This window comes from Lissotriton helveticus, chromosome 8 (assembly GCF_964261635.1).
Source record: "Lissotriton helveticus chromosome 8, aLisHel1.1, whole genome shotgun sequence".
NCBI classification, from domain to species: Eukaryota; Metazoa; Chordata; class Amphibia; order Caudata; family Salamandridae; genus Lissotriton; species Lissotriton helveticus.
The window spans coordinates 424,637,203-425,213,918 of NC_136069.1; the positions used below are offsets into that span (position 1 = coordinate 424,637,203).

The window sequence follows — 576,716 nt, forward strand, 5'->3', positions numbered from 1 at the left end:
ATGTGACACAGAGGGTATGCTTGTCTTTGGGTGTTATATAGGTACCACTGGGCAAGACACAGAGGATAGGCTTGTCTCTGGGTGTGATATGGGGACTGCTAGGACTGCTGGACGAAACACAGAGCTTATGCTTGTATCTGGGTGTGACACATGGGCCCTTGAACCACTGGGCATGACAGAGAGGGTACGCATAGGCTCTGTGTGTAATATAGAGCCAGCATCTTGATCTTAATTTTTTAGTCTAAAGGAGTTTCCTTAGTTCTATCAGTTTAACACTGGTAGTATCTGAAAGAAGTGAGAGGTGTTCATTGCTTGTACTACTGGGCGGGACACTGTTGGTACATATAACTCAGGAGTTTGACATAGGGTGTAATTCGGATGTTAGGGAAAGATTTGGACCTCGGAGAGTAAGGTGCGCTTGTGCTTAGCCAAGCAGTGCCTGTAGTTGTTGAGTCGCTCCCTCTTCTCTGCCTAAATTGTTGCTATCTTTGTCTCCTGAACCGATACTGACAGATTATTGGGCTCACTTAGTTCTGTGTACCGCGCAGAGCCTCCCCTCGTCTTTGAGCGGCATGCGCTAGGAGCTGGCTAAGGTTTCTGGACAAAGTCATAATTTTTTCCTTTGTCATTTTTCTCTTCTATTTTTATTGTGGTTTTCAATTGATGCATTTTTTCTTGATATTGTGGTGCAGATAATACTTATTGCAGACTGTGTTTATGTTAAATGTTATGTCCAGTTAACGATTCTATGTGCATATAAAAAAGCCATCTTTTTGAGTTAACCATTACATTACAGGTTATTTTCCACATGTGTTGTTTTATGTATTGTGAAAGTTTGTTTGATGCATCCTTGTTCTAAACTGAGCTCATAGTAAAAGTAGTTATTGCTGGTATAATCCCTTGTACATATTTTCCCCACGATCAGAGTAGTATTTAAGAGAGTTTTAAAGACTTGTTACGTTAGAAGTGTACTAGTCCTTTAAAAGTTCCCAACCCATCATGGAGTCTGCATTAAACCAAATGCAAAATAGGTCCCCCATGCAAGATAAGAAGCTAAATAAATTCTGCCATGAATGCCACACAAACACTAAGACGCATGCTTTCCCCTGGCCACAGGGGGGAAGCTTTGACAACAATATAATAGAGAACACAAGGACACACATTCGGACCAAGTACGTAGGGCAGAAGAAGGCTTGAAGAGAGGCACTGTTAGAACTTTAGGCCGTCTTCCAGGTGGCCCCGACCTACAACTCTGTCCCACAAGCAAGGCATCTGCACCTCCCCAACCTTACACAGGGACAGAGTGCTCTCTCTAATTCCGGCATTCCTGCACTGGGTTACACCAATGCGCCAGTCGAGCGGGCCAAATGCCCCCCACCCCCACCGGACAGAGAGCCACTAGATCTAGGCCAGGGAGGTTACTAGATCGGCAAACCCAGACAATTCCTGCCTAATCCCAGTTCAGTTCTAGACTTCCCCGAAACTCAACCCCCCCCCCATCCGCTGCATTTAGCCCACAAAACATTAACTCCACGACCGGCCGGAAACTTCATTGCAGGTATAAAGAGTGATACAACTAGCGATAGGGAGGAAAGGGACACCACTCATTCGGTCATATCTCCCGTGCAGGCCGATTGTTGTTTTCCCTGTGTTAGCATGAGTACATTGCATACTGCTCTCCGCTCTGCACTCGTTAATATATAATCGTAGTTTGCTTTGTGACACACTGTACATTCACACAGAACCTGCCGTTGTTTTTGCATTCTGTTCTTTCTTCGGATTTAGTCTGTACACAACAGACAAGGTCAAAGAACAATGCCCCTTGTTATTTTGTTCTGGTCAGGCCTCAGCACCTAGACAAAACACACAGATACAGCTGTTGTTTGGGAACACATACTTTCTCTTCTATGTACAGAATAGATAACAACACACTTGGAGAGGGATCTTTCCAGGGAAGAGATTGTGACAGCACCTGAGATGTAGAACTTTCATATGTGCATGCTAAGGTATGGGGTCTGCAGCAAACACCAACAGATGTTCTGATATATTATCACTTTGCTTCTGTAGAAGGGAAGGGGGTTAGGCTACCGCATCTTATATAATGACCGCTCCTTTTATGATTTATGGACTACTTACTGCTGACCGTATTTATGTTAAACATTTTCTTACTCATTGTGGCACATATGCTGCATACTAGAGCATGATAGTAAAAATAAACATTTTAAACTTTTCTCATCTCTGTCAGATCTTATTGTGGGCTAGTATGAGAGCAAAAGGGTGTGTCCTGCAACCACGATTCCTGAGAGGGTCGGGAGTGTTGTGTTCTGGGGTGTCTAATCACGTGTTCCTCTGTGAGTGAGTAGGAGGGCAAATGAGACACTATAAATAGTCCGTCCCAGGCTCGTGAGTACTCAGGTGGTAGGATGACTCAGTCCCTGTCTACTAAGGTTCTTTGGTCCCAAGCATATTCTGTGACTCCGTAGAATCCCTGCAACACTCCAGGGTCTGACAGCGAGGGTGGGGATGCAGGAATAGTCACGCCAGAAACGGAAAGGACACCCAAAGACACACAACCACTACTATCCGCACGAGGCTGCACTGAGGAGGACCCCATAGTCACGATGCTGATAAACAGGACACCTCACCCCTTTCTACTAGACACAGGGGCTACGAAGTTGTGCCTACATGAGGGGCAGTACCCTGTCAAAGACTACTGCAACCATAGAAGGGGTCTCTAGAATGGTGACAGGGATCCCCTTCACAGAACCCCTCGAGCTGGAGATAGATGGAAAGAGTGAGGGAACAATTGTTAAACTGTTAGAACTGGGGGCGTCTTTATTTGGCAATGGTTTGCACCTTTATCAAAGTAGGTATTCTTGCTTCTAGTCAGGGTAAGGAAGTTATGCCCTAAGGCAACCCCTGCTCAACCCCTTGGTAGCTTGGCATGAGCAGACAGGCATATCTCAGAGGCAATCTGTAAAGCATTTGTGCACATATACAGTAACACAATGAGAACACTACAAATGGACACACATCGGTTTAGAAAAATAGGAAATATTTATCTAAACAAAACAAGACCAAGGCGACAAAAATCCACTATACATATATCAAGATATCACCAAAAATAGGTTATTTATAAAAAAAATAAAGCTTGTAGCAACAAACAGCTCCACCTAGGGCTATTACGACGGCGTGACAAATGAAAATCCTAAAGTACCGCGCCAAACGTGAGGTGCGCGGCTTCTAGCCCAGAGTCACATGGACTCCAAAGAACAGTACCTTGGCAAATGATGAAAACAAAGGCGCTACATGGCATCGGGGAGGTGATGCTTTTTTGGTGCCGGGCGGCGTCGGTTCCTTACGACCACAGGGGAGGTGAGGCATTGGTTCCTTACTGTGATGCAGGCGAGGTGAGGCGTTGGTTTCTTACTGTTGCTGGGGAGGTGACAGTGGCTGCGGTTCCTTATGACGATGCTGGGGTCGATGGACTTGGGAGGTCGCCCATGTCAGGTATCGGCTCTGTGATGTTGACGCACTGGTGTCGGTGAGGTCATGTCTGCGGTGCAAATCGTGGTGGAGCATCATGAGCATCACGAGTGGTGCCCCTAGCTCTGGTGCAGATAGCAGCCTCAGTGATGGCGTCCGAGTTGGTACGGTGTGGCATCGGCAGGTGTCGGGCTGTGGTGCACGTCGGGGCGGTACATTGTGCACTTCACGAGTGGTGCCCACGGCTTTGTTGCAGTTAGTGGCATCACTCACCGGCATCAGTGTTGCTATTTCCCTCTGTGGCCGATGAAACAGCAGTTCCAGGTGCAGGAGGACTGAGTAAACAAAGTATTGGTGTCCCTAAGACTTCAGAACAGGAGACAAGCTCTACACCAAGCTCTTGGAGATCTTCAAGCAGGATACACAGCACAGTTCAGTCTCTGTCCTCTCCTTGGCAGAAACAGCCACTGCACGTGGGAGACTCAACCAAGGGGGAGCAGGGTCCCCAGCAAAATAGTGCGGGGACAAGGGTAAACAGAAGGAGTTCCAGAACGGGCCTCAATCTTGTTCCCAAGGGAAAGGTTCCCAGCCCTCCGGTGGTAAGAAACCATGGTTCTCTCCAGGGAAGCCTGCAGAAAAGGGTCCCCGCAAGTGTTTTGCTTGTGATCAGGTGGGTCACTTCATTGGGGATCCTAAGTTTCCCAAGTGTACATCATATAACAACAATGGGCCTGACTCTAATCAGTAAGGCAGAGTCAACTAAACCAAAAAACAACCGAAATGACAATACTGATGGAAATTTAAACAATTAAATAAATGGTGCAAGGATGTCAAAACCAAACAACCATAAGCTCATTGGTAGCCTTTTATTTTCAAATATTCAAAATTTTCTTCATTGGCCCAAAAAGGACTTTGTGTTGTGTGTGGTGAGTGTTGAATGTTTGATTGTAGATATAATGGGTGTGACAGTGTGTGTGTACTAGTGCGGATGGTGATTGAAAATTGAGGTTTGTAGAAAGTATTTAATATATGGTGTTTGTATTTTTTGTACAGATTTTTCCTGTATGTGTGTCTCTTTATTGAAGAAAATGTTGAATATTTGAAAATAAAAGGCTACTAATGAGCTTATGGTTGTTTGGTTTTGACATCCTTGCACCATTTATTTAATTGTTTAAATTTCCATCAGTATTGCCTAGTGTACACCTGCACTCACTGGTGCACTGCCCTGTGGGTTGACTAGTGTAGCACTGAAGGAGGAGTTTGCCCCACAGGATGGGTGGGAACCAGCAGAGTTGTCCCTTATCTCACTAAGGGACAGTGAGATGGTCCCAAGGCCCCACCTGCCCACAAACACTAAGAAATACGAGCAGTGTGTGACCATTAATGGCCATAGGGTGGAGACTCTGAGAGACACTCAGAGTGCCTCTGTAAAGTGGCACTGGTTCCCTTTGAGCGGGGGGGGGGGCCCTGGGTGCCTTAACAATGTAGTTGTGGGACTATCCATGCATAGAAATGTTGGGCCTGCCTGAGAGGGCATGTGTGACAACTCAGACAATGGCAGCCGGTAAGGGTGATCAAGAAGACCTGGGGCCTGAAAGAGTGGTCCAGGTGCCTGATAGAAAGTGAAGAGGCAGGGGCACAGGAAACCGGCCCCCTGAAGTTTCCACTGTACAGGAGGAGGCAGACCTTGAGGGAGATGTCCTGGAGCCTACAGGGAGCAAGAGGCTGAACTGGGAGACCTGCCAGAGCTGACCTATTGGCAGCAGGAAGCGGGTCCCACCAGGGAGGAATTCTGCTAGGAGCAGCAGGAATGCCCTTCTCTTGTTGGTTTACGGCGGCAGGCTGCAAACCAGGCAGCTGGTGATCAGTCTGGATCACATTGGATTTACTGGGAGAATGGTCTCCTCGATAGGGAGCCTAAGGTTGCTAAGCATCACCTATTTGGTCAACAATAAAACAGTTGACACGTTTTGAACCCACTTAAATTACTTGCCGGGTTCTCCTCAGGATACAGAACAAACAGAGAGCTCAGTCTCTTTAAACCAGGCTTTTTAATCTCCTTGTTTCTATCAACTTGTTCACCATTCGGTGACACTTGCCACCGAGGGCACCATTGTATAATTGACAATGCGACCTCGGGTTTGCCTCTTCTTGTTCTGATTTTCCACTTTCTCTTTCTTTCCATTGTATTCACATGAAGCAGTATTACTCCGAGGAAGTCCAGGTCGCGAAACGTGTTGACTGTTTTATTGTTGACCAAATAGTTGCGCTCGTGGATGAAATACCACTCATGATCACCAAATACCTGTGCTTTGTAATTGTTATATACACAAAGTGAACATAGTAGGGTCACCATTTGGCCTTGGCCTCTGAAACAAACTGAAAAACGATCAATATACATAATTGTCAGAGACAATGTGGGTTTATGAAACTATAGATAAAAAAGTATACGAACCAGAGCGAAAAATGTGTTCTATATGTTTGTAATGGGAAACATCCTTTACAACGCAACTTTTACCACGCAGTGCTTTTACATCGCAACTTTTACAACGCAAACCATTACAACGCATTGCGCTGGGGGGCGCTCTAGGATAGGGAATAGATTTAATTTACTATCCAACACCTTCCCTACTATCCACGGGGATTGGAGTTGGAATAGTAAATTAAACTATTCACTATCCAGCACCCCAAAGCGCTATGCGTTGTAATGGCAGGCGTTGTAAAAACTGCGTTGTAAAGGCATGCGTGGTAAAAGCATGCGTTGTAATGCCATACATCCGTTTAGGATGTATGACGTTACAACGCATACTTTTACTCCGCATACCATTACAACGCGGTATTTACAACGAATACCGTTACAACGCATAGCGCTTAGAGGTGCTGGATAGTGGTAAGTATAATTTTCTATTCCAACTCCAGTCCCCGTGGACACTAGGGAAGGTGTTGGATAGAAAATTAAACTTATTCCCTATCCTAGAGCGCCCCCCAGCGCAATGCGTTGTAATAGTATGCGGAGTAATGGTCGCGTTGTAGTGGTAGTGCGGAGTAAAAAATGCGTTGTAACAGGTGTATACCATCCGTTTGTAATGCAATGTGATTTGTTTGTATCTTGACAATATTTTGTGTTATTTAACAATTTATTTTGTTGTGTTCTCAGTGTATGTTGAATATGTTTAAAGGTCTATGGGGTAGATGTATCAACAACATTTTTTGTCGCAAACGCTGCGATGCGTAAAAAAGCAGTGTTTGCGACTAAAAATTCACAAAACGGTATATAGTAGTGCAATCGCATCCTAAAATTAAGGAATTTGGCAGAGGTTCCAATTGAGTCCAGAAGTAATCTAAAGTTCTGGGGTCTGGGCCCCAATATTTATACCAAATTTTCATTTGTTCTCTTGTGGCAGAGAGTCTTTTAGCTCAGTCCAAACCAGTGATGTCCTCTCTGGTCCAGCTTCCTGGCAGGAGGTGGAGACCGCAATGTGCACAGGTCCATTCAGGTGCAAGGAAATCTCCTCCGACTACTCTAAATGCATCCCAGGTCTATTAATCTCAGCTCTGAGTCATCCAGGGAAGGCAGCACCCACCTCAACACCCCCCCCCAGTGGCTCTCGGCAGTGACTGCACATCCCCAGCCTATGTCACTCCAAAATCAGACAGTCAATCCACAACTCAGCAGAGGCACTTAGGATGGCTTAGCAAGAAAATGCCTACTTTCTAAAAGTGATATTTTTGAAACCCACACTTCAAAAACCATCTTTACTGGAAGATGTGTTATTAAATTCTGAGTTCAGTGAACCTAAACTCCATCTTCCTATCTTGTCCCCATGGGAAGTTTTACTTGTAAGATGTTACAAAGGATCTCCCATGTTATCCTATAGGACAGATAGCCATGCAATAGTGAAAACCGAAATGCTCAGTATTTCACTATCAGGACATGTCAGACACATGAGTACATGTCCCACCTTTCACATATACTGTACCATGCCCATGGGGGTACCTTGGGCCTACCTGAAGGGTGTCTTACATGTAAGAAAAGGGAAGGTTAGGGCGTGGCAAGTGGGTGCACTTGTCATGTCAGCATTGCAGTTGAAAACTGCGCGCAGACACTGCAGTGGCAGGTCTGAGAACCCTTTGAAAGGTTGCTTGTGTAGGTGGCACAATCAGTGCTGCAGGCCCACTAGCAGCATTTGATTTGCAGCCGTGGACACACACTAGGGACTTACTAGTAAATCAAATAAGCCAATCATGGAAAAAACTATCTATAAACATAATCTACCTACGGAGCACCTGCAGTTTGGCACTGACTAGTAGTGGCAAAGTGTCCAAAGCATCTAGACCAGCAAAAACTTAATCCAGGGCACAGCAAAGATACAGGAGGCAGAGGCAACAAGACAGGGGAAACCACGCCAAGGATGCCAAGTCTAACATATACTTTCCCTCTTCTCCGAGTAAGATCTTGGGTCGGGACCTAATGACCAAACTCAAAATGTCAATCCTGTTTGCTGAGAACAAGGCTATTGTCTGCTACTACTCTGGAGCCCCCCTCCCCCCCTCACCAAGCACTAACCAGCAATACACTCCCATGCCACATGGTCACCGGCCAGGGTGCCCCAGTCAGGCGGACCCCTTTTGCAGGGGCGGATCTGGAGTATACAGCAAATCTCCTTGAGCTATTTGAAATAACTCAGCGGTGTGCATGCCTAGCACAGCACCTCTTAGTGAAAGCCACAAGAAGGACAAAAACGTTGTTAGCCAGTAAGGTACAAAAAGAGCAAGAGATCTGGGACCTCGACTTTTTAATGCCTGCTAAGTCCCCTGGGGATAGTGGCGAGCTGGCCGAAAGCGCATAGGAGCAATTGCAGTGACTAATAGACAGTGCATGCACCCGAGATTACTGAGCTCAGCCTCTGTTGCCATCTGGCACCTCCCCGAGTGAGGAAGTGGGGCAGACAAGGTTGCCCGGCATTATGCGGTGCGTCCCCCGCGCCCGTCACCTCTATCTGCTTCTAAATGTGGTGCCAAAGCGAATGACCATTTGAGTGGACTCTGCACACCCAGCAGATGATACACTACCCACAAGCAGGCCACACTGGCCGCAAGTGTGCAAATGGCTCCAAGCTTGAAAGGGAGCTCCACCGCCGAAATCCCGGGGGTTTCCACCCAGTCCAAACGGCAGAGGTCAGGAGGGGTGGCAGCAGCCAGACCTCCGAGAGTGCTACTACTGTCACCAATGGGGCCACATTTCCAGCATGTGCCACCTGAAGGTGAAGCATGAGCAAATATCGATAGGCCTGGGCCAGTCCCCACAAAATCCCTATCCAAAAAACCAAGTCAAGATCAACCCAAGCGCAAAGCACATTTAGCCACGAAGAAATCAGTCAGCAAACACACTATCTCATATAGGACTAGATGTTTGGCCAAACACATGGTAACCGCAACAGGCAGGGAACCTAGCCCAGCAAGCACTGAGGTCATAGCCATGGCAGGAGGGGTGACTGTCTGGGTAACAATGCCTTCACTCGGTCGCACAATCTAAATACGCAGTAAACCCAAAACCCCAATATGACCCATCCACTTCACACCGAAACCAGCATACTCAGCACAGAAATAAAGACTAGTGACACACCATTAAGAGAAAACTCAAGACTTTACTTGCACTCAGAAAAACTCAGGACTGCTGTATGTTCGGTCGATCTGGAATCCACTCTAAAATCCGCCACTTGGGTGCCCACAGGGGCCTAGGCTCCACTTTGCTGATAGTACCCTAGGGCAGGGTTGGTTGTCCACAGCCCGCTGCAGGGCAGCCCCCTACCAGAGCAAAAATACAAGCCCCCAGTTCCCCACATCTAAGACCAATTGGAACAGGTACCTATCACGAGATCAAAAGAACCCCACTCAGGCCTCCAGCTAGTGGAGGCCCCCTTTCAGTTCCAAAACGAGGCGACACTCCAGTGCCAGAAGCCAGGATTTCTGTGCACATGGGATGATGGTGTCCTCCACAGAACTTCGTAGCTCATGCACAAGTAAGCAACAATTTGACAACAAGTGATTAGCGAGATTCACCAGGGCAATTGGCCATCTCAGTTCATTACTCGACAAGTCCCAGCCACGCACATGACTCCTGATTAAAGCAAGATATTTTGCCTCCTCCTCTCCCCTAATGCTTCCAACATTCAAAGCCTGCTGATTGGATCACATCCCTCCAAAACACAGAGAGTAGTGTGAAAGAAGTACCTGATCTCCTCCGAGGGCAGCAGAGCCAAAGTATCCTGGATCCTAGGGAGTGAGGGGCGCCACAAGAGAAAGGGGGTTCTGGAGATGACCATCGAAGCCCCCACACCAGGTGCACAAATACGTTCATCACGGCACCCAGCTTGTCAAAACAAATAACACAGGGACTCTCCAACATCTTCCAAGGGAGCAATAAGCCCAACCCAGTCATTGCCACATTCGAACCACAAGGAAACCGCTGAGCAGCTATTCAACCCCCACTGGTATGCCATAATACAACCAACACCACATGGGACCTTGGGAAGTAGCCCAATGACCTGCAGGAAGCAGCACAAAAGCAGCTCATAATCAAAGCTTCCAGAAACAGGGCGTGGTCAAGTCACCCAACACCATTAGGGACAACCATGTTGCACGCCACGTGTAGGGACAAGAGGGGCATACACATGTCCTCAGGACACATGGCAATTATCCACAATCCCCAAAAACTCGACCCCCCACCTTCGTTTCATGGTACATTGGGCATGTCCAAGTCAAAAGGTACCATCCACATTGATAAAGCTATACGCACACACACACACACACAAACACACACACTTCAGAGAAAGTAGGTTATTAGAGGGCCAACAACACCTATAAAATAATAGGTAAAAAGAGGCATCCACACAACCACGAAAACCATCCCGCTAAAACACTCACCTCCGTCATGGCGAGGGGGAGGGCCAAATGACCCACAAAATAAAATTCAGTAAACCCATGTCCAAATCTTACTGATTCCTAAAAATTACGTCCAAACTGGGGTCCTCCTTTCAGTACCCTGCCAAAGATTGCGCAAAATGGGCACACAAAAAGCCCATAAAAGAACAAACACAGGAATTGCTGGAACCAAGTCATGATGCATGTCTCTCTAACACAAGCTAACCTACAACCCACAGCTCTTATCTAACAGGTCTGCAATCAAGCCACGAGTGCACCACCTTTACCTGGGCCTGCAACCTATTCAGTAGCAACCTCCGAAGTCCCAACGAGACCCGAGTGTTCAAGCCAACAAAGATCATGGACTATTTTTATGGACAATTTTTAAAAATAGATCCTTTACACTGTGCCAAGCAAAGACACCCCTTCAAACGCCATCCCAGGAGCTGCAATGTTCCAAAAGTTATGTAATATTGCATCTTTGTACAGCATGTGCTTAGCATGGGTGTGGCCGCATCCATCTGTAGTAAGAAATCTGCCCAGTCACATGGAGCCTACCTTGATATTTCTACAGCGCTTCCTTATGGACATCTCTCACCTCAGTTACACTGAACCAAAAACTAGTACTCAACATGCACTACACAGCGCACTCATACACAACACATGGTACCAACACATGACTGCTGTGGGTGCCCAGATGTTGGCTAAGTCATGCTTTGTCTGCTCGCTGATACGCCATGCTGTGGCCGCAGAAAGACTTTACTTATCTCAAGAAATAGCCCATGAGAGAGCAAAATGTCTCCTCTACCCGTCATTATGTAGGATTAGGGACAAGTTATAACCCAGTAGAGTAGAACCCCATAGAGTAGTGGTAAACTTCACCCGGTATGAAACCAACCCCACAACGTTACACCTTTTCACTGAGTCTAGAAACATTCAAGCTGAGCTTTACAGGATACACAGGTGGGGCACCATAAGGCAGGACACTGTTTGGCCCAGAGATTTCCCAGAAAAGAGGTTCTTGGAAGTAGCAAGATCACCACATCAATGCACAATCATATTTGCGCCTGACTCTGTCTGTGGTCCCAGGGCCAGTATTCTTTAATAACAAATGGATCCCTGACATGGAGTTCCAGTGCAGGGCCATTCAACTCGATGATACCAAGGGAAATGAGTTTAAAAGGGAAGGGTTGAATGCCAGCATTGATACCCAATGTCAGAAATACTGAGACACTGAGATAGATAGGTACACGTGGGTAGAAGGGAAGGGGGCAACCCTGAATTGTACGGAAACTTACTCTGTATTAATTCCTTGAGGCAAAGGAACAATACCGCTTGGCATCAATGAACATTGTGAAGAAATACTGCACGTACCAGATATGCAAAGGGGCAACTGTGTGTAGATGGACATATAATGGCAATGTGGGGAGTTTGCCTACACTCAGCTCATCCCCGGATGGCGGGGCCTCTGACCCTCGTAACCATACACACCCTGACCCTGGTCATCCATGAAGACAATCTGTCCGAGTTGTACCAACATCCGCTACAAAAGAAAATAACTCTATTGCATCAGGCTCAAGAAAAAATAACTGCTGATTACTTTGTCTGCCCTCAGGACAAGGACATTCCGGAAGAATTCAGACTGTTTTCTGACACTCAAGTAAACGCAGGAGGGTCCATACCCTTCTTTACCTTGCAAATGAAGGCGAACGCCTGTTAGTTACGAATAAGTCGATGGGAGCTACTTAAAATGATCAACAATAATATGCTCGGCCTAAATACTATCAAGGAAGAACTAAAAGCCATTTGCCTCATCGTGATGCAACATCGGTATGTGTTAAACTTGATGACCACAATGGAGGGTGGGGTGTGTGTCCAAATCGGTGCTTCCTGTTACTTTCATCCCCAGAAACAACATAGAAAATGGGACCCTGACACTTGCCATCCACCAACGGTATCGTCTACAAGTTTACACGAAGGAGGGAGGTGCCCCTGAGCAGGACTGGTTTATACACTTATATTCCTAGATCCCCCAAAGGGTGACCAGATTGTGCCTGCCATTGGTTCCCATTGTTCTTTTTGTGTGGTTTCCTACAAGTGGGGATTTCCTGCTGTAAAGGCGCAGTCCTCAAGTTAGGTAGAATGCAAGTAACTAGGGAATTAGTAATAGACACCACATAAACACAACAAACTTTGAATAATGTGACTGTCATGAAGTATGAGGTAAAGGATGTAGTTGAAAATTCAAATAGTGTAGGGAATGTTAATATTGATAAATGCGATGTCGATATACACCATGATATAAGTAAGAAAACTAACAATCTTGCATCGACGTTGTTGAATTCACCAAATATGACCTCCCCCTCAACCTTGAGTCAGAAATACGTGGTCAGGCAGAACCTGCATCCTAGGCCTAGAGCACGCCTGAAGCAACTGATTGACAGATCACAGGTGGGGGGACACGTAACCCTTAGGTAAAACTGCAGACAGGAAAACCCAGATTGATCCCACAGAGAGGCAGCGACACCACAATGGTCTCAGAAGATTGGCTCCCAAAAAAACAAGTTTACGCGGAGAGGCGTGTGTTCCCAAAACACCATTAAGTCAGATGCCACACTAAGGGGCCTATTAGGATGGCGGACGGAAATGTGTTCCGTCCGCCATGGTTGCGGCAAAATTACTCCCGACCGCACCGCGGAGAATCCGCGGTTGCGATTAGGATATTTATGTCAAGAAACTCCGACCGCGGCGGACGGATCATAACACACACCGTCCGCGGCGGACGGAGCACACCAAAGACCGTGGTAAGCGGACGGTACCAAACACACTAAACAGGACACCCAACCACCTGAAACACCCACCCCCAGCAACTACACGCCCCAATGACACCCCCCCCAAGCACCGAAAAATGCACCAAAATCACCACACCCACAGAACACCTGATTGCCAACAACCATTGGGACACCACCACCACACAGAGTATAAAATGAATCCCTCCCACTACCACAGTCCTTTGCATCACAGCATAGCTGCAAGCAAGAGCCACAAAACCAGTAACAGCAGACACACACAAACACACATACAACCTGCACACAAACACACCCACCACACAAACCCCCACAACACCATCCCTACACACCACACACCTGCACACCCCACCCCACCCCACCAACACCTTGCACATCACACACCATGGCACCAAAGAAAAATCCCAAGTTCACAGACAGTGAGTTGAAGGTCATGGTGGATGAAATCATCCGTGTCGAACCACATCTTTTCGGCACCCTAGTCCAGCAGACCACCTTGGCAACCAAAAATAACATGTGGGACAGGATAGTGACCAGAGTGAATGCGTCAGGGACCGTGCCACGCACCAAACACGAGATCCAGAGGCGGTGGCACGACCTCAAGGCAAGGGTGAAAGGCATCAGGGTGAAGAACCACCTGCGGGCACACCACACTGGCGGCGGCACTCCCCCGGAACCCATACCATTTGCAGAATGGGAGGAGAAGGTGCTGGGCATACTGCACCCTGAGAGCCTGGAAGGAATCGAGGAGGGACTAGAGGCTGGTAAGTACAAACCAATGACCACTATCACACTGCCATGGTCTGCCTTGCACAACTGCCAACACACATCTCCCTGGCTCCCATCCATGCATGTGTTCCACATAGTCACCCAAATGTGAAGTCCTGGGCTCAAATGCACCCACCACAAATGTTGCCTCCTACATTCCCAGCCTTGCATGTTGTCAAAGCAGCCAGCACCACAACTCCCAAGAGGCCCCCATGTCTACAGGGAGGGCGGTGGTGGGTGGGGGGTGTTAGAGACCAGCACTACAACTCCCAACAGGCCCCCATGTCTACAGGGAGGGTGGTGGTGGGTGGTGTGTGTTAGAGACCAGCACTACAACTCCCAACAGGCCCTCATGTCTACAGGGAGGGTGGTGGTGGGTGGGGGGTGTTAGAGAGGTGGGTGGGGTGTGTGAGAGTGGTGTGTGGGGTGTGTGAGAGACCAGCACTGCAACTCCCAACAGGCCCCCATGTCTACAGGGAGGGTGGTGGTTAGTGGGGTGTGTGAGAGACCAGCACTACAACTCCCAACAGGCCCTCATGTCTACAGGGAGGGTGGTGGTGGGTGGGGGTGTTAGAGAGTTGGGTGGGGTGTGTGAGAGAGGTGGGTGGGGTGTGTGAGAGACCAGCACTGCAACTCCCAACAGGCCCCCATATCTACAGGGAGGGTGGTGGGGGGTGGGGTGTATGAGAGACCAGCACTACAACTCCCAACAGGCCCCCATGTCTACAGGCAGGGTGGTGGTGGGTGGTGGGTGTTAGAGAGGTGGGTGGGGTGTGTGAGAGACCAGCACTGCAACTCCCAACAGGCCCCCATGTCTACAGGGAGGGTGGTGGTGGGTGGGGGGTGTTAGAGAGGTGGGGTGTGTGAGAGAGGTGGGTGGGGTGTGTGAGAGACCAGCACTGCAACTCCCAACAGGCCCCCATGTCTACAGGGAGGGTGGTGGTAGGTGGGGTGTGTGAGAGAGGTGGTGGGGTGTGTGAGAGACCAGCACTGCAACTCCCAACAGGCCCCCATGTCTACAGGGAGGGTGGTGGTGGCTGGGGGGTGTTAGAGAGGTAGGTGGGGTGTGTGAGAGAGGTGGGTGGGGTGTGTGAGAGACCAGCACTGCAACTCCCAACAGGCCCCCATGTCTACAGGGAGGGTGGTGGTGGGTGGGGTGTGTGAGAGACCAGTACTACAACTCCCAACAGGCCCCCATGTCTACAGGGAGGGTGGTGGTGGGAGGGGGGTGTTAGAGACCAGCACTACAACTCCCAACAGGCCCCCATGTCTACAGGGAGGGTGTTGGTGGTGGGTGGGGGGTGTTAGAGAGGTGGGTGGGGTGTGTGAGAGAGGTGTGTGGGGTGTGTGAGAGACCAGCACTGCAACTCCCAACAGGCTCCCATGTCTACAGGGAGGGTGGTGGTGGGTGGGGGGTGTTAGAGAGGTGGGTGGGGTGTGTGAGAGAGGTGTGTGGGGTGTGTGAGAGACCAGCACTGCAACTCCCAACAGGCTCCCATGTCTACAGGGAGGGTGGTGGTGAGTGGGGTGTGTGAGAGACCAGCACTACAACTCCCAACAGGCCCTCATGTCTACAGGGAGGGTGGTGGTCGGTGGGGGGTGTTAGAGAGCAGCACCCATGTCTCACCCCAGAGCAAGATTGAGTCCGCCCACCATTTGGTGACCAGTGCATCTCCTCCTGCAAACTGACAGGTAGATAGACATCTTCTCGGGGGGAACATCCAATAGCAGGACAGGACCACACATATCCAAGTATTGCCGTCCCAACTCCACGCCACCATATTGCCCTGTACTGTCAACCACAACAACATGATGACAACAACAACCATGTCCTGATTCCATAGTGATTTGTAATGTTGCTACCAAAAACATGTAATGTCCACAGCATTAATTTTGAAAATCTTGTCCCTCAGGTGATCGCAACTTAACCGGCGAAAGCAGCAACCGCCAGCACCAGTCGCCCCCCTCACAGCCAGGACTCTCCGGGGACGATCCCATTGACAGCTCGGGTGCAGAGGACGATGCTGGCCCAAGCAGACTCCCAGGGCCATCAGGCTCCCAGGACATCCCGGCCTCCACCACCTTGGCCTGTGTCACTACACCAACATCTGCCATTGTGAGCTGTGCAGCTACCACCACCACCACTCCTGCCTGTGCCACCCTGCCTGACCCATCGCCCGATGATGGGCCATCGACATCCCAGGCTAGCAGGGAGAGTGGGCGGGAGAGGACACAGGTGAGGCCACAGCTCACAACCAGGAATGTAGTTGCTAGGCGAGGTCGGGAAGGAGACCCACCCATCCTGGGGCCGAGACCCTGGAAGCCATCGCCAGAGTCAATGCCTCCTATGAGCGGTCGCAGGCACAGTCCGATCGGGCCCACCAAGACTCGCAAGAGAGCAGCCAGCTGTTAAGGTCCATCGACACTCGCATTGGCCAAATTGTGGACCTCATGGCCAGCAAACTGCTCTGTGGAGGGAGTGGTTGTCCCGCGCCACACCACCACCCCCTCACCCCAGTGCTCAGCGGGACAGGTCACCAACACCACCACCACCATCACCTGAGGCCACGGACAGGGAGGTGGACCCTGACCAACCTGCCCCCACAGCTGTCTCCGCTCCGGTTCCAAGATGGAGGGGCCGTCCGAGGCTGGATGCAGCTGAGAGCAGAGGAAGTGCACCATCTACCCGCTCGAAGAGGGGCCGCCACTGACTTCACCCTTCCTTGAGCCTGCCATTCACCCTGTCAACTATCCTGCCCCACAATGCCAAGCATTGGCACACGTCTGTTGGACTAGGTGGACATCACACAATGTGGTGTCCCCAAGGTGTTTTCATCTGCCATGACCTTCAACTCTCACTTCCCCCCAACACCTACTTGTAAATATGCACCAACATCAATCCACAACCTGTAAATACACCACGTTACCACTCTATGCTGTGTAATCTCCATGTTTTAATCACGTGTGTCTAATAAATTGTCATTACCAGGTGCAGGGATCAATGTTCTTGAGAATCATGCCTCTGTGGGAGTGACCTAGGGATAATGAGAGAACAACAAGCACAGGTCAGGAAAGTGATTCACACCCATCACAACACACTGTACTGCAACATCCCACAAACCACACTCATCACCAATTAAGTGGATCACAGGACACACATCAGGGAGCATTGCATGTACAACATCTCTCACACACACACACCTGCAAACAGAACATACCAGAACAGGCAGCATAGACACACCACACCCACACATCACCAGCAAACATCCATCGCGCATAGTCTAGCTGCACAAGAGGTAGCTACTCACATCCAAGGAAAATATCGATCAATGAGCTGACGCCTCTGGTGCACACCTTCTTCCTCCCCACTATCCTCATCAGTGGACATAGGTGGGATGGGAGGCGGAGCAACCTGTTGGTCTTCAGGGTCCATGATCAGTTCAATGTTATTGCGCAAGGCCAGGTTGTGGAGCATGCAGCAGGCAATCACGATTTGGCATACTTTGCTTGGTGAGTATAGCAGGGCCCCTCAGGTTTTATCAAGGCAGCAAAACCTAGACTTCAGCAGTCTAAAAGTACGTTCTATCACTCGACGTGTCCTCCCATGGGCATCATTATAACGCATTTCACCAGGGGTAGTAGGATTCCGTATGGGGCTCAGCAGCCACGGCCGGTTTGGGTACGCAGAGTCGCCTAGGTGGGGGGATGACAGACACAAATATCATTACCAGGATTGGTGGGAACACCATGCCACACATACAACAAAATTGTCCTCACAGCACACTGACAACACAATTGTCCTCACAGCACACTCACAACACAATTGTTCTCACAGCACACTCACCTACAAGCCACGCACGTTCTGGACGGAGATTAGACATCAGTTGGGGGACAATGCTGCTCCGCAGGATGTGTGAGTCATGGGCGGGGCCGGGAAATCTGGCACACACATGTGAGATGATGTTGTCAGCCAGGCACACCACTTGCACGTTGATCGAATGGTAGTGCTTTCGATTCCTATATACAGGTTCACGTGCCTGGGGTGGAATGAGACCGATATGTGTGCCATCAATGGAACCCACTACGTGTGGTATCTGGGCCAGGGCATAGAAGTCCCCCTTGACTGCTGCCAACTCTGCCGGACGTGGGAAATGGATGTAATCATCCTTGCAATGCATCATGGCATTCAGAACATCCCGCAGTACCATGCTGAACATGGATTGCGACATCCCCCCGGCATGACCAATTGTGTACTGGAAAGTGCCAGTTGCAAAGAAGTGAAGTGCCGCCATCACCTTTGCTGTGGGTGTAATAGCTCCTGGATATGTCCTGCATGGCTGCAGATGAGGTGACAATTGTGCTACAAGCTCCTGCAATCTACGTCGATCAAGCCGGAATTTGCCGATCACCTCCTCGTTAACCATGTCCTCCAGCACAGTGTATGGTCGATGCACATTTGGAGCCCTCCTGTGTGGGAGTAGATGGTAGCAGATGTCAATTGACCAACAAAGCATAGCTGTGCCATACTATCACATCTTGACCAACACAATGCAAATAATACATGTTGCAGACAGTGATTATATGTGTGACGTGACCAATATATAAGGCAATACAGCTAACTACACACACAATGTTCAACCACAAACAACATCCTGTGTGCAAACATGTCCAATGTAACGTGCAAACATGTTGAAATATCTGGCAACAACACATGACTGAGGGCCCAAATGTGGACACAGACACACATGTACGTGCACACACAACACGAACATGGAACACACCCTCCTTGTCTTCATGCACCCATGACCCCACCTACAATACTGGGCATCCTCACATGACATGCATCGGCACACAACAACAGACACGCATACACAGAATGCAAGTACACCCCCATCATTGTTACTTGCACACACAAACCACACACTCACAACAGCTTCTAAATGTGGGTACACACCCTTGATGTACTGTGTAGATGTGTACAAATTGAAACGTGTGTCCGCAAAACCAAGACGTCAACACCTCGCCATGCACATCTGACGCAACTTGGGTGCACATCACTAGCCTTTGTTAACCACTGGCAAGGTCAACAGTATGAGCTCACATGCAACAAATGGACATGAATGTCACACGTGGACACGGGCTATTGACTCGACATCATTATTCTTGCAGCATTCCGGACATGTCCTGACACACATGTACAACTATGAACATTACATGTGTGCGGAGACATGCAGTGTGTGTACATACGCCATCTGGGGACGCCTTCCACCAACACAGAAGATGATCGTTGACACAGCAATTAAGCATGACATATGCTGTATGGTCAAGGACCATCCCGGTCACACCCCGCAAAACGCATGTGCGCACTACCGCGACGGTGCATCATTTGAAACTAATCACTCACTGGCATCGCTATGGCGGTGCACGCATTCCGCGGGGGCGGTGCAGGTGAACACATACATTTAAAAATGCAATTCGAAATGACAGTTGATACCCCCCCTTACAGTCACATTGCAGCACCCACCGCAGCCCGCCAGTCCTGGCCAGTCACCCACCGCCAGTCCTGCCCGCTCACCCACCGCCAGTCCTGGCCGGTCACCCACCGCCAGTCCTGGCCGGTCACCCACCGCCAGTCCTGGCCAGTCACCCACCGCCAGTCCTGCCCGCTCACCCACCGCCGGTCGTGGCCGGTCACCCACCGCCAGTCCTGGCCGGTCACCCACTGCCAGTCCTGCCCGCTCACCCACCGCCAGTCCTGCCTGCTCACCCACCGCCAGTCCTGGCCGGTCACCCATCGCCAGTCCTGCCCGCTCACCCACCGCCGGTCCTGGCCAGTCACCCACCGCCAGTCCTGGCCGGTCACCCACCGCTGGGTGCTGGCAGTGGGTGAGCGGCCTGTGCATTGAGGTCACCATGGCATGGGTGGCCCTGGCCGGTCACCCACCGCCAGCACCCGGCGGTGGGTGACCGGCCAGGACTGGCGGTGGGTGAGTGGCCTGGACCAGCGGTGGGTGAGCGGGCAGGACTGGCAGTGGGTGACCGGCCAGGACTGGCGGTGGGTGAGCGGGCAGGACTGGCAGTGGGTGACCGGCCAGGACTGGCGGTGGGTGACCGGCCACGACCGGCGGTGGTTGAGCGAGCAGGACTGGCGGTGGATGACCGGCCAGGACTGGCAGTGGCTGAGCGGGCAGGACTGGCGGTGGGTGACCAGCCAGGACTGGCGGTGGGTGACCGGCCAGGACCGGCGGTGGGTGACGCAATGTGACTGTAAGGGGGGGTTTCAACTGCCATTTCAAATTGCATATTCAAATGTATGTGTTAGCCTGCACCGCCCCCGCGGAATGCGTGCACCGCCATAGCGACGCCAGTAACTGATTATTTTCAAATGATGCACCGTCGCGGTAGCGTGCACATGCGGTTGCCGGTGTGTGACCGTGACGGTCCCTGCACATGTAGCCAATGGAAACAGGTTACGCGGGGCGCGTAAGCGCATTCAAAAATAGCGGAAGCCGTGCACCGCCACACCAGGGCGAGTCATTGGCTCATTTTGAATGATGCATCCAGGGAAACCAATTGCTGCAGACGTGTGCCACAGATTTGAGCTCAGGGCCCTATATATGTGTGAAATTCTTCTGCACACATTCACTGCTTCCAGCCACTGCTGCCTGCGACCGTCACCTCGACCTGCTGCTCCTGAGCTATCCAACAACTGCTGCCTGCAACCGTCACCTCGACCTGCTGCTCCTGAGCTATCCAACAACTGCTGCCTGCGACCGTCACCTCGATCTGCTGCTGCTGAGCTATCCAACAACTGCTGCTGTTGTGCCACAGTCCTGGACCTTGCCATGCAGAGAGTGCGAGAGATCCGGTCTCGTCCCTTCACCGCAGCGCAGCTGGATGTCCTTGTGGACGGTGTGCTCAGCCACTATGAACGGCTCTACGGTGCCCCCGGACAGGTGGTAAGTGCAGTGGGTAACATGTTGGTGGGCATGAGGTGGTCACTGACTCCAGGATTCTGCAAGCTTGGCGGTGTGCTGTGGGACCTTCACATGTGTTGTACTGAGCATGGCTGCATGAAGATACGTGTTTCTACGATGTTTGTGAATGTCAAACTGTCCACTGACGTTCCCCTCTTGTCTCCCATCATGGTAGGTCAAGCTGCACCTTCGCAAGGCCGTGTGGAGGACCATAGCACGTGATGTACGGGCAGTGGGGGTGTGCAATAGACGACACACACACTGCCACAAGCGCTGGGACGACATATCCAGGCTCAGCAAGAATGTTGCGAAGATGACACTGGGTATTATTCCAAGATCAAGCTGCCTTGCCCGACGCACCATGACCCCTCTAATGCACTGTATAATTGCTGTGACGCATCCTGACCTGTCCGCCCGGCCGAGAGGGGATCAACAGCAAACTAGCGGTAAGCAGACTATATGTGTCTGTAACTTGGGAGTGCATACATGTATTGGTGCTCAGACACAGTAGTGACATCCGTGGTGCGTATGTTTTGCAGCAATTGCATGTTGGTGCCTTTAGCGGAGTGAGCGTTAGCACCCATGTCCGCCAGGTGGACATACCAGTTGATTTGTAGTTGAGGGTTCCAGGACATGCTGTTGAAGTCTGTGGTCCCATGGCATGACATGTGTGGTGGTCTGCATGCACTTGCCCTGTTTGTATGATGTACATGTTTCACAGGCACCCCTGGTTCTTTGATATGAGGATGTCTGGTAGGGGTGGTTTGTGTGCAGGATGGGTGCTACATGTCAATCGACTGTAAGTAAAGGTGTGAATTTGTAACCTTCAGTACGTGAGTCTGGCACTTAGGTTAACATCTCTTCCCTCTCTTCCAGCTTTGGCCGAGGGCACTGACACACAGGCGACAGAGATGAGTGGTGGCAATGCATCCGGATCCGGGATGACACACACGCAGACTGACACTGAAGGGGGCAGCCCCGGAGAGGGGGACAGAACCGTCCCTGAGGACTCACATGTGGAGACACGATCGTCCTCATCTTCAGACAGTGGTGGTGAGTCAGCACTGTTGTCACAGACAGGGAGTGGGCAATCAACACCTTCAGTCGGTACACAGCACACAGGGCCCACAATGTCACCAACTGCAACAAGTACTGCTCGTGCTCGCCAGAGTAGGGGGAGCAGAGTTGCCTTCGGCGCAGGCACCGCTGCCCCTGCCCCTGTGCCACAAAGTGCACTTTGTGCTGAGGCTGTTGATCTGCTGCGACAGCTGTGTGTAGGGCAGACCAACATGATCAATGCATTCCAAGACCACGATAGGAAGTTGGGGCAGGTGGTAGCATTCATGGAGGGGATGCATGGCGATGTTGCTGGTCTCCAAAGAACAGTTCAGTCATTAGCAAACACTGTCTTCAGCCATTCTTCAGTCGCATGGACAGGGTGCTGCTTCTGTTCCCCCATCCACACCACTAGATGTCTCAGGGGAGAGTGAAATTTCAGACCAGGCGTCATTTTCGGGGTATTGCACTAGAAGCAGCCACAGGCAGCAAGGCAGGGTGCGGAGGGCACAAACACCATCCCCTAGGACAGGGAAATCTTTCACCCATCACGACATGAGCTACACTGGAGTTGACACACAGGATCCTCAAGAGGTGTTGGGGGAAAGTGGTTCACATGTAACAGACACATCCCCCTCAAAAGGTACTCCCAAGGCAAGGGCACCTCCCAAGTCCAGGGACACTCCCAAGCACAAGGACACTACAAAGGAAAGGGCACCTCCCAAGGCCAGGGACACTCCCAAGGACAATGACTCTACACAGGAAAGGGCACCTCCCAAGAGCAGGGACACTCCCAAGGACAAGGACACTACACAGGAAAGGGCACATCCCAGGAGCAGGGACACTCCCAAGGACAAGGACGCTTCAAAGGAAAGGGCACCTCCCAAGAGCAGGGACACTCCCAAGGAAAAGGACGCTTCAAAGGAAAGGGCACCTCCCAGGAGCAGGGACACTCCCAAGGACAAGGACGCTTCAAAGGAAAGAGCAACTCCCAAGAGCAGGGACACTCCCAAGGACAAGGACACTACAAAGGAAAGGGCACCTCCCAAGAGCAGGGACACTCCCAAGGACAAGGCCGCTTTAAAGGAAAGGGCACCTGCCAAGAGCAGGGACACTCACAAGGACACTTCAAAGGACAGGTACACTACAATGGACAAGTCTGCTCTCACCCAGGGACAGGGCACCGCCCAGGGATCAGGGACATTCCAGAGACAGGACACCTCCTACGTCCAAGGCACATCCCTGGGCCAAGGGTTCTCCCATGGACACGAGCTCCATCAAGGACAGGCATACATCACCCCTGGCTGCCCTGAGGCTGATGTTGTTGAAGGAACGTAAAACACATGTGTCAGCGGTGGAGCCCCCACATACCTCAACTCCCATCCACACCCCGCAGAAGCAGAATAAGGAGTACACTGTTGTTGCATCCCCCATTACACATGATGCAGAGGGCAGAAGGCAGGGCCACAGCAAACGTCAAGCAGGGTCCAGCACGTCCCCAGAGAGCAGACCACCACAAGCACATGATCCTTCTTTGATGTCTGATGAGGCCACAACACTTACCAGTCCAGTCATGTCCAGGGTGCCCCTACATTTCACAAAGAAATGGAGACACACACCAGTGAGACCTGACCACCCCAAGGTCGCTCCAGTACAGCTGTCCCCAGCTCCCAGAGCCACCCTGCCTCCTGGCCCATACAGCCCTGTGGCTCATCATTTCAGTGGTCCTAGTGGGTCAGCTGCCGTTCACTCTCATGTGTCAGATAGTGGCACTGTGTCTGTTGTTCGCTGTCATGCATCATGTAGTAGCACTGTGTCAGTTGTGCCCTCTCCTCTTTCAGGTACTGGCACTGTGTGTGTCAGCCACTCTCATATGTCAGATGCTGGCATGGTATTTGTTGGTCAGTGTACAGGGACATGTCCTGGCAGTGTGTCTGGGTCTATGGCTCATGTGTCAGTCACTAGAGCTGTGGCTGTGTCTCACACTCCTGTTTCTGGTGCTGGCAATGTGTCTGGGTCTATGGCTCATGTGTCAGTCACTAGAGCTGTGGCTGTGTCTCACACTCCTGTTTCTGGTGCTGGCAATGTGTCTGGGTCTATGGCTCATGTGTCAGTCACTAGAGCTGTGGCTGTGTGTCACACTCCTGTTTCTGGTGCTGGCAGTGTGTCTGGGTCTATGGCTCATGTGTCAGTCACTAGAGCTGTGGCTGTGTCTCACAATCCTGTTTCTGGTGCTGGCAGTATGTCTGGGTCTATGGCTCATGTGTCAGTCACTACATCTGTGGCTGTGTCTCACACTCCTGTTTCTGGTGCTGGCCGTGTGTCTGGGTCTATGGCTCATGTGTCAGTCACTAGAGCTGTGGCTGTGTCTCACACTCCTGTATCTGGTGCTGGCAGTGTGTCCGAGGCGACTAGTCCAAGCATGCCACCAGATTCTGTGCTGTGAGGTGTAGCTCCCATCACTCACATGTAATTTGACTTTGTGTCTCGATTGTCCATTGTAACCACCCTTGCATTGTTACTGGCCTTGGGCCGGGGCGCTTGACTCACATACTTGTGTTGCCTCTGATGTACCTGTGCCTTGCCATGGACTGTTGATGCACTTAGCCCCTCTCACGTGCTGCCTCTGATGTACCTGTGCCTTGCCATGGACTGTTGATGCACTTAGCCCCTCTCACGTGCTGCCTCTGATGTACCTGCTCTGTTGTAAACACTGCCCTGTTTCTGTTCTGATACTGCATTGTACCCTCTGATGTGCTGCCTCTGGTGTACCTGTGCATTGCCATGGACTGTTGATGCACCTAGCCCCTCTCATGTGCTGCCTCTGATGCACCAGTGCCTTGCCATGGACTGTTGATGCACTTAGCCCCTCTCATGTGCTGCCTCTGATGTACCTGCTATGTTCTCTGCTATGGACTGTTGATGCACTTAGCCCCTCTCATGTGCTTCCTCTGATGTACCAGTGCCTTGCCATGGACTGTTGATGCACTTAGCCCCTCTCATGTGCTGCCTCTGGTGTACCTGCTCAGTTGTAAACACTGCCCTGTTGCTGTTCTGATACTGCATTGTGCCCTCATGTGCTGCCTCTGATGTACCTGCTCAGTTGTAAACACTGCCCTGTTGCTGTTCTGATACTGCATTGTGCCCTCTCATGTGCTGCCTCTGATGTACCTGCTATGTTCTCTGCCATGGACTGTTGATGCACTTATCCCCTCTCATGTGCTGCCTCTGATGTACCTGCTCAGTTGTAAACACTGCCCTGTTGCTGTTCTGATACTGCATTGTGCCCTCTCATGTGCTGCCTCTGATGTACCTGCTATGTTCTCTGCCATGGACTGTTGATGCACTTAGCCCCTCTCATGTGCTGCCTCTGATGTACCTGTGCCTTGCCATGGCCTGTTGATGCACTTAGCCCCTCTCATGTGCTACCTCTGATGTACCAGTGCCTTGCCATGGACTGTTGATGCACTTAGCCCCTCTCATGTGCTGCCTCTGATGTACCTGCTCTGTTCTCTGCCATGGACTGTTGATGCACTTGGCCTCTCTCATGTGCTGCCTCTGATGTACCTGCTATGTTCTCTGCCATGGACTGTTGATGCACTTAGCCCCTCTCACGTGCTGCCTCTGATGTACCAGTGCCTTGCCATGGACTGTTGATGCACTTAGCCCCTCTCATGTGCTGCCTCTGATGTACCAGTGCCTTGCCATGGACTGTTGATGCACGTAGCCCCTCTCAAGTGCTGCCTCTGATGTACCTGCTCTGTTCTCTGCAATGGACTGTTGATGCACTCGGCCCCTCTCATGTGCTGCCTCTGATGTACCAGTGCCTTGCCATGGACTGTTGATGCACTTAGCCCCTCTCATGTGCTGCCTCTGATGTACCAGTGCCTTGCCATGGACTGTTGATGCACTTAGCCCCTCTCATGTGCTGCCTCTGATGTACCTGCTCTGTTCTCTGCCATGGACTGTTGATGCACTTGGCCCCTCTCATGTGCTGCCTCTGATGTACCTGCTATGTTCTCTGCCATGGACTGTTGATGCACTTAGCCCCTCTCAAGTGCTGCCTCTGATGTACCAGTGCCTTGCCATGGACTGTTGATGCACTTAGCCCCTCTCATGTGCTGCCTCTGATGTACCAGTGCCTTGCCATGGACTGTTGATGCACTTAGCCCCTCTCATGTGCTGCCTCTGATGTACCTGTGCCTTGCCATGGACTGTTGATGCACTTAGCCCCTCTCATGTGCTGCCTCTGATGTACCTGTTCTGTGCCATGGACTGTTGATCCTCGTTGCCCTACTCATGTGCTGCTTCAGATGTACCTGCTCTGTTATGGACACTGCCCTGTTGCTGTTCTGATCCTGCATTGTGCCCTCTCATGTGCTGCCTCTGATGTACCTGCTCTGTGCCATGGACTGTTGATGCACTTAGCCCCTCTCATTTGCTGCCTCTGATGTACCAGTGCCTTGCCATGGACTGTTGATGCACTTAGCCCCTCTCATGTGCTGCCTCTGATGTACCTGCTCAGTTGTAAACACTGCCCTGTTGCTGTTCTGATACTGCATTGTGCCCTCTCATGTGCTGCCTCTGATGTACCTGCTCTGTTGTAAACACTGCCCTGTTGCTGTTATGATACTGCATTGTGCCCTCTCACGTGCTGCCTCTGATGTACCTGCTCTGTTGTAAACAGTGCCCTGTTGCTGTTATGATACTGCATTGTGCCCTCTCACGTGCTGCCTCTGATGTACTTGCTATGTTGTAAACACTGCCCTGTTGCTGTTATGATACTGCTATGTGCCCTCATGTGCTGCTTCAGATGTACCTGCCCTGTTCTACCCAGTGCCCATGCTCTTGGGTAGTGTACGATTATACCCCTATTATGTTTAATAAAGCAAGTCAATCATGTGTCGTGGTTTGTCGTTGTCATTCCTGGTTGTGTACTTGAATTGTTGATATATTGGTGCGATCGTAACTGCACTTTCTCAAACATGACACTCCCCCTCCCTACGTCACAGCCCTGGCAGGTATTCCCGTTCCGACAGCAATTGGTGTATTGGCGTACCTGTGTCGTCGTCGGCGATGGGCCATGACTTGCTGGTGGTGGAGCACGAAGAGTATCGGAAATGCGTGTAGCGCTGGGTCCATGACGGCGATCTGTTTGTGGTGGGTATCTCTGCAATGTGTTGTATCTCCGCTGTGGTGATTCTGTAGTTTTCAGGCAGGTTGTTTTTCCGCAGCGATTTTATGTGTGTTTTCCGCCATCGTGATTTGGAGGACGGTCGAAGACGTCATTCTGTACGGCGGTGTCTCTGGATTGGTTCCGTCCGCCGCGGGGTCGGGTGTACTTCCGCGGCGGTGCGTGCTTTTCCGCCGCGTACGGACATTTGACAGTGTTTCCCATCCTAATATGGCGGACGGAGTGCCCGCGGCAGGCGGACGGAAAAAAGGCATTTTCCGCCTACTCCAGGCCGGCGGTCGTCCTTTCGTCTGCCATCGTAATCGACCCCTAAGTTAGGAACACTCAGCCAGTCAGAACACAGCAAGCCACTACACACAGTGATTACGCGCTACCTATATGGGACATCTGGACATGTACCCACTAGCTCCGCATTGTGTCCATGCTGTTGAGACCCATCTGCGTTGACCACATTTATGACTCCGTGGCTAGGCACAGATTCCTATTCTAAAAAGAATGCACACATTGCTTTATTACACTTCGAGAAATGTAAAAATAACAGCTAAATCCAATGTGCTTTAAGACATCTTCAGACCCTAACTCTGTTGCCTTCTGTCCTAGCCACTGCGTTTAATTAAAACAACTGTTTCTGTTTTGCCAAATGCCTCTTGTCTTTCATTTTTTCAAAGTAAATTCATATTCGAGCAACAAACAAATTATGTGATCCATTGCCTATAGGTTTATTTCACAATGCATAATTTTCCTTAATGATCCTGTTGAAAAGCCCATTAAAGTAACACAGTACTGGATCTACGGCTATGCTATACAAAAAATGCATATACAGTTAATATAAAATAACCTTGCTTCATATTTAATAACACTGTATGCGATATAAATAGAAAACATGACATTTTGGATAACTTGCGGCTACATCGTCAGGGCATGGGAGCATTCTTGATCTACCACCCGCCTGGTAATTGCTCTTCCTTCATGGAGGAATTCATCGACTTCATTAGTGACCATTATTCACAAAGCGACAAGCAGATCTTCCTAGGTGATTTTAATCTCCACTGGGGCTCCGTGGAAGACTCGGCTGCCAACAAGCTTACAACCTTTCTCTCAGCTAACGATCTTGCCCAACACTGCTCGGAAATTACACACGCCACGGGATCAATTCTGGACCTTGTGATATCCAAATCAGACCAGATTACCACTGCTTCACCCATCCGTGTTGACTGGTCTGACCATTTCCTCATTCCCTTCTGTTTTCACCTCTCTCACATTTTAACTCTCGGCCACCCTAAAAGAGCCTCTACGTGGTTCCGCAACACAAAAAACATTGATTTTGAGACTCTATGTGATTCTGCTATGCGTGCACTTCCTAGTCTAGACCCCAATACGGATGTCAACGATCTCACTCCCCTTTGCCTCTCAATCCTTGCAGTCGAAGTCGACAAGGTTGCTCCACTCCAAAGCAAAAGGAAAAGACCCACCCCATCAGCTCCTTGGTTCAACATAGCTCTCTATGATGAATGGAAAAACCTTAGAATCTAGGAGAAGCACTGGAGACAATCTCCATCCACCCCCAACCTCTCTCTTTTACATTCAGCAAGATCCAAATACCACAAGCACATCTTCTAGGAAAAAACATCACATTTCAGATCCCTCCTCAATTCAGCTAAAAACAGACCCAAAAAACTTTTCGACCTCATCAAAAACCCAAATTGTTCTCCTCAAACCATCAAGCCTGAGGATGTTTCAAAGAAAGCAACTGAATTCGCTATATTCTTCGATTAAAAGGTAATATCTCTGGTGGAACAGGTCACTCACCCCACCCCCATCGAGGAGTGAAAATCCTTAGTCACTTGGCAGAACTTTGCCGCCATCTCGGAGGATGATCTCCTCAAATGCATCCGCGAAACAAAACCCTCCAACCATTCTTCTGACCCCATACCCAGTGGCATCGCCATTGATTTCTATACTAACACTCTCTCCTACTGGACCAGGCTAGTCAATCTCTTCCTCAGTCAAGGATCCCTCCCAGTTGTCCTCAAAACAGGACAGGTTACCCCCCTTCTAAAAAAAAACCTCTGCAGATGCAAATGACCTCAATAACTTCTGCCCCACCACCAATCTCACTTTTCTTTCAAAGATCACAGAAAAATGTGTTGCAAAATAACTTTCCCAACACATTATGGACAATAATCTCCTCGACATGTTCCAGTCAGGCTTTATTCAAAATTGCAGCACTGAAACAGCCCTGCTGCAAGTGATCGATGATGCGCTGCATATTCTCGATTCGGGGGAATCGTGCCTTCTGATTCTTCTCGACCTCTCTGTAGCTTTTGACACTGTTAATCACAACACCCTCCTTAACATTCTTCAACGGAGAATGGGCGTGGAAGGCACAGTACTCAAATGGTTTTCCTCTTTCCTCTCGGACAGATCCCAAATGATTAAGATTGCTAACAGTCTCTCGTCTCCACTGGTGGTGGTCAAGGCGTCCCTCAAGGTTCTATCCTTGCTCCCACTCTGTTTAATCTCTATCTGGAACCATTAGGGAACCTCTTAAGCAAATCTGGAATCCTCTACCATCTCTATGCGGATGACACCCAAATCTACCTCAAGGTGTCTTCCCCTCATGATCTCTCACTACTCAGCTCTACTCTCAACGCTATTCACTACTGGATGTTAGTGCACCAACTCATTCTTAATCCCTCCAAAACGGAATTCCTCCTCTTATGTAGCTCTCTCTCCCCGCCTCCTGTTCAATCCTGGATGGATCAGTTGAATCTACTCAACAGTAAACCCATCATTATGGACTGCGCTAAATCATTAGGTGTCATACTTGACAAAAGACTCAACCTAATCTCACACATCAATTCCATGGCCAAGAGCGCACGTTATCGGCTGCGCCTTTTAAGGGGGATTCGTCGGTTCTTCCCGGAGAATGACCTAAAAACCTTGGTCCAATCGCTAGTTCTCTCTAGACTGGATTATTGTAATTCTCTTCTGACTGGCCTTCCCAAATCTCACCTCTCCCCCATCAAATCCGTCCTCCATTTAGCAGCTCGCTTCATTTCAGGGTCCAAACGAAGTGACCACATCACTCCTATCTTGTCTTCTCTCGAAGGCTTCCCATCGAGGCAAGAACTATCTACAAAACGGCGTGCATCACCCACAAAGCTTTGCACTCTTCCTCCCCTCGCTATCTGGCGAATAAACTGAAATTGTATGGAGGCTCAAGACCTTCTTGGAATGCGGAAAAGTCCCTTCTTGAGCCCCCCTCCTTCAAAAGGGAAAAATTGATGGCACAATCGTTCTCAGGTAATGCGGTGAGAATCTGGAACTCGCTTCCTCCTTCGCTCTGTGCCATCACCTCCATCCAGATCTTCAAAGCGGACCTCAAATCTCTTTCATTCCAAAGACACTTTCAGAACTAATTCCCTCCTTCTCAGACCCCGCCAAGAAGGTCTTTAGTCATTGTAAATTTGTCACATATATTTATATTTTTGTTTGTACATCCTGTGCTTGCTGCGTTTGATATTGTGTTCCTTTTGCCTGCGTTGTTTTGATTCTATGACCTGCTATTTTATTTCGCCTGGAAGTTCTTTAGTCATTGTAAAATTTGTCATATATATTCATATTTTTGCTTGTACAGTCTGTGCTTGCTGTGCTTGAGATTGTGTGCCTTATGCCTGCGTCGCTTTGATTCTATGGCATGCTATTTTTGTTTGTTCCATTCTGTTAGACCTGGCACTACCAGTCCACATAGGGTAGCCTGGCACAGAGTGGCAAGACCTATCTCCAAGGCAAATGTGTTAAGCTTGCATCACACTTCTTACAGTAACTCCGCGCCCATCCACTAAAAATGACGCCACACCTTGTTGTACAAAATATAGAATGCTTTATATTCTCTTAAGGTTCGGTTCAAGTTGCATTTACTTCAACATCTCTTCATTTTGCATGTAAATTACATATCTCCATAAATATACATCATGACACAATTTTTGTAGCATTAGAAATTCCCTCTTAACTTTAGTTTACATATAGTCCAATGACTTCATTTAGCATTCCTTTCAAATTGGTCTGGCTTCTGTGACATCGGCTAGAGAAGAAAATTACTCTCAAACTATTTGTATTTCATCATAGCCCTCCTTCAGTAAATGTGAAATATTGACATGCTTCATGGAAGAAAAGGACCCAGCTAGTTTTAATTGTATAACTCAAATGCTGTTTCACATTTAGATCTCCTCTCTCTCTTATCTGCTCAACAACACCAGTGAGGAATTACAGCTTTATCATCCCCCCAGTCATGCTACCTTTTACATTGGTGGAATAATCATGTCTTCGATTGTAACGCTCTCTCTGTGTTCAGTACAGTCTCCAATCTTTCCTCTAATCACTGGCTCAATGTGCAGTAAATAAAGTTCCCCCCTTAGAGGTTTCTGAATCATTTGCCTCCCCACCCCCGGCCCTGCTTACTTCTCCGGAGATGTTCCAGCTGGTAATAGGGGGGGGTTAAGAACCACGTCTGTCACTTGAGGGAAATTATGAAAAGAGACGGGGAAGGCAGGCTTAACACTCCCGGTAAAACGCCCTGACACTCGAGCATTCAATTCTTCCCAGGGGCGGTCCTGTATGGGCAGAGGACTGAAAGGCTAAGCTATTTTCTTTGGGGAAAATTACTAATTGGATCGGACCGGCATATAGAGGGCAACTCCACTTCGCAGGAGAGGCTCTCCGATGCTCTAGCGCCTCTGCTCCTGCGCTGTTCCCTCACCTCACGCCTTCTGCAGCCCGACTCCTCCCTCCTGACCTTGCCTGCCCCCGCATTCCTTCTTCCGGAACCCTGCTCCTCACTTTCTCCCGTCACAAGACTTCCGAGGACCGGCTCTGCGATGGCCCCTGCTGAGACTGGGCTCTTCACGCTTCGCCTCCGGGCATTCACCACCGCGCGGCACCTCCTCAACCACTGAGCCTCCCAAATATCGCCACTTCAGTCCACACAGCTGCGGACAATCTCTCTGAAGCAGCGGAGCTCCGGTAGGTCGTTAGTCATGGAAAAAGGGAGCCCAGTTAAAGTTAACACTTGCAGCAGAATGTTTATCCCCACAGCCTACCGACTCCTATGGGTCCTGGAGGCCAATGGTGACAGGATTGCGGGACTGCGCTAGCGTGGCCAAGTTATGAACGGGCACCCTCCCAGAGGCAGGGAATCGCCACTGTAGCGCGCTGGATGAAATCAGATGGGAGGGGTGACGATGTCGGCCTTCTGCCTCACTCACCCCTGCCCGACTGGTCAGTTCACTGTAGTTTCCGCTACTGTCCTCCCTCAAGGGGTCTGCTTAATAGTTCCCAAACTCCTCCGCAGTAGAGACTGGCAGGGTCAGGTCAATGGCTTGAGGGGCCTTGTCACCAGGGGAGTAGCAGCCTCGGAATGTAGCCAGCTCCACACGGTGCACCAGCCTCCTAACTCCACAGCCTTGACTCCAACTGCCTCACTCCACAGTTGACTCCAGCTTCTACAAAATGGACGCTCAACATTCCAATATTTATAGCTTAGGTCCAGAGGGTCTAGAGTGGACCAGAATGTTCTGGAACCTCTCATGATATCCAATGGCCCCCAAGCCCTGAGGTGGAAATTGGCAGTTGGCAGGCCACCATTTTGTGTCTCCCTACTCTCCATTTTGAAAGGGCACCTGTGCCTCAGGATTGTGGAGCTGGTGAGGCACCCAAAGCCCTAAAGATAAAAAATTATAGTGGACACCAGAAATAAAAAATGAGAAGGCAAAAAGGGGAGAAAAATTAGGAAGGACCACCCAAAGGGCTGACAGGTCTAACACATTCCTATAACAGTTCTCTCATGTGACGTAACTAGTTCTATTGTACAGTGCTCTGACACCTTCGGGCAAAGTCTGCGCTTTATAAAAATGCATATATAAAATTAAATAAATAAATAAACAATATTCATTTCAATAAATGTCACTCAATTTAGTGATATAATGGTATGTATTCAAACACTGACAAACGTTGAAAAACTTTTTGAAGAATAAAAAGAGGAGCTCGAGCCACTGGAACCTCAAGCACAAAATGAGCCAAGCTTTTATAGGGCTTCTGCCCTCCTCTACCCTCTTCCACAGTTACATGTTATCTGTAGGAAGTGAAACCAGCGAACACATCCTCCGCTTTCCCCCTTAAATTGTGTGATCGTATGCAAATATTTCATTTCCCCGCAGGAAGGCGCCAACAAAGACGTCCAAAAACCTTTTTGGGTTTAATTTAATAGACTAAAATGATCGTTTCTCTATCAATAATATTTTGGGTCACATATAGGGTGCAGACCAATTGACCACCTGTCCGTAATTTCCCTTGACTAACACTGACACAACGTGCCCAAAATTACTGCCTAACGGAAACCAGCAGCCTGCCTTCCTGGCCTGCGCTCGGAACCAATCGGGTGGCAGGAAACATTCTATTCTTATATTTTTATTATGGTGCAGCATCTAGCTGCTGCACTCTTCTTCCGTCAGTGGGCGGGCTCCAGTGACGTCAGTAAGATGCTGCATTCTCACTGGGCGACTGGCTCTGCATGTCCGTGTCAGCAGCCGGGTGTCTGGCTCACGGCAACCGGATGACACTGGTGATCCGTGCGAAAGGGGTGAGGGTGGTGAGTAGACCAACAAATTGACGTATTCCTGCTGCGCCAAACATGGTTTTGGGTGCTAACCACTGCAGTAAGCCACCCGGCCTGTACTTACATCTGGAACGCGTCACCTCCTACGCCCCTCCCCACCGCTGGTCCTCATCTCGGGAATAGACCCTGTGTCACTGTCGCTGCAGGGTCCCCCCCCCCCCTATTCCCGTATGCTTCCGTGGCCCACACGAGTATTTGCGGCCCTTACCTGAATGGAGGCTCGCCTGGAACGCACGCATGCGCCGCTGCTAGCAATGGTGTGAATAGTAATCTGCAGAGGGTCTCTGTGGCTCCGCAGGTACGGGCTGCCAGGGGTACGTGGTCGAAACTTCGCGGAGGCTTGGCTGCGGATGGGTAAGTGCCCACTGTTCAGGGCTGGCCTCCTTTCCGGGCTCCGCGGGGGCGGGGCTGCGTTGTCCCACTTGGTCTCCATAAACCAGTGCCCTCTTAAGATGGGCACTGGCATTATTACCTGTTTGGACTCTGCACCCACCCCTTGCAGTGCAGAGCTCCGCCCTCGTTGTTCAGTTAGGTTGGGATTTGGCTGCTACAGTTACTTGCTGCTCCTGGGGTTGCCACTTTCCTCTCTGTCCCGCCCCCATCCTCAGGTTTGTAATGATTGAGTTTGACCTACGTTTCAGGTACTTTTAACAACCCATAAAATGTATTAGTATTTGAAGTGATTTTTGGGGGGGAATTACCTCTTTAAAATGCATGTCGTGCTTTGTTCCACTCAAATGTCTTCCTGGAAAAAAAAGAATTAGTAAGAGTTGTTTACGCTGTTTAACTGTTGTGAAAATGCCCCTTGTCATTTTGTAGGAATTAGATTTTCCAAGTTTGCATAATTTGTTTTTGTGTAATTTCATGAACTTTCGCAAAAAATTCTGTAAAATGCTAAAGCACCCCATAGCGTTAATCTTTTATTGTGAAATGTGTTGTGTAGTGTCCTGCTAGGACACAGTCTAGTCGTTATAGATGTAACCCTACACTAAACACCCACCCACCACAGACGTCACTGGGTCAGGTGACGCTGTTAATAAAAGAGCCTGAGCGCACGTGCTCGGGGCCAGATCTGCTATCCCTAACTGGTGTCCGGGTGTCATGTTTCCTTACACCATGTGGGCCTAGGGCCCAACACTACATTGGCGACGAGGCCGGTAGTGAAGCCACGCGTGCCACTGCCATTCATCCCGGGAAAAGGGGGAGAGGGCTGCCCGCCTGCAGGGCACCCCCCCGTAGCAGGGCGCAGCAGCGCCGAGAAGCCGGTGGGCACGTCGGAGCCCCGCAGCCCGCAGCGACCGTGAGGCCCACCGCACCAGCCCTCAAGGACGAGCCGACCGGAGCCCACCCGCGTCGGCCGCCACCAACAAGCACCTCCAGGAAACTGCGAACCGCCCAGAGCCCACCTGCGACGGCCGCGAGCCTGAAGACCCCACCGGAGAGGTGCACCGGACGGACGGAGCCCACCCGCCACGACCGCAGCCCAGGACCTGGCCCGTCGGCCGAAGGTGAGCCGGGAGCGGGAGGTGACTCCCCCCGGAAGACTGTGCACCAAAGCGGAGCCCACCCGCATGGCCTGCGTGCAACGCGGCCGAAAATAAACTCAAAACACGGCAAGACTCGCGGAGCCCACCCGCGGCCTGCCTGCAGCGCCCCTTCCCCCGCCGCGTGTGTGAAGTGCGGCGGAGGGGTGAAAGACTGTGCCGGAAAGCGCCCGCAGTGTGAGGGGAACTGCCAGGCGTTTAACAACCGAAGCGGAGCCCACCCGCATGTCCAGCGCGCCTCGCCGGGTGTGAGTGTGCCCTCCAATGAACTTCATATAAAGCAGTACCAGCGGAGCCCACCCGCGGCCTGCGACAAGCATGGCAGGTCTCCGCCGCGCAGCGTGTGCAAGGTGAAGCTGCTGCGGCGGGAGACCGGGGAAAGTGAAGCGCAGCCAGAAGCGGAGCCCACCCGCGAAGTAATGCCGCCTTGACTCCGCGGACTGAACAGTAACTGCTGCTGCCTGTGTCCCGAGTCGAGCACCACACGCACCTGATAAGAAATTGCTGAAGCGGAGCCCACCCGCTCAGCACACGACCTGCCCTCCGTAAAACCGGAACCGTGAAGAGCCGGCGGGTGCCAACCCCACACGACCACACATCGCCCAGCACGCCCCCCCCCTGCCAGCGCGAGGACTGCCGACGGCTGCCGCGAGCAGGGAGAACAGAGAGCAGCGATGGCAATAGGGCCGCCGGCCACGAGAGTATGCCCGTACCTCCTGGGCTCCCCAAGAGCAGGACGATGTGCCGGTAAGCAGCTATCCCCACCCACATAGAACTTCCAAGGGTGCGCGATAGCGCTGGTTGTGAGGGTGTACACAGAGACAGACAAGTACAGATACCGGTAAGCCCGGTAGGGCACCGAACACTCCATCAAGCACCCCCCCCTCCCTGCGCAAACAAGAAGGAACATAGGCATTTTGCACTCACCGAGAGGAGAGGTGGTGCCTTCCTTGATCCCTGCAGTCGGCAGCAGCTCCAGCCCCCTGTGCACCGAGAGGGGAGACAATAGAGTGCCCAACAAGAGAAGACAGTCGTGAGCAAGGAGGAAGCAGGCATCACTGCCACCCAGTGGCCAGAATGAAAAGTGCACCTGCATTAACAAGGAACTGCAACAAGCATTGCACAAACCCACGATGGGTCAATGGCAGCAAGGGGCAACGGACGGAGTAACGCCCCAAGGAACCAAGCAGCAAGTGACCCCCCTGCGCAGCTCATGATGACTGAGGCCAGCTTCCCTGAACGCGCCCAGCAGGCATACAAAACTGGGGGCAGGTTCTGAATGTGACCGGCGTCTATCTCCGTCCTCTCCACGACACAGACACAAAAGGGCTCCACCTGCAATCGGCACAGCTCCCAAGTCGTGCCCACGACCCCCAAGTTAAGAGAAGAGAAATGGACAATCACAAGAGTAGAGGCTCTACACCTCGGTGTTCAGCAGCGCCGAGCCTGCACCGGCGACAACCAGGAAAGCCTGCAAGCAGAGAAAGACTACCGGAGCCTGCTCCAAAGTCAGCACTGCCATCTAGTGGCCTTTCGGCGCCACGACCGTGAACGAAGGAAAACACAACTTCCAGTTAAGCCATCAACAAGGCGAGTGACCACTGCAGGTTTACACTAGCAGCTCCAAGTGTACCTCAGAACAACAGACTCCCTGTAGAAGGCACCCAGCGGCGAACCGCCCATACAGCCAAGCAAGTCAGCACCAGCACAAGCAAATCTATCCAAGCACAAGGACACAGCCACGCCCAAATGACGCCACGTCAACATGCAACCTCCTGAACACATCAGGAGACCGCGCAAGAACAAACAAGCCCCAGTAAGCACAAGGGACAGCCTACAGAGGTAAAGCAAGCAGCTGCACCAAGGGGCCTCAGACTGTGCAACGCCCCAAGGAAAGCATCCAACCTCACGCAGCAAGTAAATGCGCAACCCCGCAGAAGACACCCACACGCAAAGGGTCTGCAGATGCCACTTCCAGCGCGACGTGGGAAAGAGGCACAAACGCCTCCCCAAGCATCCAAGCACTGACAGAACGTCTGGAGGGAAACGCCTGCCAAGCACTGGAAGAACGTCCAAGGAAAACAACTGCCGAGGTCAAACGACGGAGAGAGCAGCGACGCCTTGTGGCCACAGGTGTTCACCGCAGCATCAACCACTCCCGCCAACGGTCCAAAGCAGCAAGTCCCTGACAACAGCCAAAGCAGCAAGTACCCAACGACTCGCAACAAGCGTCCAAGAATTCCACACCCGCACGACAGGACTGCGCAGCACTGCGCCGGAACGTGCCAGGAATCAAGAGCGCCAAAGTGACGCTACACAGCGACACGCCAATGCCACGGGACAGCACACAAAGGTCCCCAACAGAGACAGCAATGTCTCGCAGCAACCGGAGTGCCATCGTCAGCACGCATGGCAGCATGCACCAGAGTTGCACCAGGAGCGGTGACGCAACCCTCCTCCGCGCAGACAAAGCGCGCCAACGCCAAAACACCGTGACGGTGAATAGCGACCCCAAAGAAAACAGCACAGCATGACAACTCATGCCCAAGATGGGAACCGACCACCCAGTCTGGTCACCATGGAAAGAAAAGCAACAACAGAGAAGATCGCGACAACTTGGTCCAGTCAGAGAAGAGAAGAACACCATGCCGGAGAGCTATGCCCAGACCAGAAAGAAACAGGCGGAGTGCACGCCACCTGGGGAAGACTGGTCGGGAAGGCCAACGACAGCAAGAAGACCAAATAACGTCGCAAGAAGGAGCATGGAAAGCAAGGGCGCGACGCCATAAAAGAGATTGAAGATACGACGACAGGTCTAGTCACCAAGCCAAGTGAAGACAGTGTCCTACCACATGGACAAGACCACGGGGACGACATGTAGAGGGCCCGCTACATGGAGAATCCTGGTTAGCGTGAGAAAGCAAGAAAGAAGACCGGACCGCGTCGAGGAAGTGAACGAAGAGGAAGAATGGAGAATCACATCACTCCACAGAGGAGGAGAGAGAATTACAGCACACAGGAACATCGGTGCTGTCCAAGGAGCATCGTAACAATCAGCACACAGGAACATCGGTGCTGTCCAAGGAACATCGCAACATCCGCGTGGATCCCAGTAATCCCTACAACCTGCATTCGAGGAGACCAACCACTGATTAACTGCATGGGTGCCCCGTGAACCTGAAGCTTACCGAAGCAGAGCATACCCGAGCACTAGACAATCCACCCTTGTGGACTACACAAGACTCGACTGTGGCCATGTCCGAAGTTCGGCAGCGACCCGTACAGCCCACGCGATCAAGTGGCGGTCCAGGGGACAAGGGCCTCGGCCACATATCCTGTGAGAGAGGAATCCGGATGGGAGAGGTGCAGCAGCGGCAGCTCCACGACAGGCAACAGGAAGCATGAAGGCCCCAGGTAATCACCTGGCACCGAGACACGGTCGGTTGAAGACACTGAACCCATGTCCTAACGGCAAGACCATCCTGGCGGATGACATCAACACCCCCGAGGACATCATGAGAGACTTGGCGGTGAGTCCGTTGGCAGTTCGGCAGCGACGCCTTTGCGCGGCTCATGCGAAGCCCGCACGGCCCACCCGGTCCCGTTGTGTCCGACAAGAGGGTCCTCCCAGCGTCTCTAGTGAGAGAAGAGTCCAAGCAGGAGAGGCCAGTCTTCAAGGCTCCCGTGAGAGAGGAGTCTGGCAAGGAAGGCAAGTCGGAAGTTTACTTGGCCGGACGGAGATGTGAAGGCATCAAGATCAGCAAATCCAAAGAAAGACCACTCGTGACATAGTCGTCTCCTACAACCAACAAGCGTTGTCATCCACTGGACTTGGAACACCTGCGAGACCCCTCGAGGGTCACACCCATCCTGCTCCCAATGCTCCAAGTGATGAACACTGTATATAAGCGTCAACACAGCAAGACACGGATGATCTGAAGTACACCGCCGAGGTGAAGCTCATCTGACTGACTTTGTAGTTTTGGAACTTTCAACATTCTCCCAGCTGATCGCCTGAAGAAGATCTGTTGGGGCTATCAACTGTTATTGTTCTGTTTTCTTACAGGTTGGACATTCGCTTTTCCTTTCATTAAAGTTGGGGAGGAATGTAGTGTCCTGCTAGGACACAGTCTAGTCGTTATAGATGTAACCCTACACTAAACACCCACCCACCACAGACGTCACTGGGTCAGGTGACGCTGTTAATAAAAGAGCCTGAGCGCACGTGCTCGGGGCCAGATCTGCTATCCCTAACTGGTGTCCGGGTGTCATGTTTCCTTACACCATGTGGGCCTAGGGCCCAACACTACATGTTGCTGCTTCCATTTTAGGCGCAAGGATGCATTTCTCACAGAAAGAATAGCGAAAAGAACACAGTGCTGCCAACAACCATTTGCTTTCTGGCAATTTGCATCGTTCATGTGTTAAAATTCACTTGGCGTAATGGCATCATGGTAGGAATTTCGCGTAACGCGTAATAAGAAATGTTCACACTTATGCAAGATTACTTCAGCATAGCAGAAATGTGCCCAATTCTTAATAGGAACTTGCAGCTTCCTTACATGCAGCTGCAGTGCACCATGTTTTTTTTCAATTGTAGCAACCGTGTTCCGCTTTTGCTTGATTATGCCACCATAGGCTTTTGCTTGTGATTTAGTGAGTGTATAACCTTTCAATCGAAAGTGTGTACTGGGTATGCCCTTGGGCAGCTGACTGGCATGCACAGCAGCCAGGTTGCTATATCCCCCTTCTCTCAGAGGAAATTGATACATGTAGGACGTATTTCCCCCTTGGGAGCAGTATGGGGTATTAGAGTGGTTCGCAGATGCACTTGTTTGTGGTTTGTTTCAAAACTTCTCATTGTTGTCGTGCTCTTTTAAAGTTCAAGGAAAGAGCAGAAGAACCCTGTGGCGAACATGGCCACCTTGTGAAGGTTGAAAGTCCCTGTTGGATTAGCACTGTTTATCCTGCTGCTGTTGTCTTTCTGTACTCGAGTATGTGTCCTGCTCAAATGATTTGAATGCTGAGTCCCTTGGTTTTGTAAGTACGTTTTTGTCTGCACTAGACTCTGCTGGAATTTGCCAATGTAATAGTCGTTTTAACATGGATGTCTGCCTTTCCCAGGCCATGACTAACTGTTGGTGACAGCTGATTATATTTGGTGCAGACCTTTTTACATGCTCTTGAAGTTGAGGTTGCTTACTTGGCCCCCTCCGGTGTACACCGGTCTTCACTAGAATACCTCACTTTCTCAGTGCTTGTGTGTGTATATGTAGGGCATGATTTAGGTGTACAGGACTGACTGATTTACCCAATGCTGTGAGTGTCACAGTTTACATGTAACCGTTAGAAGATGGATTGTAGTTCTACATACCATAAGCTTGAGACCGCTGTCTCTCCTGATCCCCTGCCTGTCTTTGCTATGCTTGTCCTTTCCCCATCTATTTTTACTAGGTTGCAGTCTGCCTGTTTCCTATTCATGAAACTGAGAGATATAGATGTTTTGTTCTTTCTCTAGCACAGTGGTCTTGACCCATGGTCCAGGGACCTCTAGGGGACAGCAAAGCCTACTCAGGCCGTCAGCAACTGCTTAGAAAATGAAATAATATTAGCAGATTAATAAAGCGTATATAAATAAAAAAGCAAAATTGATTTTTTTTTAAATGTTAAGTAACGTGAAGAAATTTGCAATTGGAGGCAAAAAATTAAGTTAGTATCCTCAGATTAATTTGTGGGAACAATGCAAGTGAATATCGTATGGACAATGAGTGTCCTCAATGGAGTTCAGAAAAGCTCAAACCTTCGCATTACATTTTGTATTATTTTATTATTCATATTTGTGAATTAAATACAACTTTTTATAATTTGTGTATTTGTGTACTTTTTGTGTATTGTTTTGCGATTCAAATCATCAAAAATGTTTAGGCTGTAGTCCACGTCTTCCAGTAATGACTTAATGGGGATCCCCGGATTCCATTAATGATTAAGTGGGGGCCCACAGAGGTCAAAAGGTTAAGAACTACTGGCATAGTGGTTAGGACCAATTTGAACTGGTCAGCATGTGGCAGCACAACTTTTTAAGGTTTATAGCCTAGCATATGTTTTTTTTTGTTTTTTTTTTGTGTGTCCTCATTAGCCGCTTTATCGTTCCAAGAATTAACCAACCGCCAGGACAAATGTCCCTGCGAAGGTAGGAAACTAGAAAATAGCTCCATGTCTCCCAGGAGGGCAGACCAGATGTCTTAGCGAGAGGAAACCTCTGCACGATCTTACTCCATCTAAGCCTAAAGCCAGCTGTCGGTCCACTGTCTTTGTGGCAAGGGGAGCCTCCCGTTGGACCTGGAGTACTGGGCCTAATCATCGGACCCGGGGAAGAAAAAAAAAAAAACGGGTTCTCTGACCGCTTTATCTCCACTCAAGTAAATACCTCCAGAAATTCAGACTGCGGGGACTGCAAGCCCTTGCCATATCGACTTTAGATGTTTCATAAAGTGATGTCAACCACTCCGCGTGGGTCGGTGGATTGATATTGACCCAGTACTTACAAATTTGTCTTCTTGCTAACAATATGGCATAGTATAAGAATGCGCGAAAGTATAGCAGTTGCACACCATTGTTTGTCCATTTTTCCTTATTCCTATTGAGGAATAAGGAAAAATGGACAAACAATGGTGTGCAACTGCTATACTTTCGCGCATTGATAATGAATCACTTGCCTCAACAGCAGTGTTGCACCCGACATTGACAAATGAGATTAATATGAACTTATCAAGTCACATCTTCACGAATAATGCTGCCTCAGTTCATGGAAAAGGAGATACAAAAGGACTTAGGGACTGTTTTCTAAGATTTTAACACCGAGTTTAACGTACATAATGCATGAACATTTGCAGGATTTTTTCAATCGAAGACTCACAAACATTTATTTGTTGGGATAAGTGACTGCACTTTAAGTCTTGGTAGACAATATGCATCGATATATTATCACATAAAAAGAGGGGTGTTAGTCTGTACGATTCAGGTCTTACCATTTAGTTTTCAAGACATAGTTTCAATGATAATGTTGTTTTCGTTGCAAAGACTTGTGGGATATGTAGTTTCCGAGGTTATGAGGGAGGAACTTGTTTTTTAACCTAAGGGCGAATCTGACCAGGTAGTGTTTAATTGGATGAAGTAAAATTTGATTAAAGCTGTTGTGATTGGACGAATTGGCATTGAGGAACAGTTTAAATTACGAGCTTAGGTGAAATCTGGTTCAAAGGGCAGTTGTTAAGAGAGGAGAGCACAGAGTGGTTAGGAATAACTTTGTGAACACAAGCAGGTAATCTTTTTAATAAACGGAATTGAGGGAGTTTATAATGTTAATTTGATGCAAATTTCGGTTTCACAATTGGGGTTAAAGTTAAGTTTAGTACGAGGCTAATGCACAGAATTTTGGGCAAGTTGAGCGTTTATTTAGCAATGCAGGCAGAATGGCAGGTTTAGCATCGAGGTTGGAGTGGGGGAGGTCTCCGCATGCAGTAAACTCTCGAGACAGTTAGAGCACCATGAAAGTACTGGGGGATTGTTGTACTATTTAGTTTAATTGGGTAATGTCATGTTGAACATAATAATTCTGTTACTGTTGAATGTATTTATGCACAATCATCATAGCGCTGAAGCATGGAAAACTAACATGGGTTTTTATGTTATTTTCTTATTTAAACAGCCTCCCCTGACGAAGGGTATAAAAAAGACCCGAAATGCATTGGGAGTAATACATTTTAAGCTGCATAACGTGAATGTATGTCCCTAAGTGATGTGGCGAGAGGCCTGGATTGGCACAACTGCCTCATGTGAAGAAAATGGGACTTTGGGCAGTGTTATTGTGAATTAGAAAAGTCGAATTGGGTGAACTTGGATAAATATTGAATATGGAAAAGTTGTAAGTCATCTCTTTGAAGCTGTGCGATTGGTCTTGCAGCACAGTGTTGCTGCAATTGTTGCTATAGTATAAGAATGACCTCTCTAGCCCCTTGATGTTATCGCTTAGCCCAAAAATGACTAAGGACCAGGAAAAAGAGATCGAGGTTTTAAGAATTGATTCAAGAGATGTCTTGACTTCTTGCCAGAAACTGTTAATATTGGGACACTCCCAAAACATGTGGAGATCTGAGGCTGCTCGGAGGAGGCATTTGTTGCAGCACTTCCCTGGTTGGAACTTAGACAGTCTTTGGGGGGAGTAGTATGCGCGATGTAGTGTAAATAGTTGATTGCGCCTCAACCAGGCAGGTTTGATGATTTTGTACAGGAGACTAAAAGATCTCGTCCATAATTCTTCTGCCTGAACTTCTCTAATCCCTCCCCACAGATCTACCGGGAGGCTAAAGTCTCCCTCTGCTTCCTCCATGATGTTCCAATAGAAAAAGGCGACCTCCTTACCTCCACTGACTTTCTCTACTAGATTTTTCTCTAAAGAACTGTACCCTCCAAGTTTAACCTTTTTCTTTGTCTGATCTCGAACCCAACTTGACAGTTGTATGTATATAAACCAGGCTAATGGAGAGCTTATCTTATCTGAGAATACCTCCCATTCTAGTAAAGACCCTCCTGCCACCAGCTTTCCCCATCTTAATATCCCTGCCTCTAATAGCACAGTGGTATCACTGTCGACATAATGCGGAGAGAGCCCTGGAAGATCCCAGATCGGTGCAAAATTAGGAAAGTATGGCAGCCCAACCTTAGATTTAATTTGAATCCATTGTTTTAGGAGCAGGTGTAGAGTCTTTAGCCTCACTCTCTTAAAAATCTCTGGTGTCCAAATTTGAACAAAAAGCCGTCAAGTGGGAGATTAGAGCCCAATAACATTGCCTTGAACATGCAACCGTTTGAATTATCATGGGGGGTCTTTAATAACATCCTAGAGTGGGACAAATGGAAGGCCCAAGCATAGTATTCTAAGTCTGGCAGTGCAAGTCCCCCCTTCTCTCTCCTCCTTCTCAGCTTCTTCCATGCCAACCTAGTTGATTTAAAACTCCAGATAAAAGAATTAATGTTTTGTTGGCATTTAAAGAGTTGTTTAGAATCAAATGTCAGCGGAATGGTGTTAAATATAAATTTGTATTTGGGAAGAATAGTCATTTTCACTAGGCTCGTTCTCCCGTAGATAGTAAGAGGGAGAAAGGACCATGCTTTCATCAATGCCTTAGATTCGCGGAAAATCCGATCTAGGTTAAACTGGGCCAAGATGTTTGTCATTTGTAATTCTAATGTCCAGATAGCGGATTGAAGGTGTCACCGGGAGTTGGAGGTTTGCGATATTCCAAGCCATAAGATCAGTTTTCCCAGCATTTATTTCGTAACCTGAGAACTTTCCAAATTCTTCAGCCCTTTTTATGACCATAGGAAATGCCTGGTCAGGGTCCGTTGTGTATATATAAGAATATCGTCCGCATACAACCCGACTTTTTTCACCCAGCCCGAGAAAGAAAAAGGCGGAATATTGATGTCATCTCTTAGGGTCTGGACAAAGGGTTCAACATAAATGTTGAACAGGAGGGGGGAGAGAGGGCACCCCTGTCTTGTCCCCCTACGGATTTCAAAAGGTTCCGTGCGGGTGCCATTAATCAAGAGACTAGCTCTCGGGTCTTTGTACAGCAAGCTGATAGCTCTACAAAAATTGGGACCAAATTGGAATTTTCCCATAACTGCAGCTAGATAGGGCCAATCGACCCTATCGAATGCCTTCGTTGCGTCAAGTGTCATGATCGCAAGAGGCAAGGCAAAGGTTGAGGCGATATCTATCGCCCCGACCAGATCATAGGTTAGGTCGGCCAACTGGCGACCTCTAATAAAGCCCTTTTGGTCCTGATGGACGATTGTACCGATCTCGCTTCCCAGTCGTGCAGCCAACATTGCTGCAAAGATCTTATAATCATTGTTTAGAAGCGAGATCGGACGATAAGATCCGCAATCCACTGGATCCTTCCCTAATTTTGGTACTAGGGCAATATTTGCCTCGCCCCAGGAACTAGGCGGTGTCTCGCCCCTGATTAAGATGTTATTAAACAGGTTCGTTAAGACTGGAATAATGGTTGAGTCTAGTACTCGATCTAGTTCGCCGGGGATGCCGTCCGGCCCTGCAGCCTTCCCTTGCTTCAGTTGTTTAATAGCTCTTGCGACTTCTGCCTCTGTTATCTCTTTATCCAGATGTTCACTCTGTTGCCTAGTCAACTTTGGGAGGATCACCTTCTCCAACCATGTGTCTCTCTCCTCAGTATTTACTCTGATTTCTTCTGTGTATATATTCTGAAAAAAGGCCCGAAAGGCTTCCCCTATTTCCAAATCTGTATTTCTATTATTGGTTTCGCCCTCTACCCTCACTTCTTTAATATAGTTTCTAGCCTGGTCTGCTTTAATTTTCCAAGCAAGCAACTTGCCCGCAGCCTCACCATATTCGAAGTGGGAAAGCTTACTAGCCTGCCACCTTTTGTTCACTCTCTCCTGCAATATTGCATCTAATTTGTTTTTTAACTCACTTCTTCTTTCCGAATTCTCCGGGGACATAGGGTCATCCGATTCTGTGAGGGCCAGATCTCGCTCTATTTTTGATACTTCCTCTCTATATTTCTTTTTTATAAAGGAGGCACGGTTGGTAATACATCCCCTCAAATATGCCTTCCACGTCTCCCACACACAGACCAAAGGGGCAGAATTTAGATTGCACTCCATAAAAGCAGCAGATTCAGATATAAGATGTTCTCTCTCCTCTTCTTCAAGAAGAATGGTGCGATCAAAGGACCATGAAGTATGAGTAACATTCTGACCTAATCTTATAGAAAAGAGAATAGCAGAGTGATCTGACAAATGCGGGGGAAGGTAGGCCAAGCTCTTTATAGCGTCTTTAAGGGTGAAGCTGAATAAGGCATAGTCGATGCGAGACTTATGTTTATGTTAATAGTTGTGAAACGAAACCCCCAAAATATTCCCAGCTCTCTCCCTCCAGAAGTCCACCAACCCCAAGTTCGACATACAGTCAGCAGAGTAGCCCTCGCTTTACTATGTGTTGCTGCGGTTCAAATCATCAAAAATGTTTAGGCTGTAGTCCACGTCTTCCAGTAATGACTTAATGGGGATCCCCGGATTCCATTAATGATTAAGTGGGGGTCCACAGAGGTCAAAAGGTTAAGAACTACTGGCATAGTGGTTAGGACCAATTTGAACTGGTCAGGATGTGGCAGCATCACTTTTTAAGGTTTATAGCCTAGCATATGGTTACTGCAATACCTGAACAAAGGAGATTTACTGAGTGCCCAGTACTCTCCCCTGCTGCCATCTGTAGCGGAAGAAACACTCGAGGGTTCACGGGGGGGGGGGGGGGGGGAGGCGGCGGCGACGTGGGGGTGTGGGGAAAAAAACATACCTTGCCGGGTCCCGCGCCGCCTCAGCTCCTGGCAGGCTCCCGCGTCAGGAAGCAGGCATCCTCCCTCCCCTCCCCATAGCCAATCACAATGCGGCAATGGCAGACCAAACAGTCAGAGCCCACAACAGTGGGCAAGCCACTCCTCCCGGAGCCACCCTCCCGCCCACCCCAAACCAGGCCTACCCTGCCTTCTGCTTTCTCGCAGTGCAAGAAGCAGAACCATGAAATGGTACTTAAAATACCATTTTATGTTTCTGCTTCTCGCACTGCGAGGAAGCAGTGGGGCGACGCTCCTCCGCCCTAATGGAAGATCCCCCCTGTTATCACTAACAAATTGGAACTTTATTGGCTGTTAGTTTTAAATCTAACCTAAACCTTGAATGAGATACTCTTAAACCCACCAAAAACAAAATATTGCACCAATTCACAGTAGCTGTGTTGGTCTTTTCATCTGCCTTTAGAACTACAACTTGGTACTTTAAGCCAAGGCATCTTGTCGACATTAGTTCTGGTGAACTTCTTTGGCCCACGAAGCAAAGGATGGATAAGGAGATTCTGTCATTAGACTGGAACGGCTGCAGAGAAGGCTTCTGTTGATTCAACTTTGTGATTGGCTGTCCCGCATTTTATAAACCTTTGTTTCCATTTGAAAGTATAAAGGTGTGCTGCTTAGTGCTGAAGTGGGGAACACAGCCCATATGGAATGTTGTCAAGACTTGAAACAAATGCTGCTATTGAGTCTGACCCTAAACAAAAGTTGCCAGTAAACAATAGTAGTAACCCTCCCCTCACCCATCATGCTCTTAGACTTTGAGCACAGGAAAGTATTCCCAGAGGTGAGACAAGGTGTCACAGAAAATAGTTTAACCTTTCAAAGTTATAGCAAAAATACTCTCTAAACAAATTACAACAAGTTATCAAAGTTAAACAGGTCAAGTTCGGCTATTATCAGAATGTCACAGATCCCCTTTTACAACTTTGTTAAAAAGGGATCTACAATAGTTCTGCTCATTTGCTCCTTTGAACTTCACTATTCTGTATGATGTCATCACAAGGTATCCTAGTTTGAGTACATATGTATAAACCAAAAATAACACTGATCTACATCATCTAGAATCCTGTGCTGCATTCGGGCCTTGGACAAACTAGCCCCCAATATTTTAATGCAACCAATAACACTTCTATCTGGTTTTCCCAACAGGTGTTGGCTATTAGTTCCACGATATAGTATGAGCACTTTGTATCTTTGTGCCAGGCAACCCCGCCCAAGAGACTAAGATTACCATCACCAGCTGACGCCAGTAATACATTTCTGTACCTTCGCCAGCTGCCAGCAACACATTCTCCACCTCTGCATCTACTTGTATTATCTGGACCCTGTCCCACCTGCAGCAGCGTTTTTCGGTGGGTATAACAGTAGTTCAGCTGAGGTTGGACTGTGTGGGTGAAAGCAGGCATGTTGAATAACTGGTAAAGAGCATTAGAGCTCTACAGTACCATACAAATGTTTTCACTGTTTCCAGTGGCTATAAATGTTGACACCTTGTCTCACAAATAGTAGTGCCCACAGCAATGCTGTTCGACCAGAGGGCACTTCAGGTGTGCGATTGGAGGCCTACTCTGCAATTTGGCAGCAAAAGTGGAGACTATTAGCGCAAGCCTGAACCCCATTTATATACCCGTTCCTTCCAAACATTTGTTTAAATAGAAACTAGTGTTGTCTCATAAATTTGCTCTGTAGGTCGAGCATATGCTTAAAAGGTCTGTGTCACTTAACCAGTTTAATTCTCTGTGATGCATCTCCGCAGTCTGCCAATCCACCTGTGTTAGCATGATTCACAGTAAGTTCTAACAAATATGAAGAGCTACATTTTACGCTGTACCTGTGTTCAAATGAGATCAATGTTTGCTTTAGTTTTTTTCCCCACTTTTTCAGTCTTTTATTGTCAGATATATAGATACCTTATCTTTTGGACATTTTAGTAATTAGATGCACCTTCGTTGATTCAGCACAGAATAGGACTAAAGTTGAAAAGAGAGAACAGTCATTAAATTATTCATGAAGTTGCAGAAAAGGCTGGGGCGGATCTGTTCCTTATGTGCCAAGCTTCAAAAGTGGAATCTCGTTTAAACATGTAGATCGTCAATTTATGTGGCTACTTTCCTAAATCTACCCCTGACTCGCTTACACCAGACTACAAGTAGAGGGTATTTACATTAAACTAACCAACTACTGTAATATGTTTTGCCTAGGCTTTCATCAAAAAAGCCATATTGGAATCTGCCTGACAGGCAACAGCACACACAACAGGGAATGCGGACTTCGTCTTAAGGTAAGTCCTTCCACTGTTTGTTGTCCCTGGTTAGTGCGCTCTGCCTTGCTGCAGACACCTCATGTTGAAAACTAAGGCAGTTCAATAGACTTTCTAGATACACCCTGAAGCTTCCACATTTCCTTCACTTCGCAGTGGGAATGGGTCATCATGCTGTTAGCAGGTTTGCCAATCACACCCCATTGAAGACTTCCAAGCAAGGGGGCATCTAGGCGTACAGCAGAAATTCAAATTTGTTATGCTTTGTTCGTTGACTGGATTTGTTTTCTTTTCATATCACAGTGGTAATTCTAGTTGCTACTCTGTGTTAAGATAAAGTATGAATGGTTATTTAATGAGACTTAACGTATTGCGCACAATTTGAGGATTGAGTAGTGGGTGACAGCACACTAATAAAGCCTGGCTCAATGCGGCCCCCATCCACCATTAAGGGAGAAGGTCAGTCTGGTGGTATGACAAAAAAAACAGAATGCTCAAAAGAAACTGTTCACCAGATGTAGATAGCTTGCCCAAAACCTGGCTAGATGTAGATAGCTTGCCCAAAACCTGGCTGGAGAGAAGTCTCCATCAGCCCACCCATTTGGCGGAACTTCGTCATTTAGAAGACTATGAGAGGAGGGTCGAATGTAGCCAAATGTTGCTCCACGGCTAACATAAATAGATACCTGACCTCATACTCTCAGTAATCTCAGCCACAGTAGTTGTTCAAGATATGAGACAATTGATGGAGTGCAGTGCGAGGGATAAATGGGTGCAGTTTAAAAATGACTATAAGGGCACAAAAATTAGGTTTATTAGATATTGTCCAAATACCATGGGATAAAATAGATCGCCTGATAGTATGGAACAAATTCACTATCTCCTGGCGAATAGTGAGGTCGACATGTTTCAGCCGTGTGGCTAGCTAGCCCGGCTTTCTTCAGGACCTAGTAGTTGTTAAGTGCTACTGCAAAGAAAGCAATCAATAAGATGTATTGTACATAATAATTTACACGTGAAAGAATTAAATAGATCAGTGGTTTATTACCACCCTACCCGACATGATTCCCATGTGTGTGTAGGAAAGAACTATATCTTCATTCCCAGCTTTCTGTGGGAGTAAGCCCCACCTCAACCGGCAACTGCTCGGTGGTAGAGGCCCCGCTCTGTCTGTCGGTACCTCGTTGCGATCTGCAAGCAGTGTGGGAGGTGCGGCCCCCAGACTACTTACCGGACCGGCACAAGGAAATTTGATCACATTTCTCCACACCTGAAAGCACTGAACTGGCTTCCTCTCGAGGCCAGAATTCAGCTTAAGCTGGCATGCATCACACACAAGGCTTTATACTCAAACTCCCCTGCAACTTGTAGTATCCGGAGGAATCAGAAACTCAAGGTCTTCCAGAGACCTCCTACTCTAGCCTGCAAGCTTTCGGAAAAAAAAACTTACAATCGGGCTTTCGCTGGGGCCGCGCCAAGAATATGGAACTCTCTCCCACCCGCCATCTGAAGAATCCCCTCTTACACTCTTCAAAAAGGAGGCCAATTCCTTCCTTCTAGGTAAATTCTTGTTTTAAACTTTTACCTCCAACCGCCCCAGAGACCCTGATTAATTCCCGGCTATTGCCTCCCTCTGATGACCTAGTCACCCCACCAAGAAACCTGGGGCCTTGTCTTGAGTAACTGTAATGTAAACTGTTCATTTGTATCCCTCCATCCTTTATGTATCCAGCACCCCGCCTCCTCCCAATCGATTGTATACTCTTATGTTTTCCTGCCTTTTGTTCACCTCTATGATTCTGTAAAGTGCTTTGATACCCTAACGGATCTAGTTCGCACTCTATAAAAGACAAAAATAAATAAATAAAATAATCCTAATCTGTAGTTTTCATTTTTCTAGTTCATTTGTTCGATTAATTAAAATCATTAGAAACAAATCACGAATAATTAATTGGAAAACACATCAACATAAAAAAGAAAAGATGAAAAGCACATACAATGATAGTAAATATATATTGACCCTAAACCCCATACATCATGATTTCATAACGAAATGACGGATTGATCTAATTATCAGGTACCCTTATGTATGATTACTGCCCAGGTACAAATTTAGTGCAAGTTCAATAAATATTGATTACATAATAGTGTTTGCGTCTAAAAAATAAAGTGCACATATAATAAGTATGAAGACCAAAATACTCCTACTTCATGAATTCATTACCAAAGAATTGATTGATCTGATTAACTATAAAATCTCTTCATGTGTGATTAAAGCCCAGCTAAAAAATAAAGTGCAAATGCAATTAATATTAGTTATAGGGTCTAAATAAAGTGGGTTTCCAACGGATTAGATTTCATAATGATCAATAACTGTGTATAACTATCTATAGCTTTAACCAGTATTGCCCGAACCCTTCTAAGATTACTGCTTCTCATGCTCAGTTCTAAATTATTGCTTATGTCATAATTCCTAAAACTGGTATATTATCAAAACCATACAATGGCAGCCCATGTTCACAGGAACTTGCATTGTGCAACCATGCCTACACCTTTTTTTTGATTATCTCTTCGGGCAATTCACAAAGTGCAAACAGCTTTCACTTTTATTCAGCTTTCCAAATGCCATATTTATAAATTTAGCTAGTCTACAGATTAGTTAACACCCTGTATCTTGCAGGCATTCAAAGACTGCACTTTTGACTATACAAAGTCCTAATCGGAGAAAAGGACGTGAGAGGGCTCGGGGAGCAAGTATGAAAATGCAAAGATTAGGTGTTCTGGAGGCCCGTACGGATAACCACGACCTCTACAGCAATCACAGTTCCAATTCCTCTGTAGTATCCATTTCCTACCATATCCTTTTTTTCATCTAGAAAGATAGTGAGCTGAATATGAAATAAAAGGAAATTGTGATAGTGGAGAATCAGGAAGCCAAGTAAGCAGCTTTCCATTATCCTTCATAGTTTTTTTACTAATCAGAAATATTTTAAGAAGAGCAAATCCCACTAATTGACCTGGGAGCTGCTAAACCAGGAGACCAGATACAAAATTACTTAAACAAATGCAGATATCCTGACATACCTGTGGATCAAAATGCAGTAATCTGTGTCAGACATTGTGTATCTGTTTTAGGATGTCCACGCTAGGAATTTCTGGGATTAAACCTTTGTTTATTTTATTGGTCTTTATTGAATATTAGAGGTATACATTGAGAAACAGTTGATAACACATTTAGTGGTCTGATACAGCACTCGGTCATGCAATTGTTCAACATTAAGCAGAGAATGGTTGGTTGTTAGGATCTCGGGTGTCCGTGTTAATTTTTGTAAGCAGTGGATGGGTTAGCTAAACTGTGGGTTGCTCGGGTTCCCTCATGTCTCACTAATGGCTTCTCTGAGCGCTGCATGTGTCAAGAACTGTCCCACTTGGCTAGTGTATATATCTGTTGGAGCTCTTCAAACAAGATGACAGACCCTCCGTGAACAGCTGACCCAGGTTGTCTATGGAGGCGCACTGCCAATGGAATCGATGCGCTCTACGCTCTATCCTAATGAAGGCAGGCAGGCACCCATTCAGCGACTCCGACTAGCATGCCCGCCATATCGAGCTACTCTTATCAAAATTGGTGTGCGCTTAACCCCAAGGCCACTCGCAGTACATTATTTGCCATGTCTTTACTCGTTTTGTGAGGCCAGATGCTGGCCATCTCAGGAGATGAATCTGGGGTTACCCACATCATAAGCCCTTGCAGTTGGCATGCCAGGTTGTACAATTCATAGGTAGGCGCTCCAAAACTGCCCGCAGCCATTGTAAAACACATTTTCTCCAAAGCCTCATGGCAGTGCCCCGCGGTTTACATTAGCTCAGACAGCCAACAAGCAGTGAACACTTGGCAGGGTATTATTAGTGGCACTTTGGTGAACACGTAGATTAGTGACGGCAGAGCAACCATTTTTGCCAGCTCCTCTCTCCCTATAGGTGATAGCGGTAGTGTCCACTCAACCACTCTGCCCAAGTTGCCCTGTGGATGTCATCTGGGTCCTGATACACCTGGACCGCTGGTTATCGAAAGGTGTGCATAGTCAGGAGGACTGCAGGGGGCCCCAGTGTCCGCCATTATGGCTTTGCACCAGTCTGACATGGGAAAGAGGCATGATTTACACTTGTTCATCTGCAGCTCGGACAGCGTTGCAAATGTGTTCTATAAATGCAGCGTGGGCGCCAGTCTAGTGTTGACATCGTGTAGATATATTATGTTGTCTGCGTAAAGAGAGACCGCATGTGGTCTGCCATTGACCGGTAGCCCATAACTCTCGCTCTGCAACTGCAAGCTGTTACATAACAAGTGCCAATAGCATTGACGACAGCGGGCAACCCTCATGGCTGCCTCTTTGTATCCACCATTGGTCTGAGCATTTGCTTCCCACCCTGACTCGTGTTTCAGGGGCTGCATATAGTACTCCAATCCAGGTCAGTTTTCAGCTCCAAACCCCATGTGACGGAGCACTGCAAAAAGATAGGCCCAGGAGAGGCTGTCCAAGGCCTTCTCCATGTTTACCAAGACCGCCACCAGTTTGCAAGGCTCCTCCAGCAGGCCATTTGTTAGGTGGAGTAGCCACTGTATATTCGAGTAGGTGCTCCTTCCAGGGACAAATGCGCTCTGGTCTGGATGGACCAAGGATAAGGGCGCTGGATACGGTTTCAATGATTTTCCAGGATCTTGCAATCCAGGTTTAATAGTGACACCGGTCTATACTCGCTTTTGTCCAGTGGGCTTCCACCCTGTTTCCGGACCATTACGATTAAGGCTTCTGTCTCACAAGCGGGCGGCTGGATCGATAAGTAAAGAACATCGCCTCTCATACAGCAGGATTATTGCCGCAGCCCTCGTTGTGTACAAGGCCAAGGCAGTCAGTTTGGCCCTCTATGGTGCTGAACTATGGTGTTTTAATAATCTTGATGACCTTGGTAGCTCGGAAAACAAGTTCTTTAGAGATCTCCTTAGGTTGCCCCAGGGGACACCTCTAACTCCCTTGTTATATGACTTGGGTAGGCGACACATTAAAGACCTGGCCTAACTTCGCCCTTTATTGTACTGGGCACGCCTCAGGCGCACTGAAGAACTTTCAAATTTTGCTAAAGAATTCACTGAGGTAATGACACTGGACACTAGCAAAAACATAAAATGGATTTCTAATGTTAAGGATTCGCTGGGAGCCCTGGGGTTTAAAGAGTCATGGGCCTCCCAAAACCCCCCGACAAAAGCTGATCTCAAACGTGCTTGTTGGGTTTGGGTAGATGCTAGAGATCACAGTAATCCAAACCTAGTTAGGCTCACAGAAGAGTTTTTTCATCATAAACCATCTAGAGCATTTGAACTCTACCTAGATGTGATCCAGACCCCCAGAGACAGGACTTTATACATTCAATTTAGATTAGGCACTATTCCAGTTGCCGAATTCACTATGAAGTGACGCTCCGGCAACCAGACCACTAAAGAATGCCCGTCCTGTGGGAATACCAGTGAGAGTATTGCACACCTCATGTTTGCCTGCACTGCTTACTCCCGTATTAGATCGAGTTGGTTAGTGCCGATTTGCAAGCAGCTAGGCACTTCTAATTATTGTGACGCTCTCCGTATACTGAGAACAAATCCTAGAACCTTGTATGTTTGTGCTGTTGCTAGGTTTCTGGGACGAGCCTGGTCAATTAGGCACAGGGCTACACGAAGGGTTCCCAAAAACTGACTTGGCTCTAAAATGCACGCGCATTGTAAGATTGAAGTTGACATACTGCCTTTTGATCTAGATAATGAATTTCTCCATTTTTTATATTGACCCCCCTGTTTTAAATTGTCTCTTTTAACCATACTGCTTATTTATATAGCCGTCACAAGCTTTAAATTTTATTGATTCAGTTAGAATTGTGTCGCATGTTTTTATCTATTTGACATTTTTGTTTTAACATGCTCCAAATTTAACTGAAGAAGAGAGATTCTTGTTATACCCTTTTATCTATTTGTTTCTTGGGTCTACATTGAATTTGTTATTGCTTTTATGATATTTATATAGAAATAAAGCTTGTTTGATTGATTAAGCTTTCTGCGAGGAGTCCGGCAGTCATCCTGCCTCCCATGCCGCTGTATACATTTCTGTCGAGGGTTTTATGCATTTTGCAAGACCACATTTATAAAATTCTAGGGGTGGCCTGTCACTGCCAGGTGTCTTGCCCGTTGCCAATTGTTTATTGCCCGTGCTATTTCGCCCTCCGTGATGGGGCTTTCCATCTATTGGCTTTTCTCTGTAGTGAGACTAAACCGAATGGCGGTCGCCACTAAGTAGTTATAGTTTGGACAGCTTTTACATAGGAAAAGCGTTTTTTGTGTTGCTAATAACGTTGACACTATATGATGAATCTCCATGAAACGTTGAAAAAAAGTTGCTACATTTTGACTAGTTTGTGCATGGAAAGTTTCAGGGTGATCCGTCAATTGGGGCCAAGAAAAAAGGGGCGTCCCAAAACACAAAATCCCCATGCATTTTAGATAGACTTCTTTAAGACGGGGTACAACAAAACCTGATGAACGGATTTTCATCAGATTCGCTAGGAATCTAGATCTTGGTCAACAAATAGGGTTTTCGGTAATCTAATGTAAATCCATTCTGTAGTTTTCGAGAAATTAAGGTTAGAAAATAATTGTATATATGGAGTGTTGGGTCCACAAGAGTGCAAATTTAAAAATGGAGCCCTGTGATTGGTCAAGAGGTTCGTTTTTCCTGTGAGCCTTAATGCTCCTGCAGGAGCGAAAAACTCCAGCGAGTCCTGTGGGAGCAGGTGCGCTGATTGACTGACTGGCTGTTGGAGATTTAGAAATGAAATGGCTGCCATTACTGTTTAATGTGAAAAATTGAAGGTGCTGTGGACATGAAGCGAAAAAACTGTTAGGGGGCAGGAGAAAGGCATCATGTCCCCCTAGATTTTGACAGGAGGTCTCTAAGGTATAAGTACGGTGTTAAAAGTGAATGTATATTGTTCCCAAAAATAATTAACGATCTAGCACGATCATGAAAAGTAGAAAAAAGTAGGTGAGTTGTCAATATGCTCTACTAGGAGAAATGCATATTGTGTCTCATGTTATTGAGAAGACTTAAGTACTGTGATGAATAGAATGTTAATTCTTTATTTAAAAAAGTTGCCATTTCGCGAGAGTCTCATGAGAACGTGAAAAATAGAACGGATTGGTAATCTTTGAATAAACTCTGGAATGCACACGAAGGATTCTTACTGTGGAGATGGTGTTTATTAGAGTCTGCTTTTTACGGCCATCGGCTTGGAAGAGTTCTGAGCAGAGAGGTAAGACTCTCACCACACCCTACTATGCACAGCTGTCATGCAATAGAGGGTCTCAGTGGAGAGGCCTTCCCCCCTCACACCCTACTACAGATACCTGTCATCTGGGAGAAAGGTCTCAGTGGAGAGGCGAGTCCCTCCAGATACCCTACTAATCAAACCTGTTATCAAGGAGAGAGGACTGCAAGAAGAGACCAGTCCCTCCCCACGCCCCACTTGGTACAACTGCTATCCAAGAGAGGGGGCTCAGTGAAGAGGCCAGTGCTTCCACATACACTACTACGGACACTCGTCATGCAAGAAAGGGGGTTACAGGGGTGAGGCTAGTCCCTCCCCACCTACTACTAAGCATGCTTATCATACTATGGAGGGGTGTTAGTAAAGAGGTTAGCCCCTCCTATACCTTACTGTGTCCAACCAATGCTCTAAGGAAAGCTGTCACAGAGAGGCCAGTCCCTCTACACGCCCTACTATGCGCTCCCATCATCCTAGAGAAAGGTCTTAGGGAAGAGGTTAGTACCATCTCCACACCCTACTGTGCACACTCGTAATTGCCAGAGAGAAGTCTCAGCGGAGTGACCAGTCCCTCCACGCACTCTACTATGCACACCTGTCATACGAGAGAGTGGTCTCAGCAATTCAAAGCCACTCCTTTTGTTCACAGGATACTTCCTATAGTCATTCTACCATATATAGATTGCAAATTGAAATTTACTGAGAAAAAAAAAAGTTGAGATTTGCTGGAAAAAAAGGTTAAAGTAACATTAAGTGTAGTAAAAAAGATCTTTTTTCATTTAATAAAAAAAACTATATATTCACAAAAAAATGTACAGTAACACTATAGGTAGGTGAATATGTCAGTGATAGCATTAACGTTTTGAGCTAGAAAAACTACAGAAATTCACCAGTTATAGTTAGCAGGGTTAACTAGAACTCGCACCCTCACCATGCACTGCTTATGACTTCACATAGTACATCACTCATGACATGTTTATGACATCATTTGATGACATCCTTGATGACTTCATCTAATGACTGTGTTACTTTGTTTTATGGTTTACATTGTGGCTGGTAACTACCATATTACGTTTCTACCTAATTTTATACAGTCTGTGTCCAGCTAATGGGCGTAAGTGTTTGCAAAACGTATGTGCTCCTAATGTACCATAGGTGTGTAGAGGTAACGAATAGGTAATTAATGTTTGTATTGAAAAGTAACTGTGTGCAGGCGACAGTTGACAACTTGTGTTCATTATGTTCCACACAAGTTGTTTGGTAGTGCAGAACATTTTTCCAGCCGGGCAAAGATTCTACGTTGTACATACTAAGTATATTATCAGCAGCCTGAGTTATTACACAGAAAATATGATCAGCAGCCTTGAGTTATTACACAGAAACGTCTCACTATGAAAATTTCTGCTTAACATAGACTGCTGTACGCACCAGGTAGTAACCTATGTACATGTGCTTGTTTTCAATTAGGAAATGGGCTGTATGTAAAGTTTGCACCACAGTATGAAGGCTGCAGCTAGTATGATATTTAGGACCTTCAGCCCTTGGTTATTTTAAGTAAATAGTTGCTCTTTGGACCGGTTTTGCAATGAGTGTACAATGTTCTTAGTAGATACTTTTAAATACTCTTTGGTGTATCTCTCATGAGAGTTTCGTTGTCTGCAAACAGTGTGGTATAGACCAAACTTTTTCCATAACATGAACACTGTTTACAGTACCCACGTTTCTACTCATCCACTAGTTTTCTCAATGTAGGTTCAGTGACTGTCAGGGATTTGATACAGGGAAAGAACCCCTAGTCCATAGTAGCGCTTTAGTTCTGTAACAAGGCTTCCGTATCTGGAGGAACTTGGTTTTCCCTGCACAGTTGTACACAGATTGAACACCGTGTTTAGGTTAGGTTACCCCTTCATCTGTGGTTCTTAGTCAACATGAACTCGGTTACCCTTGAAGTGTATGGTATAGGGTCAGTGTTGCACATAACACAAGCTTGATTTACCTATGGAGGTTTTATGTATGATAGCACTAATGATGCTTCATATTATTCTGAGCTATTTTACACTCCATTTCATAGCTTTAACGTCAGGCATCTGATAGAGACTGCTAGCCGCAGATTCCTTAACGTAGAATTATCCCCAGGCATGAGACTGGATCCGTAAAACTTTTCTGCCACAGCATCCCTGCACGCCGGGGGGACGGCACCACGTGAAACTGCCCTGACGTCGTCCGCGTTCGTGACGTCAGCGAGGATACATAAGTCCCACCCCGGCGCGCCTACATCGGTTTTTTTCTCTTTTCCGCATGCAACTTGGATCCAGATTGTGACCCAGGCCTGTTTTCAGGCCTTCTATCCCTTTTCACGCTTGGCGTTCAGTTGAACAGTGTGCGAATGCCTTCGGGCTTCAAGACGTGTACCTCTTGTGGACGTCCTATGTCGACCACGGACACTCACCTGATTTGCATGTGGTGCCTGGGTGAGCACCACGACTCGGAGAGTTGCGACGCCTGGCAGCACCTTAAGCCTAAATCACGGTGGGAGCACCGGATGGAGTTGCTGTTGGCGCGCTTGTCCAGGTCGGTGTCGTCCCCTACCTCGGAGGCAGGGAGTCGCCGGTTTGATCTGCAACATCGTCTTTTGCTGCGGCACCGTGGGCGTGGCTCACCGGCAGGTAGGTCCTTCACTTTGTCTCCGAGGCCTTGTCCTCTTTCCTTCCCCCGGGACGGCGCCCCTGCCCGTCGCCTCCCTACCCGCCGTTTCCCGGCGCAAAGGCGACTAGGGCCCAAATGACAGCCTACGCTGCGGCTCTGCAGGCTTCTTTGGCCCTTCCTCCACCTCCTGAGACGTCCGCGGATCCCTTGCCTCGCGCGGGGACTTCCGCTAAGTCGACGGAGGCTCCGCCGCCGAAGGTTTCGGCTCCAGGTCGTAGGAAAGTGGCGTCGTCGGGATGTGGTCCTTCGGGGCTCGCCTTCGGCGCCTATCGTCCCTGACTCGCTGCAAATCCCTACGGGGCTCCCTGTGGCATCGCAGGTGATTGCCGGGACTCCGGGCTTACCCCCAAGCTCCCCTCGGTCCTCTGAGCAGGCGGCTGCCTCACCAAAGGTCGAGGCGGCGCCGTTTTGACACCGGGAGCCTTCCTCTCCGGTGGAGTCGTGGGTGGAGGCTGGGGTCTGGGGCACCTTCCCGAGTCTCTCTCGGTCCTCGGCGCGGGTGGCTACCCCATCCGAGACCGAGCCGGTGCCTTTTCCGGCGCAGCGACTTCACCGGTCCAGCGTCGGCATCGCCCCATTCTCCTGAAGAGCACGTTGTGGCAGGAGTCAATCCGGCGCCACGGAGGCCCATTCCAGCACCGGTCGACGCTGATCAGGTGCCGATGGCGGACTCCACGGAGGTGCGCTGGCGCCGGGTTCTGGATTAGTCTCCTGAGGTCCCTTCGTCTCCTGAGGTCCGTCATCTGTTGGTGTGTTCCTCCCCGGAGACACGGCACCTTGTAGTTGCCTTCTCACCGGCATCTTCCAAGGAAGGCTCTTCGCCGTCCCCACGGCTAAAATCCTCGAACCCTTCTTTCCGTGGCTCGCGGCTGGCTTCTCCCCCATCCTCTCCACCTTCCCGTGAGGCCCCTCCGGTCTCTCATTCCTCTGTGGATCCTCCTCTATGCTGGGGCTGGCCGCTTCCCCCTGGACTTGGGGATGGGCGGCTCAGTCTGCAACTGTCACCCACGGAGGAATTGCTTTCACCTCCGCAGTGCCCTACTGAGGCCAGTGTTGCCTTTGTTCAGGCTATTTCCACGGCTGCTGGTATTCTGAGGATGTGTGAACCTGTCACTCCATATCCTACAGACAACCTCTTGGAGATTCTCCACCAGGTCTCTGGTGGATGGGAGTAGTTCCTTCCTTTTGAAGCGTCACTCCATAATTCTCTTATGATGGCTTGGGGGCGCCCTGCCACAGGCGACCCGGAACCTCAGGCACTACTGCACCGCCATCGTCCTGCTCCGCACAACCTGGTCTGTCTTTCTTTCCACCATTCTACTCAAGGCGCTCTACTGTGAAATGCCTTTCCGTGTTTGCCTGTGGTGTTGTTCACTCCATCTCGGGAGGCCCGGTGGTTAGACTCATGGGGACGTAATGTCTTCGCTTCTTCCAGTTCTGCCTTGAGGGTGCTTAACACTTTGTGTGTGCTGACCAGGGCTACTTCTAGCCTGTGGGATTCTGTGGAGTCCCTTCTTTCTCATGTCTCTCATAAAGGTGCCCGTGCTGATCTGCGGGGCCATGTGTTGGATGGTGGAGACTTGGCTGCGTTTATTCTTCGTGCGACTTTGAATGCTGCCGATGCTATTGGCCGTGCTATGGCCACTTATGTGGCTCTCTGTCGCCATGCTTGGCTAAGCGATGCTGTTTTTCCTGAAAATATTAGAGAGCGTCCCTTTTGACAGGGTCTTGCTGTTTAATGCTCATGCTGACTCCGCCATTCAGCATCTTCTTACGGGGCTCCGTCCTCCTCCTCCTCAGTAAGTTGGTTTGCTGATCCTCCGGGTCTTGATTGGAGGTGTTATCCCACTTGCTCCTGGTATTTGGTTTTTGGAGTAGCTGTTACACTTTCTATGAGGGTTACTGTGACCTCGGGGTCCTTGGTTGGCCCCGCTCTTCAGTTGGCTTCTGGTCCAGCTCCCTTTATTGGTACGCCTGTGCTTTCTGGCTGATTACTAAGCCTTCTGTGGTTTCTGCCGCAGGTCTATGATTTTGTCCTCTGATGCGGGATTGTTTTTTCCCTAAGAGTGGTTCCCATGCCTTCTTGGGATGTGTCCTACCCTATGTAGGGTACATGTAGCTATTGTATAGCCCTGTCTTACGCGGGGAGGGTGTGGACTCCTCCTTGCGGGTTCGTCGCCCTTCCTGATGTGGCAGTAGCACGATAGTGCTGTCTTTGGCCCTTACTGGGGCATGGCTTGGCCGTCTACGGTGTTGTGCCGTGGTGTTTTGCCCGCCATTTTCTGTGTTGACTGCCTGGTCCGTCCTAGTTGTTTCTCCTCTTCTCTTCTAGCTGATCACACTGCTTCGTGGATTGGTTCTGTCCGAGGCCGTCCCCTTTTGGGTCGTTCGGGATGGTTTACTGGCTTTGCCCTTATGTTGAGCCCGACGTGGTCCGGGCGTTTGGTTTCGTAGCGTTGTCAGCGGCTGACTGCCCCCGTCTGCTCTTCCGTTCTGTAGCCTGAAGCCTTGGTGTGGGCTCTGGCGCTCCTGCTTCTGTCCTACGGGTCAGAAAAGGGGGTGGTGATGGACAGAGCATCTGAGTTAAACAGAACTCTCATACCCAGTCAAAAGATCAGGGCTTGATCCATCACCGTTTTTTAGCTCACTGCACCATCCCAGCTCAGAACCTGGCTATATGCAAATTAGTCTGACCCTGGCCCAGTGCATCATGGGAACAGGGCAGACCAAACTACCAAGTCAATTCTTTACATGAAAGGAAACAAGCTTCCGGGGACCGGTTTCTGGCATTACAGCCGTCTTCGGCCCGGCTTGCTTGAATCCTGATGGTGCAGTGAGCAAGGGACTCACATCTGAGCATACCCTGCCACTCCTATAGTGGCCAAAACGATTCAGAAAATGGGGTGGTGATGGACAGAGCATCTGAGTTAAACAGAACACTCAGGAGTGGAAGGGTATGCTCAGACATGAATCCCTTGCTCACTGCACCATCAGGATTCAAGCAAGCCGGGCCGAAGACGGCTGCAATGCCAGAAACCGGTCCCCGGAAGCTTGTTTCCTTTCCAGTAAAGAATTGGCTTGGTAGTTTGGTCTGCCCTGTTCCCATGATGCACTGGGCCAGGGACAGACTAATTTGCATGTAGCCAGGTTCTGAACTGGGATGGTGCAGTGAGCTAAAAAACGGTGATGGATCAAGCCCTGATCTTTTGACTGGGTATGAGTGTTCTGCTTAATTCAGATGCTCTGTCCATCACCACCCCCTTTTCTGAATCTGTCCTACGGGGCCATTGTGAGATTACGTTCTTATTCTTCCGCCTGCCTTATTGCCGATGCGCCGTTCTGTCTTGTCTTCAGGCTGCGATGGGCTTGGCTGCCCTCGTCACTGGATATGTTTCCAGGTGGACGGCTTTGCCGTGCTTCTGCCTCTTCTCCTTGGAGTCTGTAGGTGGCTCTTCTTCCTCTGTGTTGTCGGGACTTTGGGGCTTCCGGAGGAGGTCCTTGGTACGTTGACTGGGCTTGAGGTGTTTTAGCCTCCTTCGTCAGGGCTCGAAAAATCATTAAAAATGCACTAGACCTGCTGGTCTAGTAACCTACAAAATCTCCTCGACCTAACTGAAAAGCACTTGACATCTGACTCTGAAAGCTGAGCAAATGTGACAAGTTAGCAAGATTTAAAGCATTTTTATTGCTCATTTACTTTGTGAGCAATAAAGATGCCTTTAAATCGTGCTACCTTGTCACATTTCCTCTGCTTTCAGAGGCAGAGGTCAAGTGTCAGCTTGTATTCCTACTCGCCAAAAAGGGCGAGTAGGACCTAAAAATAGCTGGTCCTGAATTAATCTGACTCGCAAATGCGAGCGGTCGAGTGAATTTTTCGAGCCCTGTTCGTATTACCCTTGCTTCTCCTGTTGGTGAAGGCTGGGTTGCCTTTTTTTTGTCGTTCTAATACATCACCTGTGGGGCAGGTGTTCCTCCACGATGCTGAGGTTCTCTTCAGCTTAGGGCCTGTGACTCATCCCCTGTTACGGTGGACAGTGCTTTTTTTCCTATCCCCGTGACTGGTCCCCTGCTGGGGGACTTGTGCTCATCTGAGCTGGAGGGGTCTTCTCGCAGACCCTCCTCCTCCTTTGTGTATGGCTAGGGTATCTATTCTACATTAAGGAATCTGCGGCTAGTAGTCTCTATCAGATGTACGAGTTACTTACCTTCGGTAACGATGTATCTGGTAGAGACTATTCTAGCCGCAGATTCCTTCACGACCCACCCTGCCTCCCCGTTTCTGCGAGGACCCTTCTCGGTCTTTTGCACTCGCCTGCTTCAGGATGGCGTTCCTCTGCGAGTGCCTTTTTCTTACTCCCTCCCTAGGAGGATGCTTGCCTAGTTGTTGTTGTTGCTCCATTTTCTTCTTTCTGGTGACGAATGCCTGGGTGCTTCGGTGCCCATGCATTTGGTCTCCAATGTAGGGTTAGTTTGTGCCCTGCTTCCTTGTGTTGCTTGCACTTCTGACTCTTACAGCCCTTGGGGTTGAGGTCCCCTGGCTGGGTCTAGTCCCTTGGTTCTTGTAGGGGATCCCCCCTGCTGGTGTTGGGGGATGACTTGTCATTGCTCTTCCATTCTGGCCTTGGACCCCTTTTTGGCTCCGGGCGGTGGTTGCTGACTTTTTCGTCTGCTGTGCCCTTTTTCACATCAGTGTTGTGGAGCGGAAAAGTTTTCCGAAGAAAACTGACGTAGGCGCACCGGGGTGGGACTTATGTATCCTCGCTGATGTCACGAACGCAGACGACGTCACGGCGGAGTCACGTGGTGTCGTCCCCCGGGCGCGCAGGGATGCTGTGGCAGAAAAGTTTTCCGGATCCAGTCTCATGCCTGGGGATAATTCTACGTTAAGGAATCTGCGGCTAGAATCATCTCTACCAGATACATCGATACATCGTTACCGAAGGTAAGTGACTCGTACTTTCACAACCCTACTTACTTAGCGTTGTGCCACTGATGATGCTTTCTAAGGTGCAGTACACAAACCCAGCAAGACAGGTTCTTCAAAAATTGGTCTACTTGGAGATGTTGCATCTTTAAAAATTAATGCACTTTGAGTTTATAGGCTCCCCCCAAAATGTTATGGCTAAATTTGAATTTGACTGGTTAGCTGGATTAAGCTAACTGCCCAAGGATTACTTGTAAGCTGATCCCTTCATCAGATGAAAAGTTCACCTTTCTCTGTTGGAGCTACACACACACCTGTGTAGAGACTGGAATCACGTTGTTTTCCTTTTAATTGTAAGGTCATATCCTAAAGATTTGACAAAAATGCACTAAATGCATAGTGAACACAAAATTGAACATGCGTATGTGTATACTGTGGATTGTCTACTTATGATCTATGATATTTAGATGACCCAATTTTGCCTACTATTTTTCTCCTTGTTTGTGTTCCCCTAGTGTGTTAGCATCGGCTGGTGTCCCACGTTTATCATACTTTGTGTTCTATTCCTTTTGCATTATTTTTATCAAGACATTAAAGTGTCCGGCTGGGCATTTCTTAAAATATAGTTCTATTTAGTCTATATTCATTTTTTGTACATTCCCCTTCCTTACTAAGGACCGCTGTTATTGATAATAAGTACCTACCCAAGGTCCTTAGCTGATTGCGCCCTGGGTTCCCTTGTATTTTTCAAATAACCCTTGAAACAGTAGCAATATAACTGCCCTTCATTGACAGCCCAAGTGCACCATTCATCATCTTGGTGTGAGGCATTCAGAGAGTGGATCTTGTTTTCATACAATAATTGATATTGTAGTGTGGTAGCTCAGTTGATTATTTAGGATCCTGTTTTTTAGGAAGGAGTGAAGAGAATCTCAAATTTGGGGCCAGCGGATAAAATTCAGATTATTGGGGGCAAGAAGGTGGGAACAGAGAGATAGGTGGTGATTAGTTGTGGGAAATCAAGGACCAACTGGAGGAGGATATTATGACTAAAGAGCTACCCAGCATCGAACGGCAGTGGGACTTCCAAAACATGTGACTGAAGGTGAGATGAAAATATAGGTAAGGAGGAAAACATTTGTGTGTCATCTACATTCATGTGAGATGAGAACCCAAATAAGGAGATAATATCTTCAAGGGAGATGGAAAAAAGAAAAATAAAGAGCTGCCATAGCCCAGGACCGCCATATGAGAACAAGGCTTGCCTCAGCAAGTAGAATGTGGATCAGCTTCATGTAAAGCACTAATTCCAGCCACTTCATCAATTTTTTTTTCTCCTCCACAAACCTTTGTGCACCACTTAGCATTGTTTTCCTGAAGTCTTCTTGAGGACCTATCATCAGGAGAAGGGAAGGCCCTATGTGAGTCCATGGCTCAGGGTACTTGCACATTTACCACACAACATAAACCGCTTTAGGCACAACATGTCTTCATATATATTTTATACTCCACCCCAATGTGTCATATCCATGTTACATGTACACATAAACACACACATCCACACATGTACCCCCTCACTACAGTACACACACAACACCTCATGTTTTTTTTTAAAATATCTTTTTATTGGTATTTATACATGTCGAAAAAAAGGAATCCGTACAATAAGCGAAGCACCGTAAGAGGGCAGTCATTACATCATATCAAGAACATCATAGGTATAATGTTATCAGAGCTTCCTTCAAAATTATATACATTCTTAAATTCAATATCGTTTATCAATACAGTACTACGCAACTACGTAATTTCCAGTGAATACCGGCACTTTTGTAATAATCGCATTGTTCAGTAGCTCAGTTTCCATGGGGAGTTAATGGGCATCCATATTTTCTATTGTTTTTTCCATCTGGTTGCCCATTAACATGTCGTTGCTGTCTACATTACCCTCCTCTGTAACAAATATTCAAGCAGTACTAACAAAAAATAAATTATACCATTTCAAAAAAGAAATCCCATTAAACAAGCATACAACAACACCTCATGTTAATAAACATTCTGCAATCCAGTAAATGCTGGGCATCTCTGACCTCAAATTTATAATCCTGATTCAAATCCCATTAGCGAATCCATTACAAAAATCTGTTTCTATTGAGCAACCAGCCATATCCTCAATATCCTTGTCCCTCATGACTACATCAGTGAACACAACCACATTCAAAATGAAGCAGTAGGAGGCTTTGGTTTGATCCACGTATTAATACAGGCCTGCACACTGTTTTCAAACATCCAGCAGCTCTTCTTGGTCCTCTGCTGCCACTCCTGCCCTATCCACTGACTGTCTGGTGCTAAGCCTAACTTCATCCTTCAGACATGCAACTTTGTTATAAAATCCTCCACCATCTACTCAAGCACCTTCCTCTTGTGTGATTTCAACATCACAGAAGATGTCTCAACCAAGGCCATAAAAAGACTCCTTCAAAAGTGTAGTGTAGGCTTCCAACATAGCTCTTCTAACATGGACCAAAGGAAGAACCCTGTCCTTCACCTGCTTGGAGGTGACAAATTTGATCTGGCACCTGACCATGTTGCTTGTGATCTTCTCTCAGTTTCAGACCTCCTCAGATAACACCTTTCCAGGTGAATCAATAGTTTCCCTCCTAGCACTCACCCCTCAAAAACTTTCAATGATCGCTGCTGCTACCAATCTCAACACCATCATTGGCACTCTATAGCTTAAACCAGAGCGTGCAGATTACAGAAGATTCTACACACCTACTCAGACCTTCTTTAACCCCACTCCCCCCCAGTAAAACCAAAAACCTAACAAAGGTAAGTGAGGCTTCTGTCAATAAGAGGAGAAAATGACGCTGCGCTAAACAACACGATTACCTGCTAACACTGCTTCCCTGCCCCAACCACTGACAACTAATTATATCAGCCATGACCACATATTGCACTACGTTCATCCACCAAACCGGGAGTATGGCACTTTTCAAAACAATTGGTGTGAACCCCGCACGTATACCTGCACTTGCCCGTACGAAGGAAAAAATACATTGCGTTAAATGAATTCTTAACCAACAATATTATCAAAATTAAACTGCCCTTTAATGACACAGCATTGCCCGACATCAACAGTACAATCACGTCTCACAAAGCACCTCAGTAAATCTCAACAATCTGTCCTTTGACGAGTTAAAGAAATTCACTGGAAGCCACTTCCTCTGAAGGCAATATCATGTCTAAGTACAATTTAGAAATGATACAAAAAGAAAGACCTCCCCAGCAATACGCTCACACCAGTGCTTCCTCAGCCATGGCATATTTCCAGATTACTTTAACGTTGGTCAGATTCTGCTTCTCTTGATCAAATCCAACCTGAATTTTGATGATCTTTCAAACTACTTGTCAAAATCCCACCTGCCATTCCTGGGGAAGATAATTCAAAAGGTCAATGGCACCCAGATGTGCAGGAAAAAAATGAGAACAATAGGCTGCTGATGTTGATTTTAGGCCATACTGTAGCACACACGAAACCACATCTAAATCACAGACTGTGGCAGCTCATGCCTACCCACCCTACATGGTCTCTTAGCTGCCTTTTCACAATGTCTACCATTAAGCCCTGCTCAAGACCCTCTCCTCCAGGATGGGCTTCAGAGCTCCCGTACTGTAGTGATCGTCCTCAACCTGCCTAACAGAGCCCAGATTGTCTATATGAGTTCTTTCTGCTCCAAACCCACCCTTCTGAGCTGAGGAGTATCTCAAAGTTCAATCATTTCACTTCTAAACTTCAAAATATACATCTGGCCCGAGCCCTACTAATGAATATCAGCTAACAAAAGTTCATACAGGTCCCACAGTTTTACTTTGAAGAACTCGGCCTTATGTGGAACAGATCACCCGTGGGACTACCTCACTAACATTCAGGCCTAAATGTCAAGACCCTTCCTAATACGAACCCGATAAAATATAGAATTACAGATGAGTAGCTATCTTTAATGTGATGTTTTTCATTGAGGCGTTCCAAGTGAACCCAGGTAGACCGTGAGTGTCACATGGAACCTTGCGGTAGAAAGCTATAGGTTATTGACATTTGCCCATCTACAGTTCTGTTTTAGTGTGACCCTTAATCACCTTACCCTGCCCACAAGAGCACAGAACGGTAGAATAGCCATGAACACATGACCTCAACACCCTCACCTCCTTTAACTGCATGGTGGCCTGACATCTTCACTAAATGCCTTAGGTGAGCCCTCTGATCAACGACTTATTATAAAAAAAGAAAATCTGGTGTCCTGCCACCTTCCCCATTCACGTTTGGCTACCCCCTCCATATCCCGAATACAAACCATAATCTGTTGTCTTGGCACCCTCCTGAGCCACAATTCATAATACCTTCCTCTCACTCTTCTCCCATACCCAAAATAAGTACCTAGTGTCCTGCCATCCTCCCTCATCACCTCTGCATCTCCTCCTCCCTACTTGAAGTTGTGCACCATGTTCTCACCTTGAATACAGGGAGGCAACACTGTGGCTCTGTTGTAGTCACTTTTCACAATGGCCTCCATTGCCCCGTCTGTGCAGGTCTGTGCAGATCTGTGTAGACCTGCAGATAATGGGGAGGTAGCACAAGAACACCATCTGCATTCTACTCTCCCCCTCACCCCCCCAGGTCTCCTGAAACAGCCAGGGTGGTTGTTTGGTGTCTGCCAGTGAGAGCCTGTGATTCAAATCCCAGTGCTTCCGTGTTGTGACATCAGAGCACTTTAAAATGGTGTTCTTTCACTGCTCTGCTATGAATAACTGGGACAGGAAACCTATGGAAGCCATACCCAACAATGTAATTCACCCTCAATGCAGCAAGATGGAAGAACAGCAAAGGCAATGTTCTCTATTAACATTGAGTTTGATTGTTTCTCATTTCATCCTGACAGCAGTAGCAAGCCTGTAGGCTTTCGCATTAATACTACCCTTTGCGTCAATAAAATCATCGCCCACTAGAGGAATGCTGCCTTTCACGATCTATCCTTATTGTTCACAAAGGCCTTTTTTACCAGATTCATATTTTAGAACAGCTGTCCAAACTCTGGTTCTGTCCCATCTTGATGATGATTGAAAGTATGCTACTGATAGACGTTCCAGAATCCCACCTCATCCCACTGAAAGCATACTCTATGCTTAAGACTGAGTAGTGAAAGGACTCTGCCGGTTAAAAACTACACATTGATCCCAGACAACCTAGTTAACTCCCTTTGTGAGCCTGCATCCAGTTCAACCCCTTCTGCATTGGATACAAAGCAGTCCATATCAAAAGGCCTTCATACCTGGTTGCCAGGATTGTGTTCAGCATTTGCCCCAAGATCTACAGGAACACCACCAGGTTTGAGACTAGGACGTGCATTAAAAGGATTTAATTCGATTTAGTTTACAATAATAACAAAAGCTTCAAATGCTGAAAAATAGACAATAAAACACATTCTTTGTGTGGAGAATCATGGGTGATTCTGTTTCGAATGGTAAGAAGATTGTGAAGTTGTGGGTGTGCTGACCTTTCCTGAAATGCATGAGTGAAGGAGGGCATTATATATTTGTGGACCATACACCAAAAAAACATGATGATGTATGTGTTCTTTGTCAGTCTATTGAATTTTCTGTCTGGCCACGGTGTGTCCTTTTGGTGCCTTTGCCATGCATGACATGTCTTGAGTTTATAGGTTATTTGGTTTTCTCAAGTGCAGTGCATTCTAAATTACATGGCCAGAGTAAGATTAGATTGTGGCTAGGCGAGGGAGAGATTTACGTGTTTACAAGGTTTCTAAGAGATTCATCGATTTCTTTTTCGTTAGTGATGAGTCATACCACAGCACAAAGCGCAACTTTGATGAGGACTCTGAGAGACCTGTGAGAAAAGCGTTGCCTTTGTCAATACATTACCAGATGTGGACTGGAAAGTTGAATTGAAAAGGGGCTTCATTGTACGCAGTAATGTGATTTGGAACCCAGCTGTTTGTGACTTTTTTTTAAATGAAGTATTCCTAATTAGTATTACACATAGAGATTACACCTCCAAAAGGTCAGAAATATTGGGACACGCAGTAAGTAGTAACCCATAAGTTATGGAGTCAGATGAAAAAACATTAGTGGGAAGAAACACTACGAGGTTGGGTGAAGGAGTATTTTATCATCAGCCTATTATATCATTGATGGAGCATGGAACAAAACACACCCCTTTAGGAAGTCTGAGGGTAGGGAGCCGGTGAGTGATAGAACAGTGCTTCTCTTGATAATGGTGACACTATAAGTGGGGGCAGGGTGAGGTACTGTTCTTCTCAGCTTGAGATAGTCACTCGAATCGGCTTCATAGGAGCTTCAGAAACTCTGCCGTCCCCATTTTGACAAATATTGAGATCTTCCTACCAGCCACCACTCGAATCTGCACTGGGAAATGCAAACTTGCCTGGTCCCATATGTTGTTGAAGTATTTTTGCAGATCTTGCATCCAATTCCATCTCAATTATCATTTGGCTTACACCCAGGACAAGCAATGCTTTGTTTTATGAATATTGTACCTTCTTCTTTTGTAACGCTTGACTTAATCCTTTTCTTGAGAGCTTCTTCAAGTAGGACTGCCAAGACTGTACCTGCACATTTGTATGCGCCCCCCCCCCCACTCCCTCTCCCCCGGTTAAGCTGTATACATTTCAAGCCCTATAAGTCTATTTAGGTATGGGTCACATCTTTTGTGAGAAAGTGCTCGCCTGCACTTTGTAAGTCATCAAATTCCCCTGTGCTGAGCCCACCGATTATTCTCAAATTCGAAATTCTTTGTTTTCTCTAATCTCACTAATCGAACTCCAGTCTGTAGGACTAATAATACAGTAACATTTTGGAATTTACATCTCTCCTTGTTGAAAAGTCCTCCCTTGCCACCACCATCCTGGACTCTTCTCTGTGGCTTGCCTATTTAACTCCGTATAACCCACCAACGTAGCCTACGGCTTTGAGTCTACAGCCTTCCGTTTGGACTCCATCCGGCCCATGTTTGCCGGTGTTGCTGGTTGTTCAAGGATGCCACTGATGATTCTTATCTCACATAAGACCCTCTGTTGATGCATGCCCTTTAGTTTACCCTTAGCCCCTGCACTCACTTCATTTTACATCAGGGCCTGGGTCTGGAAGAAGTTCGCTGGTTCTCGGCCCTGTCTCTCTTACTCAGGGTGTCTTTAGAGGACATCTTTTGTTTCTTCTAGACTTCCCCGTGCCGCACACTGTACTACGTTTACTTATATGATATATCACTTGCCCACCTTCTAAAGATTGCATTCCAATCAGGTCGACCTGCATGCTTTGCAGAATAGAACACGCCCTCGTAGTGGTTCGTGGGGGGTGGTGTGAAGCTTCCCCAGCGGCCCCCCACATCCAAACCTTACCCCCGGGCCCGCTATCCTTTTACTTCAGGTACTTTCTTGACCCCGAGCCCCCTCCCAAAAAAATGTTTTCCTGCAAATTGCGTTTAGGCATGGACATGTATAGGCATGAATATTTGTGTATTCGTTTTGTGAGGTTCTCAATGTTTTGCTTAACTCGCGTTGTATCCCCCCGTGTGCGAATCTAGATATCTGAATTCCGAGTTTAAAAAAATCTCAAAAGGCGACATCTAATACAAAAGATTCAAGGTAACAAGACTGAAATACTGTCAGGTCGTGTGTTAACTGAGGTTTCATGAAGTCAGGTTGCAAATGAACATAATGATCAAATAGCTACTAGTAGCCTTCATCTGTGGGGGTTGTTCGTGGTGTAGAGCGTGTGTATGTCTGTGACGGTTCGAAATTACGTTCTCTCGATGTACCTTTACAAACCGGTCTCTCTAGGGGTTATGACCGTATTCTAGCTTCTCTCAAACACGAATCTTTTATTTGATAACGGCTTTGTTATATATCCGCTCTGAAAAATAGCAACCGACTCTCTCTGGACAGTGATTGACGCAATGTATGACACACAGAACAACCGCGTACGAAACGGAGGGGTACCAAAAATAGCGTTAATTCCACGGCGGCATCTTAATTGTCTAGCGAGGGACTACATGCTAATTATACTCCAACTTGGATGGCATTTAGCATTGTCATTTCTGGTGAGCGTGCGCAGCCTCTGGCATGTTTCGGCAGCAGCTGCACTTTTCTTTTTAAGAGGTTGAAAGCAGTAATAATGTGGTGACGGAAGTCATGTGGCTTTATCTTGAGTCACACGAAAAACAAACCCGCAGCACACAGTATTGTACGTAAATATGGGCGTCTTTCTTTCCGAGTACACATCTTCTGGTGTACTGCTTGAAAAAAGAAATATTGCGCTATATTGTCTCACTATGAGCAGAACACGCTTTGATGTTGATATTCAAATGTTCTTTTGAAGTTTCTTTGATCGAGCAGCCTCAGTGGTTTTTTATAATTCATCAGTATGATTTGTGACTAAAAACTAAAAGCTTTGAAGTTCCTTAATACCCTGCAGCCTGGCAGCAGAGGGGTTGTTCGGTTATTGGAATGTAATGCTAATTGGGTTCATCACCCACAATTTGCCGACTGGGCCTTTCCTACAGAATCACCTACCCGCCAGAATGTCGTACATCTCTGTGACGTTGCAGGCTTGATGAAGGCTGTTGTGCATCTAGTATCCCTGTGGTCAGCAATCCACTTCAAACTAAGATGTTGCAGGAAAGTCTTCCTTCGCTCGCCCATCTTGTAAAGTGGATCAAATAGTGTATCCCAGTCTTTTTTTTTTTTTTTTTTTGTGTAAAATTTTTATTGAAAGTTAACGACAACCACAACAAATTACACAAGGCAAAAATGGATCAGGAATACAGTCATGGGTCCAAGTACTTGGCGCTTCAGCATTGTAGCGTACATAACACAGCACAGTGTTTCGGGGGGAGGGGGCAGCGAGGAGACCAGTGGTAATACAATTTAACTAATATTAGGAATGTCAATCAGGGGGACAAGGTGGCATCGGAAACAACTCTTGTGGGGGGTGCATATATTGCCACGGTATGCGTTCCATTGAGACCAGATTCTGCCTCACTTCTTGGGCCTTCCACGCGACAAATACACAGTCTTCTCACGAAACATGCACCAGTCCACATTCTCTGCCCACAATGTTACGGTCTGAGGCCTATGGGAACTCCAGAGCTGTGCAATGTCTCTTTTGGTGATCATATTACCAAGGGTCGCCCAGGTGATCTGCGCCGCATTGTAGTCATTGGGCTCCCAGACATTCAGGAGGCAGCGCCTGGCCTCTGGCAGCAGTGCCACCCCGGTGACCCTCTCCATTACGACATGCACACGGGACCAAAACTCAACCACCTCCGGGCATTCCCACAGAATATGAAGAAAGGTACCAGTCATACTGCAGCCACGCTTACACAAGTCATCAGAAGAGTAACCCATGCGTACCAGACTCGGGCCAGTGAGATACACACGGTGGAGGATCTTAAGTTGAACAAATCTTAGACGTGCAGGTATGGCAACTTCTTTTGGCGAGGACAGAGTGGACTGCCAGTCCTCATCATCTAATTCTAGACCGTCGGCAATCCACGAGGTCCTCAGGCGCACAAGCAGGTCAGCCCTGTTATAGATCAGCTTCTTATAAATTAATGAAATAGTGCTGTCGGGCACATGTCCATCCAGAATACGATCCTCAAGGGGTGAGGATTCAGGGATTTCTGTACCCACAGCAAAGACTGACAGTAGGGCATGTCGGACCTGAGCGTACCTGAAGAATTCTCTGTCCCCAAGTTCATACTCGGTCTTAAGCGCCTCAAAGGTCTTAACATCGCCTTTAGACCAAAGATCCCCCACCTTAGTGATTCCAATCATATCCCATTTGTCAAATCCTTTTGTTCGCCATAAATTACCCAGACACTCAGTCATACAAGGGGGTCGCGTGAGTGAGTCTATCCTTCCATCCCAAGGCCGCATTCGCATCATACCACACACGTACCGCGACTTTAGTTGGGCCAGTCAGTGTTGTACAGAGCCTCTTGGAATACAGCACCCTATTGAAGTTCCCCCCCGGCAGAAGGTGTTTATCCATTGCGAAGGCAGTGGCGGGACCGGGGACATACGTTGCGTGGTTGACCGCACTTAATTGGGAGGCCCAATAATAGCGCCTGATGTCAGGAAGGGCGATGCCTCCGTCATACCACGGAAGCGTGAGTTTAGACAGAGCAACGCGCTCACGGCCATCCCAGATCAGTTGCCGTTGTAGACTCTCCACCTCTCGAAAGTAACGAGAGGGAACGGGGTCAAACGAGTTCTGGAGCGCGTACAAAAATCTAGGTAGCGACATCATCTTAAAGAGAGCCGCACGACCTAGCGGTGACAGCGGCAACTTACGCCAGCGTGTAACATCTAGCTTCAGCCGTTGAAGAGGGGGCAGCAAGTTGCGCTCATATCGAACGGTGGGGTTCAAGGAAACATATATCCCCAGGTACTTAAAACCGGACTCAGTGACTTGAAGTGGAAATCTACGAGGCAAAGGGGGGAGACCACCAGCCAAAACGTAGACACAGGATTTAGCCCAATTCATAACGAGTTCAGAGTTCTTCCCGAAGGAGGTAAGAACATCGAAGAGCACGTTTAAGGATTTCTGAGGGGAAGTTAGATATAGGAGAATGTCATCTGCGTATAGCGAGACACGATCCTCAAAATCGGGAGACCACCAAATGCCCTTTATAGAAGGCTCCCAACGGAGCCACTCCGCCAATGGTTCCAATGCAAGGGCGAAGAGCAAAGGAGACAGCGGGCAGCCCTGCCGAGTACCGCGTCCGAGTGTGAAAACACCGGACGCCTTCCCGTTAACCACCACCTGGGCAAGGGGCACCTCATAAAGAAGTTTCACCCAAGCGATGAACACGGGGCCGAATCCAAATTTCGAGAGGGCCGCCCAAAGATAAGGCCATTCGATAGTGTCGAAAGCCATGGTAGCATCAAGGGAAGCTAAAATGGCCGACTCAGTGAGAGTCCCAGCCCTCGCGAGAACTCCATGGAGTCTCCGAAGATTAAGGGCGGTGTTCCGATGAGGAATGAAACCGGACTGATCCGGATAGATCAAGTCCCCGATCACCTTAATCAAACGGTTAGCTAACAATTTAGCTAGAATTTTGGATTCGGCATTAAGCAAAGATATAGGCCTATACGAGGCACAACGATCCCGTGGCTTTCCCTCCTTGTGAATTACCACAATAGTGGCGAGTCGCTGATCAACGGGAAGGGAACCCAAGTCCAAAGCCTCAAGGAACATATCCTTCAAGTGGGGCGCCATTTTGTCGGGTCGCAGTTTATAAAGTTCAATGAGTAATCCATTGGGGCCCATTGCTTTGCCTGAGCGGAGGGAACATATAGCCTCCGCTACTTCGTCCGCCGTGAGGGGTGCATCCATGAGGTCCCCGTCATCTTCGGAAAGGCAGGGCAACGCAATGTCACAAAGCAACAACCGGGAGTCTTCCTCGTCCCTATCGCAGGCAGAGGCATACACCGTTTGAAAGTGGTCAACAAAACACTCAACAATCCCAACAGGGTCAGTGACACACTCACCATCCAGCCTCACAATCACGGGGACAACACGATTCACTCTTTCCTTCTTGTCAAGCCAAGCAATCAATTTACCGGCCTTGTCACCCACATCATACATTCTGCCCTGTTGCTCCCTGTTCATCACCTTAGCCGCGTCAGTGACGACGGACCTATAATCGGCCCGTTTCAGACTGAGGGAATGCATTTTTAAACGTGTCACTCCTGTATCAAGGTCACTCTCTAGTGCAGTTATCTCAGTTTCTAGGCGCACAAGCTCCTCATTTCTTGCCTTTTTTGCAGCGGCAATCAGTGAAAGAGAATGCCCACGAATGACAGTCTTAAAAGCTTCCCACAAAGATACAGAAGAAGAAACAGACCCCACATTGTCATTGAAGTAGTAATCCACGGCTTTAACAAGTTCAGAACGGATTTTTGGGTCACGAAAGTACCAGGGGTTAATAGGAGCCACTCTGCCCGCACCCACCGCAAGCCGAAGCCACAAGGGGGAGTGATCAGAAATACCCCTGGGAAAATGGCGAACCTCACTGATGGAGGAGGATTGAGCCGATGGCATTAAAAAATAGTCTAACCTGGAGAGACTACCATGAGCCCCAGAATGGAAGATGTACTGAAGCTGTGTAGGGTGCATCAACCGCCAGCTATCTACGAGCCCAAAGGTATCAAGGAAATCGCTCAACCACATATGGGATCTAGCCAAATCCCTGGGGGGAAAACGATCAGCAGTACCAGAGACAACAGAGTTAAAATCCCCTCCGAGGAAGAGAAGACCCTCAGGCAGCCCCAGTAGGACCCTACCCAAGTCTGCATATGTGGAGGCCTGAAGGCCCGGGGGGATTTATATCGTGAGTATGTATAGTGTCTTCCCCTCCCATCTACCCGTGAGCGCAGCATAGCGCCCTCTATCATCAAGTATAACTTCATCAATATCGAGGGGGAGAGAAGACCGAATAAGAATGCCGACCCCCCTGGAGCTAGAGGTGAAACCGGAGTGAGCAACTAGGCGGTATCCACGTCTGTTCATGGCTCGACACGTATTCCCTATAAGATGTGTCTCCTGTAGAAGAACTACATCGGGTGAATGGCGCCTAAGTAACTGCAACACCACCCCTCGCTTTATCCTGTCTCCCAACCCATTAACATTCCATGATAGTAGTCTCAACTCACCACCCCCCATCCCCAAGAAGAACCAGAGCGCCCCAGACACGGAACCCGAAGACCGAGCAAGTCAGAGAAAACAGTTGGATGCCTTGTGAACGAAAACAAACCCCCCCCACCCCCCCCCCCCCAACTTAAACCCATTACAACACCCCCCACCCTGCACCCCTGCGTTAGACTCGAAATCCACCCCAACTTGCAGTGTGCCTGTCGCCCCATCAAGAAACTAATCTACACAAAGAACCCCAGAGGAGGAAGAGTCCCCTTCACCCCCGCCACCCTCAGGCCAATATGAAGGAAGAACTAAGAATCATTGTCCAAACTCAGCTGAAGAAGTTGGAAAAGTCAGACATCGGGATCCACAAGTCACTCCTGCTCCGGCAAGCCACCGTCGGCGCCGCCGGGGTGCTCAGCACTATCATCCCTTTTTGGCAAAGAATCAAGCCAGTCACGGACACTGTCCGGGCGATCGAAGAAAAACGTTTGTTCCCCGTGTTCAATACGAAGTCTGGTCGGGAACAGCATAGCGTACTTGAGGCCCAAGTCCCGTAGCCGTCTCTTGACTCCCTGGAATCCCATTCTCTGCTTCTGAACGAACGGGGTAAAGTCCGGGTAAAAGTTCACGGTGGCATTCTCGAACTTCACAGGGCCCTTGTCCCGAGAGGCTTGCAGGATGGCATCTCTATCCCTGAAGTGGAATAGTCTAGCTACAATAGGTCTCGGGGGGGGCACCCGGCTGGGCCTTACCGCCAGGGATTCGATGTGCACGCTCGACCGCAAAGAATTTAGTGAGTCCGGCGGGAGCAAGATAATTGGAGACCAGATCTTCCACCAGGAGGTCGGTTGCAGAAGCCTCGGGATTTTCAGGGACCCCAATAATGCGCACGTTGTTGCGACCGGCCCTGTTTTCATAGTCCTCCAGACGACGGGACATCACATCCCGGGAAGGACGCAGATTCCCGATCTCGGTCTGAATGTCCGTTACATCAGTGGTCAGGCTGGAGGTCTTCAGGTCTAACGCCTTGACCCTCTCGTTAGTCTTTGCCAGGTCCGCTCTAATCAGCGTAACATCCACGGCCACCGTGTCGATCTTGGAGGCAAGAGCCTCATACTGCTGCCCCATGGAGGCCTCCATACTGGTGATAGCACTCATAACATCTTGCAGCGACACTCCTGGTGTCGTACCGGGGGCAGCCTTAGGGTCCTCGGGCGTACGGCCAGCACTACTGGGGGATCCCTTCAATTGGGAGTAGTGATCCATGATGTTCGTCTGGGTCTGTCCCCCTCGGTGAGGCGTCTTGATCTTGCGTCTCTCCATCTCGGGTCTGGTGGCCATATTGGAGAAATGACCCCGTAGGGGCCCGCGCAACCTGGTGAAAATGGCCGGCCGGGATGTGGTCAAAAACAGTGAAACCGGCCAAGATCAACGTAAATGCCAATAGTGCAGAGTAAAAGGCGGAACGTCCGGAGACCACACCACGGTGTGGGAGCATCAGGCAGGGCCAAGGGTAGATCCAAGCAGCGTTTCAGCCGATCCTCGCCGGGAATAGGAAAACTAAACTGAAAGTCAGGCAGGGGACCGCTGGAGGAGAGACCCCTCCGGCCGTTGTTATTCAACTACTCCCCGGCTGGCAAAGTGGCCGAACCCCCGGTCTGGCCCCGGGGCGGGCCGCAAAGTTCGAGACGGCGTAAAGGTGGATCCCAACGTCCGATCTCAATTCCTCAAAGAATGTTGGGATCAGCAAGAGTCCGTCTTCAAAAGCCCATCTTCAAAATCAGGATGTAGTAAGGATATGTGCGAAGGGCGGCGCGGGTCTCGGGAGCCCTCTGCTCACACGACCATCTTGGATGCCCGCGAAGCTCCTCCTCCGTGTATCCCAGTCTTAAGGAAAGTACACATCTGCCTAACTTCCCAGAAGGATCAACATATTTTAAGTATCTGTTTCATAAGTGTGAAAACGCATCTCTAGATCATGGAGGCCAAATATGGAATACTAATTATTTCATGAGGGATGTCGATGTTGGATGGTTTGGAGAAACAGTACTGCACCTCCTGCATCATTAAAATGTTTACAACCTGCTGTGTTTGTTTTAACTAGATACTTAGTTTATCTGTAAAATGATCAAAATCAACTGTGAAGGCTAAACGTGATCTTGGAGTAGGATGCTTTTGACCCAGATGCTGTTTTCACCAAAAAGGCAGGTGTAAACTACCTCATGCCCCTGACAACCTTACTGTGGAAACCCAATCTGGTCATGTCATGGTGATTTTTTTTGGGGGGGGGGGGGGGGGGGGCGAGATTTATATAGCGCGAACTCGACCCGAAGGTATCGGAGCGCTTTACATGAGCAGCAGTTTCTTTACAGATTGACACATTGATTTTGTTAGGCATGTGATTTGGTCAGAATAACAGGATGACGAGCGTCCTTGCCGAGTCTCAAACCCAGTTCCCCAGCTTCGAGGTCGACTGCTGTGGAAAATCACAATTCCTAATGGGAGCATTCATATTTTGCTATCCCACTTTTGCGAATGAAGCTAACATCCTACAAATCTGCATTATTAAGGAAAAATTAACTAATCATACAGCGTACGTTATTGGCCCCAGCTATGTTGACGCACGATTTTCCAAGGGAGCCTTCTCTGTAGGCATTTTTGTTGATCTCTAGACATTGCTATACATTACCATACACATTTGTAAATTTATTTTCAGTCAAGTGGGGCTCAATAACTGGTCCGGATTTAAGAAAGGCATATTATTAACCTGCCGCCTCCTTTTAAAAAAAAAAAACATATATATATATATATTTTATATATTCAGGGAAGTGTTACCTGTGATGAGCCCAGGGAAATAGGGAGGTCTAATGTCTTCAGTATTCGTAAGGTGCTGTGGCAGCTTCTCCGTCTGAAATGGAGGAGATTCTGAACAATTCCATGAGTTTAACTAAAACGCACTGCAGCATTGAGGGGGAACAAGGGCATGACCCGATATTCCATTTATATTTCCACTCTGATTTAAAAGTAACATGCATAGTTAAGAATTAAATAAAACTAAACTCGGAATAAGGGTATGCAATGAAAGAAATTGGGAAAGCAAATCTGTCACTGGTTGTGGTAGCCCATATTGAGACTGTTCTGTGGATGTAAAATCAAGATATCCTTAGTTTGTTAGTTGTTTTCGTTGCAGTGAGAGCCTGTTGGTACTTGAACCCTTCATATGAAATGCACAGCATTGTTTTGTGTTCGAGGCATGTGGGCTGCTAAATTCATATCTTTTGCATTAGATCGCCGCCTAGTGTTGGGTCCGGATGATCGCACATTGTTGTCCTGGAAGAGTCTTCGAAGTATCCTGAGATAGGTGGCTCCTCCCCTGGACTACAGTGCGCATGGGCATCGGCTCCATCCCCAGATTGTTTTTTTCCGCCATTGGGTTCGGATGCGGTCTCGATGTCTCTCTGTCGGAACCGAGAAAAACTCGCTTTTTTACGGCCAAAAGGCCTTATATTCTTTGCGTCGGTATTGTTTGCGCACGGTCTCGAGTTCTTCCGTCTCTTTGAGTCGGAATCAGCGGAGTCGTTTCACTCTTCGGACATCGAGGCCTTCTCATCGCAACACGACCGCAACTTTTCAGCATGGAGCGGAGCCCGTTTAAAAACTGTCCACTCTGTGGGTCCAAATACCCACATATCGACGTACACCCGGTCTGTAACAAATGCCTTTCACCAGACCATAACGAGGACAACTGCATGGCCTGCGCCAGATTCAGGTCAAAGAAGACACTCTAGCTTCGGCGCGCGGTGCGCCTTGAGGCCAGACAAGCGGCCCCAGATCCAGAAAACATCTTCGGCGACCAAGAAGAGGAGGAACAGAGCCATCATCTTCAAATATCCCCGCCCGAGACGGAGGTCGAGGCGGATCCGGAAGACGACAATGGAGTCGTGGGTCAAGGCCTTGAATACGTCGACGAGGTAGGGGACGTCGAAGAGGTTTATGGGGCCGCGGAAGATAGCTCAGGGGATGAGCTATGCCCCGAAGGTTACGAAGATCAGGATCGGGTCACGGGATCGCCTGTCGGCCTTACCCAAGACCCCGTACCGCAAGCCACGGCCCCGCCTTCAGGCCCGGCCACGGACATACTTGCTACGCAGCCCGTATCGAAACCGAAACTGAAACTAACGGTATCGACTACACCTAAAATGGCCGACCCGAAATCGAAACCGAAACTTACGGGTTCGAGCGACTCTAAGATGGCGGCCGTTACTCCAAAAACACCTAAACCGGCTGCCTCATCGACTCCGTCGGCCACCGGTCCACAGAAGTCGAAGAAAACTGTCGATTCCACAGTGTCGAAATCGTCGCCAGAGGAGGTTTCCTCTAAGAAGGGAGTTCGGCACGGGTCAAGCGCTGCGACGCCGTCGAAGCCCGCCAAGGCCGGCGACAAGGCTCCGGTTCCGACTGGGACTTCGTTAGTCGGACACATGGTGGAGACGGACCCGGCTAAATCACACGGATCGAAAGCTGGAACGTCCACGCATCGGTCTAAGGACTCTGGGTCGGCGGCTGCGGCATCATCGTCCAAGACTCAGAAGGGCCATCAGGACGTCGGATCCGAGGGCAAGGTCAAGACCTCCTCGTCGACGCCAAAAGCCGCTGTAAGTGAAGCGTCCCCCATCGCCTCTTCACTACAGAGAATCAGGGAGAAAGCCTCTGCTACGTCGGCTCCGATGCCGTCGCCGCAGAAGCCGATGGACATTCCGGCAAAGCCTGCTAGTAAACTTCTCTTCCTTCTGCCGCCGAAGGAAGCGCCGAAGGCCTTCTCAACCAAATCGACGCCAAAGAAGTCGGATTCTTCAACGTCTGGAGCACTTTCAGGTCAACTACTCAACTCAGAAGAGGAATCTGAGCGTTTTATCGACGCTGACACGGGCAAATTGACCCTTTACAAGAGGAGAATCACTTCACAGCCAGTGGACTCCTATGTTATCCCCCTAAAGAAGAAAAGGCTTGCTCAGGACGCTTCAGCCCTGATGGAACCTATCCAGCCTCCACCTAGAAAGAGCCCAACACCTTCCCCAGAACACTCTGAGGGTGAGGGATATGGTGAAGATGACCAATACACTTTCCCCATCAATGAACCCGATGCACAGCAAGATTCATATGATGACAGGGGTGACCAAGGCACACAAGATGTGGGGCAGGACCCACAGCCTTTCAGTGCACGTGCATCCCCAACAGAAGACTCTGCAGGTTTCCATGCACTTATTGAAAGGGCAGCAGCTAATCATGATGTGGACATGCCTGCTGACCCAGTAGAAGAGGACTTTCTATTTGACACTTTTTCAGTCTCTGAGAGGACTGTAAAAACACTGCCTATGCTCAAGGGGGTCATTAAACATGCTGCAGACATCTTTAAAGAACCTACCAGGGCAAGAGTGGTCAATCCACGTATCAAAAAAAAGTACAGACCAGCACCTGCAGACCCTGCATACATTCGGGGACAGTTGCCGCTTGACTCCCTTGTGGTCGCAAATGCCCGCAAAAGGGCGAACTCCCAAACATCGGGTGAGGCTCCTCCCCCGGATAAGGAGTCAAAAGTGCTAGAGGCAGGGGGCAAAAGAGTAGCTGCACAGGCTGCCAATTTTTGGCGTATTGCAAATACACAGGCACTCTTGGCACGTTATGATAGGGCGCATTACGACACCCTAGAGCAAGTTTTACAACACCTGCCTCCGCAGTTTCAAGAGGGCACCAAACTGCTTATAGAAGAGGGAAAACTGATCTCCAACGCAGCCATAAAGTGTGCACTTGATGCCGCAGACACAGCAGCTAGGGCTATTAACACTAGCGTCATGCTGAGACGACAGGCGTGGCTCCGCATATCGGGGTTTAAACCAGACTTTCAAACAACCATACTTAATCAGCCCATTAATCCTGATAAACTGTTTGGTCCAGATGTTGACACCACCCTAGAAAAGATTCAGAAAGACAACGAAACTGCTAAGTCTATGGGGGCCCTACAATCACAGCAATTCCGTGGCAACAATTTTCGTCGCTCAGGTGCACGTGGAGTCACCAGAGGACAGATGGGTCAACAGTCACAATTCTCTAGAGGTGGAGCACAATCCTCGTACCCCAAGCAGAACAAAGGGGGTTACCGAGGAAACAGCACCAGAGGACGTGGCAGAGGAAACAACAACTCCCGCTCCTCTGCCCCAAGCAAACAGTGACTCTCTGTCACTGCCCCCCGACCACTTAACACCTGTCGGGGGGAGACTACAGCAGTTCCTGCCCGTCTGGAGAAACATCACCACAGACAGGTGGGTGCGACAACTTGTCCAGTACGGTTATTGTCTAGAGTTAAAGTCCACTCCACCCAACATTCCACCAAGGCAACGGCCTATGTCCGCAGAGCATTTGCACTTATTGCAGCAGGAAGTAGTGGTAATGCTGCAAAAAGGCGCAATCGAGCTCGTGCCGGTGGAGGAGGAGGGCACAGGGGTATATTCCCTGTACTTCCTTATTCCAAAGAAGGACGGATCTCTCAGACCCATTCTGGATCTGCGTCCCCTCAACCTGTATATACTTTCAGAACATTTCCATATGCTTACACTGCAACAGATTCTTCCCTTGTTAAACCAAGGGGACTTCTTAGCAACCTTAGACCTCAAGGATGCTTATTTCCACATTCCACTACACCCGTCCCACAGAAAATACCTCAGATTCACTATCCAAGGCAAACATTATCAGTTCAAGGTCCTTCCCTTCGGAGTGACCACAGCCCCGAGAGTATTTACCAAGTGTCTGGCGACAGTAGCGGCGCACCTCAGGAGGCGGAACATCCATGTCTACCCCTACCTGGACGACTGGCTCGTTCAAGCCAAGTCGGAACAACAGTGCGCCGCGGACATGTCGACTACCATTCACCTCCTTCACAATCTGGGCTTCTCGTTGAACTACCCAAAGTCGCATCTTCAGCCGGCGCATGTCCGGCAGTTCCTAGGTGCGACAATCAATACCCTGACGGCCATGGCCCAGCCAAACCAAGTCAGGATAGACAGCATGCAGTCGCTAATTCAAAAGTTCAGACCGCAACACTCGCTTCCAGCGAGAGTGTTCATGCAGTTAATTGGCATGATGGCCTCCTGCATCTTCATAGTCCCTCACGCACGTCTACATATGCGTCCGCTCCAGGAGTGCTTAGCAAATCAGTGGACACAGGCTCAGGGACAATTGACAGAACTAGTGTTGGTTACCAGTCGGGCATACGACTCTCTGCATTGGTGGACTCCACACAACCTTTGCAAGGGCCGACTGTTCCAGGAGCCAGTGCCACAGATTATCCTGACAACGGACGCATCTCTCCAGGGATGGGGAGCTCATCTGCTCACTTACACGGTGCAGGGACTATGGACGACGCAGCAACAGAAGATGCACATCAACTATCTGGAACTGATGGCAATCTTCATGGCGCTCAAGTCCTTCCTTGTACATCTGTGCAACAAGGTAGTGTTAGTCCGGACGGACAACATGACCGCGATGTACTACATTCAAAAGCAGGGGGGCACCCACTCGCCACAGCTGTCTCATCTGGCTCAGGGCATGTGGAAGTGGGCCATTCAGAGGAACATTTTCCTCAGGGCAGAACACCTCCCGGGCAAGGACAATCAGATGGCGGATCTGCTCAGCAGATACAGCCATCAAATGCACGAGTGGGAGTTACACCCATCTGTACTCCACCCGTACTTCCAGCAGTGGGGTCATCCGGAGATAGACCTGTTTGCCACAAGCGAAAACGCAAAATGCCAACACTTTGCCGCCAGGTTCCCTCACCCACAGTCGCAGGGGAATGCGATATGGATGAACTGGTCAGGCAGATTTGCGTACGCTTTTCCGCCAGCCCCTCTGATACCGCTGGTGGCAAGAAAGCTAAGGCAGCACTCCATGACTCTCATCCTGGTTGCTCCAACGTGGGCGCGCCAAGCATGGTACACCACGTTCCTCGAACTCTCAGTGGTGCCGCATCAAAGGCTGCGCCTCACGCCCAGACTTTTGACGCAGAACCATGGAGACATTCAGCATCCAGATCCGCAACAGCTCAACCTGGCGATCTGGCTCCTGAAGTCCTAGAGTTTGGATACCTTCACCTACCTCCAGAATGCATGGACATCATCAAGGAGGCAAGAAAGCCAACTACCAGAGCATGGTATGCTGCAAAATGGAAGCGTTTTGTCATTTACTGTTCAGCCAATAACATCAACCCGCTAGATGCATCTATCCCTAACATCATTTGCTATCTGTTACATCTTTACAAGTGCAATCTAGCGTACACTTCTATTCGGATACATCTATCCGCCATAGCAGCTTATCTTCAGAACAGGCAACATCTCTCTGTCTTCAGAGTGCCTGCCATTAAGGCCTTCCTGGAAGGTCTGAAGCGAGTCATTCCCCCAAAAACACCGCCAGCTCCGGTGTGGAACCTCAATGTGGTCCTCACCAGGCTGATGGGACCACCTTTTGAGCCACTACACTCGTGTGAACTCCAGTTCCTAATGTGGAAAGTAGCTTTCCTTATTGCTATTACGTCACTGAGACGTGTCAGTGAGCTGCAAGCGCTCACAATCCAAGAGCCATTCATACAGATTCATCCAAATAGGGTGGTACTACGTACTAACCCCAAATTCCTTCAGAAGGTGGTGTCACAGTTTCATCTCAACCAAACTATTGACTTGCCGGCATTCTTCCAAAACCCACAAACGGTGGCGGTAAGAATGCTTCATACTTTAGATGTCAGGAGGGCGTTGATGTACTACATTGACAGGACACAACCCTTTAGGAAGACAAAACAGCTTTTTGTTGCCTTCTCGCCACAGCACAAGGGCAACCCTATTTCCAAAGCAGGAATAGCCAGGTGGATTGTTAAGTGCATCCAAATATGTTATCAAAAGGCAAAACGTACCTTGACAATACCCCCAAGGGCGCATTCCACACGCAAATTGGGGGCATCAATGGCTTTCCTGGGGAACATTCCTTTAGAAGACATTTGCAGAGCAGCCACGTGGGTTACTCCACATACCTTTACAAAACACTACTGTGTTGATGTACATTCCAAGCAGCAAGCGGCTGTAGGACAGGCTGTTCTCAAAACACTTTTTCAGGTTTCTGCAGCTGGCACGGGCAACCGCCGCTAATGGAGGGACTGCTATATATTCTATGCAAAAGATATGAATTTAGCAGCCCACATGCCTCGAACTGAATATGCTACTTACCAGTATGCATCTGTTCTTGGCATGTAGGGCTGCTAACATTCATAATGCTAAGTAAATTGAGAATAAAGCAAAGTAGGCTACCCTTCCCTTTACCCCTATCCCTCCCAACATCCCCAAAGGCCCAACTACCCCACTACCCACCCCTTATCCCACCCTAACCCCATGCACGTGTAGAATGAAAACACAGTTGTTAACGGTCGTGAGGTATGACACAGTAATGAGGCCCTCTCAGAACCTCTGCCTAGAACTCCTCCTCATTCGCCGCACGGGGATCAAGCGGCAACCCCCTATATTCCGCCCACCTCTTCCAGATCTTAAAATGTTTACGGGGGCAGCCTCTCGCTTCAAAAATCGGCCGCTCCAGTCCCATATAGTAATCCAGGGCAGCCTTCCATGCACACAGGGGGGGGGCTCGGACTCCTTTCCTTGCTCTGGCCAGGTCTCTCTTGGCCACCACCAGTCCTAGTAGCAACAGGTGGCGCTTGTATATGTTCCCACCAACTCCTTCGAGTACGTGGAGTAAGCCCAGACGGTGAGTGCGTGGGAGGTCCCAACCCAAAACCTCAGACAAGCAATTCCATACGCCCCTCCAGAATCCAATCAGTCGAGGGCATGACCACACAGTATGTATCAGCGTACCCACAGCCGCTCCGCACCGCAGACATTCCGGGGAGCTAATCAGTCCCGCCCTCCAGAGTCGTTCTCGGGTATAATAAGATCTATGGAGATATTTGAATTGAATCAGGCGAAGCCGCATCGCTATTGCAGTTCCGCGCGGGGACTCTAGGGCTTCCCTCCAGTCATCCTCATCTAGAGGACCAACGTCAACCTCCCAGGCCGCTTTCAGAGGGAGCAGGGTGGATGAGCAGTGGGTCACCATCGACTGGTAGATGCGAGAGATCTTCTTAGTACCAAGGTCTCCCATGAACACCTTCGCTTCAATGGGGCTAAACTCAGGGAGTGAGTCCAGGTCCGCAATGCTTGGTGTAAGTGCATGCCGAAATTGTAAGTAACGAAAGAACTGAGTTTGGGGCATATTGAACTCCGTGCTGAGTTCCTGAAAGGACTTAAGAGTAGTACCGGACATGACATGTCCCAACATTGAGATACCTATGGCTTCCCAGCCATCAAACCCGGAGAGCGTCATCAGTTCGGGTAGGCGTCCATTGTGCCATAGCGGTGTCTCAGCTGTTAGCCTACCCCACCAACCCATACGACGTAATGCCTGTCGCCACACCGCAAAGACCACTTTCGTAACGCACGGCAACCCCCGCCGCATCCGGGCCGAGTAGAGGATCGTGTGTAATGTATGATCACCCATCAAGGAGCGCTCCAGGGCGTATGTTGGGTCCCCTCTGTCGCCATACCACCACTCATTAAGTACGAGCAGCTGCGAGGCCTGATAATAAGATAATAGATCCGGGGTGGCCAAGCCACCACAATACGTGGAAAGGAAACATGTCTTTAGTGCCACTCGAGCCGCGCCTCCAACCCACAGAAAGCGACTCAAGGCAGAATTAGCCTGCCGAAACCACTGGGGAGGAATAGGATGAGGGTAATTCTGTAGTTGGTACAAAAGACGCGGAAGAGCTACCATCTTAAATATCGCTGACCTACCAAAGATGGTGAGGGGCATTCGGGACCAGGTCTTGACATCCTCTTGAACTTTGTCCCACACGGGTACAATATTGCGCTCCCACGTAACATGGGTGGATTCGGAAAGGAACACCCCTAAATATTTCAGACCTTCAGTGGCATGCTGCAAGTCCATCGCCCAGGGGTCTATTTCCGCCGCGCCTCCCAGTACCCAAAGGGTGGACTTGCCTAAATTCAAGCAGAGACCCGAGACCTCTCCAAATATGCGCATGATTTCTAACACTCGGGGCCCCGAGCGGCGCAAATCCGTGAGAAAGAAGAGGACGTCGTCCGCGTATAAGGCAATCCTGTCGAAAAGGGTCTCGGACCAGACAAAACCCCGAAGCTGGGCATCTATGCGCACCCAGGAAGCCAGAGGCTCCATGGCCAGAGCAAACAGGTACGGGGACAAGGTTCCCCTGATATATAGTATAGTGTCTAATACAATATAACTTTCCCACCGGTGCGCTCAGTAAGTTGTTAGTGTCCCACCCCACCACAGAGAGTTGTATGTGTTGTCACTGGAGACATAGATATTTAGCAAAGAGACTCATGGGACTCCTCCATTAATTGATTAGCTTCATCTTCTAATGTGGTCTTTCATATTTGGGGCTGGTAGGGGAGCCTTCCAGAAAAGAAGCTGAGACTGGTGAGCGAGCATCAAGCCTCATAGTTAATAAAGATTACCATTGGGGGCTCATATTTCTTTAGGTCTGGACTTAGGCGGCTGCAGATCAGCATTCGTTACCGATTGTTCATTACACTTCAAGACTGCTAAGCACATTTTTTGTGTCGGAGTACTGCCTCAGCGTTTAGATACCAATCTTTTGGCTAACACGGGTGCCATTGCTGTCCTCTTCTTGTCTGTTTTCTTGATTTCAGACACCCATATGATTATGAGAGAGCATTAGCAACACTGCTCCAATATTCATATGTGCGAGGGCAACTACATGGTAAGTGTATAAAATCTGCATCAACTATTCTGCATCTCATACAACATAAGTGAGCAGTCAGGCTAATTTCATACATGCCTTCTGATGTGTGATATAAAGCATGTAGGTATCTAGAACGTATCATTCAAAGCATCCTACTCGGTGCGAGCAATGACATTTAAGTTCAGTAGTATTACAGGTCTCTGTTGATAAAGCAGCTTCTAACGTTTTTTTCAGTTTATTTGAGATATTGCTTCATGTATAGGGCATCTTCTTGCATTGCAGTGTATAAATAGAACGAACATGGTTCTTGTGGGAAGCAAGCTATGATTGATCAGGACTTTGTCCTCCGCCGTTGGTATAAAAATATGTCCAGCCGTGTACTGTCTTGGGATGCAGTAAATGTATTTATTGCTGTGAACATAGCTACTTGGTATGGATTGCCCCAGGTAGTGATGATCAGTTTAAGCTGTGCCATCGCTTTGGGTTTGCTAGCTAGGGCATTCCAGGCTTATCCTGTAATGGTATAGAAGGCACATTTTATAGGTTCTATATCCTTTCTGAGCTACAAGGCATGTCAATCAACTATAGTACAATGCAGAGTCTGTACTTCTGCAATACATCTATTTGGAAATTGACATACTGTCATGTTCAAATATGTCGGGAAGTGTTATCCTTTTCTACTGCATGGTATGCCATGTATGGTTCTGAGTGGTACCAGTAAAATGCATAGTGCGCTTGTAAATAGTGATGGTATAGCTCTGTGTTCGGTGCTATGAACCCTCCTTGCTCATACAGTAAAATCAGTATTTCCCACCTTATCCTTAATTGTTTTTTCACCCAGAAGAATCTCACCAGCAAGCAGACCCCTGGTGAGAGGGATTGTGAAGTTAATACAATAATACAGCATTTGAGGAAGGATTATCATTTTACACCGTTCTTTGTGACCAGCCAAAGATGGTAGAGGTTTCGTCCAGCTGACAATTGCTGTCCCATAGTTCTCCTTTTAAGTATAGTTTTCTTATCCCTATTGATCTATATGTTTAAGTATTTACCTGAGGACTCTCTCCATTCCAGGGGAATTCTGAAACACATTTTGGAGTGCTACCAGTAAAAGGGAAAAATCACAGACTTAGACCAATTTTGGCTATCCCGGATAGACCCCCAAATTGTATGATTTCTCTCAGGATAATGGATATATAAAGTCTTATTGTCTGGTTACAGGGATATCAGGACTGATCATGATGTATGTCTTATGGCACAATGTGAGTAATGCTGTTGCACTTTGGACGCTAGAGGTACCAGCATAAGAACAAAGAAGAGTGGGGACAGCGGTCAGCCTTGTCATGTTCCCCATCTTATCTGTATGGGATCTGAGACTGCGCTGTTTAATTTAATAGGCACTATAGGTTTGGAGTAATGATTTGGACCCAGTAGAAGAAAAACCGGGGGAATGACATGCATAAAAGGATGTGAATCCGCTAAGACCTCTCTGCAGAGTCGAACACCTTGGTGGCTTACAATGGTACTGCTGCAGCGTGAATCTCTGCTTCAGTCTTTGCAGTAATCCAAATAATGTACGTAGATTATGTTGCATGGATTGTCCAGACTCAAAGCCTGCGTGCTCTGGCTGAGCCAGTTCAGATAACACTGAGAGAAGACGGCATGACAGTCACTTGACAAGTATCTTGGTATTGCAATTAATGAACGACTGAGGTCGATATTACTCATGATTTTTTGGCGGTTTGGCTGGCCTGAGCAGCACAATCAGCATGGGCTCCTGCATAGCTGGAGGAAGCCAACACTTTGTATATGGCTCTTTTTATGCCCTTAACCGCATGCGTGCGGGCGGAATTCCGCCCGTACGCTGGGTTTTGCGGATTCGCATGTTACGTGACGAGCTGGGCTCGTCATGAGCGTGCGAGGAGGCTACGCCATGACGAGCCCAGCTCGTCATGAGCGTCGAAGGGGTTAATAAATGAGGGACCAGGAGTTCTGCATACTCCATGTAAAATTTAGATGGCAAGCCATGCCTGGGAGCTTTACCCGATGGGAGGCTTTTGATCGCCATAATTATTTCCTCCACTGTGATGGGCCGGCACAGGTGTTCATGTTCAGAGTCATCCATCCAGGCCAGCGCAATATCATCTAAATTCTCTTCTACACTATCTGTGCCTCAACAGTTTTTGGAGACATAGGACTTGGTGAAGTAAGATGAAAAATCCTCATAATCTCCTTGGCTTCTAATTTAATGCTGCTTCACCATCTTGTATACATGTAATATTGTTAGAAGCCCAGGGTTTCTACAGCATTTGCACCAGAGTTTTTCCTGTGCACTCACCCTCAACGTATCTGTGCACTGTATATTTGCACAGGAACCGTAGCTCACGTCACCACTTTATTGTATTCTGAGTTCTTCCCCCTTCTAGTAAAGTTGAGTCTGAAATAGATCACCAAACCTGTTCATGGCCTTTAATACGACACAAGGCTGGACATATGGGTTCTTTAGTGTGCACTGCACACACTTGGTTGCAGATACATGCCACACAAATCAGTTTTAAATGCTTCCCACATAGGGCTCATTTCTGGCACCAGATCTTTATTTACTTTAAAGTATTCCTGGATTTCTAGGCTGATCTGGTCCTGAAACATGGTGTCTCTTAACTCCTCAGGGGGCAGCCTACACATCCTAGAGGTCACAGCTGTGTCTGGGACATGAAGCGTGAGTAATAAGTTGGTAGGATCTGAGTAATCACTGGGTAGGATCTGACAGTGTTCTGACTAGATGATGAACATCTATCATGTTTCTTAATTTTTTAGATGATATACAATAGTCCAACATAGACACTGTGTTATGGACATCGGATATGTATGTACCCTCTGGTTGTGATTGATTGCGGAACTGCCATATATCCAGCAAATCATGATTAGCTATTATGTTTTGGACATCAGCAGCTGCTGAGTCTTTCCGTTTGATGTGGGCCAGCGATCTGTATAGTGCCGAGGCTCAATACTGTAGTCGGATAACCACCCCACAGTTACATCTTAGGGAAGAGTGCAGTCACCGCAGACTATACAGAATGGAAAAAGTAGAAGTCTACATTTGGCCTGCATGTTTTGACCACAGTGCCTTGCGTGCCCACAAGTATCACCTGCACAATCACATATCTACCATGCGTATCTGTCATTGTGCGCAGGAGGCAAAACTGAATCCCTTGTTTTATCAGAATCATAACCCACGTAGTTGGCATATGTGGATTAAGAAGATGTATAGATATGTGCTGCCAGTTTTTTCAAGTTTGTCTCTTTGGCTGTGGTAAACTGGGTTTCCTGCCGGATTGCCACTGAGATATCCTGTCTGGGGAGGTAAGCATGCATTTGCTGAGGTTTTCAGGGTTATATAATCCATTAATATTCCATGTTAGGAAATGTAGTTTACGTGTCATTCAAAGAATTTTATACCATGTCTATATGGTGTGGTGGTAACATGCTAACTTCTAATGCATCTTTCGCAGTGTTATGATGTGTGCAAACCCAGAGCAATATACCGACTAGGTAATATGTGTGACTGAGTGAATTTTCCTCCCCCTTGACCCATTTCCTACCCCGCTCCCACACCGACAATCCCAACTTGCCAGCAAATAAGTATTCCCTCCATTAGAACTACTATTTCCTGTATCATATGCAACCAACTCGAGGCCAAGGAAAGAAAACGTTAGTAATTATGATAAAGGGGTTTTCCCCATTGGAGGCAACCAGAGAGCCAGTAAAATCCCTCTGCGAATGTGGAGGTGGCCAGGGCACAATATTGATTATTGTATAACACCCCCGCAACTGAATGTTACAATAGGTAAGTTCCTGACTAGAAAATGAGCTCAAAAGTGTACAATATCAGCTTTTTATTAGCATTCAGCATCAATGCAATGATTCATAGAAAACATGAAATTTAGACTAATATCATTAAGTGTACATATTTCATACTTCAAATGCATATGAGGGTGCAATATCATCTTACAACATTAACTCCTCCATTCATACTCCTCACCCTTGCGGTGATCTGCAACAATATTGCATGGTACCTAGCAAACACAGTATAATACATTTGTAGTTTATGTATCATCAGTTTGGTGAAATGTTTCATCAATTTCTTTTAATGGGTAAGGTTAATATCCTGGCTGATTGTCCTTCAAGCGTGAAGTTGGGGGTAAAAATGAGAAGCTGTATTCTTGGTAGTTCAAAACAAGCTTCTTGCGTGCCAGGCGCACTACGAATCCCTGTCTCGATAATTTAATTGTTCAGCAAGGATAGCGGCATGCCAGTGCCCCAGGAGGAGGCCTTAGAGACTGGGCCCAGTGCGCAGGCTCTACAACTGGGAGATACAACAAATTGCCTGGGCTGATTAGACTTGTGAGCATGGTCTCCATATGGAGTTCTATTGTCAATGTTTGCTGATCCAGGGATGACAATTAAGTGTCGGTTGTTACGACGAGATCTTGCTTCAAGATATTCATGTTACGCCTTCACCATTGCTTGCACCTCGTTTATATTAAAGAGTTTGGGCCTGCTTAGACCCCGGCGGACGGGTTACTCCGTCACAGTGGTGACGGATATTCCGTCTGTCGAAATATAAATCTATTTTATCCTATGGGATTTATATTTAGACGGGTGGGATATCCACCATTGTGATGGTGTAAACCGTCCGCCGAGATCTAAATCAGGCCCTTAGTCTGGGTTGTCTGTTTTTTGTTACAGATAATCTTCTACATCTGAAATTCGCTATTATGCCATATTTAGCCTCCCTGAGTGTTTGTCTAGCTTGCTCGCAAAGGGATCAATGCAGTAGTTTAAAGCATCTGTCATCCCATATAATGACAAGAGGCTTTGCCTTATTGTTAACAGAGGTGCCGTCATGTCTGTCTGGTGGGGTGTAGTGAGCGGAAGCTGCTGCTTCAGCCCCAATCTCCAACTCCTGCATTTTAGTGGCTGTGTGAGCTTTAAAGGGGAGTTCGAATTGTTTATTTGATTTTCCTATCACTAATATGGATCTTTGATGTCGCCATTCTTCTACAGCGAGTCTATCACCTACGGCAGATAGCAAAAAAAATACTGGGTGCAAGGAAACCGAAGTTCAATTCTCATAATTTTTAGGTCTCGGTTAGTAACGCGCTGAAAGCGCTTTCTCGCCAGAGAACTATAGTCGGCGTCTCGGGACTTTGAGAACCACGAAGTGAGACAAGACCTGGCCGCGTGCAGCGTTTCCACATAGGATAACGTTGTGCGCGCGGCCAGGTCTTGTCTCCACGGCATTGCATGGCAGTCCGGATCGCGTCGCGTGCCTCTCTGGAATGCAGGGGGAGTCTGCAGAGAGGCGCGCGGCGCTGATAAAAGCTTCGCTTCTATGGTGGGCATCTGCTGCGCACGTGTGCGTCAGAGGCTCTTCTCCCGTGTACAGAGACGTGTTAAGGCATTTTTTTATTTTTATTGTAGTTCATCGTGTCTTACAAACAAACCGGTGATGCTCACTAAGAGACCGATGCTTCATTCGTTTTCATATCAGAGCTGGGATTGGATGTGGCCTCATATGAGACGTTTTTACTCACAGCGCGAACTCGACCCGAAAGCATTGGGGCGCTTTACATGAACAACAGTTGCATTACATATTCAGTTTTAGGCACGGGGACATTAGGGATTTAACAAAAACCACATGATGCGGAGCGGATGCTGAGACTCGAACCCCTTTCCCCAATTCCAAAGCCGTCAGCCCTTGCAGTAAGTAACACCACGTCCTGTCCTGCGGCTCCGCCCTGATAAGCATTTTTTTTTCTTTTCCTGACATTCAACAGAACAAAGACAAATCTTCGCACAGCCCCGACTAGAGAGGGCATCCACAACCCTGTCCTGTCCGTGGATACCCGGCTAACAGGCGTGCCAAATAACTAACAACATTTGTCCAGCCGCCGTCTTTATTGCTTTTGTATTTTACACTTTGTTCCGACACCTGGAAAAGTGGCAAGGGCCGGCGGGTGGAAAACCAATGAACCTCGTTCAAGGTGTTCATTTTATAGTAGTAACCGGAGCATTTACACAGGAGGTGTAGAAATCAGACACTTCTGTGAGGCCCTTAGGGCAATTGAAAGGGGGCGACAGTCAAAGGGAGGGTACTAGCTAGTGCCTACACGTTTATTTTCTCATTGGCAATTCAAAGCACCTGTCAGTCAAATAATTTAATCAGAATCTCACATCTGATGAAATGAGAGTGCCATCAGCAGCTGCTAGCTCTCACCTTCCTAAAGCCAGCGGCTCACTTGAGTTGCCTGTAGTAACACTTGAAACTAAATACAACAAACACAAAATCAACACAGAGAGAGGGAGGGGGAAGGGCAGTCTCAGCAAAATTCCCACAATGTACAGTGATCCCAGGTGTGATGGGATTTGTATTCTTGCCATATTATGTGCACATGAACTGTTTCTCTTTCGCACTAGTACATTTATTTTCTCACTTCATTTGCTATCTGCATTTACTGTGTGCAGAGACAACCCTCTCCTGGGAGGCTTGGGCTAAAGTGACAGAGGAAAACAAGCATGTAAAAATGCAATAGGTCTTGCCTTTCATTAAGTCAAAGCCATTTTCTTTGCTATACAATACCATTAGCGAAGCAAATGGCTTTAACTTAATCAAAGGCCAGACCTATTGCATTTTCAATGTGTGTGTGTGTGTGTCTGTGTGTGTGTGGCTCTCTGTTGTGTGTGTGTGTGTGTGTGGCTGTGTGTGTGTGTGTGGGGGGGATGGCTCTGTGTGTGTGGGTCTGTGTCTTTGTGTGTGGCATTTGCGAGAGATTAAGGTATTGGCATTGTAAATGACAATGCCATTTATTTATCTGTTTTCAAAATCAACACATAAATAAAAATGTTGTCATTTACAATGCTAATAGCTCTAAGTTTTGCAATGCCGAGACTGTTGCATTGTAAATGCTTGTTGACCATGGGGCCAGGTTAGCAGGACGAGCTGCAATCTGCACTGCATAGGGCCATGGAGTGACAAGTAGATTATTATTATCTGTTGCAGCGGACCAGATCTGTTTTAGGCCTGCACTATATTCAGCCATGATGTGACCTCTTGATCTAGGCCCCCAATGATCAGTGCTCTGGCTGGTAAATCTGTTGTGTAAATGCAAGCAGGTTTTATACTATAGCAAGTTTTGTAGTGAGTGTGTAAATGCACCAAGACCAGAACATGGAGGGGGGATGCCGGGGTGCTAGTCCAGTGTTGAAAAAGTGCAGGGTGCTCTTCTTGTCTTTGATTGCCATCGCTTGTTCCCCTTCCAATAAAAGAGAGCGAGCAGTGCTCGGAAGCTCAGTGTTCTGTGCAGACACTCTCTCGGCCTGACTGCGGGATAATATTTCCTCACTTCCATGGAGTCTGTAGTACGAGGAAAGCAATTCCGCAACCCATTCCGGTAGCCGGATTGATTACGGATGATTAAACCGCGGCCTGCAGAGCTGCACTAAGGTGTGGCCATTTTGCAGCAGGCTTTCTAGTGCCCCACCCTCTGCTAGCTCAGTGATTTAAAACTCTTATCTTTAACCTTTTTTTTTTTAAAACATGTTTTATTAGTTTCATGTCTAATACAAAACATTCCAGTAGAATTAAATCCTGATGAAGCCACATAATTATTAACACTGCAGTAGGTAATACATGGTACAGAAGTATAGTGTCTAGGCGTCCCTGTAGGCACAAGAATAGTGAAATCTGTTACAAACCGACATGAACGTCCATATCGGGTAGGGCAATTGTGCAGTTCCGCACCATGCTTCCATGCTTAGTGTATCTGCAATATTACTATAATGAAAGGAAAAGGAAATTTTAACCTTAATTAAATAACAAACAAACAAAATGAGACAAAACGATCCCCCTGAATAAATCCCCCCCCCGCCACCCTCCTCCCCAAGGTCACGGTCGGCGATGTCGTTGTACATATACTGTCGAAACTACTAGAAGGGCGGGCAGCGCCACAAGTTAACAGGGTGAGAATACGTTCAGTGGCATACCGCAGTGTGGATGTGTATTGCATCTCATAGCCATGACACCAACTCCCAGTACTGTACCAACCCGGATGAACCTATGTCCCTTCTGCTTGTGCTCTTAAACCTTCCAACATTACTTCCCATTCAAGAGAGATCGGTGTCTTTCTAAATCCCTTCGCCTCTTCCCTACGGAGTGCGGCGCCCTCTGCCGCAGCGCAGGACCTCCTCTCTCCAGATGTGTACCTCAGGAGGGAGACGGGATTTCCATTTTCTAGTTATGTTACGCAGTGCTATTATGCATGCCAAATTTATAAAGCGGTATTGCACTTTGTTAGTGGTGATCTGGGCATGTAGCCCTAGAATGCATTCTGCCGCTGTGTTTGTGATAGTAATGTGTGTGGAGGTTTCCAGTAGATGTCGCACCGATTCCCAATAATGTCTTAGTTTAGGACAATCCCATACCATGTGTTGGAATCCCGCCCCGCTTAGTAGACCACGCGGGCAGTGGTGCTGCGTCTGGGGAAACATCTTGTCTAGTCTACGAGGAGTGAGGTATGCGCGGTGTGAAACCATCGTCTGTATAAACTTAAATCTAGCATTTCGTTGGGATTTTTTTGGGGTGTTCCAGCACTATCGCCCATTCCTTATCTGAGAGGTCCTTCCCCAACTCCTCCTCCCATTGGGTCTTCAATATGTGGAGGGTGATCCTCGTGTGCGTACTAATGCCATTATACAACCATTTTACCAAGTGTCTCCCTCTTCCCATGTAGTACATCATCTTTATCAAATCATTGTCAGGGGGGGATATACCCCGCGGGGCCCAGGTTTTCTTTACAAATCTGGCCAGCGCCATGTGTGTGAGAAACATAGAAGTCGGAGCACCAGTGCATTGTACAAATGTATCATGGGGCATAAGCGTCCCGTCGTCAAATCAGCAAGTGTACTCACACCTACCTCCAGCCAAGGGGATAGGATACGCCTCGTCAGTCTGCCAGTAGGCAGTGGAATCCCCAACAGTGGAATATTTCCGGAATATCCACCACCCGAACGAGTGTATCTCAGTGCCGCTCTCCAGCACCGTAGGGCCGTCTGTAGTAGAGGGGGGAGGATTGCAGGGGCACTACTCCCCGGAAGCAGAAGAGCTTTCAATCTGCCTCTTTCTATGTCATCTAATGTGTTATCTATTTCATGCAGGTTACGTCCTGCAGTCCAGTATGATAACCACTGCAGTTGACAAGCATAATAATATGCACAGAAATCCGGCACTCCCAAACCGCCAGCAGTAGAGCAGATCTGAAGTTTTTTAAGGCTAATGCGCCTTCTACCCGTACCCCAGATAAGATCGTTCAATAGCGTGTTAAGCAATGCAAAAGTGCTCTGTGGTACCAGTTTAGGAAGGTTTGTAAAATAGTAGAGCAAGCGAGGTAGCATAACCATTTTCGCTATTGCAGCCCTGCCGGGGACGGAGAGCGGCAACGTCGTCCAGAACGCGATGCTAGACCTCAACGCCCTGATAGCCTTATTCAGATTCCCGTCTAGCATATCCGCTGATGTCCGATAAATTTGGATGCCTAAATAGCGGAACGACGTGGGTGCAACCTGTATTGTAGAGCCCCCAATGTCCAGTTCCTCAACATGCGCCTCCTCCATCAAGAAAAAGGCATGCGTCTTGGACGTGTTTAAAGCCAGCCCAGATACGTCCTCAAATCCGCGAAACGCTTCAAACAGTGGAGCCAGCGGGGCGTAGAGGTCTGATAAATACAATAAAATATCGTCAGCGTAGGCCGAGAATAGGTGTGTTGTGTTACCCAAACGGATCCCCAAATCTGTAAAATCACGGCGCAGCCGTATAGCCAAGGGTTCAAGCGCCAATATAAAGAGGAGGGGGGACAACGGCAGCCTTGACGAGTGCCTTTGTGTATAGTATACGCCGCCGAGATGTGGCCCCCGGTCCTAGTCCGCGCCTTTGGCGCCTCATACAGTATACTCACCCATTCAATATATTCCATCGGAATGCCAAATTTCTCCAGTGCACGGAGCATGTACCCCCACTGAATGGAGTCAAAGGCCTGGCGTAAGTCTAGGGACACACATCCGGCAAGCGGGTAGCTCCTCGGGGCTTCGGTCAATAAATAGTGTAATTTCCGGATATTAAGGGATGTACTTCGAGCTGGTAAGAATCCAGTTTGGTCATCGTGAATCAATTTTGGCAAGTGCGGGACTAGTCTGTTAGCGAGTATCTTACTCAGAATCTTGTATTCTGTGGTCAATAATGACAACGGATGATAGTTAGCCATATTAGTGTGGTCTCTGCCCGGTTTTGGGAGTGCAATGACCAGTGCCTGTGCAGATGTTTGGGGCAGTGAGCGCCTGTTCCATATTTCTTTATATAATCTCACCAGTTGTGGCACCAACAACTCCGCATACGTGTCATAGAACTCTACGGGCAGGCCGTCAATACCAGGCGTTTTGTTGCGAGGCAAGTCCCTCATAGCCTGTTTAATCTCGTGCATTGTAATGTGACCGGTCATACCCTTGCGGAGTGTTTCCGGTATCGTCGGGTATGTCAAATCCGATAAGTACTCATCTATCTGTGAGTTCGTCTGGCCCACTGGAGGGCCATACAAGGTGGCGTAATAATCACGGAACGCAGAGTTAATTTCCCCCTGGTAGTAAGCATGCCGCCTGTGCTAGACAGAATACGGGGTATTGCCACAGGCGGGGGGGGGGGGCGCATCTCGCAATATTCTAGCCAGCCAGGCTCCTGCTCTATCTGACTCACCATGTACACGTTGTATGAATGCCGTATGATCAATCACTCTCATTGACTCCAGCAGTTCTGCATTTTGTATACGCGTTTCCTGCAATGGCTCTTTCTTCGTCCCATCCACAATTGCAGCCTTCTCTAGATCGCCCATACGATTTTCCACCTCCACTAGCGACTTGTGAAGTTCTTGGCGTGCCTCTACCGTTGTACCTATGGCCCTACCCCGTACTACCACCTTGAATGCGTCCCATTCGATTAATGCATTAGACGCCGTATGGCTGTTTTCTGCAAAGTAGTGAGCTATGGTGTCAGAAAGGGTATGCCGGAAGACCTGGTCTTCTAATAGTTGCGGCCATAGCCTCCATGTGGGAATTGGAGTAGGAATCCTGCCCCATGTGATGGTAGTTTCCAAGGGGTTATGGTCTGAAAGTGTCTTTGGTAAATAAGTGGAGTCTAACACCTGTTTGACTATACTACCCGTGTAAAGAAATCTGTCAATTCTTGTATGAAGGCCGTGCACACCAGAGTAATATGAGTATTCCCTGTCAAAAGGATGTCCTAAGCGCCACACGTCCCTTAGGTCCCAGCCTAACAGCCAATTAGTGAAAGCGTCTGCTTGTTTCAATACAGCGGTGCCCTGCAGTGGGGGGTGTGATCTCTCTAGCGCCACATCCATGACTACATTACAGTCTCCTCCCAGGAGCCAGGGGCACCCCTCCCAGTCAGCAAGGGCCCCACTTAGTATGGGCCAGAATTGATCCTGTTCGTAGTTGGGGGCATAAAAAGTACCTAACACCACCAAGTGGCCATCCAAAGACCCTTTTATAAACACATATCTACCCTGCTTGTCAATTCTTTGATCTTGGGCTATGAAGGGTACACTGTGTCTGATCCAAACCGTGGCACCCCGGGCGTAGTTAGAATAGCCAGTGGAGAACACTTGGCCTCTCCATTTTTTCTTAAGCTTCGCTATCTCACTATCTATCAGGTGTGATTCTTGAAAATAGGCTATGTGTGCTTTGCGGCGTTGTAATTGAGCATGAATCCTGTGCCTCTTGTGGACCGTGTCCATACCCCTTACGTTCCAAGTGATAAGTTTATACTTTCCCGGTGTTTGCATTTGGCAATGTAAAAGAGCAAGTAACAGCAGTACAACATATATCTACAGGTGTCCACTCTCAAGGTAATAAACAAATCCAGACCGTGACCAGACCCACCCCCCTTAATACCAGGTCCAAACAAAAACCAGCATCGGACCATAACTCCTGCTAACATATCCAACAGTGTTAGAAAACTTTGCATTGTAGGAATAACCAGCATAATCACATCAAACAGGATATGCAAAGAAAGTACATTACGCCTTCGCCATATGGGGGGTTGCGGCGCCGCCTTGCTTATGGTAGCACTTAAAGGGCAGTTGTCGAAACAAGCTGCTACCGCCCCTGAGCATAGTATGATCGCCGATATATAGTATAAAAGGAACAAGGAGCATGGTGCGCGGGGGAGGGGAGCAGTGCGTCCTGTACTACACATCACATAAAGGAGTAAGAAACAAGAGTTACAATACTTGTGTGAGTCCGTCAGCCAAACAGGTTAGTTATCAGCTGTGGCGTTGCCGAAGGAAACAGAGCCACGCTACCCTCAGAGTCTGAGCCTTGAGTGTCGTCAGTGGCCGATGCCGAATGAAGTGGTGGTATTGTCGCATTCGTGAAAGTTGCTGTGGCCAGCACCGCTTGCTGCTTGTTTTGTTGGGCCTGTTTCGGAGGAATCCTTACAGTGTCTCTGGTACTCTGCTGTTTCCGGCCTCGACGCCTGGACGAAGAGACCACCGACGAGCTCTTCCGCTCCACCGCAAGCAGGGTCCGCTCTTCCGCGTTGGTAAGTTCCATTACTTCCAGCCAGTCCTCGACATCGCCCGGGCTCTCAAAAAAATAAGACTTCTGGTCGTGTTTGACTTTGAGACGAGCAGGAAACAGGAGCGCATATTGGAGTTGTAAATCCCGGAGACGTCGTTTCACTGCCAGGAAGGAAGCTCTCTGTTTTTGTACCATCACAGTGTAATCCGGGAATAGCGAGATCCGGGCGTTTTCAAAGTTGATCGGTGCGGCCGTTCTAGCTTTCTGCAGCAAGATGTCACGATCGCGAAAGTTAAAAAATTTAACGATCAGGGGCCTCGGGGGGACTCCGGGCCTCGGGCGACCTGTTGGGATTCTGTGCGCCCTTTCTATGCAATATTGCGGAGACAAGTCCTCAGTCGTGATGTTGTCCTTGAACCATTGTTCCATAAACGCAACCGCGTCCGGTTCCTCGCTCTATTCCGGAAGGCCAATGACGCGGATATTATTTCTGCGCGCCCTGCCTTCCGCGTCCTCCACCCTGTCGATCAAGGTGGCCACCTGCGTCTGGAGCCTTTTAACGTCCGAATCAGTCTGCTTCTGTTTGGGCACCAAATCAGCCAGAGTCACCCCCTGTTCCTTAACAGTAGCCGCTGTTTTGGCATGGTCAGCACGAAGCAAATTTGCGTCTCAAGTGCCTTGCGAGTGTCCTGCAGCTCATATAAGATGGTATCGAGCTTATCTTCCTGGGCGGGCGCCGCAGTCGGGGGCACATAGCCAGAGCCTGTTGCCTCACCCGAACTCACCAGATCTCCCTGGGAGTGGTGCGCATTGTTGTAATCAGGCATCTTCAGTTTAGGGCGCCCCACCTTGCCCATAGTCTCACCACCCAGCGACACCAAAGGGAGGCAGAAAATAAAGGAGTGGTTCGCCTTGCGAGGGCAAACCAGCAAAGCGGGCACCTGTATGTCAATGTGTACCTGTATGGGGGGAAGGGCGGGCAGCTCCACTCCGCAGGGAAGATACAGACAAGCAGATGTATCCCCTCAGAGCCCCGATGATATGGTGGGCCCTCTGGTTGGACCGGGCCCAGTCACCGATGGCGCCGATGGCAGCAAGAGAGGGGATGAGCAGTGTGGGAAGCCCAATAGAGGAAATGAAAAGTCCAAACAGGACGCTCACAGTGAGCTCTCACCGCCCCTCACCGCGTGGAGGTATGTAGCAGGGCAGACAACGTCACCGGTCACCTCAGGGAAGCCACAGCGGGAGGTTACAGCCTCATGGAGTCCGTCAACATCCTTCGTTCACACCATCAGGAAGGCCCCAGGGGATCCCCGGGCTCGCGTAGTCGTGCCATCCGGGCGACAGGCAGGCAGCATGTCCGGACACCGATCGCGTTCACCGTTCCGGTCAATCCCAGCTTCACACCTGACCGCCAGTCCACGCGCCCACCTCCGACTCCTGTATCAGCTGCCCGTGGTCCCACAGTATCAGCGCCGTCTCGGAAGATCCACACAGCAGCGGACGCGGCCTGACTCACAGCTGCAGTATACTCAGACGTGAGTCCCTTGTTCACTTGGCCACTGGATTCAAGATAGCCTGGCTGATGAGGATTATGAATCCGAAACCGGTCCCAGGATGCTTGTTTCCGGTCCAGGGAAGACATGGCTTGGCAGTTCGGGCTGGACTGTTCCCATAAGGCACAGGGTCAGACTGATTTGCATATAGCCATGTCTGAACTGAGGTGGCTGAGTGAACTAAAGAATGGTGATGGATTAAACCCAGATCAGTTGACTGGGGGTGAGTGTTTGATTTGTTCAAACGCTCCGTCATCATCCCCTTTTGTATCGCTTTGTTCGCCCTAAGTGTGGCAGGGTATACTCAGACGTGAGTCCCTTGTTCACTTGGCCACTGGATTCAAGATAGCCTGGCTGATGAGGATTATGAATCCGAAACCGGTCCCAGGATGCTTGTTTCCGGTCCAGGGAAGACATGGCTTGGCAGTTCGGGCTGGACTGTTCCCATAAGGCACAGGGTCAGACTGATTTGCATATAGCCATGTCTGAACTGGGGTGGCTGAGTGAACTAAAGAATGGTGATGGATTAAACCCAGATCAGTTGACTGGGGGTGAGTGTTTGATTTGTTCAAACGCTCCGTCCATCATCCCCTTTTGTATCGCTTTGTTCGCCCTAAGTGTGGCAGGGTATACTCAGACGTGAGTCCCTTGTTCACTTGGCCACTGGATTCAAGATAGCCTGGCTGATGAGGAATATGAATCCGAAACCGGTCCCAGGATGCTTGTTTCCGGTCCAGGGAAGACATGGCTTGGCAGTTCGGGCTGGACTGTTCCCATAAGGCACAGGGTCAGACTGATTTGCATATAGCCATGTCTGAACTGGGGTGGCTGAGTGAACTAAAGAATGGTGATGGATTAAACCCAGATCAGTTGACTGGGGGTGAGTGTTTGATTTGTTCAACCGCTTCGTCCATCATCCCCTTTTGTATCGCTTTGTTCGCCCTAAGTGTGGCAGGGTATACTCAGACGTGAGTCCCTTGTTCACTTGGCCACTGGATTCAAGATAGCCTGGCTGATGAGGATTATGAATCCGAAACCGGTCCCAGGAGGCTTGTTTCCGGTCCAGGGAAGACATGGCTTGGCAGTTCGGGCTGGACTGTTCCCATAAGGCACAGGGTCAGACTGATTTGCATATAGCCATGTCTGAACTGGGGTGGCTGAGTGAACTAAAGAATGGTGATGGATTAAACCCAGATCCGTTGACTGGGGGTGAGTGTTTGATTTGGTCAAACGCTCCGTCCATCATCCCCTTTTGTATCAGCTGCCCGTGGTCCCACAGTATCAGCGCCGTCTCGGAAGCTCCACGCAGCAGCGGACGCGGCCTGACTCACGGCTGCAGCGTCCACCCGATCACGAGCCGCAATTCACCACCATCGGGCCGCAAGGTATAACCCGGTTCCATGAAAATTGGTTTGTGCACCTTGCTCCGCTCCACCCCGGCAACACGGCACAGGCAATTATGGGCGCATTAGATCAGGATTCCGAGCGCTCTAGGCCGGAGCTCGCTTACTTAGCGTCCGCCATGCTCGGCATTTGGCCACGCTCCCCAACTCTTATCTTTAACCTTATGACAATTTGACAACGATCTGTTACCTGTAGGATTCACGTTTAAGGTTTTGCTTTGGCTCTAGATGTTCTTATGTATCCATTTGTATCCCAGCAAAAAGCTCCAGTTGCATCAACCTCCGTGACTTCCCCATTCTGCGAACAGAGGGTATGGCCATTGACCACTTTTTGTTGTTCCTGCATATATTCCTTGGCCCCTAAAAGATCTGTTCTTGCTGTGCTTCACCTAAGGAAGTTGCTAAAGCTGAATCCTTTCTCTCTTTCAGAAAGATACCCAGTCTCTCCATAACTAAACTTAGTAAACTGGCTATTGCCAGTTTATGGCTTTTGTAGTTTTAATTAAAGCATTTGAATCTATGAGAAGAGCTAAGTTGCCTACTTGTAACTACATTGAAACACCAGTGGCATGTTTCATAGATTCACATTTAGCCCTCCCTCCTCCCCAGTTGTGAGGATCTGTTCTTAACTTTTGTTCCCACTAAAATCTCAGCTATGGAAACCTCGGTGGGAGAGGGACCAGTAGTCAAAGTATCTCCTGCTGGTGGCAGTTTGGGCCACATAATGAGGTGAATAGGTTGGAAGCTGAGGTGATTTTAAATTAATGTATTTATTCAGGCACGTGAACCTACAAAAGAAATAAATACTGGAGAACTCGTACAGTTAAGCAACTTATTTCATAACTAGTGTTTGTGGGTATAATTTCTCTTGGTATTATCTTTTGAATCGTAAAATGTTATTGCAGTCTCGCCACAGGCAGCTTTCCCTGTACATTGAAGGCAGCATTATGCTCCATACAATGCCAACCCCTTTCTCCTTTTCTGTTGGGTGGCTGTATTGTCAATTTGCAATCCTATACTTGTGATGTGTTGCTTCTTGATCCCTACTGTCGTTCTACCTCCCCTAGAGCATTCCTCTTTCAACATGTTTGCATTTGGCTACTGCTTTGTAGCCTTCTACGTTTGGCGTAATTCTGCAGGATTGTGTATCTTGTTTTTAGAGCGCGCGCACACACGCTAGAGACTAATCTGCCTATCTGTCTCCTAACCTTTCCTCCTTGCTTCTCTGTGACCCTCGCCAGGGTGTCAGATGGTTGCTTTCATTATCTCTCTGCATCCTCCCATTCTCCCGATTCTCTGAGTCTGCGAGCAGCTATATTTAAAGAATTGAAAACATTGCTTTCTATACTTCCTGTGTTGCCTTTCCTTTGCATAACACAACATGCGTTTCATCATAATGCTGTGATGATGCAACATGCGTTTTGTCATACAATACAGCAGCCACTTTACAAGTATAGAAAGCAATGTTTTTATTGCGTCCTAGACTTTTACAATAGCGGCTCAAGCATTGGCAAAACTCAGTCGTGTTGCTTGCTGAACAGTGGTAAGTGAGATCAAATGACATTGCTAGGAGACTGCTCACGCTTACCTGCTGACGCCGCCACTGACCGGAGCATTTCTTTTGGCTGCGGGGGCACCTGGAGACAAGCCGCCACCGCCGAGAGTCATCTGCTTAACAGCCTGCACGCGCCGCCGCTCCGGGACTTCAATTCCCGGCAGCCTACGCGGCGGCGCGCTTCCCAGCGACGCGAGGGCGCCAGGAGGCGCACAAAAGCGACGCTGACACCCGCTTCGCGGGACGCGAGCGGGACGCCCGGACGAAGGGCGGGCCGTCTGAGGCCGTCCGAGGTTGGCCACGGTTGGGTTGGGCCAGGGACTTTGCCTCTAATTTCTCCATCTCCAACGCATAAGGCAGACCAGGCTTACTAAGCTCCAGGTAATCATTAACCGCACTATTTGTAAGTACTTATTTTTTGTCTCAAGTGCATTTCTGTTGCCAAATGCCTGTAAAAAAGCAACCCACAGTCTCTAATACAATGGAGAACTATCTTGTACAAGTCGTGGCAAAAATTAACACTGACAGAAGGACCTCACTGGGACTGGAATCACCTTTACAATCACCACTGGTAGATATCGAGAACGAGGACTCATTCGCCTTGTTAAATAATAGTCTCCTTGGTGGGGCACATGCCTCCCTCCAGGATTCAAATTGCATTCAGCCTAGTGGCATTGTTGCTAACATAGAAGACAATAGTGACATAGATGCACAAACTGTGCTTTCCGTAAATAGCGAGTCTACTATTTCTACCGCTCCCCCCATCCCCGCACCTAGGGTTTCTGGGGGCAAAAGGAAAGCCATACAAAAGAGAGGAGGCCTAAGGTCATCTAAAAACAAAGTCGCCTCGCCACCAAGGAAATCTACCGATGACGACGAAGAGGATTTGACTGGGGAAACTTATGTGACTCTTTCCGACGATCTATTACAAAAACTTTGTTGTCTGATGGATACAAAAATCAAAGGGATGGTAAAACCCCTGATCAGTAAAATCGATAAACTAACTGCTGAGGTAAGCAAACTGGAAGGTCTATTGGGAAAAACTCTGGGGGAGGTGAGAAAACTACCAGAAGTCATTTCAACATGTGTCCAGCCTTTGATGAGTGAAATTCAATCTAACCACTCTAATGGACCGACGCCTGCTGTTGCACAAAATCCCCCGTTGCCCGTATTGGCAAACTCATCTGATAGGCCCCCCGGAGATGTATCATCTGCTTTACCCCATGGGGAACCAAATACCACGAAAGGAGCATCAGAGCTCGTCGTTGAAGCCTCACCATTAGTTCTTGTTCTTGCCAATGTACCCAAATTAGCCCCCGGTGATGCTGAGTCAACTGCGTCATTATTGAACAAATCGTTATCATGGCTAACCAATAACATGGCCATAACTCCCTGGGGCAAGGAGCAACTTGCGGAAGAACTGGTGAATGCACGAAGGGTCGAGTGGATTGGGAACAGGGCAAAAAAATTTAAGGGGGATTGTGTTGTGCTTAACTTCTCTGACCCCGAGGTCCTGCCAAATATTTTACCAACTCTCCACCCGCCTCAGAAAAGATTCACCCCTATTGTCCCTTTGACTTTAGACTTCTTTTATCCCAGGAAAGGTAGAGGTCCTAATTGCAGCACTCTCAGAACAAAATGGAACGTTGTAACCAAGAGGGGCAGCAAGAACTCTGATCTTGCTGAGTGGGGTCTAGGAGTGGAAAATAGATTTGCTGCACTTTCCAACCTAGACGCTTGTGATTGACTACCAAGCACTTCTACCACGTTGTTGCAAGTTCCTATGGCTGCAAACTACATAGAGGTTTCGAGTTGTCCTATATTTTTACAAGATGTGACAGATATTATTGTACCTAGAGCTGGTGTAGCTATTGCAAATACTAATGAAACTGGTAATGTTGATCTACTGTTAACAGGGACGGCTCATTGCACTGGTTCTACAGCAGCAATCACAACTGGGAATTTATTGTCTTGGAACATTGCGGGGCTTTGTTCCAAAATGGATTGCGGTATATGGTCTGGTTTTGTCAGCCAATACGATGTCTGCATTTTCCAAGAAACCTGGGCTGTAGATCCTGTATTTGCGCTTGGTTATTTGAATTTTTACCTCCCAGCCACCAAGGGTCCTAAAGGGCGACCTATGGGGGGACTTACGATATGGGTGCGCCAGGCTCTCATGGTTGATGTGAGAAATATTGAGCTTCATCAAAAAGATATCCAGCTCATTCGATTAAAGGGTAACTCATCTACCTCCATGGACATTTATAATATATATGCCAGAGGGGGAAATGTAAGAAAATCTGAGGTCCTTTTGTCTTTGTACAACTTATTAGAAACTCACTCATCAGGGAATAATATATTAATAGCTGGCGATCTGAATCGCACTTTTGAGCCCTTAGACATTGGTGATGTACAACTGGGTATGGAAGAAGACACCTTATGGGATATTCCCGCTCTCACTACAGTTCCAATAACTCGCTGGACTGAGGATATCCTTGGCCTAAACGCTATGTGTCTTGAACATGAGTTAAGGGCCTTGAATGGTCGGACAAAGTCTGACAGAGTACCAGCTATGACTTTCAACAATGGAAGAAACAAGAGCCGTATTGACTACGTAATATGTAGTATGTCCCTATGGCCAAAGGTCATTGATATGGTTGTTTTGGAAAGGTTAGAGAGCGATCATGACCCTTTATGTGTCCTTCATAACTGGTGGAAGTCTGATGCCGCCTTAAATACCTGTGCTGAACCTCTCCCGCCACTGACTATACCCACAAATGATATGCGCAGGCTGAGGTGGACCAGTGTTAAAACTGACCCGCTGGCTTTAGAAAAAATAAATATGGCAACTGATAAGGCCATTGTGGCCCTTGAGGGTGTGGTCGGGTTACCCCCTACCCAAAACATGGTTACTCAGGTCCACAACGACCTTTTCAAAGAAATACAATGCCATTTTTTAAAACCGAATATTAATAAAAAGCCAGGGAATCATAGGCCAGCCAAATGGTATAACCAAGACTGCAAGGGGGCCAGGGCCCGCTTATGGGTCGCGATTAAAAATAAAAACAAGGAGGCCATCAGGACAGCTAGGACACAATATAAATCTTCCATAGTTAAGGCAAAAAAAGATTGGGACGAAGCCCATTGGAATATGTTACAGAGTGCCAGTGACCAAAACCACTCTAGGTTATTTTGGCACATAGTTAAATGGGGCCATGACAGGATTGAAGACGCCACCACAAATAACGTCCCCCAGGATGCCTGGGTTAAATTTTTTAGTGAACAATATGCTTCGAGCGACCTGTCTACGGATAGCGCATGTGAACCCTTTGCCACGTCGGAAGCTGACACCTTTACGCAGCACGAAATATTGATGGCACTTAAAACTGTCCATCATGGTCGTGCTCCTGGCATTGACGGTGTACCCGCAGACGTTTTTTTAAACGATACTGCAAGGTGGTCTAAATATATACATCTGTTAATCAATCACATTGCCAGAGGTGCAGACATTCCTGTAACATGGAGGGGTGCTGTTATCATCCCGATATACAAGAAAGGGGATCGCGCTCTGCCTAGTAATTACCGCCCGATTAGTTTGATCGATACTGTTCAAAAAATAGTTGGTCGTGTAATTGTCAACAGGCTGCTTGATTGGGTTGAGGATAATAACATCTTATCCCCCTTTCAGGCTGGCTTTCGCAGGGCAACCAGCACTGTGGACCAAGTCTTCCGTCTTCAGCTGATCCAGTGGAGGACCGTGGTGCTAGGTGGAGGCAGCCTGTACGCAGCATTTGTTGATCTGCGGGCTGCCTTCGACCTGGTCCCGAGGTCAAAACTGTGGGAAGTTCTTGTGACACTTGGGGTCCCCGGGGAATTGTTGTCCTTAATCATGCGGTTGCATGAGGGCAATTATGCCAAAATTCGCTGGGGCGGGTATGTTAATGACACCGTTGAATTCCCAGTTGAGCGTGGGGTTAGGCAGGGTTGTTCAATGGCGCCTACTCTGTTCACTCTTTTTATTAATGGTGTGGTTTCTTCTATGCAGTCCCAGGCAGTGGACGCTCCCTTCCTTGCAGGTGAAAAAGTTCCAATTTTAATGTTCGCCGATGATACCTTAATTTTATCAAAAACACCAGCTGGGTTGCAAAAAGCATTGGCAATATTTGATGATTTCTGTGTAGCTCATGGACTGGAGGTAAATGGGTCCAAGACAAAACTCATGGCCTTCAATCCACACAGAAATGTTAAACCTAATATTTCGTTGAGCGGTCGTACCCTGGAGGTTGTAAAATCCTTTACCTACCTAGGGATCCACATTTCCAACGATAACAGGTGGCGGTCACACCTTAATATTGCTACATTAAGGCACAAGCAAATAGCTGGCACAATCATCAAAGAGCAAAGGAAATCGCTCACTAAGCCCATCAAACCACCTTTGATAATCTACGAGGCAAAAGCAATAGGGTCTGCCCTGTATGGTGCGGAACTATGGGGGTATGAAAACCTTCAGGAGCTCCAAACCTCTGAAAATAAATTTTATAGGAATCTGATAGGCGTCCCTCAGAGCAGCCCGCAATTGCCTCTACGATATGAATTAGGTAGGAGAGCAATCTCTGATAAAGCTAAATTACGCCCGATTTTATACTGGCGTAGGCTTTGGACCACGCCAGAGCTCTCTCACTATGCGAATGGGTTTAAAGATGTTGTCACAAGTGACTGCTACAACAAAATTAAATGGTTTAAATCATTGAAGATTGCCTTGTTCTATATAGGACTTAATGCTCTCTGGGTTGACCCAGCTGGGGCTCTATTCCCTTCCAAGTCCACTATAAAAAGTATCTATTGGGAACATGTTGTTAATAAAAGTATGCTTAGTCTACATAGTGGGTCTATGACTACCTGCTACCTAGAGACCAAGTTGTACCCAATTTATGAAATGTATTGGGATTATATATTAAAGCCCATGGACAGGAAACTGCTTTTACAACTGAGGGTAGGTTCTCTGCCTTTATCTAACTTAACATCTAAATGGAAAGCAGGAGGTGCGTCAACTTGTCCTGTCTGTGGGGTAGGTAATGAGACTCTTGGTCACTTTCTGTTCTCCTGTCCAAGGTACTCCATTCCTAGGCGAGTTTGGTTGGCTCCAATGTGTAGGAACCTAGGTACAAAAAATAGCATGGTAGCATTGCGGATTTTAAGAACTACATCTGCTAACTGGATTATAATTGCCATTGCAAAGTACCTGGGGTGGGCTTGCGTTATAAGTCAGAGAACGATTAGAGGATAATAATTTATTCTGTCGTTCACATGAATTGTTAGTTACACGTCTATTCTCTGTAATAATTTATGATATATTCAGAGACTGCTAGGCTACAGTCTATTCTCTGAAAAAAAATTGATTATTTGGTCAGAGACTGCTAGACTTGTATCTATCTTTTATTTATTATAATATATTTAATTTTAACGTATCATCGGTTAGAAACTCTATGATATATTTTTTTAAAAAATTTGTTCATTTGTGATTACTATTTTGGCACTTTTTCATATTAATCCTGCTTTTGATAATTCTCTTTTCACGTACTGTGTTTTTAAATACTAACTGTGTGCTTAAGTCTAATATGACGTTGCAATTTAATTGTTTTTTATTATATGTATGTTTGTCTGCTTTTATGAGTAATACTCGAAATAAAGCACTTTTGAAAACTGAAAGCTTGTTTCTCCGTAAAGGCCTCCATTTTAGATGAAGTGATTGTCCACTGAAAGTTTGGGCAGCTTTGTTTGCTTTTTACCTGTATGCACCCATAGAGCTTAAACAGGCTACCCCTCAAAATTGTTGGTACTTAAGTGTTACATTGTTTGTTCTTGGTGTTGCCGCAGTCCTTTTTTAAGTCTCACCTGAGACTGAATAAGAGCTGTCTCTTGCAAGACATTTTGTTTACTTGCAGGGGGCTTCCAACCCGCCCATTACTTACCATTGTTTATCTTCATTGTCACTCATTTCCTTGCTTCTATATGGTCAGCGTTTGCCTGCTTCATTTCCTATCATTTCCTTGCTTCTCTTTGAACAGCGTGTATCTGCTACACTTCCCACTTTTATAGTGCTACTTTTTTTTTTTGGAGCACTCTGTGAGAGTGCATGTGGTTTGCAGGCAATCTCCCACCCCCCTCTTGCCCTGCTCTTTGTTGTTTCTTGTCCCCTCCCTCCCCGCATTGTTTGCCCGCTTTGTGGCTTCCTCTTCCCCCCGGCCTGCATTATTGCTTCTCTCTCCCCTCCTTCCTGACCTGCATTGTTGCTTCCCCTTTCCTTGTTCCCGTTCCACGTTGCTGTTTACCTCTTCTGCCCTGCATTGTTGCATTCCCGCATTGTTGTTCTTGTACCTTCCTGTTCAATGTGGCTGAAAGAAAAAACAAGCATTTACAATGCAACGGTTTCGCCTTTGACACCTCGTCAGGGTAAGAGCTATATAAATGCAATTACAAAACAATACAATACAATGAAAATCCAGGTCCGGCTAGTAAACTACTAGGTAGGTGGGCACCCTAAACATTCCATGTAAGTACGAAAACAACATGACAGCTCCCCCAATGTATGTATCTTCCTTTATACATTTGTATCCTGCATATTTTCCCAACATTAAATGGATTTTTAAACAACCGTGAAAATGCAGTTCCGATAATCGTTAACACAAACGTAAACACTGAAAATGCATGGGAAAGTACGCAGCTTGGTCGATAAGCCTAATACGTAGATCGGCTGCTTCTGTCTGTTTCGCCAGGGAACTTTACTTCATTTACAATGCACTGGATGCGAAACGCTGCAAGGGACGGGGAGGGGCGAGACCCCCAACAGACGCTATCATAGAGGAAAATTACATAGATGAGGAGCACAGCCTCTGATCGAGCCGAGAAGCAAAAAGTGAAGCCGAGGGAGAAAGAGCGAAGTGCAGCAGAAAAGTACATAAATTACTACTCACGATGACAGTAAAAGATCGAATGGTTCTCGGGCAACTGGTGCTGCTTGGATGAATCAAAGTACAGTTAGCCTGAGCCTACCTTTGTATCGTATACACACCAGAATACAGTTCCTTCACGTGCTTTCCTACCACCCCAATGCTCTCACGCTGTCTCTTTCTGACTGAAGGGCTTGACTCGGGTCTAATCGCAGGTTTCTCGCTAGACTGTCAGCCAGTATGTAGCGTTAATATCCCATTCCCAAGCACATGTTTTGTTGATGGCCGCCTACTGGCGGAAGGAAGGCGTGGAGTGCACACAGCCAATGAACATCTGACAACAACTGAAGCAGCCAATACCACACACCCTTACTTGCCGCCTTCTCGCAATGTTTGCACCCACTACAGCACACCTATAATCACTCCAGTACGAGATCTCACTTCCCGGGCAGACGGTGTTCTCAATGTGTTTGATCGGAACATGAAGAGGAAACAGAACCAGAAAGAACAAGCACCTACGAGGACACAGGGGGCGGGAGAGGACACGGACGGCGGGAGGGGGCGGGAGGGGGCGGGAGTGGACACGGACGGCGGGAGGGGGCGGGAGTGGACACGGACGGCGGGAGGGGGCGGGAGAGGACACGGACGGCGGGAGGGGGCGGGAGAGGACACGGACGGCGGGAGGGGGCGGGAGAGGACACGGACGGCGGGAGGGGGCGGGAGAGGACACGGACGGCGGGAAACGTGCACAGGACAGCGAGGGGGGGGCGGAAAGGCACACGGAGGGGGCGGAATGGACAGACTTTCAGTGAAAGGGGAGGGAACGGGCAAAAACGTAACTCCGCCCTGGGAAAAAATCTCGGGAACGCCCCCGAATCTGGTCCGGCCTTGACGGACAGATCTCTGTTCCAATGGCTAGCCTCCATTTATGGAGCTAGCCAATGGGACAGGGGGGCGTATTCCATTCTCCTTACTGGAAATCAAGAGATTTCTCTGGAGGCGGAGCTAAGAGCTCCGCCCTCCAGCGAAACCTAAAAAGTGCTGTGAATCATGCTGCGCTGGTTGCATCTTTGCATTTTTTATGTCTCTGGCAGGAGGAATTTACGCCCTCCGTTCCCATTCTTCAGACAGTAATTAAAAAAAAGAAAAAGCTCTGTAGTTATTTTCTTTCTTTTTTTCTTCTCTTTTTACTTCATCTATCAGGCGAGACCTATTGGCTTTGCCAATGCTTGTTTTGAGTGCCTTTTTTGACGCCTTCTAAAATGTTTTCCATGTACCCTTATTGCGAAAGATACGGCTGTGGTGTTGTGCCAACTTCCCTTCATTTAGGGTGGCCCACTAATCCTATGACCTGATTCAGCTAGGTTATCTTGTGTTATGTGCAATTTCTGTGTGTGCACGTTGGGACAGCTCTGTGTGGACGCTCTGGTCTAAAATGCTGTTAAATATACTATCGCTTAGCAGGGCATGATTTACAAATACTGTAATAGATAAATCCATTCACACACTTTTGACCTTGGAAGGATACGAACCTGCTAGTTTTTGATTACGCAGCTCAGTTGTGCACGCACAGGATGCACCGATGTCCGGGCTGGATATTTAAGACACAATTAACCTGTTTTTTGTCTCCTGGTTATATTGCCTCATGGTAATTCTACAAGTCATAAATAGAGGCTTAATATAGAAGCCTCGAAGAAGGCTAGTGACTTTTTGTTTTCTTTTTAAGCCTCCTGAACGTTTGAATCATGGACTTTGGCAGCCAGACCCAACATAGCAAATCAAAGCCCAGAATTTCGTGGAAAAAAGAAGTAGGTTGCAATTTTACAAAAGGCGTTGTTAATTGTTAATTGTATTTGTCATTTTGCATGCAAGTGAAAATGTATTCACGTAATATATGTTCCAGAGGGTGAAATCCGCTATGCTGATATTTGCACCCTCCTCTGCAGGCATCAAACTAATGTCTGGCATGGCCTTTTTCCATCTTTAACGTTCCTGCAAGATGTTGTCTAGTCTCTTTGTTGCATATACTTGTTGCTGTGGCCATTACGGTTCGTGCAGGAACGATAACTGACTCTAACTAAAATTTAAAGTTGTTTGGTTTACATGTTAACTGGTGGGGAAATAACCCAGTCTTTTTCAATATTGTTGTGTGGAAAATAATTCAGTAGAATAGATCAGGTGAACATAATTTGTAAATGCCTTCATCCTTAATTTGTTTCAATTATTGCGTCTAGGGTTTCAACGAAGGTGTTCTTCGGTCTGTCAAGTCGCTATTGAAGAGCAGGAAAGAGCTGTGCAGTGTCACGGGAGGTGAACACTTGAAGTCCAGCGATCAAGAGCAACTTATTGAGGTCTGTCCACAGACATTTAGAGCTATTTCAGATATCTTCATTAAGTTCCACGTTTGATTTTCAGACATTTGAGTTATTCTAGGTTTCATGCACCAGACTCTTCTCTCCCCAAGCCTCCACCTCTAATGCGACCTTCTCCTCGTTAGAATCAAAATGAAATAATTACTTGCCAAACATGAGCAGAGCTTTTCAGTCTTCAGAATTTGTGCATGGACCCACAACATCCGTCCTGAGTATCAGAAGGGCCTGGTAGCATACCAGCATTCGAATCTTACATCCGATGCTATACTGTTTTCATGAACCGCTTTGTTAAGCGTGCAGTTTTTGGAATCTTACTTACTATGTAGCTTAAGTGGCTCCTACATTTTTGACAGCATTGTTCGTTCCGCAGGTAACTCTGAATTGCAGAGAAAGCCTGAGGAAAAAAATATATTTTTTAATTGTTATTGAATTCTCATTATGTTTTTATTTCTTGGTACTTTGGCTGTTTAGAACTGGTCTTATCTGTGGGCACTTTCGAGCTAACTATTGTTACCTGACTGAAGTGGAAGTGAAACAGAGCTGCTGATAGTTGTTCATGAAAATAGAGGAAGCCTATTTTTCCAGCGGTTCAAAAATGTCTTCTAAAAAATAGATCGTCAGCCCTGTCATGGAGAAAATGCTAAATTGATACTAAAAGCTAAATTGATACTAAAATCTGTGAGCAGAATATTTTAACAATATTCGTTACCAAAAGTTATTTTACTAAAATAAAAAGCAAATTTTACAGAGAGTGCTTTTGTGCAAATAGAATGCATTGCCCTGAGACACTGTGGTCTAGTGTATGATCTGTAAGCTGACCTGATCCGTAACTGTCTCCTATGGGCAAGAGGGATTTTACTTCATCACACTTTATCACTTCCAGGGCCTTCACTTTCAGCTGCCAAAATGCCATATTCTTTTTTTATCTGTATGCAGTGGAAGCTGCACTCAGCCCCACCACTGATTAGTCTGCCAGATTTGTTCCAGTTTTCTTCTCCATTCATTTTGCATGGAGTTCTTTCAGGACGCTGTATCTTATAGTAGGGAATCAGTGTATTTCCTGTTATTTGCTGCCTGCTGTTTATTCAAGCAGATGTTTTTTCCTATGTTAGTTTAATGTCATGGCTGTTCTCTCATATCAATTTAAGTACCATGCAGCTTAATGAATAGTCCAAAATATACTTTATAGCTCTTCTTTTAAAGCGTTCTCTCTCTCTTGCTCTCTCTCTCGCTCGCTCTCTCTCTCTCTCTCTCTCTCTCTCTCTCTCTCTCTCTCTCTCTCTCACTTCCGCACACACACACACACACACCCTTCTCTCCCCCTCTATCTCTTCTCTCTCCTCCCTCTCTCCTCTCTCTTCTCTCCTTCTTCCTCTCTTCTCTTCTTCTCTCTTCTCTTTTCTCTCCTTTTCTCTCTTCTCTTTTCTCTTTCTCTTCTCTCTCTCCACTCCCCCCCATTGTTAATGCAAGTTCTTGCAAGTTCCCTTCTTCGTTCCCTTCTTTTGAATGTTGTAGATCCCATCCATTATTATTTGAAAAGCTGGGGCTTTGGATTATTTTCTGGCCTTTTTAGGTCGAAGCCTGGCGTTCACTGCGCAAGCAGTGTCGCGCAGGCGAGATTTTTTGATATCCAGTATGGGGCTTTAACCCGCCTCTCTCTTCCATTGGCTAGCTCCAGAAATGGAGGCTAGCCATTGGAAGAGAGATGTGGCAATCATTCTCGGAGCAGATTCGTGGGCGTTCCTGTCTTTTTTGTAAGCCCTGCCCCTTTTTTCCGTCATGAAGTTGTGGGCGTTTACTTTTTTTTTTTTTTACACCGATATTTTTCTTCATTGTTAACCTCGTCCCTGTCCCGCGTGGTTGTATCCTGACCACCTTCCTGCTGTCCGTCCCCCCTCCCGCTGTCCTTGTTCCAGCCCCCCCCTCACTGATCACTACAGTCGCCGCTTGGGCAAGAGGTGCTTTAAACATAACCGTGCAGGGATAGCGGGGGGGGGGGCTTGTTCTCATTACTGCTTCCGGATTCCAGGCACCATCTGCAGCGTCGCCCGGATACTGAACCCAGGCGAAGGGGCTTCGTCTGGTACCGGCGCTCTGCTGCCTACACGTGTTACCGTGCACAAGTCAGTGCCCGGATTGCTTTGAACATGTTTGTTTGTATAGAGAAAACCTGGCTAGGGAGCAAGGAGGCACTGGAATAGTCCTAATGTTTAGTGTCTTTGGGCCTGTACAGCGCTCCGCTGCCTCTCGGCGCTATAAAAGGCGCATGCATCAGAGAGCGGGTGTCCTGTGAAGAGAAGGGTCTTCCGATCCGTTCTGGGCGGCGGGCGAGTGAAGGGGCCCTGGTGCTGGTTCGGATTAGGTTTCAGAACTTGTTTTTAATGACAGATTCTAGTTTGCAGTCCAGCGACGCTGTGCTTTCGTGTGTGGCGACGACAGCCACAGGCCGTGTTACTGGTGTGTACACACAACACACCACCAGGGCTCACTGCTCCACACAGACACACCTTTAGTGTTTCACTCTTTTCAGGAATACGATACCCATCAAATCAGTGCTCGGCTGCTCCTGAGTCCTGCAGGGGTTTGAACAGGCAAGCACACACAGACACGCACACACACGCCCACGCCCACGCACACACACGCCCACGCACACACATGCCCACGCACACAGACACGCGCACACACAGACACGCACACGCACACACACACACGCACACACACACACACGCACATCCACCGCCTTGTAGCTGCCGCTCTGCTACACACATTCTGTACGTGAAACTACAAGTTACAATGTTGCGTATTCACATTCGAAGTGTTGACTTTCTTGATTACTACAAATAACTGCTTCGAAGCGCTAACAACGTGCGTGCAGCTTTAAATACAAACAGTAGGTTTAAACGACATAAAACGTCCCACATTGCGTGAAACAGTGCCCCCCCCTTCATTTCTCTAGTCGGTGCCCCCCCCGCTGACACTCCCAACCCACCCCTCTCCCTTGAGATCTCGGGCCCGGGGTGCGACAGGTTCACCACTGTCTCCCCTCTCCAGCCTCCCTGCCACCCACACGTCACTGCTCACCTTTGACCTCTCCTTCAATACCTACAAAGCCCTCACTCGTCATACCTTCTGTCACTCACACTGAACCCCTCCTTCTCGCCCATAACTACCTTAACCCTGCCCTCTCCCCACACCCGGCAGCTCCCCCTCCATCACCGGCACACATGGACACTTCTTGAATTGAAAGACCCCCCCCCTCCAGTCTGGAGCCGGGGGCGAACCCCCTACCACTCTCTCCTCTCACACTCCCTTGTCCCACCCGCATAAGTTAACACTTCATGGAAGTCCCTGTAGACTCTCCCTCCTGAACCTCCCACCCCTCCAGCCTGGAGCCAGGGGTGAACCCTCCCCCCCCCCCCCCCCCCCCTAGCTCCCCCCTCTCAGACTCCCTTGCCCCATCGGCATAAGTTGACACTTCATGGAAGACCCATCCCTCCAGCCTGGAGCCAGGGGCCGAGGTGCAGCCCCCCACACACTTCCTCACCTCACCGGCATAAGTTGACACTTCATGGAAGTGCCTGTGCCCTTCTCTGTGTGGATAGCTTTTTTTGTAGGTGGCTCTATGTGTGGGTGGCTCTGTCTGTGTGAGGGTGGCTTTATTTATTTATTTATTTATTTTGAGAGTTTTATATAGCGCTACTGGACCCGAGGGTATCGGAGCGCTTTACACGGTCAATATACATACATTAACAAGTTCACAGTGAGTATTAATCATGAGAATTCCCCCAAAAAATGTACATTCAACATAGAAAGGAGGTAACTAAAAAAGATGTCATAGCTGAGTGCAGAAAATGGTGGAGGATACGAGAGGGGAGGAGAGGTAAGGAATGAGAGGAGTAGGGAGGGTAAAGAGAATGAGGGAAATAGGGGGTTAGGGACAGGAGGAGAGGATGTTAGAGAGGTGGGAAAAGGGGTGGGGTGAGGTGAAATCAGAGGGGCAGGAGTCGGGCATCATTAGAGTCAGAGACCTTACGTGCCCCAGTATTTGTCGAGAAGAAGTGATTTGAGCCTTTTTTTGAAGAGAGGGTAGTAGGGGTTGCAGCGGAGGTCTTTGGGGAGAGCGTTCCAAATCGTAGGGGCATTACCAGAGAATGCACGGGATTGGGTTTTTTTGTGTTTGAGTTTCGGAGGGATTAGGACAAGGGAGTTTGTGCTCCTCAGGGACCTAGAGCACCCAGCTTTTTGTAGTTTGTCAGCCAGATAAGAAGGGGTGTTAAGGTGGAGGGCTTTGTATGTGATACATGCAGTCTTATATGTGGATCTTCCTTCGATTGGGAGCCAGTTAAGGTTTTTAAGGACAGGAGAGATGTGGTCGAATTTTTTTACAGTCGTAGATAAGTCTGGCGGCGAGGTTGAGAACACATTTAATAGGTGCCAGGTGGATTTTCGGGGTGCCAGCGAGTGTTGCGTTACCTTAATCAATTTTGGACAGGACAAGTGATTGGACAATGATTCTGAAGTCATCGGCGGGAATAAAGGGTTTACGTTTTTTGAGGTGAAAAGGGCACTTTTGCTAGCATTTTTAATGTGTGGGATGAGATTAAGGTTAAGATCAATACTGATGCTTAGGGATTTGACAGAGTTCGAGGTGGAGAGGGGGCAGTTAAGAGCTGTGATGTCATTGATCCAGAGTTAAATAGGAAGAGAGTTGTTCTTGGGACTGAATAGGATGATTTCAGTTTTTTTTAGGGTTCAGTTTAAGATGATTGAGGTGGAACCAGGCTTGAACTTTATTCAGTGTGTCGTTGAGGTGGAGGATGTTATTGTGGGATTTGATCTTGTAGTAAAGTTGGGTGTCATCGGCGTAGAGGTGATAGGATACTTTGGCTTGTTTGAGAATGAGGGTTAATGGTTCCATGAATAGGTTGGATAGTGTTGGGGAGAGGATAGAGCCTTGAGGGACTCCAAGTGAGACCGGTTGGGGTTTGGAGAGGAATTGACTGAGCTTAATTTGTTGGGATCTGTTTTGAAGGAACGAGGAGAACCATTCGAGTACGGTGCTCTCAAAACCAAATTGAATTTTCAGGGTGTTGAGGAGGGTAGAGTGGTGTACAGTATCGAAAGCTGCCGAAAGGTCCAGGAGGATTAGCAGAGAGGATTCACCTCTGTCAAGAGATAGGTGAATATCGTCAGTAATGTTGAGCATGGCTGTTTCAGTGCTACATCCTTTTCTGAAGCCTGATTGGAACATGTCAAGGAGATTGAAAGAGATAATATGGTTGTCAAGTTGGGAGAGGACACATTTTTCCAGGACTTTAGAGAGGAAGGGAAGGTTAGAGATGGGGCGTAGGTTGTTGAGGTCATTGGGGTCGGCGGAGGAGTTTTTGAGGATGGGGGAGATTTGACCTAATTGAAGAGAGGCCGGAACACAGCCAGTGGAGAGAGAGTAGTTGATGATGGTGGTCCAGAGCGGGGCAATGATGTGTTTGAATTCTTGTACCAGGTGAGAGGGGAGAGGGTCTTTAGGGTGAGAGGACGGTTTGAGTTTAGAGATGCAATTGACGATAGTTGTTTTGGATTCAGGGGAGAATTTGCTCCAGGAGGCATTGTTTTTAGTTTGGTGGTGTATGAGAGCGGGGCCTGGGAGGAGGGGTATAGAGTGTGGTTGGAGGATGTCTTGAGACGGGGGAGAAGAGAGCGAGCTAGTGCTATGCGAGTTAGGGAGGAGGTGGAGTTTGAGGGGAGGTTGAGGTGAAAGGGGGGGCGGCAAAGGAAAGTTCAATTGCGTTGACTTTGTTGGAGAAGAAGCTTGCTATTTCTTCACATCTTTCAATAGTGGCTAGTAGTTTCGGTGGGCCAGAGGAGGTTTGTTTTTTAACAATGTTAAAGAGTTCTCTGGGGCGGTTTCTGGCATGGTCTAGCTGCGTGCGAAGATAGGAAGCTTTTTCATTGAAGATGTGTTTTTTGTATTGTGCTCTAGCATTTCTCAGAAGCACCAAATTGTCAGTGGTGGGATGATTCCTCCAGGCACGTTCTGAGTGCCTGAGAGCTCGTCTTTCCATGTTAAGGTCCGAGTTGGATTTTGGTGGGATGTTTTTTTCTTGTTTGTATTTTATAGGGGCAATTTGATCAAGGGCATCACGAATCGAATTGTTGTAGTGTTCAGTAAGGTCGTCGGTGCTATGTGAGAGAGGGGGAGAAGTAAGCGAGATTTAATGGTTGATTCCAATTCGCCTGGGGGAATGAGGTGAAGTTTACGGGTAGGTTTCAAAGGTAAAATGCCTGTAGGGGTCGGGTGTATAATGGAGCCATTTAAGTTGAAGAGGATAAGGTGATGGTCAGACCAGTCTACTGGAAGGATCTTAGAGAGGGAGGCGAGATCCTTGTTAGTCAGGATAGCATCAAGGGTGGCACCTTTGTTGTGAGTTGGGGATTGGCAAAGTTGGATCAGTTCGGTAACGTCCATGATATCGTTAAACCGGGAGACCGCAGGGTCGTCATTTTTATTCCAGTGGATGTTGAAGTCTCCTAGAAAGACATTTTTACAGTGGGATAGTGATGCTAGCGTAATAAGGTCGGACATCTCTTCAGTAAAGGAGATAGAGTTTCCAGGAGAGTGATAGATAGTATGAAGCCTAATGGTATGGAAGCCTGGGGTATGGATATCTGTGCAGAGGTATTCAAAAGTGGATGGGTCTTGCAGTTGTACAAGCAAGATATTAAGGTTATCTCTGAAGATAATGGCAAGGCCCCATCCCATTTGTTCAATTCTATCTTTTCTAATGATGAGATAACCAGGGGGAATCAGTAGATCTAGAATAGGAGTGGAATGTGGGTTTAACCAGATTTCAGTAAGGGATGCTATATCTATGTTTTCACTGAGAATAGTTTCCGCAATCTCAGTTGCGTGGCAGGAGGCCGATCGGCAGTTAATCAGCATGCATGACAAGGGCGTGGGGTCGGGTAATTGAGATGAGTGACAGGGGGGTACAAGTATTAGTTGTTGTGGGAGTCTGGGTGATGTAGGAATAAGGGGTAGTCTGCTGGTACCCTGGAGAACAGGGATAGTGGACTGAAGGCTAGGGGGAGTAAAAGGGTGGGATTCTTGGGGAGATGTCAAAGAGCTATTAAGGGTGTCAAATTGAATGGATGGAGGGCAAGTGTCAAGAGGTAGAGGGTGGGAAGTGTTAGCACTGAAGGCACGGTCGATATTTTGCTGAGTTTAGTGGGTGTGGAAGGTGTTTTGGGGTTAAGAGGGTGGGTAGGGGGAGGTGGAGTGCTGGTGTAGGGGTTATCGCAAGGGGACGAGTTGGAGTAGGTAACCGTATCAGTGCAAGGAGGGCAATTCTTGGGGGGGATTAGGAGTAGAGGAGTCGGTGTGTGATGAGAGGGGGATAGAGATTAGCGCAGGGACAGATGTGAGATCATGGGTAGAGGGGTGGGCTTTAATGAGGAGTGAGACATCAGTTCTGAGAGAGGTGAGATCAATGACAAGAGAAGTCAGGAGAAGTTCAACATTAAGGAGTGATTGAGTGAGAAGAGTGGAGTGAAGAGGATCAATAATATTTGGGAGGATAGGGGAGTTAGCATAATTTGGGGGAAAGAGATTAATGAGCGGAAGGGGGGATAGCCTGGAGGGGGGAGGGAGTTAGAGGTAAGGAGAGTGGCGTGATCAGTGTTGGAGGGAAGTGGGGCAATGGTGGTTGATGTGGGAGGGGAATTCGTGATGGATGGGGGAAGTGGCGAGGAGACAGTAGGGGCTGGAGTACCCGGGAAATTAAGGGATATGTGGGATAATTGAGAGGTCGGTGGAGGGAGAGAGGGGAGGTCAGAGTGGGAGGTGTGCGAGAAAACAAGGGGGAGGCGTGGGTCATTTGGCGAGGTGGGAGGGGAGAGAGTGCATCAGAGAGTGAGGAGCAATGGGAGATTGTGGGCGATAAGGCAATAGAGGCGAGTGGGCTAATGGAGTGAGGAGAGATCGGGGCAGGGACAATAAGTTGTTTAGGATAATCGAGATGGGGGTGGACAAGTCGATGTGCGCAGGGGATATGGGGGATGAATTAACGTTAAAGGCTAGGGAGACGATTAACACGGGAGTTAGAGATGGTGGAGTAGTTGGAGGTTGTGGTAGGCAGTAGAGGTTGGTGATCCGGCGATATTGTGAAGGTAGAAGGGGGTGTAGCGGTGGAGTTGAGGGTTGGGGAAATCGGTGGCGGCGGGATATATAGGTCGGAGATGGGGGGTAGAGGGTGGGTTGTGGAGAGGCAGTTGGAGGGAGAGAGGAACCGTGGTTCGTGAGTGCTCCCGTAGTTGGGGTGTGTCAGAGAGAAGAGACGTGAGAGTGGGGGAAGAGAGGATAGGTGAAGAGACCGGAGGATGAGAGGGTGAGAGGGGGGGATTAGAGTGCTGTGAGAGGAGTTGGGATAGAGTATTAAAGTGATGTTCAAAAATGAGGAGGTGATTTTCAGATGCTTGAATGAGGATGTTTCCAGAGTTGAAGATGGAGATGTCCACTTCGCCCAAGAAGGAGGCAGATGGGGTGGTAGATAGTATGAGACCATAAGGAATTTTGCGGGTGACAGTGATGGGGAGGTGTCGTAGGAAAAGACTTTTCCACTTCGATGGGCGTTTGGAGAAGAAGATGAGATTGGTGACAACGGAGGAGTTGAGTCTATTTTGGTGATCCGCAAAGAGGATTTCATGGTGTAGACATAGGAGCTTATGTTTAAAGTTTTTTTTCCGTGTTTGGAGAGATGAGGAGGGTATATGATGGACCAGAAATTGGGGCCTAGTTTCGATATGGGAGAGGATGAGTTAGAAGGGGGAAATGTGAGAGGAGGCATGTTGGGGAGAGTAGGGAGAGAGAGTGGATAGAGTGCGGGGGGAGGGGTGAAGCAAAGACTGTTTGGACGACTTTTAGTGGGAGGGAAATATTAGGTTCAGGTCCAAACTGTAAAAAGCGGAAATGATACAGAGATGAGGTGTAACCAGTGGACAAAATAGGGAAATTCAAACTCAGAGATATGGATGAGTGTGGGGAGAGGCTGAAGGTAATCAATTAGGTGATAGCATGTTTAAAGCAAAATCAATAGCAAGCGAACGTATAAATGGCGAAATAATCATAAATGGGATAGATATAGCACAACAAAACATCAGGTGCGGGCAAAACAAAATAAGCAAACAATAAAAAATGGATTACACAAGGCAGATGGTGTACCTCAAAGTGCATGGAGTCAGCATATATATAAGGTATAAATGGAAGAAATAGCATATATGGTTAAGATAGGGCTTAACATAAAAGGGGGATGTCAAGTCGAAGGTAGCAAGCTGGAACAAGATAGGTAAGTGGAGGTCTAAATGGCGATACAGCATATGCATACATAAGGAAGATGGAGCATATCGATACACCTAGTGCGAACTAAACATGAAAAACAGACAATGTAAAGGAGACATACTACAAATGGAGCACTTTACAATGTACAGCATCAACAGTAAAAAATGTCAAATGAGACAGAGTATGGCAAATGGTTCAGAGAGAGTAGATAAAGAGTGGAGTATAGAAAGCAGTATGACGATAGTGCGATAACTAACGAAGGGGGAGAGAGAGAAGAAGTGGGTAGATACCATCAAAGCAGAAAAATAGAGAGGAGGAATAAGGAACAGGGGAGTAGAGTTGCATTTAGTCAAGGCAGAAAAGAAAGTAAAATAAATAAAAATAACCTGTCAAGATGGCTCAGTGTAGGTGGCTCTGTGTGCATGAGGGTGGCTCTGTGTAGGTGGCCCTGTGTGTGTGGGTGGCTCTATGTGAATGACTCTGTGTGGGTGGCTCTGTGTGTGTGTGTGTGTCTCTGTCTGTGTGGCTCTGTGTGTGTGGCTGTGTGTGTGTGTGCAAATGCAATAGGTCTCGCATTTGTGAGAGATTAAGCTATTGGCATTGTAAATGACAATTCCATTTATTTATCTGTTTTCAAAACTAACACATAAATACAAAATTTGTCATTTACAATGCCAATAGCTCTAACTTTTACAAAGGCGAGACCGTTGCACTGTAAATGCTTGTTTATCTTTTTAGGTGTATGATTTCTTCTCCATCCTTAAGCTCAGGTAGCATTCTCTGCAGTTCTCCGGCTTTAGCCCAGTCCTATCATGTTATATTTGCAGTAGCGGATTGTAGTATCTTCATGTTGTGTTATACTGTTCCCTGGTTCCTAGCTGCTCAGCCAGTGTGAGTGTTCTGTGTTGAATGTTGGTGTGAGGGCCATGAGTGGAATGCTTGGGTGACTGGTGTGAGTGGTGACAGTTGGTGGATGGGCTGAGCAGCTAGCAGGCTGCTCCTGGTGGGGCTGCTGTACTGGATTCACTCTACATGTTATCTTCTTCAATAAACCTACTTAATACACATCTTACCAGCGTGGACTACTTTACTACATGTTTTTGGCAACGAGGATGGAAAGAACATCGAAACCACCCCAGACACTGTAACATTACCACATTTACAGTCGTGGTGCAGCCGCCAATTTTCCTTCTGGAGACACTTGGTGCAAGAGTCTTGTTCTGTTCATTACGGTGCTGCACATTTGAAGCTCTAGTGCACGGTGAGGACCCCATTGCTTGTTGCTACACAGAGTGTTTGGGGCATCCGGTTACTGTGGGTAGCTCCCAAGACTTATGGTTCATAGACTGTACAGTTAAAAAATTGGTAATGTTACAGTATCTGGGGTGGTTTTAATGTTCATTCCACGAAGGTCTTGAAAGTGTATACGTTTGTGGCAATTGTTAGTCTTTTTGCCACAAATGTTTTTAATAAAAAGTCTATCTTTCAGGTGCACGTTTATATAGTGTGCTTAGTATGCTCTATTTAAGAGTAATATTTATTTGTTTAAACTGACATGTTTTAAGTGTATGCCAGCTTGTTGTTTCTCACTTTAATCTGGCTTTGGCTCTGGCTTTGTATCTTTCATAAGCCCATTTTTCCATATGTTGGGTGGGAGCATCGTCCTTTACAGGAGGGTAGTCTGATTCTTGTTTTGTTGCAAAGCCTATATCCCTTTCTTAAGGGATGGAAGGGGTTTCAGTACCACTTCCACGTTTTTTCCCCTTTCTTTAGGGGTTTGTTTCCCTTTCATGCAAGGAATGGGTTTTAGTCCAATCTCCACACTGTAAGCCACTTCTCTTACATGAGGGTTGAAAGCTGTAAATGAAAAAGAACAAATAAATAGTTTATAGAGAGAGCCCTTACTCACTAGTGTCTGTCGTGGAGTAAGATTTTAAGGAATACTTCTTCCCGCAGATTTTACACATTATTTATCACCCCGGGTTGCCCACTGGATCTGCAGGCGTAGCAATAGTGCCTCCAAGAGGTGCTGAGCACCTCCTGTACAACGTCTGTCTCCCCTCCAGGTGTGGGACATAGAGCAATATAGGGCGCTGCCTCACGTGTTCCTGTTGGATCCATTTTTCTGTGCCCTATGAGACAAATCTTTTCTCTTCAGTTTTTATTGATTGATATATATATCGACGAGGTCGACCAACCAAAAAAGAAAAAGTTCCACTCAAAGAAACGCTGGAACAAGTCAAAGTAATTGAGATGGAGGATCAAGGTACGGTGGAGGGACCAGCAGTTATCAATCTAACTCCCACTGTGCTCAGCCCATCTGACATTGAAATTCTGTCATTAGGTTTGACATATTGTCCAGCGAATAATTTCAGTTACTCAAGAACTAGAATCGAGCTTTTTAAATACATCCGCAAACTCAAGCTCAAAAAACACTTTTTGACACATCAGCAATTGGTAAAATCTCGTGTGACTTGCGGAGGTCCATCCACTTCGGGCCCCATCGCCAAAGATGCAAAATTACTTCAAGATCTGACCTCACTAGGTGAAGAAGGGGCGTTGTCTGGGACACAAGATGTGGCTGTAGTCTATAATGCGCCATGTCCGACCAAATTCAAACCTAAGTCCACGTTTTCTCCATCAACCCTTCATGATAATTTAGACATTTTTCATGACCTTGCTATAGATGGGATCAAACGCTTACACGTTTCCACTCTTCGGTCCAAGTATCAAGAAAGAACTCACAACACTAAATATTACAACTTGGTCAATAAAATCCAGACTAACAATTCCGTCATTGTGCGCCAGGCCGACAAAGGCGGCAATGTTGTTCTCTGGCCACGAACGTTGTACTTAGAGGAAGCATATGTACAACTGAATGATGTTTCCTGCTAAAAGCGTTGTGATCTTTCCGAGATTAAACCTGCACACAACACTCTCAATAGCCTGTTGCTGGGGTGGAAGAGTACCGGCCTCTTAAGCTTGGATGAATTCAAGTTTTTGAAAAAAGATTTTCCAGTGATGCCAGTGCTATATTTAATCCCAAAAGTGCACAAAGATGCTAACAAACCCCCGGGAAGACCCATCATTTCCGCCAGGGATGGTCTCATGGAGAATGTCACTAAGTACATTGACTTTTTTTTACAAGACTTTGTTTCCGCCTTACCTTCGTTTGTGCAGGATTCAAGTGACTTGTTGAGAAAACATGAGACTGTGGAATGGAAGCCTGATTACTGGTTAATCACGCTTGATGTATCATCTTTATACACCAGCATAAGACACCTTGATGTACTAAGAGCTGTACAATGTTTTTTGGGCAATAGATCTGTGCAATTTGTGGAACACAACAAAATGTTGATTGCTAGGATTTCATTCTGTTTGAATAACAACTATTTTTCATTTAACAATCAATTCTTTCAGCAGATTAGGGGTGTTGCCATGGGGGCCTGCTTTTCTCCCAGTTATGCCTGTTTGCATATGGGCTACTGGGAGAGGCAGGTCCTCATGGGCATACACGCTCTGATCATGGCTGAATCTGTGGCCCATTGGTATCGTTACATTGATGATATTTTTCTGATATGGCGGGGCACCAAACAGGGCGCAATCGACTTCATTGCACAGCTCAATAACAATGTATATAACTTGGAGTTCACCCACAATATGAGCCAAACTTGTATTGATTTTTTGGATGTCAAAATTGTAATTTCTGACAACAAATTACACACCACTTTGTTTCGAAAGCCTACTTCGGGCAACACGTTGCTACATGCCAAGAGTAACCACCCGGCACATTTAATCCGCAGCATTCCCTATGGGGAAATGCTGCGCATCCGACGCATTTGTAGCATGGAAGATCAGTGCACACTGGTGCAACGAGAAAGCAAGGCCCGTTTCTTAGCCAGGGGTTATTCTCCGGGTCTAATAGATTCAGCTATCCCCAAAGTTAATGCCATGTCCAGAGAGAAAGCTTTGCAACCCAGGAAACCACTAACATAGAAACTGACAGCGCCAACCAACCGGTGAGATTGGTATTAACTTTTAATCGCCAGTTTCAGGCTCTTAGGAAAATTGTCACCAAAAACTGGAATCTGATTAGTTCCGATCCAGTGATTGGTCACCTCATGCCAGGAAGACCTGACATTTCCTATAGAAAGTCTTATTCACTTGGTGAAGCGTTAGTCAAATCCAGTCCTGAGGTTGTTACATCTATACCCTGGTACAAAGCAATCGATGGTTTCAAAAGATGCTCGGTTTGCAAAGCCTGCAAACATGGTGTTAATGTGACTAAGTATTTAACACCTTTTTCGGATGTTCCACGCTTGATTACCAAGCAATTGACATGCAAAACCGAGTATACAGTGTATGTGCTGGAGTGTCCCTGTGCCCTGCGATATTTCGGTAGCACGAAGTTGCAGGTGCACAAGAGGATACTCCAGCACATCAGGGCCATCAACACTGAGGACCCCACCTATCCGGTGGCTCGGCATTTCAAGGAGCATCACGATAAACAAAGTCACTTACTCAAATACTTTGCGATTGACTCAGTCTCACCACTTCGCAGAGGTGGAAATCGTGAAGCTATTTTGAGAGCTCTAGAAACACAGTATATTCTGGATCTTGACACTAAGACACCTCTTGGCTTAAACACCAGTGTTGATTTTCACACTCACCTGTGATTTCCAGTTAGTTCCATCTAGTATGTTCTTTATCAGTTAAAAACAATACTCTGACATTGGGTTCACAAGTATTATCAGAACTTTGAGATTGCTTGCTTTAAAACAACCTGAAACAGAACTGCTTCGTTAGCTTTCCCCTACTAGAAAATGATTTATGATTATCAATCCAACCCACTCCCATTATCCATCTAGGGAGGGATCTTCTTAACTTTCAGCAATTATTTTTTGTCATCACTGCTCACGACACCTTTTATTATATGTTTTTTCTGCATTTGACACATCTACATTTGTGTAACTGTGATTACTATCATTAAATGTATGTCACAAGTGATCTGGACGACATAATTACTCAAGATATGTGATATTAACCCACTTGGGTAATATTAATGTTATATTCATCATGAATACGGGTGTGTAGATATTGTATGGTGTAAAACTGGGATAATTGAACAATGTGTCTACCCTAAAAATTACGCCAGATTGTGATATCATGGAGAGGGGAAAGAGACCCCAAGTGTTTTTTTTTTTTTTCTCCCTGTTTTTATACACCCCCATTTGTATTCATATGATGTGATAATGTCTATATATGTTGATTGGAATTTTTCTTTTTTTTTGACAATCCATGTCTACTTGTTGTACATATGTAATAATTAGTTTTTACTAACAAAATGTTTCAACTTTGTAAAACAATACTGACATATCCATCGTATAATTTGAACATGTCTTCCATTTCCATTACCAGGCACTTGTGCTGAACCAATCATGTGTCTATGCAAGCATGCACTAGCACTTTAAATCAGCCTGTCCCATCCCTAGCGTCATGTGACCAAGGCCTCTGAGTAGGCCGAAACGTTATGCGGGTGGCGATGCATCGAATTTTTAATAAAAACTTTTTTTCCCACCTTATGGCTGGGTCAGCTTTCGTTTATGCAGGATCGGTGGTGCCCTGAGACATTGGGGAGTGCTGGTTCGTTTTGGACGAGTGCAGTTATATATATATATATATATATATATATATATCTTCCAAACACCAGCCAGATGCACGCGGGTGCACACAAAACGGGGGTGTGCCCGTTGTAATGTCCAAGCTCCTAAGTATCCAAGGGATTTACTCCATAAAGATAGTAGCACTCACAGGGGGTAGTTCCATCAATGATTTATTTCGGGAACTGCACAGCAACGACTCGTTTCGCCATAGGGCTTCATCAAATTGTGCAAAGAGCCGCGGCGCCTGTCTGCCTATAAAGATGTCATACATTACATCAAAAGCAAGATAATTGTAACATAAGATTGATATTTGTACACATGAAATTTCGATCTTTTAAGATATTATTTTTTCTTTAAACATGTGTTTTGATTCAGCCCATACAGGGCGAGATAAATGGTTTTGATATAATGATTCTGCCTAAGACCAACTCATAATGGGCGTATTTGTATCATATGCGAAGATAAGGACTATCTCAGCCCATCAGGGGCCTTATGCACATTAGATTTATTTAAATCGTTTATGTATATATGTATATATGTACAATCTCTATATGGATGTGCCAATTATCTGGGTATTGAACACCCGAATTGTCGTCACTTCATGTTAAGATGGCAGCCTTCTGTAGATGTGTAAGATAGTCCTTTCTTGCTTTTGATGTAATGTATGACGTCTTTATAGGCAGACAGGCGCCGCGGCTCTTAGCACAATTTGATGAAGCCCTATGGCGAAACGCGTCGTTGCTGTGCAGTTCCCGAAATAAATCATTGATGGAACTACCCCCTGTGAGTGCTACTATCTTTATGGAGTAAATCCCTTGGATACTTAGGAGCTTGGATATATATATATATATATATATATATATATATATATATATATATATATATATATATATATATATATATATATATATATATATATATATTCAAAATTAGAATTTTGCCTCTGTGCAGCTTTATGCAGGGGCATTTATCTCCCTCATAGTGTCAGGCTTCTAGTGATGTCATACGTATCTCAATCAGATATCAGTCCCGAAGATGTCTGCCTGCTTCTGCACCCTGCTTTGAAATGGGGAACAGGATGTGCTTGACTGACCTGTTCCTCCATGGCCCAAATATGGCTATGGGCCAAGGAGGAGCCGGTCACCTTCAGCACGCCCTTGTGCCTAGTTCCAGTTGGGAACAGGGCCCAGGGATGGGTGTCATCTCAAATGCTCTGCTTTTCATTTTTTCAGGCCCACTCCAAATTGTGTCTAGTAGGAAAGGTAAATTGATATTCAGTAATGGTGTAAGAGCTGTTTCGGTGATGGTTTTAAGGTTGTGAGGTGTGATGACATGGTCTTCATAGGAGGTAGCTTTCACAAATTATTTTGTTTTGTATAGGGCGGCAGGTGGAGGATTGCAGAGAGAAGATTGCCCTTTTTTTAAAAAATGCACTGACAAGCTACTGTTGGTACATATTAAATATGTTTTACCTTAAGAAATCCTCTCAGAAATAGCCAGCAAGAAATTGAAACTTAGAACACTTTCAATAAATTGAAATATTTCTTCCATTTCAAATCTTCAGTTCTCCCAAACAGAAAAAGTGCCTGTATATTTCTGAATGTACAGTCTAATAAAGGTGTAGAAGCCCAGTAATTTCAGTGGCAGACAATAATAAGTTTCAAGCAGCAAAATAAACTGTGCAGTTCAGAAAAAAATAAAAATAAACTTTCCGAAAAGCTCCCAATGGTAACCGGGTGCAGAGGCTAACATATCTGCCCCCATCTCTTTAGTGCAGTAGACAAAAAGGTTCTCAAGTAGCTACCCCAATCCATCCATTTTTTATTAAAGATCTGTAGGAAGCAGGCTCTTTATACTGCCCACCAAAAGGAGGTATATTGTGCAAAGAATCCAGGCAAAGCCCAAAGAAATTACAGAGGAACAAATAACACCCCAAATGCTCTCTTTTGTGGTAGTGTGGACAAGCAGTTAGGTATATTAGAGGGTGGCGCTAAGCACTTATAACACCCACAAAGGCAATAAGTGAGACACACACCCAATAATAATCTGACACCAATTTATATAACTAACACATACTTTTATATAAATTTAGATACCAAGATCGTTGGAATCGGTTAAGTACTTTTTGAGTTATTAATTTTCACAGTTTTCAGAAGTGGACACTGCATTTTTGGGATCGGTAATTTTATCCTATGGCAAAAGAACATCTATTGCATTGGGGCACTTGTCAGTGACCTATGGGACTGTGGGACTTAAGGTGAGTATGGGGCAAGGTCCACGGCACTCCAACAGGTCCCATCCGGTAGCTCTGGGTCGTCCGGGTGTAGAGGTGTGTCACGGCGTCCGGTGTCCCATTCACTTCAATGGGAGAAGGGTCCGGTTACAAAGAGGCTGCAAGCGTGGACGGAGGGACCAGTCTGGGGCAACTCACAGGGAGACTCCACCCTTAAGATCCTCTGGCACACTAGCACACCTTTGGTCCACAGCAAACACAAGGAGATGATGGACGGAGTGCCGAAACTTTTCCGACACTCACCCTCAGTCACAGATCTGGATTGAATCCATCATCGTTCTTTAGCTCACTTCGCCACCTCAGTTCAGACCCAGCTATATGCAAATCAGTCTTGACCCTGTGCCTCATGGGACCAGTCCAGCCCGAACTGCCAACAACCATTCTGGGACCGGTTTCGGGGTAACACCCCTCATCAGCCAGGGTAGCTTGAATCCAGTGGCAAAGTGAGCAAGGGACCCACGTCTGGGCATACCCTGCCAACTTAGGATGAACAAAGCAAACACAAGCAAATGATGGACGGATCGCTGAAACTTTTCAGACACTCACCCCCAGTCACAGATCTGGGTTGAATCCATCATCGTTCTTTGGTCCACTTCTTCTTGGGCTGTTAAGCTTGGTTGCAGTGGTGTCTTTTGGGGTGGATTCCGGTTCAGGGGTCTCTCGAACTTGGAAGGGGGCTGCAGATGGCGACTGGAAGTCCAGTTTGGGCAAACCCAAGCATGGGCTTAGCTCATGTGGGTCCGGGGACCCCGTTGGCACTGTCACCTCCCTTGGACTCAGGCTCAGGAGTGCAGAAGCATAGGTGCGTTGAAGCATTGAGTGGCGGCGGTCTCAGACTCACTTCTTTGTCTTTTTTTCTGAAGGAGGGGCAAACAGGACAGAAAGGCCATTCACAATGTGCTCTGTTTGCTTTGTCTCCTGTACGCCTCAGGGGCCTGGTGCCCTGTGCATCAGTGAAACACAGACGCGAGTTCTGGTTCCCAATCGCTGATTGGTTCGTGGCTGGCGCGTGCTGCAGAGTGGTGTAAGATCCCAGAAGCAAGCGATAATTGAACAGCAAGTTTACTACCAAGGCCATAAATCACGTCCCCTGCTCTTATGACAGGCTCGAGGGGTGTGTGACGCTGCCCTTATTAGGCGGCCTCCTTTCCAGATGGCGAGCCAGCTTAGCGCCTCCGGTAACACCTGATGACAGGCTCGTCCTCAAGCGGACGTGCCTTTCTCTGTAAACACGTCTAAATGTCGTTAAACCCAGCACTCAGTTGTGCTTCTGTGCCTTTTGAAGAAGGCATCTTACTCGACTACAAAATAACAGCCGTTCCTGACTGGTCATTCTGGCGCCATGAAAGTGCCTCGCGGCTTTAGTTAGAACGTCACGTGCAGCACTAAAATGACCCTTTGGGAAACCTGCAAGTTTACCGCACCTGAATCTGCACTGTTTTTTTTAATGGTTTCTGTATCGCACTGGAGCAAGTATAATCACAAATGCACAGCTTTTAGAGTCAGCAATCGATTGGGAGGGGGTGGGGGGGTCCTTATTGTTCGTGCTGTGGTTGGCATCAGTACCTATGTGCTTTCCGGTGTCTGGACAGCTAAAGAAAACGTAAAGCCCACACAAGGTGGTTTTACTAGCCCAGAAAGAGAACCTCTGAGGTAAATATGAGCATCCGAGCAGACCAGCTGGTACCATGGAAAAAGTATTAGAGGAACTTTTAGAAGTGCATTTTGTCCTCAGCAGTAACATAAAATCATCAGAAATCATGTTTTAGATAGCCCTTGTTGACACTGGTGTTGCTGTGTCATGGTGCTGGAAACAGCAGACGTTCCCATTATCATTTTGTTGACCTCGCAATGATATGAGGTTAAGTTGGCACTACTAGGATGCTGATATGTTACCAGTGGGCTGCCGACCACACATCTCAGCAGCACTCTCTTAATCCACCAAGCCATCTTACTGGCCAAGACAGTTATTATGGTGGTTGAGCGCACTTGTTTTGGCTATCACTTCAGCAAGTAAAGCCGACTGGACGATTCACCTTTGATTGATCATAGACGTCCCTGAACCGTGCGGATGGTTAAAACATACTTCACTCTCTCTACACAACTCTCTCTACACCACTCTTTCTACACCACTCTCTCTCTACACCCCTCTCTCTCTAAACCCCTCTCTCTCAACACCCCTCTCTCTCTCTACACCCCTCTCTCTCTACACCCCTCTCTCTCTACACCCCTCTCTCTCTACACCCCTCTCTCTCTACACCCCTCTCTCTCTACACCCCTCTCTCTACACCCCTCTCTCTCTACACCACTCTCTCTCTACACCCCCCTCTCTACACCCCGTCTCTACACCCCTCTCTCTACACCCCTCTCTCTACACCCCTCTCTCTCTACACCCCTCTCTCTCTACACCCCTCTCTCTACACCCCTCTCTCTCTACACCCCTCTCTCTCTACACCCCTCTATCTCTCTACACCCCTCTCTCTCTACACCCCTCTCTCTCTACACCCCTCTCTCTCTACACCCCCCTCTCTCTACACCCCCTCTCTACACCCCCTATCTATCGCACCACCACAGCATCACTCGGCACCACCACAGCATCACTCGGCACCACCACAGCATCACTCTGCACCATCACAGCATCACTCTGCACCACCACAGCATCACTCGGCACCACCACAGCATCACTCGGCACCACCACAGCATCACTCGGCACCGCCACAGCATCACTCGGCACCGCCACAGCATCACTCGGCACCGCCACAGCATCACTCGGCACCGCCACAGCATCACTCGGCACCGCCACAGCATCACTCGGCACCGCCACAGCATCACTCGGCACCGCCACAGCATCACTCGGCACCGCCACAGCATCACTCGGCACCGCCACAGCATCACTCGGCACCGCCACAGCATCACTCGGCAGCACCACAGCATCACTCCGGGGCAACACAGCATCACTCCGGGGCAACACAACATCACTGAACGCCAAAGCATCACTCGTCACTCAGCACCACCACAGCATCAATCTGTGCAACCATTCAACAACAATTGGTTCAAATATGTTCTCTCAATGTTTCAAGCTTTATTACAAATGTCACAAAAAGATGTTAATATTTCACTTCTGTTCTTGGATTTTCGTCACAATAAAATACTCTGAACGTAATCTTCACAAAAGTTATTTACAAAAGTTTAAGCTATTGCCATTATAAATTACAATCACTTTTATTTAAGTATTAATCATTAAAAAAATAAGCCATTGTTATTTGTAATATCAATACATCGAAGTCACGTAAATACAACACATATTGCATTACAAATGCTATAGGTGTCACATTTGCGAAAGTTACAACTATTGGCATAGTAAATGACAAAGCTATTAATTTAGCTATTTTCAAAACCAACACATAAATACAAAATTTGTCATTTACAATACCAATAGCTCAAACTTTCCTAATGCAAGACCTATTGCATTGCAAATGCTTGTTTCTTTTAGAGTATGAGGTTGATTGTGGATGTGATAAATGGGAGAAACAGACAGCTACAAGTCTAGAGTTCCGCCTAAGGGTAGGCGTCGTTTGTGAAGGTTTTGAATAGAAGTCTCACAGATTGGACCATTTCAAGATGGATCCGGTACCTCAGGCAATATCAGATAGAAGGGAGTGGTTGCAATGTAGCATGGAAAAGCTTATAAGATGTGGGTTGCTTGCGCACAAATTTAGATCAAGGAAAATGTAGAAAACAGGATCGGGATAGTAGTATGGAGTCCGGGCTTCCAAATGCATAATGAGGGATTAAATTCAAGGATGGCTTCTGCCTTTTGAGATCAGGCATTCCTAAAGGCCATTTAAAGATGGCCGCCCCATTCTGAGATCCATGTTCTTGAGGCAGGACTATAGGCCTTCTTTAATTTCAGTTGAATCCACATGGAAGCAGAGCCATAGTCCTTTAATTTTAGATGAATCCACTTAAGTCCTCTGTTTATTTCCAATTCTGGGAGGGGGGGCATCTTAGGAAGGTGCATAGAGTGGTGAGGTAACAGGTAAGGGAAAGGGGGAGAGAGAAACCTAAAAAATGGCGGAAAGGCCTCTCTGAGCCCCGAAAAACCAGACTCTGGGCCCTCTGAAGGCCACAGGGAGAGCCATGGGCTGTAGCTCCTCCGGAAACTGCCCGCAATGTCTGGAGAGTTGGGGAGGAGCTATGATGCCTCTCACAGGGCTTCCTGCGCTCTCCGCAAGGCTGGGATGACAAACCAAGGTAGTAGGTTTGGGGGCGCTCTCAAACCGCCCCCGGGGGAAACAATGTTGTAGAAACCCCAAGAGTCACTTTTGCGCTCGCCAACTAGCGTGCTATGCTGAAACAGATGAATAGGGGCTAACAAGTTGGCTGGGGTGGTGGAGGGCTGCCCACCCTGGGCAGATCCGCACAGGATGCAGCCTGTCACTGCTGGTATAATACCATGCAAGAGATTGCCACTATATGTAAGAGGTAGGCAACAAACCTTTATGCCCATCAGAAACCTTGACCCTGCCCACTGTGTGTCGGAGGTATCACAGTAGCTAGGAATACAATGCCAAAAAAAAAACATAGGATAAACAGGGCATACAAGTAGTGGCGTGCAAGTGTTAGGTTCCAGAGAGTGAAAAATTCCATGGGAAATTACCCACACACACACACACACATGCATACATACACACAAACCTGTGCACACGCACAGCCACAGAGACACATCTCCTTTATGCCTTTTTATTTCCCTACAGACAATCCCTGCGCACAAAATAACTTAACTGATCATGCCACTCCATTCAAATGTAATTAATGATGCATCGTCTTCTTTCGTACCACAAGTTTCTGTGGTCCTGGTTTAGCAGAGCTTCCAGAAATGGCAGCACACTGACTCCAACAGAAGGCTAAGGGAGCATAAAGGGGTTGGGCACTTTGGGTAGATTAGTTGGGTCAGGTAGATGCCAAGAGTAGCCAGCCCCCTACTCCATTCATCAACTTGACATTCAATTTGAAATTCCTAGTGTATAATAGTGCTTTCTTACCCTCCTCTATTGCCCCTTGTGAGCAGATTTGGGTTAAACAGTCCTCTCTAACTACCCCAGAAGGCATAAAGGTCCGTAATGCTGTGGGTTGTAACTGCTTTCAGTCCACTACCCCATTCATCAATTTTTGTTTTGCTCTTTTTATCCTTGGTGTCTAGTGGTGCTTTCCAGCAATACCTCTCCTGTCCCCCCTGTCAAAGTATCTCAGACTTGACTGTAGTGAGTTATCCTCTGCGCAGTGTCTTCTGTTCCAGCATGCAATTCATTCATTTGCATCAAAGGAATCATTATGGCCTTCAGTCACAATGGGCACCTCACCATTATGAACAACAGTAGAATCACTGTTTTACTGGAACTCAGAAGATGAGGGATGCTGTGATTCACTTGTCTTTTCTATGCTTTCTTGTAATACCACTACTTTTCCCAAGGGGCGCCAACTTGCCATTATGCTAAAACGCAAAACGTTTAAAAACTGAGGAATTTGGTGGCAATCTTTATGACAACCAGTTAACTAATATTATCACATAGCAAATACATGTAAGTATTAACATGCTAATCAACAAATGTCAGTGATACATTTTTAACATTCTTTGTACAACCTAGTCAACTACAAAATGACGCATACTATTTGAAACCCTCTTAAATAATATAGGAGTAATGTAAGTCTTCAAAGGAGATGTTAAGAAATGTGAATCATTCTTTAGTGTTGAGTAGATGCTGGTTATCAGCTGAACGTATGTTATTCCCTTTGTGCAATCAGAACACTTACCTCTTGTATCTATTGTGATTGATAATTCTCTGTAATCTTTTCCTACGATGCATAGGATATTATAAAAAAGTTGCTATATTTTAACATGAGTCTCTGGTGTTGACACAAAATTGCAATAGAATGATATTATATGCATTTACATTACATATCAACATGTCTTCTAATGTACACTTTTTGTTTTACAGATAACCTTTCTAAGCTTGGCTCAAGACTCAAATGCTGCACATATTCAGGTAAAACGCTTGATGGTGTGTGCTTAACCAAACCAAGTGGAATTCTCTCTTAATGATTTTGAATAGGACATGTAACTGCAGCATAAAGAAAATTTGTTTTCAAAGCAGTATTTTATATAGGTGTTGTTTTATTTCAGTATTGGGATGAGGGGTTGTAACCACAATTCCTGTGACTACTGTATGTGTTTCTTTGTGACTGATTAAAAGACAGATTATCTGGACCACTTTTAAAGTTAATGTCATTAAACAAATGTCAACTCCTCAACTTTGGTGAAAGAATACCACTAAACCAACAATACCCAATTAACTTTTTTCCCAAATTCAGTCTGTAAAGCTGAGAGCTTTACAATTTATCAAAGAAGAAAGAAATATGTTTTTTTCAAATGATAATTAGTGATATGCAATGAGCTCCACAACTTTCAGCAGCCTACACGTTTACTATGGAAATCATTGCTGGTCTTAACTCTGTTGTAAGGTCAGTTTGTGCAGATGATCTTGTGTCCATCTGATTTTTCGCAGGATTTGGGTGCTGTATTTTTGGAACTCCCGGATCTTCTAAAGTCACTCCACTTGTACAATCTGAATGATCAAGAAGTTATTTTCTTAAAGGATACAAAGAAGCCCTTACAACAAACTGATGAACACACACAGCAGGTGAAGCAATATGTTCTGTTTCCTTTTGAATAATGTTATTTGTGCAATCTTTTAAAAATAAGTGCTAAAAAGCAAGTAATTTTAAAGTATGTTTTAAAGTGCAACCCTGGTCCTTGCACAATATCAATAAACGGTAAATGGAACCTATACAGTAATGTCTCAACCTATTTTGGGATTGGAGTTACTCCTGATCAATGAAAACCACTCAATATATATCATCCTTGTTATACTAATGATCCCACCAGACAAGATAACAAGTACTGACTACCACAGTGCATTAGGAATGGTTAACAAAAATGCCAAAAAAAGCTTTAACAATAGGAAATGCCTCCATGTATCAGTAATGAAATATCAGTGACAAGCTGCAAGTGCCAGATGGCACTAAGGAAACATGGCTCAGCATTAATCTCCCCAACTTGGCAAAAAACATAGCTGTGTATTTGTGTTTAAACATATATTTTGGAAATAAATATTTGTCTTCAGACGTCAGCTTGTCAGTCAAATACAAGCTTTTTGTTTTGGTAGTAACTAATTTTCCCCAAATAAATGTGTATTTGCTGTAGAAAAAAAAACAGATTCTCTTAAAATACTAGCTTTTCATTTGTCAAAGGTCAAAATCTTTATTCAGTTAATATTTCATTACCATAAAAGATAGCATAAAATACAATAAAACATTAAGAATATAAAACCAAATGTGAACAGAATGTGTATTTGAAAAACATTTCCTAATTCTCCCAGCACTATTTACAAATCTGAGCACAGCTTGACAAACGGGTAAGGACTACAGACATTGTAAATATAAGAGTTGTTTAAAATGCAGTACAAATTGTTTTAAAAAATTAACTCTTGTGCATTTACAAAACTTGCAAAAAACCCAGCATGTAAAATGCTTTGTGCAGATGGTCTGTCACATGGGCACACTGTGAGATCCTTAAACCAGATCCCTGGTGTGGGATTACCCATCATAAAATTGATCGTACCAATACAAAATTGAGTTAAAGTAAAACATTGATGACTACTAAAAGCATACAAAAGATATAACTGTTAGCCATAAAATAAAGGGATTAAGGCGTGGGATTTCACAGAGCTCTTGACGTTATCACGTTTGTCTAACCAGAGTCATCTTGACTATCAAATTCTCTTTAAGCTTGGTGTTTATATATATATATATTTCATAACCGTGGAGAGAATGCTTTCTTTCGAATTACCCTGCATACAGCCTAAATGTTTATAGGTCGATCTAATACATTCTAATCATGGTATTTTGTAAGAACACTCAAGTGATAGACAATTTACAATTAAACCCCTGTTCAAGGTGGGTTCAGCTTTCACCCAAATTGAGCGCCATAACGGCAACTGGTGTAATTTTACAGTGTCCTCAATGTATGGAAGACCCAGTTCCTTGTAACAAATAAATGCCGGGGCAGCCTGGGCAACTACTAAGAGTCTTCTAATGATTTCATTTTCAGCCCGTTGTAATGCATCGGAGTCAGCATAGCCCCAGATACAACATTTATAAGTGGAAGATGAGATTCTTTTCCCATTACAGATGATGAGCATCTCTTTAATGGACCTGGTCCCTAATTTAGTAGCAAATCCGAATACAGAGGTAGCCGTCTTCTGTAATTGTAGGGTCTTCACTCGTATTTGAGGGGACCATTCCCCCTGTCTATCAAATAGTACCCCAAAGTATGAAAACAAAGGAACTATTGAGAATCTAGCATCCTTAGCAACAAATTGCTTCATTTTATTAGTTCGCGTCCCCCAAATCATTACATAGGTCTTTTTAAAATAACTTTGAGGTTCAATTCCACCATATACAGTGCATATGAATCTAGCAGCAACTGAAGCCCAATTGCAGTACGAGCCAGAAGCAGCACATTGTCTGCATATAGCAAGGCAGGTATCAATCGAGACACAATCTTAGGTAGGCCAACAGTGAATTGCAAGAGAGCTTATTCCAAGCAATTTATATGCAGAGTAAATAAAAATGGGGCCAAGACACATCCCTCTCCGATTCCCTTCTTTACCCTAAAAGGTCTAGTACATTCCCCCTGGGTCAAAGCTGACCCTAGCGGTGGCATTTCAGTAAAGGTGACTAAGTAAAAAATGTATGAGCCACAATTTAGTATGATTAACACTGTCAAACGCAATAGTAAGGCCCATAAAGGCCAAAAATAGGAAGCCTTTCTTAGCCTTAGTGTGCTTGCTCACCAGTAGTTCCAGATTCTAACATTGTCCTAAATCCACATTGCTGATCAGAAATAATAGAATGTTCTTCTGCCCAATTTTATAACCTCTCCAGTAACCGCTTACCCAAAATTTAAATTGACATCAGCTGGTATTGTTAAAGCGGCCGGCTCTTCTCCCCCGGACTTTCATAGTGATAGGACTTTTAGGGACTCAAACAAATCCTGACGTTTTTTCAGAGAGAAAGAAAGAAAGATTTTCTGGAAATAGAGAAAGAAGGCATAATAACATGTTATAACCTAATTGGTGTTAAGAGGGATGCTGCAGACCTGGCAACTGCTAGAGTTGCCTTTGACCGAAATCCCTGTGGTTTCAAAACCGACCGACCTTGGGTCGGTGGTCCGAAACCGCAATTACTATGTGACTGCACATGGTAAGGTCGCAGACTTACATTTAACGATGGGTGCTAGTGCGGCAGTCGGAAACCGGCAGCAGTACAAGCTCCCTAGAGAAATGAGAGCCACTGTAAATCGCGTGGCACGGCGGTAGCAGGGGAGCCCCCAAAGTCTCTTTCCGACAGGGTTTCCATGTCAGAAAGCCCAAAATTTAAAGCCTGTCAGAACCTGACATCATAATCCCGACGGCAGAACTGCCGTTTGTAAGGAATTATGTTGCGGTTCCGACTGAAAGCCAGATGGATTGACTGGCCTGTTTGAATTCAGACTGCCGTAATCGTAATACGACGGTCGGAATTGAAACCAGGGATGTGGGTCTGAGGCTTTCCGACCAGAATCCAAATTAGGGCCAGAGTCTTATTAAGATGGCCTTTGCTGGTCAGGGCATCCATATTCGCCCTTCATGTGCATCAAAAGATGCTTGAATTACCTTTCAAAGTCTCATCCCTTTTTTGGACTGTAGGCAAAAGAAATCCCAAAAATAAAAACTTGTTAGTGATCTTGAAATCTGTGGGTGTACAACTGAGGATAGAGCTCAATGCACATGTGCAAATCTTTGGACCAGGTAAGCAGTACGCTTGCTAATCAAAAAGAATGGTTCCATGCTAGGTTTTCTAACCATTATGGTTATGAGGAAGGCAAACAAGTGGGTGAAAAGAAATAAAATCAGAATGCTGATGCATAATTGTAGGAAAGTGGGTTACTGGTTAAGGTGGTTAAACCCTGCTCTAGCAGCATCCACAATTCTTGTCCAGGTGAAACACAAGAAAACCCCACATTAACCTGTGCTTAACCCTCTGGTAGCTTGGCACAAAAGCATTGAGGCTTAACTTAAAGGCTATGTGTAAAGTATTTATACTGCACTCGAAGAACAGAAATAAAGTGAAAACACAACACCAGAAAAATCCCACTTCAATTTAGAAAAATAGAGGAGATTTTAATAAATTATTTGACATTAAGACAACAAAAATCTAGCCAGTAGAATTGGAAATATGCAATTTTAAAGATTTAGGTAAATATAGTGCTTCAAAGCACCATATGTGATTATCTCATTATGCCGGACTGGGATAAAGTCACAAGTTCAGGATGACCGCGATGGAGTGCGGGCGTGAGACAGGAATCAAGTTAGGCCCGTTGGAAAGAGAACCTTAAATCCTTGTTGCGGAGAGATGTGAGGTCCCGCGTTGAGGATGTGCTCTGAGGAGCTGCGTGGGCCTGTGATGCAAGGTACTGCATCAAGGATGCATGGGCTGCTATGCAAGGTCCTGCATTAGGGGTATGTTGCACAGTGGCAGTTTTGAGGAGCTGTGAGGTCCTGCGTTGCACAGCAGCAGTCCTGATGTTAGGCTGCGTGGCAATGTGTTGTGCTGTGTCGGTTCTGCTAGGACCACAGCTGGGATTAGCAGGGCATCTTCAGGCCCACTTCAAATGGGGGACTTGGGTTGGGTAGGACTCACAGTATGTAGAGTCCAGGTGCAGGCTCAGTGGTTGGAGCATTTTCTGTCCCGAGGCTCTGACCAGGAGGCTAGCCCACTAACCTTTGGAGTCACTTTGGTGGTCCTGGATTCAAGATGCAGGTTCATTCCTTCACATTCAGGTAGCAGAGCAGCAGTCCTTCTTGCTTCTGAGTTTTCCACAAGTTCAGATGTGTACTGAAGAGTTATGTCTGGGAGCCCACGTAGCTCCTCAGACAGGCATACCTTGTTGTAAAGTCTGCGAGTGGGTGTTAGGTTAAGAATAACTGCACAAACTGTCAACAAGAGATATTATGTATTTGGTACACTGGCCTGTAGTAGAGTAGGACCAGGTTGTGTGTAAAAAAAAAAAGTCCAATATTAATGCCTGGTGTCCATTTTGAAATAGGAGAAGCTTCTAGAGTCTTCCCACTACAGAGGGGTCTTCAGTTTCCTGTCCCCTGGCCCCAACTTGTCTGGGGGCACGCTACTTGTATGAAACGCGTTGTGAGTGTGATGAAGCAGAGTCTTTGTGATTTGCAAGTGTGGTAGGTGACGGCTATGCCCCCAAGTCAGAGTTGGCCTATCCTGCCAACTCCTAGTCCCTATTTGTCCCACTGTCTGTGGAGTAATACAGAAAGACCAACTGCCAGCTGCACCTAGTCATATAACCCACGGTACAGGCAGCATGTACCAAATAGTTGGGACAAGAAAATGCCAACTTTCTAAAAGTGACATTTTCAGAATTGTGACTTAAAATCCAACAATACAATTAAATTACAATTCTTTAACAACTGAACTTGAATTTCCTATCTGCTCCCAATTGAAGATAATCACTTAAGGTAACCCAATGTTATCCTATGGGAGAGGCAGGCCTTGCAGTGGTGAAAATCAAATTTAAGAGCTTCCCACCACCAAGACATGTAAATGTTAAAAATACATGTCCAACTTTTAAAATACACTACACCCTGCTCTATGGGCTGTTTAGGGCCTACCCTAAAAAGAAAGGTGTGGGCCTGGCAAAAGGTTTATATTGCCAGTCAGAATTGCAGTTTAAACTGCACACCCTGGCTGCAATGGCAGGCCCGAGACGTGTTTAAAGGGCTACCTGAGTGTACAATCAGTGCTGTTGGCCCACTATTAGCATTTACTTTACAGACTATGGGTACCTGTAATACCACTTTACTTGAGACTTACAAGTAAATTAAATGTTCCATTTGGAAGTAAGCCAATTTTACCATGTCTAAAGAAGCAGGCACAAGCACTTTAGCACTGATTAGCAGTGACAAAGTGCACAGCATAAAAGGCAACAAAACTGGTTCAGAAAACAGGATGTATGAAGGCAAAAAGTTTGGTTGTGATCCTGCAGAGAGAGCTAAGTCGAACAATAATAATGTTTTTATCTGCATCAAAACTGGATATGTGTGCTATATCTTCAGGATATCTATTTTCATGCAACGTTTTGAAATGATCACACTTTTCTAAGGTTAACAGCTGACAAAAATCCATGTAACACAAGGCACCTCCACTTTGACATAAAAGGTTTCTTTCCATAAGTCCAAAAATTCAATTTTTCCACGAGTCAAGACCCTTCTGTTTGGCAAGTGTTTTCTCTTTTGTGAAATATAGCTTTGTGCCTCTCTGGAGACATATGGGGGTTAAATATAAGCACGCCGCAGGAATGTTTGGAGGTCAGCGGTGCCAGAAGTCAGGAAATTGGGACAACAAAGTTCATCTGTCTAGGCATGGAATACTACTGTGAATATCTGTAAGGATCTTTCACCCAGTCTTCCATTGCTGAGCTTGACTTCCTGGCTCCAGATGTCTTGCGGTTAGGCACTCAAAGATCTCTGCCTTTCTCTGAATGACCATGCAGTCGGCAAAGTATGCTTCCATGAGCTCTTCATGTGCATTTAAGTTAGAGATTCTGCTTCTGGTGTATCAGCAAGCAGCTGAAACCTTGGACATGCCAGCAAAAAATGGTACTTACATAACTTCCTCTGGTAACGTTTGGTTTACAGTTCTCTTCTATTAGTTTCTGATGAATACTTATAGCCGCAGATTCCTAATCTTTCAGAATATTCACATGGCTCCAGAATGGATATGGAAGTCTTCACATCAGTACCTCCACACGCCTCTAGATGGCACTATACGGCTCCTTGTTGACTTTATTCCACACCGGAAGTGATGGAGTGAAGCTGCATGTAAGCACTACCCCTGCGCTCCAACATCCATCCATCTATCCATTCCTTTCTTTCTGCACCTATGCATGCATACCCGGAGTTCCACTTCCCTTTACATTGTTTGATGAATCCTTTCAAAATTCTCTTTTACTAATTTACATAGGAACAATGCCCCCACTGAAGACTACAGGTTTCAAACCATGCCATGACTGCCTGAAACTACTGATGTCTGTGACTGACCCACACAAGTTCTGCCTCCACTGTTTGGGCTTGAGGCATGAATCCTAGATGTACAAATATTGTAACCTCATGCACCTGAAGGCGATACGAGACCATGAATACAGCTGTATTCCTCTGAACACTGAAAGAAGGTGTAGACCTAATGCAAATCCCGCTCCAAGTCAAAGACGTAGTCCCATTCCCGCTCTGGAGGCCCATCTTGGAACAGGTCTTCTTTGTGGTCAAAGACGTCTGTTAAGTCAAAGTCAAAATCGAAGAAGATTCCTAAGAATTTGAAGCAGAATTCAACCTCATTCGGCAACTTTCTGCCAAGAAGAGTTTGGGATGGCGTTAAGGTGCCAATCGATCTTACTTCTGATCGCTGTTCGAGGAGCTGATTCCACAACTGATCCTGTTGATTCCTAAATTTTCAAGCCTTCATAGGCACTGCAGCAGGTCGAGGCCTAAAAGAAGACCATTCTACATATTTTTGGCATTCTTATGACTTTCTGCCGTGCCTTCAGGCCCAAGGATACAAGGGGGGCTCCTGTTGGGTTTCTGCCTGCATGTCCACCCTCTGTGCTGTCTGAGGCCCTCAAACCAGCCTCCGGTTCTGCACTGAATCTGGTACTGCTACAGCGCGACTCCAAGAATACATTTTAACTCGGCCTCACAATTTCCCTGAAACCTCCGAACACACATTTATTCTCCAGTGGGGCCCATAACACTGCACTCTTTCTCCGATTCATTTAATTCGACTTCAAGGATTGGTGAAATACAAAGGAGTAATGCTGTAAGATGTCTAAACCTATTTAACTAGTCATTATTTATATTTAAAAAATTGACCATGGTTTTAACAAACAATGAATTTTATTCAGACACACCACCATAGTGGCAATGGATCTGCTAGAAAGAAAATTAGGCGTAGGAAAAATGACAAGACCAGCTTTAATATTCCATTTTCCCAATTTTATTAAAAGCAAACTTTTAGTATGTCTGACATTTATGCATTAATTATTTCTTTATTCAGTAAAGATCTTAAACTTTTTTTTCAGAATGATCATTTTATTTAAAGCTCGGAAAAATAGACAGTTATTTTATAGATCAGTTGAAAAGTTTAGCAAAGAACAGATAGTTCCAAATTCATTCTCTCCTAACATCCCTAACTAAAGCCCTCATCTTATCCTTCAGTCCTGCAAAGCAAACAAGAAAATAAATCAAAGTATCTTACATCCAGGAATCGATCTGCAATCCGACAGCACTTCGAGATGAAATTGAAAGAACGACACTCTCTAAGCAAAATAAGGGTTTTTTATACACTAATTTCCTATCTTAATCTATCTAAAAAGTATCTAACATCACCAATTCGGGTTTTGATTGGACAAATTTGGGATGGGTGAGCATCTCCTCACCATTACAACATCATATTCACGGTGAATCAGCATTTTAATAAAGGGGTATTGTTTAGGACAGTCTTTGGCCTGATCACTTCCTTGACTTGTAACTTTTCATTACTTTCCCACGTTCAGAACACTCAACTGTCCATGTTTTGGCACCCATCCTGACTTCCAGGGCACAGTAGCCTTGAACTTCGCATCCGAGCACAGGCAGTTCACTCTCGCTTTCAGGCTTTGGGCGCGCATTCGCCGTCCAGCACTTGCTCGCAGTTTATCAGAGCAGCCATGTTTTCACTAGGCCTCAGAGGCCACTTTCGGAACTATCATAGAAACAAACTCAAATTCATGTTAAATATGGAACTAAAGCCCTTCTGTTTACCTCCCACCGTACTCATATTTCCCTATTAGTTATTACCTAGCAAATAAGCCACATAAATGCGTTTCATACTTACATATCCAACGACTTTCTAGCACAATAACGTGTACATTAAGCACATTCATGCTGCATTTATTTATATTTAAGCTGTGCATTCGTTCACATCATAATAACAATACAAATTAGTTAATTATATTGATTCATGCAAGCAAGATTAGTATTCCCACGTGTGCATGTGTGTGCATCTTATATTATTGTTGATTAATTCACCACAATACACCATTAGAAATGTTAACGTTATGGAACATTGATTTCACAAGTGGTACACAAAATTTTGTTTTGCCACCTTGCTCCATCAGTACAAGCTTCCTGTCTGGCTTCAAGGTCTGTACTGATTCCCTCTTCATTGACGCTGGGCCAGAAGTCTCTGGAGGATGAGCCCCTGCCAACTCTTGTGTCTGACACTTAACTGAATCCTTCTTCACCCTGACCAAGGTCCCTCTATGACTCCACTCCAGTGCACCTGGTTCCCATGTGTTCCTACTCAGACAAAGTACTTCCTCTACCACAGAGCCTTCCCCAGAGGCTCCATTACCTTTTTGCTCCGATTCTGATCATAGTTTGTCTCCACCGGACAATGATGATGGTAACGATTTACTCCTACACTACCATAACAACTGTGTGTATATGGATTTACAGGATTCCAGTGTACGTCCCTTGATACAGGGTTGATTTTGCCCATCGCACCGCCAATGGAGGAAAGAGCTTCATTGTTTAGAGGGGCAGCTGAAGTTCAGGACCTTTTGCTGCATTCTGTTGAAGTCAAGACAAATGTCCTTACTGTGGTTTTTCACCCTGAGCAGTCTCATCTGAGCCCTTCCATTTAATAAAGCCCTGACAGCAACCCTTATTGGCACTTGAGCTAAGCCTTGCTCATGCCCACCAGTTAACAGGGAAGTATAGATGGCATGAGGCCTCACCAACCTGCAACAGCCACCGTAGTCTTTCATGGCCAGGGACGGTATCAAGCAGACATCACATGAGACAACACTTGTCTCAGTCTCTTGCTCGTGTGGCACAAGCCTTTGAAACCACTTTAGTTTGCCCTTTGCGGCACTCAACCACCACTTTGGAGGCACAATAAGACATTTTCTACAAGGGTGGCAGTTCATCGCATCTGACAGATGGGTCCCTCCATATCGCCTAGCAGGGTTATGCACTTCTGGCGCAGGGCTTACTGGCCGTAGAGGCAATTGAGATGGTGCCTTCCCTAGTAGTGGGGACCGGTTGTTATAACCTCTGTGGCTAAAATTGGCATGGTTCGGCTGGCGGTGCAAAGCAAGTGTTCCAAGGAGGATGGCACAATGTGAACCGGATTCGTCCTACTTCTTGGGAAATGCCAAGGGGTGGCAGTGTCTTCTGTATGTGATTCAGAGAAACTTCACAACTATATCTGGTCCAGTGACCGGTGGATAGCACTAGAACGATATTCTGATCCTTGGGATTCCGGACCTCTCTTTAAGAGGATGTTGAATGACTGGAACCTATACCCACGTGTGGTGGGAGTCCTTGAGGGAAATTAGTAATAACTAAGCTGAATCGTTGATATTGAAATAGATTGGAAACTTAAAATTATGTTGGAGCTATGAGGAGACCAAGGATTGCTTAATTATAAACTTTTGTTCTGTTAAGTGTAATTTGCTGTTGCCAAGCAAAATATAGAGCGACTGTGGGTGGGAAAACAGCTCTGAAGGTGAATGATATGGATTGGAGCAGCAGAGCAGCAAGACATTTATATACGAGTACTATGTAAGAGTAAGTGAATGCCTAAATAAGTATCAGAAGATGTGGGCAAAATGCTGAAACATATAATCTGGATTGGTGAATGGGAACACAATGTATAACATACTATGTGCCATCATACAGAATTCGTTTAGGAAGGAGGTTACATACTGGATAGAAATATACTATGAATGCCGACAATGGGGAACGTTTTTTACCAGTTGATGTCCCAATAGATTACCAGTGAAGCTCGATCATGTTTTTTAAATTTGACAATGTCAAATGTCAAATGTCAAATATCAAATGTCAAATGCTTTTATATAGCGCACTTATCACCAAAAGAGGTCTCAAGGCGATTTGCAGAAGAAAGGCATTGACCTACCAGAGTTGAGACACATCACAGAGAAACTTTATTTGGGAAAGAGCCACGCCTTTAGACCCCTTCGAAACTCCAAATGATTGGAGAGGGTCAAGAGATGAATAGGTAACTTATTCCATAGTTGGGGGGCCACATATGAAAAGGATCGACATCCATTCCGGACTCTAGGCTGAGACAGCAAGAACTTTGAGCTAGAGCGAAGGGCTCTGGACGGAGTGTACCACACTAATTTTTTTGCTAAGTAAGAAGGGCCTATGCCGTGAAGGAGTTTATGGGTTAGACTCAAGATTTTAAAATGGCATCTTTGGCGCACAGGTAACCAGTGCAGTTTTTTAAGAATGGGTTTAGAAGCAGACCTAGGAGGCAAACCCAGCACTAGCCTCGCTGCCGCGTTCTGGATGGTTTGTAGCTTAGTCAGCAGATTCTCGTTTATGGAGGAAAACATGGCATTTCCATAATCAAGCCTGCTGACGATCAATCCCTGGACCAGAGGCTTTCTGGCTTCAGGTGGGAGCCATTTGAAGATTTTACGCAATTGGCGAAGTATTCCAAAACAAGTCCCGACAACCTGGTTGACATGGACTTTCATAGAAAGAGCCCCGTCAAGCATGATCCCTAAGTCTCTCACGGCTTCTTTAGGCTCAGGGCAGGGCCCTAGATCATGAGGCCACCAGTCCTGAGACCAGAAGGTCTTGGCCTTGCCGAATAGCAAAATTTCGGTCTTACTGCAGTTGAGTTGAAGTTTGTTTTCACTCATCCAACTATTAATGTGAATCATACATTGTTTAAAACTAGTACAGGTTTCCTGGGAGTTGGATCTTCAGGTGATAAGTACCTGAGTATCGTCTGCGTAAGACACCGTAGTGAAGCCATAGGATTTTATAATGTGGGCCAGAGGGCAAAGATAAAGATTAAATAATAAAGGACTAAGGATCGAACCCTGCGGGACCCCCACAGAAAGAGGGATAGTGGCGGATGCATGAGAATTCATCCTGATATAGGAGTAACGGTCCCTGAGATAGTTCGCGAACCAAGCCAAAGCATTTCCTCTGACACCAACCTCCCACAACCGATGTTTCAGAATAGAATGCTGTGGGAGATGGTGTCAAAGGCAACGGAAAGATCCAATAGTACCAAAATGGCTGATTCACCCCTATCCAAGGAGAGTCTGATGTTATCCACTATTTCAATTACTGCGGTTTCAGTGCCATGAGTGGCACGGAAACCTGACTGCGACGAGTCAAGAAGTGCATGTGTTTCAATATAGGAAGACACACGTTTGTTGACCAAATATTCAAGAACCTTACCAAAGTAAAGTAGTAGAGATATTGGTCTGTATTTGGACAAGATGGAGGGATCACTGTTGGGCTTTTTAAGAATAGGCCTGACTTGCACCAGTTTCCAACTACTGGGGAAGGAGGCACTCTCAAAGGAGGCGTTAAAAATACTGGTCAGACCATCAGCAAGCAGCGGCAATAGCTCACTGCACTTACGAGGGAGCAGGGGGTCAGTAGGAGATCCTGATTAAATTTTTTTGAGTGCCAATAGCACTCCTGCTGAGGAAGTGGGCTCAAATTCTATCATAGATGGAAAATCAGTGGTTTCAAAGGAGGGCTCGGAGCTGGAAAAAGCCACCCCACTTAGAGCCACTTTTTGAGGAGAGGAAGGAAATGAGGAATATATTAGTTGGATTTTACTATGGAAATAGGAGGACAGTGAGTTCACCCACTCCAGGGAGGGGTCAAATTCTGATTGCTCCACCTGAGGAGTGGTAAACTCCCTGAGTATTTTGTACAATTCTTTGCTGGATTGGGAGGCCTTGTTTATTCTTTGCGTGATATAAAGAGATTTGGCTGCCTTTATATGTTTTATATAATCAAAATGAATTAATTTATACTTCTTGCGGTTTTCAGGCATTCTGAACTTCCGCCATAATCTCTCCGCCGATCTACAGTCCGTTTTCTCTCGTTTCAGAGTCTCGGTGAGGCGATTCTTTTCAGATTAACTTTTGTTTCCGGGATAATTGCGTCAAGCGTATTTCTAATGGACGTTTCTAATTGAATGGCCATTGTTCCAGTATCATTAGGACTATTGTCCGGAGGCTTAAAATGCATCTGAAACGCCTCAGGAGTCAGTTTATGCCAAGGGCGGATAAGTACGGATTCTTTTTGGGTAGCGGTCCATGACCTGGAAGGTATAGGGAAATTAAAATTTATTAAGAAGTGATCCGTCCAGATCATCTGCAAAGGGGGATGACAGTTTAGATCAGTCATATTGGAGAATACTAGATCCAGTAAATTACCCGCTTGGTGAGTGGAGCCTTGTACCTGCTGAGTTAGTCCCAGGATTTCCAGGGTAGAGATTAAATGGCAAGAATCTATGTCATCTAATAGCTCTGCATGATGATTAAAGTCACCTAATAAGATAAAATTATCTGTAGCCAGCACATGGGAGGCTAAAATATCTAACAAATTGTTGGCGAATTCGGATTTACCTCCCAGGGGTCTATATACCAGGGCTGCTCTGCCGACCGCTACCATGTTGTATTTTATGTTAATTATCAAAATTTCGAGTGTGTCGTTGGAGAGCGAATCAAGCCGGGTAATCTCTAAGGGGGCCTTTGCGGCTACTGCAATGCCTCCCCCTCGTTTTCCAACTCTATCTTGCCTAATCAGATGGTATTCACTGGGAAATGCCGTAGCAATATCAGAGGAAGCCTGATTATGGAGCCACGTTTCCGTAAAACAGATGTCAGGTTTCTGATTGTCCAGTGGGCACCAAAGCTCTAAGGCATGTTTAGGGATAGATCTAGTATTAAGATAGAGAGCGGTGAGTAAATTAAGGTCCGTATTCGTACTTGTATTGCTTAGTTCCCGCGAACTTTCGGACATGAATTACTCCGAGCCCCTACGCAATAGAGAGGAGACAGCCATCCTGGCCGAATCATTCCTAAAAGGGGTGGCAGTGGGACAGACTACCAGGGATTCTACTAGATTATGCTGGTTTAATTAGAGCAGTTCCTGCCGGTTATAACAGATCATGGTTAATATACACGGACCACTTAGGCGCCACACAAATTTAAAAAATCAACCAGGGGTTTGGGCGACGGGCGGCGTCCTGGCGTGGACAGGCGCAGACGGGCTTGCCTTTGGCGCGCCGCTGCGCGCGTCCGCGCTGTGTGGTGGTTTAAGTAGGGAAGGGGGCGGGCAGCTCTGATGACGCTGCTGGTGCACCAGGTGCTTCCTGTCCCTCCACACAACCGGCACAAGCCGTGGCGGAACGGGGACCAGCACGAAGAAGGTCAGCAGGTGAGAATTAGGCGGTCTTAATCACCGCAACACAATTTAAAAGCACACAAATTAAAGTATAAACACGGTCGTAGTCACCGCATACAATGTTTAAAACACTACAAAGTATTAGAAATATAATATGGATAATATATGTGCCATTATTTTATGTGGTAATGAGATCTTTCCCTTCTTGATGAAGGCTGTAACTGACATTTGATACTGTGCCTGATTTAAAGCAATATCACAAAACAATCCATTTGGTAAACCTACTCTTATTCAGTTAATATCTGTCTGCATTTTATCTCTTTGTAGACCCACCGTACTCGAATACTTTGTCTAATGAGGACTTCACCTACATTTCCAAGGGTCAAAGTTGATTCCATATTCAACCTTCTGAGCAAGTATACTACTAGTGTGAGATACACTCTTGATCTCCACTCTCTACAGAAGCTGCACCCTGAATCTTCACACACAGAAGATGATGACACCAATCAATCTGTGTCTTCTATTGAGGATGATTTTGTCACTGCTTTTGAACATTTAGAGGAAGAGGAACCTCTAATCGCACGTGAAGTCCTTGGTAAGTTCCTAACTATCTGGAGTGCTTCTTGTTGTGTGTGTCTCGGAAAAGGGGTCTCCACAATAACATTACAGTGGAGACCCAGAAGCTCTTTATGAAGATGAAGAGGGCTGGACAAAAGTAGTCTTCCACGTCCTTTTATTCTACCAACAGCACAGCTCAAGTACAACCTCCTTGCTCCCCTCCCAGTTGTGCTAAAATCGCCCAACTTTCCACTTTGTAATGTGGCACCCCTTCAAGAGTCACCGTATAGAATGCACAGGTCAGTGACCACTTAAAGAGCAAGTTACAACACTCATCCTTAGAACCGCACAGCTTGATCACCTATTGTTCCACATACAAAACAGATCTGTGCCAAATATGAGTTCATGTTTGTACACTTATGCTAGACCTGCAATAAGCTACTTATGTTTAATGAAGATCCTCCTGAGCTACCAATATTATTGGAGATGTAATAGTAACCACATAGGACAAGGTTACATTAGTGGCCACCAAATGTAAGATAACCAGCCGTGATCACTTCAGTGCATCAGGCATGGTTGCCAGCAGTGATGTAAAAAAAAGCAGTCAATGTTGAACGCCGCTACATGGGTAATACATATCAGCCATAGCTGCAATGTCACTAGTACCAAATTAATAGTAGTTGTAATAAGTGCTCCCCAATTCCGTTTGATTTTTATCACTCAAATATCAGTTTTAAATATATATTGGAAATTTAATAATTTTTCTAAAACGTCAACTTATGAGTTCTGAAAATGTAAACTTTTTCATTTTGGATACACACTTTTCAGTTGTAGTATACATATAATAATTCAGTCAAGCAAAAACTTTATATTTAGTTCATTGGTGTGGCCCCGCGGCTAGGGCGACTGACTCCGGAATCTGGGGATCACGGTTTGATTCCTGGCACCGGCGGCAGATTAGCCCAGCACCATGTGACTCTGGGCAATAGCTTGCTTAATCTTCCCGACGGCCCCCAGCGGCTAGAGACCCTTACGGGTGAGTGTGCACTTTACAAATGTGGATTATTATTATTATTGGAATGCACAAAGGAGGACTACTTACAGGTAGCTGGAGAGCTACCAGTAGCTCACGAGCTACTGGTTGGAGAAGCCTCTGCCAGGCTCTTTTACTGATTAAAAGTAGGCTTTGGAAGTTTTCATTGATACTTGTTTACTTTAGATTGTTTTTAGTATGTTTTCTGTTGTCAGTACCCTTTGCATTGTGGCATCTAATAATGCCTTCACCCGTTGTAGTCATTTAGTAATTTAAGGAAGGTGTCTTCAGAGATGGAGGAAACTGGGCTTTTGTTGCAGTTGTCCCCCCATTTTATTCCCACTTTGTAGCTACTAGATGCTGATTTTCGACTCTGACAGTGCACTGAGACCTGAAAACCAGACCTCAGTGTCAGTACTCCTTACCTAAAACTAATTGTTCTAGTAATGGCGAAGGACTTTAGCACCCTGTTAGTCTCTAGTAAAGGAAACTTCAGGTACCTAGTGCTCAGGTGTTAAAGAGGGTCTCAAAGGACTGCAGCATATCCTATGCCGACCGGAGCGACCCACATACAAATTTCACTCAGATTGCCTATATAGGCTGCGTGACATAATGCAAATCATGAGTGAAAACATGACACACTCCGGTATTTCATGCCAAAGGCATTTCATCTAATATCTGTAAGTCACCTACAGCAGGCCTTTGAGGCCTAAAGCAGATGCATTATATTTTTTGTGAGACATATCTGCATGAACAGTAATGCCCCTGTGATGTGTGGTTCTATTGCAAGATATTGCAAGTGAGCAGGGTAGCTATCTTCAGGCATGTACTGGGCACTCATGAAACCGAGGTACCCAGCTACATGATGGCTTTATTGAAAACTATGGTGTTTAGGATTAAACGCCTTGTATTAATCAACCCACACTGATTCCAATGATGGAGTTATTATTAAGTGCACCTTAGAGGTACCTCCTGAAATCTACTAGCCCTGTAGTTTGCTGGCAGGCTGGTCCAGTGCAGCCTGCCACCACTGACGAGTTTCTGGCCCCCTAGAAGGTGAGAGCCCCACTCTCAGAGGACAGAAGCAATGTCTGCTCTGGAGAGAGGTGCTATCACCTCCTCCTCCAGGAAGGCTGGTCCCTCAGTCCCAGCTTGCAGCACATTCTGACCAGACCGTTCCCCTTTGAAGAGAATGGGACGCCCAACGCAGTAACACCTCTGCACCCGGACGCCTTGGAGCCTTCCGAGGTGACCTGTTGTTGTGGGCTTGGACCTTGCCCCATACTCACCTTAAATTCCAGAGAGCAGTCCTATAAGTCGCTGTTAAGTACCCAAATGCAGTACATGTTTTACCCCCATAGGATAAGATTACCGCACCAAAGAATTGCACTGTCAACTCTTGAAAACTGTAAAAAAATTTATCTCAAAGTACCTACCTGATTCCGATGATCTTGGTATCTAAAATCATATAAAAGTATGTCTTATTTTTATAAATTGGTGTCATATTTCTTTGAGTGTGTAACTCACTTACTGCCTTTGTGTATGCAATAAATGCTTAGCACTACCCACTCTATTATATCCTTACTGCTTGCCCACACTACCACAAAACAGAGCTCTTGGGGTGTCATTTGTGCCTCTGTAAACTGATTGGGGTTTGCCTGGTCTCTTTACTCAGTGTACCTCTTTTTAGTCCTCTATATAAGGAGCCAGGTTCCTAAAAGGAACCCAGAGTAACACAAAATTTAAGATCAAAAAGAAAACAAGTGAGTTGTTAGAAAGTAACGGACGTTATCATGTTGCTAACTTCAGACCGTTCACTGTAAAGCTGCATAGATAGTTTGTGTCCTTTTGCATTGATTTATCACTTTAAAAATGTGTACCCCGAATGCTAAGAAATATATGCTTGACCATGTATTGCAGGACTAATTGAATCATAGTACACTATTTCATAATAAAGAAACAATTTGCTATACATTTTTTCAAACTTTAATTACAAAACATGCATGTGAGTTTAATAACCTCTAGATTTTATATTTGAAGATTTTTTCTATTTTTTCAGGACGTGGCTGTGGCACAACAAGAATCCAGCGAGATGTTGCTTCACAGACTGTGCCTACTCATTGTTTGAATTCTAGTGGGTCAAACATCATTGTGAGCTCTTCCCGCCGTAAATCATCATCTGCTGCTTTTATCAACGTATCAGGACTTAAGGAATTGTCTCATTCTCCGCAAAAAAATTCAGTCACTACCTCAGTTTCTGATTTGTGGAACCAGAGAAGTTTCTGTAGGCCCAGCAATGCCTCTAGTCAAGTACCCCCGTTGTTACACAAAGGCCCGTTGCCTTCTTCTCCTGCTGAATCATCCGAATCTGACTGCTCTAGCCCAAGCCCCATAATTTTCTTGGATGAGGAAGGCTATCAAAAAAGCTTGCGGGCTACTCTTGATTTACCAAAAATCCCAGTTGCAAAGGATGACATTGAAGACTCCGACTCTGAGGTCAGCGAGTTTTTTGATAGTTTTGATCAGTTTGACGATTCAGACCGCTCCCTTGAAAACTCCTATCATCTTAAAGGGGAAGCTCTGCTTGAAAAGTCGCCACAAAAAAGAAAATGTGTAAAAGAGAAGTCTTGCTCAGCTGGCATGAATCCTCACAGATTTAAGTTTGATCGCCCCACTCTGCCAGCAAATGTAAGAAAGCCAACTCCACGTAAACCAGAATCTCCTTTTGGCACTCGCTCTGACACCCCTGATTCTCCTCTTCCTGTTAAAACATCTGGAGAAGATGCAGGGTCTTTGTTTAGTCCAATTAGTTCTGCTTTCAGCCCACTTGGAAGCTGTGTCACCTCAGAAAGTTGTTACAGACAGTGTGGTCATGGGAATACTATTGGTCATGAGTTGTCTTATCATACATACTCAGATTTTGCCGACAGTGTTTCATTCGACATACTGGGTTCTGCACTTCATTCACACTCTAAAATGGTACAGAAACGCAGAAGAAGCCTTCCCTATTTGGGCTTGGTTGTAGCGAAGGAGGAACAGGAAGAAACTGTGAAATGCAAAGGCAAAACTCTTGAGAAGGAGGTTGACCGCAAAACTCAGCGGAAGCACAGGACACTCCTAGTAAAAGGAAGCATACCGAAATTTGCTGCAGAACTGGTTGAGAAAAGTTTTGGAAGTGCATTTAAAGATTTGCAGAGAGGAGTTTCAACGTGCACCAATGCGTTGTGCCATTTGGCTTCCAAATTGACTTCGTCTGTATTTCAAATGGCTTTCTATGAGATTGGATGCCGCCGCGCCTTTTCCTTGAAGGAACGTGCCATAAGTGGCCTAGCAAGCTTTATGGTAAGTGAAGCTGTGTCAAGTGCTCTAAGTGAGCTCCAGTGTGTAAAGAAACAGATGTTTACCAACACAGTAGCAAGATTTGCAGCAGATCTTGCGGAGGAACTTGTTTTTGAAGGAATTATGGAAGTATGCCAGTTTTCTCAACCATCTACTCCCACAACTGCTCATCAGTGGCCCTTTGATTATGAAAACAAGGTTGTGAAATCATATGCTAAAGATTTGTCTGAATCTGTAATTCAAGAAGCATTTATAGAACTATCCCAGGCTGACGTGACCTTCACCACACAAGCAGCAATAAGTGTTTCTTTAGACAGCATAAAATATGGAAATGCAGAAAGTATGATGCAGTCCACACAGACTTGCACTGTTTCTCCAAATTTTCAAGATCGAGATTTGACTGCTTTGAGTTTCTCTCTTGAACCTGAAAGAGCATATAATATACAGCAGGCTTTGTTCTTTACTTCTGGTGTGGTAAGTTCAATATCAGTGCCCCTGGCTGGAAGTGCGCTTTGCCAGTCGCCAACCAGTTTTATTGGCAACACAAACGAAAAGATTTGCCCTGTAGAAAGAAAGTGCAGTGATCTTATTGATGCATCATATCTTGCAGAAGAAGACGGAGAGCACATTTGTTCTGTTCGAAATGCTGGTCTCTCCTCAGAACTCCGTCATACTACTACCGACCAAATTGATTTGAAACATAGAATAGTTGATGTAAGTAGCAGCAGTGATCAAGAGATCAAGCCAGACACCCTCACCGGATTCTCTGGAAACATGGTGGATATGATTGTGAATGAGGCTTATGAGGTGATAACATCCACCAATGCAACAAAGACAGTGGACGAGTATGCAGATTATCTCACAAGAAAAATAGTTGTGAAACCACCTTCTTATTCGCCATGCCTGCCTATAGATATGTCTAAAACTGTGTTTGCAGATCAGCTAGCAAAGTATATTGTAAAGCAGTCAGTAGATGAATCCATATTGATGCAAGCCAGTGAATTAAGAATTGCAGCTTCTGATGTCAACAGTCATATTGGAGTAAATAAAATAGAGCATGGAAAACAAAGGCATGTGCCAAGAAGCACAGAGCATCAACAGATTCTCCTAAAATGTGGTTCATCACGGCCCTGTGGCCAGGGCTCCAGCCAACATACTGTGCTGAAATACTGCCCAGAGGAACATAAAGGACATCTAGCAGATGTCCTTTCATCACTTGCACCATATGTTGCAGACAAGAAATGTGTGAATGAAGGGGTCACAGGTCCTGAAATTAGAATAAGTGGCACACATGACACGTTTGCAAGTTGTGAAATGCAGAAGTCAGTGACAGGTTCTTCAGTGAGCTCAAATCTGCAAACAAATTATTTTTCCTCTTTGATGTTTGGTAGTGGAGAAACATTGCAACTGGAGGGCAAACCCAGAGGTCAAGATATAAATTTCAGCACATTACCAGATCCCCCTCCACCTACTCCTCTGACACCAACTCAGGTTAGAGCTGACCGAAATCTAAGGAAGGTAACAAAGAAACTCAAGGGTGAATTGGCCAAGGAACATGCTCCCGCCACACCACCTTCCACACCTCGAAATCCACCTGTAAATGGACAGGAATCTGAACAGAAAGAAGAGTTTATGTTGAAGCTTGTGACATCACTTTCTGAAGAAGTTGAAAGTAGTGAAGATGACGAACAATCAGACTCTTTTGTGGAGAAGTCTGAGAAAACGTCAGCATATGCAAGTAACTTGGCAAACCATATTGTTTCAATTGGAACTGAAATGGCATCTTCTTATTTGGATGATAAAGCTGGGCCAGTTGAAATTGACAAAAAACAGTCTCTTTTAGGTCTGCTAAATGAAAGATGGAGCTACACCACATGCATGAAAAACATCACAGAAGACACTCTCACTTCCCTGTGGAATTATGCAGGTGACATGGCTGCAGCAGTCCTCAATGATGCTAAGAGAACAGCAGTCACAAAGCACCATAAGCTGCTACAGCTCAAAAAAGTAAACTGTCATGTTGCTGGTCTTGGCCGAAGGAGGAACAGTAGCGACTGTAGATCAAGCGAAAGGATTTGTGGTATAGCAGGCCAGTGGTCCAGAGAGACAAGCGGATCAGTTCTTTCTTTACCTTTGAGTTCAGGTTCTCCTGGACTGACTTCCAAATATCCGAGCTGCGAAAGTGTGACAGATGAGTACGCAGGTCACATTCTACAGGTTCTGAAACGGGAAGGGGCTAGTAGTGAGGTAATCATGGACCAGTATGCCAGCAGACTGGCATATCGAGCTATAAAATCAGGCCTACAGCAAGCTTCACAGGGAATGAAACTGAAATACAACAAGAGAATATTTCCAGTGAAGGGCTCACAGGTGACCACTGCACAAGATGGGCATAGGTTTCTGAGCAAAGATTATCCTCAAACAACAGACTTTGACAGACCGCCAAGAAATGGCATGAAGCACCATTGTGGAGACAATGCATGGGGAAGTGGTGATGACATACCAAGGAATGAATGTACAGACTTGTTGCATTTTGCAGAATCTCTTGCTCATTCTATAACTTGTGATGTTAGGAGAAAGTTAAAAATGTCAACAGTCTGTCTTCCGAAATCTCTGACAGATTCCTGTCTTTATAAACGATCAGCAGTTGATGAGGTAGCGGGCGATATTCTCATAAACTCCTTTTCCAAAACACTTCTTCCTTTTTCTGAAAAACATAGGCTATACCACAGTACCGGTAGCTTGAACGAATATGGTTATAGTGAAGGCTTTATTCAAGCCATAGAACAGTATGCCAGAAAAGTGGTGGATGACACTTTAGAACTGAGCCTGAATACTGTTGGTGTTCGTGCAGTAGAAACCGGAAAGAAGGTTGACAAGTTTCAAAGCTCTGAAAAAGTGGCTTCTTTGTCTGCTTCAGACTGTAGATATTGCAAATTGAAGGACTATTGTTACTCTACCCGGGGAGCGTGTCACTATATGCCTGGTCAAGCGCCCCCCTACAGAATTAAGCAACTCTCCAAGCCTAAATATAACAATGCTGGTCAAAAGTCAAGAGCTGCTCACATTGATATACCAAAAATTCACATTGACCCAGAGCAGAGGGCCGTGCTTGCGGAAAAAATTGTGACAGCAGCTATCGAGAAAGCTGAGAGGGAACTAAGCAACACAAGTCTTGCAGCTGATAGCGGGATTGGACATGATGCTGTCAGCTTTGCTGAAAGCCTTACTACGGAAATTATGACTTCGGCTATGACCAATATTGGCCATACCTTTAACATAAGGTACGTCTGTTATTCTTGCTTTTTCAAATGATTTGTGCAATGTAATATAAGCCCCAAATAGAATTTCCAGATATGTTATGATATCATGTATTTTGTTACTCTCTGCCTCTTGGATTGTTATCATCGTGTGTTTTGAATTGCATCAACTGAACGGTACTAATTGGAGGCCATCACATTCTTGTAAACTCTATAGGGTTTTGAAAAAAAATAAGTTTTTATATCCTATGGTAGCAGGTTCATCCAAATTTTGCTTAGATAAAAATATTTGTGACCTCATACTGTACCACGTTTACTCCTTACTTAAAAAAGAACTGAACAAATCTAGTTTGACTTAATACACGTTTTGTGTGATCTTCGAACTAAAACAAGTATTGAGCTTGGCAGCAAGCAAGTTGATGGTTCTTTGGAATGCAACATCTTATTAAAGTACCAGGTACCCCATTAATTAAAATTTGTTTAATTTTCTTTTCACTGTTGGCTGTTTTTCCTTAAAACCTGTGAAATCCAAAATTGAAGTATGCACTATTCATGTTGGTAATTGCTTGGAAGAATTATATTTCACGCCTTTGTCCTTTGTTGTTTATTCCTTCTTCTCATGTGGTACAGAGCTTGCGGGCACGATTATCTTCTACTGCATTTGAAACTCTGCATCAAATTGAGTCATTGTTTTTGATTAATGAGTGAGGCATTCTGGATCGGTGCACCATAGGAAAGCATCAAGTGTGCAAGACCTTGTGCAAGTCAGCTTGTTAAAGCCATGAGAGTACAGCAGCTACAAAAGAGCCACAGGCATGGTACTCTAAGCAAGGAACCTTTGTTATCTACACATTGCTATCAACTTGTCCTATTTCTTAAAAGTGAGCTTCAGCGGGGGCGTGGCTTGCGCGCCGCTTCAGTGTGGCGGGTCGCGCTTGAGCTCCGAGGCGAGCTCGGCCCGTTCAGCGAATTTCTCCGTTTCTAGCTGCCCCTATCGGCGGAAAATACACCCTTCAGCGCCGGAACATGCTGCGGGATGTATGACGGTGTTTCCATGTCGTTCTGGTCACCGGCTGAATGACTTCTGCTTCACGCTTCAAAGACGCTCGTTTACCTCACGAGCGGCCGCCATTTTCCCACTACTGACGCTGATTTATCTTCTCCTCAGAAGCGCCGCCTGGATACATAATTGCAGTTTGTCGTCGCTGTCCATTTCATCTTGTCTGCGATGCCTGCAATTGGTAACGTTTATTGGGTTTTTTTTTCTGGTATTTCTTTGCTGCTTGGCTGGTGATTAAGCTGTCCACGCGCTGTTTCTTTCAGTGCAGCTCTCTCAAGTAGGTGTAAATCTTTGTCCTACGAACTCATTACTGTGCTCCCAAGCGTTATTGTAGCTATATTATTTTTTGCTACCTGTCTGCCTTGCATATAAGTCCGCCGCTGTTACTATCTTAGCGCCCATTGAGATCCGTGTGCTATATATTTTTTGGTATAGTCTGCGCAGTTTTTCCTCTCCTTTTTTCCTCAAGTGGTTGTATTTTTTCTTTTTCCTGGAGGCTGCTCCTTCATGGTTGCCAATATGGGTCGCTCTTCGACCAACAAAGACTCAAAGGATGTTGGCACGTCGTTGAAAAGGCTTAAGTCAGTGTCTCCTACGCCTGAACCTCCTCAGTCAGACACCACTTCAACGCTGGACATAATATTAGCGCGCCTCAATGAAGTACATGATATGGCGCAGTCCACGAAAACTAACACAGATTTATTACAAGTGGAGGTGTCTGCTATCAGGAATGACTTTAAAGCCCTCTCTCTTCGTGTCTCTGCTGCGGAATCACGAATCAGTTGTGCAGAGGATGGTATGCATAAGCAATCCAGATCCCTCAACCACTTGGAGCGCTCAATGGCGGCATTGCGCAGAGACCTAACTGAGCAGGAGGACCGTAATCGTAGATCTAACCTACGCATTTTTGGGCTGCCGGAGGACTCAGAGAAAGCATCTTCATCTATGATAGAGTTCTTATCCCAATGGATTCCGGATACCTTACAAATCTCTTTCCACAGAGACTTTGAGATAGAAAGAGCACACCGTGTTCCAACGTTTCGGTCTAAGACAGCTACCCAGCCAAGAGCAATCATTTTTAAACCATTGCGACATCAGCATACTGAACTGATTCTCTCTCATATGCGGAAAACTAAACAAGTCATCTGGGACGGTCATCGGATCTCCATTTCTCAGGACTTTGCCAGAGATACGGTTATACGGAGAAAAGGCTTCCTGAATCTTCGAAAACGTCTTTCTGAGATGGGTATTCCCTTCTCGTGTTCTGGTCCATCGAAATTCCGCATTACTTATAAAGGTCGTTCTAGAATTTTCGAGGAGCCGGCTGACCTAAATACCTTCCTGGACAACCAGCTGGAGATAGAGATGGAGATTCAAAAAGCGACTTCACTGACTCCTGGTGCCTCGGGCACTTGAACTGTCTCCTTTTTTTGTCTGGATATATTTTTTCTGTATGACTGGTTCTCTTTTCTCTCCTGTTGAGCTTATAGGCCGACCTTCACTTCCATAGATGTTAATGATATTTTTCTGTTCTTCTTGTGTTCACACTCATTTCTGTTCTATCCTTTTTTCTGGCATCCACACTTGTTCGTTCCTTTTATAGCTCTTTTTCTAATAGTACCTCTTAGTTTTTCTTTAATGTTTTCTTCTTCTACTATTTTACTCCGCTTCATCAACTTTTCGTTCTTTATTCTTACTCTTTTACTCATTTCTTTTACTCTGTTTATTTCACTTGTCTTCAACTATTCTTGTCTCTCCTCTCTGTCATCTTTTCTTTTGACTTACTTCTCTATTTTTTTGATGGTTATCTCTTAATAGTTACATTGCTTTTTCTGATGTGGGACATTTTCTATCCTTCTTTTTTCTTTTTTCTCCTCCTATTCTGATATTTTCCTACCTTTCTTCTCTCACATATATAATGTTATTATATACAGTTATAGTGTATTCATTGAATATGTAGTTATTTTTTTTTGGGGGATATACATATTGATTGTCATGCATTAATCTACTGTTCATGGTTTTCCTCATGCTTTTCTTTTTCTTATCAGTTTTTCTAATAATATTTAGTAATATAGATATGTTTTCTCGCCATTGACTGCTTTAAATGTGATTATACAAATATCTTAGTTAGCGTATGATTATTTACGTTATTAAGCTGCTTTGCGGTACTGTTTTTGATTGTTACCAGTTTCTTTTTTCCTGCTATCCGGCTCTTATAGTTTTTGGGGCTGTTGCTATCAACTATTATTTCGACTAGTACGGGCCCCTTACTTGCCTTTCCACGTTCTCCCTAGTATGCTGTTGGTCTTCTGTTTGGTCTCTATAACCTGACTCTACCTTTTTTTATTTCTGTCTCTTGCCATTTTTTCCTTCGTATCACTTTTCTTCTCTCTTGCCCTTTATATCTTAAGTGTTATATGACTTTTTCTGCTGTACATCATTTTCTTTCTTTCTTTTTTTCTTCCTTCTGGATGTTATATTACCTTTTCTTTTCTCACTTTTCTGTATATTCCTCTTTTTTCCGCGTCGAAGTCATAGTGTTAATATATACAGTTATAAATTGTTTATTAACTATACAGTTATTTTTTCAAGGATTTACATTTTGTTTGGTATGCTGTAATCTAGTGCTCATGATTTACCTCATGCTGATTGTTTCTTTAGAATTTGTTCTATTATATCTGGCACTATAACTATGTTTCTCTTCATTAGACTGTTAGCTAAATGTGTTTATGTATTTTCTTAGCTATAGTTTAATTAATTACATTATTAAGTTGTTGTGCGCTGATACTTTTGTTTCTTACCAGTTCCCCTATGTCTGCTCTCTGGTTACCATATTTCTTTGGGGCTATTGCTATTAATTATTTCTTCGCCTAGTACGGGTCCCTTACTCGCCTTTCCACGTTCTCCCTAGTATGATGTTGGTCTCTTTTAGGCCTTCCCTCCTGCTTCTTCTCTCCCTCCTTTCTTTTCTCTTTTCTTCTCTTCTCCCTTTCTCTTTTTCTTGGATTCCCCAAATGAACCCTCCTACAGTGTTTCTTTTGTTTGATGATTGGCTCCTTGCAGTTCTGTCGTTGGTCTTGTTTCTGTCACCCATGTTGTCGTCTTTCGATTTTTATGTTTTTCCATGCCGGGTTTAAATGTATTATCCCTTAATGTTAAGGGGTTAAATCATCCGGCGAAGAGGTCAAAAATTTTAGATTATTGTAAATCCCTGTCGTCTGATTTGGTTCTTTTTCAAGAGACCAAGGTCACTAACAAAGAAGCGTTGTTTTTAAGGAAGGAATGGGTTTCGGATGTTTGCTGCTCTGATGCTCTGGGTAAACGAAATGGAGTTATTACATTAGTCTCAAAGAATTCTGGTTTATCGCTACTTTCTTCTGACCATGACTCTGAGGGTCGTTGGTTGTTATCTAAATTGTCGGATGGTCAGCATGATCTGTATGTGATGAATATTTATGCACCTAATATTGATGATCCGTCCTTTTGGAAATCGGTTACCAAAAAATTAAATGACACCCCGCACTCTGGAAATCTTATTGTTGGTGGTGATTTTAATTTACCAATGGACCCTCTTTTAGACAGGAATTCTGCCTTCCAGTTTCGTCCTCCTAAATCCCACAAACAAATGCTTAACATGTGCTCCATTACTCATCTTCAAGACATTTGGCGTCTTCATAACCCCACTGGTAGTGATTTCTCTTTCTTCTCTTCGCCTCACTCTTCCTTCTCTCGTATTGACTATCTCTTAGTTCATTCTTCTCTTGTTTCATCTTCTTCTTCTCCGCTTATACATCCTATTTTAATCTCTGATCATGCTGCGGTCACTTTTACTTTGTCATCGTTTGCCCCTAAATCACGCGCTCGCTCGTGGAGATTGAATACCGAAGTTTTACATGATTCTACTCGGGTTGCTGAATTCTCTAAAGCTATAGATACCTTTTTTCATGAGAACGAAGGCTCTGTCTCTTCCCCAATTGTTCTATGGGATTCCTTTAAATGTACTTTCCGTGGTCAGGTCATTCAATGTATGTCCAAACGTAACTCGGCTATTAAAAAAGAACTTACGGATTTGTCATCTGAAATAAAGTCTTTGGAAGCTTCCTTCAGGCATTCTAAGGATCCAACTTGCTTACAACAAATAAAGTTACTTAAATGCAAACATAATACCATTGTTACTAGAAGAGCCTATATTGGGGTACAAGCTCAAAAATCGAAGAAATTGCTGTTAAAAAATCGAGCTGGCAAAATCTTGGCTGCTACATTAAAATTTCAGGACTTTTCTTTTAAATCCTCGCAGATCTCTTCTATTACTGACCGCGCCGGTTCTAAAAAATTCCAAACGCATGAAATACTTGAAGTTTTTCGTGACTTTTATAATAAGTTGTATACTCCTTCTAATCAGGCCTCTTTTGACCAGTGTCAAGCTTTTTTAAAATCGGTTCCGATTCAGTCGGTCTCTGATGTTGATCGCTCTTTTTTAAATAAACCTATTTCCCCCGACGAAATTGAGTCTGCGATTAAAGCTACTCGATCTGGTAAAGCTCCAGGCCCTGATGGGTATCCGATCTTATTTTATAAAACTTTTCTCCCTACACTTGTCCCCAAATTAAAATCTGTCTTTGACTCTTTTATTAAAGGTGGGTCTGTATCTGGTACGGCTGCTGAAGCTACTATTGTAGTGATCCCGAAAGAGGGGAAAGATCATTCGGATCCTAAAAACTTCCGACCTATCTCTCTCCTTAACATGGAAGCAAAGATTTTTGCTAAAATCCTGGCCAAACGGCTAGAATCCTTTGTCCCTCTTCTTGTTCATCCTTCCCAAACTGGTTTTGTGAAAGGCCGTCTTGCGCGAGACATATACGCACTTTCTGTCATGTTCTCGGTGTTGCCAAACGCTCTCCACTTCCTGCCGCGGCCTTGGCCCTTGATGCGGAAAAGGCTTTCGACAAGGTCTCTTGGCCGTTTCTTCGTGCTGTTTTATGCGCGCACAATCTTGGCGACTCTTTCATTAATATGATTATGTCCTTATATTCTCAACCCAAAGCTAACATTAGAGTTAATGGTGCTACGTCCTCTTTTTTCAATCTTAGTCAGGGCACTCGACAGGGTTGTCCCCTATCCCCGCTCTTATTTTTATTATCCATTGATCCTCTTCTTCGTTTGATTGATCTACATCCTGATATCAAGGGTTTCTCTTTTGGCCCTCACTGTATTAAAACTGCTGCTTACGCAGATGATGTTCTTATTTTTTCAGATGACATCGCTCTGGCAATCCCGGCTATTTCTAACATCATTTCCCTATTCTCTTCGGTTTCAGGATATACCCTAAATACAGACAAGACGGAAATGTTCCCTTTGAATGCCTATTGTTTCCCCTCGCATATGGGATCAGCGGGTTTTAAGTGGCAGTCTACACACTTGAAATACTTGGGAATTTATTTTTGTTCTACTTTATCTGCCACTATTGCCTATAATGAATCTCAAACTATACTTAAAGTGCGTCGTCTTTTGGATACATGGTCTCCGAAACATATTTCTTGGTGGGGTCGCCTCCAAACTCTCAAAATGATGATAACGCCGATTATTAATTTTGTTTCATCCATGCTGCCGATTAAATTGTCGGATTCCTTTTTTCGCGAAATCGATATTCTGACTTCTAAATTTTTGTGGAATGACAAACGGGCTCGACTTGCATACAAATTTTTGCGTCGTCCTTGTGATATGGGAGGTTGTAATTTTCCTGATTGGGAGAAATATCAGACTGCTTTTTTGGCGTCTCAAGGTGCTTTATGGTTTTCTCCGCCATCTCTGTATGTTCCTTCTTGGCTGCTCATAGAACAGCATTTAGCATCTCCTTTGCCTACTGCCTCTTTTTGCACTGCATCCACTTTGCATATCCTATTTTCCCGATCTATCATTCTTGATACAATTGCGGAGGTCAGGAAAATAGACAAGAAGGTGGCAATTCCGTTGCATAAAACCAGGTGGACATCTATTTGGCGGAATTCCAAATTTAAACTTATCATTTCTCCCACCCTCATCTCCTATTGGGCAGACAAGGGAATCTCTCTTGTTAAACATCTCTATGGTGCTTCTGACGAACCATTACCCTTCTCTACCTTGGCTCAGAAGCATTCCTTAACAAATCTTGATTTTTATACTTTTCTTAAAATTAAGGTGGCCATTGCCAAAGTTCGTCTTCATCCTACTTCTTCTACCATCTCACTTTTTCATATTTGGTTCAAATCTGGTCATGTTGCCTCCAAAATTTATAAATTTTTGTCCTCTGCTTCACTCCCTGAACAGACGGTTGCTCATCAAAAATGGTTACATCATTTTGATCATGCCATTACAGACCATATTTCCTCTGAAACTTGGCAATCAATTGGTAAATTCTCTCTTCGTAATAAAATCGCACCTTCTTTAATGCAGTCTAAGTTTTTTTCTATTAATCTCCTCCATTGGACGCCTGTACGTCTTCACTCACTTACCCTTAACCCCTTCAGCGCTAATGACAAGGGTAACTCGTCATGGACTTTCCATTGATTTCAATGGAAAGTCAATGGGAAGAAGAGGGAGTACCTTAGCAGCCAAGTGGTTAAAGAGGACAACTTATGCTGGAGCTGTGGCCTGATGGCAGGCGACTTTCCTCATATGTTTTTTCATTGTTCCTTGCTTCAACCTTTTTGGACCCCCATTCAGAAACATCTCTCTCTTATTTTTGGTATTGATCTCCAACTTTCCTTCCCGGTAATTTTATTAGGCCCAATGGCTGCCCCTACTCCTCTCCCTTTAGATCCATTGGAGTTACAGTTGTTGGATCTTCTACTGACTGTAGCGGTGAAAATTATTCTTATGGAGTGGAAATCCTTTTCATCGGTTTCCTATCATACGTGGTGGGCGTGGGTCTCCTTCTTACGCAGTGCACACACTTCGGTTGATCAAGCTCACCTCTCTCCATCTATCTCTAGTGGGGTTTGGAAAGCTTTGGATGATTATATGGAATTGTCTTCCAAAGGGTTGGTTCCTCAGTTTCCTTTTGATGTGTTTGTCTAATTGTTGTCTGCTATTTGGTCTCTAGGCTGGGTTTGTCCTGTGGGAATCCTTCTTTTTCTCTTTTATCTGTTCTCTCTTTCCTGTCTTCTTTTCCTACTCATCCTCTCTTTACTCTTAACCTTTTCTCCTCTCCTTCTTTTCTGTTTCCTCCCCTATCCCCTTCTCCACATTTGATAGTGATACGTTTGTTTTATTGCCTTGATAGAGGCTTCTACTTGAATGAAATCTATATCTCTCACAGGCTAATGTTCATTTTCTATATATATTCTCTTGGTTTACCTATCAATTTTAGCCCTTTTTGCATACCTCTATTGCATCGATTGTATCACTTGTATTGTATTTTATATTCATTATTCTTACCATTATTCTCATCAATAAAATTTTCTTGAACAGAAAAAAGTGAGCTTCAGCTAATTCTCATTGTTAAGTCAACAGCACTAGTCATTCTTAGACTTTGTAGTTTCACTTTTCCTGTTTTTAGTTCGAGCCTAGCGCAGCACACATTCGCTACTCTATGGGAGGCTTCTTGTGAGCGCTCTAAACTTCTCCATGTGGGTCTGACTCCTCCCACACATTGGATTGGTCTTTGCGTGTGTCTTTCTATAATGAAAGCACGCAAATGGCCAAAGGCGGGTGCATGTCCCACCTCTTCTCCAAAGGTTCACTCCCACAGTGTTTTGCTCTCGGGAGCGAGCAGCGGCGCGCATGGTGGCAGCTGCATTCCTCGTTGCGTCGTGGATCAGGTTACTAATTAAACACAGCGCATTCGCTTTCACTTTAGCGGCCGCGCTAGTTGTTTTGTGTGGGGTTGTTATTTGCTTGCTGTTGTGTTTTAGGCGCACAGAACCTCTCACCCGTGATGTTTTCTTTTCGAGGGCACAGAAATGTCCTTGTTTAAACATCTTTGCTTATTTGTCTAAATGAATTGGTACCTCTGAAACATTCATCATTTGTCTAAAAGTTAGGGCAGGTTCTGCACTTCTAACGCAGGTTAGAAATAACGCTGGTTCCTTGTTTAAGGAGACAAAATGACTCCTGTTTGAACGTGTATCTCAATGTGCTTCTTCAACACTTTACTGCACTAAATTAGACTACTCCCTGTCATATATAGGAAAAACAGCTACATCATTATATTCCAATATATGTCCTAATAGACTGCTAAAAACCACCCCCACCTCCCGCCCTCTACCTTTCCTCCCCCTTCCCACTCTCCCTCCTGCACCGCAGAAGCTGCTGGACCTGCCTTACTCTCCTGTTGCTACATCCTCGAGGCTATTGTTAAACAAATCGCTTCTGCATCGCCTATTGTAACTGAAGAAACTATATAGCGCACATTGTACTGGTAATATTTTCCTAAAAGATTTCCAATCACATAGATTTCACTGGTGCCCATGCACATCTGCACCAACATTTGGATTGATATGCATAATCTCATTCTTGCACTGGATTCTTGTTTCTTTGTAGCACAATGCCATTTCGGGTTCTTCGAAATATTCACGGCGTACTCTCATTCTTTCAAATTGTTTTAATTTGGTGGTAGGTGTATGAATAGAAAGCTAGGGTAAAAATGTAAAAGCCTGTGTGTGTGTGGGGGGTGGATAGGGCTACAGGTTGGTGACTGCCTCAGGTGGCATATTTTCCCTTAAGATTACGGAGCACCATGAGCTCCATGACTGCCAGGATCTCTGTAAGTGCTGTAGGGTGGGACAGGCATCCCAGACCATTCCTCTCCATTTGCGTAGTTGGAGGAGTTAGCTTTCTTTCCCGATGCTTAGAGAAGAGAGCTTTTTCATTTCCATTGATGAAAGAGTTGGAGTCCATAACAAGCGGCGAGTCATTACTGTGCTGTGGGGTGCTCAATACCCACTCAAACGAAGATGAGAACTGGAAATTAAAACTTGGGTAGATGCTGTTTTAGGTCTCTGCTGTAAAGGTAGTTATCGATGCAATCCCCAATTACATTTTACATGTTTCACTTTATCTTTCTTGTTTTTATTGTTTTTCTGTAGTTTGCTACTGTGATAAATTATCACGTGTAACTGTAAATGTAAACTTGCTTTAAATAGGGTAGTTCAGTTGCACATAATGTCTTCTTGGTTATATATAAGGTAGCAAAAATGCTTTTAACACTTTATTATAACTTTTCAACATGCTGCACTGCAGCGTAATGCTCTACAACATAGCTTAAAGACACTGCCAAAGCCAGTAGCTCTGGCTAAACACATATAAGGTCAAAAAGGCTAGAACTATTGGCTATGCCAATGCTTGTTATGCATTTGGATACCCACAGGTTCTTAGCTCTTTACAAAAAAAGGATGATTTTTATTTTGCTCGACTAACAAATACCATGATCTGATAGAGACATCTAGCTGCACATTCCTTACCTTGAATTTCCCAGGCGTCAGACTAGATTTTTCTTCGTGCTATACCCCGCGCAACAGTAGGTGGCATATGGTGACTATACGTGACGTCTGCGTTGTCTGCACCGTAGTGACATCCGCGTAACCTATATAGGCACCACCTCAGTGTGCTGATGTCCGTTCTTTTCTTTCCACGCCAGTAAAGTGCTGATCCATGAAGAAATCTATCCTGTCACTTTTTGAGCGAATTTTCTACTTTTTGTCGGCCTCTTTTTGGTGTGTAGGTTGTTTCCTCATGTCTAGAAAGACTTCTGGGTTCAAGCTGTGCGGCACCTGTCACCGCGCAATGTCTGTGACAGACCCACATCTGGTTTGCCTGTGATGCCTCGAGCACTGCCACAACTTCAAGTCGTGCAGCGACTACAAGGCCATGGCTCCAAAGGCTTTGAGGGAGGAGTCCCTAAAGCTACTTGTGGCCCGTCAGTCAGCACCCCTTAGTACGACTCTTTGGAGAGCTCATTCATGGTCCTGGTCCGGAGGTGTCCGAAGTCCTTTTCGTCCCACTCCAAATAATCAGGACACTCATGTAAGAGGCACAAGAAGTCGACCCGTGCTGAGACTTCTCCCCATCCAGCGGCCAGTACAATGGAGGACCCTCTGCACTCTAGGCCTCCTTCTTAGGAACCTGTACCTGGGTCATCTCGGTGCCTCGCTGATTGTACGGGAGCTGGAGCGACCAGCTCCCAACTTTGAGAATTTTATAAGGCCATGCACCTCATTTGTGGGTCAAAGTTCGACTCCAGGTGATGCACCCGCCCCACCCCCAACCATGGATTCAGCATTCGATCGGAACAGACGCCGGTCATGCCATTGTGACCTTACCTAGCGCCTGCCCAAATGTAGTCTCCCGATGCTGTGGGCACCATGGGGCAGCCCCAGCCCAATTCTGATTCCCAACCACTTGAACCCGGATTGGCGCCTACCGACGCCGGCGCCAACAGAACCTACAGGTCATTTCCGGGGCCTTATTCTGAAGGGCTAGGAATGGAAGAACATTGGGAGAGGTCGCTGGACCCTTTAGAAGACCAGCCTTATCAGGAAATGGACTCGTATGAGGAATTGGGTGAGGCCAGCTTACTGGATACGTCTCAAGATTCTGGCCTGCTTTCTCCCCCTACTGTGGCTGGAGGAGGGATCGCCTTATCCTCTAGTGGTGCGAAGGGTGGATGAGGTCCTAGACAGTGGTGGTCAAGACTAATATCTTGACAGAGGTCCTACAGCCAGATGTCTCCTCTTCGAAACCCTTGCTGCACTTTAACGAGCCCTTACAGATGTCCTACTGGGAACCTGGTCCAAGTGCAGCTCAGAGGCACCTGTGAATAGGACAATTGCCCTCTGCCATCGCCCTGCTCCTGACGACCTAAACTTCCTCACTAGCCAACCTTCCCTGGAGAGCTTGGTAGTCCACGTCTCTACCTCCCATGGCGCATATCCTTCCGCTTCCCTGGACAGGGAATCCAAGAGGCTGAACAGTTGGGGCAAGAAAAAACTTTTTCGCCAGCCTTGCATTGGGGTCGGGGAACACTGCATGCTTATTGGGATGTTATTTTCACTCCTTATGGGAAATGGTTGCGCAATTGCTGCCACAGATCCCAGAGGAGACAAGGGCCACCCTCTCACAAGCAGTATCAGACAGGAGAGATGCAGTAAAGTTCACAATTTGTTGTGGTCTCGACACGACAGACTTGCTGGGCAGAGTGATTTAGTCAACGGTAGCTGTTTGTCGCCACGCCTGTTTGAGAACAACTGGGTTTTCAGGGAATGTCCAGGCCTCTCGAATGGACACGCCCTTTAATGGTACCAGTCTCTTAGAAGACAAAGCAGGTATGGAGCTGTAGCGCTTTAAGGACTCACGGGCTATGGCCAGTCTATCCCCAGTCTTCCTTTTGCCCCTTTCGTGGCTACTGAAGGGGCTTTCAGCCGTGCCCCCCTATCCCAGCCACAAGGCTGTGTAAGTTCCACAACTACCACGTGGCCGAGAGCGCAGGTCGTTCCAACCGTGTGGGTCTGGTGACTAGAGGTCCGGTCAGACCACCACATCCCTGCAGCTTCCAAACCCTCCTAGTCTTGCCCTTCCAGATTATGGGCAGCCAGTTGGTGGCAGGATCACCCATCACCCCCCACCACTGGCAAAACATCACAATGGACAGGTGGGTTCTCCACACAGTGATTCCCTCCCCTTCGAGACTACACCTCCCTCCATGTCTCCATCTTACGAACGGCTGGTGAAGGACCATTTAATTTTAGTTCAGTACGAAATCATAACTGTGTTGGCCAAGTGAGCCATAGAGCGGATTCCAACGCTAGAAGTAGTCTGTAGTTGCTATTCACACTACTTTCTAGTCTAGAAAAAGAACAAGTGACTGCATCCTATCGGAGACCTCCAAGCACTCAACTACATCTGCCCTGGACCTGTGCGCTCAGGTCCTGTTTGCCCTGGACCTGGGCGCTCAGGTCCTGTCTGTCTTGGACTTGGGTTACTGGTTGGTAGCGTTGGACTTGCAGGACGCCTATTTCCACATTCTTGTCCTGCCTGCCCATCGGACCTACCTGCGGTTTACAGAAAACAACGAGCATTTTCATTTCACCGTGCTCTCCTTTGGTCTTACCAGCACCCCCTCGGGTGTTCACCAAGGTGATGGGGGTGGTTGCAGCTCATCTGTGTGGATCAGGGGTGTCAGCCTTCCCCCTAATCTCGATGACTGGCAGCTGAAGTCGGGCTTGCTCCAGGCTGTCTCCCACCTCCAAACTATGATGGACCTGCATTTGCTGGGTCACTATCAATGTGCTGAAGTCACACCTGACTCCCTCTGAGATGCTCCCTTTCATCAGTTATTCTGGACACAATGCAGTTTTAAACCAACCTTTCCGAGCACGAGTCCAGGATACCCAGGCTATGATTCCAATGTTTCCGCCGCTCTCCTAGATTTCGGTGAGAATGACTCTGAGACGGCTGGGGTTCATGGCCTCTTGCATCCTCCTAGTAACACATGCCAAGTTGCATATGCAGGCTCTGCTGTGGGACCTGAAGTTCCAGAATCTCTCCTACATGCTTCAGATCTCGGAGGGAACTGCACGGGAACTGCAACTGTGACTGACAAACCGCGATTGGGTCATAGGCAGACCCTTCTCAAATCAGATCTCTCACTAGTGACCGATGCGTCACTTCTGGGATGGGGCAGCCATCTGGGAGATGTGGAGATCAGAGGCTTCTGGTCTCCAGCAGAATCTGGACTCCACATACACTTGTTGGAGCTCCGAGTTATCTGTTTGGCATTAAAAGCCTTTCTACCGTCCATCAAGGGAAGGCTAGTGTTCGAGGCATGTGGGCTGCTAAATTCATATCTATAGCATAGATCGCCGCCTAGTGTTGGGTCCGGATGATTGCACATTGTTGTCCTGGAAGAGTCTTCGAAGTATCACGAGATAGGTGGCTCCTCAACTGGACTACAGTGCGCATGGGCATCGACAGATTGTTTTTTTCCGCCATTGGGTTCGGATGTGATTTCGACGTCTCCTAGTCGGAATCGAATAAAACTATTTCTAAGGCCAAAAGGCCTTTGTTACCTCGTCGGTATTGTTCGGTGTCGTGCTCTTCTGCGGAGTCGAGTAACTCTTCGGACGACATCTTCGACGACCCCGAGGCACAAGGCCCAAGCCATCGTCTGCAGATTTCACCACCATCGACGGAGGTCGAGGCCGATTCCGGAGAACCCGTTGAGGGCCAGGACCTGGAATACGTCGAGGAGGTAGGGGACGACGAAGAAGTTTATGGGGCCGCGGAAGATAGCTCGGAGGAAGAGCTATGCCCCGAAGGTTACATGACTCAGGCTCAGGTCACGGGATCGCCACTTGGCCTTACCCACGACCCTGCACCGCAATCCCCGGCCCCGCCTTCTGGTCCGGCCACGGACACATCAGCGGAGCCGCCATTGCGCATATCGGAACCGAAACCTTCGGATTCGACCACAACAAAGATGGCCGACGTACCATCGAAACAGAAGAAGCCTGCTACGTCATCGGCTCCGTCGCCTTCAGTGGCTCCGAAACCAAAGAAGGCTCTCGAGCCGGCACCGCTACATACGGTGGCCAAGGAGCCGGCCTCAAAGAAGGTCGTCGAACACGTGTCGAGCACGGTTGCTCCACCAAAGTCCACAAAGACTGTCGAACGACCATCGGACGCGACTGCGCCGCCGACAGGCAAACTCCCGGTCGAAGCACAGTCGACAAAGGGCCCCGACACGAAGTCCGGAGGCCCTACGCAACGGCACAAAGAAGCCGGTCCAAAAACACCGGCATCGGCGCATAAGCCTAGGAAGGAGGCCCGAACCATTGGGGTCGAAGAGGCGTCGGGGGCTCCAGTACGCACGGACACCTAGTCGACGCTGGGGTCCTCCGATGGTGACGGGCATGGGTCATCGGTAACTAAACCCTCCGCTTCCTTCACAAAGCAAGTCACCGACTCCCTCAAACGGATACGGGAGAAGACTTTGCCGTCGACGACTCACACGCCGTCAGCCACAAAGTTGGTGGACGCACAGAAGAAGACTCCCACGCAGATCCTCTACACTCTGCCGCCGAGGGTGGCACCGAAGGCCTTTGCACCACGGTCGGTGTCAAAGGACACAGAAGCCTCACAACACTCGATGCTAAGTGGCCATTTGAGTCGACCTCAAGATTCAGAAGAACAATCTGAACATTATATCGACGCCGATACGGGAAAATTGACAATCTTTAAGCGAAAGATTACTTCCCAGCCATTGGAATCATATGTCATACCTCTGAAGAAGAAAAGGCCAGCACAGGACCTTCCTGCCCTTGTTGAACCTATTCATCCTCAGCCAAGGAGGAGCCCATCACCCTCTCCCAATGCTTCAGGGGGAGATGACGATGATCAGGATGACCAGTACAATTTCCCAGATAACAATGACCCTGATGAGCAACAGGACTCATGGGTGGACACTGGTGACCAGGGAGGCCAACAAGTGGTACAGGACCCCCAGGTTTATGGTGTACGGACATCCCCAACTGAGGATTCCGCGGAATTCAATGCCTTGATTGAACGGGCGGCTGCAAATCATAATGTGGACATGCATGCCGACCCGGTGGAAGAAGATTTTTTGTTTGACACTTTCTCTGCCGCAGAAAAAACTGTTAAAACGCTTCCAATGCTAAAAGGTGTCCTCAAACATGCACCGGAAATCTTTAAGGAACCAACCAGGGCAAGAGTGGTGAACGCACGTATTGAAAAGAAATACAGACCGGCACCTGGAGACCCAGCATATATTCGGGGACAGTTGCCTCTGGACTCTTTGGTGGTCGCCAATGCCCGCAAACAGGCGAACTCCCAGACGACGGGTGAAGCTCCTCCCCCAGACAAAGAGTCGAAAGTGCTAGAGGCGTCTGGTAAAAGGGTGGCTGCACAGGCAGCCAATATCTGGCGCATATCGAACACACAAGCACTGTTGGCACGATATGATAGGGCGCATTACGACACCCTAGAGCAGCTCCTTCAACACCTTCCAGATGAGTTTAAAGAGGCAGCTGAGATGCTGATACAGGAGGGCAAGCTCATTTCAAACGCTGCAATTAAGTGTGCGCTTGATGTTGCAGATACAGCGGCTAGAGCAATTAACACTAGCGTGATGTTGAGGCGTCAAGCATGGCTTCGCATATCAGGGTTTAAACCTGACATTCAAACAACAATACTCAACCAGCCCGTTAATCCCGACAGACTGTTTGGCCCGGACGTTGACACCACCCTCGAGAAGATTAAAAAAGACAATGAGACAGCTAAATCCATGGGGGCGCTTCAGTCTCAGCAATTCAGGGGGAGCACTTTTCGTCGCTCAAGTACCCATGGTGTTACCAGAGGACACTTGGCGCAGCAGACGCATTTCACCAAAGGTGGCGCGCAGTCCTCGTACCCCAAGCAGGGTAGAGGGGGTTACAGAGGAAACAGTGCCAAGGGCAGGGGCAGAGGCAACAACACTTCCCGTTCCTCTGCCGCCAACAAACAGTGACTCTCTGTCACTGCCCCCCGACCATCCAACACCTGTCGGGGGGGAGACTCCAGCAGTTCCTGCCAGTCTGGACGTCCATCACCACAGACAGGTGGGTGAGAAAACTTATCCAATACGGTTACTGTTTGGAGTTGACATCCACTCCACCCAACATTCCCCCAAGACAACGTCCTATGTCGGAAGAGCACTTGCACTTATTGCAGCAGGAAGTTCTTGTGATGCTACAAAAAGGCACAATAGAGCTCGTACCAGTGGAGGAGGAAGGAACAGGGGTCTATTCCCTGTACTTCCTCATCCCGAAAAAGGACGGATCCCTCAGACCCATTCTGGATCTACGCCCCCTCAACCTGTATATCCTATCAGAACATTTTCATATGCTAACACTGCAGCAAATTCTTCCCCTGCTAAACCAAGGGGACTTCCTAGCAACCTTGGACCTCAAGGATACTTATTTCCACATACCACTCCACCCCTCCCACAGAAAATACCTCAGGTTCACCATCAAAAACAGGCATTATCAGTTCAAAGTCCTTCCCTTCGGAGTGACCACTGCCCCAGAGTGTTCACCAAGTGTCTGGCGACAGTAGCGGCGCACCTCAGGAGACAAAATATACATGTCTACCCTTACCTAGACGACTGGCTGGTTCAAGCAAAGTGGGAACAACAGTGCGCCGCACACATGTCCCAAACTATTCACCTCCTTCACAGTCTGGGGTTCTCACTGAACTACCCAAAGTCGCACCTTCAGCCTTCTCACGTGCGGCAGTATCTGGGTGCGACAATCAATACTCTGACTGCTACAGCTCAGCCAAACCAAGCGAGGATCGACAGCATTCTGTCGCTCATCCAAAGGTTCAGACCGCAACACTCCCTACCAGCGAGAGTGTTCATGCAGTTGATAGGCATGATGGCCTCCTGCATCTTCATAGTCCCGCACGCAAGGCTGCATATGCGTCCGCTCCAAGAATGCTTGGCACATCAGTGGACTCAGGCTCAAGGACAGTTGAAAGACCTAGTGTTGGTGACCGGTCGGGCATACAACTCTCTGCATTGGTGGACTCCACACAACCTTTGCAAGAGCCTGTGCCACAGATTATCCTAACGACGGACGCATCTCTCCAGGGGTGGGGAGCTCATGTGCTCCACTACACGGTGCAGGGACTGTGGTCAACGCAGCAGCAAAAGATGCACATCAACTACCTGGAGTTGATGGCGATCTTCATGGCGCTCAAGTCCTGCAGAGTACATCTGTGCAACAAGGTCGTGTTGATCCGGACGGACAACATGACAGCCATGTACTACATCCAGAAGCAGGGAGGGACACACTCTCCACAGCTGTCTCATCTGGCTCAGAGCATGTGGAAGTGGGCCATTCAAAGGGACATCTTCCTCATGGCGGAACACCTCCCAGGCAAGGACAATCAGATGGCGGATCTGCTCAGCAGGTACAGCCATCAAATGCACGAGTGGGAGATACATCCATCAGTACTCCACCCGTACTTCCAGCAGTGGGGTCATCCAGAGATAGACCTGTTTGCCACAAGGGAAAACGCAAAATGCCAAAGCTTTGCCGCCAGGTTCCCTCACCCACAATCGCAGGGCAATGCGATATGGATGAACTGGTCAGGCAGATTTGCGTACGCTTTTCCCCCAGCGCCTCTCATTCCACTGGTGGCAAAAAAAGCTAAAGCAACACTCGATGACGCTCATCCTGGTTGCTCCAACGTGGGCACGCCAACCATGGTACACCACGTTTCTGGACCTTTCCGTGGTACCGCATCAAAGACTGCATCTCACTCCCAGGCTATTGACGCAGAACCATGGCGACATTCAGCATCCAGATCCACAACAGCTCAATCTGGCGATCTGGCTCCTGAGGTCTTAGAGTTTGGCTACCTTAATTTGCCTCCTGAATGCATGGACATCATCCGGGAGGCAAGAAAGCCCACTACCAGAGCTTGCTATGCAGCAAAGTGGAAGCGGTTTGTCATTTACTGTACAGAACACAATATCAACCCGCTAGATGCATCCATTCCTAACATCATCTGCTACTTGTTACATCTTTACAAATGCAATCTAGCATACACTTCCATTCGGATACACTTATCCGCCATAGCAGCTTATCTTCAAAACAGGCAGCATCTCTGTTTTTAGGGTGCCTGCCATTAAAGCCTTCCTGGAAGGGCTGAAACGGGTCATCCCTCCCAGGACCCCACCAGCTCCTGCGTGGAATCTCAACGTGGTCCTCACCAGGTTGATGGGTCCACCCTTTGAGCCTCAATTCCTCACATGGAAAGTCGCTTTTCTCATTGCCATCACATCTTTAAGACGCGTTAGTGAGCTACAAGCGCTCACAATTCAAGAGCCATTTATACAAATTCATTCCAACAGGGTGGTGCTCCGCACTAACCCCAAGTTTCTTCCTAAGGTGGTGTCGCAGTTCCATGTCAATCAAACCATTGAACTGCCCGCATTCTTTCCAAACCCAGAAACTGTAGCGGAAAGAATGCTCCATACACTGGACGTCAAAAGGGCATTAATGTACTATATTGACAGAACACAACCTTTTAGAACGACACAGCAACTCTTTGTTGCCTTCTCTGCACAGCACAAAGGCAACCCCATTTCCAAAGCAGGAATAGCCAGGTGGATCGTTAAGTGTATTCAGATTTGCTATCAGAAAGCTAAGCGCACCTTAACGGTCCCCCCCAGAGCCCATTCCACCCGCAAGTTGGGGGCCTCCATGGCATTCCTAGGTAACATCCCTTTGGAAGACATCTGTAGAGCAGCCACATGGTCTACACCACATACGTTTACCAAACATTACTGTGTAAATGTTAGCAGCCCTACATGCCAAGAACAGATGCATACTGGTAAGTAGCATATTCAACAAGTGTTCACGGCTAACACTACCGCCATGTGGTACTGCAACAAACTGGGCGGAGTGGGGTCATGAACCCTTTATCACGTGGCCCTGCTTCTCTGAACTTTGGTGGAACAGCAGGGCATATCTCTGGTGGTTCAACACCTAGCAGGTTCTCTGAATGCCAGGGCTGACTAACTCAGCCATCAATGCCTGTTGGAGCACAAATGGCATCTCCATCTGGAGGTGGCACAAGTTGTCTTTCAACAGTGGGGAGAGCCTTGGTTAGATCTGTTCGCCTCCGCCGGAACGCGCAGTGTCAGCAGTTTTGGGCACTGAAGTTTTCAAGGCGGCACTCACTCAGACACTTCCCGCCTTGAATTGAGCTTAGGCCTCCTGTACAACTTTCCTTTCATTCCACTCCTGTCCAGAGTTCCCTAAAAGATCAGAAGCAACAGGGATCAAGTCATTCTTGTGGCTCCGGACTGGGCACGGATAGTCTGGTGTCCTGATCTTCTCCAACTGTGCATCGATCATCCGATCAGGATGCCCCTTGGGTGGATCTTCTGTCGCAGCAGCCAGGGAGGGTCCTTCACCCGAACCTGTCTACTCTCTGCCTTCTTGTGTGGAGAGGTAGCGGTGGTAGTTGATAGCTTTTAACATTCCTGCCAAAGTTTGTAATGTTATTCTGGTTACTAGGTGTCCCTCCACCAAGTTGGTACACAACTGCTTATGGAACATATTGTAATATATTGTACAGAAAAGTCTGTTGATCCTCTGTCTGCTTCCCTTTCTGATATTTTGCTTTTTATTTTAACTCTTGCCAACGAGGGCTCTGCTCTGGGCACTCTGAAAGAGTACCTTTCGGCCCTGTCTGCATTTCTGCGCCTGCCAGACCGACCCACATTACTTAAATCTCCCATTGTAAATAGATTCCTCAAAGGACTGGTACATATGTTCCCACATTCCCCTTTCATTATGCCTCAGTGGGACCTTAATTTGGTTCTCCCCTTCCTGATGTGCGCTCCATTTGAAACTCTGTACAATTGCACTCTCTGGCTGCCTACCATCAAAACAGCCTTTTAAGTTCCACTTTCATCTACCAGGAGGGTGAGCGAACTGCAGGCTTTGTCATCCAAGCCTTCTTATCTAACAAAATGACAAGTTGGTGCTTTTCACTGGAGCCTCTTTACTTCCGAAAGTGGTAACACCATTCCATGTGGGGCAATTTGTCACCTTGCCCTCTTTCTACACTCCGCATGCCTCTAATGAAGAGGAGTGACTCCACCATCTGGACCCAAAAAGAGCATTGTCGTTCTACCTTGACCACAAGAAAGAGTTCCGGGTAGACGACCAACTCTTCTCGGGCTATGTGGGAGTGAAGAAAGGTTGTGCAATGCAGAAAAGTACTATCTTATGATGGGTTGTCCTCAGGATCAAGATGGTTTATGCTCTGGCAAAAAAAGCAGCCTCCTGAAGGCTTAAGAGCTCATCCTACCATAGCTAAGGCTGCAACCACAGTGTTACAATGTGGTGTTCCAGTCCTGGACATTTGTCAGGCAGCAATGTGGTCATCTCTGCACACGTTTACCAAACATTACTGCGTCAACAGTCAAGTCCGCAGGGACTGCCTCTTTGGTTGCTCTGTCTTGCAGGATTTTCTGGTCTAAACTTGTCTGCAGTCCCTCCTCCAGGGATGGTATTGCTTGGGTATCCATTCAGAGGTAAGGAATCTGCAACTAGATGTCTCTATTAGGTGAACAAGTTACTTAAACTTTGGTAACGCCTGATCTGGTAGATGCATGAACTAGCCGCAGATTCATTACCGGCCCACCCATCTTCCCGGCACTGTGGACAGGTTTCTAAATTAACAACTAGTGCCCTGGTAAGGATCAGCCCTGCAAACAAACAATGTCATTGCACGTTATGGCTCTGCCCCTGGAGTCTCACGCCTGAGAAATTCAAGGGTAAGGAATCTGCGGCTAGATCATGTCTCTACCAGATAAGGCGTTACCGAAGGTAAGTAACTTGTTAATTGTTAACCCTAAAATACAAAAATTAGAAGCGCTTCAATTTGTCCCAGTGGGCTATAGGCTTTCCTCTATCTTTATAGGTGGAGGATGATGAGGAGGTGGTGATAGAAAAATGGGAGGGGAAGTTTTTTGGGGGGAAATAATCCATGCACAGTTATTTTGATTCACTGACAGCAGTAATAGACTTCTAATGTCCCGTTACTTGACTTACATTTTAAAGTAATTTTCCTATGAGCTGATGACGAAATGGACAGTGTTTGCCAATTGTGACCTTGACTTTAAGGTGAACAGATGGAGTCACCCAGAGAATTTTTGTTTGCTGGAATTTTTCTTCTGGGTCTCATCAGCGGCATTTTGAGAACAGAAGATGAGTTTACTTTAACTGACAAACATTGGGCATGAATGTTCTATATGCCCAAAGATCATAAGTCCAACTTTTTTTTACACATTCTCCTTATATAAGCCTAAAACATCTATCTATCTATCTATCTATCTATCTATCTATCTATCTATCTATCTATCTATCTATCTATCTATCTATCTATCTATCTATCTATCTATCTATCTTGTATGTATGTCCATTGAAATAAAATCAAAGGTTAAAGTCACGTTCTAATTAGGAAAACAACGTAACGTTTTAAACTCTAGACACCCACAGAAACTCATTGGTTACAGTTATATCAAATAACTACAGGTCGTGCCTTAAGGTAACTATAACTTGCGCCCCCGTCATGCACAGTTTTCTTAGCAATAATGTATTTGCAAATGTTGCAATGGTATTATCGATGATGTCATAGAAGATGTCCTGAGTGATATAATATGTGGAGTAATTAGCAGTGCATTGCGAGGGCACAAGTTATCGTTACTTAAGATAAATATAGTGAATTGCTGTGGTTTTTAGAGTTTAAAATGTTAGGTTGTTGGTGAACATTTCCCCTAACTATAACATTACTTTAGCCTTTGTTTTTTTCAGTGAATGTCTAGCGGTTTTTTTAATTGTAAAGTAATATTTTTAATACCATACGTAAAGTCAACCCACAGCACACACGACCAATTGCCGTGGCTAACCCCCCGCCGAAATCTCCTGTGCCGAATTCTAAGGGAGGGGGGAATGTGGCCCCACTCTATAAGCCTTATCAGACTCTGTGAACCCCATCCCTCCCTGGGCCAAATTGTAAGGGGAGAGGGGCATTTGGCCTCTCTCCCACCTGCAGGGAGTAGACGTACATATTGGCTCCCGTTTGGTGGGAGATTTACAAATACTCCAATCAGACGGGAGCAAGCATATGTTTCTCCTCCCGCGCATGTTGCGGGCAGGTAAACGACTGTTCGCTGGGACACAGTAACTGAGGTGGCCTTGGGAGATGGGTTCCCCGGGACCTTCTTAAGGCTGGGGGAGGGGGACCGCGAGGCCACCTCCCCTGTTATTTACATTTCAACCCGGGGACCTAATTAGCCTTGGGTGGAGGGGGGCTGTACACCTCTCCCTTTATTTAATTACTTGGCCTTGGGAGATTGGGTCCCTGGAGCCTTTCTGGGCTCGGGGAGGGGGACTAAGCGGCCGCTCTTTATTTTATGGCAGCCTTAGGGGATGGGCTCCCCAGGGCCTCTCAAAGGCTTGAGAAGAGGGGGCCACGCCCCCCCCCCTTCTAAAATTATTAAGTTAATGTTTTTCCCCAGCACCTGGCGTACTGGGAATTATCTTTACAAAGACGCACAGTAGCTTGTGCTTACTTTCCTTTTTTAGGTCGAGCCCTGAGTCAGCGCACATACACTGCTCAGCGACGCATGCAGTAATCCCTCTAGAGAGTTTGAACACACCCACCACACGCCCACCACTTTTCATTGGTTGCTTGGTCCGCCTTTATAAATCCTATAGTTTTCATTTGTTAATAGAGTACATTTGTCCCACCTTTTGTCTGTTTTGTTCCCGCCCTGCGGACTGCCCCTGCTGCATTGATCCTTTTGATACGGGCCATATGTTCTGGTACGCGCACCACTTTTTCCTTTGCCTCTTGTTTTGCAATGTTCCTGTTTCTGTTGCCTTTCTTCCCGCCCCCTCCTTTTGTCCATGTTGCCTTTCTTACCGCCCCCTGCTGTTGTCCATATTGTGTTTGCTCATGCCCCTTCCTGTTGTCCTTGTTGTCTTTCTTCCTGCCCCCTCCCACCGTACTTCTTTTGCCTTTCTTCCCACCCCCCTCTCGTGATCACCCGTGAACCACTCGGTCGTAACTGACTTCTGCTTCTGTGTAATAAACAGACTCCAGTCTACACAGCGAACAGGGCGGGGTGGTCAGGATGGTTCTCGTGTATCATGCCTAGCCTTCTGCTGTAATTAAGGAGCATTGGCGTAGCCAATAGGTCTCGCCTTTGGGACCTTATAAGTGTTTAGCAATGCAATTATTGATGTTGTTGCACCAAAGATATCGTGCTGCATAACTAAATACTTATAAGGTCCCAAAGTCGAGACCTATTGGCTATGCCACTACCAGATACGTAAATGGTTAACTGTGTTCAATCAAAAATCCTAAGAATTATTGAAACCTGAGACATAGCACAGCCTTTTGTACTCTTTGGGTTAACCAAGTTATATGGCGTGAGTTACTCGGATACAAGCAAGTATAGGCTGGGTGAGACAGTCACACATGACCATGGGTAGGTAGAAAAAAACCTCTGAATATGTAGTGTGAGACACCCATGTCTGACCGGAGACATATATATATATGAACAGACTGAATGAGACACTTGCAATGGACTAGAGACATCCAAAGAGCCCCGGTGAGACACTCGCACTGTACATGGGACAGTCTAAATCTCTGATTCGATTATGGTAGACACACCGACAGGAGGAGTGGCAGAGCCCAGCATAATTTCAATGAAACACACACAAGTGGCACGAGACAGCCTGGGACCCCCTGCATAGACAATGGGGGACACACCAACCAGAGGACAGCTACAGATCCCTGCATAAAGTTGATGAGACACACACCCCTGACACGGATCAGCTTGAGGTCTCTAACAGACTGGAGTGTGCGCCTATCAGAGCACAGTCATGAACAGGCCTCACAAAGAGACGGACTCCTCGCTGCGGCCTCTCTCTCGACTCAGCAAGGTTCAGCCAGTGAGTCACTGTGTCAGACCCGGGTTCCGCCAACCTACCTGAACTTCTGGCACAGTGAAGACTTCGGCGTCCGTGGCGCAGGCCACCAGGGTGCGGGCGTCGAGGTCCATGGTGCGGGCGGGCACCCTCCTGCCCTCTGCAGGGGTCGAAGTGAGGGTAGCCGCGGGCGAGACCTGGCCAGTCACAGCCACTCTGGGGGTGCGGAAGTCGGAACGTGCGGTAACCTCATACGCAGGCCACTCACTCTCAGTCCTGGCCGGCTGCACAGCCCACTCTGGTACCCGAAGGTCTGTGTGAGGTAACTGCAGACGGGTGCCTGGAGAGTGATGCTGTAATTACAGACCTCAGCGTGGGGGTCAGTGTGCGAGAACTTCAGATGCAGCCAAATGCACACAGCCCAGGCAGGGTGCACAACTCCCCTCGGAGAATGGGGATTGGTGTGCGGTAACTTCAGGCCAGTGTGCTGCAATCTCAGCCTGCGCGCACACAGCGCCGGCCGGCTGCACAGTACCCTTCCCTTGCATGGTGCGGCAACTTCGGACTGGTGTGGGGAGGTTTGTGTGCGTAGGTAGAGCAGCTTGCAGTAACTTCAAACGCACCTCGCACACAGCCCCGGCCAGCTGCAGAGCCCCCTCCGGCTGCAGATTTCCCCCTCCCGCTGGCAGCCTCGCCTGGTAACGGTACCGTCCCTCTCCCGGCCAATGACAAAAGCGCGGGCCGGCGGATGCCAAATCCATTCTCCCCACGCCCTTTTATCTCCGGGCGCTACGGTGGAACATGATTATGAGTTAAATTTGAACTGGGAGCGGATCGATGCACCCACGCGCTGGGCCTGACACACGCATCTGCTTTTGGACTACAGGCACCTGCTACACACGGGTCTCGCTGGCACCAAGGGCGCTTGTAGTAAAGGATGCAAATTGTGAGCCCGTTCAACGAAGTATATCTGAAGCCTGCACTTTATTTTTTTATTGATATAGAGTGACTAAGGCTGTGCGTTCAGTCTGTTTACAACTTCTACGAGAGCTGATCCATGGGCAACAATCGCTGAAAGATTAACGCGGCTCCGCAGCTGCAAAAGTTAGCTGAGAGCAGGTTTGGCAGGAGAGGAGGAGGCAGCAGGGGAGGGGAGAGATGAGGGAGCCTGCGCCTGTTTCCCTTGCGGGAGCAAGCAGGAACCATATGTTAATTACAAAAACATGGGAATTGCCAAATGTGTGCACGTTTTTGCCTGAAAAACGGAATCGATTGCTAAAGGTCTTTTTCTGTGCAGTGCATGCGAGATCTAACAAGCATTTACAATGCAACGTTTTCGCCTTTGGAAAAGTTAGAGCTATTGGCATTGTAAATGACACATTTTTTATTTATGTGTTGGTTTTGAAAACAGATAAATAAATGGCATTGTCATTTACATTGCCAATAGCTTAAACTCTCGCAAATGTGAGACCTATTGTACCCTACGGACAAGGTCAGCAGACAGCAATTACTACCACACACACACACACACACACACACACACACACACCCCCAGAGCCAGACACACACACACACACCCCCAGAGCCAGCCACACACACACACACACACAGAGCCCCCCCCCCACACACACACACACACACACCCAGAGCCCCACACACACACACACACACACACACCCAGAGCCCCACACACACACACACACACCCAGAGCCACACACACACACACACACACACCCAGAGCCACACACGCACACACACCCACTCTCCCCGTGCCTAACAAAACAAGCCCCCACCGCTTCGTGGCACTCTACACTCTCTCTCTTGTATCAACCGGTGGTGCACTTTGGCCATAGAGCCTACTGTTCAGTGAACCAAATAACTACCTTCTGTGGGCACAGGCCCAGTAACACATTGTCCACTGAGGCAAACACGTCTCTAATCCCTGTATGGTGGTGGTGGCACGTTCGTCACTGTCCTGTACCGATGACCATCCCTCACCCCATGAGACAGTGTCCACTGTCCTGGTTCGTCAGTGCCCGCTGCCACTGTGTATACTCTCCGGGTATATGTTGCTCCCTGTAGCGCTGTAAACACACTTGCCTCCCTCTTCCTAATACTCCAGTTTAACCCTGTCCCGGTACGTCACTTTAGTGAACTCTCTGCACGACCTCATCTGACAGCGGCTCCTTACTGTAGTGAGGGTGGGGTCGACCGTGTGGCTGTGCCCCCTGCTACTTCCCTTCGCAGCCGCGGTAAAGTAAATACGGCTAGCCACATGTAAACAAAGGCGCACAGTCTGCACTCACTACTCTGCACTCTGCACACTCACTCTGCACACTCACTCTGCACACTCACTCTGCACACTCACTCTGCACTCACTCCTCTGCACTCACTCCTCTGCACTCACTCCTCTGCACTCACTCCTCTGCACTCACTCCTCTGCACTCACTCCTCTGCACTCACTCCTCTGCACTCACTCCTCTGCACTCACTCCTCTGCACTCACACTCTGCACCCACACTCTGCACCCTCACTCACTCTGCACCCTCACTCACTCTGCACCCTCACTCACTCTGCACACACTACTTCACTATCTGTACTCTGCGCACTCTGCACTCACACTATAATAATCCTTATGTCCTGCAAAAAATAAGCATTGCAGTGGCATGCATGATGAAAAGCACTGAACTGTACTGATACTGATGCAGAGTTTAGTGGTTTAGGCACCTGCTGCCAACATTTCTATGCAGCCTGCAAGACTTGTTGGCCAACTCAAACTCTTCTTGTTCTGAGATTAATAAAGTCAGTGCCTTTGAGTTGGATAACCAACACGTTAGCATCTATACAAACCTCACCCACATTCTTTCTACTAATCTTTCCACCCCCTCCCCCAAGCACATTACTTTTGCTAATGACTTGATGGTCGTACTTAGGAAATTTCATGCATAGTTATCAAGTGTACCCTTTAACCCCTTGACCAGTTAGCTATAAATACTCCAATGGGCGCTTGTCTTAAATGCTAGTGTTTTCACACATTTGATCAATATTTGTCACATCCTTTGCATACGCTCGAATTAAATGAGCACCATGAAGTGACTATTTGGTGACCTAAATGTACGGTACAATTTAAATATGTACCAATCATCAATTCAGTTTTGGCTTTAAAGTAGTGTAATGGCACACTTCTGTGTTTGTGTGATGCTTCATATATGTATGCACAATAGATCTGATACCGATTCTGAAGACCGATGCCACCTCTTGAGACCCCACACATTTTTTTCACATTCTCACAGTATCCATAATTTTCACATTTACTACATATACTATGTTTTTATAGATTGTTTATGAACGTTCAACCTTTTAATACCTCATGTGAAGTAACCAGGCACAGTGCATCGTTGATTTCGCCAATGCCCTGGTGAATATGGGGACCAGGTGTGATGGTGTTCAGCTTTGCTGCCTTAAACTTCTGACACATACTTGGAGAACAGTCTGACGAATGGCAATTCAAAGTACTCTGCAAGTACAGCGGGCCCTATGGGAGGTCATCCCTTGCCCTACTTTTCAGTAATTGGGTAACTTTTTACAACACAGCTGATGGAGTGCATTTAGTAATATTAACATGGTAAAATCTGGTTGGGTGATAACTCTCCCGAAAGGCAATCTGGCAAATGGTTGCTGATTTTTCTGTTCCCAGAATGCCCAACTGAAAATTGCAACAATTTGCAGAAGGTTTCAGCCATTGACTCTTGACATTTATTATTTGACTACCCGTTTGCGGATGTTCATCTTCAGAGGTTGCAGAACGCTGACCAATTCTGCCAGACTACTCGCCACTGCTTGCAACATCATTTACTTTTAATTCACCTTTTCATAACCCTTTTGGTGGACATAAACTATCTAGTCCCAAGGGTAGTACTCTGCATTTTGGGAAAATCTCGTACCATTAGACTAGATTTCCTTCTCTCCTCTTCCTTTTAATTGCAAATGCATAGTGTTTTGTGTTAAAAAATGTATTTCTCCAGTATTCAATCTTTCATAGATTCACATGCTTGTATCTTCCCCGTCGTCATGGTGGGAGTCTCCCGGTATATAATAACCATAGCAGTAGAAGAAAAAACTGCCTGGAAGCCATAGAGTAGTGAAACCACTAGGTAACCTCTCCTCCTCATTATGTGGCCCAAACTACAGCCAATCAGCAGCCAGCACCAGCCTACACCATTCCCAGCAGAGCCACCATACCTCAGATTTCCAACCGCCTTCGTGTGAGGAGTCTCCCTGAGCTCTGCTCAGCTTATTCTCTCTTCACTGAACTTTTGACCTTTCACAGTTGGAAGTCAGGTACTGTTCTTCATTATCAAACTTGATTTCTTTCAATATGGCTGAAAACCCCAAGAAGAGCCTTTTCAGAGCTTGCAGGTCCTGTGGCAAGGCCAGACTGTATTCTGAAGATCCTCACAAGGAATGCTTGTACTGTTTGTACCCTAAGCATATTCCTAAGGACTGCAAATATTGCCGCACCTTCTCTGCTAAAACACTGAAGGATAGAGAAGCGCGCCTCTTGTTATGGCTTCAGAAAAGGAAAACTCATGACTCGGAGTCTGAGGGAGAAGCCAAGGGACACACCTCTAAGAAATTGAAAAGAGGGTCCTCTGAGGAAAAGGGTGAGGTGAAGAAACAAAAATCAGGAAGATCTAAGGAAGGTGAACCTTCTACTTCACTCCCTCCAACTCCTCTCAAGCCTTCCTCAGAAAAGAAGGCTCCGTCGTCGCTTCCGTCGACGAAATCTACTGAAATTTCAGTCAGACCGTCGACGAGGCCGTCGACGACCTCGACGACGACCGTCTCGTCAACGACGACGACGACGACAATCTCGACGACGACAGCTTCGTCGACGACGATGACGACGACGACTCCGTCGACGGTGAGTGCCAGACCTTCGTCGACGGCAAGATCTTCGTCGACGAGTATCCCGCCGACGATGCGAATGATTGTCCCGTCGACGGCCCCGTCGACGGCCCCGTCGACGGCCCCGTCGACGGCCCCGTCGACGATGAAAAAATCGTTGGCGATGCCATCTCCAACAAGAATAACATCAACATATATTTCTATAAAGAGCATTGCTCCGTCGACGGGAGCGTTGACGAGCAAAAAAGGTGAATTTTTCTACGCCCAAAATTTCACCCTTGCTGCCCTCTACCATTCTGGACTGTCAGGAATCAGAGGAGGAAGGTTCTTGTGGTGTTGCTTACAGTCCTTCGCAACTCCATATTAAACATCAGGATTCCGAGGAGGAAGACCACCAGGAGGCACAGGAACACTTCTCTTTTACGGAGCGGCCGGTCAAAGGCCAGATGAGATACGAGTCATTTCACCAGGCCTACCACTATGATGAGGAAGAAGAGGTGGATACGCCTGTGCGGGAAGAGGCCATGTCGGTGCCTATTTCTTTAATATCGGACCTTAGAAGCATGATTGATAGTTATTATCGTCGCTTTCCTGAAGATAATGCTCCTGCGGCCACTGGAAAAATCTCTCAACCTGCAAAGGAAATACCACTGGCTCAGCCGCCGCCTCCTCCTCTTCAGAAGGAGATCCAAAACGTTATTACAATTCGTGATGACTTAAATGATTCCGATCAGGATGATCAAGAGGAGGAAGGGGAACTTCCTCAGGATGAGGAAGTTGGAGATGAGTGGGATCAATATATTGCTCCAACGTCCCCGGCTTCACCTTTGCCTCAGTCAAGTTCTCCTCCAGAGGACATAGCAAGCTTTCATGATTTGATGGGAAAAGCGGCAAAGAGATTTAAGCTGGATATGCCAATCAAGGAAAGCGAATGCTTCCTTTATGATTTCAAGGAGTCCTCCAGGAAGTCGGTAAGAGCCATTCCTATTATTGAACATATATGGGATGAAGGGCTCAAACTAATGAAGAATCCTGCATCAGTCCCAGCATCCATACCCAAGCTGGACAAAAAGTATCGTGTTGTAGAGAAGGCTCCAGCATGTCTTATTGGTCATCCTCGGCCGGACTCAGTTGTAACTCAAGCAGCGCAAAAACACTCCAAGAACCCTATGGCAACATGTCTGGTGCCCCCCGATAAGGAGGGCAAGAAGATGGACGGCATAGGTAAACGTTTTGCAGTCATGGCAGCAGCTTCTATCAAGGCTACCAACGCGATGGCCCTTCTGAGCCGATTCAATAGACAGATGTGGTCTGACATCGCTCCGTTACTGTCGCACCTTCCGGAGGACAAGAAAGAGGAGGCGACTACCATCCTGCAGGATGGGGCTAGAGCGGCGTCGGAGTCCATAGACGTGGCAATGGACATAGTGTCTATAGCTTTCCGCCAGATGGCAGGGGCGGTAACCCTACGGAGACAAGGATGGCTCAAGGCTACGTCTTTTCGGCCGGAAGTCCAGGCTAAAATATTGGACATGCCATTCGATGGCGAAAGCCTCTTTGGTAAACAGATTGATGAAACGTTACAAGGGATAAAAGCAGATACTGATACTGCTAGATCCTTGGGATCTTTACAGCAAGGTCGTTATCAGTCCTTTCGTGGACGAGGATCCAGAGGACGCTTTCAACAGCAACGTTCCTCTTACCAATCAAATCGGTACCAACCTTACAACCAACAGGGATACCGCCAATACTCCTCCAACCAGCAATACCGGTCCTCGAACTCTTCTTTCCAACAACAAGGAAGAAGAAGGTCCGCCGCCAGAGGGAAACAAGACTCTGGTCGCAGACAGTGATATTTATCAGGCGCCTCCAATTCCTCTTCAGATCGACCAGTTCCACTACCTCTCTCAGTTTCTTCCGCATTGGCAGTCCATAACATCGGACAGATGGGTATTAGACATCATTACACAGGGTCACACCCTGGAATTTTCGCAAAGGCCTCCAGATCGTCCTCCTCTCTGCAGAGTTCATCAACATATGGCAGCTCTCAAAGCAGAGATCTCATCACTCATTCTGAAAGGAGCGATAGAGGAAGTCCCATCAGACCAGCGAGGAACAGGGTTTTATTCACACTTCTTCTTTATAAGGAAAAAGCAATCATCAAAATGGAGGCAGGTACTGGATCTCAGAGATCTGAACACATACATAAAGAAAATTTCTTTCCGTATGCTGTCCTTGCAGGAAATTCTTCTACTGCTCCGCAAGGGAGACTACATGGTCTCTCTAGACCTGTTGGACGCATACTTCCACATTCCGATACACAAAAAACACAAGAAGTATCTGCGATTCATGGTGGCGGGGCGCCATTACCAGTTCAGAGTTTTGCCTTTCGGCCTGAAGTCTGCCCCCAGAATATTCACAAAATGCATGGCTCCAATAGCGGCGCATTTAAGACAACAAAGTCTCCAGGTGTTTCCATATCTGGACGACTGGTTAATAAAAGGACCATCGTTTCAGGCAACACAGAGATCCCTTCGGAGGTGCACAGATCTCTTCCACAAATTAGGCCTTCGGATAAACAAAGAAAAATCATGTTTTCTTCCGACTTGTACTCTGCAATTCCTAGGAGCAATCTTGAAAACTCAGGAAATGAAAGCTTACCCATCAGAAGAACGGGTAACAAAAATCTTGAATCTGACTGCATCTCTAGCAACAAAAAAGTTCACTTCCATCAGAATATTCAAGTCATTACTGGGAATGATGTCCTCTTGTATCCCATTGATTCCCAATTGCCGTTTACAGATGAGACCGTTGCAAGAAGCCCTGGACAAACAATGGGTCCAAGCCCTGGGTTCCTTCGAAGACAAGCTGGTCATAACCCATCAGATCAAATGTGCAATGTCATGGTGGGGTATCAGGAGCAACCTAACAAAGGGCCTGGTATTCGAAACTCAATCTCCAAGCTACGTCATGACATCAGATGCTTCATTACGAGGTTGGGGGGCACATCTACAAGACCTAGAGGTTCAAGGCCTTTGGTCTCCTCAGGAGACAACACTTCACATCAATCTCTTGGAATTGAAAGCTGTCTTCCTGGGTCTTCAGGCATTCCTTCCCAGGATCCAAGGTTCATCGGTCTTAGTGCGAACGGACAGCACGACAACAATGTTTTACCTGCGCAAGCAAGGTGGAACGAGATCAAAACCTCTGTCGATTCAGGCACAAAGAATCTGGAAATGGCTGCTGTGTCAAAACATATCGCTGCAAGTGGAACATGTTCCAGGAGTAGACAACTCAAAAGCGGATCTGTTAAGCAGGTCATCCGACATTTGCCACGAATGGGAACTATGTCGAATCCAGCTGAATCGGATTTTCAATGTGTGGGGCAAGCCAAGTCTGGACCTGTTTGCAACTCGAGACAACAAGAAGTGCAGACATTATGCCAGCAGGTTCCCCCAACAGGGCTCGAGAGGGAATGCTCTTCACCTCCGATGGACAGGGATATTTGCTTATGCCTTCCCTCCCTTTCCCCTAATTCCCTTATTATTGAGGAAAATGAGATCAGAACCTTGCCAAATAATACTGATAGCCCCAGCCTGGCCGAGGCAGTTTTGGTATACAGAGCTTCTCCAGTTGTCGGTGGAGCCAAGAATTCAGCTACCACCAACCAGGGATTTGATTTCCATGAACAAAGGCCAAGTACTTCATCCGCAATTGACATCTCTAAAATTGTCGGCTTGGAACCTTTTGAGCACGAGTTCCAGTCATTAAATATCACCCCGGAATGTCGTGAAATCTTGCAAAGTTCCGCAGCGCTGTCTACCAACAAAACATATTCCGCTAAATGGAAGCGATTCTGTATTTGGGGCCTTGCTCATGCAGTACATCCTTTGACGTCTTCTCCAGAGCAAATTCTTCCTTATTTATTGCATTTAGCCAGATCAGGGCTTGCGCACTCGTCTATTAAAGTCCATTTGGCAGCAATATCTAGATACAGAAGATCTCCAGGATGTCCATCTTTGTGGTCTAACAGACTGATCAAGGAGTTTTTAAAAGGACTATTCAGAAGGTTCCCTCCAATTAAGCGTCCTCCACCCACATGGCAACTTAACACAGTCTTGTCACAACTTATGAAAGCTCCGTTCGAGCCTATCCACAAATCTGAACTGCAATTTCTGTCATGGAAAGTTGCATTACTGCTGGCGCTCACATCAGCCAGAAGGGTTAGCGAGATCCAAGCTTTTTCTATACAGGATCCCTTCATACAATTCAGGCCAGATAAGGTGATGCTAAGAACTAATCCGAAGTTTGTACCTAAAATACCTTCGTCTTTTCATCTAAACGAACCAGTGATCCTACCTACATATTTTAAAAATCCTTCTACAGCGGCTGAGAAAGCTCTCCATACTTTGGACATTGGCAGATGCCTAAAGTTCTACATTGAAAAGACTAAAAGCTTTCGCAAATCAAACCAACTGTTTGTCTCCTACTCGGGGCCCAGAAAAGGTCTGGCCCTGTCACGTTCCTCCATCTCCAGATGGATTGCATCCGCCATTGTTTTTTGTCAGGAGAAAGCAGGAAGGCCTCTCGACATGAAAGTCCGTGCCCACGATACAAGGAAGATGGCGACGTCTTCTGCATTGCTAGCAGGAGTATCACTTCCAGACATATGCAGAGCAGCGACTTGGTCGAATGTGCATACATTCACGAAACATTACTGTCTGGACACGGAATGGAAAACAGATGCGGCAGTGGGACAGGCAGTTCTACGACATCTTTTTAATTAAGGTACATGTTTATGAATGTTATTCAAATGTTTTTTCTATATAATGTGGTTTTTCCATATGTGCTAATATCTGAAATAGCAAAGTTTTATTGTTAGTATTTTCTTTTTCTGAAAGGAATTTATGGCACGCAGCCCCGAGAAAAGAAAGGGGTCTAGCCTAGAAACGCTCTAACTACAAATACTGCTATCTACTCTGATACAAGCATGTGAATCTATGAAAGATTGAATACTGGAGAAAGAACTAGTTACTTACCTGTACACTATGGTTCTCCAGTATTATCTTTCATAGATTCACATGCGCCCTCCCGCCTCCCCGTTTCCTTTAGGCAGACCACCTTTTTATCTCTGGTTTCCTGCATAGCTCACTCTTGGGCGGTAGGAAATCTGAGGTATGGTGGCTCTGCTGGGAATGGTGTAGGCTGGTGCTGGCTGCTGATTGGCTGTAGTTTGGGCCACATAATGAGGAGGAGAGGTTACCTAGTGGTTTCACTACTCTATGGCTTCCAGGCAGTTTTTTCTTCTACTGCTATGGTTATTATATACCGGGAGACTCCCACCATGACGACGGGGAAGATACAAGCATGTGAATCTATGAAAGATAATACTGGAGAACCATAGTGTACAGGTAAGTAACTAGTTCTTTCCTCAATTACGCGTCCATGCTTCTGGTTCGAATCCAGCTTGCTGCGATTAGATTTGCTGAATTCCGTGTATTCAGTAATTTGCTCAGCACTTGTATCGCTGGGAAGCCCTTGCCCTAGAGGCCCCAGCATAATTCTGGATTTGCTTGAGGTACTGGGCTCAGATCCGCTGTGCAGTTTGGTTTAGTCATACTAAAAAAAGCCATTCGCAAGAGTTTTATTACAGTTCAAGAATTTAAATATGCAAGCCAAATTGGAGACTTACTCAAAGATTTACTTCTCGAAGTTCTGGAAGAGGCACACCTCAAACTTTGTGTAGACCTACACAAAAACTCCATTTTGATGTGTCGTAATAAGGCGTCCCCAAAAGTTAAACACATTTTGTGGAGATGCGCGTGAACGTGGAAGTTTGCCTGTTGAGTAAATTGTGGCCAGATCACATATTGCTTACTTTTGACTTTTAGTGCGTCGGTTGCTTGGCAAAAGCATACATCCTAGGCAGCTTGTGGTACTAACTGATGTTAAGTGCAATAAAGATTACATTAGTTGCACATTTTGGTGTTGTAGGGGGTATGGTAACTGCTTTCTTAATCGGTGTGCCTTGGTGCACAAAGCAATTGTAATAGTAGAGCTCCTCCGCTGTATGGCATATTATTTAGCTGCCCGCTTTTTAAAAAAAAAATAAGAAATTGATTCGGTTTAATTAAAATAGTGTAGGAATGCTTCAGAAGATTGCATGAACGACTATGTGCGCTGTGACAGTGTTGTATGGTGTCCTTTGATCTCATTTAGTACGACGAACACGATCTTGGTACTTGCTGCTTTCTCCCATCGAAATCGGGTCCTGCAGTTCTCCTGTGAAATCCGCTTCTCCTTTGCCCTGGTTCAGAACGGTTGGGGGATGGGGGTAGCTATGCAAGCGTTGAAGACAAAGAGCAGACAAGAACATGCGCATTGCTGTGTTTAGTGAAGCTAGGATCGGTATGCTTTTATGTGCACACAGCTAGCAGGACGACTCTCGCATTGGTTTTAAGCCCCAAGCGGTCCCACCGTGTTTGTGAGGCTAAATAAAGACCCCAGCGGCCCGAAATTAAATGTCGAGATCCGTGATCAAGGCTCCAACAGAGCCAGACTGAAAGCTTATAGTTTTAAGACAACCTGGTAATCTGTTGTCCACCTCGATTGGCACAGAGCCAGGAGTCAATTTGCTTAAAAAAAAATATATAGCACCGGCCTTTACTTTAAAAGTGTTAGAGAGACGTCGTTTGAATCAGCTACATCAGTTTTAAGCTCGCGCTACAAGTCTCTTTCCTGGCTTACTTGACAGGAAGAAAGCATCGAGTACTAAATCCCAGGAAAAAGAAACCAGTGGACACCATGAAAACAAGCACCTACGGGCACACGGGGACGGGTACGGACAGCGGGAGGGGGGGCGGGGGGCGGGAAAGGAACGCACTCACCTGGACTTCTTCCAGCGGCCGTGGTCGGCATAATGACGGACACAGACACCCCAAAAAACACCGAAACTCCGCCCACCGCCCGATGACGATGCAAAAAGGGTGGAGAGCAAAAAAAATGCAGGTATGCCCACGAATCTGGTCCATGAATGACGGACAGATCTCTGTTCCAATGGCTAGCCTCCATTTATGGAGCTAGCCAATGGAACAGAGGGCGGATTCAAGTGTCCCTTACTGAAGACTACAGATTTCTCCTGGGGGCGGAGCTAAAGCTCCGTGCCCCAGTCGAAACCTAAAAACGGGTAAGGAAATGTCTACAGATGCAATGTTTACTGTATGCCGTTTCTGTTCCACCAAACTTGAATGCCCTTTTTGTTCCACCAAACTTGAATGCCCTTGATCTTAAAATGTGTAGATGCCAACAAAACTTACGGGTCTTTAATTATGTAATTGACTCTGTGGTGTACTGCAATGCTCGAGTAGTGTTATCTGTAAACGAATAGTGTCTGTCAGTTGTCTTTCGTTGAAACCAGTTTACTCCAGCGTCAAAAGGTGTAGTATCATGTGCTCGTTCAAATAAAATGTTTGCAGTATGATGCTATGGAAAAACACGTGTTAACAAATTTAGGGAAACCCTTCAGCTTTACAGAATCAATTGAACTTCATTAAAACTCAAAATGGTTAAGTGTACAATTTTTCTTTTAACATTTGATTACAAACATTAAGTACAGTCTGCTGTGCCATGTGAGGAGCGCTAGCCATTCAACTACTTTTACCTTTTCACATGTCTTGAATCGATGTATTCGAATTTAAAGCAACCTGGTCATGGTGAAAGTGATTATTTGCTGAGACGTGAACTATATTGCTTACACTGGGGATTAACTAGTAAGGCACGAATATGTAAATTAATCGCGTCAGTTCCGAGTTTCAGACATCGCTTTTAATGATTCATGATGGGTCTCAACCCACATTCTACACCAGCAAGCAAAGGGGCATTCCACAGTGCCTGTTAATTATTGTTGCAGATACATGATTTTGTGAAGATTTATTTATTTCTTATTGGAATGCTCTTTAAAATGAGTCGTATTACCTGAATAACTTGATAACCATGATCTTTTTAATCACAAATCTGTTCTGGACTTACTTGGGTTGCCTTATTCTGCCATCTAGTGGTCATTGGCAAAATCGCAAGTTTAAAAAAGCCCACTGCTATAATAAAAGGTAGACGAGATTTGAGAAAATTGCTCCACTGGAGCATGGATTGGATTACGGAGTTTTCTTCTTGGGCAACACCATGGATCTCGACATTGTCGCGCGGTGCCTGGTGTACTTCCTTCTTCTGCATGCTGTCTGCATGCTCTTTAATAACCCCGAGGAAGCCATGACACAATCAGTAGCGGCGGCCTATTAAAAAACTCATAAATACAATCATCTCATAGTACATACAATAAATACTCTTGAGAGAATAAAAAGCTAGAAAACACTCATAGGAAAATCCACCTAACAATACAATTTTCTTTCTACTCAGCATCAGTGTCTATCTCATTGAACCACAAAATCTTTAAAAACACCCTTAACTGCAATTAAAAATCTCCCGATTGCACAGGTAAACGTCCCGGAATCTCATATCCATCAATAGAATAAAGGCATGTTTCTGGTTGACAATTACTTACATTAAAAGGCTTCGTTTTAAAAACATTTTACACACATTTAAAAACGAATGACAGTCTAATAAAATATGTGCCCCATTACATTTTGTGTTCATACCACAAGTACTCATGCCTATGATAGTTTTACCCTGTTATCTTCATAAAGGGGATTTGCCCCAGCTCTAAATTTCAATATAGCATGTTTTAGTTTGTGGTTTGGTAATGCCTCAATGTGTAGATTACTGTCATCGTCAATCCAAGCCTTTAAAATCTGCTAGAAATAGGGAGAATAATAAAGGAACCAGAACACAGCACTGGTGCAGACCGTTTTTAATTTGTATCTTCCTAGTTAACCCCTTCGACGCTCATGACGAGCTCAGGTCGTCATGAGGTACACCTCTCGTACACTCATGACGAGCTGAGCTCGTCATGAACCGCGGGTTTTCGAAATCTTCAGCGCACCAAGGCGTTAACACACCTTGTGTACACTTTAACTCACCAGCAAGTTCCTCGCTCTACTTTCTCATGTCCTCCTTCCATGTTCCTCTTACATTTATTTTTCCTTTTCTCTGCTCTTTACATCTTTCCTGATATCTTTGTATGTTCCCCTCTCTTCTTTCTTTTTCTTTCCTCTCCACTTGCTTTGTATATTTTATCTCTCCTTTTAAAGCTCCCTACTCTCTTCACACATACTCTTTATCTCATCCTTCTCCAAATCTTCTTAAGTCCTCTCTCTCTCCTACTTTATCTCTTCCCTCTTCACTCATTTCCTCAATCTCTTTTCTAGCTTTCTACCCTTTTATCTCTACCCCTTCCGTTTTTTAGGGCTCGGCCTACGTCACCACTTCGTCAGAAGTGGGGCGGAGCTCAGAGCCGTATTGTTACGGGGCTCAGAATAGTGAAGTAAAAATTCCTCACTGCGCGAGATTTTTCCGTAGTTTATTTTGGCATCTGCATGCTAATTGGTCCTCGCAGTGCTGTGTTTCTAGTAGCCTTCACGCAATAGGCCATATGGATTTTAGTTTGTGCACTTTCTGCTTATTCTGTGCGGTTACGCGCAGGGGAGTGCAATAAATTGTCAATTACGAGCAGACAGGGTGCCGAGGTAATTGAACCCAGATGTTCGGGGCGCGTTCACCAGTCTGCAGTGAGTTTGGTGGGCGCGCGTTCGTCTGCATCCTTTCATGTGTAAGTGTTGGCCTTTGAAGAGCTGGCTTGGTCGTGCGCCGACAATGAGACACACAGTCTTCATTAACCCACAAAGTATGTAAGTGCGTTTGTATTGGAGACAGTAACGTCCAGGTACGAAACGGAAATCTTTTCACTGGCTTACGAACAGTCCCACATTCTGCCGCATTCTCCTCATCTCATCAAAGGGGCTCATGTCTTGTTCAGCAAAAAAACAAAAACCTCCGAGAGCAGGAATGTGTTTCTGCATGGAGGGTCCGAGCAGCCATGTTGCAACAGTTGTGCTTGTGTGTCTAACCTTGGGCCTCATGACAAGTAGGTTGATTTTAGGTGCAGGGATACACAGGCACTGCTCACACACACAAACACTGTTGACACACACAGACACTGCTCACACACACAGGCACTTCTCACAGACACCGGCACTGTGCGCACACATAGGCACTGTTCACACACACAGGCAGTACATACACACACAGGCTGCTCACACACACCGGCACTGCGCGCACACATAGGCACTGTTGACACACACAGGCACTACATACACACACCGGCACTGCGCACACACACCGGCACTGCGCACACACACAGGCGCTGATCACACACAGGCACTGATCACACACAGGCACTGATCACACACAGGCACTGTCCACACACAGGCACTATTCACACACAGGCACTGTTTACGCACACAGACACTGCTCACAAACACATACACTGCTCACACACACAGGCACTGTTCACACACACAGGCACTACATACACACACAGGCTGCTCACACACACCGGCACTGCGCGCACACATAGGCACTGGTCACAGTGACTGCAGTGTGTGAGTGTGTAGGGTAAACCGTGTGAGTGTGCAGGGTGAGCAGTGTGTAGTGAGTGCGAGAGTTACTGTGAGTGCAGAGTGAGTGCGAGAGTGACAGTGAGTGCAGAGTGAGTGCGAGAGTGACAGTGAGTGCAAAGTGAGTGCGAGAGTGACAGTGAGTGCAGAGTGACAGTGAGTGCAGACTGACTGCAGAGTGAGTGACTGCAGAGTAACAGTGACTGCAGAGTGACAGTGACTGCAGTGTGTGTGTGTGCAGGGTAAACAGTGTAAATGTGCAGGGTGAACAGTGTATAGTGCGTGCAGAGTGAGTGCGAGAGTGACAGTGAGTGCAGAGGGAGTGCGAGAGTGACAGTGAAAGTGCAGAGTGACAGTGAGTGCAGAGTGAGTGCAGACTGACTGCAGAGTGAGTGTGACTGCAGAGTAACAGTGACTGCAGAGTGACAGTGACTGCAGTGTGTGAGTGTGCAGGGTAAACAGTGTGAGTGTGCAGGGTAAACAGTGTGAGTGTGCAGGGTGAACAGTGTGTAAGTGTGCAGGGCGACAGTGTGTGAGTGTGCAGGATGAACAGTGTGTGACTGTGCAGGGTGAACAGTGTGAGTGTGCAGGGTGAGCAGTGTGTGAATGTGTAGGGGCAGTGTGTGAGTGTGCAGGAAACAAACACTCAAACTAAGTCCACCACACACATACATAACACCACACACATAAGTCCACACACACCATACACACACCACACACACATACACCACACACACACCACACACACACCACACACACACACCATACACACACCACACACACATACACCACACACACATACACCACACACACATAACACACACACAAACCACACACCTCACTCTCTCAACACCACACACTCGTCACCACTCACCACAACACACTCACCACCACACACTCACCCCCCCAGGCTCACCCCCACAGACTCACCACCACCACACTCCCCACTACACACAACACAACACACACAACAACACCCCCCCAGCCGTCAATGAATGCTTTCACCAGGCACAAACACCAACACCATCAATGTACGCTTTCACCAAAAACAAACTCGACCATGCATCAGTGCCGCTAAACACCCACGCACACAACAAACAATGTCAGTGCAACTTTCACCAAACACACACACCAACAGGTGACCGTGCACCAGCCACTCTTTCAATTGGCACAATCATCAACAGCTGTCAGTGCACCCTTTCACCAACCACACGCATTACCATCCAGCTCTGTACGCTTGACAGCCACACTCAGTAACAGCTCTTACTGCACGCTACCACCAGTCATACACACCTCAAGCCACCACTACACGCTTCCACCAAACACACACACCAACAGCCATCACTGCACAATTCCTACAGGCACACACATCCACCACCCATCAATGCACACACCAACTGATAACGCATCCACCAATTAATATTGTACCTATCGCACTATGCTGCACTTTACCTTTTAAAGATAATGCGTTAAAGTGCAGCATGCCACCATTGATAACATTCCAATCCAACACACATATCTCCAACACACACCACATGCTTCCACTCCAAAACACATGCCTAAAACACATTGCCATTTACAATGCCATTATCTCTAACTCAAACAAACCCGAGCCTCTAATGCATTCCTATGCTTGTTTAACTCTTCCCTCTGCGTTCTTCACATCTGCGTTCCCTTTTTATTTGCCCGTTCTCTCTCTCCCCTTCTCTTTCTTTGCACTCTTCCCTCTCTTCACATCACCTCACCTTCTTGGCATACTCAGATTTCGCCATCTATATGCCCCTGCCTCTGCTTTATTTTTATGTCCTCCCCTTCTCCATTATTATACCTTCGAGCCCTCTTTCTTTGGTGCCTCTCCTTGCCCTCTCGCATTGTATTCATTTCACTCTAGGGATCCCTTAGATCCTGCAAAGGCCTTTCCTTTCTGGTTCTCAGCCCAGAATATCCTCCCAGGGCAGGGATTAGGGCAAAGACCTGGCCTCTCGTCTACACACAGACGGCGCACTGCAGCGCACCATCCTCGTCGCCCACACACCCTCTCTCGGATCACGGCTCCGCCTTCAAGCTGACACCGCTTGGAGCAGGTTTATCATAAATTAGCATTTTCCTCGACATTTCGCACAGCCGCAGAGGCAGGTGGTGGTTTCACAGGCAACCACTGAAGAGCGCGCTCTGGGAGCAGACACGAGACCTCAAGAATGAATTACCCCAGGTACTGCCTTGCTTCACACCGGGTATGTAACAGAGTCCTCTATGGAGCACTGAGGCCTCTCGGAGACGCCGTAACGTGCACACGTGTGGACACAGCTGCTGTTAACAAGGGACAATGGTGCCATGGGCCCTGGTGCAAGGATGGAATATGGCCCAACTATTCTGTAGTTTTAAAGTAAATAACACCTAAACTTTGTTTCTGAATCACAGTTGAGGAAGAGCACATTTTCAATGTAATCAATGCATAATAAAGTCAACAAAGCCAGTTTCGATATTCCTCCTTTATGCTTGGTTAAAGATACAACAAAAACAGTCAAAGCATGTTGTTCCTTCTGACTGTGGAACTTCTTCAGCGAGAGTGAACCTTTTTATCCATCACATTGAACTGCTGGTACACTAATTCCTGTAGGTCTGTATTTTCGCATGCAGTCACCTGGCAATCAAGCTGCATGTGCTCCACATATAGGATGATGTTGGTCGCGAACATCTAATAGCGGTTTTCATGTATAATTTGGTTGCAATGGGCACTTTTAACCTGGCGCCACTCCATCTGCTGCACCACTGAGCTATGTCCCCTTTCCTCTCACAAAGACAAACCTTGCCCGGAGCGCTCTCGCGAAAACCCTTTTCTGCACACAATATGTATACAGTGACCCTGCTTTCAGACCCCCATAAATGGGGGCCTCCGTCCAGCACTTATAACCACTGTACTCTGCACACACACAACTATGCACAATTCCTGCTGTCACAGAGACAGTTTTCTGGATGCATTCTTCTGCTGTTTCCATGCCCAATCTCGAGAGTCTCTCACTTCCGCTATTTTTTTCACATGATACATGTGCACACAACTGTATCATATCTTCATTAAATAGCACGGCAGCCCATCCTTGGGTGTGTGTGGCGGTTCACCAGTGCACGTAAAGTAGCAGTAGATGTTGTAGCACCCAGGATAATGTGCTGCATTGCTAAATACTGATAATGTCCAAATGGCGAGACAAATGGCTATGCCAATGCTTGTTTTAATTTTGCTGCGGATTCTCCTCAAATTTACGGCACAATTGGAGAAAAAAAATGTTTTTGGCCCAGGTGGCAGCAGAGCTAAGGGGTCAGGGTACCCCTTAGCACTACTGCTCCCTACTTCTTTTATTTGCCTTTTTCTTAAGACGCAGGAGTTAGTACCAAGTCCTAATATTTCAGCTGTTTAAAGCAACAAACTTACTGTTGCATTCCTTTATTCTGCTCTATTTTAATAGCTTACAATGACAAGCAGAGGGGATGCTTATTTTTGCACTCCTTAGATAGAGAAAAGTTAGAATCTTTTTGCATGTTAAAGTAAAGGTAAAGTAGACAAACTCCTCAAAAGACTCCAGGCTTCCTATTGAAGGCAGCTGACAGTGTTCCCTCTGTAAAAAAAAAAAAAAGAAATGGCTTGGCACTGACCAGTTGATCTATGGATATAATGATAGAAGCAATAGTTTTTGCCGTATAGATTAGGCTCTACAATCTCCAATGAAGTATATGAATTGAGATCATTTAGAAGTTGTTTCACTGCGTTGATTTCACATGAATTTACCTAAGAATGTTGATTTATTATGTCATCCAATGACATGCATATATTATGTGGTATTTGAATTATTTCTGTAGGACCCAAAATTTGATATGACACTCTTTCACAAAGAACATCATCAGGCAATATCCAGGTGTTTACTGCTTGGTTATCGCTTTTAACTATAGGACTGATTTCGATGTCGGTAGGACCGCCATCAAAAGGCCGTCTGTGGCACTCCCACCGACAGACGGCCCTTCGCTCCGACCTCTGGATTAAAATACCGGATGTCAGACCACAAGCTGTCGGAGGGAAGACCTCCTCCTCCGCCAGGATCTCAGATCCCGATTGGGTGGGGGTCGGAATCGTAGTCCCGACAAGAGGCAGTGGGATTACGATGTCCCTTCCAGACAGTCTTTTCATACCTATCTGACCGCCATGAAAAGTCTGTCAAAAGAGGACTTTAAGGGCCCCAAACAGGGCCCCCGTACCTCGAGACCATTACAAAGTGGCCCTGGGGGCACATTTAGTACCCCATGCACCTCCATGCATCTTGTGCCGAACAGCACATGGTGCAAAGTTGTGCACAAAGTGACTTTTTACACTGTGGCTTGTGTTGTAGCCCTTTTCCTGGACTGCAGCACCATGATAGCGGGCAGCAGTCTGACCACCCACATTCAAAATAAGACCCTATGTGATGAAAAATGTGGTTACTCCTGTATCACAGAAGATGACAGACATTTTTTAGGCGCTAGTGCCCATGCACCATTTTCCAAGCAATAATTAGTATGTACGTTCACTAAAGGAATGATGAAAATGAATCCGAAACCCAAATGTATGACCTTAGGGACGCACATGTGTAACACGGCCCCAGCAACAGGTAAGACTCAATTTTTAGCATCTACTTATTTCAGACGTTGAAGATTCCTGGCGATCAAAGGAAAACAACCCTTATTTCTTCAGGGTTTGGGTGTTCGTCTCCGGACCATGCACTTTGCTGCGAAGCTTGTGTCTTGAAATATATGTATAAATGATGATGGATACACATCCGTGCATAAATGAAATGCAGTGGGGGTTGAAAAAGCAGGAAAAGGGCAAAGCACAACATAAGGAGGCCCCTAAATTTGAGCATGGGCTGTAAGGGCTATAGACTAATTCTCCATCAAAAGAGTGAGTGAGAATGAACTTCAGACTAAAGTGTTTCAGCAAAATCAAATGCTTCTGTTGCAGTGATAGTGAGTTGCAGAGATCCCCCCTGCCCCCCTACGTTATGCCTATTATTTGACGCAACTTTGACTGAAATGTACTGCTAATTAGCCTCCTTGGGCCGGCAAGCTTTAATGAAGCTGCTTCCTTGGGAATGCGAATCTGTCTCCCTTCACAGGAGATGAAGCCAATCCACCTGTCCAGAGCCCCCTTGCACCTGGACAGGTGGGAAAATGAGCCAGTAAGGTAAGCGTGACACCTCCAGCGCTAGTACCACCTCTAAGATGGACTACTGTGAGGGGGACATGATTTTTCAGAAGTGCCCATCTTTGTGATGGCATACTTAGGAATTCTGGGACAGGGTTATGCCCACTTCCCACAGAAAGTGGTTATATAGGGGGAGTAGTGTCCCCAGTGGCAGTAGCCTACTGGCTACTACCCTACACTCCCCTAATGCCCCCAAATTCAGTATTTAGGGGAGTCCCTGGCATCAGAAAAGCAGACCGCGGCGACCTAAAAAAAAGATAGGGCAATGAAGAGCCACAAAAGCCGTAAAGAGAGAAGATGCATCTAACCTGGTACCAACCCTGCTGGCCCATCTGCACCCCTCGTCCCTGTGACTCCAGAAACCTGGGAGGACTGCTTGCCTCCGAAAAAGACGCAACGCCTCCTGTGAACAGCAGACCTGTTCTAAAGAATCTACAAAAAGGGAAGAGTTTGAGGCCTCCATAACTGCCAAAACCTGACACCCGAAGCCACCAATGCATCTGTCCCCTCAGGCTCGAGTTGAAGTGTGCCACAGGTTCCAACAAGGTACCCCAGCCCTTCAGAGCTTGAGTTCATCGTGGTTTCAGCCCTCCTGGGCTTCCAGACGTCGTCTGCAGCCTCTACACGCAAACCCCCTCCACTGCAACTGCTCCGGTAAGGAAAAACTAGACACCTAAGGACGCCTCTGCACCTGCCGCTCCTGACCCTGGAAGAAGAGGACCAGAGGTGTCCCCTGCCGTCCCTGAGCATCCCATGACCTGAGCCCACTTGCTGGTTCAGCCCTGCTGGCTACCTAGTCAGCGTCTGCAGCCTTTTTTTACAGTGACCGATCCCCACTGAAACGCATTGGGCTCCCGATGCCGATTTGCACCCAGCTGACCTTGTGCCACTGGTAGTGTACTGTTGCTGCTGCCATGGACCTTGCCCTCCAATCACCTTAATTCCTGGAGATTGGTCCTCTAAGTCGATGTACTGTACCTGTTTGCAGAACTTATTCTTCCTTCCGTAGGATAACATTGCAGAGCTCAGAAATTGATGCCTAAACATATATACAGATACTTGCTCTTCGGTCCTTCTTCTTCTTGTCTGAGGAGGCAAGGTTCACGGTTGCCCCTAAATACTAAATTTAGGGGCATTACAGGTTGCTACCGGTCAGGACCAATGGGTCCCTTCCTTGGGGTGGATACACCCAATATTATGCCACCCTCCTGTGGGAGGGGACCTAAGCCTCACTCTAGTTGGCTGGGTCCCTCATCTGCAAGATGGCGGGGACTGAGAGTTGTGCTTCACCTCGCCTCTCCCACCTGAGGGATGGGGTTGGCAAAGGTGGGCATACCTCTCCTTTTAACTTGGTTTTCCTGCCGATTCTCCCACCCAGAGTGGGGGTCAGAACCGGTGGGGGCCAGTTGCTGGGAGCAGCAAATGGCTGGGGTAGCTCACAAAGGCTTTCCCTTCATGGACACTGCCCATCTTGGGGGAGGATGATTGGCACCTCTTCCCATGGATGTGCTTTGTTTCAGGCCCCAGAGAGCAGAAAGCCCAGAAACTTGTCTGGTGGAGGCAGCTAGTGAGCAGCCACTCAATCAGCACACTAGAGTTAGGTGATTTTTCAGGGGGCATCTCTAAGATGCCCTCTGAGTGCAGTTTTCATTAAACCCACACTGGCATCAGTGTGGGTTTAATGTGCTGAGAAGTTTGATACCAAACTTACCAGTTTTCAGTAAAGCCATTATGGTGCTGATCCAGCGGCGTACCAGCAACAACAGACACTCCACTACCGTATACTCACCTGGGCCCATAAACACACTCACTGTTTGAGTAAACCACTGGAGTCAAAGTTTATAATTCTCCACAGTTTTCAAGATTAGTTATTTAATACCCCTAACTAACCTTTCACTGATCAAAAAGTTCTCACGTCTGGTCGATGAACCATTAGTTGAACTAGTTGATGGTTAAAAATTAACATAAAAACTAACTTATTCTTTTATTAAATGTAAATAACCACAGACTCAAGAAAGTTTTAAATCTTTATCTTAATTTCAAATGCAGGTGAACCATCTCAAATACACAGTGCAGTCACCATTATTCTTAGGAGAGAAAATTAAATTAATTAATCATCTAAACACATACTATGGACTCATGCAATGATCAATGCTCAGAAAGGGAGAAGACCGAGAGAAAAGAACATCTGCAAATAGCGTGAAAATATATTTACCAAGAATGGTGTGAAGACCAACCCCCTGGCCAAAGGGTTGGTAAGGGTCCCCCGGGATAGATCAGGCAACAAAGACTTCAGGACACACTCTTCCTCCTCGAGATTCTTCTGCGATCTTCACATCTAACCCAATTAAATTAGGAAAGCAGGTTCTGCATTCGGCTCTTTATCAGCATCTCACAGCATCTCTCCCAGCAACAGCATCTCCTGCACCAAGCTTTCAGCAGCCTCTGTTCTGACTAACTAACTAAAACTATCTCAATTATACCTTTCGTTCTGCGTGTTCCACCCATTAATGTTTCAAACCCATCCCCTTCATTTTTATTCATATTTTTATTTCTCACACACATTCATGTTTTATTTGCAACAATTTTGTTAATAGTCTGAATGCGAGTCCACATCGGTTAACTTTTCACTATCCGTTCCCAGGATATGGCACTTCCCGACCTTGGCTTTCATTCAACATCCAAGTCATCATTCCAGGTTAACTTTCAGTAGTCATTCGTATTCGTCACATGACTCGGCTTACTTCGGTTACACAAGAGGGGCCCAAATACGCACTAGTGATAAAGTCAGAAAGACAGATGTTACTTTCATAAATAAATGGTTTCACTGTATACCACCCACCTCTGCCATATCCCAGTTTATTTATTAGACTTATTCCTGCATTCGCATTAGTAAAAACCACTCGATTTAGTTCAAACAAGCAGATGCCATGCACGGAAGTCTTCAAGAATTTCCCTTCAAGCGATCGCTCGTAATACTGCGTAGATGCAGTTGACGCATGCGCAGTAAAGATTTCCCCGTTTAGAGCGGGATTAGTCCATTCATTTTATTTTCGTTAGTAAACACATAAGCAAGCTTCACTAACCCGCGTATTCATGTAGTGCGCATTAGTTGTCCACAAAACAATTTTAATAACTTGTTAGTTAAAGCAGTGGATTGCTTCTGAGCAAGTCTCTTTTCTACGAGGCCTTGCTCCATCAGTGCTGTGGAGTATGTAATGACAAACTCCAATACCATATACTCTTTATAGCTTTTACTGCACTTACAGTGTCTAAGAATTGGCTTAGACACTTTTGGGGTACAGGGCTCATGCAACTGTACCCTCACCTCTGGTATAGTGCACCCAATTAGAGGGGTGACTTTCCTATGCCAGAGCATTGGGTTGTAGGCATGGGACACAGAATGGTGCCATGTCGCCTCTTCACTTTGTTCTGCACCAAAACGCGCAGCCTGTAATGGCAGTGTATGTGTGTAAAGGTACAGGGCCTCTAGGGGTGTTACAATAATTGCTGCAGCCCTTAGGGGCCTCTGTGGTCACAGTGCCCTTGGTATCTGCGGTACCTTTTACAAGGGACTTACATGTGGCCAGAGAGTTGCCAATTGGTTTTTGCAACAGTACAGTTTAGGGAAAAAACATAGTCCCGGGTACCTGGTTAGCAGGAACCCAGAGCACACTTAGTCAAAGTACATCAATATTAGGCAAAAAGTGGGGGGCAACCATGCAAAAAGGGGCACATTCCTACACATATGCCATCTTTGTTTCCTTTTGTGGAGAATGAAAAGGCAGCGCACTGCAGGTAAGTCAAGCAGATTTATTGGTGCAGTCTTAAGATGCAGCTGCCAGGCTGAGAGTACTGCTGTAGCTGCCTGTCTTTTGAACTCCATGCAGGGAAAACACTGCTTGGAATGCAAAACCAACATAAACAAAATAACGCAACAATCCAGCATGTCATCGATACCTCCGCTTCATCTGCACCATCGATTTCTTCCTGTATCTGGACGACTGAAAAATAAATAGCTGATTGTGAGCTAGGCATAGCTGAATGCTACAAAGAGTAGTGTCACTTCTTCACAGGTCAAGTTGGGTTTCACAGTACATGCCACAAGTATTATCTCTACCCTCAACAGATACCTCACTTTTTGGTAGCAGTGTCGGACAAAGTGATAGGCAAACCCTATCCCAACCAAGAGAAGTTGATTGCATTTCAGAGGGTGCTCCCTCTTTACCAGATGCCCTGCTCTATAACAGTGACAACAAACTGCTGGTGATGTTGGTGTCGTGCATTGCAGTATTTCAGAACTCCTGACTGCACATCTGCCCATTAAAATTGTATGTCCATGCAATAGTTACAGTGGGAAGATCCAGTGTTGATTGAGTCCATCACAGTCTTAAATTGGGCAATGGCAATAACTTGCTACTGGGCGGTTGGTGTCTACACCTCAAGTGGCCATTTCCACAGATGCTTCAATCGTGAAGTAGGGAGTGCATCTGCACAACCAGACTGCTCAGGGAACCTAGACATAGCAACTACAAAAATGCATGAAAACTGTTGGAAGTCAAAGCTTTTTACATGCTAATTCACAATTAGACAGTTCTTGTGTGACATACAACATGACCGCAATTTACATCCAGAAGCATGGTGGAACTCACTTGCCTCACTTATCATTTTGGCACAGTTGACATGGCAAAGGATCTAGCAAAGCATCTGACGGTGGTGGACAGCGCCTTTTCTGACCTGTTAAGCTGAATGCATCAACATTTAAATGAATGGGAGATGAATCCCAAAGTACTTCAACAGTACTTTCCGAAAAGGGGATGCCTACAGCCGCAGCTGTTTGCAACAACAGAAAACACAAAATGCCCAAGCTTCACCTTCAGGTTCCCATTCCCACAGTCCTTGGCCATTTCTCTGTAGATGTATGGATGAACTGGTCCCGGATAATTGCCTATGCTTTTCTTCAACTATATCTAATTTCTTATTTAATGATGAAGATGAGACAAGCGTCCATGACAGTCATTCTCATAGTTTGAAGACAGACATGAAACCCAGTACTACTGGACATGTTCATCCACCCACACAAGAAGTTACTCCTGAAAGCTGACTTTTTAACTTGGTATTGGGGGCAACTAAAACATCAAATCTTAAAGAAGTTAATCCTGCAGTTTGACACCTAACCTCTTGGAGTTTGTTTATTTGCTACTTCTAGAGAAGTGTATGCTTGTCTTATGAGAAATTAGCAGGCCAGCACACAAGACTACTAAGCAGTAAAATGGAAACTATTTCTTGAGTGATGGAGCACAACCTCTTCAAGCAAAGAAACTAGATATCTGTTTCTTTTACGGAATTCTATGCTGGCATAAATGTATACTAGTCTCCATTTTCCAGCTTTAGCTGCTTTCATGCAGAACACATAGCATAGACCTTTGTTTACCATCCCAGTAGTTAATGCAGTTATGGAAGGCCTCAATAGAGTTATACCTCCGGTGACCCCATTGGGTCCTGTGTGAGGCCTTAATGTAGTCTTCATGGACTCATGGGACCACCTTTTGCGCCATTACATTCTTGCCAGATCCAATACATTTCATGAAATTCTCATGGAAAAAAGTATTTCCAGTGTCAGTCACTTCATTGTGCAGATTTTAATAAATAGCCAACGTTCGCGTTCAAGAAGCCTTTTGTCCAGGGTTATTGATATCAATTCATCCTGATAACAGACATCTAAAACCTGCTCCGTGGTTTACACCTCACACTTTCACAAGGCATTATTGTGTGGACATGCCACATCTGCTCGCAAGCTCCCTTTTTTGTGGGAGACCTCTGCTTTTTAGGTTTCGCCTGGCGTCCGCTGCGCAGCAGCGTTCGCGCAGGCGAAATCTGTTGATCTACACTATGTGGCTATGTCCCGCCTCAGTCTACCATTGGCTAGCTCCATAAATGGAGGCTAGCCATTGGAAGACATTGTTGTCCGTCACTCTTTCCCCCGTCAGGACGCGAATCGGGGGCGTTCCCGTGCCTTTTTTTAAGTCCCGCCCCCTTTTCCCGTCACCCGCCCCTTTTTTCGTCACGGCATTTGGTTTTGGTGTTCATTACGAGTCTTAGAGGTAAGACGTGTTTATTATTTATTTTTAGTAACTTTTTGTTTAGAGTTAAGCCATGTTGGCTCTGCTTTTAATGTTTTTAAGGCTTTCTGTGTCCCGTCGTTTGTGATAGTATCTTCATTAATGCCCGCTCTGCTGTTATCTGCATCTGGTGGATCCTGTTAATGTTTGGAACACAACGTGGCGATAATGCCCGCTGTGAGTATGATGACATCGGTGTCAGCTGATGCGCGGAGTTCTTGATGATCGTGAGTCTGTCTACCGACAATGCTCGCTGTAGCTGTAATGAAGGTGTTTGTAGTTGGTGAAATGGAGTTTGAAGCTCGCTGTGCCCGTGCTTACTGACTGTGCCCACCATGTTGTGGTATAGACAACAGCTGTGGAGTGTGGTACGTGTGTGTGTGTGTGTGTGTGTGTGTGTGTGTGTGTATGTGTGTGCGGTGGGCTCTTCTATTATCACCCAATGCCTGCTCGGTTTGGGATATCACCCCCTCCCCCTTCAAGGATACCCACGTTGAGGGCAATGGAGGTGCTGTTTACCAGTTCTCCCCTCCAACCGCCACCCCTGCCCAGCAGTTGTAATGCCCACTTTAGCTGGGGATAGGTCCTGGCATAGAGTGCGGCTTGTCTCTGCCCAGTTGTCTCTAAAGAACGGCCAGTGTTTTGAGTTTGGTGTAGGGCAGTGCGTGGGCTCTCCCTGCGCCCCCCCTCCCCCTTTGCTGTTGTCCTGTGCACACGAGGCTCACCTTTGCCCTCTCCAGTAATGCCTGATTTGTCTGTGGTTGGCGGGCAGTGTTTTTTTTTCCGGGTATAGAGAGTTTAGAGAGACTTTTTGCTCGGTGTGGCACGGGGCGCTTTAGCTGGTCGACTTTGTAAGAGAGGCACTCAGTATCAGATTTCACACTTAGGTTTATCTGCCCTGGTGTCTTATGCTGGTGGAATGTAACTGGCCCTCTGTGGCTATTTTGGGGGCGGGCGACTACGCGCCACCCTCTCCTTAACGCAGCCTCATTCTCATGAATCGTTTGTTGTGGTCGGCAGTTTTCTACAGTTTATTTATTACCCGCAATGTCCGCCTCCCGGGTTAAAATATGTGTGCCCGCTGGGCACTGTGTCTGCGGGTCCCCTGCGCTCCCAAATAAAAATACAATTTCTGAGCACCGCTGAGCCGTGAGTGGTCGCCAACATGCGAGTGTCGCACTTTCGTTTCTGGTCTAGAAGTGTTTGTGTGCTGCGGGCATTTGCATAGCGTCTTTAAGTAATCCTATACCGCCATAGCGCTTTTCAGCGCTTGATCTCACTGTCATTCTAGTTGTGCGTATCAGCGTACGCTCGAGCAGTGCGCCCTACGGCCCATGCTGAGTGTGGATCTGTTTTGTGTACTGTTTGATTATGTTATTGTATGCGCCGGACGTTCATTGTACCTGTCACTGTTTCCGCGGGTGGTTTTCCAGATCCTTGCACGGCACTTGCTGACAAGCAGTAACCTGTCTCTTTAACTCCATTATTTATATGTGTGTGTATGTTTGATGTTTTTCTTTCATTATCCCGTTGGTAGCGTAATTATGCATAGGCTGTGGTGTCGAGTTGGTTAATTTCTTGTGCCAAATCTGTCTCCACCTCACCCCCCCCTTTCCCCAACCCCCACACACGTCAGCAGCCCCAGCGGCGACGTCGGTATTTATTATAGGTGTTTGCTGGTTTTCTCGCCTGTAGCGCCCCCGGTAGCTGCGATTAAGCTTTCAAGAAGTGCTGGGTAGTTTTTGCTGGTCGTCTGTGCGTTGAACGCCTGCTCTGTGTGAGAGATGATACTGCCTGTGAGTGAGTGTGGCGGTGGCGTGTGTGGCTCTGACTGTGATGTTACCGTCTGTGGGTGTTGGGGTGGTGATCGTGATTTGTTGTGCGGCTATCACCCGATCTGGCAGTGTCGATGGGGATCTGTGGGTGCTAGGGTGATTTAATAATTCTCTATTTCAATAGGACTACTCTTGGCGTCACAATATTTTTCTGGGAATTAAGATGGCTTGTGCCCAATCCTGGAATGGCATTAAGCAAAAATTGCAACTTGAGAAGTAGCCCTTCGAAGCTGACATTTTGTACTTTGACGATTCTGATTACAGTGAATCAACCAACACATACATAAAAAATTTGTCATTTACAATGCCAATAGCTCTAACTTTTACAAAGGCTAAACCGTTGCATTGTAAATGCTTGTTAATCTATGCAAAGCATGTCGGCTACAAATTATACAAATGGAAGATTGTTGCTTCCCTTAATTTTCGCTATTTTTAGCTTGTAGTGCTGTAGATTCACATGTCTCCTACCTTCCTGGATGCAAGTTTAAGTATCAGATTAAATACATAATAAATTCTTTCACATTGCACCTGTGGACATATACTATCATGCGTTACTTCTCTCCACTTGATTTCCCTCACTCTTTGGGGGGAACCTCCAATCTGAAATGTGGTCTGTTGTTATGAAATGTGCGTTTATGAGGAGGGATCTATAAGCCACTTTGAAAATTAAATAAAACAACTTGCAGCATCCACCTCCAACATTAGACAGCAGGAGTATGCACAACATGCGAAACTACAGCACTGCAGGCTACAAACAGATTGTTGCAGGGTAGGTAATATTTTCCTTTTACTAGATACACCTAGTCTCTATATCTGACCTCTCATACTCCTTAGAGCTATACGTAGTAATCATCAGTGTAACTCACCCCCCCCCCCACACTGTTTTCAAATTTCTTTCCAACATTCGATAAGGTCATTCTTTCATTCCTTCTCTGTCTTTTTTCCTCAACTACCCATGGTCATAGTATATTCTTCTTTGTTACAAGCGTGTATTGTAAGGACTTAGGTGAGAAAGACTGAAAAGAGGGGGGTACAGCTTACGGGTAATCTTCATTGCCTCAAGTCTTAGTCTTCTCTTCACATTCCTAGTTTATTACCCATCTCAGCCCTGTTGTCTTTGACCAAAGAAGCAGCAATCATACTTGGGTGTTTTGCAGACGTTGCTCCCACCTACAGATCAACTAGGTGGAAGGGCCACAGTAAATGGACTAGGTGTATTTACTAAAAGTAGACTAGGTAATTCTGGCCTGATATACTATGCAAACCTTTTGTTTTATGAACCCTGGCGAGGAAGAGGACTTAGGGTAATGACGAGTATTGGTGAGTAATTGGAACATTACAGGTAAGTAATATTTGTCAGATCTCTGTTACCTGTAGCTCAACCAATTCCTAGCCCCCTTCATCGCCCTTTAAAATACAAGTTTACTTTGGATTCAGCTTCTGTAATTACTTCAGACATCTTCTTTCATGTGAACAGAAACATGCTGATGCTTTTGATCTGCAATTTCCAATAAATAAATAAATATGTAAATAACTAAATGCTGCAAGAACAGACTGGCTTTTCAATTGACAACAAATTGTTCAAACTAACTCACAGTTTACTCTGGTCTTGTTTAGCTCCTTTGGTAAAGAGGTATTCCAGTTGGGTGATTCTGCTCCAAACCAGCAGTTGAGTTTGAGTGTTGGTGATGACAGCACTGGCAGCTGGTCTAATCTTAGTTTTGAAGATGAGCATCCAGATGAAAGCAGTAGTTTTCTTCATCTTAGCGACAGGTGAGTAAGTGTGCTCTCTGCAAACAAAAAAAATATATATATCTTAAATGCTGATTAGGAATTGTCCTGTCCTTTTTGAGACCTTCTCGGCAATTGCTTCATGTTCCAAAGTATTCTGATATGAAAGCGACTAAACAATCAATCTCAGCAAAGCAAATATCACGTTAATGTTTGTTCACCTTAGTTTTGTAGATATTTTATACGGATATGGAGTACCTAAAATGACTTTATAAAAAGGGTTATGTAAACCCAAAACCCATTGATTTTCTGATGAGTGAATTTCATTGTGTATTTCTTTGTAGTTTTAGTAATGCAATTTTCATTTGTTTCTACGTTGATTATGAAACATCTGCTTGATTAAACGACTGTAGCTTAATATAATAAAAGCACATCAGCACACAAATGCTGAAGCACCGTATGTCACAATTAGTGTGCTATTGAACTGTTGAATCAGTATGTTAATAACAATTAAAGATCCATCAAAATATGGTTACATTTTCTCTGAATTCTGCTTCATAGTTATTACTGGTTGGTTTCAGTTATAAGATTGTATTTTGTGGCATGTGTAGAAGGTGTACATCCTCTACATAAAATCCACAAAACTATCTGTACATCTCATGCACTGCATCTTAGGTAAGTTCTAATACTATTTACATCAGAGGTCAAAAGTCAAAGAATCTTATATTGCGCACAAATCACTGTTAGGGCTCATGGCGCTTGTGGAAGATTCCACTACCTGGGGTCATATCTGATTTCATTTAGAACAGCCCTGTCTTCAATTCTCTGCGAAAGCTCTGGTTATCTGAAATGGACGAGAGATGGACCGGTAGCTTATTCCAGAAATAAAGGGCAAAATGTGAGAAAGATCGACCCCCATTTCGGACAGTGCGAACTCGTAGTGGGGTAAGAAGGAGTTTAGAGCTGGACCTCAAGATTCTGACGGGCTAATATCTTTTGAGTTTTTTTCTAAATAGCCAGGACCGATGCCATAGATACTTCTATGTGTCAGGCACAAGATTTTAAAATGCCCTCTTTTCCTAATTGGAAGCCAGTGAAGGCGTTTTAAATTGGGGCATGAAGGCGATCTTGGAGGTAGATCTAAAATCAATCTGGCCACAGTATTCTGCAGGATCTGCAGTTTAGAAAAAAGATCTTTGTTTATGGAGGCCAGTAAAGCATTTCCATAGTCCATGCAGCTTACAATTAGGCCCTGCACCAGTGGCTTCCTGATTTCAATTGGTAGCCACTTGAAGATTTTACGTAGCTTCCGCAAGATGCCATAACAGGTGCCCAGTACACGGTTGACATGGGCTTTCATGGAAAGCTTGTTGTCGATTGTAATACCAAGGTTGCAGACTGTTTGTTTTGGAGACAGGCATGAACCCAATGCCCGAGGCCACCAACTGCCAGACCAATACTCTTCGGCTCTGCCGAACAGATTGATCTCGGTTTTACTGCTATTTAGCTGTAGTTTGTTTTGGCCCATCCTGCTGTCAATGTGGGTCATAAGGCTTTTAAACCGGATCATTGTATCTGTGGGGTTAGGACCAAAGGTAATCAGCAGTAGGGTATCGTCTGCATAGGTCACTGTATCGCAGCATAGGTTACATTTCAATAAGTGTGTGCGTTTGTGTGTATACATATATATATATCTCTGTGTTGTGTGCGTGTGTTTGTGTGTGTGTATATATATATATATATATATATATATATATATGTCTCTGTGTATATATATATATATACATGTTCGAGGCATATGAGCTGCAGATCTCACACTTAGCAATAGATCACCAACTGGTGTTGGGCTCGGATGCTTGCAGGTTGTTGTTGTCTTGGAAGAAGTCTTTGTAGTCACAAGATAGGTGCCTCCTCCCTTGGACGATAGTGCGCATGGGCATCGACTCCATCCTTCGATTGTTTTTTTCCGCTATTGGGTTCGACGTGAAAAACTTCCATTACTCTTCGGATTGACTTCGAACATCTTAACCTTCGACGCAACTTTCATCAGCTCGATTCTGGTCGTCGGCGTGAGCCGTTGGGCCTATCCACGCGTGAAGCCTACGGCTCATGGAAAGGACACCATTCAAGAAATGCCCCCAGTGTGGAGCAAAATTCCCACACAGTGACCATCACAAGGTCTGCAACCTGTGCCTATCACCTGAACACGACGAGTCCAGCTGTCCAGCCTGCGCATCCTTTCGATTGAAGAAGACCTTCGAGATCAAAGGTCTCATCGACACATCATGCAGAGGTCCGCTCCGGAACCAGTGGACATCTTCGACGAAGGCCCATATGTCCCAGAAGAAGATTCTGAAGATCTCCAAATCATATCCGAGGCAGAAGACTCGGACGACCCCATCACTCCTGGTCAATGAGTGAGTACTACTGCCCCTACCCAAACCCCACCACCAAAATCGAAGGCAATGGTCAAGACTCCGCCTGCTGGGCCCAGTCGCGACCAAAAACACACTTCAGAAGCCCCTCCTTCTAGTCCGGCTCCGAGGAAAAAAGAAAGGCTTTCCGGTAGCTTGGGACCGAGCGAACCGCACGTACCAATCCCACCTGCACCTTCGGCACCAAAACCAAAAGAAGGCTCCGAAATCGGTTCAGACGCCTTCCACCTCTAAGGACAAATCGTGCCCCAAAAACTCCAGGTCCATGGATAAACCGGCTTTGAATGTTTCCAAGCCTAAAGATCTCGCTTCGGCTCCGAAACCAAATGTCTCGGAACCAAAAGCTAAGACGAAGAACTCTGTCAAAGGCCAAAGACAAAAGTCAACACCCACCCCGTTCGGAACCGAAAAAATCAGCGTCAAAAGCATTTCCTGAGGAAGAGGAGCTTTTTCATTCGAATCATGTTGATCCTAAACAGAAAGATTTATATTGATCCAGAAACAGGACATGTCACCACTGTGCCATATGGGAAGAGGAAGTTAGACAAGGCATCTGTTCCTCCAGTGCCTGTAAAGAAGGACTCTGCCACATCGCCTATGCATCATTCTTCTCCTATACTCCTCCTAACCCACTTCCTCTCCCTAAATCTATTACACCTCCAATTGAAACTTCTCCACCTCATACTTCTCCACCTCATACACCTCCAGATGATGATGGTGACATGGGGTTAGGGGGTGACCCAGATGACCCTTTTATGTATCCTACTGACCCACCTGATTGGGAGTACCCTATCCCATCAGACATACCAGACGTCCCAAGTCCACACTCATACCCCTCAAAACCATCTCCCCCAGACAACAATATTGGTTTTGGACAGTTGATTAATAGGACTGCCATCTATCATGGTGTCACAATGCACTCAGATGAGGCAGAAGAGGACTTTCGGTTAGATACATTTGAACAGTCCCAAAAGACAGTGCAAATATTGCCAATAATTAAGGGAGTCATTAAACATGCCCCCGAAGTGTTTAAAGGTCCCGTATGTGCCAGGATTCTTAACCCTAGAATAGAAAAAAAGTATGGACCTGCCCCTGCAGATCCTGCTTACATTAAGGGACAGTTGCCCTTGGATTCTCTAGTAGTTTCCAACGCTAGGAAGCGCGATAACTCCCAAACCTCAGGGGAAGCACCACCCCCTGATAAAGAATCCAAATTGCTAGACGCTTGTAGCACAAGAATAGCTGCGCAGGCAGCCAATCATTGGCGCATAGCTCACACACAGGCACTGCTTGCAAGATATGATAGGGCTCACTGTGACCCGTTAGAAACCCTACTACAACATTTGCCTGACCAATATAAAACACAAGCAAATGATCTCATCCAAGAGGGTAACCTAATTTCAGATGCGTCAATAACATGTGCACTTGATGCAGCAGACACTGCCTCTAGATCCATAAATACCAGTGTGCCCCTTAGGCGGCATGCCTGGCTCCACATCCCAGGCTTTAAGCAGGAAGTCCAGACTACTATCCTCAACAAGCCGTTCAACCAGCAACAACTTTTTGGCCCGGCTGTGGACACTGCACTAGAACAAATGAAGAAAGACACTGAGACAGCAAAGTCCATGGGCGCTTTACAGTCTTCACAAACACGGGGCTCCTTTCGTCGCTCCTTCTATAGAGGAGCCTCCAAACAGATGGGAGCAGACAACTCATCTTCCTTTAAAGCCACTACACAAACATCCCCCAATGGAGGATATTTTAGAGGCGGATACAGAGGAAACCGCAATAAAGGAAGAGGTTGAGGTAATAACACCAATCGTACCTCCCTCACCACAAAACAGTGACTTCCTTCCGCTCCCCCCACAACATCCCACTCCAGTCAGGGGGAGATTATCACAGTTCCTACCTGTCTGGAACTCCATCACAACAGACAGGTGGGTGAGACAAATTATCCAGTATTGTTACTGCCTAGAACTTACAGCTACCCCTCCATATATACCACCCAGGCAGCGTCCCATGTCCACAGAACATCTTACACTATTAAAACTAGAGGTTCTCTCATTGCTTCAAAAGAACGGAATAGAGATTGTTCCCTTACAACATCAAGGAACAGGGGTTTACTCGCTGTACTTCCTAATACCCAAAAAAAGACGGTACTCTAAGACCAATACTCGATATCAGGCCCCTCAACCTATATATACACTCAGATCATTTTCACATGATCACTCTACAACAAGCGCTCCTGCTGCTGCAACAAGGCGACTTCCTTGCCACACTAGATCTCAAGGACGCCTACTTCCACATTCCCATACATCCTTCTCACAGAAGGTATCTAAGGTTTGTAGTGGACGGACAACACTCAATTCAAAGTCCTTCCATTCGGAGTCACAACTGCACCCAGAGTGTTCACAAAGTGCCTTTCAGTAGTAGCAGCACATCTCAGAAGACTACAGATCCATGTCTTCCCATATCTAGACAACTGGCTAATAAAAGCCAAGTCATTCAATCAGTGTGTTCAACACACTCATCAAACCATTCATGCATTACACAACTTTGGATTCACGATCAACTACACCAAGTCGCATCTCCAGCCCACTCATATGCACCAATATCTGGGGGCCACAGTAAACACCTCCACAGCTCTGGCAAATCCCAGTCCAGCAAGGATAGCCAGCATACAAGCCTTAGTCACAAAATTTCAAGACCAACACTCTGTCCCAGCCAGAGTGTTCATGCAACTCATAGGCATGAAGGCATATTGCATTTCTATTGTACCATATGCAAGACGTCAAATGCGTCCATTAGAGGAGTGTCTAGCACATCAGCGGAATCAGGCTCAAGGACAACTTACAGATCTAGTATTGGAAGACAGTCGCACACATCACTCTTTGGAGTGGTGGAACACAAAAAACATGTCCAAAGGGCGGCCGTTCCTCGAACCAGTTCCACAGATAGTACTTACAACAGACGCATCATTCACAGGATGGGGACCCATCTCCTCGGACATGCAACTCAGGGCAGATGGACCACTCAACAAAAGGTGCTCCACATCAATCACCTAGAGCTACTAGCACTAAAATCTTTCTAAGTACATGTACATAACAAAGCTGTCTTGATCTGGACGGACAACATAACAGCCATGTACTATATACAAAAACAAGGAGGCACACATTCTCTGCAACTGTCCCAGCTTGCACAGAACATTTGGAGATGGGCCATCCCACAAAATATATATCTCCTGGACGAACCAGACATAGATCTGTTCACCACACACGACAACGAAAAATTCCCAACCTTCGCCGCCAGTTCTCCACACCCGTTGTCCAAGGGCAATGCGATATGGATGAACTAGTCAGGCAGATTTGCATATGCTTTTCCGCCACTCCCCCTGATTCCACTAGTGGTACGCAAGCTCCGACAACAGTCTCTCAAACTAATCTTAGCTCCCACATGGGCACGCCAACCATGGTTCACAACGCTGCTAGAACTCTCACTAGTTCTGCATCAAAAGCGGTGTCTGTCCGCATCCCTGCTAACGCAGAACCATGGAGAGATCAGACATCCAGATCCAAGTCAGCTGAATCTGGCGTTCTGGCTCCTGGAGTTTCGTTACCTTAACCTACCACCAGACTGTATGAACATAATTAAAGCAGCCAGGCGACCTACTACTAGAGCTTGCTATGCTGTAAAATGGAAAAGATTTGCCATTTACTGCACCAATATTCATATTGATCCACTGGATGCTTCCATCCAGAATATCATTTGCTATCTAGTGCATTTACAAAGATGTAATCTAGTATATTCATCTATATGTTTACATCTAGCAGCACTCGCTGCTTACTTACAAAACAGGCAACACTTGTCCCTATATAGAGTCCTTTCAATTAAAGCCTTTTTGGAAGAACTAAAAAGAATCATTCCTCCTAGTTTACCAACTCCACAGTGTGGAACCTAAATATTGTTCTTACCAGGCTCATGGGACCCCCATTTGAACCTTTACACAAATGCGAACTACAGTTCCTCACATGGAAAACAGTTTTCCTAGTTGCCATTACCTCTCTTAGAAGAGTAAGTGAGATTCAAATTTTCACTATACAGGAAACATTCTTACAATTACATCGTAACAAAGTGGTCCTCAGAAAACCCCCAAAATTTCTTCCTAAAGTCATCACTCCATTTCATCTTAATCAATCAGTGGAGTTGCCTGTGTTTTTTCAAAAACCAGACTCTGTAGCAGAAAAAGCTCTACACACCCTAGATGTTAAAAGAGCCCTTCTTTATTACATTGACAGAACCAAATCCTTTCGCAAAACTATTGTTTGTAGCTTTCTCCCCACCGCATAAAGGGAATCCCATCTCTAAAGCTGGGATTGCAAGGTGGATCGTTAAATGTATCCAAATATGCTACCAAAAAGCAAAACGCACATTAACAATTCCTCCTAGAGGGCACTCCACACACAAGCTAGGAGCCTCTATGGTTTTCTTAGGGAACATTCCCCTAGAAGACATCTGTAGAGCAGCAACATGGTCTACAACACACACCTTCACTAAACACTATTGTGTTGACATGCAAGCCAAGCAGCAAGCTGCCGTAGGCCAAGCTGTTCTTAAGACGCTCTTTCAAACTACTGCAACCGATACAGGTGACCACCGCTAGGGGAGATACTGCTGTATAGTCTATGCTAAGTGTGAAATCTGCAGCTTATATGCCTCGAACGGAAAATGCTACTTACCAGTATGCATCTGTTCTTGGCATGTAGAGCTGCAGATTCTCACACGCCCACCCACCTCCCCGGTACCTGTATCTGTTCCAGTTCTATCTTAATTAGATATACACACATGTACATCTTTTTTCTTTCTACTAACTCCATCATTCCCCATCATGGCGAAAAACAATCTAAGGATGGAGTTGATGCCCATGCGCACTATCGTCCAAGGGAGGAACCACCTATCTTGTGACTACAAATACTTCTTCCAAGACAAAAACAACTTGCAAGCATCCAAGCCCAACACCAGATGGCTGTCTAATACTAAGTGTGAGAATCTGCAGCTCTACATGCCAAGAACAGATGCATACTGGTAAGTAGCATTTTCCTTCCATCAGCTTCTCTCCCTTCCGAAAAGTCCGCCAGCACTCCAGTAGGTTTCTTGAGATGTTGTTTGTTACTCCACACAGTGACGTGTTTCAGCAAAAACTGCTTTTGTCAAAGTAAGGTGCTTGAAGCAATTCTGCAAGCAAAGTGCCAATTGTAAGGAAAACAAGACATGTTCATCCCAAAACTGAGTTTGTCTTCTAAATGCATGTAACTCTTGTGACATTTCACAAAATCAACCCAAACTTAACACATGGTGGTTATTACACAGCAATACATTACTTATGAATCATAGACAAAAATGTAAAGAAGCCCCGTATTCATTTTGAACCAACCATCGCCTTATCATTTTAACAGACCTAGTCACAGATAAGTGTCGTCATTGAGAGACTACTCCCTTTTTTTCATTTAAGAAAATTGATTATAGTCTGCGTAGAGTATGTAATTGTAACTATTGGTAACCATATATATAATTTCATTCTCATTAGGGATACTTCACTTATTGAATTACATACATACGAGAATTGGTTCAGAATTAATATGGAGATTCTCTACATTTGTGTATAAGATTGATTTGAGACGAACATTCAGTCTTTGGCACTTTGCTTCTATAATTGTTTTGAGGTAAAATGGGCATCTCTGTTTGGCACAGCAGCAGGGGTGCACAGCAGCTCCAGAAAGATACTGACAAAATGGAATGTAAATTGAGCAGGCACAAACAGAAAGCATAAACCCTCTTTGAGGAAACGGAGGGCTCTATGTACATAACAAGTAATAAGGAAAGCAATGATGGGTACACAGCCTCCAAATTAAATGGAAGAAGTATGAGAAACTGGCAAAAACTAATTTGTAAGTGATGGTAATTAAGATCTCTCAAGAAATACTTTGAGTTCAACAGGGTCCCCCATGGACTGCGTATCTTTGTGGTACCTACTTATTAAAACCTGGATCCAGGATTATTGGAGGAGTGTTTGCCCCTAATGAGGAGAACGTCTGTGAGGATGATAGAACAGCTTATCAAATATGGCAATCTAAATGGGACACAAATTTAACTTTAAAAAAAACCTAAAACGAGATTGTAGGTCTTTTAGAGACTGAACAGTTTGGTATTCCCAAGAAAGACCTAGTTGGTTTCCTGGATGAATATGAACAGGACATAAAATTAAGGGAAAAGAGGAAATTTGTAAGGGACAAATGACTACCTCCAAGTTCATGTACTAATATTTTGAAAGACATGATGGTCTGAGAAATGCAACCAACACTATCGGCATCAGCACAGCAGCAACAAGAACAACTGCTGATAGAAACAAGCTTGGATGTAAGATCGGATTCAGAAATGTAGGAAGGTGGCAGAGGATAAGTAACACAAACACAGAGCACTACTTTTTTAGTCAAACTTCATCAGCTTCACCAGTGCATGTACCCCGAGATTGCAGGTCTTTTAGAGACTGAACAGTTTGGTATTCCCAAGAAAGACCTAGTTGGTTTCCTGGATGAATATGAACAGGACATAAAATTAAGGGAAAAGAGGAAATTTGTAAGGGACAAATGACTACCTCCAAGTTCATGTACTAATATTTTGAAAGACATGATGGTCTGAGAAATGCAACACTATCGGCATCAGCACAGCAGCAACAAGAACAACTGCTGATAGAAACAAGCTTGGATGTAAGATCGGATTCAGAAATGTAGGAAGGTGGCAGAGGATAAGTAACACAAACATAGAGCACTACTTTTTTAGTCAAACTTAATCAGCTTCACCAGTGCATGTACCCCCAGATGGGCAAAAAAGGCCAAAACAGAGAAAGAATTGCAGGAAATGGAAGCAAATGATAGGGGACAGGTGCAACAATGCTAAACATCACGTAGGAACAGAAGGATGGAAACAAGAGCAAGCAAGAAGTTGCCATTGTGAGTGAGAACAAAAAGACTGTTCCTAATTTTAATTCCAATTTCTTGACTGAGCTAGACAGATTATTGTTGGAATTTAGCCTGTTCAGTGGGCAGTTTTGATTTTTTTTTTCTTTTTTTTTACAACCAGGCTAGATTTCTTCCTAATCATTAGAAAAATGAAAATACTTTAGAAGTTTAGACTCACGCGTAACAATACACCACATAATGTGATTGGTACATTTAACAATGATCTGTGTATCATTGATGTGGAAGGTTTTATATCCTAAATATTTTTGAAAGTACTGATTTTGAAGCTTTCAGTGAACAGGAGACCTTAGTAAAAATGGGCGTATAAGTAGATGCCAGCGATAGCAAGTAGTCCGGTACATCTTTGTCCAGTGGAGCACTCCTCATGTGGACTTGTTCACCTCCTCAGAGAATACTCAGTGGAAGCAGTTCTGTATCCTCCATAATCTGTTGAGTGGAGCTTTGGGGAATGCTTTTCAGTTGAGGTGGAACTTTGTCTCATTACGCGTCACCTGCCCCCATACTCTTGATTCCTTGAGTTCTAAGGAAGATGCGCCAAGACCGCTCCAGAGTTATTCTCATCGCCCCAAATTGAACGAGGCGGGTGTGGTATACAGACCTTCTCTAACTTTCCAATTATCCCTTGCTCCTCCTGCCATTCAAGCCGGAATCTCCGCTCCCAATCGGAGAGGATGGTTTTTGTTGGTCTTGGCCCTCCTGCAGGGTCACCCCCAAACATTTTTGCCTTCTCTCGTCCTATCTTGCTGAATTTGTTTTTGTTTCTTTTAGGACTTTGCACATGGTCAAATTTGCTTTCACCTAATTGGCTTATTTAATTTGCTTTTTAGTCCTTAGAAAAGTGATACTACAGGTTCCCAGGGCCTGTAAATTAAATTCAACTAGTGGGCGTGCAGCACTTATTGTGCAAACCCACTTAAGTAGATCTTTAATACATATTCAGGCCTGCCAGTGCAGCTTGTGTGTGCAGTGGTAAACTGCCATTTACTTCAACCTGGTAAAATAAACCTTTTGCCAGGCCTAAACCTTCCTTTTTAATTCATATATGTCACCCCTAGGGTAGGCCCTAAACACCCCAGAGGGCACGGTGCATTGTATTGAAGAAGGTGGACATGTACTTTTAACCCCTTCGACGCTCATGACGAGCTCAGCTCGTCATGAGGTACACCTCTCGTACGCTATGAACTGCGGGTTTTTAAAAACTTCAGCGCACAGCGGGAAAATGCGCCGTGCTGATAGGGTTAAGGTAGTGAAAACACTTAAAGTAGCTTTTCACTATTGCAAGGCCTACCTCGCCCATAGGATACCATTGTGTCACCTCATTACATTTAATAAGTGATAACTTTTGTTTAGGAGCAGGAAGGAATGTCATGCTTTGTGTCTGAGGAATTATAATTTAAAACCCTTTTTAATGGTACAGTCAGATTTTGTCAGAATTCTGAAAATGTCTCATGACTAGGTATAGTTGGCCTCTGTTTATCCCTCCCAGGCAGTAGCACCATACAGGGCCTGGGTGTTGGCAGGATGGGCCAGCCTGACTTGATGAGAAGGGCGGAGATGTCTCCTGTCACACTTGCACTTTAAAGATACTGACTCAAATCTCACACACAGACCTTCACACCAGCCTATTGTGACTGTAGACAGAAAGGGACCAGGGCAGAGAGCCAGACCATTCAAGTCACTTCTGTGAGAGTAAACTCCAGGAGCTTCTCCCACTTCAAAACTGTCATCCGGTATAAAAATGGGATCTTCACATCCACTCTGCAGATCACTTCTGGACTTCTGCAAGACTCGGAAGAAGGACTGCTCTGCTGCCTTGCTGCTGAAAGAACTGCCCTAATGCAAGGACTGCTCTGTAGCCGGGCTTCTGAGGAAGAAAGACTGGGACTGCTCCTTGAACCCAGAACCACCAGAGTGACCCCAACGGCTAGCTGACTGGCCTCCTGTTCTGAGCCACAGGACATAGCAAGTTCCAGAGTCCTGTCCTGCATCTGCCCAGCTGCCCAGACTTTAACTGGACCTACAGGTGCCTTTCTGCTGGAGTGAGTCCTGGACCCCAAGAGGTGCCTTTAGGTCCAGACCCTTCGCTGGCATTGAAGTGTACTCCTCCTGGCCCAGCTGTGGGTAGCCTCAGAACCAACGCAGCATGCCACAACTCGAGGCAGTGAGACACAGGACACTATATCACAGCACTTTGCAATTCCTCATCGGTCTAACTTGATCCATGTATCCGGCCAGCTCTCCATCACGGTTAGCCTGACCTTGTGACTTTGTCCTGGCCCATCGTGAACAGAAGACCACATTTGGCACTATGTGCTTTTAGGCGTTATCTGTACCTTAAAAGATCGAAATTGCATGTCTCCAGTTCTACGAATTTAATTTTTGTCATGTTGATGTCAAATGATTTATAAAATGTTATCTAATTTCTGTAAATTGGTGTTGGTTTTTCTTGTGTTTTCACTTTTTTACTGTTTAAGTGCTGAATAAATACTTGCCTCTAAGTTAAGTCTGACCTCTTTTGTGTCAAGCTACCAGAGGGTTATGCACAGGATAATTTAGTGACTTTTTGTTGTTCACCCTGACAAGGATTGTAGTTGTTGCTTGAGTAATTCCCCCCCCCCCGGCTGCCGCCCCTCCACCAACAACCCCGTTTCTCACAGTCGTGCACCCCAGTCTCTTCAGCCACCACCTACAGCTCCTTCACCAACACGCCTGCCTCCCTGTTTGATTAGCATTTTATGATACTGCACTACTCAGACGAAGTTGGTCGCTCCCCTTGCCTCAAAGACTTCGAAAGAATGGACGAGAACGGACGTTATGTTATGTTATAATAATTTGTTGGGTGCAAACAAATATTTGAAGGTGTCTAGGCGCTAGCACAGTGGGAGCAAGACAACAAGTACAGTGAAATTATTTAGGGACAAGACAGGTTTTTGGGTTCTTCCTGAACAGAAGCAGATTCGGAATTGGCCTGATAGAAAGGGGGAAGTGCGTTCCATTCCTTCGCAGTAATCTACAAAACTTCCTCTGTCCCAATTTGTTTCTTTGAACCTATTGACAGTTAATTGTCGGGTGCACGTGGACCTTAAGCATCTTCCTGGAATATACCCCTGAAATGCATGTTTAGGGAACTTGGGGACAGCTCCTTTGTGGGCAAGGCAGAGAGCTGTAAATTTGATGCACTTCCTGACATGCAGCCAGTGGAGATGTTTAATAGTTTGGGACCAATTGATGTTTGGGGATTCCAGTAAGCAACATTGCCGCTGCATTTTGCAGAACCTGAAGCTTGTTGGGGTGCTGCTGCTGCATGTTAAGATAGCAAGCATTACAGTAGACAATTTTGGCAAGAATGAGAGTCGTGATCACCGTTTTTTGGGAGTTATTTGGAATAAAACGAAAGACCTTTCTAAGCAGCCTCAAAACATGAAACATTGAGGATTTGACTACATTGATGATTTGACTGCATTGACTTGCAATTCAAAAGATAGCTTGTTATCCATGATCACTCCAAGATTTATGGCCTTGCACATCGGTGTTGGAAGGGGACCCAATTCGTTTGGCCAACAGGACGAAGTCCATAAGGAAGGGAAGGTTCCAAACATGATGACTTCGTTTTTTTCTGAATTTAGTTTTAAACAGTTCAAGGTCATTCAATTTCCTACAGCAGTCCTGAAAGATGGAACCTGCTTGACAATTTGAAGCAGACAGTGTCTCCACGATTTGGGTCTCATTTGCATAAGATGTGAGATCCAACCCGAATAATCTAATCAGTGAGGCCAGGGCTTTAACATAAAAGTTAAATTACGTAGAGCTAAATGTTGAACCCTGAAACCCTGCATGGTGGTGAAAAGGGCTTGGACACAAATGGGTCCAGGCTACCACTTGAGATCTCTCCGACGAGAAGGACCCTAGGAATTTAAGTGCCAGCCCCTCGATCATGACAGTCCGGAGATGATCGACCAAGACCTTATCAAAGGCTGTCGATAAATTGAGGAGTATTAGCTCCGCGTTGCTGCCTCAGTCAACCTGATCTAATCTGTGGCTTTGATTAAGGCAGTTTTGGTACTACGACCACTTCTAATATCCAAACTGGGTGGTGTCAAGTAGCTGGTGGTCAGACAGGGAGGGAGTTATCTGAAGATTAAATGCTCTTTTCTGTTACCTTGGTGAAGCATTCCTGTAACATAAAGGCTGGACACAGGAAGGCTTTTTCTTCGTAAGTTTATTCCATAAAGGATCCCATCCATCAACAGGCAGGCATCATCACCAACTGCTCAAGTTTACATCTGAATCTTGGTATAGAACCAAGTGAAATGGATACATGACATAAGTAAGATTCTGTTGGTGACCTATTACAATTCTACTACTAATACAAGGCAAGTAAGAAAGAAGACAGTATACCACACTTGGTTTGAAAAGGCTAGCGAGAGGTCGGCCAATAGTTATTTTGATCATTGGGATTAAAATTAGACTTTTTCAGCAAGGGCAGTATGGAAGCGTGGGGAATCCTTCTAGTTCCAGCATGGAGTTGAACATTTTAATTAGGCACGCCGACACTGTTTCTGCAGCTTGAATTGTAATCGACGGAGACCCCGAGTTGGTAGATCTGATGAGGGAAGTAACCTGTAGTAAGAGTAGTGATGAGAACTTTGAGAGCTTATGGAAGTCCTCTGCCAAGGATGATTGAATTTAAGTTACTGTACCTGGAGAATGATGTTGACTGAACTTGTTATAAATCTGAACCACTTTGTCCAGGAAGAAACTATCCAGGGTTTCACAGAAGGTTTGGCTATTATTTCTGCTAATATTCCTGGGAGGCAAGATCAGGTTGGATACCACCCTGAAGAGCTCTTTAGACAAGTTCTCAGCAGCCTCAATTTTTTTCATTAAATAATATTTTGTCTTTAAGCAAAAGCGTTTTATAGGTACCCAAGCAGATTTTATATTTTCTCTTTCTGCAAGGTCATAGTCTCTCCTGTCTTCTACATTCCTGTTTCTGTAGCCTAAGGTTCTCAGTGAACCAGAGAGCAGAAGGTAGGTTCTTACTAGAATTATACGTTTTCAGAGGTATAGTGACTGCTATGGCCGACTGAATCAATTTAGTGCAGTTGGATGAGGAGTGGTCTAGATTTTTAGAGGGAGGAGGCATAGTATCTAATAGGATTTTGTTCAGGGTCTCACCTTAAACTTTATTCCAGGCATGGGTGTTAATCTTTTGGTTAAAGATTTTTCCTGAACTGGATTTCTGTTTGACCTTTATGTCAAACAGAACTGCGTGGTGGTCGGACCACGTTAAAGGAATCTGGTCTTTCATAACCACAAAGAGTTATTTTAGAGCACTCCATCTAATGTATGGCCAGCTATGTGAGTGGGATTCTTCACTTGTTGAGACAATCCTATCCCTTCTAGTGTTTCATTTAAAATTCCCCTATTGCTGGCCTCAAGGTTTTCTAAGTGGGAGTTAAAATCTCCCAGCAGAGTGAACTCATTGTTGGTCAATTCTTCCTCAGGAGGGCGCCTGTTTGATAAATGTTCTCCTTTGTCCCGAGGAGGCAATAGACTAGTGCGCCCTGAAAATATTGATTGTTAGAAAGTTGGACCATGGATTGGAAATATTCACATTCAGGTGTAGGTAATTGTTTGATGACCGCAGACAGCTTATCTCTGAATAACATATAAGGCCTCCCTCCTCGTTTGAAAGGTCTATCAACATGATGGAGTACAAAATTAGCGGTGGGTGGCTGCCACTAAATCAGGTCTTGACCATTGATCAGCCTAGGTTTCAGTGGCGATATCTTAGATGGTGATTTTCCATGATTTCCTGAAATTCAAATTTTATAAGGGATCTGGCATTTATAAGAGGGCATTTGACAGAATTGGTGAGGGAAGGCGTGCAACCAATAGTCATCATAGACCTGATGTATTCTTTACATCTAGTGTTTATCCAGGCGATAGTCTCTACAGTTTAAGCAAATAATTATTTTGTCCTTGGCCTCTATAAGGGGCTCAAGACACAAACAGCTTTGGGTCTTACCTTTGCCACTCAGACCCAGAAACACATCTCTGGAGTAGGTTACGGTCAGTGTGGGATGAGGGCTGAAACGGGCAGGGGGGCTGGCGCTGAGTGCGGTCCTAGCGCAGACGCGCTACAAGACTCATTAAATCCCCTTGAGGATTGCTGGGCGTGTCCCAGAATGGTCGTGCTGTACAGAGCACGAAAGGAAACGGGTAAGGGAGAAAATTAAAGTAAGACAAGGGTCCAGCAACCTCGGTTAGCCCTCACTAGGCTCCCCAGGGAGTGTTTGCTACTGGTAAATAAAAGCAGAATTTAAATAAAAAGGATAACGAGTAAAACATAAAATTATTCAAAACGGGTACTTCACCCTTTTAGGATGGCACCCAGTGTCAAGGAGCCAGGCACCTCCTTTCAAAGTACATCAGAGTGCTGAATACAAGGAGGGTGAAATTGGGGTTGAGTCCGTGCTCTCGCAAAGAGCTGCATGGACGCGCTACCAAACTCATTAAATCCCCTCGAGGATTGGTGGATGTGGCCCAGAATGCCCACTTTACAGAGTGAGAAAGGAAAAATAGGTACGGGAGAATATGAAAATAAAACCAGAGTCCAGCAACCGCAGTTATCCCTCACCAGGCTTCCCTGGGAGGGATACCTACTGGTAAATAAAAGCAGAATTAATATAAAAAGGATAGTGAATAAAAGATAAAATGATTAAAACGGGTACTTCACCCTTTTAAGATGATGCACAATGTCAAAGAGCCAGGCACATCCTTTCAAAGTGCATCAGAGTGCGGAATACAAGGAGAATACAATTCTCTCCCAAAGAGCTTCGCAGATAGGCTACGAGATTCATTAAATTCCCCCCTTCCCCCCAGGATCAGTGGGCTTGACCCGGAATGCCCACGCTTTACCGAGCCTGAAAGGAAAACGGGTAAGGGAGAAAATGAAAGTAAACCCAGGGTCCAGCAGGGTGCCGGGATGCGTGCCATATGGCCTCGGGAATGATACCTGAGGTCATTCCCACGTCGGCCGAGTCCAGCGCCCATGCCGGCAGTTCGAGAGCTTTGAAGTTTTTGGGATCCAGTCTGACTCCTTCACATTGTGCTATAGGTGTGTAATCTGCAGGTAGATCGATTTTCCACCAGAAAGATTGTTACCGCAGGTAAATATTTTTTTGTTCTTCTGTTGACAGACTTTATAATGCTTTGCATCGCCACATATACCTGTGGGGAAAATTATTGTTTGACTTAGTCTGTGCTGTAGTGCACTTTGAGTTTCCGGGAAAGAAAAATAGCATATAACAGTCTGAGACCAACACTAAATGACAAGCGTGTGCTCAGTATGGTTATCTACAGCGCTACAAGCCCCAAAGTGATTGTTACTGGTTAGTAACCTTTTCCTTATTAAACTTTGAATGAAATGTGTCTGAGGTAGAGGTCATAAATATGCACCCATAATAATTAAACGGAGGTACATCAATCAAGTCACAGGTTTATATACAAAATGTAAACTTGCATCATTGGAAGGAGGTTGCTCTGTCTTCCTTGGAAGAATAACAGACTTGAGGCACAAATGAGAACATTTACTGAAACAGATTGCCTAGCAGCATGTTAATGGCTCAGCGGGTCGTGGCATTTGAGAAGTACTGAAGTCTTCTGCCCTCTGTTACTGTGATGAAAAGGACCAGATGGTAGGTGTTCGAACAGGTGTGCTCTAGGGAAAAGAAGCAGCCCCTCATCACCTATCCTCTTAGTTCCTTTTTTCTTTTCAAGTAATGAAAGGTCCATTCAGAAATAGAACCTGACAAACAGATGCATGTAGTGCCTACTGTGTTAATAAAAGGGGAAACTGAAACAATAAAATCAATTTCTTGATTTTAGGAGGGAAAAGCGAAAAACTGAAAAGTGCAGACCAAAAAAAGCTAGTGCAAAACCAGATCTTACGTCATTAAAAGGCCATAAACCTTTTGCATTCTATATAGTTAGATTGTGGCTGCCTCTACAAAGTAGGGCTGACTCTTCATCTATAAATAGCAGTAAAGGTATATTATAGAAGTGGTAGGAGTAGGTAGGTTAGGATCATGGCTGACAGCCCTATCATTTCTGAATATTTTATAGCCAAAACGTAAAAATGATCTTCTGGTAGAATAGAAGAATTGAGCAATTTATTTTTGATCAGTTGGGTACATTTTATAATAATAGCGGGTTATGCAAGGAAGAATGATAAGCTAAGCTTTGCATCTTTTTTGTTGCATTATAAAACATTATTTTAATCATACATCAGGTTTCCCCCATTAGAGACGTTTAGAAACTGCTATAGCTTTGTGGTGGAACTGGAGACTGTTTAGAAATGAAACATTGTACAGCTGTTATGTTATTGGCTCATCACTCTGTTTGTCTTGCCTCACGCTCTCCTCAGGGTATTATTTTATAGTCTTCCTCATTTTGCTATAGCTTTATCTGCTAACCTTTTTTGAGTGCTGAACATAGGTTCCACACCTACAGGTCTACTTTTTCATCCTTTGCAGGTTGCGCTTCTCCTCATCTTGCATAAGTGGCCTCTATTTCTTACTTTCTCTTTTGCAACGGCCTTAATTCAACACTTTAGCTGAAATTAAGCTGAGGTTCTGGAGTTAGCCTCATATTGCCTGCGCTGCCTTCTTGTACCACATTCAGTAGATGTGTTACAAGAACAGGATGTTTTTCATATAGTAGGGTAGTCCGGGACTGGGGGAGGTGGCTGTGGGACAAAGTACCTGCCACAGTAGATTGAAGAATCCAGATACTGGTAAGAACGAATTCACCGGTAAATAAAGGGCATTTCTCCTTTCTAGCAACAGTTATCCCTTCGATGTTCAAATTGTAATAAAATGAGTTTTTAAATCGTATAGATCAGATGCATACACCAGGCCCAGTTTGCACAAACATCTGCTAGGAGTTAACAGTGACATATTTTGAATCTCAGCCTGGCTGTTACAAGCTTCATCTGACCTCAGCCAAAAGTGGATAATGATTGCTAACGCCTTTGCCAAGTTTCTTCCTCAGGGTCATCAAACTTGCAAATTCTGCTTATGACAAAGCTTGAAAAGAAATCTAAAACCAATAACAATACAGATAGTTCATTGCGCATCATGATCTTCTAATATGTACCTGGTACCTAGCGCTCTTTGACTTTATTAAGCATATCTCCATCTGTTTTCTTCACAAATGTAACATTAAAAAGGAAAAATATCATAATAAAAGAGTCATAAGGTTTCTTGGTCTTGCTCAGTTATGAGTTATTTGATTCGTTGCTGCCCAGTTGATAATATTAGTCAAACTCTATTTTTCTATACGTGTGAACATCAGTTTGTCTAGACCCTGTAGAATCCAAACATTACATGTTCCTGTTAAAATGTGTCCTCCACCTCTGGGTCTATTCTGATCTAACTGCTCACTACCTGGGAGCTAATTAACTATGCAAGTTTAGACATGCTGAGGAAGGCCTTTAACCTGATTTCCAGACCCTCTGACTCTATCCTTGCCTAGGATAAGAGCCTTGGAATCGCTTTTGGCGATGACCTCCATTTGATAGCCCAGGTTAAAAAAATATGGTCATCTCGCTTTGTACCTTGTGCAAAAAATATTATACCTTTTGGAACATACACTGTGGTCTCTGTGCATGGATTATGCAAGTGGCATATATGTACGTCCTGATTTATTAAATGCTAAACTACAGAAAAAAAAATACGTTTTTAGACCTCTATTGAAGCTGCGGAAGCATAACTATATCTTGGCAGCTTGATGGGTTCCTCTATTAGCTTTCAGTAAAGCAAATTGTGCACTGTTCTTCCTGCCGTAAGACTGGTTCCACCAGACCTACTCAAAACCACCTGTGAGAGGGGGTGTTTTTCATGTTTTGGGGTCCAAAATATGTACTAATCTTCCATTCAGGATCCGTGTAACTGAAGAACACATCCAAATTGCAGAATTTAAGCCTTTTTTCTGCTGTTCATCTTAGGGTTTTTCTGCTTAGATTTCCAAACGCCATGATACCTTTGGGTGATGGTAGTTTTCTTTAAAGAACTATAAATACATGTGCTATATAGTCCACCCAGTGTTGCTACTTGTCGCCACCTATTTTTCAAAAGTTGACTCGGGGCATTCTGGGGACAGAGAACTATAAATACCATAAAGGTAAATTGATTACTGTACTTGGGTTGCAAATCAAACGACATTCTCCGTGATTCAAAAAAAAAATCAAACACGCATGTATGGTAGGTTATTGTTCTCTTTAAGTAGCACCTCTGTCCTTATTGTTTTTAACTCAACATGGAAATGTGTGATCTGCGGACCTCTTGACGGGTTGTTCTAATTTGTGAGCTATTGTTCAGCTCTGTTCTTTTCTTCCCCTGGCAGTAATGGTAACAGCAGTAGCTGGAGCAGTCTTGGTTTAGAAGGGGATATGTATGAGGAGAATATATCCTTTCCGCCATCAGACAGGTTGGTTTAGTCCAGGAACGCAAGCTATTGAGCTTCTCCTAATTATTGCATGATATCCACGGTTTAGCAGAAGGGTGTGTTACATCAATAGAAATGCCTCCAATGCTCTGTTATGCAATTTGGAATACATTTGTTCTTGACTACACATTTCCATGAATCCATTTTACATTGTTCAAATGTCTTTATTATTTAATGGTTATTTGAATTTTTGTGCATGCTGTACTTTTTGTGCCAGAATGTTCCAGATGCCTAGCTTGAAGATTATCAAAGCTTGCTTCCTACAAGATTTCATTTATCAAAAAAACCCTTCAACATGACCTTAGCTACCACCCAGGCCTAGACGGTTCATGCGCTCAAAGCACAATAGCTAACAAATGGAACTTAGTTTGCAGAGGCAAAATATCGTAGACAAGGGTCTCCCAAGGCATAAGTATTTTTGCCTCTTCATTTTCATTTAACGTTTGTTTTTATAAAGGTAACACTTGAACAATTTCTGAGTATATTGGGGAAAGACATCATCCCTCATCTCCGATCACAGCTAATGACCTTTTGACGTGACAGCAAGTCAGGATACTACACTTTTGTCTGCTTACTTTCAGTTAGTAAGAAAATGTCCTCACCAAGGTTGCACGCCCTGACATTAGCTGTGAGAAAGAACTATGACTCATTGACCATTTCCCATTCCCAACAATGTACATCCATCACCTTTAACAAGTCAGTTGTTTGAACAGAATTTTGATGTCTATCAAAATATTTTTTTTTAAGTCGGACATTTTAGTTCATGTAGTTCCAGAAACCCCTCTAGTTGTCATTTGTGAGTTTGGAAACAGTTGAAACAAGTAAAAACCAAGTTCACGTAGCTTATTTTAAAATGCCACCCCTGCTCCTGTGTAGCACATTTTTTAAATATGAATAGTAAATCAACTATGAGACAGGAGTTAATTAACTTAGGGATAATATTATATTGTGGAAATTGCCATAACCTAAACTAAAGTTGTTGTTTTCAAGTAGAAGGGAAATTGCAAGAGAAAAACGGTTGGACTTTTTAGGGATTTAGTAATTGCAAAGGAGAGATTGTTGCAGACGAGAGGGCAAGAAGGATGCAAAGTAAACAAAGATGCTGTTTACCCCTCATATTAACTCCCATCCTAACAGTCTTAAGTACAATATACAAATAAAGTGACTGCCAGAAATATACGCTTCTCTGTGTTGAACACTTGTCTGCATAACTTTGGGAGGAGGTAATCGTTAATTATATTTGTCTCAAGTAGATTGACAGTTTGTAATGGTTCCTCACCCAGATATTAGTTCACAATAAATTGCCATTCACAAACGATCTGACAATATTTCTTGCATCTAAAATGTCGCCCTAATTCGTACCCATATTTCCGTACCCCAGGTGGAGTTACACATCTATCTGCTCTTTCTGTCACTTAACAGTTTTTCTTGTGAGATGACAATGTGGTTCTTAATGCAGCTGCCATTATATTACTGTATTCTGTAGTGCCTGATCAGTCATTACTCAGTAAAGCTAGTTTTTTCTGCTTACCAGATGCCACCATCTGCCTGGCTGCCTTGCCGCCTTGCCTTTCACACTCAGGCTGTACAGATAATATGGATTCCAAAGAACCTACCATTGCAACAGCGTAATATCTGCCATAGTCTTGCCCTCTTTTGTAATAATCAGAGGTCGGTGCAGCAACCTATATTTAATGCCCCTTTGTCATAATTGAGGTCTTAAGCCCAGGATTCTCTTGATTTTCATATGTATTTCAGTGAAAAAGTCTTCTAGCATGTATATTTTGTTACCCTCAAAGGTACAGAACCCATTCTTCTTTCCTGCCATGATAACTTATGCTTTGCTTATGCAATATGAGGCTAGTGATAATGGGTCCGAGTCTACTGGCTTTCTCCATTTGTTGGGCTCTCACGTGATGGGCTATCCGGAACTCCAAATCTGGGGAGAATTCTATGCGTTGGAGGCAGTAGGGAAACTGAGTCAAGAATTCTTCAATTGCACCTTTCTCAGTCCCTTCTACGATTCCACAGAAGTGACCATTGGTGTGTCTTGCTCTGTCGTCCAATTTGGATAACGTTTGACTTAGATGCCAGATATCTTGCCCTGTCTGGAACGTTACCATATGAAGTTTCTTAGGTTTCTATTCTTTTATCTGTCTAGTCAACATATGATGTGGAGGCCCTCAGGTTCCGGGACGGTTTACGGGCAGTGGCCAAGTGGATGACCTCCAACTGTCTTCAGTTGAACACCAAGAAGACAGAGGTCATGGTGGTAGGCAAGCAAGTGGGGCTTGTGGGGTGACGACTGGTGGCCTTCTGAACTGGGTGTGACCCCCTCTCCGGTATCGGAGATAAAAAATCTTGGGGTCTGGCTTGATCCAACACTTAGCTTTATTTGCCACACCAAGAGGGTGGCGGCCTCTTGCTATGGCGTTATTAGAGGACTTAAGCCTATATTGAGATTTTTTGATGCCCCCACCAGACAGCTGGTGGTTCAGGCATCAGTACTGTCTCTTCTGGACTACGCCAGTTCGCTCTTGGCCGGGATAAATCAGTCTGAACTCATCCGGCTGCAGCGAGTTCAAAACGCTGCAGCCAGAATAGTGGTAGGTTTGCCTAGACGGTGCTCGGTCTCCAAGACGATGCACTCGCTTCATTGGCTCCCTGTAACTCAGAGGATTAAATTCAAGGTTCTCTGCCTGGCATTTAAAATCCTCAAAGGTGTGTCTCCCCAAATTCTGGCGAATCTTTTAATCCCCTATGTCCCTTTGCGAACTTTGAGATCTCTGGGCCAGAACTTGGCAGTGGTTCCACGCTTCAAGCTAAGTAGAACTGGCGGCCGCTCCTTTCGAGTATTAGCAGCAAAGTGGTGGAACCTTCTTCCTTCTGAGATTCGGGCAATTGATGACCTTCTCCAGTTTAGACGCGCCATCAAAACCTTTTTGTTTGTCTAAATCTAGGTTGTTCTCTGCGCCCTACCGATGTTGTGTTGTGTCTGCCTTCTCATAGCGCCAGGACGCCCCTTTGCTGGGGCAGCTGTTGCGCTGCATAAATAAAAATAACATAACATAACATAACATATATACTGTACAATGATGATTCATCTGCCAGGCTGAATGAAAGCACTCTAATGTGAGGTGCTCTGCAAATATCAATTTTCTAAACCCTTCCTATTCCCCAAATCCTTTTTCTATGGTTAGTCATTATTGTGATGACACAGCCTCATTAGGTTCTTGATTACTTTCACGTGGTGAGTGAGAATATGGTGCTCCCTGATTAATGTTATCCTAAAGGGGACCTTCCACTACCCTTAACACTGAAATACTCTTGGCACACAAGTGAATCTGTGTTAGGCTATTGTGATTTGGTGGCTAACTGGAATTTATAACCTTTACATCCAGGTCAGCTGTGTAGTTTGTCCTGTTTCCTCTTTCTACTTTTCTGCTTAGACACACATTGCTCTTGCTTTTTCACTTAAGTCACTGTATGATCACTTTGTTTAGCCCTGTATCATTGATTTTAGTATAATTGTTATATAATAAATGTTTCATACATGCCAGGATTATGAGATTCTGGAGTTATTCTTTTTCATGGTACCTTGTATGCTAATAAGTGCCTATTGTAGGCGTGTTTGCAGGTTGCTATGTGAGCTCACTGCTGTTATTTCTTTCAGTATTGTCTCCATTGTGATTTCAGAGTTTTTTCTTGTTTCCTGAGTGTGAGTCTGTTTGACCGGAATCACTGATTCAGTGAATAGAAGCTTTTTGCAAGGTGTGTGAAGTAGAGTATTCCCCTTGTAGGCTAAATGGGTCATTTGCCTAGTTGAATAAAGCGCAGGCACATTTGTGATACATGTTCTGAGGAGTAGGGTAGTGGTTTGTGCCTCCAATTCAAGTATTTTCTGTCCAACAGAAGTATTGTTACCTTCAACGTATTTCATGTCTCCATTCTTCCCTCTGAGCTTATGTAATGTGACGTAATCACAGGCACTTCTCAATGTGGAGGTCGTTAATATCCCCCTTTTTTATGGGTTGGTTTTAATAAATGAGGTTTATATAGTGTTGTCACTCCAGGTTGCACTGGGTAATTTTTCTTTATTGGGGGGTTTAGACTTGCAGTGCAGTTTCTTCAGTGATTATTTGCTTTATTCTTTGTCTGGAGCTAACTCCATTTGTTTACTTACTATTTTAGTCCACACATTGCATATACCCATAGGTGCATAATGCTTAAGTTATTCGTAGAAGGCTCACCAGGAGTTAATTGCCAGTCATCTCAGGTCAGACCTAAGCTTATGTCTCTTATTGATCAGGCCAGTCCTTATTCCTGAATATTCCAGGGATGAGGAACCTCATCATCTTACCAGTATTCCAGTTAGTTATAGAGTCGATTGGGCGGTCTCCTTTACTCAGAATGTGGAGTAATCAAGAGCTCAGCTGCCCTTACTTCACGATCTCACCTCTTTCAGTCGAGCTCCAAAGTCTTCTGTTATTCCCCTGCAGGCTCTCCACACCGGTCGGAAGAAGTCGTCCTGTGCTGCTTCCCAGTTTCTTCGCCTTTCTGTTGTCTCAAGCGTATCTTGTGCAGCGCCTATCCAACAGCTCAGTGTATTTCTGTTCCCTTTCTTCAGTGTTCTACGTAGTGGTGGACTTCAGACACGTAGGTACAGGACCTCACAGAGGGCGTGTTCTTCACTGATGTCAGCATTTGAGTGGTCTCAAATTAATCCTCTCCACTTCTAGAATTTAATAGAGCTGTTTCCAGTGACCAATGGTGATGCCATGCATCATAAAAGCCTAATTGAGTCTGTAGGCTTCATGGAGAATTGCAGACCAAATTACCCACTTCTCCCTCCCAACCATAAAACATGAACTCTTTTAATCCTCCTGGACCTAGGGCACTCACACCCTACTACTCAGCATCCCTAAAGTTAGCTTCAAACCCATGTGGTGTGCACTGTTCTTAAAATAAACTTCAGTGAGTTCATAATCCAAGCTCCTATGTCACCAAATATAGCTGTGTAGAGGCATTTTTCCATGTCCCCGTACTGAGCTAATTCGGCTGTTCGCGTGTACCGGTCTCACCTGCAATGAGGTAATACTTCTATGTTTTGTCACTTTTCATCCTATTCAGATGCCTGTATCTAAATTGTGATTGTGTGTCTCCTTTCAGTGCTGCTTCTCTTGGCACGATGTCTGGGACTTTCATTCATTTAGCCATGCTTAGCTGCTTCCTACCTCTCTTAGTTCAACACATCAAATGGGCCAAAGACTGACGTGCCTTCGATGCCTTGCTGGCCTCCTATCGTATTGTTTTCTTTTCCTACAATTTCATGACATGCCTTTATCACCATACCTCTCTAAAGTCTCCAGTCATCTGCCCATATTCTATGCTTGTTGGAGCAAGGAGTAGTTTTGTAAAGAAACTGTCCACCTCATCAAGTCAATACAAGATTTGCTGGGTATATAAGTATTTTTAATATTCAACATTTAAAAATTGCATTACTTTTCGTATCAGATCATTTTTTTGATTTCAGGGCTTGGCATTTCAAGGACACTTCTGTCTTTGTATTGTGTTGAGTTTTTCTGACTATCTGCCTCTTGGAGCAGTTCTGGCTGGAAGGAAGGTCAGCATTCACAGGGCTCTCAGAAATATTTTAATAGAAAAGTCGTTTGATAGCTCCTTGGACACCACATGTTTTTTTGAACTGCCATGAGTAATTCCTTTCTGGGGTCGTTTATGGTTTCGGCTTGACCCACAACCCAAACATTATTCCTGTCAGACGCATCTTCAACATCTTTGATCCTGTATTGCAAAACTTCAACTTGGACCATTTACCCTTGTATGTAAAATTGCAATCAGCAGTTTTTCTTTTCTCCAGGATACCAAACTTGCGCTTCATTTTTGTCATTCTCCGTGTAAATTTGCCCATTGGATCAAAGGTTACTTCTTCCCTCAATTTACAATAGTGATTATTGAGCATATGTGCTGATTTATTCCTCTCCACCTCCGTTCCTTCATCCTGTTACAAATCCTGCTTCAGAATGGAGTTAAGTAAATTCCCGGATTGATCATGAAAAAAAAATAGCCTGTAGTATGAACTTTCTCCACTTGGAAAATCCCATTCATAGTGATGATTACATCTGTCAGGAGTATCAGTAAGTCCAGGCCTTTAGACTCCTCGGGTATATGCTATTTTTCAAACAGTAAAGCATGTTATTGCCCTAATTTCTAGTTTGTATCCAAAGCTCTTTCAATTGTTCTTTTACATTGTTTTCCTGACCATTAAAGAATCAAATGTCCAATTAAGTAAGATTATCTTTTATTAGAAATCTGGTATTATTTTCGACATTTGCCACTTTTTAATAAACCAACACCTGGTTGACAGTGCCTTTAAATTAGACCATACATTTTTTTGGCTGGTATACATTTATATAAACTAAAATGGAATTGCAGGAGGCCAATGTGAGGAAGATGGTTCTCTGAGTTTGTTGAGGCTCATTCACAACCGTACGTTAATAGTAACCTTCATATAATCATGGTTTTCAAATTGCAGATTGTCCTAACAATTTTTGTGTTGACTATTTCCATGAATTGATAATGGAGTGCAATTAAGCATGAAAAATCACGCGAGGCACCATAAAGAAAATGTTTTCTTTTTCAGGTAGATGAGGAGTTCCAATTGTTGCTTTTTCTGTACCACTGATATGAGGGTATTTTCTTAAACATTTGCATTAAACTTTTGTGTGGGTAGCATAGCTTTTGTTTTCTTTGCTAAATAGTCACATTTGGCCATATTCCTACGGTCAAATGTCATCAGTCTTAATAAAATTACTTCTGCCTTATCCTTTGTAGATCATTATTGTAGGAAGAGTAAAATTTATGTTCCTGTGAGCTGTTTATTAGATGCCTTCAAGGTGATCATCTGGCCTATCCCAAGCTGTGGATCAGAATGCAAATTCTTAATATCTTGCAAACCAAAGCAGCCATAAGTTTATTTTTCATAAATTTCTCTATGCATTAGAGTAGCCCATTAAACCTTAGTCTACACATGATATAGGACTTACACAATAACTTATACACCTAGAGCAATCCTTCAGGATACTTCTGACACATTTGTTCACCAGGAAACACCTTTCAGAATCTTACTCCTTCCATCTTTTTGGAGTTACCTGTATAATGTGAGGCCTCTTCAATTGTCACTACATTATAGTGGCTTTACAAAATTTTAAAATTAGGAAATGTTGTATGAAGCAAAGCTTTGTCAACCTCACCCACCCCTGTTGATTTGGAAGCTTTTGTATGATTTCTCTTCATTGTCCATTTCGTGCTGTGAAGGCTGTTCATTGATTGACACAGTTTTGTTATATATTTTAAATAGACGTGCTCTTTTGTTTTTAACATTCAGTGATGGAGCTGAAGAAAGAGATGAAGAGATGAAAGGTGCTGCAGAAGGTACTGCTGCTTTTCATTACTTTTATGTGCATATGATTTGCTCTGCTTTTTTCTTTATGCACATACTTTAGGTACTAGACAATGGCATTACCTCTTAAAGCCACAATTGAGATCCCAGATTTGTAACCTGTAACTGTACCACTGAGTTATATGTTAGACCCTCAGGTTACGCTGAGCAATTAGGAATCCGAAGTTCAACATCCATTTCACTGGTAATTCCTAATTTTCCCCATGGAATTTCAACCAACACTTTTGGCGGCTTGCTGCAGTGGAAATCGTGCCTGTTTGCAGCAGGTAGTGTCTGGCTAAAATTTAACAGGCCTACATCTTTGCTGCAGTCTTTGTAATTCCAATGGGGCCAGTAACTTCAGCTACCAGCACAATCTAAATTAAAAGGATGCTCATAACCGAGGTCTTAGTTTGCATCTACAACTCTAAGAATACACTTCATACAATATATGACATGCATTTTAAGTTTTCACATGGCCTCTATGTCAAAATAACTTTGTAAAACACTGAAAGGGAAAGTATTTATTTATTTTCTGTTATGATTGGAATGTGAAGATAGGGATTAAGTATTAATTGTAGTTTCCCTTTCCCTTCTGCAGTGCGCCTTTTTTTTATCTTGTTTTTCCTTTGTTGCTGGTTCATTGCTAAAACTGTTCACCATACATGCCAGCTTTATTTATTTGTTGTTCATCAAAGACTGTTTACCACCTTCATTCCCATTCCACCATGCCTCTCTTTGATTTCTGGCATTTTGTAGCAAATTGCAGTGCTTTTGTCTAATTTACAGTTGTGTTATGATATTGAATAGAATTATACTTAGATTAAATTATGGATGGACTAGGAGCGAACCACTTTCTTGAGTCATGCCTAGCAAATGCCCTCTCTTTTGAGACTAGGAGGTCTGAGCTGTATAAATGTCAGATTTTAGTACACGTTTAATGAACTAGAAAATATAAAGAAATGTTTTTTAGCTTGGAATAAGGAAGATATGGTTACTATATATTGTCCATTAATTCATTTCAATATGCTCTTATATTCAGTGTTTTATTTATATTATTTATTGATTTTAAATTAATGCGTGGTGTACTTTTATGGTTTACATACTGAATAAAGTGGATTGATTGATATTGAATGAATGCCAGTGGTGGTAGTCCATACCAGGAAACTGTAGCTAGGAAAACGATTATTCAAAGGTTGGCTGCCTAGCTACATTGCTTCTGATAATCTCTAAAGTTGTCATATTATGTTAATTTGCATTTTAGTAAAGGGCAGACAATCACACCATGGATTTCAGAACTATTTGTTTGGAGGAACTTGGAAAATATAAATTCACAAGTCCGGCATAATTATGTCTCACTTGTGAAGAAGAAATATTATCACTCACAAGAAAAGAAACTATAATTATCCACCAACATCTCTGTGACTTTTCCTGTAGTAGAGCAGTGTTGGACTAGATAGTCTTTAAAGGGTGTTTTTTTTCCATCCTGGTTTACCTTGGTAATTCAAATTTACATACAGTTGAGAGAACTACGAGGTGTAATAGCTCCTATGTTGGTTTTGCACTGTTCTCTATTGGCACTCGTGCACGTTTGGCATTTCCCTTATGGGAACGAGCAGCAGCGCCATCTGTTTTCAATTATCTTGCTTGTGTTTTCGCAACAGATGGCGCCGCTGCTTGCTCCTGCAAGGGAGACGCCAAACGTGCACGAGTGCCAATAGTCCATGGCTGTCCTGTGTGCTGTGTATTCACCTAGGCCATTCCTGTGCTTGGTGTCTAATTTATCCCACTACAAAACAAGCTCCACAAAGCAAAGTAAAAACCTGAACTGGAGCAGATTGTCTCGCATGGACGTGGGAATCTTGGCAGCTGTAGTCACAAGTGCAATATGAAGCTCTATATTAACAGAATTTAGTATTATTTAAATGTGCCCTGTACTGGCTCAAAAAAAGCGCTCGGATAAATAAATAAAATTACCTTTCTAGACCGTGGGCGTCTAGTTAGACTTTGTTGACGGGCGCCTCCTTTTCTAATTCAGATATGCGTGATTGAATAGTCCCCGGTTCCCTTTCTTGGACACTCTTTGTCAGCCCCAGGAGTGGGGTGGGAGGGCAAGGGGTGACCTTTATTTCACATCGCTATCTGTTAATGTAAGGGATGTCCTCTGAGGACCATGGTTCAACGGCTGACAAGAAAGGACCCCTCAGTGCCCACATGGCTGCCTCAGTTTGCTTTCACCTCCTGATGATTGCAGATCATAGAAGGTGCTGAAGGGGGGTGAAAGGAAAGGTCAGAGGAAACATCTGATTCCAATTAGTACACCGTTCCATCACGACGGAAGGATGCGTGTACTCGAAAGTTAAAGCGCAAGTGAAAAGCCATGTGGCCTAGAAGTCGTTGTAGGTTATTTAGGACATCAGTTAAAACAATTAAATACCTTGAACAGCCTGGTGTTCGGTGACTAATATAAAGAGTCGGTTTCCCTCTTTTGCAGTTGTCATCAGCCTGCATAGGGCTGTAGGCCGGTTGTTGGTGAGAGCTCTAAACTCCTCTGAGAGGTGAGAATGACTAGCAATTTCAACAGAAGTGTTTGACTCAGTGAGCTATCTCATTGGATACCCGAGGAAGTATCATTTTAGCGAGTTATGTTCTATTCGAAGTGGGCACAGTTAACCGCCCCCATTTCATGAGGGTGAATTTCAATCGGTTCTGGATTTTCAACTAAGTCACTTCACTTTTACCATTATATGTACTGGCCTACAAGGCTCTTTGTGACTATGAAGGTGTGCATGGAAAAGAAGAGCAGGCAACTTTAAACAAGCATTGGCATAGCCAAAAGGTCTCGCTTATGGGACCTTATAAGTGTTTAGTTATCCCGCACAATATCCTTGGTGCAACAACATGAACTGTTGCATAGCTAAACACTTATAAGGTCGCAAAGGCGAGACCTATTGGCTATGCCAATGCTTGTTTGGACTCCTATTATTCTTGCTGGATTCGTAATGTGATGCCTTGAGGGCTCAGTTGCCATACCAATGGGCCTATTTATTTAGTGGGTAGGAGTTGTCTCTACGGCGATTGTTAATGATCTATCCTGCCTGTGGATGCTCTTGGATGTTCCTTGCTTGACTCACTTTTATGTCCTGCCGGCCCAGCCATAGTCATCGGAGGGCTTCTTGGGTGTTATACCCACTCATCTATACCCCCCCACCCTCACCCACATGCCTCCACCTTAATGTGCCAGGCTTGACAGCCCCTTGTACGTTGGGCCCCCTGGACTTTGCAAGTAGGTGTTGTGGTCCTATTGGCTGGATCAATTACTCTTGCCACCTAGATGTTTGGGGTCTGGCTGGTCGAGCAGTCCTCAGTCCGTGGGGACGCTAAGTTGTTTTCCATATTTAGAGACCTTAGGATCATAAAGTTTCGTGCTCACCTCTGCCATGGTAAACAATAAGCCCATCCCCGTAAGGGGAAGATGGATATACTTGCTAAGATCCTCGCAAACACAGCCGAACCTATGCCGAAAGACCCGGCAATGGTCCCCCCGCCCCCCCCCCCCACCCCCTCCCCACCCCCTCCCCACCCCCCCCTTGGGGTGAGGGCTGCCCTAAGCTCAGATGTTATCCTGCATGCTTCACTCCACAGAAGTGGTGCTGGAGACAAAAATAGGTGAGGTATTGCAGCTGTGATGCTTATACTCCAGGATCTTCGCTACACAACCAGTCGTGTTACAGAGGCTGAAACCTATATTGCACAACTTGAGGACACGGTTAAAACTCTGCAGCAGGTGGTCCAGAAGTTGCGGGAGTCATCCGGGGGAAATGTTGGCCAGATTAAAAGATGCGCAAGGCCACTTGAGGCGCAATAAACTCTGCATTCTTGGTGTTCTCAAGGGTGTGCAGGGGCCTCACCCTGAAAGTTTCTTGGAGACTCGATTCCACACCTTACTACTCGAAAACCAAGTCTTGACATGTTTTCTGATCAAACATGCTCAACGCTACCTAGTCCAGAAGCCGCCACCCAGGGCCCCCCTCGACCCATGATTTTATGCTTCCTTAACTACTGGAACAGAGACTTAATACTTTGTACTGTGCGAGAGATGGGGGAGCTGAAAACGAATTCACGCAAAATCCTAATCTTCCCCAGCAGCACAAACCAGATCCAAACCCAGAGGAAATCCTTTGAGAAAGTCAAGCGAAAACTGCATGCTTTGAACCTTAAATGCATGCTTCTATACCAAGCCTAGCTGAAGGTAATATTTCAGGGAAGGCTTTGTTTTTGATCAGCTTGACTGGGTCTAGGCGGGGGTAGAGGAGCGCCCTCGTCCACACCCTGGAGCAGGCCATTCGAAGAGGGAGTCCAAAGGGGGCTTGGCTGAAGAGTGGACCCAGGCGAGAAAGGCACTGGCGTACCCATTATGTACGTAGCTGGGAAGACTGGTTGGTGCGGATGGGTCAGGTGGCAGATTGGGACCATGAGACAACAGACACTGATGACAACGAACTAGCAGCATTGCCAGATGTGGCCACAGCAGACTGACAAGCCTCAGATTTGAAACCAACCTGATGGTGAGCCTTTCCATGAGTCGCTACTCCCTCAGACTTTAGTTAGTTCTTTCTAGTATAATGGGTTTGTCTGGGTGTGTATGATGTTGGGGTGACAGGTGCTTCAGGGTTGGAAGTATAGGTTGGAGGGTTATTTAGGGGGTGTTATGTGATGTTTCTTATATGTTTTTCTCAGTTGGAGCAATTCCAAATATATTACTTTTCTATATGATCTGATAAATAGTCATGCTGAGGGGAGTGTCCCGAGACAATTTAAAGTGCTGACCTGGAGCTTTAATGGCTTACTCACAAAATTAACAGATGGGCTGTGTTGACTTATGCTAAACGTCATGAGCCTGATGTCCCTATATCCGGAAAAGACGGAACTAACTGTGCCTTCCGTGAGCAACACGATTACACACAGGTTTATCATTCCAGGTTCACTTGGGGTTTCTGGGGGGCTACAGTACTCTTTCATAAATCCTTACCTTTTGTGACATCCCATGTTGGGTTGTTTCGTGGTTATTGAGGGTACGCTGGAAGGATTGCCATGGATCTTTTGTAAAATATATTCCCCCTTAATTGTCGGCAGGCTGCAGAGCTAGCGGATATCTTCTTATGCTATACAAAGGATGTACTAGAGTTTGGGGGGGGGGGGTGACTTTAACTTGTTGCTTGACAGATTTTTGGACACTAACTCCCTCCCCTACTTAGAGGTCCGAGGCACTAGAGCAGTGGATAGTTTCCTTGGAACAGACCTACATATGTCATACTAGGCATCTGAATGAAAGCAATTTCACTCATTATTGTGCCTCATATGGCAATGCCTCTTCTAGGAGGCTGGCTTCGAATATAGTGCACACTTATTTATGGGATAAGCACCCTGCGCTAAGCCAGACAACCCTTATGGTGATTATAGTGCTCTTGGACAAACATATAACGCTCTCTAAGTGGTAACTGTGGAGAGCAGCCTTCAGGCTTAGTCCTCAAGGAGTATTAAGCAGCTTGTTTTACCAGTACTAATCATGTAGTGTAGTTTAAGCGAAAAAGAACCACACAGTGTAGCTACAAAAATAGAAATTTTTATTATATACACTCACTAACCCATTGGTATATCTCCTACCCGGAAATATAAACACAATATACACAATATTTCAAAGGGAGAACAGGTAAGTTGCACATATACACAGTGGTCTCCAGGGGGAGACCAAACCATATACTAATAAATTGGAATGCGACCTGCTACCAAAGTCGAGACTTGATCCAGAAGACTAAGAAGAGCTGGGGATCCTATGAACCACCCAAGGTAAGTACACAGGAACCCCAATGCGGCTGTGTGTAGAGTGGAAACCCAGCCGTGTTCTCCGTGCAAGTCAATGGGCAAGTCGCGGTTACAGTTCTGAAGAAGAACCCTTACCAGAGGACCCTGAAGAAACCCAGTGGAAGAGGTTGGACAGTCACCCCACCCGTGGATACCCCAGGATCTAGGATACCTGCACTATAGAAGCCGGGTGAATAGCTGCGTAGTGACGTCAGAAACCGCCGTGGACCACACTGGAGGACTTTAGTGAATATGCTGCTGGCCAAGATGGTGAAAGAGTCCGGTGGAATCAAAGGAGGGATTTATGGAGAGAGGTACCTGCAAGCAGAGGGGACAGAATCTGTCACTCGGGAGTGACCAGGAGGCACAGAAGCCCAATGATCACCGATAACAGAAGATGCAGGCGAGTAGACGGTGACCTTGTCGATGCAGCTGTGAGTATCAGGCGACGCTGTGTAGACCAGGAGCTGCTCACGAGCTGTCCGACGTCGGAAGTTGGGAACCTAGGGTTCGGAGCACTAACAATCCTTGGCAGCAGCCACGGATGTGGAAAATGAAGGAGGTGCAGTGTCGGGACCAGCAAGGTCCAAGGGACTTACCAGGTGCAGCAGTGTCAGAGCAGGCCCTGAGCAAGCCGGGGAGCCCACTGGAGCCAAAGAAGACCCCCAAGAGGACCCACAGGCCAAAGGCACAGGAGTCCAAGAGGACAGGTAGCAGCTCACCAAAGATGCAGGCCCATGGTGCAGAGGATGCGGTGAGGACGAAGATCTTAGCAGGAGGTGATGCTGGAGCTTCTTGGAGCCTGAAGATCTCTAAAGAGATTCCACAAGCCTTGGCAACGTCAAGTCGACGTGGTGCACTGGGTGCCGTTCCAGCGGTTCTGAAGTGGGATACTGGCCTCAAACTTGTTGGGAAGACAGTGCAGGTCTTGAGGGAGTTTTAGAACCACCACCTGTGTTGGTGGACCTTGCGAAGTCCGGAGGATATCAGGAGCAGCAGACCGGTCAACTTAGTTGTGCTGCCCGCAGATACAGGGAAGTGACTCCTTCACTCCAAGGGCAATTCCTTCGAACGAAGAGCAGGCACAGACGACATAGAAGATTGGCAGGACGACGAGACCAGATGCAGTCTCGGTTCCCAAAGCGAAGTCCAACAAAGTCCAAACTGCCCAGATGGTAGAAGTGGTTTCGGATCTGAATCTTGTCCCACGACAAATCTGAAGAGCCACCCACAGGTAAGCCCTTAAGTACCCAAAGGAAAGTGTTGGAATGATTCAGGGGTCCCTCCCAGAGGAGGGTCTGGACAGAGGGGAGGATACTCCTATGTCCTTTGTCCAGTTTTGTGCCAGAGGGGGAATCCACGGCTCCCTGAACTATTTTCAACTAGAGTATTCAAGGAGACACCAAATGTGCCCTTCAAAGCAGTCTGGTGGCGCTGGCGAGCGCCCCCATCCCATCCCAATATTTAAGTGCTGTCTGGGAGGTGGTCACACCTCCCTGCGGTGGGAAACCTATTGTTCTACCTTCCCCTGCTTGAGCCTGGCTCAGCAGAAGGAGGGCAGAATCATGTATGTGGTCAGCAGCAGCACTAGCTTGCTGTTTGACCCTGAATGTCTGGTACTGGGAATACAGGGGGGTTCCCTAGGGGAGCCTCCCAGTACATGGGATCTTACATCCAACACTGGAATTGGTGTTGGGATAGAATTCCAACATGTTTTATTCCAAACATGACCGGTTTCGGGCAGCCAGTATATAGTTAGACATCTTGTATTTGACTTGATGTCTTCTATATGTATAAAATGGCTGACCGCACTTACAAAGCCTGGCGAGTCGACTCCTGCGTTTGTAGGGGGTTTCCTGCTCATGCTAACCAAGCACCCTGCATTCAGGATTGAAAGGCCTATCTTAGGGATGACTTCTAGTTTTTTATTTTTATTTTTTTTTTATTTTTATTGAAATAAAACAGACATACAGAAAAACAAACCAAACTTCACGAGGCAGAAACATAGTGATACAGTATCAGGGGTCCATGCGGGCAGAGCTCAAAGGCTGAATGAATACAATACAATAGGATAGAACAGGGACTGGGGCGGACAAGGAAACAAGCGGTATCATTGACAACAAAAGAAAGGTGAATGCCAATTAGGGGGACGAGGAAACCTCAATGGGTACATCCTGTGGGGGAGTACATATATTGCCACGATAATTCCATTGGGACCAGACTCTACCCCATTTCTTGGGCCGTCCCCGGGAGAGGTACACAGTCTTCTCCCGGAACATGCACCAGTCCATGTTTTCTTTCCATTTGGATAAGGTAGGCGGTCTATGTGAACCCCAAAGCTTGGCAATGCCCCTCTTCGCGACCATATTGCCAAGGGTCGTCCATATAATCTGTGCTGAGCTGTAGTCATTAGGCTCCCAAACGTTCAACAAACAACGCCTGGCTTCGGGCAGCAGGGACACACCCGTAACACTTTCCATGACAGCATGCACTCGGGACCAGAACCTGACCATATCCTCCGGGCATTCCCACAATATGTGGAGAAAGGAACCAGACATCCCACAGCCACGCTTTCATAACCCATCCAGGGAAAAACCCATTCGAACCAGACAAGGCCCAGTAACATACACTCGGTGAAGTATCTTAAGCTGGACGAACCTCAAACAAGCAGGAATGGCGACTTCCTTGGGCGAGGACAAAGCAGATTGCCAGTCCTCATCGTCCAATTCCAGTCCGTCCGCACACCACGCGGCCCAGAGGCGGACCAGCAAGTCAGCTCTGTTGTTGATGAGTTTCTTATAAATCAGGGAGATCGTGCTGTCGGGCACATGACCATCCAAAATGCGGTCCTCCAGAGGGGAAGACTCAGGAATATCAGTACCCGCTGCAAACACAGACAACAGAGCATGACGAATCTGGGCGTACCTTAAGTATTCATTGGCACCAAGATCATACTCCACACGCAGCACATCAAAGGACTTGACAGTACCCTTCGACCACAAATCTCCCACTCTGCTGATACCAATCATATCCCATTTATCAAAGCCTTTCGTCCTCCATAGATGGCCCAAGCATTCTGAATCATACAAGGGGGTGGCCCGAGTAAACCTGCCACACCAGCCCAAAGCCGCATTCGCATCACGCCACACTCTCACTGCAATCTTAGTGGGACCGGTCAGCGTTCCACGAAGACCACCAGAGTACAACGCTCTATTAAAGGTCCCCCCTGGCAAAATAAATGTATCCATGGAAAACGCCGGGGCAGGTCCCGGTGCGTAGGTCGCATGATTAATCGCACTTAACTGGGAAGCCCAATAGTAACGTCTGATGTCCGGGAGGGCTATACCGCCGTCATACCACGGAAGCGTGAGTTTAGAAAGAGCAATACGGGCACGCCCATCCCAGACCAGTTGTCTCTGTAGGCTCTCCACTTCCCGAAAATAGCTCGAGGCAATCGGGTCAAAGGAATTCTGTAGTGCGTACAAGAATCGAGGCAGAGACATCATTTTGAATAGCGCCGCTCTACCGAGGGGCGACAGCGGCAACCTACGCCAGCGAGCCACATCAAGCGTGAGCCGCTGAAGGGGGGCAGTAAATTAAGCTCATATCGCCTGGAAGGGTCCAAGGAAACATAAATCCCCAAGTACTTGAAACCGGTCTCTGTCACTTGAATCGGAAATCTACGCGGCAGCGGAGGGAGGTCTCCAGCCAAGACGTAGACGCAGGAATTAGCCCAATTAATAACAAGACCGGAGTTCTTTCCGAAAGAAGTCAGAACATCGAAAAGTACATTGAGGGACTTTTTGGGGGAAGTGAGATATAAGAGGATGTCTTCCGCGTATAGCGAGACTCGATCCTCGAAATCAGGAGACCACCGGATGCCCCGCTTAGACGGTTCCCAACGGAGCCATTCCGCCAAAGGTTCGAGAGCGAGAGCAAAAAACAAAGGGGACAGCGGACAGCCCTGTCGGGTACCCCGTCCGAGCGTAAAAACGCAAGACACTCTACGATTAACAACTACCTGGGCCAGGGGACTCTCATAAAGAAGTTTCACCCAGGCTATGAAGCCCGGCCCAAACCCGAATTTCGAGAGGGCCGCCCAAAGGTAGGGCCATTCGATAGTGTCGAAGGCCATGGTAGCATCAAGAGAAGCCTAAATGGCCCGTTCGGTAAGCGTCTCGGCTCTCGCGAGAACCCCGTGGAGTCTGCGCAGATTCAAAGCAGTATTGCGGTGAGGGATGAAACCGGATTGATCTGGATGGATCAAGTCCCCGATCACAGTTACTAAGCGATTAGCCAATATTTTGGGTTCGGCATTGAGTAAAGAAATGGGTCTGTACGAAGTACAACGATCCCGTGGCTTGCCCTCCTTAGGAATGACAACGATAGTAGCGAGCCGCTGGTCCAAAGGGAGGGAGCCAGACTCCAAGGCCTCGAGGAACATATCCCGTAAATAGGGCGCCATTTTGTCGGGTCGCAGCTTGTACAATTCAATGGGAAAACCATTGGGGCCCATCGCCTTACCCGAGCGGAGGGAACGAATAGCCACCGCGATTTCATCTACTGTAAGCGGAGCATCCATGAGGTCTCTGTCCGAGTCAGAGAGGCGAGGCAAACCAATGTCCCGCAACAGCAATCGGGAGTCTTCCTCATCTCTATCACAAACGGAGGTGTACACAGTCTAAAAATGGTCCGCAAAACACTGAACGATCCCAGCTGGATCAGTGACACTCTCACCATCAGGCCGCTCAATCACGGGGACCACACGATTCACTCTCTCCTTCTTGTCCAACCACGCCAGCAATTTACCCGCTTTATCACCCACATCATACATCGTCCCTGCTGCTCCCTATACATCACTTTCGCAGCATCGGTTACAAGAGCCTTGTAGTCAGCTTGTTTCAAAGCAAGGGAGTGCAACTTGGCTCCAGAGACTCCCATCAGAAGATCGTCCTCCAGAGCGGCTATCTTAGACTCCAAACGCACAACCTCCACATTCGCAGCCTTCTTAGCGGCGGCAATCAAGGATAAAGACTGACCACGTACAACAGTTTTAAATGCTTTCCATAAAGAAACAGCAGAAGAAACAGACCCCATATTGTCGTCAAAATAGTGCTCAATTGCTTTAACAAGGTCCGAGCGGGTCTTGGGGTTGCGAAAATACCACGGGTTAATAGGGGCAACTCTACCCTCATCGCCTGCCCCTACTTCATAACGGAGCCACAAGGGGGAGTGATCGGAAATACCCCTAGGGAGCTGACGAATTTCTCTAATGGAGGAGGAATGGACCGCTGGCATTAAGAAATAGTCCAGTCGAGAAAGGCTGCCGTGTGCCCCAGAGTGGAAAGTGTACTGCAACTGTGTAGGGTGTAGTAGCCTCCAGGCGTCTACCAGCCCGAAGGTCTCCAACAAGTCACACAACCACCTTTGCGACCTGGGTAGATCCCTGGGAGGATGACGATCAGAGGTGCCAGAAACCACCGAATTCAAATCCCCACCCAAAATCAGAAGCCCCTCGGGAAGGTCCAAAAGGACTCTACACAGATCAGCATAGGTTAAAGCCTGCAGACCCGGGGGGACATAGACAGAAAGGATGAACAGTGTCTTCCCCTCCCACCTGCCAGTGAGCACCGCATAGCGCCCCCTGTCGTCAAGTTTAACCTCGTCAACTGCAAAAGGGAGAGAGGACCGAATGAGAATGCCAGCTCCCCTAGACCCAGAAGTAAACTCCGCGTGTGCCACCAACCGATAACCGGGCCGATTCATTGCCTGACAAGCATTGCCTATTAAGTGTGTCTCCTGTAGAAGGACAATATCGGGGGAATGACGTCTAAGGAATCGCAAAACAATACTTCGCTTAATTCTGTCCCCTAATCCATTGACATTCCAGGATAACAGTCTCAACTCGCCACCCCCCATCCCCGAAAAGTATAAAGAGCAGGACCCACATAGAACCCCACGATAAGTACAGACAAAAGAAACAATACGGTGCCTCGCGAATAAACAAAAACACACACACACACCCCCACCACCCCCCAACTTGAACGTGTTACTCCCCCCACCCTGCACCCCTGCGTAAGACTAATAAGCCACCCCAACTTGCAGTGTGCCTGTCGCCCCATTACTAAACTAAGCTACGCAAAGAACCCAGGAGGAGGAAGAGTCCCCATTCATCCCCCGCCACCCCCAAGCTGATCCAGGCCTAACAGAAAACACAAGTCCAAACTCAGCTGAAACAGCAGAAAAGTTCAGACACCGGGATCCACCGATGAAGTCCTCATTCCGCCGCACCCCCTTCGGCGCCTCCGGGGTGCCTAGTATGTTCATCTCTTATAGGCAGAGAGTCGAGCCAGTCACTGACATTTTCAGGGCGATCAAACAAGAATACACGTTCCCTATATTCAATCCGGAGCCTGGTAGGGAACAACAAGGAGTACTTAAGACCCAAGTCACGCAATCGCTTCTTAACTCCCTGAAATCCAAGTCTTTGTTTTTGGACAAGTGGCGAAAAGTCAGGATAGAAAGAAACGGAGGCATTTTCAAAGTTCACTGGGCCCTTGTCCCGTGAAGCCTGTAAGACAGCGTCCCGGTCCCGAAAGTGAAACAACCTGGCGATGATGGGCCTCGGAGGGGCACCTGGCTTAGCCTTCCCGCCGGGGACACGATGAGCACGCTCAACCGCAAAGAACTTGCTAAGTCCGGCGGGAGAAAGATAGTTGGCAATCAAGTCCTCCACCAAGAGGTCGACCCCCACAATGTCGGGATTTTCCGGGACACCAATAAGGCGCACGTTCTTGCGACGGGCCCTATTTTCGTAGTCCTCGAGTCGACGAGCCATTAGATCATGCGAGGAACGCAAGTTGCCGATCTCGGTCCGGGCCTCTGTGACGTCCGCAGTAAGACTAGAGGTCTTCAAGAACAGCGACTCGACCCTTTCATTAGTCTTCGAAAGATCCGCTCTAATCAGCGTAATGTCCACGGCCACCGTGTCGATCTTAGAGGCTAGGGCCTCATACTGCGGGCCCATAGAGGCCTGCATGTTGGCTATGGCTCCCATGACGTCCTGCAAGGATGGGTCCGAAGACGCTGGAAAGAGGTTCTTAGGGTTATCCGAAGCGCGGCCAGCAGCGCCAGGCGACCCCTTGACCTGCGAGTAGTGATCCATAATGTTGGTCTGATTTTGGCCACCACGGAGAGGTGCCTTGGTCTTGCGCTTCTCAGGAGGCTGTCCGGAGGCCATCTTGGAAGAGGGACCCCGAAGGGTTCCTCGCGACCTGGTAAAAATGGCCGGGCGCGGAGTGTCCAGACAGCCAACAAGACTAGATCAGATGATCGTAGGCACTAAAGGGCCGAGTTGTAGACAGTCAGGCGGGCCAGCACCAGACAACAAGGAGACAACAGGCAGCCGAAGGTGGAGAAAGGCTTCACTTCTGCCAAGCAGGGCCGGGAGTAGAAAACAAAAGCGAAAGTCAGGAGGGGCCGTCCAGAGGGGACCCCTGCAGCCGTTGTTGATCAACTAGTCCACGGCCTGCCCAGCAATCGAGCCCCCGGTCCGCCTTGGGGTGGGCCTCAAAAAGAAAAGACGATGGAAAAGTGGACCCCAGCGTCCAAATTCGATTTTTCAAAGGGTACGAAGATCAGCAAGGATGTGCGAACAAAAGCCCGTCCTCGAAATCAGGATAGTGCCAGGATATTCGTGAGGGGCGGCGCGGGTCCGGGGAGCTCTGTGCTCACGCGACCATCTTGAATGCCCGCGAAGCTCCTCCTCTCGACTTCTAGGTTTTAAATGCAGTGACATCAGATATAAGGAAACTTATATCTGTTGGGAGTGGTGTTTGCACCAGCTCACAAAGGCTGCAATGACAGGCCTGTGGTCACAGTTTGAGTGGTCTCCCATTGGTGGCATAATACATGCTCCATCCCATGGGAGACCCCTGGTGTACCTATGCCCATGGTACCATAGTACCATATACTAGGGACTTAGAAGGGTACATCAGTTGCCAATTAGGAAGGTACATAAGTACTTACCGTAGTCCAATTTAGGTAGAGCACACAGTGACTGGGGTCCTGATTAGTAGGATCCCAGTCAGGCTAGTCAGAAAACAGAATGACACCAGCAAAAAGTGGGTGATAACCATGAAAGCAGATCCTACTTTCCTCCACTTTTTGTATTCATTACTTGTTCTTCCCAGAACTTTACATTTCGTACAAGTCAGGTGCCCGCATCTTACCTTGTGGCCCCTCTGACCAAATGCCAGTTGAACTATGCTTCTTGGACCAGGCCCGAGGGATAAATGGCGCTTAAACGTCTGGTGGCTTCGGGATGATTCCTTCACTGATTATCTTCTTGAGGTGATTAACGACTACTTTTACCTTAATACCTCTATGGTGCCCTCCCCGATCTGTTTGTGGGAAGCATTCTGGACGATCATCCATGGTAGGGAATTTATCATAGTTGGAGGTAGAGAACACGATGTAGAACAGGAAATCACTGATGTAGAAACTCAGACTCTCTGCCTTGAACAGAGTTGTGACTGTCATAAGGAAGTGTGGTCACTCATAACAAGAAAGCCTCCATGGGTCCCTAAGAAAAACAAGCATTCATTTGCAATGCAATAGGTCTCGCATTTGCCAGAGTTTGTGCTATTGGCATTGTAAAAGGTAATGTATTTTATTTATGTGTTTTGAAAACCTGCAAGCTGTGCGTAAACACGAACTTTGTACTTATAGCCATTGCTTACCAGAAGCAAGGCTGGCAGCAAAAGAGGTGCAGTTACTGCCAGGCTTGCTTCTAGTAAGCAATGACTATGCAACGCTTGCAGGTTTTTCAGAACATATACCTAAAATGCATTGTCATTTACAATGCCAAAAAAACTCTTGCAAATGCGAGAACTAGTGCATTGGTCCAACAACAAAACAGCAGGCCCTCTGAAGTACCAAGGGGAAACCTATTGTAATATTGCGAAGAATGTAGTTAGGTGAAACATAACGCCACAGTCGTCATTCTGTAGCTTTAAAAAAAAATTGGCAAAGCGGATAGGTCTTGCCTCTAAAATGTACATCAACTGGCTTTGCCAATATCTTTTCCCCAATCCTATGCTAAGTTATGATTCGTGATCCTGCCAGCCATTTTTAATATACTAATGCAACATGGCAGACGGCCATTTTCGAGCAGGAAATTGTATAAAAATAAAACTAAAACAAGTCATGCAGAGCGCAAATAAGTACATATATTTTTGTTGAACTCCGGATAGGGAGTGGGGCAGGCAGGATTGAGGAGAGCAGGTGGCGGGAATGGGATGAAAGAGCAGGTGACTGGCAGCACTTTGCAGCTGCTGGGCCATCATAAAAAATACACTAAATATAACAAATTGGCTGTATGTTGTTTTTATCGACTGTTCATAGTTACAATTACATTTAAAAAAATGTTTTGTTAAGTTGGATAATGAAAATGAACTACATTTTTTGTCAATAATCATTGTTATCCTTCAGCAACTCGGTAATTTAAAATTGGATTTGCGAAAGAAAAACAGTTTTGCAAGTATTTCTATTACCCAAATGATGTTAATCTGTTTATCGGCATCAGAAGAATGGAAGGCTAGGTCTGCCTTACCGAGATAGGAACTTATGACCTTCAGACACCCCATTTGTCAAGATGTGGAACCCTTGTTTGTGGCTCACTATTGTGCGCAGCAGTGCCATCTGGAGTGCATCACCCCAATACAGCGCCTAACAAGCTAAGCATGACCCAAGGAACACAGACCTTCCCCCACCTACAGCATTCGCCATCTTCAGCTGCCAAAAACTGAGCTCTGGGAGGTCCATGAAGACACTGGAAGCCGAACTGCAAAATACAGTAAGGACGCCAAGGTACTGTGAGGGTAAGAACAAATGATTCTTTACTGTACTGAGCTCATGACAGACCAAAACCTTACTGGCCGGAGGCACAATCTCTGCTTCCAATTTTAAAAAAATGCTCTTTCATTTATTTACCTTTAATTCAATTATATTGGGATGGTCCAAATGTAGCCCACATTTGGGAAAGAATATCTCCAATCCTGTCAGAAGACTCAGACAGGCTGGCATTAGCCAATCAGAATCAGTGCTGCATCAGTGATGGAAATAGGTTATGGGCCAGGGCATCATTGGTGCACTGATACCTGGATATAGCGCCGCGATTCAACAATGCCTTTGCTGCCATGTTAGCGATGACGAGGCAGGTGACGCGGCATGCACGCCAATACCAGGAAAGAGACCGTTAATGTGATTCTGCACTGAAAACAGTTGCCTGTGTGGGTGGAAATGAAAATATTTTCACTGAGTGCCATGCAGCCTTCGCGTTGGTGCTCCCTGGCATTTCTTTTATCCCCTAATTAAACCCCACAGTGCCGTGGCAGATGGAGGAGCCGCCTGCACTGGGAGGCTGCAGAGTGCTTCCCATAAGGCAGCCCTGGGACTGGCGGTAGGGGGTCTGCCGGGGGGGGGGGGGAGTGGGGGCGAGGCTGCCCCTGCTAGGAGCAGGCACGGTCAGACCACCCATTGGTGCCAGAGAGGGGGGTCGAGAGAGAACCATCTGTGAGGGGGATCAAAAGAGGATCCTGAATTGCAGACCACCATGATGCCGGCAGCCCACCCTACCCAACTTGGTGCTCAACTGAGCCGGCTAGCGCTAGGAGAGCTTAGTATTAAAAATATGTATTTGGGCAGCCACGCAGAGGAAACAGAAAGAGCGTGGCTGTCATTATTAAAAATAAATCTTGCGACACGCCGCCCTTCGTGTGGCCCCGTTGTAAAAGTGAAAGCGTGCATCACGCGCTGAAAATACAAAAATATGAAATTAGAAGACGGCTACACAGTATACAAAAGCACATTCACAAACACCCATTACACGAATGGTACAAAAAAAAGTGCTTACCCAGTAATGAAAAGACTCTGTGTACTTCTGCAAGTAAAAGATCCGTCCGGGTGGGCGGGGCCAAAAGGAGACAGGACTAAAAAGCCTCACTCCCAATGGAAAGCCAGGGGCTTACCTTGCGCGATGATGGAAGCCAATGGAAAGAAGGGGCGGAGCCTAGACTCCACTTCTGAAATTGGCTTGATTACAAGAAGCCTCGCAGAGCGACCAGCACATGCGTGCTGCAACGCTAAGCGAGACCTAAACATTTGCTTGACAGTGCCAGACTGGCCTGGACTCTCTCCCGTTGCTAAATATTCAAATATAGTAATAAAATTGGTAAGCTGTTCTACTGCTTGGCTCAAAAAGAAGTTGGCGTTCAGATTGTCCCCTCCTTGCTGGTGGCAGATGACTGTATAGTTGCAGGCCTCCTTAAAATTGTGGCAAGTTTTAAAAAGTCGATCCAGCCATGACCCCTCCAAAACCTTAGCAGATGCACCCTCATTCTCTGGGCTTGATGATATCGCCCTTTCAGTGTTGGAGCGTGCTGACCTGGAACTGCCAATTACCATGGAGGAAAAGTAAAGGGTTATATCTGCCTCTCTGTCCGGGAAAATACCAGGCCCCAATGACTTCCCCATAGAATTTTACAAAAGGTTTCTTCCCTCCTGACAACCCATCTACTGTACCTATTAGTCGAAGCGGAACAAACTAGTACACTGCCACATGACCTTCAACATGAAACTACAATCCTTAAGGCCCATACATCCCAGAGGAATGTGGCATTTACTGGCATAGCATTAATGTGGAGGTTAAAATCCTGGCTACGGTTCTGGCCACTAGACTGTTGCTGTTGGGTTTATGTCAGGTAGGTACATGGGGCGCTTCCTTCGTGGAGTCCAGGTGACTCTGACCCACCTAAATGTCTTGCATGATCCGATTGCGTTGCTTTTGACAGTACACTGGCTATATCTATTGCAGTTGTTGAGCCGAATTAATATTGGTCCTCGATTTACAGCACTGGTCTCTGCTCCTTACTCACCTCCATGAGCACAGGTCTGAGTGAATGGGGGCCTCTCTTCCTCCTTCCTTCTAAAGCATGGACCCATCATGGTTCTTTGCTTAGGCGATTGAGCCTTTGGAGGAGTGGTTCGAAAAGATGCACCAATATCAGGCTTCCGGTGCCTGAATGGCTATGAGGAAAGAGTGTAGCTCTGCCAGTGCTTCACAAACTTTTTAGAACCACAATGCAATTTTTAGAACAACAAATGTTTGCAACCCACCTAGCAAAATGGGCATGCTGCTGGAAATTCTTTTAAGGTCACTAAAGCACTGTGTATGGTCATTTTCTGACAGCACATTTTCCATTAAAACGGGCAGTAATTTGCACAGACATACACTTTTACTGATAAAACTATATTGCACACAAATGATGTGTGGAAATAGGGTTTCAGTGAATATTTATTATTTGTGGGTCACCAAATAAAATGTCTTGATTTGTTTTGATCCTACTAACATCTTTGTTTCCATCACACTTTAGAGTTGCAGAAAAAGTGCTGTTTTTTGCTTTAACTGCTGAATGTGTGCAGTTAATTTACAGGTATTTTCATTTTGTTGTGCGTTGCAAAAAATGACGCCCTACAGCCTTTCTTTCAAACTTCCTATTACCCCAGCAAGATATCATAATTCACTTTACTTTTCTTTCTCTGACATCAAAGTGAAACAAGTATGTAAACACCGCTCCTCATGTTAAAAAATAAGCAACAATTTGTCAGAAGTCATAGCCTGACATTTGACCTCTGTCTTTGAAGCACAGCAAATCAGACAAGATAAACACATAATTTTAAAGGCATTTTATTTATTGCTTGGACCTTCGCTGCTCACCAAAAATCGGTTTCCAGTCCACCCGTGGTCTCGACTCACATTTTGGGACACAATCTCTATACGTACAATATGGTTCTATTTCTTCAGCCCCCGCAGAGCTACTTTCTGTGTATGACTCAGATTCTTCAATTATAGGCCACACTTCCAGACAGTCCGTCAGCTGAACAAATCCACATCTGTGCACTTTACTGGTCCTAAGCCACCTAGCTTCTCAGCCACAAGATTTCCCATACAGGAGGGAGGACTTCCACTCCCTTGTCATCCACATAACAGGAGACCAGAAGGCATCATGGGGGCTTAAATATTCAGTCTCTTCCACTATGTACACGTGCAGACCTTGACTCCTGGATGCACTTACTGCTTACTGTGTTGGGTAGAGTAGCTTTGTATAAAGTGGTTGTCCTTCCCTGTTTCCTTTATACTCTATAGAAGTATCAGTTTCTTTTTCCACTCTCCTTTTTTCCGGAAGTGCAATCTCTGGCCACTAGATTCCTTTGGGTTGGGAAAATTCTAAGAATATCCCATGTTAAGCATTCTCCCCAAATGTACGATAGTGGATTGGGGGTTTCTGACCTTGAATGATACCATTGGGACTTTCAGGTGGTCCCGATTGGGGACTAGTTATTTGAGGATAGACATGACCCTGCCTGGTTCCTGGAGCTAGAAACTCATGAAAAGCCTGGGCCACTGGGTCAGCTATATGAGGGCCGCTAGCCCTATTACAGGATACTCGACTACCGCTGCTGTCCTGGCATGCAGAACTATCTAATTTCATCACTTTGTTCTGTATTTTGATTCTCGTAAATCTCAAGCTTTCTGTTATCGCCAGCTCCGCCATTCCCTTCATATTTACTTTGAGGTCGTGGGTGCTGTCCGTGGGTACAACTCATTGGAAACTAATTTGATGGTGGAGCCACTAGGTTGCTTGGGTATATCTTTTATGTACAGATCCCTCCTGCTTAATACCATCTACCTCCTGTTGAAACTTAGGTCAACCTGGAGGGTGGCCAATATGGCCACCCGAGTACTGACCATCCCTTCTAATCTGCATGAACAGTTCTTGGGGAACTTTTAATCACATAGTTTGGGAGTGTTCACAGATCATACCATCGTAGCAGAAAGGTCATGGAGCATTAGCATCAATCCTGGATGTTCCCACTTAGATCCAAGAGTGGCCCTCCTGGGGATCGTGGACAGATGGTCAAACTGTGAGGTGGGATTTATTTATTGAATTTATTAAGCGCGACAGCTACACAAAAAGGGTTTCCCGGCGCTGGACAGGCATGGTGCTAGAAAAACACCAGACTCAGAAATTTACAGGAGCACTGGAAGGTGGAACTTTATTGGTCGAAAAGCCATGTCTTGATGGCCTTGTGAAAACAGGCATAGTTGTTTTCAGTCCGTATATTCGCCGGCAGAGAGTTCCAAAGTTTGGGGCCTATGTAGGCCAATGACCGGCCGCCCATTCTAGCAAATCTAGTTCTGGGTACAGAAAAATATGCCAGAGAAGAAGAACAGAGGGTTCGTGGGGGATTGTATGTATTGACTAGGGAATGAAGGTAGTGAGGAGCTGTACCAGCTTTGATCTTGAACATGTAGCTCAGGGTTTTAAATTTAATGCAGCTTTCAACCCTGAGCCAATGTAGCTCTTGTAGGGGACCAGAGATATGACTGGTTCTTGGGATTTTGCACAGCAGTCTGGCGGCGGCATTTTGTACTAGCTGCAGATGTCTGGGATTCCAAGTGTCAAAAAAAGATATTGCCCAATATTGGCAGAGGGTGTTTTCTCCACCCTTCTCGGGTTGCGAGGAATGGATGTACTGCTCTGCAGCTAAAAAAATTATTTGTTAGTGTAGGGGATGCTCTGCGAATCACCTGAACATTTGGGGTGCCAGGTTCTTAAACCCCTGGCTATATGTGACACTAAATAGTTGTCATGGTAACATGCTCGAATCTCCCTTCTGGCATCGCTGTTATCTATTAACTTTTTTTTTTATTTGTGCATGTCTGGATTTTTCCGCTTCCATGCTATTAAGGTTATGTCCAACCATTTTTAACTTTTGCGCAGGCATGGAAGCTTGACCATAATCAGTTACATTTGTACTATGCTGTTAATATTCTTCACATCCAATTACACTATATTATAATATGATGTTGCCTCTACATGCCAGTATAATTGTTTTTAAACACTAATTCTATTGGTTTGTTTACTCGCAAATTGTTAATATGGTAGTGGTGTCGTATAATATGCTTTTTACATATTGTATATGCTGTTAATATTCTTCACATCTAATTTCACCTTATTATAATATAATGCTGCTTCTACATGCCAATCCAATTGTTTTTAAACATTAATTTTATTGGTCTGTTCACTTGCAAATTGCTACTATGGTAGTGCTGTCGTATGTTATGCTTTTTTACATATTGTATACAGTTGTACTTTTTCTTATCAAATTTGTTTTTCTAGCTAGCCTTAGGCACCGCGGATTTAAATAATATTTTAAATATGAATCTATATGAGAATTTTTAATAGGAGTTGTATTTCTGTTGGTGGTGATTGAACTGTGCTTTTATGGATCTTTGTATCCGAATAAAGATTATTGAACTTGAATTAAGGTTATGTGTAGTTGCTTTCATGTACTGTGTGATACAAAAATACCAATAAACGGATTTATAAAGGGGGAAAAATAAATGGTTATATAACAATGTATCTAATCTTGTGTGGTGTCTGTACAAATTGCCACGGTAATCTATGTTTTTTGGCAGTGTTTTACTGGCGTAAGGATGTGGTGCTTCCCAACACATGTTTTGCAGCACCTTCAGCCTTTTCTTAAGAATAATAATCTCTTTACATAATTTATTTCTTCCTAAATACCTTTGTCCCTTTATTTTTTAATGTTTTTGAGTTTGTCAATCTAGTTGTTTTTGGATTGGAACTTGTTTCCAGGTTCAGGATCACTCTTAATTCTACAAAACAACAGCAAACCTTTTCTGCACTAGGTTACATGTAAAAAAACATTTTCTTCCTTGATTTGATAGTCTGTTTGTTGTGTGCATAGCAATGACCTCGTTTGACTCATGTGGGGACTTGGTATAGGCCCAGTTTTGGTCTTTGGTCTGACCGTTATACACGGAAACAGTGGCAGAGGTAAGGGTGAACAGTAAGACATCACGCACGTTCAAACTGAGAAGGGGGACTAGGAGCGGCTGCCACCTTTCGTATTTGCCTTCACTGGCCTGTTGTATCAGGAGTAGTCAGAGGTGAAATGATTTAGATATTAAACGGGAAGGAAAGATAAGGCATCCTCTTATATGTGACTGCCAAATAAATCCATTTCCACACTTGTGTAAGCATTTGCCAAGTTCTGAAATAACTTTGGATACAAATTAACAGGCAGATGCAAATAGTGATCCTGATTAAATCTTTGTAACAAGAAAGGATGAGCTTGTCTAGATTGAAAGTTAGAGACAATGGCTTCCAATGCCTGGGAATTTAGCTCGCTACACAAAGTTGTTCCTAGTCCAAAGCTTAAACCAGACAGAAAGTAATGCAAAAAGGCTGAGGTAGGTCCCTGGACGGCATTGGTGTTCGAAAGAACTGCACTCCCCAACTTTTCACAGCTGCGCTTCGTTTATGTGCTTCAAAACGCACCATTTATTAAGCAGATATCTTTAAGGAAATAGATGGGGGCTGAGTCTAGCACCCTCGTATCCACAACAAAAATGTGGACTCCAAGGGTCAGTTGACAGACCTCCAGGGACACAGCAAGCTGCAAGAGACCTTGTTTTCCTAAGTGACCAAATGACAGTGCCAACTGGACATTGCTAGTGGCCTCTGCTGAGGGACTCCTGGCCACTAAATGCTGCCTCGGTGGTCCTGAGAGCCTTAAAGGTGACCCAGAGGAACTGCTCCAGTAACTTTGAAAAGCTGAGACTTTGAAAATGTTTGGACCTCCAAGACCTTCGGAGCCCACAGAGGACCACGCAACAAAGATGTCCACTTTTAATGCAACCATATCATGTACAGCTTCAGGCTTGCCCTGCTGGAGGATTTTGAGCGCCATAACAAGACTAAGGGCATTTTTATGAGTTTGGTGATGAGGGAGTGGACCACCAGCACCACCATACCTGTGTAGGAATCACCTGCATGATTAGGAGCTTTCTCCTGTCTGGCAGGCATCTCTTAGGCGTTCCCAGGGCTCTGCCTATAAAATCGGCACCGCAATGGGACTGTCCAAGGCAGTACCTGCACATCATGCACTACTGCAGTCCATGCTGTGCAGGTACTGGTGTTAACTGCACATGGGGGAGACATGTTGTGTCTTCCCTGTGTGCATCCTTGTGGGTCCTCCTTTGTTTTCTCACCACCCCTCCAAGCATATTGCGGATTCAAGACGGGATTCAATACCGCCGTGCCACCACCAGGGCTCTCTGACAAAATATCGACACACATAGTATCCCCATACAAAAATATTGTGACCAAACTTACATTTCCCACTCCAGTGAGTACAACAGTAGGGAAAATGTTGCATAGGAGGGGTACAAATAACTATTCCCATTCCAGTCACTGCATCAATAGGGAAAGTGTTGGATTGTGGAGGGGTAAAATTTACTATTCTCACTCCAGTCAGTTCAAAATTAAAAACAAGCAAAATATCATCAACAAAATAAAAATATATTTTTTTAAGTAAATTAAAAAATATATAAATATGTAAAAAATAAATATATATATATATATATATATATATATATATATATCAACTATGCGGACGACACGCAACTGGTCTTTGCGTTTGAGGGCAAGGAGGCAGTGTCGCGAGAAACTTTCCACCAGTGCATGGCTTCTACGGCGGCCTGGCTGAGCCGGAATTCTTTGCAGTTTAACGGTTCTAAAACCGAGGTGCTGCACTGCTCTTCGGACCCCTCCCCTAGGCCTTTGCCGTCGAATTTCTGGCCGTCGACTTTTCAGGAAGCAGGCACGTCGGCTCAAGCAGTCAGAAATTTGGGGGTGATGTTCGACTCCAGTATGCAGTTGGATGGGTCGGTAAATAAAACAGTTGCCACCTGTATGGGTCTTTTGCGAATGCTGCGGAAAATACTACCGATGCTCCCGGCACAGTCCAGGCCAGAAGTAGTGAGAAGTATCATACTAAGTAGGTTGGACTACTGTAACTCACTACTTCTCGGGGCTCCAAAAACCCTGGTGGCAAAACTGCAACGCGTGCAAAACCTGGCGGCCAAGCTTGCTCTTTCTAGGAGCAGGCTTGCCTCTTCCTCACAAGCACTTAGGGAGCTCCATTGGCTCAGAGGATTGAGTTCAAGGCCCTTTGCTTGGTACACAAAGCCCTTCATGGGCATGGTGCCTCCTCTTTGCAGAAGCTTTTTGCTTGGTATGTACCTACTAGACCCCTCCGCTCGGCTTCAGCATACATGGTGTTAGTTCCTAAGATCCTTAGGTCCCGCCTAGGTGGCCGCTCTTTTAGATTTACTGCGGCAAAACTATGGAACTCGATACCATTTGACTTGAGCCGCACAGAAGATTTTATACTCTTTAAGAAAGCTTTAAAAACGTTCTTGTTTCCTAGAAATGATTAGAACCTTTGTTTAGTTCCGCAACTGTCTGCACATTGTGATTCGTCATCTCAAGTCCAAGCGCCAGGATACCCGTTGGGTGACAGCCATTGCGCTATATAAGAACACCAATACATACATACATATATATAATTCACTGAAAAAACCATAGGTTATACACCATATATAGTTAGGAATTAGCATTTAAAAAAACCTTATTTTACTCACACAAAACCATTGAAATTCCATATATAGTTAGTTGTACTAACTATATATCGCGCACCCGCAATCCACTGCTGATCATGTCACATATTACATCATTCATGACATGGTCAGTGACATCACTGATGACATCACTGATGACATCTCAAATGACATCACTGATGACATCACTGATGACATCACTGATGACAATTCAAATGACATCACTGATGACATCTCAAATGACATCACTGATGACATCACTGATGACATCTCAAATGACATCATTGATGACATCACTAATGACATCACTGATGACATCACTGATAACATCTCAAATGACATCTCAAATGACATCACTGATGACATCTCATTTGACATTACTGATCACATCACTGATGACATCATTCATGTGATAATACGATGAACCTCTTCAGACTCTAATATAACCTTAGATACACTCAGTGTAAACACAGACTCGCAGATTGTCACTCATCCATGAAGTTACACACACACCTAGTCAGTCATGCAAACAATCAATCACACCTCCATTTCCTTAACTATACAGTTAAACACACCTTACTTATTCAAACATATACTAAAACATATTTACTCACTTATACAATCCTGGATACAAGTTCACAATGATCCATACAGCCACTCACACATTCACTGGCTCTTATGCACAGTTATTTATATATGTCAACTCTCACATGTACTGTATTTTACATATGTACTTACTTTGACATGTAGCACTGAGATATCTATTCACTCACCAATACAGTCATGCACACAGTCAACCACCCATACAGCTGTTTCCACATGCACTTTTGAACCCATACATCTATGCAGAGAGTCATACACCTCCCAGCCACCCATACACACTCTCAGTCTCCCATACAAATACTTGGGCAACCAATCAATAACCCATATAGTTAATCATATAGCTACTGATCAACACATGCAGCAGTTTACAGAACAACAGACATAATGATGCACAAATTAAGACAGTTTAGTCACTAACCCATGCACTCAGTGAGACACATTTAATCCCTCACTCATACAGTCAGTCATGCACCTACTAAATCCTTTGTTCAGACACTTCTACATCCACTCATTCTTCAATATGTAAGACATATTTTAACTTTACAGAAACATACAGTCACTGGATGTTGTCATCAGTGATGTCATCAGTGATGTCATTTGAGATGTCATCAGTGATGTCATCAGTGATGTCACTGACCATGTCATGAATGATGTAATATGTGACATGATCAGCAGTGGATTGCGGGTGCGCGATATATAGTTAGTACAACTAACTATATATGGAATTTCAATGGTTTTGTGTGAGTAAAATAAGGTTTTTTAAATGCTAATTCCTAACTATGGGGCTCATTAGGATGGCGGACGGAAGAGCCACCGCGGCCCTGGAGTAGGCGGAAAAAGCCTTTTCCGTGTCCGCCTGCCGCGGATACTCCGTCCGCCATATCAGGATAGGAAAACGTGTCAAATTTCCGTCCGCGACGGAAAAGCACGCACCGCCGCCGAACTACACACGAGACCGTGGCGGACGGAACACATCCGGAGGCCCCGCCGTACGTACTGACGTCGAAGACCGTCCCCCAAATCAAGATGGCGGAAAATACACATAAAACCGCAGCGGAAAAACAACCTGTCTGAACACGGCGGAATCCCCACAGCGAAGATAGGTGACATAGCAGAGATACCCACCGCAAGCTGACCACCACCATGGACCCAGCGCTACACGCTTTCCCGATGCTCTTCGCGATCCACCACGTCCTAGTCATGGCCCACCATGGACGACGACGCAGGTAAGGCACAAACCATTGGCTGTCTGCAGGGGAATACCAGTAAGGGACGTGACGTAGGGAGGGGGAGTGTCATGTTACCGAAACCACTGATGAGAAGCAAATACGAATACACATTAGTAGTACGCAAGCAGGAATGACAACGACAGACCACGAGACTTGATAGACTACCTTTATTGTACAAAATAGGGGTATAATCACAGTGTATGCGTGAGCATGGGCAAAGTGGGCACCAGAGCAGCTACATCATTGGCAGTCAACGAGAGGGCAGAATGCAGTATCAGAGCATCAACAGGGCATTGTGGAGTACAGAGCAGGTACATCAGAGGCAGTAAACGAGAGGGCAGAATGCAGTATCAGAGCATCAACAGGGCATTGTGGAGTACAGAGCAGGTACATCAGAGGCAGTAAACGAGAGGGCAGAATGCAGTATCAGAGCATCAACAGGGCATTGTGGAGTACAGAGCAGGTACATCAGAGGCAGTAAACGAGAGGGCAGAATGCAGTATCAGAGCATCAACAGGGCATTGTGGAGTACAGAGCAGGTACATCAGAGGCAGTAAACGAGAGGGCAGAATGCAGTATCAGAGCATCAACAGGGCATTGTGGAGTACAGAGCAGGTACATCAGAGGCAGTAAACGAGAGGGCAGAATGCAGTATCAGAGCATCAACAGGGCATTTTGGAGTACAGAGCAGGTACATCAGAGGCAGCACGTGAGAGGGGCTAAGTGCATCAACAGTCCATTGCACAGAACAGGTCCATCAGAGGCAGCACGTGAGAGGGGCTAAGTGCATCAACAGTCCATTGCACAGAACAGGTCCATCAGAGGCAGCACGTGAGAGGGGCTAAGTGCATCAACAGTCCATTGCACAGAACAGGTCCATCAGAGGCAGCACGTGAGAGGGGCTAAGTGCATCAACAGTCCATTGCACAGAACAGGTCCATCAGAGGCAGCACGTGAGAGGGGCTAAGTGCATCAACAGTCCATTGCACAGAACAGGTCCATCAGAGGCAGCACGTGAGAGGGGCTAAGTGCATCAACAGTCCATTGCACAGAACAGGTCCATCAGAGGCAGCACGTGAGAGGGGCTAAGTGCATCAACAGTCCATTGCACAGAACAGGTCCATCAGAGGCAGCACGTGAGAGGGGCTAAGTGCATCAACAGTCCATTGCACAGAACAGGTCCATCAGAGGCAGCACATGAGAGGGCATACAGCAGCAAGAGAACAGCAACAGGGCAGTGTGGACACCAGAGCAGGTACATCAGAGGCAGTACATCACAGGGCATACAGCATCAAGAGAACAGCAACAGGGCAGTGTGGACACCAGAGCAGGTACATCAGAGGCAGTACATCACAGGGCATACAGCATCAAGAGAACAGCAACAGGGCAGTGTGGACACCAGAGCAGGTACATCAGAGGCAGTACATCACAGGGCATACAGCATCAAGAGAACAGCAACAGGGCAGTGTGGACACCAGAGCAGGTACATCAGAGGCAGTACATCACAGGGCATACAGCATCAAGAGAACAGCAACAGGGCAGTGTGGACACCAGAGCAGGTACATCAGAGGCAGTACATCACAGGGCATACAGCATCAAGAGAACAGCAACAGGGCAGTGTGGACACCAGAGCAGGTACATCAGAGGCAGTACATCACAGGGCATACAGCATCAAGAGAACAGCAACAGGGCAGTGTGGACACCAGAGCAGGTACATCAGAGGCAGTACATCACAGGGCATACAGCATCAAGAGAACAGCAACAGGGCAGTGTGGACACCAGAACAGGTACATCAGAGGCAGTACATCACAGGGCATACAGCATCAAGAGAACAGCAACAGGGCAGTGTGGACACCAGAGCAGGTACATCAGAGGCAGTACATCACAGGGCATACAGCATCAAGAGAACAGCAACAGGGCAGTGTGGACACCAGAGCAGGTACATCAGAGGCAGTACATCACAGGACATACAGCAGTATCTGAGGCACCACAAGTACTAATCACCAACAACCCGTAACAAGGTCCACAGCAGTGGAAGACTGTGTACAATGGACAAATCACACACCATGTCCAATTACATGTGAGTGAAGACAACAGCACCTTACATCAGACCATCAGGTGGATTGCGTGAAGTTCCCGCATCGGACAGACTGGCAGGACCTGAAACAGGAGTGTGAGACACAGCCACAGCCCGAGTGACCGACACATGGGCCACAGACCCAGACAGACTGCCAGCACCTGAAACAGGAGTGTGAGACACAGCCACAGCCCGAGTGACCGACACATGGGCCACAGACCCAGACAGACTGCCAGCACCTGAAACAGGAGTGTGAGACACAGCCACAGCCCGAGTGACCGACACATGGGCCACAGACCCAGACAGACTGCCAGCACCTGAAACAGGAGTGTGAGACACAGCCACAGCCCGAGTGACCGACACATGGGCCACAGACCCAGACAGACTGCCAGCACCTGAAACAGGAGTGTGAGACACAGCCACAGCCCGAGTGACCGACACATGGGCCACAGACCCAGACAGACTGCCAGCACCTGAAACAGGAGTGTGAGACACAGCCACAGCCCGAGTGACCGACACATGGGCCACAGACCCAGACAGACTGCCAGCACCTGAAACAGGATGAGGCACAACTGATACAGTGGCACTACATGATGCATGACAGCAAACAACAGACACAGTGCCACTACCTGACACATGCGAGTCAACTGCAGCGGCGCCACTGGGACCACTGAAATGATGAGCCACAGGGCTGTATGGGCCAGGAGGCAGGGTGGCTCTGGGAGCGGGGGATAGTTGCAATTGGCCGACCTCGGGTTGGGCATGTGTCAATGGTGTGTGTTTCCGTTTCTTGGTGACATGTGACTGCACCCTGGACAGGACAGGACTGGCAAGTGGGCCTGACTGGGCAGAAATATCACCCACCATGGGAGGTGTATCTGCTGGCGGGGGAATGCTCTCTGGGGACGTGCTTGAGCCAGCTTGTCGTTTGCTGTGTGGCTGCCTTCTGGCCTCAGCAACATGTGGCATGGGGGATGCTACTACAGGGTCAACCTCCATCCGCTCCTGACGGGCCCTGATGGGAGTGGAGGTAAGGGGTGACTCCACTGCGGAGACATCTGTATTCCGTTTCCCAGAAAACAGCAACCGCAGTGCATCAAGGGGTGATGTATGCCTGTCCTTGACAGCACCACTGTCCATGGGAGATGCCTTTGCCCTTGGATGTCCAATTTCCGTAGGAGGAATGATGTCTGTGGATCCTCCCTCTTCCCTGGATGGTGCCCTGTCCCAGGCAGCAGACTTGTCTTTGGTGTACACATCCCCAGGACACACCTTCTCCCTGTGTGTGTCCCTGCCCCTGGGAGTGTCCGTGCTCTTCTTAGGTGCGTATGTCTTGTGACTGTCCTTGTCCATGCCCTTGGGAGTGTCTCCTTCCTTCCTAGTCTCCCTGCCCTTGGGAGTGGCTCCTTCCTTCCTAGTCTCCCTGCCCTTGGGAGTGTCTCCTTCCTTCCTAGTCCCCCTGCCCTTGGGAGTGGCTCCTTCCTTCCTAGTCTCCCTGCCCTTGGGAGTGGCTCCTTCCTTCCTAGTCTCCCTGCCCTTGGGAGTGTCTCCTTCCTTCCTAGTCTCCCTGCCCTTGGGAGTGTCTCCTTCCTTCCTAGTCTCCCTGCCCTTGGGAGTGTCTCCTTCCTTCCTAGTCTCCCTGCCCTTGGGAGTGTCTCCTTCCTTCCTAGTCTCCCTGCCCTTGGGAGTGGCTCCTTCCTTCCTAGTCTCCCTGCCCCTGGGAGGGTCCCTGCTCTCATGAGGTGCCTTCCTCTTCTCACTGTCCATGTCCAAGGTAGTGTCAATGGAACTGGGAGTAAGGTTTGCCTTGGGAGTACCTTGTGTGTGGGATGCCTGTGCAGCATGTCTTGCCATTGAACCCAAACCCTCTATTGGATCACGTGTCTGTACTCCACTGTCTCTGACGGTGTCTCTGTGAACAGATTTAGCTGACCTAGGGGATGGTGTCTGAGCCCTCCGAGACTTGACGTGCTGGCTGACGCTGCTTCTAGTGCAATGACCTGTGTCAGACAATTGACCCCCCCCTGAGACATCCAGTGTTGTAGATGGTGGAACAGAAGTTGCACCCAGTCCCTGCGACTGTACAATGGCAGACGACACACTGTTCCCCAATGACTGCACTGTCCTGTGTAGAGCAGCCAGATCGCCATGCATACCTTCCATGAAAGCTACCACCTGCCCCAACTTCCTATCGTGGTCTTGCAAAGCATTAATCATATTGGTCTGCCCCACACACAGCTGTCGCAGCAGATCAACAGCCTCAGCACAAAGAGCATTTTGGCTCACGGAGGCCGGGGCAGCGGTTCCGGCACCGAACGCTACTCTGCTCCCCCTACTCCTGCGTGCACGAACAGTACATGGTGCAGTTGGCGGCAGGGTGGGCCCTGTGTGCTGTGTCCCGACCAAAGGTGTGAATTGCCCACTCCCAGTCTGTGGCAACAGTGCTGACTCACCAACACTGTCGGAAGATGTTGACGATGTTGTCTCCACATGCGAGTCCTCCGGGACGGTCCTGTCCCCCTCTCCGGCGCTGCCCCCTTCTGTGTCAGTCTGCGTGTGCCCGACGTCTGATCCGGATGCATTGCCTTCAAATATCTCCTCGGTCTGTGGCTGAGTGTCCACTGGCAAAGCTGAAATTCACAGGAAAGAGGTGTAAGTCACGGCCACACTCACGTACAGTACTGGTACGGAAACCCTATTGCCATTGCTGACGATGTACTTCGATCCCCCAACCTACACACGGGCCACCCCTACCAGTCATACTCACACGAAATAAGTGGCGTTGTCCGTGCGACATGTACAGCATGCGGACAGGGCATGAGCAACTACATCTGCACACCAGTCTTGCCATGGGGTGACGGAGCACTACAGCATGTGCACCAACACTCAACTGCTTAGCGAGTGCCGTCTCAATATGCCGCACCGGAAAGTGACTTTTAACTGCGCCAATGTCACCAACATGGCATTGCAACGAGACGCACGAATCACGGAAGTCACTAATGTGTCTGGCCAACATAACATGCATTGCACTCACAAGCAACATTCACTGACAGTATGTTTACCGCCACGTTGCTGGTCATCCACACGCAACCGCTCGGACAGGGCAGGATGCGTCACAGCTATGATACGGTGCATGAGAGGGGTCATTGAGCGTCGGGCCAGTCGTGCCGTTCTTGGAATCATCCCTAGTGTCACTTCCGCTACGTTCCTGCTCAGCCTGCAAATGTCGTCCCAGCGTTTGTGGCAGTGTGTATGTCGTCTATTGGACACCCCCACTGCTCGTACATCACGTGCAATGCTCCTCCACACGTTCTTGCGAAGGTGCAGCTTGACCTACCATGATGGGAGACAAAAGGGTGCAAGTTAGTGGACAGTTGGCCAGTCACACAGATTGGGGCAACACGTTACTCTCAAGCAGCCATGCACATTGCGATTCATGCGTTGGTCCCACATCACACCGCCAAGATCCCAGAGCCCAGGTGTCATGGTACACATCATGCACACCAACTTGTCCCCCACTGCACTTACCACCTGTCCGGGTGCGCCGTACAGGCGTCCGTAGTTGCGGAGCACACCGTCCACGAGGACATCCAGCTCCGCGGCGGTGAAGGGACGAGTCCGGATCTCTTTGCCTCTCGACATGGCAAGGTCACGGAGTAGGGCACTAGAGCGGCAGTCGGTGGTCAGCTCCGCAGCAGCAGTTGGAGGTGATGGTCACAGGCAGCAGTCGGTGGTCAGCTCCGCAGCAGCAGTTGGAGGTGATGGTCACAGGCAGCAGTCGGTGGTCAGCTCCGCAGCAGCAGTTGGAGGTGATGGTCACAGGCAGCAGTCGGTGGTCAGCTCCGCAGCAGCAGTTGGAGGTGATGGTCACAGGCAGCAGTCGGTGGTGATCGTGGAATGTGTGGTATTGCACATGACACATTTATAGGGCCCTGTGGCCATGTCAGTGGCATACGGCGACAGCCATTGGGCAGCCCTAGAAGCGTGTTTGGAAAAGGGCCAATGACTGGCCCTGGTGTTGCGCTGTCCAGGATACGGTACATTCTATTGGGCACACGCCGCCCTTGTTCGCACCTCCCATTCCTGCACGTGCACAGACCGTCACGCTCACACACCGGCAAGTGTATGTGCAAGGTTCCGGGACGGATGGTCGATTTGCAACAATGTTGTATCACTGGTGCCAACATGGCGGGGCACGTGATCGGCGGGGGACGTGCAGGCCAACACATCCATTAGCTGATGTCAATGCACATGGCAGGTCATGCCCCCCCTTACAGTGCCATTGCATCATCCAGCCTTCACCGGCCGCCCGGCCGGCCGGCCCTGCCCTGCCCAGGACCGCCGTGCCGGCCATGGCAACCACCGCCATTGCACGGCCCTTCCACTACCGCCGTGCCAGGCCCTGCCCAGGACCGCCGTGCCGGCCATGGAAACCACGGCCGTTGCACGGACCGCCAGGGAACGCCGGTAGTGGAAGGGCCGTGCAATGGCGGTGGTTTCCATGGCCGGCACGGCGGTCCTGGGCAGGGCCTGGCACGGCGGTAGTGGAAGGGCCGTGCAATGGCGGTGGTTTCCATGGCCGGCACGGCGGTCCTGGGCAGGGCCTGGCACGGCGGTAGTGGAAGGGCCGTGCAATGGCGGTGGTTGCCATGGCCGGCACGGCGGTCCTGGGCAGGGCAGGGCCGGCCGGCCGGGCGGCCGGTGAAGGCTGGATGATGCAATGGCACTGTAAGGGGGGGCATGACCTGCCATGTGCATTGACATCAGCTAATGGATGTGTTGGCCTGCACGTCCCCCGCCGATCACGTGCCCCGCCATGTTGGCGCCAGTGATACAACATTGTTGCAAATCGACCATCCGTCCCGGAACCTTGCACATGCACTTGCCGGTGTGTGGGCGTGACGGTCTGTGCACGTGCAGACAATGTGAATGTCGAAGGCGGCCCGCGTATGCCCAGACGTAAACAGCGGATGCAGTGCACCGCCATGGCGTGGTCAATGTTTGCATCTTAGCCGATGATGCACCTTGTACCATTGTCTGCAGCTGCCTGCTCACGGTTGTGTGCGTGATTGCGTGGCTATACATGTCATGCTCCATCCCATGTGTGTCCATACCATGGCCATCGGTGAGCCACAAGTGTCCATCACGTGTGCATGTCCACATCGGGTAGTACCCTACACAAGTTTGTCGTACCTCACATGTACACAGTAGATCCCGTATGTATGGGCACCTGTGAATCAGTTGTCAGTGAGTGGTATGTGTCAGATGATGACTATGGTGGGGGTTCTGTTGTGTACTGTACATGTGTGTTGCCTATTGTGTCCCCATGCATGTGATGTCCGTATGCCCACCATTACTGGTGTTGCCATTGGTGCATCATGAAATGGGGGGGTGGGGGGGTGTTTAATTTAGTATGTGTGCATGTACTTGCATGTGTGCATGTGATGTTGGGCCTACACATGTGGGTCATGTCACATGTCTGGTTGGCAGTGATGTTGAGGTGAGACACTGTGCATTGCACATGTTGCTAAACATCATGTTGCTAGTGGATGCACATTGTTGCTACGTCAATCCATGTTGTCCTGACAATCAGAGGAGTCACACGTATGACAAGCATACACTGGATACTACATGTTGGTAGAGGGCGTTGACATGTGATTGAGTTGCACACACATGCGTTGTATGTGAATTGACTTCCATTCCATCTACTCCCACACAGGAGGGCTCCAAATGTCCTTCGCCCATACACTGTGCTGGAGGATATGGTGGACGAGGAGGTGATCCGGAAATTCAGGCTGGATCGCCGTCGATTGTTGGAACTTGTGACCCTATTGTCTCCTCACCTGCAGCCGCGAAGAACCTATCCAGGTTCCATGACACCCACGCAAAAGGTGATGGCGGCACTCCATTTCTTTGCAACAGGCACATTCCAGTACACAGTTGGAGATGCCGGGGGAATGTCACAGGCCATGTTCAGCACGGTACTCCGGGATGTACTGACAGCCATGATGCTGTACAAGCATGACTATATACATTTCCCTCAGGCGGCGGAGTTGGCAGCGGTCAAAGCTGACTTCTATGCCCTGGGTCGTATACCACACGTTGTGGGTTCCATTGATGGCACGCATATCGCTATCATTGCACCACGGGCACGTGAGCAGGTGTATAGGAATCGGAAACACTTCCATTCCCTGAACGTGCAGGTGGTGTGCCAGGCCGACAACATCATCTCACATGTGTGTGCAAGATTCCCTGGCTCTGCACATGACGCCCACATCATGCGGAGCAGCATGGTCCCCCAACTGATGGCTAATCTGCGTCCGGCACAAGCGTGGCTTGTTGGTGAGTATGCTGTGGTGACAGGAGTGATATCTGTGTGGCATGGTGTGCCCCACAATGCAGGTTGTGATGTTTCTCTCTCTCTCTCTTCCACCAACACAGGCGACTCGGCTTACCCAAACAGGCCTTGGCTGCTCAGTCCCATACGCAATCCCACTACAGCTGGAGAAATGAGATACAATGATGCCCATGGTAGGACACGTCGAGTGGTAGAACGGACATTTGGCCTGCTCAAGTCTAGGTTTCGGTGCCTGGATAAGACTGGAGGGGCCCTGCCTTACTCACCAGGCAAAGTATGCAAGATCGTGATAGCGTGCTGCATGCTCCACAACCTGGCTGTGCGCTATAACATTGAACTGCTCTTGGACCCTGATGAACTGCAAGTTCCTCGCCCTCCCGACCCACCCATGTCAACTGATGAGGATAGTGGTGAGGAGGAAGGTGTCACCAGAGGCGCCAGATCATTGATCGCTACTTCCCTTGATTGTGAGTGTGCTCCTCTTGTGCTGCTTGGGTATGCCCTGTGAATGTGTGCTGGTGTTGTGGCATAGTGGTGTGCTTCATCTCTGTGTTCTGCTATGTGATGCATGCATGTGTGTGTGTGTGCTAAATTGTGGCCAATGCACGTCTCCATGATGTGTGTCGTCTCATCCATTACTGTTGTGATGCGTGTGGGTTGTTCAATGTTGCACTGCAGTGTGTTCTGATGAGTGTGATCATGTTTCCTGACGTGTCTTTGCGGTTTCTATTTTCCCTAGGTCACTCCCGCAGCGCCATGATTCTGTACCAGTTGGATACCTGTACCTAGTAACATCTGTTTCTGATGCATTCATGTGAATAAACATGGAGGCAACACATGATTGAGTGAGTAAGTGGCTTTTATTTACAAATTGTGCATGGGTGTAGGTGCATATTTACAAATGAGTGAAGGGGTGGGGGAGTGAGAGTAGAACGTTATGGCAGATGAAATGTCCGTGCTGACACCACATAGGGTGGTGTCTGCCTAGTACAGCAGGCCTGTGGCAGGTGGGACCGGATAGTTGGCAGGGTGAATGGCATGCTCAGGTACTGGTACAGTCATTTTCGGTTCCTCTTGGAACGTGTGCCAGCTGCTTCCACACTGCTCTCGCCCACTTCCAGCCTCGGACGGCCCCTCCGTCTTTGTGCCGGTACGGAGTCAGCTGGTTGCGCTGGGGCATCGGGTACCACATCCGCCGCAGGTGGCGGTGGCGGTGGCGTTGTTTGTGGGGTGGTGTTAGCGGATGTACATGGCATCCGCATGTTGGTTGTCCTGGTAAAGATGTCCACTAGTTGGCCAAGCCGCCTCTCAATGGCCCCCAACATTGCAGTGTTGTCAACAAAGTCCTGGTGGGCCCGGTCTGCCTGTGCCTGACCACGTTGATAGCTCACCTCCACCCTGCCCAGTGCTTCCAATGACTGTTGCACAGGATTGGGTGTGTTGGTATCCTCGTGTCGTCTTTGGCGTATGCTCCTGCCTGCCGGATCTGGCCTTGCATCTCTGCCTTGCCTCACACTCTCCCTGCGTGGCTGGGATGGCGCTGGCACGGCGTTGGCCGTTGGGTTGGGCAGGGTGGCAGGGGCAGGAGTGGTGGTAGTAGTGGTGGTGGTGGAGGTGGTGCAGGTGGTGGCTGTGCAGGTCACAGTGGCCGGTGTTGTGACAATGGCAGAGGCCGTAGTCGTTGGTGCAGGTGTGACCTGGGAGCCAGATGGCCCTGGCTGCCTGCTTGTGCCGGGATCATCCTCTGCCCCGTAGGTGGCTGCCCAATCGTCCCCTGAGACTTCTGTGAGTGGCGAGTCTGGAGGGCGGGTGTTGCTTCCAGCTGTCAGATTAGGATGACCTGCAAAACCAAAATGTGAGGATGAGTAATGTGGACTTGACAGGTTGTTTTCATTTTGTTGCCGATTCTGTCTGCACTGGTACTCACCCCACCCACCACCACCACCGCCATCCCTATGGACATGGGGGCCTGTTGGGAGTTGTAGTTCCATCCCCTCACACCCACCACCACCGCCATCCCTATGGACATGGGGGCCTGTTGGGAGTTGTAGTTCCATCCCCTCACACCCACCACCACCCACCACCACCACCACCACCGCCATCCCTATGGACATGGGGGCCTGTTGGGAGTTGTAGTTCCATCCCCTCACACCCACCACCACCCACCACCACCACCACCACCGCCATCCCTATGGACATGGGGGCCTGTTGGGAGTTGTAGTTCCATCCCCTCACACCCACCACCACCCACCACCACCACCGCCATCCCTATGGACATGGGGGCCTGTTGGGAGTTGTGGTTCCATCCCCTCACACCCACCACCACCCACCACCACCACCACCACCGCCATCCCTATGGACATGGGGGCCTGTTGGGAGTTGTGGTTCCATCCCCTCACACCCACCACCACCCCCCACCACCACCGCCATCCCTATGGACATGGGGGCCTGTTGGGAGTTGTAGTTCCATCCCCTCACACCCACCACCACCACCGCCAGTCCTATGGACATGGGGGCCTGTTGGAGTCATTTCGACGTTGGTGAGTATGTGGACTGCATGCATGGGTTGAGGTCTGGGAGATGTGTCTTCACAGTTGTGTGAGGCACACCATGTAGTTGTGCTCGTGGTGCTTGGTTTGTACTTACCAGCCTCTTCTCCCTCAGGAAGTCCATCAAGGCTCTCAGGGTGGATGATGGTCATCACCTTGTCCTCCCACTCGGTGTAGGGTAAGGGCTCCGGGGGGGTTCCACCGCCTGTGTGATTTGCCCGGAGATAGTTCTTGGCTCGAATGGATTTCACTCGGGTCTTTAGATCATGCCACCGCCTCTGTATATCCTGCTTTGTCCTCGGGACGCTCCCGGAGGCATTCACCCTGGTGACTATCCGGTCCCACATGCTGTTTCTCCTGGCTATGCTGGTCTGCTGCACTAGGGCCCCGAATAAGTGGGGTTCCACACGGATAATCTCATCTACCATAACCTTTAACTCGGTGTCAGTGAATTTTGGTTTTTTTTTTGGTGCCATGGTGTGTGGTGCTCGGGGTGTGGGTTTGCGTGGATGGGGAGGTGCAGGTGTGTGGTGTGTAGGAATGGTGTGGTGGGTCTTTGTGTGGTGGGTGTGTTTGGGTGTGGGTTGTGTGAATGATATATGTCTTTGGTGTCAGTTCTGTAGTGTATCCTGCTAGCAGCTATGCAGTGATGCAGAGGAGTTGTGGAGTGGGTGGGAGTTCTTTTATGGTGTGTGTCTAGGCCGTGTCTGAATGGTTATTGGCAGTCAGGTGCTAGGTGGGAGTGTTGCCAGGTGTGGATTGTGTGGTGCTTGGCGGTGGATCATTGTGTGTTGTGATTGGTTTGGATGTTTTCGGTGGGTGGCCGTTTTTTTTCGTGTGTTTGGTGATAACTTCCGTGGCAATGTATGGCATTGGTTTGACAGTAGGGATGTTGTTTGTGTTGTCGTTCCGCTGTGGAGCACGGATTCTCGGTGCATTGGTACCGCTGCGGACGTGGATGGCGGTGACTACCGGGGTACTTGCGGAGTTATCCTAATTGCGGACACGGACATTACGCAGGTATCGCGGGGGTAGTGGATGTATTCGCGGTCATGTGTGTACGCGGCGGTCGGTGTTCTTTCTGTTCCGTCCGCCTGCCGCGGACTCAGGTGTACTCCGACCGCCGCGGACGGGGATTGGTGTGCTCCGTACGCCGTGGTCGGCGTTTTTTGCATGTTTTATCCTAATTGCTGTTGCGGATTTTCCGCCGACAGGTCCGGAGTATCTTGCCACCTTCCGCGGCGGACGGTACACGTTTCCGTCCGCCATCCTAATCGACCCCTATATATGGTGTATAACCTATGGTTTTTTCAGTGAATTTTCAAGGTTTTGTAAATGCTAATTCCTAACTATATATGGTCTATAACCTATGGTTTTTTCAGTGAATTTCATTGGTTTTTTAAAAGCTAATATCTATAGCTGTAAAATGTATTCTTCTTTAAATCCAAAAATATATTTTATATGTTTATTAATTTTTTTTAAATATTTTTTTTGTTTCGCTCCCGGTCCGCGAACCGGGAAGCTTCCTGTTAGCTCAATTTAATGCCGCGACCCGGTCCGCGAACCGGTAAGAAATCAACATAGTGACGGTATCGCGTTGCCGCGTAATGCGTCTTATGACGTACTGCGTTAGCGCACCCGGAAGTGCCCCGGGGCGTGGACCGAGGCGCGAAACGCAGCTCCCCGGAAGCGATCCGCGGCGCGTCGCGAAAACGCGACGTATCGCGTTGCCGCGTAATGCGTCTTGTGACGTACCGCGTTAGCGCACCCGGAAGTGCCCCGGGGCGCGGACCGAGGCGCGAAGCGCAGCGACCCGGAAGCTATCCGGGGCGCGGACCGGAGCGCGTAACGTAAGCATAACAGGTCATGTGACTTGTTAATAACACTTTTCATTGGTTCATTTCACTTTTGGTTTCATAATGATGTAAGGCTAGGTCAGGTGACCTAAAAATAACACTTTTCATTGGTTGAGAAGTATTGTTTTTCCCAAATGATGAAAACCCCTCCTTCTTTCCTCACTCTGACTTTCATCATTGTGAGAGGAAGACCTTTACTACTATATGAGAAATGGCTTCATTGGTCGCTTCAGCTGGTGGACCCCCACCACCACCTCCACCTCCTCATGGGAAGAGAGGACCACCTCCCCAGGTCATTACCAACACTGAGGAGGAAGATGAAGAAATGGATGAGGAGGGAGAAGAACCACAGTTCTTAGAAGAGGTGCCCCGGGTTTCCAGAAAGAAAGCCAGTTTCATCTGGCAGTTTTATTCGATCCCTCGTGGCCAAAAAAAAGTCAATGCGAGGTATGTCACCTGCCGCATATGCAAAGAACAATTATCAAGAGGGACGGACAAGAAATATAGTTACGGAAATCACACAATGCACAGGCACATGACAAGGAAGCATCCACTAAATTACAGCCGGGCGGAAATAAGGGATATGCAGGACAATCCAAGACCAACTCCTGTGGCCAGACCAAGATTACCAATTTCATTAACACCAGAAGAGGCACGGGAAACTGTGCCAAATATACAAGAAAATTTTGGCCACATGATACACTCTTGTATGCACTGTCGTGCGTTGTTAGCGTGTGGCAACATGAGCATCAATGCTATAAACCTGGCGTATGAACACCATGATTGCCCTAACCGCCCCCAGTAATTTTTTTTGTGCTCCTGTTGAGCCCTTTTCAACGCCTGTTTTTTGTTGTTTCCCCCCCCCCCAAAAAAAACCCCAAAAATATAAAATCGTTCAAAAAATACAAAAAAAGTTAAAAAAAAAAAAAAAAATATAAAACAACAAAAATATAAAAAAAAAAGTTCTTTTCAGAACTACCTTCCCTTTCAAAAAAAATTGCTAGAATGTTTAGCACTCTGGCAAGCTCTATTTCTTTTGGTTCGCTCCCGGGTTAGCTTCCCGGTACGCGGACCGGGAGCTAACCCAAAAAAAATAAAAAAAAAATAAAAGAGTAAGTATAAGGAAAGTAAACAGAGAGTGATGTTAAAAGAAAGACAGCTATAGGGAGTAAAGAAGAGATACTGTTTAATAGATCTATTTACCGAAGAAAAGACGGAAGAGGGTATAATTGTGAAAAACAAAATAGATAACGAAGTGAAAGAAAAAAAAAGAGAGTATAACATTAACAAAGAAGAGTTTCTTGGAGAATGTGAGTGAATGTTCAAAATAAGATTAAAACATGAGGAATAACAGAGAGAAAAAATAGAAAACAGAAAACAAAAAATAACAGAAAAAGATTAATTGAAACAGCAAAGAAATGTAAGTAACATAGAGCCATATCATCAACATAGGCAATAAAAGTTTTGCAGCTTTTATTGGCAGAAATGTGTCGCTAAAGCTGCTTTTGCGGCAGAAAACTGCCGCTAAAACCACTTTTGCACCAGTTTTCTGCCAATAAAAAGAGCAATAATTTTATTGGCTGTATTCATAATATGCCCCTTAGTGTGCTTCAACTACACAGAGAAAGCATTATGAACAAGTAGTGATAGAGTGATCAGTCAAAGACACTAAGAGTAATAGAGACGGAGTGAGTGAACAAGAGTGAGGAACTATGAGAAGAGAGGGACTGAGAAAAAGAGTGGAAGGAGTTGAGTAAGTAGGTAATAGAGAAAGGAATGAGGGAAGTAGCAAAGGCAGGAAACTGAGGGTTAAAGAAATGAAGCAGTGGAACTAATAGTAGGTGAATGTGATAGAAATGTAACGAAAAGAGTACAAAGCATTTACCTTATAATTGTCGTTAAATTACTCACTTTTTGTTTTTATACTTTCAATCTGTGAAAGAGAGAACAAACATTTCAAAAATATTAAAACATGTATTTAAAAATTACAAAAGACAAGGGAAAAGATTGAAGGACAAACAGTTTTTCAACAACTTTGACACTTACAGAAGCTTCTGCTTCTCCAGGCCCCCTACGCAGTCCTAAAGATATACATTTTAAACTAACAGTATCTTGATGCAGATGAAGTGAGGCCTATCTTAAAACATGGTGCATCTTTTGCATTGCTGTTGTCTCAGAAAAGTGTCGCAAGACACTAAAATTTTAAATAATTGCTTCAGGATGCCAATAAGATGTGTCCTATCCAGAGGTTTGTTTGAGGTGAGGCCTACTCAGGGTTGCAGATGAAATTTCGAATTGTTGAAGAGAATAGAGGACATAATACATGTGAAGGTCTACCAATGAAGTGAGTCATGTCCACTGCACTCTTGAACAAAGTCCAAACCTCCTATGTTTCCCTGGACAGACCTAAACTTGATCTGCACAATGTGATTCGTAATGATAGGAAACACAGGTGATGTAATTGAAATACGTGCAATTTATTTTGCTCATTTCACAATCACATCACTTGTGTTTCCTTTGCTTAGGTATCTCATTGTGCAGATGTAGTCTAGCATATGAAAGAATACGCAGAAGTGCAGCACTGCATGCAACAACTTTGACACTTACAGAAGACTCACCTTCTCCATGCCTCCTACACAGTTCTACATATACATCATAAATGCAAACAGTACAGAATTAATTATACATGTTAAATGGTTTATTTTTGCTGTTCTCAGAATGTATCAAAATTCACTAAAAACAGTGACTTGAAGGTATTCATCATATAACAGCGGGGAAAAAAAAACACAATCAAAATGATTGTGTTTAAAAAAACCCATACAACATAAGAAATCAGAATTCAGAACTCCTTAAAGTTAACTTACTTTCCATGACGTCAAAGGATGTCCTATGAACAGCTTACACTCTTTTGTGCTGTTATTACTTTCAGCCCGCCACTTTCTGAAAGAAAATCTCCATCGTTTTTAAAAACATGTTACATGCAATAAATGACTTCTTGCTCTCTACCACAAGTTTCCACAAGGCCAAATCTTGTCAGACCCATTTATAACTCTTGGATTTCTTGTAAGCCAATCCCGTCATTTGGCATTTCCGCAACTTTCAGAATTAAAATGTTGAAGATCATTTTCACAATCCTGGAATAGTAATATCTTCCCCTTCTTGCTCAGTCATGTTCTACATTTCCTATGACACTGATACTGCTTACTATGAAGCAGACTTACACTAACTCTATGACTACTACAATTATTTAATTCTCTACATCACTTTCAATCACAAAGCAATGTAAAACAGTAGACAGCGTTGCAGACTTACATTCCCTCTACTCTATGTTTTGATTGGCTGCTTCAATTAGCTTATAAAAAGAAATAGTTTTTCTGAACTCATTTAAAGTGCATGTATTTCTCCATGACGTCCAGTGTTATGGTAAAAAGTTATGTCTCTGTACTACACTTATCCTCAAGGCCAAATAGTGTAGGAGCCATGAGAACTTCTTGAAATTCCTCAGAGCACATCCCGAGATTCTTTCCCTAAAATTTTGGTTTTAAAAACACCAGGTAAGAGTTTTTAAGGTCATATGGCAATTTATTTTTGAAAATTAAAACAGAATCATTGCAGAATGACCAGCCATTTCTACACTTTAAATAAGCTGTATAATGTCCTGATGTTATTGAAGGGCCGTCATGATATATAATTGCTGCAGTTACAAAAGTCCTTCCTGATATTGACAACTGCGAAGCTACAACATTTTTAATTAAAGTTGTCAATTTTGTTCCATCAGGCCTACATCGTTGGAACATTAAAATGACATACTGGCCATATGTTCGTATAAATAATGTGGACATCATTTCAGATTTACATTGGCTACACTCCATGTTGTGATCAGCTGCTTTTACTAGCTTATTAAAGGAGACTGATTTACTGTCTGGCAACGTTAAATATATAAATCTTTCTGAGTCTACACTAGTAGTACTTGATACCATACAGTTCTCGCAGTCATGCTGCCATTGATAAGAAAGCCCAAACAGCTGATCTACATCTACACCTTCAGCATGCAATACATCAAGCATATACATTAAAAACTCCTGACAATCTTGCTGAATATTTTGAGAGAATTGTGTTTGGCCTGAACATCTGTCTAACAGATTTCGAATTTCAGACACACTTTCTATGTTTCTTCTATCAGTGCTACATTTCTCTAACACAGAATTTAACAAACTGCAAAATCTTTGATCAGAATTGACCACAATCTCTTCTTTTACATTTTCTAGAGAAAACAAAACATTAACCACTACATTAGCATAGAAGTTGACACCAGAACTGTTTTCAAATTGAAAACCAACAACATCTTCAACAGAATCCTTTTTGTTTCTGCTTGTAATTTTAGGTTCATCGACTTTTCGTCTTTTTGCTACAACCTCCCCAGTATTGGTCACATTTCTTCGTTTCCGGCCTACCACACGTTTCTCAAACAAAGGATACTGAGGCAAATGTGACGCATACTCTCTTCTTAACCTATTGTATTCCTTAACACAATCTAGATCCGCACAAATATTTGTGACATCACACTCAATCAAGTACAATCCCGATAAAGTTCTAACTCGTGACAATGCCACGTATGCCATACCCTCCTTGAACACAGAACTGCGAATATTCACCAATGCACAGTCTACACTTAAACCTTGCGATTTATGGATTGTCACCGCATATGCCAAGCAAACAGGAAACTGCTTACGGCGAACATATAAGTCTTTTACAAGCAAAAATCTAGCAGAGCAACGACCAATTAGCTGTACTTCCTCAATGCCATCAAATTTAATTTTTCTCTATTTCTGTATTTTACAAAATCAACAACATTACCCATTGATCCATTTACCAGACCTCTTTCAACATGTAAATTCCTTCTTAAAATTATACGGCAGTTCAAGCACACATTCAGAGTCTTTTCAAAACCTGCAGTTTTAGATATACTCTTCTCTAATGAATCCAATTTTGTTTTCAGATTCTCAGACAAAATAATTGTTGATCCCATATGCTCTACTCTGTCAATAGCTTCCAGTTTCACAATCTCTTGCTTTTCTAAATGCAACATTTTGTTGTTGAATTTGGCACATTCTGCAAGAGTTGGCATCAAACATATTCCAGATTTCTTATCAGTAATTTTCTGAAAAATATTCTCAGGCACAACATCTTGTTCTGGATATAAATTTGACAGTAATCGTGCATGTAAAGCTTCTTTCCCATGCTCGGTCACTTTTCAAATTCTAACATCTTGTAGAATAGTCTTGTAAACTTCATCCTTCGCCTGACGCATATTTTCATGCAGTTCAGCATAATTGAAGTTTAACCATATATTGACGTTGCCAATGCTGCCTAGGCACTTCCTGGTATCTTCATGCGTGAGCATTTTGAACACAGGTTGCCCTTTCACTGGTGTCAGCTGCAGAAGATCTCCGAAAACAATGATGTGTTTGCCACCAAATAACACATCATACTCTGTTTTGAGAACTTCTTGCATTCTCAAATGCACAAAGGCAAGCATGACATTGGAAACCATGCTTACTTCGTCAATGATAAGAAGTTTCATTTTCCTCAAGATTCTTGAAACTTCAAAACAAGCATCTCCAGATAGCTTGTGATATTGTAATTTGTTGTCATGCTCCACTGGCAGCATCAGTAAACGATGTAAAGTAATCCCTTTAATGTTATGTGCTGCCAGTCCAGTTGGAGCGGTGACAACACAAGACAGCGATGACTCTGTCCTTTCCTGCAAATAGCATGAAATTGCTTTAATGAGGAAACTTTTTCCAGTTCCCGCTTCTCCACTCACGTACAGTCGGACAGGCTTCAACGACGTACATGAGCACTCTTTCTTGTCATGACTTAATCCATGATCAATTTGCATGGTAACTTCGTCATATATTTTCCTCTGCTCAACGTTGAGTTGTCTTTCCAACTCTTCTAAGTTAACCGCATCCTCCTGAGCATGTGCCATGGCTCTTTCCACTTCATTCATGGCAGTGGCAGCTTCATTTTCGATAACAGGTCCTCCTAGTGGATCCTGACTCAATGAAGCAGAACTCTGACTGTCCTGAGAACTGTCTCTGGCAATCTCGGCTGCAATCGTTGCTTCCTGCTCAATTTCCGCATTCAACATTTCTACATATTTGGGAAAAGCAGGACATTCTATGGTCTCCTTGGCGGCATTGAAAGAGTCTTCGTAACAGAGGAAATCTCCAAGCAGTTCCTCTTCTGCACGCCAAGGCTTGAAAAGTTGCAAAAGTGCTAAATAGAAAAACTCCTTTTTTTCAGGAGATTCGCCACTCAATTTTCGATGGTTTACCAAGTGGCATTTTCTTTGCTTGACCAGACATCCCTCACTTCCTATTACAGCATACACTCCTTTCTCAGTATCTTCTTTGATGTTCCTCTTGAATATGTAATTTTGAAGAACCTCATACAGACAAACATTGTCGAGGTGACTGCTTCTATTTGGATAATATGTATCCAACATGTTGGTCTTCAAAATGTCGGTACTGTTTGGCTCCTTTTCCGCCAAATACTCAATTTCCCGCACAGGTTTCAGAACTCGATTACGCGTTGCAGCAAGACCAAGACTCGCCCAAACGATACTCCTGGACTTGGCATAGAGACTTGCTGAAGACAACCGGTCAGAGCATTCGTAAGCTCCAATTTCTCGATGCGACAACATCTTCAGACTGAAACTGTACAACTTCTTGCTGAGGCTCTTTTCATGGGAAATGTCCTCCCACATATCCTTCAATTCTGTCTTCTCTTTTTTGGTGATGTAAGACGTCACATACCGAGCCACAGCCATACAGTTATCAGCCACAAACTGTATATCCATGTTAGCATTCCACATGGACAAAATCACCGGGTTGTAGTCGTTGATGTACTTGGACTCTTCGTTCCTCTTCAAATTGTATGTGTTTTTAGGTGATTTCTTCATGACATTATGTCGCAGCGAAGACATCAAACTGTTTACTCTTCCTTTAGAAATCACCGGTCGTGGAAAGCCGAAACGACATTTGGTGTAGAACTTGTCCTTGTTTCGGAATTTACGACGGCAGTACTTTCCACATCGATGGCTTTGGAAACGCAGAACTTTTTCTCTTAGGCTTTTCTTCTCCTTTGCGTTTGGAACAGCACACGTAGAATACTGTTGGATGAAACTCATCACTGAGTCTTCTGGATCCGTTCCAAATTTAGGTGCATCCTTGATCCACAGCAACATATGTATATGAGGAGCACCTCTTGCTTGGTACTCCTTTCTCCAGAAGAAATCCAACACCTCTCCAAGAGGTGGATTCTTCTTATTCATGATGAAAGACATCATAGCTTCAAATCTATGATTGAAGTACCTACATACATTGACTGGATCCAAAGAGCACAGTTCTCCGGGTGTCTTGAATTCGATGTTATCTACGTTAGCATTTGCCTCTCGTAGAAATTCAAGTAAGTCTTCCCAGCCATACTCGGCACAGCTCAGAGTGAGGAACCATGTGGGAGTACCTAAGTTCCTCAGCATACATTTTAAATCACCATGACGACGGTACCAGTACTCATTAGTACCACGCTGACACGCCATGAGATTAATCAGGTGAGAATCCAAAATACTGTCTTGGACATTGACTTTATCCATAAAGTCACTTGCCGAGATGTTTTGCATGTGTATACCACTTTTCAAGATGTGGTTCACTGCATATGACAGTCCAGACAGATCGCTTTCAAACAGGAGATGAAACAAATAGGGAATGCATTGTAGAAACCTAGCATCTCCTGCATACAATCGCAAAGTCCGGTATTCAGAAGCAGGAATTTGATGAGGTCGCTCATCATATCTTCCTCCCTGACCTGTTGGAAAAAGCTGTGGGAAACACCGAGCTTCCAAACTTTCCTCCCAAACACTAATGGGACTCCCTTTGGCTTGTTTCATTTGAAACAACTCAATAGCATTCCCCATGACTTCCTTGGAATGCAAAGGATGAACACTATAATGTTCATATATTTCTTCACTAGTAGAGGGTTCTACTTTCTCAATTTGACCAGCACACAAATCGCTATCCTCTTCCTCACTTACTTCCTCTTCTGCAACATATACATTCTTATAGTATTTATTATTTTTTTTCAAATACAATGTTGCCTTTTTAACTTTCCTAACATCTACTAAATCTTGCCATATTTTCTTATTCTTTGTCGGAACCCCATTAACTAAGATAACCAGAGGTTCCTCTTCCACTTTTTCTACTCCAATTGTGTTAATGTTTTTCTTCAAATCTAGAGGCAAATAAACAACTCTTCCCTTTAATCCTCTCTGTAAATCTGATGGAGGCAATTTCCCTGTCTTTGGCTCCATTCTTACAATAGCCTGAAAGGGATGGATACTTTGAATCAAAATAGATTCATAAGTATTTAAATCCTTCAATTCAGAAGGAATCTCAACCAATTCCAGATTATTATGAACTGCTCTAGCAGGCATCTGGTTTTGATTTAATTTGCAACAACAATACGTACACACACGTTGATCAAATCCCAAATCAAAACAATTTTCTACCATCAAGTATGTTGCAAAATCCTTCCATTCACTATTATTTTCCCTTTCACTTTTTGCATATAAATCCACTAACTTAGTCTTATAATAAGTGCGTCGACAACACACACAAGTGAAATTAGGCCTCTCATTTGATTTCACCTGAAACGTCGCAATTTCCCTCTGGAAATTATCTGTACTGGAAACCTGTACACTATCTTCCACATTACCCTCTTCTTCTGGGTCAATTTCAACATTCTCCTCTTTACTTCCAAAGTAACAAAACTCAATTTCTTCACATATGTTCTTCACATCTATTTCAGAACCATGCAAAAGAGCAGCGCATAATTGTTTAAGCATAATTGCTGGACTCTTAGCATAATACAACATTCTAACTAATTTCCTCACTTTATTATGATGCACTGCTAGCATCCTGAAATGATGAAAAACACTCTGGCATACTCTCCTGGAAAGACAAGCCAGTGAATGACCATGCAAACCTGTCACTTCTCTCACTCTGCAAGGATCTAATTATTGCAACAACCTTATTTTCTGCTTCAAACTTTTATTAAATGACCGTACAAAATCACAAAGCAAATTGATGGAATCCTGTCGCACACTGCAAATACTACTACACTTCCAGGTGTACACAGGACCCTTAGCACGTCTTCCTAAAACCTCATTACCTAACACCTCTTCTGTCTCTGTTGTCACAAGTTTTTCTTTTTCAACTGGACAACCATCTTTCACTTCATAAGCACGACCACTGGTGTCAACTGCATGCACCAAATCATTATCCTGGAAATAACTCTCCTCATTAAAAAATGCCTCACAGCTTGAACTATGCATCCATTCTCCAGAAAAAACTTCACAAAAATTACTACGATTAACTATTCTCTTCCATCTACTATTTCTTTTGAAATCATAAATTGCCTTGTTTAGCTTCCTAATTCTATTGATTATCAAAATAAATAACTTGCGTTTAATTTCAAATGCCTGATCAATAACTTTCTCAACTTTTTTTTTTCTCTTATAAAAAACCAGTTTCTGTTGACCTTTCTTAATATTTTTTAACAAATTGCCAATTATCCTGTTGCGGAACATTCGTTTACGAATGTCCCTAAACTGTTGTTTCCTTCTACTATCATGCACAGACTTATCTCTTGCTCTAGCAGTAACATTTTTCATTGGCCTTTCCTTTCCATTTGATTTGCTTCTCTTTTTATGGACTGAAACATTTTCTGTAGTAATATTTTTTTTACTACACATATTTCTTATGAAATATTTTGTGCTCTTACCCGGTGCTTTCTTCGTGACTTGACAAATATTTTTGTTAGAGGACTGCTGCTTATTTTGTTTCACCTGCTGTCTTTGACGTTTTGCAGCCTTTCTCTGTCTTTCTATTGTTGGCATGGTGAAATCTTGAAATGATCTGCAGTTGAATCTGTGGTAAAATATAATAAAAAATGTTATTAACCATTATTACCAAACAGTAAATCAATAACAATGATCAAAAACTTAACACACTACTTGACATTTTAAATAGAAGATTTTTTAGTCCTTGGCAAATTTACAATACAGAAATAGCAGAAAAGAAATGACATTTATATTTGTTACCTGTGCTATTTTATATGTGAATCTGATCTAATTTTATGAGCATATTTTAATATTTTATTGAAGACACTACACATAACCTGTTTTTGAAGGTGTCTTTATTTTTAAATTAAACGGTTTACATTTTTACTTTTCATTAATTATACATTTTAAAAATAAATGTTTATATTTCCATAGGCTCAAGCAGGTCAGCTTCCCACCCTATGTCATATAATTCGGACAAATCTGCATCCTCATCACGCTCTTCTTCATCCTCAGGATTTAAATCATCCAATGGATCAACATCCACTGATGTTTCAATTACAAGTTCAATGATGAGGTCAAAATCAACTGATTGCAGATTGTCACTCATGTTGATGTTGTCTTTATCTTTAAAGAAAGATAACAACAATGAGATGTTGCAGAGTAAGAGACAAATCTCAGAGATTATAATAGTAAAATTGTTTAACAAGAGTAATATTTTGCAGCTATTATTTAGCCATGTCCAGCAATGCTGATCAGGTGAAGACTATGTCTAATTTTTCAGTGAACAGGACTCATCTCTTCTTAACCTTGGATAAGCCTCACCGACTCTGTGTGTCCTGCACATACTTAAATGTAAAGGGGCAGATTTATGTTAAATGGCACATCCCCAGGCATGCACCAGTTAACGTGCACCGCTGCTCTGCCACCCATGGTGTGCCGTATTTACAATCAGATAGGAGAAAGCTGCGTCAAAACCCTGCGCCTGCTTTAAGCAGGCATAGGTCTTGACGCAACATTGTGGAGATGGGGCACCCCTGAGCCTTGCTTGAGCTGCATCGCACTTGCGATACAACTCCAGCAATCACTACCTTTACAGCACAGATACATCACGCATCTGTGCCATTTTTGCCCCATGATGCCCCGCATTGTAAATGCAGCACACCATGGGTGGCGGAACAGCGGCGCAGGATGACTGACACATCCCTGGTGATGCACCAGTCATCATAAATCTATCCCTAATCTTCTTATCTTGTTACAGATGAACCGCCATATGTACCATCAAACTATTTTGCATTTCCTAAATAGCGAATTTTAAGGAATAAATAGCAAATCTTTACCATTCCTAATTTGCAATGAGCAAATTGCTAATTGCAAGTTACCCATTCATTTCCATGGGCTAGGAGCCTCATAGGAATGAAGGTTTAATTTGCGATTAGCAATTTGCTCATCACAAATTAGGAATTTTTCCAAGGGTGCAGGGGTGTCTCAAGAACACCCTGCTGCACCCCTGAAAAAGAAATTTGGGGGCATATGGCACACATACATGCCCTAAGGGCATGTGTTGGCGTCATATGGGACCTTTTGTTTTTTTGAAAAAAAGCTTTTTGAAAAGAATTCACAAATTACCACCAATTTACCACAATAGTTTCCAAATCCTTAATGTCATTTTTTACATATTTTTTGTTTGATACATTGCATTTAAGTAATCGCAAAATTTGCAAATGCTTCAGTGCAATCGCAAAATAAGGAATAGCAAATTTTGCTACTCCTTATTTTGCATCAAACTTGTTTGATACATACCATTTGTCTAATTAACATTCGCAAAGGCCGAAATTCGCAGAATTTTGATCTTTGCGAATGCTAATTAGCTTGATACATATGGCCCCAAGTGAGGCCTGTCTTGCAACATGGTGCATGTTTTGCATCACTGCTGCATCGGTTTCATGTGGTACGTTTTTTTTACACCATGACATATCTGCCTAAATGCATCAATTTGTAATTTTGTCGCCTCATAGCAAATCTTTTGCACCGCCGCTGCATCATAAAAGTGACGCACAGTGGCGCAAAAGAGGCATACACCTATCATAAATCTGTCCCTAGCATTTTAAATGATTAATCCAGGATGACGATAATGTGTGGCCTACCCAAAGGTTTGTTTAAGGTGAGGCCTACTCAGGATTGCAGATTAAAGTTACGCTTGATGAAGAATACAGAGGAGATAATACATGTAAAGGCCTACCAATGAAGTAAGTGATTTGCACTTTATTTCGCCAGTCATCATAAATGTATCCCTAAGCTTCTTATCTTGTTACAGATGAACCACCATATGTACCATCAAACTATTTTGCATTTCCTAAATAGCGAATTTTAAGGAATAAATAGCAATTCTTTACCATTCCTAATTTGCAATGAGCAATTTGCTAATTGCAAATTACCCATTCATTTCCATGGGCTAGGAGGCTCATAGGAATGAAGGTGCAATTTGCGATTAGCAATTAGCTCATCACAAAATAGGAATTTTTCCAAGGGTGCAGGGGTGTCTCAAGAACACCCTGCTGCACCCCCTGAAAAAGAAATTTGGGGGCATATGGCGCACATACATGCCCTAAGGGCATGTATGGGCGTCATATGGCACCTTTTGTTTTTTGGAAAAAAAGCTTTTTGAAAAGAATTCACAAATTACCACCAACTAGAAGTTGGTGGTAGTTTCCAAATCCTTAATGTAATTTTTTTACATATTTTTTGTTTGATACATTGCATTTAAGTAATCGCAAAATTTGCAAATCCTTCAGTGCAATCGCAAAATAAGGAATAGCAAATTTTGCTATTCCTTATTTTGCATCAAACTTGTTTGATACATACCATTTGTCTAATTAGCATTCGCAAAGGCCGAAATTCGCAGAATTTTGATCTTTGCGAATGCTAATTAGCTTGATACATATGGCCCCAAGTGAGGCCTGTCTTGCAACATGGTGCATCTTTTGCATCACTGCTGCATCGGTTTCATGTGGTACGTTTTTCATGACATATCTGCCTAAAAGCATCAATTTGTAATTTTGTCGCCTCATAGCAAATCTTTTGCACCGCCGCTGCATCATAAAAGTGACGCACAGTGGCGCAAAAGAGGCATACACCTATCATAAATCTGTCCCTAGCATTTTAAATGATTAATCCAGGATGACGATAAGGTGTGGCCTATCCAGAGGTTTGTTTAAGGTGAGGCCTACTCAGGATTGCAGATTAAAGTTACGCTTGATGAAGAATACAGAAGAGATAATACATGTAAAGGCCTACCAATGAAGTAAGTGATTTGCACTTTATTTTGCCAGTCATCATAAATGTATCCCTAAGCTTCTTATCTTGTTACAGATGAACCACCATATGTACCATCAAAATATTTTGCATTTCCTAAATAGCGAATTTTAAGGAATAAATAGCGATTCTTTACCATTCCTAATTTGCAATGAGCAAATTGCTAATTTCAAATTACCCATTCATTTCCATGGGCTAGGAGGCTCATAGGAATGAAGGTGCAATTTGCGATTAGCAATTAGCTCATCACAAAATAGGAATTTTTCCAAGGGTGCAGGGGTGTCTCAAGAACACCCTGCTGCACCCCCTGAAAAAGAAATTTGGGGGCATATGGCGCACATACATGCCCTAAGGGCATGTATGGGCGTCATATGGCACCTTTTGTTTTTTGGAAAAAAAGCTTTTTGAAAAGAATTCACAAATTACCACCAACTAGAAGTTGGTGGTAGTTTCCAAATCCTTAATGTCATTTTTTTACATATTTTTTGTTTGATACATTGCATTTAAGTAATCGCAAAATTTGCAAATCCTTCAGTGCAATCGCAAAATAAGGAATAGCAAATTTTGCTATTCCTTATTTTGCATCAAACTTGTTTGATACATACCATTTGTCTAATTAGCATGCGCAAAGGCCGAAATTCGCAGAATTTTGATCTTTGCGAATGCCAAATAGCTTGATACATATGGCCCCAAGTGAGGCCTGTCTTGCAACATGGTGCATCTTTTGCATCACTGCTGCATCGGTTTCATGTGGTACGTTTTTTTTACACCATGACATATCTGCCTAAAAGCATCAATTTGTAATTTTGTCGCCTCATAGCAAATCTTTTGCACCGCCGCTGCATCATAAAAGTGACGCACAGTGGCGCAAAAGAGGCATACACCTATCATAAATCTGTCCCTAGCATTTTAAATGATTAATTCAGGATGACGATAAGATGTGGCCTATCCAGAGGTTTGTTTAAGGTGAGGCCTACTCAGGATTGCAGATTAAAGTTACGCTTGATGAAGAATACAGAGGACATAATACATGTAAAGCTCTACCAATGAAGTAAGTGATGTCCACTTCATTGCGCCAGTCATCATAAATGTATCCCTAAGCTTCTTATCTTGTTAGACATCAACCGCCATATGTATCATATAACTATTTTGCATTTCCAAAATAGCGAATTTTAAGGAATAAATAGCGATTCTTTACCATTCCAAATTTGCGATGAGCAAATTGCTAATTGCAAATTACCCATTCATTTCCATGCGCCAGGATGCCCATATGAAAGAAGGTGCAATTTGCAATTAGCAATTAGCTCATCGCAAATTAGGAATTTTTCCAAAGGTGTAGGGGTGTCTCAATAACACCCTGCTGCACCCCTGAAAAAGAAATTTGGGGGCATATGGCGCACATAAATTTTAACAACATTCCTTTACCTCAAAAACGATTTTCAATTCATAATTTGAAAACACTGCCCACAGGGAAATTACTTAAAATGTCCTTAAGACACATGAAAGTGTTTTTTTATTGCCTTTCCAGCATGGTTGGGTCACTTTTAACATGGCTATGTAACACAAACATTTAAAATCTAAATTTGCCATGCACAGGTGGGAGCATATTTACAAGCAATTTGCGCCACAGAGAAAGGTCTTACATTAAAATGGGAAAAATAACATCAGGGACAGTCAATTGCCTTATAAAGAAGCATACACCATTATGTCCTTGTCATAAATTTAAAAACAATTCCTTTTCCCCAAAAACGATTTTCAAATCATAATTTCAAAACACTGCACATGGGAAAATTACTTAAAATGTCCTTAAGACACATAAAAGCGTTTTTTAATTGCCTTTGCAGCATGTTTGTATCACTTTTAACATGGCTATGTAACACAAACATTAAAAATCTAAATTTTCCTTGCACAGGTGGGAGCATATTTACAAGCAATTTGCGCCACATAATTCATAATTTTCTCCTTAAAGCACACTATTCTCTATCTAAATTAAAGAAATATTTTCTCACCTTAGCAAATACTTTGAGTTTGAAAACAGTCTCAGAAACACACCAATTTGTCTTCAGCAGAGCAAAAGGTATGCACTCCAGAGTCTGCAGCTATCAAAAGCACAGAAATGCTGTAATTCTTCACACATATCTCTCATGTCACCCAATCAAAACTCTTCCCTCACTTTTTTTCAAATGAAAACCCTTCCCCCCTCTGCCCTTTCTGCCTTTTCTGCATGGCAACCACCTCTTGGAAGACTTCTGGTGTTTGCAAGTTCACACAACAATGTTGCAATTGAACTCTGAACTCTCAGTGCACCTGCATATCCAGTGCATTCTTTCATTTAATGATTTTTTATTGACCATTCAAAATACATCTTTCAAATAACTCATCCGTGCACCCTAACTTTCTGTTTTCAGCAATCAAAATCCACCAATCACTGTTACTGCTTCATGAACACAGAAACTCCACAGTTTTTTTCATTTTAAACTCTCATTTTTTCAACTGCCATTTCATTGCCACACTTCATCTGACTGCAGGAGAACCTTCTCTCACCATGTTTTCTGTCTGGATTGTTGGACATAGTTATATTCACTGGGCTCAAAGGTACACTGAAAACAGGAATTTACCTAACCTCAATTTACAAGATGTGGAAATTAAGTGGTTTGGCCACAGAGGATTAAAATGTCACCAATTGATACCATTGGTGAAAACCTTTATGCATTTGCCCAAACCTGACCTGTTAATTGTGCACTGTGGAGGTAATGACTTGGGCACTTTGACTGGTGTAGGTCTGGAAATGCTTTTAAAGGACACCTTTGAGCAATTAATGGCACTTTTTCCTCAGACTGCCTTGGTATATTCAAATATATGCCAAAGACAGAAATGGAGGTGGTCAAACCAATTTTGTCCACAAATTGAGAAGTCGAGGAAGCATGTAAACAAATCTGTTTCAGCTTACATGAGAGACCATGGAATGGGCTCCCTGTACAACAATAACTTGCGTTACTACATGCAAGATATCTACAGAGGAGATGGAGTTCACTTCTCAGATGAGGGCAACAGAATTTTCACTCTGAATTTAAGAATGTGCATTGGTACCTACTTATAAGTACCTAAATGTACCATAAACCCAAAAGCTCTTCTCAGAGCTACCCTACATCTGATCACTCACAATTATTATTTTACTCTAACATTTTTCACTAATTTTCAACAAAGTACGCTCCCTGGGGCGCTACCCGGTACGCGAACCGGGAGCTAACCTCGCGAAATTTTTTAAAAAAATGTTTTTTTTTCGCACATATGGGCCTCCTCAGCCACCCTCACAAAACCTAGGGGGTCAAGATAAGTCTACCGTGCCCCCTTCTACCCATTCTGAACATTATTTGCCCTCCATCTTGTATCTTAATTCGACCGAAACACAAAATGGTGGACTCCCGTTACGCTTAAGGTTCGCGAACCGGGGCGCTCAACGGTTCGCGTACCGGGTCGCTCCCTGGGAAGCGCACCATCAAAAAAGGTGGGAAAGTAGTTCACAGAAAAGCCACTGGAGACAATTTCACCAAATATAGACTAGCTCATACTACATACCAATCCCTACCATTTTCACAAATTCGATTGGAATTCCATTTAGCCATTTAGCCTGTAGACCTCTCTAAATACCGTGAGGTAAATTACTTCACAAAACACTTCTGAAGTGTTGGAATTGACAACCAATTAAAATGTTACTTTCATTTTCAACTTTTTTTACCTGACATTTGATTGGTTATATACCTGAATATATATAAAGGAAGAGAAGAAAACACAGCCATTTTGACTACTACTTCTTGGTGTACATTTCAATAGGATTTTCACTAATTCCTTCAACTTCTTTCTAAAGGTAAGTTTTTATTTTTAAAACTGAAGTATATTGTGCACTATAAGTTAATATGGTAAACTTTTTCTGGAGTTAGGCTTCTCTTGTATAATTATGAATTTACTTACGTTAAATCACATACACTTTTTTATATTCCTACTTCCACTCTGATACTATACACTGCCCAAAATTAATCCCAACAGTGCCCTATCTCTACTAATATATATTTTTTTAATCTAAATTTCAGGCAAAATGGAAGGCGAACAGAAAGTTGAATTTCAAATTGTCCTGCAAGAGAGCAGCCAAGAAATCAATGATGAAAATGATATTGAATTTTTCGATGAAACTTTAGACAAAGAACTACTGCAATGTGTACAAGCAGTAGATAACCTCCTTGAAAATGAGGACATTTTACACCCTCAGAGACTACAATGTATATTCAATGATAATTATGAAATTTCTGACAATGAAATGTTAGAAAGTTTAATAAATTATGAAACACAATCACAATAAAAAAAAATGCTTAAAAAATAAAGAAAATAAAAAATAATCAACAAAACCAACAATCAATTAACATACAGCATTTGAAAAGTCTATCATTCATTTTTCATTGCAGTACGCTGCCCAGAACGCTTCCCGGTTCGCGGACCGGGCGCTCCCCACGCAAAAAAAAACAATTTTTTTTTTTTTTTTTGCCCCGTGGGGCCCTTTTAAAACCTCCACATTAAACCTAGGGGGTCAGGGAGGATCTAGTATGCCCCCTTATGGTTATTTCCCCCTTTGTTTTGGCCTCCTCTTGTCTCTCAATCCTACCGAGAGACAAGATGGCGGCCGCTCTGGACTGTTTAGAATGTTGACAGACACCGGAGAGCCAATCAGCTTCGCTACGCGAAGTTCCGGTACGCTTAAGGTCCGCGGACCGGAGCGCTGCCCAGAGCGCGCTTACAGATATATATCTTTTTTTAAACGTTAATTTCTCAAAATCCACTGGAGCACATATATTGAGACCTACAAAAGGCACATCGGGCTACCAGTCCCTACAATTTTGCCAAGTTTCATGCAAATCCATTCAGCCGTTCGGGCTAAAAGTGAGGCCAACCGCCCTATGGAAAACTCAATGTTAAAAACACGTTTTGGGACCCCCCTTTTTTCTCGACCCCCCCTGGACGAACCCCCCACTCCCCCAAATTTCCAGGGGCTGCTCAGAAACAAAATGTTCCATTTTCCAGAAAATTTCAGCCAATTCCGTCCACAAACGCCAAAGTTATTAGACATAGAATTTTCAAAAATCCCATAGGGAAAAAATCCTAACTATATATACCTACTGGCGACCGCCAGTAGGTAATATATATATATATATATATATATATATATATATATATATATATATTTTTTTTTTAATATTAAAAAGAAAACATATAATGTTAAATACCGGTCACAAATACCTACAAATATTATATTAAATAAATGTTTTCAAACAAATATATTTTGTCGTTGAGAAATTAACAAAAATATTAATTATTACATAAATTTAGTCTATTTACTTCCTACCCTATAACACCATACCACTCCCAACCCACATCGAAAGTAAAAAAAAAAGTATTTACATAAAGAACATAATCAATTAAGTAAATATTATTAATTAAAACACAAATGAAAACACATCAAATGTAATTAACTTCCCATGCTTTACACCTATAATCCCTACAACCCACACCTAAAATTAACTGTAAAAAAATTACACAATTAAAAAACTTTTACAATTAAATAACTAATATTAACAACGAATTATGAAGTAACATTTATTTACTTCCCACCCTTCACCCGTATAAACCCACAACCAACACATAAAACATCATTAACAATTACACTAATTCTCAATTGATTATTATTAATTATGAACTAATCATTAATTAAAAAATTACTGTGAGAAAGTGCCATCTTTCTTGCGTTGGTATGCCCCCACTTTTTTCTGACTGCTGATGTGCTTGACTGAGTGTTCCCTGGACTCCTGCCAACTAGGTACCCAGGGCCTGTGTCCCTTCCCTAAAAAAATGTATTGAAACTGAAGCCCAATTGGCATCTCTGGCCACCTGTCAGCCCCTAGTAAATGGTACCCTAGGTACCCTGCCCTGGTGACCAGAGGAGACCCCTAAGGGCTGCAGCACTTATTGTGCTACCCTTAGGGGTCCTGTACCCTGGCGCCTACGCACTTCCTTAGTACAGGACTAAACAAAGAGTCGACATGGCACACATCCCTGTGTGCCATGCCCACAAACCCACTGCCCTGGCATACATCAGTCACCCCTTTAACGGGGTGCCCTATGCCAGTGGTGAGGGCACAGGTGCAGGAGCCCTGTGCGTCTACAGTACCCAGGGCCATTCCTGGGCACTGTAGGTGCAGTGATACCATTAAGAGTATATGGTGCTGGGAGGTCGACATTGGTATCAAACTCCTCAGCACATTAAATCCACACTGATGCCAGTGTGGGATTTAAGGATAAATGCACCACAGAGGGCATCTTAGAGATGCCCCTGAAACCTAACCATAATCCACGTCTGGGCTGACTGGCTGCAGAGGCTGCCACACAGCAGACATGTTGCTGGACCTCTGAGTGGAGAGCCCCCCGCTCTCCTGGGCCTGAAACAATGCAGATCCTGGGCGAGGTGCTAGGTCTCCTCCCCCAGGATGGGCAGGGGGAAGCTTCAAAGGCATTCTGCCTCTGTGAGCTTCTCCAGACCATTTGCTGTACCCAGCAACTGGCCCCCACCAGTCCTGACCCCCACTCTGGCAGGAAAACTGGCGGGAAAAACTACGTCAGGAAGAGGGGTGTGCCAGCCTGTGCCAACTCCACCCCTCAGGTGGGGGAGACGAGGTGAAGCACGACCCCAGGCTCCGGCCATCTTGAAGATGGGGAGCCCTGCCCAATCCCAGCTAGGCTCCTGCCCCCCTCCCACAAGTGTGAAGTTTTGGAAACTTGAAATATTCATATAAAATCATCCGAATTCCGAAATACTCACCTGTGATCAGGAGAGGAGCCAGTACTGTACCCAGTAGCCCGGTACTGAACCGCAAAAGTAATCCCTAGCGGGTTTACTAGTAACTTGTATTTTCTCCATAGGAATCCATTGTCTGCTTTTCTATTAAATTTATTCTGTCTACTTTTGAAAACTAGAAATATTCTTTAAAAATCATACGAAATACTGAAACGTAATTACTTACCTGTTTTGAGTTGAGACGCCAGTGCTGGCCCCAGGAGACCAGTACTGGATTACAAAAGTAACGAGATCGTACTTTACCTGCAACCTGAATTTTCTACCATTAGATAACATTGCCAGATTTCTGTTGAAAAGTTTCTAAGTGTGAACTGTGTTTATATAAGGAAATCCATTGCGCTCAATGCTAAATTGTGTGTAGAATTGTGTTGCCTACTGCAACCCCTGTACCTATTGTCTTTACACCGCATTGCCTTTCTGCAAAGTACTCATCTGAGACCTCTCATATTGAGAACAGTATATTTTTGATACCTGTTGGTTCTAGAAATAAAACCACTATATCTTTTGATATAAAAACAATTGGCCTGGGGTTCAGTCTTTGAGTGTGTGAAACCTTTTGCTGACTAAGTGTGTACAACAAATGCTTTACACTGTCCTCTGGTGCTGCCTTACTGCTCGACCAAGCTACCACTTTAGAGACTAAGGTCACACCTCGCTTTAACCTCTGTTATACCTCTGGGGTTTGTGGACTCTATACACACTGTACCTTATTCTGGTCCAGTATATATAGAGCCACTTTCTCACAATTACTTACCACCCTTTACCCCAAAAAACCCACAACCCGCACCTAAAATAATTACACAATTACCGTAATAGTCAAAGGTTCAAAAGGTTCAAAAAGTACTTTATTCGGTTAAAAGTCAATAACCATGAAAGCAACAGTATAAATATACACATTTACACAAGGAAGTTTAAAAGAAAAAAGAAAATGGTGATTCTAATACATTTCGTCATCACCAATTGTTTTCCGTAATTTAAAAACATTTTTAAAAAAGTTTAAAACTACAGTAACAGTTAAAACAGTGTCCATTCTCTGGAATTCTAAAAAGGCTAGGCAACATCGGTTTAGATTCATTTCTTTGAGGAATGGGATAATGAATTTTCTACGTGGTAAAATGTAAAATTTGCAGAAAAATAAAATGTGGATGTCAGATTGGGGCGAGGAATCCTCACACGGGCAGGTGGGCAAATTTCGCGTCCATGAATTCATTAGAGGGAAGGACAAGAGTCTAAAAACAATATTTAATCTAAACCGGGACAAGAGAAATCTATCATAATTGGACATCAGAAGGGTTAAGTATGGCTGTACTTTGTCACCAGTTAATAACAAGAGATGCGAGGTAACAGTCTTTTTTAGGTCGAGCAGACGTACGCTCAATGCGTGAGCATTGAGAGAGTCTGCTTCAGACCTAATGTTGCCCGTTATTGGGAGAGTGGACACCAATCTGACACGAGCGTTTCCTTCGCGGATTTCACCGCGGGAGCGCGCGTCTCACCCGCGCATGCGCAGAGTAACAGCATTTCTTTTTATTTTTTTTTATTTCCCACCCCCGAACCGAATCAGGTATCAGAGCGCTTCACATATAGGCAGCCCCCACCCCTCTGCATGCGCACACACAGGCGAGTGCATGCACACGCAGGCACACGGCAGACACTCGCTCACACACACACCCCCCTCCCCCACAGTTACACACACGCACTCCAGACACATACACACGCGTGTGACCCCCATCCCCACCACTTACCGGGCTCTTTCGGCGTGTTCAGTGTCTCATCGCTCCACTTCTTCCTCGGCGGCGGCGGCTGTGGCGGCGGGCGGGACTTCCTGCTGGATTGCAGGCCCCGCACCCGTCTCAGGCAAAAGTGCCTGACTTCCGTTTTTTTTTGTAAAGCACTCCATGAAACTCCATATGTTTTTACTCTCAACCCTGTGCTGCTAACCCCACATCAAACACATACCTCCTTCATTACTTCCCCGTTATATGCCCTTCCATTTCATCTCTATCCCTTGTTTTCATTCCGTATTAATTTTATGTAACTTTTTTGAGGGCCCAGCTGTTGCCAATTGCTGTCAGACCCGAACAAGAAACTTCACGCATCTCTGTTGCCCCCTTGTTTCCTGTGGTGCCGACGCAGTGAGGGGAACGGCCAGCGCTCATTTGCGCCAGCAGCCCCTGTGCCTACAACGCCCAAGGGGCTTCGCGAGGCGCACTTTGCACACGTCAGAGGAGGGCGCCGGAGGCCTTTGAAGCCGGCGCCCCTCAGAGGCTGGAAGAGCTCGGGGTGCTGAAAACAAGGTACTGTCGATAACATAATTTTTTCTTTTCGCGTGCGTGTTCACTTTTAATGCACTATGCCCCCACCTCGCAGAGGAAGCATCCCATCGCCTCACAGGTCACACAGACACGATTCCACACGCACCTTCACTGTACTCGCGTCTTTTTTTTTCTCTTTGCGTGCTTGTACACTTTTAATGCACTATGCCCCCACCTCGCAGAGGAAGCATCCCATCACCTCACAGCTCACACAGGCACGATTCCACACGCAAATCTCGCATGCGCCCCTCCCTCCACCGCATATGCCTCAATACCTCCGTTCCTTTTAAACGCCACCCCCCTCCTCTCCCTGAGACACCAGAGCAGAGAGAATGGGCGTCTAAGACGCTCCAGGGTAAACAGCAAGTCGAGGAACAATAAAAGTGGGCCTGTGTGCAAGGGAAACTGGGTTATGTGGCAGGCTCTGCAGGTATATGTAATGACAAGGGGTGCATAAAAGGTTGCTGAAGAGATGAGGCTAACGTGGCACCTCCCGACCCTCCTCCCCCCTCCAATAGTAGAAGTTTCAGTGCCTGCGTCAGTTACCCAACCGTCATCACCAATAGAAAGAGGACAATGTTACGAGGCAATGGCTTGGCTTCCGAGTTTCTCATTTTTGTGCCTTCAAATGTGCTCAAGGGCAGCGCGGGCGCTAATTGGTTCTCATTACTGCTGCACCTATAACTACATGTGCTGCTGGCTTAGGCTTGTTCACATTTCTTCCTTCTTTTCACAATGCCTAAGTCTATTTCTTTTCACCTTTTTTCCCTCCCTGCTCTCTTGCTTCCACTTTTCCTTCCCACAATCTCCATTCCCTCGCACTCCCGCACTGTTATGTTTCAGCTGTACATTTCTCGGATCCAAGTTTTTAGTTACAACTGTGATGCTAATTCTGTTTCAGATGCAAACTCCCAAACCCCTCCCCTCTTCCCTCTCAGCGGCGTGACTTCCATTCGTACAGCAGGTGCAGTGGCACCGGTACCTAGAGACCCGAGGGGCCCGTTGAGCCCTGATTATTGCTGTATTTTATAATTGAAACAGCAACCAGGGTGGCCCATTGCTTGCACTAGGCCCATGACACGCTGGCTACGCTACTGCCACTCACAATTTAGGGTGCAAATCACATCTTAAATATTTGCTCCCAGGATTTCCTGCTAGAAAACCGGCTACAAATCACGGGAGTAAACTGCACGAAATTTCATTTTTTTGCACCCTCCATTAGAAGAAATATTGCCTGACTGGTTTATATGTATGTTTATGTAATTGTTTTGACTGCCAACGTGTGGCACTTTATCCTCTGCAGAGGGTTTAAGACACTGTAAGCAGACGGAATTTCAGAAAATAAATGTCATAGACCAGACCAGCACCACCATCTCAGCTTGACTCCGCACCACCTCAGCATCACTGATCACGGCACCATTTTAACACCACAGCATCAACACAGCACAGCACCACCTTCGCATCAGTACAACACCTATCGCAGCACCTCCCCAGCATCTGCACAGCATCACTTCAGCACCAGTTAGCGTCACTCATCACCACTGCAGCAACACCACCTGAGCTTCACTCACCAGCACCTGGGCACGACCACAACAACAGCATCACTTCAGCATCACTCAGGCCCAGCGCAGCACCACCCCAGCACAGTACCACCTCAGTATCACTCAGCACCAGGACAGCACCACCTGAGCACCACCGCAACACCAATGCATCAGTGCAGCAATACCTCAGCACCGTTTCTGCATCTGCGCAGCACCACTTCAACACCAGTCACGGTCACTCAGGACCACTTCAGCAGCACCACCTAAACATCACTCAGCAGCAGCTGAGCACTACTACAACCATCAGCACAACACCACCTCAACATTATTCAGCCCCAGCGCAGCACCATCTTAGCACCAGCGCAGCACTACCTCAGCACTAGCACAACACCACCTCAGCACCAACACAACCTCAACATTAGTGCGGCACCAGCACAGCATCACTCAGCACCAGCATCTCCTTAGCATCACTCAACACCACCACCTCAGCATCACTCTGCACCACCTCAGCATCATTGAACAACACCTCAGTATCACTCCGCACCACATGAGCACCACCTCCGCACAAGCACACCACCACCTAAGCACTACTTCAATTTAACTCTGCATGATCTGAGCACCAGCACAGCACTACCTTGGCATTAGTGCAGCACTGCCACCTCTGCATCACCGTAGCACCAGCACAGCATCACTCAGCACCAGCGCAGAATCTCCTCAGCATCACTCACCACCACAGCACCACCTCTGTATCAGCACAGCACCACCTCTGCATCAGTGCACCACCAGCAAAGCACCAACTCAGTACCAGCGCAGCCCCATCACAGCATCAGCGTTGCACTACCTCAGCACAACTTCAGCATTAGCGCATCACTCAGCACCATGTCAGTTTAACTCAGCATCACCTGAGTATCAGCATAGCATTATCTCAGCAACAGGAAAGACATACTGGAAGACAGTGTATATATTAATTTTCTTTTAATAGGGTGGTTCCTTTTTACATAATGTTTACTTGTTTACTGTATGTATGTAAAGCGCTCTGATACCTACGGGTCAAGCTAGCGCTATATAAAACTTTTAAAATAAAAATAAATAAATAAAAATTGTAAATGACAAAGCTATTAATTTCGCTATTCTCAAAACCAACACATACATTAAAAAATTGTCATTTACAATGCCAATAGCTCAAACTTTCCTAATGCGAGACCTATTGCATTGCAAATGCTTGTTCTCATTTCCTCTCGCCTTCTCTTATCCACGAGGTATTCCATACACAGTTTTTTTAACACTTTTCTGGATATATTACACATTAAAAGTGGGTCCTCGTAGTATTGTTGGCAACCAATATCAGTAAGAAAACGTTTAACGTAATCTAGCCATTCAAATCTACCCACATTGTCCAGTTTTAATACATCCTGTAACATAGCCCGATTCATGACACACTCATTAGTTGTCCATACCCTATGCCACAAGAGGATGGGTTGTGTTTTGATTGTGTCAGATATGAGGTTGTCCAAATTCAATATGAATGATGTAAGTCGCCACACTTTGTGGGACTGAGAGGACATACCTCAGAAATTTGTTTTCGGCTATTTGAATTGATTCTATGTTCGAATATCCCCAAAGACCCGAGCCATACAAAGCTACTGATATACACGTGGCATTATATATGCTTAAAATTTCTCGAATTGGTTTGTTGCCCAGCTTTTTTATAAAATTCTTTAAGGCCATTATTGTTTTTAAGAACAGAAGAGTTCTGGCCTTTACAGCACTTGTCCAAAGCCCAGATTCATGGAACAAAATACCAAGATAGGGAAAAGTGGGAGTGTTTTCCAGAGGAACATTGTTTATAAACATACGTTGCATCTGCTTCCTAGATCTAATACCGCAGTCCATGGAGAAGGTTTTACTACAATTGATTTTTAAATCTAAACTCAACATGAACTTCTCAAAAGATATTATCAAGTTTTGTAAGGCTAAGGGAGTGCGTGCCATTAGGACTGCATCATCCGCATACAAGAGTGCAGGGATAGATCTCTTGCCAACCCTGGGCATATCCCTGCACTCCTGCAGCAGATGGTGCTCAAGTCCATTTATATATACCAGAAATGGGAATGGTGCCAGGACGCACCCCTGGCGTACTCCGCGACCCACGCCAAATTTTCTGGTACATTCACCCCCCTTACCATAACGAACTGATGCTGTGGCTCCTGCGTATAGTTCTCTCAGAAAACAGATGATGGAATCTTCCACACCCAACCCTTTCAAGATTACCCATAGCTTGACATGCGACACACAGTCGAAAGCCGACGATAAGTCTACAAACGTAAAAAACAAGCGTTCACCTTTTACCCTCGTGTACTTTTGCTGAATAGTCATTAAATTTAAACATTGTTCAACAGTTCCAATGCCCTTCTGAAATCCATACTGTAGATCACTCATTATCTCGTTCTCCTCAGCCCAGCTTTGAAGTCTTGCCAAGATGATTCTCCCGAGGATTTTTATCGATGAGTCCAGAAGGGAGATTGGTCTATAACAAACACAGTTTTGTCTGTCTCCCTTCTTATATATCGGCACGATGACCGAGGTAAGCCAAGATGGATTTAAGCCCGTTGCTAGCGCAGCGTTAAAAAGCTGCACCAGCATGGGGCCCCAGATCTCGATGTTTGCTTTGTACAGATCTGCCGGGATCCCATCAGGACCTGCGGCCTTGCCACCCTTCGTTGCTTTCAAGCCCATCGTAACTTCCTCTAGGGTTATCACCAATTTTTCGGCCCCTGCTTCAAAATCACCCATTGTAGTCGAAACTAAAATATGGCTTTCATCATGAGACCTATAAAGATTTGAGAAGTGCTCTACCCAATCCTCCTCAGTGATAGCAATCTCCATGCGAGCCTTGAGGTTGTCATAGAGGAAAGGAGTGTTTACTGCCCTCCAAAATGCGGATGCATCCTTGGACAGTGAAGCTTCACATAAGACTTCTAAGGCCTCCTTTTTAATCACATTCTTTCTCTTTTTTAAAGCCTCATTATATAATTTCCTAGAACTTCTTATTTCCAAAGGGTCTCGGGGTGTCCTATGGATAGCATGTTTCAAATTAGTTAAGGCCCTAGTACATGCATTATCGAACCAGGTTTCTTACCCTTTGCCCGAGACTTTGCCTCCACCCGCAGGCTATTTTTAATTGTTGAAGCGATTTTATTAAAATGCTCTAATATCTGCTCACTATTGGACTTCTCACCCAGGCAAATCGCAAAACTATCCGAGCACACTGACAGCAATTTGCCTAGGAACATTTCTGGAACAACCTTACTCCATTTTAGAGTATACCCATTTTGTCTCCCAAGGACCACTTCAGGAGCTATTCACGAAGAATCCACGTCTTAATGCTGAACCAAAAATGGGTTTTCAACCTCCATTATTTGGGGTAAATGATCACTTATTGGTAGCTCCATAGGCTTTATCCTAATGATTTTATAACTAAAACTGTTTGAGGAAATGATGTAGTCAATAGTGGATGATGCTCCTCTACCAATAAATGTGGGCATAAAGGGAGTCGGTTTATGAGCTATCTCATTAGCAAAACCCAAATCATACATGAACAATAATTCATTTAATAAGTCCCCAATCAAGGAGTGGTCAAAGTGTGTTAGGGCAATATCCTGGTCTAACATTAGTCCACAGATACCTTGTTTTCCCTTTGCACAGAGCGGACAATTAAAATCCCTCCCCCCCCATAAAATTATAACTTCCTTGTCATTTTTATCTATTTCGTATTGTATGTCCGCCCTCAGCATTTTTAAGGTGCTGGGAATTTCATTTTTCGGGATATTGTTATAGAAGTTGATAACCACAACTTTAATTCCCCTCTTGTTGCTTAAGGTTATTAATTGATAGTAACAGGATTTCGGCGTAAAACATACCCGCTCATACTTGGGCTGGTCTGAGAGGAACAGAATTAGGCCTCCCTTTACTCTCCCCGGTTGCCCCCCCACTGCCGGGGTGAAGAAGGTTCTATAACCATTTATGTACACAGGGACAGTAGACCAAGTTTCTTGAAGGGCCAAGATATCACAACCATTTATCACAATTTCCCACAATGGGTTTTTAATTTTCTGCCTTAATCCTGCCACATTCCAAAATAGCAATGAGCAGGATTTACTATACTCAATTACTACGGAATCAGACAGAGACACATTACCCAGAACCCTATCATGCGATGGGGAACTCACTCCTCTATGCTTATCCCCCTCTTTTAAATCAAAAGTACTGAAGGTCTTGTAACAAACTTCTTCAGTCTCACCAGGGTTCTCTATACAGGCAGTTTCTACTGGTATAATAGCCTCGTTGCCTTCCCTTAACTTCTGATCTTTTTCAATTCCCTTGATTTCACCAGTATACTCCCCTAGTCCTGATATTTTATTTTGGCGAGTATCCTTCTTGTGTCAATCCACATAATCAAGACCTGAGAAAACATCAAATCTATTGTTGGTTGGAATATTATAGGTAGGTAGGGCTGTACCTCTACCATCCCAGAAATAATTATTTCCATAACTAGGGCCTGGGGTTGATGGATAAAGCTGCCTAGGGTGGAAGTTAAATGATGTTCGAGGCATGTGGGCTGCTAAATTCATATCTATAGCATAGATCGCCGCCTAGTGTTGGGTCCGGATGATTGCACATTGTTGTCCTGGAAGAGTCTTCGAAGTATCACGAGATAGGTGGCTTCTCCCTGGACTACAGTGCGCATGGGCATCGACTCCATCCCCAGATTGTTTTTTTCCGCCATTGGGTTCGGATGTGATTTCGACGTCTCCTGTTCGGAATCGATAAAAAACACTCTTTTCAAGGCCAAAAGGCCTTCGCTTATCCCGTCGGTATTGTTCGCGTTCGGTCTCGTGAACACCCCAACTCGTCGAGTCGGATAGCTGAGGAGTCGGGTGACTTTTCGGTCATCGAGGCCCTGTGAACGCAGCAAGACTTAGACGGCATGGAACGAAGTCCATTCAAGAAGTGCCCCGTGTGTGGCTCGAAGTACCCACACATCGACGTACACCCTGTGTGTAATAAATGCCTGTCGCCGGACCATAACGAGACCAACTGTATGGCCTGTCCCAAATTCAGGTCAAAGAAGACTCTCAAACTTCGGCGCGTGGCGCGCCTCGAAGCACAGCGGTCGGCCCCGGCGCCGGACGACATCTTCGAAGGCCCCGAAGCAGACGTACCAGTACTTCAACTACAAGTTTCACCTTCATCGGCGGAGGTCCAGCCCGAATCCGAGGCAGATGTCGTGGCTCTAGACCTGGACGAAAACGTCGAAGAGGTAGGGGACTACGAAGAAGTATATGGGGCCGTGGAAGATAGCTCGGAGGATGAGCTATGCCCCGTTCGTACTCTGACAATGGCCCAGGTCACGGGATCGCCACGCGGCCTTACCCACGACCTTCCACCTCGATCCACGGCCCCGCCTTCCGGCCCGGCTACGGACACCTCAGCGGAGCCGCCATTACAGAAATCGAAACCGACACTCACACAATCGGTGTCGACGAAGATGGCCGACACCTCAGGGGAGCCGCCATTACAGAAATCGAAACCGAAACTCGCAACATCGGTATCAACGAAAACAAAAATGGCCGACACGCCATCGACACCGACGACGCCTGCTCCGCCATCGACGCCGTCGTCTTCGAACACCTCAAAACCTTCTAAAGCTAGCGACCCAGCAAAGGTGTCGAAAGTGACCAAGGAACCAAGCTCGAAGGGTGTGCTCGAGCGGGTGTCGAGCAAGGTGGCCGAGTCGAAGTCAAAGTCGGCGACGGGCACCCAGCAACAGTCTGGAGTCCCGAAGCAAAAAACAAAGGCAGTCGATCCAAAGAAGTCGGCGTCCGCGCCTGCGGCTGGGGTCGGTGACGGTAGCGCAGTGGTCGAAGAAACGTCTGCGCCTACGGCGGCCAAACAGCCATCCACGACGCTCGTCTCTTCACATGGAGGTGGACAGAGGTCATCACTCGGGTCGACGAAACCATCCGCTTCGTTTACCAAGCAGGTCTCGAATTCCCTCAAACGGATACAGGACAAGGCGTCGGCGTCGGAGCCGAGCACACCTTCAGCACCCCAACCACTGGCCCCACCGAAGAAGACTTTGATGCCGATCCTCTACACTCTACCGCCTAAGGTGGCGCCGAAGGCCTTTGCACCACGCTTGGTGACCAAGGACTCCAGTTTCCGGCAAAAGTCTCGGTCCTCGACAACCTCTACTGGAGGAGCAGTCAGCGCATTTTATTGACGCCGACACAGGGAAACTCACGCTGTACAAGAGGAAAATTACTTCCCAGCCTCTGGAGTCGTTTGTAATTCCTCTCAAATGGAAAAGGCCGGCACCAGATACTCCAGTGCTAGTTGAACAACTTCCTCCACAGCCTAGGAGAGGGGCAACACCTTCACCCACTTGCTCAGAAGGAGATGAAGGTGAACAAGATGAGGAGTATAACTTTCCTGCAAATACAGACACTGATGATCAGCAGGACTCCTGGATGGCCAATAGTGATCACGGAGACCAGCAGGTTCTCCAGGACACTCAGGTTTATGGTGTAAAAACCTCTCCCACAGAAGACTCTGCGGCATGTAATGCTTTAATTGAGAGGGCAGCTACAAATCATAAAGTAGAGATGCATGCTGACCCTGTGGAAGATGACTTTTTATTTGACACTTTCTCTGCAGCGGAAAAAACTGTGAAAACTCTTCCTATGCTAAAGGGGGTCCTTAAACATGCCACGGACATTTTCAAGGAACCCACCAGGGCTAGGGTGGTGAACCCCAGGATAGAGAAAAAATACAGGCCCGCACCTGGCGACCCAACCTACATCCGGGGCCAGTTGCCCTTAGACTCTTTGGTGGTCTCAAATGCCCGCAAGAGGGCAAACTCTCAAACAACGGGTGAAGCTCCTCCCCTGGATAAAGAGTCTAAAGTGCTGGAGGCATCGGGGAAAAGGGTGGCAGCTCAGGCAGCAAACATCTGGCGCATATCAAACACACAGGCTCTGCTGGCCAGATACGATAGGGCGCACTACGACACCCTGGAACAACTGCTGCAACACCTTCCAGACCAGTTTAAGGAGGGAGCTGAGATGCTTATACAGGAGGGCAAGCTCATCTCCAACGCTGCGATAAAATGTGCACTCGACGTTGCGGACACAGCAGCGAGGGCGATAAACACTAGTGTTATGCTGAGGCGTCAAGCATGGCTCCGCATCTCAGGGTTCAAGCCAGAGATCCAGACAGCTATCCTTAACCAGCCTGTTAATCCGGCCCGTTATTTGGCCCAGAGGTGGACACCACCCTCGAGAAAATCAAGAAAGATACGGAGACAGCCAAATCCATGGGTGCTCTCCAGTCTCAGCAATTCCGTGGGAACACTTTTCGTCTCTCAGGCAATCGAGGTGTTACCAGAGGACACTTGGCACAGCAAACGCCTTACAACAAGGGTGGGGCGCAATCCTCGTACCCCAAACAAGGTAGAGGAGGGTACCGGGGAAACAGTGCCAAAGGCAGAGGAAGAGGCAACAACAGCTCCCGTTCCTCTGCCTCCAACAAACAGTGACTTCCTGTCACTGCCCCCCGACCATCCAACACCTGTCGGGGGGAGACTACAACGGTTCCTCCCTGTCTGGCAGTCCATCACCACAGACAGGTGGGTACGGCAACTTATCCAGTTCGGCTATTGTTTGGAGTTAACATCCACTCCACCCAACATTCCCCCAAGACAACGTCCTATATCAGCCGAGCACTTGCACTTATTGCAGCAGGAAGTTCTTGTAATGCTGCAAAAAGGCACTATAGAGCTTGTGCCGGTGGAGAAAGAAGGCACAGGGGTGTATTCCCTGTACTTCTTAATCCCAAAGAAGGACGGCTCACTCAGACCGATTCTGGACCTCAGGCCTCTGAACCAGTACATTCTTTCAGAACACTTCCACATGTTAACACTGCAACAGGTTCTTCCATTACTAAACCAGGGAGATTTCCTCGCAACCTTGGACCTCAAGGATGCTTATTTCCACATACCACTCCATCCTTCACACAGAGTATCTCAGGTTCACCATACAAAACAGGCATTACCAGTTCAAGGTTCTCCCCTTCGGAGTGACCACTGCCCCCAGAGTGTTCACCAAATGTCTGGCAACAGTAGCAGCGCACCTCAGGAGACAAAACATATATGTCTACCCTTACCTAGACGACTGGCTCGTTCAAGCCAAGTCGGAGCGACAGTGCGCCACAGACATGTCTCACACCATTCACCTTCTTCATGGTCTGGGGTTTTCCCTGAACTATCCCAAGTCGCACCTCCTGCCAGCCCATGTGCGGCAGTATTTGGACGCGACAATAAATACTCTGACTGCCACAGCTCAGCCGAACCAAGCACGGATCGACAACATCCAGTCGCTAATCCAACGGTTCAGACCGCAACACTCCCTCCCAGCGAGAGTGTTCATGCAGTTGATAGGCATGATGGTCTCCTGCATCTTTATAGTCCCGCACGCCAGGTTGCATATGCGTCCGCTCCAGGAATGCCTGGCACGTCAGTGGACTCAGGCTCATGGCCAGTTGAAAGACCTAGTGTTGGTGACCGGTCGGGCATACAGCTCTCTGCATTGGTGGACTCCACACAACCTTTGCAAGGGCCGACCGTTCCAAGAGCCTGTGCCACAGATTACCCCGACGACGGACGCATCTCTCCAGGGATGGGGAGCTCATGTGCTCCACTAAACGGTGCAGGGACTATGGACAACGCAACAGAAGAAGATGCACATCAACTACCTAGAACTGATGGCAATCTTCATGGCACTCAAGTCCTTCAAAGTACATCTGTGCTACAAGGTCGTGTTGATCCGGACGGCCATGTACTACATACAAAAGCAGGGAGGTACACACTCTCCACAGCTGTCTCATCTGGCTCAGGGCATGTGGAAGTGGGCCATTCAGAGGAACATCTTCCTCATGGCGGAACACCTCCCGGGCAAGGACAATCAGATGGCGGATCTGCTCAGCAGATACAGCCACCAAATGCACGAGTGGGAGATACTTCCATCAGTACTCCGCCCGTACTTCCAGCAGTGGGGTCATCCAGAGATAGACCTCTTTGCCACAAGAGAAAACGCAAAATGCCAAAGCTTTGCCGCCAGGTTTCCTCACCCACAGTCGCAGGGCAATGCGATATGGATGAACTGGTCAGGCAGATTTGCGTACGCTTTTCCCCCAGCGCCTCTCATTCCGCTGGTGGCAAGAAAGCTAAAGCAACACTCGATGACGCTCATCCTGGTTGCTCCAACGTGGGCACGCCAACCATGGTACACCACGTTTCTAGAACTCTCCGTCGTACCGCATCAAAGGCTGCGCCTCACACCCAAGCTATTGACGCAGAACCATGGCGACATTCAGCATCCAGATCCGCAACAGCTCAATCTGGCGATCTGGCTCCTGAGGTCTTAGAGTTTGGCTACCTTAATTTGCCTCCTGAATGCATGGACATCATCCGGGAGGCAAGAAAGCCCACTACCAGAGCTTGCTATGCAGCAAAGTGGAAGCGGTTTGTCATTTACTGTACAGAACACAATATCAACCCGCTAGATGCATCCATTCCTAACATCATCTGCTACTTGTTACATCTTTACAAATGCAATCTAGCATACGCTTCCATTCGGATACACTTATCCGCCATAGCAGCTTATCTTCAAAACAGGCAGCATCTCTCTGTTTTTAGGGTGCCTGCCATTAAAGCCTTCCTGGAAGGGCTGAAACGGGTCATCCCTCCCAGGACCCCACCAGCTCCTGCGTGGAATCTCAACGTGGTCCTCACCAGGTTGATGGGTCCACCCTTTGAGCCTCTACATTCATGTGAGATTCAATTCCTCACATGGAAAGTCGCTTTTCTCACTGCCATCACGTCTTTAAGACGCGTTAGTGAGCTACAAGCGCTCACGATTCAAGAGCCATTTATACAAATTCATTTCAACAGGGTGGTGCTCCGCACTAACCCCAAGTTTCTTCCTAAGGTGGTGTCGCAGTTCCATGTCAATCAAACCATTGAACTGTCCGCATTCTTTCCAAACCCAGAAACTGTAGCAGAAAGAATGCTCCATACACTGGACGTCAAAAGGGCATTAATGTACTATATTGACAGAACACAACCTTTTAGAAAGACACAGCAACTCTTTGTTGCCTTCTCTGCACAGCACAAAGGCAACCCCATTTCCAAAGCAGGAATAGCCAGGTGAATCGTTAAGTGTATTCAGATTTGCTATCAGAAAGCTAAGCGCACCTTAACGGTCCCCCCCAGAGCCCATTCCACCCGCAAGTTGGGGGCCTCCATGGCATTCCTAGGTAACATCCCTTTGGAAGACATCTGTAGAGCAGCCACATGGTCTACACCACATACGTTTACCAAACATGACTGTGTAGATGTGCATTCCAAACAGCAGGCAGCTGTAGGACAGGCTGTTCTCAAAACACTTTTTCAGACTTCTGCAGCTGGCACGGGCGGCCGCCGTTAATGGAGGGACTGCTATGTATTCTATGCTATAGATATGAATTTAGCAGCCCACATGCCTCGAACTGAATATGCTACTTACCAGTATGCATCTGTTCTTGGCATGTAGGGCTGCTAACATTCATATCGCCCATCCTCCTCCCCGGCGCCTGTAGCGGCTGCAGACCTTCTTGCATTCAATCATTAGCATGGACATCACTTACACGATCATACTCCATCTCTGCCACAATGGCTAAAAACAATCTGGGGATGGAGTCGATGCCCATGCGCACTGTAGTCCAGGGGAGGAGCCACCTATCTCGTGATACTTCGAAGACTCTTCCAGGACAACAATGTGCAATCATTCGGACCCAACACTAGGCGGCGATCTATGCTATAGATATGAATGTTAGCAGCCCTACATGCCAAGAACAGATGCATACTGGTAAGTAGCATATTCACTATGTGGTTGAGGAAAGGGAATTTGACTATAATCTCGGTGGTTAAATCCAAACCTATTAAGGGGTTGCTTTTCTACTTCCCAATTTTTAGGATGTTGAGCTGGGCGGTATGGATAGAAGTAGCTAAGATAATGTGTGGAAATGCAATCGCTACTTCTTGAGTCATACCAGTCCCCAATATGCCTAACAGCTCTTTGATCTTTAAAGTTGACTATAATTACATCCCCCTTCCTATGTTTGGGTCTTGAGCCCACCCAGATCGAACGCCTGACATTCAAAATGTCCCCGTTAATATGGGCAGGCAAAGGTCTGTTGTTACATAGCCAGTAAATGACTTTGTTTCTTAGGGCTCGATGGTCTTCCCTAGTGCCTAAAGGGAGCTCGGGGACACCCCTCATGATAATCGCATAAGGGGCAGCATCTGGTGGTAAATCAACTATTCTATGCGTCTGCCAGTTTATATAATGCTGATGTCCAACCCCATTATCTTTAGAGGCTATATTTTGCGAGGATACTGCCTTTTCTTCTAGGATCACATTATCATCCCTTTGCTCACTTACTTTATTAGTAGTTTGAACTTTGGCGGCTGACTTCATCTTCAGCAAAGGGGGTACTTTTTTCTGGGGTAGAGAGATTGACTCGATTCCAACCTGGTTAGGTATTATGGAGGGAATGAGGCATAATGGAGCTGTTTTTGTTGCTAACCTTGTTTTTGCAGGTATTGCATTTGGGTTTGTTATTTAACCCCTTCGCCAATTCCGATAATAGGAGTGTGTTTTTTTCCACCTTCTTATCAATCAAGTCTAGGAGAGCATTAATCAGGCTGGTCTTTTCTATAAGGGGTTTCATTAATGTTATAACCAAAATTTCTATTTTTTCCAGCAAGCCACCCTCACTAGTAGCAGAGTCAGTTGTCATTAAGGGGACCCTAGGTGGGATTAGTGAATCATTCGACTCTAACAGTGTTGGAGTTGGGCCCCTCTTTTGTACTTTGCCGTGTCGATTCTTTAATGGGCAGCCCCTTCTTTTTTTGGTTTTTGCCTTGGGTGGTGACATGTAGTTTGCATTAGGCGAAGATGTGATAGAAAATCTAGGGGAGTTAGATAACCCTTCATCTTCACTATTGTATGAACTCAACAAAGACACACAAGTATTAGGAGGTGTACCCAACAAGGAAACATCGGGGCTAGGATTGGCCAACATTCCTCCTTTATCCTCTGTATCTATTGTATTAACTGAACCATTTTGTATTGGATTAGTGTTTGTTAAGTTCAGCGATGTTACAGTCCCTATTTGTCCCAGGGAGGATCGTCTACCGATCAGTGAATCCAGGGAAAGACCCTTTTTAGGGTTAGCAGTGCTTATTGTTTTATTATTCTGTTTCCCCCTGCGTCTCGGTTGTGCTTTTTTATATTTTCTGACCGATCTTGGAGGTGACGGAGCATGCTCTATGACCTCCATAGGGATGTCTGGCCGATTCTTCATGCCTTTCGGCATGTACCTGAGCCAACGCCGTCACAGTTTTCCTTACTCCAGTTGGGGGATTATTAAGGACATCAAGGTGTCCGCCACTAGGAGAGACGCCTCTTCGTGTATAATCTTAAGACTCCCATGGCCTAATGATGCCCTTCTGTCAATATTTATCTGATTCACCTTCTTTATCAGGTAATTATCCATAGTACCCTGACCAGATGCAAATTTATCACAATTACCTTCAGGCATCACATGAACAAATATTTATACACTCAGCCCCAAAACTATAGGCACTCTTTGCCCGTACCAAAAGTTAGAATACAGACTCACAGTGCGTAACATAGGGTCCTTTCCCGCAAAATCGAATCAAATCCTGTGGCCCAGTCCAGTCTCCTCAGGCCTCTGAGGGCTACAGAGGGCCCGCCCTTTGCCCGGCGTGGCTTGCGCTGATTTTATGCGCCTCCTGGCGCGGTTTGTGACAGCGCTGGGCGCGTGGGGTGATGGAACTTGCAGGTCAGAGCCTGCACTCCGCCCGGCGGCCGCGCTGCAGCGATGGTAGGGCACAGCGAGGCAGCGGGAGGCAGGGTGCTTAACTCCCGGCGTCCACCTAGCAAGGAGACAAGGTTCAAAGTCGGCAGGTAATCCTCTCACGGGTCCGCAAGCTACACAAACAGTTCCCCTCTCAGCTGGGGCTTGCGCTGATTTTATGCGCCTCCTGGCGTGGTTTGTGACAGCGCTGGGCACGTGGGGTGATGGAACTTGCAGTTCAGAGCCTGCACTCCGCTCGGCGGCCGCGCTGCAGCGATGGTAGGGCACAGCGAGGCAGCGGGAGGCTGGGTGCTTAACTCCCGGCGTCCACCTAGCAAGGAGACAAGGTTCAAAGTCGGCAGGTAATCCTCTCACGGGTCCGCAAGCTACACAAACAGTTCCCCGTAATAGTCAATTAATGAATATTAACAACTAGTTAATAATCAAAAATACATTACTTCCCAAATTTTACCACTATAAACCCCACAACCCGCCCCTAAAATTTACCACAAAAATTAAAAACACAATTAACATTATAACATCTCAATTAAAAAATATTAATAAATATATTGATTATATTATTATAATGAAACGACTTCCCACCCTATTCTCCTATGAACCCACAACCCGCTACGGAAATGAGAAACACGAAATGTACTTAAAATAAAATTAACTACTAAACATTTAACACTGTGTACAAAAAAATACATCACATACATTTAAAATAAATACTAAAATGCATAACACTAATTAAAAAATCGATATTTTAAACAACTATATGTTTGCAAACAATATTAATGACTTCTACATTTTGAAAATCGATATTTCTTACCTTAAAGTCGATATTCTTGACAAAGATATTCTTGCTGTCGATATTTCTGTGCCACGATATTTAAAACTCGATATTAGTGTAAGTCGACATTTCAAACTCAGTATTTTGACTAAATACTGGTGCCGGTGGTCCCAGGGCGGCTTACCGTCCTGGTCATAATAAGGCAGTCAGAAGACCGCCACCTCTGCGCCCCCGCGAGTCTGGCGGTCTGTGGACTGCTAGACTCGTAATACGCCTCTAACAGCTAGATTCATGAACGAAAAATCGGCTCGCAAAGGGCCAGATTCTCAGAATCTGGCCCTTTGCGAGCGCAATTTTTGCATTTGGGATTCATCATCCCAAATGCAAAAATCGCTATTTGCGAAATCGCATATTTGCGAGGAATTGCATTTAAGGAATCTCGTTTTGAGATTCCTTAAATGCAATTCATTAACCAATTTTAAATTGCGAATTCGCAATTTTTGGCCGCTATTTACCACGAAGTCTGACTTCGTGGTAAATAGCGAAAAAATTGAAAAAAGCACTTTAGTGCATTTTTCTCAGTTGCATGTTACACACACACATGTCCTTTGGACATGTGTGTGCGCAACACCTGTGTAAAATTGCTTTTCAGGGGTGCTACAGGGTGTCCTTTGGACACCCCTGGCACCGTTGAAATCGCATCCTTATTTGCGATTAGCAAATTGCTAATCGCAAATAAGGAATAACTCCCCATTCATTCCTATGGAGGCGCATAGGAATGAATGGGAAGTTATTCCTTATTTGCGATTAGCAATTTGCTAATCGCAAATAAGGAAGATGTAGGAATCGCAATATTTTTTGCAATTCCTACATGAATCCCGTTTTGCAAGTCCTTAATAGCGTTTCCTTATGAATCGCTATTAAAGACTCGCAAAACGGGTCTTTGATGAATCTAGCTGTAAGTCAGAAGGTAAATCTTTGATCGAGACAAACCCACTTGGAGTGTCCAAGTGGAGGGCTTTATAAGATGGCTCTGTCCCTCACAAATGTGTACCTTAAATGCCACATAGTAGGAACCTTCTTGCATAGATTGTGAAGTGCAGGCGAATAGCACTCCTATGCAAAAACTATAGGGGATAAACTGTTGCGGGTTCTGGCGGAGGGCGTACAATTGACAACCCAAAATGATATACTGGGAAGCCAGGGAGGCAAATCACTAACCAAGTATACAACAATTCTTTACCGCCTCTGTTTTTTGGTGGGCAAGAGAGATCATATGAGACATTGGGAGGCCCAAACTGTACCCTTGAAGGAACAATGGAGAAAAGCCATGGATACTTGTATAGGTTCAGAACTAGTGATATACAAGAGCAGAGAATGCCCAAGAAAATGTAATAAAATATGGGATTCATTGAAAGCATACTTTGGAATAATGGAGGGAGGGATGAGAACTAAGTGGACAGGAAGTAATGTTGGAAGCCTAATGGCCATTGTATGCTTCGTTAAAAAAATACTCTAGTTCACGAAACCTGGTATTAAAAACTAGATAATATATTGAATGTCATGTACTATTTATATGGAATTGTGAAGAGAGTTTTTTTATGTTGAAAAGGAAAATCAATACAAAGATGTTACTAAGAAACACAATAATTAAAAGAAGGTCGATCGCCACCGCTGTGCCACAGCAAGTAAGCTCGTACTAAGCCCTTAAGTCAGAAGGTAACATTTTTCACCTAGACAAACTCACTTGGAGTGTCCAAACTGTGCTCCATTGCTGTTGCCCTGAAATTGCGCCTCGGTCCTGGTCTACCGCTTCCATAGTTTCATTGGCGCTTAGTACTTTTTGCCTCTATTTTTACTTAAAACTTAAAAAATATAGCTCTGCTTCTTCCTACTTGATTTTTGTTTGTTTAGTGTCATTGTTTATAAAGTTTTACTATATTGTTCTCTTCGATTTGGGATTTTTGTGTATTATTTTTGCTTTAATACTGTTTTAGTAGTGCATAAATGCTTTACACATTGCCTGAAGTTAAGTCTGTCAGCTGTGATCCATAAATACCACGGGGTTAAGCGCAAGTTAATTTGATCACTTTGGGGTTCACCCTGACAAGTTAGGGTCATTATTTTATGAGGTGAACGACCGCCCACCCAAATAATCCACTTTCTTCAGGGTGAATTCTCCAAAGTTTATTAAATCACCTTCAGCAATACTGTGGACAACTAAACACACCTGTGTGAAAGATGGTAGACGGTCCTAGGAGAACTGGAAGATGAAAATTGGGATGATGCACTGAGGCACACAAGTGAGATAGCCATCAGATCCAACACTAGACTAATCCAATTAAGATATTACTCAGGGCATACTACCATAGAATGTGGATACATAAGGTGGGTCTCTCTCCCACAAATCTGTACCTTAAATGCCACATAGGATCAGGAACCCTCAGCACCGATTGTGGAAGTGTAGGCGAATAGCACTCTTCGGAAAAACTATGGGGGAAAGGCTGTTGTGGGTGCTGGCGTAGGACGTTTAGTTGACAACCCAAAATTATATACTGGGAAGCCAGGGAGGCAAATCACTAACAAAGTGTAAAACAATTATTTGCCCCCGCGGTTTTATTGCGGCAAAAGAGATAATATGAGTTTGGGGGGCCCACATTGTACTCTTGAAGCAACAATGGCGAGAAGGCATGAATATTTGTGTAGGTTCCGAACTAGTAATATACAAGGGCAGAGAATGCTCAAGAAAATGTAATAAAATATGGGATTCATTGAAAGCATACTTTGTAATAATGGAGGGGAGCGGAGAGAACTAGTGGACAAGAAGAAATGTTGGTAGCATAATGGCCGTTGCATTTTTTGTTGAAAAAAATACTCTAGTTAACGAAACTTGAAAGGAAAAACTTGATAATACATTGACTGTCATGCACCATTGATATGTAGTTATAAAGAGATATTTTTATGTTGAAAAAGAAAATCAATACACAAATAATTAAGAGCAGGTCGATCACTTCTGTGCAAGATCAAGCTCTCTATATACCCTGGTTTTATTGTCACTGCAAAGTTGTCACCAGAGTGTCTCAGCTGTTTTTCTTTACATGCATCTCAGATGCTTGCTGTCCTTTTTAGAATTTGTTTTCATCTTGCTTCCAATGATTGTGTCTATTTCGAGGTGAAATTTTTATAAGCTCACTGTTCATTAGTATTAATGTAATTCCCCTGATAGTTACAACTTTACCTGTAACATAGATTCTCCGCCCGTCCCCAGTAAAAACCCAGGAATGGATGCAAATCCTGCGATGTAAGATCCTGTGATCTCCAAGCTTCAATAGCCTCAAGGTGACAGCACAGTTTTTTTCTGTACGCTAGGCTTCATTCCTATGATAACATTTTAGTCAGATTCAATGTAGTGATCATATTTACATGCCATTCATTTTTGATATAGTAATTCCTATAGCAGTTGTGGAGTTTATTAGCGCTGCAAATATTAGGTGTTACAATAACTGGTAACATTGAACTGGCACTTAATTCACCTACCATGGAAGAATGGAAACTTAAGTGCGTGTTCTGGGATTCACACTTGTGACCTTCAATTCATGTCAGATTTCAATGGCGAGTGTTAATGCTGTACAGTACTCTTAAGTCATCAAATGTTGACTTACTTAGATTTGTTGCGTACACTTACGTGGTATGAGCGCGTTTGCTCCGAGGAATTGTCATCTATACAACACAACAGTTGCCCAAATCAGATGGAAACAGGAATATTTATAGCATGTGCTTGACAGCAAAAGTGGACTGGAAATAATGTGAGGGTGGATGAAGTTTGTTCCCTTGGAATAACAATAAGAGTCAACCGTGTTTGTTTACAGCACTACAATTAAGACTGCTAGCATACTGGTGTTGTTGAGTAAAATGGGCATTTACTACATAAGAAGGGTTGTTCCAGTTCATTGATTGCCTGGTGAATGACGCAAAGCACCTTAAAGATAATCTGCTCGTGGCCTGGGAGCCAGTGCATTGTTGACTGAGCTAGTGGTACGTGTTCTTTATGACCTAGTGGGAAAGGCTGCAATATTTTATATGGTTTTGAAGTGTTGCCCCATTATACATTCACATGCTCTGCATCATCTCGCCATCAGATAGTTGAAAAAGTATATTGTGTACAGTAATAATGGCTTTGGGTACTAGCAATAGGTGTTGTCAGAATCGCTCATGAAGATGTCTAACTGAAGTCCACAGTGTGGCACGCTCTAGACGCCATCTTCAGATTGTATTTTCTGCTGTCAGGTTTGGAAGCGTACATACTGGTGGGATAGAAAAACTGAAGAAACCTCTTGGTAATTGCCAGTGATGGGGAAATCTTCAAATGAGGGGTCCAACACTTGAGAGTACATTTCTTTCTCGACTGATGACACTTCTGTAATGGAACTCGTCGGTCCCGAAAACATTCCCTACTAGATGATTTTGGCTGTGCCTTTGGTAATTTGCTGCGAAAGAAGGACATATAGGAATACTGCATTTTTTTATTTTTTTATTACAGGGCTTTTCTTTTTTCTGTGCACCAATTTACCGGCTAGAAATAACAGCTAATGTACTCATGTCCCATAATGTTGTTTTTTAATTGGATGAAATGATGCTGCTAAAGCACAACAGTGACCACAAAAACATATCCTATTCCTAAAGGATTAAGATGTTAAAAACCATGAAAGTTCATGGAGAAGAGTAGCCAATTGTATGTTTTTATAGCTGGGAATGAGAAGGCTCTTCTTCCAGTTCTGTAACAACGTACCTGGATATTAGGCATAAAGGCCAAAGCAGACGAAACGGTTTGGAAAGGTGCATAGTACTTCAGTCACTGAGAAAGTTTGGGCCTATTTCAATTGTTATGTGCATTTGGACAATCATTTGAAAAAGATGCACTTGTGACTTGGAAGCTGATGTTGGGCAGATAGATGAGCAAAGATGTGAACTCTGGATTGAAAAGCCTAAAACAGTAGAGAAACTTTGTTGCAGCTGTGTAGTCATACTTTGTGAAAGACCCAAGCATATGTCCTTGCTAGCGTTCAGACAAGTGAACATTATAGATTGTTTCTAATTTGCTGCTAAACCTAGCTGAGTATTGATAGGATTGAACAAACGGCCTCAAGACTAAAAAACAGAGGATGCAATTTTAACTATCTAGAGCACAGTGAATAGATGTTGATCACCAATAATCCCCACACTGTGTGTCTTAGCCGCATAAATACATGGATTTCCCACTGTGGGGTCCAAAAGGTGCCTGATCAGAGTGAGTTGGTACTGCTATAGCCATTTGTACCTTTTTTCTATACTGAGTTTTAAATAATCTGCTTTCATCCGTGTCAATGTTGAGTAGATGACTCAGGCAATGCAGCTTCAAGTTGGATGGCACAGGGTTTAGGCGAAGCACAAGCTATTTGCTATCTACTAGCTGAAGAACTAAAAATCAGTGGGCTCCAACCAGATGGGAACATGAAGATTAAATGGATTATGGCTGATTGAAGAGCTATGAGATTCTGCAGAAGGAGCAGAAAGGAGGGATTGCTACTGCTTGAGCTCTTATCAGCCAGTAAGGATTTCACCCAACCTCAATGTTACAGAAACATAGAGCAGGACCAGTCCAGCTTCGTCAAGAATAAGAACAGATTGTCAAAACCTCAACATCAAAAACAGAATTGGAAATGGACGTTATTGGTGTATCTAATCTGTGCTCCATTGCAGTCAGCTCATTTGAGCATAGCTCCCGTACTACCACAAGAATTAATTGTCATTGGCACCTGTGCTTCCTGGTACTATTTTTTACTTAAAACTTTAAAAATTCATATCTGGACCCATTAGTGTTTGTTTGACTTTTGGTGTAATTTTGTTTACTAACTTTACTCCACCTTTCTAGTTCGTTTTGGGATTTTTATTGTGTTGCATTTAAACTTTATTACTGTTTTGGTACTGTACAAATACTTTACACATTGCCGAACTTCTTTTTTTTTTTTTTGTTTGTTTATTAAAAGGCTTGCAACATGTATACAAAAAACCCCCAAGGCTGGGGTACAATAACACAATCCTCGCATATGTCGATGACCGCCAAATTTTGTGTATAACTGAGGGAATATCAAGAACAACTGAACCTCCCCGTGCCCCCTCCCCCGGCTCTTGAACCAATATGTATCATGCAATTGTCAAAGCAATAAGAAAGGACCATGTGAACACATATGGGTGGTAGTCCATAAGAGGTAGTTCCAAGTCCAACAAGTCCCGGCCAGACCTAGGAAAAAATATATCGTATATAAGAGCAGGACGAATCACTCCACAGGGTTGCTCAATAAATGCACCGTTAGTGGAGCTCATAAATCTTTGGGTCGTGAGGCCTCCGGTAACTCCTCTACATACACCTCTAGTTGTTCCCTACAGTATATTAAATCTTTGATCCATTTCTTTACAGTGGGCGTGGATTTTGCGCTCCAACATTGTGCCACAACACGCTTAACCAACAGGGTCAAAACAGTGATAAATCTCCTAATGCATGGTTTGAGATATTTCACACTTCCTAGCTGGCACCCCCCAGGCTCGCACCACACACTCTCCAGCACAACATCCGAGAGCACACCTGCAACCCTAGCCCAGATTGCAGCTATCCAATCACACTGCCACGCTAGGTGTAAAAAATCAGCATCAGCCTGCCCGCACCGTACACAATCAGCTGTGTCCCGCCGGCCGAATCAGTGTAACTGCACTGGGGTGTAAAATAACTTGTGCAAAATTTTGTAATTAATGATATGCAAATTATAGTTCGCCGTGAGGCGACCAGTCAGCTCGCAGCAGCATTTCCATTTATCTAGCGATAACTCAGACCCCAGCGTAGTGTTCCATTTGAGATATGAAGGGTGGTCCCCCTGTTCACCGCTCACGCTGTGATGCATCATACAGCCTAGTGAGCAGGCCCTTGCGTTCCGTCCCAGCTAGCACCGCCTGCAGTACCTTCAATGTTTGTGGTTCAGTGGGATAATTAGGATAAACGGATCTGACCGCCTGCCACCCTCTCACGTAAGTAAATCCCAGCATCAACCCGGAGTCGCGGCCCGCCTGTACACTCTAGAGTAAGCGGAACTGACCACCTTCATACAGGTCTCCCATTCGTGTAACACCTGCTTTCGCCAGCACATGGTGCTCCTGGGCTGCCGATATGTCGGGATGTGCAGCAATAGGGAGCTTTGGGTCGTACAGGTAATCAAGTTGCGCCCTCTGGGCAAGATTCCGCCAGGCCCAGGCATGGACTGGACCGGGCTGACACATTGCCCTAACTTCATCCTGTCTGCATTGTGCTGTAGCTACTGAAGGGTTGAGCTCAGTTTAATTTAGTGACTTTGATAGTTCACCCTGATAAGGGTTGTGATTATTCCCACCCCGATTATTCCCACCCCTCTCTCCCAATTTGTATTTTTATACCATCACTTGGAAAAGTCCAAATTAATTTATATGATTATGAAGTTGATGTTCAGGCAGTAACCCTCTTTTGTTCTGAATCAAAGAATTTAACAGATTACCCAGAAAAGGTGAAGTAAGAACACATTAATGTAAATCAATCTGATATAGGCACTTGTAGTACCTGTTTCATGTTGAAAAAAGAAAGAAAATTTGCTGTCTAGTAAAACATAACATACCGTCTTGACTGTTTAAAGTCTGACTTCTGTAAGTTCTTATTGTGAACGGCCATGGTTAGACAAATAACATAACATAACTGAATCAAATGCGTGCATCTTAAATTGTGATAAGCTGGCAGGATATTAGTAAGTGAAGCAATGAAACCTCTTCCTGTACATGAGGGCAATTGCATACTTATTGAAAAGTGCCTGGTTGCAACTGCATTTTTGAGCTAATAAAGTTAAACTTATAGTATATAAGGATTTAAGAGAATCAGTTGGAATTCAAACTTGAAGGAATAACACATTGATCTGGCAGTGTTTATGCTTTTAAATTTAGTTCACAGTGGAAGAATGTTGCTGATAAAGAACATTGATATGGAATCCAGCACAGTGGACCCACAACTTAGGATAGCACTGCAGTGGGCTGTTGCTTCTGAGTTTGCGGTGTCTGAACTGCGTTTCCAAGACAGCATCAAAAGAGAATTTGTGACTGTAAGTACTGCATTATGTCATCGATTTTATGGTTGTAATTTCTTTTTAGCTACAGGTTTTGCTGAACTGATAGATTATCTGGCTAAATTAGACAAAGTATGAATGATCCAAATGTGTAAGGCACTGACTGAGTGTGGGTATTACAAAGATGAAAATACATTATCTGATGGTTGTAGTTGTGCTAGAAGTCTGAATTTGTCTATATCATCTGAGTTCTACTCTTCTGTATTGCACTGTCTGTGTTCCTTATCTCCATTACGAATCATTCTCTCAAAACACATATATTTGGCGGACATTCCTGTTGTAAGTTGTGGAGTGAGACAATTTTTTAAACTTTGATCCACATTAGGCAGAAGCTGGAGCCCTTAGAATGTTAAACTCCCACTCTCTTCTACATATTTTTTAGGTCTCACCTTACTCAGTACATGTATTGTCTGTTGCAAGAATTTCTCATTTACTCCCCTCTTATTTGTCAGCCTCTGTAGAATTTCCTTCCTCTGGTGGTGTTCCTTCTTCAGGAGCATGGTGCGTTACTTGTGTCCATCCACTGTTCATTCTTAAGGTGCTACTTATTTCTTTTTGTTTAAGCACAGTACTAGAGGGTGTATGTTTTCCAGCAGTCTCCCACGTGTACTCCTTCTTTTCTCAGTTGTCATTCTTGATTCCTCCCCGCCAACTTTCCCTTGCCCCATCAGCCCCTTTTCTGTTTACTCTCCCAGCCCCTCCCACCTGCCCTCTGTTATCAGTTTGGTTCTCCACTCCTTCCAAACCACCCTCCATTCTCTACGTGCTTCCCTACCTTGCCATCGTCGTCGTCAGCTTGCTGCCTCATCCCCTCCCACTCGACCTCCATTGTCAGGTTGCAGCCCCATACGCTCCCGCCCACCGTCCATTCTCAGCTTGTTGCCCCATCACCTTCCACCCACTCTCCATTGTCAGCTTGTTGTCCCATCCCCTTCCACCCACCCTCCATTGTCAGCTTGTTTCATCCCCTCCACACTCCCTTCATTGTCAGCGTGCTGCCCTATCCACTCACCCAACCTCCATTGTAAAGCTTGCTGCACCATCCCCTCCCGTCCATCCTACATTGCTAGCTTGCTGCACCATCCACTCCTTCCCACCACCCTCTACCGACCGCTTGCTGCCCCAGTCTGTCCCACCCGCTCTCCATTGTCCGCTTGCTATCCCAGCTCCTCTCACTCACTCTCCGATATCAGCTTGCTGCCCCAGGCCTTCGCGCCCTTTGATGTCAGCTTGCTTTTTCATCCCCTTCCACCTGCTTGCTGTTGTTAAGCTTGCAGTCCCATTCCCTCCCGCTCACCCTTTGTTGTCAGTTTGCTGCACAATAAACCTCCGCCCACCCTCTGTTGTCAGCTTGCTGCTCAATCAACTCCTGCCCATCCTCAGTCGTCTTGCTGCCCCATCCCCTCCCACCTGCCCCAGCCGCTCCCATCTGCTCTCTGATTTGAGCTTTCTGCCCCTCCCACCTGCCCTCCCGTTCCTTCCGCATCTATTTACAGCATCCTGTCCCACCCCTCAACCTCCCTTTTTTGTCAGATTGCTGCCCAAGCCGCTTACAACCACCCTCAGTTGCCACCTTGCTATCCCATCCACTCCCACTGGCCCCCTTTTGTCAGCTTCTTTACCACCCCCTCCCTCCTACCCTCCATTGTCAGCCTGGTGACCTTCTTGTCCTCCCACCGTTATCATTCTGGTGAGCTTTCGGCCCTCCCTCCGTTGTTAGCTTGGTGCCCCATCCACCAGCCCTCTGTTGTCAAAGTGGTGCCCAGCCCCTCCTGCTCATTGTCTGTGGCAGCTTTCTCCCCCAGCCTCTCCCGCCTATCCTCTGTTGTAAGCTTTTCTCCCAGTCTCTCCCGCCCACCCTCTGTGATAAGATTGCCTTCCCAGTCACTCAAGCCAACCTTCTTTTGTCAGCTTGCAACCCTATCCTCCCAGCCTCCATTGTCATCTTGCTTCTCCACCCCTGCCACACACCCTCGGATTTCAGCCCTAGCCCCCCTTCCACCGGCACTCCTTTGTCAGCTTGGTACCCTAAAAACCTCCCTTCATTGTCAGCGTGTTATCCCATCATCCGTTGTCAGCTTGTTGCATTACCCTTTTCTGCTGGCCCTCCATTTTCAGCTTGTTCTCCCGCCCCTTCTGCCCACCCTCCATTGTCAGCCTGCTTCCCCAACCCCCTCTGAAAACACTCTGTTATCAGCCTCTCCTGCCTGTCTTTGTCAGCGTGCTTCCTCATCGCCTCCCACCTGCCATTGTCTGCTGACTCTCCTTCTTCATTGTCAGTTTGCTGTTACTGTTGTCAGTTTGGTGCTCCATCCCCTCCCCTCCTATCAGTTTTCGGCTTGGTGGCCCATCCCCTCCCGCCAACCCTCCATTGTCATCTCGCTCTCTCCCCACCCTCTTTCTTATCAACGTGCTTCCCCAGCCCCTTTTAACCACCCTCAGTTGTCCGTTTGCTTCCACAGGCCCTGCCGCTATCTCTCTATTTTCCTTTTGACTCCCCAGCCCCTCCTATCCATGTCAGTTGTCCATGTGCTTCCCCGTTGTCTTGCTCGCCTGTCCTTTCCCACCCTTCTTTCCCACTCCCTCCCTTCTTATTGCCTCGTCCCCCAACCCTCACTCGCTACATCTGTGCTTCTGGACATCAGGGCTAAAAATCATTGAAAGCCAATAGATCTTATAGGTGAGACGTATTGGCCTTGCCAATGCGTGACTTAAAAGATTATTTGAATACTTCAATCTCTTGACTTATTTAGATTTTCTGAATTGTGCACAGTAACTTGACATTCTGGACTGCTATCGGTGAATTGGTTAGCTGCAGAGTTTAGGTTAGCATTTTCATTTCTTTCATGCTCACTGAGCAAATGTACAAGCCATGGAACAAATATTAACAGTGAGACAAAGGGAGTCCATGTAATATTAGCTGTCAAAGTGTAAGTCAAACAGCTGATTAGCTTTTAGGACCTTTGAAAATATTGGGGATTATCCACAAAGGTAAACAGACACTTGAGTAAATCTACACATTTAAGTTTACTTCTGTACTTTTCACTTTTGAGTAACTTCATCACTTTGGGCTATTCACCATTTACAAGTGTAAAGTTACTCAAAAGTGTTGACTTGCATACCTTTACCCCTTGATACAAGGGGTGGAGCCGATTGGATGAGTCTAAAGTTACTGCAGGCAAAAGGAGCAGTGGTAAGTCCAGATAGCCAGCCACTGATACTACAACACCCTCCCATAGAAAATAATTGAGGTGGGGGACTTAAAAGAAAACCCCATAGCAAACTTTGTTAAATTAAATTATTTAAAACAGTTAAAATGTAAATAAATGTTATTTCATGTTTCTAAAAATGAAACTTTTTGTTATATTTACATATTAATAACCTTTTTTTAATTATAAAGCTTAATGTAAAATTAGTTTTTTTAAATTAACTTTGTGTATCACGTTTAGTCATTATTAAAACATAAATATGTATGTTCCATTTTAGGTAGGAGCTGTTTTTAATGTAAACTTCAGCAAAATATTTCAATTTATCATATTCAAAATAGTGGCATTTTAAATGTAACTCAAGTTATTAGTGCTGTAACATGTTTTATTATGTGCTACATTTAAAATGAATATAAAAATTAATTACATCAATATTTAACATAAAATATGTTTCATTTTTTTTTTTTTTTAAGTTTAAGAAACGTTTTTCTTTTCCAAATACTTCACCATAGAGAGATCTCCGCCACTGGGGTTGATTTCTCCCTATGTTACTGTATAGAGAAAATTAAAAAATGTTATTAACCTTTGAAAAAAAGATTGAAAATATTTTTGTTAAATATTAATGTACATTTTTAGAGGTCTAAGCTGGAGTTCATTTACTTCTGTTTTGGGATTTTTTACCTATATAATATTTAGAAGTGCAGTTTGTGTTTAGCAATGCGCTTACTCTTCTGTGGGTGGGTGTCTGTCCCTTCTTAAACCTTGCTTTATCCACCCAACTCCTTCTCTCTCTCCTCCAGAAACACCACCTCTTTTGTAGTAAGAACACACTGTTCTTTAACCACTCCCCCTGCCCCTCCCGCATCCTATTATGTTATAAACTTACATGTATGAGGCTCAACCCATGGAAAAGATAGGAGAGACAGAGGTGGAGATTTACACTTGTAGCTTGTTGTAGTACTTTAGTAGTAAAATTGCAGTACTTCAAGTTCTAAGAAATGCAGTTTGTAAATAGGCGCCGTTGTGTCTTGTTGCATGCCAGTGGTTATATCCTTGGGTATCACCACATAACTGTATTATTATCCGCTTACCTGTGTGGGTAGTCATGTGTATCTGCAGATCTAAGACAACAGACTCATGAGTTTTCCTACTTGTATACTAAGAAGCAAACCATCACTACAGTTGTACGGTAAAGATGTATGTAGACATCATTTTATCTGATAGATTACTAGTCACAGATTCCTTAACTTTGAATTTTCCATGCGTCCGACTGTAAATGGAAGTTATTTCATTAGCAGTATCCCTTCGCGCTGGTAGGTGGTGTTCGGCTGTGCGTGCGTCGTCGCCATCGTCTGTGCCAGAACTGAAGTCTGCGCTGACACCAGTTCTTTTCTTTCCAACCAAGCCTTTAATCACTGTTTGACTGTATTTTTCTGACGTTTTGACGAGTGTTTTTTGAGGTTCTGTCCTCCTGGTGTGTAGGATGTCCTCTAGGTAGACAGGATTCAAGCCATGCGGAGCCTGTCATCAGCCAATGTTGGTGATGGACCGGCTCCTTGTCTGCCTGTTGTGTTTGCAGCGCAGCCATGATTTTCCAGGACCCGGAGCGACCATCGCCCAACTAAAAGAGTTCTATGAGGCCATACACATGTGGTCCCCACTGGTTCTGAGGGGAACACATCTGGTTGTGCGCCGGTGGCTCCGGTTCCAGAGGACCCCCAAGGATCCATTCCTGGATCTGTTCTGCTTGCTGTGAGTCTTACCAACTGGACCTTCCCCGATGCCCGTCCTGATGCCAATGCTAGCGCCATCCCCATTGTGATCCCCGACTCCGATACGGAAATGGATGGGCGTTGCCAGACTCCGATGCTGACAGGATTCTTGCCTCCTAGATTGAAGCCTGAGCCCTATTCTCTTGGGCTAGGACTCGGGAAGAATGGTACTGGTTGCTAGATCCTTGAGAATAGTAGCCATATGAGGAAGACCCTAGCATGGACTGGTGTGAGGAATTGGGTGAAGCCAGTGGACTGGATATCTTTCCAGATATTGGTATGCTTTCTCCCACTACCTTGACTACAAATGAGGGAGCTTCATACGTAGTGGTGGTGCGGAGGGCGGCTGAGATCCTTGACCTTTAGTTCCTCTTGGTGGCATTCGAAACTAACATCTTGCTAGAGGTGCTTCAACCAGGAGTCTCCACATCGGAACCACTACTAACGTTCAATGGCCCCCTCACTGATGTCCTTTTGGGGACTTGGGTCAAACCCAACACAGGGGCTCCGGTGAATAGGACCATTGTCCGCCATCACTGCCTTGCTCCAGGGGACCTGCACTTCTTCACCCAACACCCTACCCCGGCTAGTTTAGTGGTTCAAGCCTCAACATCCCATGGTGCATTCCATACTGCCCCCCTCCCCTTTTACCGGAATTCCAAGAGGCTGGAACATGTTTTCTTCTGTCAACCTGGCATTGTGAGCACCGCTTGCCTGTTGAGCATACATGCTCTTGTTCTGTCGGGCATGGTTGCGTAGGTGCTGCCACATGTTCCGGAGGAGGCTCGGGCCATTTTCTCTCAGGCTGTTGCTGATGGTAGAGAGACAGCAAAGTTCACTATCCGCTGTGGACTTGACCTGACCGATTCACTGGCCAGAGCGGTTTCATCGATGGTGCCCTGAGGCACACCGTCTGGTTGAGGACGTTTGGCTTTTCAGGGGATGTCCAAGCATCCCTTATGGACATGCCTTTTGATGGCACCTGTCTCTTCGGAGACAAGGTGGATTCGACCCTGGAGCGCTTCAAGGATAGTCTGGCTTCAACCTTTATATGGCCCCATGTCACCCCCCAATTTACCTTTCATGGCTACAGACGTGCTTCTAAACTGCGCCAGTCACCACCCTACCACTGAGCTGCACATGCTCCCTAGCCTGCACATGACAGAGGGTGCGGTAGACACACAGACCTCATGGGTCGGGTAGCCAGCGGTCTGGTCAGTCCACTAGCCTCCAAACCCTCCTAATCTACCCCTTTACCACCATGAGCATACAGTTTGTGGCAGGATTCGCCATCACCTGCCCCACTGTCAATCCATTACATCAGACAGGTGGGTTTTCTGAAGGGGCTACTCCCTCCCCTTCATGACAACCACTCACTCCATGCCACCGTCTCACAACTGGCTGACGGAGGATCATCTGTCCCTTTCACAGCAAGGAAGTTATGGCTTTCTTGGACAAGGGAGCTGTAGAGAGGTTTCCAGTGCCAGTAGTAGGGTGTGGTTGCTATTCCCGCCACTTTCTGGTTCCCAAAGAAAGACAATGGCCTTTGTCCTATTCTAGAGCAGGCCCTCAACTTCTTCCTCAAGAAGGAGAAACTCATAACACCCACGTTGGCTCAGGTCATGTCTGCCCTGGACCCAGGATACTGTATAGTGGTGTTGGACTTGCAGGCCGCCTACTTCCACATTCCTGTCCTGCCTGTCCACCAGTGCAATCTGCGGTTTATGGTAGGCCACGACCATTTTCAGTTCACTTTTTGCCTTTTGAATGCCCTTCCGGTTTTCACCAAGGTGATGGCAGCGGTTGCAGTTCATCTGTGGGGTTCGGGTGCCAGTCATTCCCTATCTCTGTGACTGGCTGTTAAAGGCATGCTCACCCCAGGCTGTCATCTCCCACCTCCAGACTGCGGCAAACCTCTTGCACTTGCTGGGGTTTATTGTCAACATGCCAAAGTCACACCTGACTCCCACTCAGATTTCAGTTGCAATGATTTGGTTTGGAGAGATTTAAAAATGTGCCTAGGAATGTTTCGATCCACTGGTTGTCTGAGAATCTGCCTGAGTGAACTCCACTAGCAAGATGATCTTCGTTGGGTAACCTGGCTATGTTGTCTGGTGAGCAGCTGATTTGGTCACCTTTTCCAGGACGTCTGCTCAGTCACTTGAGCCTGTGAATCCGGAAGCCATTGTTGTGTTAGTAGTTGATTATAATGGATAGGAAGAGTGTAATTTCTCCCTTAGTATTTGTTAGGTTGTGCATGGTGAGGTGAGGTGAGGTGGCCTTTATCTCAGTTGTGGTCACAATGTTCTGGTGGCAAGGCACCCACAAAAGGCACTGGAGTAGCCGTGAGCAATCAGAGACTACTCAATCCTAGAAGTAGGGACTGGGGGTTAAAATAAAAATATCTCCCTAATGGCTTGGACTAGACCAATATAGCCAGTGGTTCTAAATTAGGGCAGCCCTCTTTAGCCTCCCCAGTGAGTTTCCAAACTGGAGGACTAACTAGAGATTTTATCGCGACACCTGCGGCAGCTAGGAAAGACAATTATAGATTCCCCTGTGGAAACTCTATATTCCCATATCTATGCTGGAGAATGCTTGAGGAACATGTAACTGGGAGCATGCTGCTTTGCTCTCACCAGTCCCGGTACTTGGGATTTGTAAACTGGGTGATGGTTTGGCTTGGATGTTGTTTGGTTTATGGTGCTGTCTGATGCCCTATGGGTTTACTCCTTGCTGCACCTCTCCATGCCCACCTCACACCTGAGCCTCTGCACTTTCTGGCTGGTGAAGGATAGATCAAGCATTTGCCACCTGAAGTCAAACCCCCTTTCAGTTTTTTTGGGTCTCGCTGGCAATGCATGTGTCCAGCTGGAGACGTATAGCGATCAGTCTGGGGGGAAGGAGGACAAGAGGGTGTACGAGCTTTGTTAGCCTGGATTCGTGTGCGCGAACGCGCACGTCGCGTCCCGCGCCGTACACATGCGCGCGCAGACAGACACTCGCTCACACACACACCCCCTCCCCCACAGTCACACACACGCACTCCAAGACACATACACACACACACGCACGCACACACACATACACAGCCCGCCCCCCCCCCCGCGTGCGTGCGCACACCCCCCCCCCCCCCCAGCTCAGCAACCCACTCACCGGCTTCCTTCGTGCGGCGGCTCTCGTGCGGCGGCTCTCCTCAGCTGCAGGGCCCGGCAGCAGGACTCTTCTTCCCTCCTTCGGCACCGGGGCGCAGGGTAGGCTCCTGCCTGCTCCTGTGCTCCAAACAATCGCGGCTCTTCCGTGGGAGGCGGGGTAGGCTCCCGCCCTCCTACTTCCTGTTTCCGGTTGTCGCGCCGGCCTGCCTGACTTCCTGGTTGCAGGCCGGCAGAGTGACGAGGATGTTTGATTTGCGGTATTTATTTATTTATGCATCTTTATATAGCGCGGACTTTACCCGAAGGCGGTATTTATTTATTTATGTATTTATGCATTTTTATATAGCGCGGACTCAGGGCCGGCTCTAGGCGGCCCTGTGCAGGGAGCGTTGGTGTGGGCCCCGGAAGAGGGGGTACGGGCGGGGCGGAGCTCAGGAAGGTGACAGTGAGATTTAATATTCGCCCAAGTTAATGTAGAGATCTTCGTTGTATTATTTTAGTAAGTCAGCATACTTAGGCAGCGCGAGCGGGGCGATAGGCATAAAATCATTTTACCGAAGAGCAAGTGCTCAAAATCGTGAGAATCTTAACGGTCCCTGTACTAAAAAAATGCACACATTAAAAACAGCACTTGTACCTATTGTCGAGAATGTAGCCGGCCATCAACCTTAATGACACTTTCACTTTCGGGGAAAAGCTGTAGGTCACTCTTACCCTGGCACAATGGCCTGCATAAGCGACTTGCAAGGAGCGCGCCGCTGCCTTTGCTTTTGCGCTGTCTAGCATGATCTTGACTGTGCAGTCTCTCAGCAGGCGGGCAGCAGCTGGCACACTGCAGTACTGCAATAATATGTTGGAGATGAACGAATCGATCTCCGATTTCACGTCGCAATGTGGAAAGGCTGCCTGCACCCTCATGATCTAGGGACGAGATGCCCACTTCCACCTCGAGCAGGCCGATTAGCGGTGCCTTAAGTGTATGTATCTCCTCCTTTTTGCGCCAGAATTTGGAAAGGACAGTACTACTACTCCAGGGTCACTCACTGAGTCAGTGACACCCTGCTCCAATGGATAAGAAGCCAAGTAAATGATCACACACTGCTACTGGTCATGGGTGGATATTTGGGAGGGCACCCTGGAGGCTCCACGTGCCACCTTCATTCAGGTCGCTTTCTACACAGATGTAAAATGGGGTACATTTAGATCATGATGTTAATATGCTCCGGGATTTTGTTGTTACCATATGACCACAAAGCTGTCCCTTCCTTGCCACAGACCGTAAAGTTATTCTACATCATGAACGTAGACTCACAAAAATAGCAGCAGACGTGACATCACACACCCTTTGTCCCCATGATGACATCAAAGGAAAGTGACATGAAGTATTCTATGGCCGATTCACACACAGAGCCACGCTTCTTACCACAGACAGCAGAGCCACACCTCTTACTAGGGTGACCAACCGTCCGTAAATTTCACGGACAGTCCGTAATTTTGGCCGTCTGTCTGTTGTCCGTGAAGGATTCTTTAACGGACGCCATTTGTCCGTCATTTTAGCCGGGCCCTGGTCGCCCCCACCCTAAAGCCGGCACAGCTTGCCCCCACCTCCCTTCTTGACTCCGATGCAGTATCAAAGCGCAGATATCTAGCAGCATTGGAAGGCACAGCGGGATGGCAGCCCTGACACCTCCAGCCCTTGATGAGCTGTTAAGAGGTGCTTCGAAGGTGACTGAGAGGGAGGGGCTGCAGCTTCAGGAGCAGGGGCATCTATTCAGATGCAAACAGCCCTGAATGGTCACGTCTCTGCAATTTAGAGGGGCCTCACACATTCCATTTCTACCCAGGGCCCCAAACATCCTAGACTCCGCTCAGCCAGATTACACCCCTGATTACACCGAGGCAGCACGTGGTTCTCTTCACAGAGCTTAATTACTGTCACTAAATTGTAAGCAAACCTCGGTTCTTTGAACATGCAGTCTATAATGTAATACAATAAAGAAAATGCACAATCGCACCCACACTGATTAACAAAGTATGGAGGACAATCAGTTCAATCAGTTCTCTTAGAGTATCTCCTGTAAGTACTGTACATCACAGTGGGGGATGGCATTTTGGACAGAGAGCCTCTTGTGCAGGAGGGGGCGCGGAGCCCAAGATGATACTTGAATACTGCATGCCCACCCTGGTGGATCCTGTTCCCCCTCCTGTGATGGCTCTTGTTAGGTTTCGTGACCTACAATGCGCGCAAGCGCATTGAGGGAGCGAGAATTCAAGTGCTCAAAATCCTCGTGAAACCACGGGCTTCGTTCCTGCGGTTTTCTTGAAGTTCATGTGAATCACGTGAGCAAACAAACACGCGCATTCACGGCCGCACAGCACATCAAAGGGCTTCGCCCAGCGTGCGCTCTGCGGCTTCTCCTCCCCTAAGGCTTCTCCTCCCCTAATTAATCATGGCCGGCTGGCCGGCCGGCAGGCTGGCCCCCACACACCATCCCCCTCCGCTCTCTCCCCCACGGATTGCCCATGTACGTCTGGCAAGACCGCAGAGAAAACATCATGTGGCAGGCAATGTGCATTAACGTAATGTCTTCATTCTCCCCCCCCCCCCCGTCCTACTCTAAGAAGTTGCGTCAGCGATGTAAATGAGCACGAGATGTTGTTTCGAGTCATGCGAGATGCAAAACCGATTACTGTTTGCCAATCCCGTGCACGGGATCAGCCCCTCCCCACCAGTAAGTGGTTCACGTATAGTATTACTCCCTGCCACTGTGGGTAAACCAACAGCTAAAGTCTTCTTAGGTAGAGTTCCCGTTTTGTAACACTGAGGCTTGCACTTCATTACTTGCAAGTCGAATAACAGACATCCGGAACAACTAAGCTGCTTCCCCAACTCAGTGCTGTAAAGATGTGCTTCAGAAATAAGTGCACTGATAAATACATAAGTGCGCCGCAATAATTAGCAAAAATACAAGGCCGAACATGTGACAAATGCTTCTGTAACATTCACACGGTTCAGAAACCCGATGCAGAAATGAAGCCCGCTTAACGCCTTCATTCTCTCTTACGGTCCGGGATTTTCATTTCTCCATGTGTGATGTAAAGCGCTGAGCTGCCCAAGTGGCGATGTTGGCGCTACATAGCTCCCGTAATAAATAAATAAATATATCATGGTGGCCCGGGCCTGGCAAAGATACCACGGGTAACGGAATGAAGTGCATTGATTCATCGAGTTTAAAAAGGGTCGACGTAATAGATTGATTGTGCTTTTTGAATTTTAAGTGTGAGCTTGCACCAGTAATGAACTTAGGCATGTGTAAGGTAAGCGTTGCGTACATTGTCTCAGCATACGGGCGCGTTTTATGTGCATACTGTACATATGCCTACGTTTCATGGAAAAGGCGGGTCTCTTAGGAAATAGCTGCAGGAATATAATCAGCAAGAACAGAGCCAAGGTGTTCATCACGCCAGGCAAAATACGACCTTGCCGCTGGAGCGCTCTTCAACCACTAAAGGGCAGTTTTCGGGCCTTTTCTTCATGCATAGCGCCACCACGCGGTGGTGCGCCGAGGATGCTGCCTTAACTAGCCTCAAGGGAGTGCCAGTCACGGTATCGTGAAAACTTCTTACGCCAGGCACGCTCAGATGCGTAATTTACCATGTGTAACTTACTCATCCCCTCACCCCTCTCCTGGCGTTGCCAATAGGTCTCGCAGTAGGAAAGTTGGAGCTATTACAATTGCAAATAACAATGCCTTTTATTTTTTTTTTTCATTTTAAAAACATAAATGGCTTTGTCATTTACAAAACCAATAGCTCCAACTTTCCTACTGCGAGACCTATTGGCAACGCCAGTGCTTGTCCCCCCTGTGGTGGATCATGTCTCTGCCCTGGGTGGCTTCTGTCCCAGTCGTGAAGTTCTTGATGGGCCTCTTCTCAAAAGGGCTCAGCTCAAAATTAATATGGAAAGGTGGGCGAGTAAGTAAGTGAAGGGATGGGTGGATGGCTGGATGAATTAGTGAAAGGGTAAATGGATGAATGAAAGAGTGAATAAATGGATAATGAGAGAGGATGGATGGATTGATGAATGAGGGGAAGGATGGATGAGAGAAAATGTAAATATCTGGATGTATGGGTGGAAGGGTAGCTGGATGATGGATGAGGGGAAGGATGGATGGATGGAGGGGAAGGATGGATGGATGAGGGGATGGATGGAGGGGAAGGATGGATGGATGGATGAGTGGGCGAAAGGATGGATGGATGATGAGGGGAAGGATCGATGGATGAGGGGAAGGATAAATGGATGGGAAGAATGGATGGATGAGGGGAAAGATGGATGATGGATGAGGGGAAGGATGGATGGATGAGGGGAAGGAAGAATGGATGGATGGATGATGAGTGGGTGGGTGGAAGGATGGATGGATGGATAATGAGGGGAAGGATGGATGGATGATGAGGGTAAGGATGGATGGTTGATGAGGGGATGGATGGATGGATGATGAGGGGATGGATGGATGGATGATGGGTGGGTGAAAGGATGGATGGAGAGTGGGTGGGTGGATGGATGGATGAGGGGAAGGATGGATGGATGAGGGGAAGGAATGATGGATGGATGAGGGGAAGGATGGATGGATGAGGGGATGGATGGAGGAGATGGATGGATGAGTGGGTGAAAGGATGGATGGATGATATGGGGAAGGATGGATGGAGGGGAAGGGTGGATGAGGGGATGGATGGAGGGGAAGGATGGATGGATGGAGGGGAAAGAAGGATGGATAGATGGATGATGAGTGGTTGGGTGGAAGGAAGGATGGATGGATGATGAGGGGAAGGATGGATGGATGATGAGGGGAAGGATTGATGGATGATGAGTGGGTGGGTGAAAGGGTGGGTGGATGGTGGGTGGATGGATGGTTGGGTGGATGATGGGTGGGTGGGTGGGTGGATGAGTGAAATGATTGATGGATTGATAAGTGCAAGGGTGAATGAATGGACGTATGAGTGAAAGGGTGGATGAATGAGTGAAAGGGAGGGTAGATGGACAAAAGGATGAATAGATGTGTGAAGGAGTGAAATGATAGATGGATGAGTGATGGGGTCAATGGATGGATTCATGAGTGGATGAGTAGATGGATGGGTGGGTGGATGGATGGATGGAAGGAAGGAAGGTTGGCTAAGTGAAAAGGTCGATGGAGAGAGAAAGGGAGGATGGATGGACGTCTAAAAGAGTGGATGGGTGGAAGGATTAGTAAGTGAAAGGATGGCTGGATTGGTGAAAGGGTAAATGGCTGGATGGATGAGTGAATGGATGGATGGGATGAAGAGTGGATGGATAAGTGTACAGATGGATAGGGTGAAAGGGTGGATGGATGGATAATGGATGGATGAGTGAGTGAAAGGATGGATGAAGGGATGGATGAGTGAAATGATAGATGGAAGGATACATGATGGATAGGTTTGCAAATGGTTGAATATGTTTGGAAATGGCTGGGCTTACTTATATACTATTGCGCGACCTCTGATGTGTCTGTAAAACTTACCTATTGTCCTGAATTTTGACCTCCTGTCCTGAATTTGTGTCCTGAATTTTGACCCTTTGTCCTGAATTTTTACACTCACCGTCCTGAATTTGCACCAATGCCAGTTGGTCACCCTACCTCTTACCGCAGACACCAGAACTATGCCTTTTACTTCAGACAGCAGAGCTATCTGGTGCCTGGCACAGTCGGGTGATTGTGAACAGAGAGATTCTGAAGGGTCTCTTGCAGCCCCCCATAGTTCCGGAGCGGAGTGAAGGCCGCAAGGCGCTTTGTTTCTGCACTCACTACTCAGCGTCCGACCTCGCGCTGCAGCGGGCCTCAGCTCGGGCCGGCCGCTGCTGACATTCAAGCCAAGATCATGTGAAACCCACACACCTTCCAGGTTCATGGCGTTGACGCAGTCAGTCAGACTAGTCAGTGACACTGACACTGCAGAATCAGAATCGACTCTACATTCAAAGAATGAAGAAGTAATATTAAACGCACCTGGCGTAACCCACCACGCGCCAAAATCCTGCCAGGGGCCGCCAGTGTTACTAATAAAACTACACAAGACACAAACGATAGAGAACTGTGGAGTTTTAGAGAATGTTTATATCATTTATGCTTCACCAAGTGAAGGGTCTTGATTTGTTTTGTTTGTATTGAAATCGTTGTTTCTACCACACTACTGAACTACAAAAGATGTGCCTCATTTGTCCTTTCCTAATTGCAGACAGATTTTGAAATATGAGTAGAGTTAATTTACGAGTATTTAGATTTTCTGTGCACCTGGGAAATAAATACACGTTCAGCAGCCTTTCCATTCACCCAGTGAGACTGCCACACAGTTCACTTCACAAAATCCTCTCACTTTGCAGCCAGAGAAAGAAAACGAAACACTAGTCTCCCTGTTAAAAGAGTAAGCAGCAGTTTGCCAGAAGACAACGCCTGACATTTGACTCCTGTCTTCGAAGGCACCGCAAAGATGGCAAGATAACATCAAAATGTAAAGGCCTCTTCATTGCTCATTGCCTTCTGAACTCCAGCACGAATATTGTATGATTGGTATGGTATCCGATCCGATCCTCGTCGTCGTGGCGGCCCCTGGTGTTTGGCGGCCCTGTGCTGGTGCACACTTTGCACATGCCTAAGGCCGGACCTGCCGGACTTTACCCGAAGGCGTCAGAGCGCTTCACATTAGGAACAGAAATGAAACATAATGAGAAACATTACAAAAGAACAGGTTGCAAAAACATACGTTACTTACATAAGGTAATAGTGACAATTGTGAGCAAACAAAATACATGAGGTAGTAAAAACTATGAGCAACCAAAAATACACGAGGTAGTAAAGGTAATAGTGACAATCGTGAGCAAACAAAATACTTGAGTAAAAATTGTGAGCAACCAAAATACATGAGGTAGTAAAGGTAATAGTGACAATCGTGAGCAAACAAAATACATGAGGTAGTCAAAAGTGCACAAGAGGAAATGAAAGTGACAAGTGTGCAGTTATAAGAGAAAATAGAGTATAATTAGAGGTATAGTCCTGCAATAAGTGCTAAACACTCAGGCTCAGGAACAAGCGTTACATGGGCAAGGTGGCACTTGTGCAAGTATCAAAGGTAAAGACATGTGAGAGGTAGCAGCCGTGTGTTGCAAGGGCAGAGTGGTGTGTGCATGTTACAAAAGGGCACCGAACACCAGTACATGGAAAATACTGCAAAAAGGCAGACCCTCCAATCACAGGCATACACTGGGAAGGCACTTCCATGGTCATGGAAAGTAGAAATTATCAGTAGTGGGAAGTCTTCCTCACAAATAGCAAGAGGACGTGAATTACTTTTGGAGGTGTCTCTGGAGGAGGAGAACTTTGAGGTCCCTTTTGAAGGCCTGGGAGGAGACAGTGGTCCGGAGCTTTTTTTTGTCCTCTCGCGGTTTGTAAATACAAAACATATTGCATTACAAATGCTATAGGTATCACATTTGCGAAAGTTATAACTATTGGCATTGTAAATGACGAAGCTATTAATTTAGCTATTTAAAAAAAAAGAAACATAAATAAAAACTTTGCCATTTACAATACCAATAGCTCAAACTTTCCTAATGCGAGACCTATTGCATTGCAAATGCTTGTTATTTGGTTGTTATACTTATGATATTGAGGTGAAATCTTTGTCCAGGCAGTATTATCTATCATGTTGTCAAATCATAAACTTATTATGTAATACTATTAAACAATGTGCAGCATAATTTGCCTTTTCTTGCCGCATAATTTAGTCTTCATGTCCTATAATTGGGTGCTGTCTAGCTGCATGATTCCAATGACCCTGGTGATAGCACTGTGTGTTTTCACAAGGAGCACTCCTTTTCACTAAGTATTATGATTTGTGCTGTCTCATTTTCCAAAGTCAAACTCAGAAATCTGATATTCTCCCCAGATCCCTGGGTCTACTGATGTTTTTTCACAATCATTAATAACACCTGCTCCCCTAGCCTCATTAGTCTTTTAAGCACAATGCTTGCGATGAGTGCTGCTTGAGCTCTTGTAATTTTACAGCGACGACATAGGTGAGTCTTTTGAGCTGTTTCAGTAATGTGGCAAAGTGCAGATCCTGCAGCCCTACTACATCCTCCAGAGCATATGAAGTGGAGGTTGCTGCTTCTGTAGCAGTAAGACTTTCAGTGATGGTCAACTGAAAGTCAAGGAAAAACACGAGTCTTCCTGTGATGGTCTGATGATAAAACAACATAACGCATTATATGTTGCCAACTGGATCAGGTTGGTAAACAGCTTCTTATACCAAGTGCGAGTTTTATGTCTCACATTGTATGGCTGAAGAACCTGGTCATTCATATCCAGATATTGTCCATCTTTAAGAGGAACGAAGACTGGACTGAATCTCTTGTCCAGCACCGAATGGCGAAAGAACCTGCCAGGAGTTCTAAGCAGTTGACATGTACCCTCCGTTCTTGTGGAGACCACAATCCTCCTGTGGAAAACTCTGCCCCCCCAGCCTTGTCTGCTGGCATCGGATTCTATCACTAGGTCTGAGGCGGACCCGAATATTGCCCGACCGTTCCAGGCCTCCATGTGTTCTAACCACCACATGATCTCCTCCCGAGCTTCCTCAGACAGAGGAACTTTGTAAGAGTATGAGCGGCTCCTCTGTAAGTGTGTTGCTTTGAAGCGTTGAAGCACTTGATAATGAGGAGGGCCTGGGAAGATGGCCTGGATGGAGGGGTAGAGAAGACCCACAAGCGGGCTAATTGTCTGAGGTTTGGTGAGGGAACGTCTCAATTTGTGACTCATTTTTTAAATCTTTCTGGTTGGAATACTGAGAGTGGAGGAAGTGGAGTTAACACAAATCCTAAAAAGGTAAGGGTCTGTGAGGGCGTTAGGACAGATTTTGTCTCGTTCACCACAAACCCAAACCTAAAAGAAGATCCTCTGCCGTTTTGAGGTGGTGCAAGAATTGGTGGTGGCATGCATCCATGAAGAGCATATCATCCAGGTAGACCATCATTCGGATACCCTGAGCCCCCAGGAACTCCACTGCTGGTCTGAGGACCTTGGTGAAGCACCAGGGAGCCAAGGGAAGGGCAGTAAAATCGTATGTCTGGTGTCGCGAAATTAATTGGAGGAAACAGCGATGAGGAGGAAAGATTGAGATAACCAGGTAGGTGCCTTTTAAATCCAGCCGTACCATCCAGTCTAGAGGTCATAGGACATCCCTGAGGAGATGAATCCACTCCATTTTGAAGTGGCGGTAAACTAGCCACTCATTGAACTCGCTGAGGTTGATTACCGGTCGCTTGCCCCCTTCTGTTTTGTCTACTAAAAAGATGTTGCTGATGAACCCCCATGGATGAGGGGTTGTCGGGGTGATAGCACCCTTGGCTAGTAGGGATGAAACGTCCAAGGTTACCAGATTGGTCTCTTGGTGAGGGAATTGAATGGGACCGGGTTTTAGTTCTTGAAACCCCTGAACCGTCTGAAGTACCCATGAGTCCCCTGTGATGGTAGTCCAAGCCTGTAAAAAATTCCCCAGCCTCCCCCCTACCCTTAAGCGGAAAGAAGGGAGAACACTCACCGGGAGTAGAGGAGGACGCTGCTCCATGATATCCTCGGCCCTTGCCGCGCCGGCCTCTTGTGGGATAGAAGTTCCATGAAGTACCAGGACCAGACAAATCTTGTCTGGTCCTGGTATTGACCCTGTCTGGGGCCTTGTCCCCATGGAGGGAGTTGGTTGGAAGGGCGGTCGAGCGGCCCCTACCTCTACCGGCCCCGCGGAAAACCCAAGGGAAGAGTTTCCTAATTGATGACTGGGCCTTGTCAAGGGAGGTGAAAGTATTCACACACTTTCCCAACTCCTTGACAAAAGGCTCCCCAAAGAGTCCCTCTTGAGCCACTGCCCCTGCCTCTGAATCAGCCAGATCCCCTAACTTGGGGTCCACCTTGATGAGGAAGGAGCTATGACACTCCGTTGAAAGGGCACAATTGTCGTTACCCAAAAATACTAAGGTCCTTTGTGCTCAACCTGAAAGTGCTTCCGAGGAGATTACGGACCCTGTCAGCTTGGCCTCTTCGGCCATGTCCAGAATTTTTGTGAGGGACCCTAAGGATGTCCAGTAACTTGTCCTGGCATGCCCGCCAGGACCTGTCAATTCCCTTCTTTGGGTCTTTCATGAATTTCCTCAGGAATGTGGCAATTCTTGTGTCGATATCTGGTGTGAGGGCTACTTTACCGTCAAGGGAAAGTCGAGTAAACTGCTCTCAAGCATTTTCAGGCTTCTTTCCCCAGGGATTTGTAAATACGTAACCCCACATAATTGGTGACCTTATTCGCTGGGGCCCATTCCGAAGAGCGGGGATAAATAATGTCCTTGGGATCCAACATATCGTTAGTGTCCTGGGTTGGGAGCCCGCACCAGATGGTGATCTATGTTAACGCATATGAATCTACAGCTCTATATGCCAAGAACAGATGCATACTGAGTAGGTCGCATTTTCCTTATCTTATCCAATGATAAGTTCTATACCAGATAGGGTGAATTACCCTGGGATTTTAAGAACTTTTTCCAAAAAGATAAGGACGCCCTCAGTGGGAAGTGGTCACTCAGTGCCTTTTTTATGTATTTTATAATCCTTCTTGAGGCATGTCTGTTGGATAAAATTATAAAATCGATGATCGAACTCATACCTCAACCATCTGCAGAGATCAGGGGTTCCAGACTTCCCCAATCTCGACGACTGGTTGTTAAAGGCAGGCTCGTCCCAAACTGTCGTCTCCCACCTCCAGACTACGGCAAAGCTCCTGCACTTGCTGGGGTTCATTATCAACATGACGAAGTTGCACCTGATTCCCTCTCATTGGGGCGGTCCTGGACACAGTGCAGTTTCGGGCCCATCCTCTCAGCCGACGAGTCCAGGATATTCAGGCTATGATCATGATATTTCAGTCTCTATCTTGGATTACGGTGAGACTGACTGCGTCTGTTGGACCTCATGGCCTCCTGCTGGTTTATCATGCAAGGTGGCACTTGCGGGCTCTGTAATGGGACCTGAAGTCTAATGGGCATAGCATTGAGGAAATCTCACTGACCTGGTTCAGATATCAAAGGGCACTGCGAAAGATCTCAGTGCTGGCGGACAGACCGCGATTGTGTCAGAGGCAGACCCCTCTCCCTTTCCCAGCCCCGATCTCACAGTAAGACGGAGGTGTCTCTTTTCGCATGGGGCGGCCAACTGGGGGAGGTGGAGATTAGAGGAATCTGCTCTTTGGTGGAAGCCAAGCTCCATATCAACTTATTGGAGCTATGTGCGATCCGTTTTGCGCTCAAAGCCTTTTTAACATCCATCAAGGGGAGGCTAGTTCAGGTGTTCATAGACAAGACTACCACCATGTGGTACTGCAACAAACAGAGTGAAGTGCAGTCATGGACTCGCTGTCAAGTGACCCTGTGTCTCTGGGCTTGGCTGAAACAACAGGGCATTTCCCTGGTGGTTCAACATCTGGCCAGTTCTCTGAACGCCAGAGCAGACAAACTCAGCCGAAAGTGCCTTGCGGATCATGAGTGGCGCCTCCAGAGTGGTACAAGGTCTCTTTAAGTGGTGTGGAGAGCCTTGGTTAAATCTGTTCGACTCCGAAGAGAATGCGTAATGCCAGAAGTTTTGAACATTCGAGTTTCCAAGGCAGCTCTCACTCGGCGACGCATTTTGTTGTGAGTGGAGCCAGGCCTCCTGTACGCCTTTCCGCCCACACCACTACTGTTCACAGTGGTCAAGAAGCTCTGGAGCGACAGGGCACAAGTCATTCTTGTGGGTCTGGATTCGACACGGAGAGTTTGGTATCCTAAGCTTCGGGCTATGAGCATTGATCCTCTGATCAGGCAGCCCCTTCGGGAGAATCTTCTGTCACGCAGCAGGGGAGGGTCCTTCACCCAAACCTATCCACTTTCCACCTCCTTGGGTGGAGATCGAGCGGCGACAGTTGACATCTTTTGACATGCCTCTCGAAGTCTGCAAAGTTATTCTGGCAGCCAGACGTCCCTCCACGAAATCGGTATATGCCTGCCGATGGAACACATTTTGTAAATATTGTACATAACGGTCTATTGACCCTTTATCTGCTTCTCTGTTAGATGTTTTTCTGTTTATACTTTCCTTGGCCCCGCAGGGTTCTGCTTTGGGCACTTTGAAAGGCCCCTTCAGCCTTTCTTTGGCTGCCAGATCAGCCTTCACTTTTTAAATTCCGTCTGGTGCAGAGATTTTTGAAGGGGTTAACCCATTTGTTTCCCCCTTCTCCGTTTCTTATGCCACAATTGGACCATAATTTGGTCCTTACCTTCTTGATATACGCACTGTTTGAGCCGCTGCACAACTGCCCTCTAAGGTTGCTCACTATCAAAACAGCTTTTTTGGTGACAATTACCTCTGCCAGGAGGGTGAGCGTACTACAGGACCTGTCCTCACAGCCTCCTTACCGGACTGTCTTTTCGTACAAAGTGGTACTAAGAACTGGGCCATCCTTTTTCCCCAAGGTTGTAACTCCCTTCCATCTGGGACAGTCCGTTACTCTACCCACTTTCTATGCACCTCCTCACCCTTCCAAAGAAGAGGAGCGTCTCTACTGTCTGGGCCCAAAAAGAGCGTTATTGTTCTACATTAATCACACTAAAGAGTCCCAGGTGGATGACAAACTCTTTATATGGTACGTGGTAGCAGAGAAGGGGCGTGCTGCTCAAAAGAGGACCATCTCTCGTTGGGTTATCCTCTGCATAAAAATCTGTTACTCCTTGGCAAAGAAGCACGATCCTAAAGACCTTGGGGCCCATTCCACCAGGGCGAAGGCAGCCTCCATAGCCCTCCAGTGTGGGGGTCCAATTGCTGATATCTGCCAAGCGGCCACGTGGGCATCTCTGCGCACATTTGCCAGACATTATTGCCTGGGTTCTCAGGGAGGGCCTGCTTGGCCACTCTGTTCTACAGGATTTTCTAGCCTAAACTTTTCCACAGTCCCGCTTCCGGGAAAGTTATTTCTTGGGTATCTGTTCAAAGGTAAGGAATCTGTGGCTAGATGTCTCTATCAGATGGACAAGTTAATTACCTTCAGTAACATCTTATTTAGTAGAGACATGATTTAGCAGCAGATTTCTTACTGACCCACCCATCCTTCCCACACTGCAGAATTGTTTTTAGTGTCAGGACTGTTCCCCTTCAGGGTCCTAGCTCTTTAACACACTATAGTCAGTCACTTCATGGCTATGCACTTCTGCCGTGGAAAGTCATGAAAAGTACTGACGTCTGTGCACCGGTAGGGCAATTATATTAACGACGTGGACGTCACGACGACGTCACACGTAGTCTACCCACATTACCTACCAGTGCTTAGGGATACCACTAAGAAAAATCTTCCGGATCTAATCTGGCGCCTGGAAGGTAAGTATGCTGCAGCTAGATCATGTCTCTACCAGATAAGACATTACCGAAGGTAAGTAACTTGTCCTCATCAGGTGCTGTGGCTTTACGCTCTTGTATTGCTATTTACCTGTGGGCCTGTTAAGCCCATGCTCTTTGGAGATGGCTCAGAAGGTGATTCAGGTTAGTTTCTGGTACACATAAATAACAAAATGGAACACTCTTTCCCAGTGGCGGAGCCAGCTGGGGTACTGCCATTTGAAAGATGGCGTTCCACCCAAACCTAAATAGAGCAGATGGACCAACGGTTTGACAAACAAGGTACTCCATTGCATGCTCGATATATTCAGTGGCCCCAAGCTACGAGTTCTGTAAACAGGGCTGTAATGTCCCCCTCCATTCTCGTGTGCAGTATATGAGCTCTTGGATAATGGTGTAACAGGCCTGTAGATATTGTCCTTTTCTCGTCACATTTACATGCAGTTTTCCAAGGCTGCTCGGTGCGCGATGGCCGTCCAGACTTGCCTCTGCAGCCCTGCGGACGGCTCCCAGGCACAACATGTTTGGCTTTCCAAATGCCAAATGCGTTCAGCCTACTGCTGTAAATCATGTCCTTATCTTGTTTATTTACAACTCCAATATTAGACTCATCTTGGAAAGGCAAATGTAATGCCACACCTGTCATCATCCAGTGGCCGATGGGGCCAAGCAGTGTCGGTAGTCCTAAAACTAGTCCATTATACTATCCATACTTTCAGGCACAAGTTGCCTGAAAATGGAAATTAAATCTTGTGGCTCTGCAAAGCAGCATTGTCTGTGCTACATTGTGAGTGTGCAGACGGAGCCGCTTCCGATTCACCGGCTCAGTCACTGCAGTAAGAGGGTTTCCCCCCCCTAACCCTCTGCTTCTCAGAATATTTTCCGATTTCCTCAGCTTAGCACAGTTTTCGGAGCGCGGGAGCTCAGACGTACAGCAAATGCATCATGGGTCAGTGCCAGCCCCCTTATCAGCATCCAGGCCCTCCCACCCCATTGATCACACACAGCAGCGCTTCCACCAATGCCTGCCATCAGCCTTTTGCCTCCACCAATGGTGTCCTCTCTTCACCTTTTTAGGTCTTGGCTGTCGAAAGCAGCGCATACGCTGCTCTCGGCATCGAGAGCTTCTTGGAATCAATACAGATTCCGAAGCTCTCGGAGGCGGAGTTGAAGCCCTGCCTATCTTTCTAATTGGTTCTTGTCATGTAGTATGCAAAACGTAGGCTTTTTATTGTAAAGGAGGCTTCTCAGTCCCTCCTTGTTTCCACCTTGTCTACTTTTGGCCACGCCCACCGTTATTTGATCTTTTACCGGCGGCGTGACACTCTCTCCCTCATTAGCTGGGACGCACTATGTTTTCCACACAATGCAAATGACTTCATGAGCCTTGTTTTTTACTGTATTTGGGAGCGCGGCGCCCGCTTCAGGCACACCGCTCTCCGTTTATTTACTTATTTGCCTGGAGGACTTGTGGTGGGGGACGGGAGGCTCGTCACTCCAGGCAGACATAATCCATAGTGTCCACATGCCTGTCAGGGCGCAGAGTTCAGTCTTTCTGTGATGGGTTCAGTGAGGGAAAGGAAATACCATCGCTGTGATGTGGGGGAGGGGATTGAAAACATGAACTTGCCCGCTCAGATGTTGCCTTTTCCAATGCTTGCAAAGTAAGCAATAGTAACATTTAACAGCAGCCGTTTTCGTTTAGGATAAATAAACGCGGCATGATGTGTGTTTACACCGGGTCCTTCTCTCCAGACTTTGCGTCTTTCTATGACCCGGCTCAGAGCAATAGTAACTTTTTGGGGGGAAATTGCGAGGCGTGGCAGCACTTCATTCACCTAATGTTCGATATTGTCATTGGCTGCATCCATGACTAACCCCGGAGGGTCCTGCTGGTAGCTTTCTCGTTTTTTTTGTCACGCTTTCTTCCGCACATTCCTGTGACTTAGAGCTCGTTTTACAGGCGCGAGTGATTGAGAGAGAGAGAGAGGACGGGAATGGCGGGGTTGGAGAGCGCGAGCTGGTTTGTCCAGAAACAGAGTTACCTCTGGCTGAGTAAAAGAAACTTGCAGCTTTCACCCGTAGACTGTGAGAGCCAAAGACCAATGTTATTGACCTTCTCCTCCATTTGCAATATTAAGTTAGTACCGGATAATTCAAGGCTGCCAACATGCGCACAAATTGTTGAATCTTTTGGCTGAAGAAGGCCAAAATTGTGAGCAGTGGGCAATAAGTGACGTAATTTTCTGAGCGACCTGCATTCCAGACACTTCAGCGAGGCGCAATTTGTCTGGTCTCTTATTCCACACAGGCAGCAACGGTTTGGCTGCTGTTCAAACAGGAAAGGAAGTCTGAAGGGTCACGCAGCCATTACATCAGGCAGGGCGCGGACGAGAATGTGGATGCTGACTGTCTAACAGAGAATAACTTCTTTTAACTTCTCATACCTTGTGTTTTCCACAGCATTTACTTCCACAGCTGTGTAGTTTCGAATGGCTGTAAATAATAGCTGTAATTTTGAACTTGTTTACGGGTGCACAATGTATCGACAAAGGAATTGTCAATGGCTGAGCTCTCCGTTCTGGTATTTGGACTCGTGACCTGCAAGTCACCCCAGATTTCAGCAGCGAGCGCTTAACTCCCTGATCACCCTGCCGGGTATGAGGAAAGCAGATTTTGTGACCCAAATTACGAACGAAAAATCCCTTAGCATGAATATCATTTGCAATCTAATATGTAATGTGCCAAACAACCTGATGAACGACTGTGCTTGAATGAGACTTCGTCTTCTTAAAATCGTTCACTTGCTGTGGGGCCCAGATGACGTTAATAACCACATCTGCTCCTCGTGAACCTTGAAAATACAAGAATCACCAGCACAGATAAAACAAGCATTTGCAATGCAATAGGTCTTGCATTACTGAAAGTTTGAGCTATTGGCGTTGCAAATATTAATGCAATGCCAATAGCTCAAACTTTCAGTAATGGAAGACCTATTGCACTGCGAATGCTTGTTGTGCACACAATAAGGCAGTTAAGATTAGCTGGAAATTGTGATCAACTTTGCTATGAAAAACAAACATTAAAAATGAAATATGTCTCGCCTTTAATTAAGTTAAAGCCATTTGCTTTGCTATACAATACCATTAGCAAAGCAAATGGCTTTAACTTAATCAAAGGCGAGACCTATTGCATTTCCAATGCTTGTTTTTAATCATGTGGGTAACTTATTTGGGACATTAGCTAGACCAGAAAAGAAAAGCTTCCAGAAGAGAGGAGTGTAAAATTCTTACTGCTTGAGAAACACGCTTCTTCTCCCTCTCTAGGGAGATCATTAGCCTACATGTGCTTTTTAAATGAGGAACAGAAGGAAGATGCAACGAACCTTGAACGGTCGACCTTGCTAGATATAAAATTGGAAAAAAGAAAAGGGGGAAGGGGTCTCCAGTCTTTCACATCTTGAACAAATTCCTGTACCTTTGCATGTACATATAATGCATGGCCTGTGCCGCTCGGTACGTAATATTTTATTATTGTATTTGTATTGAAACACGTTAAAGATGTATTGCTTGAGTGCATTGCTTGAGAGTTGCAAAGGGTGTTTATGTATAGGAACTGGTGCCCATGTAAAGTGCTACAATAACTTTCCAGTCGTGTTTGCGCTATATTTTAAAAAGTGCACTAAGTTAAAACAAACCTTGGAATAAGGAAAAACACATTGATATCCATGTATTGGCTGATTTGTACAAAGTGAAACCAGAAAACCTGGACGCATTGTGGCTTCCTTGCTTAAATTGTGTTATCAGGCAAATTATTTAATTCGCTAAAATGTTTTTTTTCTTCATTATTGCGTATGAAAGCACTTCGAGATGTGAGTTCAGGCTACCAGTTGTACAAAAATAACACTTCAAATTATTACTTCTCAATGTAGTGCTATAAAGTGCCTATTAGTTAAAGAACAGTAAGATGTTGTACCACCCAGGATACTGTGCTGCATGGCTAAATACATATAAGATCCCAAAGGGGAGACCTATTGGCTATGTCAATGCTTCTAGTTATACAGTTAGGATCTCTATAAACGACTGCGTTAAAATGTTAATGTTAACCTAAATGATAATGCCACAAAAATGTTAATAGATACTATCCCTTAAGGACCTAGTTAAACACATAATGTGCCTTCCATTGTTGCATAATTTGTTCAGACCTAGCGTTGCATGATTGGAACTCCATTACCGCATAATTTCAGTATAGGCCTTAACGAATGTTTTGCTAGTTGTCACATTAGCAGTTCCGGGTGTTTTGCTACCATATCTGAGTGCTTTTCATCTCTTTATTCCCAGTTTTCAAAACGACTGAGGGAAAAAGAGTGGAAAGTCGGCGACCTCTTGCACGCTGTGCTGAAATACTCTGAAATGATGGAGAAGACGTCAGAATCCGAAAGAGGGCCGCACAAACCTTTATTCGGTTGGATTCTGGATAACGTGTGATCATCAATACATCTCCCAGCATTGATGGGACTGAACGGAAATGCACTTTTGCATCATGAAATCGCTCTGCCAAAGGGTACTACTGCGTTGTACGTTCGCAGCAATTCATGGAAAATTGGAGAGCAGATAATATTGTGTAGCTCTGGGTTGTCACGCTGAAAGTGTAAATACGGTCTAGCAAATACTGTGCTATTTACCTGTTCGATATTTGAACGTCGTGACCATCTGTGCTTTGCCGTGTTTACTAGTATTTTGGCCTCAGACAGAAAGCGGGGCTGCGTGAACGTACCTGCCAGATGAAGATAAGTGGTTTGTTGTTTAGCCCCCGGTGTGCGGTATGTGGTCACAATTTCAAATCCTTATTTGCACGCACCATGTAATCCTGGACTTGGGTTTCAGGTCACAAACTGTAAAATTGAAGCACTTAAAAGTTGGAGTGGAATTGTAGGTAGCTAGGCCCACAGCAGCTGGAGGAATGCAGACATACGATATATATATATTTGTAATTTCCATTGTTGGCCTGCGCTTCTTCCATTGTGCCGATAGGGGTCAGAATGGATCTGTTGAAATGAAATGCTCCTTTTTTGGGGGCAGATGAGAAACTCCGGCAGTATTATTTCTGGCTGTGTTTAACGGATGTTGTAAGTGTGAATGCAACTATTTCGTTCGAAGTTGCATAAAAAGGTGGAGTATAGTTTGCATATGACAACTGTTACCTGTGCTAATGAGGTTGTGATATTAATTTAATACAGAAGATTATTTAATGTGCTTTTAGTCCGCAGTAGTACCAAATAAAGTCAATGATGAGAACCAGTTCTCACACTTGGGCTGCCACCGTGTTAGATTTCTGTGCCTTTATTGCCAGGAAATCAAACTACAATGAAGCTTGCAGTACGGAGATTTTACGGCATCAAGTCCAGTTCCTCAAGGATAGCAAATCAGAAAACTTTCAGTTCGTTTTTTAATTTCTTATATTTAATTCATTACTGGATATGCGAGCAGGTTTGGCTATGGTTAGTTGATCCCGAACCCTCTTGCTTGCGTTTCCTCTCACGCTCTTGTTTGTCATTGACTGTAGCATCAACATGATCAGAGGAAACACCTACCATCACAAACTAAAGATAACCCATTCACTTCTCCCTCCTTAAGTCTTTCCCTCGGATCTCTTCTAAAGTTAGGAGTGTCTTGGATGTGGGAAACACCTGGAGTAGCAGAAGGCAGGAATAGAAGTGTAGCTAACTTGAAGCCCTATGATGCGCCCTCAGCACATCTTTTGTTCTCGACTTTCCTCATTGGCTCGCTTGTGGAAGCAAAATTGCAGGATATGGTAGAAGTGCTCAAAGCCATGTGGAGCACTAGTCTGCCTTCTCTCCTAGCGGTGCCTCCTGCAAAGTCTTCTTTCTGTTATCTAATGCTACGAATGCATTCGTAACATCTTTGGCGTCTTCAGAAATGCAAAACTAGCTTTCCCACGGGACAGTGTTTGATTTTTAGGTTAACTTATCTCTAGTCACTTTATTTTATATTCAGAGCAGTCACTCAAACGATTTTAGCATACCTCTTATTTGGTCTCTTTCCAAGTAAGTATGTGTGTTTTTAAGTTTTGACTTAAGAATATTTGTGCCAGCATAAACAATTTCATGTTTGCTTATGACTACTTCAAACAACGCAGAAAGAGAAGTGAATTTGGTGAAGTCAATAATCATATAGTTTTTTAAAAAAATGTCTTTACTTGTGCTCAGCTATAATGTTTTTATTGTACAAGACTGTAACGTGAATACTGTAAATTACATGTAAATTTATGGTGTATTTGGTAAGCTTTTTTTTATTGTATGTTGAATGTTTTAAATCTTGAGCCATTTTGTCCTAAGAGAAATAGTTTCCTATGTGTATGCTGTCAAGTAACAGTTACCTATGTTTGGCCACTCACTGTTTGCTTATTGGTTTACTCTAGTCAATAAAAGCTACCACCCCTAAATGCACACGGATATATATTTAAAAGATTATGTATCTGGTGTTTGTTTCATTCACCCTTTGAGAGTTCACAATGCTTCGCTCCGCTCTAGCAAGAAAATCTTTAATTAATTGGACTTTACACAGCCGTTCATTAAGAAGCAGAGGAGGAAACACACCACTTTGACAATATTTTGTTGACCTTCGCAACCTGATACGTTTTCGGAATCTATTTTGATGGTAGTACTCTTAACTTTATACATAGCAGCCCTTTTTATTATAGGCTAACAAGAACCACATTTCCCATGGAACTCTGGGAATGGTAAAAACAAGCAATGGACACTGCGGTCCAACAGGTATCCAATCACTGGGCACCGTCTGCTTCATAGTCCTTCTCCTCTCTCCTCCATGCCTCTTTCATTGCGCAAGTCATACCATAGCTCTCTTTTTTTATTTTTTATTTTTTTACAAATCCTGCTTCCCATTTTCCTTTCTTGGAAAAAGGAGATGCAATTGCCAATAGGACACCAGCCAAAAAGGCTACACAATACACAATGTATGCATAATACATGTGCCTTGACCACAGCAAGTCTGTACAAAACATAGCGTATGCAAACTTCTGCTGATCAGCATCAATCCACACTTGCAATGACACGAAAACATAAATCCATACTTACTAGTCTCAGGCAGGGTTTCCCAGATGAGCAATCCGTGAGTGGAATAATCCTTGCCTCCAAGCCCTTAATAGATTTGAAACGTTCCGTTACAATAGCTAGGAAAGTTTTCAGTATGTCAGGACCGGAGGCGAGAATTATGCTAGTTTAAAGCTTACCACTAAATGAGCCATATCCAAGACTGGCTTAAAGTAGAACCTCTTAAAGGAAAAATCAGAGAGCCAATCAATCGACTGCTTTCATTATATTTTCCTGGTGGGCACCCACACTGAATGCCCAGCCATCGCTACATGAGTGGAATGTGCTCCAAAGGTTTTAAGATCCACTCCAGCCTCTTGCATAACCCACCGTAGCCGATGGGCTATGGTCAGGGAAGACACCACTTTGTGCGGCTTCCTGAGGGTGATTAGGAGCTGTCTCTCTCCCGGGGGCTTGAAGTCAGTGGACATCTCGTAGAGTAAGTCACTGAACTATACACAGTTTAGGAGAGTCCAAAAGCAAAGGGAATTTGAATGATTCTGGTATTAGATTTTAGAGACCTGCTAGGAGTAAGACACTCCTAAGGGTGGAAAAAGATCTTCCCATAATGTCTAGGGCTCGGACATCTGAAACCTGTCTTCATGACACCATGCAGAGCAACATCACCAGTTTCACCGAAAGCTCCTTCCTTGACAGGGACCTATTGGGTTGCCATGATAGGAACAGGTTAAGTACCTTGTTAACATCCCAAAGAACCGAGTAACATGGCTTTGGAGGTAAAGATAACCGTATGCCACGCAAAAGACGGTGCACAAAAGAATATTCCTTCACAGGGGACTGTTCCATGGGGACATGTCTTGCTGAGATAGCTGAACGGAAGGTGTTGATCGAGCGGTATGTCATTCTCTTCTGTGCTAAGCTGGCCAAGAAATTCAAGACTTGTACTGTCGGCATCCACGGGATCACAACCCCGTTGCACACACCAACGACACCGTCTCTTACAAGCCAACCGGTATCTTTTGATGGTACCATCTGACCATGCCTTTGACTTGATGACTTCAGCCGTTACCGAAAGTCTCTGCAACGACCATTGACCCCTGTAATCTGCAATGCAATCAGTGGAAGCGATCCCTCCAGCACCACCTGGGTGAAGTCTGATCCAGGTTGAGAAAAAAATTCAGAAACGGTAAGAGGGATTGGAAAATCCCAAGAAAGTTCCAGAAAAACCAGAACCCAAACTTCAGTCTTTCAAATCAGGTTGACCATAACTACATCTGTCCGCTGTTACCTGATCTGGGCTGAAGCCTTGGTAATCTTTGCGAACAGGGGAGGCTCGCAGTCCAGTAGAAATGCCTCATTGACCACAGCCTGAGGATCTGGTCTCCAACTAAAGAACTTTGGAAGCTGATGAATTAACCTGGAGGCAAACAGGTGCACCGAAAAACGGACCCCAGCAGTTCTGGAGGCTGGCAAATACTTCTGGCTGAAGTTTCCAAAGGCTGGAGTCCCAGAAGTGACAGGACGGCCAGTCTTCCACCCTGTTCTCCTGACCAGGGAGATATTCTGCTGTGACCGAGATCTGATGATCCAGGTAAAACTGGCTAAGATTGGTCGCTAGGTCTGAGAGTACCTTGGATTGAGTGCCCCCAGGTGATTTATATACTTGACGCTCGAAAAGTAGTCCATCTTTAACAGGACACAGGACTGGATCTTGACTCCAGTCTAACAATGGACCGCCAAGTACCCGGCCAGAAGTTCAAAACAGTTGATGTGTAACCTCTGTTCTTGAGGAGAATACAGCTAAACAAGCATCCTTCAGGTCCAGAAGGGCCATCCAATCTGCAGGGCGCAAAGCATCTAGAAGGAGGTGTATACCCTCCAATATGAAGTTTAGGTGAACCAACCACTCATTGAATTTGCGTATATTTATTACTCGTCTCTGTCCTCCGTCGGTGTTGTCGTCTAGGTAAAGATTGCTTATGAAGCCACATGTGTAGGAGATAGTGGCACACAAAGCTCCCTTTTTGAGTAGCTAGGTAACCTCTGCGTCCACCAGTTCTGCCTGGTTGTGAGAACTGCAGCAGACTGTCACCTGTTGCAGGGATCTGCAGAACTCTGAATGAAACCCCTGAATCTTTTGCAGGACCTACGCATCGTCTCAAATTGACTGCCAAAGGTGGAAAAAATTCACCATGCTTCCCCCTACTTTTATGAGGGAAGAAGATTCAACACTCACCCGATTTGGAGGCAGCATCGAACCCTCTGTGTCCATGGCCTCTGAAGCACCATCCACGGTTTTGGTAGAAATTGCCAAAATTGTCAAGGTATCGCCAAGCTCTTCGGGATCCGGGTGATGCTCAAAGGGTCCACCTCCAGACCTCCCCAAGCTCGGTTCAAACCTGTACCCAGAGCTTAGAGGTGGTCTGGCGAGGGAAAATGTATAAGGCCGGGATGGTGCGGCCTGGAGGGTATCAATCTGAAAGACAAAGGAAGAACCCGTTACAACCACTCTAGGGCACCTCTCTGAATCGAATTCTCTATAAGGTGTTACTCGTACCTTGCTAAGAGTACCGGTGCGGAACACCCAATGCGGTCACCTGCCGCTCTTCTCGTGCGTGAAGCCCCTGAGAGGTACCTACAATGACACAAGCACAAGTTACACCCTTCCTGCTCTCCTGTCATTAGTCTCTCATGCTATCGGTTCCCTCGTGTACATACCAGAGCCTCACACCCCGAAGACACTAAGAAATATGTCAGGCCTCACCCTTCACCGGTTCCTTCAGCAAGATCAACAAAGGTTCACTAACACCCCTCCTTCTGTTCCGTCACAGAAGCAAGGATTGAAATCCAAAGTAATTGCATCAGAGCCCGAAACAAATAGAAGAAAACAAAGAAAGAAAAATAACAAGGAGGCTCATAAGGTGAGGTAGCCTCGAAGCCTACCGCCAGTCACCTCTGGAGTCTACAGTGTACTGGGCTCCTCTGTTGGCAGTTAACAGGCTCCTCTCCTGAACCTAGAAGCGCTGCTCACAGGAGGCTTCCCCCAGCCTTACCTCCCTGAATCCGAAAAAAACGATATCCAGCGTCCGTGTCTTCGCGCTCAAGACAGCGAAGCACCGCAGCAGAGCGTGTCAGCCGACACCCCCCCCCCCCCCCCCTCCGTCCAGGAAAACAGGTCCAGTGGAGGATGTGTCTTCGCGCAGAACAGACGCTGCGAAGCACCACACCACACCAGTAGGGAGGCCGTCACCTCGCTCCTCCGCAGAAGCGGTAAAGATCCCGACCCAGCCGGGTCAAACAAATAGATGTCCGTGTCTTCGCGACTGAACCTGCGAAGCACCACGGGCTGCAAGAGACTAACGGGAAGCCGCACCGTTAGCAACTCAAACGAACAGAATCCGATACAACCCGACTTCCGGGTTCAGACCGTATATGTAGCTCCCGCCTCCATGTCGCCGGGACTTCTGGGACATATAGTTCCTCAGCACTTAGGTAGGCGCCATGGTCCGGGTTTCAGATCCTGACAGTACGTCCTCCTCCCAAGCGCCTCCTAGAACCGGGTTTCCCAGGAAAGCGAGCATGGAACAGACGCACCGCCCTCGGAGCATGCACCCCCGAGCAAGGCTCCCATGAGTCCTCCTTCGAGGTATAGCCCTTCCAGGACACGAGGTACCAAAGCCGGCCCGACGGAACCGGGAATCCAGGATCCTGCGCACCTCGTATTCCAGCTGGCCATCTCTCACCACGGGAGGAACCGCCACGCGCCTGCGACTGATAGCCAGCTTCAGCAGACTGCAATGGAAAACCGGATGAATCCGCAGGGATGCAGGCAACCTCAGCCGATACGCCACCGGATTCACCTGGCGGACAACCACGTAAGGACCAATGAAGCGAGGGTGGAACACACTGCGATAGCGGAACCTGATGTTCTTAGTGGACAACCACACCCGGTCCCCTGCTCGGTACTGCGGTCCGGCTTGACGATGGAGATCTGCCCACCTCTTATAGGTGAGCTTGGACCGGACCAGCTCCGCCTGTATACGCGTGTGAATCTTCAATAGGTCCGTCACTTGAGCATGCACGAGGGATGATTCTGTACCTCACTTGGCACCGTCACAGGCAACGTGTTGGCATGATACCCGGTGTTCGCCCTAAAAGGGGTTTCATTAATGGAACTGTGCCAGGAGTTGTTATACGTGAGTTCCGCCAGCCACAACAACGATACCCAAGATTCAGAGGCCTCCTTTGCATAACATCTCAGGTATTTCTTGAGAGTCTGATTTAACCTCTCGGTCTGGCCGTCAGTCTGCGGATGGAAACTTGTGGATATGGCCACCTCCACCCGTAACGCCTTACACCATGCCCTCAAAAACCAAGCAACAAATTGCGGACCCCTGTCCGATACAATTGTAATTGTAATTTATATTTATATTTATATAGCGCATTATCACCAACGGTCTCTAAGCGCTTGCTTTGGGAACCCGTCCTGGTTTTTCCCTGTGAGATAACCCGTACTGGGCACCCCCAAGGTGAAAGCCAGGCATCCCGCCGCGGGGGGCCATACACCAGGGGACAACCTTACTTTCTCGCAACAAATCATGGATTTGATCACAACCAATTCAGGGCGACAACTCACTCAAATATACCTTGGTGACTTCAACCTCCACTGGAACGATCCTAATGACGCGGTGGTAAGTAGTCTTAAAAACTTCCTCGACGCCCTTGACCTCACCCAAATATGCAACAGCCCGACCCATGAGAAGGGCTCTATCATCGACCTTATCATCTCCAAAGAGGACTCTATCCAACTTGATTCTATCCAACCCTGTGACTGGTCTGATCATCATATTGTCACATTCTTCATCAACGAAAAAGTCAAATTTAACACGGTTCAATCCGTCAAGACCAAAGTCTGGAAAAGAGACCTGAAAAAACTCAACCCAAACTCTCTACCCCCCAACAGCTGCAATCTTTTACTTCCTCCTATTGGCGTTACTGATGTCCAATCCTTGACTGATCACTATCTCAACGCTATGACCTCTATAGTCAATGAAGCTGCACCTATGCAGCTAAAAAGAGCATCCACAAAAATGTCCAATCCTTGGTACGACGGGAGTCTCAATGACGACAGACGGGCCATGCGAATGGCAGAGAGCACCTGGAGATCAGCTCCCTCCGCACTGCACTTAAAAACTCTGAAGAAAAAGAGAAATGCCTACTTCAGGAAAATAAAACGCTCAAAATCTGATTTTTTCAGCCGTCAGCTCGACCAAGCCAAAAATCGTCCGCGAAAGCTGTTTGAGCTAATCAGATCACAATCCAAGGAACAACCCCAACAACTCAGCAATGTGGGCGAAGCTCCCTCCTGTGAAGACTTCGCCTCTTTCTTTATCCAAAAAACAGACAACATAAGGAACGATCTCCTCATTGACGTAAGTCTCTACCCCAAACCCCTCTGCACAGCACCCACTGAACCAAAAAACAATGCTACATGGTCATCCTTTGTCACCTACTCGGAAGATGAAATTGGCAGACTGCTCAGCACCGTGAAACCAGCCAATCACCTCACGGACCCCCTTCCTGCCAACGCTGTCAAAGACCTTACCCCGTCGCTCCTCCCACTCTGGACTAAAATTATCAACAGCTCACTTCAACAAGGGACCATCCCCGACTCCCTCAAAGTTGGACAAGTCACACCTCTACTAAAGAAACCTACAGCCGACCCCTCTGATCTAAATAATTACCGTCCCATTACCAATATTCCGACTCTTGCCAAATTGTTGGAAAAATGCGCACAAACTCAATTGACTAAACACATTAATCAGTTTGATCTACTCAACCCTCACCAATCAGGATTCAGAGCGGACCATAGTACAGAAACTGCTATGACTCACATAATTGACGACGCCCTCCAAATCCTAGATCAAAATGATACCTGCCTCCTTATCCTTCTTGATCTCTCTTCTGCATTTGACACCGTCAAACACGAGAACTTACTCGATCTATTAAAGACAAGAATGGGTATATCTGGAACTGTACTCAAGTGGTTCTCGTCCTTTCTACACAACAGATCGCAGAAATTCAAGAGTAACAACTTGATGTCTGCTCCAATACCGGTATCGCTAGGCGTCCCACAAGGATCCGCCCTATCCCCAACTTTGTTTAACCTAGTTATGGAACCTCTCACCACCTTGCTACAAGCATCCAATGTTCAGTTCCACATGTACGCCGATGACACCCAACTTTATCTCAAACTACAATCACCCAAAGACATTATGCTCTTGAATTCAACGATTAGAAGCACCCAATCATGGCTGGCTGCTAATCATCTCAAACTCAATGCTCTTAAAACAGAGTTCCTCTTGATCTCACCTCCTGCGAAGATCACTACCACTCAAATCTGGCTTAAACACCTAACCGCACTCAATGTTCATCCCACCATCGTGGACTCAGCAAAATCGCTAGGCATAACACTTGATACCAACCTCAACATGCAGGAACACATCAACAAAGCAACTAAGGGGGCGAACTACCAGATCAATACATTAAGGAAACTCAAACCCTTCCTTCCAGCCAAAGATTTCCAAACTGCTGTACAAGCGCTAGTCATACCTCGAATAGATTACGGCAGTATCGCCCTATGCGGTCTTCCCCTAACTACTACGGCGCCCTTAAGAGCTTCTCTAAACGCCGCAGCGAGACTCATCACCGGATCAAAAAAACACTCACACATTTCCCCTGACCAGAAAGCCCTGAACTGGCTGCCTTTTGAAGCCAGAATACATCTGAAAATCGCCTGCATGACGCACAAGGCTGTCCACCTGTGCTCACCCGGATACCTCGCCCAGAAGCTGACGATTTCTGGAGGCTCCAGAAACACCAGAGGCACAAACAATCTCTTGCTAAAGCCCCAAAGATTCCGCAAGGAAAAAACGCACAAACGCTCTTTCTCAGGAATGGCACGCAGGATCTGGAACTCACTCCCCCCTGAAATAAGGCTCATCTCCTCTACCATACTTTTTAAGAGAGAAGTAAAAGCTATCCTCATGGCTAAATACACTTGAATCATTACTGGGGATGTTATTTACAGACGCTGTACCACTCAGTTCCACTGATTTTTTTGGATTCTGTATTTACTCGTGTTATTGACCTGCCTATGGGTTTACGCTATCAATTATTTGTACTTGTATCATTATTGATGTATCTGGCTGACTATGCTCCCACATGTACCTCCCCCACCCCAATTGTCATTTATTCACACGTTGTTCTTTTCGGCTGTGAAGCGCTCTGATATCTGCAAAGATCTTGTTCGCGCTATATAAAACTTTCAAAATAAATAAAATAAGCAAGCTATTGCCCGGAGTTGCAGAGTGTGAACCCGTGATTCGAGCAGGCACCGAAGCGAGAATTATCGAGTCCGTGGACATTTTGGGCTAAAGACCCTGCCGCGTCGGGAATTGAACCCTGGTCCCGGGTCTGACGTCTGCTTCATGGTCTGCCTCTTCTAACCATTGAGCCACACTTCTCCACAATGACCTTAGGGAGGCCATGCAACCGGACCACCTGTTGAAGTACCATCTGGGCTGTCTGAGCGGCCGTAGGCAAGTTTCTACATGGAAGGAAATGTCCGACTTTGGTTAAGCTGTCCACCACCACCAGGATCGCGTTTCACCCTTGATCCATGGGTAACCCCACCACAAAATCGAGACTGATGGTCTGCCACGGGCTGGAAAGAGTGGGCAACGGCATCAGAAACCTCTTCACTTTACAGTTCTCTCACTTGGCCCGAGCACAGGTGTCGCATTGGGATACCCAGGTTTTTACATCCCTAGCCATGTTTTCCCACCAGAAGGATCGCTGCAAGGATGACAGCGTTTTCTTGCATCCGGGATGTCCCGCTAACACCGCATTATGACACCAGTTGAACGCCTTTTGGGGCACTTCATGCTGGGGCAAATACAGTCGGTTACGATGTAACGGTATACCATGCTGCAAAGAGCGCTGCCTATCCTTCCTAACCCATTCTTGCCATTGGGCTAAGGTGTGATGATTCTTTACCAGATCCAGGAATCCGTCCGCTGTGACCACACACAAAACCTTCTCAGGTGGCACGATGGCCTCCCGGGCTACCAGGCTCGTGGCATCTTCTTCGCTTTGTCTTGATAATGAATCAGCTTTCCGGTTGTCGGTGCCAGGACGGAAGGTTATTACGAAATTGTATTCCTCAGAGAACAAAGTCCATCGCATCTGCCTCTGTGATAGGTGTCGAGCAGTTTTCATAAATTGCAGATTGCGATGATCCGTGTATACCGTGACAGGGTGTTGAGCCCCCCCACAGGTAGTGCCTCCATTCCTGGAAGGCGCGTTTAATCGCTAACAATTCTTTCTCTGCCACGGTATAGTTGGTCTCGGCCTGATTCAGTTTTTTGGACAGGAACGCCACCGGATGCAACTGTCCTGTCTCCCGATCCCTTTGTGACAGGACTGCGCCAATAGCCAAGTCCGACGCATCCACCTCAACGATGAAAGGATCATCGACCTGAGGATGGCGTAGGATCGGTGCAGAACAGAAAGCCTCCTTGAGCTGTACAAACGCTTTCGTAGACTCCGGAGTCCAAACATAAGGAACATCTTTCCTCAACAGCCTGGTGATTGGGCTGCCAGCTGTGAAAAATGCGAGATGAAACGCCTATAGTAGTTGGCGAAACCAAGGAAACGTTGTACCTCTCGCACGTTCTTGGGGATAGGCCACTCTTGCATGGCTGAAACTTTCCTTTCCGCCATACTGAACCCCTGGGGACTCAAGATCACACCCAAGAATTCCACCTGCCTAACACTGAACTCACACTTAACTTGCAATAAAGGTGGTTCTCTTGCAATCGCTGTAAGATCATACACACGTGCTCGGACTGTTGTGCAGGGGAAGCAGAATAGATTAGTATATCATCTATATACACGACCGCTATGCGGTCCAGATATTCTTTCAACACATCGTGCAGGAAATATTGGAATGCCGCTGGGGCATTACACAGCCCGAACGGCATGACCAAATACTCGTACAGACCGTATCGCGTCTTGAACGCTGTTTTCCACTCATCTCCCTGCCGTATCAGAACCAGGTGGTAAGCCCCTCGAAGATCGAGGCGGGTGTAGATGGCAGCCTCTCTCACCTGGTCCAACAACACGGGGATGAGCGGAAGCGGGTACCGGTTCCTCACCGTATTCTTGTACAAGACGCGATAATCTATACAGGCCCGTAAATCCCCGTTGGCCTTAGCTGTAAAGAAGAGTGGAGAGGCAGCCGGGGAGCGTGATGGTCGAATAAACCCCAAGGCGCTGTAGTGATCCAAATATTCGCGTAGATGTTTATTCTCTGGTTCGGAACAGGCATAAACCCTACAGGAGGGTATGACTGCACCATCCACCAGGTCAATCCGGCAGTCATACTCGCGATGGGGGGGTAACCTTTCAGCCTTAACCTCACTGAAAACATCCTGGAATGCCACATACTCCGACGTTGCACGACCTCCTTTTCTGCCGCGTGGCCACCTGGTGGACCAGAGCGAGAGTCGGACTATAGATTGGTGGTCCTTCATGCACTGTGACAAACACTCCCTAGACCGGAATTGTATAGATGTTTGTCGCCAGTCCATGGTAGGACAGTGTCGCCACGGCATACCTAGTATGAGCTCATACTGAGGAGCCTCGATGATATTGAGGACAATACTTTCCACATGGTCTTGTGGATCCCCAGGCAGAGTCAGTTCTAGTGCTTCCGTGTGTTCAATAATAGGGCCCGACTTCAAAGGGGTGCCGTCCACGGCCAACACCGGTTCAGGTTTCTTGCTGCACACTCGCGTAAGCCCTAGCCGCTGTACCAACCCCTGGTCAATGAAATTCCCCGTGGCACCTGAATCGATCATGGACCGGACGGGATACGTTGCTTGATGGACTTTCAACTGCATGTCCAAAATTATGTGCGATTCCGAATTCTTATGTTCCGCTATAGCCAGAGAGGGTATCTGCCATCCCGCACCCCGTGTTACCTCCCCGTCTCCTGCAGTGGACGGAAGACTCTTATCGGAGTCTCCCACCACACTCACAGCCACTTTCTTCCCTGGAAAATAGGAGTTCCGTCTCTTGGGTTTCACCGGACAATCTCGGACATAGTGTCCCTTTTTGCCACAGTAGAGACATAGGGCCCGATGTAGGTCGGTCGGTAACGGCCGAAAATCGGTATTTTCGGCCGTTACCGACCGGTATTACAGAAATGAGATGTAGGGGCATGTGTAACTGATTCGGTAAAATTACCGATCGGTAAATTTACCGATCGGTATTTCTACCGAATCGGTAAATTTGAGATGTAGGTGGGACTCTTCTGAGTCCCACAAGCCTTACAGAATCGGTATTTTACCATCAAATCAATTTGATGGTAAAATACCGATTCCGGTGTGCATGCACATGTGTGCATGCACACCTATGCCATATGACAGGCAGACCTGCCCTTAGGGCAGGTATGCCTGCCACATGGCACCCGAGCCTCTTTTGGGGGTGCCAGAGGGTGTCAAAGTGACACCCCTTGCACCCTTGTGTAATTCGGTATTTACCGAATCGGTAAATACAGATTTTTACCGAATCGGTAAATGAAACATCTGGATGCTCCTACATGTCCCCCCTTCTTATTTACCGATTCTTAATTACCGAATCGGTAAAATTCGGTAATTAAGAATCGGTAAATAAGTCCTACCTACATGTGGCCCATAGTCCCTTAGCTCTGCGGCTCTCTCTTTCAGTCCTAGATAAGGGCGGCCTAACGGCCCCTATGTCCATCCGTTCCGGCCCTACGTCCTTAGGAGCGGCCTGAGACCGGTTATCCAGTGCTCGTACTGGAGATGACTTCTCCCCCCTTCGTCCTCCCCCTTGCCTTTCAGACATACAATGGTCTAGTCTTAGTGTGAGGTTGATAAGATCTGTGCTGGAGGTGGGTTAAGGATCAATTTGTGCGAAAACATCCTTCATCTCCTTGCACAATCCCTGGTAGTATAAGGACATTCTTTTTTCCTCCGGCCAGGCGGTCTCCGCAATCAGGCGGTTGAACGCCGTCATGTAGGATACCAGGTCCCTTTTGCCCTGCTTGAGCTACAAAAGTTCTTTATCCGCACTGAAAGTGGTTGCCCGCCAGTCGAACACCCTCTCAAACTCCTTCCTGAAATCATCCCAGTTAGAAAGCAGTGGGTCATCGTTCCGTACCAACGGAACCGCCCAATCGGCCGCATCCCCAGTGAGATATATATCGCAAAAGCGACCCTAGAGACATTAGTAGGGAAAGACGCGGGTCGACCAGAAAAGTGTAATGCTATTTGCGCAAGAAAAGTCTGTATTTTATGGGGGTCCCCAGAATATCTCCCCGGCGTGGCTAATGGGACTGGCGGGGGAACAGTGACGTGTATCTGAGGGTTGGATGGAGAAGCATCAAAAGGGTTGCGAGCCTGTCTATCCACCCTTTCCCTCAAAGCTGCGGTCTCAGCCTTGGAATCTGCTAGCTCCTGCTGTACCAGCACAAGAGCTTGCAGCACGTCATCCAAGGTTGCCATGTTTGCGAATTACCCAGACCAAGAAGAGCAGTATTTCGTGGGTATCGGATTCTGTCAAGGTATCGCCAAGCTCTTCGGGATCCGGGTGATGCTCAAAGGGTCCACCTCCAGACCTCCCCAAGCTCGGTTCAAACCTGTACCCAGAGCTTAGAGGTCGTCTGGCGAGGGAAAATGTATAAGGCCGGGATGGTGCGGCCTGGAGGGTATCAATCTGAAAGACAAAGGAAGAACCCGTTACAACCACTCTAGGGCACCTCTCTGAATCGAATTCTCTATAAGGTGTTACTCGTACCTTGCTAAGAGTACCGGTGCGGAATACCCAATGCGGTCACCTGACGCTCTTCTCGTGCGTGAAGCCCCTGAGAGGTACCTACAATGACACAAGCACAAGTTACACTCTTCCTGCTCTCCTGTCATTAGTCTCTCATGCTATCGGTTCCCTCGTGTACATACCAGAGCCTCACACCCCGAAGACACTAAGAAATATGTCAGGCCTCGCCCTTCACCGGTTCCTTCAGCAAGATCAACAAAGGTTCACTAACACCCCTCCTTCTGTTCCGTCACAGAAGCAAGGATTGAAATCCAAAGTAATTGCACCAGAGCCCGAAACAAATAGAAGACAACAAAGAAAGAAAAATAACAAGGAGGCTCATAAGGTGAGGTAGCCTCGAAGCCTACCGCCAGTCACCTCTGCAGTCTACAGTGTACTGGGCTCCTCTGTTGGCAGTTAACAGGCTCCTCTCCTGAACCTAGAAGCGCTGCTCACAGGAGGCTTCCCCCAGCCTTACCTCCCTGAATCCGGAAAAAACAATATCCAGCGTCCATGTCTTCGCGCGCAAGACAGCGAAGCACCACAGCGCAGCAGAGCGTGTCAGCCGATACACCCCCTCCGTCCAGGAAAACACAGGTCCATTGGAGGATGTGTCTTCGCGCAGAACGGACGCTGCGAAGCACCACACCACACCAGTAGGGAGGCCGTCACCTCGCTCCTCCGCAGAAGCGGTAAAGATCCCGACCCAGCCGGGTCAAACAAACAGATGTCCGTGTCTTCGCGACTGAACCTGCAAAGCACCACGGGCTGCAAGAGACTAACGGGCAGCCGCACCGTGAGCAACTCAAACGAACAGAATCCGATACAACCCGACTTCCGGGTTCAGACCGTATATGTAGCTCCCGCCTCCATTTCGCCGGGACTTCTGAGACATGTAGTTCCTCAACACTTAGGTAGGCGCCATGGTCCGGGTTTCAGATCCTGACAAAAATGGTCTTGTTCTTGATACTGCCTGCACCTGAAGGCTTGCCCTCTTGGAGGATACTGGGAGGAATAATGTCTGACTGAGAGACCCCTGCTTTGGCCGGCCCCACAGAAAACCCAGGAGGAGAAGACCCACTTTTTATGGAGGACTGGGCCTTGTCTAGGAAGGTAATCGTATTGACAAATTTCCTTAGTTCCTTAATAAACGGCTCACCGAAGAGCCCCACTTGCGCTACCGCTCCCACCTCGAAATTAGCTAGGTCATCCAGTTTGGGTGTCCACTTTTATTAGGAAAGAGCGACACTGTTCAGTGTCCAGAGTGCAGTTGGCTTTACCCATGAAGGCAAGTGCAAACTGCGCCCAACCGGACAGGACCTCCGGGGATATGAGGAAACCCGAAGCCTTGGCCTCCTGCGCCATATCAAGGATCTTGGTCAAGGAGCCAAGGGTGTCCTGGAGTTTATTCTGGCTTCCCTGTCAGGACCTACTGATGCCCTTTTGGGGTCTTTTAAGGGTGGTGATTCTGGGATCAGGTCGAGCTTCCCTTCTAACGAGGTGCTTGGGCATTTGGCTTTGCGGCAATCGCGTGCTTCTTTCCCCAATAGGGTTCTGATCTACCCACCACATAATTCACCACCTTCGTGGAGAGAGCCCACTTGGAGGACCAGAAATAGAGGAGTTCTTCTGGGTCAAGCATCTCCAACCTGTCATCAGGGGCAGTAGAGCCAGGAGAAGGGCGCCAAGGCTGAGAAGGGGCGGCATCATTGTCAGTGTTCCTGTGGGCATCATCATCTGAGGGAGGGGGGAGACTGGGTCTTTTGACCCCTTTGCGGAGTCCCCTGGCACAGGAGAAGGTTGGGCTTGCTCCAGGAAAGCATTCCTGAGTCGTGCAAAGACATCATGGTCAACCCCCGCCTCACGGGGATGTTTGGACCGTATCAGTATCTACAGGCTGGGCAGGAAGTAGTGGGGGCTCAGCGGCTGCAGGACCCTGTGCATTGACCAGTTTTGCGCATTCACGCGCAATTTGCTGCAATAAACGCTCTTCCATGGCAGCCACGGCTTCTTCCACCGTCCGATATATCGAGGCATCTGCAGCATCATAAAAGTCCTCATCCCATTGGAGGGAAGCTAGGCTGTCCCTTACATACAGGACATTTCCCTCATCTTCCATAGCCAAGTGGGAGCAGACAATCATAGGCAAGGGCAGGTGTACTGCCTTGAATGAATCTCTGTGCGCAGCGCTACTGGAGTGCATGGAAGGGGGTTCAGCGCAAAGTGCTAACAATTCTGGTGCTGGGGCCCAGCAGGTCAATAGTGGGCAGAGCCTCACGTTTTCATGGGGTCCAAGCCCCGGAGAAACCACCCTCTTTGTTTTATATCTGGAAATTTGCGTGAAAAACAGCAGCCTGGAAGCATGTCCCCACAATGTTTTCACAGCCTTTACACTGGTACAAACCTCTGTGGGGTGCGTTGGACTAGCACTCACTACAAGCCCTCAAGCGTCCAATCTCAGTACTTTTCAGGCTTGTAAGCCTGTACAGATCCCAAGCTAGGGGTGTCACGATTTTGGCTCACTTCACTGACAGAAATTCGAAAATTGTGTGCCCCAAAACCATAAAACACCAGCGCTACCACAGTGCCACCTAGTTGAGGGACGACTCCTCCGCACCTTGCAATCACCAATAAAGTAATGCAGTCGTGTAGTAGCGCAAAGCAGTCCCGCGACACTGTCTACACACACACACATGGAGTATCAAAACTGTCAACAATGCACATAATGTAAGAGAGAAATGCTAATGCCACTTATCTGGGCTGCAAGCAGCGAAGAAAGAGGCATTGAGGACAGAGGAGAAGGACTATAATGCAGACACTGGCCTGTGATTAGACACCTGTTGGACTGTGGGAGTTCATTGTCCATTGTTTGTTTTTACCTCTCTCAGTGTTCCATGGGAAATGTGGTTCTTGTTTGACTAAAATGAAAAGAGCTGCGTTGAATAAAGTGAAGAAAGCAAAAGCATAATCCTCGCCTCCGGTCGTGACAGAAACCTTTAGACACTTGCAAATCTCCACAGTGCCTAGCCAGCTGTTACTATTCGCCATTTAATACTGGTTTTATGAATCGGGAACTTGATGTGCATCTGCATGATTAGAAGGTATGATTTTGAAACAATAAAAGACGCGGAAGTAATGAGCAGGTGTCTGTACTGTCTGAAGCACCACTTCTAAGCTAAGTGACCGCCTTTGCAGAGCATAGAGCTTGGTAAATTAGTTTTCCTTCCGATACAGTAAGAAAATACAAACTACTGAATGTAAAGTCATTATTGGCCTCTCTGGCTAAATGGGGCGCTGTAACCTTTTATCTTGTAATTCTACTGGTCAATATTATTGCTTCTGTAAAGTATTGCTGTTATCCCTTCCACAAGCAGATTCAACCCTCCCCCCTGATCCTCCCCCTCGTACCATGCAAGAGTCCACAACTAATAGCACCACTTTTAAAGACTATCCTGTGCATAACCTTAAATGCTGTGGTAGGACATGACCTTTCTGGCTGTTCTGAAATCCGGAAGTGGGCGCAAGGTTTGCTGGGGACAGTTTGGCTTGAGAAACATCTTGTGCCAATTGTCTAAGCCAATGGATTGAGTATGGTGTGTATCCTGTGTACAATACCGTAAGGGCACGCTAATGCCTTCATTTGCTACTCCTCGGCATTTGCTAACTATTTTGACAGGAGTGCCTGTAGTGACACCGTTTGTACAAGTATTACTTACCTCTTTTACATTGTCAACCCCATTTGTTGCCAAGATGTTAAATTATGCTCTATTTTGCCACATCCAAATTCTGTGTAAATCCATTCAATATTAAGTAAATAATAGAAAGAGATAAACTCATCCATTCAAATGTGCAGTTGAAAGAAAGCATTTGCTGTGGTGGTCTTTCGCCTTTCAATATAGTTGATCTTCGTTTTCAACACACAATTTTGTCAATGGAAGACGGACACCTCCCAGGGATGCTGACATACTTTCAGAGCAACTAGGGTTATCGGTGATCAACAACAAAAATGTTAATGTGAGAATGAGTAAAAAAATGCGTAGTGGAAAAGCAAATGTTTGCGTCGCCATGCCGGTTACTCGCAATAACTCATTGAGTATTTTCTTCCAATATTAATTAAATTAAAAAACAGGAATTCCAGGAGCAGGCACATTTACTCTGATTAGAGCCAGCTCTTAAGCCTTGGTTATTCAAGGTAAATATTAAGATTGTTGTGCAATTTCACCCAGGGGTACACCTCTGTAAATGTTCAGCAATCCTAGACCTTGTCTGAGCTCCCTTTCAGACACAAACGGGTGATTTACCGATTTCCTCAGGCATGTTTACTCATAAGTACAATGAAGATTAATCAAAACGTACAATTTATCTAAAAGTTCTTCAAACTATTGAATCAATGCGTCATCTGCGTGTCCAACAGCTCATGAATTATGGTGCGTCCAAGAGCTGAATAACACATTATGAATCTATATGCAGGATAGACTACCAACACCTATAAATATTAGGTTGTATCAAGTTACTGAAGAAGTTCATAAAAGTTTCACAAACCATGTTTTTTTTCTGAAGTCATGGAACTCTAAGGCATCCAATGAATAAAGGTTGGCTTTACCTGTACTGTACACTATGACAAGTAAAAATTCAAAGATGGCCGCTCATGTGTGCATGCACAGATGGCGATCTTTAAATTGTTTTTACTCGAGTAAAATATTCAAAGATGTCCAACAATACATGTGCATGCACCCTTATCTCTAAATATGGTATTTTTTAGATGGATGGTTAAATGTATCCAAACATGCTATATTAAAGTCAAAAGAACTTTGTCTATACCGCCTAGAGCACATTCTACTCGTAAAATGGAGCATCGATGGCCTTTTTAGGTAACATTCCCATAGCTGACATTTGTAAAGCAGCTACATGGTCTACACCACAAACGTTTACCAAACACTATTATGTGGATGTATTAACATGTCATGCAGTTGTTATTTACATACACACATGGACATCTCTGTACTACGCTTACTTACTCCATTCTCGCCCTCTTGCTGGAAAACAGTCTAACAATGAAGTTGATGCCCATGTGCGTTATCACCGAAAAGAGAAGTTTTGTGACTGGAAAAGACTTCCTCGGAAAAAAAACAACTTGCAAACAACCAGACCCAACACTAGATGGCAAGAGTATGCAAAGCATTTGAATCTACACCTCTGCATGCCAACAACAGATGCTTACAGGGTAAGTAACATAATCCATACCAAAGTGTATTGGTGAATCAGTGGGTGTATGAATGCCTGTATTGAAGATTCAGTGGGTGTGTGACTGACTGTATAAGTGAGTGATTAGGTGTCTCAGTGAATGTATGGGTGAGTGTCTGTATCAGTCTGTCAGTTGAAGTCTAAGTGATTGTATGAGTGGCTGTATTGGTGAGTGATTGGTTGTCTGAGTACCTGTATAGTTGTCTGTGTGGGTGGGCGAGGGGGTGTGTGACTGCGTATGAGTAAGTGGGTGAGTCAGTGGCTGTTTTGGTTAGTGAGTGTGTGTTAGTTTCAATTCAAACACTTTACTCAGAAGGTTTTCCATCCATAAAAGTAACATACATAACATATGGTACATTTTATATTATTAAAACATAATTAAATACTAACAAGAGGGTGATTACAAATAGCAGAAAATAATTAAAAAAAAATAAAATGCCTGGTGTCTCATAGCAATTTAGAAATGATCCTTCATAATTACATGATTAATTTGTAAACAATTTAGTAATAAAGAAGGATTTTAACACCACATTAATATTGTGGAACAGAGTTAAAAATAGCAGCAAAATACTAGAAAGGTAAAGTGCCACGTGTCCTTACAGCATGTTCTAGAAATGAACCTAGATGTAAACATGTTTCTCTATCAGCCAATTGAATGATGGCTCTAAACCTAGCTCTACAATGACTGTCTTGCATATTTTCTTTTAAAAAAGCGGTATCAAAAATAGTCTAGTATAAAATGAATAACATTTACAAGACAATAAAAAGTGAGGCATAGTTTGGCCTGTCTTATTATCACATGGACAATGCATAGCAGCAAGATTGGTTTGATACCCGAGCCGGAAACACAATAAATACTTCACGGTATCTGCGCAAAACCCAAATAACAAGTAACGTTCCCGTCTCCCGAATGGCTGTCCTAAATACGCAGAAGGTGCCATCAAGACACACTGGAAGAGATAGGCTGTAATCTTAGGTTTCCCGTTTAAGCCTTTAAGGCGACTTTCCTGCTCTCAATCATAAAAAGCTTAGGCTACTTCCCTTTTATTAAAAACTAGACACAAGTGTGTCTCTCTGAAAACCTGTAGTGTGCCACTTTTTCCCAGTTCAGATTCAATATATGCCAATCACGGAATTCGGAGGCCATTACCACAAGACAGACAATTAGTTATTATTTCTCTAGTGAGTACAGCCTTCTCGTTACTCCAAATGGAGATCCAGAATAATAAGGATTTTACATGCTAATTCCTAGCTACATCGTCCATGTAACCAGTGAATTTCTATGGTTTTTGAAGTAGTAGTCGCGTTTGCGGAGTGGTGAAGACAGGGTGCTGAGCCTCCGACGAGCTCTTGGAAATCCCGCTGTGCAGGACTTACATGAGGTACCGGGAGGGCTTCTTGGCCCCCATGGAACCTCAGGAGTAAAGTGGACTTCATTCTTCAAACAACTTTCCCTTTCGTGTCTCCAATCTGTCTGTTTGGATCAGGGTTGGAAACCTGTTTTGCCTCTTAAAAGAAGGCTGTTTTGAGATACAGACAGCATTTGAAGGAAATGGACACTCTGTATGGACTTATTATTCCGATCTGAACCGATTATGAACCGTCCTGATCTCATCAGAAGCGGTCGCTCCTCACGCTGCTCCAGGCTCCAATTGGTATCGTAGCGCTATACCCCCAGACCGCTCTTTGCAACTTAAGCCACATCGCATTACCCGCATTGCTCCTGCTCATTATTGTGCTTGATTGATAATTGCATTTACATCGTAGCGCTGATAACGTTTATATCGTAGCGCTGTGTTGCTGAGGTGCGCTTTCTTAGACATTCGGTTGTGCTCGCATTGCTCCTGCTCATTATTGTGCCTGATTGATATTGCATTTGTATTATAGCGCTGATAGCGTTTATATCGTAGCGCTGTGTGCCTGAGGTGTGCTTTCTGAGACATTCGGTTGGGCTTTGCTGCCTTTGGCTGGATTGTTCATTTGTACCTGATTCTGCCGGTACCACTGGCCATTCCATAGCCATTACCTAAGTTTTGCCCCAATCTCGTCCTGTTAGGCTTTTGGCTTGCTGCCATTTTGTTGTTTGTTGTTGTGCCTCCCTGCCCGGCTCTCCACCCCGCTCCCGCCTCCCCGCTGCTCCTCCCTCGCTCCGCCCCCTCCACCATCCTCTTATGACAGGTGCATTTGCGCGCAGCCAAAGGTAAGCCCGTCTACGCCTGGACGGCGCCCAGCGCCCGACCCCCTGGCCCCCGCAAAATCCACTCCGCCCGCTTAACATACGACGCCTCAACCCTCTCAGCCCTTAATCCCGGCCGCCCACCACACTGTTACCAAGCCGTCCCAGGACACACCCATGGACCCTTCACATGCCATTCCTGCAAGTTCGACTGCATCCGGACCCACACCAAATCCACAAACTCCAATCTGAGCTCCGACTCTAACCAACTAAAGTGCATCCTGCTCAACACCCGCTCGGTCCACAGACACGCCATTGAACTCTGGAACCTACTAGACACTACATCGCCGGATGTCGCCTTCCTTACAGAAACCTGGATGAACGCCTCATCAGCACCCGACATCGCCATAGCCATCCCGGACGGCTACAAGATCATCCGAAAGGACCGCACCAACCAAACAGGAGGAGGCATTGCCATCGTCCACAAGAACACCATCCACATCACGACCAGTTCCGACGACAACCTCACATCCGCCGAACACCTTCACTTCCAGATCCACACCGACCCTAAGACCACACTCAGAGGCACCCTCATCTACAGACCACCAGGACCCCGCACACAATTCAGCGATGACATCACTGAATTCATCAGCCCACACGCCCTCCCCTCCGAGGAGTACATTCTACTGGGAGACCTCAACTACCACCTGGAAAAGAAAAACGACTCCAACACCACCACCCTTCTGGACAACCTAGCCAACCTCGGACTCAAACAACTTGTCAATACCCCCACCCACTATGCCGGACACACACTCGACCCAATCTTCACATCCAGCAGGCACATCTCCCTCAACCATACCACAGCTCTCCACTGGACGGACCACAGCTGCGTTCACTTCAACTACAAAAAGACCACGACCCACAACCCCCCTCAACCTATTCCCCGAAGAAATTGGAACAAAATTACCACCGACCAGCTCTTCACATCGCTTCACCAAAACCCTCCTGCCAAATCATCGGACCGAAACCAAGTAGCCACCAACCTCACACAATGGATCACCCACAGCGCAGACGAACTAGCACCCTTGAAAAACCATCAAATCAAACAAGGTAACAAAAAAGCCCCCTGGTTCAACGATGACCTTAAGAAATCCAAGAAGTTATGCCGCACCCTTGAGAAAGCCTGGAGAAAAAACCCTACCACTGACAACCTGACCACCTTCAAAAACGCTACCCGCAAACACCACCAACTGATCCGATCCACCAAGAAATCAGCATTCAAGGATCGACTCGACAACAACGCCCACAACAGCAAGGAACTATTCAACATCGTCAAAGAATTTACCAACCCCACCGCCGGCACAAACGACATTACTCCCTCCCAAGACCTCTGCGACTCCCTAGCCTCTTTCTTCTACAACAAAATCGCCGACATACATAACAGCTTTGAAAACCAGTCCGGGGACCAGTCCATTGCCCCCACCTCCGAACCAACACCCCCCTCTAACAACCTCTGCACCTGGAACCCAATCACCACTGAAGACACCATCCACCTGATGAACTCCATCCACTTAGGATCACCAACCGACCCATGTCCCCACCACATCTTCAACAAAGCTGACTCCATCATCGCACCCCATCTCCGAGACGTCATCAACTGCTCCCTCAACTCCGCTATCTTCCCGGAAAGCTGGAAACATGCCGAACTCAGCGCCCTTCTGAAGAAACCCACAGCAGACCCCACTGAACTTAAGAACTACCGCCCCATATCGCTCCTTCCATTCCCAGCCAAAGTTATTGAGAAAGCCGTCAACATCCAACTCGCCGCCTTTCTCGAAGCCAACAAATCCCTCGACCCCTCACAGTCCGGCTTCCGAGCCAAACACAGCACCGAAACCGCCCTCATCGCAGCAACAGACGACATTCGAACTCTACTGGACAACGGAGAAACAGCTGCCCTCATCCTACTTGACCTCTCTGCAGCCTTCGACACAGTCTGTCATAGCACCCTCATACAACGCCTCAGCAACGTTGGAATACAGGGAAAAGCATTGGACTGGATCATCTCGTTCCTCGCCGGAAGAACCCAGAAAGTCCGACTCCCCCTTTTAGATCAGAGGCCACCGAAGTCATCTGCGGCGTTCCACAAGGATCCTCACTCAGCCCCACCCTCTTCAATGTATACATGAGTCCCCTAGCATCCATCGCGCGCCAACACAACCTCAACATTATCTCCTACGCAGACGACACCCAGCTGATCCTCTCCCTCACCAAAGACCCAAACACCGCCAAAACCAACCTACACGAAGGGATGAAAGAAGTAGCCGAGTGGATGAAGAACAGCCGTCTAAAACTGAACTCGGACAAAACGGAAGTCCTCATCTTAGGATCATCCCCCTCCGCCTGGGACGACTCATGGTGGCCACCGGCCCTAGGAACCGCACCCATACCTGCGGACCACGCACGGAACCTGGGCTTCATCCTGGACTCCTCCCTCTCGATGACCAAACAAGTCAACGCCGTCTCATCCTCATGCTTCAACATTCTACGCATGCTCAAAAAAATCTTCCGATGGATCCCCACCGAAACAAGAAAGACGGTCACCCACGCACTGGTCACAAGCCGACTGGACTACGGAAACACCCTCTACGCCGGAACCACAGCCAAACTTCAGAAAAAACTCCAACGCATCCAAAACGCTTCAGCTAGACTCATACTGGACATCCCCCGTCAAGCTCACATTTCCGGTCACCTGAAAGACCTCCACTGGCTTCCCGTCAACAAAAGAATAACGTTCCGTCTCCTCACCCACGCACACAAAGCCCTCTACGACATAGGACCCGATTGCCTCAACACGCGACTGTCCTTCTATACCCCCACTCGCCAACTACGATCATCCAATCAAGCCCTCGCCGCAATTCCACGCATCCATAGATCCACCATGGGGGGAAGAACCTTCTCCTACTTAGCGGCCAAAACCTGGAATTCTCTCCCCACCCACCTCCGCCTTGTACAGAACCACCTCTCCTTCAGAAAGCAACTCAAAACTTGGATATTCGATAAGTAATATACCCCCCTCCCTGAAGCGCCTTGAGACCCTCTGGGTGAGTAGTGCGCTATACAAATCTCTGAACTTGAACTATCTGTGCCTCATTGATTCCAGAGTTTATTCTGTTCTCAATATGCATGTCAAAAAGCAGATGTTGATCGATATGCTGGCAATGTCCCTGTTTCTCTGTTCTTGTTTACTTTCTTAAACTCAATAAAAAGAACCTTTAGATAAATCCTTCAAACAATAGTGCGCCAGGAGGTGCGTTTGCAGAGTAGTGGAGAAAGGGGGCGTGGCCTCCAAAGACCTCATAGCAATTCCACTGTGTGGGATTTGCTGGCGGCAACAGGAGGGGTACTTGGTTCCCAAGGACGACCTTGGGGGTCAACTACCCCTCCTGTTATCGCCACCTCCCCGAGGCCGGCCATGCACAGCAAAGGAGGGGAGCCATGCGCCCCCCCACCTCTCACCCCTGCCTGGGACATAGCTGTTTGCTTTTTCTTGGCGAGAGCTGACAACTTCTGCCAAGCAAAAGCAAACACTCCGGTTCCAGTAGGTGGGAGCTGCCAAAGTGCTCCTGCCCACTGGAAACTAAGGTTCCATCTCTTTCCCTGCCCACAGAAATGTGGGCAGGGAAAGAAATGAAACTGTTATTCCTGCACAGAGGAAGCTGGATGTCTAGCAGCTCACTGTGTGCAGAAGCAGTGTCTGCTCCCACAGGAGACGGGGTGCCGGCTGGGACTGCGGGGGTCTTGAGGCTCCCCCACGGTCCCAGAGAAAAAGAGGTGGCAAAATAAAGGTTCAGAAACCAGCAGAAAGAGGCACATTAAAGGTCATGAGTGATGTAATATGTGAGGTCATAAGCAGTGCATTGCGGGCCGTAAGTTACCGTTAGCTCAAATAACTTTAACTGCTGAATTTCACTGGCTTTATACGAGTGAAATCTGAGCCTAACTTTAACGTCCCTGTAACTTTAGTTTTTTTCAGTGAAATTATAAGGTTTTTTACATTTTATTTCCTAACTATAAAGTCCCTGTAACCTTTGTTTTCTTAGTGGGAAAAATAATATATATATATATATATATATATATATATATATATATATTGAAGCTCGAAAAACACCAAGGCGTCGCACTCTTAGGCGGGTGCTCCCGTTGCGAGGGTGCACTCGCAAAACCAGTACTGCTCTGCCTCCCAAAGTGGCAATCACCCGCAGGAAGAAGGAAGCACTCTCGGGGGTGTATATCCAATTATTTGTACACAGCACACTGACGCGTTTCGGTCGGAACCTTCCTCGAAGTTTACCGAACCGACAGAGGCGTCCACCATATATTTGCAAATTGGGGTCAAAACCATAAACATAGGACTAGCCTATGACGCGGGGAAGGTAACACAAAAAGCATAGGCGCCATCTTGAAATGTCTAAATGTCACAGTACATCATGACATAAGTACAAATTGAAGCCCTGGATGGGCATGGCTGACATTTCAAGAAATATATATATGAAACACAGTTTATCACTGTAAATACCAATAGAAAAATAAAATAAATAAGAAACGAAATTCAAATGTACTTATCACTCCAATACATCTGCTATGCATACTCCCTCCCCCCGCGCAGTCTCAAATACGAGATCACTAGCAAAAAAAATATATATATTACCTACTGGAGGTCGCCAGTAGGTATTTATAGTTAGGATTGATTTCCATAGGAAATCCGCAACATTCTATTGGGAATAACTTTGGCGCCGGTGGACGAATCTTTGCAAATTTCTCAAAGAAGATGGCCCGCTCCGCTCTGCTCCTTCTCTGAAAGTTTGGAGGGGATTCGTCAACCGGGGGCCGAGATAAAAGGGGGGTCCAAAACGTGTTTTCCCCATGTTAATTTCCATAGGGCGGTTGGACTCACTTTAGGCCGAACGGCTGAATGGATTTCCACAAAACTTGGCAAAATTGTAGGGACTGGTAGCCCGATGTGCCTTTGCTATGTCTCAAGATATGTGCTCCAGTGGATTTTGAGTAATTTAGGTTCAAAAAAATATATATATCTGGGCGGAGCCTAACCACACATCTGATCTCATTGGCTGTCAGCACTTCATCCAAGAAGTGTTGGCAGCCATCTTGGGTCCAATATACATGATAGCACCTCATTAAAAAGCATTGTAGTTAATTGAGGGTTTTAGGACTTTAGTTACATTATAAATCATTTGTTGATGGTACCATACTCATTTTAGGAATTGTGGTGTGTTCTAAGGTGATTTTACCATGTGAAAAAGCCTTCTGCTGTGATATCATAAATCATGTTTGAAAGAAAACTAATATCTCATGATTTTCCCACAGTGGTTTGGAAGGGGATCTATAAGCTAAACTGAAAGCATTTTCGGTAAATTCACATTATCTTTCTCAGTCATGTGAGAATGAAGTCTGACATTCTCAGTAAAACATGTACATCCAACAAGGACAGAGACTGTCAGTTGATTCCTTTGTGTTCTACTGCAGCCTCCTAGAGTGTTCTAAAGAACAACTAGAGCGCTAACAGTCCTACTTATTACAAAGGTATAGCACACCTGAAGCCATCGTGATGGGAATAAAGTGGTAACTCTTAAAACATTTAATTTAAAAAGGAACAAAATGAGGGGGTATATTATGCCATAGAAGGTATTATTAGTGCTGCAAAAAGAAAAATGAGGGCACATTTTGAGTGACTTCTCAAATCCTCTTCTATTTCATTAAAAAATTCTGACATGCAGTCTCCCAAGATGGCCACCAGAGACAAAAGAGCCAAAATGTAGCCCAAATATCACCCAGATGTAGCCCAAGTATAGCCCAATGACAAAATGTCCCAGAGTGTTCTAAAGAACAACTAGAGCGCTAACAGTCCTACTTATTACAAAGGTATGGCACACCTGAATCCATCTTGATTGGAATAAAGTGGTAACTCTTAAAACATTTAATTTAAAAAGGAACAAAATGAGGGGGTATATTTTGCCATAGAAAGTATGATTAGTGCTGCAGAAAGAAAAATTAGGGCACATTTTGAGTGACTTCTCAAATCCTCTTCAATTTCATTAAAGAAATTCTGACATGCAGACTGAAACATGCACTTTGAATACCAGCAGCAGACTTCCCTGGTGAGCAGTAGCTTTACTACAGTGATCTAATGAGCAACTAGAGTGCTAACATTCAGAATTTATGGCAAATGTGTGACACATCTGAATGCCTTCTTGATGGAACCAAAGTAAACAAGCATTGAAAATGCAATAGATCTCGCCCTCGTTTAAGTTAAAGCCATTCTGTTTGTAATGAGGTGGCTTTTTAGCTTTGCTTTTATTAGTGTTTTTTAAACTTTCTTGTAAATAACATGCATCTGTATGTGTATATGTATGCATGCATTTATATTTGTATTTATATAGATATTTAGATTAAATATGTTTATATATGTATGTATATACATACACATACATATATATAAATGCATATGCATATATATGTGTATATGTGTGCGTGTAGACAGAGGTAGAGGTAGAGAGGTAGAGACTAGTAGAGAGAAGTAGAGACAGGTAGAGAGTAGAGAGTGAGTAATAGAGAGTAGAGAGTGAGTAGTAGAGAGCAGTAGAGAGAGTAGCAGAGAGTGAGTAGTAGAGTGAATAGTAGAGTGAGTAGTAGAGAGTAAGTAGTAGAGAGCAGTAGAGAGTGAGTAGTAGAGAGTAGTAAAGAGTGAGTAGTAGAGAGTAGTAGAGAGAGAGAGAGTAGTAGAGAGTGAGTAGTAGAGACTAGTAGAGAGTAGTAGAGAGTGAGTAGTAGAGAGTAGTAGAGAGAGAGCAGTAGAGAGTGAGTAGTAGAGAGTAGTAAAGAGTGAGTAGTAGAGAGTAGTAGAGTGAGTAGTAGAGAGTAGTAGAGAGTGAGAGAGAATAGTAGAGAGTAGTAGAGAGTGAGTAGTAGAGACTAGTAGAGAGAGTAGTAGAGAGTAGTAAAGAGAGAGTAGTAGAGCGTGAGTAGTAGAGAGAGAAGTAGAGAGTAGTAGAGTAGTAGAGAATGAGTAGTAGAGAGTGAGTATTTGAGAGTAGTGGAGTAGGAGAGAGTAAGTAGTAGAGCGTAGTGGAGAATATTCCAAAGTTTGGCATAGCACCACTTGCACAATAAGTCCAATCAAATCATATCACTTAGAGTCCTTATTGAAGCGCTGAATCTTGGTGTATATTCAAATGCTTTTATTTTCCTTAAGTTTATGTACCACAGCCAGCCGAAACGTTTCGTTCTGTACAACAGAACTTCTTCAGGGCGTTCTTATTTCCTTCAAGTTATGTCGGTATCCTGTTGTCATATAACTAGATATTTCTTCCAAATGTTAGACGAGACGTAGGTACATTCTTATTCAAAGTGACTAGGTATCAATTTCACCCACACAGTTCGGGCAGACTTGAGTAATTTATAGCATCCTCAAAGTCAGTCTTTCAAAAATTCCAAAGTATAGGACATGATAATCCAAATCCAAATGTTTCTCAAGAAAAGTCGTTTTCAATCGTTCGGAATGTCGGTGTTTGGGCAGATATGACCCAGGGACCCCCAGTATGCAAGGGGAATTAGTCCCCCCTCTGCAAACGCGCCAGTGGCCTGCGTTGCAGAGAGGTGTAAAAAGGGGCATAGCCTCATTACACCTCTGTGCAATGCAGCCCCCTGGCGCATACTGGAGGTTCCAGGTGGGCTAGTTGGCCCCCAGGGACCCCTAGTATGCAAGGGGAATTAGTTCCCCCTCTTCAAATATGCACTGGGGGCTGCGTTGCAGAGGTGTAAAAAAGGGTGTGGCCTCATTACACCTCTCTGCAATGCAGCCCCCTGGCGCATACCGGAGGCTCCTGGTGGGCTAGTTGGTCCCCATGGACCCCCAGTATGCAAGGGGAATTAGCTCCCCCTCTGCAAACGCGGCAGGGGGCTGCGTTGCAGAGAGGTGTAACAAGGGGCATAGCCTCATTACACCTCTGCAATGCAGCCCCCTGGCGCATACTGGAGGTTCCAGGTGGGCTAGTTGGCCCCCAGGGGCCCCCAGTATGCAAGGGGGATTAGTTCCCCCTCTTCAAACATGCACGGGGGCTGCGTTGCAGAGAGGTGTAAAAAGGGGCGTGGCTTCATTACACCTCTCTGCAATGCAGTCCCCTGGCGCATACTGGAGATTCCTGGTGGGCTTTCAGGTCGTATATAGTTAGGAATTAGCATTAAAAAAACCTTTGAAATTCACTGAAAAAAACATAGGTTTCAGGCCTTATATAGTTAGGAATTAGCATTTAAAAAACCTATGAAATTCACTGAAAAAACCGTAGGTTTCACACCAGTTATAGTTCGGAATTAGCATTTAAAAAACCTATTAAATTCACTGAAAAAACCATAGGTTTGACACCAGTTATAGTTAGCTGGAAATTTTACTGACAAAAAACCTATGAAATTCCCACGTTATAGTTAGTTGGACTCACTATAACTTGCGCGCCTGCAATGCACTGCTGATGACGTTACATATTACATCACTCATGACATGGTCAGTGACATCACTGATGACACCATCCTTGTGACAGAGTGACAGACCTCCTTTCAGTGTAATGTAACCCTTGAAACACATATTCAAAATAGAAACTAAAATTTTCAACAAAAAAATAGAGATACCCATACCAGTTACAACAACTAATTCAGTAATACCACCATCTATATACACATCCACTCATTCACCAACAGTTCTATATAGTCACTCATACATATATTCACTCATTATATGTAGTGAAACACCTATACATCCTGTTACACACCGACAGTCATCCAAAAGTTACTCACACACATAATCACACATGCAAATAAACTATTCAACATCCATTTATTTGCATATACAGCTATACACACACTACCACCTTACTTCTAAGGAAACTTACACGTACTTACTCTCTTAAACAATCACTTATAGAAACACATACTTATTTAAACAAGAACTCTTTCAATCTCTCACTCTCAAATATACTCACTTATATACATCAATACTCACATATACTAGATTAAAACAAATGTAGTTACTGATAAAGTGAGACAGTCATTCACTCACTAACACACACACATACACACTCATCCACCCATACAGTCCTGCACATATGCTGTCTTCAAAACACATACAAAAAGTGAGTCAGTCATTGATGCATCTATGTGCTAAGTAACACCCCCACCAAACCATACAGACACTCATACTGATACTAAAAAAAATCTAATAACCCATATACACACACATGTAGCTACTCACCAACCCATGCAGCCACTTATACACAAAGTGAAACAATGATACAAACATTTAAATATTTAAACAATACTCTTTAATATATGTATTCACTAAGAATATATATATATATATTCACTGGTGTCAAACCTATGGTTTTTTCAGTGAATATATATATATTCACTGAAAAAACCATAGGTTTGACACCAGTTATAGTTAGCTGGAAATTTTACTGACCTAAAACCATTGAAATTCCCACGTTATAGTTAGTTGGACTCACTATAACTTGCGCGTGCAATGCACTGGTGATGACGTCACATATTACATCACTCATGACATGGTCAGTGACATCACTCATGACATCACTGATGACACCATCCAGTGAATGTGTGTCTTTCTGAAAAATAAATGTGTTATATAAGTATATGTAAAAGTTGATGGAAGAATAAATGTTTAAATAAGTGTTTACATAGATTTTTTTTTAACTAATTGGTTAACTGGTTTATTAAGTGTAGGTTTATTAAGTGTATCTTAGTGAATACATGTATTAGAGAGTAATGTTTAAATATATGTATTAGTGTTTCACTTTGTGTATAAGTGGCTGCATGGGTTGGTGAGTAGCTACATGTGTATGTATATGGGTTATTAGATGTTTTTCTTAGTATCAGTATGAGTGTTTGTATGGTTTGGTGGAGGTATTACTTAGCACATAGATGCATGAATGACTGACTCTCTCTTTGTATGTGTTTTGAAGACAGCATATGTTCAGGACTGTATGGGTGGATGACTGTGTATATGTGTGTGTTACTGAGTGAATGAGTGTCTCACTAGTTTCTTTATCAGTAACTACATATGTTTTAATCTAGTGTATGTGACTATTGATGTATATAAGTGAGTATATCTAAGAGTAAGAGATTGTAAGAGTTCCTATTTAAATTAGTATGTGTTTCTATAAGTGATTGTTTAAGAGAGTAAGTATGTGTAAGTTTTCTTTGAAGTAAAGTGGTAGTGTGTGTATAGCTGTATATGCAAATAAATGGATGTTCAATAGTTTATTTGCATGTGTGAGTATGTGTGTGAGTAACTTTTGGATGACTGTCGGTGTGTAACAGGATGTATAGGTGTATCACTAAATATGATGAGTGAGTACATGTATGAGTGACTATATAGAACTGTTGGTAAATCAGTGCATGTGTATATAGATGGTGGAATTATTCAATTGGTTGTAGTAACCGGTATGGGTATCTCCATTTTTTTGAAAATGTTACTTTTTATTTTTGAATATGGGTTTCAAGGGTTACATTTCAGTGAAAGGAGGTCTGTCACTCTGTCACAAGAATGGTGTCATCCGTGATGTCATGAGTGATGTCACTGACCATGTCATGAGTGATGTAATATGTGACGTTATCAGCAGTGCATTGCACGCGCAAGTTATAGTGAGTCCAACTAACTATAACGTGGGAATTTCAATGGTTTTATGCGAGTAAAATTTCCAGCTAACTATAACTGGTGTAAAACCTATGTTTTTTTCAGTGAATATAATAGGTTTTTTAAATGCTAATTCCTAACTATAACTGGTGTGAAACCTATGGTTTTTTCAGTGAATTTCAATGGTTTTTTAATAGCAAATCTCTATAGGTATGAAAAGTAATATTTTTTATAACGAATTTTATATTGTATAATTATGTAATTTTAAAAAAAAACATTTTTTTGCCCTGGGGCGCTCCCGGGGCGCGTATCGGTGAAGGCACGGGTAAGCGCAATGTTACGGCGCGCCCTGGGGCGCGTACCGGGGAGCGTCCCGTTAGCGCTATTGCCGCGATCGAAAAAACCACATCATGATGTGTCGCGTAAGCGTGACGTATCGCGTAGCCACGTGATGCGTCTTATGGCGCCTCGCGTAAGGGCGCGTATCGCGTTGCCGCGCGATGTCTTATGACGCGCTTCGTAAACGCACCCGGAAGCGCTCCGCTCCACGGCGCGGCCCGGTGCGCATAGCATAAGCGCGCCGGAGCGCGTAACGTAAGCGCACCGGGTCATGTGTCGGGTCATGTGACCTGAAAATAACACTTTTCATTGGTTCTCATCATTTTTTTTCTCCAAATGATGAAAGCCCCCTCCTTTTTTCCTCATTCTAACTTTCTTCATTGAGAGAGCAAGAGCTATTTTTCATCACTGCAATGGCATCACTTGTAGCTGCAGCTGGTGCACCCCCACCACCACCACCAAGAAAAGAAGGTCCACCACCATAGTTCCTTGGAGGAGAAGAAGAAGAAGAGGAAGAGGAAGAGGAGGAGGAGGAGGAACAATCAAGGCGTTTCCTGCCTGAAGAACCAAGGCAAAGGCACGTTAAAGTGCACTATATTTGGCAATTCTTTTCCATCCCTGAAGGCCAAAAAAAGGTGAACGCCCCCAAAGTCACCTGTCTAATTTGTGGCTCAGTCCTCTCCAGGGGCAATCCCCTAAAGAAATATTCATTTGGTAATTTTACCATGATCCGCCACATGGAGAGGTTTCATCCCAATAACTTAGCCCACGCTGAAGTACAGGAACTTCAGAACAACCCACCCCCTGTGGCCAGCACCTCCTCTACTGAAGACTCACTTTCTGGTCCTGAAGCACGCCAAATGGTGCCAAATATACAACAAAAATTTGGCACCATAAAACATGTTTGCATTTTCTGTAGCAAAACGTTATGTTATGGTGAACTTAGTGTCACCTTAATAAATAATGTTGTGGACAACCACCATTGCAACAAGAAAAGGAAGCACTAATTCTTTTCATTTTTTTGCTCCTGTGGAGCCATTTCCACTTCCCTGTTTTTTATTTGTTCCCTTAAAAAACACAAAAAAATATAAAATTGTTCAAAAATACAAAAAAAAATGTTCAGTAAAGTAATAAAAAAAATATAAAATAACAACAACAATTTAAAAAAAGTTATTTTCAGAACTACCTCACATTTATAAAATTAAACCTATATTTTTAAAGGATCTCTGTCTATTTTTTGTCCTTAGGGTACGCGTACCGGGGCGCGCCCCCCCCCCCCCCAAAAAGAAAAAAAAAATTTAATGAAGCAGTTAGCATGAGGGAAGGACACAAACAGAGTTATGTTAAGAGAAAAAGAGCTACAAGATGACCACAGAGGGATTGTTTATTACATAGTAAAAAATAGAGAAGGTGTAATTGGATGAAAGTGAGAAAAGTAAAATGACTAAAGGAGCGAAAGAAAGGAAGAACGCTAAAGTAGAGATAGTGTGAGACTGTGATTGGCTGTTAAAAGAAAAAGAAAGGACTGTAAAAAATGGAGAATGAAGGGTAGTGGCTGAACCACGATAAATGAAGAACGATGAGGGAAAGTGAGAAAAGACCAGGTAGTATAAGTAAAGAGGGGTGAAAGAGGGAGAAAAATTGAATTAGGATAACACATGGGGAGTGACAAAGAGAGAGGACAAAGAGAGTAAAGGAAACAGTACCTGAATGGGCTTGAGTAAAACAGCAAAAAAGATAAGTAATGCAGTGTGTGTGACTTATAGGGAGTCAGTGGGTGTAGGTCGCGGTGTGGGTGTGTAAGGTGTGTCTGTGGGTGTGGCTGTGTGGTGGAGGTGAGGGTGTGTGAAATATGTGTGAGGAGTGTATGAGTGTGGGGTGTATATGTGTGCGATGTATGTGTGTGTATGGAATGTGTGTGTGTGTTTGAGGAGTGTGTGTAGGAGGATTTTTTATGTGTATGAGGTGTGTGTGTGGGGTGTATGTTACAGGTGTGTGTATGTGTTGGAAGGGGGATGAGGTGTATGTGTAGGAGTAAGGTAAATAATTAAGAAAAAGAGTGAGTGAAGAAGCAAAGGAAGGGAACAGAGGGTAAGTGAAGTAAAGAAAAGGGATTGAAAGAAGTTGAATATGAGATGGGAAATCGGAAAAGGGGAGTAAACATGTAGAATAAGAATAAGTGAGGGAAGCAGAGTAAAGACACAGGAGTGTGGTAGATTGAGAAAATGTTAGTGAGCTTAAAGCAAAGGGTGATGACAAACTACATTTTTTAGTCATACTTACCATATAATAAATATAACTTTAATTAATTTTTTTAACTACACTTTGTATCTGTGAAAGAGAGAAGAAAAAATAAGTTATAATTAGTAAAGTATGTATTTTAAATTAAAACATACAAATGAAGAGGTTAAAAATCATAACGCTCTATTTAGAAATAAAGTTAGAGTGAAGAACACAGAAAGGGAAATAAACTAAGGTAGAAGGACAAAAAGAGAGAAAAAGAAATAGAAGAAGAGGAAATTATAAAGAGTAAAGCATATAGATTCACTGACAAAAAGAGAGAGAAGAACAGAGAAATGAACTGAAGGTAAGAAAGATACTAAAACAATGAGTTAGCAAAACTAAATCAGGAAACAGAAGTAAGTAAAAAAGATAATGACTGAGACAGAAAACAGTCTAATTAAGGATGCATTTAGAAGAATGAGGAATAGAAGATAACTGAGAGTAAGTGAAGAACAGTCATAGAGTGAAAGGATGAAGGGAGACAGGATAATATACAACGATTGAGGGAAATGGACTGAGGAAGTTATAAGGTAGACACACTAAGACAAAAACTGAGTGAGGTGGAGTACAATGAGTGAGAAAAGAAAATGAGTAAGTGAGCAAAAAGAAGGAAAGAGAGGAGAAGACGACTAAAACAGTGGTACTGAGAGAAAATAATTTGGTGATGAAAGTAAAGAGAAGGACATTGAAAGAAAGGAAATGAGGGATAGTAATGGAACCAGAGTAAAAGAAATGGGATGAAGAACGATGAGAGAGGAGCAGTGAAGTTGTTGTAAAAGAAGTGATAGAAGGTAGATAAACACAAGTGAAAATAACACAAGTAGAGTGAGGCACTGAGGACATAGAAGTAGTGAACGAAAAATAGAGAGAAGAGGTCAAAAGTAAGGAGCAAACTAAGATAAGCTAGGGAGAGTGGGTGATTTATAGTGATAGAGTGCAATAATACTGCTGAGTGAGTAAACAGGAATTACTAAAAGAGCAAAGGAGGAAAATACGGAAAAGAGAAGTGAAGCAGAGAGACTGAAAGCTGAAAGGTTATGCAAGGGAGAGACGGGATACACACAGTTGAAATGAGAATGAGGGGTTGTCAAAGAAGTGGAGTAAGGGAACGGGGTTACAGAGAGTGAGAGAAAGACATTATAAATTAGTAAAAAGAGCTAAAAGAGGATGGAAAAAGGAAAGTAAGTGTCACAGAATGGGAATACAATTTAATTTACACAATCTAAAGTATAAAATAACTTGTACAACATGTTACATAGTTTATTTTTGATGTTCTCAGAATATATTGAATTTCACTTAAAACAGTGAGTTCAAATTACTCATCATATGACAGCGGGGAAAAAAAAACACAATCTAAAAGATTGTGTTTTAAAAAAAAACTTAAATACTGACAAATGACAAATGTACGCTAAAGTTAGATTGACTTACTTTTCCTTGAGGCCAAATACTGTATCATGGTGCTCCTTTTCTCGTTGGAAAGTACTTTGCTGTTCACTTAAAAATCCATTTCATCGACTTTCTATAAGAAAAGCTCCAAGAACATCTGAAATATTTTCAATATTTTCATATACTCCTTTTTTTCAGTCATGACTCTACTCATTCCTGCACCTTACCATTTGGCCAAATAGTGTCAGATGTATGAGTATATGTTCAAATTAATTCTAAGGCACTCTGAAATGACCTTTTTCCCGACGTTCTGAAAGAAAGGCTCTACAACATTTTCGCAATATTTAAGTATTTGTAAAACCATCTCTGACTCACTCATGTTCATCATTTTGTATAATACTAACATCACTTACTATGACATCCACTTACAGTACCTATATGACAAGTCAATTTTTTATATTGCCTGGATCACTTTTACTCAGAATATATTTTTAAACCGGAAAATAACCTTTATTAACTGCTCCCGTCTTCATTAGCCAATTTCTTTTACCTAAATTTTGGCTGTAAAAACACTAGGTATGAATTTATAAAGCCAAAAGGCAAACGTTGTTTGAAAGTCAAATGAGTGTCGTTACATTAGGTCCAACCTTTAGAAGTTTTTAAATAGCATGTGTAATGCCCAGATGTTGTAGAAGGACCATCATGAAAAATAATAGCTGCAGTTGCAAAGGTTCTTCCTGATATCGATAACTGAGAAGCCACAACATTTTTAATAGAAGTTGTCAATTTAGTTCCATCAGGTCTACATCGTTGGAACATTAAAATGACATACTGACCATAATTTTGTAGAAATAATGTGGACAGCATTGCAGACTTACATTGGGTACACACCATATTGTGATCCGCTGCTTTAACTAGATTATTAAAAGGCACTGATTTGCAGTCTGGTAAAGTCAAATATATAAATCTTATCACAGTCATGTTGCCATTGATAAGAAAGGTTAAAAAGATTTTTTATATCTACTCCTTCATCTTCCAATACATCAAACATATACATTAAAAATTCCTGACAATCCTGCTGAATTATCTGTGAAAATTGATTTTGACCTGAACATATGTCTACAAGATTCCTAATTTCTGAAACTCTTTCTATTTTTCCTCTATCACTACTACATTTCTCTAACACAGAATTCAATAAACAGCACAATGTTTGTTCCCGATTTTCGACAATCTGTTTTTGTAAATTTTGAAGAAAAAAAACAACATTAACTACTTCATTAGCATAGCAGTTGACACCAGAACTGTTTTCAAACTGAAATCCAACAACATCCTCAACAGAATCCTTTTTCCTTCTGCTTACAATTACAGTTTCATCTACTTTTTGCTACTACCTCACTGCAATTACTCTCATTTCTTCTTTTTCGGCCTACCACACGTTTTTCAATCAGAGGATATTGAGGCAAATGTGGAGCCTACTCTCTTCTTAACCTATTGTATTCTTTAACATAATCTAGATCAGCACAAATCTTTGTTTCATCACACTCAATCAAGTACAATCCTGATAAAGCCACATATGCCATACCCTCTTTAAACACAGAACTTCCAATGTTCACCAAAGCACTATCTACACTTAAACCTTGAGATTTATGAATTGTCACTGCATATGCCAAACAAATAGGAAACTGTTTTCGGGGAACATATAAGTCTTACACGAGCAAAAATCTAGCTGAACAACGACAAATTTGTTCTATTTCATCAATGCCATCAAATTTAATTTTTATAATTTCAATTCCATCTCTATTTTTGTAATTCACAAAACCAACATGACCCATTGCTCCATTTACCAGACCTCTTTCAACATTTAAATTCCTTCTCAAAATGACACGACAATTCAAACACACATTCAGAGTCTTTTCAAAACCAGCAGTTTTAGATATACTCTTCTCTAATGAATCCAATTTTGATTTCAAATTTTCAGACAAAACAATTGTTGCTCCCATATGCTCTATTTTATCTGTAGCTTCCAGTTTCACTATCTCTTCATTTTCCAAATTTAACATTTTGTTGTTGAACATGGAACATTCTTTCAGAGTTGGCATCAAACATATGGCAGATTTCCTCTCGTTAACTTTCTTAAAAATATTCTCTGGAAGAATGTTTTCATTTGGGTACAAATTTGAAATTAACCGTCCATGTAAAGCTTCTTTCCCTTGCTGACTTATTTTTCCTACTCTTACGTCTTGTAAAATATTTTTATAATCTTCATCCTTTGCCTACCGCATATTTTGAAGCAGTTCTGCATATTTGAAGTTTAATCATAAATTAACGTTTCCAATGCTTCCTAGGCACTTCCTGGTATCTTCATGCGTGAGCATTTTTAACACAGGTTGTCCTTTCACTGGAGTCAACTGCAGAAGATCTCCAAAAACAATAATATGTTTTCCTCCAAATAAAACATCATAGTCTGTTCTAAGAATTTCTTGCATTCTCAAATGCACAAAAGCAAGCATTATATTTGACACCATGCTTACTTCATCAATGATAAGAAGTTTCATTTTCTTCAGGACTCTCGAAACTTCGGAACACGCATCTCCAGATAGCTTGTGATATTGTAATTTGTTATCATGCTCCACGGGCAGCATCAGTAAACGATGTAAAGTAATCCCTTTAATATTATGTGCTGCCAGCCCAGTTGGAGCAGTAACAAAACAAGACAGCGGTGATTCAGTCCTTTTCTGCAGATAAGATGCAATTGCTTTAATCAGAAAACTTTTTCCAGTTCCCGCTTCTCCACTCACGTACAGTCGGACAGGCTTAAATGATGTACATGAGCACTCTTTCTTCTCATGACTCAATCCATGTTCAACCTGTTCTGTGACTTCGTCATATATCAGTTTCTGCTCAACGTTTAATTGTTTCACCAAATCTTCTAAATTAATTACATCCTCTTGAGCTTGCTCCAGAGCTCTTTCCACCTCATCCATGGCAGTGGCAGCTTCATTTTGGATAATTGGTCCTCCTAGTGGATCCTGACTCAATGAAGCAGAACTCTGACTGCCTTGAGAACTGTCTCTCGCAATCTCTGCAGCAATTTTTGCTTCTTGCTCTATTTCTTCATTCAACATTTGCAGATAATTTGGAAAAACAGGACATTCTATGGTATCCTTCGTAGCATTAAAAGAGTCTTCATAACAGAGAAAATCTCCAAGTAGTTCCTCTTCTTCTCGCCATGGTTTAAAGAGTTGCAAAAGAGCCAAATAGTAAAATTCTCTTTTGTCTGGATTTTCACAACTCAATTTTCGATGATTAATCAAATGACCTTTTCTCTGTTTCACTAGACATCCTTCACATCCAATGACAGCATATATTCCATTATTGATATCTTCTCTGATGTTCCTCTTATAAATATAGCTTTGAAGAACTTCATAGAGACAAAGGTTCTCAAGATGAGGACTTCTATTTGGATAGTATGTATCCAACATGTTTGTCTTCAAAATATCTGTACTTTCTGGTTCTTTCTCCGCCAAATACTCTCTCTTGTACAGATTTCAAAACTCGATTTCGTGTTGCAGCAAGACCTAGACTCACCCAAATGATGGTTCTAGATTTGGCATAGAGACTTGCTGACGTCAATCGATCAGAACATTCATATGCTCCAATTTCTCGATGCGACAACATCTTCAGACTGTAACTGTATAATTTCTTGCTTAGACTCTTTTCATGTGAAATGTCCTCCCACATTTCCTTCAGTTCTGTCTTTTCTTTTTTTGTGATGTAAGACGTCACATATCGAGCCACAGCAATAGAGTTCTCAGCAACGAACTGAATATCCATGTTAGCATTCCACATGGACAAAATCACTGGGTTGTATTCGTTGATGTACTTGGACTCTTCGTTTCTTTTTAAATTGTATGTATTTTTTGGTGATTTCCTCATCACAGTATGTCGCAGAGAAGACATCAAATTATTTACTCTTCCTTTAGAAATCACTTGTCGTGGAAAGCCGAAACGACATTTTGTGTAGAACTTGTCCTTGTTTCTGAATTTTCGACGACAGTACTTTCCACAACGATGGGATTGAAAGCGTAAAACTTGCTGCCTTAAACTGTTTTCCTCTGTAGTTTTCGGAACAGCACATGTTGAATACTCTTCAATGAAGCTCATCACTGTCTCATCCGAATCTGTTCCAAATTTTCGGTGCATCTTTAATCCATAACAACATATGTATGTGAGGAGCACCTCTCGCTTGATACTCCTTTCTCCAAAAGAAATCCAAAACCTCTCCACGGGGAGGATTTTTTTTGTTGGTAATAAAAGACATCATAGCTTCAAATCTATGATTGAAATATCTGCATACATTCACTGGATCCAAAGAACACAGTTCTCCAGGTGTTTTGAATTCTATATTTTGTATATTTGCATTTGCCTCTCGTAGAAATTGAAGTAAGTCGTCCCATGCATACTCGGCACAGCTAAGAGTGAAGAACCATGTATGAGTTCCTAAGTTTCTTAACATACATTTCAATTCCCCATGACGACGGTACCAATACTCGTTTGTACCACGCTGACATGCCATGAGATTGATTAGATGACATTCTAAAATATTATCTTGCAGATTCACTTTCTCCATAAAGTCCCTCGCCGAAACATTTTGCAGATGTGCTCCACTTTTCAATATATGGTTTACTGCATAAGAAAGCCCAGACAAGTCACTTTCATACAGTAGATGAAACAAATAGGGAATGCATTGACGAAACCTTGGATCTTCAGCATATAATCTTACAGTTCGATATTCAGATGCAGGAATTTGAAGTGGTCGATCGTCATATCGTCCACCTCGACCTGTTGGAAATAGCTGTGGAAAACAACGAGCTTCCAAACTTTGTTCCCATACACTAATGGGACTTCCTTTTGCTGCTTTCATTTGAAACAATTCAATTGCATTCCCCATTACTTCTTTGGAATGCAAAGGATGAACAGTATAATGTTCATATATTTCTTCACTTCTACACACATCAACTTTTTCAATTTGGCCGCCTGAACAATCACTGTCTTCATCTGCAGCTGTTTCCTCTGCTGCAACACATACATCTTTGTAATACTCATTGTTTTTGACTAAATACAACGTTGCCTTTTTGACTTTCCTAACATCCACTAAATCTTGCCTGATTTTTTTACTCTTTGTCGGAACCCCATTAACTAGAATAACTAAAGGTTCATCTTCTACTTTTTCTATACCAATTGTATCAATATTTTTTTTTAAATCTAGGGGCAAATAAACAACTCTTCCCTTTAATCCTCTCTGCAAATCTGTAGGAGGCAATTTCCCTATCTTAGGCTCCATGCGAACAATTGCCTGAAAAGGATGGACACATTGAATCAAAATAGACTCATATGTATTTAAATCCATCAATTCACGGGGAATGTCTCCCAACTCCAGATTATTATGAACAGCTCTAGCAGGCATTCTGTTTTGATTTAATTTATCATAACAATATTTACAAATACGCTGATCAGAACTCAAATCAAAACAATTCTCCACCCACAAATAAGTTGCAAAATCTTTCCACTCATAATTATTCATCTTTTCACTTTTTACATATAAATCAACTAATCTAGTTTGATGCTTATAATGACTTCGTCGACAACACACACAAGTAAAATTTGGCCTTTCACTTGATTTCACCTTAAACCTGGTAATTTCCTGCTCAAACTTTTCTGTATTTGAAATCTGTACATTGTCTTCCACATTACCTTGAATTGCTGTGTCAATTTCTACACTGTCCTCTTTTTCACGAAAATAACAAATCTCAATTTCTTCACAAATCTTCTTCACATCTAATTCAGTTCCATGCAAAAGAGCACTGTTTAATTGTTTAAGCTTAAGTGCTGGACTTTTTGCATAATACAACATTCTCACTAATTTCCTCATTTTGGTATGATGCACTGCTAACATCCTAAAATGATGAAAAACACTCTGACAGACTTTTCTAGAAAGACAAGCCAGTGAATGCCCTTGCAAACCTGTTTTTTCTCTCAGTCTGCAAGGATCTAAGTCTTGCAACAACTTCACTTTCTGCTTTAGACTTTTCTTACTATATGTACATAAGAAATTACAAAACAAATCAATTGATTCCTGTCGCACACTACAAATACGACTACACTTCCAAGTGTACACTGGACCCTTAGTACGTCTCCCTAAAACTTCATCAGTTAACACCTCTTCTGGTTCTCTCGGCACAAGTTTCTCTTTTTCAATCGGACAACCGTCTTTCACTTCATACGCTCGACCACAGGTGTCAACTGCATGCACTAAATCATTATCCTGGAAGTAACTCTCCTCATTAAAAAATGGCTCACAACTTGAACTGTGCATCCATTCTCCCGAAAAAACTTTACAAAAATTAGTCCGATTAATTACTCTTTTCCATCTACTGTTTGATTTGAAAACATCAATTGTCTTAAGTGTCCTAATTCTATTGATTATTAAAATAAATAATTTTTTTCTTAACTTCAAAAGCCTGATCAACAATCTTCTCTACACTTTTTTTTTCTTATAAAAAGCAGCTCTCTGTTTACCTTTCCTAATTTTTTTTGACAAATTTAAAACCACCCTATTGCGAAACATTCGTTTACGAATGTCTCTAAACTGATTCTGCCTTCTATTCCTATACATATTATTCTCTCCTGCTCCAGTTGTAGAATTCTTTGAGGGTCTCTCCTTCCTTTTCAAATGTACTCTCTCATTCTCTTTTTCTACATGCTGTCCATCATTTTTTTGCAATGTACATATGTTACGTATGAAAGACTTAGTTCTCTTACCAGGAGCTTTGTTCCTGTTTTTTTGTTTTTTGAAGTATGTGTTGTGGAAGAGTGCTGTAATTCCGTTGCTCTTTTTGTTTTTTTGCGGTTATCTTCTTTTCTTCGCCTTTCCCTTGAAGGCATTTTGTCTTACTCTTGAAATCTTGATTTCAATCTGTGTTAAAGAAAAAAATAGCACATTATAGATCACTATTACCAAACAACAAAGCAATGACAAAAACCAAACAGTCTATTCAGGGTTACAGATCAAGTCAGGATTCTCCAGGGGTGCAGAAGAGGTGAGGCCTGTATTGAAGAGTGTAGTGGAACACAGCTCTGTCCACAGGTACAAAGTAGGTGAGACCTGTGTCTAAGAGTCCAGTAGGTGATAGACTTCATGAAGTCTAGTCCACTGCACTCTTATACAAAGGCTTCACCACCTATGCTTCCCAGGAAAGGCCTCTCTCCCACTACAGTCTTGAACATAGATCTCACCTCCTCTGTCCCTATGGATATGCCTCACCTCATCTCCACAATCTACTTCCTAATCTCAGGTGAAACAGGTGACATGATTGTGAAAAGATCAATTTTTTTTATGTAATCATGCACACACAATTTATTCTATCTCAAAAATGTAAAACACATTACTTTGCCCTTTAAATGTTTCAGTAGTGTAATGAAAAGCTTATACATATCACCTTATCTCTGTTTTTCAAATTTCATTCTAAAAAAAGATTATGAGGCCTAAGCAGGACTGCTCATGTGATGAATCCTGTCCAGGGGAGCACAAAACATGAGGCTTCTGTCCAAGAATGCAGTGGACAGGACTAAACTGGAGTAGTGTACAAGAAAAAGATGAGCCACATTTATAAAACCATGCGTCAGTTTTGCGCTACTGATGCGTCACTTTTTGTGACGCATTGGCGGCATAAAACATATGCCTTGTTGCACCATATTTAAAAAGTGACGCATGTAGGTAGATGCGTCATTTTTTAAACCTCTGCACCACATTATACCTCTGTCAAGTGTAATGTACTTTACATTACACTTTACGTTACTTCATGAAGCCTAGTCCACTGCACTCTTAGATACAAGCCTCACCACCTACACTCCCCATGAAAGCCCAAACATGTACCTTTTTGCGCCATATTTAAAAAGTGACGCATGTAGGTAGATGCGTCACTTTTTAAACCTCTGCGCCACATTATACTCAAAAATGTAAAAGCCATTCATTTTCCCCCAAATCGTTTTTGACATCACATTTAGGAAACACAGCACAGGTCCTATGTACAAGCATCTGCCTCACAGCAGGGATAAGACTGAGGCAAACGCTTTCACATGGAGCTTTGCCCATGTGATAGGATTCTGACACCTAAGAAGGAGTACAGATAAGATGAAGACTGTCCAGGGGAGCACAAAAGGTGAGGCTTGTGTCCAAGAGTGCAGTGGACAGGACTAAACTGGAGTAGTGTGCAAAAAAAAAAAAAATCTCATTTGTGAGGCCCTGCGTCAGTTTTGCACTGCCGATGCGTCACTTTTTGTGACGCATCAGCGGCATAAAACATGTACCTTTTTGCGCCATATTTAAAAAATGACGCATGTAGGTAGATGCGTCACTTTTTAAACCTCTGCGCCACATTATACTCAAAAATGTAAAAGCCATTCATTTTCCCCAAAATCATTTTTGACATCACATTTAGGAAACACAGCACAGGTCCTATGTACAAGCATAGGCTTTATGAAGCCTAGTCCACTGCACTCAGACACAAGCCTCACCACCTACGCTCCCAGGAAAGCCCAAACATGTACCTTTTTGCGCCATATTTAAAAAGTAACGCATGTAGGTAGATGCGTCACTTTTTAAACCCCAGCGCCACATTATACTCAAAAATGTAAAAGCCATTCATTTTCCTCAAAATCGTTTTTGACATCACATTTAGGAAACACAGCACAGGTCCTATGTACAAGCATTCCATGTCATTACTGAAACCTCACTATTTTACAACATACAATTCCTCTATGCAAACAAACTCAATATGCTTCCTACACTGAGTTAACACAGGTAACATCATTGTAAAGAGTCAAATTTATTTCTTTAAATATGCACACATTCTTTATTCCTTTAAAAAAATGTAAAAGCCATTCAATGTTCCCAAAATCGTTTTTGACATCACATTTAAGAAACACAGCACAGGTCTTATGTACAAGCATTCCATGTCACTACTAAAACTTCACAATTTTACAAAATACAATTCCTCTATGCAGTAAAAACTTTTTACCAAGCATTATCAAAAAGCATGACACAAAGCAACATTAAAAAACCACAATTTGCTTCCAAATCTTCTCCATAGAGTATACAAGTCTCTATGTATATTAAATGAATCATAACTCACCTTTACAAATGCTCTAGGAGATTCACAACAGTGTCAGATACACACACCAATATTTCTTCAGCAGAGCAAAAGGTATGTTCTCCAGGCACTGGAACCATTAATGGCACAGAAAACCTCTAATTGTACACACATATTCCTCATGGTAACCAATCAAAACTCTTCCCTCTCTATTTTCAAATCAACACCCTTCCCCCCTCAGCCCTTTCTACCTGTTACCATAGCAACTCCCTCCACACTGAGCTCCCAGGGTTAAAAGTGTATTCTACAATGTTGCAAATCAAATGAGCAAGGGTGTTTTACCACTCAATACACCAGCTTATCGGTGCAATGTTTCTTTAAATAACTTTTTTTAACCATTCAAATTACTTCTTACACGGAACACAACCATGCACCCTAACTTTCAGTTTTCAAATATCTCAATCTACCAATCATTGCTTGTGATTCAAGAGGACTGAAACTCCACAGGTTTTTTTTTTGCAAACTCCTACTGTTCCAACTGCCATTTCATTTCTACACTTCATCTGACTGCACCAGAACCTCCTCTCATCATGTATTCTGTCTGGATTATTGGACATAGCTATATCCACTGGGCTCAAAGGTATGCAGCTACCAGAAATTTTCACAACCTTGACTTACCAAATGTGAAGATTAAATGGATTGGCCAGAGAGGATTGAGATGTCACCAATTGATACCATTGGTGAAAACCTTTTTGCATTTGCTACACCCTGACCTTTTAATTGTGCACTGTGGAGGAAATGACTTGGGCACTTTGACTGGGGTAGGTCTGGAAATGCTTTTAAAGGACACCTTTGATCAATTGATGGCACTTTTTCGTCAAACTGCCTTGGTATATTCCAATATATGCCAAGGACAGAAATGGAAGTGGTCCAATCAATTTTGTCCACAATTTGAGAAAGCACGGAAACATGTGAATAAATCTGTTTCTGCTTACATGAGACTATGGAATGGGTTCAATATACAATAATAACTTGCGTTACAACATGCAAGATATCTACAGAGGAGATGGTGTGCACTTTTCAGATGAGGGGAATAGAATATTCCTCCTGAATTTAAGACTGTGCATTGGTACCTACTTGTAGGTACCTAAATCAGCCACAGAACCCAAAAGCCCTTTTCAGGGCTACCCTATCTCTGATCACTCCAAATGATTATCTTTTTCTAACTTTTTTCACTATTTTTCAGCATAGTACACTCCCCGGTACGCTTCCCGGTGCGCGTACCGGGCGCTCCCCCCGCGAAAAATAAAAAAAAAATCTTCTTTTTTTTGCCTATTTGGGCCTCCTAAGACCCCCTCAGAAAACCTAGAGGGTCATGGAGTGCCTACGATGCCCCCTTATACCCATTCCCAACGTTGTTTGTCCTCCATTTTCTGACTTAAATCTACCGAAAACAAAATGGAGGACTGCCGTAGCGCTGCCGGTACGCGTACCGGGGCGCGCACCAGGAAGCGCTCTAAAAAATGTTAAAAGTTAATTTACATAAAAACCACTGGAGACACTTTCACCAAATATAGAATAGCTCATACTACATACCAATTCCTATCATTTTCCCAAATTCAATGAAATTCCATTGAGCCATTTAGCCTGTAGACCTCTCTAAATATCCTGAGGTAAATTACTTCACAAAAACACATCTGAAGTGTTAGAATTGACAACCAATTAAAATGTTACTTTCATTTTCTACTTTTTTTACCTGACATTTGATTGGTTATGTACATGAATATATATAAAGAAAGAGAGGGAAACACAGCCATTTTGACTACTACTTCCTGGTGTACATTTCAAAAGGATTTTCACTAATACCTTCAACTTCTTTTTAAAGGTAAGTTGTTATTTTGAAAACTGAAGTATATTGTGCACTTTAAGTTAATATGGAAAACTTTTTCTGATAGTTATATACTATCCCTCTGTAATAGTTATAGATTTAGATAGACTTCTCTGTTATAGTTATGGATGGATTTAGGCTTGTCTTGTATAATTATGAATTTACTTAGGTTTCATCTCATACACTTTTTTATAGTTCTACTTCCAGTCTGATACCATACACTGCCCAAAGATAAATTCACTGTTAAAAACTACCTATCTAAACTTAAACCCAACAGTGCCCTATCTCTACTGATATATATTTTTTTATGCAAATTTCAGCCAAAATGGAAGGAGAACAAAAAATTTCATTTGAAATTGTCCTTGAAAAGAACAATGAAGAAAACATTGAACCAAATGACATTGAATTCATGGACGAATCACGAGACCATGAACTTCTACAATGTGTAGAATCTGTGGATTTCCTCCTTCAAAATGAGGACATTTCGGACAGTCAAATGCTAGACGTTATATTTAATTTGGAAAATGAATCTCAAAAATAAATTTATATTTAATAATTCGAAAATTGTTTGAGACAATATTCATTTTTATATGTAATTCTTAAACTAGTACCAAATTGATTATAATGTAAAGTCAGACTTATAGTATACTGTGCAACTTTTTTGTGTTACATAGTAATTTTGATCATAGATACTTCCTTTCTCCCACTATATTATCTCCAATGTGTATTTGACATCTCTTTTTCATCTCCTGCCTCCATGTTCTTTCTGCTTTCCTGACAGACTATGGTATGGATTCCATATACCACAATAACTTCTATAACAACATGCAAATTATCTACAGAGGAGACAGTGTACATTAAATTTAAGACTCAACATTGGTACCTACATGTTGGTACTTAAAACACCCAAACAACACAACAACTCTATGCCGAGCTACCCTACCTCTAATCACTTTGAATTATTATTTTCCTGTTTCACTCTGTTTTCCCCGTAGTACGCTCCCCATGTGTGGGAGGGGGAGGTGTGTGTGGGGGATGTGCGGGGTGTGTCTGTGAGGTGTGTATGTGTGTGTGTCGGGGGGGATGAGGTGTATAGGTGTGTGGGGTATGTGGGTGTGGCTGGGGATGTGTGGGTGTGGGGTGTGTGGGGTGTTTGGGTGTAGGTGGGAGTGTGGGTGTGTGAGGTGTGTGTGTGGGGTGTGTGTGGGTGTGGGGGGTATGTGTGTAGAATGTGTATGTATGTGTGGGATGTGTGGATGTGTCTGTGAGGTGTGTGTGTGTGTGTGGGGGGGGAGGTGTATGTGTGGGGTGTGTCTGTGAGGTATCTGTGTGTGTGTGTGTGTGTGTGTTGGGGGGTGAGGTGTGTGTGTGGGATGTGGGTGTGGATGTGTAAGGTGTCGGTGTGGGGTGTTTCGGTGTGGCTGGGGATGTGGGTGTGTAGGGTGTGGGTGTGGGTGTGTGGGGTGTTTGGGTGTAGGTTGGAGTGTGGGTGTGTGAGGTGTGGGGGGTATGTGTGTAGAATGTGTATGTATGTGTGGGATGTGTGGATGTGTCTGAGGTGTATGTGTGTGTGGGGGGAGGTGTGTGGGGGGATGTGTGGGGTGTGTCTGTGAGGTATCTGTGTGTGCGTGCGTGTGTGTGTGTGTTGGGGGGGGTGAGGTGTGTGTGTGAGTGTGGGTGTGTGGGATGTGGGTGTGGATGTGTAAGGTGTCGGTGTGGGGTGTTTCGGTGTGGGTGTGGCTGGGGATGTGGGTGTGTAAGGTGTGTGTGTGGGTGTGGGTGTGTGGGGTGTTTGGGTGTAGGTGGGAGTGTGGGTGTGTGAGGTGTGTGTGGGGTGTGTGTGGGTGTGGGGGGTATGTGTGTAGAATGTGTATGTATGTGTGAGATGTGTGGATGTGTCTGTGAGGTGTGTGTGTGTGTGTGGGGGGGAGGTGTGTGTGTGGGATGTGTGGGGTGTGTCTGTGAGGTATCTGTGTGTGCGTGTGTGTGTGTTGGGGGGTGAGGTGTGTGTGTGAGTGTGGGTGTGTGGGATGTGGGTGTGGGTGTGGATGTGTAAGGTGTCGGTGTGGGGTGTTTCGGTGTGGGTGGAGGTGTGCGTGTGTGAGGTGTGTGTGGGGAGGGTGTGGGGGTGTGGGGTTATGTGCGTGTGGGTGTGTGTGGGGCGTACTTGTAGGTACCTAAAACAGCCACAGAACCCAAAAGCTCTTTTCAGAGCTACCCTACCTGTAATCACTCAAAATGATTATTTGACACTATTATTTTCACTATTTTTCACCAAAGTACGATCCCCGGTACGCGTACCAGGCGCTCCCCCCGTGAAAATGGAAAATAAAGTAAATCATTTTTTTGTCCCGCGGGACCCTTTTATGGCCCCCACAGACCTAGGGGGTCAGGGGGGGTGTACCCTGCCCCCTTTTGGTCATTTCCCCCTTTTGTTTTAAGCCACCTCTTGTGTCTCGGTCCTACAGAGACACAAGATGGCGGCCGCTCCAGACTGTTTCGAATGTTTACAGACACCCGAGATCCAATCAGCTTCCCGTGCGCAAGTTGCGTGGCGCGCCCGGAGCGCTGCCATAGATATATTATTTTTTTTTAACCTAAATTACTCAAAATCCTCTGGAGCACATATCTTGAGAGATAGCAAAGGCACATTGGGCTACCAGTCCCTACAATTTTGCCAAGTTTGGTGAAAATCCATTCAGCCGTTCGAGCTAAAAGTGCGACCGACCGCCCTATGGAAATTAACATGGGGAAAACACGCTTTGGGACCCCCCTTTTATCTCGGCCCCCACTTGACGAATCCCCCCCAAACTTTCAGAGAAAGAGCGGAGCGCCGCGAGGCAAAGTTGCTGAGAAATTCAGGCCAATTCCTCAACCGGCGCCAAAGTTATTCCAAATAGAATGTTGCGATTTCCCTATGGAAATCAATCCTAACTATAACTACCTACTGGCGAACACATATACGTATATACAAATAATACACTTTCCTTTATACTTACATTTTGTGTGGTAAAGGCGGTTTGTGGTAAAAAAAGTGCATGGTAAAGGCATGTGTGGTAATGACGCATGCTTTGTTCAGCTTTTGTTGTAATTGCATGCGTGGTTCAGATCGCGTTGTAATTTCGGTTTCCCCCAGGAAGCAGATGGAAGCTATAAGTATCTTGCCCGGTAAAAGTTATTGGGATATTTTTATAAGTATTTGCCCCTTACCTGTCTGAGATAGATTGTGTTACTGCTCTGACTCCAGTACTCAACAGTTTGACACAGGTGCATGTGGCACAGGGCACAGGAAAGATTGGAATTCAGTAAGTAAGGCTTGAGGGAAGTGCCCAATGGCTGGCATCTTCCGTAAAAGCCAGTTGGAGGTAGGGTAAAAAAAGGAAGGAAAATAGTAAATCTATACTGCACATAAACAAGTGCTGCAGCGGGAGCAGCACAATTTCACAAGTGACTGGGTATACCAAGCCATAAATCACAAGCGGGGGACTAGGAGCCAGATACAGGTCCAACACCTGTGCTCCTCATTGTAATTGATATGTATAATCAATGTGGGTACTTGTTCCTAAGTGGAGAAGTTATAGGAAAGGTTTATGTAAGGGGCGTAAAAAAAGTGGTTGATTGGAATATATGTGGGGATCTTCCTTATTTGGAAGTGTTCACCTCACACACCCATGTGGGTGTCATGCTTCATCGTCAGACGTTTGCTCCTCGCGGGTCCAGCGCTGCAATGCCCCACGGGCCCCGAGAGAGGTCTCTTTGTTGGAGATCATTTCTTGTATCATCTGTGACGGCATGCAGGTGTATGGGGTATTATATGTAAAGTGGAGAGTGTGAACTAAAAGTACCTAAAGGAAGTTAAATTCAGTTCTATTCAGAGATCCTTCAGTAAGGTTAAAAACTGAAATAGTGTAGTATGCGCTAGGTTACAACGTGCCACTACTCGTGAGTGTGTTGTAGTGAACTATAAAGGTTTCACTATTCAAGTAGACATGTTTCATACTGTGTCAATTCAGTGCCACTTTATATGCCCCAACCATTGTAGTTATTTGATAAAGATTATTCATATGTAACATCAGGAATTTAAGAGAGCCGATCACATATTTCTGTAGAACTTTATAATTCACTACAACACACTCACCGTGTAGTGGTGCGTCGTAACCTAGCGCGCACTACCCTATCTCAGTTCTTAACCTTACCGAAGGATCTCTGAATAAAATCGAATTTAACTTTCTTTGAGTTATTTTAAATCACACTCTCCACTTTACAAATGATACCCTACATACCTGCATGCACCGCCATGGCTGATACAAGAAAAGATCTCCGACAAAGAGCCCTCTTGTGAGGCCATTGAAGCAACGGCCCCATGGGGAGCAAAACGCCAGATGATGAAACATGACACCCACATGGGTGTGTGAGGGCAACACTTCCAAATCAGGAAGACCTCCCCTAGAACCATATATTCCAACTGACCACTTCTTTACGCTCTGTCATAAACCTTTCCTATAACTTCTTCACTTAGGAACAGGTACCTATATTGATTATACATATATCAAGCCTCAGCCAGCAGCAGAAAGATCGTGCTGAGACACACCTATCCATCCCCCTTCCCCCATGCCATAGAAAATAGGATCAATAAGACTTTCAGAGCACTTTGAAATCAGAGCAATACACAAATGCTGTCAGAATTGTACTGATCGTAGTTTTTATCAGCTGTAAAAAAAAAAATAGTCACCCCGCTGTAATTAATTACTAAATTATTGAAAAATTATATGGTGCACACTGGCTATTGATATACTACTTACCACTAATAATAAATTATATTTCAGGTCCACACCCCGGAAAATATCTTGCAAGTTTGTCTTGTAGGTTTGGACACGGATTAATCAATTATCGTAGTCCGTGCTGGAATAGTCTCAGTCTCTAAGGTGTATTGTATTGTACTGTAATTGCATTTTTATAGCGCTTACTACCCCATACGAGGCGTTAAAGCTCTTTTTCGGTGAGTAACACACTACTCCAGAACCCATAAAGGATTAGTGTTGAAATAGTATAGAGAACTATGAATGTAATTTAAGTGGTGGATATTAGTTATTTGGAGTGAGAAGGATAGCGGAGGAATAGAAGAGGGAAAAAAGGTTTGCATTTATATAGTGCTTGTTCCCCCTGATGGGGTGGTGAAGCGCTTTTTTGTCGAGTAGCACACTACTCTGGAACCCATAAAGGATTAGTGTTGAAAATTAATATAGTGAAATATGAAAGTAATTTGAGTGATGGATATGTTATTCAGTTATTTGGATAGAGAAGGGTAGCGGCGGGATAGAAGAGGGAAAGTGGTTTGCATTTATATAGCACTTGCTACCCCTGATGGGATTTTGAAGTGCTTTTTGGGGCGAGTAGCATGCTACTTTGGAACCAATAAGGATTAGTGTTGAATTATTATAGTGAAATATTAAAGTAATTTGAGTGGTGGATATGTTAGTCAGTTATTTGGATTGAGAAGGGTTGGAGAGGGATAGAAAAGGGAAAAAGGTTTGCGTTTATATAGCGCTTGTTACCCCTGGTGAGGTGTTGAAGCACTTTATTGGCGAGTAGCACACTACTCTGGAACCCATAGGGATTAGTGTTGAATTAGTATAGTGAATTATGAAAGTAATTTGAGTGGTGGATATGTTAGTCAGTTATTTGGATTGAGAAGGGTAGCGGAGGGATAGAAGAGGGGAAAAAGGTTTGCATTTATATAGTGCTTGCTACCTCTGATGAGGTGTTAAAGCGCTTCTTTGGCGAGTAGCACGCTACTCTGGAACCCATAAAGTATTAGTGGTGAATTAGTATAGTGAACATGTTAGTCTTTTATTTGATTGAAAAGGTTAGTGGAGCGATAGAAGCGTGAAAGATTTAGACTTTTTTTGTTTTGGAGGTCATAACAGTAGGAGGAGGCTTTGGGATGAGAATAAAGGGTATGTGGAGGGGAAGAGTCAAAGGGAAGAGTTTAGAAAGGCTTGTTTTGGGGGATCAGTATAGTAAAAGAGGTGTCAGATGATGCGAGGATGGATAGAGTAGGGGAGAGTCTAGAAAGGGTTATTTTCAGGATCATAGTAGTGGTATGGGGTTTGGGATGAAGGAGAGAGTGGATGTTGAGGATATATTAATAAAGGTATAGGGTGAAAAATAGGGTAGTGCATTTGAAAGAGTAGTAGAAAGAAGTTTGAGATGAGTCAGAAAGTTGGGGGTAGAAGATATATTGATAGAGGTATAGTATGAGAAATAGGGTAGTGCATTGGATATGCTTTTTTAGGAGAAAGTTAATAAATATATAGCTCCAAGTATATGGAAGGTATATAGATGCACAAAGGAAGTCCGTATATGTAGATTAAAGATGCATTAGATAAACTCTGGTTTTCAAGTGTTATTGTACTTCAAAACTTTTTATAATTAATTGACTTGGAGCCATCTCAAATTGAATGCTTTCAAAACAGAAATACTCATGTGTGGCAATTGGAAACATTATGATATAATTAATTTTTTAACATATTTATTCTACATGTTTATACAAAGCAATACACAAAGATAGGTACATATCTATAGTAAAAATAAATGCTTATATGCAGAGGGATATGCTGTAAATTTCAGTTTGTGTCTGGTGCTTATGTGGGGAAGAGCCAATTTTTGAGTAGTTTTCTGAGGATAAGGTGGTTTTCCGTGGATCTTATGTTGAGGGGGTAAAGAGTTGCATAGTTTGGCTGCTTGAACATAGAAGGATGTGCCACCCATGATTTTTTTTCTTGTATCTTAGGATTTTGAGTCGAGGTGCCACTTTAGAGCATAGGTTCTTTTGTTGAATGTGTTTGGTAATTTTACTCCCAATGAAGAGCGGTCCCATTCCATGTATTGCTTTGTGAGTGATACAATGCAGCTTGAATGTGGATCTTCTGGCAACCGGTAACCAATGCAGGGCTTTCAAGGCAGGTGAGATGTGGTCTCGCGGTTTGATATGCAAGAGTAGTCAGGCAGCCGAGTTCTGAATCCGTTGTAGTCTTTTCATGGTTGTTAAAGGTGATCCGTGGTAGAGGCTATTGGCGTAATCGAGTTTGAACAGAACAAGAGAGATAGTAGCTTGCACCTTGTGTGGAAATCCCAAGTGGGGGAAATTTATTGCAGCGTTTTTATAGTGACAAAGTTTGATCTGGCTAGTTTGTCCACTTGAGCCTTCATCGATAGCTTGGAGTCCCTGGTCATTCCGAGTTTTCTTACTTCCTTTGATACATTAGGTGGTGATCCCAGTTCATCAGGCCAGGCGGCAAGCGGGTCATAATGTTTCCAATTTCCACACATGAGTATTTCTGTTTTGAAAGCATTCAATTTTAGATGGCTCCAAGTCATCCACTGATCTACGGCTCTGAGAACACTGTAAATTGGAGAGTTTCCAAATGTCTTTGGGAGGAGTATTTGTGTCATCTGTAAAGTGATAGCACGTGAGGTGAATTTGATTGATCAGTACCGGTAATGACTTCATGTAGATGTTGGAAAAAATGGGTGAGATGATAGAGCCTTGAGGGACCCCTGCTTTTGTGGAGTATGGTTTGGACGAGAAAAATGGTTAATGGATGACATTAGTTCTGTTTCAAAGGTAGGACGCAATCCAGTCTTGAGCAGTTCCCTCTATACCGGCTTCATAGAGTCTTTATTTCAGAGTGTCATGGTCAACCGTGTCATAGGTAGCTGATAGGTCCAAGAGGAGTAGCGCAACAACCCCATGGTGGTCTACTGTGTTCTTCAGGTCATCCCAGATGGCAAGGAGGGCAGATTCTGTGCCTCTTCCCGAACGGAATCCTGTTTGGAAGTCTGAAAGTATGGCATTCTCTTCCATGAATTGTGACATCTGGGCGAACGCTGCTCTTTCTATCAGTTTGCCCAGTAAAGGTCCATTTGTAATGGGTCTGTAGTTGTCAGGGTTCAGCGGGTCCAAGTTTATTTTCTTCAGTAAAGGGCGTTATGGATGACTTTTTTTTAGTTCTGGAAATATTCCGGTAGTTAAGGAATCATTGATGATTCTTCTTACTGGAGTGGCAGCAGAGGTTGTTAAAATAATTGTCTTGAAAGTTTGCGGTGGACATGGGTCAGAAGGGCTGCCAGCGGGCCTGCTTGCTTTGACCAGGTTCATAAATTCATTGTGTGAGATGTGTTGGAAGGAACAGAGAGGCTGGGTTAGAGTATTCTTGGATTGTTGTTCTGTAAAAGGGTTAGTGCTGGTGCTTTGTCTCTGTTTTAAGTAGGAGTCCAGTGTGTCTGCTTTGTCCGTGTAATGATTTGCCAGTTTGTCTGTGAAATCTTGAGTAGCAGGATGCGTTCCTTCTAGGCAATTTGGTTTACGAAATTCATTGAGTATTCTATAGAATTCTTTATTTGCACATTTAGCATTTTGAATCTGTCTGAATAGTACCCTTTCTTAGCTTTTTTGATAGCTGACTTGTATAATCTGTTAATTTTCTGCAGGTGAAGTTTGTCTTGTTTGGCATTTGTTTTGAGCCAGGCACTTTGCAGCTTTCTAATTTGTTGTTTTAAGTCTTTTATCTCTATATTTCTCCAAGGCGCTTTTTTTCTTTTGTTCTGTTGTGTGGATTGAGTGATATCAGGATGTCAAAATCTTCCTGCAGCCACTTATATAGTTTTTGAACAGAATTTATTGTTTCAAGATCTACTGGATGTTAGTTGTGTTTGTAAGTGTTCCAAATTGAGGTTGTTCAACGGTCAATAGGTGGATGCATGTAAGGCAGTTTTAGGTGAGTCGCTTAGTGTTGTTTTATGTTGGAAAGCAAGCAAATGGTGGTCTGACCATGTGACTGGAGTTATAGTTTGAAAGGTAACTAGTTCTTTATTAGCAAAAATTACATCTAGGATATGTCCAGCGATGTGTGTGGGTTTGTGGACAATTTGATGCAGGTGCAGTGCATCTAGGCCAGTTATTATTGTTTTTGGATAGTTCATATTGGGTTTGTCAAACAAAATGTTGAGGTCACCCAGAGCGCATAGGTTGGGGTGTTTTTTTGTGTCTTGGAATTTCGCCTTGCTAGGTGCAGGTCTGTAAAGGAGCAGGAAGGTACAGGGGAAAGACGGTATAGGATTGTATCTGGTGAGAAGAGCCTCATAATTCTTTATGGAAATGTCGTCAACTTTAGTGATATGTAATGTTTGTCTGAACACAACAGCTATACCACCTCCTTTTTTGCCTATACGATTTTGGGTGATCGTTTGATAGCCTAGAGGAATGGCTTCATGCAGGGCTGGAGCCATATAATCTCCCAACCATGATTCAGTTATGAATAGTATGTCTGCTTTTGCATCGGTGAGAAGGTTGTAGATGTGAGGTTTGTTTTTAGAGCGCGATCAAGCATTTATTAGTAGACCGTTTAGAGAGTGTGCTTTGGTGATAGTGAGACTTTGTTTTTTAGGAGAGTGATCAGTATTGTGTGGGTTTGTAGCAAGTGTGTTTTTAGTGATGGTATTAGCTGTATTAGGATAGCAATCATGTAGCTGTTCTGTAGTGTGGCCCTTGTCCAGCAGGTTACGAAGGCATTTTGATGGGTCTGCGTGTGTAGGTGATGGAGACTGTTTGAGAGTGAGTTGGTACGCTGTGTTGTTTTTCGTGGTGTAACATTGTTGTGCAGTAGACATGGAGAATCGAACTTGGGAGGTGTGCACATTGCTTATATTGTTTGCGTGTGTTTATTGTGGAAGGTGTATGAGTCAGGGGGAGTGGTGCAGCATGTGGGTTCTAAATTGCCCAATGGATGAGAGGTGGTTGGGAGAGAGTTGCTGTGTTGCTGTATGTGTGTTAGGGGTTGTGGAAGAGAGGACGTTTGGCATTGGAGTTTTTTCATTTGTATAGTTTAAAAGGTGGGTGTATGTTTGTATTTTGTGACGGTAAGTATAATGAGGTGTGCTAAAGAGCTTTTGCTGTGCTGGTGTGCGTGATATATTTTATATTTGAGGAGTAGTGAAAAGAGTTGCTGATGTATTTGTGTCATGAGATGACTTTGTTTGTATAGTATTGTTTGCGAAGTTGTAAGGTAGAGGGGGTGGGAATGTGTTTATGAGTACAGTGAATGTTGGTTGTAGGAGGTAATGAAGTAGAGGTACCAGTGTTTGTCTTAGACTGGTTTGTTGCAAGAGTTAAAATGTGTGGTACATTGCAGTGTATGTGTTGTGAGTTTGTTATTATGGTAGAAGGAAGAGGAGGGTGTTGGTTGGGCAAATAATGGAAGGCTGAGTATGTTTGTTAGTGATAAAAGGGGTGTCTGCCAGGAGTAATTTGAGCAGGGAGTGTGTCTCTTGATGGGATGTAGTTAATTATGGTGTGGAATAGGGTTGTGTTAGTGATGAGTGGATTGGTTTGTGGTATAGGAGAGAGTTGTGTACTGTTTGTAGGTGATGGCGGAGATTTGTGGTAGCTAGGATAGAATGGTGTATAGGTGTGGTTTGTGTGGTTTTGTAGTGGGTGCTGACACACTGATTTGTGCATAGGGCTGGTTTGTAGTAAGTGTGTGGTGTATATTTGGTGTGAGTGTGTTTCTGGATGCGGATGGTGTAGGGTAGGTACTACTGGATGAGAAAAAGGGCAGCATTTCTGGCCCTGGTCCCGACCAGTCTCGAACAGGCACAAACAGGCAACTGCCCTTGTCCTCTACGCTCTTAGCCTCAACGCCTGGGATGAGAGGCCCTAAGCCTTGGCCTTTTATAATCCTAGTAGTCATGTGACCCCTTCAGCCAATGGGAACCCTAACCTTATCCAATCACAAGACAAGCCCTAAAAGCTAGAACCAATAGAAGACCAGGACTTTACAAACAATCTTAGCTCTAGTCCAAGCACTCAATCAGTTTAAGAAAACCATGATCTTTACATCCAATAGAGGACCTAGCCCTACCAGTAGTTCCAACTAAAATTCCAGTAACCAATGACACAGGAAACCCTAGTCCCTAATTCCAATAGAAGGCCTAACCCTGCTGTTGGTCACACACCTAGTCCAGCAACCAATCACACAAGAAGCCCTAATCGCTAGTTCCAATAGAAACCCTAACCCTAGCCCCAGTCCTAACACTAGTCCCAGCAACCAATCACACAGGAAGCCATAGTCCCTACTTCCAATAGAAAACCTAACCCTAGCCCCAACCCTACATTTATTGAATCACAGACCCAGAAACCAAGCAGAACCCTCAAATACCCAACCAATGAGAACACTAACCCTAATCCAATAGAAACACCTCCTCTATTCAGAATCTTCTAGGAGACAGAAAGGCTTAATCCACACTGTGGACTTCTGCAGGTAAGGGCCTAATAAACAATGTCCTCTAACAATACTGTTTGTATAAAACTTCACTCGCTCTCCTAGCCAAAAACGAAGTGCACAATCCCTATAAAGCACAGCTTAAACAGCTCACAACAGATTACTGATGTCTCAGAGCACCCTCCGTTCTCTCTCTGATGTAGAATATCACTCTTGCTAGGGAGGGAAGGGGGGCTGGTTTCACTCACTTGCTAACACAAAATGGGAGCTGGGGGTGGACTGCTTAACATACAGGGTTTCACACAGAGCAAGGGAGAAATTCAGAGGGAAAAACTGATAGTCACAGGGAATGAGAGGGAAAATCTTCAGAGTATGGACTGCAAATCCCACAATTCAACAGGTTAAATGGAAACAGTCATGGGCAAGTACAAACTACAAGTTTAAACACAAAAGAGGTGATAAATTATGCAATCAGGGGCAGGTTAAAACTACAATTTTTAAACTGTAACAACCACAGGCAAAGACAGGTAAGAAAAAATGAAGAAATCTCGGGTAGGGAAAATCGCTTTTTACATTTTAGGAAAGAAACCGCACTAGTCTGCCTCCTTATCACCTCCTGGACTTTGCTTCACTGCAATCTGGGGCACATGTAAATTGCAACTCAAAAAATGGAGGTGAATGTTTTGGGGTTCACCCAGCCAGGGCCGGCTTTAGCGCTGGTGGCGACCTGAACGATAATGTCTGTTGCTGCCCCCAATGACCACCTCTTCCCTTTAACAGTGCCCCTCAAGTCTCCAGAACCACTGTCTCTTGGATTAATGTAGTTTTATAGCACCACTCATACCAGTGTAAGGTGTCAGAACACTTTACATCACACACACAGTGCAGACAATCATAGGTGTGTAAATTAGTGTAAAGAAAATGTTACATCAGACAGGACTACAAGGTGTAATGTAGGAGTAACATGTCATTGATAGTGGTGGACAATATAGTGTGAGTCCTTATTCTGGAAAAGCACAAATTCAGAATTTAAAATGTAACACCATTGTTAGGGGTTATCTTTTATAATAAGAACTGATTTCCACCTAAAGGCCCCGTTTTGGCAAGATTAGGATAATGAAAGACTGAGCAAAAAAACATGTAGCTCTAACATATACCTAGCAGTTTACACACAGCTCTTCAGACGTTGATCCTTATCTTTCCTTTTATTTCAGTCACACTAAATTGTTCTACCTCATTAGACTCAGGTTTGACATTTTGCATTTTTTGGTTTCTTATCCCAGCAAAGTTTACTGCGATGCCAAACTGGATCTGTGCCCTTGTGATTCTAAGTCCACTCAGTGCACACTTCATTTTACGTTTTTTTTTCCAGCTCTATATCAAGCCAAGGCGTGATTTTATTATCCCTCTTTTAAAGTTTTTAAACATATGGAAGTGTCGGGCAGCAGTATATCATCTTCAGCTTTTCAAAGATGAATTTACCTGTTTAAAGATGTATAGATATATTTCTTTGGTTGTTTGTCTACGTGACATTGTTGGAAAACCATTTTATTTGTTTTAATGAATCATTTCTGGGCCTTATTATTTACTGGGAACGGGGATTGTTATGAATTTATTTATACCCTGTCCCTAATTCATGCTGCTACCTTGTGCTAAACTATTGATTAGAACCTTGATATTCTGATAGTGAAATCGTCATTGTTTTGAAACACATTACTTGTTGTCTGTATTACCCTTTTTAACTTGTTACAAATGTCTTTTGATGCATTCTTTTATTGCTGATAGCCAGCTGAATAAAGACATTTTGACTGACTGACTGGCACACAGCTCTTTGATGACAGTTAATAGCTCAATGTTCTATATTAGGATTTTGTCTTATTAACGACAAGTAAGAAAAGGAGCTCTCTTACAGAAGCAGTAACCCACTGACCGATTTACATTACATGTACTTTGTTATCCGCATGGTACACGTTCTTAGCAGCAGGCATTGTAACCCTCTGCGCTACCTTAGGATGAGTCAAAACTTCCACTAGGCAAACCTCCAGTCTCTTTCCAGGAACACGATAAATCACCGAAGTTATCTGGACGTTTTAATTGATGCCTACAAAAATTAGTGGAGGCCAGGAACGCGCCGGCAGGTTGGTGCGTGTAAATGATAATATTACTTGTAAAAGTTACGCCCCTAACCCCAAGTCAGCGCCCGGTGCGGTGGCACCGATTGCACCGCCCTAGACCCGGCCCTGTACCCAACAAACCCTTAAGGGTCCTGGGGAGGTGTGAGAAGAGGGCTCAGGGTTGCCTGGGAGCTGGGGAGCCAATCCGCCGGCAGGATAGGTTTGCTGGCCTGGGGGTGGGGCTGGGGTGCTGCTCCTCTATTCAGAATCTCCTAGGAGACAGACAGGCTCAATCCACACTTTGGACTTCTGCAGGTAAGGGCATAATACATTTTGTCATCAAACAATACAATTTGTATAAAACTTTACTTACTCTCCTAGCCAAAAACGAAGTGCACATTTCCTATAAAACACAGCTTAAACAGCTCACAGCACTTTACTGCTGTCTCAGAGCACCCTCCGTTCTGTCTCTGATGTAGAATGGCCCTCTTGCTAGGTGACAAAGGAGGGGCTGGTTTCACTCATTTGCTAACACAAAATGGGGGCTGAGGGTGGAATGCTTACATACAGGTTTTTGCACACAGCAAGGGAGAAATTTGGAGGGAAAAACTACAGAGTATAGACTGCAAATCCCACAGTTCAACAGTTTAAATGGTAACAGTCACAGGCTAGTAAAAACCACAAGTTTGAACACAAAACAAGTGATGAATTATGCAGTCACGGGTAGGTTAAAACTACAACTTTTAAACTGTAACAACCACAGGCAAAGACTGTTAAACTAACATGCATAAACTATAAAATAAACATGATTTCTGATAGAGACTTAAAACCACAGATTTCTCACCTTAGACTATTGTTCAGGCGTCAGACTAGATTAGTAAATTCTTGAGCAGTATATCTGCATGCTGGTAGGTGGCGTAGATCTGCTCAGCATCCGTGTCGTAAATAACGTTGCAATTCCCATATGGGCGCCACCTCTGTGTGCTGACATCAGTCACTGCGGATCCCAGGAGCTACCTTAGTAATTATTTGGACACCTTTTTTGACCTTTTAGTCAATTATTTTTTAGCTAATCTTCCCAGTGTGCTAGAGACATGTCCCCTGCAAAACTTACAGGGTTTAAATCATGTGGGTAAAGTAATAAATCGATGTCCTTGTCTGATTGCCACTCGGTCTATCTCTGGTGCTGAGGTCGAAGCACGACCCCAAGGATTGCAATGAGTGCAAGTCCATGTACCCCAAGGTGATTCCTGGTTGGCATTGAAGCTCCAGGCAGCAAGGTAGAGGTTGTCTGTGTGCCGTACCTGCGTAGATCTTTGGCCACTTCTGGATCCTTTCCTGGAGATGATCGTCCTTACGTGCAAAGACCTAAGACCTCTTCCTTTAAGTCAGGTATGTCCTGTTGTAAATGAATCTAGGACCCTAGTGTAATTTTTCCTGATTCATGCCCTTATATAGGCATAGAAATCATTACCAAATTTAGTCTGAGCCTATGCAGCCCAAATACGGCATGGCTACTTCCATTACTTTCCAAGAATCAACAACGATTTCTTAGAAAAACCCGCCTTCAGCAGCTAGGGACATCCCCTTGCCTGAATACTAATTTATCTAGGAAATCATGGAGTTTTCGAAGAACTGAGTCTTTGATGACATTATTAAGTCCAATCACACATCAAACTCTGCACCTTCAAAGTATAAATATGCCTAGATTTGCCCTGACAAACACACAGTGGTTTGGAGCAGATCGACTAACTACTTGCCCGACGTCCTGCAGCAGCAAGTGCCGAAGGAAGCTGACGCACTGAGAGACTCTGTCTTTTCTCCTGCCGAGAAATCCAGCTCCAGTGTTTCCAGGCTACCCTTGCGGGTTGCTGGGAAATCGAGTCCTGAGAGAGAGATACAATACCTCCTTCATTCTAAACCAAGGTACGGAGCTGATTAGACCCTTAGAGAATTCTTGATTAGATTCTTGGCAGAAAATACTAAACTTAAACTACTCCTCACTTACTTCTTCCCTTGTGCTAGTCTTAGGTCAGGTACACTGGGGTAGGCGTATTTTAGAAGCACCAGTTGAGTACTTTTAGCCATCATTTTATCACTGTATGTATGTTATACGTTTTAAAGCAATTTATGGCTTAGAAACCATATCATGCTTTTACAGTACTACTTTATAATACTGTTGGTACTAGCCAGCTATACACCACATCCTGACATAGAAAATATGACAGGTCGAGAACTGTTAGCTCAGCTGAAACAGTTAATCAAAATACATAGACAATTGGTTCAATATGTTATGCGGACCGTAACAGTACAACCTACTGTAAGGATTCCACAGAACACCACTCACCAGGGGAACACAAACAAAATTACACCACAGACTATACAATCAGTCATTGGTAAATTGCCTGCCAAACTGGAACAAATTCCGTTTTGGTTAGCACAAAAAATTACTCAAATTGAGGCAGTATTCCCTGATAGTACACCTCATGAGAAACACAGAATTCTGACAATCTGTTTACCAATGGGGATAGCACCACATGTGGAGGACTGCGACACTTCGGGTACAGTCTTTGCATCAATCTACACAAAAACACATGATGTACCGTCCATGGCGGTGATACCAGACGTTCTGAGACAGATTCAAAATTAATACGGTCCAGAACCGGCCTTAAATCTAGGTATGAAATTACTGAAAGATTTCAAACCGGTCTCAGCTATATTATTAGCGAACATAAAAGGTGAAGCAGCATCCGTGGCAATCCGCCAAAAGTTAAAAGAAACAGATATAACAGACCAACCATATGAGCTTGCAAGAATTATTGAAAAATCATATGAAGAGCTAGGAAGAGATAGTTTGGGTGGGAAACCGGTAAAAGCCGAATTAACAGAAAATCCTGAAAAGGTGTTTATTAAAAATAATCTCACTACTCCTAAGAAGAAGTGGGAAAATACTAAACAGACACTTGCTAAAGAGAAACATTCTCAGTACAGAGGAAGATCTCCCAGAAAGGGGAGGTAGGTCTCCCCAACGGGAGCCCTCTGAGAAAAGATATAACCTTAGAAATAGGGATACTTTAAGAAAACCTGATAGATATCAAGATACTGATACTCGTTCCTCTCGTACCTTTCAGACTTCCTCACAGAAATCCGAGAGGAGAGGATGATCAGAACAGAAAGAGGAACGCTTGAAGTCCAAAGAAGAACAGCACGTTCCAAAAAATAAGAAAACTCAATTCACCAAAAAGAAGGTAGCAAGCATAAAGATCAGACATGCCGAGGATCTTGAGGACTCAACTCAAGAACGGGGAGTGGGCCCAGACAATGCTAGACAGCGCAGCAGATGTTCGCAGGGTCCTGATGGATCATCTGGAGACAGTGGACTTGAATGAATGCATTCAGGTTGAAACTGCCGACACCAGGGTTAGTGTACCCCACAAGTTATATGAAGTAACACTCCGGATGGAGGGGGACATAACTAGAAAAATAAGTGCACTCTTTTGGGAGAAGCTCTCTAAGGGCTATACCATTCTTCTAGCTGAACAAGACTGGCCACCTGAATTTGTTAGGGAGTGCCCACATGGCGAGGAAGTAATTATGCCAGCCTTCTCAAATCACATTCCTATTCATAAAAAATACACCTATGCCAGAAAATGGGCTGTGGCCCAAGCTCCAGCATTATATAACAATCATGCAGGATGGGATGAGGACTCTCCTCACCATAAAATCCAGTTAAAAAATCCACCTACTTCACAAAGGCAGTATCCAGTCAAGAAAGAAGCTGAAAAATAAGTTGGGGAGATCTTAGATCAACTTGAATACCAAGGGGTGATTGAAACATGCACCTCGTCAATGAACAATCCTTTGTTTCCTGTCTCCAAACCAGACAATTTATATTGTCTAGTTTTGGATTACAGACATTTAACCCCCTGGCTGCTGGGGTAATTTTCCTGCTGTGCTGGGGGGCGCGCACAGCGCCCCGGTGCTCATGACGAGCACCTCATGCTCAGCTACAGTTCTCCTGTGCTCATGACGAGCTCAGCTTGTCATGGCCACACCCGTTTCCTCAGAACACTCAGCACAGCAGGGGAATTATCCCAGCGTGCGAGAGTCTAATGGCCATGACGAGCTCAGCTCGTCATCAGCACACGAGCACCGTGGCTGATGACGAGCTGAGCTCGTCATCAGCATGGGAGGGGTTAAACTCCTGTTGCAAAACATTTGCAGTACAAAATGCACACAGTGCAGCACTGATGAATACCATTGTGCGGAAAAAATATAAAACCACATTAGACATTTTAAATGGGTTTTTCTGTCAAAACATTGCACCTGAAAGCAGGCATCTGACCGCTTTCTCAATTATGGGGATACAGCGACAATTTTGCCGTCTACCCCAGGGATTCAAGAATAGTCCAGGGTTATTTTCAGCCAAAGTAACAGAGTTTCTACAAACGTACGATGATGAGGCATTATCATATGTCGATGACATCTATCTTACAGATGACAACTTGGACAGGCACTTGAAAAGAGTGGACACCATAATACTTGGGTTCGCCTCTGAGGGCTACAAATTCAATTTTAAGAAATCACGAATTGCCCACCTCACGTCCTATTTCTAGGCTACGAGTTATCAAGTGAGGGCAAAAGCCTGGCAGCAAACTTTCTAGAGAAATGTGCGCTGCTCCAACCTCCAAAAACGCTCAAGAACTTAAGTCAATTCTAGGTTTCCTGAATTTTGGAAGAACTTATGTTCTGAATTACGCAGAAACGGTTAAACCTCTCTACGAACTAATCAAACCTGATTTCAAACCAACTAATTGGACTCAAACACACACAGAAATTTTGCGTTCAGTGCAAACAGACATGTTAGCAAAAACAAAGTTAGAGACACGCGACAATGTGCGCAACCTTGTGATCGGAATCATCCCAGGGAGATGTGGATTCACGTACCTGACTTTTAATAAAGGTGAAAAGGTACCAATAGCATACAAATCACACTTGTACACACAAGTGGAAGTAAAATTCACTTCTACAGAGAAAATTATGACGGCGGTTCAAACTGCAGTAGCAAAGGAGAGGGCTCTAGCGCAGGGTAAACGCATAATGATTGTTACACCTGTAGAGGCAATGACAAAAACAAGCATTCCTAATGCAAAAGCTTTACATCCGAGATGGATACAATGGGTTAACTCTCCTGCTGCAACAGACGTTGAATACGTGTTTGACCCCCTACCTAAAACCCCAAGAATTCCTACAATACGAGTACGAATGTCCTCTGCCGACCGAGATGCTGCCTCTAGAACATCACGGATGTATAATATATACAGACGGATCAGCACAGCCCGCAATTGGGGGTAAACAAGCTTATAGTGCTGCGTGCTCGATTGTTTAAGGTCGCTGGCGCGAAGGTAAATTCAGACCTATGGTCACTAAAACTCAATCACTCGGAGACTGTACAGCTCAGCGAGCTGAACTATAGGCTTTCAAGATGGCGCTTGAAAATACCGATCGCGAATTCCCCACACTAATAGTGTGCGATTCGTATTTCTGCGTTGAATCTTACAACGAACACTTGCAGAACTGGGTTTGAAATGGTTTCAACAATTCAAAAGGTGGCACAATTAAGCACAAAACGCTTTGGGAACAAGTAGTTCTTTTGGAAAAAGAACTACAAAAGACTCACGTGATTCACACACTAAGTCATCAGCGTGATGGTGTTCACGTTGCAGGGAATTCATTGGCTGATGAAGCCGCGAAGGCAGCTTTGCAAACGGCTTCCGTAGCTACAATCAATCGCTCTAAACGAGTAATAGACGGTGAAACGTTACTAGCAGTAAAAGCCTCAATGGAAGGCAGCTATGCAGCGTTACCTCTAAATTATCCTTTTGCTTGAATCCCTGGAGTGGGGGACAGAGTAATTCCAAACAGGAATCGGATAGCTGCTTTGGTACACGAAGCACATATGGGAGCAGGTCTGAGACATCAAGGGATCTTAAAATCTCTAATAGAATTAGAAAAGATGTACCGGTGGCTGGGAATGAGCATTGATGTGTACAATTCCGCAATGTATTGCCCTAACTGCAACAGAGATCGCAGCAGCGAAAGCCACCAGATACCCGACTACAGTGTAGCCAGACCAGTTCAGATACCATTGCTAGACAGCATTAGACTACACGCAAACGTTAAATTGAACGGATGCGGTCCCACAACTACTAGGACAAGATTTATTTGGATGTGGCCCCAGCGCTCGGTTGACGCCAGAACTGTTATAAAGGATTTGCGAGTCTTTATCGGCACCAACGCAATCGGCACCCTACACTCTGACCAGGGTCCTGCGTGTAGCTCTCGAGCTTACAAGGATGCCATGGCTAGCTTGGGCGTTGCATTGCGGTATTCTATTCCCTTCCATCCTGAGGGTAATGCGGTAGTGGAAAGAAAAAACCGTGACATAAAGCAATCCATAACAGCTAAGGTATTAGGTTCGGGTGATGGGTGGGTCAAACATCTAATAAGTGTCCAACGTAGTCTTAATAATCTGCCAAGAAATTCTCTGGGTGGAATCACTCCATATGAATTACTGTTTGGTACTAGAATGATAATCGAAGACCTCGATTGTCAAACTTCAGTGGTGGAATAAAAAGCCTTTGATGTCAAAGATCGCTTGGCTGTTTTACAGGACTTGAACGAAACAAGAAAAAGTCTAAGTAACGCAACACAAAAGCCAACATCCACTGAAGAAAAAACACCTGTCCCAGCAAGACCTGTCTGGATTCCAAAGATTGGGGATCTAGTCAGAGAGAAGATCGCGGTGAAGAAGGAATTTGGGCCTTCTTACAGAAAAGCAGTACCTATCTTGGCAATCCAAGGAACAAGATCTGTAGTACTACCGCCCCTTGCTGGAAAAAGGGAGAACAGAGTTGTATCCATCGACCTGGTCAAACCACAACATGTGGCCAATAATAAGTAGTAGGCCCAGTGGACTCCCAAGATGTAGCAGAAGACCAAATCTCGCTACTATCCAAGAGGTTCAAACTGAAAGACTTATCACCTTTGATAAACCTGCAGTAAGAAATGAAGGACTATGCAACAAAGCCATGGAACTCGTGCCTCTTGAGACCCAAATAACAGTTTGTCAAGAAACTCCTGTCTACAATGATGTAGCCTCTGACTATACAAATATGACAAAGGAAGAAGCAACTCCAAAGATTAATAACAATCCTGATGCAATTCCAACAATTGACAGAACTGCCTCTGGCTATTTCATCAACTTTGATACATGTTCTGAGGATCCCAGTGAACCCGAAGATATGCCAGCTAATAAAACTTTCAAAGAAAAAATAAAAAGACTCATCAACTTGAGAAAATATATCTGGTTTCACCATGGATTGAATTTTGGATTGTGTTAGGTGTACTTTTCCTCCTGCTCTGGCTCATTCTGGTTTTGAGCTTGGGAAAAAGGATAGATGGAAAATATAATGCAATGGACACAGCAAGTCAGAAAATCAACTTGGTCCTGAAACCTCATAAATCTTCCCATCGTGAAAGAAGAGATCTGTCATCAGTGAACATCACAGCCGTTCCTATACCTGGTGGTATAGCATGGGACAGAATGGAGTATGACATCTATGGCCCGGTAGAGCTGCTGAAGATTCTGCACCAGTTCAAGATCTCTTTAAGTGACTTTGTATCACCAAGCACATTTTCTGATGATTGCGACTTTGAGACTATTGATAATATGATGTCAGATTTAGAGATGTCAGCAAAATTTACTGAACATGAATACTTACAAGGTTCATCAGATTATGAACAAATATATTGTTTTAATCATTATGGTCACCATTATTTGCATAAATCTGCAAGCCCTAGGAATGTTTTTACATATAATCAATGGGAACATTGTCCAACGCCGCCAAAGGGCAGCTCAAAAACGATCTATGAAAAGTTTCCATACTTCACAGGGTTTAATGTTACAAATCCAGAAACGTTTTATTTCAAAAATATAAATAAGACAGGCATGAAAACAATGTTGACCAATACTAAACACATTTTTTATGCAAACTTGTATGCTCAGCTGTCTACATTAGGTTTTGACTTCTGGAAAGACAACATTGAGACAAAAACTGTCTGGTGCATTATACCAGAACAAATAATGTTTTTAAAGGACACTGTTCAGCAAACTTCTTGTCTTGGCCTGGCTAAGATAAAAGATTTAAATAAACCGTCTATACCTAAACCCACATCTGACAGTGATGATACTACAGAAGAGAAGATAGACGTACCATATATTTTAAAACAGAACAGAACTAATCCTGATTTGAAAAAATGGTTAATCTGGCCCACAGACACTAATAACTGTCATGATAGATTCCTGGAAAAAACACGGGTTCAAAATGAACAGGCCAGATCCAAGATATTCCCAGAGACAGCATCCAGGGATAGTAACAACATACAGTGTAGGACAACTATGCCTCGAGTGGCTAATGACATCCACACTTCCGGAAATCAAGCAACACTTCTCTTTACTTAAAGAAGGCAATGATTTGCGAGATTTCTTAATGGGGCCTCGCAAACCACGTCAAAAATGTTTCATATATGCCGGTATATACGCTGCGTACAACGAAGCTTGGAAAATAACGCAAATGGAAACTGCAGAAAGAATATGAGAAATTGATCTATTAATTTAGAGAAAGCTCTCTCTCTAGTGGATAATGGGTTAACGACTCTGTCCTCCAGAATATATTCTTTGGACAGCATTGTATCATCTGCAATTGACATAACAGAGCAGGACTTGCTAATGTTACAACATGGCGAGTCTCAATTACGTTCTATAATGCAGCTAGGCTGGACGTTACAAAATCTTCGTTCAGGCTACGTGCCATGGCGTTTAATCAACACAACGTCACTGTTTTCTGTATTTAACCTTACAGATAAACAAATATCTTTGGCAAAAAAAGGAGCAGACTATACGGTGCTGAGCATTGAAAAACTGGAAAGATTACCATTGACAGTTTCTGAGAAGCCTGTCATTGAATGGATAATAGATGGCACCATTACGATACCAGTGACGATTTTCCAATTTGAGTATTGTCTACAGCATATACCAGCGGGCCTATATGAAAGGTTGGGTAAAGAATACATTAAGTCGACCTGGACTTTACCATACACACGCAAATGTTGGAATAAGGGAAAGGAGGTATTCCTTAGTGGTAAAGATTGTAAAAACTCACTAAGCGGTACACTTTTGTGCCAAGATATTAATTTACACGGAGCCTGCGACGGTTCTGAAAATAACCTCTCTTGCCACCTGCACGGTACTCCCTCCAGAGTGACAGAACCAATTTTCAGGCAGCTATCCAATGGCAGCTACGTTATGCTCAATGACCACAGCTGTTGTGGCATGTTGCCAGGAAATACTTATCTTGTTAGTGTGTCATCCAGGGTCACTTGTATGCAAGTATTGTATCCAAAGAGCAAGACAGACAGGGAGACGGAATTATGGCCTTCACTGAATATCTCTTCTATACGAATTGATACTTTAAGCAGAATGAAAGTCATTCTTTTACAAAAAAATGTGCCACTGACCTCGTCTAGAGAAACGTATGATCTGCAAGTTGCAAGGACTTCTGCAGAGATACATGCATTATCAACAAACTGCCCAGTACATTTCACAGAAATGTTAAGTCAAATCTTAAACATGTCTGATACCACCGGCATCGCACATGTATTTAAGACGATTTTTTCGGGACTGTTAACACCATTTGAAGCAGTCCTCGGCATTTTTCCAAATTTCGTGCCCTCTGTGTTCGGCGGCCAACCTCTCATCTTGGGCCTCGTAGCAGAAATTCTATTTTTATTCCTTCTGCTCCGATATGGCAAGTCCGGTCACCGACGATACTCAGACTACAATGGAAGGAACCCTCCTTGCCATGAGGTATCGTGAGAGAATTACACAGAATCTTGGCCTGGCTCGTTTAAGAGATCTGAACACAACCTGGTTTCTATCGTTCAGACCAATCTGGCAAGATTGCATCTTACCTGTTCTACGATGCCTGCTTTGCGGAGAAGAATGCGTGTTGGACATTTGTCTTACACTTCCATCAGTCCTGCCATCGGATGTTGACGCCTTGCTAGGTCCGGTAACGGCTCATTCATCGTGTTGCCCCCAACGGCTGCCAATTCTGATGACGGCATTCATTGAGGTCTCACCGGCAAGTCTAACTGAGGGTGAGATATGAGAAACTACAGGCACACAGGTACCGCTTACTACAGACATTGCTAATGCATCAAACGCTGACGGCAATGATCCTCATCTATGCACATTTGATTTGTTAACTGAAGTGGTTCCACTTTCACCTACTATGGTGGACGGTTTCTTTGCCAGCCTAGACGATCTGATTTTTTCTCCTGACACCGAGAATAGCTTTTGATTCATGCACACAGCGTTCCCTGAACTCTGAAATTCGGCCTTCATTGTTTAAAAACAAACCATCTAACTTGACAACTTTTCTGCAATAAAAATTCGAACTTTTTCCAAAATGGAAGCTCTTGGCACAGAGTAATCTGCTTAAAGTAGAAGAATTCTTAGAGAACAAGATTTCTTTTGAAAACTTCCTGAATGACGATATTTGACCTGATCATCATAAGCAAAATATGCTATGAGATGCGCTCAAAAAAAAAAATTCTGTAAACTTCAGAGACATTTCATGAATGTAGTTTTATACTGTATAAATGTATAAATGACAGAATGAATTCCCCACACTAGGCTTCATGTCTATAGAGAACTGTTTGTACATACAAGTCTATGCTCGTTAAATTTCAACAAGCCTTTTCAAATGCAAATTGGATTTTGTAATATGGGTGGGATTGTTAACATTAGCTTTAGATTTGTTCAGTGCTTATACGTTTAGTTTTATTGAACTTAAAATCGTGGAGTGGGTGTTTTAAATGAATCTTGGACCCTAGAGTAAATTTTCCCGATTCATGCCCTTATATAGGTATACATTATCCAATCCTTATATAGGCATAGAAATCATTACCATATTTAGACTGAGCCTATGCAGCTCAAATATGGCATGGCTACTTCCACTACGTTCCAAGAATCAACAACGATTTCTTAGAAAAATCCGCCTTCAGCAGCTAGGGACATCCCCTTGCCTGAATACTAATCTATCTAGGAAATTATTGAGTTTTTGAAGAACTGAGTCTTTGATGACGTTATTAAGTCCAATCACACGTCAAACTTGGTACCTTCAAAGCATAAATATGCCTATATTTGCCTAGACAAACACACGGTGGTTTGGAGCAGATCGACTAACTAGCCGACCCTCCAGCTGACGCACTGAGAGACTCTGTCTTTTCTCCTGCTGAGAAATCCAGCTCCAGTTGCGGGTTGCTGGGAAATTGAGTCCTGAGAGAGATACAAGACCTCCTTCATTCTAAACCAAGCTACAGAGCTGATTAGACCCTTGGAGAATTCTTGATTAGATTCTTGGCAGAAAATACTAAACTTAAACTACTCCTCACTTACTTCTTCCCTTGTGCTAGGCTTAGGTCAGGTACACAGGGGTAGAAGCACCAGTTGAGTACTTTTAGCCATCATTTTATCACTGTATGTATTTTATACGGTTTAAAGCAATTTATGGCTTAGAAACCATATCATGCTTTTACAGTACTACTTTATAATACTGTTCGTATTATATACCCTGTACTTTATTACCAGTATTACGATTGTAGCAGTACATTTATTATGCTTGAGAAAGAAGACTGTTCAATAAATACTTTTTATTGAAAAGGCTCGTCTCTCTATTTTCTCAGCACCTCTGGTGAAACGAAGCATGCACGATTGACTGAGTAAAATAGCTATCTATTGTTTCCGCGACTCTAGAGATTGATTTCTTATTGTTGGGAAACAAAGTTGTCATGTTTATGCGGTTGTCAGAAACTAATCCCTTCTTGTGAATTCGAGAACGTTTCTAGTGACCTCTGAGCTAGCTGGCACTCACAATTAAGTCTAATATATACGATAGAGACCTAGTCGATTTCAGTCCTACGTCTAAACTATAGTATATGTTATTCCAATGCGCAGAGCCTATTGGGAATATAGGAACTACACTACAGAAGAAGAAATTGTTGTAGTGTTCTTTGACTTCACCATCCAAACGGCATACTTCTAGGCCCTGCTCCCACAAGTCACATGCAGAACCAGCATCCATGCCTGCTCCGCCCTACTCTGAGTTGACTGAAGCCAGAGCCTGGTTGTGCAGTTCTCAACTGCCAAGGTCAATCCAAATACATTGCCTTCCACTCCACTGGTTAGGGAAAACAAGAGGCTGAACACCTTTGGGAAGCACATTTTTCCTTAAGCCAACCTAGTTTTGTGTTCGGTGAACACTTTATGTCTCTAGGGCAGATATTCCAATGCATTGTGGGACTTCTAATGTTTCCTGAGGAGGGCAGAGCTGTCCTCAACCAAGCCTTAGTGAATGGTTGGACTGCAGCAAATTTTGCCATCAGGTGTGAGTTTACCACGGAATCACTAGGTAGACCTATGACTTTTACGGTGGTGATGTAGCACCACACCTGGTTGCAATCCACAGGGTTCTTGGGGGATGTCCAAGCGTCCCTGATTGACATGCCGATCAATAGCTCATATTTGACAACAAAGCTGACACGGCACTTAAATTCTTTCAGGAGAGCCGGGTCCCTGCCAAATTCCTCTGTCTTTACCTATCTGCCTGATCCCATAAGCAGTTATTTTGCCCCTATCACAATAGCAGTTGGGCCTCATATGAACGTCTGCAATACCAGCCATTCCCAGCAGTCCAGCACCCTGCCCAATCCTTTTGTTGATGAGGTTGCAGATCCCAAAGAGAACATGGGAGCTAGACCCAGCGTGCTGTCCAGTTACCTACCTCTCATGCTGCTGCAGCCTCCAAGTCTCTCTAGTGCACCTTCCATCCAGCACAGACATCATGTTGGCAGCAGGATCAGGCACCACCTGTTCCAATGGTCTACTAGTTCCTCAGACAAGTGGGTGCATGAAATTGTGCGGAAGGGGTATGCCCTTCCATTCCAGGAAACCCTCCGTATTTGTCGCCATCCCAAGAACTGCTGACGGAGGATCATCTCTCTTTGCTCTGTCAGGAAGTGCAGGCTTTTCTGGCCAAAAGTCATCCAGAGAGTGCCTGCGCCAGCCATAGGAGGTGTTTGCAATTCCTGCTACTTTCTGGAGCTGAAAAAGAAAAAGGGGCAGAGTACTTCATCCTATTCTAGATCTGCTCACTCTGCACACCTTTCTACTGAAAAAGAAATTCAAGACAACCACCTTAGTTCAGTTCTTATCTGCCATGGACCCTGGAGACTGGATGGTAGTGTTGGACATGCAGGATGCTCTTTTATACATCCCCTTCCCACAAGAGTTATGTGCTGTTTACGAAGGCCTACTATCACTCTCAGTTTGTGATGTTCCCCTTTGGCCTCATGAGTACCCCTCAGGTGTTCGGGAAAGTGATTAGGGTGATTACAACTCATCTTCAGAGGTCGGGGTTCCAGTCTTCCCCTACCTCAAAAACTGGCTTCTGAAGGTGAGCTCCAAACTATGGCGAATCTTTTACACTTGCTGGGGTTTACTATCAACATGCTGAATTCACACCCAACTCCTCCAACATTACCTTTCATTGAAGCCATTCTGGATACAGCGCATTTCTGTGCCTATCCTCCGGAAAGTCCAGGATATTCAGGCTACGATCCCGATGTTTCGGCCTCAATCTTGGATTTTAGTGAGACTTACTCTGAGGCGACTGGGTCTGAAGGCCTGCATCCTGCTAGTGAAGCACACCAGATGGAATGGGCAGGCTCTACAGTGGGATCTCAAGTCCCAATGGGCACAGCACTAGGGAAAACTCTCCTGCCTGGTCCTGATTTCGAAAAAGACTGCAAGAAATGTGCAGTGGTGGCAGCCACAATTGAGTCCTCCCCTCTCTCTCTTCCCCGCGAACAGTGGTGACCGATACGTCACTACTGGGTTAGGGCTGCCACTTGGCAGAGGACTCTGGTCTCATGCAGAATCTCATCTCCACATCAACCTTCTTGAGCTCAGAGCAATCCGCTTGGCATTGAAAGCCTTCCTTCCGGCCCTAAAGAGACATTTGGTTTAGGTGTTCTCGGACAACACCCCCGACCCAGTGCCAGGAGGCTCTGCACATGTGGACTTGACTGGAGCGCCAGGACATCTTCCTGATCATGCAGCACATGGTAGGCTCTTTGAACGCCAGGGCAGATTAACTCAGCCGTGGATGCCTTGCTTATCACAAACGGTAACTACATATGAAGGTTGTCTCTTTCAAGAATGTGGAGAACCTTGGCTCATTCTGTTCGCCACCTCCAAGAACATGCAATGTCTGCACTTCTGCACGTTGGCGTTTCAGAAACTGCCTTGCTTAGAGAAGCATTCAGCCTCAAGTAGAATTCAAGACTCCTGTATGTCTTTCTGTTGATACCACGCCTGCCCCAAGTTCTCAGGAAAATCAGAATCAACCGGACCCAAGTCATCCTAGTGCCTCCGGATTGGGCATAGAGAATATAATATCCCAAGCTCTTGTGCATTAGCATTGGCCCTTCGATCAGGCTGCCCCTTCGGAAGGATCTCGTGTTGCAGCAACGGGGCAGTGTCCTCGACCCAAACCTGTTCACTCTTCATGCATGGAGATTGAGCGGAGACAGCTAAGGGCTTTCGATTTTCCTCCCGAGGTCTTTCAATCTTCCTCCCGAGGTCTTCGAGGTCATCTGGCCGTCAAAGCGGCCCTCCACTAAAAACTGTATATGCCTACCGTTGGGATAAGTTTGTGGTCTGATGTTCCTCACGGCGTCTGTACCCCCTTTCAGCACTGTTGTCGAAAGGGTTTCAGTTTGTTCGCTCTTGAATCTGATGTCAGTGCTCTAGAATGGCACTTATATGAACACTAAAATGTCACTTGTGACGCCGCTGTTGTGTAGCCTATCAAGGCCACCTACCAGCGCGCAGTTACTGCTCAAGAATTTGCCGGATCCAGTTTGACACTTAGGTAAAATTCTAAGGCAAGGGCTGTGCAGTTAGAGTCTGTACCCGAAGAGGTATAACTGAAGGAAAGTAACTTGTTCATTAGCAGTCTAGCTGTTCTTGCAGCACAATCACAAACATTTCTTCTGCCTTTCCTTTGCATATGGAAGATGCCATTTATTCCAAATGAGCTCTTCACCCCAAAAAATGTCTAGCTCCTTGTTCATGCATTCTGTAAATCTACTAGAGGTATAGCACAAGCATAAACAAAGTCAATATGCCTTGCCTGTGACTTTCAGACAGAGGCCTTTTGGCTTTGCAAATTGGTTTTTGGTCTACCATTTCTTATAGCAAACCCTGTTATAAGATGGCAACTGCATGAGTGCAGGCATTCATCCATGCACACATGAACAGTAGCCGCCCTGGAATAGTTTGCTAAAAAACAAAGAATAAGCATTCCAAGATTTTCCACCATGCTTTCTAATGCTTAGAATAGTTTTAAAACGACTGGAAAATGGCTGCCCACCTGTACAGCAGCCGAGAAAGAGGAAAAAGTTGGGTGGGTTGGTTGCTGGGGAAAGTCAACTTTTGAAATAAAGAGAAGGTATGTGTGGAAAAAAGGGTGGAAGCAGGGAGAGAGAAAATGTAGACTCTCCTGTACTGCAGTGCACTTACTGATGTAACAATGGAAGAATGCATCTCATCCAATCAGGACACAAAGCAGAAATTATCTTTGGGCGGGACAAACACAAGAATGTGGAGGAGGGTGACTGAATCCGGAACAGGAAACTGTGATAGACCCGAATCATGAGGAAGGGACCATCCGAAGCCCACTTTGTCCTAATTAAAGAATTCACCAGGGGCCAGATTTATAACCAATCTGTTTTGCATTTTTTTTGCGACTCCCAAACTGGAATGTACTAATGTATCCAGACACATTTAGCAATTCCCAATGGGGTCACAAATGATCTGCCTCATCAATATTCATGAGGCAGGTCACAATTTGCAACCCAATGGGAATGTGCTACAATCACAGGGATGGTGGCCTGCTGGGGACAGCAGACCACTATGTCTGTGTTTGCTCTTTAAATAAAGCAACATTTCTTTTAAAAATGCAGCCCGTTTTCCTCAAGGGAAAACTGGATGTCTTTAAAAGAAAGAAATGAAAAGTTTTCTTTTAATTTTTTTTAAGGGCAGCTTGTGGTCGCTGCCAAACACAAAGGGGAAGGGGGACCTCGGAGTGCCCTTCGCGTTTGCAGCTGGCTTACCACCCACTTGAAATTGGTGTAACTGGTGTTTTGCGACCTCTTTTACGGTCTCAAAACAATCTACATACCGCTGCGACTCGCTGTAGGCAGGGACCCCCTTGGCACGTCCCTTCCTAATAGTGACTGGCAAATCCTATTTTGCGAGTCAGTAGAAGGTGACCGACTCTCGAAATAGGGTTTGTACATGCTACAACCCTTTTTAGCGGTCGTAAATGGGCTGATATATCCAGTTTACTGATGAGTGATCAATTTTCTGATGTCACAACAATGGAACCTCAGTTAAGAGATCAAATTATGTTTGATGTGTGATGGCAAAACAATAGTTTTATCAGCAAGCGATGGGAAAGGGATGGTTCTACAGATTTAAACATTGGGAGACAGGTGATTATGATGCTGGGGAGTGGCGGTAATATAGGAGGGGACCTAAACAAAATCCTCAAATTGGTGAATCACACCCATGTACTCTAAAAGTTTGACAAATTCAGGCAACCATATTTTCACATAGTTCATTCATTAGTACTGTTATATTCCAGCATGTCTTTTTTAAATATTGCATATGAATGAGCATTAATTGACTCCCACTTTTGAAGTTGTATGTTGCCTTTTATGTGGCTCTCATAGAGAGCTATTATCAACAAATCGAGATTTCTAACAATTTCTATACTTCAAGGACATCAATATTGACCTGGTATGCTCGGAAGAGCAAGCCATAAGGTGATTATACTATTATATAATTGCCTATGCATGTAGAAATGGCTAAATAATTTGCGATACCTACACATTCCAAATAAGGAATGACTTCCCATTCATTCGTATTGGCCTAGAGGCCCATAGAAATGAATGGAAATTGCATGCGCAATATGCGAGTACCCAATAGGTACACGCAAATTGCGCATGCAAGTTCAAAGGTGCAAGGGTGCCAAAAGGACACCCTGATGCACCCCTGAAATTTTAATTTTACCACGTGCACACGCATGCCCCAAGGGCATGTGTGTGTGTAACATGGAACTTTGAAAAATGCACTTTGGTGCATTTTTCAAAGTTTCCGCAAATTACCATCAACATGAAATTGACTGTAATTTGTGATTCCTATTTGCGAAATCGGAATTTTTGTTGTTGTTAATGCATTGGCATTTAAGGAATCGCAATTTACAATTCCTTAAATGCAATTGCAATTTAAGTAATCCCAAATTTTGCGATTACTTAAATGGCAATTTTTGCATTTGGGATGATGCATCCCAAATGGAAAAATACTGGTCGCAAAGGGGCAGATTCTGTGAATCTATCCAAAATACTAGTAAGGACACGTTAGCTTTGTCAAAATATCTGCAGTATTTCCAACCTTTTGAGTTGGCGATTCTTATTCGAATTGGTCAGGTGCTTAAAGGGAAGTTATAAATTGTTATTGTTGCACTGTATTGCATACTATTTTATTTTTCTATTAGGAAATCTCATTATACAAGAGAACAATGCAAAAGAGAAAACTTCCAACTAATAAGTCTTCCCTCCCGAAAAGAACCCCCAGTGAGGCTCAACAAACTCTCCTGAGCTATCTCACAGGGGCCATGGGGACCCTGGATAAGCAGATACTATCTGTCGAAGAGTCACATGAATCGGGCTCTTTCTGTGTTACTATTGAATTGGAAAAACAAGACTCATTGGGTTCTTCGAAGATAAAGCCCTCTAGAAATGAATAATTTTAAGAGATCCTGATTCCCCACTGCAACCTCCTCAGAGAAAACTAAAAAATCCAAATCCCATGTTTGAGCCAGAAGAGGACGGTAATAGCAAAAAGATCCCAAAGATCTTATCCAGTGGTGGCACAAAACAGGGTACTCAGGGGAAAAAAAGAGAAGCCCTAAGAAAAGGGTCTTTCAGAAATAAAGACAAAGCCCACAATAGCCTTAGAGTACATGGCAATGATATTAAGAGCCTAACAGCACTAGTGGAGAGACTCGATCTCTGTGAGAATTTCATTAGATAAAATGAGCGTCAAATTAACTGCAATTGAAGCTTCAATGGCGGAGTTCATTGCTCAGGGGAAAAACGCAAAATTGCCATCTATTGATGACAGTAATGCGTCTAACAGTAACAATGATAATGGTATAAAATCCAACTTGAAAAGAGGAGATTCTGGCTCTGAATATAGGAAAGGGGCTGAAATGTCATACTCGGGTGTGGCCAAATCTTCTAGGAAAGATCACTTCCAACAAAATTCAATTAGCAATCCCGCCACTATAATTGAGAAAGGCGATGGGAGGCGGAGGTCAACGGGGGTGGATTTCAACGTAATACTTTGTGGTCGAAATGGAAATTCAACATATGGTTTACTTGATGAGATTGTATTCTTGTCTCAAGTCGGTTTGCATCCAGCTTAAAGAATTTTAGCGCGCATGACAATGCGATTAGTGATCATTACCCAAACAGTATCTCAATATTATGTCCATCCAAATGGGGTTCAAGTAAACTGGAGAGAAAGTTTGGGCAAAAAATCTTGAACATTGACAGAGTAAATGGGTACTCCCTTAAATGGGATAAAGTTGATCCACAAATAATCACACAAATGGTGGTATCAAAGACTCTATTTTAAAATATCTAGATCCCTCAACCTCACCTAATGAGGTTTTAAGTAACTTCAAAGAAATTACAGAAACAATAAATAAATCTCAGAGTGTCGAGCATAAACAACGAAAAGGTAAAACTAAAGGCTGGTTTAACAAGGCCTGTACAAAGGCATACTCAAGGTTAAAAATGGCCCTACATAAGGATGAGAGGGATAGAAATGAAGTAAGCCGGCTATGAAAAGAATATAACCAAGCTATAAAACTTACAAAAGTTGAAATTAGAAAATACATTTGGGAAGAGCTACATAAAAGTTTTAGTAACAAGGACAATATTGCTTTTTGGAGGGCGGTTAAAGCTGCCTTTCTCGTTGAAGACGGGGTCGGGCCAACAATAGAAATAGCGGTTGATGAAAACCATTGGGTAGAGCATTTTTCAAGTATGTTCGGCTTAAACATAGACGAGAATCATGAAAGTGTTGATAATATCACGATAATTGACTAAATCCCCAAAGTTTTCTTATTCCCCTTGAGATTACTCTAATTGATGTCGAACAGGCACTAAAGGCGAGTAAAGGGGGTAAGGCCCCAGGCCCTGACGGGGTCCCTGTAGATCTTTTCAAACATAATATGGATCTATGGACCCCTCTATTGACAAGAGTTTTGGCTGCTACATGTATAGTCGGGCCTATTGAATCATGGTCTGAATCAATCCTGGTCCCGATTTTTTAAGAAAGGAGACCCACAGAACCCAGCCTGCTACCACCCCATCTCTCTATTAGATTCTTTTGGAAAAGTGGCAGGCCGTATCATCCTAAACCGCAATGGGCGGACGACACCAAAGTACTGTCTGATCTCCAATGCGGGTTCAGGGAGGGATTGGGCACCATGGAGCAAGGCCTTAATCTAGCTCTTTTAATGGGGAAATATATCAAAGCCAAGGGAGGGAAGTTATACATGGCGTATGTCGATTTAACTGCCGCATTCAACTGTGTAACTCACGCTAAACTTTGGAGTACTCTAGAAAAGATGGGTGTGGAGATCCCCATCATACATTTTCTACGAGAGCTCTACGTGAATGCCACGGCAAGGGTTGGGTATGGGAATGCGGGGGAGCTCACGTCTCCTTTTAAAGTGGAGAGGGGGGTCAGACAGGGTTGTGCCCTGGCCCCTTTCCTTTTTACACTTCATACCAACGGCCTAGAACAGGCCATGCTGGATGGTTGCCAGGAGCTACCTTTGCTGCAGAAGCGTCCCATACCTGCTCTACTTTATGCGGACGCCACCGTGATCCTAGCCCGAACTTACCTCGAATTACAACATGCCCTCAACAGATATTATATTTTTATGTCCAACCTAGATCTAAAAATCAACATTAAAAAGACATTTATAATGAGCTGTGGGACAGGGTCAAAGAAACAAAAGGATATTTTCAGAGATAAAGTAAAGTTAGATACTACCAATACATACCCATATTTAGGATTGTAATCGATGATGAAGGATCATGGAGACAACCAATAAATGCCAGATAAATCCTCCTTATGAGGACTACAACGTTGTTGGTTAATTTTTCACAGAGGCTAGGAAAGAGGTCTCCAGTTGAGATGCTCCAGATATATAAAGCTAAATGTATTAGTACAGCAACATATGGGGCGGGTATCTGGGGCTATGGAGGGGTTGATGCTTTACAGAAAGTGGAAAATGCCTTCTTAAGGTATCTTTTGGCAGTTCCACGTGGTACTTCAACATATAATTGCCATGCAGAACTGGGTATTTCGTATATTACCGATTTAATAAAACTACAACCAGTTCTGTTATGGCATCGGATTTGATCATCTTGAACTTTGAAAAATTTACTTTAGTGCATTTTTCTAAGTTTCCGCAAATTACCATCAACATGAAATTGACTGTAATTTGTGATTCCTATTTGCGAAATCGCAATTTTTGTAGTTACAATTCCTTAATTGCAATTTAAGTAATCACAAATTTTGCGATTACTTAAAAGCCAATTTTTGCATCTGGGATGATACATCCCAAATGCAAAAATACTGGTCGCAAAGGGGCAGATTCTGTGAATCTGTCCATTTGCAATCAGTATTTTCATTGATGCGTGTGGCCCATGATTCCGCATAACTTCTGGTGTAATATATAGGAATACTGATTTCGATATCTCATCTAATTCTCTTCTGTATTGGACAATACTGATGGTTCTGCTGAAACTGTGTGGCTTCACTATTCACGCTTACATTTGGTTATGTAAACCTTGAAGGCATGACACATGGGTGTTTGGGCGCATTTTGCCTTTATAGAAGAACAGTGATGGTAAATATTTTTACTTTGGGTTTAGAGCCCTGAAGAAGTCATACGTGTGTTTCAACACACGACGACGAAACACGTGTTGGCTGTAAATTGTTCGACTGTACCTCAACATCAAGCTGTGCTTTGGAAACATTACACTGCTGAATATCAGACTCTGAATACCCGAATAAAGAATTAGAACTAAAGAAATTATATAAGACTTTTTGCATTTCTGTTGGACAGAACATTACTCATCTTGAGTGCTCAGGGGTGAATCATTGTACTATTATGGTTCTAGGCAAGACTTCCTCACGTGCTTTTTCACAAGCACCCAGTCCCCAGGACATAGATTATGTCCCTGATCTTGCTGTGTTGTTGTTGCAACTTCTCCAACCTGGTGAGACACAGAACGTACCACATCAGCCAATCATTTGCAATAATCCAGTACCAAATCATCAGTAATGTTCATTAGTTGATTTTCTGGGATAGTCGGCTGTCTCATAGCCCTTCCCATCACATTTCATGTGGAGACAGTCCTGTTCTTTTATCTGGGTTACTTCTCAAACTCATCAACCCCAATGGCAGTGCATCAGTCCATTTCAGTGTTGTGGATGCACTAACCTTAGCCAATCTCGATTTTATTGTGCCGTTCATCTGCTCAACCACACCTGAAGCCTCAGGTCGGTAGGCACAGTACAACTTCTGCTCAATCTGTAATGCTGCACAATCATCCAAATTATTTCATTGTTAAAATGTGTTCCCCTATCGGATTCCAAAGAGACTGAGAAACCTAATCTAGGTATTATCTCTACAAGAAGCAATTTAGCAACTGTTAGACTGCCATTGCGTCTTGTTGGATATGCCTCAACCCAACAAGAAAACAAACAAACAAGAACATATTTCAGTCCTTGGCAAGGAGGTATCTCGATAAAATTAAGTTGCATCCTCGTAAATGATCCTGCAGCTTTTCCAATCCATCCCACACTAACAACTGTCTTTCTCCCTAAATTCTGTTGTTGGCAAACAATACATCATTGGCAGAGACTTTCTGCAATACCTCGGAATTTAGAGTTCAACTACGCTTGTTGTAACAATCTAATCATTGCATTTCCGCCTGTGTGTGTTGGACCATGGTAGACCCTTGCCATTTGTGACAACAGGCTGTCTGACATTACTGGTCTCCCGTCTGTGTAGGTCCACACTTCATCATCTGATCTGGCGCCGAGATGCTCCCTGGAGCGATTGTTGCGCGGTATAAATGGGCTATCATATCATATCATATCTGCATATACAACCTGATTTTATCCAACCATTTTTCCCTGAATCACTTGCTTCTTCGTGTAGTTCTTGCACCTCATCCCAAGTTTCAACAGATGAGAACATCAATCTGCATTCTGTTTGGCCAATTTGTTAATTATGTTGTTCCACCTTAATTGAATACATATTCAAAGCACAAAATCATGCAATCTCGTCAGCATATGGGCTACCCAGTATGATACATTCACAACCGGACCTATATGCTGAACATTTCACTACCCCAATTTGTGCCTGCAATTGTTTGCCATCAGTAGATCTTTTACAAACTCTCCATTTTGTATTGGTGAACCCAAAGAGGTCAAATATCCACGTTGAGACCACAACTGCCCACAGTCATGAACAACCCCAAAGCCATACTGGCTATCAGTGTATATTGTTAGCATCATTTGTCTTGCTAAGCAACATGCTCTAGTAAGAGCCACCAGCTTAACCACCTGTGCAGAACTCATTCTGATGCTACAATCACATTTGCCACTGTGCAAATTGCATATGCAGCTCTCAAACATCCTTCTGAATCTCTCAGACACGATCCATCTAGAAACAAAACTACATCTGACTCAGTCAATGGTGTATCTTTGATATTCGGTCTGGTGTTGGTAATAATGTAGTTGGATTTAAAGTCATACATCTTGCTATTGTTACATTCTCAGCTCCCAATATCACTTGTATATATTTTGTTAATTGACTGCTTGTAAGATGCTGAGTGCAAGTTTGTGTTAACAAAATCTCAACTGAATGTGGCACATGCACTTTGAAAGCATGTCCCTTTACAATAGACTCCCTCTGTTCAAGGCTCACAAAAGTACCAGCAACTAGTTTTAAACATCCCTGTAATGCAGCAGCGACTGGATCTAGTGTGGCAGAAAAATATGCCACTGGCCTTCGTGTTGTTCCATGAGTTTGAGTTAGAACTGACAGTGCGCAACCATCATGTTCATCACAGAACAATTCAAACTCTTTGTCAAAATCTGGCATTCTAAGGCTGGTGCTCGACATAAACTGTCTCGCAACTCCCAACATGTTTTCATGCCTTCCACATCAAGATGTATTGGATCTGTCACACCTTTCTGTGTCAATCTCTGTAATGGCTTGGCAATCAGTGGAAAAAATCATAATCCACTGCCTGCAGTATCCAACCAATTCCAAAAACATTCAAACTTCTTTCTGTGTTTTTGGCGGATTCATTCGCATAATAGCATTGATCTGATCCTGTGAAACTTTCCAAAGTCACTTTTCAATTATATAACCTAGCTAAAGTACTTCTTTTTTACAGAATTGCTATTTCGCCGGAGACACCTTATGCCCACCTGCTGCCAAATGGTTTAGTAGAGCAATGTTAACTGTCAGACAGTCTTCTTTCGTTTTCAATGCCACCAAAAGGTCATTGATATATTGAACCAGAACAGAATCTTTAGGCATTATCAATGATTTCAAAAATGTCTTCAATATCTGATTGAAGATTGAGGGGCTCTCTGTGTACCTTTGAGGAACTCTGCACCATGCCAAAACACGGTTCCCAAACCGAAATTAAAATTAATTTTGGCTATCCGGAAGTAAGGGTATTGAGAAAACTGCTTGACACAGATTGTTTACTGAAAACTACTCTGCGTCACATGGAATTTGATATATGATCACAGTTGGATTTGGTTCAATTGGACAACAAGGTATAACAATTGTGTTCACTTTTCTCAGGTCCTGTAGGCTCCTATATTTCCCATTTGGATTGTGAATATCCATTATAGGTGAATTGCATGGACATCCAATGATTTCTTTTAATATTCCTTGTTCAATCAGCATATTATTGACAGGTGTTACTCCCGCAATTGTCTCTGGACTCATTTTGTATTGGGGAGTTATTGGAAATTCTGCATTGGGCTTTACTGTTATTTGAATCGGTGCAATTACTTTAATTAATTCTCTATCTTTCCTTGTAAAAACCCACACATCAGTTATCACTGAATCAACTCAACAGGCAAATAATTTGCTGTAAACAATGGATACAAATCATTTACTTCTGTTCCCTGTCTTAACATTCTAAAAATCAAATCTTCGTCCTTCGTGTGAAATGCTATTCCATCTAGGGTACAATAAATGGAACAGTTAATCTTACACAGTAGGTCTCTACCTAACAAGTTAACTGGATTAGTGTCACACACAACAAATTGGTGTAGTTCTTGGAAATTGCCAATTTGAACTTTCATTGGTCTTGTCACTGGCATTTTAATTAATTTGTTTGAAACTCCTACAACTTGGATACTTTCTCCTGAGAGGGGTAGGTTGCGGATTTCCACAGTCTTACAGTGGAACTGGTTGCACCAGTATCTACGAGGAATGTAATGGCATTGCTATCAACCTCGCCATCCGCATAGGGACCTGACTAATCTATCTCCAGAGATGTGCCAAGAACACACTCTTCCCCCCCCCCCCCCCCGGCACCGTCATTGTGATGTATCTGAATCTTTTTCTTCTGACTGCATCACATATTGTGAAGCCACCTGCATATTTGAATTCACTAGGCCATTGGAATGAACCTTTGCATTTGACCATTCACATCCTGATATGGCAAAGGAGCGTTTTGGTATTTGTAAACCCTGTTCTCTATTATTTGATACCTCCATTTGTGAATTCTGATTTTGCATCTGATTCATCTGTCCTTGATTCATTTGTATCTGATAACCCAGATGCTGTATTTGCATTTGGTCACAATTTCCTGCCTGTCCTGTATTATTTTTAAGTTTGAAAAAGATAAAATTTATTGAAAAAGAAAAGGGAAAGGGTGAACAAGGGAGAACATAAAATATAAATACACATAGATGATAACTTTGCAAATTCTGATAATACATAGGTAAAAGGTCATATATCAATATAACAAGGTAAATACAAGTATATCAAACATCTGGTCAAGCAATAGAACAATGCATAAAATATAATGAAAACAATAATGAGAACAATAATGAAGATAAGAACAAATGAGAATGTCAGGGAGTTTCAAAACTTGGTTCGAAATTTGAGGTACAAAAAAAAGTTTAGCATGATCTATAAAATATGTAACTGGGGACCACATAAACAAGCTTTTGGGGGATAAGGATATTGGGAATACATAAGCAGTATCTAACCTATGATTATGACACACGGCCTACCACCAAGCCTGAAAAGACAAATCAGTTACGTTTTTCCAGTGTTTGGTAATCTGTTGAAAAGCTACTCCCAAAAGCAAATCTAAAACCTGTAAAGGTAAAGAACAGCTCGACCAGTCCTCAGATAGAGAGCCTAAGAAAATATTAATGAATGAAAAAGGAACCCTCAAATGAAAAATGTGGGTAATTTGATTCCAGACTTTCTTCCAGAAGTCTTGAACAAAAGGACATAAAAAAGTAAGTGATTTAAATCAGCATTGGAGGACGAACATGACCAACAAACACCTGGGAGTTCAACATTGAACTTATGCAAAAAAGAGGGGGAGAGAAGTCATCTATTATATATAAAAAAAAGAGTGTTTGCGTGGTATTAGCGGCTCTGGATGTTTTCCTTAATTTAAGCCGAATACAATTCCAAACTGGAATAGGCCAATCGACTTGAAGGTCACGTTCCCAATCTAATTCTACTTTACTTTTATCCCTATGAGGGGTTAGTTTATGTAAATATTTATAAATTGCTGAGGCTTTGAGACCAGAACTTAAAAAAGTAAAAGCATTAATGGAAGGATTCATCGGTTGACCCAAAGAAGGGATAATTTTCTGAATCGCTATGTTTAAAGCAGTTTGTCATAAAATATATATTTGAGAAAAAGAAGTGGGGAAGTTAAACAGCCATTTAGCTTGGGAGAAAGATAAAACGGTGTCATTTTGAAATAACTGGTGAACCCAGAGAATGCCTTTTTGTCTCCAAGATTTCCAATATATGGATTTATTGTTAATCAATATACGATGATTATGCCAAATTGAGGAATTAAGAAGTGAATTAATATCAGAAGAGCCCTTTAATAAGAAAGGGTCTAATAGTTTATATGTAAGTTTGATAATGGGTGTAACTAATTGTTGAGGTTTCTTGGAAAAAGAGAGGAATTCTGAGAAGGAGAAGGGAGCAATGGAGGATTGTTCAAGTGATACCCAGAGAGAAGAGTCCGCAGAAGGTTAGTTGCGCCAATGCGAAAATTGTCAAAGAATAAAAGCTTTATGGTATGGAGGGAAATCAGGGAAAGTTACCCCACCTTCTGTTTTAGGGCTCCTAATCTTTGCTAGTGCCAACAAAGAATTAATCTTTTTGAAATCCTTTGGGGTATAGTGACAGGAATATTAGAAATAGTAAATAAGACAATTGGGGATAACATAGTTTTGATGGTATCCAACCTCCCCCACCAAGATAAATACAAGGGATGCTATCTATCAATATGGGAGGACATTTTTGAACAACAATTATCTAAATTAATTGAAACTGAAGAATGGATAGAAGGGTAAAAATAAGTTCCTAAGTATTGTATATGATCTTTGTTCCAAGAGAAATTGGTAGATTTAAAATCCTCTTCAAAGGTAAATTTAGTTAGGGGTAACATTTCACACTTATCATTGTTTAATTTGTAACCAGATACTGAGGAATAAGATTATGTTTCAGTTAGAAAAGCAGGTAGTGAAGAAGAGGGAATAGAGATAAACACTAAAATATCATCAGCATAAGCTGCTAGCTTAACATGTGAATCACCAGGAATGAAGCTTAGGAAGTCCGTATTTTGATGAAGTTTACACAAAAAAAGGTTCTAAAGCTAAGAAAAGAAAAGAAAAGGTGATAAAGGACAACCTTGATGGACACCTCTGCCCAAGGTAAAGTTCGAGGAGGTAAGGCCATTGACAAATATAGCAGCTTTAGGGTTTGAATATAAAAGAGATATCAGCAAAATAATTTTAGAACCAAAGCCAAACCATTTGAGGGATGAAAAGATAAATGGCCAGTGGACTCTGTCAAATGCTTTCTCTGCATCTAATGCTATAGCTGCTAAAAAAGCGGATAAGTGAGAAGATTTCGAAAGAATATCAAAAAACAATCGAGTATTATCAGTAAGAAAGTGACCTTTCACAAAGCCTGATTGTTCTTTACCTAAAAGATCCGGAAAAAAGGATTCGAGGGGTATGCCAGTGATTTTGAGAACATTTTATAATCAATGTTACCCAAGGAGATTGGTCAGTAATTTTTGCAGAGACGGTGATCTTTATTGTCTTTAGGGATAAGACAAATGAGAGCTTCCAAGAGAGAACCTGAAGCAGAACCAGACTGTGAAAAAAGAGTCAAGAGTTTATGCAATTTAGGAAGGAGAAGTTGGGAAAAGTGAGAGAAGAACTCAAGAGTGAATCCATCAGGACCTGGGGCTTTGTCCCAAATATCTGTTTCTAACGTTTGAAAATCTATATCACGGTCAGAGGTATTAACAATAGAGGAAAAGTAGTCGGGATGAATTGATCTGTAGGACATGTTTCAGGAGTATACAAAGAATTATAAAACATATGAAATTCTTGCAAAATTTCAGAATCTGTAAATCTAGGTATCTGTTGAGCATCTAGTATTGAGTCAATATTGAATTTATTTTTCTTTACTTTGAGATAGTTTGCCAATAATTTACCCGATTTGTTATTACCACCATAAAATGTCGCACTCGATTTTAGCAAATATATGGCGGAGGCGTCGGTGAATACCTTATTAAATTTGAGTTTGGCAGCTACTAGAGCGTCTAAACAATCTTCATTTACATATGTAATAATTATGTTCTAGGGATTTTATTTTAGTAAAAAGGTCTGTGGTGGATTTCCGGGCCATATGGGGCGACTTAGAGACAAAATTAATAACAAAGTCACGCGAAAGCATCCCAAATAGTAAAAAAGGGAAGAACATCTGATTCGTTAAAAGAGAAATATTCAGAAAAGAAAGATGTAAAAGAAGATGTAAAGACAGGATCGAGTAGTAATGAATTAATAAAGTGCCAGCGTCTGGGGGCAGAAGATTTATGAAGAATGTCTGAAGAGACGGAGACTGGGGCGTGATCAGAAATTAGGATGAACCTATGTCAGGAGAAATTAGAGACTGAGAGAGGACATGAGAAACAAAAATATGATCAATACTTGACTGTGAATGGTGAACTGGAGAGAAGAAAGTGTATTCTTTCAAGGAGGGATTGCATAATCTCCAGGCATCAACTAGGTGTCTATGTTGAAAGGAGTGTAAAAAAGCCTTTTGTGCTTTGGAGGGAATAAAAAAGGAAGTGGAATTACGATCAATAAAAGGATCACCAATCATGTTACAATCCCCAACTAAAATCAAATTGTCTTGAGGTGGGACCAAAAGGAATGATCAGTAATAGTCTGGGCATAAACATTAAATAATGTAAGAGGGGCCTTCTTTACCACTAGTTCTGTAAGAAGCCAACGACCTATGTCATCAGTCTCCTGAGAGATAAGTTTAGCATGAAGAGACTTATGACAGAGGGTAGCAACGCCATTATGTTTGTCTCTCTTCAACTTCAGGGATTCAGATTCATTGAGATGAGTTTCTTGAATTATGGCTATATTAACATTCAATTTAGAAAGATGTGAAATAACACATTGTCTTTTAATAGGGTAGTGTAAACCCAGGACATTCCATGTAACAATATTTAATGTCATCTAGAAATCATTAGGAAGATAAATAGGATAAGACCAGATAAAACTATGCATTTATCAAACAATAACCTTAAATGTATACTAGTAAAACAGAGTATATTAACAAAAAACAAGTGATATACTTAAACAGACAAATACTTTTTGATGTAAAAAAGAAAGAGACACGTAAAGTGAATAGTAAAAAGGGAAGAAAAGGGAAAAGAGGTTGAATATGAAACTGAATTGAGAATAAAAAAGAGAAACCAGAGAGTTAAATATAACAAGTAAAATATAATGTATAGAAAGGTCACAGAGAAGATGGAGAAAAAATATGAGGAAAAGAAAAAGAATAACACGTAGTGGGTAAGACCACTGGATAACATAGGAGTAAAAAAATAATGTGATGAGGAAATAGACAAAATGTAAAAAAGAAAGAAGAAGAATATACGAACAAAAAATGGAACACACATACCTATAAAATTGCAAAAATGGGAAGGGGGAGGGTGAAACCACATGGAAGGGCATCACATCCAGAACTCACGAAGGGAGGCACAGATGAAACTGGGTAGACAAGGTGCGAAACAACAATAAATGGACAACAAAGGTACCTGTAAGGTAAAGAAAAATGTTAAAGAATCAAAATAACATCCTACGAATAGTAATAGAATCGAAGAAATGTGAACTTAAAAGTGATTAGAGCATTCTGAAGTAAAAAGAAAATGCACCTTATCTAGAAATACAAGAAGTTGAGGTCACAACAGTAATATTTAAATAAATAATGAAATAATCATCCATAATGTGAGGTAGAAGTATTAGTGGTGTCTATGGTGTCATTTTTACAGAAATCACGAAAACTCTTAAGCTTGAGAGAAGTGGTTTTGTTTCTGTAAGTGACCTTGAAAAGACAAGGATGAAAGAGACCATATTTAGCACCAAGATCACGCAGCTCTGGTCTCATCTTAAAAAAATCTCTACGTTGATCCGCAGTACTTTTAGCGTAGTCCTGTGAAAAAAACGTGTGACCTAACCATGAAACACGTGACATTTTTTTAGAGGCTGATAAGACTTTAAGTAAGTCTGTATACTCCAAAAAATATAAAATAACACCTCTTGGATGGGAAGGAGTAGAAGTAGAGGTAACAACATGTTGACGTCTCAATCTGTGAGCACATTGAATATTAAGAAGTGGCTCCGCAAGTAAACCCAACATTTTAGGCAAAAAGGAAACAAAGAAGGCTATAGGGTCTCCACCTTCCGTATTCTCTGGTAAACCATAAATTCGTAGGTTGTTTCTACGATTCCTATTTTCCAAATCTTCAACATGTTTCTGTAAATGAGATATTTGTGATTGAAGGGTGTAAACCTTAGAGTTGCTAGCCTGAAAAGAAGAGATATGTTGCTCCACCACCACTAGCCTCTCATCAAGTTGAGAACATCTATCAGGCAAGAACTGAAGCTTTGAGTTTATTTCTTCCACGAAAGGTTATAGAGATCCTATTTCTTCCAGAAGAAGATCCATAGAAGTAGGTGTGGGTGATTTTGCTGGAGGAGGAGAGTCAGTTTTGAGTCGTTTAGTTGTAGCTTTAGTTAAGTTGACCGATGCAGGTATTGATGACTGCGATCGTGGGGAAGTACCTGATTTTGCCAAAGAGGTTGATAAAGATTCCATTATGGCAAGCTTTGAACAAGTTGTAGAGTTTTTGAGAGGTCGATGAGATGGAGAAATAGAAGAGGAGATAGGTCTTCGCAACCACCCCATTGGAACGAATAGGAGGAGGGCTCAAGAAAATTGCAGAGCATTCACTGACGATAATATTTCAAGACCTATAAAAAATGACAAGCATAAGGTGGAAACAATAGTCTCCTCGGAGATCACTAAAGGTGAACAGTATGTTGACTAATTAATTTCTGAAATGAATGCTCAATGAACAGAAGACACCATATTCAGGGGCTAGCATATCTGTTAACCCCTTCCTTGCTGCCGTTGGCCAACGGCCGTCGCGAGCACTACCTTGGTAGTGCTGCGCACGTCTGTTGGCTGACGCGGCCCCGCCCACACAATAGAACCCCCGCACTGCGGCGAAATTATCGCCGCGGTAAAGGGGTTAAGGTTCAAAATTTGAACATACTGAACACAGATGCCCTCATAAAAAGAACAAAAATCTCAAATAGAAATGTCTGATATTGCATGAAGGAAAAAACGAAACACGACAGCATAAGAAAAAGTAGGTAGATGTATCAATCGCCTTACAAAAAACTAAAAGAATGAGGAGCAACCACCTATGGAATCTCAAACAGACTTATAACAGTAAAGACAGCAAGAAGACATCACAACTCAGCAAGACTGTATAACGGCAGGTGCAACCATATTTGGTCAATTAATACAATCATCACAGCTAGGATGGATGGAGTGCATCAGCGTTTGAGGATTCAAAATGACGGTTACAACTGAGAAGTCAATGAAACATAGAAGAGTAACTTGACAGGTGACTTCAATATGGCATAGTAATCAAAGCAGGATATTAGTGGAATACAAACTTCACAAAATGTCATAGTCAAGAAACATTTCAATCTAGGAAGACAAAGCGCACCAATGTATGGGAGCACAAAATGGCGGCTACAATTCAGGTAGGAATCAAGGATGAATAAGAGCCTCACAAATGACATTAGCGTGTGAGTAATAAATTCCGCATGACCTCTGAAGTCTCAGAATGGAACACTTCCTTGGGAGTGGGCGCCAGCAATGCTGAGGAATTAAGCGCCTCGGCGCAAGAAAGCCATAAAGTGGCGGACGCAACTGAGGTGGCGGTCGAGGCAGTAGAATACCTGAAGTACCTGAAATTATTGACGCAGAAGGAAATATTAGGATCACGCATGCACAATTTAAAACAATTGAGGGCTGGGAGGGCCACGTGACGCAGAAAGCAAGATTACCATCATGCACGCACAATGTATAAGAAAAGAGGCCAAAGCACGTGGCGCACCCCAAAAATGCGACACAGAAGTTCATGCATGCACAATTTAAAAGAAAAGAGGCCTGGGAGGGCCCGTAACACTGAAAGAAATATTGCCATCATGCATGCACAATTTAAAACAATTGAGGGCTGGAAGGGCCACGTGACGCATAGGGAGATATTACGATCATGCACGCACGATCTATGAGAATAAAGGCCTGGGAAGGCCACGTGAGGCAGCGAAAAATATTAAAAGTCACAAGAAGATTAGGAGGCAGCACATACGATGAAGGACAAAGCATGTGGCGCACAAAAATAAAGCAAAACAAAGCTGGGAGGGCCACGTCACGCAGCAAAAAATATTACTATCACGCACAATGAATAAGAATAGAGGCCAAAGCACGTGGCGCACCACAAAAATACGACACAGAAATTCATGCACGCACAATTAATAAAAAAAGAGGCCTGGGAGGGCCCCGTGACACTGAAAGAAATATTACCACCTTGCACGCACAATGAAAAAGAATTGAGGGCTGGGAGGGCCAAGAGAGTCAGAAAAAAATATTACCATAATGCACGCACAATTTATAAGAATAGATGCCAAAGCACGTGGCGCACCTCAAAAATGCGACACAGAAGTTCATGCACGCACAATTTATAAGAGAAGAGGCCTTGGAGGGCCCCGTGAGGCAGAAAAAAATATTACCATCATGCACGCACAATTTAAAACAATTGAGGGCTGGGAGGCCACGTGACGCAGAAAGAAATATTACCATCATGCACGCACTATGTATAAGAATAGAAAAAATATGTATTACCATCATGCATGCACAATATATAAGAATAGAAAAACAATTGAGGGCTGGGAGGGCCTCGTGACGCAGAAAGAAATATTACCATCATGCATGCACAATATAAAAAAATAGAGGCCAAAGCAGGTTGCGCACCAAAAAAATGCGACACAGAAATTCATGCACGCACAATTTATAAGAAAAGAGGCCTGGGAGGGCCCCGTGACGCAGAAGGAAATATTACGATCATGCACGCACGATCTATAACAATAGAGGCCTGGGAAGGCCACGTGAGACAGATTTTTTTTTATTTTTTAAAAATCACTGGAGGATTAGAAGGGAGCACATACAATGAAGCACAAAGCACGTGGTGCACAAAAAATAAAGCAAAACAGAGCTTCATGCACGCACAATTTGTAAGAAGAGAGGCCTGGGAGGGCCTGGTGAAGCTGGACAAAAACATATTTACAGTATAGTCAGTAACAAAAACTATACAAATTTCTCCCCTTGCAAGGACAGGAAAAAGATGAACTCGACGAATGAGGCATGCACACGATGAACAGGACGAATGAGGTATACACTCAAAGAATGAGGTATGCGCTCGATGAAGACAACGATTTAATATCAACACTATCCGCAGGACTGTCACTGCTGAATAGAAGAAGTTCTAGAAGGATGGTTTACTTGTACAAGGATGGGAGGTTACTTATAACTTTGGATGACAGTCATTGTTTAAGCAATACGTACGAGGGTTTCAGAGCTGTGATTGGTCAAGTGGGATGTCAGATTGATGGACGACCTTTTCTCAAAACACACACATGCGCACAGTGCCGTTTCTAAAAAATACACGCATGCGCACAGTGAGTGCGAACCTTTGGGGTACACACCCAGACGGGGGCGGATATGGCGCCTGCGCACACAACATCCACAGAAACACGCAGGCGCAACGCATGCGCAAAGCGTGGGGGGTACACAGCTAGATAGGGTAGAACACCGGAGGGCGTTGGCTCAGCGCTCCAGCCGCGGCAACTTCGGCAGAGGCAGTGTTAGCACAAGCACAGGAGGTACTCAGGGTGAAAGCGACCAAGAAACAAGCACACGCAGAGAAAAAGCGTTCTGGACCAACTTGGAGGCTGAAGGGGACCCCTGGAAGACACCGAGCTGTACAGGTCAGAACAATACAGGTCAGAGCAATAAGGGAAAAGAAGAGGAAGTGAGGGGAAATGCTGATAGAAAGTCAACAAGGAAAAACAGCATTGAGGTTAAAAGCGGGGGTTATTTAAGCAACTTGAAGAAGAAACCGAGTACACTCCCAGGAAAAAAAGGAGTGGGTAAACATAGGGGGAACTCAGCTCTTAGAAAGGGTGGAGGGGGCAGTAGAGAAGAAGGGCCAGCAAAACAGATACCAACTGAGAAGTGGAAAGGGGAAAAGTTGTATGAAGCAAGTTTCAAATAAACAGCGAGATTAAAGAATCTTCAGTTTTCTTTGGTGGACGGCTGGAAGTATCGCTCCCTGAGGAGGAGGTGTCCGTTTGTTGACTGTATGGTTTGTTGCGTCGGCGCTGGGCGTGTACATCGGCCCAGGTATAAACCTCACCTAACTTGTAGTCGAGAGTGTCGCGTCGAAACTTCAGAATCTTTCTATCATTAATTTCTTTAGTGTGTTTTTCTAATTGTATGTTTATGTCTTCCAACATTTTTGATAATTCCTCCAGTGCAATAGATTCTTCCAGCTCTTTCTCAACTTCTTTGATTTCTTTGGTCAATTCTTTAAGGATGCTTGATAACTCCTCTACTATGAGGAGGATGAGGTCGAGGCTACACTTGTTCAGAATGGCATTCCATTTCTCTTGGAAGCTTTTTGAATTCTTACATAGGGAAGGTTTTAATGCGATCCTGAGTCCACGGGGTATACGCAGGGCTCGGTGATACTTGATCAGAGTGTTGGCGTGGAGTTGTTGGTTTATCCTGCGTTTTGATAAGTATAGTAGATGTTTGACACATTGTTCTTTTGTGCGGCTGGTGGTTTCTTGTGTTAGATCATCATTGATTAGGGCATAAATGCGTTCTCTTTCCAGCCAGATCCCGATCAGATGCAGGACGTCTGGACACTACCCGGACCTTCACCCATTTAAGTAAGTCGGGTTCTCCCGCTTGCATGTAAAGCCTAGGAACCCACTCAACATCGCTGTAACAACCGCCATTAACGTTGAACTTCTCTTTGGTTTTCATCTACAGCTTACACTTGAATCGTTTGGATTCAGAGATCACGTGAGCTCCCTTTAACTTGCGTTTTAAACTGTTGGGTTTTATCTTTTGTCCCCCACCCCACGCATGCACCTTTCTAGGTGGACAGTCACACAATCGGGTAATCACTTTGTGTTTTCCATGTCGAACACTGACTTTATTAAAATGACATTAACACTGTAAAACACACATGATAACACCTTGGCAACACCAGCCACCTCGGTTAGAACATCACTAAGCTTAAGGAATGTTGGATATAATTTTCTTGTATGTATTATGTTATGATGATGGGCTATTTAACAAACCATTACTGTTTTGACTTTCAGGGCTCCTTGAGAAAGGGCGATTTCCGCCCCAAATGCATCGGAGCGATGTTTTTGAAATTACCATATTGACAAATTGAAGTGAAAAAGAAAGGAATTGAATATGCAATGCTAATATTTAATGAACAATAAAGAAACACACTTCAAAATACAGTGGAGTCTGTCTTTCTGACGAACCCAATCGGAGTGCCCAAAGCAGGGATGCACACATAATTTATGAGCACACATCAGATGATGATTAAAGAATCTTCCCCTTTGAAGCAAGTAGACATGGATACAGGAGAGTGGGTAGCCCCAAAAAAGAGAAGGTCCAAGGGGAAGAGAGGAGAGATACAAGTAGTAAGTCTTAAGATCACCCCCTCACGGAGGACCTTTTTCAAGGTAGTTCCTAAAACGCTGTTGTTAAAGAACCCTGCCGTAATAATTCCCGGGAATGACTCATTAGGAGGATAGGATATAGTAAATACTAACAAATTCCAAGTTCCGGCAGAAATTTCTGAACCCCAGGAAGGAGACATCTTAGAGAGAGAAAGGGACCAAGCAGGGACAGAGGTGCCTTCTATCCCTGGAAAAATGGAGTCACTTTCTATGCAGCCTCAGGCTCAGCTTCAGAGACAATTATAGGCAATACCTTTTGAAGACCTGCCTGTAACCTCTAAAGATGGGGGAGGAATGAGTTTAATAGAAACAAAGCAACTAGAAAATCAACCTCAACCTCGACACAATCACAAGTACAGCCATAGTCAGTCACTGATTTAATTCAATTGCTAACTACTGAAGTGAGGAGTAGATTTGAAACATCTGAGTTGAATCAGAAAGAGATTAGATCTGCCTGTGATAGTCTGGAAAAAAACCTGGACTACATAGCAGTTACAACTTCACAGTTGGAAGTAGAAATAAAAGACCTAACACTTCAATCAGAGGTTAACACGAAAGAGATCAGAGTCCTTATGGGAAACAACAGGTTATTGAAAGGAAAAATAGAATCACTGGAAAATAACCAAAGAAGAAGTAACTTTCGTATTTTAAAGATCCCAGAGGGAGCGGACGGTGAGGATATAAAGGCATTTGTGGTACGTCTGATTAAAGAAGGACTGCATGTAGAATGGACAGAAGGGGAATTAATTAAGGACATCCAGAGGGTCCACAGATATCCATATAGACTGAGTGTGAATAAAACCAAACCGAGGAAAATCTTGGTAAATTTCCATACCTATAATTTAAACTAAGAAATTATTTCTAAAGCATTGAAACAGAAATCACTGACAGTGGATGATATTAACTTTGAAATTAGGTCAGATATCTCCCAATTCACGGCAAACAAGCAATGGGAATTCGGAAATCTGATTGAGGCCTTTAAGAAACTAGGTGCGACAGCACAGTTAAAATTTCCGTCCAGCTTACGTGTAATGCACAATAATAGGATGCAGACCTTTCGCTGAACAGAGGAAGCAGAAGAATTTCTAAAATCAATGTCAGGGGCTGGCACAGGATGGGAGGGGCAGAATCTATTCCTTTATTATCCTTTGTATTCTACCTAGGGGAACTTCTTTGGGGCTTTTGTTTCCCTTGTTTGCTCCTTTCTCCTTTGATTATCGCAGATAGTGAATAGGGGGCATATAGGTTGTTTTAGCTTCAGACCTAAGAACTAAGTAAGAGAATGATCTAAGTGGTATAAAAACCAAAAACAAAATGAATTGAAGGGGCGGGATTCAAATTTGGGAATAGATCTCTGGAATTAGGGGCCTCCCTAGGCTTAGGCCATTAAAAAAGAAGAGGAGGGTTTACCAAGGGGAGGGGGGGAAGGGATCACGGGTAGTATTTTGTGCACGGGTGTGGGAGTATAGGGAAAAACCTCCAAAAATTTTGTCCTCAATATAAGTCAGAACTCCGTTGTAATAGAGCTACGAGGCTAATAAATAAAAATAAATGACAGCAAATCAGAAGCCACAGATAGAATTTCTATCGTGGAATGTAAATGGCCTCAGGGTGAGTCATAAGCGAGAGAGGATCTTGCAATATCTAAAAGACCCCCCAGCTCAAATTATAATCCCCCAGGAGACTCATCTAAACAGTAAAGAAGTGAGTGAGGTGTTTAAAAATAGAAAATGGTTACAGAGAGTGGTATGTACAGAGCAGCAACTTACTATAAGAGGGTTGGCAATTCTGGTAGAAGTCAATCCTCAGATTTTAATAGTGGAAAGTAGGGTGGATAAGACTGGTAGGTTGGTGATTGTGAAGATGAGATACTATGAACAATTGTATACTGTAGTTGGATACTATGGGCCTAGCCATGATGATCCTACCCCTTTTGGCAATTTGTTTTCAGAATTGCTGGATTTTCCTGACCCTGTCTTAATGGCATGGGACTTTAATGTGGTTCTGGATGGTAGTTTAGATCGTCCTACTAAAAGCAGAAGTATTATACACAACAAAGCAAGCTCACTGACTCAATAAAGAATGTAGGATGGTGTGACATATGGAGAGAAAGGAAGGGGTCTCTAAAGAGCTTCACCTTTAATACCCCCAAAAATACAGACATCAATCCAGAATAGAACTGTTTTTAGTGAACCAAAAGATAAAAATTCAGGTTAGAGACACCAATCATGTGGGAGCACATATGTCAGATCATTCTGCTATAACGATGCTCTTGGTACCGCCAAGTTCTGCAACACAAAGGAGAAGGACTATGGATCGTACCATATTGTTCAATGAAGACTTGATGGATAAACTAGGGTTGGAATCTCAGGAATTCTTTGAAAATAATTGGACAGTGCCCCTATCGGGATAGTGTGGGATACTTACAAGGCCTTTTTAAGGGGCAAAGTTACATCCCTTCAGGCTTATAAAAACAAACGGCGAAAGGTCAAGATAGCAAATATCGAAAACAAAATTCAAAGGTTAGAGTAAAAAATACAAGGTAATGAGATAGAATATGAGGTGGGACAACTATCCATACAGACCCTTAAAATGAACCTTCTGTCGGTAGTGGAAAGACGACTACAAGAAAGATGGCAAACAAGTAAAATGGCCCACTTTAATTATGGGGAAGGGTGTGGCAAGTTACTTGCATGGAAGGGATCAGGCAAAAAGTTTTTATAAAATAACTAAATTATTGAGGAGCAGGGTGTCCTACCCAAGTGTGGGACAGTACAGAGGATACTCTATTAAAGTATTTTGGGGAAGTGTATTCAGAGGATCTAAACACGACATGAAGGGAGGTGGAAGATTGGTTAGGCCAAGAATTTCCCCGTAGAGTCACTGAGCTTCAAAAAGATGCTATTAACTGTGCAATAACCGGATGGGCGATCAACGCCCATCCGCATGGCAATAACGACCTAATAACAACCGAAACCACCTCTAGCGATGCTGCCACATCCGCTTGGTCCTCCTTCGACCACATCCACAAAACCGAGATCCTCAATCTAATCTTATCCTCCAAACCCTCATCACACAACCTTGATCCCATCCCCTCCCAAATGGCCAAAGACCTGAAGCTCACCTTTGCTCCACTCTGGTGCGAAATCATCAACAGCTCCTTAAAAACTGGCATCATCCCTGACTGTCTCAAAGTCGGACAGGTTACACCTCTTCTAAAGAAACCAGTCCTAGACACTAACGACCTGAACAACTTTAGATCAGTCTCCAATCTGCCCTTCCTAGCCAAAATCCTTGAAAAATGTGTGCTACGTCAACTAAACAACCAGATCGATAACATCAATCTTCTAGACCATAACCAATAAGGCTTCAGAAAAGGCTATAGCACCGAAACCGCAATCCTGAACACAGTGGATGACATCCGCAACTCACTTGACTCAGACCACTGTTGCCTACTCATCCTCCTAGACCTGTCAGCGGCCTTTGACAAGGTAGACCACAAGCTGCTCATCAAGGCCCTCAAAGAACGAGTAGGTGCGGACGATGTGGTCCTTCAATGGTTCTCCTCCTTCTTTCAGAATCGCTTCCAAAGAGTTAAAATCAAATCCTTCACATCCGACCCTCTCCCCGTGACCAGAGGTGTCCCCCAAGGATCTGTTCCCTCTCCGCAACTGTTCAACATATATATGGTACCCCTCACCACCATACTAAAAAAAGCCAACATCCCTTTCCATCTCTATGCAGACGACACGCAGATCTACATTCAAACCTCCTCCTATAATGACATTCTAAGGCTCAACAACACTCTCAAATAAGTCCAAGACTGGCTAGCGACGAACCACCTTAAACTCAATCAAGGAAAAACCGAGATCCTCCTCATCTCTAACAAGGAGGATAACCCGCAAATCATTGAATGGGTAAAAGCCATCGATGCCCTTAACGGAAATCTCACCCTGACTAACTCGGTAAAATCACTGGTAATCACCCTCGACCACAAACTATCAATGACGAACCACATCAAGAACTCCGCTAAGAGCGCCTTCCTCAATCTGGAACTCCTCAACAAAATCAAACCGCACATTCCACAGAAAGATCTCGAACAAGCCTCCCAATCATTGGTGCTGTCCAGACTCGACTATGGGATCGCAACCCTATCCGGAACAGCGCTATCCCACCTAGCACCACTCAAAACTACCCTCAATGCAGCTGCCAGAATGGTCTCCGGTGCAAAGAAATTCGACCACATATCCCCCGCACTCAGAGATCTAAAATGGCTACCAGTGGAAATGCGCGCTAGCTTCAGAACGGCCTGCCTTACACACAAAGCCTTACACACACACAGGGAAACCAGAATACTTAGCCTCTAAGCTCAAGAAAGCTGGTCAATCCAGAAGTTTCAGAAGCTCAAACTCCCTCCTACTCATCCCACTGAAAACACAAAAACAAAAAACTGCAGCCCGCTCTTTTGCAGGCAACGCTCCAAAAATTTGGAACTCCATCCCTGTCGACATCAGAACTACCCCTTCCTTTCCAGAATTCAAGACTCGACTAAAAATCCTTTACCTCCACCGTGCATTCCCGAACTCAAGCACATCCTGAAACTCTGACTACCTCTAAGTCGCTACCTCAAAGTCGCCCCTCAGGCGCCAGACAATTGTAATCTTGATACTTGTATGACTCTATTTTGTTTAATTGTTTTATTCCTGTCTTTTCCTCTTCCACTGTAAAGCGCTCCGATACAATCGGGTCTAGCCAGCGCTATAGAAAATGTCTAAATAAATAAATAAAAATAATATAAAGGCCATCAAAGCAGGAAAAACAAGTCGGCGGCAGGTCCAGATGGTCTTCCAATGGAGATATATAAAAAGTTAGGAAAATATCTAGTGCCGTTTTTTGTTAGGTTGTTTTCAGAAGTGTTTGAAAATGGAGAAGACATCCCCCCCTCATGGAATGAAGCCACTGTCACTTTGATACTTAAACCTGATAAACCACCAGATTGTTGTGAGTCTTATAGGCCTATCTCGCTGCTAAATTCGGACTATAAGATCTATACGAAAATATTAGCTGACAGATTGAATGGGGTAGTGGGCGTACTCCTTCATGAAGATCAGAAAGGTTTTGTGCAGGGTAGAGGTATTAAAGATCTAACCTACAGTCTAATTGGAGCCATAGATATAGCTTCGGTGTATAAACAGCCATTAGTGGTCATTACAGTGGACGCGACCAAGGCGTTTGATCATGTAAACTGGACTTATTTGCAGGAAGTTTTGAGATTGTCCAACCTGGGGTGGAAATTTTGTAGGGCAATAAATCAGTTATATAAGGACCCCACAGCTTAAATATTAGTAAATGGGAACTTATCTAAGACCTTTATTATCTACAGGTCGACAAGACAGGGGTGTCCGCTATCCCCCTTACTTTTCAACCCTTATATTGAACCCCTCGCGGAGAAAATTAGAAAACATGAGAGTATAATTCCCTTCCAAACTCGAGGCTGGCAAAAGAAATGGGATTATATGCGGATGATCTGGTGGTATATCTATCAGATCTCAGTCTTGCATTACCAGCAGTTTATGATCTGGCAGCTTGTTTTGGGTAGCTCTCAGGTTATCAGATAAATCAAAGCAAAACGGTCATAGTGGTATGGAATATAGTCACACAAGTGAGTTGTGTTAAAGAGGAAATTAGGTATCTAGGCATTTGAATTGTTCAGAAAGTAGAACAAATACCTGAAATCCACTTTCAGAAGATCAACAAGGAAGTAGGGAAACTTTTACTGGGTTGGTCTCATCTTCCATTGTCTATCTACGGAAGAGTTAATCTTGTTAAGATGACAATCCTACCAAAGATTACCTTCCTATTTCACAGAACATCCCTATGGCCTTTAAGGAAGATGGGCTCAAAAAGACCCAGTCAAAAACTCACCAGTTTTATTTGGGCTTCTAAAAGCGTGAGAATCTCATGAAAAAAGTTAAGAAGACAATATGATAAAGGGGGCTTGAGGCTGCCTGACATATACTATTATGCCTGGGCCTTCCTATTAAAAGGAGGGAAAGGTTTGTTCAGTGTGCCAGATTGCTCGGAAGTTGAGAAGATGTTCACTGCAATGCTAAGCGACGTAAGAGGGGGAGAGTATGGTTTTATTTATAAATACGGAGACCCACGTTATTTCAAAAAGATACGTCTGAAAACCCTACAGGGCTACGCAATAACATGGTATAAAGTAAGGAGAGAACTAAAAATCAACTATTATAGTGGAATGGCCCCTATTTTTGACTCTCCTGGATCTCCAGAGTGGTCTAAGGACTGTTTGGCCCCCCACTAAAAGAAGCAGGAATAACTATCTGGAGTCAATTGATGAAGAACTGAGTTTTAATATCTTGGGAAGAGGGTCAAGAACTAGTTAATTTTCGATTGTCAAGATTTAAGTATCTTCAAACAAGGAGCTGGAGCCTTACGGATGGTCTTGGAGCGGGACTGTCTAATGAATTTGAAACTGGTGTAACTCAGAAAAAAGAGGTGGCAAATTGGTAATGGCTGTTAATGGAGTTAGCAGACAGAGATTCTAACTTGCCAACAGTGCTGTGGGAGAAGAACTTGCCGGGAGAACAGATCGATGACTTATGGCAAGTGTTTTGTGACATGTTATACTCCACAGTACGGCCCGCAAATTTAAGGCGGAACCACCTTTTTTGTCTTCACAGGGTGTTCTGGACGCCAGACAAACTATCTAAATTGGAGAAAGGAGTTACGCCAAGATGTCCCAAATGTAGTAAAGAGAAAGGTGACGACATACATATGTTTTTAGAATGCCCGGCAATTCAAGGGTTCTGGCTGGATGTGAGTAACACAATACTTTTAATACTTGGAGAAGCAAATCTTTGGTTTTCTTTGGGATCCCGGAAAATTATGAATCTTTGTTAAAAAATACAAAAAAATTGATATTTTATCTAATATTGCTCGCTCGTAGGGAAATATATAAAGATTGGGTTAAAGCAACTCCTCCAAACAAAATAGAATGGTGGGCGTCAATAAAATATACCAATAGGTTAGATAGAGCATGTAAATGCAAGCGAAATGAGTTCTGGCTTCCATATGAGAACTCGGAACAATCATTTAAATAATAATCCAATGATTAGGCCTCAATACCATATTGCTTAAATACTCTGGTGGTGGCTTTACAGATGATTGGGAGAAATAGTCACCTATGCTTGAGTATAGAAGGCAAGTTGTAGTGTGAACCATCCCGGTATAGAGAGGACTGGTTGGCACCATCTCGGGGGTGATCGAGGAGTATAACTCTTGTAAACCTGGGCAATGAGGATATAAAAAAAAAACCACATCATAACGTAATAACATGTTCCACAATTCCATATGAGCCTGAACAGTTACTTGTAAAAAAAGAAAAGTGGAGGTAGTATGCTCAACAGAACAGCTACAGGAATATACCAAAATAATATGCCATTTCCATAGTCTAAATATGGTTAAACAAAAAATTAAAGAACGTAGGAACCGATGTCCATAGAGATTGAGGCAGTTGTTTTCCACACCTGAAGTTTAGAGGCGCAGAGATCATACGCACCTAATCATATGTACCTAAACAGAGTTAATCATGATGCATAATGTTACTTTGGAAAAGCAACAATATCCTGTTTCTTGATGCTTCATGCCTGAAAGGTCAGCGCTCACAGTTAACCTCACCATCAGAGTTGACCAAACACATTGCTACACTGCAGTTGCAACTATCATTTACTTGGGGACTTATTGTAAACAAAATGGCTGATACATAGACCTGATGTTGTGCATCACACATTGCAGTTACACCACGCCAGCAATTATTGCTTGGGCTCTGCATCATTGGCTGACTGGTAGACCGATTAGCAAGGCATAACATGATGCTACACATGCCTGCATGTACGTCTGGTCTTAGAATCAATTACCTGGCCTGCACATCATACTGGCTCTGGCTGTAAGGTCCCCCCAGCTCTCCTGATGATGGGACGAGTGGCTACATAGCAAACAGAACCTCTGTTGAATATGCATTGAACAAGGAGGAAGGAACCAACGGAAGCACAGCACTTTTCAAGACAATCAAGCACAGCATCCACCCTCTGCAGGAACCCACCTATACCTCACTCCACAGAAAAGAGCAGTGCCATAAAGCATTTCTTGAGTGAAAAAATACAGAAGATCTAATAGCACATTGACAACACCAAGTCTGCTTTATCTTTGTTGCCTACCGTAGAATCCAGCAATAATCATGATTCAAGGCCCTTTATCTTGCAGATCTCGCCATTATACTTAACTTCCTCTAAGCCACTTCTTATGAAGATGATTTCTTACCTGCGTTCTTCATCAAAGCTATCTCTGGGGACCCTCTCTTGCCCCTACTTACAATTGAGACAATGTTCCTCTGACTCAAGGCTTCCCGGAAGTTCTCAAGACAGGCCAGATCCAGATCCTGGAAGCCTTGCCAACTACCGGCCAGCCCATCATTCAGTATTAATCTGGAAGATCATAGATAAGTCAATCTGTGTTAACCTTCAATATAACACTAATGCTAACCATCCCCTGCATGACAATCAGTCTACCTGCTGATCATGTTGCAGCATGGAGACTACTACCGTACAACATTTTAGACAGTGCCCTCCAAGCCACGGGTGAAGGTGACCCCCTGCCTCCTGATATTGCTGGACCCTTTATCTGGCTTCCACACAGTTTACAATCCCCAGGGTCAGACTGGCCTAGAGGGCAATCAGGCAGTGCTAAATTGGCTGGTCTCACAGGCCAGTGTGTGGGAAGATTTCCTTAGCAGTTTTGGGGCCTGTTTTATGACCTCTTGGGCTGATTTTTACTGTTCATTTCGCTGATATTAAAACAAGCATTGCTTGCAGCAAACAGAAATGCATACAGTCTCCCACAACTTTCAAAATACTTTTGCAGCTTGTCTTTATAAGTTCAAAACTTCCCTGATTTGCAAATGTGGGACACTTTTTTATTAGCTATCTGGTTCGCTAATGTGGGCCAATTTTATTTCGGTGCTCAGGCTTACTTTTTGTCCCAGTCGGACCCTGACATTCCCTTGGTTCCTTTATGTCACCTATCGTTTTCAGCATCTACATGGAGCTGCTTGGTGCTCTTCTCAAAGATGATAGCATTAAGATCCACCTGTATCTTGATATACAGCTCTTTTTGAAAGTCTTCTCTTTTTCAGAAAGCACAAAAAACACTGCTTTCACATCATCCAGACCTGAATGTCCAGCTCCTACCTGAATTCCACCCCAACCAAGACAGAATTCCTGTTAACTGCAAAAAACAACAAACAAGAAACTGTACAAATCTGGCTCAATGACAATGCCCTTTCCTGCCTCAAACCCCAAATATTACTAAATACCATGTCACTTGGATTCACCCTGGTCACAAACCTCACACTGAGCGAACTTCCTGAGAAAATTAAAGACTGCCCCATACCAGCTCTTTCTTCTAAAGAAAGTGAAACCGTTTCTCCCAAAAAGATACTTCAGAGCTGCTCTTTAAGCTTGTATCCTTGCCAAGTGCTTCCAGCCTCTTCATTGGTCCTTACGTGCATCCTACACACCAAAGCATGTTCAGGGCCTAAAGAAATAGGATCCTGTTGAAACTCCACTGGCTCCCATTGCTGACCTGTACCATCTTCAAAACCAGCTGAATCATTTGCAAAGCCATGCAGGACGGACCTCTAGCAACAACCCTGGTTCAGCTACTGCCTTCTGGTAAACATCACTTACAACAAAACTTTTACAACGCACTACCATTACAACGCAGTCATTACAACGCAAACTATTACAACGCATTGCGCTGGGGGGCGCTCTAGGATAGGGAATAGGTTAATTTACTATCCAATAACCTTCCCTAGTGTCCACGGGGACTGGAGTTGGAATAGTAAATTAAACTATTCACTATCCAACACCCAAAAGCGCTATGCGTTGTAATGGTATGCGATGTAAAAACCGCGTTGTAAAGGCAGGCGTTGTAATAGCCTGCGTTGTAACGTCATACATCCCTGCCTTCTACATTCACATTCCACAAATAAGATTACATACGCTCTATAAAACACAGGGTCATATACTCGTACATTCAACCAAAATGCGCACCAATAATAGCACACTCTTTGGGTTCTCTGTCCTATTAATTGAAGAGGCCTTCCTATGAAGACGATATGCAAGCCCCAAAGACGCCAATGCTGCCCTCTTCATCTTTGTGTAGAAGTGTGCTGGCCATGTCTTACCCACTTTTATCCCTCCTGTGGCTCATGACCCAACATTGATCCAAATGTCAGTCCAATACATTGCACGGACAATCATCCTTCTACCTTTCCCACCTTTTGATGCCATTTGTCTGACCAGATGACGTACTACTGACCACCCAAACCAGGATACAATGTGAAAAAAACAACATGCATGCTGCAGGCTCTAAACAAATGTATTCCAACACTTGTTCGGTCTCTTTAAAGCTGACTGTCTCCTGAGGCTGCCTTTACGCAGTGGCAGGTACTCCATAGGAGCGGAGCAGCGTCACCCCCACCCTGCACTCCCTTTTACCATTTTATTTTTTAATCACTGCCGAAAGGAGTGTGAGGCCAGTGCGTCATTGCTCCATATTGGCAGCAATGAGGAGTGGCCACTTTAGTTTGAATTGTGCATATCAGTTTGGCCGGCTATCTTGCTATGGCCAGCCCCACATGCACAATTCAAACCTCTCCAACCTAGCTGTCTTAGCTGTTATTTACAACAAGGGGTCTTAGCTGGGTTGGACAGAGGCACAGGCCTCCAGTGCCATCTGGAGCGCTTAACCAGCCTGCTCCAGCCAATCCAGATGCCTCACTCATGCTGGTTAACAGCATTAAAGAAGCGCTTGGATTGGATAAGGTAGTTGGCTATGGGACCTCGTGTTTCGAGGGGTCTGGAGCCAGGAACTGGAGAACATCGATGACGTGCTGCAGGCTAAGATAAGTGAAACGTTTAAGTTTTTATTTGGTATATGGTTATTTTTATGCATTTTATGTGTGTATGTTTACATGTTGCACCCCACAATTTCACATCAAGTAGCTCTACTCTTTTTATTTTTTATTGCATCTTTTCAGATTACTGTCTAGACAACAAAGAAGAAATATGTGCAAGTTAAATGTGGTGGCCTAAATAGAAGGGGTTCTCAGTTTCCACACTTTTTCATATTTCCCGAGCATCGACAGGGCATCCTTTATACTCACTCTAGACAAAGTATTTGCCACTGTGATCTTTAAACCATGCATCATGCTAGACTTCAAAGTTTTATAACTTATGTGTGGCCTTTGATGTGGCAGTCTACAACATCAGCACGGTTCTTATTTATTTAATTGTGTTCATCTTTATTCACATTCGCAGATGGTCTCCTTTGTGGAAAAATGTGTCATTTGGAGAAACAGAATAAATATTTGTGCATGTGTATTCAGTGCTCCAACATTGCATCTTGGGCTGCTGAGTTCTCCTATGGTGGGTGTGTGCGGAATTTTAAACTTTGTTCTATGACTCCAATATACCTAGCCACAGTTGTGAGGTGGAGGCAAGGGGTGAAAAAGAAACCAAACGCCTAACAGAAAAAAAGTTAAATGGTGAAAAAGCCAAAGAAAAACTAAGGGGCATATTATCAAGGACCGGTGTTAAAATTATCGCCGTTTTATCGGCAGGAAACTGCCGATAAAACGGCGATAATGGACTTGATAATACGCCCTTGTTAAATCTCATAGAAGCCTATGTTCTGGTGTTAACATGGGCTTCTATGGGAATTACAAGGGCGTATTATCAAGCCCATTATTGCCGTTTTATCGGCAGTTTCCTGACGATAAAACGGCGATAATTTTAACACCGGTCCTTGATAATAGGCCCCTTAGTGAGATCCAAATGGAGCGAGAGAGCGCAATAGAAGTAAAGAAAGAAAGTAAAGGAAAGAACGATGGGAAAATTAAAGGGAGCACCATAGAAAGAAGGAAGAAGAATTGAAAGAAAGAAAGATTGAAATGAGGAAATAAATAAATGAAAGGAGTAAAAATAAGAAAGCAAAGCAGCTAAATAAAATGAAGAAAAGAAATATGGAATACGAGATAGGAGGAAGGAAGAAGAAAAATAATTAAAGAGAAGGGCAATAGAAATGATGGAAATACAGAAAGGTGATGAGAATAAAGTAAGAGAAAATAATTATAGAAGAAGGAAAGAAAATTATAAAACGTAAGGAAGTAGAGAGAAGAAGGAAATTGGGAAAGTAAAGAGAACGTAATGAATGAAAGAATATTATAAAGTGGGGAATGATGAAAAGAAAGAAGGGGAGAGCAATACCAGAAGCAAAGAAAGAAGGAAAGTGTGTATGCAGAGGACCTAATCTCAGAAATAGGAATGAAGGTAAGAGAACTAGATATGTATATGTTTTTCCAAATTGTTTTACAATTGTGCAGTGGGGTGCATCCATTTGCTCTATTTTTTCAAACTTTCCTCTGGCGAACAAAACCAGCAGGCCTCCAAAGAAGGGGTCAGGTTTTTTTTTGTTTGTTTTGCTCAGTCTGCTCACTCACTTAGTGTCATTAGGTTCCAAGAGCAGGATATTTAATTTTTCTGCCAACTACCTTGGATGAAGGACATGAATTTTGTGTTCCTCAGTTGGGGAAGTAGACAGGACAGAACTGGGAGCTTGAAGCAAGATGAGGTTCAACAGAATGTTACTGATGAGAGAGGTTCCAGAGGGCATAATGGTGATACCCATGACACTGTCGCCCCCTTGCATCCCAGTAAAGGAGACCACACTGTGTGTTTGGAAGGGTAAAGGCAGCAGTTGCTTGGCTGCTTCCACTTACAAGTGATCTTTCCAAATTTATTTTGCTTTCCACTTTTAAATAGAAGATAGGTTTGTTGTATTTCCTTCCTGTACTCATTCCTTGCCAGGCACTCCCTTCTCTACTGAATGAGCACTGTACCGATGCCATCAAATACTTCATAGTCAGGCATATACTAGGTGGTCATGGAGTTGTGCCCACACAGTAACCTTGCTTAATCATTCACGACAAATGATGCACAACACATAGTCATAGACTTCAGACAGACAAATTTCATATGCCTACAGTTAATTAATGCTTGGTGGCCAACCACTGCCATTAGCCGCGTCTTTGTCCATATCAGAGTAATCATTATGCATTATGTTTCGATGTACAGATTTAGTCTTACCTGTTTACTAATTTGGCATGCTGGGTGTCATTGGTAGGAATAGTGGCACTGATATGCTCTATTCATATTTATCTTTATATCTTGTTGCATGGACAGTCTAATATCAGTGGCTCAGTCTGTCAGCTCATACCATGAGCCAAAATTCAGACCAATGGCTCCAATTTTTTTAAGCATCATCACTCAATCAATTAAGGATTTGCAAAGTGTGGCAAATCACCTGAGAGGATCTCGAGGCACTGGAGTTGCTAACTGCTTTCTGGTGATCTGTTCATTCCAACAGCCAGGTCTTGAGCCCTTTCTTGAAGTGCTGGAGCGATGAGGCGGTCCTCAGTTGCAAGGTAAGGTCATTCCACGCTTTGGTCGCCAGGTGTGGGAAGGAGCGTGCTGCACTGTTGCTTTGGCGGATCTGGGGTTGCCTGCCGGGAAGAGGGAGGCGAATCGTTGCTCTCTGGTCGGTTGGTGGAAGGTCATGTGTTTGTTGATGTTTGCTGGTCCTTCGTTGTGCAGGGCTTTGTATGCGTAGGTCAACATCTTGAATGGCATCTTTTCTGGATTGGGAGCCAGTGTAGCTTCTTGAGGTGAGGTGGGAAGTGGGTTCGTCTGGGGAGGTCGAGGTTGAGTTGGCTGCTGAGTTTTTTAATGTATGTAGTCTCTTCAGGAGGTGTGCATTGATTAATACGTAAAGTATGTTACCATAGTCCAGCCTACTGGTGATGAGGGCCTGTGGGACGGTCCTTATGGTGTTGACTGGAAGCTAGCTGAAAATATTATCTTGCAGAGCTTGCATAGGTTGTGAAATGGGCAGATGAGACTGCGTTTACCTGTTTCTTCATAGAACACTGTGGAACCTGTCCCATAGAACATTGTGGAACTTTTCCCATAGAAGCTTTATGTAGTTAATCCAACAGTATTTCAAATAAAGGGAAAAACTAACACAATGGACATTTTAGAGTGTTTTCCCACCCTAGATATTTATTCATCATGGCATCATTAAAGCCTGCACTTTCTTTTCACTCTTTCCACATGAGAACATATTCACAGTTGGCCATATATAAATCATTTAAATACAGTGCACATTTTGCCAGTATCAGAAATAGTATGTATCTAGAGAGCTGATGAAGACTATTCAAATGGTTGACTTTTGATATCCTCCATTCTAAGCAATTATGAAAAAACGGTGTCCCAGGTAGTAAACAATGGTGCAGTAACACATTTTGGCATTCTCATTACTTTATTCCTACAACACTGGCCCTGTGAAATGGGTGCCTTACCTCGGCCTGTACATCAGGTTCGTAACATGGGCTTCATCATCGACGACCATCTGTCTATGAAACAAGTCACTAAGGTGGCTTCAACTTGTTTTACCATTCTAAAGTGGATATTAGCCCTCTCTGATCAGGGAACAGTAGTCCATGCCCTGGTTACGTCTAGGCTGGACTACGGTAATGTTCTCTAGTAGGGCTCCAACAAAGCTATGATACAAAGACTGCAGGTGGTACAAAATGTGGCTGCCAGGCTACTCTGTCATGTTCCGAAGACTATGTCAGTCTCTGGTTTTCTCCGTGATCTTCATTGGCTAAAGGTGGAGAATCGAGTCAAATTCAAAGCCTTGAGCTATATGTTAAAAATCAAAACTGGAATGGCTCTGCGATATTTGCACTCTTTAGCTCAACTCTGTATACCTTCACGTCCTCTGCGCTATGTTGTACAGTCTAAATTCACTATCCCCAGAATCAAACTCACTCGCAGGCGTGGTCGGTCCTTCTCTTACCTGGGACCTTCCCTTTGGAACTCTCTCCCTATTTCTCTACGGGAGGAAACCGTCTATGGTAGTTTCCGCAAAAGTTTGAAGACATGGCTGTTTAATCTGTAATTTCCTTTTTGTTTTTCACTCAACTACTGGGCTGGCGACGGGAAACCCCTTGGGGTAGCTGTGCGCCCTATAAATTTAAATACCATAACAAGTGACAAGAGAAACACAATGTTTTACTCTCTATATTCCATTATCCTGAATGCTGCTTTGACATATTTATCCAGAATTTAAGATATTAGATTCCTACAACTGTAGATTCTTCCTATCACTACCACAACTTAGTGGTTAATGAAGCTGATGTTGGGCACTGTACTCTACCCCTCCCCCACATCTGAATCCTTGCAGGCAAAACGCAGTTGCTCAGTTATAAGATAGATGTTGCTTTTCAAATGATCTTGTGCCTATAACATTAGCCCATTCTTGATAGAATTTAAAGAATTACTTCAAGGCATTTTAAAGCAATTTTGGGGTGAGAACAGCAGTAGCGCAAGCTTTGAGAGGGCCCGGGGTTGAATCCCCACCTCCCTATCGCCTATATGCATTCCGAATCCTCGCACCCTGTTAAGCGCACAATACAACCTTGCACTCTTGTGGCGCAGACAATGCCTGCTATAGCATCCCTCCACCTTTTCAAAAGGAATGTGCGCAGCTTTTAAAATTCCTGCAGAAGTCCACCATACTCTATCCTACCTAGACAGCCACAATGTGGACATAGTTCTCCTGCAGGAGACATTTAAGTGCACACCCAATCTACACGTTTGCATGGAAGTGGGGTGCCCACAGGTTACTGGCCAACTATGCATCTTATGCCTGGGGCACCACTGTTCTGGTGTGCCGGGGCCTGCTCTTCTGCCTCTTCGATGAGGATACAGACACCTATGGGAGTTAAAAATACTTCAATTCGTTGTGGGGGTCGGCATCTCACTCTCCTTAATAAGTATAGCCCTAAATCAAATGATCCTGACTTCCTTAGACCTGTTTGGCATAAATGTATATCACTCTCCCAATGCGGAATACTGTGGAGGGGGGGGATTTCAACTTGGTGCTCGATAAGGACCCAGAATGCTCCAATACTGCAACATGCGCGCACCACATGGCTGCCTTCGCTAATAATGAGCAAGTATGGGCTAGTGGATATCTGGAGACATAGACACACCAACCTCCAGTAGGGTGCACATGTTTTCACAACACATGGTTCATGGGCACGGCTAGACCATTGGTTGGGCATGGGGAACATCCTTTACAACGCAACTTTTACCACGCAGTGCCTTTACGACGCAACTTTTACAATGCAAACCATTACAACGCATTGCGCTGGGGGGCGCTCTAGGATAGGGAATTTGTTTAATGTACTATCCAACACCTTCCCTACTATCCACGGGGACTGGAGTTGGAATAGTAAATTAAACAATTCACTATCCAGCGCCTAAAAGCACTATGCGTTGTAATGGTATGCGTTGTAAAAACAGCATTGTAAAAGCATGCGATGTAAAAGCATGCGTTGTAATGTCATACATCCGTTGGGCATTCGTGATGTTTGCAGCTGGATCCATCCTGTTCAACATCTCCCATGCACTTTGTCAGACCACTCACCTTTTAAATGTACCTGACTCCAAGCACTGTACCTTCACCTGACACTTATCGCCCACAGCTTTATTAGACGCCCTTCAAAAGTGATATACAAATCAAAATTCTCAACTACTTTCATGACAATGAGACCTCTGTTGAATCGACTGGCACTGTCTGGGAGGCTTTGAAGGCATGTATGCGCAGGATCTGCATTGCCAAACAATATGATGTGCAGAGAACATTGCACAATGATCTTGACAAACTGGAAAAGGAACTACATGAATTAGAAACACAATATGAACACACCATCATCCCACACTCTAAAATCAGGACAATATTGTTAGACTTTACAGATCTTGCCGACTTGGAGGTCAAACACTTATGCAGGCTCGCTGTGGCCAGAACATATGGGGAGACAAAGAGATTAAGTAGAATGCTGGCAATTTGTCTTGCCAGATGACTCCACCACCAGGTATTCTCCAGTTGGAGACTGCAGGAGGCAACACCTGCTTGTAGGCAGATTATTTTTTTGGAGCAATGAGTTTCATACTACTCAGATTCTACACATCCCATATCTCTAGATCCCCAGAAGATTACACAGACTATTTTGAGCACATTACACTGGCCTGGATTTAGGGTCCTCATCGGCAATTCTTAGACATGTCTGTTACCCTCACCGAAGTCATGACTGCCATTGATAACCTCCCCACTTGCAAGTCCCTTGGAAGGTGACAGGTTCCCCTCTGAATTATAAAAAAAACAATGCTGCTGTTCATGCTCTCTGACGGTTCCACATGTATGAGGAGGCACTGTAGATGGGTGTTCTCCTCTTCACTCCATGAATCCACAAGAATCACTCTTCTCAAACCCGGCAAACTGCCATCTACTTGGACTCTTATCGTCCACTCTCTCTTATAAACACAGACTCGAAGATATTTTGTCAAAAATCCTTGCAAACTGTCTGCTACTGCATCTTCTGGACCTGGTGCTGCTGAATCAAGCAAGATTTATTCTTGGGACATCTACACTGTACAACCTCCGCACTCTTTTCGCCCTACTACACCAACTCCAGCCAGACCACGGGGCTTTGGCTGTCTTTTTAAACCCCACCAAAGCCTTCGATTCCTAGGAGTAGGGGTACCTCTTCACAGTGTTGACCAGACTAATATTCCTAAACCTGCTTTACTATGGCCACATCATCTGATTTAGATTAAATGGATTACTCTCAGACACCTTCAAGAGAGGCACACTCCAGAGATGCCCCCTCTCACCTCTGCGTTATACCTTAGCACAAGAACACTTGTCATGTGCAATTTGCCAAATACATGGCCACCGGGGCCTTGGGTTTTCATGACAGAATATAGTGGCGTCCCTCTATGCAGGTGACATCACTTTATAAAACAGTGGCCCGGCAAAGAACATCACTCTGGTTATCAGGGAATTCACGCTCTTCAAAGCACTATCTGGTATTACAATAAACTGAAATAAATTTACAATTTTTCAGTTGTCACCAGCTACACGAGAGGGATTTGGATTTCCCCCAGTCCTGGACCCCTACGTCCCTAAGATACTTTGGTACTGGGCTCAGCAGAGTCAAAACTGCAGGTTCTCCTTGAGAATTATGGTGTCATAATGACAAAATAGAGAAATACACCAACAGGTGGCAGAGCCTGCTGCTATTCTTGATAGGCAGGATAGCTTTTACAAAGATGGCCACACTTCCCAAACACATATCTCTTCAACAACATTCCCATTGTGCTTTTTAAAAATTTCTTTAAGATACTCAGATCACACCTAGTGGTACTGGTGTGGGTAAACAGCCCCGCTTTCGATGGGAAGTGTTGACCCTTCCTTACATACATGGCCCACCTAGCAATGGAACTTGAAATGTCGTCCAATGGCACTTGATATATCGTTGTCCACTTTGATCGACTCGATTCCCAGCCACCCTCATACTGAAATTAACTTTGTCTCTTGCACTCGACTAGTATGGGAGGGGCTCTGTAGGCACTTGGCTCACCCCATTCTATTTGCCCTGGAACAACCTATCACCCATTTCTCCATGTCCGCTCTCACAAGTGACTATGCAGTCCTACTGCACATGCAAAACTGGCATGTTACTCATATGGCGGACATCTTCCCAGGGGGTACAGCTCTAGACTATGAGACGTTATCCACCAGAGGCAATGTTTCTGCCCTTAATGCGCTTATCTATTACAGGCTCAGAGCGTTATAATGTAAATGTAAATGTGGGTTTACTTGTAAAGCGCACTGCCACCCTACTCAGGGTATCCTGGCGCTGTATACCGCTGTTGAACCCTTCCTGGTTGTCCCTGTAAGATGCCCCCTACTGGGCACCCCCAAGGTGGAACCAGGCATCCCAGCGCCACTGGGGCCGTTGTGGAGATTAAGCAAGCTATTGCCCAGAGTTGCAGAGTGGGACCCATGATTAGAGTAGGCACCAATGCGAGAATTGTCGAGTCCGCGGACATTGAGCCCCGATACCCTGCCGCATCGGGAATTGAACCCTGGTCCCGGGCCGGACCTCTGCATCAGGGTCTGCCGCCTCTAACCAGTGAGCCACACTTCTCCACAAGATAAATACCCTACATTCCATCAGGAGCCCCTTAGTTCTAATTCCCTGTCTCTGCTTCACACTGCTCTCACCTCCAGGCATCTAGTGACCAAGCTCTATACCACTGTACAGTCTGAGGGCCCTATCTCCATCCCCTCAGCAAAAGAACAGTGGGAAGCAGACTTGGGAGTCGTGATCTCCAAAAGCATAGACATATTGTTGCAGGCAGATAGGAGAGCTTTCCCCCAACGGCCGACTCAGATTACTGCACTTCAAATTTCGGCACCACATTTACCATACACCCCTGTGTCTCTTCCAGCTGAAACTCAGAACAGACACTTCTTGTATAAAGTGTAGGGCCGTGGAGGCAGACCGTGCCCATATGGCTTGGTGCTCCACATGTGTTAATGCTTTTTACGATGAAGTGTGTAGTGATTAAGACCACAACACGAGGAGAGGCAGTAGAGTAGAAGGTTTATTGTGGTACAGGTGCTGAGCAGCAGCTAACTCCTCAACTCCATAACCGACAACTGAACATTTTAAATCATGTTCTTTTTGGAACAGAATGTCGGAACACAGACACAAGCATTCCAAAAAGACTAGAACATTACATTATCCTCTCCTCTAAAACAAATTAATAACAAAAATAAATAAATAAATACATAAGGAAAAAAAACAAGAAGAAAATAGATTAAAATCAGAAAATACAAATTCATTTCAAAACATGACATAATGATACTTAAATGCAATGAAATAGTAATATAACATTTTTAATGATACTTGGCAGGAATAAAACGCTGACGACTACTCCTGCGTAAACTAACGGGCTATGATCAGTTCTCAATTGTAAATGTTTACCCCAAATGTAAGGATTTAACTTCCTTATGGCCCACCAGCACGCCAACAATTCATTCGCAATCACAGCAAAATTGAATTCTGATCCACGTAGAACTCTAGAAGCATAGCCTAAAGTCTGTTCTGTACCATTGATATTTTGAGTGAGAACGGCTCCTCAGCCTAATCCACTGGTATCCACAGTAATTGTGCACATAGCATTGTGATCAAAAGGCTTCAATACCTTTGAGCTGACTAACTGCTTCTTAATCCATGTAAAAACTGAATCACAGTGTACATCCCATACAAAAGGAACATCCCTCTAGAGCATATTTGATAGTGGTTGTACGTTCGATGCATAATCTGGTATAAACCGTGAATAAAATTCACATAGACCGATAAATGATTTCAGACCACCTTTTTCTTTGAGAGGAGAACTATCCACTATAACCTTAACTAAACCTGGTCTTGGTTCTACACCTTGTTCTGACAAAACATGACAAAGATATTCCACTTTCTGAGTCCTGAACACACACTTTTCTTTCTTCAAAACAACTCCACCATCTCGCAAAGCTTCCAGTACTCTAAACATAGTATTATCATGAGATTCACAAGTAGTACCATGAATTAAAACATCGTCCTGAAAAACAACAACACCTTTTATGTTCTTTAACCCCTTCCATGCTGATGACGGCCACCGGCCGTCATGCATCACAGTGCTCGTGTGCTGATGACGGCTGGGAGCCGTCATGACCACACCTGCGATCGGAATGTGCCGCACAGGTGCAGAATTGCGGCCGCGCCCAAGGGGTTAATAGATTGGACATGATTCTCTGAAATACTGCTGCCACAGAGGCCAATCCAAATGGCATGCGACAGTACTGAAAAGAACCAATAGGAGATACAAAAGCAGTGAGATGCCTGGATGACGGATCTAAAACGACCTGATGATACGCAGAAGCTAAATCCAGCTTGCTAAACCATTTTGAGCCATTTATCAGAGACAACATATCTGGAATTTTTGGGAGAGGGCGCGAATCCACCCAAATACTCTTATTAGGACAGCGTAAGTCAATGCAAATACGAGGATCGCCATTTTTCTTCTTGGCGACAACCAAGGGAGAAAGCCAAAGGGAAGATTCAATTGGTCCGCTTATCCCTTTCTTGCAAAGACTATTGAGTTCTCGTTCAAGCTGGTTCCTAACACTAAATGGTACGTTTCTCAATCTGTGTTTGACGGGTATAGCGTTGTCTTTAATTCCAATGGTGTGATTAAACCCTTTCACCTCTCCAAGTTCATCACCAAAAACAGAAGGAAAACGTTCGACTAATTTATCCACAAAGTCATCTGTTTGCACAACAGACACAGGATCTTTAGTACCTGGCCTAAGTACCATCTTTAACATGCCTTGATGAAACCATCCAAGAATATTTAACCCTTTGATGGACACGTAGATTTTTCCAAAAATCTTTCTCCCTCTAAACTCAAGTGTGTCCTCAAAATATCCTGCACGTTCTGTTTTCTTACCCTCATAAGAGACAGGAGATCTATCTGGTGGTTGTAACTCACGATCACCCCAAACCTCATGAAATAGTTCTTGGGTTAACATAGTTATCCTCGCTCTGGAGTCAACTAGCAAACAAACTATTTTATCCCCGATTCCAATATCAATGTATGGATCAACACACTCAGAGGATGAGTCAGAATTACTGCACAAATCTCCAACAACAACCACCATTTCTCTTAGGTCATCTTGAATGTTGCTCAAATCATCTTGCTTGTACTCAGAAACAGACACCTTTGCAACTGAAGAAGAAGAACCCCATTGTTTGTTGTCTTGTAAATGCATCATATTGCGCTTCACGTTTTGACATATTTTAGCTAAGTGTCCTAATTTCCCACAGACTCTGCAAGTGACATTTTTTGCGGGACAGGGACATCCAGATTTAAAATGTGGATAATTACCACACTTAAAGCAAATATTACTTTGCTTGAAAAACTTGTTCTCTGTGCGTGTAACCGTGTTACTTTTACCCTCTTTAAACTTCACAATATTCACACAATCATCTTTAGTTGTTGTTGATGGTATTTTCTCCTCTAGTTCTTTAACAGAGAATTTTGAAAACTCTATGCTTTTGGCAACACGTACAGTTTCCTCAAGTGAAGGATTACCTAAAGAGAGTAATTTCTGCTGAATACCTTTGTCTGTGCACTTACAAATATAATGATCTCTAATTTGTTTGAATATGTTTATTGCATATTTTCAGGTGTCTTACAACATTACACATAAGTAAACGGAAAAGATGCAAAGTGCCGCTATGAAAATCGTGCGTCCTAGTGCTGTATCGACAACAGTACACATAAATGAGCTCATTAGCAAGGAGCAGGATAAAGACAGTGTAAATGAAGTAGCATGGTTAAGGCTATAAAGTCTGGCTTATATGCAAGAGAATAACATTTTATAATTGCAGCACTAGGTGACGGAGAAAGTTGAAACTGTTTTCTCATGGCATTGCAGATTTGTTCATCGAACGTGCTAGTGGTGTTAAAACAGCAACGTTAAAGGAAAAAGGGCCTAGAAATAGCGCAACAAAACATCCACAGCTGTTTTCTTTAAAGCAATAAACTATAATGAACAATCCAACAAATTCTAGAAACTAAATAGTGGGTGGTGTCTGATAACAAAAGCTTGTGTGCGTGTGATGGCCATGGGGTAGGCAACGAGTAGGTCCGCACTGCTTTTCAGTGGTTATGAGGGTGTAGAGCGTAGATGTAGGCGCATGGGCGTCACCGGGAGGAGGGGGGGTGTGAGTGGTCACTCTATGCCGTCCTGCTGGCATATTTGGTGGTAGGATGCCAAGATGTTCTCCCAATCTAAAGCTATTGGGAACTTACGGAGTCCCGCTGTCTCTTCTCTATGGAGCGCCACACTCTCAGCCCTTGCCCAGTTATCCAACGAGTTACGCCAGTGTATTGGCTGGGGGGGGACAGCATGTTTCCAGCGTTTAGTAATGAGGCGTTTTGCCGTGATAAGCCCTAGATCCCAATACCTCGCCTGAACTTTCGTCTGCTTCGTCCTCTTAAATAAGCCCAGTAGGCAAGCCTCCCATGTAAACGGCAAGTTGCCCCCCCGTTGTCTTCGCCAATGTCCTGGCCACCGTAGCCCAGTAGGTGTATAATGAAGGGCATGTCCAAAGGATATGTAGGAACTGCGCATCTACAAGTCCACATCTGGAGCATGCTGTTGTGGTAAGCCCAGAGTACTGATTAATCTTGTCAGGGGACAGGTATGCCCGGTGTATAATGTAGTAGTGTATGGTCTTAAAAATATAATGATCTCTAATCATTTGATCTCTAAAAGTTTCAAACTGACATTCCGCACTCAACATTCGCAAAGCAGAAATGAAGTCCTCTACTTTCTCCCCTTGTCTCTGCTCTCGTTTATAAAACTTGTGCCTAAGTACAACCAAACTCGGTTGTATATCAAAACGTAATTCTAACATCTTCACTGTTTCTGTGAATTCATCAATGTCTTCTTCTTCTGGAGCACGTACTAAGGGAGGCAAGTGTTTGAAAATAGATCGCCCTTCAAACCCAAGTGTGTTTAACAAAAGATATTTTTTTCTTTCAGCCCTGTAGCGTGGAGCTCCTATTGCTCCTAGATAGGTAGTAAAAGCATCATACAATTTTTTCCAAATGATAGGTGGTTCACCTGGCACTTCTAGAAAGGGCGGAGGAGGAGAAACGGCTTGCATGTTTGTTTTACAGTAGATTTTCTGACAGTAGTGCGTTTTTTTTTATATTTCACATTGACAAAGAAAAAGAATATGCTTAACTAAAAAAATATTTTTACACTTTCCAGGATAAAACTCCAACAAAAACGTTCATAAAAGATGTTTAAATTATATGTATTTTCCTTTAAAAATGTTTAATATACAATGAGGGAAGTATGTATCAAGGTGTGCGTGTCACCGACAATAAACACACAGTATAAATCTTCTTCAAAAAATGAATAACAATAGCTTACTTCGATCTTCCTATAAATTGTGAAAGTTATTGATTGTTGTGGGTATCACCGAAAGTGCCCGCTCCCTCGAAGTGTCCTTAATGCTATTACTCGTGTTGTCTCACCTTTCGTGAATGTCACAACAGTTCCTTATATGTGCACGTCACCGTGTACGCACTTGATCCCTTGAGGATACTAATTGGTGTGCGTGTCACCGTGAACGTCTTGACTGATAACTTCTCTCTCAGTAATGCTCCTCTGACTGTGATGCGAAACAACACTTCCTTCTTTAAATCTATCGCAAACATATCCAAGATGGCGCTTATGTTGCGTTGTGCGCGTCAGACGTAGCGTCAAATATGCCAATATCCTTGCGCTTCAACACTTAAGATGGCCCCCAAATTTGCGCTTAGGTTGCGTGTGTTAAACGTACCGTCACGTATGCCAATCTCTCGACGCTTCAACTCTCAAGATGGCCGCCACAAGAAAAACTATAACGTTGACTTCTAAAGACGCGGTGACGTCGAGATCACAAGAAGCTTCCCTCAACTTATTTTTTTCTGCCGCCGAAAACGTAAAATAATTTAACAGTACCTTGCTTGAAGTATACCCCATCGCGTACCCAACGAGCACATATCTCTTCATGACGTTGAAGAAACAGACCGCCCAATGGAATATTCCTTCGACGATATTGAGGTAACTTCAATTATTTTCTTTTCTTTTTCTTCTGTGGGTCCTGCATGCACCTGTACCTCATCGCCACGTTTTTTGTAGTGATTAAGACCACAACACCAGTAGAGGTAGTAGAATAGGAGGTTTATTGTGGTACAGGTGCTGCGCAGCAGCTAACTCCTCAACTCCTTAACCGACAACTGAACATTTTAAATCATGTTCTTTTTGGAACAGAATGTGTGAAAACAGACACAAGCATTCCAAAAAGACTAGAACATTACAAAGTGTTTCGTACATTGTCTAATATGGCGGGTCCAACTCTTGAACCCTCGCTGAAAATGGCCCTACTGGGTTGCACCGAGTCTGTGGAATGGGGCGTCAGGTGATTTGTCTCTGTTGCCCTCCTTCTGGCCAAGTGATGTGTAGTTTGTGTTTGAGGCAGCGAGCGTTCCTATTTTAAAACATTTTTTAATCTTTTTTTTTTAGAGTTTTATATAACGCAAAATAGACCCAAATCATCGGGTATCAGAGCACTTTACATGAGCACCAGGTCCGTTACAGATAGACACATTAATTTTTGTTAGGCACAGGAGATTTTGTGATTTGAATCACAGAATGTTGAACGTCATTGCCGAGACTCGAACCCAGTTCCCCAGCTTCAAGGTCGACGGCTCTAGCCGTAGGGCTACATCCGCTCCTATACAGTTCAGTTGTGTATTAAGAGTGTGACCTTATTGCAACGATCAAGTGGAACTCTACTACTTCACATTTCTGCAGGCACTTCATCCACACTTGGGTCCCTTTGCTGGCATATTTGCTCATGCAGAAGGTGCCACATTAGGACCTATAGTTGATCAATGTGCAGACCATTTGTAGGAGAGGCTTGGCTCTATACCTAGAGATGGCCGAGCGAACTATAGCAATCACTAGTCCACACGTCCTGAACTAATATGTTGATGCATAACTGTAACGTGTTGTAATGTTGTAACCCTCTAACCGTCTGGAGATGTGGGGGTAGATAACCATCTGTGCTTTATGACACGGGTCATGCGGGCGATGGGTATTGGACTGTGATCCATACCAATAATCAGATTGCCTAAGCATGTTATGCACTCTTGTCAACTGTTCTTTGTTTCTGATAAAGTAATGAAAAAGGATTTACGACTGTGCACAGGCTTTTAACTCCAATTTAATACTGGTGTAGCGTGCCGCAGAGGTATCACCTCGTCCTCCTTGAGGTGTTCAAAATCAAATAATCACCACTGCGTCCCTACGAATTGAGGGACAACCCTCTGGGCACAACTTAAAGTTGAAATCGCTATATGCGATATTTTCAATCTAATAAATGTAATCCAATCGTTGTATTCAATCAGTTAACATCATCCAGACTGGGTTATAACTGATATATTTATTCCATCTTTTATAATTTCAAATTGATTTGTTGTACATCACATTCAATTTGTATCCATTATTTCAAATTCTCACAAGGTCCCAATGCATTTCGTGTGTGCAAAATTTCCTAGGCAGTCAAGGATTCTAAATAAAATAAACAAGTGAAGGACCCAAGTCAAGGACAATTGAATAGCTGGAAGGGCTGATCTAAAATCATCAAATTTTAATAAAAATGAACATATAATTAATACAGAAACAAAACACCTGCGGTGAATCGAAAATAATAAAACTATATAACACAATAATACAGATTACACACAGAAATTACAATTTAAAAACATGGTACAGAATAAAATAATGACAGAAACACCAATCATGGGGCTGTCTGACCAAAATAACAATGCAATACTCGACGCGCGTTTCGGCGAATTAACGCCTTCTTCAGGAGCCACAGAGCAATCTGAAATTATACAAAACATAACATAAGATACAGTACACTGTTACATTTCTAAATGTGGCAATAATAAAACTACGAATAAGTACTCTATTTCACATATTTCGATTCTCCTAAAAAGGTTTAATTTAAGGGTCCATACATCATAGCAGCTAGTACCATGGCCTTGGAGCGGTGGGTCTATAATCAAAACACTTTGTCTATATCGATGGCATCACTTGTGCTCAACTGATTTATTTTTATTAAATTTAATGGGAACATTGGAATGATGCTATGCATTTTTCTCCACCTAGATCTAATTGGTACACCAATTTTTATGTATGAGCACTGTCCGAGCCAATCCCTGGTTTTTTATGAAGTAAGTAGAGAATGTATCATCAAGGAAACTGACTATATGATTATACTTTTTATCAAATATGTGACATGTAATACGTGATATCAATAATTTGCCTTATAGACTATGCGTGAGTTGTACTCTTTCATTATTAGCCTACATGTGTCTATCAATGTACATAAAATAAACAAAGTGTCAGAAACAAAGAACAGTTGACAAGAGTGCATGACATGCTTAGGCAATCTGATTATTGGTATGGATCACAGTCCAATACCCATCGCCCGCATGACCCGTGTCAATTGTCCTTGACTTGGGTCCTTCACTTGTTTATTTTATTTAGAATCCTTGACTGCCTAGGAAATTTTGCACACAGGTTGTTTACCCTGCCCTAGGAGTCTATTATAGCATTACCCAGGGGGTCCTTGTTATTTACGTCTTGTTTACCCAATGCATTTCGTGCCATCAGGCACTTCATCAGGGGAATCTGTAAATTAATATATATGATGAAGACCCACATTCAAATATCACGTGTAACAAAATACTACAACAACCTATATATACAACAGTGAGAATCTACCTCTCAAAGCGTGTCTCCAATGATTTACACTTGCAAAGTATGATTTAAATAAAACATCAGAGTGACAGTAAATTGCTATGCAGATATGCAGCCAGTGAGCATCAAAATCGTAAATAAAAATAATAATTCCTGTTCGTAAATCAAAAAATATAATGTTAATTGTATTATCTAAATTCATTCACTGTAATATTGATAACAGGGTTACGACCAGTGAAATTCGACAAGAAAACAATGTTTCTACAAGACGAGTGCATGATAAATTAGTGGCGCATGATTTTAAACTAAAGACTGATAAAGGAGGTGCAATTGTTTTAATGGATACAGAATTTTACACCACAGAAGTGAATATACATGTCATGGATCAGTCTATATATGCTCCCTTAGGGTTTAACCCTACAACAAAATTTAAAGAGCTTCTACAGTCAATTCTGGAGAAAGCATGCATTGACGGAATCATTACAGAGAAAACAAAAAAAATTTTGACAAAAACTCATCCCAGGACACCATCAATTTACATGCTACCCAAAATTCACAAAAATGTATTGCACCCACCTTTACGCCCCATCGTTAACACCAGAGAGAGCATACATGAACCTATAGGACAATTCTTAGACCTACACTTGAAAGATTTTGTAATTCAGGCTACATCGTACATTAAGGACACCACCGATTTTTTGAAAAAAATGGCTCAAGTTACACTCTTGGATGGTCAAGAAGTATGGCTATGCACCATAGACATGAAAACGCTTTACACCTCCATTCCACACGATTTAGGCATCGAAGCAGTAGAATCTATGTTATTACAATCTGATCTTGACATTGATTTTCAAGTGTTTTTGATACAATTACTAAACTTTTCATTATACCAAAGATATTTCAAATGGAACGAAGAGTATTATCTACAACTGAGTGGTACCTCAATGGGTAATTGTATGGCTCCGAGCTACGCAAATATCTTTATGAGCAACTTTGAGACAAATCATATTCTAAGTAGAGAACAGTGGAAAAAATATGCACGTATTTATCTACGATTCATTGATGACATTTTTGTGCTATGGCAGGGCCCACATGATGTGTTAATACAGGAACTGGATAATCTCAACAATATTAATGATCGGATACAATTTACATACCAGACTGACAAAACAACTATAGCTTATCTGGATGTCCTATTGAAGATTGAATGTAATCAAATCACTACTACATTGTACAAGAAAGTCACGGATCGCAATAACCTACTGCACTATCGAAGTTTTCACCAATCATCTTTGAAAAATAATTTACCAATTTCGCAACTATACAGAACCAAAAGAATAGTCTCAGATCCAGAAGAATCTGACAGACAAGTAAAGATGATGTTGAAAAGATTCCATGAACGAGGATACCCTTCTGAAATTTTACAAGAAGCTGAGGTCAAATGTTCCACAAAAACGCGGAGTGATCTCCTACAATCAGTTCATAAAGTGGAAACCAAAAGGATGGTTGCTGTGTCAAAATACTCGACAAAAAGTCATGTGTTTAAAAGAACAATATTGAAACACTGGCTGATTCTGGCATCTGAGCCAGACTTTAAAGGTATATTTGAAGAGAATCGCAGATTTGCTTTCACTAGGAGCCGTAACATCTTAGATCTACTAAAGACTCCAAAAATGTTAAAACTGACTACACAATACAAAGGGACACAGCCTTGTATAAATTGTAATAATTGCAATGCCATCATTAAAGGAACAACAATAAATCACTCACGAAGTGGGAAAGCCATAGAATTGAAAGTGACAGCCACTTGTGACTCTAAGAATTTAGTTTATCTATTGAAGTGCCCCTGCGGCCTTGTGTACGTCGGAAAAACCATCAGAAAGATCAAAATCAGACTCTTTGAACATAAGAGCAGTATTAGAAGGAATGATGAAAAGTCGACTGTGGCATTACACTTTGATGAATGCAGACATAATGTTTCGCAATTGAAATTTTTGGTTTTAGACACACTTGATAATGATGAATATGTTGATCTCAACCGGAAACTACTGCAGAAAGAAAATGAATGGATTTTTAAATTGGATGCTTTGAAGCCCCATGGGCTTAATGAACGCACGGAATTCTGGTGCTATCTGTGATACAGACTAATGATTTGACAACAATCTGACAGTAGTAATTATGTGATGTTTAATTGACATATTATTTTGCACTGTTCTTCTAGTTTAACGAGGTACAGCTTATGATATCATTTAAAGTTCACACACATATATGATTCATGATATTACACACCTGATTTCCATCATACGGTATACTTTGTTAATAGTGGCACATACCCTTTTCATACACATTTCACACTCCAATATGGCTGCCAGACTATTGAACGTTTTCATAGCGTTCAGCGCGACATCGTTTATTTCTAAACCCGGTACAACCTGCTTTTAATGGTGAACGAGGGCATAACGCTTCGGCGTTCGTGAGAGCATGTCACACCGAACGCAGTAACATTGCGGTTTAACCGGTAAGAGCGAACCTATTTTAAGGTTTTGTTTTAAGTTCTGGCACTTATTTGACACTCTGAACCTACATGGTATCCGAATCCATTTCGTCACCATCGTCTTTAGTTTAAAATCATGCGCCACTAATTTATCATGCACTCGTCTTGTAGAAACATTGTTTTCTCGGCGAATTTCACTGGTCGTAACCTTGTTATCATTATTACAGTGAATGAATTTAGATAATGCAATTAACATTATATTTTTTGATTTACGAACAGGCATTATTATTTTCATTTACAATTTTGATGCTCACTGGCTGCATATCTGCATAGCAGTTTACTGTCACTCTGATGTTTTATTTAAATCATACTTTGCAAGTGTAAATCATTGGAGGCACGCTTTGAGAGGTAGATTCTCACTGTTGTATATATAGGTTGTTGTAGTATTTTGTTACACGTGATATTTGAATGTGGGTCTTCATCATATATATTAATTTACAGATTCCCCTGATGAAGTGCCTGATGGCACGAAATGCATTGGGACCTTGTGAGAATTTGAAATAATGGATACAAATTGAATGTGATGTACAACAAATCAATTTGAAATTATAGAAGATGGAATAAATATACCAGTCATAACCCAGTCTGGATGATGTTAACTGACTGAATACAACAATTGGATTACATTTATTAGATTGAAAATATCGCATATAGCGATTTCAAGTTTAAGTTGCGCCCAGAGGGTCGTCCCTCAATTCGTAGGGACGCAGTGGTGATTATTTGATTTTGAACACCTCAAGGAGGACGAGGTGATACCTCTGCGGCACGCTACACCAGTATTAAATTGGAGTTAAAAGTCTGTGCACAGTCGTAAATCCTTTTCATTACTTTATAGACTGAGTTACTCCAAAAAGACTGTGGAACGGCCTGCACGAAGGAAGAACACTATTTTGAGAGACAAAAATGTCGACATACGATGACATTACGAGAATCACAGAAGCACATGCAGACACATTTGCATTTGCAGCAGAAGATGTTTCTAAAATCTATGCATTGATCGATGAAGACACCACACCCATCCAGAACAAGGAAAGCAAAGAGAACAATATTAAGCAATTGCTATATTTAACAAAACGTGAGATAAATCAACGCTTGCATGCAAGCACTCTTATTAGGTATCATAGGGCACAGAGGATACCCAGGGGTCTGAGAGTGCCATTAAAGCCCCTTTTGTGCAAAAACGATCAGAAGTTCGTCGAACTGTGGTACGCCATACTGAATAAGTGTTCGTTGGACTTAATTTTACTAATTATTGAAGAACTTTCGAAAGTGTTAGAAGAACTTAATAAAGAAATTATACAAGCCAAGAATGTTTTACAAGAATCACTAGTAAAGGAAGATTGGGATCAAGTGATGGCTGATATTAACATACAATTGGATAAATACAGAGATGAGATAAATGAACGCAAGGTGCGAAAGTATAAAAGAGACACGATAGACTATAAGCTTGGAGAGGTCTATTCATGGGCGGAAGTATATGCGAGGAGACGTCCGAACAAACCCCAAACGAACACCTCTGAAACAGAAACATCATCTTCTGAAGGTGAATCACGCCAAACTCAACAAAGATCAACTACTGAAACATCTATTGCACGTTCAACAACTCAAACTCCTGCAAGTGGGCTTTTTCTAGAATCAGGCCAAAAAGACACCGTAGACCCAGGCGGGGCAAAAGGAGACGAGCCATCAACATCAGTGATAAAGGAACCGACAACCAAGATCAAGCGAAGGAACAGATAATGGAGGAGAACCAACTCGTGATAAACATTTCTTCACATCAGCTCACCAAACAGGAGAAACAAGTACTGCAGAAGGGAACATCTTTTGTTCCCACACACAACGTGAATAAATTGGAGCTTCATATTAGCTTGTTTAAATTGACACACAACTTAAAATTACGTAATTTTTTTGAGAATGTGGTGACACCTAACATTGAGAGAGAACAAGATATTCAATTGAAACATCTCAGACCACACAGTACTTATCAAGCACCTATACAAGTCTATTGATACGTTTGAGTCCTTGGTTAAACAAGAGATAAACCAAATTGATTATAAACATGGCACTAAATTTCATAACTTATCTAAGAAAGAACTTAATATCCTGAAGAATATTGCTAACAATCCTAAAGTTACAGTTCAGAGAGCTGATAAAGGAGGTGCAATTGTTTTAATGGACACAGAATTTTACACCACAGAAGTGAATATACATGTCATGGATCAGTCTATATATGCTCCCTTAGGGTTTAACCCTACAACAAAATTTCAAGAGCTTCTACAGTCAATTCTGGAGAAAGCATGCAATGACGGAATCATTACAGAGAAAACAAAAACATTTTTGACAAAAACTCATCCCAGGACACCATCAATTTACATGCTACCCAAAGTTCACAAAAATGTATTGCACCCACCTTTACGCCCCATCGTTAACACCAGAGAGAGCATACATGAACCTATAGGACAATTCTTAGACCTACACTTAAAAATTTTTGTAATTTAGGCTACATCGTACATTAAGGACACCACCGATTTTTTTAAAAAAATGGCTCAAGTTACACTCTTGGAAGGTCAAGAAGTATGGCTATGCACCATAGATGTAAAAACGCTTTACACCTCCATTCCACACGATTTAGGCATCGAAGAAGTAGAAGCTATGTTATTACAATCTGATCTTGACATTGATTTTCAAGTGTTTTTGATACAATTACTAAACTTTTCATTATACCAAAGTTATTTTAAATGGAACGAAGAGTATTATCTACAACTGAGTGGTACCTCAATGGGTAATTGTATGGCTCCGAGCTACGCAAATATCTTTATGAGCAACTTTGAGACAAATCATATTGTAAGTAGAGAACAGTGGAAAAAATATGCACGTATTTATCTACGATTCATTGATGACATTTTTGTGCTATGGCAGGGCCCACATGATGTGTTTATACAGGAACTGGATAATCTCAACAATATTAATGATCGGATACAATTTACATACCAGACTGACAAAACAACTATAGCTTATCTGGATGTCCTATTGAAGATTGAATGTAATCAAATCACTACTACATTGTACAAGAAAGTCACGGATCGCAATAACCTACTGCACTATCGAAGTTTTCACCAATCATCTTTGAAAAATAATTTACCAATTTCGCAACTATACAGAATCAAAAGAATAGTCTCAGATCCAGAAGAATCTGACAGACAAGTAAAGATGATGTTGAAAAGATTCCATGAACGAGGATACCCTTCTGAAATTTTACAAGAAGCTGAGGTGAAATGTTCCACAAAAACGCAGAGTAATCTCCTACAATCAGTTCATAAAGTGGAAACCAAAAGGATGGTTGTTGTTTCAAAATACTTGACAAAAAGTCATGTGTTTAAAAGAACAATATTGAAACACTGGCAGATTCTGGCGTCTGAGCCAGACTTTAAAGGTATATTTGAAGAGAGTCCCAGATTTGCTTTCACTAGGAGCCGTAACATCTTAGATCTACTAAAGACTCCAAAAATTTTAAAACTGACTACACAATATAAAGGGACACAGCCTTGTCTAAATTGTAATAATTGCAATGCCATAATTAAAGGAACAACAATAAATCACCCACGAAGTGGGAAAGCCATAGAATTGAAAGTGACAGCCACTTGTGACTCTAAGATCTTAGTTTATCTATTGAAGTGCCCCTGCGGCCTTGTGTACGTCGGAAAAACCATCAGAAAGATCAAAACCAGACTCTTTGAACATAGGAGCAGTATTAGAAGGAATGATGAAAAGTCGACTGTGGCATTACACTTTAATGAATGCAGACATAATGTTTCGCAATTTAAATTTTTGGTCTTAGACACACTTGATAATGATGAATATGTTGATCTCAACCGGAAACTACTGCAGAAAGAAAATGAATGGATTTTTAAATTGGATGCTTTGAAGCCCCATGGGCTTAATGACCGCACGGAATTCTCGTGCTATCTGTGATACAGACTAATGATTTGACAACAATCTGACAGTAGTAATTATGTGATGTTTAATTGACACCTATTATTTTACACTGTTCTTCTAGTTTAACGAGGTACAGCTTATGATATCATTTAAAGTTCACACACATATATGATTCATGATATTACACACCTGATTTCCATCATACGGTATACTTTGTTAATAGTGGCACATACCCTTTTCATACACATTTCACACTCCAATATGGCCGCCAGACTATTGAACGTTTTCATAGCGTTCAGCGCGACATCGTTTATTTCTAAACCCGGTACAACCTGCTTTTAATTGTGAACGAGGGCATAACGCTTCGGCGTTTGTGAGAGCATGTTACACCGAACGCAGTAACATTGCGGTTTAACCGGTAAGAGCGAACCTATTTTAAGGTTTTGTTTTAAGTTCTGGCACTTATTTGACACTCTGAACCTACATGGTATCCGAATCCATTTCGTCACCATCGTCTTTAGTTTAAAATCATGCGCCACTAATTTATCATGCACTCGTCTTGTAGAAACATTGTTTTCTCGGGGAATTTCACTGGTCGTAACCCTGTTATCATTATTTACAGATTCCCCTGATGAAGTGCCTGATGTGAGAATTTGAAATAATGGATACAAATTGAATGTGATGTATAACAAATCAATTTGAAATTATAGAAGATGGAATAAATATACCAGTTATAACCCAGTCTGGATGATGTTAACTGATTGAATACAATGATTGGATTACATTTATTAGATTGAAAATATCGCATATAGCGATTTCAACTTTAAGTTGCGCCCAGAGGGTCGTCCCTCATTTCGTAGGGACGCAGTGGTGATTATTTGTTTCTGATAAAAATTTATTTTAAATACAGTGTATGCTGTTTTTTTTAAATATTAAAGCATTTTTATAAATATTAATATTATTTTAAATACGTTTAAATTATTATTATTTGACTTAGTGTTAAAACCTTTTTAATTGTTAAATTTGTTCTTGTATTTTATTGAGATTAGAATGCTATTTGGGATTGTGTTTCAGTATTTTAGATGTATTTTATATTTATGAATTTTTACGTTTATTTTAGTATGTGCTGGTTACATATTTTAGTATATATATATATATAGGTCGCCCTTCCATTTTTCGCTGTTGTCTCCTCTGTTTTTGCTGGTATTAGATGCTTTGGGCGCTGTGCCACTGCCATTCAGTGCAACAGCGCAAATGCTCCCTGTGTAAATATGACCGTGAATTGGTATATCCCTGATTGGCTTATTTGGTTTACCTGTTGGTCCCTAGTAGTGTGGCCTGTGTGTGCCCAGGGCTGGTAACCCAAATGCTGCTGGTGGGCCTGCAGCGCTGGTTTGCGCCACCCACAGAAGCAGCTTGTAAAGTGTACCACAGACCTGCCACTGCAGTGTCTGCGTGCAGTCTAGAACTGCCATCTTGGCTGTGAAGAGCCCACACTTACCAGCCCCTGAACCTTCCATTAGCCTCATGTCAGTCATCCCTATGATAGGTGCATTGTGTGTGTAAGGTAGGACATGGCTTGGTATGTGTAGCATGTCCTGGTAGTTAATCACCCTCCATTTTGTTTTTCACTGCTGCAAGGCTACCTGTTCTCTGTAGGCTAGAATGGGCAGTCTGGCTATTACATCTTATAGTCCTATCTGACTCAGGGAACATGGTAGAAATTCGAGTTTAGTATGCCTGAATTCAGAATGATAAAATACATATTTTAGTGAAGTTGGTTTTAACATTCTGTGCTTGAAAATACCCCTTTTAGAAAGTAGGTATTGTCTTGCCTTAGTCTCCAGTGTGCTCTGCTGTTATGTGTATTGGCTGTCTGGGTTTAGAGGGGCAAGGCAGGCTGAGTCAGACTTGGGTTGAATGGAGAGATCTGCATTGAGTACTGGAGAGGGGTAGCTCCTTGACTTGAATAGGGCTGTGGCTGGCAAGGTGAATGCTGGCTCCACCTCCTACTGTGCGTCTGATGGCAGACCCCCTCTTTCTGAAAGGAAGGATGCAGCCTGGTAAACAAAGTGCTCCAGGCCTGAGCAGAACTGGTTTTGGCTGGGTTCAGTGACTAGAGACTTTTGAGAACAAAGACTTTTGGGGTATAAATATCTGTGCCCAAACCCCTGATTATTGTATTGCTCCTGGATGTCAAGAGGAACCTCTGTCCGTGTTACTGAAGGAATCTGCAGGAGAGGACTGCCCTTGTGTGCTGTTTCTTGGATTGGCCTGCAGTAGTTCCCTTTGGACTTGGAAGAAGAGGGAAAAGGACTTTTGACAGGCTTTTATTTTGCTAAGCAACCACCCAAGGGCCAGAAGAGAGCTAGCCTCCTGCTGGAGTCACAGGCACACCTGACTCCCCCACCAGCCTCCTTATTCCTCCCAGCGAGGATTTCTATCTGCAGGTGAGGCCCCTGTGAGTTCCAGGGCCTCTAGTTCTACTACAGAGAAGAGAGTGCTGAAATGGTCGCTAAAGCCCGTGTGCGAGCCGCCGCAGCTGAACAGCGTAAGAAAAATCATCGTGCTGCTGCCGCCGAGCGCTCGCAAATCAAAGATCATCGCATCGCACGCTTGCGGGCCATAAAGTGCTTGCTAACCCCCGAGATCATCGCATCGCACTTTTGCTGGCTTGTCGAAGGCTCGCTAACCCTGGATCATTGCATCGAGATCATCGCATCACAACATCGCAGAGCGGGCGCCGTGCGCTGTGCGCCTGCCATTTTCCTCGCATCGCACCCGGATCGTCACTCCCTAGCGGGCACCATTTCTTTCGTCGCAACCAGATTGCACATGCAACAGGATCAGCGCATCATCCTCCCTTGCGGAAGGATTCAACGCATCGCTGGCCTAGCGTGAAGAAGTCTGTCTCTTTGTTCCGCCCACACTCGCAGACCGGCGCATCATCCTCCCTTGCGGCAAGGATTCAACACATCGTCGGACTAGCGTGGGGAAAATCATCGCTACAGCTCGTTTGTGACATTTTGCTTGTTTTGCTACTTAATCCAGGTACTTTGTAAGTAAAAGGGTCGCAGAGACCCCTGCTTTGAGCTGAACTCCTATTTGAACACTTTGAACTCTTTTTCCTCCCTTTTTCAGTTGTGGCTTTTGAACGTTATTGGTCTTGTGTTAAGTCTATATATATAGATACTTATTTTTTATACCTACTTGTGTGGTGTCCCTTTGTAGTGTCCTTCACTGTTTTACTGTGTATGATCATAAATGCTTTACGCACTGCCTCTTGAGATAAGCCTAGCTGCTCGTGCTACGTTACCACAGGGTTGAGCAGGGGTTATCAAAGGGTGTAGCCCCCTTACCCTGACCTAGGAAGAAGGGTCCCTACCTGGACTGTGGCCAGCCACTGCCAACTAGAGACCCCCATTTCTAATATTGGTGGTCAGCGGTGAGGATCTGGACTTGCATTTGTGATCACATACAGTAATTACAGTGTACACTATTAGTGAGTGCAGATCATAACGCAACCACAGATGTTTTAGAGACTTTTTCTATTTTTGATTGATATCGCTAGTTATTTCTACAATGGGCAAGCCCAGATCCAATGCCTCGGAGGATCTCTCCTGGGAAGAAGAGAGAATAGAACCTACAATGCCAAGCAGCTCAAGTATTTTTTGCAAAAGATTCACAGTCCCTATCACAGGCCTCACTAAGAGGGAGGAGTTTTACAAAGCCCTGAAGGCCTGGCTAGAATCCAGGGATGCCCCTACGAATGTGGGTGAGCCTGGGGAGGAGGGAGAGAATACAGGAGAGCAGCAGGTGGAAGTAGTAGATTTGGTAGGTAGTAAAGCGCTTTCCAGCCCGGGCACTAGAGAGAGATAGGCGGCATAACATGGAGATGGCTAAGCTCAAGATGGAGGGTCAGAGGGACCTAGAGACCAAGAATTTAGAGGTTGAAATAATGAAGATGAAATTTGAACATGAGAGAGTATCGAGGGAGTTGGAGATTAAGGCAAATAGTGTAGAAATCTCCCCCTCGGTGACAGCATACCTGTAGTGCATACTGAGAGTACAGTGTATATACCCAAATAAGTTATTAAGGAATTCCACAAGAGTGAAGATATTGGACAATGGTTTGCAGCATATGAATTAGCAGTTGTGTCACACCGGGTCCCTGAGAAGAATTGGGGAGCTGGGTTGTGGGGTCGGTTTGTTAGTGAGGGGAGGAATACCTTGTTGGACCTGCCCCAGGAAAGTAGAATGGTTTATGCCCACATGAAGGAAGCTTTGATGACCCGCTACGGTTTAACCCTTGAGATGTATAGGCAGAGGTTTAGGACCTGCAAGAAGTTAGAGGGTACCACGGGGGTTAAATATGTGTCCTTTTTTTTTGCAGAGCAATGGAGCGCTGGGTAAAAGGTAGCAAAGTAGAAACTTTTGAGCAACTGTATGATTTGATTGCATGGGAGCATTTATCTAGAACTGTTTTCCTGAGCTACGCCAGCTCCTGATTGATTGCAAGCTAACTAACCCTAGGAAGCTTGCTGAGGAGGTGGGCCGCTGGGTGAGTACCCTTGTTCCCAAGGGTCCGATGGGAGACTTCGCCAAGGGTGGGCAGGGTCCCCAGCAGAGAAGTGGGGGGGCAGGGGTAAACCAAGGGAGTTTCCAAGAGGGCCCCAAAGTAATTCCCAAGGGAACCAAGCAGTGGTGTCCCAGCCTCCCCAAGAACAGAGGTCAATGCCCCCGACAGGTAGGCCTGATCAGAGGAGGCCCCTTACTTGCTATAAGTGTGGCCAAGCGGACCACTTTTATTTTGATCCCCAGTATCCCCTGAGGGACCACCCTGCACCAACCCGTGCACCACCCCGCCAGCTTGCTAGTGTAGCCCTAGGGGAGGAAGAGATGGGTCCCCTAGAGGGGTGGGACCCCATAGAATTGACCCTTGTTTCATTAGGAGACTTTGAAATGGTCCCTAAACCTGCACTGCCTGAAAACACTAAGAAGTACAGGCAGTGGGTGACCATCAATGGCCATAGAGTGGAGGCTCTGAGGGACACAGGAGCCAGTGTAACTGCTGTCAGCTCCCGGTTGGTGTCCCTCATGCATTCTACCCTATAGTGTCAGCAGACAACTCAGAGAGCCAATTTGAGGTGGCTCAGGTTCCCTTTGAGTGGGGGGTGGTCTTAGGACCTCTTCAGGTAGCTGTGAGGCCCGCCATGCCTGTAGACTGTCTGATGGGCAATAATTTAGAGAAATCCCCATGTGCTACGGTGGAGATGAGAGCTCACTTGCAAATGTTGGGTCTGCCTGAGTAGGCTTGTGCTACCACGAGGTCAATGGCAGCCAAGGAGGGTGTTGAGAAGGATCTCGGACCTGAGAGTATGGCCCAGATCCCTGACTTGGAGAGAAAGGGCAGGGGGCGCGGGAAGCTGGCCCCCTTGGTTCCCACGGCCCAGGAAGGAGCAGACCCCGAGGGGATGCCCTGGAGCCTACCGGGAAGCAGAGTGCCAACCTGGGTGACCTGCCTGAGCTGACCCATTTGCAGCAGGAAGGAGGACCCCCCAGGGAGGAGTTTTGTGAGCAGCAAAGAGTTTGCCCTTCTCTTGATGGTATGCGGCAACAGGCTGCAGCCCAGGCAGCTGGTGACCAGTCTGGTTCACATCTGATTTATTGGGAGAACGGTCTCCTGTATAACAAGCCTAAGGCTGCTGAGCTGGGGTCAGCCCGTGTGCTGGTGGTGCCCGCATGCTTTAGAGCCTTCCTACTTGGGTTGGCTCATGACATTCCATTGGCAGGACATCTGGGGCAGACCAAGATGGTCACCTACTTTTACTGGCCCCAGATGCGCAAGAGTTCAGACACTCATTGCAGGACATTTGAGACGTGCCAGGCAAGTGGGAAGAGTGGGGGGAATATCAAAGCCCCACTCCAGCCCTTTCCAGTTGTTAGTACCCCTTTCGAGCGAGTGGGCATTGGCACTGTGGGGACTCTGGATCCCAGGACAGCCATGGGCAACAGGTTCATCCTGGTTCTGGTGGACCATGCCACCTGGTACCCTGAAGCCATCCCACTCAGGATGGTGACGGCCCCCGTGGTGGGACGTGCACTGATGGGGATTTTCTCCACGTGGGGTTCCCCAGAGAGGTGGTGTCTGACAGAGGGACCAATTTCATCTCTTAGTACATGAAGCCTCTGTGGAGGGAGTGTGGGGGGTAACTTATAAGTTCACGACTTCTTACCACCCCCAAGGAAATGGTCTGGTTGAAAGGTTCACCCGGACCTTGAAGGGCATTATTATGGGCCTAGAGGAGCCCCTGAGGCGTAAGTGGGACATCCTCCTGCCATGCTTGTTGTTTGCCTACCGTTAGGTGCCACAGAAGTCCTTAGGGTTCAGCCCTTTGAACTGCTCTATGGCCATCCGGTAAGAGGGCCTCTAAGTGTGGTCAAGGAAGGCTGGGAGCAATCTCCCAGGAAACCTCCCCAAGATGTCTTCAACTACATATTGGCCTTCAGGAACCAGACGCGGAGTTTCAGAAAAATTGCTGAGGCAAATCTGGAAGCCAGCCAGGAGGAAATGAAATGCTGGCACGACCAGAACACCACTCTGGTTGAGTTTCAACCTGGTCAGAAGGTTTGGGTACTGGCCCCAGTGGAGCATGGCGCGCTAGAAGATAAGTGGACCGGTCCCTTTTGAGGAGGTGGAGCGCAAAAGTCCAGTTACCTACTTGGTGGACTTTCAGTCTCCCAGAACCTCTTGCGGGTCCTGCATGTGAATTGCCTGAAGCCCCACTTTGCGAGGTCTGAGGTGGGCATGCTTCTTGCCACAGAGGCTGGGATGGAGGAGGAGAGTGAACCTCTTCCTGACCTCCTGTGTGCAGGAGAGAAGGATGGGTCAGTGGTAGGTGTGGTCATCTTCACCACACTGACCACTGAGCAGCAGAGAGATTGTCACCAGCTGTTGGGGCAGTTTTCTGATTTGTTTTTCCTGGTGTCACTGAGTGGTGCGTCCATGATGTGGACACCGGAGACAGTCCTCCTGTCAAGCACAAGGCTTACCGAGTGACCGACCGGGTCTGGGCCTACATTAAGGAGGAGGTCTCCAAAATGTTTGCCCTAGGGGTGATTGAGTCCTCTAGCACCCCATGGTCCAGCCCCGTGGTCTTAGTACCAAAAGCTGCCGCGCCCGGTGCCACCCCTGAATTCAGATTCTGTGTGGACTACCCAGATCTCAATTCAGTCATGGAGACCAACGAGCACCCCATCCCCAGAGCTGATGAGCTCATAGATCGGTTGGGGACTGCCCAGTACCTCAGCACGTTTGATCTAACGTCTGGGTACTGGCAGATCGCCTTAACTGATGGGGCCAAAGAGAGGTCAGAATTCTCCACACCAGATGGGCACTACCAGTTCCGTGTGATGCCCTTTGGAATGAAGAATGCCCCTGCCACCTTTCAGAGGTTGGTCAACCAGGTGTTGGCTGGGCTGGAGGATTTCAGTGCCGCCAACCTGGATGACATTGCAGTGTTTAGTTCCTCCTGGGAGGACCACTTGTGCCACCTCTGGGAAGTGTTGATGGCGCTGCGCAGAGCAGGCTTCACAATCAAGGCCAGTAAGTGCCAGATTGGGCAGGGTTCTGTGGTATATTTGGGAAACCATCCTGGCATGGGAGCCCCCCAGGACCCAGACCCAGGTGAGAGCCTTCCTAGGTCTCACGGGTTACCACAGGAGGTTTGTCAAGGGGTATGGCAACATTGTTGCGCCCTTGACTGAGCTGACTTCCAAGAAGCAACCAAAGATTGTGAATTGGACTGACACCTGTCAGAAAGCTTTTGATGTCCTCAAGACTGCCATGTGTACAGCACCCTTCCTCCAGGCGCCCAATTTCTTGTCCAGACAGACGCTTCAGAGTATGGGGTGGGGGCTGTTCTGTCACAGATCAATGTGGAGAGACTAGACCAACCTGTAGCCTTCATCAGTACGATGTTACTTCCCCGGGAACAAAGGTGGAGTGCAATTGAGCGTGAGGCATTTGCTGTGGTCTGGGCACTGAAGAAGCTGAGGCCATATCTATTTGGGACTCACTTCCTGGTTCAGACAGACCACAGGCCCCTCAGATGGTTGATGCAGATGAGGGGTGAGAATCCCAAGTTGTTGAGGTGGTCCATTTCCCTACAGGGTATGGATTTCACAGTGGAACACCGCCCTGGCACAGAACACGCCAATGCTGATGGTCTGTCCAGATTTTTCCGCCTTAGTCAAGAGAACCCCCAAGGAGATGGGTAGTTCTCCCCACATTTCAGCTGGGGGGGTCACGTGTTAGACTTGGCACCATTGGCGTGGGTCTCCCTTCCATTTTTCGCTGTTGTCTCCTCTGTTTTTGCTGGTATTAGATGCTCTGGGCGCTGTTCCACTGCCATTCAGTGCCACAGCGCAAATGCTCCCTGTGTAAATATGACTGAATTGGTATATCCCTGATTGGCTTATTTGGTTTACCTGTTAGTCCCTAGTAGTGTGACCTGTGTGTGCCCAGGGCTGGTAACCCAAATGATGCTGGTGGGCTTGCAGCGCTGTGGTTTGCGCCACCCACAGAAGCAGCTTGTAAAGTGTTCCTCAGACCTGCCAATGCAGTGTCTGCGTGCGGTCTAGAACTGCCATCTTGGCTGTGCAGTGCCCACACTTCCCAGCCCCTGAACCTTCCCTTAGCCTCATGTCAGTCATCCCTATGGTAGGTGCATTGTGTGTTTAAGGTAGGACATGGCTTGGTATGTGTTATTATTGAGAAGAACAAGGGCACCCACTTGGTAAGCAAGGACCAAGGGTATTAGTATACTTAAGCAACAACGGTCCTTGACAAAAGGGAGGTATAGTTTGGGATAATTATAGGCCACAGTCTGCGCTATAATGAACAGGAAGTCCAGCCGGACCCCAAAATTTAATTGATAATGCAATAAAAGGAATATCAAAGCGACATATTTACAGTGGGACACAATCCTGTATCCAACAAGGCTAAACAAACAAATGACAATATACACAGGTTAGGAAGTTTCTCAGGCAATTTACAATTTGTGAGCAGCTAGAAGAATTAGACTGAATCAAATGAGCTTAGCTCATGTAGAAAAAACGCAATTAAGGCACATACTAGTGAACTAGTGTTTAGACTACATAACTGTCGACGGCGTTTCGATCCTGTTAAAATTGAGGATCATCATCAGGACAACCAATGTCTTGCCTGAACATGCAAGCCTGTAATTACAAGGGGGAAACAAAAAGAAGAACAAGGGACATTGATTAAACGGCTAGCCTCAACCAATAACACAAAGAAGGTGGTTTACCACACCATGCTTTAAGGTGATACCTGCCATACGTGCAAACGAGTGCCCGTTGGTCAGTGCCAGTCATCCACGCCGCATGTGCATGTTTTAAAATAAGGGTGAGTCAGGATAAGGCCTGTCATACGTGTAAGTATGTGCCACGCAAGTGTCAAACATAACGGTGATAACTGCACAGTGAGGCGACCCCTGTTGGGTGCACATAGGTCTGAGATGTGCGGGGCGGTTACCTATAGGTGAAGGTCCGAGGAAGACAAGGTCTGGTGTCCTAGGGGGACCACGGAAGTGATTCTAAGTAGAAGAGCGCAGGAGGTCTGGGCTCTGGTGCCTACAGGACGAAAACCTAAGGTTAATACCGGAGGGACGGTCGCCGGGAGGCACGGGGGAAGGGGAGTAGACTGCTTACCTAATAGGCGCAGGATGAGGCTGCAGCGGATGCCGCTACAATTGGAATTGGGAGACGATCGTGGTGATGGAGACTGTGAAAAGGGAGCAATTGGTTAGGGAGGGTGATACGGGAAAGGTTAACCTGAAGGCAAGTATTGCCAGTGGCGCTTACCCGCGTTGGTTGGGGGATCCCAATTGAGGGTCGATATTAGAGACGAAGAAGGATTATGCCGATTGGCGGTTCATGCCTGCGATGAGGGCGACCTGTGGACAAAAACAGTTACGGGTTGAGGGTCCATGAGTCTAATGAGAGAATCTTGCAATGGTAGGGTGGCAGACTAAGAGATAGGGCAGTGCTTACCTGGGAGTTCAGAATAGAACTACAGCAACGCGTCTGGAGGGCCAAATCGCACCGGTCAGACGCTGATTACGGGGCGTGCAGCATAGATGTAGGCAGTCAGCCATATTGGAAGGGGCGGAAGTACTGAAAGTGACAAGACATGGCGGGCATGTTGGGAAGGGCACAGGGTAAAGAATGCGACGGCCATGTTGGAATGGGGATTAATGGGCGGTGCAGTGAAGGGGGTGTGCAAAAATTAATATATACAAAAGGTGGTGATAGCCGTAATTGTGAGTGATTAAAATACAAGTGTTGACTGCATTCAGAATTTAGGAGCTGGACATGCAAGTGATACAAGAAGGGCAACTCCTTTAAAATTCTCATAGTGAACAAGGATTCAGCTCAAGCCAGCATCAATTAATGAACCGTGGCAGTACATGATTACAGGAGTGAGGTCCAATCCTCATTGCGATTGAGTCCTTTCCTTATACTGTCCATGAGTAGGATCATTTTCAATTCCTCTCTGTTTAGTAGATGACCAATATCTCCTCCGCGGGGCGGCAGCTTGACAGATTTAAGGACGGTCCATTTAAGGTCATTGTCACTGTGTCCTTTTTCCGTGAAGTGGTCCACCAGGGGAGCGTTGGGGGTCTTGCAGCGGATTCTGCTACGATGTTGACCTATCCTGGTTTTAATCTTTTGCTTAGTTTGTCCAACATATATAAGCTTGCAAGGTATGTGTAGCATGTCCTGATAGTGAAACACCCTCCATTTTGTTTTTCACTGCTGCAAGGCTACCTGTTCTCCGTAGGCTAGAATGGGCAGACTGGCTATTACATCTTATAGTCCTATACGACTCAGGGAACATGACAGAAATTCGAGTTTAGTATGCCTGAACTCAGAATGATAAAATACATATTTTAGTAAAGTTGGTTTTAACATTCTGTGCTTGAAAATACACCTTTTAGAAAGTAGGTATTTTCTTGCCTAAGCCTCCAGTGTGCTCTGCCTGCTGTTATGTGTATTGGCTGTCTGGGTTTAGAGGGGCAAGGCAGGCTGAGTCAGACTCGGGTTGAATAGAGAGATCTGCATTGAGTACTGGAGAGGGGTAGCTCCTTGACCTGAATAGGGCTGTGCCTGGCAAGGTGAATGCTGGCTCCACCTCCTACTGTCCGTCTGATGGCAGACGCCCTCTTTCTGAAAGGAAGGATGCAGCCTGGTAAACAAAGTGCTCCAGGCCTGACCAGAACTGGTTCTGGCTGGGTTCAGTGACTAGAGACTTTTGAGAACAAAGACTTTTGGGGTATAAATATCTGTGCCCAAACCCCTGGTTATTGTATTGCTCCTGGATGTCAAGAGGAACCTCTGTCTGTGTTACTGAAGGAATCTGCAGGAGAGGACTGTCCTTGTGTGCTGTTTCTTGGATTGGCCTGCAGTAGTTCCCCTTGGACTTGGAAGAAGAGGGAAAGGACTTTTGAGAGACTTTTATTTTGGTAAGCAATCACCCAAGGGCTAGAAGAGAGCTAGCCTCCTGCTGGAGTCACAGGCACACCTGACGCCCCCACTAGCCTCCTGATTCCTCCCAGTGAGGAGTTCTATCTGCAGGGGAGGCCCCTGTGAGTTTCAAGGCCTGTAGTTCCACTACAGAGAAGAGAGTGCTGAAATCGTCACTAAAGCCCGTTTGCGAGCCGCCGCAGCTGAAGAGCGTAAGAAAAATCATTGTGCTGCTCCCGCCGAGCGCTCGCAAACCAAAGATCACTATATCGCACGCTTGCGGGCCGCAATGTGCTCGCTAACCCCCGAGATCATCGCATTGCACGTTTGCGGGCTTGTCGAAGGCTAGCTGACCCCGGATCATCGCATCGAGATCATCGCATCACGACATCGCAGAGCGGGCACCGTGCGCCCACCATTTTCCTCCCATCGCACCCGATCATCGGGGCGCCATTTTCTTTTGTCGCAACCACATCGCTCACACAACAGGATCAGCGCATCATCCTCCGTTGCGGCAAGGATTCAACGCATCGCTGTCCTAGCGTGAAGAAGTCTGTTGCTTTGTCCCGCATGCACCCGCAGACTGGCGCATCATCCTCCTTTGTGGCAAGGATTCAACGCATCGCCGGCCTAGCGTGGGGAAAATCATCGCTACAACTCTTTTGTGACATTTTGCTTGTTTTGCTACAAAATCCAGGTACTTTGTAAGTAAAAGGGTCGCAGAGACCCCTGCTTTGAGCTGAACCCCTGTTTGAACACTTTGAACTCTTTTTCCATCTTTCCAAGTCTTTTTACCGTTATTGGTCTTGTGTTAAGTCTACATATAAAGATACTTATTTTTTATACCTACTTGTGTGGTGTCCCTTTGTAGTGTCCTTCACTGTGTTACTGTGTATGATAATAAATGCTTTACACACTGCCTCTGAGATAAGCCTAGCTGCTCGTGCTACGTTACCACCGGGTTGAGCAGGGGTTATCAAAGGGTGTAGTCCCCTTACCCTGACCTAGGAAGAAGGGTCCCTACTTGGACTGTGGCCAGCCACTGCCAACTAGAGACCCCCATTTCTAACATTGGTGGTCAGCGGTGAGGGTCTGGACTTGCATTTGTGATCACATTAAAAGGGTTTAGTATGGAGAGGGTATTGTGATTTTGACCCCCTTAGTGTCCTACACTATCCTCAAGATGGTTTTGTTTGGAATGGGAATAGTAATTCTGATCTATTTAGTGCCCAACATCTTTCCCAAGATGGTTAAGTTTGGCTTGGAAATAGTACATCTGACCCTTTTACTGTTGAACTAGTTGTTAAAATCTGGATTGTGGCGTAAACATTATCGGCGCCATCTTGTCCTTTTCAGATCCATACGTGCACGTAAGCAGCAGCCATTTTGATTGCCATGGCCTCTCTGCCCACTCCCGATAGCCAGCGCGTCTCTCCCCCCTCACTCTCTTGTCTCCCCAAGCATCCCCCCCGCGCTCCGGCAACCCCCGATCTCTCCTCCTTGAACCATAAATAAACCATAAGCGCGATCCTGCCTCAGCGCAATATCCCGAGCCGAAACCATATAACCCTTTCATCCCTTCACAGGAACAAGCCTTTGATATCCTCTTCCTCCCTGCCCGATTGTCCAAGCTGTTCCCAGGCCAGCGCCAGGCCCCGCAGATGTAGTTTATTGCCCCCTACAGTAGGAACTCACCCCATCAAAGGAGCGGGGATTAATCAACGCCTTCGCACCCCGAAGATCCGACTGATCACACGCATCCCCGTTCCCAGCGGAATGTCCAGCTGCGCGATAACCACCACATGCTGAGATCGGGGTGGGAACTCTACTGTAGATGTGTGTGGGAACAGGCCTGGACCGGGAATTCCGAGGATGTCTTCTCTGTCCTTCAAAGAAACATTACGGATGCAGTGTATGTAATAAAGCCATAAACATGTGTATAAGAGGCTAGGCCTCAGAGATAGCCAGCGCATCTCTCCCCCCTCAATCTCTTGTCTCCCCAAGCATCCCCCCCCCCCCGCGCTCCGGCAACCCCCGATCTCTCCTCCTTGAACCATAAACGAACCATAAGCGCGATCCTGCCTCAGCGCAATATCCCGAGCCGAAACCATATAACCCTTTCATCCCTTCACAGGAACAAGCCTTTGATATCCTCTTCCTCCCTGCCCGATTGTCCAAGCTGTTCCCAGGCCACCGCCAGGCCCCGCAGATGTAGTTTATTGCCCCCTACAGTAGGAACTCACCCCATCAAAGGAGCGGGGATTAATCAACGCCTTCGCACCCCGAAGATCCGACTGATCACACACATCCCCGTTCCCAGCGGAATGTCCAGCTGCGCGATAACCACCACATGCTGATATCGGGGTGGGAACTCTACTGTAGATGTGTGTGGGAACGGGCCTGGACCGGGAATTCCGAGGATGTCTTCTCTGTCCTTCAAAGAAACATTACGGATGCAGTGTATGTAATAAAGCCATAAACCTGTGTATAAGAGGCCAGGCCTCAGAGATGCGGTTAGAGCACCTCGAGAAGATACCCTGTTGTCTGATTTGACGTGTTCTGCTCCGTCGGAATAAACTCCTGTTTCTAGCCTTCCAGTCTCCAGCGCCTGCCTCTTTGTTTGGTAATATCAGATGGTATGAGAGGCGGCTAACGCCGGGCAAACACTGAAGGTTCTTGGTCGACATCGGCTCTACCTTTTTACATAGTTAATATAATACCTTTACCTTCCAGCACGGTTCCGAAGATGGTTTAAGTTCCAGTTGGAGCAGTATTTTGTACTTATATAATGTGTGAGTATTTTAAGTAAGTATATTGTATTCTAGGATTTTAGGTGTATTAAAGTTAGTTTGTGTTTTATTTACTGTGATATTTGAGTTATCTATCTGTTTGTAGTAGATAAGTGAAGTGTAAGGAGCTGATATCACATAAAGGGAGCTAGCTATTTTTGTTCGAGAAGGGAATGGCAGAAATGATGCCTAGTTAGTTTTCGGCATGAGGCCCTCCCTCCTCTAAGGTCCTGCTCGCACCTCACATAGTGAAATATTTGTTTAAGTTGGCAAAGCCCTTCAACCCATATATCCATTCAGTACTTAATTTGAGCCGGTGGTTGCAGGCATGATCCACCAGCACTCAGTCTTGGGGACTAGCACTTCTTTTTCCTTATTAGACTTTGACCCACAGCAAGAGAGAGAAAAAACACAAAAGGCAGACAGGAGGAGGAAGGGAAACACGGAAAAACAGTGACAGAGGGAGAAAGGAAGGATGAAAAAAACCTGCTAGACCTACATAAAGAGGTAGTGAGTGTATGGTGGAGGGAGAAAGGCGTGAGGTGGATCAGCTAGAAAGAATAATTGGTACTTGGCATCCTGACATTCCTCAGCATGAGCTGAAAAACTTTGGGCAGAGGCACCTATTATTTTACAAATTAAGCACTGGGTCCGTGAACACAGTTCTCTTCTCAGATCCATAACAGCTAATTCCCGATATATACAAGATCCACCATAACGACAAATGAAGGAGCCACTTTTCAGATGCAATGCATAACGCATCCTGCACGTTTCTAGGAAATAATCATGGAGGTTTAATACGTTTCTCTGGTTATAGTGAACAGTTTTTAGGTCTCGCCTGTCAATGCGCATGCGCATTGAGCAGAGCGAGACTATGGGGGCTTAAACAAAGCTTACCTACACTGGCGATTCACTGGCGATTTGATGAAGTGCATGTGCACTTTTAACTCAATGCGCAAGCGCAATTAGTTAAAATGCGCGTGCACAGCATCAAATCGTCAGCTTAGTGCCGCCAGCAGCTCTTCCCGCTCCGCCCCCTGCTGCATCAAAGGCTTGGCGCTGTGCCTCAGCCCAGCCATTCTCCTCCCCTAATTACCCCCTGCTGCATCAAAGGCTTTTTCACGGCCGGCCGGCCGTGCTTTCAGTTCACGGCCGGCCGGCCGTGTCTCCTTTTCTTTTTTTTTTTTCATTAATTGAATGTCTTCCAGCAAGCTCTCCTCATCCGTAGCTTTAGGTGTGATGACAGCATTTCCTTATAAGATTACTGCTCTCTTGGGAATATATGAGGGCATGAAGCCTTCTGAATTCGGCTGATCATTATCAGAGAGTGTTTTGGTGAAAATACTGGACTTTTCTTATGCGTGCTGCTACAAAAAGAGCTCAGCTCTCCTTAGCTACGGGAAAGCTGTTTGGCTTACTTCTGCTCGCTCAGCCAGCAATTGTGCCATGTGGTGTGTTTTTAGCTTTACTAGCTCATTGGTGTGTACTGGCTTGCCACTTTGCTGGAATAAAGTACCGGCCATAACGCTGAATACGACTTTCTTTTAATTAGTTCACCAGTTTGCTGCCAAGTGAATTTGAGAGTAATAGTGGCAATCATGTTTGAAACTGCATAACGTGAGCGGAATAAGCTTGCAAGCCGCAATCACCCCACATCCACCACATCCACCACCACATCCACCACCACCTCCACATCCACCACCACCGCATCCACCACCACATCCACCACCACATCCACCCTCACCCTCACCTTCACTCACCCTCAACCCCTCACCCTCAACCCCTCACTCACCCTCACTCTCACTCACCCTCACTCACCCTCAACCCCTCACCCTCACCCTCACTCACCCTCACCCTCACTCACCCTCACTCACCCTCACCCTCACTCACCCTCAACCCCTCACCCTCACTCACCCTCACCCTCACTCACCCTCAACCCCTCACCCTCACTCACCCTCACCCTCACCCTCACCCACCCTCAACCCCTCACCCTCACTCACCACCCCTCACCCTCACCCTCACTCACCCTCACCCTCACTCACCCTCACCCTCACTCACCCTCACCCTCACTCACCCTCACTCACTCTCACCCTCACTCACCCTCACCCTCACTCACCCTCCCTCACCCTCACTCACCCTCCCTCACCCTCACTCACCCTCCCTCACCCTCACCCTCACTCACCCTCACCCTCACTCACCCTCACCCTCACTCACACTCACCCTCACCCTCACTCACACTCACCCTCAACCCCTCACCCTCACTCACCCTCACCCACCCTCACCCTCACCCACCCTCAACCCCTCACCCTCACTCACCCTCAACCCCTCACCCTCACCCTCACACCCTCAACCCCTCACCCTCAACCCCTCACTCACCCTCACTCTCACTCACCCTCACTCACCCTCACTCACCCTCAACCCCTCACCCTCACTCACCCTCACTCACCCTCTCCCCTCACCCTCACTCACCCTCACCCTCACCCTCACTCACCCTCAACCCCTCACCCTCACCCTCACTCACCCTCACCCTCACTCACCCTCAACCCCTCACCCTCACTCACCCTCAACCCCTCACCCTCACTCACCCTCAACCCCTCACCCTCACCCTCACTCACCCTCAACCCCTCACCCTCAACCCCTCACCCTCACCCTCACTCACCCTCAACCCCTCACCCTCACTCACCCTCACCCTCACCCTCACTCACCCTCACTCACCCTCAACCCCTCACCCTCAACCCCTCACCCTCACTCACCCTCACTCACCCTCACCCTCACTCACCCTCACTCACCCTCACTCACCCTCACCCTCACTCACCCTCACTCTCACTCTCACTCTCACTCACCCTCACTCACCCTCACCCTCACCCTCACTCACCCTCACTCACCCTCACCCTCACTCACCCTCACTCACCCTCACTCACCCTCACCCTCACTCACCCTCAACCCCTCACCCTCACTCACCCTCCCCCTCACTCACCCTCACTCACCCTCAACCCCTCACCCTCACTCACCCTCAACCCCTCACCCTCAACCCCTCACTCACCCTCACTCTCACTCACCCTCACTCACCCTCAACCCCTCACCCTCACTCACCCTCACCCTCACTCACCCTCAACCCCTCACCCTCACCCACCCTCACCCTCACCCTCACTCACCCTCAACCCCTCACCCTCACCCTCCCTCACCCTCACCCTCACCCTCACTCACCCTCAACCCCTCACCCTCACTCACCCTCACTCACCCTCAACCCCTCACCCTCACTCACCCTCAACCCCTCACCCTCACTCACCCTCAACCCCTCACCCTCAACCCCTCACCCTCACCCTCACTCACCCTCACAACACATATTGTGTTACAATAGGTGTCACATTTGCGAAAGATAAAACTATTGGCATTGTAAATAACAAAGCTATTAATTTCGCTATTTTCAAAACAAGCACATAAATAAAAAATGTGTCCTTTACAATACCAATAGCTCAAACTTTCCTAATGCGAGACCTATTGCATTGCTGTGCTTCTCTCCCCTGCTGCACTCTCCTGCTCTCTAGAGATGTGGCCTAACGACCAGAGCTGCCATCTAAGTCACGTAAATACAAAACATGTTGCATTCCAAATGCTATAGGTGTCACATTCGCGAAAGTTATAACTATTGGCATTGTAAATGACAAAGCCATCAATTTAGCAATTTTAAAAACCAACAAATAAATAAAATATGTCATTCACAAGACCAATAACTCCAACTTTTCTAATGCGAGACCTATTGCATTTGCAATGCTTGTTTTCAGAGTGTGTGTTTTGTGGGTCTTGCCTGCAAATTACCCCAGCTTTGTTGGACCTTTGATCTGTTCTCATTACGTTCTTCAACTTAGTTTTGCGGATCCAAGAGGAAAGGCGAGTAAGGCTTGCGCGCCACCTAGTGGTCCCCTTGAAATTACTATAAAAAGACTCCAAAGTTTCCTATTTTCAATGTACAGAGAACGACCGTTCAGTAAGCCCTGTAAAGGTTGGCATCGGTGCTGTGCGTAATAGAGAAGAACCGACGGTTCTAAAATGACCAAAAATGAGCATAGTAGCTTAGTGTATTTCTAAAATCTTTTGATTCTCTGTTTAAAAGCTTAGAGCACAGGTACTTATAGTACAGCCCACGTGCCTCCAGCGGCCCGGAAAGCCATCCTACCTGTGTTTTAAAAAAAATAATAAATAGTGTTAGCAAATACTGCCGGTTGCAGCAGCCTAGACTCTGAGAGACTCTGCTCTGTGGGGACCATGGGACTCCAGGGATTGTCAGAGTGGAGATGCAGGGGCGCTAAGAGGTGAAATACAGCAAAGCTTTATTAACATGTAAATGGTATTTTAAAGACCTGTGAAGTACTCCTGTGCGTCTGTGTGTGTGTGCCGGGAAGCTGTCTCAGCCCGGGCTGAGGGCTGGCACACACACGGGGTGAGATGACAGAGGGTGATAGAGGGAGGGGGAGGGAGACAGATGGAGAGGGAGGGAGGGAGACAGAGGTTGACAGAGGGAGGGAGATAGAGGGTGACAGAGAGAGGGAGACAGAGGGAGGGAGACAGAGGGAGAGGGAGGGAGACAGAGGGTGACAGAGGGAGGGAGACAGAGGATGACAGAGGGAGGGAGGGAGATAGAGGGTGATAGAGGGAGGGAGAGGAAGGGAGACAGAGAGAGGGAGGCAGAGAGGAAGGCAGAGAGGGAGGGAGACAGAGGGATGGGGAGGGAGGGAGAGGGAGACAGGGAGGGAGACAGGGAGGGAGACAGGGAGGGAGACAGAGGGAGGGAGAGAGAGGGAAAGTGACAGAGGGAGAGAGACAGAGGGAGAAGAAGACAGAGGGAGAGGAAGACAGAGGGAGGGAGATTTATTGCAAATAATCGTTTTTTAAACTCAACTAGTGCACTACTGCAGTGACAATAAAACTAAGGGGCATATTACCAAGCAATAGCAATAATTATCGCTATTGCTTAGTTAGAGACAAAATTTTACCGCTGAGCTGTGGCAATTTTTATCGCAGATAAACCCCAAGGTTTATCGCAAATGCGATAAAAAACAGCCGCAATGCATGAATATCGCTGAAAAGTCAGCGATATTCATGCATTATCGAGCTAATGCTCTTAGCCATGTTATCCACCTTCCATTGGATAACATGGCTAAGAACTGCTCAGGGCCGGTGTTAGCTTTTGGAGATATTCGCGCTTAGCGCGAATATCTCCAAAAGTTGGTAATAGGAGATAGCGATGTTAGCGACTGTTTCCAGTCGCTACCATCTTGGCACGCCCACTTTGCATGTCATTAGTGATAAATATCACTGACATGCAAAGTGGGGCCCAAGATGGTCGCTATCTCCTACTAGCTGTCGCTAATTGGTGTTAGCGACAGCTAGGTAATAGGGAGATAATTTTATCTCCGCTTTCTTGGCTTTTAAAGTCAAAAAAGCAGAGATAAACCCCCTTGATAATATGCCCCTAAATCCATGGATGCCCAATCTAGTTGTATGCTGGCTTGAAGAAAGCAAACTTTCCGAGAACTCTGAGGGAAAGTTGCAATTCTATTACAGACGTGGAGGTGAGGATTAAGCTTTATCTTTCTTCTTTTTAGGCCCGGGGTTTGATACCATGGATAGAGTTGGTTTTGGGTCCTTCCTTTCATCCTTTGACTTTCTTCAACCAGCTTCTTTCAGCCACTGACTTGGGCCTTTGTCAATCACATCTTGGCTCAACCCAGTGGAGTTTTCATGTCTCATTTAATACTATTCCCTGTTACGGTGTGTCCATTCACCTTTACTTGAGCCCTTGCCTTGAAGTGCATCAAAGACTATTTAAAACACCATAAGGAGGAGCACCGAACTCTACATCTTAAACTATGTTTTACCCACCTCTGTCCAAGTGCTTTATAACCTTGCTAGTGTCATTTGAAAGGGTTGTAATGCTGCCCAGTGTTATTTAAGCTGCAGCAGCCTAAACATGAGCTTGGAACTGGAACTTGTGGCCCCATTAGGATGGCAGGTGGATTGCCCCCGCTGGGCCGGCAGTAGTCACCGCTGGCCCGGCGGGGGCGGTCCGTCCGCCTTCCTTGCAGCAAAGACCCCCGCCATATGACAATGGCTGGGGGGTTCACGGCGGATGGAAAGACCGTCCGCCGGTTTTCCGCCCGGTCGACAAGTCGACCGGGCGGAAAAGGGTTCAATATGGTGGCGGTGTCTGTCAGACACCGCCAGCCATATTAGAATATGGGCTGGAACATGCCTTTCCGTGGTGGCATTGCCGCCACGGAAAGGCATGCTGAGTCTGCTTGCGGGGCCCTGTTGCGGGCTCCCAGGGACTCCGAGGAGGGGGTGGGGGGTGCACATGAGGGGTACCTATGGTACCCCATGCATTTCCATGCACAACATGGCAGGCACCGCGCGGTGCCTGCCATGTTGTGCATGGAAATGCACGACATGCCTCCCTGGTGCCCGCCGCAATGTCAGGAATGCAGGATGCGCCCGTGTGGCGAGCGCATCCTAATGTCAGCAACAGGACCCCCGCACCAATTGCAGGTGGTCCCATTCCACGAGAGAATGGCGGGCCATCCTAATGACCCCCTAAGTGAGGTGATTTGGACTGCACTTTTATTACCATTTCCCAGACAGGAGACATGGATCCAATGTCTACAATCTATGAGCCGGAATTATTTCAATTATGGCCATGTTTGATCATATTTTCAGAACTCGAGTTTTAAAACTTTAGATCAAATCGTCATAAGCTGTTTTGGGATCAAAATGGTACTTTGACATCAGGGCACTATCAACAGCACGGCCAATCTTTAAGCCCCAAACCATTAATTGTGAGAGTTTGGGCTCCAGTTCCTGTCTACCATCCCCCGTATCTGACATATCTTTTTCTAATGTTACCAAATAAGTTATATCTCGCACTATAGGCTCTTCAATTACTTTCAGATGATGCCATAGACGTAAATGCCCCTTGCTTGCGTTCACTGTGAAAAAAAACCCATATATAAATGTAATATTCTTCTTAAACTGAACGGAAAACATTTTATATCCTCAACGCTTATTACCCTGGATCTGTGCTTAATTTGTAAAAAATAAAGTAAGTGCCGGGGCCCTCCGCAAGAGGCCACTGCAGCTTGCACCACACATTGTTCCAGCCAGCGCTGCCCATGACAGTACCAAAAGAAGTATTAGCCATCACACTCCTAAAAGTGTGACTATTCAGACTATTCCAGGTCCTCAACATTATAAGAATAGCTTGAGCCCTAGTAATAGTCATTTTTAATGTATCTTGAATTAATAAACATCTGTTGTTGCGCTCATCTCCAAATTAGACAGTCAGTGCCACCATGGTGCAGACTGTCATAAGTACCAGTGTTGACAATTAAGTGCTGGTGCAGAGTACCGGAAACCACTGGCTCAAATTAAGCACTGTCCTGGATGGGCAAAAAGACAGGCCAAATTTTAACACTTCAGCCTTATATATAGAACATTCTCTATTTGATAAACTGAAAAGTGTAAAAGATTCCTCTTTTTGCAACCGTAGCTCTCTATATCTGCTCCTGGCATCTCAATCTCATTAGCGAATGCAGCCTGTGTGAGCACATTAAACCCAGACCATTTGGATTTGCTGAAGCTTGTTATTTCCCATCAGCCAAACAAAGAAACAATACTAGGATTATATTTCTCATGACTCAAGATAAACTCACTAATAAGTGTCCTTCCATACATATGTTTTCTGAAGAAACAGAACTTCCCTTTTCTTGTTGCGAGGCAGCGAAATTTAAAGAATTATCCTTATTTCTCATAAATTCTCTTTCAGGTCTCCAATTGAAAGGATCTCTAATTGTTACATCAGCTTGATGGCTTTCTGTCAAAAAAGCATATGTATATGAAAAACATAAATCTTGCATATCAAAAATCCATAATAAATATATAATCGCTATCACGATCCATTTCTAAATAAACATACACAACCCCTCTCAAAAATAAACAAATTGCCTAGTGCTTATACTTTTCGGGAATGTGCGTCCATCATTTACTGAGAAGGGAATATGTATAGGAGGCGCTTTAAATTTGCCGCAGAGCTCCCAGACGCGCCCGGATAAGGCTGGGCTGAGCCACCCCTCTGACAATCCATCTAGTTAATCTGCTAGCTCCCCATTTCCGGTAAGAGAGTGTGGCTACCACAGATCAATGATTAATGGAACAATTTGTAATGAAGCATCCAATCTAATAACTTTTTTCTCTGAGATACAATTTGTTGGATTCATTGTTACTTCACGGACAAGCCTTAATTTGCTCATGTACTTTTTGAGGGAAGCCTGTTTATAAGCCTCAACCTTTTATGCACGTTTTATTTGGTTTTTGCTAATGGCAAATAGTGCTAGATCTATACTCCGTGTATAGGAACTCTGCTTCGTATATGATAGTAATCATTTGCTTCGGAGAATTTATTGCGTTTACTTAGTATTTCCTCATTTATTGCGCATACCCGCTTATAGCGTTTGGTGTGTAATAATAATGGGGAAAAGGAAAGCAGCAGAAGCCATTACAGGCAGGAAAAAAATTCCAAGGACCCACAAACTGCCAAAATCAGCAGCTGAGAACTGTACACTTGCCACCATTAACAACCTTATCGAAGAGGTAGAGAACATGCTGTCTAATGGTAAAGAGTCTAACTCTAAGGGGAGTAACAAAATATCATCGTATTATGGCAAAAAGGATAAAATCTTAAGTGGAAAGCCTAATAGCCATACATTTACTGTCCATCAGAGCCATGAAAAAGCTCTTTCACCTGTAATACCTCCCTTCTAACCTAAAAACAGGAATTAATACAAGTAAAACAAACATAGCTAGGAATGAAATATTAGACAACTCAGATAACGATATCGATAACGACCCCCAGGACGAAATCATGAGTGCTCTAACAAATATTCGTGTTAGCAGAAAACCCAGAAATAATATTAGGGCCTCACTTGGGGGGGGGGGGGGGGGGGATCAATGACCTAACAGAAGTTTGCCCAAACTATCCCCATCACATGCTCAGGTACAAACACATATTATCGATACACACAGATTAGTGTTAGATCTGTCTAGTAAAGGTATTGTTGAGGAAGAGGTTAGAGTGATTTAAAAAAAGGATAGAAACCCTCACTAGCAGTTTGCATCCAAGTGAGAAGGGTTTAGCTACCTTATCTGGTGTGAACAAACCCACAGAGACCAGGCCAAAAAACACTACCACTAGAAACGACATGCTCAAGAAGCAAATAGAAGGAGCAGGAAACTGCTCCCAAACTCATAAACATCATGAGTGGCATAACATAGATCGAGTACCAGTCAGTAGTTCCCTGGTGGTTGCTCCCGTGAGGTTCCTTCCTTCCTCTCCACACTTTTTCTACCTTTTCTCTATCTTTTTCACATTTAAGTAGAGTGACTGCTTGACACACAAGTAATCACATAGAGACATGTAGAGTGGGTTCATAGAAGATATGAAAGAGGCACACGTTGTTGATAGGATTAAGATTACCAACAGACTACGTAGAGTCTGTAGTAGCAGCCATCACAACTGATGTTTGAACTATTGCCTACCAGTACGGACTAGGTTAAGTTTGTTGCACATAACATAGATCATACCTATAGTTTACGGCCAAATCCAGGGCACCCAGTGACTATTTTACAGAAACGGCCTAGAGAACATAGAGCACAGCAAATCCCGCCTCACATGAAAAGGCACCCTGACAGTTTACCCCCAGTTAGATTGCGAAAGGGGGATTGGGAACGTGGAAATAGACAGAGAAATGAAGTACCCCAACAAGTATCAGATATGGAACCGTTGCATCGGGTTCATGGGGTATTGTCTCCTATAATGTTTTTCTCACCAATGTCCCAAGATTAAAACCAGGAACCAGGGAGGATGAGGACTCCTTGGTTAACAAGGTTATACACTGGATAAGAACCAAATGTCACTGCCTTTCCGTAATTAGAACAGATATAAAGAGTGCTGCACGGCTACGGCAAGAGGGAGATATTAGGTTAATGTTTCATTCAAAAGCAATAGCGGATACCTTGATTACTTTGAATCTAAGAACTCATTCATTATTTGATTCACTCTGATGGCCCAAAATAGCCTCGAAGCAGTAGATTGACTGAATTCACCCACCGATCAGACACTGATAAGGTCAGGAACACAGCTCCATCTTTGTGGGGCCCACGACCAAGCTAGTTTGGTCAAGCAAATTGATAATGAGAAAGTTGTGGGAGAATCCACCCCTAGTATTAACCAAGGATCAAACATACCATCGGATGGTGGGTCTATCAAACTAGAGAATAGTATCCCCAAAACAAATGGTGTCAAATTATTGTCCTGGAACATAGCCGGTCTCACAAAAAAACTCTTGGAACCTGATTGGCAAGATTATATAGACAAGCACCACCTATGCCTTTTCCAAGAGACCTGGCTTTGGAACCCCTATACAAGGTGGGATACCGAATGTTTAGTATTGAGGCAAATCAACCAAAAAAAAGGCAGACCCTCAGGTGGACTTTTAATATGGGTTAAAAACCAAGTAAATGCCGAAATAGAAACTTTATCTACCAGTTCAGATGACATCCAGGGAGTATGTTTAAAGTTTCCTAATAAATCTATGATCTCTCTTTTTAATATATATATAAGACCAAAAGATCACTCTAAAGAAACACCCTTAATTAATCACCTGGGAGGGATCATTGATTCTATTACAAATAATGGCCCCATTGTAATTGGTGGTGATTTCAATTGTTGCTATGAACCACTAAGGGACATGCAAACTATACTGGAAAAGGGAAGACTTAGCACTGGGCATCCCACTATTAAGCACAGAAAGGCCAAAGAAGGTGTACCGTCTCAGCCCTACAGATTTTTAACTTTACTGTAGAAAAAGGGCTACTGTCCTGCAATGGGAGATGCCCCTCTGATCTTGAGCGTTCAAACACATTTTCAAGGGGCCAATCATCCTCATCCATAGACTATATTATGAAGAGTGCTGCATATTGGGCTTACGTGATCGATTTTAGAGTAGAGGCTAGGAGGGAAAGTGACCACTTCCCCCTATGTCTAGAATTTGAAGCAAAATATTTCCAGCACCAACCTAGATCAGGTTTGCAGGTTTCACAGTCCACATTGAGCAATAATAGAAGGGCAGTTAGATGGCCATTTATATTAGGGAAACTTGAACCCCTTACTTCTATTTATAACATTTTTAGTGACCTTTTATCTTCTTTTCTTTTTTATGAGACTTCGAATCCTATCCCAATCACCCAAATCCATGCAACATTAGTGGAAAAGATCAAACCCCACCTCACTAGAGTGGTGAGAGACAAAGCCTTTGCCAATGATAAGTTTCCACTGGCTAATCCCTGGTTTAATTAAGCTTGTAGAGAAGCAAAGAAGAGCCTAATCAAGGCCTTAAGGCTGAAAGAATCGGCTACAATTAGGCAAGAAAGAAAACACTACAATCAGATACTAAAAGTAGCACGCAGAAACTGGGATGACGCCAGTTGGGAAGACTTGTTAATTGCAGCAAGGACCGGAGATCAATCGCTATTTTGGCGGATTATTGCAAATGGCAATAAGACAAGTAAACCAGCCCAGGATTACCATATAGATCCCAAAACATGGTTTAGCCACTTTGCACATTTATAGGCATGCCCGGGTTGGCCATCAAGCGAGAACCTAAGCACAATTAAAGAGCTGATAATGTCTAATGAGATTGAACCACTATACTTTAGTGTCTTAGACACCAAGCAGGCCATAGCCGCGATTAAGCTGTCTAAAGCACCCGGCCCAGATAATATCCCTGGAGACCTCTTCAGACATGATCCCGAGGTATGGGCACGATACATCAATTTATTATGTTACACAATTAGCAGAGGGCAGCCCATCCCCACATCATGGAATGGCGCAGAGATCGTCCCTATATATAAAAAGGGTAGTAGGGACGATCCCGACAATTATAGACCTATCAGCTTGATAGATATTACCCAAAAGGTTTATTCAAAGCAGATATTGGATAAACTAAATGATTGGCTAGTCGATAATGATATACTGTGCCTGTGCCAGGCAGGGTTCAGAAAAAGAACGATCACCATAGACCAGGTGTTCAGGCTGCTAACTATTGCCTGGAAATACACCAAATTAAGATCTGGTAATTTGTATGTGGCCTTTATCGACTTAATGGCTGCTTTTGACTCAATCCCAAGAGATCTGCTGTGGGTAAATCTGTTAAAACAAGGGGTCCCCAAAAATATACTGGTACAACTCATTAAACTACACGAAGATAATTTCGCAAATGTGCACTGTGGAATGGGTGGGGAGTTGACAGAGGAAATACCGGTGAGGAGAGGGGTGCGCCAGGGCTGTGTCCTGGCGCCTACCCTGTTTCTCCTCTATGTCAATGACATGGTCGATTTCCTACTGGACACAAACCATGATTCCCCAAAGCTAGGTGGTACTCATGTATGTGCCTTGATATTCGCAGACAATACCATCCAGCTCTCACAGACCCCAAAGGGATTGCAAAACCTCTTGAATAAGCTTGATGTGTAAACAAAAAGGTTTGGAAATGAATCCCACAAAAACAAAATACATGTCCATCAGGCCTCACAAAAGCTTCAAGAAGAATATAATGTTGAATGGTGCAGTGCTAGAGAGGGTTCATACTTTTGTTTATTTGGGGGTGACCTTAGACTCTAAGCTTTCATGGTGCCCGCACATAAGAAAATCTGGAACTATTTTAATGCAAAATTCAGCTCCCATCCTGAAAAAACTCCATGCTACTGGAACCAAGTCTATTACTCCAGCACTGGAGGTGTATACATCCAGGGCCCAAACTGCCGCTCTCTATGGCTCTTAGCTGTGGGGCGGGGAGCAAATCTCTCCCCTAATTGTGGGAGAAAATAGGGCTTTAAGAGCGATGGTCCCCCTCCCCCAAAATACACCGGTGATTCCTCATATGTACGATCTGGGGTTAAAGCGCATCGAGCATAGGGCAGTTTGGATGACTTTGTCATATTGGATTAGGATATGTGTCACTGATGAACTTTATACTTTTAGACAGGCACTGGGCGAATTAATTGCACTAGACACCCATGTCACATTTCCATGATTGGCTAACATACGAAGATGGCTTCTGGACTTAGGCCTTAGTGAATTTTGGCATCATCCAGATAGGCTGACTGCAGAATCAAAAAGGGAATTTAAAAATGTCTATTGGAATTTTATTGTGCATAAAGTCCTACAAAATTGCGGAGCTGGCTCACTCACAAATGAATTTTTGATGGTTAAACCAACACCCAGTTTTGCGTTTTTTTTAGACCAAATTGAACCTCAACTTGCGAAAATATTCAGGTATGGGACTCTCTGTGTCAAATCTTTTATAATCAAATGGGAAAAGTCCCACAACGGGGTGGAAGATAGTGAATGTATAATGTGCCAGCTGGGTAAGCAGGAGAATATAGCACACGTCCTGTTTTTCTGCCCCCCCTACCTTAGTGCTAGACGGAAATGGATTATACCGCTGGGCAGGAAGCTGGGTGTTAGGAAATATATTGATATGTTACGTATCCTAAAAAACAGACAACACACAGCTCATTGCTTTTGGAGTTTCCAGATTTGTATTGGCTATTAATTATACAAGAGTGAAGAAGGGTTTGAAATTTTAACTAGGATCCCGTAATAGAGTACATAAGCACATTAATTGTGCATTGCATGATCAACTTGCCGAATATTTTATTGTATATTGTACTTAACATTTTATACTGAATTCTGTTTATAGCAGATTTTTTATCCTTTTTATTGATAGCGTGATAAATACAAAAGGGGCACAAGTATCTCTGTGAAATGTTATTATGACACATATGCACTTCACTACCTCAATTATGTACTGTATCCAGAACTTGATGGTTATGTTATGCTCACTTTTTGCATTTTTTCCACTTCTAATCTAGAATCGCATATTTGCACAAATGTAATGATCCACAAATCTTGCAAATCATTTTCACAAGGATTATTGTACTGGATTGAAATTATGTAATTATAGTATAGTATTGTTTGTTCTTTTATGATTCTACAAATCGAATAAAGATGTTTTTGAACATATATAGCAGGTGGGGAAATAACGCCTCGATTTCCTTAATAAAATTGACTTTCCTTCATGCTAGATGGGAAATGCTGTGTTTGATGTCAGTATCAGAGGTAAGGTTTATGCATGTTCAAGGCTTGCTGATCTTCAAAGTGCCCACCCCATCGCCAGAAGACTCCATGGCTGAATACACATCATTCAAAATACCCACAGACGCCCTCACAGAGTGAATGAATGTGAAGCCATGGTGCTGCTAGCAGAATGTGCCCTGAAGATGGAGACATGCACACCAGCTTCCATCCGAGCCATCTGCCAATGGTAGGTGAGGAAACTGCATCAAAGTATTGCTTACTTTAGTTTGACCTCATCTGGGCGAAACTTACTCGTCATATCCTCATATGTGTTTAGGCAGTTCACCATCCAAAACGTAGGTGAATTGTGAAAAGAAGACTATAAGACCAATTGATAATTCGGCTTGGTCCTTTTGACAATGGTAAAGATCATTCCCTCTGGAGTGAACATCCTGATAGACAAGCCCAAGGCTTGCACGTATGGCACCATCTTACAGGACACAAGACTTAGAATTATGGTCAGTTTCACAGACATCTCCTTCCTAGACAGTAATGTTCTTGCTGGCCATGACAGCCGAAACCTCAGCACCAAAATGATATCCCAGAGGCGTGAATACTTACATCCAGGAAGAAACACTTGGCACATCACCTAAAATAGCCTAAAAATCATGGAATACTTGCAGACAGGCACCCCATTGTCTGGATTTCCAGAATTTCACGAGGCCACCCTGAGTCCCCAGCAAAGCTGAGACCCGCAGCCCTCGTGGGTTCCCGTAGAACCGTAACCCCTGGACACCATGCACATTTGCAAGTGCATCAGCTTTTCGAACTTCCTTGAGGCTGTGCATTGGGTTACTTGTAGCACAGACCCGAGCACCTTTTCCACTGAAGATTGCTGGCCTACACTCCACGAGTGTTCCGTGAGCCGGCCCTTTGTGTTTTCACTCGAGGTACCTTCACGATCCCTGGTTCGTTGACTTGTGGGTCCCTGAAAAGGCAACTTTGACTTTTCTTGGGCTTTCCTGGGTACTTTAGATGTGCCCTGACTCTCCACCTCTTGGTGAGTCCCCAGGACCTTGCTGTTTCACTCCGAAGCATCTTTTCTCTTTCTGCGTGGGTTGCTGTTGCCAAGGCTTGTAGTGTCCAATCCGGGCACCAATGCCGCAGCACTCGACATCTTTTGTGGGATAGCTCGAATCCACCTCCTGGTTGTCGTCGGCGCCTCCTGGTCCTCATGGCTGCAGAGTCAAGCTTCACCTCTTCCCACCTGAATCACCGACATCGGTCGGCATTCATCTATCGTGCCCCTGGTCACTGGCACGTGACCCAGACTCTGTCCCCTCTGCTTTCAGATTACTCTAATCTTCGATCCAGGATTGGATCACACCGAACACTTGTGATGACTGAGGTCTGTTTTGAGCTATCTTCTGTTTCATTTCATTTGTAGACTGGATTGACAGACCTCTGATGAAAGACCTAGAATGACCCAAAATGCATTGGGTTGTGAAAGTCACACAGTTTGAATCGAAAAAGAAAACAAAAAAATAAGAATTCTGAAATGCGACAATCATAAAAATTAAAGCATTAAAATAAGCTATAAATGATCTTGAATGTATTTTTCATCGGAAAGAACACTGAGATTTTGTGAGAAAAACATAACAGTTTGTCAGTTAAGTGTGCCCGTCAACCGGGCAGCGGTTTTTGCAAACCTGTCATCCTTGTGTTATTCATGTTCTCAAGTGCTTTCAGACACAGTGCTTAAGACAGGGATGCACATTGAAAGAATCTATAAAAATGAGTGCACAATTCTTTAAACTCGAGTGCACCGAGGCATCAAGTTTTTATTGCTACTGTAAGAACTAGTTTGTGTTGGTTCTCTTTCCAATATCATTTTCTGGCTGCTCATCAGACACATATTTTATGCACGGTGAGGGCTCTCACAGAATGCTGCTGGTTCTAAGCACAAGTAGACAAAAAAGGCACTATGAATTGTACGATCCCTACAGCTGACTGTCATCAACCATCCTGAAGCTGTAATGAAGGATAGATACAAGAGCATGCCTTGTGATTTGGCAGACTGAGGAACCTCCTAGGTGTTGTAAGACGGACCTACTCCTTGATGAATGTGTGACTGCAAGACAGGTGCCCTACGATCAGGACCATGGTGCTCTCTAACACCCCAGAATAGGCTGTCCAAAAAGAAATAGCACAAGATATTTATGAGAGCCTTATGTCTCATTATTGTGCATGGAATGTATGCACTAGCTAGGCAGGGAGTTGTTACGTCCTGAAAAAGACCATTGACACATTTGACCGTGTATACCGGTTAAAACATGTTGGCAAAAAAGTGTATTGATGTACCATTGTACTTCATCATAAATCCTTCCAGACAATTATTTAACTGTACCAACGGTAGCCGCTAATGAAGTGAATGCCTAGGCTTTATCTTTAGGAATTTTTACATATTAACTTGGATCTCTGCTTCAGTCCAGAATAAGAATCATATAGGAAGAACTTACTGGAAGGTTGAGTGTGCCTGAGTGGTATGCTGTTACTCTGGTCTAGTGAGGACGCTGATGATGAACCATGTCCCGATAAGTTGTGTGTGAGTTACTAGAGATCAACTCTCCTCACTCGAGCACCATTTGTGAAAATATTGACTACCTATAAGGAAACAATCCCTTGGCAAACATATCATTTACATGTGGGTTTATCCATCCATTCTTACTTTTACACCAAATCATATGTGGCCCAACACCAACCATGAGAATAATTTATGTTTATCTTGTATACAAATGCATTTTTATATTTTTGGATATTTGATAGCATAATATATCTGTAATTACACATAAAATTACAAAAACAAAACTTCCAATGACACAATTCATACAGTTTTAACAAACATACTTCATTCATTCATCATACAATCAAATGTTTATTCACCAATTTAAAAAAAACATCCTATCTAATTCTTCTTAATAAAAATTGCAGCATTGAGTATATGTGTTTTTGATCCCAACAATCTGTTACTTTAATCTTACTTTGTTCACTGTTCACAAGACACATATGATGCTATAACAACACAGTGCTCTAGCTTATAATACATGTAGTTCCAGTGTCACACTATCGCATGCATAGCAGTTCTTAACATCCTTCAGTGTGGCTTATTTTCTTTTTTTGAAAGATATACAATATACGCACGTTTTGGCAATACAGCTTTTGTATGGATTGTGTTATTGGAAGTTTTGTTTTAAAGAAATATATAAAGTGTTTCTTCTCATTTTAGTCATATGCGGAGGGGTGTTTGATATGCAATATATATCTGTGCAGTAAAATGCAAATGTTGCTTGTTTGAAAACAAAACTTCTATGCCTACCAAACCCAGACAGTTCTGAAAACTAGACACTTGGGGAGTCCAGAGTGGGATGCTTCGCGTGGCTCCCACAACACATTTTTACCCACAATGCCCTGCAGATAGCAAACTGTGACTAAAAACACATATTTTCCTCACATAGGAAAACTTCTGGGATCTGCGGGGACGCATACATTTCCTACTACCCAGCATTCTTCCAAGTCTCCTAATAACAATGGCACCTCACTCATGTAGGTGGGAAAATAGACCTTGACACAAAAGGCCCCAAAGCACTATGTGGTGAGATCAGCGATACGGGTAGTTGCTAAATTTGGGGCCTTGCTCGGCCACCACCCATAGAAACCCACCAACTATAGCCATTTTTGAAAACTAGACAAACACAGGATTACACGGTAGTGTGCCTTCGTGAATCCAATAAGGTTTTCTTACCCGCGATACCCTGCAAACCTCAAATGATGTTGGAAAAAACACATCTTCCTTACATTTCTGTGATAGAAAGTTCTGGAATCTCCCATCCCACATTGCTGCATTCCTGCCGATAAAATTGTTGCACCAATTGTGCGACTGGGACTAGCGCTTGCGATAGGAAGGGATATAACCGAAGTCAATCGGAGTCCCATCGCAAGGGATCCCATTGACTTTGATTTGTTCTGTTCCTGTCTGTAAAATGAAAATAAATAAATTAGCCATGTAAAAGTAAGCACCAAACTGCGTGGCGCACCATGTATGGGAACACATGGAGAGAAATATTGCCTTTTAGCTGGAAATGGCATAGTCCAAAGCTCTGTTTTTAATTTCAAAGCAGGGCCTTGGGTGGTCATATCACTGAATATACAAGATTTGAAAAAAATATTAATGTCTACAGGTGCTCATGGAAGACAATTTCTATGGACTGGAATCTAGAGAATGCTAAATTGATTCTGGTACTTTCCTGACCTCTGCTGGTCGTTTTCTAGCAAGAAAGTTAAAAAGAGGCAGTTGCTAGAAAAATTAAAAAAGACAGTCCCTCAAAAGAAAGCAATTCTGGTATTTTACTGATCTCCTGCTCGTTTTCTATCAAGACAGTTAAATAGAGACAGTTGAACAGAAAAAAAATCCCTAAGTGGAAGTGGACAAGTCCTAGGGCTGATCTCCAGAGCTCACAAAGTACATAATCATATAAATATATACTAAAGTATATATACTAAAGTATATACAAGAGGTCTCGAATGCTCACCCTAAAATGTCTTTCTTCTTTTGAGGATGCAAGGTGAAATATTGTCTCCTAAAATGCACCAAAGGAGAGAGAGGACCTTCACAGCTTGCTGCAAAACTGCAAAGTCACAGCAACAAAGCAAGAAGTACCAAACGGATTTCATGATGCAACATCTGACCTGGACCAACATGCCTGATAGGGTTCTGATTTGATGCAACTGAAGGTTTCAGCTCCCAAGGTCTACTCAGTAATGCAGGTACCCAACCTAGAACCTATCATTGCACCCAGCTGGACCAAGCTGGGTGCAGATGGTGATGCCCCTATTATGCTCACCATTCTAGAGTTAACAAGCAAAAAATACATGTGGCACAGAAGCTTCTATTGCAGTTACAAACTCTTTTTTGCTCTTTTTTTGTTTGCACAAGGAGTCATTCCTTTGGATTGGATTACAAACTCTATTTTGTATTGGTTTGTTTCCAGAAGTTCCGTTTGGATTGAAACCTCAATATTCTGTGCAATTCTTTATTCAGATAAGTCAGGGGAATTCCTTTTATTGCAAATATATGATTACCAAGGGTATAGACGAATCATTTGAGATTAAGGAATTGTTTTTCAAATTACAGTTATCAACCTGCAACTTTGAATGTAAGCAGCCCTATAGACAGTTATTGCATAATAATAAGGTAGCTCTCAATAGCAATTAACGCATATAAACTCAGAAGTGATGTTCGCATTCACTATTATCAACTTTAATTATTTACATCTCAGGAAAAAGTTGAGTTTCTTTCCAGTATAGAGAATGGAAAATAAAGTGTCTCATCAGATTTATTGTATACAATATTAGAAGTTAAGTATCAAGTCCAAGCCAACACTATAGATGCACTATGTGACAGATTTACTAAAAACTCGTGCAATGCAGAGCAGCAAATAAAGTTGCTGCACTTCATTGTGAGAGAGGGAACGAGGATCTCTCTATTAAAATATGGCACTGTCCTGCTCTCTCCATAGACTAGTGCACAACCAGGCTACCTAGTGCCACACACACACATTTGGACCATGATGCAAAGATGTCTGCCTCATGTCTAGCATAGTTTTTTTTACTGGAAGTGTATCAAGTTCAGAAACACATTTTGGCTGGAAAATGAATTCCAAATAAACATTTTACACCAGTTTGCTTTGCTTTCTGTAAAGCACACCTAGGGCAAAATTGTATTAAATCTGCCTCTAGAAGTCTTCTCTCATTTTAAGATATCAATGCTTTTTCAGTGAGGATTAGGTCCAGCTGTGCAACCAGGTAATTTGTAGATTTTTCTCTCTCATATCCTCTTTGCCTTACCCCAGTTCTACTTCTAATGTTCATGGAAATGGTGTGAGGTTGACTGTAGGTTTGGAGAAGTGTGGAAGCTGTAATGAATACCGATGGATCTGGAGCGCGAGGTTAGTGCATATTGACACATATGCACACAAGTGTGGCACCGCCCAACCAAGAGCTTATAGAATTTGTCTGCGGACCCATTACTACCCCAATTAAAAGCAGGGAGGATTTACACTCACATACTTGGAGACCAGAATTTTATATTCTGGCTGATATTTCTTCACCTAAATCTACTTACTCTGAGTTAATCCCCAGGGAAACGAAAATACTTGTAGGGACTCTGGGGCATATTACCAAGGGTGGCGATAGGTCATTATTGCCGGTTTAGTGGGCGAAAACGGCCGCTAAGCGGCGATAATTCTATTGCTCTATTAGCAAGCTGTCGCTAACTGATGTCGGCGTCAGCTTTTAGGCGATAGCGAGCGGTTTGGGGCCCGCTATGCATGTCAGCGATATTTATCGCTATTGACATAAAAAGTGGGCGTACCCAACCTGTTAGACTGAAAGCAGTCGCTAACATCACTATCGCCTATTAGCAAGGCAGGCGTAGCGATGGAAATATTCCCGCTATCGCCAAAAACGCCTGCTCAGACCAGTTCTTAGTCATGTTATCCAATGGGAGGTGGATAACATGGCATTTTAACAGAGCATTTTGTCGCTAATGCGTGAATATCGCTGTATTCTCAGCGATATTCACACATTTCGCCGCTATCGCTGGATATTTTAGCACAATGGAGAAAAACGTTGCTAATAGCATGTTTTCTCCGCTAACATATCCAGCGATAAAAAAATCGTCGCTACGCCTATTTAGCGATAATTGTCGCTACTTGTTGGTAATATGCCCCTCTGTTTTAATGGGCAGAGTTCCACATGGAGTTCCCATTTCCGTGGGGATTAATGCTCTGAGCAGGCGGCAAAGGTGAGCAAGAGGTCGGTGTATGTGGGGTGGAGGTGGTTAGGGTAGCTGAGTGAAGGAGGGGATGTGGTCAGACAGTGGGAAGCAGTACATGCTCCCCTTAACCTTGAAAGGTTGACTGACGGAGTCCTGGAACTGGTGCAAGGCTGCACTTTCAGACCATCCCCAAATAAATTATTGTCTGGATTATCCTGCTCGTAATAAGGGCATATGTATTAGGTACCTACAGGCAGGGAATAGGAGAGACCCAGGGCTTAGAGGTAATGCTGAAATCTATTATCTAATTATAGATTGTTTGTAAAATGTAACCCTTTTTAATTAGAGGTGGTATATTATGTGTGTTTTATTTTACTTTGTGTAAGTAGTTATGTCTTTAACTAGAGCAAGAAAGTAGATCTCTCATTGAAAATAGCCCACAGCTGAGACAATGCAGACTGTGTTCAGAGTGATTCATGCTGTAGGGTTTCCTTCTGGCTGAATGGCGGATGAACTCTGCATCACATGCTACCAAGCGGTAATAGGAGCCGTGCAGAGGACGTCCAAGGCCGCAGACAGGACCACAAGGCTTGGAGGTTTTAGGAACAGCCCCTGCCCATCTCGGTCCTAGCTGCTGCTGTGACCGGGGAGCACATGAACTGATGAACTGCAAAGGTGAGGAAACTCGCTAACCATTAATTGTATAATTTGAGGTTTCTACAAAACAATCCCGATGCACTGCAGTGACCCCTTTTCGTATGCTCTGGTTGGCGCCGAGAGCTTTGTGAGAAATGCCACAGTTACCATGAGTAAAAGCAAACGCTGTCTTTGCACATGCAGGGATATTGTAAGCACAACCTGGAATATTTGGTTTAGCCACATTTTCCATGCCGCCTAACAAACAACAAACACCAAAAGCAGCACAGGCACGTCTAAATTTATTAATTTATAGCGATATTGTGAAGTGCCAGAGGGAAACGACAATTGGGCAGTGGAGCTGAAGACGGCTGGAATGCCAGAAACCGGTCCTCGGAAGCTTGTTTCCGGTCCAGGGAAGACATGGCTTGGCAGTTCGGGCTGGACTGTTCCCATGAGGCACAGGGTCAGACTGATTTGCATATAGCCATGTCTGAACTGGGGTGGCAGAGTGGGCTAAAGAACGGTGATGGATTAAACCCAGATCTTTTGACTGGGTGTGAGTGTTTGATTGATTCAGATGCTCCGTCCATCACCACCCCCTTTTGTACCGCCTAACAAACAACAAACACCAAAAGCAGCACAGGCACGTCTAAATTTATTAATTTATAGCGATATTGTGAAGTGCCAGAGGGAAACGACAATTGGGCAGTGGAGTAGCCATGGTGCCTGGACCTTAGAGCAAGCAATGAGAATGGCCTCCTTGTAGCCTCAGTTGAGTAGTGAAATACACCTATAATTAGGCTCAACCCCCTGAGCCCCGGTGCCACTGCACCTGCTGCTGTATTGATACTACGCCCCCCCTGCAAAGGATTGTAACCTCATTAATTCACCCCAGATCTGTCATGGTCTGCACGCTCTTTCCTCCTCCCAACATGGCAGAAGTACTGAGTAAATATTCATCTAGTTTGTCTTTTTAAGCTAATATTTTGTGAGTTGGCAAATGAACCAGGGCACACAGACTTGGAACTCGCTTTGTACGGATCAAATAATCCACAGGCTTAGTGGAAAAACGTCATGATTGACACACTGAGGTGTGGCACACATGTAAAACCACAGTGTACTTTGATCACACCCAACAAAGACAACCTCCGCCCAGACGCTGAGTCACAGATGCAGCACAGGATTTGTTTCACATTTTCCGATCATTAATTTACTTCATTTATCACCAGAAGGAAAGGCAAAACAGACCACACCTTCCCCCCGGGTAGAAGAGTGTATTCTGTCTTGTAGTGCTTCTACACATCGTTATGTCTAATACACAGAGTCCGGCATCAGGCCATATGTGATAAAATAGTTATACCGAGTTAACAAATACAAATGGTGTAGTGGTAACACAAATGCAACAAAACAAGGTAACAAGACAACACCAACTAGAGCACTGCTGCATGTTGCAGGCAAAAAAAACAACAACACTTTAATCCTCAATGGTTGCATTGCAAAAGATCCTCCAGAAGTCTCCAAAAGGAAGTCTATGCGGATGTCTGGCAGAGGTTGACATGGTCCCATATATGTGCATAGGGCTGTGGGTCAAGTGGTGGTTGGGATTCGTTGGTGGATGCAGTAGTGATCGTGGTGAACATGTGGGATCTATAAATGCATCTGTTATAATGGTAAGGTAACCTGCATGGTGAATGGACGTGTGACCCTGCCATGAATACCTGAAACTGGTGTTCTGACTTTGTGTTGTATCCACATTTGACCTGTGCACAGAGACTTAGGCCTGCCTCTGGTATCACAGAAAAACACTACTGTCCATTCTGGGGCTTGATACTGGGGTATGCCACACCATATATTTTTTGTTTTGGTGCCATTTTTAATTAACTGGTGTATGGTGGACTTTCAGCCCCCCCTCAGGGGCAAATTGAGGGGAAACCTATGTCTGGCGCTGGGGGGGGTGGGCGGGGGGAAATCACCCGCAATGACCCCCCACAGGGGGAAGATGTCTGTTGAGTCTTTTTTGGGGCAAGGGCAGGGACATTAATGCGCGTGGTATGTTTTAAAAACATTGAAATGCACAGTGACATGGCAAAAATTATGCACACAAGACAGACGGATGGACATAACATAAATGCGGCGTACTTTAACTCGGCGTTATGCGGACCATCTGATCCTGTCACAAAGAGGAGCTTCCTGTTATGAGCCTCTAGGGGAAGTGGATGTATACGATAAAGAGCGCATATGGGGCACATGCGCTTGAGACATACTGGACTGCTTGCCGTCTCTACTTACTTTGTCTAGGATAGCATCCGCTATGACCTACGATGTGGACAGGATCCCACCGGTGTGGCGTGCCCGGTGTTTAGACAAGGAAGTAGTTTCCTGAAGGGCGTGTGGCCACGTCGTTAGGCGTGTGGCCACGGCATTAGGCATGCATCATGGTATCCGGAAAGATTAGAACGGTGAACCACATGGACCTGGTTTCTGTGAAGGTACACTTCCGCATAGGGGTGAAGGTAAATAGCCTCATTAGCGTGAGTAGATCTTTTTGAAGCCTCATGGGCGGATAAGCAATGAATCGCTCATAACATACCTGTTACAATTAGGGGGTGAATGTAAAAAGCCTCATTGGCGCAAGTAGATCTTTTTGAAGCCTCAAGGGCGGATAAACAATGAAATGCTCATAACATACTTGTTACAAATAAGGCGGGAGTTCCTGAATGGGAGCATTGGAGGTGGATTGATCATTATAATGCGAATGCAACACTCATATGTATCTGCGGTCAATGTTACTAATAAAGAAGCACCTCAGGTTGAACAGATAGTTGGCCTCCTAGTAGTATATGGTGACACTTTGCTCTGTACTTATTCAGTCATTAGTGGTTTTATGTTCTCTGTAGGGCGTTCCATGGGATGTTGTCCTTAAGCCCTAATACATGGGTAGATAGTCTGTATACCCACCGTTGCTCTTTTTCTAGGAGTAGTTTTTGCAAATTGGTTGTGTTTGTATCTAGTTGCTCAATAATCACCCAGGTCATGTCGTTGGTTGTGTGGCCTGATGTTGGGAACTGATCAGTCATTTTTGTGGTGTTTCTCTTACAGCGAATGTTGCACCTATGTTAGCAAATCCTGGTCTTTATCTTTCGACTAGTCATACCCACATATCAGAGTCCACATGGGCATGTGATTAAGTATACCACATTTGATGAGTTCCAGCCTGTATGTCTTTTGATGTGCCATGTTTTGCCCATTTCGAGATTTAGCATTTTTGTGGCTTTGGTGAGGTGGCACACACTGCAGTTGCCGCAGGGGAATCGAGCAGTTACATTTGGTAGACCCCACGCATTCAAGACCGTATTGTTAGTACTAATATGTTGCTTGGCGAATGTGGACACCAGGCTGTCTCGCAGGTTTTGTGCTCTTTTGTAGGAAAATAATGGCTTCTCCTTTTGCAGTATGCCTGATCTTACAATTTTCCAGTTGCTTGGAATGATTTTGGTCACTTTATTTGAAATAGAGTTATGAGTGGTTACGCAGGTGAATGGAATTGCAGGTGCAGTTTTTTCAAAATTTTCCAGTTGGCTTTCACGATTCTGGTTCTGTGCTCTTTTTTGTGCTTTGTTGATTACCTTGTCAGGATAGCCTCTGGTCTTTAGTTTTTCAGTCAGTGAGTTAGACTGTTTTTGAAGTCCTTGATCTCACTGCAGTTGTGACTCAATCTGAGGTATTGACCATAGGGCAAGTTTTCCCTTAAAGGCCTGGGTAGGAAACTTTCAAAGCGTAACAATGAATTTATCGTTGTAGGCTTAAAATGTGTCTTTATGGCGAGGATTCCTCTCTGTGCCTCTATATCAAGATCTAAGAAAGTGATGCTTTCTCGACTGGTTGTGTGAGTGAACCTCAGATTAGGGTCTCGAGTGTTAATCCAAATCAAGAATTCTTGTAGTCTGTTTTCTGTACAATCCCAAAGACTCACAAAAACAAAATTCCACCACCAGGACAACCAATTGTGTCCGGAATCGGTTCTCTACTAGAATCTCTCTCCCGCTATTGTGATTTCTTTCTGCAACCACTGGTACAGGCAACTCCTACCTACCTAAAGGATACTAAATATCTGCTGTGTCACCTCAACAACTTAAGTTTCAATCCAACTATCTCCATCCTGGTAAGTAAAGATATTGAAAGCTTGTATGCAAGCCTGCCACAAGATGACACACTAGAGGTCCTTAGCTCATCCCTAGACGACACCAAGTGGAATTACAGGACACCAAAATCGTTTGTCCTACAATGTGCAGAAATAGGCTTGAAAGGCAATTTGTTTTAATATTAAGGTACACTGTTTTTACAAACATACAGCACTTCAATGGGCAGCACATTTGCTCCTCGTGTAGCCGGACTATATGTGTATATTTTGAAAAAACACATATTCTGAACCCAACTGCACCATTCTTTAAAGAGATAACATTCCAGAAAAGATACATAGATGATGTCATCCTCATATGGGAAAGCACCAAAAACAGACTACAAGAATTCTTGATTTGGATTAACACTCAAGACCCTAAACTGAGGTTCACTCACACAATCAGTTGAGAAAGCATCACTTTCTTAGATCTTGATATAGAGGCACAAAGAGGAATCCTCACCACAAAGACACATTAAAAAAATATCTACTCGCGCTAATGAGGCTTTTTACATTCACCCCCTTTATACACAAAATATCCCAGCACTCCACTGTAATTTCTCTAGGTCAATATATGTTATATATAAAACATATATCATGAAATGTTCTCAAATGTTCACAGACTACCAACAATTTTGGGTTCTCATAAGAATGGATAATTTATTTTCAAACAAAATATAAATCATCTCATTATTAACAAACAAGCATAAAGTTTAGCTAGAAGTTTGAAATATCCATGACCAGTAGAGGGTATTAAATATTTGTACAACACTAGCGACAGTTATGTGTCCTCCTCTTCCGGGTCCACAAACGACAACAGCCGACACGTGTTTCGTCACGTCATGTGACTTTCTCAAGGCTTCTAGATTCCCCCAAAACAACGGATTTTGATCTCTTGGCCTATGTTGTTCTTCGTTCGTCACCACTGTAACATAACGATCTTCAATATTGTCAATTTATTTTTGGGTTATCACACTTAGAACTGTCCGTCTATCTGGATCAAAGACAGGTAGTATAAATAATCTTTCCTCAAAGTCAGAATCGAAGGTGCTGAGTACACTATTCTAAAATATACGTATTCTCACTATTTAGTGCAAGACTTGGATTTCTAATATTATTCAAATTAGTATTTTCACGATGGAAGTCAACGCTGAATATCTGTATTCCATGATCTTTATCCTTATTTTAAAATACATGATGTAGGACTGAAAGCTGAGCACAGAGGAGATGCGATTCTTGTTTCAACGGACGCGAACATACGAAATTAGGCCTATCAAAGTCCCATTTTCTCTACATTGCGACTGGAACATGATTTTAAAATAAGGATATTATGTTATTGTGCACCTAGGTAGTAGGGTGCGTATATATCCCGAGAGGCACCAATCCCAAATGACAGTATTTAAAGTGTTAATATTTTTGAAAACCCCCAAATATATGTCCTTATTTGATTGTAAATGTATATGAGGTGCGCCTCCGTTACATTACTACCAATGAAATTGTACATTCACCCCCTATGTGGAAGTGTACCGTCGCGGAAACCACGTCCATGTGGTTCACTGTTCTAGCCTTTCCGGACACCATGACGCATGCCTAATGAAGTGGCTGCATGCCTAACGACGTGGCCACACTCCCTTCAGGAAACTACTTCCTTGTCTAAACGCCAGGCACGCCACACCGGCAGGATCCTGTCCACACCATAGGTCATAGTGGATGATATCCTAGACGAAGTAAGTAGAGGTGGCAAGCAGACCAGTATGTCTCAAGCGCATGGGCCCCATATGCGCTCTTTATCGTATACATCCACTTCCCCTAGGGTCTCATTACAGGAAGCTCCTCTTTTTGACAGGATCAGTTGGTCCGCATAACGCTGAGTTAAAGTAAGCCGCATTTATGTTATGTCCGTCAGTCTGTCTTGTGTGCGTTATTTTTGCCATGTCACTATGCATTTCCATGTTTTTAATCACACCACACACATTAATGTCACCAGATAAGCAAGTAATTTTAAATTCTGGCAACCATGTGTACTCTAATACGACACTTTACCGCTATACCTGGATACCATCACCTATAGGTGCGGCTTACCCGTATTGCGTCACTTACTGTATTACAACATCATTGTGACCACGCTAGGTTCATGAAAAAATCTTTAGTGTGTGCTCTTGCGGCACATTGTAGCCACGCATGGACAACCACTAAATAGTCATCATGCATGCCCACATCCATTCACATGCATGATGTTTCTAGTTCACAGCCTTATAATTTACAGGGCAACGCTGCACACGGAGGAGCACAGTAGTACTAGATACACATGAAATGAGCAACATGTAGACAATTATGTGTGTCCATTATATTTTTCCTTTAAAGATACCACGAAGGATCTGTAAGTAAACAATCCCACCACAATCACAGTGCTCTATAGGACGTGCGCTGATAAGTACACCTGGCGTGGCCGCACAGTTTTGGCCACACTCTTGGTCCTGACGAATGCCTCATGAATAACGCAGAAGGCTGAAACTAGTTGACCTACACTTTGTAGGGATATTGAAGCACATCTGTTCACCTCAAAAATATCCAGACTATGTTTTTAATCATGTCCTAAGACCCTTTTATTAAAACGTATTTCCTGGCATTTCTTAGCCACATTTTTATAATTTATTCACATTTCACATAGCACTTCACATTCTCACAAAAACCTGCTCCGCTGTAAATCAGGCGTTGAAGCACAGCTGGATTGCATTCGGCCATCCAGCTGGGACCAGGATGATGAAGCACGCCATTTACTAGATAGGTGGGTGAAGGGTCTTCTAAAACAACCACTGGTTGTCTGCGCTCTCCCCTATGAGGGTACAGGTCACTAACGATGACTCTAGGGACTTGTCCTCAATGTTTTTTGATTATAAATATGTGCCCCTTTCACGGCAACAACTGTGTGAAAGGGGCGTCCCACGGGTGTAGGTGTTCTCACGCAACACCCATGGAACCTGACACATTCCCAGATTTATGATCAATCGTAAACCTGGGAATGCGTCAGAACTTAACGCCACCCCAGGGGTGGTGTTAGGGAGCTGCAATAAAGAGAAATTAAAACACTTCTCCTTGTGCTTACATTTTTCCATGTGTGCTGCATTCTGCAGCACACATAGAAAAAGGAAAGCACCTGAAGGTGTCCCTACCTGCACAAAATCAATCACCCCCGCAATGCAGGCACCCTTGCACCATGATGCAAAGGTGCCTGTTTTGGCGCACGGCAGCCCGTTGAGCGCCGGCGGAGGGGAAAAAGACAGATATGCACCATATTCCAGCCCTTTCCTTTGCTCCTGGGCAGTGCAGCAGGGAGGCCTGCGGCACTGCCCTGCGGCAAAAGCCCAAAATAAGGCCCTAAATTTTGAAGACAGTAGTCCTTGAGGGTGGCAGATGTAGTGTTCTCTGCCACCCTGACACTGTATTTCATTCACAAAGCTCTAAATCACCGCAGGGCCTGTGTGCAGTCTGTGGACTGCCATGGCAACCTGCCCAGTGCCCCTAATGACCAGGCCTAACCCTTCCCTTTCTGTACACATTGGACACCCCTGTGGAAGGCCCAAGGTACCCCCCTGGGCAGGGTTCAGTGTATGTGAAAGGTAGAGCATGTACTAGTGTGGGTGACATGCTCTGGTAGTGAATTACATCCATTTTCGTTTTTCACTATTGTAAGGCTATCTTGCCCATAGGCTATAATGGGGAATGCTGTGTACAGTGGTTACCTGCATATCTTCCCATAGGAGCAAGATAGTACATAACAGGCTGGTATCCCTGAACTCAGAATTTAATAACACATCTTTTAGGAAAGGTGGTTTTTAAATCCTGTGTTTGAGAACAGCACTTTTAGAAAGTGGTTGTTCTCTTGTCTGACCTTTCTATGTGCCTTGGAAATGTTTGTGAATTGACTGTCTGGTTTGTGAGTGACAGGGGCTGGGTGGCTCCCAGAGACTGAGTGGGCCATCCCCGGGCTGAATAGCTCCATCTGCATCTTGAGTGGTGGAAGGGGATAGCACCTGAGCCTGAAAAGGGATGTGCCTGCCTTCCACAATGCTGGCTCCACCTCCTGCTGGGCGGCTGACGACCCTGCTCCTCTCTCTGAAAGGAAAGGAGAAGTCAGGAAAACAAAGTGCTCAAGGAACACCCAGAACTGGTTCAGACCGAGCTCAGAGCCCTTCTGCACAAAGGGAACAAAGACTTTTTGGGGTGTAAGTACAGGACCCCAGACTACAGTAAATTAGATCATCCTGGAATCAAGAAGGAACCTCTGCCAAGGAGAAAGCTGGAAGGCTGAAGAGGAAGGACTGTCCTGCTGTGTACTTGTGGGCTGACCTGCAGTTGCTTTGCTGCCAAGGAGAGGGGAAGGACTTTGCTTTGTGCTGTGTCTCCTTGCTTGAAGAGATCTCCAAGGGCCTGAGTAGAGCTGGCTCCATGTTAAGAAGTCCCAGGAACAAAAGGACTTCACCCCCAGCTTCCCCCTGAACTCTACCTGAGAGAGTTATGTCCTTCCTAGAGTGCTTGATCCACTTGTGGTGCCTCTGGAAGTTGTACCTGTTGTTTGGGAAGTTGGACAAGGAGAAACTAAGACAATCTGAAAATGTTCACGCATCGCTCGCTTGCGGAGCGCATCCCTGACAGTGCGAGGAAATTCCCGCCGCCGCGAAGATCGAGATCGTCGCAGCACCTGATGCTTCTGCAAGAGCCAATGTATCCTTCGCTTGCGGAACGTATCGCTCCGGTGCGGGAAGATTACCATTGCTGCGAGTATCGTCGCAGAGCCTGTAGTTGCTGGGTGAGATTGCCGCACCGCTTGCTTGCGGACCGCATCACGTCGCTGCGAGTATCGTCGCAGAGCCATCGCATCGAGGGGGCGTGAGAGGAGAAGATCGATGCTGCGCATCGCCGCCGCACCTGAGATCGTCGCCGTCCCAAAGATCGTCGCATCGTGCCATTGCGATCCGCTTCCTACGGAACCTGCCCACCGGAATCCATACGAGGTATCGCCTCCCTCCCCATACAGACCAGATTCATCACAACACGCCCGCTGTGTCCAGCGGGGCTGTTGCATTGCCTCCCCAGGGTCCCAGGAGTGACGCATAGCTTGTTTTTCAACGCTGCAGCTTTCACTTGGAACTTTTGTCGCATCTAAAGGTACTTTTGGCTAAATGTGACATAACTGTGGATTATTTTGACGCAAACCCTAGAACTCTTTTAAAATCATATTCTTGAGCTGTGTATGTTGGATTTTTGTCGTTTTGGTCTTGTGTAGTTTAGATTAAATAACTTTATTTTTCTAAACTGGTGTGGAGTCCATTTGTGGTGTTTTCACTGTGTTACTGTGAGTGTTGGTACACATTTTTTACACATTGCCTTTGATAAGCCTGTCTGCTTGTGCCAAGCTACCAAGGGGGTGAGCAGGGGTTATCTAAAGAGTGTACCCCCCTTACTCAGACTAGAAGCAAGGGTCCCTATTTGGACATTGGTACTTACCTCTGCCAACTAGAGACCCCCAGATCTAACAGTTTCTAATTGTTTGCTTGCTCTTGTGACTTCTCTGTGTTGCAATTAGTTTTGATGCCAACGTGTGAACAAAATAAATACATATATAGTCAGTGTCAATACTTGTCTAATCATTATTTTGCAATTATATATTTAATCCTGCTAATTACTGTAATGCCAATATCTATCTACGTTTACTATCATAATCACCCCATTTAAAAATTGAATCTATACATATTTAGGAACGTAACAGAATATTTAAAATGTTATCATCTTGTTCAAGCAAACAACATTTCATACAGGGAAATCCATGAAAATATTATAACAAAGATGTTAGAAATGGGAGTCTTTAGTTGGCAGGTTGTTACCCTGTCCAAGTAGGGACCCTTCTTCCTAGTCAGGATAAGGGGGTTACGCTCCTAAAATAACCCTTGCTCACCCCCTTGGTAGCTTGGCACGAGCAGTCAGGCTTACCTCATTTGCAGATAACCATCAGTAATACAGTGAAAATACTACAAATGGACACCACACCAGTTTTAGAAAAATAACCAATATTTTATCTGTGCAAACAAGACCAAAGATTTAAAAAAATCTACCATATAGTTCTCAGAAATCTCAAAAATCACAAATAGATTCAAAATACAGTTTCTTGAAGTCAATAGCTCTGCCCGGGGCCATCACAGCATCGCGAGCAACAATTCCAAACAGTTCTGGTTAACCATGGCGTCGTGGGCCAGCTATGGTGTCGTTGACGGCGTCAGGATGCTTTTTCTTCTGCTGTAGCACAAAACACACAGTTCCCAGTGCTGGTAGCAGATGAAATTAAAGTCTTTGCTGTTCCTAGGACTTCTTGAACAGGGGACAAGCTCTACCTCAAGCCCTTGGAGAAACTCAAACAATGAAGGTGCAGAAAGTTCAGTCCTTTCTCTGCCCAAGACAGAAGCAGCCACTTCAGGCAAACACAGCAAAGCACACATCAAAGTGGTAGTTCCTCTTCACAGCTCCTCAAGCTCTTCTTCTTGGCATGTTTCCGAGTCCATAAGCGTTCTAGGGTCTGGGTCCCAATATTTATACCAAATTTCCCTTTGTTCTCTTGTGGTAGAGAGTCTCTGTGCTTAGTCAACACAGTTCTGTCCTCTCTGGCCCAGCTTCCTGGCGGGAGGTGGAGACAGCATTGTGTAATACAGACCAGGCCTATTCAGGTGCAAGGAAATCTCCTCCCAATACTCTACATGTAGCCCAGGTCTATTCAGCTCAGCCCTGACTCATCCAGGAAAGGCAGGACACTCCTCTACCCCCCAGTGGCTGTCTACAGTGAATGCACATCCCCAGCCTCTGTCACTCCAAAGCCAGACAGTCAATCCCATACCCAGTAGAGGCAAACAGGATGGTTAAGCAAAAAATGCCTACTTTCTAAAAGTGATAGACAATAGAAGATATGCAGCTGTAATGCACTTGGTAATCTAATTTAAATACAATTAACAATTCAACCTTTATGAATATCAAAATTAAGACAATTGCGTGTGCACCAGGTTAAAGGCCCTGCAATCCTTTGTGTCAAACTTGAAAGGAAAAAATCCCAGAACTCTATCTGGGAGTACCCAATGCACTACCAGAGTGTCACTAAAAATAAGTGTACAAGAATCTAAACAATTCAGAGTGAAACAGTTTGATAACTCTTTAAACAGATTCTTCAATAGTTCACAGTAAAGTTCGAAAAATGAAACAAGGAGAAGATCATTTTCCAGTCTTTAAGTCATTAATAGCAGGAAATCGTTTTATTTTTGAGAAAATTGATGAAGCAATTCACAAAATCATAGCGGTGTGCTTAACGTCAGCATCAAAGGAATGATGAATTAAAAGTCCCAATGCCCTTCGGGCTAACACAACAAATCCCTTCGTCAGGGGAATCTGTAAACATTAATACATTTCGTAAGAAACCAACAAATATATTACGTATCAGGTTAATTCAAATGGGGGAAAGTGCGACATAAGCAGTGATCATAGTATAACTGGAATAGAAATAGAACTGGGGAACAGACATGTGCTGAACCAAAAAAACAAGAGTGCATATGTAGGAGGTCACCGGACAACCATCACCAGTCTTTGTGCACGCGACCGATAAGCGAAAGTCAAAAAAAGCTCTGTAACGTACCACAACTCCTGGAAGAGTGTCATCAAAACATGAGTAAAGCAACCGGATGTGAAAAAAGTAGGTAATCTGTGGATAAATAGTATGCAGTGATAAGTATGTGTTGCCAAAAACCTGTAAAAAACGAACCGAGTGAAGTGCAACAAAATGCTTACCCGAGTCTGAGGCAGTCTCATAAATGTATCGCGTATATCTTGAAAGTCGGGAGTTCTACAAAACTCTAGAAAACGCAGAGGCACGAAAGTGCTATGGCTCAATTTTCAATTGGTATTCTGTAAAAATTGTTTAAATGAGTATAATGCTTCAAAAGCAGCGAACTGCTGAAAGTAAGTAAAAACGGCAGTGGTGGAAACTACCCGTGTTAGTCAAAGATACCAAAGGAGCAGCGTCGGTTGCTGCAAACGCTCAGTAGCGCGCGACCTTCATAAAACAAGTGGCGAGTGAGTGTAGTGAAGAGAGGAGCTGGCCTAACGGCTAGGGCGCTCGACCTCGGGCCTGGGGATCTGGGTTCGAGTTTCGGTAACGACGCCAAAAACCTCCTGTGATTCTGGGCAAATCACTTAATCTCCCCGTGCCTAAAATGAATGCGTGTCCTCATGTAACGTAACTGGTGCTATGTAAAGCGCTCTGATACCCGATTCAGTTCCGGTCTAGTTCGCGCTATATAAAACTCTGTAAAAAAAAAAAAAAAAAAAAAGATGAAGAGAGGACTGTGCTTAAAGCAAAAAGGGAGCGGCCATATTGGAATGTGCTCAAAAAGCGTGATAACAGTAAAATGATGGGTGTACATACAATTTTACGACAGAACCAGAAAAACATAAGGAAAATGGATGTTTCAGCAAGAGCAGGAATCCATGCGACAATAGCAGTACATATAGTCATCAAAAATATAAAAAATAAAAAAATAATAATAGTGTTACAGTACATATAGGTTTGATAGAAGTATAAAAGAGAGATATCCAGCAATATACCATGACAATGTAAGGTGGAATACATAAATGTCGCAATCCTAACCAGCATAGTACAAAACAGAATATGTCAATTGAATAATTTAGCAATTTAGCACAGAGCTTTACTTCCTAAAAGTAAAGCTTTTTCAACCACATAATTAAAAAAACATCTTTACTAAAAGCTGTATTTTTAAATTTTGAGTTCAGGCATACTAAACTTCATCTCTTATATTGTCCCAATGGAAAGTTATGCTTGTAAGATGTTACAACGTTAATCCCAATTATTCCTTTGGGACAGATAGCCTTTCAATAGGCAAAAAACGATCAGGATGTGTCACACACACACCAGTACATGTCAAACCTTTCACATACACTGCAACTTGCCCATCGGGGTACACAGGGCCTACCTGAGGGGTGCCTTACATGTAAGAAAAGGGAAGATTAGGGTCTGGCAAGTGGGTGCACTTGCCAGGTCGACATGGCAGTTGAAAACTGCATGCAGACACTGCAGTTGCAGATCTGAGATACACTTACACAGCTACTTCTGTGGATGGCACAACCGGTACTGTAGTCCTAATAGTAGCATTTGATTTACTGGCCCTGGGCACACCTAGTGTACTGTTCTAGGGACTTAGCAGTAAAAAACAAACAGCCAATTACGGAAAGACTAATCCTTCACACAATTTACCTTAGGAGCACTTGCACTTTAACACTGATCAGCTGTGAGAAAGTGTGCTGAGACATTAATCCAGCAAAAGCAGAGATAAAACCAGGAGGGCAGAAAGCAAAAAGACAGGGGAAACACACTAAAATATGCCAGGTCTAACAAAAGACTAAAAACACTATCCCAGACATGCCTTCAGTGTATTAATTATTTATGCTGAACTCGTCTTTGTTGGCATTAGGACTCTGGGTACTTTACCCCTGCTCATCCTTTCAAACATGGTAAACTTGGTAAACCCTGAATTGGTCCATTTAATTATGGTACTACATGTACCCAGGGCCTGTAAATTAAATGCTATAAGTGGGCTGCAGCACTAATTGTGCCACCCACTATAGTAGCACTGTAAAACAGGCCTCAGGTCTGATACTGCAGCCTGTAGTGCAGTTTTAAACTGTGATCTTGATTTGGCAAAACAAACATTTTGCCAGCCCTAAACCTTCCTTCCTTTTTATCACTTATGAATAACCCCTAAGGAAGGCCCTTAAGGCTCATAGGTTACCGTGCATGGTATTTAAAAAGTAGGACATGTGTACAACTGCCTAGCACCAACTAGACTGACCTGGATCATGCTGCTGGCCTCTGCTGGAGTGAGTTCTGACCCCAAGAGGTTCTTCCCCAGGTCCTGGACCCTTGGCAGGTGTTAGAGTGTACTCCTTCAACCTGCAACCTGCAAGAACTGAATTCCAGGTGAAAATTGAGAGATTATTGACTCTTCTCGCTAACCAAGACAACCTGTGTCTTCCACAATCACAAAGCTCCAGCAGCGACCTGCTTTTCATGTCAGCAATGACTGCCCATGTCTACCATCAACGCGAAGGTCCAGCGGCGAAGTGCCCTTCAGTCTGACAGCAACCTTCTCACAGCTTCCGCCAACTCAAAGCTCCAGCTGATGCTCCTCATGTGGACTTGGACTAAGCAGAAGGTAAACTCTCCACTGGGACAACACTTGTCCCTGTATCGACCTGTGCTCCATTGCAGTCAGCCGGAACTTCTAAATTCGACCTGGTATAGTGCAACCAAATAACTGTGGTTGGTGCATTGGCCTTCTTGGCACTATTTGGACCAGTGGCATAATGTGAACTTGTGTGCTGTGTGTGATGTTTCTTGCCAGATGGGTGGACGCTAGGTATGGTCAGGGGGTTTTGGACTGTGGGTCTAATCCCAGACATTTGAGTTGTGTGCTGGATACTGTTATTACAATTCCAATAGATGGATGTGTAGAGTGAACGGGCTGGGAGACAGGATGAGTGGGGCCTGTCCCTGTTGGATGGGGTGGGATGAAGTGTGGGTCTCGGCACTTGTATAGGATGGGCTTACGTAGACCTTATGTTGCACTATTTTTGTCCGTGAATGGGGATGTTTCATTATGTTTTTTATTGTTTGTTGTTAAATATATTTCAAGCAGCAAAGTGGGATCATCGTAATGCAGAGAAGGCTGGCAGGATACAGGGGGAATCTGGTACAAAATGATGGGAGGTAGTTATCGAATCATCACCTGGAATGCCCAAGGGCTGGGACCTATATAAAGAGATAAATGGCATTATCCTATTTGAAACGCCATACAATTAGCATAGCCTGCTAACAGGAGAAGCACTTGGAGGATGCTGGGATTGAGCGGTTGGCTCTATCATGCCTCCTACTCTAATTATGCTCTGGGGGTCCTGATCTGTGTGGCTTCGGGCAAGCCATTTTCTCTTACATATGTTGAGGCTGATGTGGAGGGGAGGTATGTCCTCCTACCGAGTAATTTAGATAGCAGGGAGCTATCAATGCTCAACACATATGCTCCTAATGTGGATGATCCTTGCAGATGACCCTCCCTTTTTTCCAAGTGATTCAAGATTTGGTGGCACAAGAGGCTGATGAGCCCCGGCTCTGGCAGGGTGATTTTAATTCTGTCATTGATGGGGAGCTCAACAGATCCCCGCCTAGAGAGGGCACTTAGTGTCAAATGACCAGGGCCCTTGGGGAGGTTTTGGACAATCTGGGGCTGGTTGATGCTTGGAGGGCGCTTCACCCACAGCAGAAGATGTACACGTGCTATTCTCCAACACACAATACTTACAGTAGGTTGGACGGGATAATGGTGGGGGGGATGCATGTGACAGAGGGTGTCACACATTTAGCTAGATTCCTCTCGGACCACTCTCTGGTGTCTTGTATATTGCAGTGGAGTGTCCTGGAAGAGGTTTTGACTGATGCAGCAGGGTGGGAGGCTTTGTCGTAGGTGCTGACTGAGTATATGGGACTAATTGGCGTTCTACGGCGACCAGGGCCACAGAATTGGAGACGATGAAAGTGGTGATGTGTGGGGCATGCCTAGGGTTGATGTGCAGGGTGTGGCACCAGTTGCAGGTGGATCTATTAGAATCTGAAGCGAAACTGGCTGAGCTAAAGTGATGTGATCTGGCTGATCCAGGTGTACGGGGTGAGGAGACAGATGTGCGGCGGCACATAGCAGACACATGGGACTGGCTGGACAGGTACACCCTGCGGCAATACATTTAGATCAACACATTTTAGATCAGGTCTGGACTGCTACTATGTTGATTCCGACCCCTTTAATTTCCCCGTGCACTTGGTCGGATCACCACCTCATTTCTCTTACCCTCCCTGATGTTCTCCCCCCAAAAACCAGACTGACTAAAAACTGCAAGTCTAGAAATTGGAGAAGTGCTAACATTGACCATCTTTGTTCTCTCTTAACTGCCACAAACCCGTTAGTCTCAGAGTCGACTCACACACAGGCTGATAACCTTAAGCTATGGCTTGAGTCTGAATGTGATTACGCTGCCCCCCCTTATGACCACAAAGACTATTAGACCTCATGATGCACAGCAATGGTTTTCTGCTGATCTCAAGACAAAAAAGCTGCCACTGAGACAAGCAGAACTCAGATGGAGACTTCACTATCATGTGGCTGATAAGAACATTTTTATCAACCTGCTAAAAGAATACAAACACTCTATTCTTCAAACCAAAACTGATTATTTCTCTAATAAAGTATTACACTCAGCTAGTAAAACGAAAGAAATCTTCTCAATAGTCAATGAGCTTTCTAAACCTGATAGATTTGTATCGAAACCTATCCCTTCACAATCTTTTTGTGACTCTCTCAATATATATTTCATGGAAAAAATCACTACCATTAAGGCTAGTATTCCGACCTCTGATACTTCTTTTAACACTATTGATATCTCTGGTCTATCGCCTCAGCTGACCTTGATTCCCACTATTACCTTGGAGACCTTTCTGGGCTTACATAAGAGAGTCGGCTCTGGCTCTCCGACGGATTGTTGTCCTCCTCATGTCTCCCAGGAAGCCTTCTCCAAATGCCCAGACCCTCCACTCTCTCTCCTCAATAAATCACTTGAGTTGGGCATAGTTCCTGACCTCTTTAAAAGTGCGGAAATCATTCCCATTTTGAAAAAGCCAGGTGCGGACCCGTCTATTCTTGGCAATTACTGCCCTATTTCATTATTACCTTACCTGAGCAAGGTTTTAGAGGCATACGTCTCAACCCAACTAAGCACTTTTATTGAACAGTCTCATGTCCTGGACCCCCACCAGGCCGGATTTCGACCCTCTCACTCCACTGAATCTGTCATTCTGGCAGTTATGGACACCCTTAGAGGGGGCGCAGATAGAGGACTCACCCAGGCCCTGGTTCTCCTGGATTTGTCAGCAGCTTTTGACACGGTCGATCATAACATTCTGATTGATTATGATCGTGATATATAATTATGTGGAAGATCTCCAATTAATTTTTGACATTAACCTTCAACCTTCTTCCGTGTCTCATTTTCAAGACACCATGATTTTTATAAGCAAGTGGATGAATGAAAATTAACTAAAGCTTAACCCCGAAAAAACTGAGCTGATCCTTACTGGTGGAATTGCTAACCCTTGGAACGCCAGCTTTTGGCCGTCTATCTTAGGCAACCCTCCACTTCCGACTAGCTCAGCCAAGAGTCTGGTTATAGTGGTGAGCAATGATCTATCAATGAAAGTGTAGTGTAGCTCCTATTTTCCCAATAGGCTCTGCGCATTGGAATAGTACCTACAGCAGTAAAGGCCTAGGCCAGACGTTAACTAGGTCTACTACTGTCGATACTAGACTTAATTTTTGGGTTTGCCAGCTAAGCTCAGAGTTCGCTAGAAACTTTCTCGAATGTTCAAGGAAGGATTAACTTCCCTGATTAGACAAGAAGGGATTTAGTTTCTGACAACCATAGAACATGACAACTTTGCTCTCCCCTAATCAAGAGTCAATCTCAAGAGTCGTGTGAGCACAAGGCAATTATTTTACTCAGTCAGTACGTGCATTCTTAGTCTCATCAGAATGTAGAGAAAAGGAAGAGACGGGCGTGTTCAATAAAAGATGTTATTTATTGATCAGTCTCTTTTCTCGTACAAGAGAAATGGATCGATATTATTGCAATACTTATAGTTAAGTAAAGTGCATACGTTAAAAGCAATAGTACAAAATAATACTGTAAAAACATTGATATGGTTTCTGAGCCATATGATGTTTAAAATGATTAAAATATATTTACATACACATATACATTTGACTAAACGCACTCAACTGGTGTTTCTAAATACGCCTACCCCGTGTACCTGACCTAAGTCTAATGCGTGGGCGGGAATAGAAAGTTACAGTTTAAGTTAAGTTTATTTTTGCCAAGTGAATAACTAAAGAATTCTCTAGGAGGGGTTATTCAGTTCTGTACCTGGAATTTAGGATGAATGAGGAATGGTATCTCTTTCTCTGCTCTCGATATTCCAGGCTGCCTGCGAGGGCTACCCGGAAGCGCCGGTGCTGGGTCTCTCGGCTTGAGATAGCAGCGCGTCTCTCAGCGCGTCAGGAAGGCGGGGCTGCTGCCTGCGGGGTCTGCTTCTGCTCTCTGCTTCGGCAAGTATGGCTGCTCCGTCTTGTCACCACGCGTGTGTTTGCATAGGGCAAGGTCGGCAATATTTATACCTTAAAGGTGCCGGGATTGACGTAAGGATGGACATAGGTACGTCAATAAAGATGTCATACGACTTGCTCGTTAGCACATTCTTTACTAAAGTTCTCTGTGAAATCAAAACAATGGCCGCACGGATTATCCAGGTTGTCATAGGTTTGATTTGTTATGAGAACGTCGTATGCCTTATCAGGGGCTGGAGGAATGTCGCTTGTCTAATTAGATCTCAAGCGTTATGACCTAATCAGATAACACGTTCCTGTGCCGTAGTGTGACTGCGTCAGATAACGGTATCTGCATCATGGGGGTTTTCTTGCCTCATGGGCTGACTGTTAGTTAACTAGCTAGTAAGTTTAACCAGAATAGGGTCAGGAATAGGGGGATCGATTCAGAACCTATAGAAATACACGACACCCACTCCACGCTAACTATGGTCATATCTACTAATCTATGCATAGTATAACATAGTACAACATACTATAGAGTATAGTGTATACCTTACCACCCCAAAATACATAAATGCATTTTGAAATTTTCAAATATACTGAAAAATTGCAGTCATATATATTGTATGCACTTAAGCTATGAATTAAATGCAAAAGTAAACACGCATTTTATGCATTATTGCTTGTTGGTATATGAGAAATACACATGAAATGGCTCTTAATATGGCTATACAGAAAAAAAGTCGAAACCATTTCATCACATAAAATATATTGTGAACAAACCAGCGGGCAGCTAAAGTCTATATAAAGTCTATAAAGTATCTAAAAAAATAGAAATCTAGGAATAGTTTCTTACTTTAAGCAGAAGATCAGTGTCCCGGGAAAAAATATATAGAAAAATATTTTAGGGGCTTGCTGAAAAAAGTTGCTGTCCGTGAACTGGATTGTAATTGTTCATGTGACTTTATTTTTAAAGTTGAAGGCCGAATTCAGGGAACGCCGTGTGCGAGTTTACTCAAAAGTCTCTATTTCTGTTCCGGAGAGAACATCATATCATTCAGGCTTTCGAAAAAACTGTCAACAGCTTCATGGGAAAGTTCCTCTAAGTCGGAAATAGGGGTAACCATGCATTCGTGTGCATGATTGTCTCCATTGACATTCTGATTTGCATTGCTGACAGAAGGTCGTACCTGTTCGATGCTGCTTTCATCTTGAACTTCACTACTCTTCAATCGCAGTGGTGAAGATTCCAGGAATGCCGTCATCAGAATTGGCAGCCTTTGAGGGCAGCACAGTGCGTGAACCTTGGTAGGGACCAACAGTGTATCTGCATCCACCGGCGCATCCGATTGTAGCATCAGACAGGTGTCTAACACGCATTCTTCTCCGCATAGCAGACACCTTAGTACAGGTAAAACACACCTTTGCCACATTGGTCGAAATGATAGAAACCAAGTCATGTTCAGGTCTCTAAGCCGGGAGAGTCCCAGGATTTTTGATATCCGGTCCCGGTATCCAATGGCTAGGATCGTATCTTCCATTGTCGTGAGATTTTGTTCTGTGACATGGGTTGCCATAACGAAAAATAAGGACTAGGAATAGGATTCCTGCAATTAGTCCCAGGATCAAGGGAAGTCCGCCAAAAATCGAATGGACGAAATCTGGAAAAATACCCAGTATGGCTTTGAATGGTGTTAATGCCATCGAAAATACTGTCTTAAATACCTTTGAGACCCCAGTGGTATCAGAAATATTTAAGATTTCGCTCAGGATTTCCGCGAAATGTACGGGGGAATTAGTTGATAATAATGTATGTATCTCTGCAGTCGTCCTTGCGACTTGTAGATCATACGTTTCTTTTGATGACGTGAGCCTTGTAGGCGTCTGAAGAAGCACTGTTTTCATTCTGCTTAAAGTGTCTATTCGAATAGAAGTAATTTTCAGACCGGGCCATGCCCTTGCCTCCCTGTCTGGAAAGGAGCTGGGGAACAAAGAACGTCCACAGCACTTGACCTTCGCCGTCGTAGTGACGAGATAAGGAGTCCCGGGCATAAGACTACAACATCTGCGGTCTACAATAAGAATGTAACTCCCATTATAGAGTCTTTGAAAGAATGGTTCTATTTCAGTTGCAGGTGCGCCTTGCTGGTGACATGAAAGGTTGTATGAATTCCCTTCACAGGCTCCGTGCAAACTAATACCGTTACACAGAAGCGTGCCGCTTAGTGACATAGCACAATTGTTGCCACTAAGAAACACTTTCTGTCCTTTGTTACTGACACATGCATGTGAATAGGGCAGGTTCCAAGTTGTTTTAAGGTATCCCTTTCCCAATTTCTCGTACATGCCAGCCTGTATATTTTTTTGGCAGTATTGAAACCTGAAGGTTGAGATTGGAATATTTATGATTCCGTGGATTATCCATTCACTGACAGGTCGTTCTGACATTGTCATTGGTAATCTTTCTAGTTTTTCAATGCTCAAGATTGTATAATCAGCACCCTTCTGCGCCATACCGATTTGTCTATCAGTAAGGTTAAAGATTTGGAATAGTGACGTTGTGTTGATTAAACGCCAAGGCACGTAGCCTGAACGCAGATTTTGTAACGTCCAGCCAAGCTGTACAATAGAACGCAATTGTGACTGACCATGTTGTAATAACAGTAAGTCTTGCGATAATATATCGATTGCTGAAGACACAATGCTGTCCAATGAAAAAATTCTGGAGGACAGAGTCATTAACCCATTGTCCACTACAGAAAGTGATTTTTCCAAATTAATACGGTCAATTTCCCGTATTCTTTCTGCTGTCTCAATTTGAGTAACCTTCCAGGCCTCATTGTATGCTGCATATACAGAGGCTGCTATGAAACGCTTATGACGCTGTTTGCGTGGTCCCAGTATGAAATCACGCAAGTCAGCACCATCAGTAAGTAAAGTTAGGTGTTGCTTAATTTCAGGCAGTGTGGAAGTTTGTAGCCATTGAAGGCATAATTTGCCCACACTGTAGGTTGTTATTATCCCTGGGTGATGTCTTTGGGGATATCTAGGGTCTGGCCTGGTCATTTTGAAACCCTGTGTTTTATTCAGGAATCTATCTTGACAGTTATTTGTATCTGTGGGCCAGATCAACCATTGTTTCCAATCAGGATGTGTTCTGTTTTGGTTAAGTATATGGTTTATGTCTATTTCTTCATCTGTATCAGAGTTATTGCTAAACATTGTTGGCTTTGGAATAGACAGGTTATTTAAATCTTTGATTTTGGCTAAGCCAAGACAGGTAGTTTGTTGAACAGTGTCATTTAAAAATATCATTTGTTCTGGGATCATGCAGGCTCTAAACAAAGCTTCTATACCCTGTACTTGCCATTCTTTTGTACCCCAAACACTTTTCAAATCAACATTTTTGTCCCAATAATTAAATCCAAAAGTATTCATTTGTTCAAAGAATAAGTCAGAATAAATCAATTTTGTGTTGGTTATCATGGTTTTGGTCCCTGTCTTGTTTGACAATTTAAAATAAAATGTTTCCGCATTACTTGTGTTAAAACCTGAAAAATATGAATATTTGCCATACACGGTTCTTGAGCTCCCTTTTGGAGGTGTAGCACAATGTTCCCATTGATTAAAATTTAAAACATTTCTAGGTTGTGCAGATTTATGCAAGAAATGGTTACCATAATGGTTATAGCAGTACATGCTGTCATAATTTGTAGAACCCTGCAAATAATCATGTTTTGTAAATTTAGCAGACATTACTAAGTCAGACATCATATTGTTAATACTTTCAAAGTCCCAATCATCAGCAAATGAGTTTGGTTTTGCAAAGTCACTCAAGGAGATCTTGATTTGGTGTGGATATTTCAGGATCTCGACCGGACCATAAATTTCATAGTCAGTGTTGTCCCAGGCTACCCCACCAGGTATTGGAATTGCTGTGAAGTTGGCTGAAGAAAGTTCTGAAGAAAGTTCTCGTTTCTCGACGTGTGAAGATGTGTGTGGTTTGAGGACCAAGTTGATGTTCTGACTTGCTGTGTCCATTTTAGCATATTTTCCCTCAATGAAGCGTCCCAAGGTAAATACCATGATGAGCCAAAGTATGAGGATAAATGCACCAAAACCCACCCAAAATTCAATCCATGGAGAAATCAGATATGTTTCTTTTAGTTGTTTCAAAAGTTCCTTCGCTTTGTCTTTAAAGGATTTTGATGATGGCTGTGTCTTTTGTTCGCTGAAACCGTCAGACGAATCATCGAAGTTGATGAAGTAACCGGATGCAGTTCTGTCAATTGTTCCAATTGGTTCAGGATTTTTGTTTCTTGCATTTTCACTTGGTACTTCTGTATAGATTGGTGTGTCTCTGCTAAATGTCTTTATTTGGGTTTTCAGAGGTCTTAGTTCTATTGCATTGTTGCATAGTCCTTGTTGTTCTTCTGTAGGCGTTTCGAATGTGATGAGCCTCTTTGATAGGACCTCTGTACTGGTAGCAAACCTTGGTGTTCTGCTACTTATTGGGAGTCCACTTGGCCTACCGTTGGTTATCGGCCACATGTTGTGGTTTTACCAGGTCGATGGATACAACTCGGTTCTCCTTTTTTCCAGCAAGTGGCGGTAGTACAACTGATCTTGTCCCGTTGACAGACAAGACAGGAACTGCTTTTCTGTAAGAAGGCCCAAATTCCTTCTTTACCGCGATCTTCTCCCTGACTAGATCCCCGACTTTTGGAATCCAGACAGGTCTTGCTGGGACAGGTGGTGAATCTTCAGTGGTCGTTGGCTGTTCTTTCAACTGTATGTTGCTCAGGTCTTTTCTTGTTTTGTTTAAGTCCTGCAAAATAGCCAAACGGTCTTTGACATCAAAGCTTTTTTCTGTTACCACTGAAGTCTGACTATCAAGGTCAGAGATCAACATCCTAGTTCCGAATAATAATTCGTACGGACTGAATCCCTTCAGAGAATTTCTTGGCAAGTTATTTAGACTACGTTGGACACTTATTAGATGTTTGACCCACCCAGCTCCCGACCCTAATATCCTTTCTATTATAGATTGCTTTCTGTCTTGGTTTTTTCTTTACACCATCCCATACCCTCAGGAAGGAAGTGAGAAGATTCCCGCTGGGCTGTGCTCATTTGGCCATTCTTTCCCCCCCCCCAGGCTGGATTGCCTGAGAAAAAGAAAAAAATGGTCGAACGTAGCATGCTCTTAGCGTATATGCCATTTAGACTCGCAAATCTTGTATAACAGTCCGGACGTCAGCCGAGTGCTGTGGATCTACATTATAAGTGGGAACTAGCCTGTATATGTTAATCGCAAGCCATTCTTTTTAGTGGTGATGTTATCTGCCTTGATACGACGAGGTATTAAACTGCTTCTCTCCCCACTGCGATCTCTGTTGCAGTTTGGGCAGTTTTTTACAAACATGGTGTAGTGCAGGCTCATGCCTGGCCACCAGTACCGTGATTGTAATTCTTCCAGAGAATCTTTTAATTTAAGGTGTCTGAGACCCTCGCCCATGTGTGCGTCTGCGATTAACAAGTTTCTCCTGTCCATGTTTGGAATCACTCTATCCCCCACTCCAGGGATTCGAGCAAAAGGAATGGAGTTTGCATCTATGATGTATGTGTAATTGAGTGGATAGTTGATCGGTAACGCCGAGCAGTCGCCTTTTGATGACGTTTTTACTGCCAGCAATGTTTCGCCGTCAATGTATTTTAATGTACGCTTTTTTCGATCTACGGGAGCCGGTTTACTGGCTGCCGCTGCGGCTGTTTCAGCCAATGAATTCCCTACAACGTGAACGCCATCACGCTGGTGACTCAGTGAGTGTGTCACGTGAGTCTTTGGTAGTTCTTTTTTCAAAAGAGCTACCTGTTCCCAGAGCAGTCTCTGCTTTATTGGTGCATCCGTGTCATCTTTGTAATCGTTCTGAATCCAGGTCTGCAAATCCTTGTTATATGCTTTGACGCAGAAATATGAATCTGACACTATAAGTGTCGGGAATTCGCGATCCGCATTATCTAGCGCCATTTTCAAAGCTAATATTTCAGTTTGTAGTTCTGAATTAGTTTCTACTGAGTGTGATTTTGTTAATAGAGGTCTTAGTTTACCTCCGTGCCACACTTCTTTTGTAATCTCACATGTGGGATTGTATGCATGTTCTCCCCAAACGGAGGGTTGAGCATGTCCGTCTGTATAGATTACACAGGCGTAATGTCGTAGAGGCAGAATGTCGATTGGCAGAGGATACGTCTTTTCATATTTTAGATTTTCCAATTCTTCTAGTTCTGGATCAAAGAAGTAATATACTTTGTCCGTTGTGATTGAATTTACCCATTGTAGCCATTCTGGATCCAATGTTGTTGTTGGTAAATTACACGGTGTTGTTAATGCCTCAAAGGCTGATTCTGCTGTTCTGACTGTGATATGTCTACCGTCAGCTATGTCTTTTTCTCTAGCTATTGCGGTTTGAACTGCTTGAACAATTTTTCCTTTGTTGTTGAATCTCTGTTCAGCTTTTGTGTACAAATGTGATTTGAATGCAATTGGTACCTTATCTCCTTCATTAGAAGTCAGGTATGTGAATCCGCATCTCCCTGGGATGACTCGGATCACAAGGTTGCGTGTATTATCACGGGTTTCTAATTTTGTTTTAATTAGCATGTCTGTTTGTAAGGATCTCAAAATTTCTGTGTGTGCTTGAGTCCAACTGGATCTTTTAAAGTCTGGTTTAATTAGATCATAAAGGGGTTTGACCCTTTCTGCGTAATTTGCAATATATGTTCTTCCGAAATTTAGGAAGCCTAGAATTGACTGTAGGTTTTTTAGTGTTTTAGGAGCTTGGATTACGGCACATTTCTCTAGGAAATTGTCTGCCAGGCTTTTGCCTTCACTTGATAACTCATATCCTAAGAATAGGACCGTCAGATGGGCAATTCTGGACTTTTTGAAGTTGAATTTGTAACCCTCTGCAGCGAAACCAAGTATTATGGTGTTCACTCTTTTCAAGTGAGTCTCCAAGTCATCATCTGTTAAGTAAATGTCATCGACATAAGATAATGCTTCATCATCATATAGTTGTAGTAATTCTGTTACTCTCGCTGAGAATACCCCCGGGCTGTTCTTGTACCCCTGGGCTAACCGACAGAATTGTTTTTGAGTGCCATTTACTGAGAATGCAGTTAAATATCTGCTCTCTGGTGCTATGTTTTGACAAAAGAATCCATTGGAGATGTCCAAGGTTGTTTTGTATTTTTTGCGCACTATGTTATTCATTAGTGCAGCACTGTGTGAGTTTTGCACTGCAAAAGTTTTGCAACATGTGTTAAGGTGTCGGTAATCCAAAACTAGACGGTATGAATTGTCTGGTTTGGAGACCGGAAACAAAGGATTGTTCATTTGTGAGGTGCAAGTTTCAATCACCCCCTGGTATTCTAGCTGATCTAGTATTTCATTTACTTGTTTTTTAGCTTCTTGCTTAATTGGGTACTGCCTTTGTGCAGTAGGTTGTGATTTTAACTGGATTTTGTGAGGAGGAGAATCCTCATCCCATCCTACATGATTTTTATATAAAGCAGGTGCTAAGGCCACTGCCCACTTTCTAGCAAGTGTATATTTTTTATGAATCGGTATTTGATTCGAGAAGGCAGGCATAATTACTTCTTCGCCATGAGGGCACTCCCTGACAAACTCTGGTGGCCAGTCTTTTTCAGCTAGAAGGATGTCATAGCCTTTGGATAGGTTATCCCAAAATAGTCCCCTTATTTTCCTAGTCTTATCTCCCTCTATACGTAATGTTATCTCGTATATTTTGTGGGGCTTGCTAACTCTGGTATCTGCAGTTTCCACTTGAAGGTATTCATTCGTGTCCACTGTCTCCAGATGATCCATAAGGACTTTGCGAGCTATGCTCACCTCTGCTGCGCTGTCTAGCATTGTCTGAGCCCATTCTCCGTTTTTCAGTTGTGTCCTCAGTATTCTCGGCATTGTTAACTACCTTGATACTGGCTACCTTCTTTTTTGGAAATTGTGATTTCTTTTTCAGTTGAGCAGGTTCCTTGTCTTTGGACTTGGCGTGCTCTTCTGATCGTCCTCTTCTTTCCGATTTCTGCGAGGAATTCTGAAAAGATTGAGAGGGACGTGTATCAATGTCTTGATATCTATCAGGTTTTTTAATATTATCCCTATTTCTAAGGTTATATCTATTCCCAGAGGGTTCACTCTGAGGTGACCTTTGTCTCGGGTTTGGAGATTTCTCTCTTCGCCTAGGAGACCTTCCTCTGGACTGGAATTTCTTTTCTTTTGGATTGGATTGTTTGTTTCCATCCCAGTTCTTTTTTGGTGAATTATTATTATTATTAAAAAACATTTTTTCTGGACTTGTAGTCAGTTGCGGTTTTACTGGTATTCCACCTAGGCTATCTCTGCCTAGTTCTTCATAGGATTTTTCTATGATTCTGGCAATTTCAGCTGGTTGGTCTGCTATATCTGTCTCTTTTAACCTCTGGCGGATCGCCACGTTTGCTGCTTCACCCTTTATGTTGGCTAGTAATATAGCCGAGACCTGCTTGAAGTCTTTTAGTAATTTCATACCAAGAGTTAAAGCAGGTTCTGGACCATATTCATCTTGAATTTGTTTTAGCACATCTGGTATTACCGAAATGGATGGAACACCGTGCGTTTTTGTGTAGATGGAAGCAAAGACTGTACCCCAAGTGTCACAGTCCTCAATGTGTGGTGCGATTCCCATTGGGAGGCATATAGTCAGAATTCTGTGTTTTTCTAATGGGGTGGTGTCAGGAAACACCGCCTCTATTTGGGTAATTTTCTGTGCCAACCAGAATGGTATCTGTTCCCGTTTAGCTGGAACTTTACCTAGGCAGGATTGGATGTTCTGTGGTGTAATTTTATTTGTGTTCCCCTGGTGAGGGGTCAGCTGTGGAAGTTTAATCGCTGGCTGAATTGTTGAAGTCCGCATTACATACTGAACTAATTGTCTGTGAATTTTTAGTAGTTGTTTTAGCTGTATTAACAGCTCTGCTGCAGGCATTCTTTCGATGTCTGGATATGGTGTGTATCCGGCTAAGACCGGCCACGTTGCTCCTGGTCTTCCTAAAGGACCGAGCCTTGTAATGTGATTATTATGTTTTAGGGCGCCATCAAATAAGAGCAAATGCTCTTGGAATTTGAGTGGTACTTCCACTTCCTCGAAAGGAGTGTACTCATTAGGAGGTTCCTCTACTTTGTAATAGTGGAAGTACTTTGTTATAGTATTAGCTGCTGGAAAATGTATCCATGTATAGTATACCTCTGTCTGCCGATATTCGTGTGCCTCGATTACGAATATGACTGTGCCACCTCTAGGTGTCAGTCCATTTTCTATAAGTTTTAAGGTTATAGATCTCCTTTTGGCGACCGGAATGAGTATTATATCCGCGTCTGCTGCTTGCATGGTAGCATCAGCATCTGCTATTTCAGTAGCTAATCTAGTAACCTCTCGTTCTTCATCGCTGTCCATTTTGCTGACAGGATGGTATTATGTTTATTTGCAGATCAGGTTTCTTTATGGAAACAGAGATTAGATGCACAATATTTTGGAACTGTTTTATCCTTCAACGTTGACTAGACCAAGAACCATACATAGGAGTTCCCTCCTGCGAGGTTTTGGAGGATATTATAACCTTTCACCCACTCCAGACGTCTTTGGAGTATTTGGGAAAAAGGGGTCTGAGTGAGAAAGCACGACTGAGTTACTCTAAATGTCTTACGTTAGTTTTATCGCCCTTTCCAAACACGTTGGGCGTCATGTAGTGTAGCTCCTATTTTCCCAATAGGCTCTGCGCATTGGAATAGTACCTACAGCAGTAAAGGCCTAGGCCAGACGTTAACTAGGTCTACTACTGTCGATACTAGACTTAATTTTTGGGTTTGCCAGCTAAGCTCAGAGTTCGCTAGAAACTTTCTCGAATGTTCAAGGAAGGATTAACTTCCCTGATTAGACAAGAAGGGATTTAGTTTCTGACAACCATAGAACATGACAACTTTGCTCTCCCCTAATCAAGAGTCAATCTCAAGAGTCGTGTGAGCACAAGGCAATTATTTTACTCAGTCAGTACGTGCATTCTTAGTCTCATCAGAATGTAGAGAAAAGGAAGAGACGGGCGTGTTCAATAAAAGATGTTATTTATTGATCAGTCTCTTTTCTCGTACAAGAGAAATGGATCGATATTATTGCAATACTTATAGTTAAGTAAAGTGCATACGTTAAAAGCAATAGTACAAAATAATACTGTAAAAACATTGATATGGTTTCTGAGCCATATGATGTTTAAAATGATTAAAATATATTTACATACACATATACATTTGACTAAACGCACTCAACTGGTGTTTCTAAATACGCCTACCCCGTGTACCTGACCTAAGTCTAATGCGTGGGCGGGAATAGAAAGTTACAGTTTAAGTTAAGTTTGTTTTTGCCAAGTGAATAACTAAAGAATTCTCTAGGAGGGGTTATTCAGTTCTGTACCTGGAATTTAGGATGAATGAGGAATGGTATCTCTTTCTCTGCTCTCGATATTCCAGGCTGCCTGCGAGGGCTACCCGGAAGCGCCGGTGCTGGGTCTCTCGGCTTGAGATAGCAGTGCGTCTCTCAGCGCGTCAGGAAGGCGGGGCTGCTGCCTGCGGGGTCTGCTTCTGCTCTCTGCTTCGGCAAGTATGGCTGCTCCGTCTTGTCACCACGCGTGTGTTTGCATAGGGCAAGGTCGGCAATATTTATACCTTAAAGGTGCCGGGATTGACGTAAGGATGGACATAGGTACGTCAATAAAGATGTCATACGACTTGCTCGTTAGCACATTCTTTACTAAAGTTCTCTGTGAAATCAAAACAATGGCCGCACGGATTATCCAGGTTGTCATAGGTTTGATTTGTTATGAGAACGTCGTATGCCTTATCAGGGGCTGGAGGAATGTCGCTTGTCTAATTAGATCTCAAGCGTTATGACCTAATCAGATAACACGTTCCTGTGCCGTAGTGTGACTGCGTCAGATAACGGTATCTGCATCATGGGGGTTTTCTTGCCTCATGGGCTGACTGTTAGTTAACTAGCTAGTAAGTTTAACCAGAATAGGGTCAGGAATAGGGGGATCGAATCAGAACCTATAGAAATACACGACAAAAGCTCAGATCAGCTCGGTGGTTTCTGCTGGGTTTTTTCAACTACGCAGAATTAAGAAGATTAGCAGATTTTTGTCTCAGGAAGCTCTGACCTTGGTCATCTCCCGACTGGACTATTCTAACTCTCTCTATGTAGGCGTTCCGGCCTACCAACGTAGACGCCTTCAGCTAGTCCAGAATCAGGCTGCCAGATTGATCTTCCATCAACCCAAATGGCACCGCATTCGGCCCCTGATGAAAAGCCTTCATTGGCTCCCTGTGGCCATGAGTGGCTTGTTTAAGATGGGATGCACAATCTTTAAAGCTCTCCAGGGCACGGGTCCAGCTTTTATTTCTTCCAAAATTTTACGCTATGTTCTCACTCGAAATTTACGATCTTCCCACCTGAATCTGCTAGCTACCCCAATCTTTAAACGTAAGAAACATAGAGGCTCTCGTTTTGCAGTTCTAGCCCCTCAGTTCTGGAAGTCGCTTCCGATGGAGCTAAGATCGGTCTCCTCCTATGCACCGTTCAGAAAGCAGCTGAAGACATGCCTATTCCACCAAGCATATAATAACTAGGTCTCCTCCCTGTACTGTTGCTTTACGCCTCCCTCAGCGCCAAGAAGCCGTTGGTGAACTAGCGCTTGATAAGTTCTTTTTAACATAACATAACATAACAATACAGGCAATGGCTGCACTGGGCAGGGTATAAACAGGGAATGCACCTAGCCTGGATCCTGCATAGAGAGGTTATGATGCCCCTGTCACACATTCGGTGACCACTGCGGTACCTGTGGTGACATATGGTTAGGATATAGTGGACACCTTCAAGGGGCATCTGGAGGCCAAGGGCCTCCCAGGTGCGATATAAAGCGTTACTGTCAGATTTGGAGCTCCCAAGGATTGGAGAGTTGATACAGAGAGAGCTGGATGCTGGACTCGACCTTGAAGAACTGTGCAGAGCCCTGCGTGTGCTTCCACCTTCTAAGGCTCTGGGTGGGGACGGGTTCCTGGTGAAGTTCTACCAAGAATTTTCGGAAGAGTTCATCCAGGGTCTCTTGAAGCTTTTCTTGGAGAACAAAGTGAAGGGGGTCCTGCCGCCCTCTATGCTGGAAGTTGAGATATGTATGTTGAGTCGGTAGGGGATAGGGTTGATCCAGCAGCATACAGACCTCTCAGTATGATAATTCTTATGTCGAGATCCTATGCAAACTTATCGATAACTGACTGAATCCGGTGCTGTCAAGAGTGGTACATGAAGACCAATGCAAGTTCATACCTGGCTGCAGCACGTAGATGAATCCTAGATGTTTGATGCATATTATGCATGAAGTTGATGGTAGCTGTCAAGAAATTGCTTTTGTTTCAATCAATTTGGAGAAACTTTTGATACGCTTGATTGGGGTTACTGTTTGGAGGTTTTACGGATTATGGGGTTTGACCCCCTAGTTTTGGGATTGGGTTAAACTGCTTTATACCAAGCCAAGTGCCAGGGTTTAGGTGGGTTTTTGCTGTCCTCCAGGTGGGATCTGGGCAGAGGGAAGTGGCAGGGGTGTCTCCAGTCCCCGCTTTTATTCAGTCTTACGATGGATCCTGTTACGGTGTGGACACGGCTGAAGTTGCATGATTGGAGCATCGTGCTGGGGGAGACATGGCAAGTCTTATCACTCTATGCAGATGTTTCGCTTTTTTACCTCAGGGCACCTCAAGACTCTTTAGGGATCCTGCTCCGGTTTTCAGGATGAGTTTGAGACCGTCTCAGGGCTGCGTGTTAACTGCAGAAAGTCCCTGTTGCTCCCTCATGCTGCCCTGTTTGGGTCCCTGGTGTGTCAGTTGCCTGATATTGGTTTACAGTGGTAATTGTACCACTTTCTCTACTTCGGTAGCATGGTGGCAGACTCATAGAACAAGCAACTTCATCTTAATATTGGCAGGGTGATCGATTTGTTGTGCACATCGGTCGCATTCTGGAAGTTGCCCCTGTCATTGATAGACAAGGTGGCGATATCTAAAATGGTGCTTCTGCTGTGGTGTCTATATGTGTGTTGGACCCGGCCTCATGGCGTGGTCCTACCCCTCCTGCATGGCGGGCCCAGGACGACCTCGGCCCTCCACCCAGCATCGGGCAGCCCTTTTTCCCGACACTGCATGCCCCAACATTGCTGGTCCGGTCACCATCCCGGACCCCCCCTGCCAGCCTGGCCCCATCGTGGGCCCCTCACGACCTAAGCACGAGGCCGCGCCCGACTCCATCTTGGGCCCACCACGTCACGACCACGTGGCTCCGGCCACAGCCCAGGCCCAGCGAAGCCCAGACATCGAGGCGCCAAGATCTACCCGGGTGGTCGAGTGGCCACTCGACAGATCCCGGAGGAGGGGAGTTTCGATGACCCTCCAACCGTCCCCGGACGCCTGGTATCGATCACCCCCGGCATCCCTGGGTGCTGGCTCCACCCCCCTGCTGGGTGTCTGGACACCATCTTCCCGGCCCCTCTGACCCCCAGGCGCGAGGGTCCGGACATTAAAGGACTCCAGTCCTATATCTGGGCCAGCCCCGGAGTAGGATGGCAGTTGTATCCTGGACTGGAAAGCCCTGCTGACGCTGTCACGGCCGACCCCAGAAGAACGCATTTCCTGGAACCTGAAGAGAACATGAGAGCCTGCTTGCGCTACCGCGGCCCACTTTTGCCGAACCATCTTGGGAGCCTGCTGGCGCTGCCGCGGCCCACCTTTTGCCGAACCATCTTGGGAGCCTGCTGGCGCTGCCGCGGCCCACCTTTGCCGAATCATCTTGAGAGCCTGCTGGCGCTGCCGCGGCCCACCTGTGCTGAACCATCTTGGGAGTCTGCTGGCGCTGCCGCGGCCCACCTTTGCCGAATCATCTTGAGAGCCTGCTGGCGCTGCCGCGACCCACCTGTACCGAACCATCTTGGGAGCCTGCTGGCGCTGCCGCGGCCCACCTTTGCCGAACCATCTTGAGAGCCTGCTGGCGCTGCCGCGGCTCAGCCTCTCGGAACCCCCGGCTCGAGGATTGAGAGCTGTGCGCAGGGTATCCCGTCATACACCCCAACAGAGACTGTCCCGCTTCCCTGACCCCCCTTTTTCGAGACTTTACAGACCCCTCGGTCTACTTGTACATATCGCTGGGAACCAGCGGCCTTTATTTCCTAATAAAGTTTACGAACTCGACCTCTGGTGCGGTGTCCATTTGTATTGTGTGGTTACTCCGCTGTGCGATCCTAGGAGAGGGCCCTCACCCAGGAGGCCTCTCAGCAACGCTCAGCTACTTCTTGACGGAGAGGTGGACCTAGGGGTGGTCAGTCAGACATCTTCTGCCTCCCCCGGGGTCGCCTTTCTAACATTGGTGGCAGCGGTGGGATCCGAGCCGACGCAGATCGTACAAGAGAGTAATTCGCTCACTACCAAGAAAAACACACCGCGACCATGACTACTCAGGAAACCAGACCGACAGCGGAATTCCAAAAAGAAAAGATTGAAGATTACAGCCACAAGGAATTAAAACAATTCTGCAAGGACCTAGGCATCGCTACCACGGGCCTCAACACCAAAGAGGACTTTAAATCAGCCCTGCAAGCCTGGGCGGACGCCGATAACGCGCCGCCCCAGAATGAAGATAACCCGGGCCCGAACGGGCGCCCAGAGACCGACGCGAACCCAGCGGGGGAAAGACCCGCAAACCTGGCCACGGGCCCCCCCACGGAGACGCCCGAGAACAAGAGAGGAACCGGCTCCACGAGTTGGAGCTCGCCCGACTTCGACAAGAAGGAGAGATACAGCTGGCAGAAAGGAAATTAGCCCTCGAGCAACTACGGCTAGAAGGAGACCTAGAGGAAAGGCGAAGACAACGAGACCTCGAAGAAAAGAAACTCATGCTCGAGCATGAGCACGGCCTCAAAGAACTGGAAATCAAGGCCAAGACAACCGAAACCGGCACCGCCGGGGGTAAGACCTCACCCCCGCCGGTGGACACGAAGGTGCACATACCCAAGGAGGTCGTCAAAGAATACTATAAGAACGACGACATCCAACAGTGGTTCAGAGCCTACGAGGTCGCCATGACCGCCCATCGAGTACCCCTCAAAGACTGGGGCGCCGGCTTATGGGGAAAGTTCATCAACGAGGGGAGAGACGCCCTGCTAGAGCTCCCCGACGCCGAGATGACCTCGTACGAACACATGAAGACCGCCCTCCACACTCGCTACGGACTCACCCCCGAAATGTACCGGCAGCGATTTCGAGACTGTAAAAAAATCCCCGGTACCACTTGGGTGGAGTACGTGAACTTTTACAGCAGAGTCTTCGAAGGGTGGATCAGAGGCTGCCAGGTCACCACCTACCAGCAGTGGGTCGACCTCATCCTATGGGAGCATCTTTCCAATAATTGCTTCGTCGAACTCCGGCAGCACCTCCTCAACAGCAAATTGACAGAGCCACGAAAACTCGCTGTCGAGGCGGATAGATGGGTGAGCAACCGAGTTCCCCGGAGTCCGATAGGAGACTACGGCCGGGGATCCCTGGGGAACCACCGACCTCGAGGCGGCGGAGGAGGCCAGAGCAGGGGCCGAGACACCCCCGCGGGGTCATCCCCTACCTCCCCGTCGCCATCCCTGGGTTGGAGGGGAGGCCCCCCAGCCAGGCCCGGGCCCCGCCCGAATGTTACGTGCCACGGATGCCAGCGACAGGGCCATTATGCGAACGACCCTCTCTGCCCGATGAACCAGCGACCCGGCACCACCGGTCCCCCGAGCCGCCAGATCGCGGCCGCCGCCCTGAGTGCAGAGGGAGGCGAAGAAGAGGGCGACAACACCGAGCAGGCCGAGTGGGAGCCCGCAGCCATGATCTTAGCCTGCCTGGGTGATCGAGACATGATCCCCCGAGACCCGATCCCAGGTAACACCCAGAAATACCGCCAATGGGTCACCATCAATGGACGCCGGGCCGAAGCCCTCTGGGATACTGGAGCCAGCGTGACGGCGGTCCGCTGCCACTTGGTGACCCTCGAACAAATTCTCCCCAACGTCTTGTGTCCAGTGCGGTCGGCGGACAACTCTGAAAGTTTGTGCCAGATGGCCCGCATCCCCTTCGAGTGGGAAGGGGTGTCGGGCATGCTGAAAGTGACTGTCCGAGACGATGCCCCCGTGGACTGACTCCTCGGGAACGACCTGGAAAGTTCCCTCTGGGCCGGCGTAGAGCGGAGAGAGCATCTGGGGATGCTAGGCCTTCCCGAGTGGGTTTGTGCGACCACCCGCTCCATGTCCGCCCGGGCCTCCCCCCCAACGGAGGAAGCCCCGATCGAGGAGCCGGAGTGGCCCGCACCTCCACCGCCCACCGTCCCCGAGGACACCGACCCTGAACCCGGCCCCCAGGGGCCCAGCCATGAGGAAATCACCGAGCTCGGCCACCTGCCGGAACTAGCTCAGTGGCGCCAAGAAGGTGGCCCCACCCGCGAACAATTCCGACAAGAACAGAGCACCTGTCCCTCCCTCGAGGGGATTCGACGGCAAGCCGCCACTCAAGCCGCTGGAGACCCTGCAGGGTCCCACTGGGTCTATTGGGACAACGACCTTCTCTACAGTGTACAGTGACCAGAAGATTGCCGAACTAGGGGCCAGCCGGGTGCTGGTCGTTCCCCTCCGATTTCGAGACTTCCTCTTGAACTTAGCACATGATGTGCCCCTCGCCGGGCACCTGGGGCAGGACAAGACTTACAGCCGCCTGGTGACTCATTTCTACTGGCCAAAAATGCGCAACGATGTGCACAATCACTGCCGATCCTGCCCGACCTGTCAAGCCAGCGGGAAGAGCGGGGGGAAAGTCAAAGCCCCGCTCCAGCCGTTTCCCGTGGTCACCACCCCCTTCGAGCGAGTGAGGATAGACATCGTGGGGCCCCTGGACCCCCGCACCCCTCAAGGGCACCGCTTCATCCTCGTGCTGGTGGACCATGCCACCCGCTATCCGGAAGCCATCCCCCTCCAAACCTTCACGGCCCCAGTAGTAGGCCGAGCCCTAATGGGGATCTTCTCCAGAGTCGGCTTCCCCCGAGAAGTCGTGAGTGATCGGGGCACAAACTTTATTTCCAAGTATATGCGATCCCTGTGGCAACAGTGCGGGGTCACATATAAGTTCACCACCCCGTATCACCCCCAAGGAAATGGACTTGTAGAACGGTTTAACCGAACACTGAAGGGGATGATCAAAGGCTTAGACGAGCCCCTACGACGCAGATGGGATGTTCTGCTGCCTTGCCTCCTGTTTGCATACCGCGAAGTACCCCAGAAGTCCCTGGGGTTCAGCCCCTTCGAACTATTGCATGGGCACCCGGTCCGAGGCCCCCTCAGCCTGGTCAAAGAAGGCTGGGAGACGGCTGTCCGAGGTGCTCCACCAGATGTCTACCAGTACCTCCTGACCCTCCGCAACCAGATTCGGAAGTTCCGGGAACTTGCCGAAGCCAACCTTGAAGCCAGTCAGGAGGAGATGAAACGCTGGTATGACCAGAACGCCTCGTCCATCGAATTCGAACCGGGCCAGCAGGTCTGTGTCATGTCCCCGGTTGAACCTTGTGCCCTCCAAGACAAGTGGACGGGGCCCTTCAGAGTGGTGGAGCGCAAGAGCCCCGTCACCTATCTGGTGGACATGGAGTCCCCCAGGAACCCCCTCCGGGTTCTACACGCTAACCGGCTCAAGCCGCACTTTGCCCGCACTGAACTAAGTCTGCTGTTAGCGACCGATGAAGGAGCTGAAGACAACTCCGAACCGTTGCCAGATCTCATGAGCACCACTGAGAAGGACGGCTCCATCGAAGGGGTCATGCTCTCCTCCACCCTGACCCCGGAGCAGCACCATGGCTGCCGGCAGCTGCTGGGGCAGTTTGCCGATCTGTTTTCCCTCACCCCCGGAGTCACCCGGTGGTGTGTCCACGATGTAGACACCGGAGACAGCCCGCCTGTAAGACACCGAGCTTTCCGAGTGCCCGACCGAGTTCGGGCCTGCATCCAGTCCGAGGTGGCCAAGATGCTAGCGCTGGGGGTAGTCGAACCCTCCGACAGTCCGTGGGCCAGCCCAGTTGTCCTGGTCCCTAAAGCCACCGCCCCCGGCACGCCCCCGGAGCTCCGGTTCTGTGTTGACTACCGGGGGCTGAATGCCGTCACCAGGACCGACGCCCATCCCCTCCCCCGGGCGGATGAACTGATCGATCGCCTGGGGGCTGCGAAGTATCTCAGCACCTTCGATCTCACGGCCGGGTATTGGCAGATCGGCCTCACCCCTGGAGCGCAAGAGCGATCAGCCTTCTCGACCCCTGATGGCCACTACCACTTCAAGGTGATGCCCTTCGGCATGAAAAACGCCCCGGCCACCTTCCAGAGACTCGTGAATAGAGTGCTGGCCGGGCTAGAAGAGTTCAGCGCCGCCTACCTAGACGACATTGCGGTGTACAGCCTCCGCTGGGATGCACACCTGACCCACCTCCGGGAGGTCCTGTCGGCCCTCCGACGGGCCGGACTAACAATAAAGGCCAGCAAGTGCCAGATCGGCCAAGGGTCCGTGACGTATCTGGGACACCAGGTGGGAAGCGGCCGGGTGGCTCCCCTCCAGCCAAAGATTGACGCCATCCGGGCCTGGGAGCCCCCAATCACCCAAACAGCCGTCCGAGCCTTCCTGGGGCTCACAGGATACTATCGGCGCTTCATCAAAGACTATGGGAGCATTGTGGGGCCCCTCACAGGTCTGACCTCCAAGAAGCTACCCCAGAAGGTGTGCTGGACCCCAGAGTGCCAAGCAGCCTTCGAGACTCTAAAGACTGCCATGTGCACCGCCCCTGTGCTCCAGGCCCCCGACTACAGCCGAGAGTTTGTGGTCCAAACCGATGCCTCGGAGCACGGCGTTGGGGCGGTCCTCTCCCAAGTGAACTCTGAGGGAATCGACCTTCCCGTTGCCTTCATCAGCCGGCGGCTGCTAGCCAGAGAACAGCGCTGGAGCACCATCGAGAGGGAAGCCTTCGCCGTCGTGTGGGCCCTAAAGAAGCTCCGGCCCTACCTCTTCGGCACCCACTTCCGGGTCCAGACCGACCACCGGCCCCTGCGGTGGTTGATGCAGATGCGGGGAGAAAACCCGAAACTGTTGCGATGGTCCATCTCCCTGCAAGGGACGGACTTCACTGTGGAGCATCGCCCCGGCAACGACCACGCCAATGCTGACGGCCTCTCCAGATTCTTCCGCCTCGGCGAGGAGAATCCCCAAGAAGATGGGTGACTCTCCCCTGCCTTCCGCTGGGGGGGACGCGTGTTGGACCCGGCCTCATGGCGTGGTCCTACCCCTCCCGCATGGCGGGCCCAGGACGACCTCGGCCCTCCACCCAGCATTGGGCAGCCCTTTTTCCCGACACTGCACGCCCCAACATTGCTGGTCCGGTCACCATCCCGGACCCCCCGTGCCGGCCTGGCCCCATCGTGGGCCCCTCACGAACTAAGCACGAGGCCGCGCCCGACTCCATCTTGGGCCCACCACGTCACGACCACGTGGCTCCGGCCACAGCCCAGGCCCAGTGAAGCCCAGACATCGAGGCGCCAAGATCCACCCAGGTGGTCGAGTGGCCACTCGACAGATCCCGGAGGAGGGGAGTTTCGATGACCCTCCAGCCGTCCCCGGACGCCTGGTATCGATCACCCCCGGCATCCCTGGGTGCTGGCTCCACCCCCCTGCTGGGTGTCTGGACACCATCTTCCCGGCCCCTCTGACCCCCAGGCGCGAGGGTCCGGACATCAAAGGACTCCAGTCCTATATCTGGGCCATCCCCGGAGTAGGACGGCAGTTGTATCCTGGACTGGAAAGCCCTGCTGATGCTGTCACGGCCGACCCCAGAAGAACACATTTCCTGGAACCTGAAGAGAACGTGAGAGCCTGTTGGCGCTGCCGCGGCCCACTTTTGCCGAACCATCTTGGGAGCCTGCTGGCGCTGCCGCGGCCCACCTTTTGCCGAACCATCTTGGGAGCCTGCTGGCGCTGCCGCGGCCCACCTGTGCCGAACCATCTTGGGAGCCTGCTGGCGCTGCTGCGGCCCACCTTTGCCGAATCATCTTGAGAGCCTGCTGGCGCTGCCGCGGCCCACCTGTACCGAACCATCTTGGGAGCCTGCTGGCGCTGCCGCGGCCCACCTTTGCCGAACCATCTTGAGAGCCTGCTGGCGCTGCCGCGGCTCAGCCTCTCGGAACCCCCGGCTCGAGGATTGAGAGCTGTGCGCAGGGTATCCCGTCATACACCCCAACAGAGACTGTCCCGCTTCCCTGACCCCCCTTTTTCGAGACTTTACAGACCCCTCGGATTACTTGTACATATCGCTGGGAACCAGCGGCCTTTATTTCCTGATAAAGTTTACGAACTCGACCTCTGGTGCGGTGTCCATTTGTAGTGTGTGGTTACTCCGCTGTGCGATCCTAGGAGAGGGCCCTCCCCCAGGAGGCCTCTCAGCAACGCTCGACTACTTCTTGACGGAGAGGTGGACCTAGGGGTGGTCAGTCAGACATCTTCTGCCTCCCCCGGGGTCGCCTTTCTAACAATGTGGTTCAGAGTTCCCTTTGTCCATTGCCCACTGAGATGTTTCAGAAGCTGTACTACACTTTGATTTTGCTCCTCTGGGCCGGGAGGCGCAGTAGGATGGCATTGTTCACCCTGAACTGCCTTTATGAGAAAGGGGGTCTGGAAGTGCCTTGGTTGGAATTTTATTGTTATGCTTGAGAGTGGGGCAAGTGTGTTAGAGGATGCGGATCTCCCAGCTTTGTTGATGGAGGGCGATGGTGTGTCTCCAGACTCGCCTTGGCAGAAGCTAGTGAGGGTTATACTTTGTAGGGCCCCCTTTCATAGGGAATTACTGGTCTGGATACTTGCACTGGTCAGATGCACAGCTGACAACATGACCTCTCAGGCTTGGAAGGAGGGTGGATGTGAAACACTTGGGGACTTGTACCCCAATGAACATTCTATTACATTTGAGGATGTACAGGGCGAGTTTGGGTTTGACCTAGGGTTTTTTGCACTATGCAAGTCTGTCTGAGCTGGCCTGGGATACCTGGCCCACCTTTCCGGTGGCGCAGATGCCCTCCTGCACGTTGATAATCCTATTGACCGGCAGGTCTGGTTGGCACTTACTATTCTTGCTATAAAAATCAATGGTGACTGATGCTGCAAGGTGCCTGTGACTGGCTCAGGTGACATGGGGGCCTGACCTGGGTGCGACACGGACTGGCTGTGTATTTGTACACTCACCAAAACAGTATCCAGCAAAGCTTGATTCAAGCTGGTCCACTACAATTCCCTGCATCGCACTTACATGACCCCCCCCTGAAGTTTAATAAAATATCCCTAGCCCAGTCTGACACCTGTCTTCTTTGTGGAAGCCCAGGGGCTGATTTCTGACACGTGGAATGGGGTGTCAGACGGTGCAGGATTTTTGGGTGCAGGTTGTTGAAAAATGAGTACACACCAACTCATTACAGGGTTCCCTCACCCTGCAAAAGTGCCTCTTGAGCAATATAGCCAGGCCTAAGGGACGCAATATAGCATACAAATACCTACAGCTCGCGTTTGTCCTCGCCCGCCACAATGTTGGCATATCATGGATGAGTCAGCGAGCCCCGGAGCCTGAGAGATTGGCCAAGGACATTGAGGAATGGGCACTAGCTGAACAGATTCATATGAAACTACGTAGGAGGAATTAGAAAGTAGAGAATGATGTACAATTTTGGGTGGCCCTGGGAGACAGGTTTCTAGCTAGTGGGGACATTTCATTGAGTGATATATCTACTGGTCCAGTCATTGAGCCTCGAGTGGTTTTAGGATGGAGTGGAGAGGTAGTAAATGATCTCCCTTAGGGCCCCATTGCTCTGCTGCCTGCCGGCCAGATCTTCTTTGTGCACTGCATGCTTACCCACATGCCTGCAGGGGTCTGGGGGTCAGGTCGAACCAAGGCCTGGAACACGGTTTCCACTCCGGAAAGTTGAGTGGGCTGGCAGACAGACACGCGACACCCTGTGGCCATTTTCAACTATCACTCACCACGATGACTGTCTGGAGTTTTCCTGCCTCCCTACCTGGTTCCTGATTATGGTAGCAATTAAATGGATTGTGTTCCTTCTGGCATCCTTGTGGCGAGCTTCATGGTGCAGATTCCTGGCTTTTCCACTTGGCCGTGTCCAGGAGAGGCAGGCCATCATCTGTTGTTTTTTCCATTTGTGGATTCCGCTGTTTGCCGGAAAAAAGAGAAATAAAGTACACAAAGCAACTGATCGCTGCTTTTCCTGCAGTGAACATGCTCTTGTTCCACTCTTACCAAGTGGATGTTCTCATCGTTGAGCTCCTGGCACAATCCAGCTAATGTTTATGAGCACCATCATGGACTCGGGCGACACTCATCCTTAACCTGCACAGCAAGGAAGTGTGCCTCCCTGGTTCCAGCATTTGATGAGATCTAGGATTCTGGCCTCTGGGGCAAGTTTCATATCCAGAACACTAAAGGATGGAGCAGTGATCCTCATGAAAGGTACATTTGCGCAAGCACGCATACTGAGCATGGCAAGTCCATCTCTGCCTGCCATAGCCCATAGGAGGCTGGACTGGGCCACCCCTCTAATGTCTAGGATCTCAAGGTGGTGCAGAGAAGAGCTAAGGGGAAGAAAAAGGACAGATGCCCAGACATGGGAGGCAAAATAATAATAATAATACCCGACTCCTTTTTGGTTAGAGCAGCAAATGTATTAACCGAGGAGATCGAACTCACAGAACAATGGATTTCTATTGAGGCAGTAAGAATTGCCCACCTCATTATTGATGATCACCACTGCCAAGTTGTGATTTGAGATTTGGTCCAGAGATGACAGCTGCAGAAGCAGCAATGACATCAGCTGGCGTATCCTGGATTCTCCAGTTGCCTTGATGATGTGTCCCTGGTAAGGTGGCCTGCCGGGTCAGTTCGCACTGCCTGTGCGGTACAAGCACATCAAGAGGAATGCCAGGGATCGGTAAAAAGGCAATCTTTGGCGCTGGGGTGCCGGTTTCACCACTCAGGATGCTCGGTCCTAGCAAAAGCTCCTCAGTGCTCCTCCAATATGCTGAAAATCAGGCAACAGCTGCACTGTTTTCAGGTGGTTGGAAGCTCTGTGCTTGAGCAGACCACCGCACTGGGTTGTCTGAAGTTTTTAATTTTCAGACTCAGAGTCTCACAGCAATAATGCTGGTGCAGAGACTTTGATGACCTGAAACTCTGAGAGAACAAGGGACAAGCAAACAAGCCCTTGAAGAACACTTGGGGGCTCCGAAGCAGCTAGCCAGCAAAGGGCCAGCACATCCAGGCATGTTGCAGAATAGCAGTCCCTCCTGCAGCCCAGCAATCAGCAGGGAGCAGACTAACACAGCGAAGCAGTTAGCAAGAATGTTAGCTCCTCTGAGCAGCACAGCAGTCCCCCAGGCAATGTTCAGATGTAGGACCAGCGGTGTCTGGTTACAAGTCCAATGTAGTGTCTGATTAGATTGGGTCAGAGTCCAAGTACTTATACTCAATAATGCCTTTGATGTAGGGGGTGACTTCAAAGGAACTCTCTGGAGCGCACAAGATTCCCTTTCAACCCAGCCCTGTCTCCAGACTATCAAGTATGGGTAAATCATCCATTTGTGTGAGAGCAGGACACAACCTTTTCAAATGTAAGTGTGACCACCTCACCCTCTCCCTGCCCAGGAAGAATATCAGTATGCAGATGAATGCAGATGTATCCCCTGTCACACCCAGCCCTACCTGTTTTGTGGCTGTCTGGAGAGAATGCACAAAGACGTGTATTGGGGACAGGCTGCAAAGCACAAAGAGTTATAAGCACAGTGAGATGCACAATTTCTGAAAGTGGCCTTTCTAAAATAGTAATGTGTACAGCACCAGTAAGTAGAATATATCACTAGCATTCTAAACATGCCAAACATGGCAACCCGGTCCTTTCTGATCAGGAATTACCACTTAAAAGTATATAATGGAATTCCCAATGTTGGTTTCTGAGAGGAGCAGGCCTTACAGCAGTTAAAAATGAAATAGGCTGTTTGTCACTACCAGATATGGAAAACATAAAAGTACATACCCTACCTTTTACTTACACAGTATCCTGCCCATAAGGCTACTTAGGGCCTACATCAGGGGTGACGTATGTGTGATAAAAAGGGAGTTTAGGGCTTGGCAAGCAGTTTTAAATGCCAATTCAAAATGGCAGTAAACTGCACACACAGGCCCTGCAGTAGCAGCCCTGAGACAGGTTTGAAAAGCTACTTCTGTGAATGGTACAATCAGTGCTGCAGGCCCACCAGTTGCATTTAATTGTCAGGCCCTGGGTATATGATATACCACTTTACAAGGGTCGTGCAAATAAATCAAATACTCCAAACAGGAGTAAACCAATCATACCATGTTTAGGGGAAAGAGCACATGCACTTTAGCACTGGTTAGCAGTGGTAAAGGGCCCAGAGTCCTATTGCCAACAAAAAGAGGGTCAGAAAAAAGGGAGGAGGAAGGCAAAAAGGTCCATTTCCAATACCTACACTTTTGTAGTAACTTAAACCTTTGTAGTAAATCCCTAACTCCATGATTTTCTATGGGAGGGTGTTGCAGTATCAGTGGTTGGCCATGTGTATTGTTGGACAAACTACAAAAAGTGTAAGTTACTTCAGAACTTTAAGTTACTACAAAAGTGGAGTAAAGGTACTCAAAGTGTAAACTTACTCAAAAGTGTAAGTTACCTTGGGGAATCAGGCACAGTTTGTTTTGGCTTCAATGCACAGACTTATAAAAAGAGATTGAATATTCTGGAATAAAGCAAGTACTGTTATTAGGGAACATTCATAAAGATAATTCAAATAACAAGCATTTACAATGCAATCGGTCTCGCTTTTGGGACCTTATATGTATTTAGCTATGCAGCACATTAGTATGGGTGCTGAAACATCTACTGTTCTTTAACATGGAGGGAACGTAAGCACCAAACTGTGTGATAAACCAGGTATGGTAACACATGGAGAGAAATATTGCCTTTCAGCTGGAAATGTTATAGTGCAAAGCTCTATTTTTAAAATAAAATCAGGGCTTTCGGTGGTCATATCACTGAAAATAAAAGAAATATATTTGTCTAGGGTACTAGTGGAAGACTATTTCCATGGACTGGAATCTAGAGAATGCTAAAGGGATTCTGGTATTTTACTGACCTCTGCTGGTCGTTTTCCATCAAGAAAGTTAAATAGAGGCAGTTGCCAGAAAAATTAAAAAAAATAAAGTCCCTCAGCAGAAAGCAATTCTGCTATTTTACTGACCTCTACCGGCCGTTTTCTATCAGCATAGTTAAATAGAGGGAGTTGAACAAGCAGAAAGCAATTCTGGTATTTTACTGACCTCTGCTTGTCTTCTTATATCAAGACAGTTAAGTAGGAGCAGTTGAACAGAAAAAATAAAGTCCCTTAGCGGAAGCAGACAAGTCCTAGGGCTGATCTCCAAAGCCCACAAAGAACATACACTTATAAGTATATACTAAAGTATATACAAGAGGTCTCGAATGCTCGACCTAAAAAAGGTACTCCTGTCATGGTGCATTGGAGTTTGCATTTGCAGTGTTCAGAAGCTGTGGCTTCCTGACCTTTGTTCAGTGTATGAATACAACTAGGTCAATTACTGCACTTGTACATCGAGTCACCATTCAGGTTCAATGTTGCTTGTCCATGGAGTGAAGAAAATGTATTTGAAAGATTAAAAAAAAGTGAACGACTTGGAACATAATTAAGGTAAACAGTTACCGTCTGCTGGCACTCATCTGTTGCCACTTGTGTCTGACTGGGGACACAACGAGCCTCACACCAACCGAGTCAGGAGTAAGCAATGAAAATATATGTCAGATGAACCTGTCGTGAATGTAATCTGCATAATACGTCTGAGCTATGAATCCCATTTAATGTAAACACTGAAGTCTCTGACCTCTGGAGATGAACTGACTCAGATTCACACTGGCCCAGCCGATGAGAGACTGCACCTTGTTTACTCACGGAAAAAATGAGCTTGTTTATTGTGAATTTACCAGATATATACCCACAGCAAAGTTTTTAGAATGGAAACCTCCGGTTCAACCTACTTCAAAGGGCTGCACTAAACAAATTAATTGTTATAATATCATATAATATTTTTAGGTCTCGGCTAAGCGCGCGGAAGTGCGTTCTCGCCAAGAACCTTTTGTTGCCGTGTCTGCTTTCCAGGAGACAATCCTGGCCGCGCGCAGGCGATTCGAAACTGGCACGCGCACAAGTACGAGCGCTGCGCGAAGCTCCCACACAACACACGCATGCGCATACACAGAAACACACACAAGCGCACACGCACGCACATCCATACAGAACCCCCCCAAAGCATACACACACGCGCGCACACACACACGAGTGCACCGCCCCCCCCTCCTTTTCAACTTACTGTGGCAATCTGGGGGACTCCGCTCTCAGCACGGCCGGGCAGGCAGCGGGCATGTGCCTCGTGCCCCCTCCGCAGAGTTGACGCTGCGGCTCCTTGCCCGGGGCTCCCTCTTGGTCAAGGCGTTTTGAGCGAGGTGGTGGCAGCGCCTTGTGACAGCGCTTGGGGAAAACTAACAAGGCGTGCAGACTGCGAGTTGAATCTCTTCTGCCCTCCTTCTCTGTACTGAACGAATGCAGCAGGCGATTTTAGACGGCGTTTTTTAATATTTTTAAAGAACGATCCTAACCCAATTGATGTACTAATTGTGGAGTGCTGATATCAACTGTTTGCTTTTAAACTTACCTAACTGCTGTTGCTTGATCCCCCTGCTCCCCGGTCCACCGCGGCTTGTCTGTGCCGATTGTGTGGAGGGACAGGTCGGGCGCCATCTTGGTAGTCCCGGACCCCTACTGGACCGGAGTTAGCGCTCCAGCTCGGGGAGGGGCTTGTGTATCAAATAAAAATGCCTCCTAGGACGCGCAGCGGTCGCGCGCAGCGGGCGCGCCGTCTGCGCGCCGAAGGAGCGCCAAAGGAGGGCCCGTCTGTGCCCGTCCGTGCCTCGGACGGGCCCAGGGCCAGCCAGTCTGCTCGGCAATCCCCGGGGAGGGCACTACTAGAGACACGCAAGTACTCGCGCTATGATCTCTTGAAACTCGCACCCCCCGCTAAGGGTTTGCCGTGCATACGTGCGGGTCCCGAATGTGCTCTAGATACCTGCCTTACCTGTGGTTTCTCTCCTCAACCATTCCCCCCCCTATGTTTAAATCGTAACGATACGATCACTAACATTAGGGCGGGTCTGATAAATGCCAGGTCGGCGGTGAAGCACACAGCTGAGATCTTTGAGCTTTTGGTGGACGGTCAGTTGGAGTTGCTGTTCCTCACGGAAACGTGGATGACCAGCTCCTCCGCTCCTGCTGTGGAATTGGCTGTCCCCAGGGGGTTCAAGATCGCCAGAGTTGACCGTCCCTCAGGGAGAGGAGGCGGACTTGCAGTTGTTTTTAAGGAGGGGTGGAGTCTTACCTCGGAGCCCCCGGTTGAGGGTGCAGGAGGTGAGGTCTTTCACTTCTCTATTGTGACTTCCCCCCATTTTACCCTGGGCGGCTCTTTAATTTACAGACCTCCAGGCCAGGCCACTCACTTTTTGGACTCCTTGGAAGAATACATTGTGCCGCGAGTCCTGGGTTTTCCTAAGTTTCTTTTGGTCGGCGACCTTAATATTCATATGGATACCCCTGATTCTCCTGATGCTCGCAGGCTAGGCGAAATCCTTGAGCTCGCCCAGCTAAAGCAATGGGTGTCCGCCCCGACGCATTCGGGCGGCCATCTGCTTGATCTGGTGTGTTCCAATTTCCCTATGCAATCTGTGGCCATTGAAAAAACAACCTGGTCCGACCATTCACTGGTTCGATTTATGTGGGAGATGGAAGAGCTTAGTCCTCCACCTCTTTCCTGTTATTCCCAAAAAATTAATCTATCTCTGTTTAGACAGGCATTGAAAAAAACCCGTCCAAACTCTGGGACAATTTTGGACGATGCGGTTGGCGGGTTTAATGAGTGGATACGGCAGGCGGCTGCTGCCTCCACTAAGCAAACTACGCTAGCCAGAGCTAGACGCGCTCCCTCTCAACCCTGGTTTTCCCCTGACCTGAGGGAAATGAAACTGGGGTGCAAAAAACTCGAACGCGTGTGGAGATGTGCATATAGCCCTGAGGCCAAATCTGCCCTACGATTTGCCCAAAAAGATTACTATGCTGCAATCAAGGTGGCTAAGGGGAACTATTATGCGGGGCGAATTGCCAAGGCAGATAACAATGGCAGGGAGATCTTTGCCATTGTTAAAAGCTTTGTTGCACCTGTCGCTGAGGCTGCTTCTCTTGTACCCTCGGCGCACTGGTGTGAAGAGCTGTCAACCTTTTTTTCTACCAAAATAGCAAGGATCCAGCAGGACCTGCTAGCTGCTCTCCCCAGTGACAGCTCCGCAATCGCCCCACTACCTTCCTATTGCCCCTATTCGGGACAGCAACTCACTAATTTCGCGCAGATTGAGGAAGATGTTGTTCTGCCCCTCCTTCAGTCCCTAAAATCTGGCTCTCCATCTGACCCATGTCCGGCCCGGGTGTTGTCGGAGGTGGCAGATTTGGTCTGTGATGAGACCACGCAGATAGTGAATCTCTCCCTGGCTTCGGGCGTTGTTCCTTCTGTTTGGAAACGGGCCAAACTTCTGCCGCTCCTGAAGAAACCCGGACTGGATGTGGCAACTCCGGGGAATTATCGTCCGATTTCCTTGCTACCGGCACTTACTAAAGTTTGTGAAAAGGTAGTATTCCAACAATTGGAGAGCTTTGTGGAAACCTCTAAGGCTCTCCATCCCGCTCAATCGGGCTTCAGGGCTGCTTACAGCACCGAGACGGCCTTGGTGGAAATGACTGAGGCTATTCGGGACTGTTTAGACGGGGGTGGCAGAGCGGTCCTAATTTTATTGGACCTCTCTGCTGCCTTCGATACTGTCCCTCATGACCTCCTCCTCGGCCGACTGTCGGCTGTAGGCATTGGGGGTGTAGTCCTGGACTGGCTGTCCTCTTTTCTATCTAACAGGACCCAGCAGGTCTGGCTGCCTCCCCATGCCTCGAAGCCTAAACCTCTGTGCACAGGTGTCCCGCAGGGGTCAACTCTTAGCCCCTTACTGTTCAATATTTATATCACCCCCCTGGTTTATCTAGCGGAACAGTTTGGGGCTAAGATCATAGGGTATGCAGACGATACCCAACTGCTGTTTACCTGGCCCGATGCCGATCTGGATACATCCACGGTCCACCTGTGTCTGTCCTCTGTATTTCGCTGGCTAACGGAGGCCCAGCTGAAGTGCAACGAGGACAAGTCAGAGGTGCTCTTTTATGGCACCTTCCCCCCTTCGTTCAGGAGCTCACTGTGGCCTTCTAACATTCCCGGCCCTAGTGAGATGGGGAGACCTGCCAAAAATCTTGGCATTTGGTTTGCGGAGGACCTGAAATTTGAGCATCACGTTAAGAAGCTGACAGGCACCTGCTTCGCCACCTTGAGAATGCTACGCAAATTCTTCCCCCTACTTCCTAGGGAGGCGAGGGAGTCGGTTGCTCGGGCGCTCATCTTGGCTAGGTTGGACTATGCCAATGCACTGTTTAGTGGCATACCCACCTACTTGGTGCAGCGTCTGCAAATTATTCAGAATGCGGCCGTCCGTCTACTTTTTAACATACCTAGATGGAAGAGCGTTCGCGTGGAGATGCGCACGCTCCATTGGCTCCCGGTCAGGCAGCGCATTATGTTTAAATCTTTGGTGCTGGCTTTCCGGGCAACCCATGATCAAGGCCCCATCTATTTGCGAAAGAGATTTGTCAGATATGTTCCTACACGTACCCTGAGATCCTCTACTCTATTTAAATTGACTCTTCCACGTTTTAATCGGTTCAGACTTGGTGGTCAGTCGATTTCTGTGATTGTGGCCCGGGCCTGGAACGCTCTCCCTTTCCATCTGCGTTCCATGCCAACAGTGGCTGCATTCAAAAAACATCTGAAAACTCACCTCTTCAAGAGTACAAGCTGACATGTTTTTTTCACTCCCTAAAGTCTTGATGTCTGTTTCTTTTTCCCTTGTTTCGCGCCAGGATACTCCCCAGTAATGGAGCGCGTTATAAAATGGTTTAAAGTAAAGGGAGCCCCGCAACACGTGCGCAACATCCTGTTGTCTGCCCCGGGGCTCTCCACCGCTCACAGGAGCCCCGGGCCGCTCGACGCATTTCCTCCACCTGCCTCCTCTTCCGGTCCGGACGCGGCCCCGCCCCCGTCACAGGCGACCTTGCCTGACTTCCGGTGCGGCCGCGGCGGAATTCCGGGGGCAGTAAGAGTTATTTGTTTTTCAATGCTGCTTTATTGCCGTCGCACGTATTTATATATTTATTAACGTGCCGGTTCTTAGTAAAGTACATGTCAAAGGCTAAGAAAAGTAGGTTATTGCAGTGAACTATTTCAATAATGGCAAACCCTTGTTTTTCAATGCTGCTGTGAGTGTGCAGTGAGTGCAAAGTAGTGAGTAGTGAGTGCAGAGTGAGTGTTCAGAGTGCAGAGTAGTGAGTGCAGAGTGAGTGTGCAGAGTAGTGAGTGCAGAGTGAGTGTGCAGCGTAGTGAGTAGTGAGTGCAGAGTAGTGAGTAGTGAGTGCAGAGTAGTGAGTAGTGAGTGCAGAGTAGTGAGTAGTGAGTGCAGAGTAGTGAGTGCAGAGTAGTGAGTAGTGAGTGCAGAGTGAGTGTGCAGAGTAGTGAGTGCTGAGTATTGAGTGCATAGTAGTGAGTAGTGAGTGCAGAGTAGTGAGTGCAGAGTAGTGAGTGCAGAGTAGTGAATAGTGAGTGCAGAGTAGTGAGTGCAGAGTAGTGAGTGCAGAGTAGTGAGTAGTGAGTGCAGAGTAGTGAGTGCAGAGTAGTGAGCGCAGAGAAGTGAGTGCAGAGTAGTGAGTGCAGAGTAGTGAGTGCAGAGTAGTGAGTGCAGAGTAGTGAGTGCAGAGTAGTAAGTGCAGAGTAGTGAGTAGTGAGTGCAGAGTAGTGAGTGCAGAGTGAGTATGCAGAGTAGTGAGTAGTGCGTGCAGAGTGAGTGTGCAGAGTAGTGAGTAGTGAGTGCAGAGTGAGTGTGCAGAGTAGTGAGTAGTGAGTGCAGAGTAGTGAGTGCAGAGTAGTGAGTAGTGAGTGCAGAGTAGTGAGTAGTGAGTGCAGAGTAGTGAGTAGTGAGTGCAGAGTAGTGAGTGCAGAGTAGTGGGTGCAGAGTAGTGAGTAGTGGGTGCAGAGTAGTGAGTAGTGAGTGCAGAGTAGTGAGTGCAGAGTAGTGAGTGCAGAGTAGTGAGTGCAGAGTAGTGGGTGCAGAGTAGTGGGTGCAGAGTAGTGAGTAGTGAGTGCAGAGTAGTGAGTGCAGAGTAGTGAGTGCAGAGTAGTGAGTGCAGAGTAGTGGGTGCAGAGTAGTGAGTGCAGAGTAGTGAGTGCAGAGTAGTGAGTGCAAAGTAGTGAGTGCAGAGTAGTGAGTGCAGAGTGCAGAGTAGTGAGTGCAGAGTGAGTGTGCAGAGTAGTGAGTGCAGAGTGAGTGTGCAGAGTAGAGAGTAGTGAGTGCAGAGTGAGTGTGCAGAGTAGTGAGTAGTGAGTGCAGAGTAGTGAGTAGTGAGTGCAGAGTAGTGAGTGCAGAGTAGTGAGTAGTGAGTGCAGAGTAGTGAGTAGTGAGTGCAGAGTAGTGAGTGCAGAGTAGTGAGTGCAGAGTAGTGAGTAGTGAGTGCAGAGTAGTGAGTAGTGAGTGCAGAGTAGTGAGTGCAGAGTAGTGAGTGCAGAGTAGTGAGTGCAGAGTAGTGAGTGCAGAGTAGTGGGTGCAGAGTAGTGGGTGCAGAGTAGTGAGTGCAGAGTAGTGAGTAGTGAGTGCAGAGTAGTGAGTGCAGAGTAGTGAGTGCAGAGTAGTGAGTAGTGAGTGCAAAGTAGTGAGTGCAGAGTAGTGAGTGCAGAGTAGTGAGTAGTGAGTGCAAAGTAGTGAGTAGTGAGTGCAGAGTAGTGAGTGCAGAGTAGTGAGTAGTGAGTGCAGAGTAGTGAGTGCAGAGTAGTGAGTAGTGAGTGCAGAGTAGTGAGTAGTGAGTGCAGAGTAGTGAGTAGTGAGTGCAGAGTGAGTGTGCAGAGTAGTGAGTAGTGAGTGCAGAGTGAGTGTGCAGAGTAGTGAGTAGTGAGTGCAGAGTAGTGAGTAGTGAGTGCAGAGTAGTGAGTGCAGAGTAGTGAGTGGCTGGCCCTGTTTCTAGCTCAAGCGGCACCGGCACCTGTAGTCTAAAGATAATACCTCTGCCTCAAGTGAAGTACTCAGGTACCCAAGGATGACTAGCAAACAATATTATTCACAACGTTGCTTACTATTCAGCAACATTTGACAGTTTGCAAATCATCTTTATACAACAATTCAGAGTTTGATAACAAATTAATGCAACACATTGTAATATACAATGCCAATAGCTCAAACTTTAATGCTGCGAGACCTATTGCATTGTAAATGCTTGTTGCTAATATGCAAAGGATTTCACTTGTCTGATTTAGAATACTGACACAATAAATCAACTAACCAAATGGTTAAAAGCAAGTATCATTATGCTGCAGTAAGTACGATATTAGGAATACGGGGCATGTTACCAATGGACGGCGATCAATATCGCCAAGCGCGCTCAGCGTATTTTTATTTATCACCGCCTATCGCAGGGTGTTATCGCCGAAATAGCGCATTATTAACAACGCCCATCACCAGGGCGATAATATTTCTAGCGATAGCGGCGTTGTGAGGGGAATATCGCTGTAAAACCAGCGATACAACCACAGAGATGGCGTAAACCTTGTAAATAGGCGATGGTGCCCTCAGCCGCACAATCCACCTGCCATAGGACAAAGAGGGTTAGTCAGTATTTTACCAGACATTAGTTTTTGGAGAAAAGCATGGTTAGTGCGGTTTTTAAAATCGTTGTGGTTCTCATTGTAAACATCGCAATGTACTGATGGCAATAATTAACATATAATTCAGTGACGATGCGCCCAGTGACGCCCACTTTGCATCTCATTAGAGATGCAAAGCGAGGCATCGGGAAAAAGGCTGCTAATATGCGCTAATGTATGTTAGCACTGCCTTGTAAATAGGGTGAACAAATTATCTCCGCTTTTTTGGCTTTTAAAGCCAAAAAAGCGGAGATGAGGCCCTTGATAATATGCCCCTACATTTTTATGTATAACTTTGTTGAAGATTACAGTTTCATCAACTCATGGATTTCAACACATCATATATGCATTTTTGTACCCCTAGTATTACCCAATGTAATTAAAAACGAGATATTTATGACCTAGCATTAAGGATAACCTTCATTACGAGTTGGCTGGATTTAGCTGCCAGGATAATGTCGCTGAAATCTCTGTTTCTGGGCAATTTCTCTGCACCTAAATCTGGCCAATAGACTGCTCTTGTATCCAGAATGTCTGGACTATTGCCTGCTAATTTTCCTTAATTTCAGGGAAAAATATACTGAAATTTACCACCTGCTCTGAGAAGGTGGCTAATGGCCAGGGAAGACATCTGGGGGGATTTTCAAAATATCTGCACAACGCAGTGCAGCCCCTTGCGTGGCTGTGCTGCGCGACAGGGAGGAAGCAGGAGAGCGCCATATTTTCAGAGATATGGCTATCTCCTCCCTTTTCCCTTGCACTGGCGCTGATTTTAGCAGCTGTGCACCAGGCACACACCTTAGCGCCATAGCGTTAGGGTGTGTGCGTAGGTTGTGTACAGGAAGGGTACCCTTCCTGTACAAATTACTATGCCTAGACACAGTGCAGAGCTTTTCCCACTTTGTATGCATGCTGCACAGTGCAGTACCTCTGCAAATTTGGAAAAGCACAGAGAAATTAAAGCATTTCTCCTGGTAGTGCCTCCTTGAAGAGGAGTTGTCTTTTGGTGCAAAACCATGTCTCCAAATTTATGTAAATATGGTTTTGCGTCAAAAGGCATGCATGGTTGCATGGGAATGCCCATGTCCCGCCCATGTAACACCCCATGCAGTGCTTTGCGCTACTTTGAGGGGGATCTCCAGCGCAAAATATGTTTTGCACTGGAAGTAAATAGCAAAAAAGAAAAAAAAAATTTGCGCTGGTGAGAGTCATTTTGTGTCTCTAAATCTCCTCACTGCAGTGCCGGGAGGCTATAGTCCTAGTGGTGGAGGGTTTTATTCTCCGTCTTTGTTTTTGGATGTGGCGGGAGGGGGCTGGAGTCTGCCTCTACCCACAGCCAGTTGCCTTCTCCAGCTGAAGTTTTTCAGGTGCAGATATAGGTCTACAAATACCAGACCCAGTGGCGTCGCATTAGCCTCGCAGCCTCTGCAGCCCCCTCAGTGCCTGGGGACCCAGATGTCCAGGGAGCCCTCTCCGACACTGTGCTTGAGCGGTCGGTCTGTGGCCTGGGAGCTCCTGACTGGGCCCCATGGGGGTAGGTTCCTAAATGTACCTCGCAGGAGGGGCCTCCCTAAGTTTTGTTATGCCACTGACCAGACCACTGATAAAAGCTCAGTATCATCTGGGAATACAACTCAGTCACACTTCTACTGAGAGCCTGTGTTAGTATAAAGATCATGGGTCTGATTCACAAAGGTAAACTTACACTTTTGGGAGAGGAGTTTCAATTTTATTAATTCAATATTTAATTTTCAGTTTAAAAAGTTTATATATGTTATATTAATATGCTCAAGCATGCCATGGATCAATTAATTTGCCCTCAATTTGCAGCATGAGTAAACCAAGATGTTTCAGTTGACCTTGCACGTTAAGATTGGTCACGCTGGTCGCCATTTTCTACATTAAGCCTGTAAAGCAGCTTTCCTTCACATCATATGAACCCTTCATCAGAATGTAAATAATTCATTCTAAGCAAGCGTGCACTGTAGCAACCATCCTATACCTATATATATTTTTCAGAGTTCCTGCAAATTAGATCAATCAGATTATACAAAACACTTTTATGTTGTTGTCTATGATAAGATGGTGTCTTATAATATTTCCTTTTTAACAACCATGTATTCAAACATGTAGGTGGTAGGATGATGGGTATCTGCTTCACTCCCAGCTATGCTTGCTTGGATAAGGGCTGGTGGGAAAAGCACATTCTCATCAATGACCACAGGCAGGTGTGGGAACAGCATGTTATCAGCTGGCTACATTTTATAGATGACCTCTTTGTCATCTGGAGAGGATCGTACCAGAATGCTGCAGAGTTCATCGAACCAATTAATCAGAATGACTTCAATCTGCATTTCATGGATAGCATCAGTTCAACCCAGGCAATATTTATTGACTTACAAGTGTTTGTAAGCGAAAGCAAAATATAGACTAGGCTGTTCAGAAAAAAGATTGTGGGGAATTCAACCTTGCATGCCAACAGTGTCCATCTCGTCCATTTGATGGCTAGTGTCCCTCATGGGGAGCTTTTGAGATTACAAAGGAATTAAAGTTGCATTGATATTTTGGCCGGGAGGAGATGGTTGAAAAAGGTAGGCAGCATGGCTACTCTGACGACTCTCTATCCACAACAATGATCAAGGTACAGCCAAGAATAGGGAATTATTACTCTTCCCTAACAGACAACAGAAGAAAGATAAACAAACCATTAGGCTAATAACTTCCTTCAGCAAACATGAAGGGCAACTCAGGAAGATCATTCACAAGCATTGACACCTGATTAAAGGGGACCCAATCTTGGGATGTATTATTGCTAAATTCCCACAGATAACACACAGAAGAGCATTTTCCATGAGTGACGCATTGGTGCGCAGTAGTGTGGAGGTGGTTAAACAGGGAAATGTGGTAGCTTCAGGACAGTAGCTTCCGTAGATTTCACAGGTGTAAAACCTGTGTATGTGTCAGGAAATCAATTGCCAGCATTTCTAAAAGCCCGCTAAAGTTAAAAAAATGCCAAAATTCCTGTTACCCCTGGTGGTTTAGGAGATTTATGCTGGCAATCTCCTTCGTTGGGCTAAAGACGATCAAAGATGGTGGTCTCCATCAATTTCTGCATCAGCACTCTAGTCTTTTGCCCCAGGATGTGAGCAGCAGTGTTCCTCTGGCGCGCTCGCGCAGTGAGCTGCACACTTCAACTGACATTTGGGGGCAAGAGGTAGTGTCTTGTTTCTGCGCTCGCTCAACAAGTGATTTCATAGAAATAATCTTGACTTTTTGAACTCCGCTTTGTGAGTACAAACTTGGGGATGTTCCCCTCCTTCTTTTTGTTGAAGTGAAATAACGCTTCCAGGATTCCTGAGGAGATAGACTGTCAGTGGAACTGCCTTAAGAAGCAGAATTCAACAACTGAAAAGACTCCTAAAGGGCAGTAAGAATTATGCTTAACTGTGGGTAGTAGTGGATTTTCTTGGACATTCTCTTAGCATTTTTAATCCCCCTTATTATTTTGAAAAACCTTACCTCACTTGCCTTCAGAACTCAATCCTTGTCAGAGCGCCTTGCTTAAAACTCTACCAATGCTCTAGCAATTGAGTAACCACAAGTTTATGACAATAGCTTTCGAACCAGCATAGAGAGAAGCAAGCTTACTAAAGAATCAGGTAGAGTTAAGAAGGTGTAGAATGTTTCAGAAAAGAGAGAGAGTAGAGTAGAATAGT

At 45.2% G+C, this 576,716-nt stretch overlaps 1 protein-coding gene across 8 annotated transcripts; it reads left to right on the plus strand.

Annotated features, from left to right (window-relative positions):
* The first annotated feature begins 33,732 nt into the window (after positions 1-33,732).
* AKAP11 (A-kinase anchoring protein 11) lies at positions 33,733-356,571 on the plus strand. Of its 8 annotated transcripts, none has more exons than XM_078657281.1 (14): positions 33,733-33,861; positions 48,035-48,237; positions 49,087-49,166; positions 114,556-114,637; positions 115,064-115,180; positions 138,491-138,538; positions 139,058-139,192; positions 153,230-153,497; positions 156,553-161,116; positions 215,925-216,080; positions 235,921-236,004; positions 243,428-243,474; positions 328,317-328,471; positions 354,447-356,571. In XM_078657281.1, the coding sequence occupies exons 4-14, from the start codon at positions 114,575-114,577 to the stop codon at positions 354,591-354,593; spliced, it is 5,784 nt and encodes a 1,927-aa protein (XP_078513407.1). In that variant the 5' UTR covers positions 33,733-33,861; positions 48,035-48,237; positions 49,087-49,166; positions 114,556-114,574; the 3' UTR covers positions 354,594-356,571. The 8 variants fall into 8 exon arrangements, with proteins under 8 accessions (XP_078513407.1, XP_078513411.1, XP_078513410.1 ...); XM_078657280.1 differs by lacking the exon at positions 33,733-33,861 and adding an exon at positions 33,976-34,242; XM_078657282.1 differs by lacking the exon at positions 33,733-33,861 and adding an exon at positions 34,389-34,496.
* The last annotated feature ends 220,145 nt before the right edge of the window (positions 356,572-576,716 follow it).

Bases quoted from the DNA above. Each gene is read 5' to 3' on its own strand.
- AKAP11 (XM_078657281.1), top strand. From the start codon at position 114,575: ATGGACTTTGGCAGCCAGACCCAACATAGCAAATCAAAGCCCAGAATT. The intron at 153,498-156,552 runs GTAAGTTCCTAA...CTATTTTTTCAG, and splicing joins AATCGCACGTGAAGTCCTTG to GACGTGGCTGTGGCACAACA. The intron at 161,117-215,924 runs GTACGTCTGTTA...GGTCTTGTTTAG, and splicing joins GGCCATACCTTTAACATAAG to CTCCTTTGGTAAAGAGGTAT.